Source organism: Cnephaeus nilssonii (assembly GCF_951640355.1).
Source record: "Cnephaeus nilssonii genome assembly, chromosome: 14".
In the NCBI taxonomy this organism is placed as follows: domain Eukaryota; kingdom Metazoa; phylum Chordata; class Mammalia; order Chiroptera; family Vespertilionidae; genus Cnephaeus; species Cnephaeus nilssonii.
In genome coordinates this window covers 5,509,920-5,998,177 of record NC_137085.1, presented here as the reverse complement: position 1 = coordinate 5,998,177, position 488,258 = coordinate 5,509,920, and the positions used below count along the sequence as shown (strand labels likewise).

The window sequence follows — 488,258 nt, the reverse complement described above, 5'->3', positions numbered from 1 at the left end:
CTCGTGGCTCTGTCACAGTTATTGTCCCCAGTTTGCAGATGAGGAAACGCACCCTCAGAGAGGGGAGGGTAGTCACAGGGGTGGGAAGTCGGGAAGCCCGTTTTACAACCTGGGTCTACTTCACACCACAGCCCTACTCGCCATGGGGAAATGGACACACAGACACTCTCACTGCTCCCCGAGTAGCCACCGGCAGGGCCAGGCAGAACCGAGGTGTCTGAGTCGCCGCCACCTCGCCCAGGACCCATGGCTGCGAACGAACGTGGGGCTGATGGACAGGAATAAAAACCCGGGGGAAAGGCCTTTCTTGTGCCTTTTCTCTGCACGCTGTCTGCTTTCTTCAAGTATTTCTGGCTCTGGAATGGTTCAGGTCATTCCTTTTACCTGAAACAATCTCCCATTTTCCCTCTGTAAGGTACCATCCAGTAACTATTTGTTGTTGTTGTTAATCTTCACCCTAGGATATTTTCCAGTTGATTTTAGATAGAGTGAAGAGAGGGAGGGAGGGAGAGAGAGAGAGAGAGAGACAAACATCGATGTGAGAGAGACACATCCTGCACACACCCCAACCAGGGCCGGGGATCAAACTTGCAACCCAGGTACGTGCCCTTGACCAGGAATTGAACCCGTGACCCTTCGCTGTGTGGGTCAATGCTCTAACCACCGAGAACACGGGCCAGGGCTCCTACTGTAACTTTGAAGGACTCCAAAACGCTCCGCCTGCGGGGAAAGCCTCTAGCTGCCCTCCAGGTGAGCAGGAGTGGAGTCTAGATGTAATCCAACCATCCTGTGGCCAAGGACTGGCTCCAACTGGCTCTCACCATTCTGGCCTCGGTTTTCAAAAAGTGGAGCTAATAATCCCTAGTTGTAGGGAGGCCATGAAATCAGGCACGTACAGCACTTGGCCAGAGCCTGGCGGGCTCATCAAATGGTAGCTGCTCTCAGGATGATTGTCAGAATTTAGAGTGGAAGACATATGGGTCTACAAAGGATCCTAACTCTGATGACCAGTGGCCAGAGCCAAGATAGAGGTCTGAGCCAAGGGCCCTGGGAGCCCTGTGCTGGGAGGCTGTGACAGGAGGGCTTCCTGGCGGAGGAGGCACTGTTTGAGCTGGGCCACAAGAAATGGGACAGATTTGCTGTAAAGAAGCCACATCTCCCTGAGCTGCAGAGCTTGGATTTGTAGGAATTCTCGGGGCTGGGGTGCTCCAGGTGAGAAAGAAGGGTCCTGTGGGCTGGAAGTATGGCTCTGGGAAACAGGGTCAGGTGGAGAATTTCTTCCTTTTCTTGTCTTTTATTTGTTGAAGCCTAATTTACATATGTCAAAGGCACAGTTCGCAATAAGCTATTAAAACATGCTTTTTGCAGCTTTGCTGAGGTAGAATTAACGCAGAGTAAGCTGCACATATTTAAAGTGTAAAATGTGATGATTTTTTGGCATATGAATACATCTGCAAACCATAAAATAAAGATAACAAACTAGCACCACACCCCCAAAGTTTCCCCTGGTCCCTGGTTATTTCTACCCCCCTCTTCCGCCGGACGCGCATCCCAGGCAACAACTGATCTGATTTCTATCACTGTAGATTAGTTTGCATTTTCTAGAATTTTATATAAGTGAATCATGTAGTATTACTCTTTTTTTAAAAAAAATATGTTTTTATTGATTTCAAAGAGGGAGAGAGAGATAGAAACATCAATGATGAGAGAGAACCATTGATTGGCTGCCTCCTGCACACCCCACACTGGGGATCAAGCCCACAACCCGGGCATGTGCCCTTGACCAGAATCGAACCCAGGACCCTTTAGTCCACAGGCCGACGCTCTATCCACTGAGCCAAATCAGCTAGGGCAGTATTACTTTTTTTAAAATATATATATTTTTTATTGATTTCAGAGAGGAAGGGAGAGGGAGAGAGCGATAGAAACATCAATGATGAGAGAGGATCACCGATTGGCTGCCTCCTGCACACCCCATACTGGGGATTGAGCCTGCAACCCAGGCATGTGCCCTGACTGGGAATCGAAACTTGACCTCCTGGTTCATAGGTCAACACTCAACCACTGAGCCACGCTGGCTGAGCCATAAATCAGTTTTGTTTGTCCTAGAACTTCATATACATGAAATTAAATAATACATTTTCTTTTGTGTCTGGCTTCTTTTGCTCAACATTATGTCTCCAAGAGTAGCCCATGTTTTTGCCTGTATCAGTAAAGTATCCCCTTGTATTACTGTGTAGTATTCCACTGTAGAGATACGCCACAAAATATTTATCCATTCTCCTGCTGCTCCCAGCGTGGGGCTATCCTATATAATAAAAGCCTAATATGCTAAGTGTCCGACCGTTCCCTCGACCGTTTGACCAGTTGCTATGATGTGCACTGACCACCAGGGGGCAGACGCTCCGACTGGTAGGTTAGCTTGCTGCTGCTGGGGTCTGGCCGATCGATACTGGGCCAGATGGGCCTGACACGTCCTGGAGCCCTCCCACGGTCCCTTCCCAGCCAGCCAATCTCCTATGGTCCTTCCCCAGACTCTAAAATATTTCTTCTAATTAATTTCCTTTCAATGTGCACAAATCTGTGCACTGGGCCTCTAGTTAGAAATAAAGATGCTGCGAGTATTCGTTACAAGTCTTTCTGTGGACACACATTTTCATTTCTCCTGGTGCCTGGGTCATGGTTAAGAGTGGAATTTCTGGTTCACAGGGGAAGTGTGGCTTATTACTTCAAACCGTCAAACATTTTTTCAAAGTGGTTGTGTCATTTTACACTCCCACCAACAATGTCCGAGATTTTACACTCCCACAAACAGTGCCTCCTCCACCAGTTGGTCCACATTCTTGCCAAGTTTGTTATCGTCGATCCTTTAATTTTAACCTTCCTGGGGATGAGCAGTGGTATTTCATGTGGTTTTGTTTTGCATTTCTCTCATGATTACTGACTCATCATGTTTAGCATTCTTTCATTTGTTATTGGATTTTATTTCTCCTTTTAGCTTTGTGTTATTACAAAAGTAAAACGCGCGTAAGATAACACATTCAACCACAGAAGTACATAAAGTACAATGAAAGATTTTACCTTATTCTCCCAATCTTACTCCCTGGCATTAGCTAACAGTTTATTGTATAGTGCAAACAGATATAATTGAACACACACATATTTACATTTAAAAATATATTTTTTCATTGATTTCAGAGAGGGAGAGAGAGGGAGAGATAGAAACATCAATGATGAAAGAGAATCATTGATTGGCTGCTTCCTGCATGCCCCCCACTGGGGATTGAACCCTCAACCTGGTCATGTGCCGGGACTGGGAATCGAACCATGATTTCCTGGTTCATAGGTCAATGCTCACCCACGGAGCCATACAAGCCAGGCCATATTTATATTTTTTAATCAGAAAAAAAATCCTCTTGCTTTGATTGAGCACGTACTCTGTGCAGATTTTAGGCTACAGGACTGACATGCATCATACCACTGAATCTGTACACCGTGATAAGTAGATGAGGGTCCTGAGACCCAGAGAGGTTAAGACAGTTGCCATGGTCACACGGCTCATAGATGGCAGTACTTAACCCAGGTCTCTGACTTCGAAAGCCCAGGTGGGTTTACTGAGATGCTGTCCTCTTACAACCTCAGATTCACTCCTTCAGTCATTCGTTTTTTTCATTCGTTCAACAAATATTCCTGGAGCCCATGCCAGGCCCTGCCCTGCCTTTCAGAGCCACGGATGAGCTGAGGAGTCAGACAGGGGACTGACTAATATCATTTAGGGAGAAAGGGCTATGATGGGAGAAGTAGGGGGGCAAGGCTGACCCACATTTGGGGTGAGGAAAGGGTCCTGGCAGAAGGATCCCTGAGGGGTGTGAAGAGAAAGGGGGGTCAGGCTGCAGAAACAGCATGTGTGTGAGAGGGTGCAGTGGCAGGAAGCCCATCTGTTCCCTGAGGCAGGACTGGGGTCCAGTGGGGGCAGGTGAAGTGGAGGGTGCTGGAAGCAAGACCTTGTGGCCATCTTTAATATATATATATATATATATATATATATATATATATATATATATATATTTCAGAGAGGAAGGGAGAGGGAGAGAGAGATAGAAACATCAATGATGAGAGAGAATCAGTGATTGGCTGCCTCCTGCACGCCCCAGACCAGGGATCGAGCCCACAACCCGGGTATATGCCCTGACTGGGAATCGAACCGTGACCTCCTGGTGCATAGGTCGAAGCTCAACCACTGAGCCACGCTGGCTGGGCCCTTGTGACCATCTTAAGGAGCCTGGCTCCATCCTGAGCATAAAGAACAGTGGAAGGGCTGGAGCCACGATTTTCAGATTCCTAGGTTTTAGGATTTCATTTCTTTCCCTCTCCATCCCACAGGATTCCTCTGCAAGCAGCACAGTGTCTGCGGGCGACCCAGAGGCCACTCAGGCAGGAGGCTCCACAGCTGTCCCCTGGGGCAGAGCCACAGAGCAGGAGTCAGGCTACCTGGTCCGCCAGGAAGGAACCCACTGCCCCCTGGTGGTGACCAGAGGGAAATCCAACACGGGCAGAAATGGGGGAACTGAGGGCAGGGCAGGGCAGGGCAGGGCAGGCAGGGGCCCTCAGGTCCGCTCCTCCCCCAGGCTTCCCATCTCAGTCACCAGCACTACCACCCTCCCAGCTGTTAACCAGGCTCACCCTCAAGCCCCCTCTTTCTCTCATTTCATTCCACCTCTGCCATGTCCCATCCTGTGGCTGCTGCAGGCTGATCCTCCCTCCCTTCTGTCCCCCAACCTTTGTCACGGCCTCCCAGCTGGCTTCTCTGCTGTCTGCCTGGACCACACTACTCTAGTCTCTGCACAGAAGCCAGGGCAATCCTTCGTTGTTGTTATTTACTTAAGTGACACGCAGTAGATTGCACGAGTCGTAAGCGCACAGCTTTATACACTCCTGCGCATGTAATCGCCCCTGGAACACCCACCCACATCAAGATACACAACATTTCCAGCCCAGAAGCCCACCTGCCCCGCCCCCCCCCCCCCCCCCAAGATAACCAGCATCTCATTTCAGCATCTCATTTCTATCACCCTCTTAGGTCAGGTCGGCCTGTGGTTACACGGCAAAGAAATGAGGTTACCATGTAACGTGCTGTCTTTGGTGTCTGGCTCACTACACTCAGCATCGTGTTTTTTAGATTTACCCGTGGTGTCGTGCGTGTATTTGCACGTTGTCCTTTTTATTGTCGGGCAGATTCCGTGTGTGAGTGAGCTACCTCCATTTATCAGTTCTGCTGAGGGACATCAGGGCTGCTTCCGGTTTGGGGCTATTAAGAATACGCTGCTACGTGCCTTCTGGTGCAGGTCGTTCGGTCGATACAGCTCGTTTCTATTAGGAGCGCCCCGAGGTGGAGCGGCCGGGTCGCAGGGAGGCAGGGCATTGGCTTCAGCGGGCACCGCTGCAGAGCGTTCCAACTCACAGGCTGCAGGCATGTAGACAGAAGCGTGATCTTTTAACCTTTCCATTTGGAAATAATTTCTAACTTACAGGAGAGTTGCAAGAATAAGAATAGTACAAAGAGCACATTTGTATACCATTTACTTAAATTAAACTATTATTTTAATTAATATTTTTATTTATTTCAGAGAGGGAGGGAGAGGGACAGAGAGATAGAAACATCAATGATGAGAGAGAATCATTGATTGGCATGCCCCACACCAGCAATCGAGCCCACAACCCAGGCATGTGCTCTGACTGGGAATTGAACCGTGACCTCCTGGTTCATAGGTCAACACTCAACCACTGAGCCAAGCCAGCTAGGCTAAACTAGTATTTTATGTCATGGGAATCTATCTATATACCTATGTATCGATCTATCTAGATGCACACATTTGTGCATATACACACATAGCATGGGATTATATATACACATAGCATGGGATTATATATACACACATAAATAACATTCACATATTTTATATATATCCTGTATAAAATATGTGAATGTGTCAGCACTGACACGCGTAGCCATTTCTGATGACACGCGGCCGCTGAGGTGGCCGCATGCCGAGGATGAAACATTTGCTGCTCCTGAGGATGAAACATTTGCGAAATAATGTTTTTTCCTCAAAGTGACACACTACCCGAGTTATGCTCAGTTTTTTGGCGAAGTTTGACACACCAAGCTCAAAAGGTTACCCATCACTGGACGAGAGTGATCTAAAATTGCGACTCACATCCCACCCCCTTCCTGCTTAAATCCCTCCAATGGCTTTCCGTTGTTCTTGGAATAAAATCCAAGCTCCTTATCATGGCCTACTAAGACCTATGTGAACTGGCCCCAGACCTCATCATCTCCCTCCCTCTTCCTCCTTCATGGTTTTCCAGCCACAACAATCTGGCTGCTCGATTAACGTACCCATCTTACTCCTACCCCAGGGCCTTTGCACTCCCTGTTCCCTCTGTCTCGAACACTTTTCCTCCAGATGTCCACTTGGTAGATCCCTTAGCATTCAGGTCATTCAGGGCTCATCTCAAATGTCCCCTATTCAGAGAGGCTTCGTGATAACCCAGATTTCCTACCCCATTGCCCTGCTTTAGTTTTTTTATAATACTTTTGTTATCTGAACTTATCTTGTTTGTTTAATTACATGTTTATTGCTTGTCTTCCTCACCAGAGTGAATGCTGCCTGATGGGGGAGGAATTTTAAATCATTTCCTTCACTGCTGTATCCCAGCCACCTAACACAAGTCCTGTCAGATAGCAGGCATGCAAAACATTTGTTGAATAAACAAATATGGCCTAGGGACTACAAGAATGGGTGTTCGTAGGTTGTTCTGAATCTGGGTTCGTCTGACATCAAAGTTCATCCCCAACGAGATCAGAGTTCTATACCTGAGGTGCACTGGTGGGGAAGCCAGTACCACTTCTGCCCTGGCCCCCAAGATCAGTGTCCTGGGCCTGTCTCCAAAAAGGACTGGTGATGTCATCACCAAAGCAGCCGGTGATTGGAAGGGCCTGAGGAGTATGGTGAAACTGACCATTCAGAACAGACAGGCCCAGATTGAGGTAGTTAGTGCCTTCTGCCTCTGCCCTGTTCATCAAAGCCCCGAGAGACAGAAAGAAGAACGATAACATTAAGCACGGTGGAAATATAACTTTTGATGAGATTGTCAACATTACCCAGCAGATGTGGCACCAATCTTTAGCTAGAGAACTCTCTGGAACCATGCCCAGTCTGCTGGCTGCAATGTTGATGGCCGCCACCCTCATGACATCATAGATGGCATCAACAGTGGTGCCGTGGAATGCCCAGCTAGTTACTAGTAAGACCTACAAAGGGAAATATTTCAATTACAGCTCATTTGAAAAACAAAAACGAATGGGCGTTGAGTCAAGTCAGATCAAAGCATTGCTCTGCCAGTTACCAGCTGTGGAACTTTGAGTAAATGACTTCACATCTCTGAGCCTCAGTTTCCTCATTTGTACGTGAAGGTAAAAGTGGTGCCTCTGTCACAAGTGCGTTTAACGCTTGTAGAATATTGCTGGGCACATGGTAAGTGCTTGCTAACTTATTGTTTGTGGCTCAGACATAGACGAGGCAGCAGGTATCGGTGGGAACTGGGACAAAACCCATCCAAATGTGTTTTCTCCCATAATCCCACATGCAATCCTTCGGCTCTTGGCCATTTAACACTTTACTGCATTGTTTGGATGCCTCCTTACTTGACAACTGCCTGAGGGCAGAGACACCCCCTGTCTACTTAACGCAGCACCTGGCACAGAGGAGCTGGGAAGGAAGGAAGGAAGGAAGGAAGGAAGGAAGGAAGGAAGGAAGGAAGGAAGGAAGGAAGGAAGGAAGAGAAGGAGGGAGAGAGGGAGGGAGGGACGGAGGGTCTTGCCTGTAGTCTTACAGAAGAGGTGAGATTCTCTGATGAGATGCCAGTGCTGGGTTGGGGGAGGAAATGAGGAAGGGGGTGAAGATCAGGTTTTAGGAGTATAAGGTGATGGGAATGGAAGGCAATAAGGTTCTAGTCTAGGGTGCAAAATTTAAGGGTGTGTGTGTGTACCCAAAACCTTAGTAATCAAGGTAAATAATTGATATTTTTTCAATATATTTTTTATTGATTTCAGAGAGGAAGAGAGAGGGAGAGAGAGATAGAAACATCAATGAGGAGAATCATTGATCGGCCACCTCCTGCACCCCAACACTGGGATTGAGTCTGCAACTCAGGCATGTGCCTTGACCAGGAATCAACTGTGACTTCCTGGTTCATAGGTCGATGCTTAACCACAGAGCCATGCCGGCCAGGCTGATAAAATATTTTTTAAAAAATCAAAATTAGTGCCAAAAATTTCATGATGAACAAAATATCAAAATTTTAAGCAAAACCGGGATTCATCACAACACTGTGCCTGTCATATTGGACCTGGGACAAAAGGACAAAATCTGGATACCATTACCCTAGTCCTGCACTCAGGGACCTGCTGTTCCTCCTGACTACCGGCAGGGGGCGGGAACAGCCTGGTTTGGGGAAATTGTCTCTGCTTGGCCTAAGGTTCTCTAGATCCAGGGGATTACTTAAAAGCGGATGCTGACGGGCTGGGTGGGCATCTCTGACCTTGGGTAAGTCCCCTCTCCTCGCTGGGCCTCCGTTTTCCTGTCTGTAAAGGGCCAGGAGCTCACATCTAATTTCTAGCTCAAACAGCTCAGCCCTCACTTCTCATTCATCCTCACTCTTCATGCCCCGCCTTTGGGAATGCATTGTTTTCAATTAGCACCGATCACTGTGTCTCATACACCACCATCTGGTTGACTGGACACTCAGTTACAGGAAACCTGTGGGTTTCTGCAGGGCAGGAGCTCCCCTGGACGAACCGCCGTGTCTAGCATGGTACAGGTGCTCACTCAGCTTAAATACATTTTCTGGTCAAAAAGTCACTCATGGCTTTTCTTCTTTAACTTGTTTAGGTAATGAGTTAAGTTGACTGTCTTCCTCGTGATGAAATACCTTATTCATGGGGGTGAAGCAGGGGAGTCCAAAGTGAAAATGGTCTATGGTTTTACTTTTTAAAATATATACAAATATGTTTTGGTACTAAAGTAAGGTTATTAAAATGGATCGGAACTTTCTATATTTTTGTATAATCTAGAACAGTTTGTGTGACAGAAATAAACTGTTATGCAAACGATTAATCTGTTTAAAGACTAGAGAAGCCCTGGTTGGTGTGGCTCAGTTGGTTGGGCATCGTCCTGGGCACTGAGGTGTTGCCGGTTCAATTCCTGGTCAGGGCACATGCCTGGGGGTTTGGGCTCAATCCCCAGAGGGGGCCATGCAGGAGGCAACCGATAGATGTTTCCCTCTCACATCGATGTTTCTCTCTCTCCCTCTCCCTTTCCTTCTCCCTCTAAAAATCAATTTTAAAATCTTAAAAAAAAAAAAAAAAGACTAGGCAAAACTCAGAACTCAGCTGTAAAACCATCTAGGCCTAGTGCCTTTTTCACCTTCAACTTTTTATTAAAAATTTAAAATCTACAGAAAAGTTGAAAACTCTTCAGCTAGATTCACCAACTGTTAACATTTTGTCACATTTGTGCTCTCTCTCTCTCTCTCTCTCTCTCTCTCTCTTTCATACACACGCACACACACACACACAATCACACACAGTCTACTCTGTACTGTGTCAGCTCAGCTGGAACCGAGTTTCCTAGAATTCTCTTCCCTGTGCGGTTCCAAGTTGGGTTGGCCACAAAATAAATTGGCTCACGATTTGGAAGGAGCAGCCATCTTTTCTGCTCTGTGCTTTGGAGGAAGGCTCAGGCTCTCCTGGCCTGGCACGTGGTTGTCCCTGAGCTGTTCACCTGCCTTATTATTGGTTTGGGACAACACCTGGGCATGTGTCTTCTCTGGCTCCTGCTAGGTCTCCTCCTTCGGCTTCTCTGAGCCCTGGGCCAGGTCCGTGTGCAGCTCTGCAGTAAAGGACACCAGTTCTCCTGCAGGTCACCTGTGTCGTTGAGGCTGGAGAGGGTGAGAGACACAAGTGTCCTTGCTCTCCCCCCGCCCATGTCCATCTCTCCTTTCCAACTACCGGCAGGTGCAGAGGCCTTGCACAGTCTGTTCCACCAGCACCCACAATTGCATGGGGTCTAGTCCCTGTTCCCAACCCCGTATCTTATATCACTCATAGTGGTCCTGCTTCTCTGAATCAAACACACACACCACATTTAAAATTATTTTTTAAAGGGTATTTTTATTGATTTCAGAGAGGGAGGGAGAGGGAGAGAGAGATAGAAACATCAATGATGAGAGAGTGTCAGTGATTGGCTGCCTCCTGCACGCCCCACACTGGCAACTCCTGCATGTGCCCTGACCGGGAATCGAACCATGATCTCCTGGTTCATAGGTCGACGCTTAACCACTGAACCACGCGGCCGGGCTGTCCATTTCCCTTCTATCTCCTTCTGGGCTCTGCTCCCTTCACTCAGCCTTAAACTGGGGTGCTTCTCAGGGCCCTTCACATGACCCTCAGCTCCCAGGTCATCTCAGTCACTCTTCCTGGTGTCATCCATGTCCTAAGTGCTGACAGGAAGGCCCAGATCTGGCTACTGACTTGGAACTCCTATCCAACCACTTCTTAATGAAGCCCAGCCTGCCTGTCCCCTTTAAAATACAAGTTGTCCAACCCCCTAGTCCTGATCGCCTTACCTATTATTACCACAGCACTTAACACCCTCTAACATACGATATAATTTAGCATTTACTTATTCATTGTCTTTCCCCCTCTACAATGTCAGCTTTTTATCCACAGGGAATTGTCTCTTTTGTTCATTGCTCTATCTCCAGTGCCTGTCACATAGTAGGTGCTTAATAAATATTGCTGAGTTACTGAATGCCACCACACTTTGCCTGTGCCAGAGGTTCCCAAACACGGCAGCCCTTCTCAGTAATTTTTTCACAGTCCTTGACCCAAATGAAAACCAATCAGCTCTGCTTAGTAAGTAGTTAGGACCTAACAACTTAGTAACCATTTGAAAAAAATAATACCACAGATTGAAAAAGTATGTTAAATATAATTCTTTTTTTTAAATATATTTTTATTGATTTCAGAGAGAAAGGGAGAAGGAGAGAGAGACAGAAACATCAATGATGAGAGAGAATCATTGATCTGCTGCCTCCTGCACGCCCCACACTGGGGATCCAGCCCGCAACCTAGGTATGTGCCCTTGGCCGGAATTGAACCTGGGATTCTTGGGTCCACAGGCCGACGCTCTATCCACTGAGCCAAACCGGCTAGGGCATAAATATAATTCTTAATTAATCACCATTACCGACTAATGGGATGTGTACACCTTCTCAGACCTTGGGAGCACCTGAGACAGCACACATTCACAAGAGCCTATGCTCTTTCCTTTGAGTGGATTTGATCTTCTCTTTCTTCTCAGCCTCTGGGCTCAGCTCAAATGCCACGTCTCCCGTGAAGCTTTCTGGCCAAGCTGGCCGGAAACAGAACACACCTGAACAAAACCATTTCCCCAGTTGGAACGAAAACTCCCTCTGGGATTCCACAACAATTTAATGTGTGAAAGGCATGAATTGTTCTCTGATAGCCAAAGTGTAAAAAATGCCATATTTCTTAATTTTTCAAAATTGAATAAAACCAGCTGTAAGTCCCCACTGTCTGAGGTCTCTGAGACTTGCACTATCTGGCATTTGGGGGTGACTCCCTCCTTGGTCTTGGGCATGTCCCAGGGCTCTGGGGCTGTCACAGTCCCCTCAAAACCGAGCTGCCCGCATCAGCTGTCCTCCGAGGCTTCCACTGCATTTGCTCTTCAGTCCATTCGAAAGCAGCTGGCCACCCTGGCCGGTGTGGCTCAGTGGACAGAGCGTCGGCCTGTGGACTGAAGGGTCCCAGGTTCGATTCCGGTCAAGAGCACATGCCCGGGGTTGTGGGCTCGATCCTCATAAATATTATCTTGTTGAACTCTTTAAAAAAACTGCTCCTAAAAGAATGTAGCAGAATCTCAAGACCCAGCAGCCAAGGAAAGGGGTGAAGATGAACACGAAAAAAATGCAACCGCTGCTGCTACTTAAGAGTAGAAGAGAGGGAGGTGCAAGCCCCAGAGTGTCAGAGAAGAGGCCCTGGGGGGGGGGGGCGGGGGGGGCAGGGAGAGGAAGCCAGTGGGTCCGCGGTATCAGTAGGTCTGATGGAGGCAACTGCACCCGGTTACTGCTGTCTCCCTAGGGTCTACCCCATTGCCTACTCTGGCTCGCTGTTCCTCTCTCTCCATTCTCAGTCCCTCCAGGCTGCTCCCTGCTTCTCTGGTCTGAGCCCAGCTTCTTCCTGCTCCTCTCCGCATCCGTCTTCCCACCTGCGTGACAACTGGCGCAGTGGCCAACCCCTCACGTGACCCGTGCGTGCATCACAGGACTCTTCCCACCCCCAGCAACTGGCCAGCACCCGGCTCTGCAGAGGCAGCAGGCCGCGCATGCGCAGCAGCAGGTGCACCTGCGCGCCGGGCAGGCGGGACGGAGGACCAGCCCTGAGCATCCCGCGAACACAGCCCCTGTCCCACTCCCAGGCTGGGCCGGGCTGGGGTGGTGGACCCGCTTGGGTCCGGACTCCCGAGGGATTCTGGCTGTCGTTGCTGATGCGCTCCCAGCAAGCTGTTCACACAGCCAAACCTCTCCTTAGGCCAAGGCCCTGGGGCTGCGCCTGGGCGCTGGACGTTGTCCCCTGAGCATCAGGACGTCAGAGAGAGCGGGGGACCCGGGTCTGCACTTACAGCCGTGTGACCTTGGGCGAGTGACGCACCTCCCTGCGCCCCAGGAAAATGGGGTAATGATAGCCATAGTGAGAATTCAGTGAAAATTCATGAGAGTCCTTTGCGAGGTGTCTGGCATGAATCAAATGCATATGCAAATAAAGAATACAGAGCACAGGGCACTGTGCAATGACTGAGGGAGGATTTTACCACCTGGGGAGTGAGGCCCTGAGCTCCGTTGTCTCTGTTTCAGAGATGGAGAAACCAAGGCTCAGAGATGTCGGAGATCTCCAATCAGGTCTTGGATTCCACGTCCAGAGAAATTCCAATCCGCCTCCTCAGTCAGGGGTTCTGGAGTGGGCTCAGTCTATCAACCTTCTGCTCTTTCAATCCTCCTATTTAAAATAACATCCGTTCTAAGTACTGCCATTCCCAGTGAACATTTCAGGTACACTTCGCAGGAAGAGGTTTCTTTTTTGTATCTGCTCCTGTAGAAACGAAGGAGCTGCCGTATTTTATTTGCCCTGACTTTGAGGAGGCCTCAGGCAGATCCACCCACTAGTCCTGGAGCTCTGCAGCGAGGTCTGCCCCTGGGGGCTGTTCTTTCACCCTGCCCCTTGGACTCTCTGCCCCCCTCTCTGTTCCTATGGTCTCTGTACCTTCCATATATCTGCCTAGGACACTCTCCCAGTTTCCTCTTGCTGCCTTTTACTCATTTCAGGGAGCCTGTGCGGACTGTCCCCCTCCTCCCCCACTGGGTCAGGTGCCCTGTCCTTCACTCTCACAACCCCTTGTCCTTCTGCTCCAGCAATAATTAGAATAGTAGCTCAGCGCTGCATGTGACTTCTTGATTCCTGTCTAGAACCCCAGCTCCTTGAGGGCCGTCTCTGCTGACTTGAGCCATCTGGCCAAGGAGGGAGCACGTGGCATCACAGATGCATCTTAAGTCCCCTCACATTGGCAAACTATCCCCTCCTTCTCCAAATGCACAGAAGCTATCAGTATCTTCCCTGGGTAAAAGGGTGAGCCCAGACATAGAGGTGACAGGTGAATACTTTCTCCGAGAAGCCGTATGAGGGTTCTGTTGGGGTATATTGGGGCAGCAATGTCAACCCTTCACGCCCTGGGGCTGGTGCTTGAACTAGGACATGTGGCCTCCTGTCCTCACTGTTCACTGCATGACCATGGGAAATTGTTCCTTTAGGCCTCGGCTTCTTTACTTGTGGCTCATGTAAAATAAGGGTTCAGAATTCAGATTTAGAATTGGATCTTTCCTTTGTCACTTACACAAAGTACTTATCTTCTCTGAATTTCAAGTTTCTCACCTGTAAAACATTACATTTCTTTTTTTGGTGTGTGTGTGTTTTTTGTTAATCCCCACCTGGGAATATTTTTTCCAGTGATTTTTGGGGAAAGTGGAAGGGAGCGGGAGAGACAGAGAGAGAAACATCGATGTGAGAGAGACACATCAACTGGTTGCCTCCTGCACTTGGCTAGGGCTTCTTAATATTATTAAGAAAAAGACCCAGCTCAGAGAGCTGTTTCAAAAACTTCATGAATGAGTACTTATTAATTTTACGACTACTAGCTCAGTCCTGTCCTTTTTTATTTTTAATCGGGCTCTACTCTATTTGTTGTTGTTTAAAGCCAAAGGTGAGCCCTGTCCCATATTTCAAAAGTAATAGCTCCCAACGAAGACATTCCAGCAAACACTGACCAGGGACCACTTAGATAAAGGTGGACTTCAAGAAGGAGATACTAAGACTAAGAGTAGTCCTACAGCATATTCTTATCTGACTTGGGATTTAAAATTTTTTTTAAACTTTGAGTGCCCAAAAACTAGGATCTGAGTCAGGCTTATACATGGCTGTAGCTCCAATGTCCAGAATAGCGGCTTACATACAGTAGTGAGATAACAATAAATATTTGCTAATGAATAATATACAGCCTGAGAGCCAAGTCTAGTGCTCAGATCTCCGAGCCTCAGTTTGTGTTTTTCATCTGAAAGTGGAGATTAAAAACAATGCCCAGTTAGTATGAGAGTTTAATGAGATGATGCGTGTCAGGGGCTTAACGTGGAGCTGGACACCTAACAGGTCAGTGAAAGGTGGATGTATGAATAGATACCCAGAGAGAGATGGTGTCAGTAAACATGCTATGGCTGTGGCTGGGAGTGGGCACCGCTACTGAGAGATGGAGCCTCGGAGCTCCTTTTTGGGCAGGGGAGAATGAAATGCTACCAAAAGGAGGGAAGACAGGACCATAGCTGGACCTCAGGGAGATGGAGAGTGTCAGTAGCCTGTGGCCAGGGACTCAGGTGCAGAGGCAGCCGAGGGGACGCTAGGACCCGGAGCTCGGGGAGCGTGCGGTAGCCGGGGGCGCGCGGCGCGTGAGGCGAGGGGGAGGGCGCGGCTCCCGCTCCAGCCAGAGGCCGCCTCGCGCCCAGCCGCATCTCGGCGGGCGGGGCCGAGCCCTCGGGCCGCAGTGCGATTGGCGCAGCCGCGTGGGTGACGCAGACGGCTGGCGCGAAACCCCGCCCCTGCCGGCCCCGCCCCGGCCCCGCCCCCGCGCGCTCACGCCGGCGGGTCGGCAGCCTCGCTCTGACTGGAGCGGCGCCCCCGCGCGGAGTCCGAGCGTCAGTCGGTCCCGAGAGCGGCTTTGGGGCGGCAGGCTGCGGCCGGCGGTGCGCGCCGACCCGGGGAGCCGGCGGGGTCCGCGGGCGTCGCGTGAGGAGGCTCGCAGCCCGAAGACTCGCGCAGCGCGATGGCACCCATCGGCCTCAAAGCCGTGGTCGGAGAGAGTAAGTGGAATCGGGGTCTTCCCCGCGGGCGGGGCTGCGGCTGCCCGGTAGGAGCCCGGCGCCGTACCTGCCCACCGCCCCGGCCTGCGGGCTGGCTGCTCGCCCCGCCCGGCCGGGGGCTTGTGGCCGGGAGGGCTCCGTTATTCCGGCACCGCCCTCCGAGGGCAGTCCCTCCGGCCTCCTGCGGCCCGCGTCCGCTTCCCTGCTCCCCCAGCTCTCCCCATCCCCTTCCTCACCCTGCCCCTCCCTCCCCTCTGCACCCCACTCTCCCCTCCGCCCATCCCTCCCCTGGATCCCCATCCCTTCATCCCCATCCCTCTCTAGCCTCCACCCCCATTTCTCTCCTCTTCACTCCTCCATTCCTTTCTCCTCCCTCTTCACCCCGGCCCCCATCCCTCCCCTTCACCTCGCCTTTACCCTCTGCTGTTCATCACCCTCCCCTTCTGCACCTCATCACCCTCCCTGGCACCCCATTCTTCACCCCATCACCTTCCCCATCTCCCTACTCCCCTTCCTTGCTTTCTTTATTCCCTAAGCCCCCTGATTCCACTCCCCTTTCTTGCTCCAGTCCCTCCTTCTCTCCCACCCTCCTTCGTGAATCGTGACGAGCGAAATCCCGGCCTGTGTCCTCCACCTCCCCCGCCCCCCCCCTCTTCCTCCTCCTTCCCGGGGAGCCGGAGCCGCGGTTCCCGCTGCAGGGACCCACCTGGGAGCGGCTCCGCGCGCCCAGCCCGGGCCACTCCTGGGAGCCGGAGGGAAGCGTTCCCCAAAGGCTTGGCTCTGCGGGGCCGAGGCCACCTCTCTCCTCCTCCGCTTCCCGGGTCTCGGTTTCAAGGGCGGGATCCGATCAGGGTCCGGAGCCCCCCTAAATCACACCAGCGGCGAGGAAAGCGGTCTGTGCGGCGGGAGGAGTGGCCCAGCTCAGCACCGCAGTCTGCAGTCTCCCTGTTTGCACGACTCAGCCCTGGCTCGGCTGCACGGTTCGGGCTGTTCCAGCCTCCATTGCAGGGAGGAAATGGTTGTTTATGCGTTTGGATGAAAGGCTCTAAGTCAATGGGTTTTTAAAAAACGGATGGTGGTGAGTGCGGAGCGAGGGCTGACGTTGGTTATATTTGGAAAACGGAGTCCTCGGTGCTGAGATTGGTGCTGTGTAGACAAACAGTGCCTCTTCAGGATTTGGGCTATTTCTTTGAACAAAAACTGTGTAAGGATTGCTGTGGGATTTGCTGCCTCTTTTGGAATTAAGAGAACGTTAAAACTGGGCTTTTCTCTGGAGGAGAGGATAAGAAAGGACATAGAATAAAAATGGTGGAGATTCGTTTCCCTTCCAATGGTTCTCTCCTGTTGCAGCACACATTCTCCTCTACGTCAGAAGAAAACTGTTACAAAACTGAACCCCAAACGAGCAAGTTTTTTTTAAGTGCCCACTATAATACCTGCCTTCCCCTTGCAGTAAATGTGAATCAAGGTGTTTAGGGCTGGAAGGATCATAGGGATCCTGTAATGTCAACCCTCATTTTAGCTGTTGGGGGAGGGCGCAATGGAGGCTCAGAGTAGTTAAGTGACTTGCCAAAATCAGTGTTAATTAATTTTTAAAACTCGGTGTCTATTTCCTTGCAACATGAGTAAAAAAATAACTTTCTTCCTAATTCCAGATATACCATTTACTTCCAGTGCCCTTTATAAAGTGTTATGGGCCCTGGGCAGGTAGCTCAGTTGGTTATAGCATAGTCCCAACACACCAAGGTTATGGGTTCAATCCCTAGCCAGGGCACATATAAGAATCAACTAATGAATGCATAAATAAGTGAGACAACAAATTGATGTTCCTCTCTCTCTCTCTCTCTCTCTCTCTCTCTCTCTCTCTCTTCTCTTTATATCCCCCCTTCCTTTCTCTAAAATCAGTCGATAAAATAAGTGTTATGGAATATGGAATAGGAAGAATGTGAATGTTACATTACATTCTTTCAAATGTTTTGAATAATGTGTGTTTAAAACAAAATCCTTAAGTATTACAGAAATCAGGGTTTTGCATCCTTGCCACTTGCCAAGACCTTGTTCATGCAGGTGGCTCCTTAGTCCTCCCCTCCCCTTCTTTTTTAGAAGCAAGCATAAAGGTAAAAATAAATCAATATCTAATATGGCCAAAATTTCTTTTCTGAAATAAAGCAAAGCCACCTTTTATGAAAATAAAACCAAACGAATTTTACATATAGTTGGGAATGTGTGAACAATGTTCTATTCCTTTAACAATTGAGTTAGGTATACATTTTGGAAATATTATTGTAATTCTTTGGCAATAACAAGGTTAACGCTGGCTCCTAATTTTGGATGGGGTTTCTAGCTTCCCCTTTTTCCTCTAAAAATAAAAGTGAAATAAAGGTGTGTTTTTTTTAAATACACAAATGCACCACTTTATTTATTTTTTAAAATAAATTTTTATTGATTTCGGAGAGGAAGGGAGAGGGAGAGAGAGATAGAAACATCAATGATGAGAGAGAATCATTGATTGGCTGCCTCCTGCACGCCCCCTACTGGGGATCGAGCCCACAACCCGGGCATGTGCCCTTGACTGGAATCGAACCCGGGACCCTTCAGTCCCCAGGCCGACGCTCTATCCACTGAACCAAACCAGCTAGGACAAAATGCACCACTTTAAATGTCATTGTCAAGCCTGGCCTCCCAATATAAGTTAAAAACTCATGGTCACTGTTTATCATATTTCCTCATTAATTTTCTTATAGGACTTAAATGATCTGAAGTGATCTTCAGTGTTTTGTTTGTTTGTATATGTTTGATTGTTTCATTCACTTGGAATGTCCAGTAGAGCAGGGTCTCTATCTCACAGGTTCCCCACTGTATCCCCTGCCAAGCTTGGTGGCTGGCTCATAGTCGGCAGTCAGTGAATACTGACTGACTGAATGAATGAAGGATACGATGGAGAGTAAAATAAATGCAGTTTTGGCTTCTTGTCTCATCTTTCTGAGTTGAGTTTTGGAATGGCAGTAGGTACAGGCACAACAAAAGTAGAGGAGATGGGTCAACTTTAGTTGTTCACTCAGTAAATAAAAGTTTGTTCAGAGCCTGTGAGGAATTATAGGGGAATGAAAGGTGATAGCATATGGGGCACTGTCTTACTGTGTGACAGGCTGAGACAGTCCTGAATTCGGAGGTGCTTTCCCTGCCCCAGGTTTTCCCTGCCACTTCCCAACACACTTAGGCTATACTCTGTATTGCACTTCTTTGTGTTGGTCTTGCCCAACTAGACCAGAAGTTTCTTTCTTTCTTTTTTCTTTTTGTTAATCCTCATCTGAGGATATTTTCCCATTGATTTTTAGAGAGAGTAGAAGGGAGGGGAAGAGACAGAGAGAGAAACATGGATGTGAGGGAGACACATCGATTGACTGCCTCCCTCAAGTGCCAACCAGGGCCCGACTAGGGCCTGGGATGGACCAGGGCCGGGGATTGAGCCTGCAACCAAGGTATGTGCCCTTGACTGGAATCGAACCTGGGACCCTTCAGTCCTTGGGAGGCTGACGTTCTATTCTGTGAGCCAGAACGGCTAGGGCATGACCTTGCCTTATTTTTATGTCTATCTTTAGGGTTGTTTATTAGGTCTTGGTACTCAGTAAATATTGAATGAATGACTTAATCTGATGTGTAGCAGATCAGAGAATGGGCTCTGGAAACAGACTACTGGGATAAATCCTGATCTACCACTTATTAGCTGTGTGACTTTTGCAAATAATGGAACCTTTTTGTGCCTCAAATTCTTTATCTACAAAATGGGTAATAACAGCACCTACATTGTGGGGTTCTATAGTATTAAATGCTATAATGCAGGTATAGCATTTAGCATAGTTCTTGGCGTGCAATAAATTCAGTAAATATTATCATCATGAAAATACACAAAGAGGGTCAGTAGGAGTGTTACAGTCTCTTACACACTGCCTCTATCCTGTGGGGCCCGAGTTTTGGGGGAGAAAGTAGAGTTTCGAATATACTTCTTGAAAAGGTACAAATGAACTGGAAAATGGAAGAATGGACCTGAAGAACATATGGACGATTTGTAATCTGACCCAATTTCTTTTCCCAGTCCTACTAATTTATTTACATTTCCCCCCATAAATGTTGTTTTCTTCTGCTTGCTATAACGAGATTGTAAGAGAAAGGACAGTGACATCTTTTGTGGAATTTTTAGATATTTTTTATGTTAATAGATTATGTTTCAATTATATAAATCCATGTTGTTTTAATTCAATTATATAATCCAGAGTTTATTCCTGTTCCCTGAAGTTTTGTCAGTGTGTTACAAAGATGCAAGAATTACAAAATGTACTGTTTGTTTTTCTTTTTTTAAATCATTTTACTTTTAAAAAATATATATTTTTTTTATTTCAGAGAGGAAGGTAGAGGGAGAGAGAGATAGAAACATCAATGAAGAGAGGGAATCATTGATTGGCTGCCTCCTGCACACCCACCACTGGGGATTGAGCCCGAAACCTAGGCATGTGCCCTTGACCGGAATCAAACCCGGAACCATTCAGTCCTCAGGCCGGCGCTCTATCCACTGAGCCAAACCAGCTAGGGCCTGTTTGTTTTTCTTGTTGTTTCCTAGCTATTTGCAGTTTCCCTTCATATTTGCTTATCAGAATCATATTTTTTTGGAAAAGAATGTAGTTGCCATGTGTACATTAAACATATACCTTTTTCAGATGGGGCCATGATTCATAGGATGTGTCACAGTTGAGAAGACACCTCGATAGAAGCAGTCTTCATTCATTTCTTATACTTTTTTTTTTTTAAGAAACAGAAAGTGTATTTTGAACTATATTAAGTATATGTTGCATTTTTTCCATTTTAAAATTAAGGTATAATTTACACACAGTAAAATTCACCCGTTTTAGTGAACAGTTCTTCAAATTTCAGCCATTACACACTCATGGAACCACCACCATTACACACTCATGGAACCACCACCATTACACACTCATGGAACCACCACCATTACACACTCATGTAACCACCACCATAGGTGACGAAGAACACAGAGCGGAGAACCCGAGGACAGACTGCTGTCTACACACCCCGAAGCTGACAAATGTCTCTGAGCCTCACCAGGCACATGGCAGAAACCCAGTAAACCCAGGGCATCCACATTGCCATCAAGAATGGATCTGAGCCCTAGCCAGTTTCTCAGTGGTTAGTGTCAGCCTGCAGACTGAAGGGTCTCAGGTTCGATTCCGATCAATGGCATGTACCTTGCTCGGTTGCAGGCTCGATCCCCAGCCCCCATAGAGGCATGTCTCTCACATTGATGTTACTCTCTCTTGTCTCTCCCCCTTCATTCCACTCTCTCTAAAAATCAATGGAAAAATGTCCTCGGGTAAGGATTAACTGGAAAAAAAAAAGGAATTACAAAGGAATGATACAGAGCACTATATGATTACTTATAACAGGGAGGCTTGGCAGAAGACAGGAGATTAGAGAAAGCTTCCCTACGGAAGTGACATTTAAACGACTTGCTTTTAGTTCCAGTTTGCTGAGTTTTTGTTTTTAAAATCAGAATTAACTACTTTTTCAGTTTCTTTAGAGATCCTATAGTTTTAAATTTTTAATATAATAATGGAATAGAATTAATTCTAATATTGATCATTACACTTCTTAAATAAACTTTACTTGATAGTTATGTATTGTTTTTGTTTTGTTTTGTTTTTTAATATATTTTATTGATTTTTTACAGAGAGGAAGGGAGAGAGACAGAGAGTTAGGAACATCAATGAGAGAGAAGCATCGATCAGCTGCCTCCTGCACACCCCCCACTGGGGATGTGCCCGCAACCAAGGCACATGCCCCTGACCGGAATCGAACCTGGGACCCTTCAGTCCCCAGGCCGATGCTCTATCCAGTGAGCCAAACCAGCTAGGGCTTGTTTTTGTGTGTTTTTTTCTTTCTGTATTATTAAATTTTACTCTTTATTTTTGCATCTATATTCATTAACATTTGAGCCTTCTTGTTCTTTGAGCATTCCAAGGATGGTCCCATCTCAGGGCTTTGTCTTTGCTGTTCCTTGTGTCTGAAATGTTCTTCCTTCAGACGTCTGCATGCTTGTTTCCTTAATTCCTGTAGGTCTCTGATCAAACACCACCTCACCAATGAGGTCTTGTTTGAGTACTTTATTTTATTTTATTTTTTTAATCCTAGCCTGAGGATATTTTTCCATTGATTTTTAGAGAGAATGGAAGAGAGAGGGAAAGACAGAGAGAAATATCGATGTGAGAGAAACACATTGATTGGTTGCCTCGTGCAAGTGCCCTGACCAGGACCTGGGCCAAGATGGAGCCTGCAATTGCGGTATGTGCCCTTTAAATTGAATGGACCCCAGAATGGAACTCGGGACCCTTCCGTCCGCAGGCCGACGCTTAGTCTATCCACTGAGCCAAACCGGCTAGGGCTTGAGTACTTTATATAAAATGGCAACTTGCCTTGATTTTCCTATCCCTTACCATGTTGAATTGTCAAATCTCACATTTCATTCTCACTGGTTTGTTTGTTGATCCCTGCCTCCACCAGCCAAACGTAAGCTCCGTGAGAGCTTAGACTGTTTTGTTCACTGCTGTGTCCCCGGCACCTACAACAGTGCTGGTACATAGTGGGCCTCACTAAGTATGTGGAATGGACAATTGAGCTCTATATTATACATAATATTTCTTTCTCTCTTTAAATCTGTTTTAGATCTTCAGCATCAGAATTTCTCCTTAAACTGATTGGGAAGGTCCCCATCTTTTTACATGTTCCAGAATAGATCAGATAACATGGAAATCCCTTCTTTGAATGTTAAAATGATTTATCCATAAAACTATTTGGGGGAGTGGGAGGGCAATGGGGGGGGGGGATAAGGACACATTTATAATACCTTAATCAATAAAGGGAGAGAAAAAAGGGAAAAAAAACCTATTTGAATTTGTTGCTCTTGTGGGGGAAGATGATTAATATTGGGCAGCCTTTTACATTTGTTTTATTATGATTTGTTTATTTAGGCTTTCTATTTCTCCTTGAGTCAGTTTTGACAATTTATATTTCCTTAGAAAGTAGGCCTTTCAACTTAAATATTTCAAACTTATTGACTAAATTAAATTTGTAGGATTTAAAAAAGATATTCTGTATCAGTAGTTGTGATCTCCTTTCTCAGTCTACCCTGCTTGTTATTATTTTATGAAAATACTTGCTAGAGACTTGTCTATTTTAATTGTTTTTGTTTTTTAAAGAAAAAACAGTTTCTTACACCTATGTTGTGGGTATATGTTCTTAATTAAATTCTAATTGTTTGGTTAATTTTTTTCTTCTAATAAAAACATCAAAGGCTGAGTACAAATCCCATAGGTTTTGTTCCCAACCCCCTCCCATAGTTTTTAATATGCTATATCCTTGCCATTTATTTCTAAATATAGTCTTTCTTTGTATTGAACTAGATGTTACTCTTATGGGGTAATAGTAGTTTAAACTGGGGCAAAATTTCCATAAGAGGTGATTTGGGACTCAGGTATCATTCATGTGCTAACCATCAGATGTAAGAGAGCAAAGGTCTGCCACAGGGTCCAAAAAGGGCTGATGGAATATGCTCTGAAACGTTTCCCCTCTGGCTTTTTTTGGCACACAGCATCTCCTAGGCCAGTGGTCGGCAAACTCATTAGTCAACAGAGCCAAATATCAACAGTACAACGATTGAAATTTCTTTTGAGAGCCAACTTTTTTAAACTTAAACTTCTTCTAACGCCACTTCTTCAAAATAGACTCGCCCAGGCCGTGGTATTTTGTGGAAGAGCCACACTCAAGAGGCCAAAGAGCCGCATGTGGCTCACGAGCCGCAGTTTGCCAACCACGGTCCTAGGCAAACAGGTATTTGGCAGCTAATGAAGTATCTTTTCTTTAGTGGAGTAGCCAGGCCAAACTTTATAGTTATCACTGGCAACTCATCAGCCATAAATTTTGAACCCTACTCCTGTGGTTGCCTTTAGGGGAACTGCTTGGAGAGTCCCCAGCTGGATCCTATTCTTTGATTGCCTCAGTCAGCTGCTTCTGTGCAGGGCCATTGCTGTTGCTAGACAGGGCGGGTATCTACGACTTCGTTTTAATTCCAGCAAGTATGAGTTTTACTTGCATATTCCCCCCATGCTCATTTAAACATTTTTTTCTTAAATTAGCAAGAAGCAGTGTTGGGTATTGGGAAAAGTTCTGGACTAGAAGTCAGATTCCAGCTAACAGTCCCAGTTTTAATGCTTAGTGGTTGGGTGACCTGGATGTGTTATTTAACCTCTTTTTAAATTGAGGAGTCTAATTCCAGCATTGTAGAATTCTTTTAAGACTCACATAAAATAATATGCAAAAACATTGCTTGGGAAACAAGAAAGAGTCACTATAAGGGGTTATTATTATTTTACAGATATAATTACAGAGATTAGTATACCTGCTCAAGGTTACTGAATAAATCATTAGAAGAATCACGGAAATGAGTAACTTTTTTGATAGACACATAATCTAATAATCGCTAGACAACAGCCAGCTATTGCCTACTCTAATGCCCTTTGGGAAGGTTTGCATTGGTTAAAACAAAGTAATTCATTCTGATGCACACTGATCTGATCTTAATATACGTCTCTGGGGCTCCAAGCAAGAATAACTACTGATAGCTCAAATTGTAAGCTCTCACGGGGCAGATTTCCAATAGTCCTTTCTTTCTGTTTTTTTGTATGCCACTGACATTTTGCTTTAAATGTCAACTAACTAATTATTTGGTCTAAGAGCTGACCTTGTAGGAAGTGAATGAGATATTAAGTATTTATCACACTAGGAAAGCCTATTTTATTCTTGAGGGTGGAAATAGAGGTGGAGAAAAGTAGAGAAAAACAAATTTTAAAAAAATAATTGGAGCCTGGGACGGTTCTGGGACCAGGTTTTCCTTCATTTGACCAACATTCATGCAGTGTCTCCTGCTTGCCAGGAGCTGTGCTAAGGGCAGCAGATACAAAGCTTATAAGCAGACCTGGTCCTGGTGGGACTTAGACAGGCAGTGGTGATACATCGGGGAGGGCCCTGCGGGGCAGGTGGTGTGACGACTTTGTTTCCAGTGTTGCCTTTGAGAAGTTGGGAGACATTTGATTGCTGTGCCTTTGTCTGTGTCCCATGTCTTCCCCTCTGACCCCTTCGATCTAGCCCCAGTGTTCTGGACTTCCATAGCAATTTGCCTTGGTACTTGCCTGTTCTTATCCATTGTGTTAGACCAGGGTCAGAACTTTTTTGTTGCTGTTGTTGTACCCCTTTAAAGTCTGAAAGCCGTTCTTAGCTTAACGTGTACAAAACCAGTTCCAGAGGCTGCATTTGGCCCCCGGGCCGTAGTCTGTTAGACATGCAGTGGCCCTCTGCCGTCCGGCACCTGGCACCATTGACTTCTTCAGTAATTTCACTAGTTTCTCCTGAGTTTTCTCTTTATGGAGTTCCTCCTATTCAGATGTTAAACCTCTTGGACTTGTCCTCTGATTTTATCTTTCTCTTCAGTTATTTATCTCTGTGGCTCTTTGCCTCAACTTCATCTTCCAGCCCTTCTATTTAATTTTAAGTTTCTGCTGTCAGGTTGTGTAGGCATTCTAATAGCTCTTTTTAGTTTTCTTTTTTACATCCCCTCCCCTTGTTTCATGGATGTGGTGTCTTCTTTTATGTCTCTCTTTCTCTCTTGTGAAAAACTTCTGCCTGGTCTCTTTCCTCCAGGTTTTATTTACTTTGGTCTCTACTTCCCATGTAGGAACTTTCCTCAAATGTGACCCACACCTGGCTGGCTGCTTGTGATTAGGAATGAGAGACATACGGAGACATACGCTGACTTCGAGTGCTGACCTCGTGGATGGCTCTGACCTGGGTGGGCTGTTTGTGGGGAATCTCCAATGTCAGTATCTAGATTTCCTTCTTGGGCTTGATTCCCCAGAGAAGTCTCTTTCCGGCTCCTGCCTGGGGGATAAAGGTCAAGCTGCCCAGTTCTGGGAGCTGAGTGGATGAAGAGGGCCAGGGACGGAGGGTGGTTCTCACAATCATCACATATGGTCACTTAGGCCCTGTTTTCAGTATTAGACTCATGCTCTCAACTGTGCCTTGGTCCCCGGTCCAGGGGCCCTCTGCACTCGGGAGGAAGGTTCGGTGTTCTGCTATGTTGGAAGGACCATCACCAGGGAAGGGAAGTGGTAGAGTGGCCCTGGGATGTGACTGTTTCTCACAGACCTTTCTGTCAGCGTGCCTATGCCTCCTCCTGTTCTTTTAAGTTCCAGAGGTACCCGGCACTGCCAGTACCCCACGCTGGTGAGGCATTTTCTGTGTACGTTTGGTTGGTTTCGTGGCCCTGGCTTAGGACTCCACTTCAGCTGGATTCCGCTCTCCTGGGCCTGCTAAGTCAGCTACCACACATCGTTGCAGGAAAGAAGACCACAGACTTGGAGTTTTAAAAGAAGGCTTTATCATTGATAAGAACTGTGTTCCAGGAAGGAAGGAGGGGAGTGGCTTCCAGCCAGAGGCCGGGGACCACCACACCCTGGTTCCTTAACAGCAAAATGACTGGCTCTTTTGGCCGCAGTGTTCCTTTCCCGCTGACAGGGGAGTGGAAACGGTCCGCTGGAGTTCTGGGGCCCGTTGTCTGGGCAGCAAGCAAAAGTCTAAGTGAACAGAGACAGCTTGGAAAATACTTGGGACACCCCAAGTCCAGGAACTTCATTCTGAGTGGGCTCACGAGCTCACTGGGAAGCAGGGAATCAAGTGAAGCCTGAAGGCATTTCTTCTGATACTGGGCACCCCCTCATAGACCCCAACATACATCCCCAGTGGCGTGGTCCTTGGCGTAGAACTCTTCACTACATTATATAATTTGGAGAGACGGCTTCCCCAGTCAGTTCTCCACCGCCCACCCATCCCCTAGCAGAAGGCAGAGCAAAACCATGTGTTGTCCCAGCACACATTCCGAGGGCAGTATTCAAATAATGCCCAGGTAAATGGGGGAGGGACAGAGAAGGCCCATCTACATTGTCATACAAATAATGACCAGAGAGAATTGCCTCTGGTCTAGGTGATTTAAGCAGAAAAGAAAAAAAATCAACAAAACATTTTGTAAAAGTTTGATCAGGAAAAACAACAGAAACATGGCATAAAGGCTCAGGTAAAGAATTTGTTTTTTAAATCACTCTCAAGCATAAAAATGACAGTCCGACAGCTCACATGTCAGGTAACGTGAAAAATCAGAGCGAAGTGGGAAATGGGCCAGCCAGGCCAACGAAATAGAAAACAGAACGTGATGGCATGGCAGAACTAACAAACCCATTTAAAACATACGAAGCAGAATGTTTTCTTAGAGTATGGGAGGCCGACGAGGAAACCACCCGGTCTGCATATCCAGTGAAAGTTCGTGCAAACTCAGCTATTTCTTTTGGATTTTCTGGTGTTCCTCCTCTTCTCAGAGCTCCGCCTTCTTCCCCATGCATCATCCTGACAAGCCCAACCGGATGTTTCCTTTTCCTGGTATCTTATTGTAACCACTTCCATGGGTTTGGGGACAGGAGGCGGCCCTCCTGAAACTAACCTTTGTGTGTGTTGGGGTACGTGGGTGGGGGAACGTTTTCTGCCTGTGGAAGCTCCCCTGAGATGTCATGTCAGTGTAATACCTCTAGACTGGCTGTACTGAAGGTTCCAGAGGGGGCTTGAGCCTGTGGTCTTGTCATGCTTTGTGAGACTAAACCTTTTTTAATATCTCAGACCTGAAGCAGGTTAAATCTTAGAGCAGAACAGATTGGGCTGATCAGAATCTTGGATTTCAACGTAAGAGGATTCCTACCAGCACGGTCATGGACAAGTCACTTGATCTCCCTCGGATTCACTTGCTTTATAGAATTGATGAGGTCAGGGCTTCCAGCCTCGGCACTATTGAGGTTTTGAGCCTGTGCACTGTGAGATGTGTAGCAGCATCCCTGGCCTCTCCCCAGTGGGTGCCCATAGCTCCCTCCAATTGTGACCATCAGCAATGTCTCCAGACATTGCCGAGTGTGCCCTTGTGGGCGGGGGGAAGGTCACTCCCTATAGGGAACCACTGGACTAGATGATCCTAAGTCCCCGGTCTGTTCTGGGTTTGGGGGATTGCATGAAATATTCCATTCTTTCCCCCGCTTTTCAAAGTGTAGTTTTCCTAACCCTTTAGTCCTTAGGGAAACTCACACTTAACTCAAGGAATGTGATTTGGAGCCATTAAATGCCACATCTGCCAATTTAAGATGCTGGCCACAGCTTGGGTTCCTGCCGAGATCACGATAGATACTGATTCTTGGTCCCTCCAGTTCAAGGCGGAATCACTGTAGTCATCATAGAGTGCGCGTTAGGAGGAGGCCGAGCTTTCTGCAGAGAAACAGACACAGGCTGACAGGCCAAATGGGCGTTAGCAGCTGAGCTCTAATGTGTAAGGCAATGTGCTTGTTCCTCTAGTAAAGGTAAAGTGCTTCCCATGCCTGCCTGATGGTATCACTGTCTTGTCTGACAATGGACCTCATTAGTGAGGCCTTTAAAAAAGTCTTATTTGCAATAATAGTGCTTTCTGTCCTGGAAGACTAATTGCCATTTTAGCATTTTTTGTTTTTGTTTGGTCTCTTTGTTTTAAAATCTATATATATATAAAAAGCCAGCAACCAGAAAGCTGTAGTGACCGAAAAGCTGTAGTGACCCAATGACTGGTCGCTATGACACCCACTGCGGCCAACAAACCAGCCCAATTGGGGGTCGGGCTGGCCGGCCAACTTCCCGCCATTTCCTCCTCCCAATGGGGCTGGGCTGGCCGGACCCCACCCGTGCATGAATTCATGCACTGGGCTTCTAGTATTAATATAATTCAATAGTATTTACTACCATAAGCAATTGATTTTAAGAAGATATAAATTATTTTGGTTTTCTTTTGTGATTGATGTTTCCATTTGCGTATTTTTGGTAATTTCACAGCTCCGTTTACCCATGGAACATCATGTTTAGGCAGCCTCTGGAGAAAAAATAGCTGCTTTGGAGCTGTCGCATCGGAAGTGCAGCCGGGAAGTCCTATTTCTAATCTCCTTTTGTCCCCAGTTTAAGATTTCCTTTCTAATCAGAAAAAGGTCCATGGGCTTTGCTTTAGACCTCCTAGCTCCTTAACCTTTAGCTCTAAACCTTAGGAAACTCTGTAGTCTTTAGATATCACCCCCAACTCTCCCCCGGCCCTAGGCAACTACTAATCTACTCTATCTCGATGGCTTTGCCTATTCTGGACATTTCATAAAAATGGAATCACACGGCGAGTAGGAGAGGCCGGCGGGAGGTCAATGGGGGGCGGGGGGAGAGAAGGAGACATATGTACTACTATTTGTAATACCTTAAACAATTTAAAAAAATGGAATCACACAACTTGTGGTCCTTTGTGGTTGGCTTCTTGGGCTTAGCATTTTTAAAGGTTTGTTCATATGTAGCATGTGTAAGTACTTCATTCCTTTTTATGGCTGAATAATATTTCACTACATGGCTATACTTCATTTATTTATCCCTTCATCAGTTGATGACCATTTGGGGTACACTCTTTGGCTATAATTAATGCACAGGGGGTGGGGTTCCCGGGTCCCAGCCCAGTACACACTGGTAACCAGTGCAGCTGCTTCCTAGCAACTCTGTTGCCTTATCAAAGTCCTCTTGGTTTCTTTGTAGTTACTTTGTATCTGCCACCTCTCTAAATGCTTTTATGTTTCTAGTAGTTTTTCAGTTGATTCCCATGATTTCCTAAAGCAGATATTCTGCATCTTTCTTACCATCATTCTATCTCATTTTGTTTGCCTGTCTTAGTGAAATTTCAGAACAATGTTAAGTAATAGCGAATTAAAAATATAGTCCTGTGTGCCCATGCTGTAACATGAAATGTTTTACCTGCTGTGGGCCCTACCCGTGATTCCACATTGATACATCTGTTCCTAAATAAACAGAGGTCCCTGTCTGCTCAACAGGGGATAAGGATTCTCATGTTCCATTTTGTATTTACATTTAAGGTTTATGTGCATTGGCACCATAATTTCAACATGTATTCACATATGGTTAGAGAGGTTTTAAAGTTTTTGGTGAAATACCCAGAGTTTGCTTTTAAATGCTTTTGTGATTGTTTTAAAGCTGTATTTTTAATATTTAATTCCTTTTAATAGGGTTTTTACATTATATGAAAATTTTTGATTGGTGGAAGTGATATGTCATAGTTCTCTTGTCTGTATGAACAACATTTTTATAGTGATATTGTAATCGGTGCCTTTTGTTGAATGCCTCCTATGTGCCTGTTCTAGGCATTTTATCTCATTAGTCTTCACAACAGGTCATTAGAGTATTATAATTTTTAAAAAATATATCCTTATTGATTTCAGAGAGGAAAGAAGAGGGAGAGAGAGATAGAAACATCAATGATGAGAGAGAATCATTGATTGGCTGCCTCCTGCACACCCCCTACTGGGAATCGAGCCCACAACCAGGGCATGTGCCCTTGACTGGAATTGAACCCGGGACCCTTCAGTCCACAGGCCGATGCTCTACCCACTGAGCCAAACCAGTTAGGGCTAGAGTATTATAATTTTAATTTTATAGCTGAGAAAACGAAGTTGAAAACATTTTAAACTTGCCTATGGTCACATAGCCAGCAAATGCCTGAACTGGATTTTCCCTAGTCTGTCTAACTTCAGTGCTTCCCTTGGCGTTTTTCTTAATCATGAGGGTGGGGATGACCTCTGCCTGAGTAATTAGCGGTTACCCTCACACCACCACAGTTTATTCAAGAGGGTGCCTTTTGGAAGACCTGGGGTAACTGCAGAGTCTGTGCTGTGGATTGGCCAGAGGAGAGCAGCTGTGAGCGGAGCCCGGCGAGTGGAGGTGCTTCTCCTCCCAGCCTGGGCCCCCGACGCCTGGTGCACCTGCTCAGGGCAGCGTGGCGCTCTGGGGCTACAGAGCGGAGAGTATTTGGTTTTGAGGACTTTGGTGATGCTCACATTTCCGGCTCATCTGATACTAGTCCTGCTTTTTCTGGTGTTTTGGAGTGCCCTGGGCTCAGGTGTCCTGATACGGGTCACTGCGGAGGGCGGTCATTGCCAAGGCTGTAAGGACAGGGCTTCACCAGGTGGGAAGGATTTGCAGCTATCGCTAGAGTCTGAGCTCTGGGACTCCAGCTGGTATACCGGGTGCACCTGAAGAGGTCCCAGATAATCTGAGCACCTGCTGTTTTTCTCAGGACTTGTTGGGTTTGGGAGTCAGCTAGGATCTAGAGGGTGTGGTTGAAGGAACCCACTTCCTACCCCTTTGGCAATGGGGGAAGCCGAGTCCACCAGGACCGGGGGCTCGTACTTATGGAGAAGTTGAAGCTCCCTGGTCTCTGTTGTCCCATCTCCATTGACAAGGTGGGTGGTGGAGTGATGTTTTGGCTGTAGGTACACGTGATTTGGCACACAGAAATGAGACCAGCTGGCTTGGACCAGTGTCAGAGGCTTTATTCTTTCTTTTCACACAAGAGAACGTACAAGGGCGATAGACTGTGATTGGCAGCGGATTATTTGTGAGGAAGTAGCCCAAGCGACTTGCCTCTCTTAATACTCAAATGGGCTCTAATCCTTGTTTCCTCTTTGGTATTGGATTAGAAGAATGTAGGGCAGGATTAGAATTGGCTGTTGACAACACCACGACAAATATGTGCCCGAGAAGTTCAGAACAGGTCGGAAGGGTTGGAGTGGCAGCTGTCAGTCCGTCTTTGCTACTTGTGATACTTGTTTTGATTTTTTTGATTCTACCTCTGTCTTCCCTTATCAAAAAGTGACTTGAATTTAAAGCCAGTGAATGTAAATTAATTTTGTGTGGTAGCAAAGAAAAAAAGTATTAATCCTCAGTAATAAAATAAATTCAAATAAAAACAGTGAAATATACCATTTTCTGCTGACACATTAGCAAAGATTAAAATAAGCACACCTCAAGTTATTATTTTATCAGTATGTTAATTTGTAAAGTACTGGTGAGTGTGTGAAGTACTGGTGAGGGTGTGAAGTACTGGTGTGGGTGTAAATTGTGCTTTTTGGAAAATAATTGAGAAGAATTTATCAAGAGCCCAGAATATTTGTACTCTGCCTGTTCATTCCATACCCAGAAAACTCTCCTAACAGTATCACTTACATTATTTTTAGACCATTTTTCCTATTACAAAAAATAATATACACTCAATGCAGAAAGCTGGGGAGAACATAGGAAGACAAATTAGCAATTAAAGATTAATCATAATCTTACTGCACAAAAATAACATTTTGGTATAACTTTTCTCTAATTTTTCCTGGTTTTGTATACTTTTAAAAAATAGTTGTAACATGCTGTTTTCCCCCCTCTATTAGCCATATATTTTGAGCAATTTCTCCCTCTGTTGTACTCACCTGGGGAAACCCTAACCCTAAACTAGTTGAAACTAACTCTTCTTCCTGGCCTGTACCTGGATAGACGAACATTGTTTGAAAAAACACACACACAAAACACAATTGAGCTGCCTGGTTTCACATTAAATTCATCGTCATGAACCTCAAATTAGCCCTTAATAATGTCCAGAAATGCTAACACATCTCTAAATTCACTCTCCCAGACTTCGGGAAGATATTCGATACCCCCTTTCTTCAAACCTTCATATATGAGACCACTCTGCCCACTCTTAGCCAGGACCTCATCTCCAACAAGGAAACCCTCACCTCTGCCACCAGGTCTTCAAGCCCACCAAGGTCTCCTCCCTACTTCCCACTGGGTGCCATGTGGTATCCTGCTCTTGGTCATGCCCGATGCTTAATGACTGGCCAACAGTGGCTACTCAACAAATGTTACTGAATGAGTGAATGAATGAATCTGTATAGTTCCTATATCATTATTTCTAATGAGTAAATAGTATTCCATTGTACAAATGTAACCTAAATGACTTACCACTGCTCTATTATTGTATATATTTGTTTCTAATTTTTCATACCACTGAAACATGGGAAATAATCTAAATGGCTATTGGGAAACTATTGACTATTATGGTTGCATTTTAAATCTTAGGAAGCATTTTTATTAACCTGGGGAAATGAGTTTGGTGACTGAAAAAAAAAAGCATAATCAAAATTATATATATACCATGATTTTAACTGTAAAAGTGCATAGAAAAAGCTAGTAGGAAATAACTAAAATGTTCATTAAGCATTTCAAGTTGACAGGATTACAGGTTATTTTTATTTTTTATTTTATTTTTTAAGTAAACAAGTAATACATGGTATTTTCTGTGTTTTCCAAGAGTACTGCCGTGAGTGGGCTGTTACAATCAGGAATACAGGTCTTAAACATTTCAGAACACGTTTACGGCACATCAGATTACTGCAGTAGTCAAAAGCAGAGTTAGGAACCTCTGTACTCTGGAGAATGACCTACATGTTTGAAACACACTTGCTAACAGGCCTGCTTACTGCCTGGGTCAGGAAAAAAGTGGCATTTCCTATGAAACCTGCATGGCTGGGTACACACATGTGTAAAGGGGAATGATAGAGACTAACCAAACACCCTTTGGGAATCTCAGTTTCTAAAAGTGTAAAGTAGTCCTGAGACCAAAAAGTTTGAGAACCACCAAATTAAAGAAACAGGAAGAGAACTCTTTTTTGTTGTTGTTAATCCTCACGGATTTTTAGAGAGAGTGGAACAGAGGGAGTGGGAGAGCGAGAGATGAAACATCGATGTGAGAGGGACACATTGATTGGTTGCCTCCCGCACATGTGGCCGGGACCAAACCTGAAACCCAGGTGCCCTTGACTGGCAATCGAACTTGTGACCCTTTGGTTCACAGGCCGAAGCTAACCACTGAGCAACACAGGCCAGGGCAGAAAGAAAACTCTTTATGGTGGCTTGAGTCTGGCTCAGTGAACAGACTGGTTGAACAACGAGAACAAAGCCTCTGGGGAGAAAAATGACCGAGTCTAGTAGGCAGGAGTTTAAGTCCTTGAAATTAAATTAAAATTTCCTTTCTCCTTTTCCTCCTCCCTTTCTTCGCCCTCCCTTTTTAGAGATCATGCATGATGTGATAAAGAAGGTAAAGAAGAAGGGGGAGTGGAAGGTAAGCAGAACAGTATAATTAATGGCCCTAAAGGTGAGTTCATGTGGAAAGAATTACAGTGGGGGGAAAGGTGTAGAGGCAGAGTGTGAAGACCTGTGTTGTGTCCAGAGAATAAAACTAGAAAAAGTAATCTGCTTATGCCTCTCATTTGATATGATCCTGGTTATGAAATCTCTTGGTCATAACGCTTATCTGAAAGATCACCTGCTGAGGCAGGTTCGCAGTGGAACTCTTATTCAAACAAAATCTTAGCTGGAACCATATATAAACAGGACAGGGCGGAGTCTGCCCACTGTGGGAGAGAAAGGCAAGGCCCTCTGGCCCCTCTGGCAGCCTTAAAGCATCTCCATGGAGCCCACACAACAGTGTGGAAAGCCCCCAGCTGTCAGTAACTCCATGTTTATTCATGTAACTTTGAGAACAATGCTGGCTGTTTCTCATATAATGTACATGAAACAAGTATTTAAGTCAATCAAACTGATTACGACCTCAGTTCCTGGAGCGGGTGATTCGAGGAGTGGACAGCGTGCTGCCCTCCATTCAGGAAGTCAGCGTTTTAAGGGCCACTTGGTTGTCTGGTGCTGGGCCTTACACTGGCCAGGAGAGCATCAGTTTCACTTGAACTTCCCCGTGTGCTATTGAAGTTTATTCCAACCACTCTTGCCTGCAAGTTTTCAAGTGCATCGGCCGGGAGCAGCAGAGGTGACGGCACAGGAGGGTTTTGAAGTCTCCCCTGGGACTTGTGGGGCTGTTTTAGCAGCACACCCCCTCACCACCAGAGCAGAGGCCATCTGGTGGGAACTCTATGCCTGTCTTTGTGGACCTAGGAGTTTAAAAGGATCTCGGGGAAGCTGCTGCACAGGATGCACACTGGCCCTTATGCTGCAGCAGGGTGCTTTAGCCTCTGTTCCCTCAGTTTATATCATTAAAGAGGGAGCGGGGAACTAGCCTTGTTTTAACTGCATCCCTCGGTCCACCGTGGCTGAGTGGAGCTAGGACAGGTTAGCTGAAGAATTGCAGGCGGGAAACTTGGGCCCGATGGCACGTCTGTTCCTGTCTGGACTGAAGCACAGTTGGCTCCCAGATGATGTAAGTGCTGGTGAAGGTGCGTCCAGATGACAGTGTAACAGTCCCCGCCTTCCAGACTGTCCTTGTGGCGGGAGTGCTCCCCGTCCCTTTAAGAAAAGGCTATGCCCTGAGAAAAGACGCTCCAGTATAGCTTCTCTGAGTGTGGGTGCTATAGATTATTTTTGTCTCTCTCTCTTTCTTGGCATTTTTATGAGTAATTGATCTCTTTATCGTGAAAAATAAAAAGGTTAATTTTTTTTAACTTATAAAATTAAGTCTAGTCAGTAAGAGCAAGCTCTTAACTCCCAAGTTAGGTTAGCGTGTGGGGAGAAAAGCTAGCATGCATTTCAGCAAACTTCTGCTGGCCCCTAGGAAATACTGAAATCTCACTGTTCTGCACTTGTGGGGCTCATGTTGAAGTCTGACGCGGTGAGCTGATGAGAAGAGCGAGAAGGTGCCATACAGGTTGTAAGCTGGTCTCTCTGCTTCCAGGTGCTGGTGGTCGATCAGCTGAGCATGAGGATGCTCTCCTCCTGCTGTAAGATGACGGACATCATGACCGAGGGGATAACAAGTGAGCGCACCATTCTCTCTGCCCGTTAGTGACACTCAGGCCTTCCCTTCGTGCCAGCTTTCCCCCTCCCTATTCAATGTTATCTACTTGACGTTAGAGTCTTCCACCGACCTGGGTGGTAAGACTGTAAGTTCCTGAGAGAGACCCAAGGCTTCTTGTTCATCACTGAATCCCTAAGCCACTGCTGGGTGCTCATTTGGCATCTGTTAAAGGATGCCAAAAGGAAGGCTAAATCAAGGGAAAAGGCAGGCCATCCAATAGGAAGGAGAAAAAAAAATGGGCAGAAGACCTGACCAGGCACTTAAAGAATAAATCCAAAATGGCCAATAAATACATGAAAAATTGCTTGCCCACTTTAAGGGCGAGGGAACTACAATTGAAGCCAGAGTGAGATATGGCTGTACACTCACCAGACTGGAATATTTAAACCCTGATACTGCCAAGTGACAGAGAGGATGTAGAAAAACGGGAATTCCTATATGACGGAGTGTCCGTGGTACAGCTCCTTTGAAAAACACTTGGCAGTGTCTAGGAGAGTTGAAATGTCCTATGATTAGATGTTTTGAGCTTACAAACTTATTTTCATTAATTTTTTAAACTATATTTTTCTCTATCAAAGCAAAAAAATGTACAAAGGTTAGGGGAGGAGAAAGCCAATGGAGAAAGCCAACAAGCTTCCAGCAAAGGAGCAGCAATGCCCTGCCCCACTCTCTTCTCCCCCACCCCCCAGGCCAGTCACCCCAGAAACAGCCACCTTGCTCTTGCTTCTGGTTATCTTTTTTATTTTTCTAAATAAATACTTATACACCGAATGGCCAGATTATGATGATCTCTGAACGCATAATAATCTGGCCACTCAGTGTATATCCTATATAATAAGAGGCTAATATGCAAATCGTCCCCTCGTCCAGGAGTTCGACCAGCAGGCAGGCCGGCCAACCACCCATGTCCCCTCCCCCTGGCCAGGCTGGCCGGACCCCACCCATGCACGAATTCATGCACCAGGCCTCATATGTGTGTGTGTGTGTGTGTGTGTGTGTGTATATATATATATATATATATATATATATATATATATACACACACACACATACACACACATATATATGTATATATGTATGTATATATGTATATATATTATGTTATGTTATGTTATATATATATACATACACACATACACACACATATATATGTATATATGTATGTATATATGTATATATATTATGTTATGTTATATTATATATATATATATATATATATATATATATATATATATACACACACACACACACACACACACACACACACACACTGAGTGGCCAGATTATTATGCATTCAGAGATCATAATAATCTGGCCACTCAGTGTAATATTATCTCCTGATCCATCGATGCTAGACATTATCTATTGACTTCCTGTGGTGTAGATGAGGATTCAGCTCTCTCCTACTGCACCCAGACTCTTCCCTACCCCAAAAGTAGCTTTTTAAAAGTGCCCTTATTTGGCAAAATTTAGAAGTTAGCAACCCTATGATGAATCCCAAAACATTTTCGGGGAAAGTATTATTGGCTTATAAAACTCAAGAATGTACAATCCCTGGTGAAGTAGATGGGTTGAGGGGTTCGGTATTAGTTTGAACATTACTTGGGGTGAGAAGTCTTTATAAATGTTTCAAGGGATACTTCTGAAGTGATGCCTTTATTTCCCTCAACCACCTGCATCGGAAAGGGCCCCACAGTGCTGCCCTCTCTGTACCCACGGTGGTCCAGCAGAGGGAACTCCTGAACTCTGCCGGTGACTCAGAGGGCGGCCCTCCCAGAGCTCTTCTCTCTCGGTGGTGACACAGCCAGGAAAGAACAAGTGACCAAAAGCCTGCTTTGCTTTAACAACATGTAACGTTTTGCCTGGGAACTATTGAGAGGCTATGTTTGGAATGGCCTCATTTGATATACAGAGGAAAATGATAAAACTGGCCAACGGTTCCTAAATAAACCCAGCATCATGGGAATTCTTTTTTAAAAAAAATATATTTTATTGATTTTTTACAGAGAGGAAGGGAGAGGGATAGAGAGTTAGAAACATCAATGAGAGAGAAACATCGATCAGCTGCCTCCTGCACACCCCCTACTGGGGATGTGCCCGCAACCAATGTACATGCCCTTGACCGGAATCGAACCTGGGACCTTTCAGTCCACAGGCCGACGCTCTATCCACTGAGCCAAACCAGTTAGGGCCCAGCATGGGAATTCTAAAGGAACTGGGATTTTGGGGGACAAATGAACAACAACAGCAACAAAACCTGGAGGAAGGGGCAAATTTTCCATTTTCAATCAGAGCAGATCAAGGCATTTACGGAAACTGAAATGGGGAGTGGGGACTATTTAGTGTGATAGGTTTCAGGTTTTCTAAAATCTTGAGCGCTGTGGGACAGAAGAAAGAGGTGACTCTCAGGAAGGGGCAGTGACCCCCGCCCAGATGTTTATCTGTGCTTGTCTGAGGTAGCCTGGCCTGTCACTTCCAGTCTTGTGATGACCAGTTGCGTTTTCTTATTCACGTGGGCTGCTGTTTTGTTGTCTAGTTGTGGAAGATATCAACAAGTGCAGGGAGCCGCTGCCCAGCCTGGAGGCTGTGTACCTCATCACTCCGTCCGAGAAGGTAAGTCCTCCCCCGAGAAGAGCTTTGGCTAAGGTCACACGTGCTGGCATGGCGTCTGCGCAGCAGTGTCTGCCGTTTCTAGGTTAAGCACGCATTTAACACATGGCTCTGCTTAACCATGCAGCTCACAATCGGGAGGGGTGTGGCGGGGGGGCGGGGGGAGGCAGAGAGGAGTGGAGAGAGCCTGACGCTTTCTGAAATACACCGCTGTCCAGAAAGCCAGTGCCAGGCCATTCAGCTTCCCCCTTGCACTCTCTCTCTGGGTAGGAGTCCACTTTATCTAGTTAGGGATCAGCCTTCCGAACTCAGGTATTTTATACTTCCAGGTTGAATGCATCAACATCCCGTTAGTGTTCGGAATTACCTGTCTTATCGTTTTGGAGGGTTGGTTCAGATCAGCATCCAGACAAGGTCCACCTCCTGGCTTTGGCTAATAGTTGTCGTAGGCCTGTCTCTCAGTCCTTAAGTTGCCCGCAGTTTTCACACTTTCTTTTCACTTGTAAAAGCTGGCTTACGTGTGAGTTTCTGAAGATGCAACTACATTGTAGAACTTCATCGGTGTGAATCTCCTGGAAAGTTTTGACCAGTTTCCTCTTTTGTGGGTCAGTTCTTATGGTGGCGTCAAAGAACTGACACTGTCCTTCTGGAATGATCTAAGAAGGCTTTTGTTCATCTAAACTCCCAAATAACCCTAGTTGCAAATTCCCAAACATGAGTTAGAATTATACATTAAAAATCCCCTGCTATTTTGTGCAAGTAGCTTGAGCGCGCTCTTGGATTTAATTTTGACCAGATGTAGGTTCCATTTGCTTATAGAGTTGGATTCAGTTCCCTTTTTCTTCCCTCTTCACAGTCTATCCGCTCCCTCATGAATGACTTTAAGGACCCACCGACTGCTAAGTACCGAGCTGCCCATGTCTTCTTCACAGACTGTGAGTACGGCTGTCAGATGCTGCCCCGTCCTCCAGGGTGGCCTTTCTGCGTGGCGCGGCTGAACCAGAACCAAGCCAGGGCAACAGGGAGGAAATGGGTTGTTGCCATGATTGTCCTGATCTTTTCTTTTCTTTTAGAAGAAAAATTGCATAAGAGACAAAAATAAGCACATACATATGCAAACCCTCTAGCTAGTGCAGTCCTTTCTGATAAAAAATAGCACTTCTTCTTAGGACTAGAGGGTTTACTGCTGAGCACAATTTCCCGGTGCCAGCCTTGGTGTTCTACCGTATGGACTTCCAGATATCACTAAACTATAGTGTATGTCCATCCGTTTTTCAACCACAAAGATTCCATCTGGTCTTATCTCAGCTAGACTGGAAGCGTTGTCCTGGAGTCCGTTCTGTTACTTTGTGGATTTGTGTGCAAGGAGCCAGTGTACTAACATCTTGGTCAATCTTTACCAGCAGAGAGATGAGTAAGGCGGGATCGCTAAAGAGCGCACAACAATAGCAGATTCCCTAGTGTTCTTCTCTGAAGGAAAACCGGCTAAACTTACCCCGAGAAAGTGGGGAAAGGTTCTGGCAAAGAATACTTTTATACTATTTGAATGGGGGTGGCAAAGAGATCAGGTAGGCAGCAGGAGTAACAATGAAACAAGAATGCATTTCTGGGACCCTGCACCCGTGTTTGGCCCAGGAGAGCCGCGTGAACCGTGGTTCCCCACCAAGTGGGTCCTGAGCGGCTGAGTTCCTTCGAGGGTCCAGGGAAACACCAGCATCACATTGCCCAGTGATTGATTTTTCATTATTTTATTTTTCACGAGCATGTCAGATGCATGGTGTTGTGTATATTGCAGGTCTTTTCCCTACCCCTTAATCTCTTCTGGGTTTTTCCCTCCCTCTCCTCGATATCAGAAAACAGTTTTTATTAGCTGTCAGTATCTCAGTCTTTATTGCCATTGTTTCTCTGTTCTATGTTGAGGGCCTTATGGGTGTTTTTATATTCCTTTTATAGCCTAGAGGTAGTGGGTATTTTAGGAAGGAATTAACTTTTTATTTTTTTTGTTAAAATGCTAATAAATGAAGAATCCACCAGACACATGTGACTATTGAAATTAACCAGCAAATGGACAGGAAAACCTAGTGGCTTTTGTCATTCCTGCAGCTTGTCCAGATGCCTTGTTTAACGAGCTGGTAAAATCTCGAGCAGCCAAAGTCATCAAGACTCTGACGGAAATCAACATTGCGTTTCTCCCCTACGAGTCCCAGGTGAGGCTGGTAGGGAGCTCATGGAACTCTGCATCCTTGTTATTCTGTCAGGAGCTCTGAGAGGGTGGGGTAGGGGTGCAGTACACAGAGTGGGGAGGGAAGGTGTCATATTCCGGAAGACTGAATGAGGGGTTGTGAGCGGATGTTTATGTAATGGAAAGAGGCGGTATTCCTTAGGGGTCTGCCCGGCCTTCATCTGACCCTGCATTTATTTCTAACCCTTTAATGCCTTTGTGTGCACTTCTCCGTGCTCCCAGCATTCACCCCAACTCGCTGCGTCCCGATAACCAAAAGGTAGCCAATCCAAAAAGAGCATGGAAGGAGAGATGGGAAGGGATCCGACAACGCCCATCTGCTGTGAAGGGACTGTTTCTATGTAGAGATAACCTCAGCCTGTCATGTGCTGAGCGAACAGATGGCAGCCTTCGTCACTAGCCCTTAACACTGCCAGTGCCAGGAGGGCGGCAGCAAGCCGCCGCTTGGAAAACACAAAGTTGTTAAACCAGCAAAGGAGAAGCTGATTGTGAGAGGGTGCAGAATGTATGTCTTAGTCTTTTAAGATTTGTTAAAAGGTCTTCTGGCAAACAAAGAAATGAGGTAACAGGACATTTATGCATTTTGTAGAGATAAAAAATGATTGTGGCATATGGCAGCGGTCGCCAACCTTTCGGACTTCACGGACCACCCGTGGTCCGTGGACCACCGGTTGGCGACTGCTGGCATATGGAATCTTTATAGATCGGCTTCTAAACACCAAATAGTGACCTGTTCTCAGCTAAGGAGGGATGGAAAAAGTACAGCATGAACATTTAAACACGGTCTCCTTCCCAGCTCACTTGGCCCAAAGCCCATTCCCTGAGGGCAGCACATTTTTTTCCTGTGAGCGCTGTCACCACCTGGATTGAACAAAATCCACCGTTAGCATGTTCCAGCACACCGTATTTCATAGATTTTAAAAAGCAATACACTTCAAAAACAACCCTCCGGTTTTCTAGATGATCAGGGAGGTTCATGTCAATGAGATTCTGAGAAAATACTTAGCTGGTAGGCTAGGTAGTTTAAGAGAAAACTTTTAACGTCCGGAACTCTGCAAAGAAAAAGAAAAGTGGTTAGAACATACCTCTGAGGATACAAAATTGTTCAATCAAAAAGCGCCATTTGCACACAGTCACAGCACAATTTCTAGCTTATCCCTTATTTACTTAACCCTCTAATGGCCTGTGAAGTCTAACACTAGCCTCCTCTCCTGCTCTCCTCACCGTCTCCTCATTCATCAGACACGCTTGCCTCAGGTTTTGGCCCAGCCATCCCTCCATGGGGACGTCCCCCTGCTGGTGAGAAACTCCGCACCTCCTTCAAGCCCTGTTCAAACCTTAGGAGGCCTTGTCCTCTCTGTCCAGCCCATCCGGGCATTCTTTCCCTGCTTTATTATTTTCTCATACACACCAATTTCTCACATGCCATACAACTTACTTTTCATTATGTTTATTGTTTACTGCCTGCCTTCCCTTCACGCACTCCACGAGGATGATCATGTTTTGGTCAGGAATAGTTCCCATGTGTTTAGCACAGCGCCTGGCCCAGCAGACACCCAGCCCAGATTTGAAGGATAAATGAAAACATGCTCTGTAGACTCGCGATCAGGTTTGGAGAAAATTCTGGCGTTCAGCATCCTGGATGCAAACACTGTAGATGTGTATATTTTTGCCTCCTCCTCAGGTGTATTCCCTGGACTCGGCTGACTCTTTCCAGAGCTTCTACAGTCCCCACAAGGCTCAGATGAAGAATCCTATACTAGAGCGCCTGGCAGAGCAGATCGCAACTCTGTGTGCCACCCTGAAGGAGTACCCAGCCGTGCGGTATCGTGGGTAAGGCAGTGTGCTCAGGAGTAACTGTCCCGATTCCTCTGGCCTTAACATTCCTTTGCCAATTGTCTCAGGGTCAAGATTTGAGTGTCTTGCATTTATAATTTTCTTCCAATAGTTTTGTTATTTTTTAAATTTTATTATGAACTATAGTAATACATACAGAAAAGAGCATGAAATATACATGTATATTCAGTTATGAGTAACTAAAATATGAACCCCTATGTAATGGCCACCCAGGTTCCCTATAGTTTTTCATCTCTTTCTAACCTTTAAAAACAAACATCATCTTTGCAGAAGCTGTTTCAGAGTAAGGTAAAATACAAAGAAGGAATTCTCTAAAGGACACAGTCAGGTTTTATAAAGTCATCCATGCATCACTTACCTGCTGTGTGCTAAGTGCTGGGGAGACTCCACCTGAGGACACAGCCCTGATCTGGGCGTGCAGGGAACATCCCAGCAGATGGGCCATAAGCTGTGCACACCTGCCTGTAAGCCCTGCGAGATATGCCTAAGGGCAGACCAGCCAAGGGCCCTTCAGCCCTTCGAGCTGAGGGGACCAAGAACAGCTCAGACTAGAGGGGACGTTTGAACTAGGTCTTGAAGGACAGGTTTGGATTTCAAAAGACGGATGAGGACCAGAGGACCTTTTCTGTGGACGGTTGGCTTTGCCATTGGTATGAGCAAAAGCGTGGAGCTGGGGAAACCAAGGGCAAGTTTGAGGAGGAGGGGCAGTCTAGCACAGTGTGTGCGTAGGGCAGGGGCGAGATGGGGCCATTTCTGGAGGCCTCGAATGCCAGCTTTGGGATTATGTCCGTCAGTGGCTGTCCCCGGGAAACCTTTGGGGGGTGGACGGGGGAGTGAACGCAGGAGTCAGGTGAGGAGAAAGTGGAGCCAGAGGAGCTGAGGCCTGAACCTGGAGTGCAGGGGTCAGTGTCCCAGCCAGCCTGTTACCTTTGTCTGCTGGACGTGTAACCGTACAACAACGCCTCCCTCGGTCTGCCCCAGCGTCCGGCCCCCTCTGTTGTTGGTGTGTCCTGACAAAAGCTGGAAATGGGGGCCGAGGCCATCTCTCCTGACAGAGGAGTGGCGGATTGGCGTTCATTCGTGGGAGGGCTGGGCTGGGAGCAGAGGCCCTTCAGCCCAAGCCTGGCCAGGTGGCAGGCGGCACCACACTCTGTGTACAGCCGGGTGGGGCCCCGGAAACGCTGTCAGGCTGAGCCCAGGGTAAGGTTCAGAGGTTCTCACTTGCCAGCAAACAAGACCCAAGGGGATTTGAGTCGAGGGAAGTGAGACTCAGGTGGGTCAGGCTCAGATGGCCGATCACGGGGAAAGGACGGATGGTCAGGACCCTCTGCTGATGTGGGGCTGTTCATCGGAAGCTGCTTTTCACTCGTTTCTGTTCCCAGAACAGAGATAAAGATTTGATTCTGTTTGTCCTTCTTAATTATACACGCATATGTGACTATATTCTCATTGTAAACGAGCAATGCAGGTGAAACTCGCATGCCCCTTGACCTGCCCGCACTGCCCTGCCTCTCTCCCGAGGCCCCATCACTGTGTCTCTCCTCCTCGGCAGGGAGTACAAGGACAATGCGCTGCTGGCCCAGCTAATCCAGGACAAGCTCGACGCCTACAAAGCCGATGACCCCACCATGGGCGAGGTAAGTGGACGTGGACCACGGGGTTCTCTCACCGGGTGATTGAGTGCCGCTGCGGTGGCAGTCCTGGGCACAGCGCGGTTGTCACAGAGCAGGCGTGAGTGCCGCTGTCCCTGCTCGTGGCCTCTGGTGACATGCTCAGCCCCTTGGGCAAGCTGATTGAGACTCTGATCAGTGTAGCCAGGGTGACGACTCGTTTCTGTTCTCTGGGACGACCCCAGATTTAGCACTGGAACCCCCTCAGTAGAACAATGTCAACCCCAGAAAACGGACCTTGTGCAGATTTCACTAGTTTGTACGTGTGTGCATGTGTGTGTGTGAGAGAGAGTTCTCTTTAATTGTATCACATGTATAGATTCCTTTAAGCCCACTGCAGTCAAGACACAGAGTTCCTCATCATCTCGGATTTACAACCATAAGTCCCAGGGCCTGGAACCCCTCGGCCCCGGGCACATGCATGGTGGGCCGCCCCGTTCGTAGCTGAACCCAGTGGTGTTCTTCTTTGTGAGCTCACCGTGGACCCGCCACCGTTTCAGATCTGCCTCAAAGGACACTCACTGTGAAACAGACAAACTGGGTTCTCTCACACGTGTGGGCTGGTATTCTTGTCAAGCAGTAAAGGGACTGTGTTCCGCGCTATTTTAGTAGGTTTTCTCTCCGAGTTCACTTCCTGCTGCCCCCTTTTACAGGAGGGCCACGCGTGTTGCAGAAGCCAGCACTGTACGGAGTGGCTTGTGAAAGTCCCCCGTGTCCTTCCTTCTAGGGCCCAGACAAGGCTCGCTCCCAGCTCCTGATCCTGGACCGCGGTTTCGACCCCAGTTCCCCTGTCCTTCATGAGCTGACCTTTCAGGCTATGAGTTACGATCTGCTGCCTATCGAGAATGACGTGTACAAGTAAGTATACTCACCCCGGAGGGACTGCAGCTTTGCAAATGAACTAGAAACACCTCTGACTTAGGGAAAGGGTGTCATCGATCCTAGGAAAAGTGGGTGCTTCCATAGTCTTGTCAGTTAGCCTGCAAGCTTGTCTGTGCGTTCCCAACATCCTCACGGCACTTCTAGCCAGGAACTCGGGCCCTTTTGGGGGAGAACAAGGACTTAGTTCCCCGCTCTGTAGTCTGCTCTCGTGTCAGATTTGGGCATGTGTGCATGTCGAATCTTACTTGCAGATGATCACCAAATCCGATGACAAATACATCCACAGGAGTTTCTCACTGAACGCATTTGCAGAGGAGCCATTTTCTTCATTATAAACATTTTTCTTGGTAGCAATCATTAGAAATTCAGTTTCTAAAAACTAATTTTTATATTTATGGAAACAGGCTGCACTGTCCTCATGTCATTTACCTTGACCATAAAGGTAGTGGTTCCGAATGAAGGTTCTGAAACCATGAGCAGATCTCTGCTCTTCTCCCTTTGCCACGTGTGGTTCTTGCCTTCCTTACATGTTCATGCTTCCACAGGAGTCCTCGGCCGAGGGCCTGTGCAGGCCACTGCTGCAGGGGTCAGGCACCCCGCATTGGAGGATGGTGCCCAGGCCTTTCTGAGGGAGGGACAAAGGGTGGTCTTTGTCTTTCCCTTGTAACTCACCGATAACCTGACTTCACACCCTGAGCCACATGGCTCAGGTGGCGCTCAAGTCAGCTGTCCCTGAGGCATCTAAAACAGAGCTCTGTGTCAGTTGACCTTGATTGGAGCTCTCTGCCCGAGGAATTGCAGCCATTAGTGCCCATTCTGCAGACAGCAGATGGTCATGGAGCTTGTAAAGTCATTCCTGGGGACATCTGTCAGCTGAGGACAGTGAGCTCTTGGCTGTTGCAAACCAGAGGGGACTTGGATGGATTGTGTGGGCCCTCCCCTCTCTAGGTATGAGACGAGCGGCATCGGAGAGGCGCGGGTGAAGGAAGTGCTTCTGGACGAGGACGACGACCTCTGGATAACGCTGCGCCACAAGCACATCGCAGAGGTGTCCCAGTAAGAGCCCTCCCGCCCTCCTCCGGGGCGACGCGTTTCTCTCTCCCCAGTGCGGTTTCCAGCGTGTGCTCTGGGCAGCTGGGGTGGAGCTCATCATTGATGAACTCGCTGCCTCAGCAAAGTGGCCAACATGCTAACCTCTGATGATAAATCCCTTCTGATCCCTGAGCTAGGGCTCCATCAGCTTCAGGAAGTTAGAAAATTCATTCTGTGTTAGGGGGACTTTAGGATTTTTGGAAAGCATTTGTACCTCAGCAAAATCCTATATAATAAAAGCCTAATATGCGAAGTGTCTGACCATTCGACCAGTCGCTATGCCATGCACTGATCACCAGGGGGCAGACGCTCCAACCGGTAGGTTAGCTTGCTGCTGGGGTCTGGCCAGGCAAGACAGGCTGGACACACCCTGGAGCCTTCTTGTGGCCCCTCCTCAGCCCCAATCGTGCACCAGTGGGGTCCCTCGGCCTGGCCTGTGCCCTCTCACAATCCAGGACCCCTCGGGGGATGTTGGAGAGCCGGTTTCAGCCCAATCCCTGCAGGCCAGGCTGAGGGACCCCACTAGTGCACAAATCCATGCACTGGGCCTCTAGTGCTTTATAAACACTAAGCATGTAAAATGAGTTTGTTCCATTTAAAGGTCCAGACCCCACTATGCAATTCTCTTTTATGTAGCTGGTGTGTGATCTTCCTCTTCTGTTGTCATACCTAAAATTTCTGAGCAAGAACTCTCCACACACAGAAGTACTTTGCTCTGAAAATATTTCAAAATGTTTCCGATATGTAAACATTCTTATAAGACCTTTAAACAGTTCTGTTTTTGGAAAAAGACACCTTCTGCCACAGGCGTTGGTGATACCCTCAGGAAATTCACAGGAATCATGAGAAAATAATAGTCTCGGATAGCTCTGCTGTTTAGAAGTGGTCTCCACATTTAAGGGATCACTCAACTTTAGAAAAATGTAGATTCGCGTTTCCAGTATTGCTTTGCTGTACTAATGTACAGCATATACAAAAACAAATTTGAAAAGGATGAAGTAAAATAAGCATAAGTAGATGTCCTAATATTTTCTTCTCTCTTCTGGAGTCACCTCACGCACCCCACTCTGGAGAACCCTGGTTTAGAATATTAGCTAGAAAAACATTGTCTGTCTGTCTGTCTGTCTCTCTCAGAAAGTCACTTTAAATGCGTCCCTTATGACAGGAGAAGTCACCACATTTTCCTAAAGGAAGAACCTTGCATTATTCCAATATCATTCATACAGAGGCTCATGGTGCTGCTTTGAGACTTAGCTGCCTTCTTCTGTCTTCCAGGGAAGTGACCCGTTCTCTGAAAGATTTTTCTTCCAGCAAGAGAATGAACACTGGGGAGAAGGTAGGCCCACGCTGCTGCTGCAGTGCCCTTCAGGTGACCCTGCTTTCTCCCTAGGAGCAGGGAGGACGTTTCCCGGCATCAGGCTGGGGAGCTGGGGGCCATGGTCCTCCCTTCACCCGTGATCGTTTTGTCTTTCTTTTGCATTCGAGATTGAGATCCAGAACCCCGTCTTCTGATGTTTATGGAGAGCTTCTTTTTGTTACTCCGAGGATCCATATTTGCTGTTTTGGATCATGATTCATTTTAAGCCAGAAGAACTGTGAAGCCTTTTTTAGCTTGTGGAGGAATTAGAATTCATGACCTAACTTTCCTGGGCCTCTCCGTATCCTGCTGTTTACAGAGGTGGCTTACCCATCAGCAGAGGGAGATAAGCTTTGATGGTGTCACTCCCTGGCTTAACACCTTTTAGTGACTTCCCGTTCAGGAGAATCAAGCCCCACCTGCTGGTACATCGTATGGAACCAGGGTCATCAGGCTCCAGAGGCTCTCTGGTCTCGGACATCTCTGTCTCCCTCCTTCTTGTCCCCACCACCTTGCTGCAGCCACACCTGAGCTCCTTCTCTGGGCCTTGCCAGTCCTTTGCTCAGGTGTTGTGTTTTTTGGTTTTTTTTTAAATATTTTTTTATTGATTTTTAGAGAAAGAGTAAGGGAGGGAGAGAGAGAAACATCAATGAGAGAGAAACATTGATCCACTGCCTCCTGCATGCCCCCCTACTGGGGATCGAGCCTGCAACCCGGGTATGTGCCATGACTGGGAATTGAACCGGTGATCTCTTGGTGAATGTGATAATACTCAATCCACTGAGCCACACCGGCCAGGTCGGGTGCTGGTTTTTGCAGGGAGGAGCAGGCAACTTCCCTACTCCTCCCTAGACTGGTGAAGTGCCTCTGCTCTGTGCACCCACACTGACACCCACAGAGAGCGCCAAGCCACTCAACTGGATAGTTCCTTTGCCAAATGTGAGCTCCTTCAAGGCAGAAATACTTGAAATTCTTTTTTTTTAATTTTTGGTCCTTCTATGTCCAGCACCTAAAAGTGTCTGGAATGTGGTAGTAATTCAATAAATTTTTGTTGGATAAATGAATGGGATTAGGTGGGTCACACAGAGAGTAAGCAGACCCCTTTCACCTGTCAGGATGCAGATTCCAGCCTTTTCACCTTCTCCCTGCTGTCCCCCTGTCTACTCAGCTGCAGCCTTTCAACATGAACTTGATGCCTAGAGCGCTTAAGCTGGGGATGCAGAGAGGCAGTGGATGGACAAAAACGTGTTCTTTCCTGGCAAGAGTTATGCTCTCAGTAACTTTCTAGTCCAACAAATAAAACATAATTGCTGGGCTCCAGAGTTCATTTCTCCACCTATAAGACAGTCATGCTATTTGGGTCAATAATTACTTGAGCAGAGGCTTGGCACTCTGAACACACATGATCTTGTGTGTAATGGATTCATTTTGAGAGTTACAGAACACACTTGGGGCTTCGGTGCTGGCTGCTGTCCTGTCCGGCGCCCACCACACTTGCTCAGCCTCCTAGGTCAAGGCCACAGGCGTTTTCTTTCCTTACAGACCACCATGCGGGACCTGTCCCAGATGCTGAAGAAAATGCCCCAGTACCAGAAAGAGCTCAGCAAGGTATGGCGATCCAAAGTGATTGAGTGCGATCGTGAGTGTAATCAGCTTCAGAAAATCGTCTCAAAGTCCTAGCACACTAACCGGTTCATTGACATCCACGGATCTTCAGTCATCTCCCGTTCTTATTAGACAAAAATGGGAGGCTGGGGTAGACAGCTTCTTTTCTAAGACTTTTCTCCTCTCCATCTGTTTCTCTTCATTCTTCCTATTCCTCTTCTCATCAACCTCGCCACTGGGCTGCTTGAGTGTCATCACAACATGGCAGCTCGCTTCCCCGGCGTGAGTGACCCGGGAGAGAGAGCTGGAAAGAAGTCACATGCCCTCCCCGTCCTGATCCGGGATGTCACACATCACTTCCTCCGCACTGTTCCTTAGAAGCGAGTCACTAAACCCAGCCCACACTCAAGGAGGAGGGTGGGGGAAGCTAAGCTCCTCCTCCTGGAGGAATAATGTCGAAGAATTTGTGGGCACATTGTGATGGTTGTGTGCCGGCCTGCATGAGGCTGGTGATTCCTTGGTGTCTGGCCCGGTGTTTATGCATCATAGGTAGGTGTCACACATATCAGTGAGTAATCTTCATCGCAAACTGCTTTTTCCTAGTACTCCACCCACCTGCATCTTGCCGAGGACTGCATGAAGCATTATCAAGGCACCGTGGATAAGCTGTGCCGGGTGGAGCAGGTAGGACCCTTTCCTTCTCTTCCTGCCGTGACCACTTACCCAGCAGAAGTTTAACCTCTGACCTTGAACATCCTGCAGAATCATAGGAAGTAGAGATGGGAAAGCCTACGAGATCCTGTGGTCTTACCTCTCGAGCCAGTGCCGTATACTCTCAAGGGTAGGGACTGGGTGGTCTGGAATGCCATGCCGTTTGGATTTTGCATGTCTGGCTTTCCGCAGGTTCTGAGCCCTACAGGGCGGGGCTGGCTGAGTTTTATATCCGAATGCATTTTCCTCCTGCTGCAGCCACGGCAGCTTTGGCGGCCTCGGGTAGTGCAGGAGCAGGTGGCGAGTTCGCCCCCGCCTCACTGATCACAGTTAGGGCTGTGCGGTCAGAGTTTGGGATTTGAGTTGTGTGTCTGTCACAGATTTGTTTGCTGTGCCCATTTCTCTCTGTATTTTCTTCATCCGCAAAGGGAAATACAGTGCTGCCGTGACTTCTGGGGGTGTGGTGTGGGGTGGTGTGGGGTCAGTTCTTCAGTGTGATAGCATGGCGCAGCAAGGGGCAGCTTCTCAGGGGAGAGAGGGCACTCAGCAGCAGGCCCCTCTTCACAGTAAAAACAGCTCAGGTTCTCAGTGTGGTGCTGGATGTACATCTTCCGGTTTGACGTGATGGGCTCAGCTTGGGTTAGAAAGACCTGCCCCGATTCACTGCCTCTTCGAATGGAAGCAGCCCCGCTAAACCCGTCAGTTCCCAGGCGATGCTGCAGACACAGCTCCTCCTCACGCCAGAGAGTGGTTACCTCTGCGTCAGGAACAGCGCAGCGGGATTAGTCCTCGGAAGTTAGGTTGTTTCAGAGTGCTCAGTGGTGTTTGGTGAATGAGTTACATTTAATTTGCCTTTTGGAAAGGGTTAGAATCAGGTCCTGCTGAACAAACATCCGTGAGGCTGGTGGTGGGACTGAGGTGAAGGGGTCTAGGAGAGGTGCCCTGCCTTCCTCCGACCCAGACTGAGAAGAGGCCATGACCTTGAGGTCATAATTGTTAGGAACTCCTGGGATCTTGAGGGGAAAAAAGGAAACGGTCAGGCGCCTTCTGTGAGAGCCACAGAGGACATTGCAGCTGCTGGTCGCTGAGAACAGGACCAACAGTTCCTGACGGCTGAGCCTGCTGCCCTGGCTCGAAGCTTCCCCTGAGGCTGGCCACGTTCACTGGCACCTCCGAAAGGAACAGCCACCTTGAAACAAGATGGCAAATCATCAAAGTGAAACCTGGAGCTTTTCCCCACTGATGGTCTAGAAAACGGTGCTAGTTACACGGGTGCTAGCCGGCGTCATGAGCGTAGAAGTACCTGCTCAAGACCTTCGCCAACCCAGCCACAATCCCAGACATTTATGGACCAGCAGTTTCCTAATAGTTGCCGCCTATCCAGACTGTCACCAGAGTGGGGCCAACAAAGTGTGTTTTCCGCAGGACCTGGCCATGGGCACGGATGCTGAAGGGGAGAAGATCAAAGACCCCATGAGAGCCATCGTCCCCATTCTGCTGGACGCAAATGTCAGCACTTACGACAAAATCCGCATCATCCTCCTCTACATCTTTCTCAAGAATGGTAGGAGTGGGGAGTATGAGGAGGGCAGCTGGGGGACCAAGCAGGCGGAAGGGTGGTTTAAAGGAGTGGAAAGGGCATTTGATAAGAAGATCCCAGGGGCTCTTTACGTTTGGGGAAATGTAACATAGGCAAATCAATTTCCACTAGAGGCTGTGCCCCCCAGTAGTTCTAGGGTTAATCTGTGATATGAGACTCACAGCCGAGGACCGAGGGCCAGGCCGGGGAGCCCTTAAAGCAGGGAGCGTGTCTGCCAGACACCTTGAACTTGCACCACACTTGTAGCCTGTGCCTTTAAATAACTGATTTTTACCCCATTATAGTTGCCCATATGTGTCCATTGTGCAAAAAGATGGGCACAAAGACTCTTGCCCACGTTGACTTGGATGTGGGCCCAGGGTGGCCGGGGTGGCTGAGAAGCAGGAGACGAGGGAAACATAGACCCTGAGGGGGAATTGCCGATGGTCGCAGCCCGGGATGGAGTGGCTAGCGTGGAACAGGAGTCCTGGTCCTCGCCTTACGGTGAAGTTGATGCAATGAGCAGGTTAATTTCCACCAGTGCTGAGGAGAAGGGGCGCTGCCCCCTCCCGCCAGGCGGTGGGCGGGCCTCTGAGTGTGCACTGTGCAGGGCAGGCGTGGTGACGGGTTTTGTTCTCTCAGGCATCACTGAGGAAAACCTGAACAAACTGATCCAGCACGCCCAGATCCCCCCGGAGGACAGCGAGATCATCACCAACATGGCGCACCTGGGCGTGCCCATCGTCACCGACGTAAGGGCCAGCCTTGCGCAGATGTGGGGCGGGGGGCAGGGGGGAAGCTGGTGGGTCTTTCTCTTCTCCCCTAACACACTTCGGCAGCTTATGAGGCACACGCTCAACACTGAGAAAGAGAAAGCAGGTAAAATCAGAGGAATAAAGATAGCGAGATGTGAGTAACAGAGGGTTAGCGCCAGGAGCCCCGACGTGCACATGCGGGCGTGGAGCACAGCCGCCAAAGCTGAGCCGTACCGTAGGCCAGCCCACAGCAGGAGCCACGCCTGCAGGTCGGCCTGGCTCTGCCTTTGGACACCCAGACACAGCTTCTTCCGTGAGAATCAACACTGCCACTGACCTAGGACCAAGTCAGGGCAGCTTGTCCGGGAGGCCCCGCCCACAGCGGGCTCTAGGAGAAGCTGGGGGTGGGGGGCCCAGGATGAGGAAGAGTCCTGAGCACTCTTCACAGCACCCCGCTAGGAGCCTCCAGGCAGGGACCCGGTGGGTGTTCCTCCTGTGGCCGTCAGCTCTGCCGCAGTGCTGACCAAGCTAGAGCTGCAGATGCTGTTCCGGAGCACCAGACCAGAGAACTGGCATTTTTAGACCCATGTTCACAAGGGACCAGAGTGAGAATGGAGAGGATGCCTTCAGTACAGCCTGTGCTGTTGAAACAGAACCAGAGAGTAAGTCATACCCAAAGTAGTGTTTTCTCCTGGTGTCAGTCGACAGCAAGCTCCTCTTTTTAACTACCTGGATTTGTTTTTAATTTGACCTGCATCTGCCGTGACTTTAAAGAGCCAAGTTTGGCCCTGGCTGGTGTGGCTCAGCTGGTTGGGCATTGTCCCGTGCACCAAAAGGTTGCCAGTTCAGTTTCCATTGGGTGCATATGCAGGCTTGATCCCTGGTATGGGGCAGGCAGGAGGCAACTGATGAATGTTTTGCTCTCACGTCAGTGTTTCTCCTCTCTCCCTCTTCCTTCCTCTCTCTAAAATTCAATTTAAATATTAAAAAATAAGCCCTAGCCAGTTTGGCTAAGCAGATAGAGTGTTGGCCTGTGGACCAAAAGGTCCCAGGTTCAATTCTGGTCAAGGGCACATACCTTGGTTGCAGGCTCCTCCCCAGCACAGGCCCTGGTACAGGAGGCAACCAATCGATGAGTTTCTCTCACATCGATGTTTCTCTTTGTCTTTCCCTCTCTCCTCCACTATCCCTAAAAATCAATGGAAAAGCCGAAACTGGCTTGGCTCAGTGGATAGAGCGTCAGCCTGCGGACTGAAGGGTCCCAGGTTCGATTCCGGCCAAGGGCACGTACGTTGGTTGCGGGCATATCCCCAGTGAGGAGTGTGCAGGAAGCAGCTGATCAATGTTTCTCTCTCATTGATGTTTCTAACTCTATCTCTCTCCCTTCCTCTCTGTAAAAAATCAATAAAATATATTTTTTAAAAAATCAATGGAAAAATATCCTCAGGTGAGGACTAACAACAAAAATAAAAAAATAATAATAAAGTAAAATATTAAAAAACAAAAAGAAAAAAAAGAACCAACTTTGCTCCAGCTCCTAGAAGGGCATATTTTTGGCTTTTCCAGGGAAAACACTCCCACTCGTTAGTGCTTGCCCATGCTGCTGTTCTGAAAGGGGTCCTTGGGAGAGAATCTCCAGAGGCCAGCAAGGTCCCCTGCGGTCCACGTGGCCCCTGACAGTCTAATCTTGTATGTTTGCATTCAGTCTACGTTGCGTCGCAGGAGCAAGCCAGAACGGAAGGAGCGCATCAGTGAGCAGACCTACCAGCTGTCACGATGGACCCCGATTATTAAAGACATCATGGAGGTGAGTGATGGGTCGGGGGGTGGAGACAGACGCCAGGCCTGATGCTTCCAGCTCCACGGCTAGCAGGTGGCGGTGACACCCAAAGGCCTGGCTCCCGGGAGCTCTCGCAGGCCTCGAAGCACGTCTTGTCCTGGGGCTAATGAAGAGCAGGCCCAACAGACTGCCAGGTGCAGGTCCCGAGACCACATGATTTCTAGGCAGCAGGAGGTAGAGACCCTCAGTGGTACCGCACCCAGAGGAACCAAACAGATCACAGCATCAAAAGGGCCGATGAGTAGCGAGTTCCATACTGAGGTGTGGGTGGGCCTCTGGAATGTGAGCCCAGCCTGCCCCCCCCTTCTCCCACTTACCCCGTCCCTCAGTCCTCCATGCCAGCCAGAGACCCTGCCAAGCATATTTCTGCTTCTACTCTTCTGTTCAAACCCACCCCTTTCTGGAATGTTCTCACTCTCCTTCCTTCAAAGTCCCCATCCTGTCTCACTGTGCCATCCACCACCACCCCCGTCCAACCCCGTCCCACAGGGGCTGCCTGGACTCCAGGAGCCTGTGTTAGGGAGGTTCTTTGTGCATGCACGCTGCTTGGTGTTTGGCTCGTCTTGTTATACCTTGGTCCTCTGCCCATGCTTTGTGCATAGTAGGTGTTTCACGTTTGTAAGGCGCCTGTCCCGCCCATCTCTTCTTGTAGATCAGGGAAGCCTGCGTAGAATCCCACCTGCTGGATGTTGGGGGTGGGATTAGAGCTAATTTGTCCAACTCCTCACTTGACAGGCAGATGGACTGGGGTCCGAGAATGAAGAGACTTGCTCAGAATTCCTTTGTTGACTCATTGCAGAGCAGGTGTTCGTACTGAATTGTACGTTAAAATAAATATATTTTAAATATATACAGTGAGTCAGCTTCCTATTTTTAAAATTCACAAACCAAAAGGCTGGGTGAACATGAGACATCTAGAAACCAGCTACAGTGCTTGGCTTGCCGCAGAGGGAAAGCCAGCCCTGTCTCCTCCCTCCTTTGTTCTCTGCTCCCTTTTCTGCCCCTCCTTCCTGGACCCCCCAGGGAGACGTGTACGCTTGGCCTGGCAGCTCGAAGGGGGAGTGTAGGTTCCTAGGCAGCAGGAGGGGGAGAGCTGGGATCTACCCACCAGATAATTAGCCCCTTGGGCAACTGAGGGCGGAAGGCGAAGGCTTTCACTGGCCTGGGAGACTGCCGGTGCCTGGTTTCTACAAGACCGATGGCGTCAGGAATTTATGGACAGAATACAGCACAGTCTCACATAGAATGCAAAAGAGGGAGAAAAAAAGAATTAATTGCAAGAAAAATCAATGCAAGTTTTAAAAATGTCTCTTAACGAGCAGACCTACAGACTAACCTCAGCATGTCGGCGGTTCTGGGGCCTCCTCTCCACACCGGGCACTGCCCTGGGCAGCGGCCGCGGCAGCAGCAGCAGCGGAGCAGGGAGGTGTCTGGGTGCTGCAAACCTGGCATGGTTTTCACTAAGTGACTTGTTCTTCCAATTCTCACCTGGGTTCCGTCAGCCCTTTCCCAGCAGGTGGCAGACCTAACATTGGTCTCTTTTCTTTTTATATATTTGTATTGATTTCAGAGAGGAAGGAAGAGGGAGAGAGATAGAAACGTCAATGATGAGAGAGAATCATTGCTTGGCTGCCTCCTGCACACCCCACACTGGGGATCGAACCCACAACCCAGGCACGTGCCCTGACCCGAAACAAACCATGACCTCCTGGTTTATGGGTCGACGCTCAACCACTGAGCCACACAGGCTGGGCAACATCAGTCTCTTTTCTTTCCAGGACACCATTGAGGACAAGCTCGATACCAAGCACTACCCTTACATCTCTACCCGCTCCTCTGCCTCCTTCAGCACCACCGCTGTCAGGTGAGAATCCCCGAGCAGGCCAGGCGGCAGTGAGGGGACTGGCTCTGGTGGCATGTCAGCTACATGGTAGTCCTGTTGTGACAGCATGGCCTTGAGAACCCCTCGCTGTGCTCATCGCAGCCCGGTGCAGGCGGCCCTGACCGCGCCCCCGCCCACGAGGCCCTTCCTCTCGGCGCAGGGAGGCCGGCCCAGTGCGGCATCTGCACTTTGTTGTTCCTTCGACTCTGTTGTTCCTGCTCGCCGCCAGCAGAGCGCCCGTTCAAGCCCGGGAACATGTACCCGGGGGGTAGACTCCTGGACGAACAGCACGCGGAGGAGCTGTTGAACTTAACGTGTCAAACAGTAAAGCCGACCTGAACCTGGCTGCCGCCTGCATGTTTCTAAGAGGCTGGCAGGTGGCAGCAGGGCGCTCGTAGCGAGTCTGCTCCCGGCCCCGCTGCGGTTCACTCACAACCCTCACTGCGCAGCTTCTCTGAGCTCACCGTGTACAGAACGAACATGTAAACGCAGGTATGACGTGCAGGTGAACATTATTAATCTCTCTCTCTCCCCGCCCCCCTCAGCGCCCGCTATGGGCACTGGCATAAGAACAAGGCCCCGGGCGAGTACCGCAGTGGTCCCCGCCTCATCATTTTCATCCTGGGAGGCGTGAGCCTGAGCGAGATGCGCTGCGCCTACGAGGTGACCCAGGCCAACGGCAAGTGGGAAGTGCTGATAGGTGAGTGGGCGTGTTTCCCAGGGGGAGGGGCTGCTGCTCGCACTGGGCTCCATTCCATGCTTTGGTGTTTCATTCTGTCCTCGACTCCGCTGCCCTGCCCAGCGTCGTCTCTAGAGCTGTTCCTGGTCGGCAGAAGCTAAGGGGCGAGGGTTCCTTCCTCGTGTCTGCGTGCGGTGGGAGGGCCTGACACCCCAGCAGCCCAGGCCCACTCTCTGCTCTGCCCCTGCCTGTGGGTCACCTGGGCACGCGCCCCACCTCTCCAGGCCGCCATCTCCTTATCCAACCAAACAGGCTGAGAACACCCACTTACAGTCCCAACTAGGCCTGAGGAGGGATTGTCCATGTCCTGGCATTGGGCCTCACACCGTGGTGCTCAGTGAAAGGAAGGTAAACTCTGACCCCTCCTTACCTCTCCGTCGGAGATGGACAGACACGCGTGTGAGCAGATACTGCCCGAGGGGTGCCGGCCTCTGCCCAGGGTCCCCCTCCGGCCCTACTACTTCTCGGTCTCTCACACCCTGTCTGCAATTTCCTGATGGTTTTCCAGAAGAAAGGAAGCAACTCACAGGAGCTGACTCAGTGCAGCGGGAGGTTTCTCCTTTTCATGCGTGTAGGCACGCCCACAGTTCTAAGGCTGAAAGAGAAAGAGGGAGCTGAGAAAAATCTTGCTTTCGCCACGTTTTCCTCAGTCCCTCCTTTCCCTTAACAAAATGGAGTGGCACTTGCCCGGATGCCTCTTGGCAGTAATTGGCAAGAGGCTATCAGCACATACTACCTGGCCGGGTCCTGCCCTCTCCCCTTACCTCGACAAGACGTGTCAGCTTCACGCCTCCCCTTTGGAGTGGCTGAGTCACAGTGCCCCCCAGGCTCTCAGGGGAGCAGGTTCTACACACCATCACGTGGTCGTCCCTGGTGTCTCAAGAGGGACATTCAGAGGGGAGACTGGATATTCTTCTTCCCGTCCCCGCTCCCTGGAGCTCCCCCATCTGGTCGCCATTTCTCTCTGTATTGTTCCTTCCTTTTCGTAACGTAGGCCCCCGCGATGAAGCTCTCTGCTCCCTGCTTGCATACGTGTTGCATGCGTGTGTTGGATAATTCTTAGCTCAAACACAGTTTTCCTGGGCAGAAGCTGTCATAGCCGGGCTTGGGGGCAAATCTCCACCTTTAGCTTTGGCCCTGACCTGAGGTTCCCCGTTGGGAGGTGGTATAACCTGGGGAGATGAAGTGGCCCACAGATGTGTGGAGGGGCCTCGCTCAGACAGCCGACGTCCGCTGTGTGGCCTCACCTGCTTTTGTGCATGCCAGCCATCCTCGCAGTACGTGTGCCTGTGTGCGTGCGTGTGCCTGTGTGCGTGTGCGTGCGTGTGTGTGTCTTGCTTTCTCATACCTCACTGGCTGCATAAAACGTAGGCCTAAGTTGGCATGTTCCTGTTCCGTACCTTTGTTCAAGCAGTCAGCTGGCCTCTGTTCTCCCGCAGGTTCTACTCATATTCTTACTCCCACCAAATTTCTCATGGACCTGAGACACCCCGACTTCAGGGAGTCCTCTAGGGTATCTTTTGAGGATCAGGCTCCAACAATGGAGTGAGAGCCAAAGAAACAAAGTAAAAGCAGCTTATTACAGAAAAGAAACTCTTCCGCTCTGAAGGGTTTTCTTTGATTATTCCGTCACTCTTTTTATTTTTTCTCTTTTTAGTTTATTATTTATTTGATTTTCCTTTAACAAGAAAATGCTTGCAGTTCTTAACACCGATTGAAAATGTGTCCGATGCTGCCTTCACACACTGGCCACGGAGCCTCCAGGCCGGCCCGCGGGCTCTCTCCTGCCCTGGGTCCCCTGCTGCTCAGCCCCCAGCGGCAGCCCCCAGGGTTTTAACCTGAGAATGAGAATAATGTGTGAACAGCCCTCCAGACGGGTTGAGGGATGCCAGAGGGGCGCGCCCAAGCCTGGTGGCTCAGGGGGGCGTTTGTGGGCACCAGGAAGAGAGCACCTTGTCCAGGTTGGGGCGAGGTGTGGGAACCTGAGCACGAGGCCAGCAGGCTTTCAAGGGACACCCCTGGGTACCCGATTGTGGGCGAGGCTCTGCGGAGAGCGTCCGAGTAGACTCCAAGTCAGTGGTAGTTAGACATGTAATGCCGCCTTCCTGGGACAGGCACTTATCCCGAGGAACAAGTTGGGGTCACCAGCCACCAGGTACGTGGTGAACTCCTGCCGGCCATGGGAAGAGCTCTGTCTCACGTTCCTCTGGGGAAACGGCACTTATCAGCCATTTGCTCTTTCAGTCATTGCTTTTATTTTAATCTCCTGTGACCCTTCCGAGAGCAGAGTAGTCACCCTCCTCGCCTACGGAACCTCTCGGGGCTGAGAGCCTTTGGGTAGAAACCTCTCTCCCACCGCACTGCACCTGCTCAGTCACCCAGGAACCGCTGTCTGTTCGGTAGATTATCCGGATCTTATTCTTGTCCTCGTTCCCTCCTCTCTCCTTCCATTCTCCATACGGGCTGGGACCCTCCTCGGATGCGTTTAAATGGCAGACTGATCCAGAACGCCACTGTCTTCTTACTCAGGCCTTAGCTCTGCTGCCCATTCTGTGATGAGGCCACAGTTTGTGTCCCTGGCTTCATACACTCCATTGACATGGGCCCTGAAAATGCGCCCGCCCCCTGGGCTGAGCTGTGGCCCAGTGAGTCTCAGAATGTGAGTCACCTTGAGCAGTGGGGAGGCATGGACTCAGGCCCCAGCTCTGCCCCGAGGACCTGTGGCCAGGTCATTCCCACTTCCTGGGCCACAGTGTATGGACCACAGGGAGGCTGGACCGTAGGGTCCCAAGGCTCCTCCTCAGATTGGTGACTCCAGCCATGCAGCCCTCCCCATTCTCGGCTCCCTGTTGACCTCAGGGCAATGCCATCAGCACCTTGGCTAGGAAACCTGAAGGTTTATGTGAAGGGAGTATGTTCATCCCTAAAGGACTTGCTCTAAAGGCAGGCCATTTATCTCCTCTTTCCTACCCTGGGCAGACGGCTGGCTGCCCAGGGCAGGCGTGAGGTGAGAAACAGCAGGTGGCTGTGAGCCAGGACGCTGGGGCTGGCCATGGCCCTGAACACCCCCCATTCTGCCTTCCCGAGGAAAGCCAAACCTGGGGGCTGAATGAACAGTCATTGTTCAGCAGCACCTTGGGAGGCTGGTAATCAGAGTCAGAGCCGTCTAGTTCTGTGTGCAGGTGGCAGGTGGGTGGATGGCATTTACTGCAAGATGTGTTTTTTTAATTGATTTTGAGAGAGATGTGGATTTGTTGCTGCACTTATGCATCCATCAGTTGATTCTTGTAAGTGCCCTTACTGGGGATAGAACCTGTAACCTTGTCTGTCAGAACGATGCTCTAGCCAGCTGAGCACCCGCCGGCCAAAGAAGGGTTTGTCCCAGCAGACCTCTGTCTGCCCACAGCGTTGGGCCTTTTGGATGACTTTGCTCTTGGAGACCCATTCACATTTCTCAACCTTCCAGTTATGTAGACTAAGAGGGACCCTCAGAGCAGGGGGACCCGCTTGCTGTTCTAGAGGGCCTATGTGGTCAGCTACCTGTGAGTTCAAAGTGAGAACATTTGCAAATTGTGGTTTAAACCCACCCCGCTCAATTAGCAATATTGGTGGTGGTGGAAAGCCTAACCAAGTATTAGGGCAATACTGCTGATTGGGTGGCAAGAACGGGCACTCAGCTGCTCCGGGTCCTTTAAAGAGACCAGTGAGTGAGGGCCCAGGACCGTGCCGGGCACAGAGTCCTGCCGTCCTCTCTAGTTGCCCAATCCTCGTGGTCCCGGGTTTTCTTCTTTCAGTCAAAGACTGGGAACACCAGATGGTCAGTGATCGGATAACATCAGAAAATTCTAGAGCGTGATGGGGTCCTCAACCTCTTTTTGGCCTCCCCCAAATCCTGAATTAGCAAGTAAGCAAGGCAGGGGGCGCACTGGGACGGGCACCTGATCAGAGGCCTCCTCTCGACTTTTCCTCTAACTCGAGGCGGCCTCCTCATTTCCTGGAGCTCAGTGGATGGCCTGGAGGAGGGTGTTAGGGATGGTTTTCTCTGGCCCGTGGGCTGCTGTTGTCTCAGCCTAGGATGCCCTTGAGCTAACCTGCACCCAGAGCCCAGGCTGTCTTTCAGGGTGTAGACCCACAGTCCTTGTCGATTGACATTGGAAAGCCCTCATTCTCACACGGTTTACTGTTAAAAGCTTCTAACATTTAAGTCCTGCTTCCCCATTTGTAGAGTCTTTGGCTTTCTTTAGGACTCGCAGTAAGACTGGTAGTCACGGAAGTGTATACTCTGGGGGAAAGGAGCACCATAACACCCAGGGACGTGCTGCGGAAGCCTCTGTCACGTTTGCAGGAGCCTCAGTGTGCAGGCTCATGCATCGGCTTTAGAGCTGGGGACTGGTGCCTGCTGCTGGGCATCACTCAGCACGGTGGCCAGTAGCTGCTCCGAGCTGTGACAGGCGCCTGGGACTTGAACTGCAGGGAATGGGACGTCGGGAGGAACCCTCACACCAGGGAAGGCTTTACCATTTGCTGCTGGTTTGCACTGACCAGGAAGGTCCAAGGCCTGCAGCTCCAGCAGTCACGGGTCAGCTGAGCAAGTAGTGGTCAAAGGCACAGGGACCCTGGTGTGTGAGATCACGCCCAGCAAGCCAGCCCAAGCCTTCTTTGCCTGCCCTCGCTCGGGGTGGGAACCTGGCATCCTGAGGTTTCTGTTCCCTCGTCCCATGAAGGCCATGCGTGCACCCGCATCTCCAGGGAGGCACATTTTCAAGTACGGGTCTCTTTTGTTCAGTTCTTCTCCCACCAGGATCTTTCTTTGACGGCCCCTGCTGCATGCGTGCAGGCCTCATGCTCACACACCAGCCACTTCTGTTCTGTTTGATATGTCCATGTCCAAACCACACGATCCATGCATCTTTTTTCACTGCACTTACTAGATCTCTCTCCTTATGAAAAAGGACTTCATTTATTTTTATTTATTTATTTATTTGTGGTAGAAGTTATACCTGATTCCATTAGCTTAAATTTCTGCAAGCATTTCTAATCTCTTACAATGCACGGTCTCCATAAGGTAAGGCCTCAGGTCCCCGCCCTCTCCTTTCACACCTGAGGTCCCGCCCACCACGGCCGTTCCAACCATCTGCTCCCGGAGGTCAGTGGTTCCCCCAGGGTGTCCTGCCCACCGGCTGCCTCCCCCCCAGGCACCGTTCTTCCCACACACAGGCCCCTCACAGCCCCTGCCCATCCCCAACCTTTCCCTGCCATGTGGTTTGGAATTCCTCTCCCTGCTTCACCTTGAGTTCAAAATGCAGCTGCCTCGTCTCCTGCAGATGGCGCTGAGCCCTGAGGGAGAGGCCTGCTCCTTCCTCGGTGCAGCCTGGGACCCTGCCTGAGCCAGAGGATGTTTTGTTTATCCCCAGTCCCCAAATGTCTCCCAGGCCCCAAAGCCCAATCCCCAACCCCCTCCCTGCCTCCACTGACCACACCGGGGTGGGGCGGGGGAATGGGTGCAGGTCTGAGCAGGGAAGGAGAAAGTGTCCTGAACTAGAGCCGGCGAGCTCACTGTCTTCTCTGCCTCCCTCAGGATCCACGCAGATTCTCACCCCACAAAAACTGCTGGACACGCTGAAGAAACTGAATAAAACAGATGAAGAAATAAGCACTTAAAACAATAAGCTGCCCCTCCAAAAAGCGAACCCTCTCCCCCGTGCTCTGCAGCCCTGCCGCTGCCCGCAGTGGCTCCTTTGCTGACCCTCTGTCCCTCCCTGCCTCCCCGCTCTGCACGCCCTAGTCGGCGCTGTTGCCGCTGCGTTCTCGTGTTTAATGATGCCCTCTTCTCTTTGAAACAAAAGAAAATAATGCATTGTGTTTTTTAAAAAGACTATCTTCTCTATGTGCCCTGAGAGGAGAGGTTCGTGTGTAAGTGGCACGCTGCTGGAGAAGTTTTGGGACTGTTCAGAATGAATGGACACCTTCTCCCCATTAGTTATGATTCCGTGACCTTGTACATAACCTGGTGCGACACGTGCAGATTGCTTGAGTATGGGAAGGCAGATGCTTGAGTGTTTTTAAAAACCTGTCTTGGGTTGTTTCTGTTCTTATTGGGACACAGATGTCTGTTCCGGGAGTATTTCACACTGAGGCTCGCTCTGTCCTCTTCACTCCGGTCCCCGCCCCAGTGCCTGCTCTCATCAGGTAGGCTGGGCAGTGTGGGCCAGGTGGCATCTCGGAGGTTGGAGCCAGAACCCACCTCTTTGCTTTCCTCGGTGGCCCATATCCCCAGTGCTGTGGCTGTGGCTGTGGGTGGGGCTGGTGTTCAGCTTGTCCCTGCGCCTTCCCTGGCTGCATCCACAGCACAGTGACCCTGAGGGAAGTCGCTCTGTGGTCTAAGTCACTGTGCCCAGACCAGTGAGGAGCAAGCTCCCCCTGGAGACCCTGGTCGCCGGGAGAAGGGGTTAGGCCTGATCTTTTTATCAGAGAAACTCTTTCTTAGTGGGGTCAGCCTGGGAGAGCTCAGGGGTCAGGAATGGACTAGGACAGAGTGGGCTCTGCAGGATGCTGTCAGAGGGCCTTCCCTGTAGAGGGCCCGTCCCCTAAGAGGTCCGATGGCCGGAATCAGCCCAATGGATTTATACCAGCCTTTGCCCACTCAGATGATCCTCAGTGGAAGATACTTCCTAATATCTTATTTTTTGTAGTGCAGGGTCATATGTTGTTGTGCTTGTAAGAGAAAATGATCATTTTATTCCCTGTATAAAAACCTAGCTGTATAAAACTTAGCTCTAAGGTGAAACTTAAAGAAGCAAATGCAGGCAGGATGTCTCGTCATCCTCAAGACTCAGCAGTTCTCGTTCTCCGGGAGTGAGCACACTGTTCTGCTGCTGTTGTCATGAAATATAATGACAGTGGAAGTCACAAAAATGTCCCCTGTCCAGCCCCCGCCACCCTTTTACTCCTGCAGACCGCGTGTATATTACTGTCTCGTGATGTCGTTGCAAACGTGGTGTGTGCTAGTTTAACTCGCCCGCTCTCCTTTCAGAACATGTTCCTCGCCCGCCCGGTAGATGCCTGTGGTGTTCTCTCCTCACAGCTTGGAAACCTCTCTCCCCTTTGCACTCAGATTAGTTTTCAGGTCTGTCTCCCCTCGCCCCTTACGATATCTTATTTCCTTAGGACAGAACTGTAGGTACTTGCATTGGTTGGTTTCTTACTGTTACTGCTTGTTTTGTCCCCTCCCCGTGACCAATGCTCACGCTTCAGGACTTTGTTTGTCGAACATGTTGGTTTTCTTTTCTCTGTTATTTATAGAAAAATAATTTATCAAAAGGATATTTTAAAAATCTAGTCTGTCTTGAAACTTGTTTACCTTGAAATTATCAGAATTTCAGTGTTTGAAAGTATCGAAGCACAAACATGTATCATCTCTGTACTGTTCTGTACTAAAGTACTTGAGTCTAATAAATAAATAATTCGGCGCCCATTCATGGTGTCCAAGGTGACTCTGGGCTGGTTTCACTGTGGAAAGTGGAAAGAAAGGCTTCTGCAATGGTCCATGGCAGAGGAGTCTCCTGGATCCGGGTCTCCGTTACTTACATTAAGATCTGTAGCTGGTGCACATTTGGGGACAATCCGTGAAGCTTGTCTTGGCCCCTAGCAGCAACAGCAAGCTACCTGTAGATAATATGGTCCTTCCATCGCCCTATTTCTCTGTGTCTAGAATGTCTCCATCTCAGAGCCTGCATTTTGGAGGTCTCTGCCAGACCCTGCTCAGGTGCCTGTACACCCACGTTGGTGTGACACCAGGCTTTTGTTCCTGGGAGGCAGAATGGCAATGACTAGGAGCACAGACCTTGGCATCAAGCAGGCTTGGCTCAAATCCACATGACCTTGATGAGGAACTGTGTCCCCTCCTGTGAGTGATGCCTGTGGAAGAGTGATGCTGAGCGGAAGGATAGTTTTGCTGGATATAGAATTCTTGGTTGACGGTTTTTTTTCTTTCAACACTTTCTCATTCTACTGCCTGTGTGGAAACTTAGATTTTCTTTATTGTTTTGTTTTTAAATTTTAAAAAAATATATTTTTATTCATTTTAGAGAGGAAGGGAGAGGGAGATAGAGATAGAGACATCAATGATGAGAGAGAATCATCAATTGGCTGCCTCCTGCATGTCCCCAACTGGGGATCGAGCCCACAACCCAGGCATGTGTCCTGACTGGGAATTGAACCATGACCTTCTGGTTCATAGGTGGACGCTCAACCACTGAGCAATACCAGTGGGCAGATTTTCTTGAATGTTTTCCCATTTTCTATACACCCTTAGAACAATTTTCAGACACTTTAAATAATTTTCTTGTTTTTAAATCTTCAATTAAGTTGTTGTCTTGCTGAAGGGAGGGTGGATCGAGCTCCTTACTATGCTCTTCGGGAATCCCCTCCACGTGTGGTCTGACAGTAAGCAGATGTTTATGAGTGCCTACTATGTGCCAACTTCCATCCTAGGCTCTAGGAATGCAGCCACAAACAAGGCAGACTGGGTCCTCATGAGCTCACACTAGTGGGCGGTAGTACTGTATCATACACACACATACCCTGGATGAACAAATCTCTTATGTCATGTGCTCCATAGAGGTTGGCAAGATGTCAGGTATGTTTAATGATGCCTGCCTGCCCTGTCTCCATTGGTCCTAGGCTTCCTTCCCTCCAGAGCCTTCGAGAGGTGGCAGTGCCCCAGCCCACCGGCCACTGCCCTGGACTGATGCTGCCACCTCCTGGGCTGTGTGCACTGCACCTGCTCCTCTCAGAAGACTCAGATCACGAAGTCAGGAGGCTCTGCGCCCACCACCACCAGTCCCCAGTGTGGACACAGTTTAAGCAGCAGCAATGAGATGGTGTCACTGGGAAAGGTGAGGACCTGTGGCCCCAGAATAGGGAGCTTTGGAGAGACTGCAGGCAAACTCCAGAAAGGGGTACCTTCAACCTGCAGCATTCCCTTCCCAATCCCACCACCCAGAAGGCTGGCCAGAAAGTCCAGCTGGTCACTCTTGCTGTGTGACTGCAGCTGCATTTATAAACCTGGCCCTGACCCCCAGGAGGAAGTACAGGCCCAAGAGCTGATACCTTCTGTGGGCTCTAGGCAGCCCATCAGGCTGGGATTCAGAACTACCCCGAGATGGGCCTCCGGTAAAAGGGTAGCAACCCGGGAGGCATGAGGAGGGAGAAGGCAGCTGGGGGTTCAGGCTCCATGGGGACCCTTTGCTTGGGCGAGGCTCCTGTGGGGGAGCCTCCCAGGTCAGTGAGGCAGCGATCTCCAGCCGGAGGATGGCCATTGCTTTAGGCTGGAGGGCCAGTCCCGCTGCTGGCCCCAAGTTTTGGGCACTGGGTCAGGCCTCTCTCCCCTCTGGGCCTGTATTGCCCTGTTTGCAGTCCAGGGCAGACAAACTCAAGCCCACCTTTAACCAACCACTGCTCCAACCTGCCTCATTGCCAAAAGTAAACACCCACCTCCCTGTTTCTGAACCCTCCCTGTCCCCTGGCACCCACTGCAAGGATCTACCGCTCAAACCAACCCCTAAGGCTGAAGTAATAGGGTTTCACCCTGTCTAGCCTTCAGACTGCCAGGATGGACTGTGTCATCTCTTGCTAAGTGCCAAGCCCTAGGACAACAGGGGTGAAGAGGACCCGCCCCTGTCCCAGGAGTGCCTGGGCCACAAGCATTGGGTGAATACTACAGGCCTACAGGCATGGTCTCCAGGAGAGGGGAGGAGATGGAGCATGAGGGGCCAGCCAGGGCATCCGCCAGCTGGACACCTACTGCTCCCTCTGCTCCCCCTCCCCCTCCCCCAGCCCCAGGACGCTGCCACCCAAGGCAAAGCTCCAGAGTAGGTCAGCGCGGGACAAATGGGGCATTTTCACTGAGCCGTGTGGAAACTGAGCTGGCCTCTGGACAGGGATGTCCTGGGACCCCCGGTATGGGAGCCTCCTATATAAAACACCTATTTTTTTAAAATATATACTTTTTTTTTTTTTTTTGTATTTCAGAAAGGAAGGGAGAGGGAGAGAGAGAAACATCAATGATGAGAAAGAATCATTCATCAGCTGCCTCCTGTGCCCCACTCAGGGGATCGAGCCCACAACCCAGGCACATGGCCTGACCGGAATCGAACCGTGACCTCCCACTCCGTAGGTCGATGCTCACTAAAATACCTGTCCTTACCGTGCTGCCTCCCCACCTGCTCTGGGTGAACCAAGAGGAGGATTCTGCTATGTAGCTGCATCACCAAAGAATTAAGCTGGTCTCAGGCCTCAGGGGAGGGGTGTCTTGGCCTGGGGGCCTGGTGACCGGCTTCTTCTGGTCCTGGGGAGCTCTGGGGCAGATGTCCCCTCTGATCAGCACAAAGGGGCAGGGTAGTGACTTCTAGGGCTCTGAACTACTGTAATATTTCTACATCACTTACTGCCACTTGGGAGAGAAGGGGTCTCCCCAGAGCCCAAGAGTGCCCTGAGAGCCTGGCATCCTGGTCTGGAGACACCAGGGCCTAGGAAACCCCAACCTCGAGCCTCTATGGAGGTGCTGTCAGCCTTGGAGGTGGAGACCGTTTGCCAGTGCCAGCCTTGCCCAAAATAGGGCAGGGCCCCTTTAAGCCTTGTTTCATTCCTTCAGTTTGTTGCTATGTATGAGACCAACTTCCTTAGCAACCACCTGGTCTTTTAAAGGAGCCCTGAGGTAGTGGTGGTTAACAGCCATGGCTCCCAAAAAGAAGGCAAACAAGGGGGCCAAGGAGCTCGAGGCCAAGAAGAAGAAAAGTGCCAAGAAGGAACCCAACGTGGTCATGGATACGGTTTTAGCCGAGGAGTTACGGGAGTTCTACCACATCCAGATCCGAGACCTGGAGGACAGGCTGGCCCGGTGGGTGGGCACATAGAGGCTGGTCCCACTGTGCAGGCTCAGCTGGGGATGGAAGTGTGTGTGTGTGTGTGTGTGTGTGTGTGTGTGTGTGTGTGTATGTGTGTGTAACTCTTCCAAGACATGTTCATCTGGCCATTTTTCTTATTTTTAAACCAAGTGTCCTCCCAGTTATGATGCACTGGCTCAGTCTCAGGGTCACCCCTAAAAGACCCTTTGGTTGACTCCTTCATGTGTGCCGGGTGGGTCCTGTGCTGGTGCTCACTGTGTCCCTGAAACAGGGCCATGAGAGGTCTTCATGGCATCCCTACTGCACAGCTGGAGGGTCTGAGGCTCAGGGAGGGCAAGTCACCTTCAGGAGGAAGAGGTGCTAGAATGGGAGCTCTGGCCCCCCGACTTCCCTACACCAGGCTGCTTCCTTGCTCCACAAAACAGGTCATTCAGTTCTGCACCCTGCATGGCCCTTTATGCAGTAGCCATTCAAAAGATGTTAGCTGGGTAAATTATGAAGTAAAACATCTTTCCAAATAATTTCACCAATTATTCCCTTGGAAACCAATAGATCAATCAGATGATACTCTTAAAAATTCACAAGCTTCCTTCAAGCTGAGACACTGGATCGAATGTATTTGGGGGAAATGCATTTGGGAGACAGTATTGGGTGCTTATTATTTGCTAAGCTCCTCTGTCAGGCCCCAAGAATATAGTGGTGAAGGAGGTCAGAGGTCAGCCAGGTGGTGAAGACAGACACATCAGGTCTTGACTGCCCAGTGAGACAAGGGCCAGCCTCCTAAAGGGCACCAAAGAGAAGGTCACAAATATGGCTCAGAACCAAGAAGGCTCCACTGAGGAGGTAACGCTCAGTGCACGAAGGTAAGGAAGCTAGCGGGTGCAAAGGCTAGGGAGGGCACAGAGCTGGTCGACTTCGGCAGTAAGTGTTGTGGTTGAGCCTTGACTTTGGGGTCAGATTGACTTGAGTTCAAATTCTGGTTTTGCCACTTACTAGGAGTTTCTTTATCCCTCTGAGCCTCCGTTTTCTCATCTGTCAAATGGGTATAATCATCATAGTACCACTTCCTTATGGGCTGTTGTGAGAATTCAGCAAATACACAGAGTATCTGCTATATGCCAGGCACAGTCCTAGGTGTTGGGGACACAGCTGTGAACACGAGAGAAAGGCTCTGCCCTCATGGAACTTTCTAATGATGTGATGAAGGTAATGCACTGAGCAGACACTGGCTGTGGCCATGAGTGCAGGTCAGGGGGAGAGGAGGCTGGATTCTGACCATGAGGAACCTCCAATGCCCCTCTGTGGGAAGGTCTTGAGGAGGTTGGCCCAGTTGCAGAGGCCTGGCATGCCCAGACCCTGGAGCTCTGCCCCGCCCTCGCCTCAGGTACCAGCACAAGTGGGATGAGCTGGCCGTGCAGGAGAAGCTGTTCCGCCAGGAGTACGAGCAGCTGGCCAACAATAAAAAGGAGATTGTGGCCTTTCTCAAGCGCACGCTCAACCAGCGGGTGGATGAGATCGCCGACCTCAACGAGCAGCTCCAAAGCCTGCAGCTGGCCAAGGAGATGGAGAAGGACGCCTTTGAGGCCCAGTTAGCCCAGGTGCGCCATGAGTTCCAGGAGACCAAGGACCAGCTCACCACGGAGAACATCATCATTGGTGAGGGGGGCCTGGGGGCACCTGCCACAGAGACAGGGAATCCAAGACTCTGGCTCTGGGGGCTCAAGTCCTAGCTCTACCACTATCTATGGCCCTGGGCAAGCACTTCTCTCTGACCCTGTTTGCCCACCTGGGAAATGGGGATATGTCTACCTTGAATAACAACAGCTATGTGCTGCTGCCTACACATTCATTGCCTTCCATAATGAATGTCCCAGCAATCCTGAGGCAGGAAGTGCTATCTCCCCATGTGTAGGTAAGGGAGCACCTTAAGAAGGTGAAGTGTCTTGGCCAAGGTCACCCAGGTGGCCAGGGTTGTTTTGAGGCTCAATGACAGCATGAATGCCTGGCCCAGAGAAGGTGTTCAGACTGAGTGGTTGTTGTCACCACTGCCTTCATGAGACAGGAGTGGAGGAGTGTCAAGCACAGCTGCTCAGAGGTGAAAGCTGAACGAGTCTTGCTAAGATTAGTGGAGGGGAAGAGAGAGCGTTCCAGACTAAAGCAGTAAAGATGGGCAGGACTGGGTGTAGGGCAGGGGTCTGGCTCTACTGGATCAGGAACCGTAAGGCAGGCAAGAGGAAGTGGGGAGGGAGGGGCATTGCTCCCTCGCTGCCCCTGGGACCTGCCCTCCCAGGCGGCCCCTCACCAGGCCTGTGTCCTGGGATGGGGCAGGGGGGAAGCTGGCAGCCCTGGAGGAGTTCCGGCTGCAGAAAGAGGAGCTCACGGAGAAGTTCACATTGCTGGAGGACCAGCTGCAGAGGCAGGAGAAAGAATACAAGGACTACATGTACAACCTGGAGAAGAAGTCGGTGCTGGACAGGGACAGGTGCGCAGGCCGGGTGCTGGGAGCCTTTATCAGTGGGGCAGGCGCAGCTGGGTCCTCAGACCTGTTTGCCTCACTTCTGATTGGGGAGACTGTGCTAGCTCATCGACTCCCATCCTGCGCTCCTCGGGATCCTGGCAGGTGTATGGAGGGTGTGAGGAAATAACCAAGCTCCCCAGCTCGCCCTCACACTGGCACTGGAGAACCCTTCAACTTCCCTTTGCCACGTGTTGTGACTCAAGTCATATTTATTTCATAGGTAATACATTGATTTGGTTCATAATTCAAGGTACAAAGGGTGCCATAGCAGATTTGGCTCAGTGGATAGAGCATCGGCCTGTGGACTGAAGGGTCCCAGGTTTGATTCCGGTCAAACGCACATGCCTGGGTTGTGAGCTCAACCCCCAATAGGGGGTGTGCAGGAGGCAGCCAATTAATGATTCTCTCTCATCATTGATGTTTCTCTCCCTCTCCCTTCCTCTCTGAAATCAATAAAAAATATACATATATTTTTAAAAGGTACAAAGGGTCTACAGTGAGAAGCCTCCTGCCCACAGCCCACCCCCTCCTGGAGGGACGAGCAGAGAGGTGGCCCTAGGCACTCGGGGCACCTCCACATAGGAAGGGGGCGCCTGAGGTCTGTGCCCACTCTGCCTGACCCCCTTCATCCCCACCCATCCTGAGTAGAGTGAAGAAGGAGATCATTCAGCGTGTGAACCAGGTGGCCATGGACTTCCACAAGGTGGCCACTAGCCAGATGTGGGACACAACGAAGCAGGCCATCCTGGAGAACAACACTGTGACCCTGCAGCTGTCCAGGGTCTCCCAGCATGGCATGCAGCTGCTGCGGGAGAACGACCAGCTCAAGTGCAACCAAGACAAGCTGTGCAAAGAGCTGGAGCTGCTGGAGACCACCAAGCAGGCCATGGCCAAGCACAGCAGAAGCCACCATAAGGTGTGCCTGCCAGCCCTCGTCACGGTGTCGGCACCTAAAGCCGAGGGAATCCCAGGGGCCCTGCCCTGGGGGCAAACACATGCTTGGCAGGGGTGTACCTGGCCTGGAGCCAAGTCCCGGGGAGCCAGCTGCGAGGACCGGCTCTGCTTGTGGGGGTTCCGCGGTGCTGGCCCCAGCTCATTTTCCTTTATTTGGTTTAAAGCCCCTATAACTTGTTGAAGTGGAACCCCCTCCCGGAGAGCTGGGGGCTCTGCCCAGCTGCTCTCCAGGGATGTGACCTCTCCGTGCAATGGGGTGAGCCCTGGCTGAGTCTAGAACTGGGGGTGTGGGGCTGGCTATGGGTCCGGGGTATGGCCATCCACTCGCACCCACAGATCATCCTCATGCTGACTGAGAAGTACCACCAGCAGCAGGAGGACAGAGCGGAGGCCAATCAGCTGCGCTTTCTGCTGCGCGAACTGGAGCAGAAAGTCCTGCAGCTGCAGAAGGACAAGGAGACACTGAGGTGGGGCCCGGCTCCGTATGGCCACACGGCGCAGGCCAGTGACTTCCTCTCTCTAGAAGGGACGCGAGGCTTCCTGTCCAACAGGCTGAGGCCCGGGGCTGGAGGAGGGGCCCTGTGGGCTAAGGAGCAATGGCAGGGCCCCACACCCGGGAGTAGGGAGGTGGCTGACTCCTCTGGTCCCACGACCAGGAGCCAGAAAATCCAGCTGTGCCAGCAGCTGGAGCACCAGCACACCGAGGCGCAGCGGCTGCAGCACGAGCTGGCCAAAGAGCAGAAGGTGCGGGCAAGCCTGGGGATGGCCCTGGCCCAGGCCACCCACTTCCTACATAACGTTATGCAGGTGAACAAGACGTGGGTGAGAGTGGGGGTGGGGTGGGGGGAGTCGGCCAAGGACAGAAACTGCTCCGAGATAACTGGGCCCGTGGAGAAAGCCACGCCAGGGCCAGATGCCCCACTTTTCCCTGAGAGACTCCTGGCAAGTCTGGCCTTTTCTGAGTCTGCAATTCAAAGATCCCTTCAAGGTCTCAAAGAAACTGGATGGAGTCCTCTGAGGCCCTGGAAGGCCTTGGGCCTCAGTCTCCCCATTTGGAGAATGGGTATCCCACCACAGCCAGGGAACACTTTAAAACAGGCACTGGGGTTGGAGTTTCCCAGAGGTGGGTGTTGGGGCCACTATGGGCCTGATCCAGGGGCCCACCCCACCCCGACCAGCATCTGCAACCAGAGGAAGAGGACGGCAACTACGAAATAGTGTTCCAGATGCACTGCAAGGAGATTCTGCGGCAGCTGCTGGCCATGCTCAGCCCGGCCGTGGTCCTGAGCCCGCACATGGCTGCGGGTCCCCACCACCGTCACGGCCCCAAGGAGAGGTGAGTGACCTTGTGTGACCTCAGAAGCAGCTATAGGACTGGTCAGGGGCTGACTCAGTGACCCTGGGCCAGAATTTGGGCTCCCCAAAGCCTTTCTGAACCTCAGCCTCCTCATCTCTGAAATGGAAGTGATTACACGCCCCCCCCCTCCCCGCAGCCAGTCCAGCACCCCGCCACGCAAGACTGGGTCAGTGCTCCAACGGCTGTCCGACTTCCCAACCTACCAGCTGATAGACCTGGGCCTGGTGCCTCGACAGGTCCACATCTCACCCAACCCTGAGGACCTCAGGATGCTCTCACACGTCACTCGTATGAGATCATTCCACACACTCAGCAGCTCTGAGGTGAGAGTGCCTGGGACCCCGATGACAGCAAGATGACAGCCAGCCCTGGGTGCCGATCATGGCTTAGTCACACTGCAGCTGTGCGGCCTCGGGGATATGGCTAGACTTCTCTAAGCCTCCATTTCCCCATCTGTGAAATGGGCTGAAGAAAGGTGTGACAAGGCCTCAGTGGCCCAAGGCACAGCCCCTGGGAGGGGGGCTGCGGGGTCCCCCCTCCACAGGCAGGAGGAGGGTCGGGACGCCCTGAGGAAGCTCCAGCTTCCGAGCAGGCATCTTTAATCTTACAGATCCAAACCTCCGAGTCTTCAAAAAAGATGAAAAAGTTTAGTCTTCCTGAAGTTTCCCTACTTTCCAAGTAAGACACAGAGACGACCAACCCTCATCCCCAAAACGGACCGATCCAGCCACAGTCCCTTTTAATCCCAGGAAGCCTGGAGTAGTCCAGAGACGAGTTATATAAAAAGTGGATCCCACAGGCTGGCGTGGCACCTCTGTGGATGTGGCTGGGCATTTGGGCGTGGCAGGTGAGCAGGCAGCTGTGCCCACTGGTGTCAGGTGCCTGACAAGGGCCCCTGGCTCCGCTCACGGATGTGGTCCAGGAGCAGGTCGGCGGCTCGCTCCAGCACTGGAGGCAGCAGCTCCTGCTCGGATGGGGAGAAGCAGCCCAGCACGTGTGCCTGCACGGCATCAGGGTGCGGCGGGCGCCCGATGCCCACCCGCAGCCGGGGCATTGCCTGTGAGGGGCAGAGGGGCCCAGGCAGCTTTGGTGAGGGGTGTTGGGCCCCGCGCCAAACCACCCACCCAGAGCAGAGCCAAGGGGGCGGACTCACATGGGAGTTGAGGCAGCTAATGCAGGAACGAACTCCATTATGGCCCCTTGGAGGGATAGGAGAGGGGCAGTCAGTGCTTCCCTGGGTCAGCACCCTTCCCTCTCCCAGCCCAGGCTGGGGTCAGCACCCCTACCCCACTCCAAATGGGAGGCCAACTTCCCTGTCCCATCCAGACGGGCTTGGGGCCTCACCTGGCGCTTCCCCCCAGCTTCAGGGCCAGTTTCCCCAGCGGCTTGTCCAGGTCGTCATGCACCAGGTAGACCTCCTCGGCAGTCAGCCCCAACAGCTCCGCTTGGCACAGGGAGACCGTGGCCCCGGTTACCGCTGACCTGCCCAGGGGGCGTTTTCCCAACTCCCAACTCCCGAGAGAGGCCACAATTTACAGAAACCGAGGCTCCCACAATACCCGAGGCCATGCGGCAACTGGAACTCGGGAGGCGAGCCGTGGCCGCAGCCCAGAACCCCCTCTGGCCCCTACGCCCTCCAGGCAGGCTCCCTGGGCGCCCTCAACTCACCGGCCCGGGCCACGCTGCGCCCGTTGGCATTCATGAGCCGCCGCGGCCGAAGCAGGACCAGCTGGGCATCCCCTAGCGCGGCCAGGGCGAGGTCGGCGGCGCAGCGGCGGTCACGGGCCCAGCTCTCCGCCACCCCCAAACGCCGCGCCAGCTGCCCCAGCACCGCCATCCCCACGCTGTGCCGCGTGCCGGGCAGTCTGGGGTTCCCCAGGCCGGCCACCTGCGGGCGGCACCAGGGAAACTGAGGCCCGACAGCTCGACCCCCTGTATCTCACAATGCCCCCCTGGAACCCAAAGCAGGAACGGAGTGGGGAAGGGGCGCGAAGGGGGGGCCCAGAAACCCCGGAGACTCCAGAAGGCTTTGGGGGAACTGGCGCCCCGCGGGCTGGGCGGGCCGGACAGGCAGGGCGCGAGGGCGCCGGGGCGGAGTTCCTGGAAGTTTGGAGCCCGTCGGAGTACAGGACCCATTTCTACATTGAAAACAACACTGAGGCAAAGAATCCGGGGGACTCTGTCCGGGAGACAGTGCCAAAACCGGAGTTCGGTCCCCGGGAGCCCCTACGTCGGCCCCCCCCCCGCCCCGCCCTAACTCCACTCACCAGCCACCGCTTCCCCGCGGGTCGGGGTTCCAAAACGCACCCGCTCATGGCCCGACTCAGCAGCCGCCCCGCCCGGCAGAGGCCCGGCGGCGGGCGGCATGTTGTTCCCATCCTGAAACAGCCCCACCCCCGACGTCACCACCCCTCGACCAATCGTGGTCGCCACCTGCCGCCAGCGTCCAATCCTGGGCGGGCCACGGGGTCGCCACGCCTCTGAGGGGCGGAAGTGGCGGGGCGGTGGCCGTTCCAGGGCGCCCGGCGCATTCCGCGGGGCGGCGTCACCGGGTCCCGACGGGGTGTGTTGTGGGCCTCGCAGAGCCCTTGCTTGACCTCCGGGTTTGGAGAAGGGAGCTTTGTTCTGGCCCCGCTGCGGTCCTGCCTCGCTGTAGGTCCAGCCTCCCCGGCTAATAAAAGCGTGTTGCCCTTTTTCTGGCTCCAACAGTTCTTGGAACCTGGAGGCGTGGCCAGAGGGGCGGAGCCTGTGGGCGTCGTGGAGATGGTGCCTAGCAACGTCGAGGGAGAGGGCATAGAGGGAGCCAACTCAGTTCCACAGGCCTCCCAGGGAGGGACCTCATGGCAGACTCCAAAGAGGTGCGGGAGAATCAAAGCAAAGGCAGAGGGTCGGGAGAGCAGAGACCAAGGCTGGGTTCGCAGGGAAGATTTAAGAGTACGGGAGAGGCAGGATCGGTTGTGCAATTCAAGCAAGTGCCAGGTCGCAGTGCGGAGAACAGGAGTGTGGCCGGTGGGAAGGTCCGAGGGGCGGCCGATGCTGGCGTCCTGGCTGTGATGGCATGGGCCCAGAGGAGAGGGTGAGAGAAGAGGAGGAACTAGGAGGTCGTGAGGAAGTGGGGCAGACAGCACTTGAGGACTGATGATGGGACCTAGGTCTCTGGCTTCAGAGAAGGTGGACTTCCCGAGGTGGGAGAGCTAGAGCAGAAGTCAGGTGCGGTGGTCAGTTGGGCCGGCTGGGCACGAGGGTCACACGGCAGCTTGGGGCAGGGCCTGAGCCGGAGGCATTAGTCTTGGGTACAGCTGGAGGTGAGTGCGGAGGGGGACCAGGAGGAGAGCTGAGGACAGTATGAGTATGAGAATCCTAAACCCTGACCTTGTCCATAGGAAAGGGAGAGAGGCGGACCTGGAGAGAGAGGTTAGAACATTCCTCAGGGGAATGAGGCTGGGGTGCCACCAGACCCCAGGTTTTGCCTCCTACCAGGCCTCACTCCCACCTCTCCTCCATCCGGTACAACACCTGATACGCGTGGATAAGTGGAGTGGGGGTCATCTCCGAGGCCTGCTCCAGCTTGCTGTTCATTGGTTCTAGGAGTTTCCGGAGCCAAAGCCATGGGTGACTCCACTCCCAAGGGAGACCATACATCGCATCTTTGGGACCAGCCAGGCGTTCCGAAGCTTTGATGAAATAAGACCAACACTCTCTGGGTTAACAGTTCCTCTCAAAGTCAGGGAGTAGTGAGTGACTACCTTGTCCCAAGGTCCCTGGTTTCTATTCTGCACAGTAATTGGCATGCTGTGCAGCTTTGGGCCAGTTCCTCTCCCTCCCTGGGCTCCACTGAACGCAACTGAATAATAGGGCTCATCTACCTCAGTGAATCCAAGGCCGCTACTGGCCTGGATGAGCTCCAAGAATCTCTGTCTACTCTTCTGGTCTCTCCACCCAAGGGCCTCCCACCCACTTGCACAGTCCCAGCTGTATGCCCTTGGGCTGGTCAAAGTCAGGGCCACCTCTCTGCCTGTGCCCCTTGCCCCCACAGCTACCACCGAGGCCACTGGTGCTTGGAGCGAGAAGACTGGGAAACAGCTGTGTTGTTCTTCTCCCGTGCCATCCACCTGGACCCCCAGCTGGTGAGGGGGAGGGTTTTGGGGGCCGCACCCAGTCTGTAGCACACACTTCCCCCTCACTGTCATGCCTTCCCGGTCCGGTCCCTGGTCTCAGGGCCACCAAGTCCCTGCTGGTAACTGAGCGTCAATCCTGAGTCCCCTCTCCCTCAGGTCGACTTCTACGCCTTAAGAGCCGAAGCCTACATCCAGCTCTGCGACTACTCCTCGGCTGTCCAGAACCTGCGGAGGGCCCACTCCTTCCAGCCCGATAACATCCAGTTCCTGAAGCGCCTCACCTTGGTGCTTTACCTGCAGGTGCCTGGGGGCGCTCAGGCCCACGCAAGGCGCACACCTCCCACCCAGGCCCACTGGACCTCCCCCCAGCCACGGGGGCTCTCCGTGCTCCTGGGACTAGTTCTGACTTCCTGGGGAGTTCCTTGGCCCCGTGTCTGTTCCCCACCTGCCGCCCCTCTCAGGACCTCTCCCACCTCCCCAGTAGGCTTACCACTAGGGCTGGTAAAGTTTAGTAACATTGTCCAACGGAACGTCCTGCAGTAATGACAATGACCCACTCGGCACTGTACAATCCGGTAGCCATTCGCCACGGGGGACTGTTGAGCCCTTGAAATGTGGCAATTGTGACTGAGGAACTCATTTCTAAGTTGTATTTCTTTTAAATTAAATTTATATAGCCACATGATGCTGGTGGCTATTGTATTGGACAGTACAGACCTAGACTCTAGAGACTCTAAGCACTTAAAAGGTAATACCAGCCCCATTTGCATTTTTTTAAAAAAACACACCAATATTAAACCATAAATACCAACAAAGTCCTATTTTTTTTTCCATTTTGACAACTTGGATATCTTTTAATGTCACTAATTATTCAATTCTTGAAACATCTGGGCTACCCAAACCACATACTTAGTCTGTCTGTCAGGGTCCCAAGTCCAGTGCTAACACTTCCTGTGTGACCTTGGGGAGGTGACGTCACCTCTCTGAGCCTCAGCTCTTTCATCGGAAAGGGGGCTGCTACTTAGTACCAGGGAGAGTGTACGTTCAGGTTCTTAACACGGGGCTCGGAGCCTGTTACTGTTCGCTCTGCTGCTCTTGCTCGCCTCCCACATTTTCTCTATTTCTCTTTGTTCCTGTGTCTCTGTAGTGCTGGCTGTCTCTCCCTAGCTCTGTATCTCTTTCCATCTCCGTGTCTCTGACTCTTACAGTCTCTCCAGATCTAGAGAGCTCTGAGCCTCTCTCTTGTCTCTCTCCTCTCCCACCCCCATGTTGCCTACCCCTCTCATGAGTGCTGCTGGGCCAGGGATGCACGCAGAAGGGACTGTCCCTCGTGTCCCCAGGGCCAGTGCCTGTTTGAGCAATGTGCCTTTCTGGATGCCCTGAATGTCTTCTCGCAAGCCTTCGAGCTCCAGCCTGAGAAACCCAGCTTCCGTTACCGATGGTGAGTGGCCCATTCGTGTCCTTGCCAGCCCTGGCTCTCCAGGAGCCCCTTCCGGGCCTCTAGCACAACGATCTCCAGCCGGTGTGCCATAAGAATCTTTAAAACATGCAATACCTGAGTATGTAGTCAGGGGCACTGACCTCTTTTCCCTGAGGTTGTCAAACTTAAAAAATGACAACAGCCAACACAAAAAATAGCCTTCCAGCCTGGCTGGCGTGACTCAGTGGTTGAGTGTCAACCTATGAACCAGGAGGTCACGGTTCGATTCCAGGTCGGGGCACATGCCTGGGTTGCAGGCTCCATCCCCAGTGTGGGGCGTGCAGGAGGCAGCCGATCAATAATCCTCTCTCATCATTGGTGTTTCTATCTCCCTCTTCCTTCCTCTCTGAAATAAAAAAATAAAAATATATTAAAAATAAAAGAATAGCCTTCCAGGGAGAACAAATCAAAATATACTGTTTGGTGTGCTGCAGCATTTTGGCCATTAGTTTATGTGTGCCATGAGCTGGAAAGGGTTGAAAATCGCTGCTCTGGTAGACAGCACCTCCGCCCTTTGTCCGCAGCATGGCCTGTCTCCTGGCCCTCAGACGATATCAGGACTGCCTCTTACTGGTCATCAAGGAGGTGAAGCATGGCACAACCAACGCTGACATCTACATCCTCCGAGCCAGGCTCTATAACTTCTTCGGGAAGGTAGAACGGGGAAGCAGGGGCCGGGGGGGCCAGAGGGGGGCCTTCCCCAGCACATCCCAGGATTATAGGAGGCTGCCAGGCCAGCAGCCAGCAGCCACCTCCCTCAGTGCAGGGGGGATACTGTCCTCTCCGGGCAGATGCCCAGTCAAGTATTGTTCCATTGTCACTAAGCCCTGGCTCTGTGCCAGGCCTGCATTGGCCCCCGGAAACCACAAGATAAGAGACTTATGCCACCACCACCATCCAGAACTCACAGCCCAGGGAGACATCCCTAAGCAGATACTTAGGTGAAGAATGGCTTCATGAGTCTATGAACCCATGAGCGATCCACTAGATAAAAAGGCCCTTCCTTCCTTCCTTCCTTCCTTCCTTCCTTCCTTCCTTCCTTCCTTCCTTCCTTCCTTATTCGCCTCAGTAAACATTTTCTAAGCACCCCAGCTGCTGCACTCCATGGGCTGGGCATGGGGACAGACAGTACAGGGGACAACTTAGGGGCAAGGGAGACCGAGTCACAAGGGAGGAGGGGAATTTAGATATGTGAGGGTATCAGGCAGGGCCTTGTGAACTCAGGATGACCTTGACTTCTTCCTGCGGACAATAGGAGCCTCAGTGGGTTTTAGAAAGATCCTTCTGGCTGCCAGAGGGAGTGTGGGCTGCAGGGGGCAAGTCTGGAGACCGGGAGCCTGGAGAGGAGGCTAGGTGCCATCCAGCAGAAGAGAAGGGGGCCCGGGGAAGGATGGGCAAGTAGGTAGCAGTTCTACCATCCTTGGAAGTCAGGACCAGAGACTGGGGGAGTGCAAGAGGGAAGGAAGGATCCAGAACAATGGGCGGTGTTCTGGCTTGGCCTGGTGCGTGGGAGCTGGGACACTCAGGAGGGGAAGGAACAGGGGGTGGGTGGGGCATTCTGGGGGTGGTGGGAAATGGGAGCCTCCCTTTGCTGAGGGCTGGGCTTCTGTGATCAACAGTGAGTCAGTGGGAGAGTCTCCTTCAAAGGTAGGAGACTAGTAATTATTGATAATGATTGTTGACTGTTGGGATTTTAGCCACTCCCACCACTTCAGCCCTGCAATGCACATGCTAAGCACTTTACTCATTTTTATCTTTTTTAAAATTGATTTGAGAGAGAGAGATTTGTTGTTCCATTTATTTATGCATTCATTGGTTGTTTCTTGTGTGTGTCCTAAATGGGGATCAAACCCACAAGTTTGGCGGATCAGGACTACGCTCTAACCAACTGATCTACCCCGCCAGGACCTACTCATGTTTATCTTAAAGGCTCACAATAACTGTTTCAGTAGATACAACCCCTTGTCCTCTTTTTACAGGTGAAGATACAGGTCCAGAGGGGCTGGGTGACTTGCTCAAGGTCACACAGCCAGTTCTCAGTAGCTATGCCCTTGAACCCAAGTCGGCCTACTTTGAAGTCCTGCCCCTAGCCTTTCCCATCTTTCCCCTCTCAACTTCCTGGTGTCCACTGTTTGCTCTGCTCACCCTTCCACCAATTACCTATAGGACAGGGGGTGCTTGCCAAAACTTTGTTGACTGACCGACAGACATGCTCATCTGGTAGAAGGTATTTGCTGGGAATGTTTTCTGCTCATGTCCAGGCCTGAATCTGTTCTTGGCCAGAGTTATGTTGGGCTTAAAGGTCAAGGGAGTCAGGGAGGAAAGGATAGGAATGCACAACAGCCACAATCAGGAGGCCACACCCTCCTCCCACCTCAAGTGAGTTTCACAGAAGTCCTCCAAGGAGGCAGTCCTCCAATCCCATTCCATGGCAGAAACCGCCCAGGGTGACCCTCGCTCACCTGAGGTCACATCTGGAGGGGCCGGTAGGGATGAGATTTCCCCACAATGTTCCCCTCCTCTTCAAGGAGGCAGGACAGGTGGATCAGCAAAGCGGGGCACTGAGAAAGGCCCCTGTAAGCCAGGAGGTCTGCCTCCCCCCACTGGACAGGGTAAGGCTCAGCTTGGCTGTGCCCCTGATGCTACCCCTGGCCCCTGCAGCCCCACCTCTGCTATCAAGACCTGCACAGCGCCTTGGTATTGGATCCCAAGCACCCACAGGCAAGGGTGCTGCTCAAGATGATGGTAGACCAGGCCCAGAAGTCCTACCGAGATGCCAGGATCCTAGCTGTGCAGGGCAAGCTGCAGCATGCAGTGCAGTGTGTGAACTGTGCCATCGACAACAACCCTCTGGACCCCAGCTTCTTCCTCTTCAGGTACTGGGTGGGGAGGTGCCAGGAGTAGATCCAGCTGTGTGGTCCCTCAGTTCCCCCATCTAACTAATACTAATCTTTCCCTACTCCCCACTGGGATCAAGGCATCATGGGAGGTGGTCGCTGCAGGCAGCAGCCTCGGTTAAGCAGGGACCCTGGACCCCCAGGCCTGCTGAGCGGGTCATGCTGGGAGAATCAGCCTGGCTCAGTGGACAAGGCCTGGGTGTGAATCTGACCCCGAGAAGGACTCACCACATGATTCAGGACCATTTAACTTCCTTGAGCCCCGGGCTTCCCATATGAGCAGTGGAGGTGAAACACCTGTCCGTGTGCAGAAAGGCCTTAGCATGGAGGCTGGCGTGCCCCTGCTCCCAAAAAGGGAGAGGGAAGCTGTTTTTGATAAAAAATGACTAGTGACTAGCAGGTTACCTGTGTAGCAATCCAGGCCCCAGAGGCCAAACCTCCTGAGGGTTGGGGAGCCCCCACCCCCACCTCCGCGGGTCAAAAGGCCCAGAGCAGCAGCGGCTTGCCCAGCCACCCCCGGTCAGCGCCCTGCTCTGGCCCTCATGTCCCTTCCGCACAGGGGCACCATGTACCGCCGGCTCCAGGAGTTTGACGCGGCGGTGGAGGACTTCCTGAAGGCGCTGGACATGATGACCGAGCACCAGGAGGACATGGTGCGGCAGGCGCAGCGCCAGCTCCTGCTGGCCTACAACGACTTCGCTGTGCACTGCTACATGCAGGGCGCCTACCAGGAGAGCGTGCTGCTGCTCAACAAGGTCCTCAAGGACGAGCAGCAGGAGAAAGGCCTCTACATCAACCGCGGCGGTGAGGGGGCAGCGGGGGGCGCCGGAGGCCCCCCACGGAGGGAGGGAGGGAGGGGGGGAGGGAGAAGGAAAAGAGGAAACATTTAAGGGTCTCAGTGTCCCACGGACACACTAGGGGAAACGTTGCCTTCAAGAAATTGGCTGCAGCCTGTCTCAGGGCCGCTCAGAAATCAGGCAGCTGGGAGAAGGTGTACCAGCCGCCAGTTTCAGGCCCCGCCCTCGGGGGGGTGGAGAAGGCTGAGCGAGGCTCCTGGACACCGGGGTTGGGGGCCCCAGATTGCTTCTTCCAGTTGGGCTACCTGAACTTTGCCGAGGCGGACTACCAGGAGGCGCTGACGCTGAGCCCGCGGGACGAGGGCGCCAACCTGCGCATGGGCCTGCTGCAGGAGAAGATGGGCTTCTGCGAGCACCGGAGCAAGTGCGCCGGGGCCGGGGGCGGGGCGGGGCCGGGCCGCGGCGGGGGCGGGGGCGGGGCAAAGAGTTGGGGGCGGGGCCCGGGGCTTGAAGCCGCCTGCTGGGATCCTTGGGTCAAGAAGCTCTCCCAGTTATGTCCCCTAAATATAGGCTTTAATTTCCACGTTTTTGCAAAAAAAAAAAAAACTTTCACTGTTTTCCTAATATTATGGTAATTGTGCTTTTTATAGAAAACTTAAGCGTTCAATGATTTATAACTCAGAACATGGAAGTTTCTTATATCTATCAACCTCCCAATGCCTCCCCACCCCATGAGTTTGGCAAAGATTCCTCCTGACTGTTTCCTATGCATGTATTAGCAGTTATTGTCATTTTACAAAAGTGTTTTCATGCTAAATTGTGCTTTTTTACTTGCCATGGCATTAATATGGGACTATCTCATTCTCTTGTTACTGCTTGCCTAGTGTTCCATCCTGTGGAGGAGCCATAGAGGATCGATTGCCTTTTATTCATTTAGCTACTATACTGCTGATGAACATTTGGGCTGCTTTCCGTTTTTTACTATAGATAATGCAGTAATGAGCACCACACATATGTTTTCATGCACTCATACCAGTAACACTATAGCTAGATTGCTGGAAGTTAAATTGTTCGATAAAAGAGTGTGAAAATTTAACATTTTAAATAATGTCCAAATGTTCTCCAAAAACAGTGAACTAATATAAACTTTTCTCCCAGGAAAAGAATCTTGGTTTCCCAGACCTCCCTCGTGTGAGGCAGTAGGACTATTTTTCAACTCTGCTAACCTAATAGGCAAAAAATTAAAAAATTAAAAAAAAATGCTCTTTCGCACTTTAACTTGCATGTTTAAGTCGCTAGTGCAGCACAGCATCTTCTATGTGTTTATTGGTTGTTATGGCCTACCCAAGTCTTTTGCCCAATTACCTACTAAATTGCTCATTCAAAAAAAAATTTTTTAATATATTTTATTGATTTTTTACAGAGAGGAAGGGAGAGGGAGAGTTAGAAACATCGATGAGAGAGAAACATCAATCAGCCGCCTCCTACACACCCCCCACTGGGGATGTGCCCACAACCAAGGTACATGCCCTTGACCGGAATCGAACCTGGGACCCTTAAGTCCGCAGGCCGACGCTCTAGCCACTGAGCCAAACCGGTTAGGGCAAAAAAAAATTTTGTTAAAGGGTTCTCTGTGCCAATAAATTAAATTAAATTAAAACATTTAAAAAGATTTTTTTGTAGGTTAGGAAAATTAGCTTAATCATCTGCCTTATGTAGCAAAATATATATCCTATTTATTGCTTTCCTTTGTGGTGGTGGTGGCGGCGTGTGTGTGTGTGTGTGTGTGTGTGTGTGTGCTTAATTTATTGATTTGAGAGAGAAACATCGATTTGTTGTCCTACTTATTTATGCATTCATTGGTTGATTCTTGTATGTGCCCTGACCAGGGATTGAACCGGCAATCTTGGCATAGCGAGACGATGCTCTAACCAACTGAGCTACCCAGCCAGGGCTTCTTTGTGATGTTTTTGCTACTCAGTAACCTAGGACTTAATCACAGCCAATTTAATTTTTTTACTTTTAGCTGCTGGGTGTATGGCATTCTCAGAAAGACCTTCCCTCATCTAAGATAAAAGAGTGCCCACTTATGGTGGGGTTTTATACTAGCATTTGAGTGTTGGATCCATCAAGAGCGTAGCTGGTAGAAGGAGAGCGTGGGGCATGGTGGTGGGGAGCAGAGAGCAGCCTGGTTTTCCCCACACTCCTCCGTGGGGCCGGAAGCTGCTATTTCCCCCCAGGTGGCTTCGCTCATTGCAGCCTGTGGCTGCTGTCTTGTAGACAATTCCAGAAGGCGGAGAGCCACTTCACGATGGCCATCCAGCACAATCCCCAGGTGGCTCAGTACTACCTGCACCGTGCCAGGAGCCGGCAGCTCATCCAGAACATTTTCGGGGCCCGCCAGGACGTTGCAACTGCCCTGCTCCTTGACCCTAAGCAACCGAAGGTGGGTTCCTCCTGGTGGCCAGGAGGGTGTCTGCAGAGTCAGTACTCCTGGCCTCCTAAAGATACTCCCTGCCTGAAAAGAAACGTGGTTTCCTAGCAACTAGTACAAGCTGCTAATGCCAGAGCACTTACTGTGTGCCAGGCACTGTTCTAACCTCTTCAATGCGCATCACTCTAACCCTCTCCAGCCCCTAGGAGACAGGTAACGTTATCACCCGCCAGTTTATAGACCAAGAGGGTAAGGCTCAAAGAAGCCAGTTCCCTTGTCCCAGGTCACACAGCTTAGAGGTTAGACCCTGATCTGTCTGGCTCCAGAGTCTACGGCTAGACACACCCCATCAGTGTTTCCTCTCTGAATAGTCCCTTTTTCATGGCCTCCTCACAGTTCTGGGGCAAAACAGCCCTTTAAAAACAACAATTTGTAAATACTTCCCTCCTCAGTCCCATCAGGACTCTGCAAGGGCAGGGCAGCATCAGACCACCTGCCCCTGCCCTGGCCCACACCTCGCTCTGCTCATCCCCTTTCCTGCAGCTGCTCTCGCTGATAACCAACCTCTTCCCCGGCATGTCAGTGGAGGAGGTGCTTGGCAGCCAGGTGGGCCTCCTGGCCAAGATGCAGCTGAGCCGGGTGCTAGAGAGCAGGCTGCAGAATAACATCCCTCAAGGCATCATGGGGTAAGCTCCTGGAGCAGGAGCCACAGGCCAGGAGCGGGAATGGAGGGGCTCAAGGCTCCTCGGGCCCCCGCTGCCTCCTCAAGCCTTTGTCCAGTCCTGGGGATGGTGGGAGGGGCAGGGGGACTTACCCAGTGCTCTGGGGCCGTGGCTGGGCAGGCAGCTCTATCAGCAAGAACTAGAGCGCCAGAAGGCCCGGACCCTGCAGCTTTCGTGGAAGAAGGAAAAGCTTTTGTGGGAGACCTCGCAGAAGCTGGACTCCACACCCCCGACCGTGCAGGAAGAGCCAAGACAGCCGGAAGAGGCCGTGGATGCCGAGGAGGAGGTGAGTGGGCCACGGCGGACCGGGAGCCCTTGAAGTCGGGTGAAGTGCGCCGCAGGCCCGGCTCTGCCACCACTCAGCTGTCACTTGGGCTGGGACTTGCTGCTGTGCGATGCGGATGGTAGCAGTAAGGGGTCCCCCTGAGGGTGTGCACAGGACATGGGCCCCTCACGAGAGGCCTCCTCAAACCTTGCCCACACTCACCTTCATGCATGCTGACGTGTGCACTGGCCACTCGTGCCAGAGTTTTCTTAATTCTTCAATTCCTTTCTAAAAACTTGTATTGAGCCTGGCTGGCGTGGCTCGGTGGTTGAGTGTTGAACCAGGAAGTCACGGTTCGATTCCTGGTCAGGGCATTGCAGGCTCGATCCCCAGGGTGGGATATGTAGGAGGCAGCCGATCAATGATTCTTTCTCATCATTGATGTTTCTATCTCTCTCTCTTTCCCTTCCTCTCTGAAATCATTATATATATATATATATATATATATATATATATATATATATATATATATATCTTGTATTGAGTGTAACATAGGAAAGTATACAAATCATAAAGGAACTGTTTGATGAATTTTCACAAACTGAATGCACCCATGGCATCATTACCCAGACCAGGAGAGAACACTCCCAGCTCCCCTGAGGGCCCCAGGAGCCCCCTTCAAGGCCCCTCCCTCAGCCCAGCCCACCCACAAGGCTGTCCCGATCGCTCACACCGAAGATGAGCGTGCCTGGTGTTCAGGGGACAGATCCGTGTGCCCTCCGGTCTCTGCTCCCTTCCCTAAACCGCATCCGTGAGATGCACCGGGCTGACTGCTCACTCTCATTGCCACGGCGAATCCCATCTACCCCACAATGTACCTACCCACCTACTGCTGTTGGACAGCACGCCAGTAGTGTCCCCAGGAAGCTCCACACAGGGGAAGTAAATGGGCTCCCCGAACCCCTTGCCATAAACGGAAAAGGCCAGCTTGCCTTCTTCCAGGTCCCATTAGAATACAAAATACAAAACTTCGGTGCCTGTGCCCCTGGCGTCACCGTGGGCTCCCCCCTCGGAGCTGTTAGCTGGTGCCTGTACATTAGTGCTGCTGGTGCCCCGTACCCCTGCCCAGCCCCCTGGCCGCAGCTTCTCTCAGCTGATGCCCTGGGCAGGCTGCTTCGGTGCTCAGAGCCTCGGTTTCCTGGTCAATGAAATGGTATTAGTGGCAGTTTCCTCCCAGGCATGTGGGGAGGAGGACTGGGATACGGCATGCAAAGCGGGGGAAGCTCCTCAGTTCCTCACTGGCCATTGCCCAGGGCACAGCACTTTACAGTTTACAGAAGCCTGTGCAATACGTGAACTAATTTACATGCTGCAGATGGGGAAACTGAGGCCCCTGCAACCTCTTTTGTTGTTTTTGTTGTTAATCCTCACCTGAGGATTGATTTTTAGAGAGTGGGAGGGAGGAGGAGTGGCAGAGAGAGAGAAACATCCATGAGAGAGAAACACATCAATTGGTTGCCTCCTGCACGTGCCCCGACGAGGGCCTGGAATGAAGCCTGCCACCTAGGTACGTGCCCTTGACTGGAATTGAACCCAAGACCCTTTAGTCCACAGACCGACACTCTAACCACTAAGCAAACCCAGCCAGGGCCCATGCAGCCTCTTGAACACTGCCTTGCTCACAGCAGCATGCCTCTCTAGGCTGGCCACTCCCCCTCCTGTCCAACCTTAGCCTCTGCATGTCCCCACCCAGCCCTAACCTGGGACCCCTAAGCAGCTCCAAGCTCAAGGGAACCGTCACTGGAGGTCCCAACGCCTGCGGGCCTTCCGGACGGAGCTCAGCCCTGGCCGGGGCTGCCTGCACCCCACTGCCTCGCCCGTGTCTTGCCCTAGGAGCAGCCGGAGCAGTCCCCGTCCGCCAGCTACCTGGACCAGACCTCGTCAGGCTCCATGTCGGCCTGTAAGTCCCCGGGGCCCCTCCCAGTCCTGAGTGAGCCAGAGCAGCAGAGTGACAGAGGTCCGGGGTCAGACTCCCTGGCCTGGGGAGAACGTGGGCTCTGCTGCTTGCAGCCGTGCGGCTAGAGCAGGAGTAGATTCCCAACTTTGCAGGGGGCGTGCTGAGCCCTCGGGGAGGCGATGCCCGCACAGGCCCGGAGCAGCCTTCACTACGGGCACTTCACAGAGGCTGCCTGCTCCAGTCTCACGCCCCCTCGGGCCCTTTCTCTCTCTGCCCTCTTGCCTCTCCCTAAAATAAGCTCACATGTGCATGTCCAAGGGGCTTTTACCCCCAATTCTGCCGAGCACCAGCATGGAAGGGACAAGTCATACACCCAGGAATGCAGGTCCTATCAGAGTCCCGGGGGCAGGTGTGAGCAGTCCAGGGCCGGGACAGAAATAGCGGCGGCCAGCCCTGTCCTTCCATTCAGTGCAGCTCAATAAGCCATCGAGTCCCAGGCTGGGCTTTGCCACACACCGGTCACAGGCATGAGTAGCCCAGTCCCCGCCCTGGGAGCCCTTGGTCCTGGAGGGAAGGCACGCAGATAAACGGGTAACCAGCACAGTGCAGATGTGCACTGGAGGGCTGTGGGTGCACTGAGCCCCCTTTGGGGACCAGTGGGGACTTCCAGGACCTGAAGGAGGAGTAGGGGTCAGTCAGGTATGAGAGGGTGGGGCAGGGCGAACTACAGGCTGTTGGTTGTGTCTGGAACGCAGAGGACAAGGAGCAGCCGGCACAATGGAGGCCAGAGATAGGCAAGTAGGACCCTCAGTATCTCCCCCTTCCCTTACAGCCCTGGCCCCCCTTCAAAGCACAGGTTGCTGAGGAGGGCTGGGCTGGCAGGCCTTGCCCTTGGCCATGCAAGGCCTCAGGGATACAGGCCAGGGGCAGGCCTAGAAGCCTCCTTTTCCTGGAACTGCCTAGGGAAGGTGGCCTGATGGGTGCTCTTGGCATACCCTTCCCAGTCAGGATCCTGTCTACCTCCGAGACGGAGACGTCCACCACCTGTCAGGAATACAGGAGCACCTCGGCCACCCCTGTGCTCACCTCCGATTCCTCACTGCTGAAGACGCAATCCTCAGACTTGGGAAACGACAGGGAAGACCTAAGCCCGAACGACAGCCCCATAAACAATAAGGCTTTCTGGAGCCAGAGCCAGGTGTTCAGCAAGCCCGAGGTCATGAGGAGCCAGAGCCAGAAGCCCACCAAGACCGAGGCCACCCAGGGCCCAGGGCAAAAGCCCACCAAGACCGAGGCCACCCAGGGCCCAAGGCAAAAGCCCACCAAGGCCGAGGCCACCCAAGGCCCAAGGCAAAAGTCCACCAAGGCTGAGGCCACCCAAGGCCCAAGGCAAAAGCCCACCAAGGCCGAGGCCACCCAGGGCCCAAGGCAAAAGCCCACCAAGGCCGAGGCCACCCAGGGCCCAAGGCAGAGGCTCAGAAAGACCAAGGTTGTTCACAGGCGGAGCCCCATCAAGGCTGAGGCCACCCAGGGCCGGACCAGGGGACTGATCCGAAGTTCCAGCAAGACCAAGACTGACTATGACCCGAGCTGGAGCCCCAACAACACTGAGGCCACCCAGGGCGAGGGCCAGTGGCTCGTCATGGCCAAGGTTCTCCAGAACTGGAACCCAAGCACAGAATCTAGCAAGACTGATGTCATCCAGGACCTGAGCCAGAACCCCAGCGAAATCCAGGCTAGCCAGAACCCCAGCCCGGACAGTGTCACTTCTCTCTGAAGGGGCCCCTGAGCCCCTCACTTCTTGCTGGAGATGGGAGATATCCCACCACATTGGCATTCAGCAGTTAGACTGCTGACATTACTCTGACCTCGTGGCTAAGTTTATTGTATTTGTTCTCTTCTTTTACAAAATTAAAAACATTAAAAACCAGGCCCAAGTGGCAGCTTGAGTCCCTTCGTCCATGGGGACTGAGAAGTCTCAGCCCGGCTCACAATACTGGGAGAGGGTGTGGGATATGGTGGCAGGGCAAGGGGCTGAGGGGAGAGGCTGAGGAGGGAGGGAGCAGCCAGGAGCCACAGTCCCTGAGTTACAATTCACATGTAAGAAGGCTCAGGCTGCAGGGTGAGGTCAAGACTCATTGAGTTCTGGGGTGACCAGCACTTTCCCCCGGGGCAGGAAGCAAAGGCCAAGATGTCCTCAGGCCAGCGAAGAGGCCAGGGCCCACCTGACCCTCTGTCTCATGGCCTAGCCAACACTTCTCCTCGTCTTCAATTTGTGCTCGAGGTCCCACTCTCCAGGTCAGGACAAGGGTCCCTCTGGCAAAGGCCCCAGGGCTTTCCTGCGTGGCCTGGCCAGGCGGGGAGGGCAAGGATGCCACCTGAGAGTCAGAGGAAGAAGGCAATTCGGGAAGCCACAGTCTTGCAGCCATTGGAGGAAAAGAGCTGCTCGTCCTCAGGGAAGAAGGTGGTGCTGTCCAGCACGGCCTGGATAACCTCGTCCCGTGGCTCCAGGCCCAGCTGGGCCAGCTCGTTGAGCACGCAGTGCCGCACATGGTGCCGCTGGAGCGGAAGGAAGGGCACCAGGGCGTCCAGGAGATGCTCTTCCATGATGCCCGAGCGCCAGAAGCCGTCTGCGGAAGGGGCGATAGGGAAAAGAAGCTGAGCTTCACAGAGCTGGGTTTCTACCCCCAAAGGCCAGTGCAGTACACTGTTCTCAGCCACCTTCCGGGCAAAGGGCTCAGGGAGGTTCTGGGACAGCCAGGAGCTCAGAGCCTGGGCTGAGAAGTACCGGGTCAGTGGGCAGAGCATCAGATCCCAGCCCGATGGATCTGGGTGTGAAGCCCCACCCGCCGAAGCCCTCCCCAGGGGGGGGCTTCTGACCAAACTCACGGTGGGGGTTGTCCAGCACAGCCTGGGAGATGACCGGCTCGAGCTCCTGTAGGCTGATCTCCTCGCGGTCCCGGCGGCTGCGCCACGCCTCCAGTACCACCTGGTTGATCTGCTCACCACCGGTGTTGCTAAAACCATGGGGACCCGGGCCGAGACTCAGACAGTGGAGGTGGCCCTGCTTCCCACGTGCCACCTAACACAACCTGAGCCTGGGGGCCCAGCTCAGTGCCAGCAGGAGCCAAACCCACCAAAACATTCCCAAGGAGCCACTTCCCCTTTCCAGAGCGTGTCCACAACCATGACCCCTAGAAATTCCCCTCTAAGTGCCATGCACTTCACAGTTTACAAAACACTTTTAAGACCCTCAACGGACTTCCCCTCACCCAGCTTCTAGGACAGGGGGGTGTTCACTTGGCCCTGCTGTCCAGAGAGGAGAGGGGAGCTCAGAGAGGTGAAGTAATCTGCCTGAGCAAACATAGCAAGGACTCTCGGAGGTGATCCTAGAACCCCAGTCGGTTTCTCCCGGGCCCGCGTCCTCCTGGCCACAAGAGGGAAACCCTTGAGCTAGCAGCAGGGCTTCCACACAGAAATGAGGGCCAAAAAGCCTGAGCCCGGAATGGGCTTCGAGATGGTCAACGGGGGAGTCAGCCACCTTGAAGGACACCATCAAGAGGGTGAGGGGCTTTGGGAAAGTTTGATTGGGCCCGGGGGGACGGTATTCTGCTGTGGGACCACAGACCAAGACTGGATAGCTGAGACCTCTAAGTGTCCCCGTCACAGCTGCACCCACCTGATGAAGATGAAGATGGCTTTCCGATAGTTGGTCCCATACACAACCCAGGAGGAGCCCAGGAAAGGCTGCAGGACCTCCATCAGGCCCGGGGTCAGCTTGTCCATCTCATCAAAGAGGAAGAGGGAGCGGCCACAAACAGTGAGGTTGCCCTGGATCCAGCTCTTAAGGTCCTTCTGCAGGAGAGAGGCAGGAGTTTGAGGGGGACTGGAGAAACTCCCCCAGCCCCAGACTTCTTCCCAAGCAAGAATTAATCCCCTTCCCTGGAAGATATGGACTCACAGCGAGCACCAGTCCCTTAATGGGACTGATGGCAAAACTGTGGCCCTGAGAGGGGCAGAGACTTGTCCCAGTTCAAACAGCAAGTGAGCAGGACAGGGACTCAAACCCAGGCCCTGCACCTGCCTTCAGGGCTCCTTCCCTGACATCTGCTTTCTATAAAAGGGGAAGGCTCCTTCCTGCCCCATGAACTTTCTCAGCAGTTTTGTTGGGGGTTTTTTCCTTTCCATTTTTAAAAATATATTTTTACTGATTTCAGGGAGGAAGGAAGAGGGAGAGAGAGAGAGAGAGAGAGAGAGAGAGAGAGAGAGAAGCATCCATGATGAGAGAGAATCATGGGTCGGCTGCCTCCTGCAAGTCCCCCACTGGGGATTGAGCCCACAACCCCGGCACATGCCCTTGACCGGAATCAAACCTGGGACCTTTCAGTTTGCAGGCCGACACTCTATCCACTGAGATAAACCAGCTAGGGCAATGTTTTGTTGGTTTTTTTAAATTGATTTGAGAGAGAAAGGAAGGGAGAGGGAAAGAGAGAAACATTGATCGGCTGCCTCCTGCACGACCCCTTCTGTGGATATCAAACCCGCATAAGGCATGTGCCATGTCGGGGAATCTAACCAGTGACTTTTTGGTGCCAGGGAGGAGCTCAACCAACTAAGCCACACAAGCCAGGGCTCTCGGCAGTTGTGACAGTTAGCTCAGCCTGGAAAGCGCCTTGCAATCAATAACAACAATAATAATAGTAGTAAAAATAATAGTAATAGTAGCAGCAATAGGAGCTTGTAGTTACTAAGTACTTACTCTGAGCCTCAAATTGGGGCTAAGTGCTTTACAGAGAGAAGATAATGCAGACTGGCAAAGGTAAGTGCTCAATAATTAATTCCTGTAATTCTCATGTTCTTCAGAACAACCCTGGCAAGTAGATACCATTAATGCCTCACCCCCAAGAACTGAAGCGAGAACTCCCTACCAGGAAGAATGGCATCATCCCGAGCTCTGTTCAGGATGGGTCCTGCGGGCTGGCTCCCACTGACTGTGTGGCCTTCAGCACGTGAATCTCCCTCTCTGGGCGTAGGACTCCCTCCCTTCCTAGGGTATGGCCTCCCTGGTGCACGGGGATGATGGTCCAGGATGCTACCAGCCTACCTTGTAGCGCTCCAAGTGGCTGGGATGGGGGAAGTGGATGACAGGGGAAAAGTGGTGCACATAGGGGCTGCGGAGGCCACCCCGGAAGAGGTAGTGTGCCAGCAGGGAGCTGACATAGGACTTGCCAGTGCCTGTCCAGCCGTGCAGGGAGAGGACCAGCGGCTTGGCGGGGGCCGGGTCCTGCACGAAGGCCTTCAATGCCTTCACCACCAGCGCCTTAGCCAAGTGCTGGCCTGCCAGGTGCTGGGCCAGGTCACACTCCAGACCTAGGGCCACAAGAAGGACAGTGTCAGAGTTGAGGACACGCTCCCGCCGGAAGAGGTTCAAGGGGGAAGTGATGTCTGGAACCCGGTCTAGGGATCCCTAAGGCCTGGGACGCTTTCACAAGGGAGCCCCCGCTGCAGTTGTCACCCTCAGGCCTAATTCAGCTTGGCAGCGCCCCCTCCAGGCCTCCCTCTGAATTGTACTCAGCCCTCAGTGGGTGCCAGCGGTCAACAGGGTCTGCCCCAGAACCCTCTGCCTATTCCCGAGGTAAGACTCTCCCTTGACGGCCATTCCCCTGTGGAGGCCTAACCCGGCCCCGGGGCCCCGCTGTCAAAGGCCTCCCTCCATCCTGGCAGGGCTCTGCCTGGGCCCAAACAAGCATCCCCAAAGCTTGGCCCCAGGTCCCGAGCCCCAGGCTCTCCACACAGGACCCACTTCCGGCCCGGGCCGTCCAGGAGTCTGGGGTCCTCCCGCCCCTCGGTTCCACCCTCCCGGTCCAGTGCCGGAGTCCGTGGGGCCGCCGGTCGGGCCGCCCCTCCACTCTTCCGCTCCTCACCCTGGAAGTCGGGCTGGAAGTCACATTCGCAGAAGGTGCCGAAGCTGCAGCGCAATGAAGTCAAGTCCCAGGCGGCGGCCGCGACCGAGACCGACACCAGCCCGAGCAGCCCGAGGAGGCGCGAGCCCCACGGCCGGCGGCCACGCGAACCAGCCGCCATCCGGGTGAGGCCCGAGCTAGGTCCGGGGCGGCCAACCGCCTCTCCCGAGAACTACAGCTCCCGGCGTGCATCGCTCCGCGGCTGCCACCTCCCGTGGCCTACAACTCCCGGCTCTCCTCTCGCCCCTCTCAAAGGCCCGCCCAGTCGGCCCGCTGCAGGACCGGAAGGTGACCTCCAGAGGGAGCCCGCGAACTGTTCAATTCGGGATGGAGGGCCGCGTTTCCATAACCATGGTAACTAGGGGACTATAGTAGTAGTTCCAAAAAAATAATGAATTATGACCACAAGGGTAATGTGACAACTGTAGTGAAAACTTGTGCGGCACCTTACACTTTGTAAAGCGCCTTCTTCATGCTTTTAAAAAAATATGTTTTCATTGATTGCAGAAAGGAGGGGAGAAGAGAGATAGAAACATCAATGATGAGAGAGAATTATTGATCAGCTGCCTCCTGCGAGCCCCACACTGGGGATCGAGCCCACAACCTGGGAATCAAACTGTGACCTCTTGGTTCATAGGTCGACGCTCAGCCACTGAACCACTACAGCTGGGCCTTTCATGTTTAAGAATACGAATAGCTTTTGGTGAGCACCTACTGTGTGCCATTAGTATTAGGTACCTTATATATCCTATATGATAACAGTACCCGTCATACAGAAACATGGTGATATTTCAATGAGGTACAGGCACATAAAGTGTTTTGGCTTAAAGTAATCAATAAATGATCATCGACAACCCATCATGTATAAAACATAGTGGTTCCTTACCTAGCAACTACTATGCGCTAAATGCTTCAATAGCAATCCTAAGAGATTAATTCTGTTATTGTCCCCATTCTTTTGAGGTAGAAATGGGAACCCGAGAGGTTAAGCCTGATATCCACGGTTACTCAGCTAGTAAACAATAGAATGGAACCCGCGTCTGGCTGCCGCCAAAGATCTAATGCACTGTGTTACCCAGCCTCTCTCGGTCAGGATTCAGAACGGAAAGGACCCCAGATGTTTCACACTCAGTGAGGGGGCTCCCCAGACTTCCATCCTGCCAGGGCTCTGCCTGGTCCACAGGGTCTACCCCTCCACCTATGGAATCAAGACAACCGTGTTCATGTTCCTTTTCAAAGATTATCTACCCCACTCTGCACACACACCCCACTTCTGAGGCCACGTTTCAAAGCCCGAAACTTAGTAGTTCCCATTATTGAGGAGAGAGAAGAACTCCAGTCAGGACACCCAAGTTCCAGCCTCCCTCATTCTGCTGCAGTGACCAAGGTCACAGTTCTCAGTTTCCCAGAGAGGTAGATTCCTAGATTTCAAAAAAGCCCTTCCATCCCAAACATCTGGGATCCTTCATTGTGCATTTGTGGGAACCTTTGCTATGGCTTTCTGGGGGCGGGGAGTGGAGGAGGCGGGGGGCAGGTCAGTATTCCTCCCACTGGTTGAAATTGGCTGTTTATCTCCCCTGCTGGCTGTGATCTCCTCCCGGGCAGGGACTGGGGTTCAGCGTTAGCAGTAACTCTGGCTCCTGGTACAATCTGGAATGTCCCAGGTGCTAAATAAATATTTGTGAAATGGATTTTCCCCCTGAGAAAAGCTGCTTCCTTCCACCTCAGGGCCTCCTGAGAGACAGAAAAAAGAGACATAAAAGTTTATTATATGAAAGAAAGAGCATGGCTTCTGTACATCTATTTACAGAACGGAGACTTATTTACAGCCAGATGGAGCCTTGGTGTCGGCGGGGAGCAGGTGCCTGGAGAAGAGTGAGGAGGCGTGAGGAGCCTCCCGTGGCTCAAACACGGGGCCCCTCAGCAGGAGGGGAGAGGCAGGAGCTGGAGGGAGGAACGGGGTCCTGGTTCTTCCTGAAGGGAGATGTGGGGAGCGTGTAGCAGGTGGGACAGAGCCCAGAATCCACGCAGAACCCTGGAGGCGCAAGGGAGATCTCGGCGTGGAGTCCGGTACATTCTCGGGCTGGTCACAGTGTCCCTGGGGTGCTCTGGAGGAAGGGCTGTGCCCCTCTGTCCCGCATGCTGCCCGCAGCTGCCGAGGGGAAGGGTCCTCGGGGGTCACAGCTCGCTGGAGCGGACGGCAGGCTCCAGTTTGTGGGACAGGGCGGTGAGGACCTTGTCAAACTTCTCATAGCGCCGGGCCTGGCTGCTGCAGGCGCCCTGACTACCCCAGAGGAGGCGCATCTGGAACTCGGTGCTGAACACCTCCAGGAGCTCGGGCCGGGCCTGGAACCCTGCAGGGCGGGCACAGGCGTTAGGGGACCCCCACATCCCTCAGGGCCCCCTCCAGGGGACACCACCCCCACCTCCGCCAGGGATTCAGCAAGGTTTATTGATGGGCATGGCCTCACAGTTTAGTACCTAGTCTTTGCCCTACTATTTACAACATGTAATTTTAAAATGACTGGAAGATAAAATATTAATGTTAATTGGGGGGCTTGACTGCTTTTTCTTTTCTTTTTTGTGTTTTTCTGTAAGTTCCAAAATTTTTCCTAAGAAACATATATACATTTTGTAAGTCAATGCAAAAAAAGTGTGTGTGTGTTTTTTTTCTTTCTGAAGAAGGAAAAGGAAAGACATGCACTGGAATGCTCACAGCATTTACCTCTGGGTAATGGTGGGTGACTTTTTTCACCTTGTTTTTGCTCAGCTTTGATTTCCAGTTTGTCTATAGTAAACTTGTATGACTAAATAATGCTTAAAGCAGCAAAAGTGGATCGTCTGAAGCCACTTTCTCTGCTCCTTTTGTGAGAGTTCTCTCTTTCGCCTGGGGTAAGAGCTCCTGGAAGGCAGGGCAGGTCTGTCTCAGCCCCAGGCCCCCAGGCATAGCACTTCGCAAACAGCCTTGTAAAGTAGGCCGGTTAGGACACCCACTTCACAGATGAGAAAACTGAGGCTCAGAGAAGCTAAGACACACAGCTCTGATGCTCTTTGAATCATCTGTGGCTACCTGGTGCCTGCCACTAACAATTGCTTGTTGAAATGATGAGTGAGTTAGAAAAGGGATGAGAAAAATGAGTCAGGGAGACAGGACAGGAAAGAGGGGTGGAGAAATGAGAATGAACATTTGGAGGGAAGAGGAGAGCAAGGCAAGCGGAGGGCGGCCCAGGCCCGAAGGACTCACCCTGCAGCTTGACCTCGGCGTTGGTGTGGTACAGGCCTCCATGGTGTGCCACCATGCGGGCAGCCTCCAGGTGGGCCAGCACCACCTCCACGCCGTGCTCCGTGCTGCCCCAGGGCTCGGGGCCCTCGGCCGGGGTGGTGTCACACTCGAGCAGCGTGATGAGCGGCAGTACATGAGGAAACGTGGTGTTGCTCAGTGGCGGGCCTTCTGCAAGGAGGGAGACAGCAGGCTCTTAAGAGACTCTGGAGGCCCCCACGGCCCACTGCGGCCCCAGAAACGGAGACACAGAATGGGAAAGAGTGGGGCCTGCCTGAGGTCCCAGAAAACCCCCAGGGCTCCTGACTCCTGGACATACCTTTCCTTTCAGATTCTTTCAACTAAATCTATTGCACCCTTGGCCTGGCCCCAAGGGCCAGACCTGGATGGGCTGGCACAGTCGCCAGGTGCAGAGTGCGTGCAAGAACAGCTCGCACAGAGCTCAGCCAGGCTCTCATCATCTTCCACACCGGGAAAGTCTTGCCTGGCCCAGAGAGGGTTGAAACCTGTGCAGGGTCACACAGCAACATGGGGGCGGTACCTTTGCCCTCATTGAGGCTCTTGAGAAACGGCTTGAGCTTCTTCTCGTAGAGGATGGCACCCTCGGTGTGTCGCTGTCGCAGAGTCATCCATGTCTGCTCCAGCCGGGCAATCTGGGGAGAGCAGACTGTGAGCGACCAGCCAGGAAAGTGGCCAGCAAGGGCCACAGGCTCCCTGCTGAGTGGATGCCCAGACGTGCGGTTATGAGGATCACCATTCATGTGTCAGGGGCGGTGCTAAGTCCTCATGAAGCCCCCCCCACAACCCATTTTACAGATGGGGAAACGAAGGCTCAGAGAAGGGAATGACTTGCCCAAGGCCATTCCAAAAATAAGTGGTAGAGCTGGGAGTTGAACCACTGCCTGTAGGACCCCATGGTTACTATTGACGAGGCATAGGAGAGGAAGTGTAGTGTGGATGAGGTTTGGGCTACGAAATTAAGACAGACCTGGTTCTAATCCCAATTTTTTCAGCCTCTGACTATGTGACCTTAGGCAAGTACTGCTCTGCCTCAATTTCTCCATCCGTAAAATGGGGACAATAAAGACATTTACCTCATGAGATTGTTTTGAGGAATCCGTGCTTGTAAAGTACTTAGTGTGGCACTAGCACCCAGCATACAGTAAGTGCTCACTAAACGATAGCCATTTTATATTTATTCCTTAGACTCCCATATGCACCTCATGTATTCTACCGGTGGGAAGACTGAGGCCCAGAGAAAGGAAAGACTTGGTGTTGGAGCAGCTCAGCGCTTAGAGAACCCAGCTCTCCCAGGTGCCCCGTCCCCAATGCTGCTGAGTTCTTCCGGGATCACTACACAGCCATCCCAAAGGAACGCAGCCCAGGGTGACAGTCCACCTGAACCTGCTCTGCCAGGACCCCTCCGTACCTGGGCCATATCCAGGGCGCCCATGACCGCAGCGAAGCTGAACATGTTGCCCATGGTCCCCCGAAGCTCCGCGGCCAGCTGGATGGTCTTGTGCAGAAGCGCTGCCCGCTCCTCAGCAGAGCCGGTGCAGCCCAGGATGTCCACAGCGAGCATGATGGACATGGTGTGGAACCTGTCGCAGAAGCCAGGTCAGGGGGGCGGGGCCAAGGGCCCAGGGGGGCGGGGAGGGTTCCTGCCACTGCCAGGGGTGAGGCCCCGAGTGGGTAGAGAGCAGAGCCCAAACTGCCAGGTGGTAGAGTCCATGAGGTTAGGGGGGCGAGAGAGCTGGTGGGCGGAGCAAAGATTCATGGACTATGATTGGTCAAGAGGATGCAAAGGTGAATCCCTAAAGGACTGGGGCTTTGAGAAGCCAGAATTGCTTGGAGCAGAAGAATGACAAGTTGCACTTGGTCAGTGGGATAGGGGGCGTGGCCAGAACCCCTGGGAGCCTGGCTGAGAGACTGTGATTGGCCAGCTGGCCAAAGCTGACGGACAAGAGTCCCCCTGCGTGAGGGCGGCGTGGGGGGCGTGTTTCCCTTACCTTTCCAGCAGGTCTAGTCGTAGCTGCCGGCCATGGGGGAGGGTGAGCAGCTCCATGCCCCAGCGGACTCCCATTAGGGTCTGCATCTCCTTGGTAACGCCCAGTATCCTAGCAACCTGCAAGGACGCCCAGAGGGCTGATTAATTTCCTGTCTGGGCTGGCCCAAGCCATCTGGGAGTCAGAAAGCTTTATCTAGGAGGGCAGCCTGGCTGGGAGGGCGGATTTGAATTCCAGCTCCACTGCTAACCCTCTGCTGTGGAGCAAATGAGCCTCCTTTTCCTCATCTGCGAAATGAGGGATAAATGGGAAAATGCCCAGAGGTGCCTGACATGTTAAATTCTCGGTTAAGGTTAAGGACCAGGACTGCCTTATTCCAGAAGGCCAACCTGAGTCCCAAGGAGAGAAAGGGTCAGTCCAAGGTCGCACACAGGGCCTAGAACCCAGGGCTGCTCCCTTCACACCTTAGTGCTCTTCATAGAACAGCTCTGCACTCTCTTTTCTTGCTTCCTGAGCTTGGAGACCAGTGCGACCAAGTAATCAGTGCACTCCAAACTTCAGAGGGCGAAAACGAAAACGAGGTGCAGAGATAGTTGGGGTTCCGAGAGGAGCAAAGGTTCATTCAGAGCAAACACTCTGGGCTTGCTTTGACCATTTATGGGCCCAGGTAATGAGTTTTGCTTATTTTGTCCACCAGGGGTTGTGGGGGCGGGAATTGGGTCATTTACATTCCCTGGACCAGCCCGGACTTTAGCCAGACTCAAACAGGGCCCCAGGAAGTCAGACACCACTGGGTTTCAGGACCGCCCAGTTCCAGTGCCAAGCTGACATCTGGAGGAAGCAATATCTTGCTTTTTACTTTTTTAAAGTCTCTATAAATTTATTTTTTAACATTTCTATTGGGGTTTTTTTAAGAGAGAGAGGAAGGGAGAGGAGAGAGAGAGAAGCATCCATGTGAGAGTGAGCCATCCATCAGCTGCCTCCTTCACGCCCCCCATTAGGGACCAAACACGAAACCTGGGCATGTGCCCTGACCAGGAATCAAACCTTCAAACCTGCAACCCCTCGGAGCACAGAATGACACCCAACCAACTGAGCCACACAGGCCAGGTCAACTTTTTATAAAAGGGGAAAATGGAGGCCCAGAGAGGCAAAGTGATCAGCCCAGAGTCACACAGCAAGTAAAGGACAGCCATGAAGCCAGAATCCAGGCCCACTGGCTATATTTGGGGAATTAAGGGCCAGCTCCTCACCACCCTGATCCCAGCCCTAAAGCCAGGGGCCGGGGTGCTGCTCCTGTCCCAGGGTGCGCCGAGCACCTACCAGGCAGTCAACCTTGGTGACATGCTGAGCCAGCGTCCGGGCGTCCACCTCTGCCAGCAGCTCCTTGACCTTGCGCAGGAGGCCCACCTCCAGTGGCCGGTTATCCTTGGGGATCAGTTGTGACTGGAAAGTGGCTGGGTTGAAGGAAGAGGTGGCTTCTATGATGGGGACTGTGAAGGCCCTGCCCCAGTCCCCGTCGGGGGCCCCATTTTCTGACAGTTCCTTTAGCCTCTCCCCGTAGCTCTTGGCCTGCCGGCTGGAGGCCTCAGCTGCTGCCCACTCGCGGCTGCCACAGACAGGAGGCTGGAGCTGGCAGTAATGGCCAGAGTCCGGGTCACTGTAGCTGCTGAGCGATGGCGATGGGGAGGCCTTGCAGAGGGTGTGGGAGGGACTGGCATGAGGGCCCTTGTCCAACTCTCCAGGGGGCTTTGGGGCACTTCCGGGACACAGCTGGGGTTCACTGGAGCGGCGGGTGACCGGGGAGGCGGGCAGCACTGTGGCTGAGGGGGCTGCAGGGGCGGCATGAACGCGGGTCACTGCAGGGAGAGAAAAGGAGAGGAGTTACCATGGCTCCACCCAGTGCGGTTCCCCACCTCCTTCCTGAAGGCCAGCCTCCATCTACCCTACAGGTGACAACCCTTTTTCCAGGCCCGGCAGACGCCAGCAAAAGGAACAGCCCTCAGCGAGGCTTGGCAATCACTGGCCCCCAGGAGTCTGCACACGCCCACCCTGAGCTGCTGCAGCCTTGGGGAAGCACGGGACTCGGGGAAGCTAAGCACTTGCTGGAGTTCAGTGTGCCACATGGAATTATTTCTCGATGGATTAGTAATGATGACTTATTACTAATAAGTAATAAGTTCGTGTGGCGCTATGTTGGAGATACACTGGTCAACAACAGTAAAACCATCATCAAAATGAGAGGTGATGCTAATTGAGCCCTTACTGCCTGCGAGACCCTGCTTGGCACATTGGTCCATTTAACCTTCTCAGTACCATGAGAAGTAAGTACTTTTATGATCCTCGTTCTGCAGATGAGAAAACTGAGGCTCAGAGAGGTGAGCTGACCTGTGCAAGGTCACCCAGCCAGCAAGTGGGAGAGCTGGGTAAAACCTGGCTCCTGGGTCCTTGAGTCCACCATGTTGCTTAGAAATTGTCCAGTTGATAATTTCTGACAAGGGATTTTAACTTTCACACTCAGGCATGTTGATTTGAAGGGGGGTAGTTATGACAAAGTTTCTGGTCCGTGTTTAGGGACTCAAACCATTGCAATGAGCAAGCCGTGGATCCGTTTGTATGTCAACATCGATAGCTCTGCCAGAGCTCTAGTCGGTTTGGCTCAGTGGATAGAACGTCGGCCTGTGGACTGAAGGGTCCCAGGTTTGATTCTGGCCAAGGGCACATGCCTGGTTTGCGGGCTCAATCCCCAGTGGGGGGTGTGCAGGAGGCAGCCGACTGATGATTCTCTCTCATCATTGATGTTTCTATCTCTCTCTCCCTCTCCCTTCCTCTCTGAAATCAATAAATATATATTTTTTAAAATAGCTCTGCTAGCAGGTTCTTAGTGTAAATTTTTCAGGGCCTTGCTCTCAGAAAAGAGGCAGAAGCACACATACTCACACACAGTAACAGAACTCATCAAAAGCATGTGCACACACAAGATCATTGCCACCAGATCCGCCCACTTGCCCCTATGCCCGCCGCTGGCCATACCGGTACTGTAGGCGGGGGAGCTGGGGCTCTCGGAGATGGGGGACATAGGCGAGTGCAGGTCTGGGATCTGGTCCATGCTGAGCGCACAGCTGCGGATGGATTCCCGGGGGTGGGGCAGTGATGTGCTGTGGAGCAGACATCTTCGTGAACAGAGAGCCCAATTCGGGACCTCAGCCAACTTAGGACCCCACCTCTGCTTCCATCCCAGAACTACTGAACGTCAGGGGCAAAGAAGGCTTGGAGATTACCAAGTCCAACCTCCCAGTGAGCAGGTACAAAACAACCCAGAGGGGGAAGGCTTCCGCAGGCCACAGCCTGCACACACGCTCTCTTTTCTGGGGACCTTGCCCCCAACTCGGACAACTGTCGGGGGCTGGGGCTGGTGGGAAGCATGAGAAGCCCAAGGGAGTCAGGCCGCCACGCTGGGCCCTCCTCCCACACTGTGCTAGATGCCTGGGCACACACAGCCTGTGGCTCTTGGCACCATTACAGTCACTGCTTCCAAACCACAGGCCAAGTGGCTGCCGCCGCAGGGTAGCCAGCCATCACTTCCTTGGCCGGCAGCACCCAGCCCAGCCCAGCCCAGCGAGAGGAGACCTCGCCAAGTGCTAGTGGCTCAGAACAGCTGGTCTCTTTGCAAACAGCCAGGGAAGCCACAGGAATTAGGAGCACTGACTGGAGTCGCAGACCTGGGTTTGAATCTCAGTCTTACCACTCACTAGCGAGCTGCTTCCCTTCTCTGGGCCTATTTCCTCATCCCTCAAATGGGGGCATGGACGGGAGCCACCACCCAGGGCGACCGGGAGTTGAAGATACGGGGCAGGGAGAGCACTCAGCAGGCTAGGTGCACAGGAGGCCCCGGGAATGATTCGCTGCTGTGGCTTCTCCTGGGACCCGGCCTGGTCTCATCAGGATTCCACTCCCTGTGTGGTGGTTTGCACACAGCGAAGCCCTCCACTCTGATGCCTGCCTTGGCCTAGCTGGAGGGGCAGGAGGGGTAGGTGGGAAGGGGGGAATAGGAGAGGAGGGGGAGGGGGAGGGGAGATAGGTGGGGAGGGGAGGAGGAGGGGAGGTAGGTGGGGAGGGGAGGGATAGCACCAGGGGCAGGGACCAGGCCCCCCCAGGGGGCTGAGTGAGCCGTGTGCCGCACACCACCGACCCTCCTCCGGTCTCCTGCGCACTGAGGCTCCAGGGCAGTCATCCCCCAGGTCAGTGTGCCCGGCCTCCCCTTTCTCACCAGCGCGCTCATTACTGACAAGCCCACTTGACAAATGGGGAGACTGAGGCAGAAGGAGGGTCCTGGCTTACCTGGTGGGGCAGCCATCGCTGCGGGTGACCTTGTCGGCGGTGAGCCCGTCGGTCATGGTGACGCTGCGCCGCTTCATGTGGCTGCCCTTGGGGCCCGCGGGGCTGGCGGGGCCGGCCGCCTTGCCCCCGCCCTGGCCCAGGCCGTAGCAGGCCTCCAGGTAGCGCAGCGGGAAGGTGCGGTTGACGGGGCAGTAGATGATGGCGCCGCTCTGCTCCGACACGGCCTTGCGGCTGCCCACGTGGTACCGCACGAGGGCGGGCACGTGGTCGAAGCTCTCCTGCTCGAACAGGTACTGGATGTGGGTGTAGCTCTCGCCCGCCTTCACCACCACCTTGTTGATCTTGAAGTGCAAGGCCTGGTTGCGCCAGCGGCACGTGAGCACGTAGTCGCCCAGGCTGGTGAGCGAGTCCCGGATGAGAAAGTCACCGTTGCGCTGCACCAGGGTCTCGGACACCTGCAGGGTGGAGGGTCAGGCGGTCAGGGTCAGGCGGGGCAGGGGCAGGCGGTCAGGGTCAGGCGGGCAGAGTCAGGCGGGCAGGGTCAGGCGGGGCAGGGGCAGGCGGTCAGGGTCAGGCAGACAGGGTCAGATGGTCAGGGTCAGGCAGTCAGGGTCAGGCGGTCAGGGTCAGGCGGGGCAGGGTCAGGCGGGCAGGGTCAGGTGGTCAGGGGCAGGCGGTCAGGGTCAGGCGGGGCAGGGTCAGGCGGGCAGGGGCAGATGGGCAGGGCAGGCGGGCAGGGCAGGGGGGAGAGGGTCAGACCTCGGGTCTTGGGAACACAGTGGACAGAGATATCTGAATCTTGGGAGGGGGTCACAATGACGTGGATGCAGAGGGGGCCACTGGGGACAGGGGCACAGGGGCAGGCCATAAGACCCTGGGATGAAGTCACAGGAACAGGGGGTCTGGGGAACTCAGGTCTCAGACCTCCTCCTCCTCAGGGCTCCTGCTGGGCAGAGTGAACTCCCAATCCTCGTTCCTCCAAAACAGCCCGTGCCCCGGCATATCTCTGGGTACCCTCCCGCTGCTTTCTCTGCCTGGACCCTCCTGCCCACCCTGCCCACCTGGCGAACTCCTATCCATCTCACAATGGCCCCGCCCCTCAGTGCCCCTCCTCAAGGCTCACCCACATTCCCCGCTGGGCTCTTCATTCTTGCACTTCTCCCACTGGGCTCTGACTGCCTCCTGTCGGCGCCTACCCTGGACTACCAGCCCTCCTGTTCCCTCCGCATCCTTGGAGCCCAGCACAGGGCCTGGCAGAGTTGATTCTTGACAAAGATTTACAGTACGAATGAAAGAGGTATCGGGACTATCAGCCCCAGTCTGAGCCTCAGTCTAGAACAGCGGTTGCCAACCTTTCGGACCTCACGGACCACCAGTGGTCTGCAGACCACCGGTTGGCGACTGCTGGCCTAGAAGCTCAACTTTGCCAAAACTGAGTAGCCTAAGGACTAATACTCGCTAACCAAACACGCAGGAGGCTGATGTACAGACCATATAACAAAACATTAAAAAACAAGTAATAACAACAACAAAGGACAATGTTCATTGAGCTCGCTGTATGTCAGACAGACATCATGTTAAGCACTTCACTTGAATTATTTCATCTAATTCTCACAACATTCCTTTGAGGTAAGTACTATTGTTATCCTCCATTTTATAGATAAAGAAACTCAGGCTCAGAGAGGTCAAGTGACTTGTTCAAGGTTGCACAGTCAGTAAATGGCATAGTTAGACCTCATCCCAGTAGTCCCCTGGGATTGAACCCACCACGCACCAAGTCAGAGCCTCTCTGCGCTCTCGCTGGCTAAGCAGCGGGTGGAAGGGTCTAGAAATGAGGCCCCAGCTCAGAGCCCACTCACCTCTCGGGGGATGCGGCCATGGTACCAGGCGTGGCTGCGGAGATCTGTACTGCTGAGTTTGAGTTCTTCCTCTAACTCCTTGTGCAGTTTCTCAGGCGATGAGTCCAGGATGTACTTCTCCTTGGAAAACTGGGCAGAGACAGCAAGAATTGGCAACCAATCCAAAGCCCTGTTTCTCCTTCCCCTCCCAATCCTACACCAGGTGAAGTCCTTTCATCCTGGGACCCCGGGAACACTTAGGCACGGGTGCCAGCAAGGTCCTCACCCAGGAGTCCCTATCCTGGCAGAAGTAAAGAAATCTCAGTTAATTCCACCAAACCGTGCCTACTGTGTTGCATGCCCTGTACTATGTGCCACGGGTAAGTAAGTGAGGCAATAAACAACCCAGGCTGTGTCCTCAAGGAAGCCCCTGGTCTACGAGGAGAGGAAAAGCCACAGGAGCATTTGAGTAGACTGCGGTCAGCACCACAGTACTGGACAGCGGCAAAGAGCGCGCAGGCTTTCCGAAGGAAGATGAAGCCTCGGCGAGGTGGAGGGGTCTAGGAAGCCTTCATGGACGAGATGGCAATAACGAAACACTCGTTACGCACCAAGGACAACCAACTGATCTTGAAGTGGGGGGAGGGAGGAATTCTACGGGTAGATCTGGGAGGTCAGGCAGCAGGTACCCTGGCAAAGGCATGGACCAAAACAGGGCTGGATGGACAAAGAAACATTCTGGGATGGTGAATTACAGTAGAATGGCAAAAGAGGCAGCTGTAAATAGGGGAGCCGAGCCCACCCCCCCACCCCCCCCCCCCCACACACAGACATCTGTGTTGTCCTTTAGGATTCCCAAGGCCCTTTTCTCCTTGCCATCTCAAGCAATTCTTGCCAGATGGGGAAACCGCAGCCCAGGAGGGAAGCCCAAGGTCACTCACTGGAGATCATGCCCAGGACTCCCCCTCCCACCTGCCCGAAGGGGGAGATTTCTGGTTTCGTGGCTACTGTGACTGGGCTGAGAGACCTCAGGGCAATGGGAGGGGAGCCCTGGCTGTCAGGTGCACCCCCACCACAGAGCCCAGCCCAGTCCTCACTGTGCCATGGGAGTTCTCTGGGCCTCGTTTGATGGGTATGCTGATAAAATCTGCCTCACCAAGTTGCAAAGATGAAAGGAGACAATACTCCAGAGCAGCGGTGGCCAACCTTTCGGACCTCACGGGCCACCAGTGGTCCGCAGACCACCGGTTGGTGACCGCTGCTCAGAGTACTGTGGCTAGTCCACAGATGTGCCCCTCACTGCGAGGACATGTGACATTGCTTCCTCTTCCTTCCCCCAACTCCAGGCTCCCACAGTGACTGCTCCAGGGCTGACAGATCTAGCCCAGAACCGGCCAGATGCAGGTCAGGTGAGGTGGCACGGAAGGGCCTGGCTTTGGCCCAGGTGACCATCTCCCCAGGAGCCCCTACTCCTTATACCACACCACACCCCGAGGAGGGAAGAGGACACAGGCCTTTTGGGGTCCTTCTCCTTGACAAAGAGCAAGCAACTGAGAACTTGCCCCAGGACCACACCTGCAGCAAGAGGAACATGGGCAAAGAAGGGGAGGGGGCTGTGTGCTAAAGACCCTGGCCCCAAGACTCTGCCTGCCACTGTGTGACCTTGAGTCAATTCCTTTCCCTCTCTGGGCCTGAGTAGCCTCATCAGTCAATGGGGTGGAAGACTGGGCTCCACTTTTCCAGCCATAAGCAATAGTCTGGAAGAAACTGGGGGACCTCCCACACACCCGAAGGTGGGGAACCCTAAGGTCCCGTGCCCTCCACCTCACCCTCGACCCGGGGGTCGCCCGCTCCCGGGAGGGGGAGGGCTGGGCGCGAATGCAGCATCCGCGATGCTCAGCGCACTGCTATTGGCTAGAGATGATCTCACCGCCTCCCGGCCTGCGCGCGCCTGATTGGCCGGCGCCGGGATGCTGCGCTCAGCCGCGGCCGTCATTCAGGCGGGCTCCGAGCGTGTGTGAGCCTGGGGAGCGCAGAGGTGATGCGCCTGGCGTTCCCCAGGGACCCGGGAGGCAAAAGCACGGAGACCCCGGGTCAGAGCCTCTTCCCACCAGCCAGCGCCCACAAGGCCTTTCTAGTTCCGCTAGTCTCCTAACCCCGAGCAAAGCCATCCCAGATGATGCTCCGCAGAGAGGCGGGGTCCGGGTCCTCCCCTCCACCCCCTTCCGTTTAACCCTCTCACCGCCACGGCGTCGTCCCGCACTGCCCGGCCAGCTGAGCTGAGAGCCCCGCGCCCCAGCCCACCCAGAGTGCAGGAGGGCGGCGGGCGCTCTGGCCCCCGCGCCGGGCACCGCAGCATCCTCTCAGCTTCCCGCCCCTCACAGCGCCTTCTGACCCCAGCCCAGCGCCCGGTACAATGGGGAGCCAGGCTGCCCCGTTGAGCCCCAGGGACCGGAGTGCGCGCTGGAGGACCAGCAGGACACCGGGACCCCAACTCCTGACACCCCATGCCCCAGCCAGCTCCCTCCTGCGGAGAAGGCAGGACCAGAACGGCAGCCCCCACAGTCCTGAGTCCCGGGAGTGGCTGCTGGACCCTCACCCCTAGGAGCTCCCAGAGGTGACGCTGGGATGACCCGCCCCCTCCCACAGCCCTCAACCCCTGCCCGGCCGGACCCTGCGCGGCGTCACGGGGCTGCCGCTCCCGAGCCGGACAGAGAGGCCGGCGTCCCAGCCCCGAGCGCCTGGCGGGGCCAGCCGCCCCCTCACCTGCACCTGCACGAAGGAGCCTCGGTAGAAGCAGCAAGCAGCGGCCGACAGGGCGCTCCACAGGCTGCAGCGCTCGGTCATGGTGGGGCCGGGCAGCCGGGACCCGGACGGTGCAGGGGGCGGCGGCCGGCGGGGCAGGGGCACGGGACTGACCGGGCTGGGCACCGGCTGAGCGTGCTTCTCAGCGGCGCGATTACCTCATCGCCTTGTCGGGGGAGGAGCAGGGAGGCGGGGCGGGGAGACCCCACCCTCCCGCCGGCCCCGGGAGGGGAGGGGGCCATTGTTCCTCCCTCCGCCCGCCCCTCGCCCCCCCTCCCGCCCCCACGCGCTCCAGCCCCGAGCGCCCAGGCTGCCTGGAGTAGGGGGATGCGCAGCAGAGGACCTGACAAGGGGGCATCACGAGGGGTAGTGGGATGGGGTGGGGACCCCTGGGCCGGCGGGGGCGCTCCTGCCTCCCCCACTCGCTGCACCCCTCACCGACCCAGAGCAGGCAGAGACTTTGAATTAAATCCTATCCAAAGCTGGAAAAATTCCTGTATGCGGTTAACGGAATCCTTTGTGGCCCCAGAAAATCTCCCAGAGCCCAGGACTTCCCGTCTCTTGATTTGGAATCAAGGACTCCGCTGAGAATCACAGGATGGTCGGCGGACAGCAGCCGCTGGGGTGCAGAGAGCCAGTGATGCTCAATGGTTAGGGCACCCACCTGGGTTCAACTAGCTGTGTCCCCGCCTCCAGCCCACCAGTCCCTTCTCTTGGAGCCCAGATGTATTCATGTGCAAAACATACCTGTGCTGACCTCACAGAACCCTTGTGAGCATGGGCCAGGCCTAAAGTAAGTACTCAATAAATGCATGCTATTATTTTCCATCTTAGTGTCAGGATCCGGACTTTTTGTCCTAGAATTATAGGGTCTTCAGTGCAAAGGGAGTCATTACTGGGGTTCACATCCTTTTGACAGGCGGTGTGACCTCGGGCAGGTGACCTCAGGCCCAGCTCTCTGGGCCTCCGCTGTATTTGAGTGTTTTCAGTGAACACACCTGCCGCTCTGCGTGTGGCACTTGGAACCGTGCGGCCTGGGAAGGCTAGAACTCCTGCCTTAGAGGAAGTCTCCACTTCCTGGTCTGGGGATCCGGGGGTCCTGCAAGCTGAGAACCTCAGGGCAGAAACGGGCTTTTGAACACTATTGATTCCACCCTCGTCTGAGGCTTAACGCTAACATTCCTCTGACTTCATCCTCAAGGAGACAGTTTAATCGGTTTCAGCGCACAGCTGTAATTTCTTTTGTAATATTTTAATTAATTTTTAGCACCATAAACTATAAGAAAAACACAAAGCCTATAATCCTCACAGGGATCTCGCCACGTCAGTGATGGGATCTCACTATCTTTCCAGACAGCTGGCCTTGTGGGGTGCTGAAACAGGCCCCCGTGTGCTGCCAGCTGGCTTGGGTGCTGATTCTCCTGGGGCTCCTGTCCCCTGTGGGGTAACGCTCCGGATGAGGAGCCGGGGCGCAGGTCCCAGGAGCAGGGGCTCAACTGGGACCAGCGCCCCAGCTTCTCTCTGACCTTGTCCACACGCTTGCCTCTGCCTGGACCTCTTTGCCGCCCATCTCTGCTGACCTTTCTCTCCTTTCCAGCTTTTCTTTCGGGGAGAGGATGTCAGTGAATGCTCCTGGTCAACTGCAATGGCTTGGATTCAATGTCTCCTCCTCCAGAAAGCCTTCCTTGATCTCCCCCTCCCAGCTCCTGAGCGGAAAGTCATCCCCTACCTCTGGAGCTCCCATGGCTTCTTACATGAGCCTTCTGGTGATGGTGGAGGACAGCAATCCGAGCACGTTCCGTACTGCCTCAGCACTAGTCACTTACACAGAACTGAACAGGCAGCGTCTCAGGTGATGGATGTCCCTGGGGTCAGGAGCCAGGCCAGCCTGCTCTGTTTCAGGTCCAGCTCCTTCTGGACCCATTGAGCCCATAGCAACTCTGGGTTGGAGGTGCCACTGTTACCCCATTTCTCAGAGGTGAACACCGAGTCTCAGAGAACTCGCATACACACCCTGTCATGTGGCAAATAAGTGGCAGATCTGGGACTAAAATTAGGAGCTGCCGGATTACAAAACACAAGCCTGAGCCATTGTGTGGTTCTGCTCTGGTCCCGACACGGACCAGGAGCCCTTTGGACACGGGGCCTGGTGCTCCTCGCCCTCTGCTGTGGCTCTGTCTCCGCAGGAGCCCTGGACGAGGGTGGGTGCTCCTGAGGTGGAAGGTCAAGGGCTTTGTCCCTGGTCTTGGCATGAGGTAAACTTGGACGGCAATCCTAGCCCCCTGTCCCGCCCCCACCCCCACCCCCATAGTAGCTGTGCGGCTATGAGCAAGTCACTGCACTTCTCTGGGTCTCCAGGTTCCCATCTGTAAGTGGCCACAGGAAGGCCTTCACTGCCCAGTGATGAGGGAAGAAGTAAGACCTCATTCATGCAAAGAGCTCAAAACTGTCTCCCTTCCAGGGGCACAGCCAGCACAGGGCTCTGCGCACAGTAGGCACTCAAAATGTTACGTCGGATTATTGTTGTCGTCATCATTTCAAAACTGCATTTTCAACACTCCCAGCACCCAGAACATAGGAAGCTTGTGATAAACGTGTCTGTGATGACGAACAGGCATCCGTCCCTGCTCCCACCTCCCAGCACCAGCACATGCGCAGACACTGGGCGGGACTGGAGTATGGCCTTTGCATAGAGTCACCCTTGGGGTGCTGCCCGGCCAGCAAGGGGTGAGGTCTGCTGGGACAAGCATCGGGATGTCCTGAGTGTGGGGCCAGGACAGAACGATGGCCCACGTGGGAAGAAGATGCTTGTAGGGTACCCAGACCCCACATGTTGCCCCGACCCCGAGACCCCTTCCTCCTGGGGACGGACAGTGAGGTCTGGCTCCTAAAAAGACTCAGAAAATGATTTTGCCCTTCTGGAACAAGCTCTGAGCCCCCCAGTGGCCCCTGCCCAGCCCCTCCTACCTTCACGTAGTCCCCGCCAGCCTCCGGCTCTCCAGCAGCCCTGGAGGGAAAGAAGAGAGGTGAGTGTCCCCAGCCCTTCCTGGCTCCCCAGCTGCCTGCCTGGTGCCAGCACCGGCCCTCAGTTCTCCGGAGGCCTCATCCTGAAGGCCTGGGCACAGCAGCTGAGAGCGCTTGCTGGGATCCTGGGATCCTCCCCTCTCTAGCTGCAGGACCGGGCGCATCCCTGCGCCTCTCTGCGCCTGGGTTCCCTGTGAGTAGGGGCCTCCGCCTCATCGGGTTGTCGTGAGGATTTAAGAAGCTGATGAATGTTTGGTGCTTAACACAGGCCTGTTCCTGGTCACTGTCTTCACCCCGCTGTAGGCCACAGCCGCCCCGCCCCCACCCCCACCCCCATGCTCTCCCTCCACCTGGCCCTGACTGGACCAGTTGGAGGCCCCAGGCCGGGCCTCAGCCTCTTCTCCTCCCGCCCTGTACTGGTCCCTGGTGCGGAGTGAACCCCCCCGCCACCTCACACACACACCCAGAGCTGCCTAGGACCGTGGTTGGCAAACTGTGGCTCGAGAGCCACATGTGGCTCTTTGGCCCCTGGAGTGTGGCTCTTCCACGAAATACCACGGCCTGGGCGAGTCTATTTTGAAGAAGTGGCGTTAGAAGAAGTTTAAGTTTTAAAAATTTGGCTCTCAAAAGAAATTTCAATCGTTGTACTGTTGCTATTTGGCTCTGTTGACTCATGAGTTTGCCGACCACTGGGCTAGGACACTGTGGTGCCACTGCGGGAACAGTTGCTGCGGAATTGATCCCCTCTGTCTCCAGGGTGGCCAGGATGGGGCCTGAAGGGGCCTGAAGGGGCCAGAGGCCAGGGTGTCTGTCGTTCCTGGTGGGAAACAAACATCTCCTGCCTCAGGAGGGCCACCGTGAGTCGCGCCCCCAGGCCCTGGCCTGCAATGGCAGCCCCTCCCTGCTACAGCCTGGACCTGTCCCTGCAACACGGGACTCCTAAACCCAGCTGCCTCCTTGGCATCTCCTCTTGGATGTCTGCTGTCATCTTGAACTTGCCACATCCGCAACAGGACCGCTGGGTCCTCCTGCACCGCGCCCCTGTCCCACACCCACTTCCCATATCAGTTCATGTCAGTTTCATTCTTCTCGTTGCTTTGTTTGGCCAAGAACCTCCGGCCATCTGCCCCTCCTCTCTCACTCACACCCCACACCCATCCATCAGGAAATCCTGCGGTCTCCTTCCAAAATGGATCCTGACCATGTCTCTCCCCATGTCAACTCTGCCCCACCTGAGCCTTCTCACACCCCCTCGGTCAGCTTCCGCTCCACCACCAGCCGGCACTAGGGTGGAAACCTAAGCAGATCAGGAACACACACCACCCCGACCCTCCCATCTCTCAGAACAAAACCTAAACCCTTCTCCATGGCCTGCAGATGGCTGGCCATGACATGTGTCATCCAATCCAGAAAGCTTCTTCCCCTGTGGGAGTAGAGTGCCGTTATTATGCCCGAAAAAATGGGCATAAACTGGGTAATATGCTCCCCAATCTCTAGGGCCCTGTGTGGCCTGGAGGTACCCAACCATCCATCTTGTCAACCCCGCCCCACATGCCTCCTCTCTCATTCTGACCCTCCTCCCACCCCAGCCACATGGGCCTCCACACCAAGCTCATTCTTGCCACAGGGCCTTTGCACTTGCTGTCCCTTCTGCCCTGCTTTATGTTTCTCCCACATCAATCCCTACCCGAAATGACCACCTGACATTTATTTGTTGACTGTTAATGACCTGACACCTCCACTTTGTCTTATTCATTGTTGAGACCCCAGCCCCCAGCCCAGTGCCTGGCACCTAGTAGGAGCTCAAGGAGTATTTATTGCTTAAAGGAATGCATGAGTACTAAACACTCGAGCAATGTTAACCACTATCATTATGAATCCCATCAGGCGGGGCCCTGCTTCTCTAGCTCACACAGGCCTCAGCCTCTATTTCCAGCTGCGGAATAGGGGAGAAGTTTGAACATTTGGGGAATTGCTTCCTCCCATACAGAAGTGCAATATTTAAATTTAAATGTAGTAATTTTAATAAAATAGATTTAAAACATTAAAAAAAAAATCTGAGCTTAAAAAAATAATTGTGGTTAAGGTATGTGTTCCCAGGGCAGAATTCCTGAGGCCGGGGGCTGGGGGGGGGGGTCCTCACTGAGCAGCAGTCCGACAGCCCTCCTTATTGCAACATTCTGTAGTCTCTGTTGCTCACCTTCCCTCCTGTAAAGTCCTACCTTTAACTATAGTCCCTCAGGCTGCAGCCCGGCCACAGCAGGCTTCTCGGGTCCTCTCTGTCCAATGACGGGGGACCCCTGCCCTGCTTACATCCACTGCTCTTCCCGGGTGAGGCATCCCATTCCCGTGTTTCCGGCCATTCAAGCCCGGAAATCCTTCGACTGGTGGGAACAGATTGGCCAGGACACTGGGATCACCCCAGCACTTCCTCCGGCTTCCTGTCTACTTCCCCTCGGGCTGTGGGCAGGAGGAGAGCCTTGGGGAGGGAAGGCTGAAGGAGGGATCAGGTGGGATGGGGTGCCCAGGGCAATGGGGGTGCTCAGGGCCGAGGCCCGGGCAGCTAAGGGCCTGGGCAGCAGTCAGCCCCATCGCCTGCCCCCGCCGCTCTACAACACTCCAGGATTTCCAAGACAGAAGGCGGCCATGTCTGCTGCCACCCACGGCCGCCACTTGTTCAGACGGTGGCCACCACCTCCTCGCAGCCTCCGCCTGTGCCCGCGGCTCGTTCTCACCCAGCAGCCCCAGCAGTCCCGTTAAAATAACAGTCAGATCATGGCTTTTCTCTGCTCCAGCCCCAGGAGGGGCCCCGGTTTCACTGAGAGGAAGAGCCAGAGTTCTCATGGCAGCGTTCACAGCCTCCCCGCCTCTCCCACCCCTGTGACCACCCTGCTCGGCCACGCTGGGCTTCCTGCTGGATGTCACCGCCCCCCCCCACCCCCCACCCCCCCCGCAGGCCTTTGCACTTGCTGTTCCCTCTGCTGGAATATTTCCCCAGATATCCACTGCGCTCCCTGCCCACCTGCAGGTCTTTACTAAAATGCCCCTTCTCGGCCAGGCCTCCCTGGCCACCCACCTAAAAATGTGTCCTTCTGCAGGCTCCCACCGCCCTGCCTGCTCACTTCCTCCCGGAGCATCTGACTGGCCGTGGGCCTGACTCAAGCGCCGACTGTGTCTTCTCACTATACCCTCCGCTCCCCACGGGCAGGGATGGAGACCTGCCCACAGCAGCGCCAGGCACCCCGTAAAGACGTTCATGAGCGAATGAAGGTCACAGCAGCCCCTGCACCCCAAGGAAAAGCCGAGTCCTCACGGTGGCTCCGCGCCCTAGGAGGGCCCTCTGCCGGCCCCCCTTCTCTCTCCTCTAACTCTCCCTTCCTCTCAGGCCACCTCACATCCTCCCAAGCGTGCATCTCCCTCCAGCCTCAGGGCCTTTGTACAAGCTCTTTCCTCTGCCAGCGTCTCCTCTTTGCCTCAGGGCCAGGGGAATTCCTGCGTAGACTTCAGATCTCAGTTTGCTTGGAGATTTCTAGAACATTCGCCCTCGTGTTGTAACGAGCAAACCAGGAATCAAAGCTTTCATTTCTAAACACTCAGCTCCATTAATTAATTAGCTTATTCCGCATTTTACGGATTTGAAAGGCACATCCCCTCTAATATTAGTGGTGAAATCAATTAATAAATAATAGTGACAACTGAGCTAAATCAGTCCCATTAATCAGCTGCATTAATTATTTAAATAACCAACCCCTTTAATTGCCCGTATTAACTGATTTGTTGTGATAACTGATACCACTCAGTGCATATATTAACTTAGTTAATTGGATTAATGAGCAGTAATTAAAGCCTATTACCTTTTATTCCCCTGATGCAGGTTTAAGTCTGAGCGTCACCTTCAGGACCTCCATCCTGGCCCAGAGGAAAGGGCACGCCGCCCTGGGCTCCCCCTCCCACCTACCCCCTCCCCCCGCCCCCCGGCTCCCCAAGAAGAGGCAGTGGAGGGGCCGCCATCCTGTCCCCCCGGGCCCTCCCTCCCCACAGGCAGCTTTGCCCTCTGCCCGCTGCCCTGCCTGTCCCCCAGTTTGTCCCCCTGGGCCTCGAGGCCTGCTCAGACGGCCCTGAGTGGAGACCTCCCCGCCGCTGCCTCCTGCTTCTTGGCTTCCCTTTGCCTTTCCCCCTCTGAGGGCAACGTCCTCCTCCGTGAACGTGACTCATTCTACCTGTCTTCCCAGAGGGCCACAAGGATCCGGTGAGAGGGAAGGGTGCGAGGTTCCTGAGCCCCAGCCCCCCTCCCCAGAGCTCTCCCATCCTGCCCTGGGGCAGGAAGAGTCTTCCCTGCCTTCACCTTGACCTTCACGCAGCCCTGGCCGAGAAGCAACACTGCTCTGTGCTCCTCACGCTTTAAAGGCCCCGGGCAGAGAGGGGTCTGGGGCAGAAAGCCCCGGCTCTCCGGGGACACCCTGCCATGGGGCCTTTGGCATCTCCTGCCAGGAAGGCTCTTGGCATTAGCGCCTGCCCTGCCCCACCTCCTCTAAGATGGGCCACCACTGTCCCGGAGACAAGCTGCTCCTCTCCACCATTCTGCACCTCAGGCTTCTTGGCAGGGGTGAGCTCCCCGCGGGCGCTCAGAGAGGGTGGTAGCCTTGTAAGAAGAGGGCAGAGCCAAGGACTCTGAGTTCGGAGGCTGCTGAGTCTCAGAAGCTGCAGGAGCAGCGCAAAGGAGGGCACCCGCTGGATACTGACCGAAGCCCGGGATCCGGAAGCCCCGTGTTCTAGGGGAGGAGAGGGAGCTTGGGACTTGACCCAGGATGCACCGCTGCGCAGACTAGGTCGGGGTCGCTCTGCTTTGTCCCCTGCATGAGGTGGTCTCCCCAGAAAGCAGAGGCTGCTCCTGGTGGAGAGGGGAGAAGCTGGGGAGGGGATGGCAATTAAAACATTTCATCCAAACCGGAGCCCAGACCCGATGTCAGAAAGAGGAAAGGGCATGTGGGTGCAGAGAGAAGACCCTCGGGCTCTGGGGAGGGCCCTCGGCTGGGAGGGAGGAAGCTGTGTGACCCTGGGCAAAACCCCCTCATGGGGCCTCAGTTTCCTCTTCTGTAGCATGGGCATGGTGGTATGAACAGCTCCCGTGTATTGGTACTTTCTTGGGTCAAGCCCAGGGCAAATGTTCCAGCTGCCACACTCATCCAATCCCCACAGCAGCCCAGGAAGCAGCTGCTGTTAATTTCCCCCGGTTATAGATGGGGAAACTGAGGCTCAGAGAGGGGAGTTGAGTTCAAGGATGTGCAGTCAGTGGGACTCTGAGCTGCTGATACATCCCACCCCTGTCCTCCCAGCCCTCACCCCCGACATAGGTGGCGCATTCTGCAAGCAGGGTCCCCCGAGGGTTTAGGGGGATGTGTCTCAGTTGGGGGCAGGGACAGTCCATCTTTCCTGAACCAGCACCGTTCCCACAGCCGGAGGCGTCCGGGGGTCTCGAGGACTGTGAGAAAGTCTCCACAGGAAATGAGAGCCAGGAGCAGCTGGGCCCCTTCGGAAGACAAGGACCAGCCGCCCCGAGCCTGAGGAGGCTGAGCGGGCTGGGCCCCCACACCCCCTCCCCCAGTGGGTAATCACTACCACATGCCCAGCAGCTGACGTCACTCTGCAGGGCCGAGAGGGTCGTGGGACTCTGGGGAGCACTGGGAATTCTTGGACCAGAATCAACATTCCAGGAGGAAAGGGGGGAGCTGGCCTGTTCTCAGTGCCTGGCATGAGGGCTGGGGTACAGACAACACAGGGTGCCCCGGCTCCCCCATGGGGTACCACCTCCTCCAAGTCTCAGTTTCCTTCTGAACAGCCCTAGGAATGGGGGTGGAGGGGTCGGGTCTCTGGGTGGGAGAGAAGGACACTTGGGTGGGACCTTTACAATGAGTAGAACTGCATTCAGATCCCCCTCAAAGGAGAGGCCCTGGTCACACCAAGTCACAGGGGGGCCCTCCCGCGCTCCAGGCCAGCAATGGCCGCACAGTCACAGCAGGGCCTGCCGGGCCTGGCAGGCCTTAGGTTCCCTGAACCCATTTCCTCTCCAGCCTGTCTCCTACCACTCCTCCCCCCCCCCCCCCCCTTGTTCTCAAGTATGCCAAGGACGGCCCCACCTGGGGACCTTTGTCCATGCTGTTCCCTCGGCCTGGTACACTCTCCCCCAGATAGCAAGAGGGACCGTTACCTCATCTTCTTTGTTTAAGCGTCATTTTCTCAGAGATGCTTTTCCTGGCTAACCTCCCTAAACTGCCACCACTAGCCGCTCCCCGCAAGACCAATTCCCTTCCTTGATTTAAACCTTTCTTCCTAACGCTTTTCTCCTCTGACGGTATACCTCGTTTTCCCGTTCATCATCTGTCTTCCCCACCCTGGAATGGGGGCTCCGGGAGACCGGGGTTTTTGTCTGCTGTGCTCACTGCTGTCTCCCCAGGACCTGGAACAGTGTCCAGGCCATAGTGACATCTCAGCAAATATTAAAACTCCTAAAATTCCAACCCAACTCACTGTGTGATCTCATGCAAGCTGTTACCTTTACAAAACCTCAATGTCTTCGTCTGTGGACTGGGCTCCTAAGATCTCTCTCCCGGGGGGTTATGGGAAGTCGTTTGAAATAATGGTAGAAACAGGGTTGGAGCTTTTTACTTGCAGGCGGTGAGACGTGGCCTCGTGGTTAAGAGCTTGGGCTTGGGATCAAATCTAGGCTCTGACACTTAATCTCTGCAGTCCCAGGAAAACCCCTTCCCCTCTCTGAACCTCAGTCTCCTCACTGATGAAATGTGGCAAATAGAAGCTTCCCCCACCACCACCACCACACACACACACACGGCCTATGTGGTAGACAGTGCCCATTGGGCGCTCCGGACAGGGCCTGGCCAGTTATGAGCCAGATCTCGATCCCCTCTGCTGGTGCCCTGGCCTGCTGATTCCGGTGTGGGTGTGGGTTGTTGGGACCCTCTCTTCCCTCCCTGGGCCTTGGCTTCCTCCGCTGTAACATGGACTGAGAGGGAAGGGTGTCAGGGGTCTCTGGTCGGGCTATTTCCCTGCAGAGGGTGCTGGGGTGGGGCAGGCTGGGCTGACACTCTCCTAAAGGCGCTTCATACCCTGAGTTGTTGGCCCCTCCCTCCTTCCTCCTCATCCCATGATCTCAACAGGGAACTGGGCACCAGGAAACCCCTGCAGCCTCACCTCTTCCCCTTCCTTCCTTCCTTCTGCTCCAGGTGCGCCCTGCCTCCCCAGGGGTGGGGGAGGGACAACCAATTTAGGCTGCTCTCAGGACAACCACTGGAAACACCCCCTTGGGACCCCCTATGGGAACGAGACCCCCAGTCTTGCTCAGCGACAGTTCTCAAATGCCTTCCTCCGCAAGCTGGGTGGATCCTCAGAAACCATCCCAGGCCCATCTGGGCTTCTGGGGAGACTGAGGCCCAGAGCAGGGCAGGGCAAGCCTGAGGTCACATGGGCAAAGCAGCGCTCCTGACTCCGGCTGGCATACAGGCCTGGGCTTCAGGGGCTCCTGAAAATGTTCAGCAATTCCTGGCCTCCTCCTTGGCTGAAAGGCAGCGTGGGACACTGGGTCCCAGGACACAGGAGGGCTCAATCTGACCTGCAAACCCACCCCCTCGGCCCCCTGGACACTCCAGATGACTAGAGGATGGGGGGGGGGGAGTCTATTTCTCTGACAGCTTTAGGCCATGCTTGATGCCAGAGGCACTGCCAGGACCACCAGGCTCCTGCCACAGGGGAGGAAGGCTGGGTCCCAGACTTGGCATTCCCAAGGTTTCTCGAGAGCATCCTTCTCAGAGGCCCCGGCCCTGCTGGAGAGGAATGGGTTGCCCAACCCTTAAGGGCACAGGCAGGAAGGTGGAGTTAAACCCTGGCTCTGACTTTGCTACTGTGTCACACTGGGCTCAGTAAACCTCTCTTCCCTCATCTGTAAAATGGGAATGATATAGTGTCTCTCTCCCGGGGCTGTTCTGAGGAATAAATGCCCAACTTGTTTCGAGACAGAACGGGACAGAGTTGCACCGAAAGTCCCTGATGCTAAACCAGCACCGGTTTGTCAGCTGCGCCAGGGGCACGGATGTCCCCTCAGACCACTACGTCCCCGCCAGCCCTCCCCGCGCCCCGCTGGCCACTCACCCTCTGGGTCCTAGTGTGGGGCACCTTCGGCCCACGGCAGTCATGGTTCCCCGTTTGCAGCCTGAGGACCTCCTCAGCCCAAGGGCTCCCTCCTTTCTCAGGCCACCGAGCTCCGGAGCCAGAGCAAGACTTCGGGGGCGGGGCCTGAGGCTTAAACCACGCCCCGACACGCCCCCCGCCCTCTGCCGGCGCCGCTCCACCGGCTGGGAAGGACACGCCCCTCCGCCTCCGGCCTCGCTCCGCCCTCTCCCCCCACTGTCAGCGTCCGGGGCTGGGAAAGCCACGCCCCCCGGCACACCCCCCCCTCCCCGCCCGGCCCCTCCCCTCTCCAACCCCCACGTCCCCACTGTCCGGGTGCCGTGTGGAAAGACCACGCTCCTCCACCCGCCAGTCCCGCTCCCCCAAACGTCCCATGTGCATCTCAGACTTTGGTTTGCCTCAGAACGCCCCTCCCCTACATGCAATCCTTGCTGCTCCACGCCCGAATGAGGCTGAATTTAGGAGGGAACGGCAGCGCGTCCCGGATGGTGGGGCAGCCAGGGATGGCGGAAAGCATTCATGTTATCAATCATAGATGTAAGCATTCCCATTTATGGTTTGTGGTGTGCCAGGCACTGTGCTAAGATTTTATAAGTATATTATTCTTGAATTATCACCACAACGGTACAAGGTCGGTGCTATCGTTATGCCCATTTATCAGATGAGAAAACTGAGGTTCAGAAAAGGGAACAGACGTGTCCAACAGCACGCAGTCAGTTGGAGGCAGAGTCTGGACTGGATTCACCCTGCAGATTTACAGAGCCCTGCTCCCCCCATTGAAGGGGGTGGGTCTATGTTCTGATATCTTAGCACACAGAAGCTGTGCTTTTTTGTCTCAGGGCAAAGCCACTCCAGAAAGGTCCCAGCACCAGCCCTAGAGTTACTTTTGCTCAGCTATTTGTTTTTTCCTTTATCTCAATAGGCACATCTGATCCGTGTGATTACACAAAGGCCCTTCCGGTTGAAGAGGTTCCTTTGGTTGGGGTGGAGGGGGGTCTCCCAAGGGCATGAAGTACATGGCTGTGGGGTTTAGGAGGTGGCGGGTACAACGGGCTGGATGAGTGTGCAGCCCCTGCAAGCAAGCCATTTCCTGTCCAAATCCCAGCTCTGCAGCCTTGGCTGAGGCTCAGTCTCCCCACCTGTGAAATGGGGCTGATCCTAGATTCTTTTACGGTTTTCAGCGAGTAACATCTATTTTGACAGCCAGTAAAATGGGTGCTTACTAAATGGGAGCTACGGCCATATCCCCACTCTTTGTCTTTTTCCATGAACTCAATTCACCCTATAACCGAGCTAAATGACAAGCAGTTCTCTAGAGCAGGTGAAGCAGTGTTGCCCAGCAGAAGGAAGGGTGCTGATTTCCGTGTGAGGGCCCCCCTGCTGGAGGTTGCCTGGGGCTTTGGAGTCAGGTGGGTCTTCGTTCAAATCCTGACTCTGTCCTTTGTTAGATGTGCAACCTGAGGGGAGCAGATCCTCCCTCTCTGAATCCGTTTCCTCAAGTGGACAGAACCTATCTCCTCCCCAGTTTTGTTTTGTTTTTTCCTTGAAAAGTAATTGCAAGTGGAGGGCTCAGCATAGTGCCTGGTTTGCAGTAGGCGCTTGGTTAAGGCGTGTTTACTTAGATGTGTGTGTGTGTGTGTGTGGGGTTCCTCTCCAGGCTCTAATAGCAGGAGACTGGAGACCCCAACTCTGCAGGTCCTGCCCTCACCTTCCCCTGGTGGGCACCTACCTTTCTGGGGGCGCATTCCTGGGGTCTGTCTCCTCTTCTGTGTCCGCCCTGGGGTCCTCGGGCTCTCTCGTGGGGCTCGCCTCCACTGCTGAAGGGTTGGGCTTCCCCTCTGTGTCCTCCAGGGGGGCTTCGGTCTCCTCCACCTTCTCTTTGGCTGCCTCCATGCCTGGGGGGTCAGGCAGGCCTCGGGACACCAAGTGGGGCTCAGGACCCGCCTCCTGGGTCTCCAGGGCAGCCTGCCGGTTCTGGGACTTCTTGATGCTGGGCCGAGGCATGGTGCCCATGTGGCTGTACATGTCGCTGGAACGGGCATAGGCCGGGGGACTCTTGGGGACGGTCACCATGTCGTCCTGCGTGGCCTCGAAGATTTCCGGCTTTAGATTCGGTCGGATGGTGACGAGAGCCGAGGACCGCCTCAGAGTGAAGGACCGGGGGAGATTGGAGAGACTCCCAAAGCCCTTGAACTTGAAGAACTCTGGCAGGGGGAAGAGAAGGGAAAGGAGTTAGTGGCAATGCCAGCAGCAATAATGATAGATACTAGGTACGTGCTGTCTGACTCATTGAGGGTTCAAGGAGGGCACGCCTCAATGCCACCTCCTCTAACTATTATGGTATAACTTGGCAGCTTTGGAGCCAATTCACCAAATCCCTGCTCTTCCACATCCTAGCTGTGCAGCCTCGTCAAGTCATTTGACCCCTCTGAGCTCCATTCTCCACATGAGTAAAATGGGGATTATAACACCCACCTCCTACGGTCAGCGGGAGGATTGAAGGAAAGCATGTAAATGACATGCTTACCATGGTGCCTGGCACACAAATAGCCTCAAGAAGTAATGAAGGGGGAAAAAAAAAGAAGTAATGGAGGTGCTGGTCATGATGGTGATGCTGCTGCTGCTGCTCACGATAATGCCTCTGCACTTGTCAAACCTGCAGCACGCGTTCCCTCACTGAGTTCTCAGCACAACGCCACGGCACAGCTGAATCCCCCGTTTTCCAGGTGAGGAAACTGAGGTTCAGAAACGTGAAATGAACGCCCCCTCCCCCCGGGTTACGCAGCCTGCAGGTGAAGTTGCATGTGTGTGGGCGTGTGTACGTGTGTGTTGGGGCTTGGAGGGGGTGGGTGTTTGAGCACCTGGGGCGAGGGAGGAACGAGAAAGGGATTGTCAAGAGCCTGAGGGTCCCAGTGCCTGTGGTTCTCTCCTTCCTGTCAGCTGAGCCCTGGGTCTAACTCAGGCGCAGTGCTCAGTGCTCGGGTGATACCATCTCCTCGTTTCTGCAGGGGGGCGTGTGGATTCCTCCTTCCGGTCCCCAGCGGTGGGGCTGCCCCTCTCGCAGCCACCACCCTCTGACCTCCAGATAAACACAAAGGGAAAAACTCTAGCATTTCCCACTTCCTCCGCATCCTCTGCCTCCTCAGGTCCTCACAAGCACGCTGGCATATAGGTAAGATGCCTCTATTTGACGAGGGAGGAAACGGAGGCCCAGAGAGGGCAAGGGACCTGCCCAGGGTCACACAGCAAGGCTGAGCCTGGACCACGGTCAGTGCGTTGGGGCTTTCTTCCAGCCCTGCCCACCCCTCACTTGGTCTTAGCCTCTGCCTCCTGACAGACTTCAGAAAACACCAAGCTCCGCTCTCAGAGAGCTCTGCCCTGGGGCAGGAATTGTGCCAACAGCCAGAGGGGGGCCTCCCTTCTCAGCCCCACTTACTTGTCTCCTGGGCACCAGGGATCTGGAGGGAACAGCAGTGGGGCAAGGAGGGAAACTGAGGCCCAGTCCAGGGACATGAGATTGAGCACCGGTCTACAGCCCCACACGATCTCAGGCAACTCTCTGGGTCTCAGTCTCTTCATTGTGGAATGCAGCCATAAGCCTTGCCCTGGCCACACACACACACACACACACACACACACACACACACACACACACTGTGCTGTCAGATCAAAGAAACCAGGGCCCAGGGCAGGCAGAAGTCAGCTGGGACCAGGAAGGGACTGACTTGGGGAAGCGGCCATGGGTGGGTGTGGCCCTTCCTTGAGTTGCTCTGGGTCCCAGTGTCACTGCTGGTGGGGACATGGGACAGCATCCCATGGTGCACACACACACACACACACACACACACACACACACACCCCTGCCCTAGCCCAGTGACTCCCCAGCTGAGACCCCATGAGGACCAGGCGTAGAGATGGAGTGTGCAGCCGTCTTCCCGGGCTCCCGGGACCCGCAGATGAGTGGAGAGACTGGGTCGGGGTAGGGAGAGACAGACACGCAGCAGCACAGAGATGGAGAGCCAAACCGGCCAGAGAGAGAGAGAGAGACACTGGCCCAGAGTGATGGAGAGATGGTGACATGGGAACCCAGAAGCAGAGACCTCCGGAGAGAGGCAGACATGGACCGAAAGAGAAACAGGAAGGAGACCGAGCCGTAGAGAGCAGATGCAGGGAGAAGCTGAGATGCGAGGCAGGCGGAGGGACGCAGCGCCGGGCACTCACTGAACTTTCTGCTGGCCTTCTTGGGCCTCTCCGTCATCGTGTCGGTTCGGGCAGTGCTGCCGGCCTGCGGGCAAGAGGCTGCTCGAGCCTCTGGACATCGACGTTGCCTCCTCACCTCCCCTTCCCCTTTCTCACCCTCTCACCCGCTTCCTCTGTGTATTTTTAAACCAGTGAAACTCCCACAGCCCTACCCTCCCTATCCTCTCCGCAGGGGGCGGGGGCTGGGGCCTCCCTGAGTCCAGGCCCCTGTGGGCCTCCTCCTTGTCCTCAGCAGCAAGCCGGGGGGGGGGGGGGAGGGGGGGGAGCAGACCACAAGCCCGTGGGACTGGAAGGTCTGGGGAACAAACCACTGGCTCTGGGAACAGAGCCCACTGGGCTGGGGACCGCTGGGGACCTGCCAACAGCTGTCTGGGGGTCTGGTCTTTGGGCTGGGAGGGTGCGGGGAGTCAGGCCTGCGCAGAGGGCAGTTTATTCTGAGCCGCCTGGGGATGGACTGGCAGCAGTGCTTAGGCCTGTGGGCTCTGGGACTACCCAGACCCAAGTTCAAGTCCTGGCTGGCCACTGTGTCACTGTGTGATCCGGGCTAAGGCACTCACCTCCCTGAGCTGTTTCCTCCCTGTGAGAAGGGTACTTGCAATGCCCACCTCACAGAGTCCAGGCTTGGTGCAGAGCCTGGCACTAAATTGGTGCCCACCAAGGCATGGTCACGCCTGTTCAAGCTACCAGGGACGCAGTGATCATTTGGTCCACCCCACTGATTGTACAGAAATGGGGAAACTGAGGCACAGGCAGGCAGAGGGATCGCCCCAGGCCATACAGTGGGTTGGTGGCACAAACTGGGTTACAACTTGCCCTTTCCAGTCCCTTAGCCCACAGCCTGGAGCTTCCCACCGTACAACCCATGTGTGTGCGTGTGCGTACGCTCTCATGGGCGGGACAGAGATGAGGAAATGAAACCCCCTAAACAGGTGATGAGGATGGGGTGGGGCCACAAGACCCTGGGCTTCAAGTCCTACTTCTGTGGGCCACACACAAGTTATTGGAGCCTCTGAAGCAAGCATGTCAAACTCAAAGGCTAACACGGGGCAAATAAACAAGGTTTAAGGTTAAAAAAAAGCTTCCATTTTCATAGAAATGTAGGTTTATTACGATAGAGACAAGCTGAATACAAAGGGCTGAAATAAGTGAGTCATCGTTAACATAAAATAATAGAACATTTTAATAAAAATTAATATTTTTCTTGAACATTAACTTACCAGACACTAAATAACTGCACAAATGAATAAGCGTAATGCAATGCAAATAAACCTATTTTTCTTGTTCTCCGAAAGCGAAACATTTCCTGTTGCACACACGAAACCAGTCAGTACAAGACTAATGACGTGGCCATCGGCTGCTAAAATATTCGCTGCTAGTATTAGTGGAGAGAAATGGTGCGCCTGCGCGTAAGGCGCGTAAGGGAAATGAATGCGACACGATTATAGTAATGTCATTAGCAAACGTTGTAGTTCGTTATTAATAATTATGTATAACAGGATATTGTAAAAATTAAGTTATGAAATTTTTATTAAAACGTTTCTTACATACCATTATATTGGCTGGGCCGCAAAAATATTCGTTGTGGGCCACGGGCTGCGAGTTTGACATGCTTGCTCTGAAGCCTCAGTCACCTAATCTCTAGAATGGGCACAAGTGCAGGGTAAGCAGGCAACCCACAATGGCGTGGCGTTACTATCCAGGCCTCTGGCGCTAAACTAGGGCTGTGAGGAAAGGAACACAGCCCACGAGGCCAAGGCAGCAGCCAGGCGTGGAGCTAGAAGCTTCCACTGTGAGGCCTATCCTGGTACTGTCCCATTTCACAGATGAGGAAAGCGAGGCTAAAGAAGACCAGAGACTAGACAGACATGCAGGTGCCCTCGCTCCCAGGCTGGTGCCCCTCCCATTTCTGGATTGTTGTCAGAAGAGGGAGAGGGGCCTGGGGCCTGGCAGTAGCTGAGGGTCCCTGGCTTCTCTCCCAGGACGCATCCCAGGGACTTGGACTCCCTGCTGAGGCCGCGGCATCAGCCAGTGCTGGCTTCCCGGCCAGGCCCACTCTTACTGTGTGACCCTTCATGAGACTTGACCGCTCTGGGTCTCGGTTTCCCTGTCTGTGAAATAGGTCTCACGGCTCCGACTGCCTGGGGTAGTTGGATGAAAGGAGCCAATGCTGGCCCAGGCCAGCACGCTGTGGCTTCAGCAAACCTTGGCAGCTGGTGCTGAGGGACGGGAATGGGTCAGGCCAGGAAACCCCAGCCTCAGGCACACGGTGTGAGACCCCGGGGTCCGGCCACCTCGAGGCTGTGTTGGGGGGCGGAGTTGCCTTGTCAGAGCTGGGGGCCCTGGCGTTGGCCCTGGCGCCAGGGCAATTGCAACATCCCGGGGAGAATGAATGGGGCTCTGTGGCGGCTGGGCCGAGCTCAGAGCCCCCTTTGTGCGGCCTCGAGTGGCCGTTGGGAGTGCGGCTGGGGACCTGCCGGCGGGTGGCTGTCCCACAGGCCCTCCGCAGCCTGTGCCGGGGCAGCCACACTCGGCCCCACAGCCCCGACCCACAATGCTCTCCGTCTCTGCGGCCTCGGGCCGGACCCACGCTAGAATGCGGCTCCCGTTGAGTCCTGCAGGTCTAGATTGAGCCACACTGCCCCCGGGAACCCTGCTCTGATGGCCGTCCCCTCCTGCGTCCTCAGTCTGGGACTCAGTTGCCTGCAGTTTGGCCAGGTCCTGTTAGGCCTTCAACTTCACAGTCAAAGGCATTTGACTCAAGCAACCCTGAGTTCAGACCGCACCTACATGATCTTGGGCATGTCAGTCACCTTTGAGCATCATTTTCCCCATTACTAAAATGGGACAAATATAACATCCCTCGCATGACCCTGTGGCAATGAAATAAAACATGTATACTGAGTATCATCATCTGACTTGTGTCTTTATCTGCACGTTCCGGACAGACCTCGGGCCCCGGAGAGGAACTGGTCTTATGCATCCACACTGGCTCGGTGCCTGCTGCAGGTCTCAGTAGATTCCTGTCCCGGGCTGGCCCAGTTGTCTGGTTTTGGGGGCAGTGGAGGATGATGGTAAATAACCCCAGCCTGTGAGAGGACCTGGCTTTGAATCCCAGCTCCTGGCTGTGTGGACTTGGGCAGGCCACTTCACCACTCTGAGCCTCAGTTTCCTCTTCTGTAACTGGGGGCCCAAAATAGGAACCTCCTAAGAGGGGTGCTGTAAAGTTCCAGGGGTACAACCCATATCAACACAGGGCCAGGGACAGTCAGGACCCACCTCGTTGGGGCAGAATGTCCGAGGTGGTTTAGGGCTGTGGATACCACACAGCCATTCTCGGTCCTGTACCCCTCTATCCAGAGACCCCTCGTTTCCCGGACATACCAGCAGCCAAGAGCAGCCCATCCCATGAGCCAGTCTTCCCCTTCCCTCCATACACCCCGCACGCTGTCCCTGGTCATGGGGAGAAAAAGGAGGGTCCAGGCCAGGGTCTAACAGCTGGCCAGTAGCTCCCTTTCCTATCCTGTGCCTCAGTTTCCCTAATTGTAAAATGGCAGCAAGACCAGAGGCTCTCTCAGAGCCTGGTCAGTCAGCAAACATTTACTGAATACTGGACACATGCCTGGTCTCACTGGCTTAGCTGATCCATGGAAGCAGGAAACGTTTCCCTCAAACCAACAAATCAGTCGGTGAGAAATCCTTCCCAGGTAGAACCTCACTTCTTCTCTTCCGCCTGAGTGGTCTGGAGTCCCGGCCTTCTGAAGGGCTCCTGACCCCTCCTGCCTGCCCTCCTTCCCCGGGAAAGGCTGGGGGCACAGGGCCCCGAAGGGAAGTGACTGGCAATGTTGGGGTTCAGGCCAGAGACGGTGGGGTGGAGGTGATGACACCACCGGAACTTTCGCTGAGGCTTCTTCTGCCCACAGGATGTGACTGGGGGAGGGCTGGTGGGAAGTAGGCAGGGGCCCTGGCCTAAGAGTCTGCCAGTGAAAGCCACCCAAACCATGGCGGACCCCGGCTGCTGCGATCCCCTCCCACCCCCCATCAGCATCCAGGGCCCCCCTCCTGGTGCTGGGCCATGGCTGTGCCCTAGCCCCATCCCCAGCCCACATGGGCAGGGTCCTGACATGGGTACGTGCTTGGGGTTTGTGCCAGACTGACCTGGTTCAACTGCAATGTGGCCCCAGGCCAGCTGTTTGGCTCTGGCCAGGGGATGTCACCTCTGAGTTTCCGCATCCTTATGTGTACAATGGAAGCTTCCTATGGCTAGGTGAGAAGTGAGGGAATTCTCATAAAATGCTAAGTGTACGGCTCGGATCACTTATTTTCCCTCAATAAATTATAATTACTACAATTATGTTCTCCCCTCTTGCCCTCGCCACCCCCAATTTAGCATTGGCCTGCAGGTCTACATTGAGTCTAATAGCGCACCAATGAGGCTGACCCCAGGTCACTTCCTGTCACTCGACTGCTGGCTCCACATTACCCTCAGGAGAGGGCTCCCTGCTCCTCACCCCACCCTCAAGGCCCTCCCTGGAAGCCCCCCCTCCCCCCGCCCCAGAACAGGGTCTCTTGGAACACCAGGTTCACCAGACCCACTTCTGCCTCCTCCTGGGAGGCTGCTTCAAGGCCTGGAGGGTTTCCTGCAGATAGAGAGGTTCTGGGGTGCAACCAGGGAGCACAGCGCTAAAGGCAGGAAGGGCTGGGACGTTAGGAAACAGGAGACCGTGTGGCCACAGCCTAGGAGGGGAGCTGGAACGAGCCTCCAATGTCGCAATTGGGTTTTCCCTGGAGACAGTGGAGGGACATGCATGCAGACTCGCCTCAGAGTGATCTGGTGGGTGCTGTGAGGGGGACTGACCGAAAGGCCAGACTGGGAGGCCAGAACTAGCCATCCATGGGCAGAGGACTGGAGAGGAGGTACAAAACGGCTTTGCTGGGGCTGATAGTGGAGTAACTAGAGCTGGAGGAAGAATCAGGAGGCCCCCGGAGCCAGGGAAATATCAGAAAGATGCTGGGGAAAGTTGGGTCAGGGGCAGGGGGCACAGGGTCCCGGGGAGACCCTGGGTGAATGGTGGCTTGGTGCTTAGCGTGAGGACAGTAGGCCTCCCACAGCACCATTGCTACGTTCCTGGCCAGACTGAACAGCCTGCTCAGGAGGATCCTCTTCACACAGACTAGGTTTGAGTCCCAGCTCTGTCGCTATGTGAACTTGGTCGGGCAAATCACCTCACCTCTGAACCTCAGTGGCCTCTTCTGTAAAATGGGTTTGTGATCCTAGGAGGCTGTTGATTCGGGATTCAGCGGGAACGCCTAGCGCTTCTTGTGCACCCAGGGCTGCTGAGTGAATGCCAGCTATTTTTGTGATTACTGACCCAGGGCTGGACCGGCTCCAGCTCAGCTCGGCGAGGAGGGTCCTGTGGTTTCATCTGTCTCCAGAGAACAGGGGTGTCCTAGGCTGCAAGGCCCGAGCGTTGCTTGCTGGCCCCTTCCAGTGTCGCCGCGCCCCCTGGCGGCCATCGGTTGCCATGTCAACGGTGGCAAAGGCCCGGGGAGGCGGCGGCGGGGCCGTTCTCTCCTCCCAGGACCTGAGGCCGCTCCCAGGCTACCTCCCGCCTTCACCAGTGTGTGTGTGTGTGTATGTGTGTATGTGTGTGTTGGGTGGGGGGCACTCCGAGCCGGGGAGGAAGGGGCTCCCCGCGGCAGCTGGAATGTGGCGGTAAACTGAGGCACGCGACGAGGCGCCCCGCAGCCAGGTGTCGACTGTGGGCCCCACCTCCGAAGGCGGAGGAGGGGCCGCGGGCGGTGACGCGCCGAGGGCCGCTGGCGGACGGCGGGCGGGCGACGGCGGCAGGTGCGGCCGCGGAGGGCGGGAGGGAGGGGGCGGGTGGAGGGGGAAGGGAGGGAGAGAGGTCTGGGCACCTCCCCCTTTATAACGCGCCCCCTCCCGGGCTCTGGGGCCGCCTCCTCGTCGGCTCTTCCCGTCTCGCCCCCTCTCCCGGCCGCCCCGGGCCCGAGCCCGGCCAGGGAGCCCCCAGGCCTCGGCTTGGGGGCCGCCCCCCCGCTCGCCGCCCCGCGCAGCCCGGCGGAGGCGGCGCCGTCGGAGGAGGAGGAGCAGGGCACTGCGGCTGGCCCGGGATCGGGCGCCAGAGCGGCAGCGGCTTCGGCAGCAGCGGCGGCCCGGGCCAATGCAGCGGGACGCACCGCCCCGAGCCCCAGCCCCGGCGCCTCGGCTCCCCGCGCCCCCGATCGGGGTCGCTGCCAGCAGTGGCGGCGGCGGAGGCGGGGGCAGCGGTGGCGGCGGAGGCGCCTCTGCAGCTCCGGTGCCTCCTGGCCTCCCGGGAACTACAAGTCCCAGGGGGCCTGGCGGCGGCCGACGAACGGAAGAGGCGGGGTCGGCGCCGCGAGGCCGGAAGTGGCCGTGGAGGCGGAAGTGGCGCGGCCGCGGAGGGGCCTGGAGCACGGCGGCGGGACCCGGAGCGGGAGCGGCGGCGGCGGCGGCGGCTGGGGGCGGCGGTGGCGCGTTGGAGGCGGCCATGGCAAAGCAATACGACTCAGTGGAGTGCCCCTTTTGTGATGAGGTGACCAAATATGAGAAGCTCACTAAGATCGGCCAAGGCACTTTTGGGTAAGGTTGGGCCCGGAGGGGCTGGGTGTCTTGGGCCTGCACTCCTCAGGGCCTACGACGGGATGCACGGTGCCGGGCCCGAGGTGGCCAGGAGGCCGCCTAGCCCTAGACTTGTCTCCTGGTCTTGCTAGGCTGCGCTCCATCCCGCCTGGGCCCGACGGAGCTGGCTGGCGGGGAGGAGCCTGAGGCCCGTGATGGGAAATGGGGAGGGGTTGCGGAGAGGAGCCTGTGAGGGGAGCAGGATCTCCCCGAGAGCGGCCTGGGTGAGAAGAGACTGAGGGGAGGAAGTAGGGGCTCGGAGAGGGACCGCAAAGAGCTGGTGGTGGGGTAGCCGAGTGCCCTCGATACCAGGCCCCGCCCCGCCCGTGAGACCCTTTTTCCTGCCCTCCTCTTCTGGTGGGGGAGGGGCGGGCCCTGCGAAAATGGCCTGATGGGCTTTGGATCCCCCTCTCCACCTGCAGGGAGGTGTTTAAGGCAAAGCATCGCTTGACCGGCCAAAAGGTGGCTCTGAAGAAAGTACTGATGGAGAATGAGAAGGAGGGGGTGAGTATGGGTCAAATGGCAGGCAGCCGACTTGAGTTTCCACCTCGCTGCTTCTAGGATCCTCACGTGGAGACCTCACTTAGGTACAGTAGTGCGGGAATTTCCATAGTGCAGGGAACTTGACTTCTACATTAAATTTTCTAGTTCAAATGTTTGAAAGTATTTGAAATTTTATTCTTAGGCAAATATGGTTAGGGCCAGGAGGGGGAGCTCATGCTTGCACTGAGTGCAGAGCGGTGTATGAAATTAGGAAGTCTTTAAACCTTTTTTCTTTAGCGTTTAATTTTGTTGAATATAAAATGAAAAATACGTGCAGTGGACTTAAAGGAGTGTCTAGTGCTCAACTGGAAAGGAGCAGGTCCCTCTCCCCACTTAGCCCTAGTCCAGTTCCAGGGACCTACTTCTTAGCAAGGACGTTTCTTAATAGCTCTTTTTGTGGTTTTTGTTGGTGCCCAAGTTAAACATGCGCAGAGCTAACATTTAAAGGTTCAAGAAGCAGTGGGGCATTTAGTGACTAATAGTGAAGTGATTAAGTATCACTATTTCGATTCACTGTCTCAAGCCAACTCCTTGAGGAGTGCATACTGCTTTCCACCTGTTTTTCAGATAGGGCATCTGAGATAGCTGATTTCAGAGCCCAAGATTTTACTCTGTCTCCCCTTCGCACAGACTGTGGCCAGTTCCTTGGTCTGCAGTGCGCTCACTCCCTTTGGGCCCTCATCTGTCTGTCTCCCACACAGTTCCCCATCACAGCCTTGCGGGAAATCAAGATCCTCCAGCTCCTAAAACATGAGAATGTGGTCAACTTGATTGAGATCTGTCGAACCAAAGGTAAGTTGCTTGGCTCTTATTCCCGTTTTCAGATGAAGAAAACGAGGCTTATAACTTAAGGCTTTGTTTGCCAAGTTGGAACTGGACACATTAAATCGCTTCTTCTTAACCCAAGCATACCTACTGTGACTGCTTTCTCCGGTCCTTTCGTCGTAGCTGGTGCTTCCCCAGGGCTGCCTCAGCCCCCGGCCCCGAGGAGGCATTCAGGACATGCTTGACCAGTGAAGGAACACACAGACGATGCCGGGTGTCCATGGGCTGGAGGGGTTTAGGAGCTGGTTGTGGAAAAATGAGTTGCATATGGGATTTTTTACTTTCATCTTACCCCCTTCCCTTCTTCCCATTCTTTCTGCCTCAGCTTCCCCCTATAACCGCTGCAAAGGCAGTATATACCTGGTGTTCGACTTCTGCGAGCATGACCTTGCTGGGCTGCTGAGCAACGTGTTAGTCAAGTTCACACTGTCTGAGATCAAGAAGGTCATGCAGATGCTGCTCAATGGCCTCTACTACATCCATAGGAACAAGGTGGGGGAGGAGAGACCAAGGCTTGGTCTGACCTTTGCCCCCACTGCTGGGTGGGTGTGGCTGAAGGACCTTTGGGAGCCTGACAGCCCCCTTGCCCTTCCTGCAGATCCTGCACAGGGACATGAAGGCAGCGAACGTGCTCATCACCCGAGACGGGGTCCTGAAACTGGCCGACTTTGGGCTGGCCAGGGCCTTCAGTCTGGCCAAGAACAGCCAGCCCAACCGCTATACCAACCGTGTGGTGACGCTCTGGTACCGGCCCCCGGAGCTATTGCTCGGTGAGGACCCCCGAGTGGGCAGAGGGGGCAGGGGCTAGGCACTTAGCCTGGCCTCAGCCCCCCCATTGCCAGGGCTTCTTGAGCCGCCGGCCCTGAGGCATTGCGTCTCAGGAGGCCCTCGGGCTCAAGGGGCCCTCCTGGTGCGCTCTTCTTCCCAGGGGAGCGGGACTACGGCCCCCCCATTGACCTGTGGGGTGCTGGGTGCATCATGGCGGAGATGTGGACCCGCAGCCCTATCATGCAGGGCAACACGGAGCAGCACCAGCTTGCCCTCATCAGCCAGCTCTGTGGCTCCATCACCCCTGAGGTGCGTGGCCAGGCTGCCCGGGTGCAGGGACCCAGAAGTCTCCCTGGCAGGGGAGGAATGGGGAGTGGAACAGAAGGAAAGCTCCTCTCTGGAGAGGTGGCAGGTGGAGGGACAGGGCCTGCGCTTTAGAGCCGCACAGGCCGTCTGCTCCACCTCCAGTTCTGTGGCCTTGGGCAAGGCATTTGGACTCCTCACCTGACTTGAGTTTCTCTTCCGTGAAACAACTGCCCGTGTCCCCTGTGGCACACGTGTTCCAGGCGATTTATGTCAAAGGGCCTGGCACTCGGTGCCAAACACCTGGTCACTGCTGCTTTGACCTTAGAGGGGTCGAGTTCACCCTCCAGGGGTGGTGTGGAAGCACCTGATCAGGGGAGTTTTAGTCCCTGCAGGTGCTTGACCACTGGACAAGCCACTCATCTCCTGAACTAACTTCATCCTCTTCCCATGCCTCCCCCCAGGTGTGGCCGAATGTGGACAAGTACGAGCTGTTTGAGAAGCTGGAGCTGGTGAAGGGCCAGAAGCGGAAGGTGAAGGATCGGCTGAAGGCCTATGTGCGCGACCCCTACGCACTGGACCTCATCGACAAGCTGCTGGTGCTGGACCCTGCGCAGCGCATCGACAGCGACGATGCCCTCAACCATGACTTCTTCTGGTCTGACCCCATGCCCTCGGACCTCAAGGGCATGCTCTCCACCCACCTGACATCCATGTTCGAGTACCTGGCGCCACCGCGCCGGAAGGGCAGCCAGATCACCCAGCCTTCCACTAACCAGAGCCGCAATCCCACCAATACCAACCAGACGGAGTTCGAGCGTGTCTTCTGAGTGGCGGCGCTGCTGCTTCTCCTTGGGGCTCTCGTCGTCGTTTTCTTCGGCTGTGTGACTCGCCCTGTGGAGACGTGGGGCGTTGGCGTTTTCCTCCGGTGCATGTCTTGTCTTACTCCCATCTGGGCGCTGGGAGTGCCATCCGAGTGGACTGGAGTAAAGCTTGGGCTCCGTGTCCAGGAGGGCACCGAGGCTGCCTCCCTGGTTCCCGGATCTCTGGAGAAGGTCCAGAGCGTCTCCACTTACCTTAGGACAGGGACGGGGTGTGCGGAGAGGTGCACCCCACCAGGGACTTTCTAGGTTCCCAGCATGATGGGAGGAGGGACAGGTCCTCACCCATCCCCGGTTTTTCTCTTGGCCCTAGAAACTTGCATGGGGACAACCAGCCTGGAATATGGGCTGCTCGTGGCCTGAGCCTCAGAGGCGCTGGGGCTGGCAAAACCTTGGTTTCTTCAGTAGGAGAATTTGATCATGTTTGTTTTATTCGGTTGTTTAAAGACATTCCTGGACACAGTTTGACCAGTTACAATTAAAGTTGACTTTTTTTTTTCTTTTTTCACTAATTGGCTGTATGCTTTGTTCTGTGTTCAGGCTCCCAGCTCTTACCCTGCAGCCAACAGGTTGGGCCTTACTGTTGAAATTTGATTTGTCAGATCTTAACTCATCTTTGTCCCAGTTCATGTCCCCTGACAGAATGGTACAGGACTTCTGTCTTTTTCCCCCCATCTGGTCCTTTCCAGACTTGCCATCTTGCTTCCCAAAGGGCATGTGCCACGAAGCTCCCCGGCTCCTCTCCGCTCTGTCAGAGGTAAGACAGGTGAGACAAGGTCTCCTCGGCGAGGGGACTGGAGAGGGTCTGTGGTGAGCTGCGTGGGCAGAGACTAGCTGGGCGCAGTCCATTGTGGCCGACAGACAGCCGTGTTCAAACTTGACCCATGAGCACAGGCGGCTGCAAAAGGCCCTATCGATGGAATGATAACAGTTAGACCTGGAGTTTGCAAAGTTCCTTCCGGCTCTTGGGAGACAGTGGAGGGGAGATGGCCAGCGGGCTGAAGAGTCTGCAGGGGCTTGAGGAAGGGGCGGTAGCTTGGATAAGGTGGAGGTTGGATCTTGGGGGCTCGGAAATGGGACCCTTTGAGGGGCAGCACGTCCTGAGTCAAGTTGGGGGCAGGTGTGTTTGAGGTGAATTCTGTATTCTTACCGGGTGGAGGCCTCGTGAAGGGCCCAGGTGGAAAGGTTGGCAAGGTCTTTCACCAGAACTGTCCTTGTGAAAATTGGCCCAGCTCACAGCTTCATACCAGTGGAAGTAAAAAGTTCTTGACTAGTGGGTTAGTTTCTTTTATTTTTTATTTTTTATTTTTATTGATTTCAGAAAGGAAGGGAGAAGGATAGACAGAAACATCAATGATGAGGGAGTCATTGATCGGTTGCCTCCTGCGCACACACACACACACACACACACCCCACCACTGGGGATTGAGCCAGCAACTCAGGCATGTGCACTTGGCCGGAATCGAACCTGGGACCCTTCAGTCTGCAGGCTGATGCTTTATCCACTGAGGAAAACCGGCTAGGGCGTGGATTAGTTTCTTGAGGCTGCAATACCCAGTTGCCACCGATAGGTGGCTTACAATAACCTCCATTCTGTTGGATCTGGAGGCCAGAAGTCTGGAATCGGTGTGGCTGTGCTTATGCTCTGAGGGAGAACACCCCGCTCCCTGCCTCCTAGCTTCCAGTGGCGGCCCCGTGCTTGGTGCCCTTGGCTTGTAGACATATCACTCTACTCTCTTCACGTGGTGGTCTTACCCTCTGTGTGCTCTCTCTTACGAGGACACCAGTCACTGGATTTAGGACTCACCATGACCCAGCATGACCTCATCTTAACCAATTCTGTCTATGAAGACCCTTTCAAACAAGGTTACATTGTGAGGTTCCGGGTGGACATGAATTTTGGGAGGATGCTATTCAACTCAGTACAGCTAGCAATCAAAGGACAAAATCAGCAAGAGGTCCTGCAGCTACAGCAACAAGGTCGCTAGGTTTTATTTTTTTTATTATTTTTTTTTCCGGTGTCTTTTTTTTTAAAAATATTTTATTGATTTTTTACAGAGAGGAAGAGAGAGGGATAGAAAGTTAGAAACATCAATGAGAGAGAAACATAGATCAGCTGCCTCTTGCACACCCCCTACTGGGGATGTGCCCGCAACCAAGGTACATGCCCTTGACCGGAATCGAACCTGGGACCCTTGAGTCCGCAGACCGACGCTCTATCCACTGAGCCAAACCGGTTTCGGTGGTCGCTAGGTTTTAAATGACATGACTGTTGCGGGAAAGCTCACAGGGCCAGTTTAATTGTTCAAGGCACGGGTTTTTCCTCTGAAGGATCCGGTTCCTATAAAAGGTTCATCTTGGGCCCAGCGATTCCACTTAGAGAAATGTCTTAGGAGCAGTTGTCCAGTCTGGTTTCTCGTGGAGTCCCCACTCGAAGAGGCGAGACGTGGCCCACCGGGCACTCCAGTGTTAGACGTTGTCCGGGGATTGAGGACAACAGATGAAGTAGAAGTGACGAGAGGGAGAGTGGGTTCCAGAAGCTAAGGGGCAGTGTTTTGGGGGCAGGGAGTGATCATTTCCACAAATTCTGATGGGTCCAAAGGAGTGAGGGCTGACTATTGGGCTTACCTGCGGCGAGGTCATGGTGACCTCGGCAAGAGCCATTGGGTGGAGGGAGCAGGACAGTAAGTAGGAGCCCCTCCCAGGGAGGGGGATTAGGAACAAGCGAGTCTTCATAGGCTTAGAAGAGAGCCCAAGCCCGGCAGAGAAGGCAGGTGTGGATTCTTGTCCCATAGAAGGGCCATGTGGCCACACCAGGGCTGTGACCTGAAAGGCCGCACCCCTATCCTGTTCCTGCTACCTCCGCCCCGTGCACCCACCTGCTCAGGGCAGCCCTACGTGTGGAAAACGTAAACCTCCATCAGTTAAACAAGAACAGTGCTTTAACCTCAGTGTGTCCAAACCCCCATTCGGCGGGGGAGGGCACCTCTAGCCGCTGGTCGCATCTGTGCAGCCCGAATAGGACAGGGCCCTAGGATGGAATGCTGGGCGAGGAGGAAGGAGGTCCAGGTATAGGCTCTGTGCCGGGAAGTGGTTCCAAAGGCCGCAGGTGGAAAATACGCCGCTGGAGCTCATTTTACAGGAAAAACAATCATGAAAACTACCCATGGTTACTTGGAGTGATTCCCCCTGTGTTTTCTCATATTCCCTGAATTAATGTTTTTATTCATGCACTTCAACCATATTTTAAAACAACCAAAGCAGGCCCCAAACCCTGGAGCTTCTGGCTCCTAGCTCCCCCCATACCCCACTTCCTCATAGAACGCCCCAGAGAGGCGGTCAGGACTAGTGGCAGGCATGGGTCCATCTGCTTCAGCCTCCAGCCCTGGTGTGATGGGTCATCCCAGTCTGTGGAGGGAGGTGTGTGTCCCAGAGCATTACCCTGAGGCAAGTAGTATCTGGCACTTGTGAATCTCAAGGCAGTGAGTCAGGCAGCAAGAGCTGTGTAAACAGGAAAGGTGTGTTTGGACGGCCCTCGGGCCCTCAGTGTCACCTGCAGGCTGGGAAATGGGTCTGTGTTCTGGCTTTTTGGCCAAATGATTTGGAGAACCACAGCCTCTCACCCCTGAATTCTTCTCTCCTGTGCTCAGGGATCCCAGCTGGGCAGGGCCAGGGCAAATGGGCCCTAAGAATAAGGGGAGATAGGCTGTGATAAAAGGCCCAGCAAAGCCAGCCCCTAGCGCTGCAAGCCTCCCACACATGCCTCTCCCCTCAGTGTCCCCGCATGCCTCCTCACCTTTAACCCCCACCCAGTTGTTATTTAACTCCTGGGAACTGCACTCTGGAAACCCAGGGAGGACAAGAGGTCCCTGGGCAGGTCCCAGAATGAGAGCAGGAACCTATCAGGTGAGACCTTCCTCCCTGCACCCCGGGAGGCCCTGGGCTTCTGGGTGGGGAGAAGGCGGATCTTGGGTATCCTCTCACTCCCCCTCCCATCTCCAGCCCAGCTGAAGCCTGGGCAGAGCGAGCTTGGCTTGGCAGAGGTGGCCTGCCATCACTGCCCGCCTGGGTGGGGAGCATGACGGCCAGGAATGAAAGGTGCCAGGTCCTTGGCTACCTCCTGGCCAGTGGCTGAGAAGCTGGGGTGTGAAGCAACCATGGAGCAGCTGAGCCCATCCGGGGGGCCTTTCTCAGCTAAATCTGCCGCTTTCCAGGTAGGAGGGCGCTGTGACCTTGGGCAGGGCGCCTGCCTCTCTCAGCCTCTGTTCTTTCTTTTGTACAAATTGGTGTAGATATACCTCAGGAGTCCAAGATCATCAGCAATGATAAGCCCACACTTTGAAGGAAAACCTTGCATTGATAAGCCTTGGCCTCAGGGTGGTCAGGGGCCCTGAGGCTTGCCCGGTGGAGGCTCCACAGTAGCCCCACCCAGTGTGTCTGTGGAGGGTCTCAGAGCAGAACCCTGAGGCGGGGCTGCTGGCAGAGGCTACCTCCAGGGTCCTGTGTGCCAGGCCTGTGTGATCTGTAGGCTGGTTTCAACTGCTCGAACTCTCAGGACTACTCTGTGAAGAGGACTGCTAATCTCATTATTAATAACTAGTGGCCTGGTGCACAAAATTCGTGCATGGGGGGGTGTCCCTTAGCCCGGCCTGCACCCTCTCCAATCTGGGGATGTCCAACTGCCAGTTTAGGCCCGATCCCTATGGGGCAGTCGGACATCCCCTTTGCAATCCGGGACCGCTGGCTCCTAACTGCTCACCCGCCTGCCTGCCTGCCTGATTGCCCCTAACCACTCTGCCTGTCAGCCTGATTGCCCCCAACTGCACCACTCTTCCAGCCTGATAACCCCTAACTGCCCCCTCTGCCAGCCTGATCACTCCCAACTGCCCCCTCTTGCTGGCCTGCTTGCCCCCAACTGCCCTCCCCTCCTGGCCTGATCGCCCCTAACCGCCTCTGCCTCAGCCCCGCCACCATAGCTTTGTCCGGAAGGACGTCCAGAAGGTCTTCCAGTCTAATTAGCATATTACCCTTTTATTAGTATAGACAATAACAGCCCCGGCTGGTTTGGCTCAGTGGATAGAGCATCGGGCTGTGGACCAAAGGATCCTGGGTTCGATTCCAGTCAAGAGCATGTACCTTGGTTGTAGGCTCCTCCCCGGCCCAGGCCTTGGTTGGGGTGCCTGCAGGAGGCAACCAATCAATGTTCTTCTCTCACATGGATATTTCTCTGTCTTTCCCTCTCTCTTCCACTCTCCCTAAAAATCAATGGAAAAATATCCTCCTCTGAGGATTAAAAAAAAACCAGAAACACCACTGATGATCTCAGTAACCTGCAAAAAAACCCAATAACAATAAAGGCCACATGGATCAAGTGTTCACTACCTACTGGCCCTGTGCCCATTGTTATCTGCATCTTACAGATCTGAAACCATTATTGCCTGCAGTCTATAGATCTGGTAGGTGTGGTTAAGAGCCGTTAAGGACTTAGTTTGTTAAAGATTTCTAACCTTGGCACATGGGTGGAGCCCTGGCTCTGTGCTCTGGGCCCAGCACCCTCTCCCTCAGCCTCATCCAGCTCCCCGAGGTGGGCACCACTGCAACCCCCACTTTACAGGTGAAGCAACAGGGCTCAGCGCGGTGAGGAGGCTCACCAAGCAGCGGAAGCCTTCCAGCTTGGCTGGGGCAGAGACGGGCTAGGGCTGGGGCTGGGGACCCTGGGCTTGGCTACAAGGGATGAGATGAGCATGGATCTAGGTTCCTGTCCTGATAGACACTAGACAAGCCACTTAGCCTCACCAAGCCTTAGTTTTCCTCTTCTGTTGAATGGGTACCATGAGAAGGTGCCTCCCTCCTTCCCTCCCTGTGCAGTCTGAAGCCCAGGCGAGAATGCAAGGCTGCAGTAGCATTGCCTGGGGCTGCACGCCAGGCTGGGCCATGCCTCCCGAGCCCGCTGGACAGAACCTTGTGCCCAGCAGCAGAGGAGGGGCAGGCCCAGACGCCAGGGTTTGGAAACAGTGGCTCCTACAAGGTTGTCTAGGTCCTCTCACTTTGAGACTACAGCCCTAGAGAGAGGAGGTGACTTGCCCGGGTCACATGGTGTGGGTCCTTTCGGGGGAGAAAGAGCTGAGGGAAGCCCCAGGGTCTGGTGAGGGTTGCACTTTACAGGGCTCCTCAGCAGCCCCAGGGCCTCCCTTTGAAGTAAGAGCTGGCTCAAGGCCGCAGCTCTGTTGACCAGATGACCAGGTCACCTCACTCTCACTGGGCACAGGGCAGCGAGGGGGGCAGGGTCCAGGGGTGGCTTGGGGGTGGAGTCTGGTGCCCAGTGAATGATTAAGTCACTTCCCCTGTTAGGCCTTGGTTGCCTCCTCTGAGAAATAGGTCCTGGAACAGCACCTTCCTTGCAGCGGGGGTGAGGATCCAAGAAGACAGGTGCATGTAAAGGGTCTAGAACACACTCACGTTAACTATTATTTAAGAAAATCCAAGTTACAGATGGAAAAAATTAGCCAGGGATTCCCCAGCTTGATCGGAGGGGTGAAGTCAGTAGTTACGGGAATCAAAGGAGCTGGGACAGAGCTGCACCTGCTGGCTGGTCCCCTTCACAGGTGACTCCCCAGGTCCTGTTTCCTCGCCTGTAAAATGGGCTCGGCACAGCGCCTGGCCAGGAGGGGGCTCAGGAAATCTTACCCCCAAGGAGCAGGTGCCACAGACAACGGTCACAGAGGGTGAGATAACAAATTGAAAAAAAACAAGCATTATTCCCTCTGAAAAGCCAGCTGCTCTCTGGTTCCAGCAGCGAAGGCTTTGCCCAGCTCCGAGGGGAGGAGGCAGGATTGAGCCAGCCTGTCTGTGGCCTGGCTCTCTCACGGCCCCGCACCACACGCCTGTGCCCTCCTAAGGGCCCCTCGTGGCCATGAGTGGGGACCCCAGGAACTTCCGGGAAGCCACGCCAGGTTCCAGGGCAGTTTGGGCCCCTTGCTGGGCCTCAATGTCCTGACCTGTTGGACCAGAAAGTCAAACAAGAGGTGCGCCGAGGTGCAGCCACCCAGAGTGGTAGGAATTGTTCGTCCTTTTTCCTAATTATGCCTGCTTCAGAGACATTTTATAAAATCCACATAAGCAAAAGGGGGCAAAGGTCACCTCTAGCCTGGCCACCTGGAGCTAATCACCGTTACCACTTGGGGCATAACTTCCAGGCTATTTCTAAATTATTATTTTCACAAAAATGGGATCCCACTCTCCACACTGTCTCACCAACGGGTTTGTTCCCTGAATAGTCTCATATCACGATTCACACCTCTGACTTTACAAATAAAAAGCAAAGATACAAAGGAGGTGAGCAGACTATAAAGGAAATACAAAAGGTTGTTATTTAAAATAAGATAAAGTGCTCAGCCTCCTCCTCCAAATAAAATAAATGCAACTGATACCTAACCCAAGAATGCATTTTTCCACATGTGATATTGACAAGGATCCAGACTGGCTAACGTCTATGTGGGGGGGGGGGGGGGGGGGGGGAGAAAGGGCTGGCTGGTGCCCGCGGGGGTGGGGGAGGACAATGTGGCGATAAGTATGAAAGTGTCCAGTGCAAATCACCTCCAGCCCAGCGGATGCTTTTCTTGGAGTGTATGCATCAGACACTCTAGCACATGAAGAAATGACGAGAACAAAATGCTCCTGATGGTAGCCCTGCTTGTGATGCCAAAACCCTGGAAACCTGAATGTCCCTCCGTAGGAAACTGGTCCCATACACAGCAGTACTTCCAAACCAGGCAGCACTTCGAAGAACAAATCAGCGCATGGGGAGGCTCTTATTACTGACACGGCTCAGAATCAGGTCCAGGATGTAAAGGCATGTGGTAAAAGTACAACACAGGCCTGCGTATAGGGCCCACTACCTGTGACTATAAAAGGAAGATCTCTCTCTATATATATTTGTATTTGCTTATTTCTCCGGAAAGATCACAAGAAACAGAACTTTGATAGCTTTGAGGGGAGCGGAGTTAGGATGCTGGCACCTGGAGTGGGAGGGGGGCAGACAGGCTAGAGTAAAAATCTTGATTTTGTGACTTGGGCATGTCCCTTTATCCCTTTGTGCCTCAGTTTCCTCACCTGTGAAACAAAGAAGATAATACTTCCACCTGCTTCATAGGATTGTGATGATTAAATGAGCAACTATGTAAAAAGTGTTTACAGCAGTGCCTGGCCAGAGAAGTGCTACTTAACTGTTTGCTAAGTCCTTGTCTTAGAAGAATCCCTATACGCCTATTGTTGAGTAAGAAAGTTGACAAATCGGGGGGAAAAGGAAACATATGTAAAACTTTAGACAGTAAAACAAAAAAGAAAGTTGACAGAAAATATTATCATCTGCATTGACAAGGCCCTATGAATATCTAGGTGTGTCTTTGATTTCATGAGCATAGACAACTGTGGGACACACGGTTGTCAATGATTTCCAAAGGAGGAAGTGAGGGGAGGGGTAAGCAAAAGAAATTATTTATGATAATTGTTATGCAGTTACTAAGTTATATACATGAATATGTATAGAGAGAGTTTCACTTATTAAAAAGAGGAAGAAACCAAGAGAGGAAAGGACCTCTTTATCTCCCAGGTGCCCCCACCTGGCCCTGCTGTGAAGAGCAGAAAACCCAGCCAGCTAATGAAGGAGTCTTCCCAACACCTCGTTTGTTTATTTCAAAATCAATCTCTGATAAATAGTTACCCCAATGCCAGCAGGAAAGAGGGAGAGAGGTCCTGAAATGCCATCCGTTTTCTGAAGGATGCCTTTCATCTGTGGGAACTTCTCTACAGGGGTGTTTGCAGCCGCTCCCTACCCCCCTTTCTGGACCTCAGCTGTAAAAGAGGGACTCTCCATCCCACCTTTTCCAAGGAGGAGAAAGGCGCTCCTCCACACAGCAAATCTAACCCAGTCATCTCTTTTAAAACCATCTTATTGTCATCCAAATTTAACCCAAATTTCTTAGCAGGCTGCACGGTCCTGCTGGGTGTAGCATGCTGGCGCTATGGGGCTCAACCAGGTGGAAGTGCAATTCTTGGGTGCCTAGTTCTCTCTCTCCCATCGTTTGCCTTGCACACACCGTTCCCTCCATTTGCCTGGAAACCTGTCTCCCATCCCTGCACCTCGCCGACTCCCTCGTCCCCCCAGGCCTCCCCCAGGATGTGGCTTTCTTCCAGAAAGACGCCCCAGGCACCCCAGTCGCGTAGGTGCCCGGCTTTTGCTCTGTTGGCCCACAATCGGGCTGTCAGATTCGCGAGGGCAGGGACCGTACCCCGCGGCCTGTGGTCTCTGTGTTGATTTGGGACATTTGGGGCCGTGGTTCAGTGACATCTGTAAGGTCCTTTCATCCGGCTCGGAGCTGGTTCGGAGCTGGTTCTGGCCTGGAGTCGAGGCTGAGGGATGCTACCTGCGAATGGCTCTTTCGACGGATGTGGCCTCGGGAGGAGGATGACAAAGGCAGTGCGAGTTCACGAAGGCAGAGGCCGCCCGGGGGAACGTGCCCCTCATAAATATGGGCGAAGCCCTGGGCTCGGGAGACTGCCCCTCACAAGGATGGCATCCGCGGGTTCTCATTGGTTCCGGTGGGCTCCTTGGGCGGCGCTGATTGGTGGAGGGCGGGGCGGGGCGGGACGAGGAGCGCCGGGGCGGGTCTCCGGCTCGGGCTCCGGGTGAGGCTCCCGGCCGCAGGACTATGTCGCGGGCACGTAGCCACCTGCGCGCGAGTCCCTTCCTGGCAGCGGTTTTCCCGCGTGGTGTGACGACCAGGGTCACGGGAAGGCGAGAGTTCAGCGCGCGGCCCGCGCCGCAGGAGCCCGGCATGGAGTACCAGGTACCCCGCAGGCGGGCGGCGGGCCGGCGGCGCGGGGATGACACGTGGGCCGGGGCTGGGCTGCGCTGCTTCCCGGCGCCCGCCGGGGAGGGTGCCGAGGAACCCGAGGCTGGGGAGCTCGGGGGCGGGGGCCTCCTGGAGTCCGGGAGTGGGGACTGGGACCCGGGAGTTGGCCTGGACCGCCCCATCTGGAAATTCTGAGGCTGAAGTGCCCCACGATGGAGTTGGAAGGGGCGCCCGGTGAGAGGACCTAGAGGTCCAGTGGCTCAGCTGGGGTCCCGGTGTTCCAGAATCTCCGGGTTTAGGAATCGGGGGCAGTGGAGTGGGGGTGGGGCAAGAATCTGGAAAACAGAAAACTTCCCCCTGGCTTTATGCCAAGGGCCAGTTGCCAGAGACCAGAACCTGATGCCAGCCAGACAGGTGGCACCAGTTTGATGGGGTGGGGCCTCCAACCAACCTTTAGGGTCCCGAGGGAAAATAAATAGCGCCCCCACTCTTACCTCCAGCGGGGACCCTCCTGAGGCTGACCTACCTGCCTTCCTGGCTGGGTGACCCTGGGCACACCCTCCCTCCCACCTTCCTTCTCTTTTCCATCTCGTGGCTTCAAGCAGCTCTACTCTTCTTCTTCTTCTTTTTTTTTTTTTTAGAGGCGGGGAGTGGCACAGGAATGCCAATTTATTATTTTTGCACACATAAACACAAAATATCCCTGCAGGCCAAAAAACCCCCACCAAATTTATTTATTTTTTCCAAATTTATTTATTTTTTACAGAGAGGAAGGGAGAGGGATAGAGAGTTAGAAACATCGATGAGAGAGAAACATCAACCAGCTGCCCCCTGCACACCCCCCACCAGGGATGTGCCCGCAACCAAGGTACATGCCCTTGACCGGAATTGAACCCGGGACCCTTCAGTCCGCAGACTGACGCTCTATCCACCGAGCCAAACCGGTTTCGGCCCCCACCAAATTTAAACAACCATCACCTTACCTCACTCCTCCATTAATAGTTGAGAAACTACCTCATATTCAGGCAGCTTTACTTTTGACCAGAATATGGAATCTCAATCATCAGGGTTAGGCATGGAAGGAAGACTTTAGGAATTCCTTATGCTAATTCCTCCAGTTCTAGACCTCCTGTTCTGGAACCTTCTGTGGTTCTAGCCCCACCCCAGTAGGGGCCCAATGTAGTGGTGGACCCCATTGGAGGGAATGAGAGCAAAGGCCCCAGGGGTGCAGCCTGGGCAACTGGAACCAAAAGCAGGGCTAATCCCGTTACGCATGTTGCCTGCCTAGCCTGGCACTCCCTGGGTGGGGCTGAGCTGCCTCAGGCTCCCATTGGCGCCAGAGCTGGAATGATGCCACCTCTCTCTCACTGGTGTCTAACCTCAAAGCTGGGCAACAGGGCTGGTCCGGCAGGCGGGTGCCCTGGCCTGGCCATTGGTAACTGGGTGCCTCTGTCCCTGTGGACCCCAAGTGATCCTTAACCTGCCACCGGGGACTGTTGTTGCCAGGATGCTGTGCGCACACTCAACACCCTGCAGACCAATGCCAGCTACCTGGAGCAGGTAAAGCGCCAGCGGGGTGACCCCCAGGCACAGCTGGAAGCCATGAAGCTGTTCTTGGCACGGAGTGGGCTGCAGGTAAAGTGGGCAGGGCCTGTGACCACCCCCCATTTTTCTTTGTCTGTGAGTCCTGTTGCTGAGTTGAGGACCTTGTCTTTCTGTTCCAGGTGGAGGACTTGGACCAGCTGAACATCATCCACGTGACTGGGACGAAGGGGAAGGTGAAGGGCGGGACCCGGGGGAGGGAGAGCGTGTCCACGGGGTGGGGTGGGGACTGCCCAGACAAGACCTTTCCTTCCTAGGGCTCCACCTGTGCCTTCACTGAGCGGATCCTCCGGAGCTACGGCCTGAAGACGGGGTTCTTTAGGTACGGAGGTGTGGAGGCGTGTGGTTCTCCCAGCTCTCTGGGGGGGGCTGTAGAACCAGCCAACACCTAGAATAAGTTTTTGGAGAAAAACCCAGGCTTCGGAACCAAACCAGAGAGGGTCAGACCAGCATTACCACCATTTGTCCACCATCCGGAACTGAAATGTCATGGCTGACATGTACACATTAGGAACTGTGTGACATTGAAATTGGGTCTCAAAAGAACTGTTGGCCCAGAAAGAAACTCACTACACACTGAATCATTTGCCTGTCACCATAACCATTATTGCTTGTCTCATTTTCGGTTCTTATAAGTGTATTTCTAATAGCACATGATCTCACTCATCTAGGGGAAATAATGAACAACATAGACTGATGAACAAGAACAGACCCAGAAACAAGGAGGCATGGATCAGACTGTCGCGCCTCAGAGGGAGGGTAGGGGAGGGTGGTGGTAAAGGGAGAGATCAACCAAAGGACTTGTGTGCATGCATATGAGCCTAACCAGCGGTTAAGGACAACAGGGGGGTGGGGGCATGTGTGGGGAGGGGTGTGGGCTGGGAATGGGGGGATGAGGACAAATATGTGATACCTTAATCAATGAAGAAATTAAAAAAAAAAAAAAGAAAAACCCAGGCTTCGACCAGAGCCTATGTAACCTTGTGGGCCAACCCAGGGGTGCACAGCGGGGCCGGGGCACAGGGAACTGTCGGATTCGGGAGAGGTGAGACAGGCCAGTAGCATCAGCCTCCCCTGGGCCTGGGAAGCCGAGGTGAAGAGCTGGGACTCTTGAGGGCAGGGGGAAGGGTTTTCAGCAGGACTGTGACATGATCAGATTTGTGTTTCTGACAGACAGTTCTGACGGGGGTTGGGGGGAGGCCTGGGGGGCTCCAGCCGGGAGTCCTGATGACCTCAGGTCTCCCGGCAGCTCTCCCCACCTGGTGCAGGTGCGCGAGCGGATCCGCATCAATGGGCAGCCCATCAGCCCCGAGCACTTCACCAAGCACTTCTGGCGCCTCTACCATCGGCTGGAGGAGACCAAGGTGTCCATACAGGAGGGCTGGTGGGGGGACTGGAGCGGGCACTGGAGCGGGCAGAGGGACCCAGAAGGCACTGCACTCCCAGGACCCCACCTCCCCAGAGCAGAGGCGGCATGGACCTCAGGCTCTGGCGTGTTCCCATCCACAGGACGGCAGCAGCTGTGTCTCCATGCCTGCATACTTCCGCTTCCTCACGCTCATGGCCTTCCATGTCTTCCTGCAAGAGAAGGTGTGTGCCCGCTCCCCAGAGCCCTGTGCCTGAGGCCTTGGGGAGGGGGATCTTAAGCAGGCTGGGGGCTCCCATGTGGCCTCCAGGTGCCCTGTACCCCCTGCCATGCCCTCTGACCCTCTGCAGGTGGACCTGGCAGTGATGGAAGTGGGTATTGGTGGGGCTTATGACTGCACCAACATAGTCAGGTGAGGGCGGCTGCTTGGGGAGAGGGAGGATGGTCCCTGGCCCAGGGGGCCCAGGGCAGGGGCATCACGTCCTTTCGTCTTCTGCAGGAAGCCTGTGGTGTGTGGGGTCTCCTCTCTTGGCATCGACCACACTAGCCTTCTGGGGGACACGATAGAGAAGATCGCATGGCAGAAAGGGGGCATCTTCAAGGTGATTGGGCAGCCCCAGGGAGGGGAGGTACCTGGGCCTGGCCCTTAAAGCTCAGGGAAGTGGGGCTGGGGCAGGGTCCTTGGTATCCTGACTCAGGAGGGGACTTGGGCATCGGTGGGGTCTGGGTTCTTGTCTCAGCTCTGCATGTGACGGGAGCAAGTGGAGCCTCATCTCCAATCATAGTCTCCCCGTCAAGTGGTTCCCATGGGTACTCTGGGGGAGGCTAAATGGGCCGCTCCGACCCAGGGATGCGGGGGCCAGAGATGAAGGTGGACGACCCTCAGCAGCCCTGTCTCCTCTCTCCGTCCTCCCCAGTGTGGCGTGCCTGCCTTCACCGTGCCCCAGCCCGATGGGCCCCTGGCAGTGCTGAGGGAGCGTGCTGAGCAGATCTCCGTAAGTGCCGGGCAGTGCCGGGGAGCTGCCTCACCCTTTGGGCCGCTGCTCGCCCCGCGGGAGCATGCTGGGTTCCGGGAGCACGCTGAGTTCCGGGAGCAGGGCTGGGTTCCGGGAGCAGGGCTGGGTTCTGGGAGCAGGGCTGGGTTCCGGCTGGTGGGGAAAGAGGGAGGAGCTGGCGGCATCAGGAAGGGCCTCCTGCCAGGGCGGCGGCGGCGGCAGCTCCTCTGCCTCCTTCCTCTGCAGTGCCCCCTCTACCTGTGTCCACCGCTGGAAGCCCTGGAGGAAGGGGGGCCGCCGTTGACCCTGGGCCTGGAGGGAGAGCACCAGCGGTCCAACGCCACGTTGGCCTTGCAGCTGGCCCGCTGCTGGCTGCAGCGGAAGGACCGCCAAGGTGAGTGGCAGGGACACGAGGAGCCGGCCTCGGAGGGCTGGTGGGCAGGGACACGTGGCGCCTGCCTCGGAGGGTTCTGAGAACACTCAGTGCCGCACCGCCCTCCCTTGCCCCCAGGCATTGGCGAGCTGAAAGTGTCCAGGCCCAGCCTCCTGTGTCAGCTGCCCCTGGCTCCCGTGTTCCAGCCCACAGCCCACATGCGGCATGGTGAGTTAGACCCTCCTGCCCAGCCGGTCCCTTCAGGTGTTCCTCTCACTTTGCTTTTTGAGAGGTGGGGTCAATTCGATATGGTGCCCAAGAGAAAGGACTCTGAAGTCGGTAAGCGTCCTTGACCTTGAGTTCACGAACTCTCTATGAGCCTCAGTTTCCCCACCTGCCAGGTGAGATGATTATAGGACCCACCGTGAGGTGACGTCACCAGGGGACTGAGCCCAGAGCCTGTCGAGTATGGGATAAAGTGCCCAGCCAGTGGTAGCTGCTGTTACTGTCATCCTTGTCATCATCATCACAAGACCATGAGATTCTTAAGAATGGTGATATTGGTCAGGCTTCCCCCAAAGCTTCCAGCACATAGTAGGTGCTCATGGCTGTTAAACCCCTTCAGCACGTGGTTCCAGTGTGCCCACTGTGTGTCAGGGCCATGAGACAGCTCTGGGGCCAGGTAGATCTTGAATCACATCCAGTCCCAAGACTCGTATGCTCTGTGACCTAATCTCTCTGAGCTAAGGGCTAATCTGTGATAGTAGCCCCCCTGAGGGCTGCCTAGAAGATTCCATCAGATGAGGCAGAATTGCTGATCCCTCTGGCACCGGCCATAGGCTGCTGGGCTGATCAGCTGCTTGGAGCGCTCAGACAGGGGTGCGGGCTGCGGGCGGGTTATGTGTGCGAGTTGGAGAAGATGGGAGTCTGAAGAGCTGCCTTGCCCCGTCCCCCAGGGCTTCGGGACACGGAGTGGCCAGGCCGGACCCAGATACTGTGCCGCGGGCCCCTCACCTGGTACCTGGATGGCGCGCACACCTCCAGCAGCGTGCAGGCCTGCGTGCGCTGGTTCCGCCAGGCGCTGCCCCGCCGCCACCAGAGGTGAGTGCGGGGCGGAGTTGGGCAGGGGCGGGGTCCGGGGTCCGGAGGGGCGGGGCCCGGGGTCCGAAGGGGCGGGGCCCGGGGTCCGAAGGGGCGGGGCCTCGGGGAAGGATGGGGCGTGGCCGGGCCAGTAGAGGGCGGGTAGTTTCTGCGGGAAAGGTGGGCGGGGCGGCCATTCCCCGCCTCCTCTCCTCTCCGCGCAGGGGGCCCGAGGTGCGCGTCCTGCTCTTCAACTCCACGGGGGACCGGGACCCGGCGGCCCTGCTGAAGCTGTTGCAGGTGAGAGGCCGGCGGGTGGTTGGGCGACAGGCAGCCCAGCCCTGTTCTGGCTGTGTGGCACCCCACATCCCTGAACCTCCTTTCCTCAATTGTAGCGTGGGGCTAATTCCTGGATCTGGAGCCTGTTCAGTAGCTAGGTGACCTTAGCTTCTGTTTCCCCATCTGCACTGTGGGGCTGCACTGCCCGGGCCACAGGCCAGGCAGGGGGTCCTGGGGGAGCTGGGGAGAGGGGGTGGCACTGCAGCGCTGTGGCTGGGCTTATACAGCATCACCCCAGCCGAGGGCCTCTCCAGAGATGGGTGTGTGTGGGGAGACTCCCTGTGCTGCGTGGAAGACGGGGGAGGGGGTGTGGGGAGGGGATGGGCATCCTCTCAGGGCTCTGACCCAAGCTTTCCCCCTTGGCCTTCTAGCCCTGCCAGTTTGACTACGCTGTTTTCTGCCCTAACCTGACAGAGGTGTCATCCGCGGGCAACGCAGGTGAGAGGCGGCAGACATGGTCTCTTGAGGTGGGCAGGGCGTGGAGGGCCCTGAGGTGGGCTGGTGACTGGGGGGGGGGGGGGGGGCTGGGGTAGGAGCTTGATTTGTCTTACGGTGTAAATATCCTTTGATACATTTTGCATGTGGCTGCAACACTAAAAAGGAATTATCGGGGAAAACATTTTTCAAAATGCAGGTTAAAACCTACTGATGGTCCTTGAAATCAGTTAGTGGGTCTCAACCAACCAGCATTTTCTACTTTAAATGAAATCGAATAGAAAATATCTGTGTATCTTGCACAAAGTAAGGGCAGGTGCTATTTTATGGAGATTCTGTTCCAGACATTAATATACACATATGTGAGTACTGGGTTGCCATTGTAAAATGTATTTCTTTTTTACAATGGGTCCCATTAAAAATTTTTTTGAAATAATATTATAAAAAATACAGCTCCCCAGGCCCCACATCAGACCGCCTGGGGAGAGTGTGGCGATCCCGGGAACCAGCATTTCTGGAAAGGCTCCTGCAGGCCCGTGACGGCCCCTGTCCAGTGAGGGCGGAGAGGCGAGGGTGGGAGATGTGCTCAGTGAGCAAAAGCCCCCGCTTTGGAGCTCAGCTGCCTGGCTTTGCTCGTCACCAGCTCTGAGACACTGAGCCTCCCTGAGCCTCAGTTTCCTCCCAGTGTCCACTCTGAGGACCGGCAGTGCATGTGAAAGGCCCTGAATCAGGCAGGTGTCCACAGCGCGCTTGCCCTTCCCCCACCCGCCTCGCTGATGCGCCGCCCCTGTGCCCTGCAGACCAGCAGAACTTCATGGTGACCCTGGACCAGGTGCTGCTCCGCTGCCTGGAACACCAGCAGCACTGGAGCCGCCTGGCCGAGGAGGCGGCCAGCCCGGACCTCTGGAGCAGCCCCCGCCCGGAGGCTGGTGGGCCGGCATCCCTGCTGCTGGCACCCCGCCCGCCCCACACCCACGGCACCAGCTCCCTTGTCTTCAGCTGCATCTCCCATGCTTTGCAGTGGATCAGCCAGGGCCGGGACCCTGTCTTTCAGACACCCAGTTCCCCAAGGGACCTTCTCGCCCACCCCGTGGCAAACAGCGGGGCCAGCGTGCTCCGAGAGGCCGCTGCCGTCCACGTGCTGGTCACAGGCAGCCTGCACCTGGTGGGCGGCGTCCTCAAGCTGCTGGACCCCTCCCTGTCCCAGTAGCCGAGGCAGGGGCGTTGGAGGTGGGGCCTCCCACACCTGCCCTGCGTCTCTCCTCTCCGGGAACTCCCACATCAGGTGCCTTTTGTTCTCTGCTTTCCTGAGTCTGTCTAGACGGGCCCTGGGGCCGGGGCTCCGGGCAGTGAAATAGATGGCTGGTGGGCGGGAGGTTGAGATCGGACATCCTGTCTCTGAGCTCTGAGCCTGTGGTGCTTGGCCTCTCCGTGCTCCCTCCTGATAGCTGGGGGGCGAGGGGGGGTCTCCTGGGGTAGCAAGGCCCGGCTGTCCAGCCTAGCTCCCACCAGACTGCGTCCTGGCCAGGCCTAGGGTCCTACCAGCTGTAGGTCGCTAGTTTCCCTCCTCTCAGTGGCCTTCTGGAAAAGGAGAGGGCCCCTGCCTGGGGGCCCGTGGGGACAGAGGGTGGCTGGATTAAATGAAAATCTTCACTTTGATTTAATTTTTGGCCTCTAGCTCCCTCAGCAGACAATAGGGGGATGGGGCTGTGGTGGCCCAGAAAGTGGATTGTGTAGGAGCCTGGCTGTGTGGCCTGGGACAGGCCTCTCCCTTCTGAGCCTCAGTGGCCTGATGTTTGTCAACCACCGCTTTGCACAACTCCCCACGGAGACCTCGTGCCTGAGAGTTCTCATTCCCATTTCACAGACGAGGGCACTGACTGGCTTACAGAGGCCGTGGCACCTGCCCACAGTCACAGCCAACAAGTGGCAGGTTCAGGATTTGAACCCAGAGCTGCCTCCCCCCATCATTTTAGGGGCCCCTTCCCTTCTCCCAGCCTAGCACTGGTTTCATGGTCTGATTTATTGGTGATGAGTATATAGGGGTGGGCCCAGGTCAGGCAGCCTGGCCACTCCTATCTGCTGCCTTCCTGATGGGCGAGGAGGGAGGGGGTCTCCATGTGACAGTTGCAGGAAGGAGCTAGGCTCCCCTGTTCCCAGGCTGGGCATTCCTTGGCTTCAATCCGCCCCCCCCCCCCCCCCCCCCCCAAAGTTGTGCCGGTCCAAAGCTGTGCTGCTGGGATCAGATCCTGGTGGTTCTGGGCTGGTCACGGAGGAGGCGCTTTTGGCCTGAGGAGGCTGGGCAGAGTCTTTTGAGTTCTCACCTCCGGCCCAGCCCAGGTCATCGAGGGCTGGATCCAGTTCAGGGTAACAGGGACGTGGGTTTCTACAACAATGTGGACATATAGGGCAGTGTTCTGTCTCTCTGTGGTCCTGGGCAGCCGTACCCCAGGCCCACTGAGCTTGAAGGTTCTGCAGGGTGGGGTGGGGGGACCCCAAGGTGTTCCAGGCTGGTGCCCCCGCTGGCAGCAGGCCCCTGAGAAAGAGGCAGAGGGCATGGTCCATCCTTGGCCGAGTAGAAGGGTTGGGATCCTGGGGTGAGTTCATGATCAGTGGTTCCCAGCTGGTGGCTGCTCAGTCTCTCCGGCTGGGCAAGGGCTGGCCGGGTGGCCCCCGGGGCTCCAGGCTGGGCACTACGCCATGCTGCTGGTGGAGCAGGGGGTGCTCTGGGTGCTCCCGATGCTGTGGTTGGTGCTACTGCTCTCTGAGGAGGCCGGGGCAGCCACCGCCACCACGGGCTCCCGCTTGCTGGGGGGACCTGGGGGCAGGGGCGGAGGTCAGGGCCCCGGCCAGGGCTCCCCACTCCCCCAGAGGCTTTGCTGGGCTCCCCCGGGTGGTGGTAGCGGGGTCCTGAGCACTCGTGGTGGGGGCCTGGGATACTCACGTGTGTGCGAGTAGATATACCAGAGCGCAGCGGTGAGCAGGGCCCCGATGAGGAAGGCGCCAAAGGTGATGCCCAGCACGGCGGGCAGGACGAGGGTTTTGCCTGTGCGGCCAAGGGAGGGACAGCTGGGTCAGCGCTGCTGCCTCCTCCCTGGCCCCCACCCTGGCTCCCTGCTCTTGTGCTGGCCAGGAGCACAGGTTTTGGTGTGAGTCCCAGCTCACCCACTGCCCTGACTTCTCTAGCAACCTCAGTCTCCTCATCTAGCAAATAGGTTCAACACACCCACGCCTGGCACTTAGCTGTGACTGCTATGACCATTCACCAAGAGGGCCTACCCAGGCCTTTTGGGCCATGCCCTGCCTCCCTCCGCTGAGGGAGATGCATTTTAGGGAGGCTGGCTGGCATAATCGGAGCAAAAAGTGGGGGGCCTGGGAGTCCAGAGCCTGGCCCTCCTCACTGTGTAACCTTGGGTCAGGCCCTGCCCCCTCTGAGCCCGATGCCCCGGGAGGGACAGGCAGACCAACTGAGGGCTCTCTGGCTCTGCTCTTGCGTTTTCCAAGCCTCATTCCTCCCACACCCCTGACTCCAGTGTGATCGGGCCTGAGTCCCTCTCCATGCACTGGGGTTATTAGCCCTTGTCTCCTGGTTGTGAGCCGGGAGTGGGGCTCCATCCTGGCTTGGCCTGGGTGGCAAAGAGGGGGGTACCCCCCACATCTGCCTCCAGGGTCAGGGACTCCTCTGTCTGGTGGGGGCCTGGGAACTAACAGGCTGGAGGGTGCTGGGCTGGAGGGCATCCTCCGCACTGGGGGCCTTAAGGCGAGGCCAGCCCCACCCCATGGTGCTTCCTGTCCCCTGTCCCATCCAGACCTGAGTCGAAGGCCCCATCCCCCCAATGAGGTCAGCTAGCCACGTGGGGTCCAGAGTCCCGTCCCACAGGGCGGTCATGAGCAGAGGAGTCTCTCCATCCGGAAGACGCAGCTGGGGAGCCCTGGTCCTGCCCTCCCCCCGGGGCTGCTCTCTCTCGGGTCCTCCCTGCTGTGAGCCTAGGCCCCCATCCCTCTGGGTCGTCTGTTGTGCCCCACTCTGACCTCAGCCGTGAACCCCAGAGGGCCCTGGGGAGAGCTCACCAGGCATGTCAGGGCTGACGATGTTCAGGCGCATGGAGACGGGCCTGCGGACCTCCTGGGGAAGGAAGAGAGCGGGGTGTGGCACAGCCTCTGAGAGGGAGCCTTCCGGCTTACTCCCCGGCACCAGGCCCCAGTCCCGGCCCGCCCTGGGCCTTGGCTTTGCATCCCATCCCACCACTTTCTAGCTGGGAGCCCTCGAGCAGGCCCTGGGAGAGCTGTGCTATGGAGGTGTGTTGGGGGACAATCCCTGGCTGCTACTGGAATGTTCTACACAACCAGAGACCCTGTGCGTGAAGGGCCTGAGAGGACCGTGTGTCCAGGCCGAGTGCCTGGAGTGGAGATCCACTGGACGGTGAAGCGCTGTGACTAATAAATGCAGAAAGTCAGAAGGTGGTCTCCTCTGTCTGAGCCCTCTTCCCCGAGGCCTCCTGTTCACTGAGATTACACTGGTGATCATGCTTCATGGGTGGGTGGGTGGATGACTGGGATGGTGGAAGGACTATGGACGAATGACTGGGAGGGATAGTGGGTGGACGGATGGATGAACGGACGGTTGCAGCTACATAGCCTACCAATGTTGAGCACACAGCAAAGTCCTCAGAGGCTGTGGGGTTGCAGAAGGAGTACCCCTGATAGCAGGAGCCACACCTGACTGGCTCTGCCCCTCGCCACCTGTTCTTACATCCTCCAGGGCTGTTGTGTCCCTTCCTGAAACCCTCACACCCGAAAGCCACCCTTGACATTGGTCCTGGCCCAGGCCCCACTCACCAGGGATGAAGTACTAGGACGCATGGCTACGGTGCAGCTGAGGGTGCCAGCCTTGGGCGTGGGCACCATGTAGCCACGGAGGAGGAAGCTGAAGCGCATGTCACCACGGGGGCTGGACTCCAGCAGGCTCACACAGCTGCCCTTGGCTGCCTGGTTCTGGATGAGTTCCACGGTGTCTGCCTCAGGCCTCAAGTCCAGCTGGCAGCTGTCCAGTTTGAGCACGATCCCAGAGGTCGGCGGGGACATGCTCACCTGCGTAGGTAGGCAAGGGGACAGGCGTGAGCAGTTCCTCTTCACGCTCCGCCCCGCCTGCTCTCATGAGATAAGCGAGATTCATTCTAGAGTTCCTGCCCTGAGCCCCGATGGTGGTACAGTCGTGGGCCTGCCTGGAGGAGGAGGTGACATTCCACTCCGCCTCTCTGAGCTCTGCCTTTTCTATCTCTCCCCTCCATCGTGCTCCGTCTGGCTCCCTCCTCTCTCTGGGAAGTTGCATTCTCATCTCTGTACTGACGGTGGGAAGCAAGGTTCGGAGAAACCCCAGGAGTAGGCAGCCCTGGGAGGGCAAGTCCAGTACCTGCACGAAGCCCTGTTGCCCCAGCTCAATCGCGTTGGAGGCCTGCAGGAACTGCGGGGTGAGGTAGAGGCCCAGCTGCAAGGAGAGGCCCTTCATGCTGATGCACTGCACTGCTTTCTGCGGGAGGTGGAGGGAGGTGGTCAGGCCGGGAGGCGCCCCCAGGGAGGTGAGGGGTGGGGATGGGAGCAGGGGTCATGGTCCAGAGGAGTTACCTGACCCTCACCCTCATCTTTAAAAAAAAACACACCATCCTGGCTGGCTGGCTGAGTGGTTTGAGCATCGACCTATGAACCAGGAGGTCAGGGTTCGATTCCCGGTCAGGGCACATGCCCAGGTTGTGGGCTTGATCCCCAGTGTGGGACGCGCAGGAGGCAGCCGATCGATGATTCTCTCTCATCATTGATGTTTCTCTCTCTCTCTCTCTCCCTCTCGGAAATCAATACAAATATATTTAAAACAAACAAAAAGCCCACACCAAACTAATATTAAGAACTCACTCCGGACCTGGCCTGTGTGAAATGCTTTCCCTGTGTCATCTCAGTGGCTGCTCATGAGCACCCCCACAGGGGATCCTCTGATGCCACTGCTCACACACGTGACCTTGGGCCCAGAAAGCGTAAGTGTTTTGCCCAAGGCCACACAGCCAGTATCTGCTAGAACCTGCTGACTCGCAAGGCCGAGAACATAACCCTCAACAGTCCTGCTTCTGCTGCACAGCAGGCGAGGCTGAGCCCCGCTGAAGGCACAGGGCAGCCAGGGTGAGGGCGAGCTTCCTGGGCCTGCTCCCTCCCAGGCCTGGACGGGACCCGGGGACCCGGACCAGATGTTCACACGGTGACCATCCATCTCACCCGCTGCGGTGATGAGCTGGACAGGAGGCTGACGACCACCTGCAGAGACAGAGCCACGGAGCCGGTCAGCCAAACACGACCAAGGAGACCCCACCCGGGTCACCGGTTTACAGATGGGCAGGCGGAGCCAACCCTGGCCACCTGGGCCTTGTCTTCCTACTAAGCACCACGCCCCACTCTCCCCAAAGGCCCTCAGCCCCTCAGGTCCAGGAGGCGCCTGAGGGGGGCACCCAGTAGGCTGTTCCTACCCCAGCTCTTACCTCATTTGTGACCACATTTTCCGTCACTTTCATGCCACAGCTGGAGTAGGCGCTGTGCAAGACGAGCTGGTCGCCTCTGTCCTCAGCCTGGCAGCGCGGGTCCAAGAAGGTCAGGCTGCTGATGTCGCACTTCAGAGACTAGGCCGGGGTTGGGGGACACCGTCAGGAGGCACCCGGCTCCCTGGAGTCTGTCCACCCCAGCACCAAGGACGGATCAAAACCCAGGGCCACAGCCCTCCTCTGCTCCCCTCTCCGTTTGTGTTAGATTTTGTCATCCTGCACCATTTAAGACGATCCCTTTCCCGAATTTGACTGATTTTGTACTTAATCTTGTCTTAAGCAGTACAATGTGCGACACCGTGCGTTGGATTTACTATGTATTGTTTTCCTTCTAATATATATTAAAATAAATGCAGAGCTATTACAATTTTAAAATTCATGTGAGTTTGACAAACAGTCATTGCTCACGGCCCCAGGGGCATGCAGACCCCACCAGCATAATCCAATCTCAGAACCACGGGCTCCTGGGCCTGCTGTGCTCAGCAAGCTGCCTTGAAAGGGCCAGAGAGTACGTGAGGCTTTGCAGACCAGGTGGTCTCTGTTGTAATTACCCAACTTTGCCTTCAAAGTCTGAAAGCAGCCACAGACCATATGTACACGTGGCTGTGGCTGTGTGCCAATAAAACTTTATTGACAGAAACAGGCAGTGGGCCCTAGTTCGCCAGCTCCTGTTTTAGAAGAATCAAATCTTAAAATGTTTCAGTCACATTTTTAGCATCAAAGAATCTCCGTCTTAGAGGTGAGTGGGTGGTTAGAGGTCCCCCTTGAGGTCAGCCAGCTCACACCCACCCCCAGAACGCTGTCCCTGACTGCTGCTGCCCCTCGCTGCCCAGGACACCTGAGGAGACATTAACCCCCCAAATACAAAGGGGAAGCCCCAGTGACCCCGGGCCCAGGCTCAAATCCTCATGCACGCTGACCGCTTTCCACAAACCCACGAGAGGCTGCATGCCCTGTGTTTGGGGGTGAATCTGTTCAGACCCTTTTCTTTCTGTTTTCTTCTATACAGACATATGTACGTACTCAGAGGAAATGTGTGGATTTATTTTTTGTATTTATTTATTTATTTTTATTTCAGAGAGGAAGGGAGAGGGGGAGAGAGAGAGAGAAACATCAGTGATGAGAGAGAACCATTGATTGGCTGCCTCCTGCACGCTCCTTACTGGGGATCGAGCCCGCAACCCGGGCATGTGCCCTTGACTGGAACCGAACCCGGGACCCTTCAGTCTGCAGGCCAACGCTCTGTCCACTGAGCCAAACCAGCCAGGGCTATTTTTTTTTTTTTTTTTGCATTTTTAACAAATGGCACCATACTGTCCTTTATGCTGTGGCTTGGTGTTCTTACTGAACAATAAATTATATACATCTCTCTGTGTCTACACGTATAGGTCTAGCACATTCTTTTTAGTGCAGTGTCATGTTCCCAAGATGGATGGGTGACAATGTAGTCATCCAAGCCCTTGGCACTGGGTAACAGTAATGCCAGCTATCGCTGGTCACCGCACCACCTCCCCCACCTCCCCGACATCTGCTGGGGCAGGTGCAGGCAGGGAGGAGGCAGCAGACAGATAGAGCTTCATATAGGCCGCTATACCACTCCCCCCCCCCAAAAAAAAAAAACACCCAAAAACTCCCCCACGGACTTAAGCATAGACTTAAAAGTCCTACAAGTCCCAGAGGACATGGATGATTTGCTGAGGCGCCAGCAGCAAGGTTTCTGGCCTCAGAACAGCCAGAAGACGTCACAAAAGGGAAGATGGGGAGCTAGAATGGCCCAGTTCTTTCAAATACCCAAAATGTTACAAACAATTGTAGCCAAAATTTAAAGAACTATAACACACCGGGAGGAATTATCTCGGTAAGAATGAAGGACAAAGGGCCCACTTTTTTTTTTTTTTTTTTTTTTTTATTATGTAAGCTCGTAAAAATCATCAAGAAAAATACCAAGCCACAGTGATAAAGAGCCTCAGGTTATTATCAGTCATATGGAGCCATGCCCACACTCACTACTAAGCAAAGAGTATAAATTAAAATAAGACTGGAACACCACATTCCACCTCCCACATTGGCAAAGGCTTTTTAAACAAAAATTAGAGTCAAGAGAGAGAGAGTCACGGTGCTCTCATAAATCAGCAGTAAAAGCTGGAATCATCTTTTGGAAAGTGGGTTGTCAACATGTATCAAAACTCCCAGAAAGTTCACTCACTTTAACCCAGCAATCTCACTAATGTGGAAATCCAGCCTAAGAAAACAACCCCATATTTTAAAAAGTCTGCACAGTGACATTTTCTGCATTTTTATAATATTACAGAACTGGAAACAAGCTAAATGTCTAAAAGGGAGGAGGGGTTAATGATGGCCTGTCAATATGATGGAATAATATGTGCTCATTAAACGTGATATTAAGTACATATGTCAAAGTTCAAAAATACGTTAAGAGACTATAGGGAGACAAACAAGTGCATATGATATGATTCCACCATATAAGAAACACACAGAGGCCCTGGCTTGTTTGGCTCAATAGATAGAGCATCAGTCTGTGGACTGAAGGGTCCCAGGTTCGATTCCGGTCAAGGGTACATGCCTGCTTGATCCTCAGTGTGGGGTGTACAAGAGGCAACTGGTCAATGACTCATCATTGATGTTTCTACCTCTCTCCCCCTCTCCCTTCCTCTCTGAAGTCAATAAAAAAAAAAAATATATATATATATATATATATATATACACACACACACACACACACACACACACACACACAGGGAATACATTCTAGAAAGAACCAAACCAAAATGTTGGTAGCCATTGTCTTTGGATGGAGAGATTGAGATTTTCTTCTTTTCTACTTTTTCCACATTTTTTAAAGCCTGTGTTATACTATATAATCCTATACACTAAAAGGCTAATATGCAAATTGTCCCCTCCACCGGGAGTTTGACCGGGGGCGGGGCCAGGCCCAATCCGGCTGGATCGGGGGTGGGCTGGCTGGACCCCACCCGTGCCCGAATTCATGCACCGGACCTCTAGTTTTTAAATAAATATCCTTGTTCTTCATATTGTGGAGGTACTCTAAGTGAGCACCCGGCTCAGCTGGCTTTCAGAATGAATACCGACGACGACCTCGGAGCTATTTATTGAGCACTTACTGTGCACCACAGCTGGCTCAGCGTGCCAGGCCTCATTTAGTTCTCACCACACAGTAGGAACCATTTTCAACCCCATTTTACAAGCGGGAAAACCGAAACTTGGGGAGGATGTGAGAAATCCAGGGTTAGGGCCCCAAGATTCCTAGGGCAGAGGAGGGACCGGTTGGGCCCTGTCAGCCAGGCCAGAGGGGCAGGGGTCCCCTTACCCAGATAAGGTTTTTCTTGAGCTCCAGAGTCATGGTGTCATCGGAGCAGTTGGGCTGGAGCAGGGTCATGAGCAGCCCCTCGTTGCAGCTCTCCTTGGGAGGGGTGGTCTGCACAGGTGTGGGTGAGGTCTGCAGATTACCTGCGGGGCAGCAGAGGCGGGCCAGGTGGACAGTCATCGAGGGACAGTCACTAAGCGTGTCTGTAGGTAGCTACTCTCACTGTCCCCGCGTGGCAGGAGCGGACAATGGGGCTCTCCGGGGCTGACGCGACCTGCTAGGTTCACACAGCGGAACGGGGGTGCACACCACACTGTGGCCACTGATCCAGGGAGAGGGCAAAGGCAGGCAGGAGGGCGAGGGAAAGGAGCCGGCTGCTCACCACAGCTGCTGGCCTGAAGAGAGATGACACTGGCCAGAGGGACTTCCACGAAGGACGCCACCACACTGGCGTTGAGCCTCTGGGCCTCCCCGAGCAGGCCCTGGGGTGTGTCTGGGAGCACGTGGCCACTGATGCTCTCCTCTGGAAAGATCTTGAAGGAGTATTTCCCAGTGGCCTAATGACAGGGCGAGAGGCAGGGCAGGGGGTCCGAGTCAGGGGCACACAGCCTGGCCGGGTGCCGCAGCCCAGCCAGGGTTCGGCCAGGCCTCTCCTTTGCTCCTGCTGTGTTCTCTGCCGGGGCCCCCTCCCCTCATCTACTGGCTACTGTTTGTCCTTCAGTTCAGCATGGGGTTCGCTGTTCTAGGAACTTTCCATGAGCCTGTGGGTGGGGTTAAGGGCCTGCCAAGGAGATGATGGAAAGCTCCCTGGAGGAGGCGGCATCTAGGTCTGAAGGAAGGACAGGCAGTGAACAGAGGAACAGAGTGGGGCCAGAAGTATTATCATCAGGTGCAAAGGCTCAGGGCTGGGAGCTGGTGCAGGGCATCTGGGCCCTCTCCTTCCGGAGCCTTGGAGAGACCCGCACGGCTGTCCGGGTCTGGGAGCAAGACTTACCCAGATCTGCATGTTGTGGTTGGCGTCGATGAGCCAGGACACGTACGGTGGGCCCTGCAGGATGAGCACAGCGTCAGGATCCCCTGAAGTGCAGCTCAGCTTCACCTCCACAGTCACTGTCCGGGGCCTGCGGGGAGACAGACCGCCCGTCAGCGCTGGCGGGAAGGCCGGATTGGGAGGGTCCTGCCGGGGGCAGGCCAAGTGGGCACAAGGCTGTTACCTGGTGGGACGTGGGTGTGAGGAAAGGATGTGGAATGGGCGGGGCTTGGGCTCATAGGGGCGGGGCCCAGAGAGGTGGGGGCCACTCTATTCTTACCTGGAGGGGGGGGACAGGGTGGAGCTTAGTAGGGGAGGGGTGCCGATGGGGCCAGGCACCCTTACCTGGCCTCGGAGCCCGGCAGGACCCTCAAGATGTGCGCCTGCTTGTGACCAGCCACACCCTCCAAGGAGCAGCCGCGGACGGAGCCCTCGGTGTGCGGCCCCCATTCGAGCCTGTGGCCCATGTCCATGTTGGGTTGGAGACTGCAGGAGGACGGCGACCTCGGGGCTGCAGAGACAGGCATACTCAGTCCCCTTCCGGAGCAGCCGGCACCTAACACCGAGGCCCACCCTTCCCCACTGTAGAGTTGGGGCAGACAGGATGGAGCATGGGAAGTGGGGGGCATGGGAGGACCAGGGTTCAAATCTCTCCTCCACCACATACTGCCCAGAGACTCATGGCACGTCCCCCGCCTCTGTTTCCTTATCATCCTCCCGGGGCTCACACAGGGATGAGCATGGCGCAGGTTAGGGAGGAAGCCCTGAGACCAGCAGCACCTGGTTGCCCGTGACCTGAAGCCATGTCATGTACTTATGGGGTCTTTATCTCCCCACCAGGGACTGTGTCTGTTCCCAGAGAGTCCCCACATGCCGTGCACAGGGCTTGGCACACAGTAGGTGCGCACAGTAAATAATATGAACATGCTGTTTTTCTGGGTCAAAAAGCGGACAAGTTAGCAATTTCCCATGGTTCCCGCTCGTATTTGCTGAAGAGGCAATAACTGTCCCAATAAAGGCCTGGTTGCTCGATGTGGCCTGGGGCAAATCATGGCCCTGCTTGGCGGCTGGTGTCCCCGCCGGAGGAATGGGCAGGGGAATGCGGGTCCCTCCGGCCTGGAGCCCAGAGGGGCTGCGGGAGCAGCTGACCTTGGTCCAGGCGGAGGAGGATGTTCTTGGGGTCGCTCAGCTCAGCGACAGAGGCGATGGCTCCCTTGGAACCTGCCCAGGTGAGGAGCTGGCTCTTCAAGGCTGGCAGAGGTATGGCGCTGACTCCTTGGGGCATTTCGGCGATGACATGCTTGGGGTCCTGGGGAGACACGCGGAGGCTCGGGGTGCTGTTCCTGGGCCTGAGCCCGGTGCTCCTCCCCTCCCAGACCTTTCACGCTGGCCATCTCTGTCTGTCTCCATGGTGTCCCCGCTGCCAGTCTGGATTCTTTCCCAGGCGCCCCCCGCCCGCCCCCCCCCAACTTCACTCTGCCTCTGGGCCTGTCTCCCAGGCAGCTTGGATCTGGCTCTGTCCTCCTGTCCCTCGTCTCTATCTCCCCCACCTCTGCCTCGGGACTTCCGGTGTCTGGCTGTCCCTCCCACGTGGGCCCTCCTTTTTCCATTTCCATTTTTCTTTCTGTCCCCCACCCCCATTATATTTGCTGTCCTCAGTCCTCACACCCCCACCCTGCTTTCTCTGGCCGTAAACAACAGCTGCTCACATCTGGGGGGCACTTCCTAGGGCCTCCCACGTGGGGGAAGGAGCCCGAGCCCCCTTGCTGGGAGTCCCCGCTGGTTACCTCTTCTCTTTAAAATGTGAGCTTTCAAAAAATAATTTTTCTCCGACACAGGCCACGTTAATTAGAGCAAGTCTTGCAAATTCAACCAAGTGCAAAGAACAAAATAAATGTCTCTCATACTCCCGCTTTCCAGCCATAACTACTGTTACTACCTTGTTAGGTTTCCTCCTGACCTTTTTCTCTGTACTTAAACATTTTCAAATAGACGACTTGGGATTTTTTCAAAGACAGTGACAAGGTTATTTTATGGGATGTCACTGAGTCCCAATTCTCCCACCTAACAGATGGGGAAACTGAGGCTCTGTGAGAAGATGGAGCTGGCCAGGGTTGCCCATCCACCTGCATCCCATCTCCAGGTTTAAACTCTTTACTCCCAACCCCGCTGCTTTTTGGGTTCTCTCTGTCGAGGCCCCACAGGATTCACTAGGCAGGGGCCTCCCGTGGCCGGTGCCTCAGCCCAGGGTTTGGGGTAACTCACGTAAGCCAGCTGGAGCGGGATTCCGGGGGCCTGCAGCCGCAGGTGGACCATCTTGTCCAGGCCGAGGACCAGGAGCACCTCTCGGGCCCGGGTGCCATTTTGCTTGGGCATCTGGACAGTCAGATCCAGCTGGGACAGAGCCTGGGGTGTGGGCAGGGGAAACACACACACACACACACAGACACAGGCCAATCAGGCTGACATAGACGGTGCCCCCCAGAGCAGTCGTGACGGCCCTTGTCCCATCTGCCTTCACTCAGCTCTTCCTGCCCGGCCTGTCCACCTGCCCGCCAGGGCCCAGCACAGCCTGGCCCTTAGAGGTGCTCAGGAAATACTTGCTGCACCAATGAAGGAGATTCGTCTCAGCAAATCCAAAGACAGGAAGAAAAAGACGCGATGAGTCTGACCAAGGCTTATTCCTGTGGAGCGCCTGCTGTGTACCAGGCCTGCAAGTGTCCGTGTGACTCAGAGGGCACCCCGGGCCTTGCCTGTCCCTATGCAGCAGTATCCAGGCATCAACTCCTCCCCAGTTTGCAATGTTCCTGTTGGCCTTATTATTTTTTAAAAATATTTTTTTATTGATTTCAGAGAGGAAGGGAGAGGGAGAGAGAGATAGAAACATCAACGATGAGAGAGAATCATTGATCGGCTGCCTCTTGTACACCCCCTATCGGGGATGGGGATTGAGCCTGCAACCCGGGCATGTGCCCCGACCAGGAATCAAACTGTGATCTCCTGGTTCCTAGGGCGATGCTTATCCACTGAGCAACCCCAGCCAGGCTGACCTTATTATATTAAAGTACTAAAATGCTCATCTTTTTGTCAATATACTACCATTGTCTTGATATTTTTAAGAATGTGAAGTTGTGATTGTTTATATCTTGAGAGATAGGTACTGCATTAAAATTTTTAATTGATCATGGTGTATGTATTTAGAACGCTTCCAGAACAACAACAAATAACAACAACAGATAATAATAATAATAATAATAATAACAACAACAACAACAGCAACAACACATACAGTGCTTACTATGTGCCAGGACTGTTCTAAGTACTTTATCTAATGACTCCTAAAGAGGTAGGTACCATTATAAGTCTCACAGATGAAGAAACAAGGCACAGAGAGGAGAAGTCATTTGCCCATGAACACACAGCAAATAAGTATGGAGCTTAGGATGTGGTCCTGGGCAGGCCTCTCCTCTCAGCCACTGTACTGCCAGCCACAGTTTTCTATGCCTCTTTATTCCCAAGAAGAAAAGAGAACACAGCGATCCACAAAGGCAAAGCTTCTATTGAAGGGCTATCTGCTCTACTCGAAGACGTTCTGGGCCAGAGTTTACTGAAACCCTAACTCCAGCTGCTCTCGAAAGCTGGAAATCTCCGCAAAGACACAGCCTGACCCCAAACATCTCCTCAAACTTATCAAACACGAGGGAGAGATTTCAAGATGGAGAGATCAGTGGAAAATTTTTTATTTAACCTCTAATTATCTCCTGGCCATTTCCCCAAATGATGTCACAGAGCTGGACAGAATGTTTTAGCCGCTGGAAAATTTGCCGAGAAATGTTTCCGTTCCTCAGGAACGACACCATAGTCGCTCTTTGTTTGGACGTGTGTGCTTTAAAACAAAAGGGCAAATACCATTCCATTTTCAATGTTTCACAAGTAACTTTTTTTTTTTTTTTTCATTTTAAGGAGCTATTTAGGGAGCTTATTTTTGAAGAATTCTTTTTATGCTAATTTATAGCAGAATGAGTGTTTGAAATTTATGTATAAGTTCACAATTTTTGTTAATTAATGTTGTCTGATGGGTTTATAACTTTTGATTTTTGAAATCTCTTGTTTCATCAATTTTCAAAAATACGATGCATTCTAAACTTTAAAAATTAAGTACTGGGTTTAATATCATATTTTGGTCAAATGTGAGATACAAATAGAAATATTAGAACTGCCATTTTGTCCCAGGATTGTGTCACCGCTTGAAGTTAATGGAAGAGAAGGGAGAGCCACCTCGTTGTGGGGAGAAAGGCCCGGCTCAGCCGAGCTGCCAGAACCTTGACAATGGGCGCACCCAGCTTCCTTACCTTGACTGCGAATGTACTGTTAGCTTCCACAATGGAACATGATTGCACAACTCTGTATATATGCTAAAAAACACTCAACTGTGCCTTTTAAACGGACTAATTTGATCTCGATAAAGCTGTTCACATACACAACAATTGAATATCAGTAATTTCACATGCGTCAGCCTAATCCATGCCTGGCCCTGTACTGAGCATGATGCACACGCTCTCAACGAAGCAGGGTTGGGTATTCTCCCATTTTACAGATGCAGCAAGTGAGGCTCAGAGAACTGCCAGAGAGTGGCGACGTCAGGCACCCAGTGCAAGTCAGCCTGGTGCCCGAGTGGGGCCCACAGCCCCTGGACCTCTGGGCAGCTCGCCTAGTCTTCCCTCCCCCAAATCACCCAGAGGAGTGAGCACTGAGACCCCACACACGGCAAACCGATGGACCCCACGGTCTGGAGGTCCATGCTTTGGCCCTAGGTGAACTCCCACAGGCCGAGAGCACTGCAGGTGACAGAGAGCAGCTGGGAGCGCAGCCCCTGGGCTGGGAGGAAAGAGCCTCCTGAACATTCATTCTTGCTGCTGTTCTGCAAATGCCCCTGTTCCTCTGTGCCTCAGTTTCCCCATCTGTGAAACAGGGGTAGGACGAGGTTAGGAACCAACACCAGGTGGGGCTCTGGATAAAGGAAATAAAAAGAGAAGCAGAGTCCAACTGGTGTGGCCCAGTGGACTGAGCTTCGTTCCATGGACCAAGAGGTCCCAGGTTCGATTCCCGGTCAGGGCAGATGCCTGGGTTGTGGGCTCAATCCCCAGTAGGGGGCGTGTAGGAGGCAGCCGAGTGATGTTTCTCTCATTGATGCTTCTCTCTCTCTCCCTTCCTCTCTAAAAATAAATAAAGACATATTTTTTTAGAAAAGAGAAGTGGAGGTCAGGGTCGGGTCATGCTGAGGGGGAGGGGACGAGAAGAGTGGAACCTTTGTCACCACACTCAGCTCTTCTCCCAGAGCTCACACCCCAAACGCCCACTCAGTTGTCACCAAGTCCCTCCCTGTGGCTTTGGGGGCTGGAGCGGGGTGGGGTCTGAGGCCAGATCGTCATGGGCCAGGACCACACAGCACGCGAGCAGTGTGGACACTCGGGGAGGCTGGAAAGTGGGGCTCTCCGGGATCTCTGAGCTCCTGGGACTGGCTGAGTCCGGCTGGTTACGAGAAAAGCCCAGTCTGGGTTTCCACAGCAAACATTTCCAGCCCGTGGCCCTGACTCATCGACACGGTCACTCACACGCACACTGACTTCCCTCTTCCCTCCCCGCCGGGAGCCCAAAGGCAAAGACAGGGGCCTGCCTTGCCCCCCACCCTCAAGCTCCCAGTCTTCCTAAGGCATCCTGGGAATTCTGAGAGCCTAGCCGAGGCGGGATGGCCAGCCACCCCTTACCCCCAGCTCTGCAACCCGGGCCAGCCTGGGTCTGCCCGGGCCTCTTCCCTGAATGGGTGGGCGGGAGACCACGTTTCTATTTTTGTGCCAGTGTCCCACAGATGCCATTGTTGGCCGGGCGGTCGGTGGCGGGAAGGGGGGATTTCGGTGAGGAGGCCCTGAGTACTAGTAGCCACTTATAGAAAGTTGCTTCCAGCAATTCTTCTAGGAGTGGAGCCTCGGGGCTGCCTGCAGCTCCCACCCTCCTAGGGTCAGACTGGAGCCGGGCAGATTGGAGCCAGACGTCCCTCTGTCCAGCCCAGCAGACTCAGATGGTACATACAGGCGGGCTGGCAGGGGAAGGGGTCAAAGCCAGGCTGATCTGAATTCAAACCAGTGGCCCTGGGCAGTTATGTCTCTCTGGGCCTCAGTTTCCTGATCAGGAAAATGGGCTGAACAATATGGCCACTTCACAGACTTTTGAGGATTCAGTGATGTTCTGCCTGCAGAGTGAGCTGTCCAGTGCCCACCTAAACAGGGTAGCAGACGGCCTTCACTAGCGCCAATCCCCTCCTTGCCCATTCGTCCAGGATGCCATGGTTTGCGCCCTGCGGAGGTCAGCGTAGAGGAGGGCAGCAGGGAGCTGGAACTGGGACATGCCTCAGTCACACCTCACTGTGGCACCCCCTCTCTGAGCCTCCGTCTCCCCATCTGGGTAGGGAGGAGTTGGGATCAGTGTGGCCCCTGGATTCCATCCTGCCTCCTAGGGGTTCCAGTGTTTGACATCTGGGAGGCGTGATCTCCAGCCAAGTGGCCACAGGAGTGGGCTTCCAGAACCCCCAGGGGAGAGATGCTACCGTCCCTAGCTGAGGGCCCTGGTCAGCCTGCGCCCCCCACCCCCACTTCATTTGCCCGAACTGGGCCCAGCTAGGGCTTCTGTGCTCTCAAACGGGGACAGAAAGGAGGCACAGCTCTGTCCGTCAGACCTTGGCAGAGAACAAGAGGAACACTCCCAAACAACCAATAATGAAGGACAAGTGACACCCTAACCCCTTGGGAATGGCCAATAGCAAATGTTTATATGTGTATCTACTTCCCCTCCTTTCTCCCATTATTCACTCACTCACCCATCCAACCATCCATCCATCCATCCATCCAACCATCCATCCATCCATCCATCCATCCATCCATCCATCCATCCGTCCGTCCGTCCGTCCAATATTTATTCCCAGACTGACCCTGAGCTGGACACTGGGGATACAGCAGTGAGAGCAGACGCCATCCCTGCCTAGCCTGTCTGACCCCCAAACCATGCCCCTCCACCAAGCCTGCCCCTGATACCTGCAAGGCCTAGGGCCGTGGTCGGCAAACCGGCTCGCGAGCCACAGGCGGCTCTTTGGCCCCTTGAGTGTGGCTCTTCCACAAAATACCACGGCCTGGGCGAGTCTATTTTGAAGAAGTGGCGTTAGAAGAAGTTTAAGTTTAAAAAATGTGGCTCTCAAAAGAAATTTCAATCGTTGTCCTGTTGATATTTGGCTCTGTGGACTAATGAGTTTGCCGACCACTGGCCTAGGGCAAGAGTACAAGTGGCAGGCCCTGGCTCCCAGGCCACCCCCTTCTCTTCACACGTTCACATGTGAACAACCCAGCTCGGGTGCCCAAGCTCTGCCATCCCCACCCCCTGCAATAGTCACCTTGTCAGCCTTCAGGTTGAGGGGAGCTTAACCAGCCATGCTGTGTCCCCTTAGAGGATGGGACAAGAGAGAGCCCCATGCCGCCGGGGGCGTAGGCTCGGTGCATTTGAGCAGGGATCTCTGGAGTCCTAGGTACCCACAGCTGGAAGAGGGCCAGAGAGGATCTAATTGTGGGGTCCGGGCGGATCCCCCTTTGCCCAGGTCGGAGGGCACAACCTCCCAGGACATTCTGGGGGAACCTGGGGCCTCTCCTGCTCTCCCTCTGTCTGAGCAGCCTTGCCTGCCCCTCAGGCCAGGAGTAAGTCAGTGCAAGAGCCCAGCAGGTTCCATCGGCTTGTGAGGGGCGTGCTCTGCTCCCCGAGTTTGCCAAGAAGCGGGGTGAATCACTGGCTGTCCCAGCTCTGGCCCGGCTGCCTGGGGTTTGCTGGGAGGACAGCGGGTCAGGCCAGTCAGCCTGACGGGAATCTCTGAGACACCAGGCTGGCTTCCTGTCTCCGCGGGTCAGGATGTGACCCTGGGCCCCCTCCCGGAATCCAGGCTCCGGCCTGCCCTTCGGGGACCCAGCGAGAGAGAGCCCCAGCCCAGTGGCCCCCTTGTCTGTCTGTAAACCTTCCCAACACACACACTCACTCTCTCTCTCTCTGGACCTCTCTTCCCTGAGGCTCTCGGCTGCCAAGTTCATGTGCCGCCCACGCACAGGAAATCTGAGGATCCGAGGCCACGCGGGGATGGACGGGAAAGCGGGTCGCTGTGCCAGCGCCCGCAGAACGTGCCCGCAGCTCGGGGGAGACTGGACTGGTGGCTGAGACGGCCGCCACCCCCGCGACCACTGCCAGTTCGTGCCTCTCGCCTTTAAGCCTTTGCTCAGGCGGTGCCCTCTGCCTGGAATGCCCTTGACCTTCCTCTCTGTCTGGCTACACGGGGAGCCGCTTCCCTGAAGTCCCCTTCCCTCCACGTTCAGTGCCTGTCCTCCCGGGGTCCACAGCCCCCTCCACCCGCGTCCCCCATCGCCGACTCCATCACTCAGCACCGGGGCTGCTGGCACCCACCTTGGCCTAGAAGTGGCCCAAGGGCAGGGCCCAGGTCCACTTTCTCTCTAGGCACAGGGCAGGCACCTGGCAAGGACTGGTTCAGGGGGGCTAGGGAGCCGGGGACTTGGTCCTTGGGTGCTGCTTGGGGAGGAAGGTGCTGCCCAGGGAGCCACAGGCCCTTCGGCGTCACAGCAGGAGGATCTGGGGAGACCGACTGCTGGGCTAGACCCTCGGGGCAGGGGGGCCAGGAGCACCAGGGGGTGGAGGGGTTCCAGCGGGCGGGACCTCAGGTTCCCCCTCTGAAAGCAGACGCACAGCCCCGGCCCCCGCTACCTGACAGCAAGAACCTTCGGGGATCAGGTTAATTTTTGATTTGCTCTGAGGATGTTCTGTGGCAGGCCGGGCACCATGGGGTATTCACAGGTGAGACCCGGAGCCCAGAGAGCAGCCGGTATAGAAACAAGCACGGCCCCTGGGTGGCGGGCAGTCCTTTGGGCGGGCCTGCGCTCCGTGTGTGGCCTGCGCTGTCCCATGGATTCTCACAGGCCCCTGAGAGGGGGGGACTGGGGTCTCCAGATCTCCCCCGGGGAAACCGAGGCAGTCCAAAGCCATGCTGTCATACGTGGAGGAGCCAAAGTTCCATTCGAAGGCTAGCTGGCTCCAGAGCCCATGTTCTTAAGCCCTTCATCAAGGTCACATAGCAGTGCACGTATGTCTCCATTCCTTCACTCACTCAGACCTTCAACAGCCGTTGGGCATACGCCAGGCCCTGGCCCAGATCCCGATACTCCGATGCTCTTTGGTGAGTCCCTGAGCACAAGAAATGTGTGTCTATTGGAGAGTGGGGAGAAGGAGCCCCCTCAACAGTATACGAGGTGCTGGCCAGTGACAGATCCAGGACTGGAGCCCCGAACCCTCCAATCCCAGCTCTCTCCCCACCCCTCCAACGCACATGCCTGGCAGTCCTAGAGCCTGCAGCCCGGCCCCCGGAACCAAAAGCCAGACGCCCCATGGACTGAGTTCTCTGGAAGAGGCCGAGGGTGACAGGGAGGGTGTGTTGTCGTGAGCTCTCAGATGATGAGTTACAGGGGCACCCTGCCCTTCCCCTGCACACCCTCCAAAGACTGTCACTGCCCTCAGGAGAAAGACCAACTCCTTACTATGACGACGGGGCCTGTTCCATCTCCCCAGCCCTGCCCCGAGGCGAACTACATGCTACTGCCGCAGCGAAGCACACGCTGCCCACAGCCTCGGCCCACTCCCTGCCCCTGCATTCACTTTACCCTCTGCTCTTCCCTCCGCCGCCTTCTCTCATGAGCTTACTGTTGTTGCTTCCTCCAGGAAGCCCTCCCTCACCCCACAGCAGCGGGGGTACCCCTGCCCTGTGCTGACCAAGGAGGCATCCATCGCCTGGACCCTGGCTGGCTGTCCACACACCTGCCTCCCACAGACCTGGGTGCTTGGCAGGTGGCCTTTCTCTGACTCTGGCTCACTGTGGATTGATTAGGGGCAGGGAAGGGTCGGGAGGTGGGGGGGGGGGGAGACCCCGTCACCCAGAGGAGGCACGGAGACCCAGACAGTAGAACAAGCACAGTGAACTTGCAGAGGGCAATCTCGTTTTCCACATCATCACCAACGTGAAAAAAATTACAATGGCCATGAAAAACCACACAACGTGTGTTCGGCACTATCTGCAGTTTGGGGATTATCGAGCCCCACAGTCCTCAGGGCAGGCAGGGCGGTGGGGAGCAGGCCCCCCGATATTGGTGGTCTGGGAACTGTCTTATCATCGCACAAACGCAGGGCAACTTAACAGTTTCGGGGGCCAGTTGGCCACAAGCTCACTCGGAGCTGACACCATTAAATCGCTATCAGGACCCGAGGCCACATCGGCCAGGTGTGGTCACCCGCCCAGGCGGCCAGACGACGCCTGGACACGGAGATCCTCTGGGGGGCCAGGTGACGGCCTGGCTTGGAGTCCCTGGGGATCTAGGGTGAACTCTGGCCATGGACACGTTGCTTCACCTCTCTAGGCCTGCCTCAGTTTCCTCCTCTGAAAAATGGGGTTCATAACAGACCCTGCCAGATGGGCCCATGGGAGGTTTAATATATGTCATGGTTTTAAACTCACTTCCTGTACATAGTAGGCCTAGCACAGTACCTAACACAGTGAACACTTAGTAGGCGTGTTATGAGGAGGGACTTGGAAGAACTCAGGGGTGGGCCGCAGGAGGGTTCTCGGGTGGGGCTGGCATTACTGGCTTCCAGTCGGCGGCGAGTGGCTGCTTGCCAGACCACAGGTGTTCGCAGAAGGGCAACCAGGGAGGGAGAGGTAGGCCCCACGGAGGAAAGAACTTTCTCAAAGTCAGCGCTGCCTCGAGCGGGGCTGTGTCTGCCGAGGAGCTCCCGGCACTGGGGACGCATGAACCACAACTCACCTGGCCCACTCCGCTGCCCACCCAGCTCTTCTCCACTCGATCGCCGGCCAACCCAGCCCTTCCTGCCCGGGCCTCGTGGTGACGGCCAGAGGACTGGCCCCAGAAACGCCACCCTTTGCAGGCCCTGTGAGATGGTCAGGTCTCCCTCCTGGCAGGGTCCCTGGTGAGGACTCGGCCCGCTGCTCCAGGGACAGCCCCAAGGAAGACTCCCCTCCCCCCACGGGCCTGGGCCTACCTCTAAGTCCCTACCCGACCCTGCCATCCGGCACTCACCCTTGGGAACTCCAAGAAGAGGACGTGAACTTCGACGGTGGCATTGGGGACCTGTGCCACGCAGCCCGCAGGAACCTGGTTGGTGATGTATGTCACCTCGTTGTCCACAGGCTGTAGGTCGCAAAGGACTGCTTCTGCAAGCCCTGTTAGGGAGGCACAGCCAGGGAGAGGGCCCGGTAAGAACAGGCGGTGACGATGCCGCCCACTTTCTGAATGCCTACTGGGTGCTTGGCGTTGACTAAGGGCTTTACTGCATCCTCACAGCTACCCTGCAGGGTGGATATCATTATATCCATTCCACAGATGAAGAAACTGAGGCTCAGAAAGGAAAAGTCTCTTGCCTGAAGCCACAGTGCTCCTAGGTGTCAGGTGGATAGATAAAATGCAGGACACCCCGTTATATGTGAGTAAGTAAAAAAAATGAATAAGTTTTAAAGTACGAGCATATCCCAAATATTGCCTGGGATATACTTACCCTAAAATTTTTCCATTGTTTATCTGAAACTCAAATGTCACGGGGCACCCTATATTTTACTTGCTACACCTGGCGACTCTAATTGTGCGGGGGACGGGGGGGGGGGGGGGGGGCACGGGTTCGCACACCCCAGCCTGCAGTCCTGTTCACTCGGAAGGAAGGCGAGAGCTGAGATTGGAACACAGAACTTCCCCTCTTGTGCCTCGAGGGGGCCGGGGGCATGGGCCAAGGAGGGCTGAGCGCTCCTGGTCCCCAGGGAGGGGTGAGGCGGGGGGGGGGGGGGGCGGCCCAGGTCTGCAGGCGGCTGTGGTAGGGTAGGCGCCGAGCCTGCCACGGGGCTGCCCGGAAGTGCGGGTCCTGAGGGAAGGGAATGGAATTTCACCCCGACCCAGCAGAGGAGGAAGAGGAAATGAGGCCCCTACACCTCGTCCTGAGGAATGTGCCGGGGGAAGGGGGGCTCCGGGGGAGGGAAGGAGGACAGAGGAGGGGAGACTGTTTGGAAGTTTGTGTCTCCATCTTGTCGCGCTCACTTCCTGTTTTCTTGGAGATCAAAGTTGGGCGAGGAGGGACTGGTCGCACGTCCAGCCGTCCAGCCGACGCCAGCTCAGAGCAGGGAGTAGGGAGGCTTCTTCTGAATCAGCGCTCGGCCTACCCGGCCTCTCCCCCACCTTTCCGCCTCTCCCCCACCTTTCCGCCTCTCCCCCACCTTTCTGCCACCCGCCGTGGACTTAGGACCACCGGAGGTCAGAGGAGGACATCGGGACCACCAGAGGTCAGAGAGGACATCGGGACCACCAGAGGTCAGAGGACATTGGGACCACCAGAGGTCAGAGAGGACATCGGGACCACCAGAGGTCAGAGAGGACATCGGGACCACCAGAGGTCAGAGGAGGACATCGGGACCACCAGAGGTCAGAGAGGACATCAGGACCACCGGAGGTCAGAGAGGGCATCGGGACCACCGGAGGTCAGAGAGGACATCGGGACCACCAGAGGTCAGAGGAGGACATCGGGACCACCAGAGGTCAGAGAGGACATCAGGACCACCGGAGGTCAGAGAGGGCATCGGGACCACCGGAGGTCAGAGAGGACATCGGGACCACCAGAGGTCAGAGAGGACATCGGGACCACCAGAGGTCAGAGAGGACATCGGGACCACCAGAGGTCAGAGAGGACATCGGGACCACCAGAGGTCAGAGAGGGCATCGGGACCACCAGAGGTCAGAGAGGGCATCGGGACCACCGGAGGTCAGAGAGGACATCGGGACCACCGGAGGTCAGAGAGGACATCGGGACCACCGGAGGTCAGAGAGGACATCGGGACCACCAGAGGTCAGAGAGGACATCGGGACCACCAGAGGTCAGAGAGGACATTGGGACCACCAGAGGTCAGAGAGGACATCGGGACCACCAGAGGTCAGAGAGGACATCGGGACCACCAGAGGTCAGAGGAGGACACTGGGTGGCCGCCTGGCCACGCAGCCATCTCCCAGCAGCAGCTGGGAAGGGGACGTCCCGCACGAGGACGTCTGGCCACCACGGGGCCCTGCCTGGACCTGCCCTGTGCCAGGGACTCCAGGGAGCCTGCGTAATGCGGTGTTTTGGTTAAAAGCAAGGTCCCTGAACTGAAGCCAGGCTGCCCTGGGTGCGAATCTCAGGCCCAACAGCCACGTGGCTTTGGTGAATGAGTTTACCACTTGGGGCTTCAGTCTCCTTGTCTGTGAAAGGACAGTGAGAAGAGAAAACACGATCCGGAGAGGCGGGGAGGACTCCGTGAGGAAGAGCATCTGCTGGCTCTTTTATCACATTTACGTGATGGACTTCACCCTGGAGAATCGGCTCTCTGGTGGGGGAGGAGGGGCAGCCTGCAGGCGAGGGACTCCCAGAGGGTCTGATGGGGGAGTCAGGCCAGCCATCCCTCATCCCAGGAGACTCAACCGTGGCACCAGCCCCTTGTGGCCCACCAAGCCTCTCAGAGCTCCCCTCCCTCTCCCTTTCCCAACCACTGAACACACTTCTTGGCTGTTACCTAGTCCAAGCACCTCCTATGCAGATGGGGAGACTGAGGCCCGGAGAGGCTAACAGTGCCGGAGCCGCACCGCACACGGCTGACCCGGCTGGGCCTCGGACCCACCTCTCCCCGCATGACCCAGGGTCTGGTCTGCAGATTAGCACAGCGCCTTCCTCCTTCCCTTCGGACTTTCCCTGCCCCCTCCCCAGACTTCCAGGAACCCCAGTTCCTCCCAGATTTTGCCGGGGCCGCCTGCTCCACCTCCTCCATGCCGTCAGCGCATGGCCATTATGTAATGATCAGATAACAGGCCAGGCTGGGAGATCAGATAAGAGGCCCATTTATTTTGGGGCCTTTTCGAATCCTGGCCGCCCCCACCCCGCAGACGAGAATGGGGAGACAGGAGGGAGTGTGACGCCCAGGCCTGTCTCCTGGAGCCGGAGGCGGGTCCAGACAGAGCTGAAAACAATCCCCTGGCACCAAGGGAGACTCTGGGCCTCCCGGGACCCGCGCTGGAGGAGGCGCCACTGGGGGCCTGGGTGACCGCCCGCCTAGTGAGAAACTGGGGAGCTACCTTCCCACCTCTGCCCCCTTCCTCCTCCTCCCTGACCAACAGCCACGGGCATTTGTGGTCCCTGACCCACGGGCTTTCCAGATGCCACTCCTAGGACCTCGGGAGGCCACAGATGATCATGCATCCGGAGAAAAAGCATCTCCGGAGTCAGATGTCCTGGGTCAAATCCCAGTTCTGCCTCTTCACAAGCTGGTCACCTCGAGCAAAAGCCTGACTTCGCTGAGCCTCAGTTTCCCCATTTGCAAAACAGCTTCCATCATGCTCACTGGGCCATGCACTGTTGCAGGCTTCCCATGAGCTCATTCATTTGATCCTCGCAGGAGCCCACGAAGCGGGTACTGTCATTACAACCATTTGACACACGAGGAAACTGAGGTTCAGGGAGGTGCAAGAATGAGCCCGAGCTTACCCAGCTACTCAGTGGCAGGGCCTGTATTTGAACCCGGACAGCCCGGCTCCAGCACCCAGCACCCAGCGCCCACTTCTAGGCTGTGTGTCCGCAAGGTGAGGGACCCATGGAAAGCGCCTGTGCCCAGCAAGTGGCCTGTGGCTATTGAATCGCCAGGGCAGACCCTTCATGACGGGTCTTTCCTGCCTTCTTCTTCTTCAGTCACCCAGCCACCCTTCGCTCCTTTCAGGGCCCAATTGTACCCTCACGCATTCCCCAGCTCCTAGGCCAACCACTCCCCTGGGCCTGGCCGCTAGCGAGGCCTCCACACTCCTTTCTCCAATCTTTCTCGTAACTCCCCAATGAGCCAGGACCACATTCCACAACCTAAAGTGGAGTTAAAAAGTACAGGGGTCTGGACCCTGGCCGGTTTGGCTCAGTGGATAGAGCGTCGGCCTGCGGACTCAAGGGTCCCGGGTTCGATTCCGGTCAAGGGCATGTGTTGCAGGCACATCCCCGGTGGTGGGGGGGGGGGGGGTGTAGGAAGCAGCTGATCGATGTTTCTAACTCTCTATCCCTCTCCCTTCCTCTCTGTAAAAAATCAATAAAATATATTTAAAAAAAAAAAAAAAGTACAGGGATCTGGCCTGGCTGGCGTGGCTCAGTGGTTGAGTGTTGACCTATGAACCAGGAGGTCACGGTTCAATTCCTGGTCAGGGCACATGCCCGGGCTGAGGGCTTGATCCCCAGTGGGGAGTGTGCAGGAGGCAGCCAATCAATGATTCTCTCTCATCGTTGATGTTTCTATCTCTCTCCCTCTTTCTTCCTCTCTGAAATCAATATATATATATAGTGTACAGGGATCTGATAGATGCCAAAGGTTTAAATCTTGATTCTGCCACCTTCCAGCTTCCTTCCCATGGCTTAGTGTTATTGTCTATAAAATGGGGATGATCATCATAATACCGTTCTCATGGGGTTGGTGAGAATGTTGGTTAAGAGGATACGTGCACAGTGCTAAGCAGGAACTGGCATTTGGAGTCACAGTTACTTAAGCCCAGTCAGTGGGTAGATGTGAGCTTTGCCTTCAAACAGACTTTGTTCATTGCCTTTGTCATGCCCTTTCCCAAATCAATGGTCTTTTTTTATTTGACCACTTAGTCAACTTCTACTCATCCTTCAAAACCCTGTTGTGAACATCTCCTCACCAGAACTGATCCAGTTGTGTTCTTGGTGGGAGGGCCACTGTAGGTGCAGGAAAGGGACCGAATGCCCAGGGTGAGAAGACCTGGCAACAGAGAGATCCTTGCCAGCTTCCCTGAGGCGGTGTGAACAGTGGCCCAGGGCTCAAGCCCCAGCTGCTCATATCTGGGCTGCGTTACTCGAGCAAATACTTTCACTGGCCTGTGCCCCAGTCTCCTCAGCTGTAAAATGGGGGAGACAGGAGCGCCTGCTTCGTTGGGCTTTTGTGACCTTGACAAGGTCTGGTAGTACTGGTAACAGAGCAGCATCTGGCATACAGTAAGCACTGAATCAATGCGCGCTCTTATATTTGTCTCTCCCCCCATCCTATCCCAGGCACTGAAGTCAGCTCAGGCCTGGATGAGGGTCCTCTCAGCCTCCAGGGCTGATGCCCAACGCCGGGGCTGGAGCTTGGAGGAGAGGGCCCAGAGCCAGGGCAATCAGCTCTCCAGGCCCCCACACCAGGCCCCCACAGATGCAGAGAAAAAAAACAAAAAACAAAAAGATGCAGAGAAAGGAAGCTGTGTTTGGGAGCAGACTGTCTGGGGTTGAAATCTGGACCTGTCGCCCTAGCCGGTTTGGCTCCGCGGACAGAATGTCGGACTATGGACTGAAGGGTCCCCGGTTTGGTTCTGGTCAAGGGCACATGCCTGGGTTGTGGGCTCGATCCCCAGTAGGGGGTGTGCAGGAGGCAGCCGACCAGTGATTCTCATCACTGATGTTTCTATCTTTCTCTCCCTCTCCCTTCCTCCCTGAAATCAATAAAAATATCTTAGAACAAAGAAAAATAAATCTGGACCTGTCACTTGTCCTGAGCTCCAATGTCCTCATCTGTAAACTGGGTCTGGAGACAAAGCTGCCTGATGCACTGTGGACATAGAAGTGGTTCCCTCCCTCTCGCCCAGATTGCCCCTCAGGCACCTGAGCAAATAGACCAGGCCTGTCCTTAAAGGGCCTAGCACTGACCCAGCTGTGACCTTGAGAGACGGGTCTCTCGTTCCCTCTGGGTCTTAGTGTTACCATCTGTCTGGCTGAGGCGAGAGAGAGTCTTAACGGCCATGTCCCCACTGGCTCCAGGACCTGACTTCTCCTGGCTCACACAGTTCCTGTTCCAGCCTCCTTTCCTCCTGGCAAGAGGAAAGTTGCCTACCCTGACTGGAGTGGCTCCGTTGGTTGGAGCATCGTCTTGTGCACCAAAGGGTCACAGGTTCGATTCCCACTCAGGGCACATACCCAGGTTGCAGGTTCGATCCCTATCTGCACCTGTACAAGAGGCAACCGATCAATGTTTCTCTCTCACATTGATGTTTTTTTTCTCTCTCTCCCTTCCTCCCTCTCTAAAATCACTTAAAAAAATCCTCAGGCGAGGATTAAGTAATAATAATATAAAGAAAGAAACAAAAAGGGGAGCTGCCACAGAATGCAGCCTCTAAGACTGCATATTTGTAGTCTCTGTCGTGTGTCACTGGCCCCCTCTCCAGAGAGTCCCAGACCCCCACACGGGGTCTCCAAGTCCGGCCTCTGGCCTGAACTCCAGTGAACACTCATCCACACTTAGAAAACACCCTTTGATCCCAGCCACCCAACACGGGCCACCAATCCCAGCACCCTCACTTCTGGGACTCTATCCAAGTGAAATATTACAAAATACAGGAAAAGGTGCATGTACCAAAAATGTGCACGGAGGTGGTATTTATAATTAGCCCCAAAGGGGAAATCACCTAAATATTCAACAATAGGGAATTTATTAGGTCAACGATGGAAAGCACATTTACGGGAGAGAATATTCCAGACCACAACGGGGTGGTTATGGAGTCCCCATGACAACATAGAAACCTTTGGGACATAGGAAAGGTACACAGGCACCTGAATGTTAATCCACCTGCATGACAATTACCTTGAAAAACTAGAGAAAAACTAGTAAGCGACCCACCAGCATGCTAACATTTTTTTCCGTTATCCTTTGAGAAGCAAATGGAAGTGAATATATAGTTAAATTGCTTTTAAAAATCTCTACATGTTTGTTCTTTAAAAAAAAAATCCCATCAAGCCCTAGCCGGTTTGGCTCAATGGATGGAGTATCGGCCCACAGACGAAAGGGTCCCGGGTTCGATTCCTAGTCAAGGGTATGTACCTCGGTTGCAGGATTGCAGGCTTGATCCTCGGCCCCGCTCAGGGCATGTGCAGGAGGCAACCAATCGATGTGTTTCTCTCTCAGTCTCTCCGCCTCCCTCCCATCTTTCTAAAAATCAATGGAAAAATATCCTCGGGTGAGGATTAACAAACAAAACAAACCAAAAAATTCCAACATAACAGAAACACGTGTCTCAGAAAGGTGAAAACCCTGATGCTAGCGAGTATCACAGGGACCTCAGGGTTCTCTATGTATACTATGCCTTAGTGCGGTCTCATTCTTACGGAAATGAATCATTGCTGTTTGGGCACCTAACAGTACGTCACAGATACCTAGCCACAGCAGTGTAGACACAGATCTAGCTTCTCCTTGACAATGGCTGCATGCTGTCCCACTGCGTGATAATTCGGTTAATGGGGCCCAGGCTGGTGGACGTGTGGGCGGTCTCCAGTTTTGGTTAAGCTACCTGGGCACTAGACATCTTTATAGAACCGGGCAGGCAACTCTCTAGGTCTGAGTTCTGAAGGTTGGGTTGTTATTACAAGTTAATCCTGCCCAGCTGTGTCCCCAGAAGGCTGGACCTGGTTTGGACCCATTTGCACCCCCTCCCGCCTGAATGGGAATGCTTGGGGTCACTCTCCCCCCGAGCTCCAGCATGGAGATTTGGGTTCCATGCCTTGGCCAGACCCCCATCGGCCCTCCATGGGCCTCAGTTTCCCAGACCATGAGTTGGGCTGGATGGTTTGAAACGCCCTGGGACCCTGGGACCACTGGGTACCAGCACCTGCTCGCAGGAACAGACGGACAAATTATCAAGAAACTTTCCAATGGGCTGTCAAACATTATTAACATTTAAATGTTATAAGCTTACAATGAAATAAATTGTATTTTTTCAAAGGCACTAAATATCAAATTTCTTACTTCCTAATTATTTTACTCCATGTCACTATTATCTGTGCTTTTGAGGTTATCTATGTCAGTCGCGTGTGATGGAAATACGAGATAAGGGCACCTTGACCAGCTCTGAGCTTGGCGAGTTGGTAGCTGGAAACCAGCCACGTGGGAACATTGATACCACGGAAATTAACAAGTGCTGGCCCTACCCCTCCTCCCTGCGAATTGTTTGCCATCACACCGCTGCCTTTGATCCTAGAAAACCAGGCCCCAAGGATCCGCAGGGATCTTTCTCTGATGACCAAGAGGAAGAGAATGTCATGCAGCCAGGAATGTGGGGGCTGCGGGGAGAAAGGCGGGGCCGCTCCCGGAGAGCTCTAGTAGGATTCCTACCCAGCTGTGTGAGCTTGGTGGGCCTCAGCCTCCACTTCCTGTCCTGTGAAATGGGGCCATAGTGGCAGCCATCTTGCAGGGTGACCGGGAGCTGTATCCAAAGGGGCTGCTGTATCCCCCTGGTTAGGAGCAAGAGCTCCATGGAGCCACAGGCCTGGGGTCAAATCCCTGCTAAGTCACTGAGTGTCTGAGGCTCCAGTCCGGTCTCTCAGTGAGGCAGCGGTAAGAACTTTAATCCTCCCCCGAGGAAATGTTTCTTAATTTTAGAGAGAGAGAAAAAGGAGGGAGGGAGGGAGAAAGGAAGGGGAGGGGGAGAGAGAAAGAGAGAGAGAGAGAGAGAGAGAGAGAGAGAGAGAGAGAGAGAGAGAGAAACACATCTATCAGTTGATTAGTTGCCTCCCGTAGGCACCGAGACCAGGCATGGAACCCGCATCCTGGGCATGTGCCCTGACTGGGAATCGAACCCATGACCCTTCCGTGCATGGGACAAAGGCCCAACCAATTGAGCCACGCCAGCCAGGGCAGCGATAAGAACTTTAGAGACCAAGGATTGGGGACTCTACAATGCTGTGGAGTGGGGTAAGGCGAGGAGGGGAGGCTGCCCTGCTCCCCTTCTCACCGCCCCCCAGATCCTTGGGCGTTCCTGGGTGCGCGGTGGCTGAAGGGGTGTCCACAGTAAGTGGATGCGGACTCCCCATCGCCCCTCATCTGATCAGTTTAAGGCAGCTGAGGTCATGACCCCCTGGAAAAGCCCCCAGGCCAAGGATCCCCCACAGAAACCCTCATCTGGGACTGCGCCCCCACCTGCAGGCTTCTTGGGAAGTAGAGCCCTCCATTCAGAAGGGGTCTGGGGGCGGCTCACGGGCCCCAGGAAAGGCGAGGGCGGAGGATTTCAGGCTAATCCTAAAACAACAGCAACAACAACAGCACGGAGGCGGCCAGCCCGCTGAGCCATCTCACTGCAGGCGTTGCCGCAACGCCGACTTCCCAGCAGCCGGTGAGTCTGTTACCATCCCCACTTTGCTCAGAGGCCCGGGGCAGTTCCCCAAGACCACACCACAAGGAACTAACCACAGCCTAGAGCCCGATCCAAACGTGAGGCCTCTCGCCCTCCTCCCCACGCGGTCCTCCGGTGGGGCGTAAGGCCCGGAGCGGGCAGGAGACTCCCGGGGGCCGTACAGCGCTCTGGGCTTCCTGGGGAGAGGCCGGGAGACCAGGGGTACGGTACAGGACGCACCTCCGTTTGCCCCAGACTCTTAGGGCTGGAAGTTATTGCTCCTGCCAAGCCGGGAGGGGTGGTCACCCTACAGCGCCTGCTTTGGGCTGTCCGACCCCCCAGGCCAGCTCCACTGCCCACGAGCGTGGCCTCCCCACCCCGGGTCCCTGGCACCTACTTGGGCTGAGGCTGCAGACGGCCAGCAGCAGGGCCACGACCGGGTAGAGCGTGCGGCGGTCCATGCTGTCCACCCGGGGGTCTGTTCGCTGGGCCTTATCCGGTGTCCAGGGGCAGGGCTGCGGGCAGGAGCAGGGGCCGGCGTGGGCTCAGGCGGAGACCCGAAGGGAGCAGGCGGCCGGAGCGACGGCGTCCCTGCTCCAGCCTTCTAAGGTGGCGGCCAAGTTGGTCAGGAGAAGTGGGCGCAGGGCGCGGGGCCGGGCAGGGGGTCGCTGGCCGAGGGGTGAGTGGGAAGGGCTGCTGGGCTCCTGTGGACGGCAGCGGCCCGGGTTGCAGATGGAGGCTGGGGTCTGACCGGCAGCGGTGGGGAGCTCCTGGCTCATCCAGCCAGGCCAGGGCGGCAGGAAATGCGCTTCCTTAGAGAAGGGGCCGGGCCAGGCGGCCTGCCAGGCGGGAGAGGAAGTGCCACTGAGCTTTGTCGCTGGGTGGGGGGCCCTGGGGAGGGGGGAGGCAGTGGGGTGGGAGGGCCTAGGCTCCAGGCTTGTCTCCCCGTGCACCCCACCCTCCCATCCCACCCTGTCCTGGGCTGGCTGGCAGCCCCCGGGGCAGATGAAAACAATCACCCTAATAGCCCCCCGAGGGAACCTCTCAGGAGGCAGGCCCTCGCCGAGGCGTTCCAGGTGGAGCTCAGTGAAGTCAGCGTTCCCATTTTGCAGACGAGGAAACAGAGGCCTAAAGAAGTGAGATAACTGGCCCAGAAAGACAGTGGAGCTGGGATTCGAACAGATCTCATTAGGCACCAAAGCTGGCTTAGCGCGCAGCGTGACAGTGGCTGTCATTTCCTTGTTTTTCCGGCGGGGAATCAGGCCCAGCATGGCACAGGGCACGACATGGCAGCTGGGGCAGGGTCTTAAGGCCCAGAGAGAACGGGGGACCTGCCCAGGGAGTCACACTTTGTGCCCGCCCCCTCCGTGGGCGGAAACCCCTTCAGAGACCAGAGGCAGCCCCAAATGAAAGGACACGCTCTGATGATGGCCCTGGGTTCAAAATCTGCCCTGCTTACCCGGAGCTATGAGACCCTGACAAGTCCCCTAACCCAGTCACCCTGTTTGTAAAGTGGGCACGACAGTGCCTTCCTCGCCAGGCTAGTGTGAGATTTCCAGAGGTCGAGGCACCACGTCGCTGAGCCCTGGGCCGGGCACACAGGAAGTGCTCCTCGGCCGTGCTCCCTGAGCCTGGGAGAGAGCCCAGAACTGTCCCTTGGTCATTCTGCAAACAGTAAGTGCCAACTCTGTGTCCATCATGGTGCTCGTTGTGGGTAGCCCCTAGGGTCAGGCCCAAAGGAGCTCAGAGGAGGAGGCCTGGGCTGCCTGGAGGAGGTGGCATTGAGGCCCGGCCTTTGAAAGACTGGGTGAGAGGGGGTGGGGTGGCAGAAAGAGGTGAGGAGGACAAGCAGGGGTGTGGTGGGGACAGGAAGCCTGGAGGGGCAGACTCTGGCCCTGCTTTGGGAGGGGGCCTTGAATGCCAGGACTTTATCCTGAGAGGCCACAGGGGGTCCTGGAGGGTAACGGAGCGGAAGGTGCTGGTCGGGCTGGGCTTTGAGGAAATAAACCTCTATGTGAGCTGGCAGGACCCACAGAGGGGTGGAGTCAGGGGTCCTTCCCTTTATACCTGTCCTGAGTGGCAGATGGCGAAATCCAGGGCCAGGAGGGGAGCGCAGGCAGGAGGCCTGGGGCCTCTGGAGGGAGCGGGAGGGGGCGTGCTGCCCCCGTAGGAGCTGACACAGGCAGGGAAGGGCGGGTGTGGCTCCTCGGGCAGGGAGTTGGGGAAGGCTCGCTCACCCAGCCCTGCAGCCGCCCGGCTAGTTCCCGGTCACAGGAGATCCAAGATCCAGCCATGCCCAGCAGGCCGGGAAGGCTGCATGGGGTGAGGGCGTCGGATGAAGGTAGCAGGTCCTCTGCCCTTTGCTGTGGGTGCAGAGAGGGGAGGGGGCACCACAGGAAAGGATGGGCTCAGTGGGGGACAACGGGGTGGCGGTGAGGTTCCCCCAGGCTCCAGACCAGGGACAGTTAATCCAGCCCCAGGGCCCGCCCTAGGCGTTCACCTTATCAGCTCTGAATCCTCGCTGCCACCCTGGGGGCCGGGGCCAGTAAGCCATTCACAGAGCAGGAACCCACGGCTCCTGGAAAAGGGAGAGACCCCTGGGGTGGAGAGTAGAGACCCCAGGGCTGCCTCGTCCAGGCTCACCCCCTTCTCTGCCACCACCCCCTGAGCTGACCATGAGGACAGAGGTCGCCAGGGCTGCGGGTGTCACAGGATGAGGGGATGGTTGTCCAGAGTGGGAGTCAGGGCACCTGGGCCGAAACAGGGATCCCATAGGAAGCCCTTCTCCCACCTCCCGCCCTCCTGCCTCCCTCCACCCTGCGCAGCCCACCCCCACCCCTGTTGTGAACGAGGCCCCTCGGGTTCTCCAGCGAGGAGGAGAGGCTGCAGGTGGACCTGCCCACGAACTTGTAGGAAACGGCCAGGGAGAGAACATCTACAGGAGCCACAGGAGAGCCTGGACCTGCCCCCAGAGACCCCGAGGAGGGAGGAGGAGGTTGGGGTCCAGGGGTGGAGAGGAGGCCACCCACACCACCCCCGGCCTGGGTGGGGTCGTGCTATGTGAGTCTCTCCGCTCTGATGCCTCTGCAGAGCTGTGTCCCCAGCACAGAGCCCGGGACCCTTTGACCCTCGAGGTACAGTTATCGAAAGCAGGAGGTGCCCTGACAGGTCAGGCGGAGGCCTAGGGAAACTGAGGCACAGAGAGCTAGGCCTGGCTCCTGTTCCCAGTGAGGGGGCCAGTTCCCAGAATGGGGCGCCTGTCCCTGGAAGGCTTGATGGTCACTGGGTCTCACAGTTGGGGACAGACCCTGAGGAGGTTCCCAGCCCGATGCACCCTCTCTCCAGATGGACACATCCGCCTCTCCCAGCCCCCTCGCCTGCAGACCGAGAGGAAGGAGGGAGAGGAGGAGGAGGATTCCTTCCTCTGGCTCCTTCCCTGCAGCGGCGCCGAAGGCCGTGGCCCTGACCAGCCCTCTCCTCTCGGCCCCTCCGCTGAGCATGGCCATGGCCCCACCGCTGCCAGCCTGGGACTCAGCGCCGTCCCTGGTGGTTCCCCACCCCCTGCCCGCACCTGTGTAAACAGACCCCACATTAAACCCTCCGGATCCCAGCGGAGCGTGCCAGCTGTTTCCTGCCGGGGCTCCCGCCGGTGCAGATGCTTTCAGGTGCCGCCTACCCACATGCCAGGGAGACATGTGGCCGGTGGCCAGGCCCCTGGGCCCGGACCCCAAGGCGGGCAGGTGCACTAATTTGCCTCTTCCTCCCCCTCGCCGGCCAGGAAGGCCGGGGCTGCAGGAAGGGATGGAGCACGTCCACCCTGGCCACGGGCCACGGGAGGAATTTTAGGCGGCCCCCAGGGCCCCCCCCCCAGGCGGCTGTCCGGCTCCAGCGCAGGCCAGGAGCCAGGGCTGGAGAGCACCTCAGGGTCAGACCCACACGGGCAGGCAGAAAGTGGGGGCAGAGGGAAGAGCATCGGCTGGGAGTCGGTATCCGGCTCTCCCCTGAGTGGCCTCAGGCAAGACCCCTCCGTAGTCTGGGTCTCAGTTTCTTCATCTGCACAATGGGGGACGGGGCAGCCTGCTGGGCTGGAGGAGCTCGAAGCCCAGGACCAGGACGGGAGTCCCTCCTCCATTCACACGCTTGCCCAGCCCCATGCCAAGTGCCACCTCAACGAGCTGAGACTGTCGGGTCCCCATTTCACAAGGGAGGAAACTGAGGCGCAGATGTGCATGGCAACAGGGCTGCGGAGAAGCAGGGGATCATTAAAATCTAGGTCTCTTTCCTCCTCTGGCTTCTAGAACATTCTGTCCTGGTTTCCCTTTCCTCCTCCCGGGTCGCCTTATTTGCCTCCTCACCGGTTCCTCCTCATCCTCTCACGCTTGGCTCCTGGGCCTCCCCCGTCTCTGCTACCTTCACCCCCAAGTCAGGATTTCTCAAACCTTTGTGGCCATGACAACATCGAGTCCCCGGGGTCTCAGGCTCAAATAATCGAAACAAGGCTTTGTGAGCCGATGGACACCTTGTGACATGAACCCGTCCTGCTCCATCTTCTTTCAATACGGAGCACAGGCCCCTCTGTGGGGTTCATCACCCACCCTCAGGTCCTGCTGGACAATGCAGCGCCTGAGACCGTGGTACTCAGAGTGTGGTCTGGGCACCTTCTCTCCGGCCCTGCCCAGGCCTCGGGCCCAGAACCTGCACCTTACCCAGACCTCCAGGGCTTGGTACTACAGCAACGTCCGCCCGAGAAATACTGCTCTGGGTGCCTCATCCAAGTGGCTTACCTCCCCTTTATACATTGACAGCTCCCGACTTTATGTTCCAGATACGAAGTTCCAGCCAGGACTCTCCCCGGGCCCCAGGCTCCCGGCGTCCAAAACTGGGCTCTGGGCTCCACTCCTTCTCCGCCCGCTGCTCCTGCCTCGGTCCGTCATCTCGGACGCGGACAGCTCCCTCCTCCCATTGCTCAAGCCTTGAGGGTGAGGTGACCTTGACTCTTTCTCGCACACCCCGCATCTGACCCACAAGCAAATCCTGTGGGCTGCCCCCCTAAATTCCCATCCCTGCTCTGCTCAGCGCCCTGTGCAGGCAACCATCTCAGCATAAAAGCCAGGCTCTGCCCTCCCTTCACCAGCCTCACCCTCTGCTTGACCCCCTCGCTCACACGACCGACTGCAGCCACAGCCTCCTTGCTGTTCCGTGAATGTGCCAAGCACACGGCCAGTTCAGGGCCTTTGCACGTGCTGTTCCCTTTTCCTGAAATGCTCTCCCCCTGGAGAACCACAGGGCTTGCTCCTCACCCTTTAAGTTGCAGGTCAAATGTCACATGATCAGAGGCCAGGCACTATTCCAAGCAATGGGCCTTGAGGACTTCCCTGAACACGGAATTTTATTTATTTATTTATTTATTTATTTATTTATTTATTTATTTATTATTTTATTGATTTTTTACAGAGAGGAAGAGAGAGGGATAGAGAGTTAGAAACATCGATGAGAGAGAAACATCGATCAGCTGCCTCCTGCACACCCCCTACTGGGGATGTGCCCGCAACCAAGGTACATGCCCTTGACCGGAATTGAACCCGGGACCCTTCAGTCCGCAGGCCGACGGTATATCCACTGAGCCAAACCGGTTTCGGCTGAACACGGAATTTTAAATAGCCCTCTCCCTCCTCCACAAATGGCCCAGATCACCCTCTCACATGTTACATGTTATTTATCTCCCCCCCCCCCCCCCCCTCTCTCTCTCTCTCTCTCAAGTTCCAAAGGCCCATTGCTTGGAATAGTGCCTGGCCTCTGGCATATGTTTAGGCCAGTGGTCGGAAAACTCCTTAGCTAACAGAGCCAAATATCAACAGTACAACGATTGAAATTTCTTTTGAGAGCCAAATTTTTTAAACTTAAACTTCTTCTAACGCCACTCCTTCAAAATAGACTTGCCCGGGCCGTGGTATTTTGTGGAAGAGCCACACTCCAGGGGCCAAAGAGCCGCATGTGGCTCGCGAGCCGCAGTTTGCCGACCACTGGTTTAGGCGATAAATGAACGGCTTAACCACTGGGCTGCACAGCTTGAGGTGACATAGGCTGTGGTTCTGAGTCCCCAGGTGTGGGTGTAGGGGCCTCTGAGCCCAGGGACAGGGTCTCTGAAGAGGGGGAATGACTCCCCAGGGGATGGGGAGCTCACAGGAGTCAGTGGTCCCACCAGACTCCGTGCCAGAGGAGCAGAGCGCCTCAGTGTCCCGCTCTCTCCCCAGAGGACGGCCCGGCAGCTGCCGCCTCCTGGGATGGGGGCCGCCTGGCCAACCCACCCCCAGGTCTGAGGGCCCTGCAGGCCACTTCGGAGGCAGAGGAATGCCACTGGGCCAGGAGTCTCGAAACTCTGAGTCGGTTGTAAGGGCTCTGAGTTCACAAGAAGGGAAACTGAGGCCCCAAAGGGTGAGACCCATCCAGCACCCTCTGAACCACGGTGGGCAACACGGGCAGGAGCCCCCGCACCAGAACCCCAGGAAGCGGGCAGAATAGGAGAGGCAGGCGCGGCTCTGGCCCTGTTCCCCTGCCTCGCTGTGTGACGTGGGGCAAGCCACACCACCTCTCTGTGTCTGCTGCCCCAGCGAGGAGCTCTGTGTCGCAGGCTGTGCAGGTCCAGGAGGGCTCTGGCCCCACCCTCGAAGCCCCCCCACCGTGGAGCCGCCAGGCCTTCCTGTTTACTCGAGGCCCCTCTGGAGGCTGGGAGGCGACAGCCTTGGCCTCTTCTGCTCCCCGCTTCCTTCCTCTCCCACTTCAGCGCCTCCGGCCAGGCCCTCAGGGCCCCCGGGGGCCAAGACTTAGGGGCATAGTCCAGTGGGGGCATCTGAGGCCACCACCCCAGAGGGCCTATTGAGGAGCACTCTCTCTCTCTGAGACCCTGAGGTCACAGAGGCGCTAGGCCATCCCTCTGCTGGTTAGAATGTTCCGGCACCTTGGGACCAGCCATTTCCTGGAGTGCCGCTGGAGACAAGAAGGCTATGACAGCATCGACTGTCCCGCATCCGACACCACGCCCACCTCTCGGCCCACCAGTAGGGGATGAGCACACGCTGACCTTAGAGGTGCCCCCTCCTCCCCACCCTTCCTCCCCCTCCCCCGACCCCCACCCCTCTCTGAGCTGCCCAGTGTGGGCCTCGGACCAGCAGCCCAGCCAGGCCTCACCCCCCAGACCGACCCGCTGCCTCAGAAGCAGCTTTTTAACGAGACCCTGTGGAGCAGGCGTCCTCAAACTACGGCCCGCGGGCCACATGCGGGTGTTTTTGCCGTTGTGTTTTTTTACTTCAAAATAAGATACGTGCAGTGTGCATAGGAATTTGTTCATAGTTTTTTTTAAAACTATAGTCCGGCCCTCCCACGGTCTGAGGGACAGTGAACTGGCCCCTTGTTTAAAAAGTTTGAGGACCCCTGCTGTGGAGATTTGTGTGCCCTTAAAGCCAGAAGCTGCCCATCTGCCCATCCCGCCTGGTTTTAAAACCCTTTGTGAGCCTCACCTATTCGCTATTCTCGTCCCAAAGGCTAACCCTGAACCTCTGGAGCCTGGACACTAACCTCGGGTACAGGAAACTCAGGGAATGGAGGAACAGGCCCAGCAACACCACAAGGAAGCAACGGACACAGCTGGAAGGAGGAATTCTCTGCGGGACAATGGTCCCTTCACAGGTCAATGTCATAAGAGGGGGTCAGTCAGAGGTTAAAGGTTGACGGACGGCACAGATGCAACGTGTGGTCCTGGATTGCCTCCCAGTTTTGGCAAAGACACACTTTGGGGGGAATTACATGTGGACTGACTATCACCTATGATATTAGTGTTCACTTAGTGTCATCGAAACTGAGCTGTGGTTGTAGAGCAAAATGTCCTTATGTATTAGTCATACTGAAGCCCCACTTCCGGAGTGAACTGTTGTCATATCTGTAATTTACTTTAAAATCGTTTGACAACAATAAACCAGCAGTGAAGGAAGTAGGGGGAAAAGTTAACAACTACTAAATGTTGGTGATGGTATATGGGTGTTCAGTATATTATTTCCTCCAATTTTGTTTGAAAATATTTATTAAAAACAAAACTTTGAGCCTCCCATTGCCCTTTGGGGAAAGACTAGATACCTGGGTTGGCATTCAAGGCCCTCAAGCGTGGCTTCTATCACCCACCAAGCTTGCCTCCAGCTAGGACCCCCCTCTAGCCTGCCTTCCAGCCCCCGCTAATGCCTCAGCCCTCCCTTCACTCAGTGGGTCCTCTCCACCTCTGCAGCTCTGCAGCGCTGTTCCCCCTGCCCTTCCAGGCCCTCTGTCACGTGGTGAAGTGAACTCCTAGGTACCGTGAGGGCCCCACCCCAGAGCTCCAGGTCAAGGAGCCTTCTGCCCCAGGGGCCCCTGGGAGCTCGGTGCACTGAGCTGCCCAGAGCTGGTCTCAGGTGAGGAGGTCTGATGGCGCCTGCGAGCACGGCCCCCTCCTGGTGCCAGGAGTCACAGCGCAGCGTCCCGCGTGGCAGGTGCCGGATCGCCGCTGGAGGAGCTGCCACGAAGGAAACCCTCTGAGGAAGGTTAACAGGGCAACCAGGCGGGACTGGGTAATGGTTACGGGAACTTTTAAAATTTTTGTTTGTTTTCTTTAAGTTTCCCAGACCTTTTTTTTAAATGAACAAAGTGATTCTGGGGTGAAGAATTTGGGTCAGCGTAGGTTTTCATCCAATGGGACACACCGGGGCTCAGGAAGCTGTCATAAGAAAATAAAGACGACGATGATGGTTTTGACGGTGAATTTCCCTGGCTCCTTATCGTCTCTGGCTTGGCCTGTTTTCCCACTCACCCGCATGTGGGTCCTCAGACGGCCCCGTGATGAAGGGGCATGTGCATGTGAGTGGAAGCGTATGCGTGTGGGGCGGGGGCCCCAGTTTGACAGATGTGACATGGGCCCCCCAGGTGGGAGGTTACTGAGTTGGGGCTTCCCCGCACACCCGGGCCGGCATGGGGAACAGAGACAGCAGCTGCGAGGCCTCACCCGCACCCCACCCAGACTGGCCGGCTCACCCCGCATGCAGCCTGCCTTCTCTCTCCCCTGTATTACCATTTATTTATTTCGTGTTCTTTCAATAGACCCACCTTTTAGAACTTAAATACGTTTATTTTAAAGGAAACTTTAAATAACTAACGTAAATGGGAAACCAGCCACAAGCTGCTGGCACAGGCGGCCCGCCCGGGGTTTCATGCCACCAGGTGCGCCCGCCGCGGGCTCGCTCGGCTTTAAGGAGCCTCCCGGGCTGGGCCAGGCGTGAGGACCATGAGCACCGAGTGGAGCCGTTCTCCATGACCAGGTCGGAATGAGAGAACAGAAAAGGGAAGATGCTTCTCCCCGGGGGACCTGGGGGCCTCCCCACAGCACCGGGGCCTGGCATGTCCCTGAGGCTGCCCTGGTCTCCGGCGCCCACAGGCCTGGGTAACTAATCTTCACGCTTGGCTCAGTGTGTTCTCTTCCTAACCTGGGGGCAGGCGGGGTGGGCACTGAACCTAATTTGAACTTTGAAGCAGCTAAGAAAGGACAGGTTGTGACCTGCCCAGGGCCACCTGGTGGGAGGCTCAGATCTCACCTCCTCAGGGAGGCGCTAGTGACCATGACCCTCAGGGCCAGCCCGCAGGCCTCAGGGCTTCTCGCATCAAGGAGGCCAATTCACCGCCCACTTGGCCGGCTACTCTGTGCCACCACCACTACCAGGGAGCCCCTCCCCCACCCCCACCCCCGCTGCCCAGGAAGACCCCACAGCCCATGACCTGGCTGCATGCGGGAGCTCAGTCCCCAGCAGGAGTCAGGCACAGAAAACAGGCTCGGAGAGATGAGGGGTCAGGGCCAAGGCCGCACAGCAAGGGTGCAGAGGAGCCCAGGCCGGGCCCAGCTCTGCCTGACCACGAGTCCCGGAGGGCAAGGACCCTGCCTCGGTCACCCTGGGTCCCCAGGCCTGGCACAGCCCGGGGCCGGCATGCCCTATGTAAGGAAGCGTCCTGGGCCTTCCACCAGAGCCAGGGAGGAGCGGCTGGCTGAGGGGGGCGCAGGGGGACCGCGGGGATGGGGAGGAAGAGGGTCTGGGCACTCAAGGCCGGGCAGCCATCCGACAGAAATCAACCCCAATGGAAGCGAAGAAAAAGGAGTAAAACCGAATGTCCTCGGAAATTCCTTTAGTGCTCAGCTGTCCGTGAAAACAGGATAACGCGGCTTCCTCTGTCTGTGCTCCAGCCGGGCAGGGCGGAGGCGCTGAGCTGGGGCCAGGACTCCTGCGTCAGGACAGGGGTGGGGCTGGGCTCCGGGCTGGGGAAGGGGCTCCGGCGTTGCTACTTGAGGGCGTCCAGGTGGGTGCAGACCTGGGAGAAGACGCTGTCCACGGAGCCCTCGGCGTTGACCTGCGGGGAGACCGGTGGTGAGCAGAGACGCCGTGGGCCGGGCGGACCCCATTGTGGCAGGCCCCACCCCAGCAGCCAGGCCTGGGTCCGGAGTCCAGCCACAGCGGGCAGCAGCCCCTCGTCAAACCAGTGGGGAAGCCAAGGCCGAGGAGGACGGCTCGCCCAAGGTCACAGCGATTTGAGGCCAAAGCCAGGAAAAAAAACCAGGTTTCCCAGGGCCCCCTCGGCCTGCAGAGGGCGCACCTTGCGCACGATGCCACGCTTCTCATAGAAGGTGATGACGGGCTCTGTGGCCTTGTAGTAGGTGTCCAGCCGCTTCTTGATGGTCTCCTCGTTGTCGTCCACGCGCCCACTGGTCTCGCCCCGCTTCAGGAGCCGCTTGGTCATGGTCTCGGCGCCTGCGTCCACGTACAGCAGCAGCGTGGGCTGTCCGATCTGTGGGCAGGGCAGCAGTCACAGGGGCCCCTGTCCTGCCCACCCCGAGCCCAACTCCTCCCCATCTTCCCACTTCTGGGGGACAGCCCGACAGACCTTCCGAAAACCAGTCTGCCCTGCCGTTCCCCTGCCCAGACCTCGTCCACGGCTCCCCAGCGCCCTCGGGAGAAAATCCAAAGGCCTTTCCTGGCCTGGAGGGCCTGTGCGTTGGGCCCTGTCCCCCTCCTCAGCGCGTGCTGCTCACGCCTTTGCTCTCTTGCTTCAGCCACGCTGACTGGAGTCTCGGCCGGCTCTGATCACCCTCCTCGTGTGCCAGGCCTTCGCTCAAGCCAGAAACCTCCCAGGAACCTTTTCCCTCAAGGCCAAGTGCTCACCTTCAGATTTCACCTAACATCTCATTCCTCTGGCGCAGCCTCCCCAGATGCCACCCCCGCCCCACCCCGCCCCCTGGGACATGCTCTTCCAGACCCTTTACTTCGGCCCTCAGCACCTCTGGGAGGGCCTCTGGTTATTTACTTAACATCCCTCTCCCGGCCTGGCCGGAGGCCCCGAGGGCTATGGGCTCTTACACCGGCAGGCCTGGGTAAGGACTTGACAGAGGAACCAGGGCTGGGAAGGGCTGAGGGGCAGCTAAGCCCTGGGAGGTTCTGAACAGTGTCACTGTCCCTGGAATGCGTGTTTCATCACCAGGAAGACTGGGAACGGCAAGAAATAAGGTTGACCATCTTCCTTTGGTGAGGACCTGGCGCCCCCTGGTGTCCAGAGTCAAAAACACCAGGTGCTGGGCCCTGGGCAGAGCCAGGCGCCCACGCCAACACCCACAACAGCCCCGGGAGGGATGGGAACTTTCACTAACCCCAATTTCTAGGCGTGGCTTTGAGGGCCAGAGGGGACGTCACACAGCTGGTGCCTAGGCCCATGGCCTCCCAGTCTTTGAAGGAAGCCCAGCCAACCCCCATTTCACAGATAGGGAAACTGAGGCCCAGATCAGGGAAGACACTTCCCTGAGGTCCTGCAGCCAGTTAGAGGGCAGGAAATAAAATATCTTGCCTCTGGATGTTGGTCAAAGCTATGGAAGCCTAAAGATGGCCCCTGTCTCACAGAGTTGGGGAGTGGGGGTGAGGGTCTGGTCCAGCCCCCAGCCCACTGGGATGCCCAGTCCTCCTTGCAAGGCCTGGAAGGAGTCCTCTGCCCTGAAGGCCCTCCCCCCCCCCGCTGAGCCCCCATGGCCCCTTAATGACCTCTCCCTCCTTGGCACTTACAGCGCCTCCGCTTCCCCCATATGGCGTATAACACCAAGAGGTATGGGTGTATGTGTGTATATGTGTGTGCCCGTGTGTGCGCATGTGTGTGCATCTCTGTGTATAGGTACACCGAGTCCACGTATATGCATTGCCTGAGGTGCATGTGTGTACACTGCCAGATGTGTGCACACGTACACAGGCCTGTGTGCATATGCCTATGGCTTCATGCACACACATGTGTGCCTACGTGTTTGTGTGCATGTGTGTGCATGCACATGCCTGTACATGTGAGTGTTTGGGCAAGATGCTCTTGCCCTGTGGAAAGTTTTCCTGGTGGGCACCCATTCCAGGCAGCTCAGAGGCATCATCCTCAAGGCCCGCTCTCTCCGGACAGACTCCCGCTGGCCCCCGGAAGGAGACCGGACTCTCCTCCCGGCAGCCGAAGCCTCCAGCCGGGCCTGAGCCTCCCTCTCCCACACCATCCCCAGTTGCCCTCTCCCAACAGCTGTTCTCTCTGCACGGGCCTGGCCCTCCCAGCCCTGTCCATGCTGTTCCCTGCCCCTCCGACCACGTGCTTACAGGTGCCAAGCCCCACACTGAAGAGTGCATTCTCTCTCATCCTCATGCTGCCCCGCAAGGCAGCTGTGCCCTGCCTATCCCCATTTTGCAGATGGGAACACTGAGGTTCAGAGAGGCAGAATGACAGCCCAAGGCCTCCAGCAGGTGAGCTGGAACCTGAGCCTGGCCTCCTCAGCCTGGTGCTTCCCATTCTTCTAGACTTTTTCTTCTGGACTTCTAGAAAGAATCCCAGAAAGAAGCTCTTCCTTGGTTTCCCTCCTTCCCCACCTCCCATCACCCACAATCTCTCTCTCTCTCTCTCTCTCTCTCTCTCTCTCTCTCTCTCTCTCTCTCTCCCCCTCCATCATAGCAGCCTCTGCCTGACTGCCCCTGTCACAGCTCCGCCAGGTGTGCCTTACCCTCTGCTCAAACTCCTCCCCCTGCTGCACCTCCCGGGGGTAGCCATCGATCAGGAAGCCTTTGGAAGTTTCCACCGCGGCCATCATGGCATCTCGGAGCATGTCCAGCACTGTCTCCTGCGGGCACAGCACAAGGAGGAGGGACCATGAGCCCCACGTCCCCACCTCCTCTGGTGTGCGCTGCCCCGCAGCTGCCCCGCCCTCTGCACGGACAGCTCCCCCAAACCAGCCCCCGGGCCTCTCTGAGCCATGGAGCTGATGGATGGCTCAGCTCAGGCATTCAGCTGGGCCCGCGGGACACAGCTGAGGACAAAGCAGGCCTTCCCTGCCCTCAGGAAACCGAATTATCAACTCCCAGGCATGACACGGGTTGTATGGGCAAAGGAAGGGGCTACTGGAGTATAATATTGGGGGGGGGGGGGTTCTTAGCCAAAATCTGATGAACCAGAAGGTCTGAAAGCTGAGGAGGAAAAACATTCCAGGCAGGAGGAGTGTGATGAGTCTGAGGGGACAGAAAGGCCGGGGTGGTGGGAGGGTGGAGGGGTCAGCAGGTCAGAGTCCTGGAGGCTCTTGGGAGCTCCTGGGAGAAATTCTGTGCCAAGGGCAATGGGGACCCGCAAAAGGGTTCAGGGCCAGGGCAGGTCATGGCCAGCCTGCCCGTGTGTCATGGGCTTTGCTGGCTGACGTCCACTCGGGGCCACCATCACCCCCGCCCCGCCCCGCCCCGCCCCGCCGGGGCCCACTCACCAGTGGCACCAGCTGCCCCTTCTCCATGATCTCCGACAGCATCTTGCCCCTGGCCGAGCCCGAGCTGACCTCGGCCCGCAGGAGGTCCCCGGTGGAGAGGTGGGTGTAGCCGTACTTCTGGACAATCTTCTCACACTGGGTGCCCTTCCCCGAGCCAGGCCCGCCTGCAAGCACCCGCCCGTTCACAGCCGAGAAACGGGTCCCCCGCAGGGACAGGGCCTGCCCAGGTCACCCATCGGAGGAGGGGCAGAGCCCAGGGCGCAGTCCCCGGCCCGGCTCCCACCAGCGCCTGCAGAGACCCCCCTGCTAGTGCCAGCCCGCCCGCCCTGGACTCACCCACCACGAAGATGATCTTGGTTTTCTTCAGCTTCTCTGTGGGAGAGGAGAGGGGGCAGAGCTCAGTCGCTGGCACGACCAATGCTGGGCAGCACCTCCGATCCCAGGCCTGTGCTGGGCCCGAGGCAGAGGGACAGACCATCCCAGCCCAGAGTGGGTGCTGATGGCAAGGGAAGCTCAGAGACTGGGACAGGTCGGGGGAGAGAGGGCGGCCCAGGCAGAGGGACCAGCAGAGGCAAAGGCCTGGAGGCCACAGGCACAGGCCGTCCGAGGGACTCTGAGGGGCTCAGCCCCCCCAGTCCCTGTGGGAGGTCACCTCTGGCCTTAGAGTCTTCCTCACTGCGGAGGTTTTCCGAGGAGCAGCAGGTACCCATGGTCCCGTTCTGCTGTGTCCCCTACCCTTCCCCTCCCAGGCCTGGGCCTGCCCATTGCCCGCCTTCCCTGGGCGGTACCAATGTGGAGTTGGCAACCACAACATATGTTGCCCTGGAGACAGTTGCCGGGGAAGAGGGCCGTGGTGGGCATATGGAACCCTTGCCCAAAGAGGGAGGCCAGCTCACATTTCAACCTCTGCCTCACCACCCTTAGGACTCAGCAGCGCCACAGCCCCGCCAAAAGAGGGAAACTGAGGCCTGAAGAGACAGGGGCCCGCTCTAGGGCTGCCAGAACACGAACTGGAAGCCGGCCCCTTCCCAGGCTGCTGCCTTCCCTTCCCGGGAGCAGGACTGGCTGCGGGGCCGAGGGGAGGCGGAGGGGAGAGGTCCCGCCCCTTTCTGGCTCCCTGCCCCGGTCCAATGAGGGGGTGAGCTCAAAGCCTCCAGGGCCTCCCAGCCAGAGGAGCTGTCAGAACTTCTCTCGGGGCTTCCTGCCACCCGCCCGGCCGCGTGTGAGGGGCACAGCCGGGTGTGGGGGGGAGGGCACAGCCCGGTGGCAGCTGACGTTCAGAGCCCCGGGGTGGAAGGGTGACCACTGGTTTCAGGCAGCCGCAGCCAGGCCGGCTGGGCTCCTTTAAGAACTGCCCAGGCCCAGGCTCAATGCCAGGGATGGGGCGGGTGGTGCTGCCAGGAGACAGGCCAGCTGGGCTCTCTGCCCATGACTCCTTCTAGGCGGGCCCACAGGAGCCGGGAGGGCCCAAGAGCCGCCCCCTGGACAATGGGGAGCTCCATCCCTGAGAGGGGCGTTTGCCCCCTTGGGGCCTCTCCATGGGGCAGGCCTCCCCTCACCCGGGCCCGCCCTCTCCAGAGAGAGGCAGGGATTCAGCTCTAAAAATACCCGCGGAGGAGGTGAGCTGCGGGGTCCTCGGGAGCCCAGGAGGCCCCGTCGCTTCTAAAATTAATCTCGAAGGAGAGGCCTGAGGCGGGTGTGGGAGCTCCCAGGCAAGCCCTGTCTGGCAGCCCCAGAGCCGCCTCCAACCCCTCCCGGCGTGTCTCCCCAAAGTACACCCCCTTAACAGACGGGCACACTGAGGCCCAGGCAGAGAGCAGGAGAGAGGGGCCTCCATACCTTCCATCCTGCCGAGGTCCTGGGAGTGGAGTCAGCGCTCTGCAAGATAAGGCGCAGGCGGGGCTGGTGAGCGGGAGCTCCGGTCCAGCCACAGCCACAGCCACAGCCACAGCCACAGCCACAGCCACAGCCACAGCCACAGGTGTGCCAGGCCCTGCCCCGCCCTCGGAGGGGGCCGCTGCAGGCAGGAAGGCCCAGGAGGCCGGGTGACCTTGGGAAAGTCCTCTTCCTTCCTTGTGCTTCCTCTGCCTCACGTGTCAAGGGCAGCAGCCCCCTCCCGCCCCACCAGCTAAGGAGCTGCTCTCCCAGGTCCCAGGAAACAGGGCGGGGTCCTCTGCCAACACCTTGACAACCCTCCCCAGGGCGGAGGGAGGGGAAGGCTGCCAGGAGCGGGAGGAGGGACAGGAGTGTCTGTCCTCATCTCTGCTGGGCTTTGGGAGAGGATGCTCAGAGGGACACGGAAGTCTGAAGGGAGGAAGCTGCGTCCACATAGAAACAGCCCTGCAATTTTCCAATGAGGGGGTTCCCAGGCTCCCCCTGCCACAGGACCAACTCCCCCCCCCCCATGTGGCCCCTGCCCCCTCACCCCCTGGAGGACCTTACTCCATTGCCCTCTTTCCCCCCAGCATGGAATCAACCCCAACCCCTCCTGGGACCCCACTCTGCCTCCACAGCCCCCAGGACCTCCCTCAACCTCCCTTCCCATGGCCTTCACCCTCCAGCCCTCCCCAAGGCCACCTGCAACCATCTCAGCCACTCTTGCCTTGACCTTTGACTCTTGCCTGGGACCTCACCTCCGACCCCCACTCTACCTCTCACTATTGGCTTCAGGGTCCCAGGACCCTCCATCCTGCCCAGCCAGCCCAGGCCGCTCTATCCAGCTTTGGAGACCCTGCCAGCTCTGACACCCCGCCTGTGTCCCAGCTACAAGCCCTCCCTCCCACCCTCCTCCATCCCGCATAAGCACGGCCCTCCCTCTTGCTCCTGAAACTCTCTCTGATCTGTCCTCACCGCCACCTCTTTGTTCCAAGCAGGGGCCAACCCAGCCTCCATACCCACCAGCCCATCCGCAGGATTTCCCCACAAGCTTAAGGCCACATCCCTCTCCTGCTTGAGACCCTTCCATGTGTGGCCACTCACCTCCCAAGATAAAGCCCTCCCCCCTCCAACCTCTGGGACTTTATCAGCTGCTGCTTAAACTGAGCTCCCTCACCCACCATGGCCGTGTCCAACCTCCAGGCCCCAGCTCACGTTGCACCCAATGCCCGGATGCCTTTCCCTAAGGTGTTAATGTTTAGGACTCACTTCAGGTGTCACCTCCTTCAGGAAGCCTTCCTGGACTCTATCCTCCACTCCTACACTGACAGGTACCTCCTCTGGACTTCCCCTGGCGTCATACAACCACACACCACACACCACACACCACACTGTATTGGACTCTCTGTTGTAGTGCAGGCCTGTGTTCCCCACCAGACTGGGCCCGGCCCGGGCTGGTCAGAGGGCCCTCTTGGGAGAGAACTGAGGCTTGAAGAAGATAGACTTGCTCCAGGGCCTGGCTAGGTTCCAACCCAGGCCTGCATTTTCTGTTGCTCCGGGCCTAGCACCCAGTAGGTCCTTCGGCAGCTGCCTGTGGGGGCACGGTTAGCCTCTTTCCCGCTGAGTAGGCTGAAGGAAGGGTAGTAGCTGCCAACACTGCTCAGCAGCTGGTGGGGGAGGAGGGTCCCGAGGCCAGGAACAGCCTGCAGTGACCCCATCCTGCCCCGCCCCCTCCCAGTAACCTAAGCCCCGCTGTCCTGCTGGAACCTGCCACCTCCTTGGTCCAAAATAACCTGGGCCGTGAGGAGGCCTCGCAGAGGTCAGGGGTCCAGGACAGAGTTAGGTGACGGGCTCAGCACCCGGGTCTCATTGGGCCCCTGGGTCAGGGCCGCAGTGACTCCGTCTATAACCGGGTGGTCTGCCATGGGGTCTGGAGAGCTGGGGCCAGAGGGACAGAGACTTAACCTCCATCACAAGGTGGGTCCAGGGCAAGACCAAGGTCTCCCGTCTCTTGACCAAGAGCAGCCTTGCTGGTGGTTGGCAACCAACGAGGGTTCAAATCCCAACCCCATCACTCAGCTGTGTGACCTTGGGCAGCGGGTGTTCCCTGTCTGGGCCTGCACCCAGGCCCTGTCCCACTGCTGCTGAGGAGTCCCGAGTGGGTAGCTGAGCAGGACAGGCCCAGGTGCTGCCTCCAGGGCTCCCCCAGGCCCCCGCCCTTTCAGAGGCTGAGGCAGGGGGCCAACCTCCAGGGGGCCTCCTGTGCCCAGCACTCAAAGTGATGTGACAGGACAGCTCCACCAATCACACAGGCTGCCCCACCCAGGTCCTCAGGGGCGGGGAGTCAGGTCACAGCCCCCCTCCCAGGGCCCCAGCTGGGACATGCCAAGGACAGGAACCTGGAGCCCCAGGGGTACGGGCTGGGACAAAGGGGTGACTGTCTAAGAGGCTGGGAAGGACTGCAACACACACACATCCACAAAGCAGCACGGAGTGCGGCACACACACCCCCAGAGCAGAGTCTGCGGAGTGCAGACAGGCGGACACGCACAGGGCACAGCCAGGGACACACAGAGCCCCACACATCCCCAGGATACCCTGGCGCCCAGCAAGGCGCGCTCCCCAGGCGCCTGCGCTCCCCCGCTCCCCGCAGAGGCGCTTCCCCCCGCGCGCGCACAGACAGACCCAGGGGCGCACACTGACCTGGGGGTGGGGTGCGGGTGGGCGCTGGGGCCAGTGCGTGCCCTGCCCGTCCTCGCCAGCCACCCGCCCGCAAAGGCGACTATTTATAAGGCTGTCAGCAGCGCGCGGCATGCCGGGAGCCAGCCCCGTGCTCGCAGGAGGGAGGGGGGAGGGGGGAGCAGCCGGGAAGGGAGAGGGCTGGACCGGAGCGCAGCCCTGATGGGAGCCGGAGCAGGACTGGCGCCCTCCACTCTGCGCCCCGCAGGCGGAGGGCACGGCACCGCACAGGACTGTTCCCGGGGGTGTTCCGTTCCCGTGTTACCTCCACTGTGCCCACACACTCCAGGGGATGGGACGAGGCTGCCCATGTGACAGCTGGGGAAACTGAGGCCCGGAGAGGCGTGGCTCTTTGCACAAAATCCCACAGCAAATTGGTAGCAGGGAGAGGCCCGATGAGGGAGGGGAGGACCGAGGCCTGGATTCCGGGGCTTTGCTGGCCACACCAGTCCCCCGCCCCTTCTCAGACCGGCCCGGAGGCCCCTGGAATGCCTCCTCCCTTTTTGGAAGCGGTTCCAAGAACTCCTCTGGGACACAAACTCCCCAGGACCCCAAAGACCATCCACAAAACCCTCTCCCAGCTGCTGGTTGTGTAGATTATTAAAAACCCCAGCCCTGCCAGGCAACTCCCAAGGAGGATGTGGGCCATTCAGAGTGCTGTATGCGGGTGGGGGACCGGGACGATGGTCCTGAGAATAACAGCGCCCCCATAATGAGCACTCGCTGTGGGCCGGGCGCTGGGCAGAAAGACCACGGGACGCGGGCCCCGTCTGCGAATCCTGAAGCATGGAGGACAGTGAGTTCACACTGTCAATCAGCTTGCCTGCCGGAGGTTCCCAGGTGGAAAGGGACGTGTTTATCCACGGAGACTGACACGTAGTAGTAGGTGCTCAGTAAGGTAGCAGGGACCAGGACCATGCAGCTTCGGAACGCGGGGACTTGCCCGCTAGACACACCACAACCTTGAAAGCAGCAGCCCCGGGTCGTGGGGTGGGTTACATTTAGAATTTGTCTTGTCGGCACCAGGGACCCATGAAAGGTATGGGAGCCAAGAGTGAAACTACAGAGAGAGAGAGAGAGAGAGAGAGAGAGAGAGAGAGAGAGAGAGAGAGAGAGAGAGAGAGACCGTTTTAGGTGGGTAGTTTCTTAGCAACAACAGCAGCCTAGACACCAGGAGGCCTGGAGCTCGTCCCAGCCCTGCCACCTGTGACATCAGACAAGATCCTTACGCCTTGGGACCTCAGTTTCCCCATCTGTGGGAGGGGCAGGTGCTGGGCCAGAGGGTCTGCCTTCGAAGTTGTCCCAAAGGCCCTCCCCACAGCTGTCGGTGGCTGTGCACAATGGCACGACCTTTGGGGAAAGCAAACTGGTGAAGTCAACCAACAATTCTAAACATGCAGGGTCACGTGTGTGACATCTATTCCTAGAGATTTTTTCTTGGCGTTTTAACATCTCTGGCACGTGTTCTCTTATCATCCAGGCGATGGCATCTTGAAGGTGATGCAATGAAGCACATGATCCCCCAGGGGGAGGTGGGACTTTTGCTTCTTTCTTAAAGGCTTCCCCGTGCTTTTTTTTTTTTTTTTTAAATACAACAAGCATCTGTTATTTTATCTATAAAACACTTTTAACACAGATGTACCTTGAGGACATTATGCTAAATGAAATAAGCCAGTCACAAAAAGACAGATACTGTATGATTCCACCTACAGGAGGTATTGAAGTCGTCAAATTCGTAGAAAAAGGAAGTAGAGGGAGGCCCCCTGCGGCTGAGGGGCAGGGGAAGTGGGAGTTGGCGTTTAATGGATATAGAGCAGGGGTCCTCAGACTTCGGCCCGCGGGCCACAAGCGGCCCGCCGAGGACATTTATCCGGCCCGCCGGGTGTTTTTGCCGCCGCTGCCTGTCCTGCTTAGCAGCCGACTTAGCAGTGTGCATAGAAATTTGTTCATAGTTTTTTTTAAACTATAGTCCGGCCCTCCAACAGCCTGAGGGACAGTGAACTGGCCCCCTGTTTAAAAAGTTTGAGGACCCCTGATATAGAGTTTCAGATCTGCAAGATGAAAACGTCCTGGAGCTGTTTCATAGCAATGCACGCGTACTTAACACCACTGAACTGCACTCTTAAAGATGGCTAACTGGCCCTAACCGGTTTGGCTCAGTGGATAGAGCATTGGCCTGCGGACTGAAAAGTCCCGGGTTAGATTCCGGTCAAGGGCATGTACCTTGGTTGTGGACACATCCCCAGTAGGGGTTGTGCAGGAGGCAGCTGATCGATGTTTCTCTCTCATCAATGTTTCTAACTCTCTATCCCTCTCCCTTCCTCTCTGTAAAAAATCAATAAAATATATTTAAATAAATAAATAAAGATGGCTAACTGGTAAATCGTATGTGTTTTTTTGCACAGTAAAAAAGTAAATTTAAACATTGTAAAAACCTATTTTAAGTACCTGTTTTAATTCTTTCATTTCCATAAGACCTATGGATTTTCTATCAATCGTGGAATATTAAAGTTTCAGGATTTTTTTTTTCTCAGTTCTAACCTAAAGAAAGAAAAAAAGGTGGGAAAGAGGAAGAGAGGCAGGGAGGGATGAAAGAGGGAATGAAGAAAGGAGAAGATGGAAGGGAAAACGGAAGGAGGGGAGGGGAGGGGAGAGAGGCAGGGAGAGAAAGAAAAAAAAATGCCTGGAGGAAACACCCGGGAGGTCGTACCCTCGGCTGTTCACAGGGAGCAGGACTGGGCGAGGCCCTCCCTCTTTATCTCACATCGTGTGTATGGCTAAAGTTATAACATTTTTTAAAAACCCTAAAAATACAACCATATAAAATGAAACCAATTTTAAAAAACACTTTAAAAATATTCCGGTTAAAGAAAGCACTCCCAGGCTTGAAAATGAGCCGGCATGGGGGGGGGGGGGGGAGGGGGTCAATCTGGGACGGCCTCGCTCTGAGTTTCACAGGGAGGCGAGGGGCTGCGCAGGGGGCCTGGCCGGACTGCTGAGCCTGGGCAGGAAGCAGCGGGGTGGCCACTCCGGGAAGCACCTGCGGGGCGTGCGGCCGGTGGGAGATGTCGCCTGGGAGGGGTGGGGGGTCACAGGGTGAGGGGGACACACAGGAGTGCGGTGGGCTCTGAACCTCAGCTGAGGAAGTGGGTTTGTCTGGACCCACAGCGGGGAGCAGGTGAAGGATTCAGAGCAAAACAGGACCGTGAGGAGGTGGGCTCAGGAAGATAACTTTGATAATGAGTATACTTATCTCCGGGGGGCGGGGAGGCCCCCGAGGGGATGAGTTTGTGGGGTTGAGGACTAGGCCCCAGACCTCTTGCCCTCACCAAAGTCCTGCCTCCTGATGCTAAACCGAACTTCCAGAGGGTCTACCCCTAGCAAGCCACCTCCTCTTGAAGCACCCCTGGGGCTCCCTCCATGCCCACCGGAGGGCAGGCCGGTTCCCAGAAGCCTTTGCACCGAGCCAGTGCGTGCCGCATTCCGTATCTCCATCCCCACGCAGGGCCTTAGGCTCCCCACCTAACGACTTTGCAAGGAGTCCCTGTCCCTCCGACACGCCCACCACCACCACTGCCGTGGGCCCCGTGACGTCCCAGCCGCCTGCCGGTCCCACGGCTGCCCAAGCACGGATGGCCTCTCCAAGCAAGAGGGATGGAGCCTTGGCCCCGGGCTGGCTCCCATGGCCTTTTGCCATCTGGCCCCAACTGGCCTCATCTTCCGGTGCTCCCGCCTCCCTGCCTCCTGGGAGAGGCTGTGGGTCCCACCACCGGGCTATTGTTCGAGCCATTCTTCCCACCTGACGTTCCCTCCCTCTTCAATTGCACCTGAGACGGCGCCTGGCACGTGGCTACTTACTAGAATGTACATGTGAATTAGAGACAAGGGCAGCGAGCCCTCCTCTCCTCCTAGCTCCCTGGCCCCCCATCCCGGCTGGCCCGGCGCCCGCCCGGGGAGAGCTCGTTCCCCGTCCCCAGCAGGCCGCCTGCCCTTGTCTCACAGCCACCCTTTGTTAGGCCTCTGCTCCCAAGGGTATCTTATCTGCCTAAACAGGTTGTAATCTCCCCGAGTCACGGACCCCCTTCCTCCTGCCAACCTGGAGTTGTAAACAAGGCCTTTCACTCAACTGCTGCTCCCCACACCCCTCCCAGGCCCGCGGCCCCGCCTGGCTCCTGCCTGCTGGGCCCAGGGAAATGTGGGCTCCCAGCCCTCAGCATCCCAGGCCCTTGAGCCAACCGCTGACCCCACCGCCTGCCCTCTCCCCCTGAATCCTGTCCCGGCCTCCTCTCTTACTCCCCCCGCCCCCCCCCCCCCCCCCCCGCCCAGCTGCTCTCTATGGCAGGGATGGCGTTCTCCTCCCGCCCCCGCCCCCGCCCCCAGAAACTCTTGCCCCAAACTCTGCAGGACTCTTCCCCATCTCCAGGCCTCAGAAGAACGTCACCTACCCCAAAGCCCTCTCGCAGCGCCTGGGTTATTGACTGTAGCCCTGACTCCCCGCGGTGGCCTCCCCAGGTCCTGAGCTCCCTGAGAGCAGTGTGTGGTCCTGGAACTGGGCTGGGAGAGGGGAAGTGACTTACCCAAGGTCACAGACGCAGGGGGAGGCAGGACTGGAAGAGCCAGATGGGCTTGACTCGGGAAACCCACACCGCCCCAGCCTCCTGAGCGGCCAGCTCTCCGCCCAAGCTGCACAGTGCATGACTCACCGGCCAGCTGAGAACGCTGGCTGTCCTGCTTGTGGGTGAGCGCCCAACCTAGGGCATGGGCCCTGTCCCAAGGCGGCCCGGAGCCCAGGGCCAGAGAGCCCAGCTTGATGGGGACACGCAGGAGCTGGAGCTTAAGTGCATTTATTCCTGTACAAATCATTACAAAACCAAGTCTGGGGGAGTCACCAGCCCCCACTCCCCACCCCATGTGCAATGGCTTGTGCTGGCCTCCTTCTCCTCTCCTAGCTCCTCCCATTCTGCAGCCTCCTCCAGGAAGCCCTCTGGTCTTCCCTTCCAGGCTTCAGAAGAGCAAGGGGCAAACCCACCCCGCTGAGGCCCAGCAATAAAGTGCCTGATACAGAATGAGAGCTTTCCCAGGCCCCGCTGGAGGGAGACTCAGATGACTCCAGCAGCTGCAGACAAAGGGGCTGCTTGAAACCTCAGTTGGGCTGGGGACCCCCCTTTCTCAGCCCCAAAGGCTCCTCCAACAGGTGGACAGCTCACCGGGGAGAGTTTGCACAAAAATACCCTCATCTCCAGGAAGAGGTGGGGAAGGGAACCCCAGGCCCTAGGGAGCTGAGACCCCCAGCAAGGGGTAGTGGCTGGCGGGGTCCAGCATTATGGAGGACGGACCCAAGGCAGTAGTGGGAGAGGTGGGAGGGGGTCGAAGGCTCCACGTTAGAACCTGCCATGGGCAGAAGGATGCCAGAAAGGGGGACAAGGGATTTGTCCAAGGCCACTCAGGGCAGAGCCAAGACTGACACCGGCCCCCCACCTCTGGGACCCTCCAACCCCCAACTGCCCCAGCCTGACCTCCAGACCCTTCCCACTCCTCATGCAACCTTTCTTTCTGGCTCTGGGAAGCGAGGGGCCAACACAAAGTTCCCAGGTCCTTGGAACAGGACCCCACTGTCCCAGCTAATAGGAAACGATTTGGGGACCATCCTGAGGCTCGGAACCAAGGCCTCATGGGAAAGGACGTGTCCTTGGCCTCACATTACTCAGAAATACCCTGATTGACTATGCTCAGACCCTGACTGGACAAATTTCCTGACACCCCTGACTGACCACACAGAAGCCCAAATCCCTGATGGCCAAGAGATGCTCCCAGGCCCTGACCGGCTGGAGGATACACCCTCTCCAAGGCCCTGATTGGCCAGAAGACACTCCAGCCGGCCTTCATTGGCCAGGGTGGCCCTCGGTCGCGTGGCTGGGCCAAAAGCCACTTCTCCTGTGTCCCGTGTGAGGGCCCCACAGGCGGGGCGGCCTAGGTCCAGGAGGGATGGGAGAAGGTGATCCCGTACAGCTGCGCCCAGGACGAGAAGACCCTCTTCTCGGTGATGAAGCGGTGGTGGTTGCCCTTGCGGCTGTGCTCATTCTGGACGTAGGTGACACACTCGTCCGGCCCCTTGGGTTCATAATAGTGGTAGGGCATGCGCTGCAGACGGGACCGCTGGCTGGGGCAGAGCAGAGGTGTCGGTGAGGGCAGGGTGGGCACTGGCGGGGCCCTTGCCCTTTCCAGCCCCTGACCTGCCGTGGGACCTTAGTGGGGAAATACCTGCCCCGCCCTGGGCCTCAGTTTCCCCATCTGTAAAGTGGGTATAGGGTGGACTAGGTTTTTTGACTACCAAACTTCGTTTTTAAGGCTGTGGATCTTTTCATGCCCCTGAGGGGGTGGCAAAGTAGGTAGAGGTAAGGGCTCTGGAACTTGACCCCCACCCTTTACAGTTTGTAGGACCTTAGACCACTCACAAAACAACTTTCCTCAGTTTTTCTGAGTCATGCTTGGGGCATGGTCAGCACTCAGTCCAGAACAGCTGTCACCTCTTGGGCTTTGCATATAGTAATAATAATAATAATAATAGTTATTATTAATACATAAACTCGGGACTGGCTGAGGTGAGGGGGGGTTGCTGAGGCAGCTCTAAGGAGCCTACATCTCTGCAGAGCAGCCCCAATACCATCAAACAGAGAATCTTAAAGGCCACCAGCCCCGGTCTCCAGGCCCCGGCTCCATCCCATGGCCATGGCTAGGCGTTGTCCTGGGGGGGCTCACCTGCAGTAGTCGGGGGGCACCATGCCGTAGACGTGCACATGGTCACACAACTCCACCGCGATCACCATGGTGAACCAGCCCGTGCTCAGCCACGAGTGGGACTTCTCCCTGGGGGCAGAGAGGGAGCGTGATGAGGGCACGCCGGCAGGGGCGGGGCGGGCAGGGAGGAACAGCCAACCACCCAGTTTCACAGAACTCATTCCCCCGACTTCAGTCACCCCCATCCAGCCCACTGGGGGGGCACGGGTTTGCCGGCAGGGGGGTTGTCTGGGTAGAGGTGAGGGGTGTGGAGAGAGCTCCTTGGAGGGAAAGAGTAGGAACAAGGCAGGCTGGGAATAAACTCCTGAGGAGACGGGTCACACGTGGGCAGGCCAGGCGTGACCATGACCACAGAGCATGCTGTGCCCATGCTCGAAGCAAACCCCATGGGGAGACTAAGCAGAGACGGGCATGCTGAGTGACAAGTTCAGAGCAAGACCTGGAAGAAGTGGCTAAGGGCCTAGAGCCGTGCTGTCCGCTACAGTGGCCACATGTGGGCACGTGTGAGCACCTGACTCGTGGCTGAGATGTGCTGTGAGTGTAAAACACACACTGGATTTCTTGGAGAGTGTGAGAAAAGAATGTGGAACATGTGACTGATGATTTCTTATATTGATTACATGTGAAGCTGAAAATATTTTGCATCTATTTGGTTGAAGGTGGTTCTTTGAAAAGAAAATAAACCTCTCGCAAGACTGACAAAAAAGAAGAGAGAAAAGACACAAATTACCCATATCGAAAATGAAAGAGAACATCATCATAGACTCTGTAAACTTGAAAATAATAAGAAAACCACAAAAAACAACCACATACATGATAACTTAGATGAAATGGGCTGATTTCTCAAAAAGCACAAACAACCAAAACTCACCGAAGATAAAATAGGTAACCTGAATATCCTATAACTATTAAGGAAATTGAATTCATAGTTCAAAATCTTCTGGGGGGGAAAACAAACAAACAAAAAACACCACTCCAAGCCCAGATAGTCTCACTGGCAAATTCTATCCAACATTTAAAGAAGCAATGACACCATTCTACACAACCTTTCCTGGAAAACAGGAGAGGAGACATGTCCCAATGCATTTTATGAGGCCAGCGTTACCCTGATGCCAAGATCAGGCAGAGACAATGCAAAACAAACTGCAGACCAATGTCTCTCATGTACACAGATACAAAAACCTCAACAAAGTACTAGCAAATCATGTCCAGCAATATGTAAAAATAATAATACACCGCTACCAACTGGAGTTTATTCCAGAAATGCAAGGCTAACTCAACATTTAAAAATCAATCAATATAATCCACCATATTAACAGTCTTAAAAAAAAAAAACTAGTCTTTTTTTTAAAAAAGTCTTAATTGATGCAGAAAAACGTTTGATAAAATTCAATATCCAGTACTGATAAAAAAAAAACAAAAACTCTTAGGAAACTAATAAGCGAAGGGAATTTCCTCAACCTAATACTGGGCTGGTACCTGTCCTTGCCTGTCTCACCTGGAAGAGGTGAATATAGGTTCAAAAACCCACAGCTGGCCTTCTAGTCAATGATGAAAGACTCAACGCTTTCCCTCTGAGACTGGGACTAAAGCTACTCTTGTCACTTCCAATACATTCCAACATCGTATTGAAAGTTCCGAGCCAGTGCAATAAGGCAAGAAAAAGAAATGAGGCACCAAGATTAGACTGTCCTATTTGCATGTCCTTACATCACCATCTGCACAGAAAATCCCAAAGAATCTACGAAAACCTCCTAGAGCCAATAAGTAAAGTTCAGCAGGATTACAGGATATAAGGTCACCACACAAAAATTGTATTTCTAAATATTAGCAAAAATAATTGGGAACCAAAATTTTTAAAAATATCATTTACGTTAGTTCCAAAATTTAAAATATTTAGGTATAAATCAAACAAAATATGTACCGGATCTACATGTTGGACACATTGAGTTAAATAAAATATATTGAAAAGAATTTCAGCCACAGCTGGTTTTGCTCAGTGGTTAGAGTGTCGGCCCACAGACTGAAGGGTCTCGGGTTCGATTCACGGTCAAGGGCATATATCTCGGTTGCAGGTTCGATCCCTGACCCAGTTGGGGTGTGTGCGGGAGGCAACCAGTCAATGTGTCTCTCTCATATTGATGTTTCTCTCTCTCCCCTTTCTCCCTCCCTTCCACTCTCTCTCTAAAGATCAATGGAAAAAATATCCTCGGATGAGGCTCAAAAAAATAAATAAATAAAAAATAGTTTCACCTGTTTCTTTTTACTTTTTTAATGTGGCTACTATAAAAATTTTAATTATGTATGTGGCTTGCATTATATTTCTATTGGATGGCACTAGCCTAGCTTACCTAAAGCAGGACTGGAAGTGATGTGTACTTAGAAGAGAGCATGCTGGGAGCAACGGTGTGATTAAGCAAGAAGTGCAAGAATAGTCAATACTTTCCAGGAGGCACGCTACGGGGAGCTCTCCTAGAAAAGATGCTAGAAACGACTGTGCCATCTTAGAGAAGAGCATGCTGGGAACCCTTCGCTCAGAGCAATGAATGCTGGGAGAAAGCCCTCCTGGGAAGCTGGGGTCATGCAGAGCATGTTGGAAACGACTCGTGCTAAACATGAAGAGAACTCCCCCAGGAACCCTGACCAGAGGTCGCCGAGAAGTGACCACGCCCTCAGAGCAGTGCTTGCTGGGAGCAACAGGCCCTCTGCACAGAGCATGCTGAGAAGAGCAGAGGGCCGGCCAGAGGGGGCAGGCAGAAGGCTGGTACCTGTCCTTGCCTGTCTCACCCCGGAAGAGGTCATCAAATTGGCGCATGCGGCCGGGAGAGACGGCGTAGGCCTCCATGTTGGGGAACACCAGGCCTGCCCTCTGGATGATGCGCACCAGGCTGCCCTGGGGCTTCTGCATCTTGTTCGGGGGCCCCCAGAAGATGAACACGGTGTCGGGGGTCCGGTTGACAAACTCCTGGGGCCTCTTCAGCACGCGGTATACACTGGAATGGGCCACCACGCGGAAGGTGGTCTTGTTGCCCACGTCCGCTGAGTAGCCCGTGGTGGGCGCGTCATTCATGCGGATTGTGCACTCGGCCCGTTCAATCTCAGGGCCCAGCTTGGTGCCCAGCAGGTGGCTGGAGCTGGTGACAATCACACACTGGTGGCACCGGGAGGGCAGTGTCTGGGGGAGCAAGCAAAGTCAACACTTGTCACAACCACTCTGTGCCAGGCCCTGGGCTCTGGACATTCAGGCCTCCAGGAGGCCAAAGTAATTATGCCCATTTTAAAGACAGAGAAACTGAAGCCCATGCATTCAACAAATATTCATAAGAAGCTGGTAATGGTCAAGTACTCAGGACAGAGCAACCAGCAAAAGGGACCCCACTCCTGCCTTCGAGAACTCGTGGTTGGCCTGGCCGGCGTGGCTCAGTGGTTGAGCATCCACCCACAAGCCAGGAGGTCATGGTTCGATTCCCGGTCAGGGCATATATCCAAGGTTGCGGGCTCGATCCCCAGTAGGGGGTGTGCAGGAGGCAGCTGGTCTATGATTTTCACTCCACTTTCTATCCCTCTCCCCCTCTCCCTTCCTCTCTGAACCAGGGCCTTGACTCCCAGGGCCCACCTTTCCCTTTAGGAGGGATGGCGAGAGTGGAGAGAAAAGGAGGAGGGAGCAGGGGTGGTAGGCGATGGGGAGGACCAGCTCCCCGGCAGCTCCCAGGGAGTTCCCCAAAGTGGCTGCCCTACCTTGTTGCCAAGAATGGGGACATAGCCATCGGTGATGCTCCACTTCTTGAGGTTGATGGGCCTGCGACTGCGGCCGCGCAGGGAGCCATAATGGAAGACCTCGTTGGCACTGTTGGAGCTGTAGAGGATGAGGATGGTGATGAGAGCAAAGAGGATCACGAACACTGCTGACCGCTGCTCCTGAGAGGGGAGAGGACTGGTGAGGTCCCCGCGACCGTGCAGGCGTGGCGCCCTGCCCCATGACCGCCTGCAACACCTGGCTGACGCCTGCTCCTCACCCCAAACACCACCTCCTCCAGGAAGGCCTCCCGCAGCCCCGAGCACTGATCACACTACCACGAGTTCCGCGGCTGGGCCTGGGTCAGTCTCGCTCCCCACCGTTTCCCAGCTGTCAGGGGGGCGGGACTGGAGCATAGAAGGTTTTCAGAAGGAGGGTTTGCTGGGTTCGACTGAATGTGGATGTCAGAAGGATTCCTCCAGCGGGAAGGATGCTTGGAGACAGGTGGGATGGTCAAATGAGAGGACCCAGGCCTTCCCCAAACAGCAATTCTCCATAAATGTTCATCCTTCCTTTACCCCCGGAGGGGATCTGCTCAGGGACTGGGCTGCCTGGAGAGATAGTGCACCGCCATGGGGATGACAGGGCAGGGAAGTCACCTCCAAATGGCCCACCGGGATGTATCTGTGCGGGTCTGCAAGGCTCGCTGAGACCGTGGAGCCTGGCTCCGTGCCCAGTGCTGAGCCCCCTGTGCTGGTTATCCGGGTGTTGTTTCTCGGCTGGCTCCGAGTTCACCCTTGTTGGCAGCTCTGTGAGAATGGATCTGGGCTCTTGGCTTTTTCTTGCCAGCTAACTGCTGATTAAGCTTTGTCAGTAGAGGGTGCTGGAGACACACTGCAGGAAGCAAGGCCTTTACTTCCTGGTCTGAGGCTCCTGCTCCTGGCTTCTTCAGCAGATGTTATCTCCAGTGCCAACCGCACTCAGCAGATTTCCTCCAGTACCTGCAGTGCCTGCCCTCAGGCCCTTTTGGAGCCCAGTGCCTCCAAATCCTGCTGTGATCACAACCTCCCCAGAGTGGAGCTCAATCAGCAACCCAACCACCTGCAACATCCAGGGACCAGCAGCGTCCCTCCCTGGAGCAGTTCGGTGTGGAGGCTGGGTGCCTCCGGGGTGGACCTGTGAACTCACCACACTGAGCTCTCTGCCACCCGGGGGCCCATAGCTGTGCCCTCCCCAGGAGGCCTGGACCTCAGCCCTGGGGCTGGTGGCTGCTCCTTATACCTGCATTCCTTAGAGTTTCCATCCCTCATTACTCCGATGCCCGATTCTAGTTAATAACTCTTTACATTAAACTGGCCCTGTTCAAATTACTGTGTGGTTTCTCTCTGCCGACTGGACCCAGACTGATACACCCACATCACCCTGCCCCCAGCCCTCAGGCTCTGCTAAGGCTGTGCTGCAGTGGATTCTAGGAAGGGGGTACGCAGGACCGGGCATACAGCAGGTGCTCAGGAAAGCATGAATGAATGGATGATGGGGGCACCCTCAGAAGGATGCTCACACATTCTGTCATCTTTGACTGACCTCTGCCCCCTCCTCCAGACTCCCACTCACCTCTACCTCCCACCCCCACCCCCTGTGCAGCATTGCAAGTCAGCTTGGACCTGGGCCCAGAGAGGCAGGAGCTGCCCAAAGCCACACAGATCAGTAGCACAGCCGGGCTCCGACCAGGGCCGCCCAGGCATCAGCCTCATCTAGGCAAGGAAGAGAGGTTTGTGGTGGCTCGGGTCCGAGATAGGTCCTTAGAAGCCCATCTCACTGAGAGAAGGAAGAGGCTGAGATGGGGACAAGAAGTGAAGAAGGACTTACTTTGTTGCTACTCATCTCTCTCCGGCGTCTGCTGAGGGGCAGGAGCCAGCGTCCTGCACTGGGCCCAGGGGGCGGGGATGTGGGCTCACACCTGCAAGTCACAGAAAGGGTTATGGCCTGAGTGCCCTCCCATAGGTCCAGCTGGTCAAAGGCTACACCGTCCCTACCACCCCTGCCAGCTCTCCTTCCTGCCCATGACCTCAGGACTCGGGGCTGTCTCCATTCTGCAGATGGAGACACTAAAGCCCAAAAAGGGCAGGAAACTGCTTGAGGTCACAGGGCCACGTGGTGGCAGAACCCTGCCTCTCTCCCTGCCCCTTGCTCTCTCAGGGGGGTCCTCTCCTTACCCTGGCTCTCCCAGGCAGCTGGCTCCCCTGCTGGGGGCCTGCCCCCCCCCTCCCGCAGAAACCCCTCCTCCAAACCCTGCTTCAGGTCCCCGGGGCCTTGGAATAGAGCAACATTCCCTGTAGGTCCCAAACTCCTCTGCACCTGCACCCTTCCAGGTCTTGCATAAACTGTCTGCAACACCCTCCTGCACCCTGCTCAGGCCCACTCATCCTCCAAGCCCGAGGTGGGCCAGGAACTTCCCCTGCGTGTCACCGCCCCAGCGGGCTGAGAGCTCTCACATCCTCTGCTGTGCCGCCACAGCCCTGAGGATGGGTGCCAGAGGATGGCTGAATGATTTCATTCATTCACGGTAAGACCTTAGGGGTTAAGGACACAGACTCATCTGTCAAATGGCGACAATCACAGCCCCACCCTCGGAGGGTGTGTGGGATCCGCAGGGGACAAGGCGCCCTGGGGCAGCCCTTCCTTCCTGCCCCGGCCTCAGCGGCCTCTGCTGCGAGGGAACAAGCCCAGGTCTGCTCCCCGCTCCCCCACCGACACCCAGCCTCTCCTCGCAGGACCCAGCCCCTCTCCAGATCTCCCTGTGCCCACCTGTCACACGGAAACAAGTACTTGTGCCCAGCCGCCTCCAGCTGATTCAAGTCCAGAGGGCTCTAAGGTTGGCAGAGTGCAAAGGGAGAAGCTGGGGGCTCGGGGAACCCCAGCTCCGTCCTCCCTTCCACCGGCCTCCCAGCTCCGGCCACCATCTCCGCCCCCTGACCTAGCTGCTGTTTACTCCTACACCGCCACCAGGAATAGCCAGAGAACCTCAGGCCAAACACACACACGATGCTCCTGATTGGTTAAGCCCTGACTCCGCCCCCTCCCAAACCCGGCCCTCTATCTGCCACGCCCCCTCCGACCCCCCCACCCCCGCCTGCCTTCCGGGCCGGGTTTCAGGTTTCGGGGTTTCTCCCAGGCCGGCCCTCATAGCCAGTCGGGGAGGCCCAGGGACTCTCACCAGGTAGAGATCAGGAAACTGAGGCTCATCAGAAGGGAAGAGTGGTGGCCTGTCTTTCGACTCAGAGCCCATTAGAGCAAAAGGCAGGAGTCCAGAATTCCAGGGTCGCCCCATCAGTCCAGTGGCCTCTGGCATTCCAGGCCCTTAATGGCAGAGCTGCGTGGGCCAGGAGTCTCCACGCTGAGCTTCCTCCCTCACTATTCTTTCCTTCAGATGCCCCTTGCTCCAGACGCTCTAGAGCACGCCAGTTCCCAGACGCACCCCCCGCACCCCCAATTTTCCCACCTTTGCCTGAGCAGTGCCCTCAGCCAGGACCATGGTCCCCTGGCCAGCCCCGTCACAATCCTGCTCTTGAGAAGGCCATGGTCAATACAGCATCTCAGGTTCAAGTGTGAATCCCGGTTCCACCACTTACTGGCTGAGAGGCCTTAGGGCAAGGCATGTACCTCTCTGAGCCTCAGTTTCCTCATCTGCGAAATGGGAGGAATAAGAGCAGGTAACTCAAGGGGATGTTGGAAGGATTCAAGCCCGTGTGGCAAGGGAAGCGCAGGGTTGGCAGGGGCTGGGGTGGCGCCAGCGGCTGTTAATCCAGTGGTTATTCATTGTTCAAGGCCTGGCTCACCCAGTTTGCCAGCAAAACATTCCCTCTCCTCTGACCCCTAGCCCAGCGACTTCCCTCTTCTAGCAGGAATGGGTACAGGAGCCAGCTAAGCGTCACCCACTTACTCAGCCTTCCTGGCAACACTGCATGGTAGGGGCTCTCACTCCCCAATTCACAGATGAGCCTGGGGTTCAGAGAGGGGCTGTCAGAGCCTGCTGGGAGCCCAGGGCTGAGGTGGACGGGGTCTCCCTCAAGGATACGCAGGGCTGGAATGGGCCAGAGGCCCCCGGAGTGTGTGCCTCGCTCTGGCCTGGCCCCGGAGGCAGGCCTCCTGGGGAGCGCCTTGCTCAGGCTGGGAAGACAGCAGCCCAGAGCACTGGGCCAGGAGCGTGGCCTCGGACCCAAAGCGGGCCCTGCGGGAGGGCTGAGCCCTCAGGATGAGGGGGGGACCACACCCTGCCCTCTGTTTGGGGGCTTTGCCTCGCCCAGCCTGGGGAGTCCTCCCACAGGGTCGGGACGCCCCCACGAGCAGCAGCGTGGGAGGAGAAGGGGGAGGGGGCACCTAATTCCCAGTTTGGGCAGCGCCGTGCCCGTGGGTCCACCTGGGGTAGGGGGCGACTCATCCTCCGCATCCCCTTGGCGCTGACCCCCAACTCCCGCACTCCGGGGGGTCCAGGGCCCTAGGCCCGGTTGGGAGGAGGACGGTGGCCGGGTCCCCGAGCTCCAGGCGGGTGGACAGAGGCAGGAGGCCCCGCGAACCCCGTCACAGCCCTTGGGCACCAGGACCGGGACCTCCGGGCGCGGTTGCCTAGAGAGTGGGTCTCGGGCACCCCCTCCCCCGGGCCCCCACACCATCACTCCCCATCCCCGGAGGCTCCGACTGCCCCCGGGCGCAGGCAGTGCCCCCTCCCGCTGCCCGCCCCCGCTCGGCGCCCGCTCACCTCCCCCGGGGAGCGCCCGGCCCCCCGCGGCCCCCGAGCCCCCTCACATGGCGCCGGGGGCTGAGAGCCGGGTCCGGGATCCCCCGCTCCTCCGGCCGCCCAGGCCCCGCCGCAGCCCCGGCCGCCGGGTCCTAGCGCCGCCGCTCGCCGCTCGGCTCAGGCCGGGGAGGCGCGTGGAGCCGCGAGGGGCAGGCTGGCTCCGCCCCCGGGCGGCGCCCGAGCGAAGGGTGAGGGGCGGGCGACCCTGGGGCGCGGGCCAAGCCAGAGCCTCGCTTTCTCCTCTGGGCCGCGTAGTGGCCATAAAAATAGCCTCCCAGGCCCCTTAGGGTGGGACATGCCCTCTTCGATCTCGCTTTATCGTCACCACGACCGAAACGGGGAAACTGAGTCCCAGAGCGCACTGCGCTTGGAACCAGCTGAGTTTCTCCCTGGGCTCCCTTACCCAGGGCTCCAGAGGCCTGCACCCCTAGTCACCCTGAGTGACCTCAGGGTCCACCTTGGATTCCAGTCCAGCTCTGCCCCTTTCTGTGTGGCCTGGGCACATTCCTTCCCCTTCCCCTGCCGCCGCTGGCACACAGGGAGAACCGCCGCCTCGGAGGGTGTTGTAAGGATCAAAAATGTTAGGACTTCTTACGATGTTCCGGGTGCTCGTATTTTACGTGATAGTGAGAAATAACCAGGAGCCCTATAGGGGCCTAGCGGAAGAGAGGCGCAGGCCTGCTAAAATGAGTGATGTGGATCAATATGTACTGACAAGAGTTGGCCAGGATGCACAGAGGATGTTTACGTGAAGGAAGCAAGTTAAAGAACTGCATCTCTGTAATCCCCTTTGGAAACAAAGGTATGAACACGTGCATTCCCCTCCTGGGTATAGACCCTGGAGAAATGCTTGTATATGTCAGCAACAGAGTTCATAGCAGCATTGCTTGAAATGATACTAAACTGGAAACAACCCCTATACCTATCAGCAGCAGAAGGGAATTTTTCTACATGATGGTCCTTTCGCAGTGTGGAATATTAAATAGCAGGGGGAATGAATGAGCGGCGATTACAAGCATGAATCTTAGAGACATAAGGGATGAAAAAGACAAGTCTCAGAAGACAAATGAGCTACACAATATATTGAGCATATAGCCGGCAGCAGGCCACCTCTCACAGCCAGGGGCAGGAGATAGCTGGTGCCTATCAGAGTGATTAAAGTTTTCAAAGCAAAAGTCAAGAACACAGTTGTCTGCTGGGGAGGGAGAGATGTGGGAGAGGGGAGGAGACACTGCGGGGTGGGTTTCTAGTAAAGGTCTGGTCTTTAAGTGGGACGTGGGTTCAAGAGGTTCATTATATTATGTTTTATAACTTACAGGTATGATCAATGCTGTCATTTGTGTACCGCCGTATTTTAAAAGGAAGATAGGAGCTGAAACTGGTTTGGCTCAGTGGATAGAGCGTCGGCTTGCAGACTCAAGGGTCCCAGGTTCGATTCCGGTCAAGGGCATGTACCTTGGTTGCGGGCACATCCCCAGTAGGGGGTGTGCAAGAGGCAGCTGATCGATGTTTCTAACTCTCTATCCCTCTCTCTTCCTCTCTGTAAAAAATCAATAAAAAAATAAAATAAAATAAAAGGAAGATAGGAAAGAGAAATGAAAATAAGGAAATACCTTTTGCCTATCACAGTGGTTAAGGTGTTAACAGGGGTTATTTCTGGAATGGTGAGATTATGAGCTGCTTTTTTTTTCTCTTTCTTTTGGCTTAACTATATTTTCTAAAAGTTTTAAGATAATGGTTACACAATGCTTATACTCAAAACTTATTTTTTAATTTATAAAAAATAAACTGCATCCCAGCCAGCATGGCTCAGGGGTTGAGCATCAACCTATGAACCAGGAGGTCACGGTTCAATTCCTGGTCAGGGTACCTGCCCAGGTTGCGGGCTCCATCCCCAGTTGGAGGCAGCCAATCAATGATTCTCTCTCATCATTGATGTTTCTATCTCTCCCTCTCCTTTCTTCTCTGAAATCAATAAAAATATATTAAAAATAAGCTGCATATATGGCATGATTCCTTTAAAAAAAAAAAAAAACCACCGTAGATGTGTATGTGTTTGTAAATGCACACAGCAGATGCCTGGAAGAATCTAAGAGGGACCACGGGCAGTGGTTTCCCCTGGGGAGTGGATTCGGGATGGGAGGGGTGGGTACTACCTTCACTCTTTGCTTTATACACTTCCGGGTCGTTTGCACTGGACTAATTTGATAAGTTACTATCACTTTGTTTTCAATGAAAACAAAAGGGGGCGGGGCAAGGTCCGGCGTCCAGGCTCTGGAGACGTGGCCACTAGGCAGTGGGCACAAGAGGGAGGGGAGGGCCACGGGTTCAAGGCTTCCTGCCCATCCCTGGCCCAGCTTGGCGGCCTGCCGGCATGGAAAACCACAGAGCCGGGGCCAGGGCCGGCAGGCAGGAAGCCTGATGAACCGCCTGCTGGGGCTCAGAAAAGGGGGAGCCCCTCGCCAGAGGTCACCCGGCAGGCTGGAGGCTGCGCTAGGGTGGGGCATCCTGTCCTCAGCCCTTCTCCCTGACCCAGGCCAATGGCCTCTGGAAATGAGGGTGCAGCAGCCCAGCTCCTGGACCAAATCCGGACCTGGAGCTCCCCCCTCAGGCCTGCCATGTGTCCGGCCCAGGCTTAGGCCAAGAGGCTCTGTGCTGGGGGCTGCTTACGCCCCGAGGGATAGGGGAGGATGGCCCTGGGTCCAGACCAGCATGGTGAGCACCAGTCATGGAACGTCACACCTGGCACCAGCCCAGGGCTGAGGTGCAGGAGTGCTCCCTCTCAGGAATGGACTTTTTACTAAAAGGACCCGCAGCTTTTCTTTCCTCTTCGGAACACCTGGCTATGGCCTGTCTTTCCAGTTTGCAAGCCCTAAGGCTCTTGAATAAATTTTTATCATTTATTTCTAGCCAAAGCCTCCAAACTCTTTTTGAGCTCGCCCAACAGCCCAAGAACAATAACCACCACTTCAATAACGGCTAGGAAGAGAAAAACATCAGCTCCCACGCATCATGTGCCTTCTCCTGACAGGCACTTTGCAAACAGCCCTCCCTGAATCCTTAACGCAGCCGGTGAGCTGGGCACTGCCCGCACCACCACCCCCACTCCACCCCCACCCCACCCCCCCACCCCCGAGTGAGAAGTGAGGTTCAGAGTGTGCACGGGTCCTGGGCTGAATAACCACAAGCCGTTCTGCTCTGAAGCCCCAGGCCGGCCCTCGCCCGTGCCAGGATCTTCACGGATGGGTGGCTGTGGCCACTCCTGGTGTGCCCCCACCTCTGAGCCGCTCCCCCGTGGCCTCTGTTTCAGCCCTTCCCGCCCCAGGATGGGGATCCCAGGCGTGACCTCCCTTCTTGGCCCTCAGCAATCTTTGCAGTTAGGATTTTCCCCTCCCACGGGGTCCCGGAAAGAGTCCTCAGAGACCTCAGCAGCCACCCTCGCTCCCACTTTACAGAGACGGAAACCAGGACCCATCAAGGGAACAGGACTCGCCCCAAACTCCCCACTGGTTCCGGGCAGAGCCAGGGGAGGAGCCGCTCTGGTCAAGTTGCTAACTTACTAAAATCAAGTAGGCTGAGGTATGAGGAAATGATTCTATTCTTGCTTTACTGGGAACTTACGCTTTTCAGTCCTGCATCAATGCCTGTACAGACATGGAACCTCCAGACAGCCCCCTGCTTATGCCGCGAAGGATAAGGGAAGGATGGCCATGGATCCAGACCACCTGACGCCCAGAGGCTGCGGACTGCGGCCTCTCTCCCTCCGGAAGGGAGGAGAGAGCCGCTGGGGGAGGGCCTGCACACAGTAGCTGCTCCACAGCTCTTGTCCCCAAGCCCTGGGCGGTGGGTCTGGAACCAGGAAGTACCTGGTTCTTCAGGGGAAGAGATGGGAGCCGTCAGACTGGCCCAGGTGCCCTGGACATGGGTGTGGACCAGAACCTGCAAGAACCAACATCCCTTTCCTCTCCTGGCGAGAGGTTTGGTGAGAGTTCCTGACCTGGCCCCAAGTTCCTACCTGGACAGGGGCTCCTTAGGACACCTCCAGGCTGTGAGGCTCACCTGGCTTCCCCTGTGGCCCCAGAAGGAGGACCTAGGAGGTCCCAGCTGGCCTGCTGAGGGGACAACGGAGCCAGGATGTGGACAGAGGCCCGAAGAGGAGCTGCACACCAGGGTGCTCCCACCACACTCCTCAGAGCTGGGGGGCTCCTGCCCCAACTCACCCCGGAAGCTGCAGGAGCTGCAGTGGAGAGAAGGGGGTCCCCAGCGAGCCCTCTGCAGGCTGGCGGCCACCAGGAGCCTCCGGGAGGAAAAGTTCCTGGAGGAAGTCGCTGGGGTGACAAAGCCCAGAAATACATGTTACTTGGACCAACCCAGCAGTAAACACCCGCCTCGCCTGGGGGCAGGGCCAGGACAGAGGCACCTCTGTCCCTACACCCGAGGGTGAAGCCAGTGTATTCCAGGGGAGGGAGAGGGAGGAGGCAACCGCCTGGGAGGAGGGTCAGTTTGAGTCCATCAGGACCGGCAGACCTGGGCCCTGGAGCCCAAGGATGAGGCTGTGAGCAGGGGGGTTGATGGGAGTGGGGGTCTTCACACCCATCTGTCACCGCCAAGGACAATGGGTGAGCTAGGGCGACCGACCCCACATATCAAGTGTCAGCCCTGGGACAGCCACCTCTCCGAATTCATCCTGTGAGGGAAGGACGGCTTTTGTACAGACGAGGAAACAGGCCCAGAGAGGCACCAATCTGCCAGGATCCAGAGCCAGAATGAGGTAGATCTGACTCCAGAGGCCTCCCTCTGCGCCCGGTTCCTCCACCAGCCCCCTGCCTGCCAGGCCACACCCACTTTGCCCGACACCTGCCCAGACCCCACCGCTGCCAGGCCAGCAGCTGTGGTCCAGCTGCCAGCCTGCCCCTCCCACCACACCGCTCCCTCTCCCCCAGCTCAGGGCTCTCTGCCCTCCGCCCTCCTCCCACGCCTGGCACTGGACAGGGGGCGGCAGGCGCAAAAGGCAGGCTGTGGGCCGGATGCCAGGTCTCCAGCCTCTCTGGAGAAGGTCACCCACACTCCCTCGCACGACCAGCCACAGGATTTGTGGGGCCCCGTACAAAATGAAAACATGCCGCTCCTTGTTAAAAACACACACAACTTATTAGAATTTCAAATCGGCATCAGCAGCTAAACAAGCGTAGGGCCCTCCGGGCAACCCGCGGGTCACACCCCCCATGAAGGGGCGGACTCCTGGAGCTGAAGCTAGAGCCCTGGGCTCCATCCCAGCTGGTCCTCCATCAGCCAGGCTCCTGGTCTCCGGATGAAGGAAGGTGGGAGGGAGGGAGGGAGGGAGGGAGGGGTGTGAAGCCCTGTGGCTCCTTCCTGCCCCTTGGTTCAGGGCCCAGACGGTGGGGCTCAGGCTCAGCTCTGAGACCCGGGACTCCATCCGGGCTCAGCTGGTGGCTGCACCTGTTCTGTAAAGTGGGCTCCCAGAGCCCCTCTCCCAGGCGGCTGCACGCCCTTGCTAGCTGTTTGCTGGTGGGCAGGCTTTTCCCACATCCCAGGTGAGGAGAGTGAAGCTCAGAGAAGACAAACCTCAGGCCAACCCCCCCCCCCCCCGCCCCCCGCCCGCCAGCCTTCTTTTCTTGCAGTGTAACCAATCCCAGTTAATAGGGAATTTAACTGGCAAGGTCCTTGGAACTTGACCCTGGACCAGGGGCGTGGTGTGGGGTAGAGGAATTTCCTTCCCACCCAGAGTCTTTTCCTTCCAGGCCCGACTCTCCGCCCTCTGCCCACTGGGTGCCGGGCGGAGTCCCAGCGCAGCGCCGGCCAGACTCTCTGACCTGGTGGGGAAGGGGCGGGCTCTTGGGGAAGAAACTCGCCGCAGATGAAATGGCCAGAAGCCCAGCCAGCTGTGGGTTTGGGGAGGGCCCAGGACTCGGCCTGCCCTCAGGTCAACAGGTGATGGGATTGTGGCGGGGCGAGGAGCCCCACTTCTTACCCCCAGACACACAACCACACTGCAGACAGGGTTCCAGGAAACACGTTTACCCGTACACGCGCGGTGGCCCTGGCAAGTCACAGTTCAAAGGCCCCTTCACCCAACCAGCACCAAGCCCTGGGCTGCCCTGACCAGGGCGACCAGCTTGGGAATGTGGCACCAGAGTGGGAGGAGGTGGGAGGCGGGGCGTGTAGAGAGGAAGGGCCTGGGCTGGTACAAGGTTGAAGGTCACGAAGCTGGTGAGTGGGGGACCATCAGCCCTGGGGGCAAAGGCCACTGGACAGACACCGAGGTGGGATGAACCCCAAAGTTTAAGAGTCAGATTATTTCCCGGCTGGCATGGCTCATTGGTTGAGCATCGACCTATGAACCAGGAGGTCATGGTTAGATTCCCGGTCAGGGCACACGCCCGGGTTGCGGGCTCGATCCCCAGTGTGGGGCGTGCAGGAGGCAGCTGATCAATGATTCTCTCTCATCATTGATGTTGCTATCTCTCTCTCTCCCCCTCTCCCTTTCTCTCTGAAATCAATAAAAATATATTAAAAATAAAAAAAGATTCAGCTTATTCGGGGAGGGGGGATGGGGAGGAGTGTACACAGGTCACCATGGCCCCCTCTTCTCCCCTTCAAGTCTGGAGCACGAGATGGCTCCACGTGTCCCCACGGGAGGCAGGAAGGAACCCTAGGTGCGCCCGCACGTGGCAGAGGCAGGATCCATAAATTAAAGGTTTTTGGCTGAGTGAGTGGAACGGAGGCCTGGTGAAGGCAGTGCGGCCGGCTGGGCAGCGGGGCTACTGAGTCCCCCAGGACGGGTGGGCGAACACCAGGGGCCTCTTCTTGGCCCAGCGGGAGAACACGGCCTTCTCGGTGATGAAGCGGTGGGCGCTGCGGGGCGCCTGCTCGTGTGCCAGGTACATCTGACACTCGTCCAGCCGGCCCTTCTCGAAGTAGTGGTAAGGCACTGAGGGGTGGCTCTTCTCCCTGTGGGGTGGGGAGCAGGGACAGGTGTGGGCACCAGAACTCTCCGGCCTCCCGCCAGACCCCGCCCTGACCTCGGCCACCCTCACCAGGTACTGCAGGCTCCCAGGGTCCCTTCCTGTCCCGGGGAGGCCGGGGCAGACGAGGAGCACGGCAGCTTACGCATCCCAAAGGCCAGTATTTGATCCCCAGCTCCGCCTCTTGCAAGCTGGTTGACTAGAGGGCAGAGGCCTACCCCATAAGCCTCAAGAACCCATCTGTAAAATGGGAATGGTGGCATCCACCTTCCATGCTGAGTCCACAGGTCCAAAAGATGAAGACTACAGCCCAGCTGGCGTGGCTCAGTGGCTGAGCATCGACCTATGTACCAGGAGGTCACGGTTCAATTCGGGGCACATACCCGGTTGTGGGCTCAGTCCCCAGTGTGGAGTGTGCAGGAGGCAGCCAGTCAATGATTCTTCCTCATCATTGTTGTTTCTCTCTCTCTCTCTCTCTCTCTCTCTCTCTCTCTCTCTCTCTCCCTTCCTCTCTGAAATATATTTAAAAAAAATAATAAAATAAAATCAATAAAAAATATTTTTTTAAAAAAGATGAAGACTACGAAGTGCCTTGCTGGTTTTAGGCTCCTGGTAAGGAACGCCTTATGCCCTGTGGCGCCCACCCACCTACTCGTTGGCATCATGCCCGTAGGTGGTCTGCCCAGGTGCCTCGGCAGAGGGCACACAGGCTCCTGCCATCTCACCCACGTGCTCAACAAGTAAGTTCCACAGAGAAGAGAGGGTGAGAACATGGGACCCTTTGTGGACGTATTAGTTACAATAGTACTGAAACCGAAGGCTAGCTAAAGTGAAAACGCAGACGTAATATGTCACGTCCATGTGCTCGGCCCCAATGTTGCAATGGGCACTTCTGTAGGTTATTCTCTCTGTAAATGTTTGCACAACCTTCTGAAGAAGTGTGATTGTTTTCCCGCTTTCACAATAAGGAAACGGAGGTGGCGTGTCTGGCCGAAGGCCACACGGGCAGAGTGGCGATGGGCATCGAGCCAGTCCCAGAGGCTGAGCCCCTTCCCCCTGGGCACCAGCTCAAGGGATGTCCATGCCTCCACCACCCACCCGGAAGCCCACACACCCTGCGCCCCGCAGCTCCCAGATCCTCCAGCGTGAGGCCCACGGTCCTCCCGGCCTCCCCGGCGCCCCTCCTGCCCAGGGGGGCCTGGCTGGCCTGACCTGCAGTAGCTGTCGCTGACCATGCCATAGACCACGATCTCCTCGCAGAGCTCCAGGGCAAGGATCATGGTGAACCAGCCGGTGCTGAGGAAGGAGCCCGACTGCCTCCTGGCAGGGAAAACACAGTCAGCCGCCGCCCCCCTCACAACCAGGGCTGTGGAGGCCCGAGCCTCCCTCGGCTCTCTCAAGGCACAGCACGGGTGGCCCTCCCAGCTGAAGGCCACTCACCTTGACCCCCCCAGAGGGGTCCTGGGGGAGGCCGGGAAGGGGACAGAGCCGGCCCAAGGTCTGCAGTGGGCAACAGGCAGAGCTGGACACAAACCGGATCTGTTCAAGCCCTCACCACCCACGCAGGGCGTGAGCAAACCTTCGGAAGATGGGAGCGGCCCTGGCCACATCCTCTCTGGATCTGAGGCACCGAGCTTGGGGGGAGAGCAGGAAGCAGCAGAGCAGTGGTTGGAAGTGGGAAAGGGGGTGGTCTGGAGTCAAACGGGCTTTGATTCAAACCCTGCACCTGCTCTGCGGTATCTGATTTGCTCACGAACCTCTCTGAGCCTCAGTGGCCCATCTGTGAAATGGGGGTAATTACGGGTGGCTATGGGGCGGGAACACTGTCAGCCCAGAGCACTCCCGTGCCTGTACACCTGACTCGGAACGAGACCGTCACTCACTCAGACACCAGCGCTGGTTACTCTCCCGTCTGAGGGCCACTCACCTCCACCTCCACAGAGGCATTAGGAGGTGGTTCATTCCCTCAAACTGGACTCTGCCACACCCTCCTCTCAAAGGAGGAGGCAGCTGGGAGAGAACAGCTGAGAAGACAAGGAAACAAAGGAGTAAAGAGCATCAGGTGGGAGGTATCATCAGACGGGGTGATCAGGGAGGGCTTCTCTGAGGAGGTGACCTTCCACGCAGGCCTAAAGGGCAAGAAGGGGTTAGTCATGGAGATTTGGGGGGAGAACGTGCTAGGCAGAAGGAACGACGTATGCAAAGGCATGAAGGTGAGAACCAGTGTGGATATGTGAGGAAGCCGAGACGGCCAGTATGGCTGGAACAGGACAGGCAGGGGCCAAATCACACGAGACTTGTAGGCCAGGGGAGGGGAGAAGGTGGAGTCTGGACTTTATTCCCCATGGGAATCGAAGCTGCTGTAGGTAGAGGGCAGGTGACTGATGGGATGAATTCGCTGGGGTGACGGGAGCTCACACAGCAGACACCACTGAGGAGGAGCTGCAAGGGCGTGGGGGGGGGGGGGGGAGACAGTGGCACCTGTGAGATTCAAGACCCATTGTATGTGGCAGGTGATGGAATGAGGGGAGTGGGTGGAAACCTGGGCGCTATATTTCCTGAGCTGGGGGCGGGAGGGGGGAGACAGATGTGTGGAGGAGGCGGCAGGGGTAGAGGGAAGAGCTCCCTGACTGCCCCACGCTGGTCAGTGCTCGCGAGGCCCAATGTCCCTCTCCACCGCCTCGAGCTCTGTGATAATCTGATGAATGACGGTCTCTCTGATCCCTGCTCCCCCTGAGAGGGCAGGGCCACACCTGCCTTCATCCCTGCAGACCCCGGCACCAGGGAGGCCCAGCAGGCAGGCCCAGCTCACCGGTTCTTGCCCGTCTCGTTCTGGAAGACCTGGTCGCAGTAGGCCATCATGCGCTCGGTGAAGGTGTACACCTGCAGGCCCGGGTACATCTGGGTGAGCTGCAGCAGCGTGCGGTAGGTGCGGCCGCCCAGCGTGCGGTCCATGTTCTTGCCCTGGCCCCACACCACGTAGAGCGTGTCGCGGGCCTGCTGGAAGTAGTGCGAGTAGTTGCGCAGCAGCAGCGGCACGGTCGTGTGCGAGATCACGCGCAGGGTGCTGCGCTGGCCCACGTCCGCCTCGAAGCCCACGGTGGGCGCCTGGTTCATGCGTAGCACGCACTCAGCACCATCGATCTGGGTGCCCAGGCCTGAGCCCAGCATCTGGCCAGAGCTGGACACCACGGCGCAGCTGCGGCAAGGCCCTCGGACCAATGGCTGCAGGGGGAGTGGGGGGGGGGGGAGAGAGAGAGAGAGAGAGAGAGAGAGAGAGAGAGAGAGAGAGAGAGGTGGGCACATAACCTCCGCCCTCTGCTTCCTCCCCCTAGAAACATCCACTGACCTCACTTGACCTCTGTATCAAAGTATCAAAGTACTTTACCAACCCATCTTACAGATGAGGAAACTGAGGCTGGGCAGGTGGAGTGATTTTCCCCAGGCCATACCCACAGCAGGTGGCAGAGCTGAGCTTCTGGTTCAGAGCCCTATGCTTTTCATTAGCCACACACAGCCCTTGTTCCTACTGCGGAGGCCCCAACCAGCTCAGCTCTTCCTCGTGAACTCGTTAGTAGGGTCACATGAGCAAATATTTATAAAGCACTTAGCACTGTGTCTAGCACAGGTTGGGTGCCATATATGTGTTTGTCAAGTAAATACAAACTCCAACTCTTCAAAATCATTCTTAGTCACTCCTTCCTCTGCCTGAGCCTCGCTCATGTGTCCAGTTTAGTAGTAAAAACAGGGTCTTTAGCTCCGCTGGTGTGGCTCGGTTAGTTGGGCACCATCCGGGCATTGAAAGGTTGCTGGTTTGATTCCCAGTCAGGGCACATGCCTGGGTCACAAACTCCATCCCTACTAGGGGGTATGCTGAAAGCAGCCCATCCATGTTCTGTTCTCACATCGGTATTTCTCTCTCTCTCCCTTTCTCTTCCCCTCTCCCTAAAAGTCAATTAAAAAGAATTTTGTAAAACAGTCTTTAGTGTCCACAGCAATGTTGGGAACCTCTGGTTCTGAGCCTGAATCCTGGCTCCGCCCGTTCCCAGCTGCATGCATGGCCTTAGGCAAGTCATTTTGCCTCACTGAGTCTCAATCCCCTTAGCAGTAAAATGGGGATAAAAATAGCATTTACTTGACCAGGTTTTGAGGATTCAATGAAAAATGCCTGGAGAGCCCAGCCGGCATGGTTAAGTGGTTGAGCATCCACATATGAACCAGGAGATCACGGTTCGATTCCCAGTCTGGGCACATGTCCAGGTTGTGGGCTCCATCCCCAGTGTGGGGCAGGGCCGATCAATGATTCTCTCTCATCATTGATGTTTCTATCTCTCTCTCCCCCTCCCTTCTTCTCTGAAATTAATATGTATATATTTGTAAATGCCTAGAGAGTTATGGCACGGAGTTAGGACACAATGAGGGTCCAACCCCCATCTCTTTATCCCCTAAGAGGCAGAATCGGAGCCAAGCAGCCTGCAAATATTCACTTGGGGTCAGGGTTCGGGTCTCCCAGAACAGGACTTGTTCCCTACCCAGGCCTCCGTGCCCTGCTGAGGGAAGGCGGTTTACGGAGGCCAGTAAAGGCTAGGGAACATTCATTCCAGTTGATAAAAGACACGCCGTCATACCCCACTCAGGGACATTTCATATCTAACATGTTGATTTAAGAACTCGTAGGACCATTTCCAAACCCAGCCATAAAGAACAAGACTTCCTCCTTCTGCCCTCAGCTTAGCTTGTCCTGACAACCGGGGTCTGTTCAGATCCAAGGTCACAGCCCCAGGAGGTGTTCCGCTTGTCCCACACAGTCTTCAAAATACTTAATCACTCCCTAATTTATAAAACCAGCCCCCTTGACAGTCAAGACTTGGATTTCCTGTTTCTCTTAACAAACCCAGAGGATCAGGCCACCTCCCCATGAGCTCTGAGAGTCTGAAATGAACACTGGTCACCACCTTGGAAGGGTCCCCCCAGGCCACCCCAGCATTTGCCAACCCCACCCCAGGCCAAGCCTGTGGGGTACCCAGCTGACCCTTCACAGCAGCCCTACAGAGAGAGACGCTACAACGACCATCCTTTACAGATAAGGAGGCAACTCGGAGGAATGAAGACCCAAAATAGGTCTCCTCCAAGCCAGGGTCCCTGAGCGCACCTCCTGCCACCAACACTCAGAGAGCCTTCGACTCCGAAATGGGACTTCCTGGCGCCGGGGCCAATGCAGGCAGGACGCCTTTGAGAAACCGACCGACCATGTGGGGCCACTGACATGAGGGTGAGGGGTGTAACGTGCTCTGACCTCGCCCGGCAGAGCGGGCACGGGAGGTGGGTGCTGTCGGGGCCGGGGCACAGCTACCTCGGCACCTGGGCTCCAGCGCCCCAGTCTCTCCGTGAGAGGGACAGCTCTGGGTTCTCATGACTTTTCCCTGTGGCATCTCTACCCCCAGCAGCAACCAGCACAAGGTGCGACACATTCAAGGCGCCAAACACACTCTTGTTGAACGAGCGGCTTGTGTGTCCACAGGTAGATCTGAAGATGCACGCCACGCGCCTCTCAGCAGCACGTTAGGATGTCTGTCCGTCTCCCCGCTAGGACGGGAGCTCCAGGAGGCCACCCCCAGCGCGCAGCTGACAGCAGCCAGGTGATATTTGTTGAATTAAAAAACCCACTTCCTCAGCAAGGAGCAGAGGGAAGACGGGGGAGGGTAGGTGAGTGGGAGGTGATCAACCAAGAACCTTGTATGCATATATGCATGGTCCATGGCCACAGACAACGGGCGGTGAGGGCCTGGGAGGGGGGGTGCTGGAGGGGGTCAATGGGGGAAAAGGGAGGACATGTGTAATATTTACAATAATAAAGAATTATTTTTAAAAAATTTAAAAATCCATTTCCTCTTAGAATTTGGGGCTCAGAGAGGTGAAGTGATTGTTCAACACCACACAGCTGGTGAGCAGAGGAGCCCAGCCAGGCCCAGGCTGCCCTGGCAGGAGCCCAGGTCTCACTGCCCCCGGCATGCCGCCTGGCTGACTCACCTTCCCATCTGGCACTCGGCTATATCCACTGAAGGGCAGGGGCCCTGGCGCCGTGGGCCTGGTGGTGGAGAGGCGGGGGCCCAGGCAGGAGGCCAGGCAGAAGGGCAGGCAGGCCCAGCAGCACAGCAGGACGTAGGCAGCAGAGAAGCCCACGGAGCACAGGATGACGAGCAGGAGCCGACCCTGGGGGGACAGTGGTCATAAGGTGGGGGTGTGGGGAATATATGCAAAGTAGGAAGATGACGGCCTGTACTCCCCGCCTCCCACAACCACATCAGAATTACAACCAAATTACAGGACAACCGTCATCCAGAACCGCTGGAAAGCTGGCTGAATGGAAGTCCTACAACTAGAGGTAAAGAAGAAAGCCCACTGAGGCTGGGAGGAGGTGCAGAGGTGTGAAACGGGCTGGTCCGGCACCCAGGCGTGCCGCTTTTTGAATCGGGAGGGAGATTGTCTCTGCAGAGGCCGCCCAGAGGATCAAGGGGTCCCAGCCCCACACCAGACCCCCAGCCCAGGGTCCCAGAGCTGGGAAAAGAAGTCCCTACGGGCAGTAAGAACTACGGGCTGTAAAAACCAGTGAGGATTGGGGCTCAGTGACATGGAGGTTACTGGAGACCCAGCTGTTCCTCTTAAAAGGCCAGCGCCACAAACTGAACTTACAAGGTCCTGCTTCCTCTGAGCTCCAGCCCCAGGGCAAGGCTCTGGGGGACACAGACACATACGAGGAGGAACTGGATTGTCTGGCATCGGGGCAGGAACTCAGGGGTGGCTTTCTCTCAGACGGAGGTGCTCACAGGGATCATTGCTCCTATGCTGGGACCTCCCCAGTCACAGGGCTGACAGGCAGCCATTTCTGTTTTTTCCGCCCTGGTGATTCCCTAAGACACCTCCTCATCCAATTTACAACCCCACCCAAGCTGCCTGCAGTGGCTTTTGTACATGAATGGCCTGTCCTTGCTCAGGCTAAAACCTCAAACAAGCTGCAGCTGGTCAGGGAGCCCCAAACCTATAAATAATAGGCCCAAGACCCAGTACCAGCAGCAGCCTGCCTTGCTTCACAGCTGGGCCATATCCAGGCACTTCCAAACCCGATACAAAGAGGAGGAATCTTCAGATCTCTCTGTAGCTCCTGCTGGGTGGTCCCAGGCAATAGCTGACTTTGCACCTCCTTGGAGACCCAAGAGCCAGTGTTACCCAGTGGTCAGTGTCAGACCATACCAGATTACAACTCTACACATCCATAAGCAACACACTCAGGGGGAGACTCAGTGAGCACCAAAGCTCCACTGAGGCAAGTCCTGCTCCATAGGGGTGTCTCCTGCATAGAAGCTCTCCCACTGTAGTCGCAGCTGGTCCTCACAGCCAATTGGTCTGGAGGTCAATTCCTCTCAGGGACACCAACAGCAATCAAGTCTCAACTACAACAAGACTGTGCTCACAGCCCACAAAGGGGTGCACCTAGAGCTCCCAGCTCAGGTGAATGGGGAGGCTGAGCCACTGGGCTCTATAGGACACATACTACACAAGGCCACTCTATCAACTCAAGGAGACATAGCAGCTCTATCCAATACACAGAAACAAACACAGGGAAGCAGCCAAAATGTGGAGACAAAGAAACATGTCACAAATGAAAGAAATGGGAGAAAGCAAAGTATTGGATATAGAGTTCAAAACCACAGTTAGAAGGTTACTCAAGAATCTTCTAGAAACCTCCAAAATCTTCCATTTCCCATAAAAATGGAAAATGACCAGTCAGAAATTAAGTATACACTGACTGAAATAAAGAATCATATACAGGGATTCAATAGTAGAGTAGAGGATTCTGAGAATCAAATCAGCAATTTGAAATATGAGGAAGCAAAAAACACCCAACCAGAGCAAGAAGAAAAAAGAATCCAAAAATATGAAGATAGTGTAAGGAGCCTCTGGGACAACTCCAAGCGTACCAACATTCACATTATGGGGGTGCCAGAAGAAGAGAGAGAGCAAGATACTGAAAACCTATTTTAAGAAATAATGACAGAAAACTTCCCCTACCTGGTTAAAGAAATAGACTTACAAGTCCAGGAAGCACAGAGAATCCCAAACAAGAGGAACCCAAAGAGGCCCACACCAAGACACATCATAATTAAGATGCCAAGGGCTAAAGACAAAGAGAGAATCTTAAAAGCAGCAAGAGGAAAGCAGTTAGTTATCTATAGGGGAATGCCCATATGACTGTCAGCTGATTTCTCAGCAGAAACTATGCAGACCAGAAGGGAGTGGTAAGAAATATTCAAACTGATGAAAAGCAAGGATCTACAACAAGATTCCTCTACCCAGCAAAGCTATCATTTAGGATTGAAGGTCAGATAAAGAGCTTCACAGATAAGAAAAAGCTAAAGAAGTTCATCACCACCAAACCAGTATTATATGAAATGTTGAAGGGTATTCTTTAAGAAGAGGGAGAAGAAAAAGAAAAAGATAAAAAATATGAACAACAAAATGGCAACAAATACATCCTTACCAACAATTGAATCTAAAAATCAAATTAAACGAATAAGAAATCTAATGAACAAAATAAACTGGTGAATAAAATACAATCAGAGGCATGGAAATGGAACAGACTGAGGATTCTCAGAGGGAAGGGGCGGAAGGGCAGAAAGAGATTAAACAAAGATCTTATATATGTATCACCATAGAGTGGTGAAGGCCTGGGGTGGGGTGGGAACATGGGAGGAAAAAAGAGGGACATCTATAATAATCTCAACAATAAAGGTTTTAAAAATTTTTAAAAATAAATAAGGTGGGGATGTGGGTCCCTGGGGCTCCTAGAAGCTTCTATAGGGGGGCTGTACCCCAGCTTCATGGGTCCAAACTCCAGCTCAGTAGCTCCTAGAACATCAGCAGAATCCGAAGTCTCCATTAACCAGGCCTTCTTCTGGGCTGCCAGGCTCAGGGCACAAGAGGCTCTGGAGATAAGCCTTAGGTTCTAGATGAAACGGATTTGAGTGAAGTGTGTAACTCAGATCCATACAGCGAGAAAACTGGGTCGTGAGACCTCAAACCCAGGCTGCAGAGCCCATGCTCTTAAGCAGAAGCCGAGGTGTACTGTGCAGCCTGGGGTATGTCTCTCCGCCTCTCTGGGCCTCTTTCCGCCTCTACAAAATAGGGGCCGGTGTGAACTTCAGGGGTGAAAGTGCTCTGTATACTGTAAAGCACTGTGCACGTGAGGACAGGAGAGTGCTCTTCAGCAGTGCAACCAGCCCCCTGCAGACCCTGGACTGTGGCTGCCAGTATGACCATCCTCCATCCCCTCCACCCGCTGACTCAGTAGCAGCCCGCCAGGCTGATGATCATGATCTGGGTCAGCAGTCTAGGTGAGTAAGGGAGGTCAAGAAGGGATGTGAGGGATGCGTCATTCAGGAAATGGCTGCCCTGGCCGGGTAGCTCTGTTGGTTAGAGCACCATCCCGATATGCAAGATTGCAGGTTCAATCCCCGGTCAGGACACATACAAGAATCAATCAATGCCCTAGCCAGTATGGCTCAGTGGATAGAGCTTCGGCCTGTGGACTGAAGGGTCCCAGGTTCAATTCCGGTCAAGGGCACATGCCCAGGTTGCGGGCTCGATCCCCAATAGGGGCCATGCAGGATGCAGCCGATCAATAACTTTCTCATCATTGATGTTTCTATCTCTCTTTCCCTCTCCCTTCCTCTAAAAATATATTTACAAAAAGAATCAATCAATGAATGCATAAATAAGTGGAACAACAAATCAATGTTTCTCTCTCATTCTCTCTTCATCACTCTCTAAAAATCAAGAAAGTAAGAAAGAAAGACGGAAGGAAGGAAGGAAGGAAGGAAGGAAGGAAGGAAGGAAGGAAGGAAGGAAGGAAGGAAAGATTCAATAATTGAAAGCTGCTGTCCAGGGGCTCTGCCTCCAGAAACCACGTACCAAAGGCCACTTGAACTAAGAAGCCCTACTGGAGGGTTAGCCCTGCCATCGGAATTTGTGAAAGCCCCAACCAAGCCTTCAAGGAGGGGCTGCCTGGGTTGGTGGGGGGGTCATGACCCAGGGCTGCCATCCTGTCCTGGGCTACCATTGTCACCACCTGTATCTCTCTGGACTCTAATTTCCTCCAAGCCTGCCAAGGCCCAGGTCCCTCAGCCACCTGTGAGGAGTCGCCTACCGGCTGGCTGGTGCTCTTAGAAAACCAGAGGTGGAAAAGCAGCCCCCACCATCCCCACAGGAATATCTCGATGAAGCACAACTTTTTCTGCCCACAAACCATATCGGCTTCTAAAAATAAATCTCTGTGTGGCCAGCTGGGGGATGGGGTGGGGAATGTCCAGCCCCTGAGTACTCAGGCTCTGCCTGGCATCTGGTGCCCTGCGCACGAGGGACCAGAGATCTCAATTCAGGCAGGGCTGGTCGACTCCCCCAACATCCAGGGCTCTCTCCCACACCGGGGCTCCTGGATCAAGTCAAGAACAGCTAAATGGAACTTTCACCCCATAGCCCACTCCCATCCTGGGTGAGCTCCAGGGTGCTCACGGAAGATAGTACTATTATCTCCATTTTACAGGGGATGGGGGCAAGGCACTGAAACCAGAGAGAGAACGCCGCCTGTTTGGGGCCACACCGCCCGCTACATCAGAGCTGGACCTTGAGGCCAGTCTGCCCTTCTCCTCAGCTCAGTGGGGTCAGAAGTGAGTCAGCCCCGGGGTGTGCGAGGCTACTGAGGCTGCTATGCCAGCAGCCACCTCCAAGTCCCCGGTGAGCTTTCCTTTCTCCCACTTACCCGAGCCTTCATGCTGTCGCTGCCGCTCAGCAGCAGGGGGGCTGCTGTCTCCAGGGCTGGGAAGGGGTGGGAGCCAGGCACCTGTCAAGACCCAGAAACTCAGAGCTGGGTCCCAGGCCTCAGAGGAAACTTCCCAGGGAAACTGAGGCAGGGGAGGGTACAGGCCGGGGTCAAGGCAAATATCTTCTGAAAATCGAAGTCCCCAAACACCGGGCAGCGCTGTCCCGGTCCTTTGAACACGTCCACCAACCCAAATCCCATTGTGCAAATGAGGAAGGAGAGGCAGAGAGGGGGAACCCTGGGCTCAAGGTCACCGGTCGAATCTGGGTCAAATGGAACCAGGAGCCCGGCGCTCCGACTCCCACCCACCCTCCTACCTCACTACCCGCGGGGCATGCAGAGGCCTGGGAGAGACAGGAGGATTTCCGCCCCTCTACCCGTTTCCACCGCTCCCTCCCCCAGCCGAGCGCTAACCGCGCGGGCAGGTTGGGACCCGCCGGCTGCTCTAGATCCGCTGCTCGGAGCTCCATGGCCCGCGGGCCGGGTGAGCCGGGCTGGAACCCCGGGCCTCGGGGCACAGGGAGCGCCCCTGCCGCAGCTTTGGCAGCTGGAAGGCGAAAGTGCGCTGCCGGCGGCGGGGGCGGGGCCAGCGAATCCCGGGCGGAGACTGGGGAGGGGCGGGGCCAGAGCGGCGGGGGCGGGGCCCGCGAATCCCGGGCGGAGACTGGGGCGAGGTGGGGCGGGGCCTGGTGGGATGGGCGGGGCTACGAGTCCGGCCTGCGCGGCTTGGGAGGGACCTGCGCGGCCGGTTGCCAGGCCTTCGGGGGCTGTGGGCGGGGCCTGCGGGCGGGAGGCGGGCCTCAGCCCGGGGGTGGTGTCAGAGCTCAGCATCCTCCCCCATCTTTTCTGTCCGGCCACATTTGTCTAAGCTCCTGCCCAGCCCGGGCTGAGCGGCCCACAGAGGAAAGCCTTTCAGAACCGCTCAGTCGTGGCTGCCTGGCCGTCTGGACTTGAGTTTCTCCATTTCTGAAATGGGGGAGTCGGTAGGAAAATTAAACAGGGGCTTGGGGTCAGGCAGCCCTGAGTTTCAAGTTGGTAGGGTTGTCAGTAAAATATGGGACACCCAGTTTCTTTGGAATTTCATATAAACAACGAATAGTTAAAAATCTGAAATTCCGGTGGAGCTGGGTGTCCTGCATTTTCTGTGGCAGCCCTGCTGGGACGGTCTCTGATGGAGTAACCGTCACCTGAGCCTCAGCACGTCTCTGTGAGGCGGGGTAACAGCACTTGCCGCCCTCCTAGTGAGCCGGTGCGGGACAGCTTGTGGCAGGCAGATCCCCCCCTGGGCAGTCTCACTCCAGATCCAGGGCTCCGACCACCATCTTCACTTCCCAGAGGCCCCCTTCCCAAAGCACCCTCCAAATCCAACACAGCTCAGTGCAGGCCCCTGCAGGTGCTGAAACGTGTCCCATTTGAAGGCTCAGATGGGGTCCCTTAGAGATTTCAAACTCAAGTGCCTTCAGGGGTCAGATATGGGACAATGGGGAGGGGCAGGCCTGTGGTGAAGTGGAAAGCATACTTTCCATTTAAAGTGTTGTTTTCACAAAATACTTCATGGTCCAGAAAGCTCACCTTACCACCCCACCACACCCACCACCCTCTGCGGGGCCTGGCCTGGCACCTGCCTGTGCTCTTGCTCTGGCCCCATTCCAAAGTCCAGCTGGGGTGTGGGCACAACCTCAGGGCATTCACGTTGGGTACCTGCCCTCAGCTCAGTAGCCTTCCAAGGTTCCCCTGCTCGGGGTGCAAAGCCACGTCGCCCAAGCTGGGGTTCCAGGCCTCTGGGTCTCTCCCCATCCTGCTGAAGCAGCTCTGCCCCCTGCCTCCCCCGCCCCCGCCCTGGGCACACCTCTCGGGTAGTGGCCCAGGTTCAGTCTCTCTTCGGCCTGTCATTCACACAAGGCAAGGCGCACGGTGAGTCCCCAAACCAGAACCCTTCAGCCTCTCCCAGGTCCTCATCTGTCCAGTTTCTGTTTTCATAGACCCAACCCCTAGGGGACAATGGTGAGAAGTTCGTTCATCACCCACATTGGCTGGGGAAGTGACATTTCCTCCCGAAAAAGGCAACTCCCTCCTCGCTAGGGCCACGTGGAGACAGGGACACGCCCAAATGACCTGGGCTCCCAGAGCAGGTGAGGATCATACACCTCCAGACGGACACTGGGAGTCCCGCCCCCACTTTCAGATGCAGCTCTTTAATTTGGTTTTGACAAAAGCCTACATCCCTGAATGGGGGGATAAGGACAAATATGTGATAGCTTAATCAATAAAGAAATTTAAACAAAAATAAATAAATAAAATAAAATAAAATATAATAAAAAATAAATAAATAAATAAAAGCCACTTATAGTTAAAATAAATAAATAAATAAATAAATAAATAAATAAATAAAGCCTACACCCCTTACCCCGGCCAAGGCCCTGCAGTTTGAACTCCTGACTCCCACGTAGTCACCATCCACCCACCTGGGTCACCTTTCCAACCCCAATCACACTGAGCTCTTTTCTAGCTCAGGGACTTTGCATTTGCTACATCCTCTACCGGGACTGCTCTATTCACATGGCCAGCTCCTTGTCATTCAGTTCAAATGTCACCTCCTTGGCAACCACTCTATCCAACACTGCACCCCATCCCTCCTGACCCACCTTGACTCATCTTTTTCAAGTACTTGTCACACTCTGAAATCATCCTGTGTATTAACTGGTTTTCTTGCTTATGGTCTACCCACCTATTATACTACTCTAAGCTCTGTGTGGGCACTCAGGTCAGTCATGTCCTCTGGGCATTTCCAGCACCTGCACAGAGCCCAGCACATACACGTCTGTTGAATGAGCAACTTAGGGGAGTAGAGTCTGGGCCCTGAGAGATCTTGGGCAAGTCACTTCCCCGTCCAGCGTCAGGCCCTGCCTCAGCTCGCTGCCAGAGACCCAGAGGGAGTGACGGGCTGATCCATCCTGATCTAGGAGCGCAGGACTCTGGGGCTCGGACTCAGCCGTGTGGATACAAACCCCAGGGAAATGTGGGGCCAAACCTCAGTTTCCTGCTGTGCTGCCTTACCACCGGGAGTTCCCACAACCCGCCCACCTCCCGGGTGGGCAATGAGCTGCACACACCCGATGTCTCAACTTCCTGCTGAGTCAGAACCAGAAATTCCCCATGGCCTGTGCTAGCTCAGACAGATTGTCACCCAAGGCCACCCAGGTATTTAGGGGGGATGTCAATTACATATCTATAACTGTATCTGTATCTGTATCTGAATCTATATCTATATCTATATCTATATCTATATCTATATCTATATCTATATCTATACCTCCAGGAACCACACTCCAGTTCTGCAACATAAGCTTTCCCTTTCCTCCTCCTCCCCCATCAGCCATTTTTCTTCCTTTTCTCGGAAGGCCAGTGGAATGGCAGTGTGTGGTGTAGCTGAGCAGCTTTCCCGAGGTCCAGTCATCCAGTCCTGGCGGCCAGCTCTTGGCCCACACAGCTCCCCACCCACCACACTGTCCCCACCCACTCTCAACACCAACCACTGGGAAATGTTTATTTCAAACTAGAGGCCTGGTGCATGGAAATTTGTGCACTCGGCGGCGGGGGGGTGGGGGGGTGGGGGAGAGGGGGGTCCCCTCAGCACGGCCTGCGCCCTCTCGCAGTCTGGGACCCCTCGGGGGATGTCCACCTGCCAGCTTAGGCCCGCTCCCCAGGGGATCAGGCCTAAGCTGGCAGTCAGACATCCCTCTGGCAGCCCTGGATCGCTCAGGGGATGTCCAACTGATGGCTTAGGCCCACTCCCCACGGACATCCCAGTTGGACATCCCAGCTTCTGGCTGAGCGGTGGGAGCGCACTGACCACCAGGGGGCAGCTCCTGCATTGAGTGTCTGCCGCCTAGTGGTCAGTGCACGTCATAGCAGCCAGTCATTCCAGGTGGGTCAGCCATTAGGGTAAATTTGCATATTACCCTTTTATTATATAGGATGTCAGGCACTCTCTCACCCCAGCCCTTTGCTGTGCTCTTAGCCTGGGACCCTCCCAGCACCTGACATTTGACTCTTGTGATCTCAGTTTATAGGTTAGAAACAACCCCACCCATCAACTACTGAGGTGGGGGCCCCTTCCCTGAGCTCCATGGCCCCATGGTCTGTTACACCAGGCCGCCTTTGTCACCGCCTTCCCACCTCCCCCCCGCCCCCAGACTGAGTTCTGTGAAGGTGGAATCTGTGCTCCACTCCGAGGTCCCCAAAGCCCAGCCTGTCACATAGCAGGTGCTCAACAAATATTTAATGAGTTAATGAGGTCCATTTTCATCCTTCCATCTTACAGACTCGGCCGCTGAGGCGCAGAGAGGGTTAACACCTTGGCCTGGTCACACAGTCAGGCCCCAGAGCAGCACTAGAGGAAAGGCCCGCTTGGGCACGGTCGGTGTGGACTGAGGTCAGAGGCCGGGCTGGAGTCTCCTGGAGGAGGGAGAAGGAGTGATCAGGGGCTCTGCAGACACTGCTCCTCTGCTCCTGGTGATGTCTGTTTGGCAAAGGCCCTGGGTCTGCCCACTACCCCTGCCCCCATTTCTCAGATGAGAAAAGTGACTATCAGAGGAGGGCAGAGCTTACTCAAGATCAACACAGTGCTTCCCAGAGCTGCAGGCCCCTCAATACCCCACCTCCTCCTACCTGCATCCTTAAAGGGCCCTCCTTGAGCCAGGGGCAGGGGCTAGGGAGGCCTGGAGTTCTGGGGCTGGCCTTGCCACTTACCCGTGCATAAGCCCCTTAACATCTCTGGGCCTCGGTTTCCCCATCTGTACGACAAAGGGCCTGGGCTGGCGCCTTCAGCCTCCCCCCTTTCTGAGAGCATGAGGACAGGGCTGTGGGAGCTGGTAAGGATACAGGCTCCTGAGTCCAAAAGGCACAGTGGAGTCCTGGTGCCAGCATTTATTGCTGAGTGATCTTGCTCAGTCCCTTCAGCCCATAAGCCTCCATCTCATGGTCTGTAAAAAGAGAATAATAGCATTTTTTTTTTTTTAGGATAAAATGAGCTAATATGGGGAGTCCCTGGCAAAATACCAGCCAGGCACAGCATCGCCATTAAAGAAGGTTGTCATATTAGTTGGAGAATGCTGCCCTCTGGAGGCCGGCTGGAGGAACAGCAGGCTGGGGGAGCCCGACCCAGCTGGAACATGCATTCCGGGCCTGTGCCCGTTGTCCAGACGGGGAGAGCGCGGCCCCGCGCCGGTCGGTCACTCGGTCACTCGGTGTGCGCCTCCACCCACTGGCAGAGGCGACGCGCGTAGAGAGCCGGGCTGACGGTGGAGAAGGCCCGGCGGGGGTAGCGCAGCGTCTTCCACAGGTACTCCAGGCGCTTGCGGAGCCCGTAGACGGTGGCGAGGTCCACAAGGCCCAGGAAATAGCGTTGCTCTGGTCCGTCCACGATGTGAAGGGCGTTGGGGCCATCAGGCAGCAGCCGAAGGTTCTGCGCTCCCGGCTCAGCCAGGCTCTGCACCCCTTGCACAGACCTAGGGGCCGACAGAGGGGTGAGGCCACCACCCCCTTCAGGGGCTCCAGCCAGTGGACCCCGTAAGCGTGGCCAGGCTGCCCTTGGCTGGCACTCTGCCCTAACCCTGTGCTTCCCTTGTGGATTCTCACAGCTCTGAGCGCCAGGCCTGTGAAGTCAGGTAAACTGAGTAAAGTGTAGTTATTGTCCTAGAGTTGCACTGGCCAATAGGCAGCCACTAGCCAGCCACGTGTGGCCTTTGAGCACTTAAATGTGGCCAGTCCCAACTGAGATACCCTGTAAGTGTAAAGTACATTCCGAATTTCCAAGACAGGGTGAGCAAAAGAATGTAAATATCTCATAGATGTTTATATTGATTGGATGATGAAATGATACAAATGTGAAAGTATTGAGTAAATATATTTAAATTATTTTCTACCCGTTTCTCTTTCTTTTAAGGAGGCTCCTAGAACATGCAAAACGGCCTGCGTGGCCCTCATTATGTTTCTATTGGGGAGCACTGATCCGGAGCAGCGGGCCGCACAGACCCCGCTGTGCACTCGGTGCCACATCACTTTGGGTAGGTCCGGGGTTTGGGTGTTTCCTGAACTTCGGTTTGGGGTCGTCCAACCCTGAAGTTTCAGTGTGGCAAAGCTGAAGCCTTGAGAACAAAGCCCACCCCCAGTTTGCAGATGGCGTGTCCCGCCCCCCGCCCCCATCAAAATGTATCCAAATCAGAAGATGCCTTTGACCGGCCGCCAATCCCAGCCAGAAGCAGGCTCAGTTCCCTGACTTTGTACTCCTGGGGGTGGGGAGGTGAAAATGGGGTGCCACTGAGGGGTTTTATTCCTGCCCCGCACACACGCACACACTGCACCTTCCAGTCTTCAAGTCCTTGCCTATCCCGCCCCCCACCTCACCCACCGCCTGTCTGTTCCTCCGGGCTCCCGTCACCTCATTCTTGCCGGGGCCCCTGGGGGCCCACCTGGCGGTGCGGAAGACGAGGCTGCTGCCCGGGCCCCTCTCGTCGTCCTGCAGGTGCTGGGAGGCCATCAGGAGGCTGTAGTCCAGCAGGTTGAGGTCCCGGAGGAAGGCGGTGTCCAGCTCCATCTGCCGCAGGAGCCAGCTGCGCTGGGGCCCTGAGGGAGCATCGGCACCCGCCTGAGTGCCCGTCGTGTGCCGGGCACTGCTGAGGGCCCCCCACATCTGCCCCCAAAGTTAGGTGTCACGCCTGCCCCGTTTCACAGATGCGGAGACTCATCTGTAACTGGCCTTGGTCAACTAGCTGGTAAATTGTGGAGCCGGGATTTGAACCAGAATCTGGGTTCTTAACAGCGTGGACAGAGGGCAGTGCCGAGGACAGCGGCCTAACCTCACCCCGAAGGGAGGACGAGCAGGCAGTGCGGCTCCGGGGCTCACCCAGGTCGATGGTCTTGCCCTGAAAGTTGAGGTCCTTCAGCACCAAGACCACGGGGCTGCCCTCAGGGGCCGGCTCCACCCAGCGGCTCACCTCGCAGCCCTTGATGTCATACCTAGAGGCGAGGATTTGGGGGAGACAACAGAATCCAGCTTTCCACGGGCGTGACACCCACAGGGACTCTCACGGGTGATAACACGACAGGAGCGTCCACTGGTGACTGTTCAGACCCGCAGCACAACCCCGTCCTCCCTCCCCGGGCCTCCGTTCCAGCATCTCTGCTGAGGGAGGGGCTTCCGGGGGCACGTTCCCCGCAGGACGGGGCCCAGGCCCGGCGAGGCCAGCTCACCTCTCGGCGATGCGGCCGGCGGGGTAGAAGACGCTCTGCATGATGATGAAGTATTTCTGGGGGCGGGGGGGGGGGGAGTGAGGAAGGACGGGGTCTCCCCCTGCAGCCACCCCTCCAGCCGCCCCGGCCTCGGCCTCACCCACCTTCTTGCCCCGGGCCACCCGCAGACTGTGCACTCCTGGAAGGGGATAGGGAACCAGTGAGGGGCCCCAAACTCTGCAGTCCGGGGTCCACGGGGCCCTGGTCCCAGCTCCAGGCCACGCCTCCTCAGTGCCATCGCATCCCGAGCCCGTCCCTCCAGCTGCGCCCCAGACCCCTACCTCAGTGGGTAGTGGTGCCGACCCGATCCACCTCTAGACTCAGCCCCAGAGATGCTGGGTCTGGCATGGCCTCGCCCACATGCCCGGCCCCGGACTGTCCAGTCCCAACCCCGCCCTTTGGGCCCCGCCCACCGCCCCACCTGCCCACCCCCTGTCCCGATGCTGCCATGTAGGACCCGCCCTGCACCGAGCTCTGCGGGCAGTCGGATCCGCCTCTAGTCCAGTCCCAACCACCAGGCTAGGCTCGGTTCCCCACGCCCACATCCTGGAACATCCCCACTCCCTTCCCCCTCCCCTCCCTGCCCCCCAGTGCCGGGTCCCTGGCCCGTCATACCCAGCAACCGAGCCAGTAGGGAGTGCGGGTGCCGCTGCAGGTGCTGCAGGTAGCGGGGCAGGTGGGCGAGCAGCGCCCGCACCTCCCTGCGCTGCTGGGTCTTCAGGAAGAAGCGCTGGTCGTGGCTGGTGCGGGGGCAGGGAGAGGTCACTGCCTAGGCCCTAGGCCGGGCTGGAGGGGCTCCCACAGGCTCCCTGACCCCTCCTGTCCATGTGTGGCTCTGTCTCCCCAGGACCAGGCCCTCGCCCTCACTCTCTCCTCTGCCCTGGCCATTCTATTTCTCTCCCCAAATGCCACCCTCCACCCCGGGACACCACTCCCACCCGCCCCACCCCTGCTGCCCGCTCACGACAGGAAGAAGCTGGCGTTGCTCTTGGAGGTGCTGAGGAACTGCAGGTAGGGGCCCCCGGGCCCCAGGGCGGCCTGATAGTCCTCCTCGGCCAGGCCTAGGGAGTGGCGCAGCCAGGCGAAGGCAGGGCCAGCCAGGGTGCCCAGCTCGAAGCCCTGCAGGAGAGGAAGAGCAACCCCAAGAGTGTCCACCGGGGTCCAGGTGTGTGCAGTTGGCCCTAGTGGGGGACGGTCCAGGGAGCCACACCCTTCTGGAAGGTCTTGAGGCTCTGGACCCCTGGGAAACCAAGGAGAAAGAACTAAGATGGTACCCGCCCCTCCCTGAGGCTTCCTACCTTGTGAACCTGGGTCAGGACCTCGGAGAAGTCCTCCTCAGTGGGCAGCCCCTGCAGGGAGGGCAGAAGGGCTCAGAGCAAGTCTCAGCCCCCATTGCCAGCCCCAGGATCTCCAAGCATCCGGCACCTGGCCTCACCCCTTCCCCCAGTTTGATTCCTGAGCTGGGCAGATGGGGGCTGCAGACCCTCTCAGGCGGGAGGAGGAGAGAGAGGGACTGAGGCAGGGCCTGGGTATGACTGCTCCACACCTGGCAGGTTCGCCCAGACACACACATTGGCTCAGTGCAGCTGCATGTCATCCGAATGAAGGATGATGGCCTTGGAGCCGAGGGGCCTGCCGGCCTCAGCCTGGGAGGGGCAGGATCGGAGAAGGCTCCCTGGGGGAGGCGACCTGCAAGCTGAAATCTGAAGGGCAGTGGCGAGGAGGAGGAGGAGGGTGCTCCTGGCAGTGGGGATTGCGTGGGTGGTCACCAGGAAGGGAAGGAGGGTCCGAGCGGCTTCACTGAGTAAGGGGGGGATGGAGTGTGAATGAGCTGGATAGCTGATCCATGGGCTTGAGCAGCAGGACCCCGAGGCCATGATGAGCACTGGGGAGCCATGGGAGATGGTCAGTAGGCAGTGAGGTCAGATTGTGATTTTCAGCAGAGGATGAGACTTAGAAGATGCCCTCTGGCTCCTCTACTCTCCCTGGACCCACCTCTAGGTCCCTGTGCCTATGGGATGTGGTCACACTGTGCACACACACAACAACACACGTCCTCACCGGGCCCGTCCAGCTGCTGAGCCTGCAGTTGGGCGACGCTTTCTGCTGAGCCAGCCTGGCCCCGGCCTGAGCTCTGGGGGGGGGGGGGGGGGGGGGGGGATGGGCCATGCTGGCGGGGTGGAGTGGGGTCCCTTCTCAACCACACACCCTGGCAGAGCTGGGGGGCCTGAGAGACGAAGGCATGCAATCCCCTCCCCCAAAGTCATCATTCATTACACAGATGGGGACCCTGATGCCCAAAGAGAGGCCGAGGCCCATCTGGAGTCACACAGCAACCACCGGGGTGAGGGTGTTCTCACATCCCCAACACAGCCTGGCCTCAGCCCCAAGCCTAGCATATCCCTCCCTCCCTGCACCAAACCCCTGATTTTCTCCCCTTATAGCCTTCCCGATCCCCAACTCTGCAGTCGCAAAACAGGGCACCGGCCTGCTCTTGCCATCGGTGCATAGAGCAGATTGGCCACTCACCCTGGGCGGGTGGTCCATGGAGACCTGGGTGGCAGCCCAGAGCCCTGCCTGCATCATACACGTCAGCCGGTGCAGCTCATGTCCCGGGCTGATCTCAAACAGGCCCAGGCGCAGCTGCTTGTCTCGGAGACGCCAGAGAAGGCCCCGGCGGCTGGAACTTGAGGTGACTGCTTTGCATCCAGCCTCTGGGGAGGGGGCCAGGACCTGGTGGCAGAAGGAACAAGAAGCATGGAGCATGTGGCAGCATCGCAGAGGGGAAAGGCGTGGGTGTGAGGCCCATCTCCACTACTGTGAGCCCTCCTCTCAGCTCTCTCTGCCTCGGTTTCCTCAGCTGTAAAATACGGCTAATGCTGGTGCCCAGCTCCCTTGGTGTTATGAGGGGCCACACAGCCCCTGACCTGCAGTCAGCAGCCAAAACGGAGTGATGGTTATTATTAGCAGTGGGTTAGAGCATGCAGTTCCGCAGCCAGCCCTGGCCCCAGACATCCTCTCACCAGTGTGTGACCTCAGGTCAGTCACCTAACCTTCTGGGCCTGGTTTTCTCATCTGCAGAATGAGAGCTATACCATCGCGGCCGATATTAGCTGCTGTTACTGTTGAGTTTGAGCTCTGGGCACAGGGACCCTCGATAGGAGCTGCGATGCCAAGGGGTTCAGCCAAGTACCAAGCACTCCCCTCATCTATGCTGAGTTCCTCCGGGCCAGCTCGGAAGATCAGCACGAAGCTGAGATCAGCTGCTGACCCGTCCGTGGTGGGCACCCACCATGTGACCAGCCCTGGCTGAGAGCTTGACCTCCGACCAGCCCTATGAAGGAGAAGCTCCTATGATCCTCTCCGTTTTCCCTGTGAAAGAACTGAACAAGTTCTCGGGGCACCCCTGCCAGATTTTCCCTTCGTACCTGCCGTTCCCACGTGGGGCGTGTCCTGGTCCCCGCCCAGTGCAGGACCCCCCTGAGCTGGGATGGGGGTGTGTCCACCCCGCCCGGAGCGGGGCGGCCCGGCTCCTACCCACTGACCCTTCCTTCTCCTCTCCTCTCCTCTCTCGGGTCCGCACCTACCTCGCGGGGCCCCGGGCTCGGGGCGGCCATGGCCCCCGCAGCAGCTTCCCGAGCTCTGGCCGCATCCCCTGCCACCCCGCCGCCCCGCGGCAGGAGCCAGGCCCCGCCCCTGCTCTGGACCAACCAATCGCGCGCTGCGGTTCACGGCGACATCCAATCGGAGCTGGAGTCGCCGGCAGTCGCCTGCTGGTCCCGCCCCCGGAGCTGCAGCATCCTTCGGCCAGCGGTGCAGGGCGGGTGGGGCCGCGACGCGGTGGTCAGGGTCCCAGGGAGGGAGGACACCCCCCGCCCCCCACAATTCTCCCCAGGGGTGGAGGACTCGGGCGCCGCCTGGGGAGGTGGGTAAGCTAAATGCAGTCCCGCCTACCCACTCTGGCGTGAAATTCCCATCAACCCGTCTTTCGGGTGAGGAGGTCTAGAGAGAGAATGACTACCAGCACTCCAGGTCACACACCAAGCCCGGGGCACGCATTTATTCGACACAAGTATTTTAACACATGTTATGGCCCCGAGCAGTGCTAGGCCCCGGGGATTTAGTGGTGAATGAGAGGAACACAGCTGCCAGCCAGATCTTTTGAAAGCATAAAATGGGGTGATGTCACTCTCTTTGCTTAAAGCCTTCACCCCTCCCCGTGGTCCCAGGCCCTTCTGCCCACGCTCCAGCCCCATCCCAATATACTCTCCCTTCACCCACCGCACAGCCACAGGGATCCCCCGCTATTCCTAAGGCTTAGCCGTCAAAAACTTCCACACCCCGGGGCTGTTGCAAATGCTGTTCCCTCTGCTTGAAATCCTTTTCCTCAGACTTCCATTTCCTTATTCCTTCCTGTCACCTTGGTTGAGATTATATATATATATATATATATATATATATATATATATATATATATATATGTATATATATGTATATATATGTATATATATATAATTGATTTCGGAGAGGAAGAGACAGAAACATCCATGATGAGAATCATTGACTGGTCGCCTCCTGTATGCCCCCTTCTGGGAATTGAGCCCACAACCCAGGTATGTACCCTGACCAGGAGTTGAACAGTGACCTCCTGGTTCATATGTCGAACCTCAACCAATGAGGCACACCGGCTGGGCCCCTCTCCTCCTTCTTGATCACATGACCTTGTTTTATTTTCTGTCACAGATTGTCTTGTTCATGTTTACGAAATCTCCTCCTAGAATGGGGTACCAGCGCCAGGCATGGACTGGTGTTTGAAAAGTATAGGTTGAACCACGGTGAGTAGGATGTGCAAAGGACCTTGGCGAGTCCCAGGAAATGAAAGGCCAGCATGGTAGTGGGTGGAGTGAGTGAGCAAGCAATGCAGGTCCTTGTTGGCCATGTAGGGAGAGGGCTGGGGGCCCGGAGAAGCATCGAGTGAGAAAGATGCTCAAATGTTTTTAGTTTTTCTAAGAATAGTTTTTATTTTTAGAGAGAGGGAGAGAAACATCAATGTGAGAGGGTAACATCAATTGGCTGCTTCCTGCATACCCCCCACCAGAAACTGAGCCCACAACCTGGGCATGTGCCCTGACTGGGAATCAAACTGGCGACCTTCTGGTGCATGGGATGATGCCCAAATGAACCACACTGCCCAGGGCGGCTCAGGTGTTTTGAAAAGTCAGTCAACTTGGGGGGGGTGGGGGGGAGGCAGAGAGGACAAGGAAGCCCTCCGTGGTTTAGGGCAGTGGTGGCTTTGCTCCCAGAAGGTGGCTGGGTGTGTGTTAGAAGTGACAGGATTTGGGGTCTTGTGGATGGAGGCGGGAGGAGAGCCAAGGCTTCTGGCTGGGTCAGGGACACAGGATAATGCGTCATGAGAGGGAGCAGGGCATGGGGGGGAGCCAGATTGGGGGTGGGGTTCTGAGAATTCACATGACAGGATGAATCTGAGGTGCCACTACATTTGATGGTAACGTTATGTGGGTGGCTGGTGCATGTGCAGTCCATTGGGGCCAGGTGAGCAGCTCTTCCTGGTCTGGAAGACAAGGAGAGGGCAGGACAGGTGAGCCTACAGTTGGCCTTTGTTCTGCAAATGACACCACCACTAACTGGAGGAAGAGGGAACGTCCAAGGTGTGATGGAACGGAGGTTAGGCGCTGTGACAGGGAGAGCTGGCTGCCCAGAGGGATCGCTGGGGAGCTAGGGCGGGGCCTGTGCAGATTAATAAACCTGGACACAGTGGAACCAGCTCTACTCTGGCTCAGCGCTACACGAAGTTGGGCTGCTGGTACAAGAGATGGACAACAGGTTTGGGCTTTTAGGGGACTGGGCTGAGGGCCCCTAAAATACTAGTGCATGCTGGCTGGGCTGACCCAGGGGAGGTGTGCTGAAGGCCGCTGTGGGGTCTGGCAGGTTGCCACGCCTCCGCGACTCCCCAGCCGCGAGCTGCAGGGGTTGGAACCACACCTGTCCCAGTTCCAGCTTCACCGTGTGTCCAGCACAGGGGTGACCCAGGAGGCACTGAGGTCCTTCATTGCACAAACCAGGGTCTCCTGCCGAGACCAATGCAGTGACCAGCTCCCAGCCCCTCTCCAGCCCCCAGAGCCCAGCTCCCTGGTCAGGATGGCACAGAGAAAAACACACCATCAACGTTTATTGTTCAGTCCTCTCCAGTAGGCCAGTGCCAGGGCTGAGGGGCTGGGACTCTATGTGAAGATCTGGGGGCCCAGTGTGCCCAGTGGTCCCAAGGCCTGTTGGTCCTCCCGCTAAGCTTTCCAGGTCGAGAAGTCCTGCGGAGTCCCTGGCTGGGTCAGACCCGGGAAAGCTGCCTTCGCGGAGAAAAAGGACATGTGGGGGGAGAGGCCACATGATGCCTTAAAACGTGCCAATTCCAACATGAGCATGTGACAGGAGGGAAACTGAGGCAAGAGGGTAGAGCCCAGAGGAAAAAGTGCAGGGGGTCTGAAAGTGAGGTAGGGAGGACCAGTATCTTTCAGGCCCTGAGGCAGAATGGGGAGAGAGGGAGATCTCCAGGTACTTCCTCCTGGCTCTGGAAGAGTGAGCAGAAGCGAAGTGGGGGTTCTGGTCAGTCAGGGGTGAGTCCTGAACAGCTCCATCCCCAGGGGTGCCTGCAGGGCACCATGCTTGAGGGGCCGCAGTGCCTGCACAGGTCCTGTGCGCCCCGCCCTTGGTATGCACCAGAGGGGAGGCCGCCGCATCCTCGCTGGGTCCTCACTGAGCCTTCTTGGTCACCTTCTGGTTCTTCAGCATCACATAGGTGATGAACAGCCCTGGAATATACAGATCGGAAAGGCCAGGTAAGATCCAGGGCACAGCGTGGCAGAGTGACCCATACACGGGGCCAAGGACCTCCCCAACCACCCTCCAGGCCACCTGGTCATCTCCCTAGTCATCCATCAAACCGCACATCCGCCCACATTCATTCAACAAACACCACTGAGTGCTTACCACAGGCCATTTGCTGCGTTTAGTGTTTCAGATTCTACAGGATACAAGATCCGCCCAACTATCCATCTCACCAGCAACCACCTGTCCACCTACCTACCTATTTCCCACCTGCACACTCAACATCCAGCATCCACTCACCCACCTACTCCATCATCCAGTCATCTGATTGTTGACTCATCTAAGCCACTTTCTTAAGCACCAGCTTAGTGCCATGGCCTACGTGGGAGCTGAGGACACAGTGATAATGAAGACACAGTCCTAGCACGCCCACACACTAAACCAGGGGAGATAAGAGGTGCAGGAATTATACACCAGGCTGACAAGGGGGTGAGAGGTGGTTAAGGTGTGAACAGTGCAATGATGGTGGTAGTGGAGGGAGGAGGAAAAAGGGAGACATCCCAATAGAGTCCAGTGAGCCCCAGGCACCTGGAAGACTGACTGTGGCCTGAGGGATGGACAGGAAAACCCCCAGGGTGAAGTGAAGGCATAGAGCCCTATGTAGATGTCCAGCAAGTTCAGGGGTGGGAGAGGATCATGCCCCCCCCCCCCCCCCCCCCAATGCCCTGTTCACGGGAATGATGACTTACCCACAAACAGGAGCAGCAGGAGGCCAGCAGCTAGTGGGATGGCAACAGCGTAGGCTCGGGGCAGGAAATACTTGTGGATGACATGCTGGCTGTCGATGAATGGCTGGCATCCAGGGCAGAGGTCTGGTGAGCATTCCCCGCCTTGCCCGCACCCCCAAGCCCAAACACCCTCCTCCCCCATCTCAGGGGCTGACCCCACTCAAACCACGGGGACAGCATTTGCTTTTCTTTAAGATGATGGCCATTTGGGTGCCTTGGTTTGTTTCCTTCCTTCATTTATTTAATAGATGTTTGCTGGGCACTTGCCCTAAGTTAGTGCTGGGGACCTGGCAGGGAACAGGATAAAGGACTTGCTCTCAGGCCCTCACAGCCTAACAGGGGAAAAAGGGGAAATGAGGAAGCCTGGAGTGATTCCCAACCTGGGCTCCAAGCTCTTCTTTACTAACATTTTTCTCCAAAGGATACCAAGTTCTGCAAGCCTTGGCCTTCCAAACACACTGCCCTTCTTAAGCAGTAACAACCGACCACCCCCCCACACCCCAAATCCTAACGGCCCTCACAAAATCCACTGGGACCCATCATGCCCAGGCGCCAGCAGGATAACCAGGAGGACTAGGGAGCAAATCAGGATCAGTGTAGCAGTTAAGGGCATGGCCTTGGCCTCAACCCTTCTTCCCGAGCCTCAGCTTCCTCGTCTATAAGATGGGGACGGCACTAGCATCTTCCTTATAGGGCTATTCTGGAGCTTTCATGAGATATTCAGGTAAGGCACCTCGCACAGTTCCTGACACATCATAGCTGCTTAAATGACGTCAGGAGTCGGCTGCAAGATGCACGAGTGGAGGCGAGAGGGGGCGGGTAAGTACACATACCAAGAGAATCACCCAGGCGGTGTAGTAGGTGAAGATGATGAGGCTAACGGCGACGAGGCCGAGTCCCACCACCTGGTCTGTCCCCGTGGCCTGGAGAAAAGGGAGGGCTCAATTGACGAAGCGACTCCGCTTAGGTGTCATGGAGGGGCGCGTCGCAGCCTGATCACGCTGGCACCGAGCGTGCCGGGCCTCGGCGTTTTCATCCGTACAATGGGCCGGCGGGAGAGCACTCCGGCTTCCGATTGCCCAAGCCCCGTTTCCAGAACAGACCTGGGATCCCCAACCCCAACATCCCACCCCAAGCTCACCATTGCCCCGCGCTCCACTCCGGAGCACCAAGCCACATCCGGTTCCGGATCCGGGCCCTTATGGCCTTCGGCCGCATGGCACGCCGGGAACCGTAGTCCTTACGCCGGCCCAGGCCCACAATGTCCAGGAAACGCAGGCGCCGTCTCCCCGCTTTGCATGTCGGGAAATGTAGTTTCTCAAGAGCATTGTGGGACAAGTTGTTCCTGAGTCTTCCTAGGTAATGGGACCGAATTGAGAGTCCAGACTGACCGGTACTCGTGGCCTCAGCCCTGTCGAACCCGCCCCAGAAGAAAAGTCCATTTCTAAAGATCCCAAAGTCCCAAGGCCTGAGCGGGATGGGGTGGGTGGGGGTGGGGGGGGAGGTCCAGAAGTCTCTTTTTTTTTTTTCAGATGGAGAAAATGAGACTCAGAGAGGGGCGAGGTCTTGCAGGAGGTCACAATTCGAGTCGGTGGCGAAGCCAACACCAGAACCTAGGGCCCTACTTCCTGCTCCCGGGACCCTAACTACTCCCGTGGAAGGGAGGATGCAGAGAACGTTCACTCCCCGGCAGGGGGTGGGAGGAGGAAGGGCTGGCCCGAGCCCGCGGGACGGGGAGGATTTCGATTGGCTGTCGGGAGGAAGTGCTCAGAGAAGAGGCTTATGAGGGGCAGGCGCAGGGCCAGACTGCTCCCGGCCAGAAACCCCCATAAAGGACCCCTGGCGTCCCTATCCTCTCTTCACTGCAGGGATGAGGCCAGGGTGACCCTCCCTCTCCTCACCGCCCGCCTCTCCTGGGTGTCGCGACCGCCCAGGCAGCAGCCCAGACAGGTCTTCGGCAGCGTCTGCAGGCCCCCGCCCCAGACTTGGAGGCCCTTTCCTCTGAGAGCCAGCGGAGGTGGGGCCTCATCATTGATCTTTGCCGGTCCTCCAGTTGTGGGGTCTGGAACTCTGCCTTCCCACACCTCGGGGCCAGCTGCTCCTCACTCAGCAGGTCTCACTGGGATGCCACACATCACAGGGACACACCTTCACAGCTGGACAGGGTTCGCTCCCTCCTCTGTGCTCCACAGCCCATGTGTCTCAATGGTGACTCTTGTCACCGCGTTTTATTTTTTATTTGTTTAAGTGTATTTTTATTGATTTTAGAGAGGAAAGGAGAGGGAAAAAGATAGAAACATCAATGATGAGAATCATTGATCAGCTGCCTCCTGCACGCCCCCTACTGGGGATTGAGCCCGCAACCTAGGCATGTGCCTTTGGCTGAAATTGAACCTGGGACCCATCAGTCCGCAGGCCGACACTCTATCCACTGAGCCAAACCAGCTAGGGCTGTCTCCGCATTTTAATTAGCTGATTAACTTGATCTGGCCCACCTGACTATGGGCTCCCTGAGGATAGAGTCTGTGGTCACTGCTGTATCCCCAGTGCCTAGAATGGGGCTTCGCACATAGCTTTGAATCAACCAACCGGCTTTAAGATTCCGTGGCTGTTTGGACCTTGGAACATAGCATCGGGAAGTGGGGGGTGAGGCACCTAGATATGGCCTGAACCTGGCATGTTCCTTCTAGCAGCATCTGTCTCTTTGGGTTGTCTGAGCCCATCTCTGACTATGGGGACTGCCCTCCCAAAGCTGATAGGAGCAATCTGATTTTTCACTTAGCAATACCCAGTTCCAAAGGAGCAACCCTTTTGGCCAATAGCCCGATTTCTTCCCTTTCTGTCTCAGGACAGACTTTGGGCTCAGCTGAGAGCCAGCGTTTCCTTCCCCAGGTGTGCACTGAACAGGAAGGGACTGAGAATCAGCCTCAGGGCTTACAGGGGCTCTGCCTGGGCACCCGCCCTGAGGGGTGGGGTAATGCAGTGGCAGCGACGAGGCCGTAGTCTGGTTCCTTCTGGCCTGTCCAAAGCCAGTGAGGTTTCCTGCCACTTCTGAGCTCATTCAAGGTCCAGGGTGCCTTGTTTCTCAGAGCTTGGTGCAGACTCCTCTGTAACTTTAAACCGGGCAGGCAGCGAGGGGCCCAGGCCTGGAAATTCAGACAGGGTGGGGACATGCTTGGCACCTCCCGTAGGTCAAGCTGTACACCCACGTTCTCATTTGCAGCTGAGAGACTCCAGCTCTTTGTCTTCGGGCACACTTGCTAGAGGACACCTGCCGGCTGGGAGGCGTGGAGAGCAGTGGTTAGAACTGGGCTCTGAGGTCAGAGCGGCACTTACTAGACCCGAGACTGGCAAGAAACCACTTGTGGGCTTCAGCTCCCTCCCCAGCACTCTGGTGTGATAAAGTTGGTAATAACTGTGACTTCAGCCAGGACTTGGAGAAGCCTGGCCACTTACTTCGTCTCCATCCCCCAGAGCCTCACACTTGGCTTCCATCTGATGCTGTCTTTGACCCCAAAGTCAAGTGGACAAAACAAATAAGTAAGACCCAATATGCCATAACAAACAAAAATTGCAACATTTAATTATTCCCCCAAACCAAGACACTGACACTAGGCTGATTTCCCTTTACAATGTTATTTTCTACAGTAGAAGCTGGGACGGAGATACAAACACAGCCCACTGAATCAGGGTGTGGTGGTGGCAACATTCTGTTAGAAAAGAGGGGAATTAAAAAAAAAAAAAGACACCCCCCCATCCCTCCCTCAAGAGGATGCGGACATTCTCCATCCTGGCAGATCGTGACATGTGGTCAGTTTGTGGGGTGACCAAAAATAATAACCTAAAAATATTGTAGATTTTTATTTTCTTTAAATCTCCTAGTAAAAACGTTAAACTGTCTTCCAAGATTCCAAACTGACATTGCATAGACCAATTCCTTTCCAAAAATATCTCTAATATATTCCTCTCTATCTCTCTCTCTCTATAGAATTTTAAGTCTAGGAGCTGTGGGCGCCTAGTGGGAAGTCACTGAGCTTGAGGGGACCGGAGGGTTCCCACGTGGGGATGGGGCCAGGGCTCTAGGCCTCCAGCTCCAGCCAGCATTAATTTGGTTACGGCCAAATGTGCAGTCCAATGACCCTGGCCCAGGGCCCGGCATGGGAGGATGTGGCAGGCTCTGTCTCCTGGGGTGACTGTCAAGTTCAGACCTCATCTGGAGTGAGGCTGGGGTTCCTAGTTTGGGGAGTCTCCCACCAGCACCAAAGCCAGCTGTTTTATGCCCAAAAGCCCCAGAACTGAATCAGATACCAAATACACCTTCCCACTGGGCTGAAGTCCTGCAGACACAGGGGGGAAGGGCGGAACCCCATCTTCTGGGGGTCACTACATGTGGAGACAGTGCAGCCAATCCCCTTTTAAAGTGCCAGGTGTCTACGGGCCAGGCAGGGACCCACAGAGCTGACCAGAGCCTTCTCCAGCCAGAGCAAATGCTCCATCCTGCCTCGGCAGGCACCTTCTAACATTCATTTTTTGAAAGGGTTAGGTGATTAAAAACAACAAAATCCTAGAAATGTTCTGGCCCAATGCTGGGAGGTTCCAAGACCAAGACTCCAACTCTTGCCAGCTGGGGCAGAAAGACAAGGACCCTCCCAGCCTGGGGAGGACACCCTCACTCCCACCCCTACCAGAGGGAGCAGCAGAATCCCGGCCCCATCCAGATCACCAGCGCTGCTGGGACCAGTCAGTGGGCGGGGCAGAGAACAGAACCACCTCCCCTCACCTGGAGGAGGAAAAATACCTAACTTCGAACCCAAAAAAAAGGGAGAAAAGAGAAAAAAAAAAAGAAGTGTAGGGTAAAGTAAACACCAGCCTGCTGGGTTTATACAAAAATGGGTAAAATTAAGAGCGGCAGGGGATCTGTCCAGGGCCTGGCTGGCAGCCAGCACCACCTTCAAGCAAGTAATGAGGACAGGGAGGAAAGTGCTCAGAGCAGAGGCTTAGTGAGGAGCAGGGGCGGGGGCAGGGCCAGACTGCTCCCCACCAGAACCCCCCATAAAGGACCCCTTGCCCAGAGAGGGGAAGCTTTCAGAGGAGGGCTCAGGCTTTGGGGGCCAGGCAGCCAGCTCCAGCTGGTCCAGTCCCAGCCCATCTGCCCCTCCAGCAGGGGCCTCAGCCTGGGCCAGCTGACCCTGAGGGGAGAGGAAAGGGGTGGTGCTTGCCCAGCCCAGTCAGGCCCCAGGCCTCCGAGGGCTTGGGAGGCACCTTCCTGGCTTTCTACAAGAAACCAGCTGCTCAGGGCCCAGCCCTGGGCAGAGAGGAACCATCTTCGAAGCTCAGACCTTTCTCAGCCTGGGTCTCAGGCCTGAGCAGCAGCTAACTAGAGGGAGGAGAGGTGGCGCCACGTTCCAGCCGGGCTGCTCGGGCTGGGCCGCTGGCTGCACAGCAGGCAGTGCCCAGGAGTCCTTGGGAAGGGATCAGAGGAAGGGCAGGCGAGGGCCGGTGGGGCTGTGCTGGACACAAGCATGTGCAAAGTGCAGGCTGCCCGGGCAGCAGGAGAACATTCGTTGGGGGAGGGAGTCTCAAACTGGAGTGTGGGTGGGGTCTGAGGTCTTGGCTCCCAGGAGGAGGCCGCCAGCAGGTCTCCCGGGGCACAGGGAAGGGATAGCTGAAGCACTAAGCAGTCAGAGGGCCACGGTGGCAGGATTCTGGGGGTGAACTGGCCCCCAAGGGCAAGGGGGCAATGGAACAGAGCCCTGCCAGGGCATGGTTGAGCTGGTGCTCCTAGAGTGAGTGGGGACACAGGGCAAGAGACCTCTCGGCCACAAGCAGCTCCGCGTGTGTAGGAGCTGCTGCACGTCCTCATCAAGGGGCCAGGTGGGTCTCCAGCAGGGCGTCCTGGCCATCTTTGCCTTGCCCACGTACTTCATGGGCCTGCCCTCTAGTGGTTCAGAGAAGGATATTCACAGTGGTGCCCAGGCCCTAGGCCAGGAAGGTCCCAGCATGGATGGGAGGACAATGGAATGATGCAGTGGGGCAGGAGTGGGGCTGGAGTGCATGGAGGAGGCACAGATGAGATGCAGAATGGATGGTGATCCAAAGGGGAAGGACCCTCGTGGAATGACACGGATCTGGACACCCGCAAAGGCAGGGCCCTTCTCCAGCCTGGACACCGGCTCCTCAATGGCTTTCAATCACGACTGGCTCGTAGACCCCAGAGGAGACCCTGTGGGAAGAGACAGATCAGCTCATCCAGGAGGCCATGGGGAGATGGCAGATGCAATTTTGAGCCTTGGCAGCAGGGGTCAGCAGAGCAGCACCAGGGGGCAGGTCTGGGGCCCTGGGCAGCCCAGCCAAGCTCTCCTCCAGCTCTGGCCCTGGATGTTAAATGGGCACTTTCCCACCCTGCCCACAGGAACCCTGCAGGTGGGAATCTCCTCCACCCATTCGTTCCTTCGGTGAGTCAGGCACACTATAAATAAATGGTCAGGAGGGCACTGGCATTCTATAAACTAGAGTTCAAGCCCAAGTTTGACCCTACCACCCCTTGTCTGGGACTATCACGAGGGCAAAAAAACTGCTTACCGTCGTACACCCAGCACCTCACTCAGTGCCTAGTGCTCAGTGAACACCTGTCCCATACATCATCACTGTTAAGGGGTTCCCAGACCAGGAGGAAGGGAAAGCAGGGTCCAAAATAAAGACTAAAGCTGCCGCCCTGTGCCCAGCCCTGCGCTAGGCACTTTCCAAGGCTGCCTCTGACGCCCTTGGCGCCAACCCTGAAGCACTGTCCCAGGTCACACCATTCGAGAGATGGAGAAACTGAGGCTCAGAGAGAGGTGACTGGCCCCAGGCCACTCTGTGGTGACAAGAGCGGGCATTCAAAGCCAGGTCAGCAGGCGTCAGAGACCTTGTTCTCGGCACCATGCTCCATGGCCACCCTAACCACCCACCCGAGCCTTCATCCCTACCTGTTGGCCAGCTGGATGCCACTCAGCGTGGTGGAGCCATCGCGGCTCACAAATAGCCGGAGGTTGCTGTCTGCAGGAACACAGGAGAGGGCGGAGGCTGAGCAGGGCAGGAGCCCCTGGGGCAGGTGGCACTGTCCCCCCAGCCCGCCCGGCGTGGGCCGCTCACCCTCAGTGTTGCTGCCATCGGTGAAGTCCTGGCTCTGCATGATCTTCTCCACGATGTCATCTGCATCGATCCGCGTGTCATCCACCCAGGTCGGGTGGCTCTCCACCGAGTCCTTCTTCCGCCTGGAGCAGGGCGGGCAGAGGCACACAGTCAGGGTGGTAACGGCGCAGTGATGACAGCAGTGACCACCTACATCGCTCGGGATGCTCTCCGTGCACAGGAGAGCTTGTTCACGTGGTCGTCACGTAACCACATGCCGCCCTGCTGTGCAGGTGCCACCATCACCTGGTCTTACAGAGGAGGACGCAGAGGCTCTGAGAGGCCTAGCAGGGACCTAAGGTACCTAAGTCATACACAGCAACCGCTGACGGAGCACGCGCACAGCAGCTAGGTCAGGGCTAACTGATGAACATCAACTGGTTGAGTCATCAGCATCCAACCCTGAGGCAGGGACCCTAGTGTCCCGTGTTACAGGCAAAGGAGCAAAGGTTCAAGGAGCCACCGGGAGGGGTCTGTTCTTCAAAATGCCGAGCAGTGAGACTCACCGGAACGAGCGGTCTGACAGATGGGCGGGCCGGGGAGGCCGGGGTGGCTTCTCGGGGGGCCGGTGCTCACGCTCACCACCCTCGGGGCCCTCCACCGTCATGCTGAGGCCACCAGAGGCACTGCTGCTGGTGGACGTGTTGCGACGGTGCGTCAGGTCGGAGAGGCTAGAGGAGCGCGAGTGCTCCGTGCTGTAGCCTGGGTGGGAGGGGCGTGCATTACAAGGGAGCCGGGCACTATGGGGGGCCAAGGGCACGGGCCAGGTGGGCACTCACCAGAGATCTTGGACTGCTGGCTGGCGTAGCTGGAGTTGCGGGAGTGGCCAGAGTGGAACACCTCCTCGGGGCTGGACAGGTTCTGGTCTGTCTCCTCCGGAAGCCCTGGGAGGCAGGGAGAGGGCAGGGGTGACCAGGGGTGTCCGTCCTCTCACTGAGTCTGGCGGGGTGTCAGGTGGAGGGACACTATGTAAGCTGATGTTAGCAGGAGCGGCAATCTGCTCCAAGCCCCAGTTCACCATCTGAACCCAGGTCATTCATTCTACAAATATCTGTCAGGGACCGCCTCCATGCAGGGTGCTCTACTGGGTGCTGTGAACAGGAGACAGGGTGTCACAGGCCACTGGGGAGGAAGAATATTTAACAAACACGACCCACAATTTCGGTGAGTGGTGCAACACAGTGTGCGGGGGTCTGACCCAGTCTGAGATCAGGGAGGGCTTCTCTGAGGCAGCGGCCTTAACGTGAGACCATCCGGAGGCGTGGGAGGAAGCAAGGCAGATAAGGCATCAAAGGGCCTTCCGGAGGGAACTAAGGCAAAGGCCCTGAAGCTTGTGAGCTTCCGTCAATGCAGTTAAAAGAAAGCAAACCAGGGGGAGGGGAACTGGCTGACAGCCCTGTCCCAAGTCACCCATAAGCCCAACTTCGAAACGAACATCCCAGCACTCCCCAACAGGAGGTGCAGGGGAACCAGGGGATCCACCCAGGGCCGTGGGTACCACCCACCAGGCCTCCTGTGGTAAACACAGGAAGTGAGGGCTTGCCCAGCCCCCCTTTGGAGATGAGCACAGCCAGGCCACCAGCTGGACCCCAGGCCTGACTGTGTCCCCACCCAAAGTCAAGTGGCTTTTTAAGCCCCCAACAGGTTCTGTGCAGAGGAGGGTAGGGGTAGAGAAAACCAGCCAGAGGCATTTGGGGCTCACACCCCACGCTGCCTGGGAGAGGCATCTCTACTACTCTGCACAAAGGCTTATCGATATTGGGGTGGCCTGCTCCCCAGATCTCTGCTCTGGGGACCCATACCCAGAAGCTGGAGAAAGTAATAAAGCTGGGACGCCTGCATTCCCACGTGCAAGCCCGGGCTGAGGCAGCAAGCACCCAGCTCTCCGCTCTGGGCTCACTGGCTGGGTCTCCAGGAAACGTGGGAGGGAGTTGGCCCTTGAGGTCAGGGGTCCCTCCCTGCTGCCGGCCCCCGAGGGCAGAAACCAGCAAACATCTGCGGAGCCGCCGGCACTGTGCCCTAATTGCTCTTGCGACACAAACGAGGGCCCGCACGTGCCGCCTTGCCAGAGCCTCCTCTCCTTGTGGCGCCTCCTCTCCTAATCGCCAAGCCATCGCTTCTGGGGATGCAGGCTCGTCTGAAATTTTTTTTAACATTAGTAATAATGATAACTCAGTAGAAATACACAGAGTACATACTCTGTTCAGGCCAGGCCCACACATTTGCTCCGTTCATCCCCCAAGCAACCCAAGATGTGGGTACCACTGCTGACCCCCTTTTACAGGAGGACGCTGAGGCCCAAAGAGGCAGAGTGGCCAGTAGTCAAGGTCACGCAGCACGTGGGGGAGAACAAACGCTCACAGCACACGTCCCTCTGCCAGGGCACTGTGCCCCGGGCCCCAGATTCAGCTCCAATGCCATCGCTTCAGGGAGACGTCCCTGACCCAGAGATGCCTTCCGTGTCTCTCACGGCTCTTTCTCCGTAGGTAGACATGCCCTTGACTTAGTTATCATCTGATCGGCGCCTGTCTCTCCTGCTGGATGGGGAGGGCCACGGGGTCAGGGACACCACGTCAGGCTCTGTCCAGGGCCCTGCACGGTGCTGGCACACGGGAGGGGCTTGCACAATGTCTGCCTAACGGAAGCATGGCCACCTCGGAGGTAAAGGGAGGCGCAGGTAAGGCGGGCGGATAGGGAGCGGTACCTGAGCTGAGAATGGTGGGCCGGGCCTTATGGGGCCGGGACCCTGTCAGGGAGTTGGTGCTGCTGCTGCAACTGCTGCTGGTCCCGCCTCCCTTACACGTCAGCTGCAAGGAGGAATCCTGGCCTGGGATGGAGATGGACTTGGCAGTGGACGGCGGCCTTGGAGGACAGAGAGGGGTATGACTGTGTGCCCCAGTCTTGGGGTCAGCTGAGCCCCCACCCCTCAGCCTGCACCCACACTCACGTCTTGAAGCAGGGGTCTCCAGAGAGCAGGAACATCCCGATGGTGACCTGTGAGACAAGGAGAAGTCAGCCATACCACGTCCACTCACTCAGCCCAGGCACCTGAACTCCTGCGCCTGGACTCCTGCGGCCTCCCTGCTCCGGCTTCAGACAGGGCTCGGATCTGATCCCGTCTCTGCCCCCTGATGGCCCTGGGGAAGCCATGCAGAAGGCAGAACTGAGCCTGACATCTGCTTCATGGGATAGTGGAGAGGATGCAGCGAGATGAGGGTCACTTGGCTTAGCCCCTGGCTGGGAGTGACCGAGCAGCAAAAGCCAGCTACCACCACTTCAAACTACAGCCAGCCCGGGAGCCCTCGCGGGAGGGCCGCACAGTCCCTCTCCACCCTCAGTGCCCAGTGGGCGTGGGGAGGGAAGGAGGCCTGAGAAGCCGGCCCAGTGAGAAGGGGGTTCGTAGTCCAACACAGAGGGCAGGGGCTTAGTGCAAGTTTCTTGAGTAAAGCAAAGCAAAAACCCATTAGAAACTTAAGAATTTAACGTCCACTTGGGCAAAGATTTTGGCAATGGCCCAAACAAGGCAATGCTTGGGTTCCCAAATCTGGGCTGAGATGGAACGACAGGTGGGAAAGAGGCTCAGATCCCAACCACCATCAACAAAAAGACCACTGGGTTGAGGAGCTTTTTAAAAAATTTTATGGATTATTTTTTTGGCCACAATAGCAGCCTACCAAGGAGGTGACGGTGCCAGGTTGTAGAGGAGGGATGAGACCCAGACTCGGAGGAAGTGACTGCTCAAGACAGGCTGAGGCCTTGAAGCCAAGGCCCCCTACTCCCCCACCCTCCACCCCCAGTGCCCTTGCTCTGGCCTGAGGTGTATGGGCCACTGGGGCGAGGCTGAAAGCTCCCAGCTCCCACCACAATTAGCCTATACTTTTTCGGTGCCTCCGACTCCCTCTGCACAGGGTCGGGGAGACCCCAGAGCCTCTGCCCACCACTTCTGGCCCAGCTCGGCCCTGGCACAACATGCTCCCACTGGGTCAGCGGCAGAGGTGCAGTTAGGGCAAGACTGTTTGCTCAGCCAGGTGGGAGGGTGTGGAGACAAGGAAGAGAGGTGTGCGGGTGGCAGATGCCCAGATTATCTCTGTCCCAAGAGGCCAAGCAGGCAGCTGCCCGGGGGGAGGGAGCTGCCCCAGCCACCGGAAACTTGCACGTGGGTCTTTGGATCAGCCGCCCTCAGCCTGCCAGGTGGAGGGGCGGGAGGTTCTTCCGGTCACGATGCTTCACTGGGACCTCAGGCTGCCTCATGTCAGGTGGGGCAATGGGAGGACCTGAATGTGGTCTCAGTGCCAGCTCTGCCGTGACCCAGGCTAATGATCTAACCTCTGTGCCTCAACTCCTTCCTGTGCAAAATGGGGACTAATAATACACCCCAAGCCCCACGGAGCTGTTGTCAGGCACAAGACAAGAGGTGGCAGCACTCAGCAATGCTGATCTCACCAAACCCTTAGAGAGACTGTTGGGGTCCAACCCCTGACTATGGATGGGGAAACTGAGGCCAGTGGCTGAGGCAGGCCTTTGATGGTGGTTTCCTGACCCAGGACCCACATCCTCCCAGTATCCCTCACTGCTGTCCAGGGGAAGAACCTGTATTTTTAACAACCCTCCAGGGAATCTGGTGAGGAGCAGGGTTGCCCGGTCCCCTGGTGAGACGGGACAGAAGAGGCAGCAGGGCCAGTACCTTGAGGATAGAGTTGTCCTGGCGGGTGTTCTTCGTGTCATACCCCTCCAGCAGGCAGCAGCGCACGGTGGAGCCCGAGCCTGCAAACTCAGCCAGGTTCAAGTCGGCAAAGCCCAGCTGGGAGGGAGAGAGGAGAGGAGACTGTGGGCGGCTGCAGGGAGTGTGGGTGCCGGGCTGGCAGCACAAGGGTTAACTTGGTGGAGGGGGAGGGGCAGGCAAAGCCCCTGGGACACACCACAGCCCAGACTGCCTGTTGCATAACCTGCACCCAAGGACAGAGGCCGGGCTGGTGGCTGAGGTTGGCGGCTCCGACGTGGCAGAGCCAGGAGCTCACATCCCTGAGCCACACAAAGCGCCCTTTGTGCTGTGTCCCAGAGTGCACCGGGGCAGCGCCTGAGATGAAAGGATATTGTTGTCTGTGACACAGACACATTGTTCCCTGGGAAACAAGGCTGCGCTGTGGGAGCCGCCAGGACAGCGGGCCGGGGGGAGGAAAATCCCGTGGGAACTTGGCGTTGGGATGGTGGGTGGGGGGCACTCTGCAGGGTGCGCAGGAGGCCCTCCTGGAGGCTGGAGTGAGGGTCTCAGCTACAGAGAGGGGAGCAGGGATGGGGAAGGAAGTGGGGAAAGTACGAGAGCAGGGTCTATGAGTTAAGGCCTTTTGGATGGGAGCCAATTCTGACAGGCCTGGAGGGGCAACAGAGGCTCAGGTGAGGGGATGCTGGGATTAAAACGGGATAACCAAACCAGCGCGGGAAGTTTACTGAGCACCTGCTGCGTGCAAGTCTCTGCCGCAGACTTCGGGCATGGGTGCCAGAATCAAGGACTAAGGTCAAATTCCAGCCCCGCTATCAACTCAGTGACCCCCATCTTGCAGACAAGGAAGCCGGTTCAGAGAGGACCGACATGCGCAGGCCCCGGAGGGCGTAACCAGCACAACCAGCCTGGACTCGGCCTGACCAGCCCCACGTCTTGCCACCTCTTTGGGCCTCAGTTTCCTCCTCTGTGTCAAGGTGCTGAGCCAGTGTGGACGTCTGATTGGAGAACAGGAAGGGAAGGGCCTGGCAGGTCTGACACGTGCTGGGCGCGTGACAAACATTGCCGGATGCACGTAGGATGCTCCAGCTGTTTGCTGGTAGTTTCTTTCCTGGCTGGGCAGCTGTCCGCACCCACGTGAATCGACGGGAGGAGAAATTTCCACTCTGATGCACCTTCCACAGGCCGGTTCTGGCCACCCTGCCCTCTGCCCCTGGAGAGGCACATGAGCGAGCAGCCAGGACACAGCGCACACACCAGAGCGCTGAGCTTCCTGAACTCTGGTTGGTGGGAAGCAACACGCCCTGCGCTCAGGGTGAGGTGAGGCAAAGGCATTTCCCCTTGGACCTAACTAAGCCCTCCCCCCTCCTCCCCCCACAACGTGCTACCTCCCTGGGGAGCCCCCGAGGGTGGGCTGTGAGCCCCCACAGAGAAGGGGCTTTAAGGGCAGAGCAAGCTTATTCAAAGCCAGAGGTAACCCGTCTTCTCCTGCCTTTCCCAGTGTAATGTGGGGGCTGAACTCTCTGTGGGCGCAGTGAGAACCTAGCAACTACACACATGCAACAGCGGGGACTGGCTGAGTCACCCGTCCCCAGCCACACAAAGGGACACTGCTGCTCTTAAAGCAACAGGGAATTTGTGATGACACGAAAACATGCCCGTGACGTACTGGCAAGAAAAGCAGCAGGCTGCAGAACCCACTTAGTGTAGTGAGAACAAGTCCCTTTTGTGTAGTTAAAAGTCACACCGTCTGCACATACAGAGGACTCATGTAAGGTGCTCATTTTACGGTTCTCTAAACCATATCGAACATTCTACTCACTGCTCTGTGTGTATGATATATTTCATAATATTTTTTTCTTAAAAGGTCTGGAACAATCCTAAGGAATCCCAGTGCTGGGATGGGGGGAGGGGGCCTGGAGAGGAAGGGGACATAAACTACCCTTTGCACTCTATGGACGTCAACAAACATAGGCTGTGTGTCTGTGAAGTGTAAAGACGGTCAATAGAAATATTTCCAAAAGACGATATATCTCCTGTAGGGCTGAGTGTCTCCTGTTTGGGGCAGAAATGGGGCTGGAGGTTCTTCTGGGAGCTTCTTTCATGCCTGTCCCCCCCATCCCATCCCACAGCCCTTCACACAGTTCCACTCACCTTGGAATAAGTCTTCCCACCTTTCAGCTCCTGCACAGGGAGACAGACATAAGCAGCAGGTGACTAGGAAATCCAAGGGACCTCATATGTCCCCCCAATTCCCCAATCCCCAGCCCCCCCCGCTCCCGCAAGAAGTGACTGCCAGTGGAGGACAAGAAAAGCAGCAGAGCGACTACCCCATTATCCCTGAGGGGGACAAGCTAGGGGATGGGGCTAAAGCCACCAGAGCAGTGGCCCCACACCCATCCCGCCCCGGCCCAAAGCCCGGCCTCACCTTGCGAACCGACACCCGGAAGATGCAGGGGTCCAGCAGGCCAGTGGCCGGGTTGGCGCTCATTTTACACACGAAGGTGAACCGCTTCCGCCACCGCACGCAGTTCTCCTGCACCTCCTCCCTGCAGGCCAGACAGACAGGTGAGCACGGGTGCAGGCCAACGCCCAGGGACCAGGAGGGACGGGGCTCACCTCTAGGGAGGCAGACGGGAGGGGGAGAGGAAGGAAGGGAGCGCTCGCTTTTCACTTTGTAGCACAAAGTGACTGCAGTTTCATAACAAGAATGTGCCTGTGTGAGTGTTGTAAAAACAAAATATGCAATAAAAAATGAAAAACAAGGCGGGTGAGGTCAGGCTGGGGGCAGCTGCCCCTCCCTCTGCTCCCAGGGCTGTGCCCCCACCCCCTTGTTCAGTGGCCTTGGGTGACTCCTTCCGCTGCCATTACCTCCCACTGGCCACGTCAGGTGGCCCTCCCAGCAGTGTTCCAGGCTGGACTACCTGTCCATTTTACAGGTGAAGAGACTGAGGTAGGTAAACTGCCTGGTACCACCCAGTCGGGAAACAGCAGGCCCTAAGCCCAGTGCCGCCGGGCTCCCGAGTCCCCTTCTTCACCAGTAGTAACAGCAGGAACAGCTAATGCTCACACAGCACCTCCCATGGGCCAGCCAGCCATGGTCACGCCGACCCTTCCAACAGGGAGTCACTAACCCAATCCCACATTCAAAAAAACGAGAACTCTGGGGCGGAGACCCTACCCCCGAGGCCCACAGATGGCAGAGCAGACCAGGGTCTTGAACCCAAGCAGCTTGGCTCAGGTGCCACACGTTTAACCCTCACCACCCCAGGTCTAAGACCCTACTCGGGGCCTTCAGCTCTCCTGACAGGAGATGGGGAAGAACTTGCAGCCCCCCGCCCCGAGTTCTTCCTGGGCCTGGGGGGCATGACCAAGCCCCGAATTCAGAATCCACTTAAGAGGAATGTGCTTTGTGCCCTGGGAGTGGGTGGGAGTTGGGGGAAGCAGCTCATCTGAGCCTTTCCCAGCTGCTGCGGGGGCCCTGGAGGAGCTGGGGGTGGCGGCGGCACATGTCAAGAGATGAGCTCTGCACCCCTGTGCAGCACCCCCCCCCCGCCCCCGCCCCCCACAGCCTGGCTGGCAGAACCGGTGCGCAGGAAGGGAGGGGCCGGCAGGAGAGACATTATCTCCGCCGCATCCCACCTAACTGGAGTGGCCCAGCCGACAGCGAGGAAGTGACCGCCGCCACACCCCGGACCTGAGGAGTGCGGTTACTCGCCAGGCTGGGGCCCGAGGGTGGAGGGTCGGCGCAGGATGCGCATCTCCTGGACACGGCTCGTTGGCTCCTCACTGCAACCTTGGAAGGCAGGCTCTATGCCACCCCCTCTGCAGCCGAGGGCACTGAGGCAACAACAGACCGCCCAGGTCACATCCCCAGTGATGACAAAGCAGGATTCAAACCCAGGACTGCCCGACTGCAGAGCCATGAGCCACACCTGGGTTCATGGGCCACGGAGCCCGCAAAGCCTGGCAGGGACTGGGCCCTGCAGTGGACTTACAGACCAACATCTGACAGTGATGACTCAGGTCACCCGGGTGGGGGAAGGGGGGGAGGGAAGGTGACTGGCTGCAGGGAGGTGACATTCAAGCTCAGACCCAATGCAGAATGAGGCGTAGCCAGTGGGGAGACAGTTCCAGGCTGAGGGGACAGACTGCGTGAGAAGCAGACGTACTCCAGGTCTCCTCGGCTGATGCAAGCCTCTGAGCAGAGCCTCGGTGAGGGGCTTCCTGCTGGCTCCACAAGCTTGGAGGACGTGGCCAAGGCTTGTCCCATGTTGGGCCAGGTCTGTGACCAGGGGCAACAGGACTCAGGGCAAGCAGTCTTGGGGGCACAGCCCTCACTCTCTGTGCAACTCGGGCTGGGGCTCGACCTCTCCACTCTCATTAGTAAAACAGGTGCACCAGCCGCTCACTCATGGGCACCTGGGAGCATTCAGTGATGTGAGCCCTGCGGGGGGTGAGGGGGGGGGGAGTCCATGAGATGTGTCCTATCTGATGAAGGCACTCAGGATCTAGAGAGACTCAGTCACCAGAATGCTCCAACCCTGTGAGGAGGGCGAACTTCAGCAACCTCCCACAGCCCAAGACTGGGACAAACAGGAAAGGACAGGGCTAGAGAGGAGGGAAGGAAGGGAAAGCCCCACCCCCGACAGACACGGGCACGAGCCCTCAGGAAGCAGGTGCCACAGGGAAGCAGGAGCCCTGGGCTGGGGCATCAGCCATGCCAGCTGCACTCATTCGTTCATTCACCGACTAACAGCTCCAGCTCTGTGCCTGCTCTGTGCACTGGCACTACAGCAGTGACCAGCTTACTCTCCAGTGGGAACAGAAAGATGAAGATCAAACAAATGAGAAAAATACATGGTAGTAGAAAGGAAGAACTAAAATGATCTCTCCTGGCAGATGACTAGGTCTTGTATGTAGAAAATCCTAAGGAATTCACTAAAAAACGATTGGATACAAGAGTTCAGCAAGACTGCAGGATACAAGATCAATATAAAAAAATCTACTATGTCTATGTACTAGCAAATATCCACAATAAAATGAAAAATATTTTATTTAAAAAGAATAAAATATGCAGGTATAAATTTAACAATAGAAGTATAAAACATATACTTTGGAAAATTATAAAACACTGTTGAAAAAATTCAAGATCTACATAGGGATTTGTATCTTCTTGGTGAAAAACTGAAAGCTTTTCCTCTAAATCAGGAATATGATAAGGATGTCCACTCTCATCACTCTTACTGAACACAGCTCTGAAAGTCCTAGCCAGAGCAATCAGGCAAGAGAAAGAAATAAAAGACAACCAAATGGGGAAGGAAGAAGTAAAAGTGTCACTTTTTACAGATGTCATGATTCTGTATATAAAAAACCCTAAAGACTCAACCAAAAAACTATTAGAAACAATAAACAAATACAGTAAAGTTGCAGGATGCAAAATCAATGTACAAAAATCCACTGTATTCCTATATACTAACAATTAACAAAAAGAATAAAATACCTAGAAATAAATTTAACAAAGGATGTGAAAGACCTATATACTAAAACTGACAAAGCATTATTAAAAGAGACTGAAAAAGACACAATAAAATGGTAAAATATTCCATGTTCATAGATTGGAAGAATCAACATAGTTAAAATGGCCATATTACCCCAATATTCAGATTTAATGCAATTCCCATCAAAATCCGAATGTCATTTCGTAAAGAAGTAGAACAAAACATTGTCAGATTGTATGGAACCACGAAGACCCCAGATAGCCAAAGCAATCCGGAGAAAAAAGAACAAAGCTGGAGTGTTCACACTATCTGACTTCAAACTCTACTACAGAGCAATGATAATTAAAACCGCATGGTATTGGCAGAAGAACAGACACACAGATCTTCAATAAGACAGAACTGAGAGCCCAGAAATAAAGCCACAGGTATACGGGCAAATATTCTTTGACAAAGGATCCAAAGACACACAATGGAGAAAAGAAAGACTCTTTTCTGGGAAAATTGGAAAGCCACGTGCAAAAGAATAAAACTAGATTACAAACAAAAATTAATTCAAAATGAATCAAAGACCTAAATATAAGATCTGAAACAATAAATTACGTAGAAGAAAACTTATGGACCTTGGTCGTAGAGAACATTTTATGAATTTGACCCTGTGACCCCAAAGACAAGGGAAGTAAAGGCAAAAATAAATGAATGGGACTATATCAAATGAAAAAGCTTCTGTACAGCAAAAGAAACCAGCAACAAAACAAAAAGGCTACCAACCAAATGGGAGATATTTGCAAACAGTAGCTCCGGACAAGGGGTTAATATCCAAAAAATATACAGAACTCATACAACTCAACACCAAAGAAACAATCCATTTAAAAAATAGGCAGAGGACCTGAACAGCCACCTCTCCCAAGAAGACATACAAATGGCCATCAGATGCAAATCAAAAGTATGAGATACCACCTCACACCTGTTCGAATGGCTACAGTCAACACGACGGGTAATAAGTGCTGGAGAGGTTGTGGAGAAAAAGAAACCCTCATTCGCTGCTGGTGGGAATGTAAACTGGTACAGCCACTATGGAAAACAGTATGGCGGTTCCTCAAGGATGAAATATTGCCATTGTGACAACATGAATGGACCTTGAGAATATTATGCTAAGTGAAATAAGTCAGTCAGAAAAAGCTAAGAACCATCTGATTTCACTCATATGTGGGATATAAAACTGAAACTCAAAGACACAGACAGATATCAGTATGGTGGTTACCAGAAGGAGGGGGGGGGGGGTAGTAAAGGGTAAAGGGGACCAAAAAAATCTAAATAAAAGACATCCTGCCATCATGGATCAAAAGGTTTAATATTGTTAAGACAACAATACTCCCAAATTGATTTAAAAATTCAACACAATCATTATCAAAATCTCAACTGTTTTCTTTGTAGAATTTTGACAAGTTGATCCTAAACACTGGAAAATCAAAGGACCAGAATAGTTAAAACAATCTAGAAAAAAGTAGAACATAATTAAGGAATTCACATGTCTGGACTGCAAAACTTTTATAAAGCAACAATAATTAAGACAGTGTGGCTGTGGCATAAGGATAGACACACAGGTCGATAGAATAGAATTTAAAGTCTAAAAATAAACCTTCACATTTATGGTCAACTAATTTTCAACAAGGGTGCCCGTGGGGGGAAAACAGCTTTTGCTGGGACAACTGGGTATCACATGCAAAAGAACAAAGCGGGGCCCCTTTCTCAGACCATATAAAATAATTAACTCAGAGTGAATCAAAGACCTGTGTTTAAGAGCTAAAACTATAAAATTCTTAGACAAAAACACAGGGGTAATGCTTTGTGATGTGGGATTAGGCAACGGTTTCTTAGATATGACATCAAAAGTACAAGTGACAAAAGAAAGATATAAATGTGTTGAACTTCATCAAAATTAAAAATGTTTGTGATTCGCCCTAACTGGTTTGGCTCAGTGGATAGAGCGTCGGCCTGCGGACTGAAGGGTCCCAGGTTCGATTCCAGTCAAGGGCATGTATCTTGGTTGTGGGCACATCCCCAGTAGGAGGTGTGCAGGAGGCAGCTGATCGATGTTTCTCCCTCATCGATGTTTCCAACTCTCTATCCCTCTCCCTTCCTCTCTGTGAAAAATCAATAAAATATATTTTAAAAAATGTTTGTGATTCAAAGAACAGCATCAAGAAAAGTGAAAAGACAACCCACAGTATGAAGGAAAACATTTGCAAATCACATGAATGATAAAGGACTTGTAACTAAAATATATAAAGAGAACTTACAACTCAATAAAAAGACAAAAACCCAATTAAAAAATGGGCAAATGATCGGAATAGACATTTCTCCAAAGATGATATACAAATGGCCGATAAGCACATGAGAAGGTGCCCAGTATCATTAGTCATCCGGGAAACACAAATCAAAACTATAATGAGCTACCACTTCACACCCACTAGGATGACTATCATCAACAGATAATAACAAGTGAAGTGCTAGCAAGAGTGTAAGCAATTGGAACCCTCCTATACGCTGGTAGGAATGTAAAGTGGTGTAACCACTTTGGAAAAACAGTTCGGCAGTTTCTCAAAAGGTTAAATATGGAGTTACCATGTGACCCAGCAATTTTACTTCTAGGTATCTATCCAAGAGAAATGAAAATCTACTTCCACATAAAAACTTGTACATGAATGTTCACAGCAACATTATTCATAATAGCCAAAAATTAAAAGCAACCCGAATGTCCATCAACTGAGAAATGGATATATATATATTGGAATCTTGTTCCATAATAAAAATTGCTTTACATGCTACAATGTGGATTAGCCTTGAAAACATTATGCTCAGTGAAAGAAGCCAGTCATAATGAACTGTGTATTGTATTATTCTATTTATATGAAATGTCCAGAATAGCCAAATCCATAAGAGATAGAACGTAGACTGGTGATTGCTAGGGGATGGGGCAATAGGGAGAAAATGGGGAATAACTGCTAATGGGTATGGGGTTTCTTTTTGGGGTGATGAAATGTTCTAAAATTGACTGTGCTGATGGTCACACAACTCTGAATATACTAAAAATCACTAAATTGCCACTTTAAATGGGTGGATTGTGTGGCATGTGAATTACATCTTAAAGAAAAAAAAACTGATACAAAAAACACACACACACATACACCAAAAAACCCACCCATATGGTAAGTCAGATAAAGAGAGAAAAACAGAGAAGGTGGGGGCTGCTACTTCAGGGGGGTAGTTAGGGAAAGCCCTTCTGGCAGTGACTTCTAAGCAAGGCCTGGAGTGAAATGAGGCTGAGGGCTAAGCAAAAACTGGGGAAGAGCTGTCCAGAAGCGTGAACTTCAAGTGCAAAGGCCCTGAGGTAGACACATGCTTGGCAAGAGGAAAAGCAGCACAGAGGCCAGCAGCTCAATGGACTGGGGAGGAGAACAGAGGGGATGAGGTGGGCAAGGGAGCAGGGGTCAGGCCCTCCAGGGCCATGGTGAGGACTCTGAATCTTATTCTGACAGCGGCTCTGTCTTGCCACTACGGAGTCTGGCTTTAGGCCCGAGCAGCCCTGATGGAGTGGGTGGAAGGGCGAAGAGTGGGAACACTTCCCAAGCAGCCAAAGCCCCCACGTGGACCCTCAGGTCTCCTCCCACCCCCTCTGCTGGACCCAGCCCAGGAGTTGGACGCAGTTGCTGGAGACCTGAGAGGAAGCTCACAATGCTGGGCGTGTTGGGACACCCAGAGGAATTGGGATTAGTGTCTGGAACAAAAACTGATATCAAATTGTGGGCTCTCTCCCTTCCCCTTTGTGAGTCTGCCAAGGGAACACCCAGCCAGGAAGCCTGGGCCCCTGGTGGTTCCTGACAGGCCTGGTCAGAGAGAGGCACGTGGAGCCCTCCCAGGCTCAGGTAACAGGCGTCTTCCGTCCTCCGGGCAGGGCTCACAGGATCAGGTGCTGGGCCTCCCTCTTGTTTCCACGGGGCTTAAACACACTATTAAATGCCACCACTCCCAAGGGAAGAAGCTCCCAGCCTTGCCTGGGCCTACCCCAGGAGGTCACAGCAAGGGCAACATACATACCCCAATAGTGGCCATTTCCCAAGGGCCTACTGTGTGCCATCTGGAACTCTTCAACACTGAAAGTTGGGTGTTACCGTGGTTCACTTTACAGACGGGGAAAGTGAGGCTCGGAAAGGCTGAGTAACTCACAGAGCTGTGAGCAGAGTGTGGTCTCAACCCCAGGCCCATCTGTGAGCCAGAGATGGCACAGCGAGGACTCAGCCCTGCAACCTCCTCCAGGGCCCCTCTAGAGAGAGGGAGCCGAGCACCCCCAGTGAGGTGGCACGGGGTCCCAGGCACAAGACAGGGATAATGAGGAGGGATGAACAGGGGTGGGGGGCAGATGTTCATAAAAAAAGGCAGGAATGAGGATCTCAAACAGTTGGCCATGAGCCCAGGGTGGGAGCTGGCCAGGCCAGGTTTGAGGAAATCTCAGAGACTCAATTCTCTAAAAAACCTCTTACTAAACATTTACTAAGTGCCAGGCACGCCGAAGGCCCTAGCAACACAAACAGTAAACACAACAGACAGAAATTCCTGCCTTCAAGGGGCTTATAGTCTGGCAGTGGGTAAGAGATAGACAAAATGAGGCCAACACACCTCAGAGGGTGGTAAGTGGAAGAGGAACGGGGAAGGAGGCAGGCAGTGTCCAGTGTGGGTTGAGTGAGGAAGAGATGGTCAGGGGAGGCGTTGACGGGAAGGTGACATCTGAGCTAAGAGCTGAAGGAGGGGAGAGAGTAGCCTGTGCAGATAATTGGGAAGAGCCCTCCAGGCATGAGGAACAAAAAGGGCAAAGGCCCTGCGGTGAGAACAGTGAGAACGTGCCTGCCTGAGGTGCTTAAGAAAGCGAAAGGTCCTGACCGGTTTGGCTCAGTGGATAGAGCATCGGCCTGTGGACTCAAGGGTCCCAGGTTCGATTCTGGTCATGGGCATGTACCTTGGTTGTGGGCACATCTCCAGTAGGGGGCGTGCAGGAGGCAGCTGATCGATGTTTTTCTCTCATCGATGTTTCTAACTTTTTATCCCTCTCCCTTCCTCTCTGTAGAAAACCAATAAAATATATTTTTTTTAAAAAAGAAAAGAAAGCGCCAGGAGGCCAGAGCGGCCGGAGCAGAGTGAGTGAGGGGGAGAGTGGTGGGAAGTGAGGTTGGAGAGGGAATCTTGGCCCCAAACTTACAAAGGGGCCGTATGGAGGTGCTCGCAACCCGGGCGTCCACATGTGCGCAGGCAGGTAAGGAAGAACAGAGAAGAAATGAGGAGACAGTGGGGGAGGAGTATTGGACCCCTTTCTTTTCTTTTTTAACTGGAAGTATCAGTTGTGACTTTTTCTTAAAGCATGCCTGGAGGGGAAATCAACTCCTCTCGGAGTCCTCTGATGGCAATGAGGTCAGAGGCCAAAAAGCCACTGAGGGGACCGACTCCCAGAGCAGCAGAGACCCACGGAAGCAGTGCAAGGTTAAGTTGGGGTGAGGGGGCTGCAGGGCCACTGTCTTCATTTCTGTCCAAAAACTGTTTCTGTAAGTGAAATTTAAGTTAAAAAATGAAAAAAGGTTGTGAGGTTAGAAGGGCTGGTCAAAAGCAAAAGGAATCTGAACCTCCACCTACCTGAGTCAAGGCCTGGGCCCACCTCGCCCTGCCCTCTGGGCAGCACCAGATCCCCCTGGGGAAGAGATGAAGGAGGCCCCGACACTCCCTAGCCTGGGGCTTCAGGGCCTGAGCCTTCAGCTCCGGGCTGCCTGCCAGGGACAGGTAATTACAGAGCCTGGCTTTTCAGGGCAGCTTCAGGGGCGTCTCGTTTTTAGCTTTAAGATATACAATTAGACATCCAAACACCAGAGAGGCAGGGTGAGCCCTCCACCCACCCACCGCAGCTCACGGTGGCCATCACAGTGGCAGAATTCAGCTATTTCTAGGTTGTCCTGAAATAGAGCAGAGCACCCCACCAGACCAATATCCTCAGGCCAGAACTCCCTGGTGCGCCCATGGCCCCAGACCAGGGCCTCTATTCCGAATCCACAAACACTGTGGGCACTGGCTCCATCATGCAGGTGACAAGGGTCAGTACAGTGGGAACCACGGGCTGCCACGCCCCTACAAGGTCCTTGCAGACAGGCATCATTCAGGGCCCCTCCCTGGAGTTCACATGGGAGCAAAGGCTCAGCGTGGCAAGCAGTGGTCAGGAGCAGGGAACCCAGTGGGGCAGCCCAGGAAACAGGCTACAGGGAGGCCCCACACCCACACTTGGCACTCCACCTCCCCCGCTGCCCGGCTACAAGTACTCATCTGCATGTCTGCCTTGTCACCAATGCTCGCCCAGCACAGAGCCCGGCCTGGCAGGGAGCAGCTCTGTGTGGCCACAGCAGGACAGAGCTAAGAGTCTAAAGCCCAGAGTGAAAAGCCCTTGGCCCTGCCAGAAAGGAAGACTCGGTAGGACAGGGTTTCTCAACCTGTGCACTCATGACATTTTGAACCAGATAACTCTGTTTGTTTTTCCAGGGGTGTCCTATGCATTGCAGGATGTTTAGCAGCATCCTGCCAGTAGCACAACCCCAGCTGTGACAACCCAAAATGTCCCAGACGTTGCCAATGTTCCCCTGGGGAGGGGTGGCAGCAGAATCACCCCGTCAGAGAACCAGGGAAGCAGGCCTTTGACTAAACTTTTTAAACAAGCTCCCAGGTGACTGAGGCAGGGGCTGGGCACCCGGCTAAGAAAGGGTATCCCACCACAGCTAAGTAGGACCCCAGGGACCTCCCAGCCCCAGCTGTGCTCCCGGGTTCCTGAGAAGGCTGGTCCCTGATTCCTCCCCTTCAGCCCCTATGATGAGAGGTAACCAGAACAAGGCTGCATCAGGAGTCCCTCCTCCTGGCTGGTGGGCCCTGGGGGACTCCACAGCATCCAGCCTGCAACCCCCCACCCACGCCCACTCTGTGATCTCCCAGTCCTTGGCCAGGTTCCTAGAGAAGGGAGGGGTCCTCATGATGCAATCCAAGTTCCCAGCTGATGAAACTCAGCCATGGAAAGGCAGGATTCTAATAAGGAAACAATTTAAATTGACAACATCTGCCTGTGCTTCCCCGAAGAGAGGAGAGCACAGCCGCCTGGGGAGGGGCCCACCCGGGGACCAGCCTAGGCGTCCATCCAGGGGCTGCGGGGCAGCCCAGCCTCATCCCGGCGACGTGGCCAGCGTGGCAGCCCAGCAGTGTCTGGCTCCTGCCAGGAATTCAGGGCCGTGTGCAGGGGAAGCAGCTTGTTGCAGTTCTGAGACAGCCAGCCAGCACCCCCTCCTGCAACACCACGAGGCAGCAAGAAGTTCCTAGAAGCCAAACCACTCTGTGCTGGAGACTGAAGGGCTCAGAGGAGCCACCTGGCGCCCCAAGACCCTTCTCTGTTCTCCTGTCAAAGATGTGAGCCCTGAGGGTGGCCAGGGGATTGGCAGGTGGGCTGGGAGGAAAGGCTAGAGGCAGCAAGTGACCTGAGAAGGACAGCGTGGACAGCACACTGAGGACTTCAGATCCCTCGGGCTTGGTGGGGAAGCATCAAGGTAAGCAGGAAGGATTCTGGAGTCATATGCACAGGGGTTCGAATCCTGCAACTCACCAGCCCAGAAACTCTGAGATGATCAAAAACCCAGAGGGCAGGGGCCAGCTTCCTGTTTCACAGCACAGGCCCCTGCTCTGCCTTCTGCACCGAGTCCGGCTATGAGGCAGCTTCCCCCCACCCAGGAGATGCATGGGTGCTCTTCTCACTTGGTGACCACGGGCACCCCCCCTGCTCTCACAGCCCCAGAGCAGAGCCGGCCTTTGAAGAGAACCAAAGCAAACTGCCGGCTGCGACAAAGTGCTGGTCCACCCCAAGCACCCGGCGAAGCCCACCCCCACATCAGGTGGCCCAGCCTGGCGCCTGTTTCTCAGGCACCCTCCCAGGAGCCAGGTGTTGCTGAAGCATTAACTCTCTGCAGGCACAACCACCACCCACTTCATAGATGAGCAAACTGAGACTCGGGGTGTCCACAGGTCAACCCAGGAGGCAAGGGGAGATGTGCACCCGCCCCTGTCCTGCAGGATGGCTGGGAAAATGCGCCAAGACATAGACGCCGTTCTCAGGGGCCTGTGGCATCAATGTTCTTGTGCTCTGTGGGCTGACCCTTCACCAGGGAAGAGGCAGCCTTGAGACCAGGCTTACACCAAAGGAGGGGCAGTGACTGGTCAGAGTGCACGGTCACGGATATGGCATTGGGCCAAATCCATCAAGACCTGCTGGTGTCAGGGACCAAGCCAGGTCAATCCAGGACCGGAGGGAGAAATGGGAAAATGCTCCTGTAGAAGTTAACAGCGTCAGCTTCCCGCCTCCTGAGCACTTTCGTCCTATGAGGCACCAACTGAGAGCTCTCCCTGCCTGACCCCCTGGAATCCAGGCTCCAACCCTGGGAGGTAGGTACCACCCAGGTCATAAGTGGGGAAACCGAGGCCCAGAGAGCAGAAGCCACCTGCCCCAGGTCTGTTTGGGAGAGGGCTGTAATCTGAACCCATCGCTGTCTGACCCCAGAATCTCAAACTGGGCCCCCCATGCCAGAGTTGGGTCAGGTTGGAGGGTAGAAATTCAAAGCAAGAGACACAGCTGAGCTGTAACAACAGTTTCCCCTCCCCCAGGACACACGACTAGAGAAAACACAGCGCTTCGGGGTTGGCTGTGCTCAGGCAATTGCCCTTCCTGAGCCCCTGAGACTCCCAGCAGGCCTCCTCACAGATCGTGTGCGTGGGAAACAGAGAGGTCGGGGACGAGGCCAGTCTCTGCCACCCACTGGACACTTGGCCTCTCTGGGCCTCAGTCACTATGCTGCCCTGTCTCATGGGGTTGCTGAGAGGCCTAATGGAAGAACGGGGCCAGGCGCATACCCAAAGGGGACTCATGCTGAATGGGCACATGGCCACCACCGTCAGAAGTGACTCTGAGACAGGTGGTCCAGCAGGAAGCCAGGCATGCAAGGCCCCGACAGAGCCCCCATTTTCCATCCCAGGACCCTGGATCAGGACGTTTCCCCAGGCCTTGAACCTGGCTGGGACGTCCAGGAAGGTGGACGAACAGGTGGCCTAGGTGTGTCTATGCCGCTCCTGGCTGACTCATGCCTGGGTGCTGTTTGAATCATCCCAAGAAAGGAAGAGATCAAAGGGAGGGATCCATATTCCCAGAGCCCGGTTCCTCAAATAGCTAGACTCAAGCAAGTCACGGGATGTCCCGGTCCTCTTGAGCCCCTTCCCAACTCCACAGCCTTTCCTGAAAGCACCCTCCCCCCAACTACTGCGGCTGGACAAATTACTTCCTCTCTGGGCCTGGGTCTTAGGTATGTGGAAAACGGAATGAGGCTCCTGTGTCCCAGAGCATGAGGGTCCTAGTGGCCTTTCTTTACTTACTGCAGGATGGTGTCTAGCACATAGTAGGTGCTCAGTGAGTATCTGATGACTCAGTGACCTTCACAGCCCTGCTCTCTACCAGGGCTGCGTTAGACCTTCTTGCCCTGATATTTCCACTTCCAGGAAAGGAGCCTCCCAGCCCAGATCAGGCATGTCCTCTAGCTCTCTGCAGAGTCTGAGGGGTCTGGGGTCACTGCTCTCTGGACCTACCCCCAGGTGTTCCCACTGCTCCACACAGCTCTCCCCATGGCTCCCTGAACTTCTGAGATGACCAGGAAATCGCCAGTCAGAGTCACATCTCACAGAGCCCGCAGACTCAGGCCTGTTTTTCCAGCCATCCCCCGAGATTCCAACCGCAGGATGAAGGGCTCGGGGTAAGGTGGGACCATGAGGCTCTGACTTACTAAGCTCTACCTTCTCCTTGGACACCTGATTCTCCTGCAGACTTACAGACCAACTCTGGGCCGATCATGCTTCTGTCATTCACTTACCCCACACACATAAGCTGAGCACTTACTACAAGCCAGGCCTGAGTGGGGACACTGGGAATACATCCAGATTAAGCCTGGGTTTCTGTCTTGCCTGCATCCAAAATGGGTGTGGCCATTCTCATCCAAGTCTATGTTGATTCCTCATTAGCTGACACGAAACCCTTGAGAGGTGCTGGAACCCAGGTCAGGCCTTCTCTTGGCATGCAGGGAGAGCATCCAGTCAGCCAAAGGCCCAGCCCCGAAGTAAAGGGTCAGGGCTAGAGCAGGCAGAAGAGGGTGCAGCCTCCCCTCCCCGCCGTGCTCAGCACTTCTCTGAGAGCTGATGTGTCTAATGGTCTCCCCGGCTCATGGGCCCCAAGTCAGAGACCAATGGCTGAACTGGCCATTGCTGGGCCCATTGCAGGGCAGCAGCCTGGCTCTAACCACAAATGTTTGCTGAATGGGTGACCCACAGGAAGAGAGAAGAGAACCAGTTAAAGGCTGAGAGGGAGGAACATGGACCTTTCCTTTCTGCTTCCACCACTGGATCCCCTCCAATAATTGCCAACCACTGCCTGAGCACGTACTCTATGCCCAGGGCTATGCTGGGTACATAATGGGTGTTAACTCATTCAATCCAAGAACCAAGAAGGAGCTTATTACCCCATTTCACAGACGAGGAAAGCAAGGCTCAGACAGATCCTGTGGTCTGGCAGCCTCAGGAGCCCGCCCTCTCTCTGAATGGCCACACTCCACAGCCCAACAGCCCCAGCAGGGTTTGCAAGAGACAGAAGAGCCCCAGCCAAAGAAGACTGCTGGCAGCTGCCAAGATGACTTACGGTCTCATAAACAGGTCTGATGGTTTAGGCTGCCCCGCCAGAAAGACCCTGGGAAGGCCCACGGACGTCCTCTAAGCCTCTAGGCACCCAAGGAGGATTCTCACTTTTGTCTCGAGAACTTTGGCACCAGCACCAGCACAGGTGTGGGCGTCTCAAGGCTGTTTCTGACACAGGCATGTGCAAACAGCGTCAGTGCACAGCTTGCAGATAGCCAAACAGTCTCGTGCGGCCAGCCCCCAAGAAGCAGGACTTCACAGGCCTTAGAGGCCCCTTCCAGACATGACTGCCACCCCCACAAAGATGACATCATCCTGACTTGCACCAGGATGGGTGCGTTTTAGTGGATTGCTTCTGAACTTTACACAAATGGCATCCACAGCACGTTCTCATCTCCAGCTTCCTTTCCTCAACATTGTTGGTGACCCTCGGCCCTGTTTTGAGGAGCAGCAGCAGCTTGTTCGTGCCCACTGTGCACAGCAGGCTCCAGTTTTGTTTTCAATCATCCCATGATGGCAGAGGTGGGAAGCCACCCATCTCAGATGACAGCCATCTCCCCTTCTGCCACCTGGAGCCCCAAGTGGTCACCACCCCCCTGGCTGCCCTTGGTGGTTCTAAAGTACAAATCTGGTTCCGGTTCACACTCTTCTATGTCTGCCCTCAGATAAGGTCCCAGCCCCTCCCATGGCCTTCCCTGACTCCAAGCCCCCAGGCCAGCCCCCAGGCCACTGGCTCTTCCCTGCTCAGCACACTTGCCTTTGCCTTAGTCTGCCCTGGGCTGCTCTACTCCCACCAACCGCTAACCACTAACCTGCTCATCCTGGGACCAAGCCTAGCATCATTTCTTGGGGAGGGGACTTGCTGGGGCAGGGCTGTGTCCCCAGGAACCAGAACAGGGCCCTACATATAGAAGTGCTCAGGAAATTGCCCCTGAGGGACTAAGGTTTGGGGAGCTACAGGTGTGCTGCGCTGGGTCTGCAGAGAAGTCCAGCACTGTCAGAGAGGAAGTGGTGGGAGGTGAGGGCGCCTTGCGTGCGAACAGGACCCAGACTTCCGCCCTCCCCAGTTCCTTCCCAGCACCGAGCCAAACCTCTCAGCAGGTTTAGTCTGTTTTCAGTTGCCAGGTGCCTGGCCCTGTGGGGAGCAGGTGCCCTGATCTCAAGTAGCTTTCCTGCCTCTAGATGAGTACCCGCACCCCATTTGTTGGAGGAGGAACCCAAGGCTGAGAGGACAAGACACTTGGCCATGGTCACAGAGTCACAGGGCAGCTGCCAAGGTCCAATTGAAGAGCCTGGGGCAGTCTACCCCCCTCCTCCTCCCCATCATCCACAGATGGTCCATCCAATACAACCCAGTGGTGCCCCAGCTGCCTTGGACTTAGGCGAGGGCTGCTCCTGACACAGACTGATACCTCTGGCACCAATGGGGAGGGGCTGGACCCCAGCAGCTGGCAGTAGCCAGCACACAGTACAGCACCATCAGCGCCCATGCTGGTTCAGTGCCAAGGAAAAAATGCCCCAGCCCTGCACTGGGCCAACCCGTGGCAGGAAGCACCAGGACCAAGATGCCCACGGTCCGGGGTAGGAGCTAAGAGGTGTGAGCGGGGATTGTTGTGTCCTGAGATGAGGGCCCACAGTGAGTGTGCAAGGCCCAAAGGAGCCCGGGAAGGCTTCCTAGATGAAGCAGGGCAGGGAACGTGAGGACAAGGCTACTGAAAAAGCCAAAATAAGAGCATACGGTGTGGTGGAAGCAAGGGGATGCCAACAGGGGCAGGGGCCTCCCCTCACCTGAGGGACCCCTGTCTTTCTCACCCGCTCCCCTGCCCTCCACCTCATGTGGGAGTTGTCCTCTGCTTGCCAGAGTGGGTGCCAGAGCTGAATGTGCAGAAGCCTCCCCCAGCCCAGCCCAGCCCAGCCCCATCCAGGGGGAGCACTCCAGCTCTCACTGGCTCAGAGCCCTGCACCCCAGGGCAGGGTAGGGGTGCCAACAGACCCCACCGGGGGCCCTGAACTCCAGCATGAGGCCCCTGCTCCTTAGACGCTAGGTGTGCTCCTCACCTGCCCGACTCCCACAGAGGGCAAAGAGAGAGCCCCATTTGGGAAGTACCCTCTCCCCACAACACCCCAGTCAGTCCTGGCCCACAAGGAGGGGCAATTGAGGTGCACCATCCAGCCCACTGCCATGACTCAGCCCAGGGACGAGAGGGCGAACTGCAGTGAGTACCGTGCTTCTCCCATGTGCCAGGAGCCCAGCTGGATATCTGACAGGCATTATCTCCCTGTGACCTCCAAGAACACTGGGAGGCAGGCACCGGCAGCCCTGCTGGGTAGGGAGGGCTACTGAGGCTTAGGGACTAAGTCTCTTGCCCAAGGTCACACAGGCAGCAAAAGGCAGAATGAGGATGGGAACATTTTGCCTGTCTGAATACGCAGAAAGTCGTCCATTGGAGCTCCTTCCTCCTAGTGCTAGAATAATCTGACTAGAGAGCCTGAGGCTGGCTACTACCTGTTGATATCTGGGAGGGGTGGGGGTTAGATGGAGACGACACAACAGGTGGTTCCAGCCTGCACTTGAGATGTGTTCCAAGCCCAGGATGCCAAAAGCTCAGAGCAGAGACCCAGGCCAGGCACAGGCTGGGCAGCTTCAGGCCTCACTCGCCAAAGCCACCAATAGCATAGTGAGACCTCGTGGAGAGACAGGAGTCACAGACCTCAGGTTACAGAGCACATCAGGGGCCCCGGGGACAGGTCTGGTATCCCCACAACCCAAAGCACTTGCCAGGCAAGGCCCTTAATGAAGAGAGATACCCTTCCCCCCACCGCACCTTTGTTCAGGGTCTCTTTCTGCATGGATCTGATGTCTCTCCCCGGCTCAAGCCTTTCTGTGGCTGTCTGGGTGAGATGAGGATAAATCTATGCTGGTTACCATGGGTGTTAGACTGCCCGGCCCCAGCAACAGGCGAGTGACCACAGGTTTCACCACATGGCAGTCACCAGACACCACACACTGAGTCCCTGGATTCCTCAGGCCCAAGAACAGACACACTAGTAGCAATCACAAGGCCCAGGCAGAACTTCCTGAATGTAAGTCAGGACTTCCAGGTACTGAACAAGCAGAGTTCAAAGGCACTCAGGGCCCCTGGCCACCCACAGACTCACAGCGTGGCTGCTGCTCAGAACCCCTGGCCCGGGGAACTTCCCGGACAGGCCTCAGGGAACTCCACGGAGTCAGATCACCTCGGGCCAGGCCTCTGCCAGTGCCAGGCTGCAGGGCAGATTACAGGGGCTGCCACGTTGGCACCTGCAATGCTGTGGCCAGTGGCTGCAAAGGCCAGGTCCAAGGAGCAGATACCAAGGCCAGGCGCAGGCTGGGTAGCTTCAGGCTTCACCAAGGGCACCAGCAGCATGGTCTGGCCCCAAGGGAAACCAATAGCTGGCCTGATGCCACCGCCTAGCTGGCAGGGGTGGCCTCTGTGCCTGCCAGCACGACTTCTCTCCACAGGGGTCCGCCTCCTCATACACCCCCCCCCCCCCAACTGCACATGGAAGGCCTTCCACAGGGACCCCAGCGACGAGGCTGGCCCGAGTAAAATGAGGGAGGCAGACCATGGTCAGGGATCTGAGGGTAGGCAGTGGGGCCAGGAGAAGCCTAGAGCAGGCAGCTGCAAAGCCCCTTGGGCCAAAAACTGCCAGATTTTCCAATTTAAAAGACACCGAAAGTCTGGATTTTTATGTCGCAAAAACTATTAGAGCACTGTATGAGGCAAAAGACAGCCCGGCTACGTTTGGCTACTGTGCACCCTCTGAACTTCCATCTTCCGGCACCTACCAAGTGCTAGATGTGGTGCCAAGCACTTCAAGATGAGGAAGCCCACCTGCCCACTCTGCCTGCCACTGCCCAGCCAACTCCACTGTCCCTCACTGGGTATGTCAGGCCTTCTCCCTTTCATCTTCTCCACCAGCAGCCAAGAGCCATCAGCCTAATTGGCAAACCAGGCCACACTGCTTCCTTGCCCCTTGGATAGATCCCCAAGGTCAGGAACGGTCCAGCCCCCCGACCCCCCATATCTTCATTCACTCCAGCCCCTTCCTGCCCTCTGTGCACCCCTACCATGCCAGCCCTTTGCCTAGACCACTGACCGGGTGCTTTGTAGCCAAGGGCCTCGACCCTAAAGGCTCTTCCCAACCTCTCTCCATCCAATTCTCCTTGGCCTTCCAGGTTCCTCCTAAGAGCCAGTTACTCACGGACGCCCTCCTCCCATTGCAATGATGTGCCCCATCGTAAAATCATGAGCTCCATGAAGTCAAGGACTGTGTCCAGCCTGGGGTGGGTGCCCAATCAGCACCTGTCAAACAAATGGACAGGTGACTGCACAGAAATGCCTTCCCCAATTGGTCCACCAGAATCTAATGGAATTCTGGGGAGGACCTGTCCCAGATCGACCTGCCTCGGATGTCTCTGTGATGCACTGGCCCCACTCCACGGGGAGTTTCATGGGAGCAGGGCTGTCTGGTCCCATTTATCTCTGTAAGCCCACGACACCAAGGGGTGCTCAATAAACGTGGCCTCCTCCTCCCTCTCCATACTCGGTCTCCAGTGCTCCTGCTCTGTGACAGAAAATGAATGCCCTGCCTTCCTTGGGATCCCACAGCACCTCCACATCCCCGCCCCCTCAACCCCAAGGGACAAACCAACTGTGTCCCTCCACACCAAGATGTATGTGAGAGCAGGCATACCAGGCTAGCAGATTGCAGCGGCATTCAGCAGCCTTTTCCAAGGAGGGAGGGAGAGGAAGCCTTGGGGAATCGGAGGCCCGGCCAAGCCTGTGGTGTATGTGCAAAGACTTGGCTTGGCCAGACCTGGGCACCGGGCCTCCAGCTGCAGAATTGACCTGTCCGAGGCCTTCTTCATGCCCAAAAATCTCAAGCATCCCTCCGAGGCCTCCCATTCCAGCTGGTTCAAAGCCTGGCCCACGGAGGGAAGGCAGTGCTGGTGCTGGGAGCAGGCGTGCCCTCTTTCAACAGGTTGCCCAAATAAAAACCCCTCTGAAGAGACAACTGAAGATTCGAAGCTGCCAAAAAAGAAGGGAAGGGGGAGGTGTCTCCCCAAGTCACACAGTCTGTTTCTTGGAGAGCCTGGCACCCAAGTCCAGAGCAGAAGGAGCCCCTCCTCTCTTTCTGGTCCTGCCTGTCCCCTTCATACAAAAAGGGGACCGAGGTCAGGGCCAAACCAGAAGACGCCCAGCTGTGCCCTTAGCTCCTGCCATGAAGTGACCCAAATAAGCCATTTCTCTGCCCCAGGCCTCAGTTTCCTCATGTGTTGGCTGAGGAGACACTCTGCCTGTCTCCTCCAGAGAGGACTTGCTGTAAGGTAAATCAACACCTCCCTCTAACTCCCTTCCCTGACACCACCCGCCACGTGCACGGGGCAGGCCATAGGACCAGTGCCAGCTGGACACAGAGACCTCTCAGGATGACTGGAATTCTGCCTGCCTGAAGGACAGACTAGCTTGAGGCTGGAAAGTGGCTCCCAGACCACCCTGAGGAGACCACAGCCCAACCCACTGCTTCTAGCCTCACCAGACTTGGCTGGGGCCTCCGGATACTCCCCACCCCCTGGGGACCCCTGGAAGAGCCGCCCAGATGCCATTTGGATGCACCAGCTTAGAAGGCCTCCCTCGGGGCAGGGTCCTTGGCACATGCTCACTATACCAGCCTGTGCCTGGCCCCAAATCCATGGCAGTGACTTCCGTCCCACCCCCATCTGTGTCCCCAGGGCCCCTTATCCTCAGATCTCACAGGATCTAGCTCAGTGCCTCAAAATTATCCATATCTGGATTTTCCTATTACCCCCAACCCACTGAAAAGTATCTTCTTCAAAGGTCTGGGGACATCACATGGGGCCGGAGCTGCTTCCAGTCCTCCGCCACCAAGGCAAGGCAGGACTTTCTAGCTGGATCAGCCCACATGTAAATCACAGTTCTGCTACTCCCTGGCTGGGTGACATGGGCCAGTCACTTTAGGTCTCCTGACCCCAGTTTCCTCATCAACTCATGGGATGGTTTGAAGATCACGCACTGGATGTGCTCAGCAGGTGCCTGGCATATGGTAAATGAACAATCAAAGGCAGTTTAAACCCTAATGCTAAAAGGGTTATTTTCCCAATTAAATTACCAGCTGAGTGACCTACAGCATGTGGCTTCACCTCTCTGGCCTTGGTGCCTCTCTGGATGGCCAAGAGGATTAACGGACCTGCCATTTGCAAACTCTGCGATTGGACCTTGGCAGCTGCCCTATGACTCTCAGCACAGCACCTGGCACATAGCACGGGCGCTCAGAACATGGTCGCTGTGAGGGCTATGGTTCGTAAGGAGGCGTCAGAAAGACGACGCTGGGAACAGTGCAACAAACCACCTGCTCTACCTGCTCAAAATGGGTCAGGCTCGAGCTGTGTACCCGGCTGTTGCTATGGCACCCAGCACATAGGAAAACACTCCAACTAGGAAGGCGGGTGCTGCATGGGTGGGGCCTCAAGCCTGCTTCTCTCAGACACCACCATGCGGCTGCCACCAGTCTCTGGGCTATCTAAGGGCTCCCTGGCGTTGAGGCAAGTATACTACTGGATTTGGGTCCAGGAACTAAGCAAGACTCATCACCCCAACCCTACCCCAACTCCAAAACATTGGAGCCTGTTCATTGGAGGGGTAGGCTGTGAGATGGGGCTCTCAGCTTACAGACCAGCATGGGTGGGATTGGAGTGGAGGGGTTAATTAAAAAACAAAACAAAACACCAGAAACCCCTATCTCCTGAGCAAAATCCAAAGCTCTAAAGCAGCCTCAGATCCCAACACTGATGTCTGCTCCCTCCAGCCACACCTGTGCAGCAGCAAACAGGCACCCAGAGTCCAGCTTTGGGGGGGCTCAATGTCAGCTCTTCCCTCCTCAGCCCCACTCAGGTTTCATCCACAATGAGGGCTGGGAAAGGCTGTTAGGGCTGGGCCTGGTTCAGGGAATCCATGGCCCGTTGCCAAGAGGGAAGAAGGGAAGGCAGAGGTGAAATCTAGCAGCTGTGGGCTGAGACCTGGAACTTTCCAGATTTTCCCGGATGAGGGGACAGGTTTTAGAGCAATGGAAAGGCAAACAGGTAGGGTGACAGTGGCCCCAGGGCTTAGGAGGCCAGGAGAGACCTCAGCCTGCGACTGAATATCAATTCCTCAGTAGGATCCAAGACCCCCAGCTCACATGTAGGCCTCCTGCTGACTCTAGCTGGTCCCCCTAAGACCTGGGAGGGGCTAAGGGTGGGCCCCTCTGCCATAGAAACAACCGATGCAACTATTTGCTGAGCCAGACATGGCATATACATTATTCATTCCCCCTCACAACTCTAGGGGTGAGTGTGACCTCTCCCATTTCACAGAATAGGAAACTAAGGCTCAAAGGCAGAACAGATAATGGTTAAAAGCACATCCTGAGTTTGAATCTGGGCTCTGCTGTATTAATTCAAGCAAATCACTCCCTCTCTGAGCATTAGTTTCCATCTCTATAAAATGGGGATAATAGCCCTGGCTGGGTGGCTCAGTTGGTTGGAGCGTCGTCCACACACCAAATGGTGGTGGGTTCGATTCCTGGTCAGGGCACATACCCACCCCAGGTTTCAGGTTGGATCCCTGGTCGGGGAGCGTTCGAGTAGCAACCAATTGATATTTCTCTCTCACATCAATGTTTCTCTCTCTCTAAAATCAATCAATCAATAAAATGGGGATAATAATCCTACAGTCCCACCCCCAACCCAACCTCCACCCTGTTCCATGGCGTAGTCAAAGAACTAAGCGAAAGGTGCTAGTAAAATGGAGAGCAGAGCCCCAATAACTGCTGGTTGTTGGAATGACAGAGGTTAGGTAACTTGCCCCAAGACACCCAGCCAGTGAGTGGGCAACCCCAGGCCCCGTCCCTGAAGCCCTGGGCTGTGGGTGGCCCCGGGATCACAGGCTTCCTAAGCCACCGTATATCCACCACCCATCCCCACTACCCACCCCTCAACAAAGGGCAGCTCTGGGCTGAATTCCTCAGATAAGCAGCTCCCAGCAGACTGGATAACCTCCAGGCCTGAGTGGGCCCAAATGCACCAAAAAGGCACCCCACCCTGTCCACACCAGAGATTCCTACATCTGGGTTAGGCTGCATGGTTCTCCTCCCAACAGAACATTCAACCACCAGATACATCCAACAGGTCTCCAAACAAGCCAAGTTCCGCTGCAGCTGACAACTGCCTACTGACAAGTCCCTGGCAAGCCACTTACTTCCTTTTCCTGGGCCTCAGTTTCTCCCTCTGTTAACAAGCACCCCACCTCAGAACCGTGGTGCGGCTCCAGCTGACTGGGTCCACAGGGAGGCCCAAGGAGCAGAGGGACAGAGCAGGGAAGGGAACCAGTGTGTCCTAGGCACCGGGCCAGGCCTTCTATCTGCTGAAACATCGCCACAACACTCACAGACACCTGTATTGGGCCCAGAAAGTGACACAGCAAGGACTCAAACCCCGCTCTGTCCAACTCCAAGGCACGCTCCTGGTGGGCCAGGACTGTGTGACCCAGTCAGTGGCAGTTGCCCTCATCTATGAGCTGGGCAGCTGGACCTGCAGGACGGGGAACACAAAACCGAAGTTGATCAAACCTCTTTCAGAGAGGGCTGCAACCTCCTTGGCAAGGGCATTTGCAATGCAAAGCAGCCCAGCTCCAGCTAGACGAGGACTGTCACTCAGAGGGGGCTGGGCGTGCCAAAATCCAGCTACCTCCCTCCAGGCAGACCGGGGGTGGGGAGGTAGGGGGGTGGTACCTGGGGTCTGGCCTTCCCAGAGCTGGGAGTGCCCGGGAAACTGTGGCTGCCCCGGGGCTCTAAATCACAGGACAGCCTGAGTGGCCATCTGGGTGCAAGGTGGCCTGGAACAATCCTCCCCATCTCAGCCTCTCATGCACAAACCCACTGGGCTCTGTGCAGGTCTGCAGAATGGAGCTACAGCAGGCTGCATGTAGCGCCCCAAGAGAGGGCTGAAAAACAGACTCCCTGCACAGGGGTGCGGGCACCCGGTCAGAGCCCTCAGGCCCAGACCTCCCAGATCGTTCAGCCCTGCCTGCCTGGTGCAAACTTGTCCCAGACACACATAACCTTCAGGACTCTCTGGGCCCCAAGGGGCGCTCCCACACTCGCCCAGTGACTAGATGTCGCTTATCACCCCCCTCCCCTGCGGGCCAGGCTGCCCCAGCTCCTCACCTGGACGATAAGCTGACAAAATCCCCGCCATCCAGCAGTCGGACCTTGCAGAAGAGGACCCCGTTCACGAAGGGGACCGCCGTCAACTCCTCCAGGGTGAAAGTGGTTTGGAATTTGAACTTCTTCTTCTTCATCAAGAAAGCCATGAGCGAGTTCCCTGAGTCTGAAGCCCCGAAGGCCAAAAAAAAGGGGGAGGGCCAGAAATCCCCAGGATTCCTTTCCCTACACCACACCCCCTCCTCAAAACACCAGAGCCGGATCCCGCCCAGATGGTGGCGGAGGCGGCAGAGCAGGCAGGGATCCGAGTCCGAGGGCCCGGGTCTGAGCGAGCAGTCCCGTTCGCGGGTCGGCTGGCTTCACCCTCGGGGAGCTGGGGCTCGGAGGGGCCCGGAGTGGCCAGGGGCGGCACCGGCACGTGAGAAGCGGGACATGGCCCGAGAAGCAGGGACAGGAGTGGCGCGCGGCGTGCGGGTGGCCGCGCGGGCGGGCAGCATCCCGACCCGCGGTCCCCGAAGAGCTCACGTCGCGCGGCTGAGCGTGGCGGGCAGACCGGTGAGACTGAGGGCAGCAGGCGGACCGGTGAGGCCGAGGGCGGCGGGCGGACCCGCCCCCGCCTCGCTGGCGGCCGGGGGAGGCGCCCTCACTGCACACGCCCCCGCACTCGGGTGCCCGGCGGCCGGCGCAGGTGAGTCCGAGAAGACTGAGGACACCCCCAGGAGGCGGCCGGGAGCCCTGGGGGGCCTCTCTGGGAGGCGCGCTGGGGACACTCCGGGCTGGAAACGTCCGGCCACGACCCCTCCAGGCCGGCACTGGGCCCGGCCCCAGGCAGGGAGGGTGCCGCCTCCTCTCGGTCCTGGGTCCCGCACCGCGGGCCCCGGCGGAGCTGAGGCGCCCTTCCGGCCGGCCGGCGGCACCGCCTCGCCTGCCGCCTCTACACAGCCCTCTGCGAGCTGCAGCGCCGGCGCCTGCGCTCCCGACGCCGCGACCCAGAGCTAGTGCTGCGCGGCGCCGCGGCGAGAATGCCGAGGCCCAGCACCGCCGCCCGCGGAGCCGCGGCCGCGCGGGAGGGGCGGGGCGCCGGCGGCCTAGCTCGTCCACGATTGGGTGGCCCGGCGGAGCGGGCGCGGAGCGTGATTGGTGGTTGGCGTCGTGGGGCGGGACTTGGAGAGGCAGAGACGGGACGGGGCTCTTGGATTGGTGCACCGCGAGGCTGGGCTCGCCTCCTCGGTCGGGGCGGAGCGGAGTGAAAGAGAGAGGGGCCGCGGGAAGGCAGTGGGAGGTCGCAGGGCGGGAAGCCGGGGCTGGCAGAGCAAGGAGGAGGGCACGAGCGAAGAAAAAAAGAAACAATGAAGAGAAGCAGCAATATGAACACTATGGCTAGAATGGCCCTCTAGTGTCCCCCGCGACCTGAGCTCACTGACCATTTAATTAAACCCAGAAGGTAGCAAGTCCCATCCCCCCCTCCCAGAAAACACACCAGAGAGGTGGGGGGACTAGATCAAGCAGGTCTTACAGCGTCTTTATCTCTAGTTCTCAGCTCTGAGGAGACAAGTGTCTGCAGATGCTTCGCGGAGGGGTTGATTTGGAGCTCTTCGCCACCAACCTGTGATAGACCCAGCTTCTTCCATCCCAAACTGCTATCCAAAGCCTTTTGTTATTGCCTAGATAAGAAGCTAACTAGATTCACTGCCCTCGGTGCAGAGACCGCTTCCGGAGCCTTGAACCTCCCAGGCCTGCTACATACTGTAGTTCATTCATTCGGTCCCCAAATGCAGTGAGTCTGGTGGGCCTGCGCCCTCCAACCTCTCCAAGCTCAAGAACAAGTGAAGCAGACCGCGACTAACTGGCGGATGAGAATTGTAATAGGGGGCTTACAGGGAACTGGGGGTGCTCAGTGGAGGCAGGGTGGTGGGGATGGGGACTCAGAAGGCTTCTGACACAAAATAATCCAAGGCACCCACTGGATGCATGCGCTGGCTTAGACAGGGTCCAGGCAGAGGGAGCCTCCAGAGGCCCAGCGGCCAGAGAGAACAGTGCCCACAGAAAGCTATGAGTACCCCCATCGGGCTGCATTTTGGCAATAGGGGGCGGGGAAGCAATTTGGCAAGTGATGCGGATGGCCCATCGGGCGTGGCTCAGTGGTTGAGTGTGGACCTAGGAACCAGGAAGTCCCGGTTGGATTCCTGGTCAGGGCACACTACCCGGTTGTGGGCTGGATCCCCAGTAGGGGGCATGCAGGAGGAAGCCCATCCATGATTCTCTCTCATCATTGATGTTTCTCTCTCTCTCTCTCTCTCTCTCTCTCTCTCTCTCTCTCTCTCTCTCCCTTCATCTCTGAAATCAATACAAACATATTAAAAAAGAGATGGGGCTGGAAAGTCTGTAGTGGCTGGATCTTGAGTCTTGCAGACCACAGGCAGGAAAGGAGTCATTCACACATTTTGAGCAGGAGAGTGACCCGGACAGATTTTTTGTTGTAAAGAGCGCTCTGCGGCAGGTGGAATGGAGGGGAGAAGATGGGAAACAGGTGAAGGGCCTGTTGTGATCCAGGCAAGAGATGAGGATGGTGGCACCTCAGCGCTGGGGGGAAACCAGCGGATGGGTCTGAGGGGAATTTGAGAGACAGAATCGATTAGGCTTGGAGATGAGTTAGGTCCAGACACGTAACTGGAGAACTCAGATTTCTGATTTCTTCCTGCTTCCTAGCCAGAAAACTGGGTGTCAACCTGTACAGGGTGGGGCAAAGTAGGTTGACAGTTGTTTGTATGGACAATAGTACAATAAGAAATAATAAAACACGAATAAACTGGTTTGCATACTCACAACTGTAAACCTACTTTTGCCCCACCCTGTATTTCTCTCCAGTTTATCCCATAATTTAGAAAACACCAGATAGAAGAATAATGATATTAGCAGCTCCCATTTATGTACCCCCATCTACAGCCAAGGAAGTGGAGGTCTGGTGACTTTACATGGGGTGTGTTCTCATTAATCCTGGCTGGGCCTGCTCCACAGGGCAAGAGCCTATGGCTACCTGACCCCACGAGGAGATTTCAGAAGAGGGAGCCAGCCAACGATGTCCCAAGACCTGGCTGGCTCCTCAGCTGTGACCTTGAGTAACCCTAGGCCACTCTAACAGGAAGCAGGGTGGGGGCCCGGCTGCCAGACTTAGCTCTGGTGGGTATTCATCTCTTTGCAACCTCAGGGCTGGGAACCCAGGAAGTTTCCCTTCCTTCATTTCCCAGATGGTGCCTGGGGTAGGGAGAGAGTGTGATATCAGAATAGGATGCTTCATCTGGGGTGAAACAAGCTTGGATTCGAGTCCTAGCTCCACTGCAGTGAATACCAACCTTCCCAGAAAACATTAAGGGCTTCAAGAGACTGTGCCTGCAAACGGCTTAGGCCTGGAGGGACGTAAGGATCTGAAAGTGGTCATCAGGGACTCCAGGCTAGCACCTCCATACTTCTCCAACCACCCCCTCCTTCCCCAATTCCCAAGAAGAGCCTGTCCTACCTCCCTGAGACCCTGATCAGACATACAGGAGACCAGTGCCTCACAAGATAATCAGACAACTGGTCTAGAGAAGGAGCCCCAGGGAAGTGTTAGAGGGGGTGATTGGATTGAGGGTCTGATTTACATGGGGTGGTCAAGGAAGGTCTCTCTGAGATGTTATCTCAACCCAGACTTAACTAACAAAGGGGACCCAAGCACAGGAAGCTCGGGGGGCAGAGGCAGAAGCTGGCATTTTGGGGGGATTCAGTGTGACTGAAGGGGAGTAGAGGAAGGAAAGAGGCATGAGGTCTGGCAGGAGCCTGCTCACCTGGGCCCTGTGGGCCTAGGAGTTTAGAATTTATTCTGAGCCCAAAGGGACACCATTGGAGGATGTAAGCAAGCTAGTGACAAGATCCAAAATACCTTTTCAGAAGTTCCTTCTGGATGCTCTGTGGAGAATGGGTTGATTGTCAGGGGCGTGAACAGAAGCAGGCAGCCAGGTAAGGGGGGTATCACAAGCATCCCAACAGGAGTCTGGTGGCTCAGACCAGAGTGGAGCCAGGGCGATGGGAAGAGAAAGGGCACACATTTCAAGGAGGAGCTCAGCACATGCTGTGCAATGACAATAGTTACTCAGTTAGACTTTTGAATATTCCCAGGGTTGTTTTTGTGTGTTTTTTATCCTTACCCAAGGACATGCTTATTGATTTGAGAGAGGGGGAAGGGAGAGAGAGATTGAGAGAAACATTGATGTGAGAGAGGAATATCTGTCAATTGCCTTCTGCTCTGACCAGGAATTGAACCTGCAACCCAGGGACATGCACTTAACTGGGAATAAAACCCCTTGACCTTTCAGTGTGTGGGTTGATGATCTATCCACTGAGCCACACCTGCCAGGACTAGAGGGCAACTTTTACTCTATTTTAATAAAAATTCCTGTTTGATTTTTATAGTATGATAAATTGTATAGATAATGTAATAATATATCACATTAGATAGATATAATATGACTAGAGGCCTGGTGCACGAAATTCATGCACGGGAGGGGGCGCAGTCCCCTCAGCCCAGCCTGCACCCGCTCCAATCTGGGACCCCTTCCGGGGATCAGGCCTAAATCAGCAGTCGGACATCCCTCTCACAATCCTGGACTACTGGCTCCTAATCGCTCACCTGCCTGCCTGCCTGATCGCCCCTAACTGCCCCTCCTGCCAGCCTGGTCGCCCCCAACTGGCCCCCTCTGCCAGCCTGATTACCCCCAACTGCCCCCCCCCCTGCTGGCCAGGTTGCCCCCCCCATTGGCCTAGTCACCCCTCACGGCCCCCACGTTGGTCTGGTCGCCCCACGCAGCCTGCTGTTCAGTCGTTTGGTCATCCCTCACTAACCCCCCTGTCGGCCTGGTCGTAGGCAGCCATCTTGTGAGGGCATGATGGTCAATTTGCATATTACCTCTTTATTATGTAGGATAAACAAAAGCCCATGCTTCTCTATCACCCTCTGGATAAAATCCAAGTATCTTAGTCTAGCATTCAGGCCCCTCTGTAAGTAGCAGCTCCGCCCCTCCCTGCTTGCTTCCCTCGGGCCCCTTCAGCCCTGCCCAAAGGTCCTGGTCTACCTGGTGACACCTACTAAGTGTCAAGCTACAGCTCAAGCACCCTCGGCCACCCCATTCCCTCCACATCAGGCACAGTGTTTACCCCCTCCTCTGTGCCCCCAAGCTGCCAGCCATCTGTGTGCAGAGAAAATGAGGGTGCCTGGCCTTCTGTTTTTTGTCACAATATCTGGTGCATATTTGGCACTCCTTGGAAGAGAGGGAGGGAAGGCGGGAGGAGAAAAAAGGAAAGAAAGGACAGGAATGGGAAAGACACAGAGAAAGGGGAAACTGAGGTAGGGGTGGAGAATGTCGCGCCCAAATCATCCTGAAGACAGCTACCCAGCTGGCCCGCTCTCTCCGTCACCTGACACCCAGCACAAAGTGCCACGCCACGCCGCCTTCCCAGCCCTGCTTGCCAAGGGCGGTCAGTGCTGATTCACCGGTGACTGGGCTCCCATTATTTGCAGAACTGGAATGGCAGCTGGGCCACCCCAGCAGCTGACCACGGAGGTATTGATTTGTGCTGGGCTCCTCAGTAATATCTGAGCCAGTCACACAAGAAGATAAAGGCTCCAAAGAAGGCGCCCATGGTGACCTGTCCTGCTTAAACCTCCCACGGCCAAGTCCACAAGTCTCCCCGTTCATCAGCCAACTCTGCCCTTTCCCACCCAAGCCTGCCCGTCACAGAGGGTAGTCATGGTTCAGAACACGCGACCCGGAGTCAGGCGGCCCGGGGTTCCCACCCAGGGATTACTGAGTCAAAGGGTATTTGCATATTCACTGTTGAATGATGCTGCCAGACTGCCTTCCAAAGAGGTTAGACCCAGTTATACTCCCACCAACACTATAAAGACAGTGCCTGCTCCCCCACTTTCTCCATCTTTTCCAATCTGTTTGATGAAAAAGAAAAAAGGAAAAAAGCTATACCGCTGTGCTTGCATGTCTTACCCTGGCATTATAGCACCTTGCCTTATTTTTGGCAGTTTGAATTTATTCTGTAAATTGCCTGGCCCTATCCTTTGTCCATATTTTATTTTTTTAATTGTTTTAAATTCTCACCCAAGGACATGCTTTCATTGATTTTAGAGAGAGAGAAAAGGAAAGAGAGGAAGAGAGAGAAACAACAAAACAAAAAAATTTAAAAAGAGAGAGGAGAAACAATGATCAGTCCCACAACCTGGGTAGGTGCTCTAACCAGGAATTGAACCCACGACCTTTCAGTATATGGGACGATGCTCCAACCAGCTGAGCCACACTGGCCAGGCCTTTGCCCATATTTTAAATTGAAGTACTCATTGTTTTTGTTATATATTTGTAGTAGCTTATTACATACATGTTGTGAATACCAACCTCTCTTATCTCTGTTAAAGTATTTCTTCCACTTAGTTGTCTCTGGACTTTGTTTATGGTGTCTTTTTGCCTCACAGAAGCCCCTTATCAAGCCCAGCTCAGAGGAGTGCACCTACTTCAGTGAAGTGAGCACTAGCTTGGGAGTCAGGAGCCTGGGTTTTGAGTTCCACCCCGTCCCTGACTCACCGTGTGACTTTGATCCAGTTCCTGACCTCTCTGTCTTCACCTGTTGAAGAAGAGCGTTGAATTAAATGGTCTCTGAGGTCCTGTCCCCCTCCATGGTCTAGAGCAGCAATATTCATAGAACTTTCCACGTGATGGACACATTCCATAGCTGCACTGCCCAGTGGTAACTGCTAGCCACGTGGCTAGTGAGCACTCAAAATGTGGCTAGCGTCCTGGCCAGTTTTTCTCAGTGGTTAGAGCATCGGCCCGCAGACCAAAGGGTCCCAGGTTTGATATCTGGTCAAGGACACTAGCTGGGTTGCAGGGGCATGTGCGAGGAGTGCATTGTGGGAGGCAACCAATCCATGTGTCTCTCTCTCATCTCTCTCTCTCTCTCTCTCTCTCCTCTCTAAAAATCAATGAAAAAAATAACCCCTGGTAAGAATTAGCAAAACAAAACGTGGCTGAGGAACTGAGTTTTAAATTCCATTTAAATGGAGAGTCCCTGTGTAACTTGGGGCAGGTCACTCAACCTCTCTGACCTCAGTTCCCCATCTGTCCAGCAGGGCCCACAGCAGTCCCTGCCTCCTGGGGCTATGGAGCACATTTGATTAGTGAGTGTGTGAAGGCCAAGGCCCAACGCCCAGCCCGATGCTGTGCAAAATCAGATGATTTCAGGTGCGTTTACTGCATTTCCGTCGTGTCCAGAGACCCACGGGCGTCTTTCCCCAGAGCAGCCTGTCTCCCGCTATGGCTTTAAGGCCAGCTCTACCCTCGTAAACCAGGGCTTCGGCTCCCACATGCGTTCAGCTCAGGACTCCAAATTGCTGACAGGACAAAGTCCAGACTTCAGTGTTCTGGCTCTGAGACCTGGCCCTACCCTGGCAGAACTGTCATTACTATGGCCCGCAGCTCAGCCCTGTGTCTGCTTCCTGCCACAGCCTTCCAAGGCCTGCCAAGCACTTCACTCGTTCACATCATTCCTTCCTTTTTGACTGACCGATGTTCTTCACACCATCTGCCTTGGGCCTGGGGCTGTGGTTCAGGGATCAGGGGGAACACAGAGGGGCCTGACCTGGTGTGTGTGGTCAGGGCATGGAAGCCCAAGCCTGATGAGTGGGTAGAAGTCAGCCAGGAGAGAGGGGAGCTGGAGGGGGAGTCTGAGCTGAGAGAATGCAGAGCCCAGGATCTGCAGGAGGCGAGGGCAAGGCTAACGGCAGGCAGGTCCCCTCCTGGGGGGGGGGGGGGGGGGGGGGCGGCGGCGCCATGTTAAGGAAGTTGTGCTTTATCCTAAAGGTAATGGGGAGCCAGGGAAGGTACAGAGGAGGATGGTGTAATTATTCCAGGCCAGCTCCCTACATGACCTTTGCCTCCTGGTAAGATTCAGGAATTTACCCCCTTCCACTTTCCCCTCTCGGCCTGCCCCTGAGTCTCCAGATAACTTCACGAGCACATAGATTCGCAGGGTCTTCCTTCTGCCTGAAATGACCTGGGTTCAAATCCCAGCCCTGCCGCTCCCTGACCCTCTTGCTTCAAGCAAGTTATTATTCTTTCACCTTCAGTGTCCTCACCCATAAAGTGGAGATAATGACAACCTTGCCCAGTTGCACACATTATGAGAGAAAAGAGTATGGCACAGAGCCACTGAGGAAGTGGAGTCCCGTTGGATTCCTTCTGTGCAAAGCCAGACCAAAGCCGTGGCGGGGGCTTCCTGAAGGATGCCTTTCTGAGGGGGCGTCCCATTTCCCGGAAGTGTCCCTGTGGCCCACTGGCCCCGGCCTGGGCTGGAGGGAGGGCCTGTCTGAGGCCTTTGTGCTCGGAGACCTTCCGAGCTAGGCTCGGTCTTCTGGGCCTTCTCGGACCCCACCCTGCCCCCCACACACACCCAGTGGGCCAGGAGTCAGCAGGTGGACACGGAGCTTACGTAAGCGGGCAGGAGTCCGACACCTTTCACCCAGTGCTCAGGGCCGCGTTTCCTGAGCTGTTCCCAGGTCACCTCCTCCCAGGTGCTGGCACACACACAGCCCTTTAGCCCTTGCTGAGCTCTGCTGATTTTCTGAGTTCTTAGTCACAGCCCCGCATGTTACTGTCAGCAACAGCTATTATTTTCAAACATGAAAATCATCAGTGGTGCCGTTTAGTGGTGAGGCATCGGGGACAATGTGGGGGCCAGGGGGAGCAGCTGGGACAGGGCAATCAAACCAGCATGTGAGTCTTAGCCTCCTCCGCCTACCTGTTAGCTCTGTGACCTGGAGCCAGCTGCTTGGAGTCTCTGAGCCTCAGTTTTGACAGCTGTAAAATGGGTTTAGTGGCCAAACTTTTTTTTTTTAATCCAAACTACTTTTTAAAAAACCTGAAGACATTTTTCCATTGATTTTTAGAGAGAGTGGAAGAAAGAGGGAAAGACAGAAATATCAATGTGAGAGAAACACATTGATTGGTTGCCTCCTACACATGCCCCGAACAGGTCCCGGGCCAGGGAGGACCCTGCAACCGAGGTATGTGCCTTTGACTGGAATCAAACCTGGGACCCTTCAGTCCACAGGCTGACACTCTATCCACTGAGCCAAACTGGCTAGGGCCAAACTTTTTTTAAAAATCCTTACTGGAGGATATTTTTTTTAATTGATTTTGAGAGAGAGAGAGGAAGAGGGGGAAAGAGAGAGAAACATCAGTGTGAGAGGGAAATTGATTGGTTGCCTCCCATACTTGCTTCAACCAGGGATCGAACCCATAACCTAGGTATGTGCCCTGACCGGGAATCGAACCCACAACCTTTTTGGTGTATGGGATGACTTTCCAACCAACTGAGCCACTCAGCCCCAGGGCTGGCCAGACTGTGAGGATTCCACGAGGTGGTCATGTATATAAAGAGCTTTGTAAATTACCTGGCACGTGGGAAGTGCTTATAAAATGTTGACTATTAACATCACACTCTGTGTTGTAACTTGTCCTTTCTACTCAACTCATGATGAACTTCTTTTCAGCAACAGGAGGGAACCTAACACTTGGGGCTTTCGGACACATCCCACACTCCTGACTACCTGGGCTCATGGGGCTGTGAGCTGGGAACCCTGAATTTTCATGTCCTATTTGGCCTGGGTCCCATCCTCCCCGTTCTCAGTCCCCACTCTTCCCTTGTGGAACCACGGGGGTGTGAAGGTGGAGGTTGCTAAGGGCCCTAGAGACCCAAGACCCTGCACCTCACCTTTTCCTTCCTTCATTCCTTCAACAGACATCGCTCAACATTCAGATTCTGACTCTGCCCCTTCTTGACGGTGTGACCTCAGTTTCCTGATCTCTACAATGGGAATATATCACTTACTTCCCAGTGAGGTTATGCATAGTGCATGAGTCGACACTTGTAAAGTGCTTAGAGTAGTGCCAGCTTGACTAAAACGAAAGCGGAGTGCCCACTATGCGCCTGGCATTGTTATAAGCTCGGGGGATACAAGTGGGAACATTCACCACAGGCCTGAGGGTTGGTTGGGTGGGGGTAGAAATCAGCACCAGTGACGCAGCCCAAGGCGGGCGGTTGGCTTTAGAGAAGGCCCTGGTGCAGTCACTTCTCTTTCTCTAAACAACAGCTTCTGTACTGCTCTCACCGGGGGGGCATGCCCCAGGCTGAGCACTGTGCTCCTGAGATCTCAGATGCCATCATTGCTATAGACTGAACGCTTGTGTCCCCCCAAAAGTCACATGTTGAAATCCTAACCCCCCAATGTGATGGTATTTGGAGAGACGGCCTTTGGGGGGGGGGTCATTAGGTCATGAGAGTGAAGCCCTCGTGAGCTCCCTCCCTGCTTTCACCACGTGAGGACCCAGCAAGATGGCAACCCTCTTTGAACCAGGAACCAGGCTCTCACCAGGCCCCCAATCTGCCGGCTCCTCGGTCTTGGATTTCCCAGCCTCCAGAACCCTGAGAAACAAATGTCTGTTGTTTATACACCACCCAATCTGTAGTGTTTTGTTACAGCAGCCCGCAGAGACTAAGACAGTCATTATCCCCATTTCACAGAAGAGTTTATGTCTGTCCCTCCCAGGGCCTAGCACGATACGGGGACCCAGCGAGTGAGTATTGAAGGAAGGAAAAGGTTGCCTCCTGTACACGCCCAGATGAGGGATCAAACCCGAAACCTTTTTGGGTGTGTGGGACGATGCTGCAACCAACTGAGCCATCCGGCCAGGGCTAGACACACACTCTTAGGCAGTGGTTCTCAACCTTCCTAATGCCGCGACCCTTTAATACAGCTCCTCATGTTGTGGTGACCCCCAACCATAACATTATTTTCATTGCTACTTCATAACTGTAATTTTGCTACTGTTATGAATCGTAATGTAAATATCTGTGTTTTCCGATGGTCTTAGGCGACCCTGCTAACGGTTCTCAACCTGTGGGTCGCCACCCACAGGTTGAGAACCGCTGCTGTAGAGCCTAAGACCATCAGAAAACACAGATATTTACATTACGATTCATTAACAGTAGCAAAATTACAGGGTCGCGGCATTAGAAAGGTTGAGAACCACTGCTCTTAAGCAACCAATGGGTCAAAGAAGCAATCACAAGGGAAATTAGAAAACATCTGGAGGACAGATGAAAACAAAGACAAACTGTATGGGACGTACAAATCAGGACAAAGAGGGAAGCATATGGCAATCAATGCTCACATTAAAAAAAAAAAAAAAAAAGGAAAGACAGCCCTGGCCAGTGGTTAGAGCATTAGCCCTCGAACCGAAAGGTTGCTGGTTCAATTCCTGGTCAAGGGCAGGTACCTCGGTTGCTAGTTGGCTCCCCACCCCACCCCTCTCCCCATTGGGCAAGTGCGGGAGGCAGGCAGCCGTTGTGTCTCTCTTACATCCATGTTTCTCTCTCTGTCTCCCCTCCCTTTCACTCTCTCTACAAATCAATGGAAAGAATATCCTCGGGTAAGAATTTAAAAAAAAAAAAAAAAAAGATCTTCAAGCAAAAAAATAACACATGCTCATCATCTAAAAATGCAAGCATTGCACAATTTTACCCTATAAAATGTGAAAGTTTGAAAAATGAAATTCCCCAGACAGAACCTCTGTTAACAGTGGGGTTTAGATGCTTCAGATAGCTTTGTCAAAGCTTGTAGTAATAGTATCTTTTTAAAAAAAAGGGAGGGGAATAATACAGTGCACATTGTTTTGTTCCTTTTATGTTGTTTTGTTTTAGCTCCCAGGGACTCAGAGGCTGTTCCTCGCCGGGACGTTCTCTTCCCGGGCTGCCCATTAGTTGTCTGTGGTGAGGGCGCCCAGGCTGGACTTTGAGAAGGGCCAGGATATGTCAGGATATGCTTGGAGTGTTTGCAGGTTTTAACTATTTCCAGCCGCTTTGCAGTGAGCACCCTTGTAAAGGCACGCCGTGTGCTTGTGGGGCGTCGGTGGCGGGTCATTTGCAGAAGTAGAACCGCGGGGCTACAGGTCAAGAACATTTTTAAGGTTCCCTCTAGAAGGGCAAAACCAGCGCTGACCCAAGGGTAGAGCGGGTCAGTTCCCCTTACCCCCGCTGCCCTGCTGCCGTCGTGGCCCAGCTGGCCCGCGTGAGCCTCCGCTGCTGTCTTGCCCTGCTGCGTGGTGCCTGGCCCTCGAGCGTGACCCAGCCTCTGTGACTGCCACTGGGATCCAGAAATGGACCGTTCTTGTCAAGAATATCCATCAGATGGCTGAGGCCAAAGCACTTCTCCAACCTCAGTGTTTGCTTTTGGTCTCAGTGTCCAAACAAGGCCTTGGAGAGAAGCCAGGTCCGGTCTGCGGAAAGCGGGCTCCAGTTTCAAGGTGAGCAGTGCCCGGGCCTCTGATTGGCATCTCCACGCCTGGGTGGCTGGGCCGGCTGAATGCCCTTCCAGAATCCAGCGAGCGGCCTTTTCCCTGAATCATCGTGACTCCTGCACACCGGGCACTAAAGGGATTAGTGTCCGCCTGGGTCGCTTGGTCGCACACATCTCCCGCACCCACAGGTGTGTCCTGCTGCTGCCTCAGAGAGCTGCGGGCTTTCAGCTGTGATTCCAGGTGGGGACCCAGGGCAGGCAGGGTCCTTATCATGCCCCGCCACCTTTGCCTGGGGTGACCTTCAGCAAAGTGTTCGCCTTATCTGGATCACGCTGTGCACGCTGTTCCCTCTCACCTGGGCCTCTTCCCTCACACTCTGCCCTCACCGCTTTGCCTGCCCACTCCTTGTTATCTCTAGACCTCAGCATCACTTCTGCAGAGAAGTCCTCCCTGACCCCTCCAGGCAAGAATGGGCCCTTTTCTAGATCATCTTAGAGCACCAAGCTGGCGGCACTTAAAATAACAGCGGCAGTTCACGATGTAGGTTAGTGCTGTTTATGGCTACCTTCCCCCTTGAGACGCCTGTCTTGGTCTACACTCCAGTGCCTGAAACAAACACCGGTGCGTAGCGGGCAGTGGTTCTGCGCATGACATCAGAGCCAGGCTGCCCAGATCTGAATCCGACCGCTGCGAACTAGGGCAAGTTCCTGAGCCTCTCTGCGCCTTAGTTTTCCCATCTGTAAAATGGAGCTGAGAGGGCCTACCTGCTGGAGTTGTTAGGAGAGTTTCATGGGTGAATAGATATGTGAGACGCTTGGATGGAAGCCTGGCCCTTAGAAGGTGCTGGATCAGCGCGAACATTAGTGTTGAATGCTGCTGGTTAGACAAGGTTCTCCAGTGTTCCATCTGGAGCAGGCACTGGTGTCTGCATAGTCAGCGTCCTCCTGCGTGGAAATTGCTTATCCTGTCCTTTTATTATAAAAAGCATGCTTTTTATTGTGACTGGTGGTGGTGGCTGTGTCAGTGTCAGCCGTGGACCGGAGCTCGGGGGAGGGTGATGAAAAGCCCCTCGGAATCACCATCATTCGGATTCCTCTGCGGGCTCTGTGTGTATCTTCCCACCTGCTCCTACGGACAAAGGCTGACCTCCCCCCATAACCTAGTTCAGATTCCTCACAGCGCTCTTGCCATCCTTGTCGGGGCAGAGCTTTGCTGCCCTAGGGCAGGTGTCTGAGCCTCTGTCACAGGTGTGTGCTGTGCACGGACCTGGGTGGGGAACCAGGCCGGTTTGCTAATTCTTGGGGCCCTCAGGCCCGCTGCCACATCGGAGGGCACCAAGCTGTCTGCAGTCTAAACCTCGCAGTCAGATTTGCTCTGCAGAGGGTAGTGGCCAGCCTTTGGGGAGAGGACCAGCCCATCCCAGCTCCTTCCCTGAGAATCCCTTGAGGACTCCTTTAGAAGGCATCCTAGTGTATTTGCCGCCGCCCCCCCATTGGCTGACTGGGGACCACATGACCCAAGGCGAGCCAATCAGATTCTATCTTGGGACTCTGGCTCAGAACTAGTCTTCAGTGGCACATGAACTACCCGCCATGGGCACATCCATCCGCCCAACGGTAGCCCCGGGCACTAAGAATTTAGAGGGTCCTGGCTTTCCAGGCCCTTGGGAGCTGGGCCGCACTGCCTCCTCCTTCTGTATTCCCCACCCCATTCTTGGGTGCCCCCTGACTCATTCAAACCCTGCGCACCGCGCAGGCCCTGTTTCCGCAGAGGAAACGCTGGGGCCCCTTCCACGGGCGATAGACTGGCCTGGCCCCCGCTGATCACCATTCCCCTCCTTCCCCGGGCCTTCCGGGAAGCAGCTGCAGGGCTGCTCTCGTCACTGCCCAGGGGGCCGCTGCGCTTGGGGACCCGCTCACAGGAAGCCCTGGAGCCTGGGTCACCTCCCGCCTCTGGAGAGGATGCTGGAGAGGATGCGCAGGGAGGATGCGCAGGGAGGAGGGGAGCTGAGGCCCTCTTAGGGTGCTTGGTTTTCCTCTTGCCAAGTGGAAATTGCTTTATTTATTACAAATATCAATGCAGACATGTGGTTGTTTAAAAAGCATTAAGCAAATGCAGGAAATGTTAAAGAAAAAAGTCTACTTCACCTCTGCTATCATCACCCAGAAAATATACACATGCAAACGCTTTTTTTTTTCCCTGAAAGAAAATCAGATTGTATATACTGTTGGAATCCGCCTTTTTTTTTTTTTCTTGCTTGCCTTTTTTTTTTTTAATCCTCCCCCTGATGATAATTTTTTTTTATTGATTTTAGAAAAAGAGGAAGGGAACGAGAGAGAGAAAGAAACATAGATCAGTTGCCTCCTGTACAGGCCCCGCCAGGGATTGAACAGAAACCCAGGTATGTAGCCTGACCGGTAATCAAACTCGGCAGCCTTTTGGTCTGTGCTTCTAATTCAGGCAGAAATCGCCAGAGTGATGACTTGCAGGATTTGAGGAAGTCTTTCAAGTATGACCCCATGACTTCTGGCCAGAAGCCAGAAATAAGGGCAAATTGGCCGCAGGACTCCCTCAGGGAGGACTTGGAAAATCATTAAGATGTTCAGGGAGGGGGGTGGGAACTGGGTGGAGGGGAGCTATGGGGGGGAAAAAGAGGAACAGCTGTAATAATCTGAACAATAAAGATTTATTTATTTATTTTAATATTTTTTTATTGATTTCAGAGAGGAAGGGAGAGGGAGATAGAAACATCAATGATGAGAGAATCATCGATCGGCTGCCTCCTACACGCCCCCTACTGGGGGTCGAGCCCACAATTCAGGCATGTGCCCCCGACCAGAATCGAACCCAGGACCCCCCAGTCCGCAGGCCGACGCTCCATCCACTGAGCCAAACCGGCCAGGGCTAAAGATTTATTTTTTTTTAAATATAGATCCACTGAAACCGGTTTGGCTCAGTGGATAGAGCGTTGGCCTGCGGACTGAAAGGTCCCAGGTTCGATTCCGGTCAAGGGCATGTACATTGGATCCCCGGTAGGGGGTGTGCAGGAGGCAGCTGGTCAATGTTTCTAGCTCTCTATCCCTCTCCCTTCCTCTCTGTAAAAAATCAATAAAATATATATTTTTTAAAATGTAGATCCCTGGGCCCTGCTCCATACCTGCCCATTGAGAACTTTTGGAGATGAGACCCAGAAGTCTGCATTTTTAACAAACATCCCAGGCACACACACACACACACACACACACAAGATGTTCAGGGAGGGTTGGGGAAGGGGGAGGAGGAGCTGGGGGGTCAGGCCTGGGGGTGAACCCAGCAATATTCACTCCTGCCCTGTGACCTTGGGCCAGCCACTTGACCTTTCTTTTCTCAGATGGGGAGCACAACAAACACTAACCTCCAAGTGCGTGAAAGCCCTTTCAAGCGCGAAAACATTCCACAAAGATGTGTTGTGAGGAGGCTTTGTTTCCTCTCTGGGAATGTGGGTGGCTCACACTTCCTCCTGGCTCACCCCCGCCCCGAGGACAGTGAGGAAGGGCAGGCCCCAGGCAGAGAGGGAGAGGAGGCTTGGGGTGGGCAGAATAATGCCCCACCCCAAAGGTATCTACGTACCAGGATTAGTGTGAATGTGGTAGGTTACGTGAGAATTAAGGTTGCTGATGAAACTAAGGTTGCTAATCACCGGGCCTTAAACTAGGGGGATGAGGCTGGATTATCTGAGTGGCCCCGAGGAATCACGAGGACACTAACTGTGGGCTGAGAACTTTGTATGACGGTTATCTCATTTAAACTCACCATCCTGCCCTGGCCGGCTTGGCTCAGAGGATAGAGCGTCAGCCTGCGGACTGAAGGGTCTCGGGTTCGATTCCGGTCAAGGGCACATGCCCGGGTTGTGGGGTCTATCCCGGGTAGGGGGCGTGGTAGGGGTCGTGCAGGAGGCAGCCGATCAATGATTCTCTCTCCTCATTGATGTTTCTATCTCTCTCCCTTCCTTTCTGAAATCAATAAAAATGTAAAATAATAATAATAATGATAATAATTAATAAATAAATAAACTTACCATCCTGTCAAAGGCTCCCCAGCGCTCTTAGTTTAAAGATCAACACTGTGGCCCACAAGACCCTGAAAGGTGTGGTCCTGCTGATCCCTCAGGCCTCATCTCAGACCCCTTCCCCTCCCACTCCCTGCACTCAGTTTCTTTCCGTCCCAGAAAGGAATGATGAGCTGCTCCCACCTCGGGCACAAGCCATTCTACCCACCCGCAAGGCAGCTACCCGGCTCTCCACCCTCAGCGCTCCTCCGCCCTCGGGTGTCAGCTCAATGGCCATCTAGTTGCCCAGCCCTCCACCTAAATCGGGTTCCTGTGTTCTTACACTGGGTTTCAGAGGGTGTATCTCCATAGATAAGTTCATAAAAATACGTATCTCTGTGGCCACCTGATCAGTCTCTGCCTCCCACTAGAGCATGGGGGCCAAGAGGCCAGAATGACTCTTCAGGATGTTTGCTGAAGGGATAGATGATAGACAGATGATAGATAGATGATAGATAGATAGATAGATAGATAGATAAACTGTTTGCTGAAGGAATAGCAACAGAGTCCAAAGGTTAATACTGTTTTCCACATTTTTTCAAAAGCAGCCATAGGCCCAGCCAGCGTAGCTCAGTGGTTGAGCATTCGATCTATGAACCAGGAGGTCATGATTCAGTTCCCGGTCAGGGCACATGCCTGGGTTGCAGGCTTGATCCCCAGTAGGGGGCGTGCAGGATGTGGCCGATCGATGATTGTCTCTCATCATTGATGTTTCTATCTCTCACTCCCTCTCCCTTCCTCTCTCTGAAATCAACAAAAACTATATATTTTTTAAAGCAGCTATAGGCTCAGGGAAGATCACAGGTGAACCTGGAAGGCTCCCCTCTTTGCTGGAGGCAGGACCTGGGGCTGGGGCCCATCGGAGCCAGAGGGTCACTGTGAGTGGGGGTCAAGGCTGGAGGAACTTGGGCCTGTCCCTGAGGCAGGTCTGCTTGGGAAGCGCCTTCAAGGGCAGCTCTGAAAGAGGATGTGCTGAGCACAGCCGCCCAGCCAGAAGAGGAAGGAACAAAGGCGGGGGGGGGGGGGGGGGGGGGGCGGCCTGGGGCCCCAGACCCTGCTCCCTGCAGTGGCAGCAAATCTTCCCTACAATCTGGGCCCTCACCCCACCCGGTCCTTCCATAACATTTTCACAGGCTCGCTCTGGCTGACGTTGCTGTTTAAGCGGCTCTTCAAATTTCCAACAGGGTCACACCAGGTGTGGACAGCATTGGGAGTCTGTCCCCCTCACCCACTCTGGTGGGAGAGCAAATTGGTAAGACCATTTTGGAGGGTGATTTGGCAATATCTGAGAGAACTTTTAGAGTGTGTACCCTTTGACCCAGCAATTTTCCTTCTGGGAATTTATCCTAAAGACACTCTAAGTCAGTTGGCAGTGAGATTCACACACACGGAGGCAGCACTGTTTGTCATGGCAAAGAACTGGGGGCCCCCTAATGTCCGTCAGCGGGAGATGGATAAGTAAATTATGCTTCATGGGTCCCATAGAAAGCTACGCAGTCATTAAAATGAATGAACCGATCAATGTGAACTGATATGGGAGGATGTTCATGATCTAGGTCTGTGTTCAGATGTTTTAAAAGTTGCAGAACAAATATGTTTCTATTACCTATCGCTGGTAACAACCACCCCAAAACTGGCCAGTTCTCTGGCTCCACCAGGCATCCGCTGGGCTCACTCCTGTGGTTGCTGAACCTTCCAAGATGGCCGCTCATCCTCCAGGGCCTCCCTCCCCGTGGCCTCTCATTGTGCTTCAGTCTAGCCTGAGCTTCCTAACAGCATGGCGGCTGGGTCCCAGGAGTGGGTATTTTAAGAGGAAACACCTTTACAGAGCCCCTGCTTGCATCGTGCTTGCTAATCTCCCCTCGGCCAAGGCAAGTCACATGGCCAGATTCAAATTCAATGTGACCCTGGTGGGGGTGGTAGGGGTAGGGGGGGTTGGGGAAGTGAAGGGATTGAGCAAAAAGGAAAAAGAAAGAGAAAGAACTCATGGACACGGACAATAGTGTGGTGACTGTGAGGGGAGGGGGTGGGTGGAAGTGGAAGAGGGTATATGGGGATTATATGGGGGAAAAATAATTAAAATAAAATAAAATAAAGGGGGAAAATTCTATAAACCTCAAAAAAATTTTTTCAATGTGAGAGGGGCCTACTCCAAGGCATGGATGCTGAGAGATAAGATGCATTGGGGGCTGCTATAGAAACAATCTAGCACAATATATAGGATTAGATAATATTTTATTAAGAAACTATGCATGTCCTGTACCTCACAAGGGTTGTGAGCATTAAATAAGTCAATAAGTGAAAAACACTTGGCCCTGGCCAGGTAGCTCAGTTGGTTAGAGCATCATCCAGCTAAGTCAAAGTTGTGTGTTCGATCCCCATCGGAGCACAAACAGGAAGCAACAGATGAATGCATAGATGAGTGGAACAACAAATCGGTATTTCTCTCTCTCCCCCCTCCTCTCTCTCTCTCTCTAGTAAAAAAAAAAAAAAAAATTAAAGAAAAGACATTTGGCACTTAAAAATGAAACAACAAAAAAATAAATTACGCATGTTCTTAATAAAATATCATCCTACATATATGTTGGGTTGGGGAAGGTGGGAGGATGGGACATGGGCAGACAATGCCAGTCCCCACGTGAACAGCGCTGGGCTGGGCATGGGCCACATGCACGCGGGAGCCCAACATTGCTGCAACTCGAATAACATCAACACCCATTTGAAAGGGGGAAATCTCAGAGCCCCAGAGGTGGCAGATGATTTCAGTTATTCTGCTCCCTACATATGTATGAGCTCGATAACCATACTAACTTTTGTTCACTGACGCCCTGCTCTGTGCACCTCAAATGGCTTAACTCACCCAATCCTTACCGTCACCTATGAGGTAGGGACTATTATTGTCTCCATTTTACAGAAGGGAAAACTGAGGCTCAGAGAGGTGAGTCGTTTGCCCACGGTCACCCCGCTGGGAAGAGACAGAGCCAGGATCTGGACACACGCAGTCACACGCCTGAGTCCTGCATCCGTGGCCACTACACCACACAGCTACACACGGAGCACCAACCAAAACACAAGAACAACAGCATGCAAACGACCACACAAACTGGATGTGGCAGCGGCGATGCTCTGCGGGAACGAGGCTGCGCCCTCACCACGATGAGGTCGGCGTGGGCGCTCCCCGGGCCCGGCTGCCCACTGCATTGCTCCTTCCAAACCGCAGGGAAGCCATCCGATCATGTCCTTGTTTGCCATAACGGCACCTTTTAACATATTTTTAAATTTGATGTTTGGAACAGACAATACACTCACACCGTTCCAAAACATTTTAAAATTATATATAAATAGATAGATAAATATAGACATAGATATACTGACCCACCCCGCGACCCCCGTCTCCCTGAGAATTCAGTGTTCTGAGCTTCTTGGATGTCTTTCCAGAGATCGCTTTTGCAAATACAAATAGGCGTTCTGTTTTTCCTCTCGTTAACGAAGAAAAGCCTGACACCGCACCCGTGGCTCCGCTCCAGAGAATCTCGGTGATCGTGGCCATCAGGAAGGAAGGGGCTTCCTCATTCCTGCTCACAGCGCGTCCTGTTCCTGCCTGGCCCCCGCGCTGCGCGTGAGCAGTGGTCCTCACCTCCCCAGCTGCCCATGGCGGCCTCCGTCACTGTGGCGAGGAGCCTTTGGATGGCCCCAGTGATCCCACCTCCTGGTGCTCATGCCCCGGTGTGACCCCGGCCGTGACAGTGGGCTGGATCTCGGGACCAGCGCTGAACGGAGAGACACCATGAAAGCCATGGGCGGCTGAGAGGGCCTATGAGACACCCTAGTAGCAACAGACTTACTAAGACCCAGCACCCACATCCTGGTTTCTAAATACCACTCTCCAATAAAGGTGATCAGGGCTCCTCCGAGCAGTGGCCGGTTCTAAGGCGAAGACAGGGAAAAGCTAAGACGAGCCTGGAGCACCTTGCAGGGTCAGAAAGCAAGGAAATGCTCAAAAGACAAAAGGACAGGGGCCTGTCAGAGGGACATAGGGGCCAGCCTGAAAGAGCGTCTAATGGCCAAAGCCAGACCCATCTCAGCAACAAAATAAATAGCGCGGTATTGAATTACAGCTCCAAGTGTAAAACATACACACGATCCACACTGGTATTAGTAAACGATTGACTAAAAATAAATAAATGGGAGATGAGCGACAAATCTTCCTCACAGAAGAATTCAAAATAATTTTGATTCTCCTCCGAGGAGGTGAAGTCTAAATCTGCACCCATCAAGTGTGGGCTGGACTTAGCGATCTGTTTCCAAGAACAGAGTATGGAAAAGGAAAAAACCATAACCTGACAGTGGAGAAGCCTGTCAGACGCCATGGTAACCAAGGGAAGGTTCATGTCACAGGTGACGCCCCCGGGTGTCAGGCACTTGCTGATATAATGTAACAGGAGGCACGTCACCCACTTCTGTCGTAGCCTCTCCCCCAAATCCATAGCCCCACCTTCGTCGTGAGAAAAACAAAGGCAAGTCCAAACGGAGGGGCATTCTACAAAATATTTGGCCTGACTCCTCCAAACTCAAGGTCATGAAAAGCAAGGAAAGACTGAGAAACTGTCACAAGCCAGATAAAAATCAAGGAGGCATGGCAAAAGGTCACGTGGTATCCTGGCCTGGATCCTGGCACAGAAAAAGGACATGAGTGTAGAAACGAGTGAAATCTGCATAAAGGTTGGAGTTTAGTTCATAATAATAATGCATCAAAGTTGGTTTCTCTTGACAAATGTTTATGGTAAATTAAGATGCTAACGTTAGGGGAACCCTGGGTTAGGGGGATACAGAAACTCTGTATTGTTTTTGCAATTTTTCTGTAAATCTAACGTGATTCCAAAATAAGAAAGTTCATTAAGAAAAAAAGTGATGGAACCCTCGTGTACTGTTGGTGGGAATGTAAACTGGCACAGCCGATGTGGAAAACAGTATGGAGGGTTCTCGAAAGTTAAAAATAGAACAAATATATGATCCCGCAAGCCCACTCCTGGGTATTTATCCAAAGCGATTGAAAACACTAGTTCGAAAAAATATATGCATCCCTATGTTCATTGCAGCATTAATTACAATAGCTAAGATGTGGAAGCCACCTAGGTGTCCACTGATAGACAAACTGGTAAAGATGTGGTACATATATACAGTGGAAGATTACTCAACCATAAAAAAGAATAAATTCTTGCCATTTGCAACAACATGGATGAACCTAGAGGGTATTACGCTAAGCGAAATAAACCAAACAGAGAAAGACAAATACCACATGAGCTCACTTATATGTGGAATCTAAAAAAACAAAACAAAACCACCTAACAAACAAAACAAAACAGAAACAAATTGATGGTTGCCAGATGGGAGGGATGGGGGATGGGGAAAAAAAGGTGAAGGGGATTAAGAAGTACAAACTGTCAGTTATAAAAACTGTCACTGGGATGTAAATTACAGCATAAGGAATCCTATATAATAAAAGGCTAATATGCAAATCGACCTAACAGCGAATGACCGGTCGCTATGATGCGCACTGACCACCAGGGGGCAGACGCTCAATCAGGAGCTGCCCCTTGGTGGTCAGTGCGCGCCTGTGGCTGGCAAGCGCAGCAGCGGTGGCGGGAGCCTCTCCCGCCTCTGGTGCAGGCAGGCAGTAAGGAGCGAGGGGTCCTGGACTGAGAGAACCCTGGACTGCGAGAACCCCAGACTGCGAAAGGGATGTTTGACTGCCTAAGCCGGCCGGCGGACACCCCCTGAAGGGTCCTGGACTGCGAGAGGGTGCAGGCCAGGCTGAGGGACGCCCCCATCCAGTGCACGAATCTCGTGCACCAGGCCTCTAATATAGTCAATAATATTGTAATAAATATTACAATATGACCCATGGCTACTGGACTTATTGTCGTGATAACTTCATAAGGCATATAAATGTCTACTCACTATGTTGTGCACATGAAACTAATATAATATTGTATGTCAACTATAAGTAAAATAAATTTTTTAAAAAGTGATGGGATATTACCTCCAAGATTAGGTCACAAAAAGACGCGGGTGTCTGCCTCGCTTGTCCTCTCTCGCTTTCTTACTCGCTGGCCCGGAGGAAGCCACCTGCCACGCAATAAGCCTTTCGATGGAGAGGCCCCCGTGGCAGGGACTGAGGGAGGCCTCTGGCCAACAGCCACAGAACTGAGACCCTGGGTCCTATGGGCCACGAGGGACCGAATGCTGCTAAGCAGTAGGTGTGCGAGCCTGGAAGCAAATCCTCCCCCACTTGAGCCTCGAGATGGGGCCCCAGCCCCGCAACAATACTTTGATTTCGGTTTTGTGAGAGACCTCGAGCCGAAGATTCCTGACCCACGGAAACTGTGGGCTAGTCAATGTTTATTGTTTCCAGCTGCTGAGTTTTGGGAGCAATGTGTTACTCTGCAACAGATAACTCACACACTTCCCCTCTCTCCTCTGTCATTTTCTCTTCGGAACTGGGGCCCTGCTGGCCTCAGACACAAGCAGAAATGGTACCCCAGGGCGGGCTCCAGCCTCCACGTGGCCTAGTACGGAGGCTGGCAATTTTACTAGATTATTGAAATAAAAATTCAAAACTTGGAAAAACCTCAGGAACCACCCTTTGAAGACTATCACTCCCCTGCTTCAGTCCTCCAAGGGTGTCTCACTGTTCTTCAAGTAGAATGGATCCACACTCCTTACTGTGCTTGCAAAGCCCTCAGGGTGCCTCCACTCACGGCCTGAGCTCCCTTTCCATGGTTCCCCTCCCCCTGTTCCCTAGACCCCCGGTCACACTGGTCTCCCTGTCCCTGCCTCGGGGCATTGGCACGTGCCATGCTCTCTGCCTTTGTCTTTCCCCACATCTTCCCGTGGCTGCTGGCTCCTTATCATTCAGGTCTCAGTTCAAATGTCATCAACTGGGACAGACTGACCCTGAGCATCCATCCCCCTACACCTGTGTCCCCAGCACTCTCAACCACATTTTCCTGCTGTAGTTTCTCCCTAGCACCGATCACTGGCTGAGATGATCTTGGGTGTTTAGTGTGTGCTGTTTGTCTTGGTTTGTTGTCAGACAGGCAGAGTGTAATGGTTAAGAACCTTGGACTCTGGTTCAAATCCTGCCTCTGCCACATAACTAGCCTGTCCTTGAACAAGTTATCTGTCTCTCTAGGCCTCGGCCTCCTCATCTGTGAGGAGTAATAATACACTGCATCCTAGGATTGCTGGGAGAACGTGAAGAATATATATAGTGCCTGGCCTATGGCTGACACATTGTAAGTGCCCTGCATACATGTGTGCTGCTGCTGCTGTTGTTACTATTATTATTATTATTATTATTATTATTATACTATTATTCTCTGTCTCCCACCTCCCTAAATATAAGCTCTGTAAGAGAAAGGACTTAATCAGTTTGGGGTTTTGCTCACTACTCTATCCTTTTTTTTTTTTTTTAAATATATTTTATTGATTTTTTACAGAGAGGAAGGGAGAGGGATAGAGAGTTGGAAACATTGATGAGAGAGAAACATGGATCAGCTGCCTCCCGCACACCTCCCACTGGGGATGTGCCTGCAACCAAGGTACATGCTCTTGACCGAAATCGAACCTGGGACCCTCCAGTCCGCAGGCTGACACTCCATCCACTGAGCCAAACCGGTTAGGGCACTACTCTATCCTGAGCACAGAGCCTGGCACACAGTAAGGGGTCAACAAAAACTGAATGAATAGATGAATGAATGAATGAATGAATGAATGAATGAATGACATAGAGTAGGATTAGGAACACTGGCTTTGGAGTCAGACAGACAAGCTTGCACTCTCTTTTCAACCTTTCCACTTAGGACCTGTGTGGCTTTGGGTGAGTGATGTTACCCTCTGAGCCTGTTTCCCTATTGGGAGCCTCCTCAGAAAATGACTGGGAGGATTCCCCCCTCCCAGGCTGGGTCCCCCCCCTCCTGCAGGGCAGGCCCTCAGCACAGGGAACAGCAGGCCTCACACTTCTTGACCTTGGCGCTGCTGGCTTGCAGATGCACTCGGATGCACATGGCAGTTTGCAAACAATTCCTGGGGCTCCATGACCCTCTGGTTCAGCCTCAAACAGCCCCACCCAACGTGATGGGCCCTGCCCCTGGGAGGGGGAGGCCGGAGGGCGCACCAGGTCGGAAGGCTGTGTTCCTGACTGAGGGACCACACCAGACAGGCTGGGCCTCTTCGGCGGAGAGTTAACAGCTTCTAGAATGTGCTGGATCAGCACTTCCTTCCTCCGGGTGGCCGCCGCGTCTGGGGGCAGCAGGAGGACCTTGTCCTGACATTCCTGTGGCTGAGGCTCTCAGATAAGAGAGCTCAATGAACGTGGACGGTGAACCGCAGGCCGAGGGGTACACGGTCCTGTCCCTGAGTTCGGGCCGCATGGACTGTGGGCAGAAGTGACGGCATCATTTCCAGACCTGACCCATGAAAAATCTCTCACTTCACCCTCAACCCTCTCTCTCCCCCCACCTGCCAGCTGGCTATCTCTGCCCAGGGCCCCTGGGAAGCCGCCTGTGACAGCAGCAGGGCCTCTGACTCCAAGCCAGATGCCCGTGACTCCAAGCATAGCCCTTGCCACCTTTTCTCTCCGCTGCTCATTGAGCTTTACAAGCCTGAGAAATCAACACCTAATCTGTTCAACACTGAGGTTTTAAGGGTTATCAGTTTTTGAGGCCAATTTATCATGATTGTGTTTTTTTATCAAGCTCGTCTTGGGCAAGACTTTGAAGAAGTATTGTACTTTTCCACCAGTTTATCAGACTAAGACAGATCCATCTGTAACAAGTTCAAACATCACAGAGATGAGTCGTAGTCCCCCATGCTCCCTGCCGGCTTCTGCAGCGAGAGATAACCGGGATTAGAGTGTGGATAGATTTTTCTAGATTGTTTTGCTCTGCAATAACAGCATATTTTTATACAAAAAGCAGCGCACGGTACGTATTGTTCTGCACGGTCTCCTCTCCTTTGCAGCGTACTTTGACATCTTTCCATGAGTGGTCTACTTCATGCCCTTGAACTTTGACCTGGCATTTTATAACACATGTACACTAAATGGATTTCACAGGGCCCTGTGTTAGTTAGTTACTGCTGTATCACAAATCACCTGAAGCTCAGCAGTTTAGAACAACAAGCATTTATCATCTCAGAGACTCTGAGGGTCCGGAATCCGGGAGTGGCCCAGCTGGGTGGTTCCGGCTGAGCAGCAAGAAGGGCCAGGAACCACAGTAATGTCAGTCTCAGCCCTGGACTTGCTTTAGGTAAGTGAAAGGTGGGGCAGGACCACCCTTCTCCCCCTCCCCCCCAATACACAGATGAGGCAACTGCGGCTCAGACAGGCAGTCTCAGGCTGCACAGGTGGTCAGTGACAGGCCAGGAGCCACACCCATGTCCCCTGACTCCTCCCAGGTTCCCACAGTGCAGTGCGGGGCACAGAACACAGGTCAGCTCATCCAGTCTCCAAAGAACCGGATGAGGTCAACTCTATTTTTCCTCCCGTTTGAAGAGGAAAGTGAGGCTCCCAGACACAAGGTGTGAAAATGCTGCAAAAGCCCCAGGCAGGCCAGGGCCATGTGCAGGCGGGGGGCTGCGGGGGGCTCTCCAGCGGGGCCAGAGGGGAGAGAAAGGAAAGAGGGGGCAGGGCCTCACCTCAGAGATTAGCTCGTGATGCCCCATTATCAAAAATTCATATCTGTGAGGCAGAACCAGAAAGAGGATGTGGGTTTCCCTTTAAGGGGCTGTACCCCAAAAGGACAAGCCCCGTCAGATACACTGAGCACTGGGGAGAGGCAGTGCTGCTAAGTGTTCGAGCTCAGGCTCTGGAGTCAGCCAGGCTCCTAGCTGTGCGGCTGCGGATATGTGACGGATCCTCTCTGGGCCTCTGTTAGGAGAGCTGGTTAGATGGCGGCTCAGGCCCTGGCTGGGTGGCTCAGGGCCACCCATACACCAAATGGCAACCGATCAATGTTTCTCTCTCCCTTCCTCTCTCTCTAAAATCAATAGGAACATATTTTAAAAATAAAAAGAAGGAAAAACAACACACACAAAAAAACAAACAAACATGGGAACATGGGCAGAAGCACAGTGCTTGACCTACAATAGGAGTTCAATAAACAGCAGCTGTTCCAATTAGCTCATCTTTTCCTTTAAAACACGTATTTACCAAAAGGGTGCCACACTTCAGTGAATCTAAAACATCGCCAATTGTAACATGCACCATTAAACACACGGCCAAGGATAGCTGTCAGGTGCACCACAGATTGTAAGTAGACGCATGTTGATTTTAAAGGTGTTGAAATGTGAATAAATGGCATCTTCGAGCTGGTAAAATGTGACGTGTGAATGGAGGGCAAAGTCCACCTGCGCTGAAAGGAAGATAACACACAGGCGGCTTCCTGTCTGCCCCACCCTGGTCTCCCCGCGCCACCAGCCCACAGGCGACTATTTTCAACGCTTTGAGCTGGTTTTCCCCAGCACTCACACATTTCCTATTTCTGAGAAGCACACAGCGCTATCTGTGATCCATTTGTTTAGCATTTATCTCCTACCTACTCTACCTGTCTACACTACGGGCCGGCTGTGATGAAGGGGGATTTAGCGCCCTGCCTCACCCCCCTTTCCTCTTCTCCATCCTCCGCCGGGAAAGTAATATTGTAATTAGTACAGATCTAGTCACACTTCAGGTTTGTACACTTCTTTTTAAAAAAATATATTTTTATTGATTTCAGAGAGGAAGGGAGAGGGGAGAGAGAGAGATAGAAATATCAATGATGAAAGAGAATCATTGATTGGCTGCCTTCTGCATGCCTCCTACTGGGGATCGAGCTGGCAACCCTGGGCATGTGCCCTTGGCCAGAATCGAACCTGGGACCCTTCAGTCCATAGGCTGATGCTCTATCCACTGAGCCAAACCAGCTAGGGCTGTACACTTCTTTATGCAACTCACTGAATATATTCAATACCTCAATTTAAAAAATCACGCTTCCGTGTTCACATTTTTCTTAAGTAAATATTATTCACGGCTGAGCATGCATTTCCTTTCTTACTTATTGTTTTTCCTGAAGTTAACAATTAGTTTTGATCACAGCTTTATTGAGATATAATTGGTGAAGAGTAAACGGCATGTATTTAAAATGTACCATGCGGTAAGTATGGATATACGTGACCACCCATGAAACCACCATGCAACCCAGAGAGTGACTAGATCCCTGACCCCCAGGAGTTCCTCACGCCCCTTTGTAATCCTGTCCTTCCCACCCTCCCAGACACCCCACCCCACTGGGCAGCCACTGATCTACTTTCTGTCGCTAGAGATTAGTTTGCGTTCTCTGGGACTTTCTACAAACAGAATCACACAGGATAAACTTGTTTTTGTCAAGCTTCCTTCACGCAGCATCATTACGTATTTAGAGATTCATCCACATTGTTCACATGTCAATAATTCACTGCTTTTTATTGCCAAGGATTGTGGGATGGACACACCAGTTTGTCAATCACTCACCTGTTGATGGACATTTAAGCTGTTTTTGCCTATCTATAATAATAAAAGCCTAATATGCTAATTAGACCAGACGTCCTTCCGGACATTCTTCTGGACAGCTTTCCGGACAAAGCCGGGGCTGCAAGGGAAGCCCGAGTTCCAGGTGCCAGAGAGAAGCTGGTGCCGGCAGCCGGGGGAAGGAAGGCCTACTCTTGCACGAATTTCGTGCATCGGGCCTCTAGTTATGAATAATGCTGCTATGAACACTCCTGAACAAGTCTTTAGGTGGACCTGTTCTCGTTCCGTTTGGGTAAATGCCTAAGAGGAGACTGGCTGGGTGTGTAGGAAGTGTAAGTTTAACTCTGTAAGAACTGCAAAAGGCCCTGGCCAAGAAGTTCAGCTGGTTAGAGCATTGACCCGGTGCAACCAAGATTGTGGGTTTGTTCCCCAGTCAGGGCACATATAAGAATCAACCAAGGATTGTATAAACAAGTGGAACAACAAATTGATTCTCTCTCTCTCTCTCTCTCTCAAAATCAATAAATAAAAATTAAAATAAAAAAGAACTACAAAATTGTTCCGTTTCACATTCCTACCAGCAGGATATGAGCGTTCGGTGCTCCAGGCCCTCGCTCACACCTGAGATTGAAGTTTAGCCATTCCAATGGGCTATCGTGGTAGTTTATCTCCTTGTGGTCTTCATTTGTACTTCGCTTAGGACTCCTGGTGTTGAGCATCTTTTTATGTGTCTATGGTCCGTTCATGCAGCTTCTTCTGCGAAGTAACTGTCTAAATATTTTGCCCGTTTTTAAATGGAGCCATTTGTCTTATTATTGAGTGCAGACGTCATCTGTGTGTTCCGGAGACCAGTCCTTTGTCAGGGAAACGTATTGCAAACATTTCTCTCCCAGCCTGTGGCTTGACTGTTCGTTCTCTTAACCATGGCTTTTTAAGAGCAAAAGTTTTAAATGTCGATGAAGTCCAATTTACCAAGTTTTTCTTTTATCGTTTGTGCTTTGTGTGTCCTAAGAAAACAATGGCTTTTTAAAAATCTTTTTACTGCAGTTTCAGTAGGGAGCTGCATTAGGCATGGATGGTTAATCCATCACTTCACCAAGGAGCTTCTCCTAGGACCTAGCTCCTTTTCCTCCGGGAAATTCTCTCCCGCCCTGTTTTGCATCGCCTTCCATCGCAGGAGGTCACACGGACATGGTAGAAAGGGCAAACGGATCTAGCTTTCACTCCTGGCTCCAACCACTCACAGGTTGATAGCCTTAGGAAAGCCTTTCACCCTTTGGGGCCTCAGTTTCCCAATCCAGGGAGTAAGGGAGATGTCATGCCCTCAGGGGGAAGAGGCGAGGTCAGGGAAAGAGGGGGCTGTCCCAGGGCTTTGGGCTCCCCGGGTAAGCCCGTGGCCTTGTGGGCAGCTGGTGGAGGCCTCTCAGCCACCTTAGCCCTTTACTCTCAGGGCTCAGGTCTGACAGGATCTCACACCATCACTGCTTGGGAGGGAGACTGAGGCCAGAAAGGGAAGGGGAACCAGAATCACGCAGCAGGGCAGGGCCCCTGATTTATGTCCCTAAGCTCTCTCCACGCCCAGAGCCGCCTCTGGGCTAGACGGGCTGGTAGAACTGGCCCCGTCTTCTCCCTGGGGTGGCGAGAGAGCCAGGGCAGAACACTCCGGCCTCTCTCCTGCCTCACCCATCCCCACCCTCCAGCCTCACCCGCTCTGCCTGGTGCCCAGGGCTGCTCCTGATTGTGGTTGTCTCGCGCCACCTACAGGACACCGGGAGAACGACATGCCGCGCGGCTCCTCTGAGCCCAGACTCCCGAAACTCCGGGCTGGAAAGGCCCGCCGTGGACAGAGCGCCCCTTGTGGCCGCCCAGAGCTCTGCGCCCCGCGCGGGTCTCTCCCTGGGGCGGCCCCACAACCCCAAGTAGGCAGGAATTACAATCTTGAATCAAATCTAAGACGCCTTCACTGGAGAGATGCATCGTGTATGTTTGTGCCACGAAAAAGGAAAAAAGCACTACCCGGTAAAACAGGACACAGCACTTCTTTATCACTTAGAAACTTTATTTTATACTTATTGAAGGTGTTCTTTTAAACGTGGACACTCTTATCATCTATCCCTATGGTGCATTCATAAAAAGGAAACTATGACCAAAATAATTTAGCGAAGATATTCCTGAAACTTCTGCACACGCAGAGTCTGACTTGACTGCATCGCTCATTCATTAGGAGTCACGGAGGTCTGTTCTGCCAGACAGTGTTGTCTGTGTCGTCAAGAGCTGTTGTTCAGAGTATGCACTCTTGTCTCGGGGGTATCCTCCCAAGCTGCAAGTTGTGTGTGTGTTTTTTAATCCTCATCCGAGGATATTTGTCCATTGATTTTTAGAGTGGAAGAGAGAGGGAAAGACAGAAACATCGGTGTGAGAGAAACACATCGATTGGTTGCCTCCTGCACGCCCCTTGACCAAGGCTCTGGCTGGTGAGGAGCCTGCAACTTTGATGGGAATAGAACCCGGGACCCTTCGGTCCACAGGCCGGCGCTCTATCCACTGAGCCAAACCAGCCAGGGCCCAAGCTGCTGGTTTTGATGCACACCTGCAGGTATTCACCGATATGTCATGGTTGCTACCTGGTCCCTGCAGTTGTAAAATACGTCCTGATTCCAGAAATGTTCAAATGTGGGGTGGAAACTGCTGTTAGCCCTGCTTGTTCAACAAAGTTACTGGGGTGCCTACTCTATGCCCGGCCCGTGCAGGGGGCTGGAGACACAGCCCCAAACAAGACTGCCTCATCCCTGCTGGCAGGGAGCTCAGGGTGCCACCTGGAGACAGACATCCAACAAATGATCACACAGACAATTGTTTAATGACCACAGTTGTGCTATGAGAAGGGTCAGCAGGAGGTCAGTCTGGGGTTAGAGGAGGCTTCCCGGAGGAAGTGGCATCTGACCTCTGATAAAGGAATAGGATGTCGCTGCGGAGAGAGGCTGATGATGGGCTAGGGCAGTGATGGCGAACCTATGACACGCGTGTCAGCCATTTCTGATGACACGCGGCCGCATGCCGAGGATGAAACATTTGCTGCTCCTCAGGATGAAACATTTGCGACTAGAGTCTTGGAGTTAGTTTTTTCCTCAAAGTGACACACTACCCGAGTTATGCTCAGTTTTTTGGCGAAGTTTGACACACCACGCTCAAAAGGTTGCCCATCACTGGGCTAGGGAGAGGGAAGAGCATCCTGTAAAGGCCCTGGGCCCAGGGGAGGGGTTTGAGGGTTCTAGTGTGGCTGGCATATGATGAACGAGGGGAGATTGGCAGGAACTGGAGCTGGAGAGGTGGGAAGGGGCAGATCCTGAGGCCTTTTTGCAAAGCATAATGGGAAGCCGTTGCAGGGCTTTGAGTTGAGACAGGAACTGAGGTACAAAGAGGCTAAATAACGTGCCAAGTAACAGAAGGTGATGGAGACAGAAATGGAATGCAGGCCTGGCTGGTCCCAGTGCCCATGCTTTCCGTCCTCACTGGAGGGGCCAGAGGGGACTGACCGTCTGATTCCCCTTTCCACTGCCCAGCTGAGGAGATCGGGGCCTAGGAAGGGGAACAGGCTGGCCCTTGGTCACACAGCCAGACAGGGGCTAATCCAGAACCCAGGTCTCCAGGCTACCAGCTCCCTCCTCTCACCCGGTCTCAGCGGTCCTGGCCCGACCTTGGCCAAGGCCCACCCCCAGGGGAACCATTGGTGTGTGGAGGGCAAAGGGCTGTCCCTTCTGAGGCCCCAGGTAGCTGTGTCAGCCAAGTGTTCCGGTTCCCAGTTGACACTGGTGTTGGCTGGTTAGAGCCTTCCGAGGCCAGGCAGGCTCAGAAGGAGCCAGATTTCAGATGCAGTCGGGTGAGAACTGCACTGCACTTTCCTCCGGACACCCTGCTGGGGATGGATCAGATTCCAGTCCGGAGCCTTTCACCCAGGCTTGACGACAACAGGGCGCTGAGCCTGTGGGCACAGTGCCAAGATCCCACGTGGTCCAGCCAGGGGCATCTGCCTCTCTCTCCCCTGAGCACAACACCAGGACCAAAGATCCTGGGACAGACAATTTACTGCTCTGGTATATTTATTTATTTTTAATTGATGTTTAGAGAGAGAGAGAGAGAGAGAGAGAGAGAGAGAGAACAGAAGAGGGGGAGAGAGAGAGAAACATTGATGTGAGAGAGAAACATCAGTTGGTTGCCTCCTGCATGCACCCTTACCAGGGATCTTGCCCACAACCTGGGCATGTGCCCTGACCAGGAACCGAACCAGCAACCTTTCAGTGCATGGGATGACAGCCATTCAACTGAGCCACATTGGCCAGGACTCTAGTGCAGTCAGTGGTCGGCAAACCGCGGCTCGCAAGCCACATGCGGCTCTTTGGCCCCTTGAGTGTGGCTCGGCGTTAGAACCACTTCTTCAAGAGACTCGCCCAGGCCGAAAACCGACTTCTGCGCATGGGCCACAAAGTTTCAATCGCACTGTACGTGCGCGCCCACATGTGGTATTTTGTGGAAGAGCCACACTCAAGGGGCCAAAGAGCCTCATGTGACTCGCGAGCCGCGGTTTGCCGACCGCTGCTCTAGTGTATTTATTTTTTTAAGAAAAAATGCCTAGAACTGAACTTGCTGAGTCAAAGGAACCCACATTTAAAGATTTTGGTGCCCTGCCGGCGTGGCTCAGTGGTTGAGCATAGACCTATGAACCAGGAGGTCACGGTTCGATTCCCAGTCAGGGCACATGCCCGGGTTGTGGGCTCGATCTCCAGTGGGGGGCATGTAGGAAGCAGCTGATCAATGATTCTCTCTCATCGTTGATGTTTCTGTCTCTCTCTCTCTCCCTTCCTCTCTGAAATCAATAAAAATATATTTAAAAAAAAAACATTTTGGTGAACTATCAGCAAACCATCTTAGGATTCTGCATCAGTTTCTAGTCCTTTAGGAGTGTGCTCAGAGGATGCGGAGTGTTCTCCCCCTGGGTCACCAATGATGCGAAGGCCCACTTTTTATTTTTGCCAGTCGGATGGGCCAGCACCTCTTGCTCCTGTTTTTGTTTGTTTGTTTGTTTATTTGTTTCACTGTTTGTCATTGAAGAGCGGTTCTCAGATTCAATGTGTATCAAAGTAATCGATGGTGTTTGTTATGAAAATGCATGCACAAAGTGGGAGAAAATATTTCCAAAAGTACAGCTGGCAAAGGATTTGTCTCTAGATATATAAACATATTAATAAGAAGACAATTTAAACAGAATAGATACCTCATCAAAAATCTACAGATGGCAAATCACCACACCTTTAGTCTTAAGGAAATGCAAATTAAAACCATAATGAGATACCACTTCACACCTACCAGAATGTTAAAATCAAAACCCAACCAAATGTGGGCAAGAATGTATAGCCACCGGGACTCTCACGCACTGTTGATGGGAAGGAACGTAAAATGATACCACCACTTTGAAAAACTATTGGCAGTTTCTTAAAACGTGAAACATAGCCCAGCCAGGTGTGGCTCAGCGGTTGAGTGTTGGCCCGGAACCAGGAGGTAACCAGTTTGATTCTGGTCGGGGCATATGCCCAGATTGTGGGCTCGATCCCCTAGTAGGGGCTGTGCAGGAGCAGCCGATCAATGATTCTCTCTCATCATTGATGTTTCTATCTATCTCTCCCTCTCCCTTCCTCTCTGAAATATATATATATATATATATATATATATATATATATATATATATATATATATATACATACACACTAGAGGCCCGGTGCACAAAATTCATGCACGGGGGGGGGGGAGGGGTGTCCCTCAGCCCAGCCTCCACCCTCTCCAATCTGGGACCCCTTGAGGGATGTCCGACTGCCCGTTTAGGCCTAAACGGGCAGTCGGACATACCTCTCACAATCCAGGACTGCTGGCTCCCAACTACTCGCCTGCCTGCCTTCCTGATTGCCCCTAGCTGCTTCAGCCTGATCACCCCCTAACCACTCCCCTGCCAGCCTGATTGATGCCTAACTGCTCCCCTGCCAGCCTGATTGCCCCTAACTGCCCTCCCCTGCAGGCCTGGTCACCCCTAACTGCCCTCCCCTGCAGGCCTGGTTCCCCCCAACTGCTCTCCCCTGCAGGCCTGGGTCCCCTCCAACTGCCCTTCCCTGCAGGCCCGGTCACCCCAACTTCCTTCCTCTGCTGGCCTAGTCACCCCCAACTGCCCTCTCCTGCAGGCCTGGTCACTCCCAAGTGCCCTCCCTTGCTGGCCATCTTGTGGCAGCCATCTTGTGTCCACATGGGGGCAGCCATCTTGTGTGTTGGAGTGATGGTCAATTTGCATATTACTCTTTTATTAGATAGGATATATATATATATATATATAGATAGATAGATAGATAGATAGATATATTTTTTTTAAACACGTGAAACATACACCAACCGTATCATCCAGCCATTCCACTATTAGGTATTTAGCCAAGGGAATGAAAGCATTTGTCCCCACAAAGATTTATACACAAGAGTTCCCAACAGCCTTACTTGTGATAATCAAATATTGGAAATTACTAAAGCAGCCATCCTTATGTGATTGAATGGGTAAACAAATGATTGCATTGCCTACTCAGCAATAAAAGAGTGAACTGTTGATAAACACATCCAGAGGAATGTGTCTCAAATAATTAGGCTGAGAGGAAAAAGCCAGGCAGAGGAAGTACGCATGCTGCATGGTTTCATTTGGATAAGATTCTGGAAAATACAAACGGATCCATAGTGATAGAAGGTAGACCAGTGGTTGCTTCAGGAAGAGTGGGGGGAGAGCAAGAAAGAAGGGACGATTCTAAAGGGACCAAGAGCAGTGCCCGCGGCAGTCCCCTACTCTGTCTCATGCTTCAACAGGGTTTGGACAGAACAGACCCGGGGATGCCCCCTCTCCCAGCCTCCAATCACCCTCCAACCTCTTTTCCAGTCACCACCTTCAGAACCATCTCAGCCACCCTCGGCCTCCGAGAGCAGACAACACCGTTTTGTTTTTTTAAATATATTTTATTGATTTTTACAGAGAGGAAGAGAGAGGGACAGAGAGTCAGAAATATCAATGAAAGAGAAACATTGATCAGCCGCCTCCTGCACACCTCCTACTGGGGATGTGCCCGCAACCAAAGTACATGCCCTTGACCGGAATCGAAACTGGGACCTTTCAGTCCACAGGCCGACGCTCTATCCAGTGAGCCAAACTGGTCAGGGCCCAACACCGTTTTTTTTTTAGCTCAGTCCCTTATGGCCGAACACCCATGAGCTCTCAGATCCATCAGAATTATCCCACCCAGGTGGAGGCCCCGTCACCACCGGGTCAACCTGCCTCTGCAGGCCTCCCACACCTGCCTCTCTCTGGGCTTCTATTTCCACCTCGATGATGTGGCTGATGATGTGGCTCTGAAGGGCGTGGGCCACTTCCTCTGAGAGTTGGCCAAGGAGAAGTGTGAAGGCGCTGGGCGTCTCTCGAAGATGTAAAACCAGCGCAGCGGCCTCGCCCTCTTCCAGACCTGCTGGACCGATGAGTGGGGTGAAACTCAGGGTGCCCTGGAAGCGCCGTGGTCCTGGAGAAGAACCTGAGCCGGGCCCTTTGGATCTGTGTGCCCTGGGTTCTGCCCAAACAGACCCTTAGCTCTGTGACTTCCTGGGGAATCCCTTTCTGGATGAGCAGGTGAAACTCATCGAGAAGACGGGCAACACCTGCCTCACCTCTGCAGGCTGGCCGGCCTCCAGGCTGGATGGGCGAGTAGCTCTTCCAAAAGCTTACCCTCAAGCACGACCAGGAGACTTGGGAGCTCAGAGGCCTTTGAGGGGCCCCTCCACAACCCCCTGGTGTCTGGCTTCTGCCTGAGCCTCTCCCTGCAACCACTAGGCATCCTTTTAGCCACCCTGCATCCCTTTCCTGTGCCTCGGACCCAATGAAAATAAAGCTTTTGCTGCAAAATAAATAAATGAATAAATAGCACCAAGAAACTTGGTAGTGAAGGAGATTATCCTGACCTTCTCATGGTCGTAAATTGTGGTGATGGCTTCACAGATATACTTACAAACGCATCAAATTGTTAAATATATGTGGTTAATTGTATGCTGATTAGACTTCAATAAAACTATAAAAAAGCCCTAGCTGGTTTGGCTCAGTGGATAGAGCATCAGCCTGCAGACTGAAAGGTCCCAGGTTCGATTCCAGTCAAGGGCACATGCCCAGTTGCGGGCTCGATCCCCAGTAGGGGGCATGTAGGAGGCAGCCAAATAATGATTCTCTCTCATCATTCATTGATGTTTCTCTCTCTCTCTTCCTCTCCCTTTCTCTCTGAAATCAATAAAAAAATATATATTTTTAAAAGAAAACTATAAAAAATACAGATAACTGGGCCCCACCAGACCCACCCAAGGACCACAGCTTCCACTTCTGAACTTTAACGAGATTCCTGGGCCTCATCCTTATCGCTGAAGCCAGAATTGGGATCCCTCCCTCAAACTGCATGGACTGAGTGTGGAGGGAGGATGGTTCCTCCAACAAAACGGGGTGCCACACAGCCAGGAGGAGCCCTGGGTGCCGAGCAGGCGCTAAGGACAGTCCGCAGAGACCATGGAGGTCTCTGGCCCAACCCCCACCCACACAGGACCCTGTTGGAGACCTGTCTAGAAATGGCGCTTCTACCAGCCTCAGCCTCAGTGGGGGTCCCCCGTGGTGGCCAGTCCCCATTTGTGCCTGGTTTCTGACAGGCAGGTGGCATGTGAGTACCAATGCCACATTTGACAAGACTGACTCAGCTTTGGGCAAAGCAAAGAACCCAGCCCGGGTCCTGCCAGTGAGTCAGGCCTAGCCTGCGCACAGGAGAGGGCTGCACCCATTCCGGGGACCAATCCAGCTAGGATGGCCAGCCCCCATCATAGGGATGGGGAGACCGAGGTGCAAGAGAAAGAGGGATCTGGCACCCAGGCCTCCTGCCTCCCAACCTCGGCCTCCTCCTGCGGGGTACAAACCGGCCCCCCAAAGGGTTAAGTACAGGGCTTGCAAACTGACTTTCACGGACTGATGCTCGCCCAGAGGTGTGTTTTGTTTGGCTTGCACAAGATTTACAAATATTTACTAGTCAATATGTTTAAACTGGGACGTCTTACATAAATGCCCAGGTTTCTGGCTGCTTTTGTAAAAAGAGAGTGTCTGGCAGGATGGGCCCACAATCCTGACTGTCCTGTCAGCATTTCCTGAAGCCTAGTTCAGCCTCCTTCTAGCCAACCTCGTGTAGATGCTGGGGGGGGGGGGGGGGGGGGGAGGGTAACTGAGCCGAGGGACTCTTATCTGCATGGCTGAAGGCTGCAGGCATTTGAGTTTGTGGTTTGTGACCTCAGGATCAACAGAACTTTTTGGAGAATGTGCTGTGGGGGACCCTCAGGTGACCCCTTCCCGCCTCCTCATTTCTTCCGATGCATTGCCTTCCCTGGGGCCAGGCCCTATGTGGGTTCTGGGGCTCCATGTCACCTGGGCCCAGCCCCTCACATCACTCAGCTACTTCATGTATCTTATCTAATCTCTCTGCACCCTCAGAAGCAAGGACTGCAGAGGAGGGGGCACCCAATGCCTCGTGGGGAGACGCAAGCTGCCCAAGGTCACAGCGCTCCGGCGAGGCAGAGCCACTCAGGGTGGGGCACCGGAGGCACCTGACACAGGTCCAGGGTCCAGGCGCAGCTCTGGGAGCCTGATTCATGCTCATGGTCACGGGAGGTTGACTCACAAAGACGGGGCTGTGCTGCCAAGCACACCTGGGGGAGACTCCCAGCTCCGGTCTTTACAAATGATGTACCGCCCAGTGAGCATCACCATCAGTCTCTTCATCTATCAAATGGGGCAAATGAACACCATCTTACAGGAATGCTACTGGCGCTCCATTCAACCAACACCGCGATCAAGGTATTAAATACCTGGTCAGGCAGGCACTGCGCTATGCACTTGGAAAGTAACTACAAAAAAGACAGATGTGCCCTAGCCGGTTTGGCTCAGTGGACAGAGCGTCGGCCTGAAGACTCAAGGGTCCCAGGTTCGATTCCAGTTGAGGGCATGTACCTTGGTTGCGGGCACATACCTAGTAGGGGGTGTGCAGGAGGCAGCTGATCGATGTTTCTCTCTCATCGATGTTTCTAACTCTCTATCCCTCTCCCTTCCTCTCTGTAAAAAAAATCAATAAAATATATTTTAAAGAAAAAGACAGATGCTATTGCCATAGGACCTTTGTTCTTCACTGCGGGGGATTCTCCCCACCTCCAGGGCCATTAGGCAATGTCTGAATACATTTCTGATCATCACAACTGGAGGGGGAAGTGTTCCTGGCATCCAGCGTATAGAGGTCAGCCATACTCCTAACCATTCTACAACTGCCCCCACGACAAGGAATGATCCAGCCCCAGAGGGTTCCTGCACTGAGGCTGAGAAACCCTCCTATCGCAGGACCCAGACATTTAAATGTGATTACAGTAGGCTGTGATGAACATGTGAGAGAGGAAACACAGGGTGTGACCCAAGAGGGCTCCCTGGAGGAAGTGATGCCCAAGCTGATGTGAAGGATTAATAGGAGTTAGGAGAGTGATGAGGAAGAAAGTTGTTCTCAGTACGGGGAACCTCAAAGGCAAAGGTTTGGAGGGTAGAAAAAGAGGCTGACATCTTTAGGAAAGTAAACTTTATTCTTTTCCTTTTATGGGAAATTTTCTCCAGTTTTATTGATATAATCGACAAGGAAGTAAACTCTCAGTGTGGCTGACCAGAGAACCAGGTGGGACGAAGGAAAGGCCTCTGTAGGTCACGTTCAGAAGCTAATACTTCCCCCTGGGACTAAGGGAAGTCACTGGGGGAGTGAGGACTCCCTCCAGTCCACCAATCAGGAGGCAAGCGAAATTTGGGACCTCCCCTAAATTTTGAAAAAGAACCCATTGAAGCTACTTCCATTTTCAATAGCTTTGAGTCTAAAGATTGGATGCCAGTAACACCTCCCCCTCCAGGGATCAGCAGGCAGTGGGGCCTGAAGACCTTCCTCAGAAGGGCCTGGAGGCAAGGCCAGTGAGGGGCTGCTGTGGGTAACCCAGGAGAGAGAGGGGGTGAGATTGGACTGGGGAAGAAGGAACTGAGTGGGGAGAGATTTGAGGGGTATCAGGAGGAGGAGTCACAGCTGGTGGATGTGGGGCTGAGGCAGTGGGCTGCAGGCTTGGGCAAGTGGGGGATGAAGATGCCATTCACAGAGCTGGGCTAGAGGTCCCTGAAGCCACGCGGCTCCCAGTGAGGGGATCAGTTAAAAACCAAGCCAGTGCCCGTGGGATGAGAGGGAGACACCGTTGGAGGAGCCGTGTGAGCGCACCGCAGGGGAGGGCCTACCGGGCTGGCCGGTGGTTGGGAGCGTCTTTGAGGAAGTGATGTCCAGGCTGAGCCCTGAGGGCTGCCCAGGAGTTGGCCAGGGGGGAGAAGCGGGCGGAGAAAGTGCCCTGAGTTGGCGAGAACTGGCACATTCCAGCACACGCTTATGCTGGACAGGCCATTTCCAGAACCACCTCCCTCTTTGTAAATGTCCGTACCGAGTTTAGCTCATCAGCTCTAACCAAAAAGTGGGTGTGTTCCTGCCTGTTCCTCTTAGCAACCCCCTGGCCACCTTCCACCAACTGTCTAGAATGTCTCCAGGGTCAGGCAGTCTTTTCAGAGAGATTTCCAAGCTATGCTACGTGTTCTAGAGGCACTAACTCAACTTCTCACATCAGCCCCATTAGAGAGGGATTTCTAGATGAGGAAGCCAAGGCTTGGGGAAATTATATGACCCCATGCCATGGCACACAGCCAGTAAGTAAGAAGCCGGCGGACTCCAAAGACCTGGCATGTACTTGTGAGAAGTCGAGCTCCTGGCACAAACCCATCTTTCAGGCCCTGCCATAGGCCGTTACAGAGGTTTTACATGACAGGCCTCACAGCGGGGCACCGCCCGCTCTACACAGCCTGGGGCACAGCCAGGGCTCCGCAGTCTCTGAGGGGATTACAGTCCAGGAGGAGGCCCCTTGGCTGGCCACGCTCTTATGCCTAGCTGCATTCCTAGCCCAGGTGCCAATGCAAAGCCTTCCCCAGGTTCCTTTGCCAAGACCTACTTATTGGGAGCCGGGGCGGGGGAGACTTTGCTCTGACTCATTACTCAGTACTTTTCCACTTCTAGCCCTTCCCCCTCTCCTCACCCCCAACACACACACAAGTCCAGAAAGCAGCAGGCATGTTTCGTTGGGGGCTCCCTCAGCAGTGACTCCCCATCTGGAACACATCTGACCCTTGCCTGGCGCTGTCCCGTGGGGAACGGAACACTGGGGAGCTGCCACTTTCTCCTCTTGCGTATAGCTTCACAGTAAGTGATCACAGGCCTGACTGCTCTCATTTTGGCTTAGTGTCTTTTTTAAAAGTTATGTTTATAGTGATTTCAGAGAGAGAAACATCAATGATGAGAGAAAATCATTGATCTGCTGCCTCCTGTACGCCCCCTACTGGGGATTGAGCCCACAACCTGGGCATGTGCCCTGACTGGGAATCAAACCGTGACTTCCTGGTTCGTGGGTGGATGCTCAACCACCGAGCTACACCGGCCAGGCTTGGCTTATTGTCTTAATGGACTTCTGTGACAGGTGGCAGGTCAGCTTCTCACAACTTGCTAAACCCACCTCTTTAATGGCACTTGGTCCTAGCTAGTTTGGCTCAGTGGATAGAGCATCGGCCTGAGGACTAAAGGGTCCTGGGTTCAATTCCGCTCAGGGGCACATGCCTGGATTGTGGGCCCGATTCCCAGTGTGGGGTGGGCAGGGGGCAGCCGATCAATGATTCTCTCTCATCATTGGTGTTTCTCTCTCTCCCGCTCCCTTCCTCTCTAAAATCAATAAAAATATATCTTTAAAAAAAAGAGCACTGTAGCAAGAGCCTCCCAGTGTCCAGCTCTTCACTGGCCTTGGCTCCCATGCCCCAGGCTGCCTTGAATCCCAGTCTCTCTTCCCTGGGCCCCGCACCCTCTACTTCCTGGGTCACAGCCTTTGTAATCTGACTCAAACCACTTGTGACAAAGCTCCCATTGTGATCTCCAGAAAAGACTCCCTAGTTAGCCCTAACTGGTTTGGCTCAGAGAGCGTCGGCCTGTGGACTCAAGAGTCCCCGGTTCGATTCCGGTCAAGGGCATGTACCTTGGTTGCGGGCACATACCCAGTAGGGAGTGTGCAGGAGACAGCTGATCGATGTTTCTCTCTCATCGATGTTTCTGACTTTCTATCCCTTTCCCTTCCTCTCTGTAAAAAAAAAAAAAAAGACTCCCTAGTTCCCCTTTGGCGTATCAGACACTGGTATAGTGAGGAGAGGGCCAGTATTTATTGCACACTTGCTATGTTCTAGGCACTGGCTAAGTGTTTTATCAACATGATCTCATCAAAGGAGTTCATACATCCAGTGCTTAGAACAGTGTCTGGACATAGTAATTGCTCAATAAATGGTACCTATTTCTATCCAGCCCTCATAGTGCTTCTGTACCCTGTCAGGTAGGTACTATTATCCATCATCCTCACTCTGGAATTGAGAAAACTGGGGCCCCGAAGTGTTGAGAGAGTGAGTGAATCGGTGGAGCCTATCTCAAGCCCAAACCTGCCTGAGCCCACCAGCTCCCCACCAGGCAGCACTGCCTCTCGGGCCTGTTGTGCAAACTATTGAATTAGAAGCCGCTGGGTCAAATACAGTTCACAAAGGACGTCTTTTTGAAAGACGTCCATCAAAGTAGTTTAAAATGAAATAGCAAGCTTCCGTGGCTTAGAGGATTTTCTTTTATGTTATTAAAAAACCACTTCAACTGAGTGAATACATTTGGAGATCTAGTTGGTTTTACTAAGTGATTCCTGAGAAGGGCAGCATCCCACCTAGCAACTAGAAGGGTGCTCCAAGGGGTTGTGCAAAATAGGAGGTTTTTATAGAAACAAGACGGAGGCAAGGGAGCGATTCACAAAAGAAAAGAAAGGATTATTTCTAGACCAGGACTTCTTTGGGGGAAGGGAATGGGAAGGGTTTCTATCAGGCAGAGTGCCTCTTCTTTCTGTGGGGGCTGTGGGGAACGGAGAGGGCCCAGGTGACCGGTGATCTTACCCATGCTTGACCGGAACATTCTAGATTGCTTAATTAAGATTACATTTCTGGGAGAGGTTGAAACTGCCGTTAGATAAGGTATTAAGTCTAGCTTTGTATTGTGGGCTTTTAGCAAAAGTGACGCCATTTTGGGCCTGTAATTTTCTCTTTAACAAAGAAAAACTCCACATTCCAGCAACATAAGCGACACTTTTCACCAACACCATCAAGATGTGGTAGGTTTAATTCTGTTAAATTACCCTTTTTTTTTTTCTCTCTCTCTCTCTCTCCTTTTTTTTTTTTTTTTTTTTTTTTTTTGGTTAATCCTCACCCGAGGATAGTTTTTCCATTGATTTTTAGAGAGAGTGGAAGGAGAGGGAGAGAAAATGGTAATTGTAAACTGACTCAAACCACTTGTGACAAAACTTCCATTGTGATCTCCAGAAAAGACTCTAGAGAGAGATAGAGAAAGAAACATCGATGTGAGAGAGACATATCGATTGATTGCCTTCCACATCTGCTCCTACAGGGAATTAACCCACAACCCAGGTACATGCCCTTGACTGGCAATCGAACCCGGGACCCTACAGTGCTCGGGCCAACACTCTACCACTGAGCCACACCAGCCTGGGCACCCTTTTCTCTTTCTTTCTTTTTTTTTTTAAATGTATTTTTATTTATTTCAGAGAGGAAGGGAGAGGGATAGAGATAGAAACATCAATGATGAGAGAGAATCATTGATTGGCTGCCTCCTGCACACCCCACACTGGGGATCGAGCCTGCAACCTGAGCATATGCCCTGACCTGGAATCAAACCCTGACCTTCTGGTTCATAGGTTGATGCTCGACCACTGAGCCACGCTGGCCAGGCTCCCCTTTTCTCTCCTAACATGAGTAAGTCCAAAGCCTGCAGCGAGTAGGAGAGGTCAGTGTTCCCTTTCAAGTGCCAAGAATAATAAACATAAACCATCTCCTCGGCCTCCTCCTTTGACTTAGAAGATCCTCAGTGTCAGGCTCAAATGACTTCTAGCTGATTTCACTCTACAGGCTACAAGTTAAGAGGTAAGAGCGGTAGTGAAGAGCATGGACCACCCCAGCGAATAAGGTAGCTGTGTGACCTTAGGCAAATTGTTTAACCTCTCTGATCCATAGTGTTCTCACCTGCAAACTGAGAACAATACTAGTATCTAATTCACGGGGCTGTTGCAAGGGGTCAATGAGGTAATGCTTATGAAACCTGGAGAATAGGGCTGAATAACTGTCAGTTTTTATTATTACTAAATACCCGACAGAGTGATGACTATGGCCAGGAAGGCGGGGCTCCCTCTAGAATAAAGGCCAATCTTAAATGAGAATCTCTGCTTGGAGAAACTCCTGAGAACCAGCTCTCCCTGGGGCATTTCAGCTGAGTTTAACTCTTCCATTCTCTGAGCCAAATGTCTTAACCTCCAGGAAATATCAGAATCACCCGGAGAGCTTATGTCCCATGAATATTCTTAGAGCTCTCTCTCCAGGAGTCCCTTCTGGGTTTGGGATGAGGCCAAAGGTTGGGTATGTTCAGACAAACACCTCGAGCAATTCTCATTCGGTGTCTAAACACTGCCCGACCCCAGGAGTAGACAGACTTTTTCTGTAAAGGGCCAGAGAGTAAATACTTGGGCGTTGTGGGCCAAAAGTCTCTGTCACAACTGCTTGACTCTGTTACTGCAGCACAAAAATAGCCAAAGACATGGAATAAGTGAAGGGGGTGTGACTATGTTCCAATAAAACTTTATTTACAAAGACAGGTAGGGGCCAGATTTGACCTGTGGGCCATAGTGTGCCAGTCCCTGCTTTCTGCCAGCACACATCTCTTTTATATATAACCAATAAAGACACAGACATGGGTATTAAAAAAAAAAGTGATATTTCTTTAATTTAAAATTATGACCTGGAAAGAACCAGTCAGTTTAAGTGATCCAGGCTTTCCTCTTTATACCCAATTGGAACAGACACAATATTGGCTCAGGTTGCTAACCCCAGAGGAAAACCAAACCAAAATAAAAAACCCTCAGGAAGTCCCCGCAGCTACCCTGCTGGGGCGCTCAGGCTCCTGGGAGGGAGGGTGCCCAGGTTGCCAGGGGCTACTGCTTTCCAGCCACATTGAGAAGAGCTTTTCTTCCACCACCCACCCCCTCAGAGGCCCGATTCCTCTCCATTGCTCTGCAGCTGGCCCTGCATGTCCTCCACGGAGAGACTGGTGGCACAGGAGTCACCTCCCAACTGTCTGTGGGGGCACCTTCCTGTGACTGCAACTTCTGAATGCACATGCCCAGCAGGGCAGCACCTTCGTTGTTTAGCTGAGATCTGGAGCCTTGAGTTGTGACCATCAGTCATGTGTGGTCAAGGCACCAGCAGCAAGATGGCAAACTTGGGAAATGATCTGGAAAAAAATGCAAGGTCTCAGTAATGGATTCAATAGATTTCATTCTGAAAATGAAACAGACAAATGCCATCTGGGTAAACTCCCTACAAACGGGAGAGAGCAGAACAGGGAACACCACCTCCTTCAGGACTCCGAGGTCTGTCTGCTCTTCCGAAGCACAGAAATCAAAGGTCCCACATCTTAGGTCAGCAATGCTCCCGCCTCACACATTCAGGGCCAATCAGGCCTGCGGATTCACCCAGCCTGCCACCGGGGTTCTCAGAAGAACTCTAGGCTCTGAATAGTGTGTGAAGGGAGTCCAGGGTGTGATGCTGAGCAGGTTTTCTTGCAGGGTTTTGGAAAGGTACAGTCAGTAGAGAGGAAAGAAGCAAGGGCGTAGCCAGAGTGGCCCTCAGAGATCCTGGAGGTCTTCCCAGGAGGGGTTCATGGACAGAATAAATAGAACTGGCTTGCAGCAAACCTTCTGGAAGGAGCCAGCAGGTCACCACAGACCCACTGCAGTGGGGCAACAGGTGTCCACACCGGTTTGCTTTCTCTAAACTTTCCAGCACCCAAAGCCTGAAGCTCGAGCTGAGTCAAGAGCTGTTGGGACAAACCACGAAAGGGCTGTCCCGGGACGCAGTGGAAGACCAGATGGCGGCCAAGCCATCCCCACCCCACACAGCATGGCTGAGCCCGGCGGGCCATATCCCAGGGGTGTCGCAGAGGCAGCCCGGGGCACTACCAAAGGCCCCTGCTGTGCGCAGAGTGGGCGGGGAAGAGCATGGCGTTAGAGTCCCCTGAGAACTGAGGCGCCGTGAGGAGAAGAGGGTGGGGTTTCTCGGTCACTCTGCCTCCCAAGGGAGGGAGAAGATCTCACTGTGCTCTGCCAGCACCACTGACAATATCTTACTGAAGGGATGGCACCTGAGGGTGGGGCACTTGAGCACAGAACCATGGCTGTGTGATCATTCCCCAGGGACAGCCTTCCTTACAAGGGTCCCAGATGGAGTCTGGGTCATGTCACAGGCCCAGGCTCGTGACAACACATGCCCCACCCCCCCAGTGCCTGACCCCCAGCTAACCAGTCTTAACAAGGTTCTTAACAAGGCAGCTCGAGTGGTGGGGGTGAGAGTTTGGGTCTCAGGACCCCAACAAGTTCCTCTTCCCAGTCTCCTTTCTTTCTCAGACATAGTGGACCTCCTGTGTGTCTATTAAAGAGGGGGCTGTCCGTGTGGCCGGCCCTCGCCAAAGGCCAGTTACAGAACCCACTTACAAGACCACCTGATGTCATCCAATCACCGCAGAAGGCTGGCTCGACCCCCGCCCTCACTGGATGATGCTGTCTGGCTGTCCATTCTGGGCCATCTGTCCCGGGTCAGAGGCGGGGGCAGGGTTGTACGTGTTGCTCTGCAGGTAGCGGCGGAAATCTTTGATCATGGGCCGGAGGATTTGGATGAGGACACTCAGGGCCGCCTGCGTGCCCTCCATGGCCTGAGCCTGGCGCTCCTGGGCGCAGGCCTGCACCTCCTGGGAGCGGCGGATCATCTGCAGCAGGTCGTTCTGCTGCTCCAGGTGCTGGGCGATCTCCTTCACGTGCAGGTTGGTGACCCGCTGCTCCTGGATCAGCTTGGCTGAGTTGAGGGCGATGCGGCTCTTGAGTGCCTGTGGCTTGACCGAGGGGTCAGCATGCTGGGCGATCATCTCCACAGGGGCCTCCGCTGGCAGGGGCGGGGGGGCCTCAGCCGTGCAGTACTCGACCACCCCCTCCTCCAGCGCGTGATAGGTGGTCTCTGTGGGGACTGTGGGAAGAGCAAAGGCAGTGTCAGGTCCCTTTCTAGAAAGAGGGAAGCTGGTTACATGGGATGGGCCGTATTAAGCCCTATTCTGGGGAATTCAGGCCTCCTCTGCCTTTATAGCTATACATATACCTAAGTAAATCTAGAACCTAGCAGGTTTAGAATCTTAATCTATTTGGTAACCAAAGGGTCAGTCCCAGATCTGGCAAAAGCAAAGATGCTAATAACGATGCTAGCAAAAAATTTGGAGTGCCTGCTATGTGCCAGGCACTGTACGAAGCCCTTTGCACTCATTAGCTCAACAAATCCTCATGACATCAGGAGGTAAGTCCTGTCATGTCCATTTTCAGAGATGAGGAAACAGACTCAGGAACATGGAGTGCCTTGCCTAAAGCCACACAGCTTATTCAGCAGGTGCAGGAAGCAAACCCAGCTCTCCCCAACACCAGAGTCCACAGTGCTCAATTCCACCCCACTCGGCTGCTTCTGCTAATACAGGCGTGGTCACATGTTCCCCGTGGCACCGGTACACAGCAGGCATCCGGAGTGGGAACCTCTACATACGCTGTTTGTAGCTACACGGTCCTACCTCCTTCCGTGCCTTCCTGACTGCCAGTCTCTTATGGCCAAGCCGAAAAGGAGATGGGGGGGGGGGGGGGCTGGCAAAGTGTCCAATAAATGCTTCCCTGTCTTCTGATCACGTTGGTCAATGGAATACCTAAGAGTTCTTCCTGTTCCAGAACCGATTTAGGCCAGGGTTGGATCCTCTTTCCTACCTCAATATCCTTGAGAAATATGACACTGCAGGGGATGGCACTCACATACACCCAATTCCCAAAGCCCCGCTGAGAATCGCTGATCTGATCAGTACAGTCTATAACCTAACACAAAGAGGCAGTTAACGGATACCAATGCAAACCCTTATCTGAACTAAAAAGCTCAACCCAAGCCAGTCCCATTGTTCTTCAGCTGAGAGCCTTAGAAAGGATTCTAGGTGCGCTGTTTGGGGCTCCCTGCATAGAGGAAGGTGAATCTTCTCCACCCTTCAATGCCAACATCAGCTGTGTGTCCCCATCAACCAAGAAGCCCGCCTTTCTCCTCTGAGTTATGTTCTCCCAGCTGACACTGCAGTTACTCAGATGTGTCTTATCTGTCCTACTAGATTATAATTGGCCTCTGTTTTGGACACCTTGGTAATCCCAGTGCCAAGCACAGGGTTTGGCACAGAATAAATGCTCATGTTTGAGGAGTGAATGAATGAGTAGATTAACACCGGGAACCATGAGGTTCCTCCACTGTGCCTGCTGAATGTTTGCCACACCGAAAACCCAGACTGTCTCTCTGTCCAGAATCCATGTGTGGCTTGGGCATGATCATTCCCATCTATCTACTCACTGAACAAATATATTCTGACTGCTTAGTATGTGCCAGGCCCTGTAGTAAGTCCTGTGAGGATAGACACATGGTCTTTGTCTTCAAGGACCACACACACAGTTCAGTCATGGACAGGAATGGCGGCAAAACGCAGTTGAGAGCCATCCAGCTCATCAGAAGTCCAGACTGTGTGCTGGGGAAGTCCCAGAGAGAACAAGATCATTTCCGTCTGGGGAGCTCTCGGAAGGTCTCAAGGTCTTCCAAGACTCCTACCTGACCTTTGACCCTTTACAGCCAACCTTCCCCAGGCTGCCCCATCTCTTGCTGGCCCTTCCCATTTATGCACGCTGGACTGGGCAGGAGAGGTCACTCACTCTGTGTCAGGGTGACCGTGGCTGCGGCTGCAGTAGCCGTGGGTCCAAGGGCTACAGGGTGGATCTCTGTGGTACTGGGCAGGCTGATGATGGTGGCCTCACCCAGCAGATTGCAGATGCGCTGTTGCATGGGGGTGAGCAGTACGGGGGCTACCGCTGGGCCACCGCCACTACTGCTACCACCTGGCCCCGGCCCACCAGCTCCATCTTCCTCATGGGGCCCTGGGGCCTCGCCTCCCTCCACAGCCGCCCGTACTTGGGCCACCTTGCGACGGACCTCGGTCTTGAGATCAGACCACTTCTTCTTGACCTCGGGCAGCTCCCTGCGGCAGGTGGCCACAGCGTTAACCCTTCTCAGGATGCCGTGCCAGGCCGCGCTCTTGGCAGCCAGAGGGACCCCGGCGTTGAAGTGGTTCACCAGCAGGTGCTTCTTCAGCTCCAGCTCCTCCACGATAATCTCCACCTCTCGCTCAGAGAAGTTCATCTTCCTCTTCTTGGCTGGGACGGCCATGGCCTCTCCCCACCCTTCTTTTTAAAGAAATTATAATCCCTCCAACCGTCCAATTTCCCTTTTTTTCTTCCTCACCCACCCCCCTACATGGGATAGGCCGAGTTTGCCAAGGCCAAGTACCAGGCCTTTGGTAACCCCCCCGTTACGCAAAGTGCGTAGGGCCCGGCGCCGACCGGCCCAGCCGCTGCCAGCCAGCGGCGTAATGGCTTCCTGAATCTGCCTCTTCCGCTCGGGTGTGCGGAGATCCGCCCACTTCCCCTTCTCCCGCCTCCCAGCGCTGCTCCGGGGGAACCCGCCCTCCCGGTTGGTCGAGGCTCAATAGCAGGACACTCACTGGTTCTGTGGATCTGTCGCTCAGCTACAGAGCACGCCCACTTACTGGGATTGACTTGCTCATTGGTCTAAAGGTATGCCTGTCTCTACAGAGTGCTCCGATCGCTGAGTCTTTATTAACTTCATTGGAAATTCGTTGTCGTTCAATCTGCAGTATTACGAATATTATCCTATTAAATTCAGCTATTTTATTGGTTTAGGGAGTTAGATTATCAAAACCCGGCCTCCTGAGCATCCCTAGTGCTTTCAGCTTGGCCTTTGGGCAATTAATTTATAATTCCACCCACGGGCGCCAACTGGTTTGAGATGCAGCTCACAATTACTCCTCACACAAATCCTATTTCCCACCGAAGACAAGACCTCTCCTCCCCTCCTTACGATTCTGAAGTCCAAACAGAGTTACTCAATGGAAACTGGACGCGGGGCCTCCCGCCTGTCAATCACATGACTTCTGCCTATAGCGGCGCGATTTCCTCTGTTTGGCCCGGTTCAGCCAATCCCTGCCTCCCTCAGTTTGAATCGGTCCCAGGCTGAGCCGGAATCGCCCCGCCCACTCGATTGATCCAAGCCGTCAAGGGCGATGTGGGCAGTCCCTGGAGAGGTCCCGCCCCTCCGGGTGGCAGTCCCGGCCTGTGACTAGTCGGAGGCGAGCTAGGGGCGTGGCCAGAGAGGCGGGGCTCCCGGAAGCGGCCCCTCCCGCCCGTTTGCCGGCATCTCGGAACCCGCGCTCGCAGTCTGAGGATACCCGCGTGTCTTCTGCGTTCTCCTCGCCGCCCGGCGCCCCTGCCTCGCGCCCGATGGTGAGCAGTGTCTTGTGCCGCTGCGTGGCTTCCCCGCCGCCGGACGCCGCCGCCGCCGCCTCGTCCGCCTCGTCGCCGGCGTCTGTGGACCCGTGCGGCGGTGCCGTCTGCGGGGGCCCAGACCACAGGCTGCGCCTGTGGAGCCTCTTCCAGACGCTCGACGTCAACCGCGACGGCGGCCTGTGTGTCAACGACCTGGCCGTGGGGCTGCGACGCCTGGGATTGCACCGCACCGAGGGCGAACTCCGGGTAGGCGGCGCGCGCCGTCCGCGCGGGCGAGGAGGGGGCCCTGCGTGTCCCAGACGACAGGGAGGTCCAGGGAGGGAGGGGGGGGGGCAGGTCTGAACGTCCTGGCTTATGGGGGCAGCCCCTTGGAGCGTAGCAGGTCTGCTGGATGGCCCCTTGGTCTTGGTGGGACCCCGGAGTGACCGGTGGGTACCCTGTTTATGTGCTGGTGGGAGTGGAGCTCCTTGACGTCTGTGGGCGCTTAAGCTAGAGGGAAATGCTCTGCGTGGGCACAGGTGGGCACCCTCTGGGAGCTTCTGATGGGCGAAAAGTCCCTGACTGCTCCGGCTTTCCCCAAAGTAGAGGCCAAGACTCAGAAGTCTGCTTTTCCTCACCTCCTGACCTCAGGGCTAAGCTTGATGCATCCCCCTGCCCACCACTGACAAGTTCATCCATCCTCCCCCAGCGCCCCCCTCCCTCCCCTCTGGTTTCCATGCCAGCCATTGGCCCGGATCTGGTTCCTCTCAGAAGCATGTGGGAGTTGGGGAGAAAAAAAAAAAGGGGGAACTGGGGTTTTAGACAGATCTGTGATGGTGTGGGTGGTGAGGACTAACAGCTCTCTTGATTTAGGCTCATTCCTATTGACATGCTTATCCAGAAGATGGGATGATGATCCCTTGCAGCGTTGCAGGTGATAAAATAATCTAGGGGAAAATACTTCCTAACAGTGAGTGTTGGCGTGTTGCATACCTAGGAGGGAATATCATTCCTCCTGTTCTGGAGTGGGCTCTTGGCCAAGGGGCAGGTGGTACGGAGAATGGCCCACCTCCAGGCCTGCCAGAAAGAGCAGTGCTGTCTTTATAAGAATCTCAAGCAGAAGCTGCTTCTTTCCCTTCCCTCAAGATATGTTTTTCCATCTGACTTTGTAGCTGTAGCTTCCCTTTCCCGAATATTTCATTTACATGGGGCTTAGCCTGATTTACAACCCCGGGGAGGACCGCCGTGTACCTTAGTCACCTGTTTTTCTTCTAAGTTAGTTCATTTGGCCCATTTGTACAGAATCTCACAGCCAAGTATGAAGAAATCTGGTAGAATACCAGAGAATGAACCCAATTTTTTGGTAGACCAGGTATGTACATAAAGTGTTTTTAACTCATGTCCAAGATATCTTGGATTAACATCTAAGGTGTTTAACCTACTTAGGGTCTGCCTGGGAAGAAGACCAAGGGTAACACTATGTAAGAATAGAATCAATGGGTTAAATCCAAGCGGTTTATAGAGACAAGTTAAAAAAAAATTTAAGTAGCCCTAGCCAGTTTGGCTCAGTGGATAGAGCGTCAGCCCGTGGACTGAAGGGTCCCGGGTTTGATTCTAGTCAAGGGCACATACCTGGTTTGCAGGCTCCATCCCCAGCCCTGGTCGGGGACCGTGCAGGAGGCAACCAATCGATGTGTCTCTCTCACATCATGTTTCTCTCTGTGTCTCCTTCTCCCTTCCACTCTCTAAAAATCAATGGAAAAATATCCTCAGGTGAGGATTAACAAAAATAAAATTTAAGTTTTACACAAAATAGTAGTGTGAGCTTGATGTTTTCCTGTACATATCTGAGGAGTAAGTCACTTGGAAAGATAGTTTGGCTAAATTCAGAGTCTTTTATGCCGTGTGGGCTCAGGGAGGTGTGGGCCCAGGTTTACCTTTCTGCTTCTTTGCACCTACTTGGCATATGCTGCAGGCACATCAGGGCATCTGGCTGTGGGAGTGCATTCAGTGTTTACGCTAAGCTTAGTGCTAAACCAGAGTCACAATGTTCTTGTGATTCACGGCACAGGCACATCTGACATTGATCCTAATCCATTTTTCTGGCAGTAAGTTTCTAAGGGCAAACAAGGAGAAAGTGATCATTTTTCTTTCACATGTTAAAATAAACCTTTCTGATTAACCAAAGGTTGCCTGGCCCCTTGGTCTCATTGGTTCTAAGATTTTTGATTCTGTGACAGATCTAAGTTCTATTTAAAAAAAAATTTTTTTTTATTTGTTGGATTTAGAGAGAGAGTTGGGGAAGAGAGAGAAAGAAACTTGAGTTTGTTGTTCCACTTATCCATGCATTCACTGGTTGACTCTTGTGTGTGTCCTGACAGTGGATCAAACCTGCAACCTTAGCATATTAAGTAATGCTCTAATGAACTGAGCTACCCGGCCAGGACTCTTTTATTTATTTTTTTAAAATATATTGTTGTTGATTTCAGAGAGGAAGGGAGAAAGAGAGTTAGAAACATCAGTGATGAGAGAGAATCATTGATCGGCTGCCTCCTGTACACCCCTAACTGGGGATTGAGCTCACAACCTGGGCATGTGCCCTTGACCAGAATCAAACCCAGGACCCTTCAGTCCACAGGCCAACACTATCCACGGAGCCAAACCAACTAGGGCTAGGACTCTTTTTTTATTCTTGTGGTGTGGGGATTTAGTATGGACTCTATTTCTGTAACTCTTTTAGCTTTCGAATAAGTTAAATTATTATGCAGGGTTGAGGCTCGGAATTGTGCGTTGTACTTGTTTATTACCTATAAAGGAGTACATGCTAGTCTTCTGGCGAAAGGTTTAAGTATCAAGAGAGAGAAAATCTGCTTTGTTGTAAATAACCGGGCAACAGGAAGACACCCTGCCGCATGAACCCCCATACCACTTCCTGTTGAAATAATATCAGTGTTAGTTACGAGCAGAAAAAGTAGTGCTGCCGTTTTGCAGAACTAGCGAAGCCAAGAGAGAAGTCGGGGGCCCTTGGGTTAGAAATGGGTCGTCTGCCACGGGAATAGGCGTTGAAAAATACATCAAACTTTGGCAGCTGCTCCCTGTGACCTTTCGGACCAGTCTGAAGTGCGGGGGTTTGCTCAGAAATCAGCTTTGAGTGCTTATCAGTGGGTGATGGGTGAGCCAAGCCACGTGACTGTCAAATACAAAGCCTCTTGCTAGCTTTACAACAGGTTGGGTCAAGTTTTCTTTAGAAATGAACCAGCAATTTTTGGCATCTGCCTTTTTTTCTTTTTTTGGTCCAGAAGAAAGTGGGACAGTCGAGGAAAAATTACTTAAAATGGAAGCGGGCAGCCAGCCAGGGAAATTTCCTTTGTAAAGGACATGTGAGCAAGAAGCCCGTCCTGAGACAAGGAAGGGAAGCGTTTATTTATTTTTATTTTATTTTTTGGGGGGAGGGTTTATTAAAGAAAGAAAAAAGATGACGGCAGGCAGCGGTAGTGACTTGAGGAAATGAGGCTTCAGCTGGAGCTAATTATAGCATTGCCTGCTTAAGGCATTTTCATGTGACCAAACAAAATCTTTGTCTTAAAACATAGGTTCTAACTTACGCAGCCAATTAGAGGAAGGACGCAATCTGGGTTAGATGTAAAAACAGTGTCCCTTTAGCTTAGGGTGTGGGGCTGGCGTTTAATGCAGGTGAGCGTTTTAGACGATGGAGTGGTTTGCTGACTTAGAGACGTGCATATGCACGAGCTAGTTTAGGCCTCACAATAACTTTGTGAAATAGGCAAGACAGTGATTTCACCCCATTTTACAGAGGGAGGAACAGAGGTTCAAAAAGATTATAAAACAACCTCAAAACTCATTGGACCACTAAGGAATTAGACCAGAGCAAGAACTGGAACCAAATTCTGATCTGTGCTCCACTCTTTAACTAGACCAGTTGTTTCTGAGGGACATTAACAGAGCCTCTCCCTGGGCTTTTGGGAGAATTTGCGAAAGATGAGGAGAGATCAATTTAGAACCACATCTGTTTTTTCCCAAAGTAGGTTTCAAGATTATCCAGGGATTATCCTGTCAAAGAATGAGAATCCACCTGCCCTAATTCTCTCCTTGACCTGAGCAGTGTGCAAGAGGCAATCTCTATTGACTTGAAATAATGAGTGGAAGATCATTAGGGTCAGGTTGGTCGTATTGCTTAACCAGGCAGTACTGCTAAACTGTGTACCTATTAAATGTGTGGTCGTTTGGCCCAGCTGGTGTGGCTCAGTGGTTGAGTGTCGACCCATGGATCAGGAGGTCACGATTCAATTCCCAGCTGGGTTGTGGGCTCCATCTCCAGTAGAGGTGTGCAGGAGGCAGCCAGTCCACGATTCTCTCTCATCATGGATGTTTGATGTTTCTAACTCTCTCTCCTTTCCCTTCCTCTCTGAAATCAATAAAAAGATATTTAAAAATATTTAAATGTGTGGTCATTGGCGGGGAAGCTAGACTTAGATAAGACAATCTATACAGAAAAGGAGAGCCTTTTTCATAGAAAAGGGATAGACATAATTTGGCATAATACAATGGCCCATTGGAAAAAGAAAAATGCTATTTGCAGCTTGGATTAACTTCCTATATTAACCTGATTGTTATATTGTTGCAAAATTGGTTCCTGGCTCAAAGTAATTATCATCAAGATATTCTTTTTTTTTTAAGCTCTGGCCAGCAGCTCAGTGGTTAGTGTCGGCCCTCAGACTGAAGGGTCACAGGTTCAATTCCCGTCAAGGGCACCTACCTTGGTTGCCAGCTGGATCCATCCAATCAATGTGTTCCTCTCACATCGATGTTTCTCTGTCTCTCCCCCTCCCTTCCACTCTCTCTGAAAGTCAATGGAAAAAAAATATCTTTGGGTGAGGATTAACAAACAAACAAGTTGGTGTTTTTTTGTGTGTGTATGTGTGTGTGTGTTTTTTAAGGAAGCTTAAAAAAATTAGTTGATATTTGGAAAGGTGAGATCAAGTCCCCTGATCCAAAACCAGGTGAAAAATAAGGATATAGCCTGAGTAGGCCTGACCTGGAGCTTCAGTTGGATGAATTCCTTTGATGTTGAAAGAGTCATTAATTGCTGAAGTCTCACAGAAACCACAGGGGAATGAAAGAAAGAAATATTTTGCTGGTATTCATTTCTAGTCCAGCTGAGTACAGCCGCAGGTTGAATTCAGTGAACAAAGCTGTCCTTCAGAAAGGACTAGTCAGTCTTGGTAAGTCAGGCCAGACTTTTCATTTTAACCATTTCTTATACTGCTGTGAATTTGCCAGGACCAAAGAATTTGGTCTTGATGGGTCACTGGCCATCATAGGCCAGCCTCCTACCCAGTGTGGGGAGCATTCCTTCTGGGGCATCTTCACAGGTGGCCAGCCAGCCCCTTTCACTGTGACCTACTTGGGGTTGTTGTGAGGACAGCGCTTTATGTCAGACTGAAGTCTGTCTGCTGGTATCTGCTTCCCATTTGCCTCAAGTTTACCTTCAGGAGCAACACACAAAAGTGACCCAAGGGCCCTTTAAGTATCTGAAAACTACCTTATCTTACAGCCTCTGCTGCTATAAAACTGGGTTTTATTATGCACTTCTCACACAGTAAGCTGTCCACACCTTTCATAGTCCCTCATCTGAGGCAATGCCATGGGAGTTAAGAGGACAGTCCTTCCTTGGAAATACTACACTAAGTGAAAGAAGCCAGTCACAAAGGGCCATATATTACACTGAGTGGCCAGATTATTATGATCTCTGAACGCGTAATAATCTGGCCACTCTGTATATCCTATATATTAAAAGGCTAATATGCAAATTGTCCCCTCAACCAGCAGGCAGGCCAGCCAACCGCCCATGTCCCCTCCCCCTGGCCAGGCTGGCCAGACCCCACCCATGCACGAATTCATTTACCGGGCCTCTAATATATATATATATACACACACACACACACACACACATACATACACACGCGCGCGTGCGCACACACACACACATACATACACACACGCGCGCGCGCACATACACACACACTGAGTGGCCAGATTATGATGATTCAGAGATCATCATAATCTGGCCACTCCGTGTATATGATCCATTTCTGTGAAATCCCAGGACAGGGAAAGCTGGAAACAGAAACTAGATTAGTGGTTGCCTCGGCCTGGGAAGGGAGGAGCATGGAGAGAAAGGAAGGTGAGGGCTTGGGCTTTCTTTTTGAGGTGAGGGAAACTGCTTCTGCCCCTCTTATGCTCCAGGCCATCGTGTGAAGGCTGCAGCCTGACCTCTCCCCGCTACTGCGCTAGCTGGAGTCACAGTGGGCACCGAACTGTGTCTGCAGCCATTGTCTCTGCCCTCCCCCCATCCCACCTTCCCTACTCATTCCAATACACCCACCTTCAGGCATCCCAACGCGTGGGTCTTTCAGGTGGTTTCTGTATTGAGAGGCGATCCTTGTGGAGTTCTGGTTGTCTTGTAAATTTAAGGGGAGAAATGAAGTCTTCTCACTCCACCCTGAGGTGGATATCACTTCCAAAACTGTTTTTGTTGTTTTTAAGTCTTTATTGTTGAAAGTATTACATGTGTCCCTTTCCCCCCACCCATCATTGACCCCTTCTAGCCCACCCCTGCCCTTCGCCCTAGACCAAAATGTGTTTTTGTTTTTAAAAAACAGTGCAGTATGGACTTTATGGTATAAACCTGGGTTCAAATATTGTTTTTGCAACTTGCTAGCCATGTGACCTTAAGCAAGTTACTCAACCTCTCCAAGTCTGTTTCCTTAACAGGTACATGATATGAATACCTATTTCATCAGGTTGTGGTGGGGATTAAATTTTAGATAAAATATATAAAGAGCCTGGTACAGTGTCTGACACTTAGGTGTTTAACACCAAGTGACGCTTTCCTCCACTGAGTCTTTGAAAAGAACCTGTCCACAATTGGTCTTAGCCATCTGCATTTTTCCTGAGTTGCTTAGGGGGAAAGTGCTACAGGAAGAAGTAGAAAGTCTGGGATGTCCGTAGTAAAGGTGTGTAGCACCCAGGCAGAGCGCAGTCTGTTGTCAGCTGACAGGGCCTTCAGCAGTTTAGGGAGGAGGGATGTAGGTTGCAGAGAGCCTGGGCCCTAGAGACATTAGGAAAATTAGAACAAATAAAAAAGAGGCTTCCGCTGGCTGGTGTTGCTCAATGATTGACCCATGAACCAGGAGGGTCGATTTCTGGTCAGGGCACATGCCCAGGTTGCAGGCTCGATTCCCAGTAGGGGGCATACAGGAGGCAACAGATCAATGATTCCCTCTCATCATTGATGTTTCTATCTCTCCCTCTTCTTCTATGAAATCAATAAAAATATATATATTTTTTAAAAAGAGGTTTATGGAACCACAGGCTTCAGTGCAGACTATGGCCAAGTCCAAGAGCCACACCATGCACAACCAGTTACAAAAATGGCACAGAATCGGCTTCAAGAAACCCTGATCACAAAGATACGAATTTCTTAAGTTCCTGAGGAACGTGTGCTTTGCCAAGAGGCTCAACAAGAAGGGCCTTAAGAAGATGCAGGCCAACAGTGCAAGGCCATGAGTGCATGTGCCCAGGCTGTTACGGCCCTTGTAAAGCCCCTGGAGGTCAAGCCCAACATTCCAAAGGGCACAGCCACAAGCTCAACTGACTTGCCTACATCGCTCACCCCAAGCTTGGGAAATGTGATCGTGCTGCATAGCCGAGTGTCTCAGGCTCTGCCGGCCAAAGGCCAAGGCCAAGCCTCAAATCAAGCCCTGGGCTACAGCTGCAGCTCCGGCTCAGGCTTCCAGCGGTGCCCAGGCCCCCACGAAGGCTCCACAGTAGAGGTCTCTGTCCGCTGATGTGAGGATGGGAGGCCTGGTATGGCCCCTGGATGGGCTGGTGTCTTCCTGTGCTGTTTGTACAAATAAACCTGTGGCAGGATCTGCAAAAACAAATAAAAAAAGAGGAAACCCTGGTGTTAGGAGATTTCTAGAAGTTGTTGTTAAGTGGTCGAGTCACTCTACACATAACAATGTCTTTCACCCGTATGTTTCCCGGGATGGAAATGGGCCATTTTCTCAATGCAGAGTTCACTTTGAAGTGAAAATGGAAGCTTCAAGCAGAGCTTAGTTAAAACCCTTGGAGATTAACTCACCAACTGCATTATTTTGCGGAAGTGGGGCTGTGGCTTAGGTTTCCAGTTGGTTGAAGGCAAAGCTAGTAGCAGAACCCAGGATTTTGACTTTGCTCAAGTTAGGTCAACATACACTGCTTCCTACTATTGCTATAGATACTTGACTAGCACCTACAATTTGGCAAGATTGACATTCACAGTTTATGACATTGCCACATCTGTGCCTAACACCAGCTCAGCTTTTGTTTTTTAAAAAATATATTTTTATTGATTTCAGAGTGGAAGGGAGAGGGAGAGAAAGAGAGAAACATCAATGATGAGAGAGAATCATTGATCGGCCGCCTCCTGCATACCCCACACTGGGGATCAAGCCTGCAACCCGGGCCCCGACCGGGAATTGAACCATGACCTCATGGTTCATAGGTCCACGCTCAACCACTGAGCCACGCTGACCGGGCCAGCTAGCACTTTAAGACCCTCTTATGGTGCTCAGGAAGCAGCCACTGAAATGATAGCTACACTCGTGCTAAGTATGGGATGTGAAAGCTCCACGCATGCCTAAAAGTAAGGCTTCGTTGTCTTAAAGAGGCACCTTTCTTTGAAATAAATAAATTACAAAGGCAGAACATAAGGAGCTTCTTATCTGCTTTCAACTCTTGGCATGGCTTTCCTGGAGCTCGAATTTCCCAAGGTCAAAGGGGGAAACTGGAGATGGTGGCTGCTCCTGTTCCCGCTGCTGCTGGGGGAAGCTTTCCACATTCCGTCAACCCTGGCCTCATGCCTTCTTTCCCCCAGCCCACCCTCCCTCCCCTGGATCCAATGTGTGACTAAAACACACCAAAACCAACCACTTACAGTGCTGAGAAAGCTCTCAAAAACCACAGAAATGCCAGTGGAGTGGGGGAGGGAAGTGGGCAGAGAAAAGGTAGGTTAGATCACCAAGAATAAATAAGCACAAACTGAAATCCTTGTCTGTAGGTCTGACACAAGTGAATAGTCCTGTTGGTTAAAACCAGCCAGCTACAGTGCCCACCTTTGTCAACCTGTTGACCTTTTACATTTATTTTTATTTATTTATTTTTAAAATATATTTTATTGATTTTTTACAGAGAGGAAGGGGGAGAGGGATAGAAAGTTAGAAACACCGATCAGCTGCCTCCTGCACACCCCTTATTGGGGATGTGCCTGCAACCAAGGTACATGCCCTTGACCAAAATCGAACCTGGGACCCTTCAGTCCGCAAGCCGACGCTCTATCCACTGAGCCAAACCGGTTAGGGCTACATTTATAGACAGTACATTTTTTCCCTTTTTTATTCATATCTCGGGTATATTCATTTTGCTAGAGTCTCTTCTTTAACCTATATCAAAGGTAAACATAGTATCTGGTAAATAGTTTTATAGCTAAATGCCTTACCTGAATTGTTTCTAAGAGCTTGGTGTAAACCAGTTATTCTTTTTTGTGTGTGTATGAAATGTAGTGGGGGGTTTTAAAAAATAAATTCTTTATTGATGAAAGTATTACATATGTCTCCTTTTCCTGCTAAACCAGTTATTCTTACACAGACTTCTCTGGCCTGCCCTTCTCACCCGGAAGGCAGCTGTTGGGTGGGTTTCACACCCCTGTCCTGGCCCTTCTCTCTCTGTCCTCCCTGAGTCCGGAGCAAGCAGCTGCTGAGAGCTATGTTTGCATTCATTCAAACAATCTCAGTTTTAGCCTGTGATTCTGAAGTCACTTTTAAGAAACTGAAAACATTTGGTGTTACTTTTAGTATTGAGTCTGCCGATTCGCCTTTTCCTGTGGAAGAAGGGGAGGCATGAATAGGGATAAAGTGGCTGCAGCAAGCAGGCTGAACACGGGCCAGTGGTTTGGCTCCCACTGATCAATTTTGGATCAGTTGAAAATATGCTGATCATTTTAGGTGACTGGGTTTTACATGCCAGACTCAACACCATATTCATCCCCTGCCCCTTATTCTTGGAGCATGTTTAACTGAAGGAGAAGCAAGCTCTTACACGAGCAGGAAAAGAAGCTACGTGGTCTCTTCTTGCTTCTGCAGAACTTTAGTTTACATGCTACACCTCGAAATCCTACATTTAACCCAACTAAATTTGGGTTGATTTTGTACACTTCTAACTTTCTTTTAGACAGAAGGAAAAAACGTCTTTGTTAGTAGGCATTGACCTTGAACTTGGGACTCGACGGAGACTGGCTTCTCACCACGAGTAAACAGAAGCCATCAAGAAACTTTTTTCTCTGTAATACATTACTCTTTCTCTTCCTCATCTACAGGAGTTTTTTTCAGGGAGCTTTTGCCAAAGCTAGAATTTCTGGTTTTAGTTCCTAAAATGGAAATAGATTAAGAGGATGTCACCTTTTTTATCACGGCAGTCGTCATCTTCAATGCCTTGGTTTCATTTGTGCCAAATTAGATGCAAGTGCCGGCTCCTCTTCATCGTCTAATTGTGGACTGAGCCTCAGGCAGAAGGGTGTTCAGTAGTCGTTACCTCCAGAAACCCAGCTGCCAGAGGGCTGCGCGGGACCGCACGTAGCATCTAAGCATTTCCATCCTCCTGTTGATTCATAGCAGAGGAGAGGGATGGTTACCTGCTGCAGTTGTGCCTCTGAAATAATAAATCGCTACCACGTAACAATATGTAAAAGAGATCCTTCAAACTCTTGCTCCTATACTGTCCTAAGAGAATTGAGAAAACAGGTACCCCCTTGAACATATTCAAGTTGACATCCAAACATTTTTGTTCTAAGTTTAATGGCTGCAGAGATATAATTACTGGCATATTGTATATCTGCTTTAAATGTTTTTAATTGTCAGTTTGGGTTCTGGTTCTGCTCAAAACCTTCGTTTTGCAGATTTGACTCATTCAATTTATGGAAAGTGCCCTCCACATAACCTAATTGGCCCAGCCAGTCTTCACTTTCAAATCAAATCAGTCTGGTTTTCTGTCAAATCAAACCTGGCATCATTTCTCAGTTTAAAAAAAAAAAGTGTTAATAGCCGTCCCTTTGACAGCAGGTCTTCTGAAGAGAATGATTCTAAGATAGACAGGTAGTAAGTAGTTACACTGGTGGACGTGAGACGGGGAGCGTTGCCCTGGAGTGGGTCGTGGGAGAGCTCTCTGCTTGTTTTATAAGATTCCGTGTGATGCTCTGGGGCACTTATCCCCTGGGCAGCTTATCAGGTTAATTTGGAATGGGTTCCCACTGGGGGTCCATCCCAGTAGAACCTGTTGTTTTCTCTGAAGAGTATGGGAGATCCTGTGACTCTTATTCAGCAAGACTCTTATTTTCTAGATTCTTAGAAGAGTGGGCTACTTCTGCAGGTGACGAGCCCCATATTAACCAGTTTCTGTTGATGTTTATAAGCTCACTTGCAGGAGGGTTATACTTGCCCACTCTGTCGTTGGACATGGGTAGTCTCTCAACCCCAAGAAAGCTAAGCCTGGTAGGGTTGTAGTATAGTAATTGCACGTAATCCAAAAGAAACTAACAGTCTGCTCAGTACTGCTGGTTTAGGTGATGCTGCGGTAACGAAAGAGACATATACTGTATTCACCCTTGAGGAAACCAGAGATTCAAGAAAAAGGGGCTTTAGAATAAAAATATTAGCAAAGTGTGCAATTGCACACGTTTTCATTGACCTCTGGCTTAAATGGTGAACAAGGGAGATTTTCGGATAAATAAAACACCGTCTCTTCTTCCCCTAGTTTATTATTTTCTTTCTTCTGCTTGTACCCATCCTCTACACTGTAGCCTGGAAACCCCAGCCAGCAAGCTGGGGCAATCAGCTCATTTGTATAGATCTCCCAGGAGTCACTGTCCTTTGTCACCTGAAGTCCAGTGTCTTGAAAACCATCGTTTTATATATTTCGTCTGGACGTTTAATTGTTATTGGCAGGAAGGTGAATCGGTCCCTGTAACTCCATCTTGAGTTTATAACTCAGTTCTGTGGTATGTAGGAGTCCGTTAAATTAAAAGCCAGTAACCAACCAAATATGAGATTTCTCTTATGTCTCCTCCATTTCACCAGATTTTTGGTGTATAAAAACAAGATTCATTTTCATGAAAGGATTACTTGTTTAGTTAGGGTTTTGGCTCTGGATGGGTTCTTAGTATTTTTAAAAAACAAAATTCAACCAAGTAAATTTGGAGATCTAGTTGGAGATCTAATTGGTTTTATTAAATGTCCTGTCTAGCAACTAGAAGGGCACTCTGGGGGGTTGTACAAGATGGAAGGCTTTTATAGGAAGAAGGGTGAGGCAAGGGGACTATTAACAAGAGAAGAAAATGGTTATTTTTAGACCAGGACATCTTCTTTTGGGGGCTGGCAGGGGAGGGGGCGTGTCAGGCAAGGATTTTATCTACTGATTGTCTCTCGCCTCTTCTTTCTATGGGGGATGGAGAGGACCCACGTGACAGAACACTTTACTAGTGTTTGACCAGAAGATTCTAGACTGCATGACTACGAAAGATTATATTTGTGGGAGAGGCTTAAACTGCAGTTAGATCAGGTATTAAGTCCAGGTTTAGTATCATGGGCTTTTAGCACGAGTGACACCATTTAGGGCCTGTGGGTTTTCTCTTTAACAGTATTAAAACTGCTTCCTTCTCGCCGACTGTGCTTCTGATCCCTCTGGGTTTCTTTTGTTAAAGGAGCCAGTGACGTAAGTACACTGAGAAGACGTAGGTACACTGAGACACTCATAAACTGAAGGAAAAAACACCTGAAAAGATTACAAAATTAAGGGCAGACCACAAATAAAGGCTAATTGGGACAGTGCCCAATTTAAAAACAAAGGAAACAAAACCAGTTGCATGAGCTTACAATCATTTTCTAGATAATGATAATAAAACTAGAGGCCCAGTGCATGAGATTCATGCACTGGAGGAGGGGGGTCCCTCAGCCAGGCCTGGGCTTAGGCCCCAGGGATCGGGCCTAAGCCGGCAGTCAGACATCCCTCTCGCAGTCCAGGACCCCTCGCTCCTTACCACCCTTATGCAGCGGAGGTGGGAGAGGCTCCTGCCACTGCCGTTGCGTTCACCAGCTGTGAGCCTGGCTTCTGGCTGAGCGGCGCTCCCCCTATGGGAGCACGCTGACCACCACGGGGCAGCTCCTGCGTTGAGCGTCTGCACCCTGGTGGTCAGTGCATGTCCTAGCGACCGGTCAGTTGATTTGCATAGTACACTTTTATTATATAGGATAGCTAGTAGTTATGAAAGAATGTCCAAATCTATGGAAAAGTTTCATAAGAGTTTATTTGAGTCAAATTTTGGGGGACATGCCTGGAAGCAAGATCTCAATAGATTGAGAAAATGCTCTGGAGAATTGCAGTTTTGCAGCTTATTTTATACACTAGAGTCAAAGGCAAAGGCCTACAGAGGGTTCCATGAAAAACACGGGGGTAGATTAAGGAGGCAGGAGAAAGTCAAGCAAGGAAATCTCTAGGATTGGACAAGAAGCAGAATGGAGAAACACATGCTTCTTTTACATTTGGAGGATACAGGCTAGTTAATAATTCATGTTTACAGCACATAGAGAGAGTACCGTATTGGGGCAACAGATAATAATGGGACGGGGGGTGTTCTGTGGTTTGTGCTCTGGTGCCAGTGGCTGTGCCTCCAAGGGGTCTGGGAAAGAAACTCACTCTGACATTTCAAAGGGATGTTATCCTGGATGTAAGAACAATGGATAGAGCTCGCTTAAGCCTAACATGAATCTTTGCTAAGGAAGTTCTAGTCCTGGGATGTGACTGCCCGCCATGGCATGCCCAGTTAGGAATGTTTATGTTCAGCCCATTTGTGTGGTTACTTTTTTACCTTATCTTTTATTTCTTTCTTAAACTTATCGGGGAATGTGGTTACTTTTGATCATTGAGATTGTCAGGTTTATTACATTGCCCCATTTTTGTTCACAATGCTCTATATACTGTTCTAAGAGCTTTACATTTTATCTAATTTAGTCTTTACCAACTCTATGAAGTAACAACATGGTTCCGTTACTATTCTTTTTTTTTTTTTTTTGTTCCGTTACTATTCTTATTTTGCACGTAAGGATACTAAAGTGAAAAGAGGTAAAAGTAACGACCGAGATCACACAAGTCATGGCCAGGACTTGAACCTGGGGGCTGGCGCCAGAGACTATACATTTAATCAACATACAAAACTGCTTCTAGATAAGGTCATTCTTAGCTTGGCCATCTTGATGTCCCTTCTTGTGTTTTCCTTTTAAATAATTGTTGTAGGTATGTATATGTGTGTATGTATGTATACTTGGTCATATATGCTCATGATTTGTTTTCACATGATATAAGGATGTTCAGTGAAAGTAATCTCCCATCTGCTTTTCTACCCTCAAACCCCCAAGTTCCCTCCCTGCCCCAAACCATCTCTTCGATTTTAATGGCTTTTTAGAAATACTTGTCACATATACAAGCTTAGAAATAAATGGCAGCATACTATCCCCTTTCTTCTGCACCTTGCTTTCCTCAAGAAAGGGTGTTGGATTTTGTCAAATGCTTTTTCTGCATCAATTGATATGACTGTGATTTTTATCTCTCAATTTGTTTATGTGATGTATCACGTTTTTTGTGTTTTTTTTAAAATATATTTTATTGATTTTTTTACAGAGAGGAAGAAGAAGGAGAGAGAGTTAGAAACATCGATGAGAGAGCAACATCAATCAGCTGCCTCCTGCACACCTCCTACTGGGGATGTGCCCGAAACCAAGGTACATGCCCTTGACCGGAATCGAACCTGTGACCCATGAGTCCGCAGGCCGACGCTCTATCCACTGAGCCAAACCGTTTAGGGCTGATGTATCACGTTTATTGGTTTGCGGATATTGTATCATCCTGCTTTTCTCGTTTAGCAAGATATTTTCAAATCATTCCTTAAGAGTGTTAACTGAAAAATAAAAGCCAAAGTGAGAAGCAACAAGAACCGTATTTTTCCATGTATAGGACACCCGCATGTATAAGACGCCCCCCACCCCCACTTTTCCAACCCTAAATTAAGAAATCAATATTTTAAACATTTTGCTGATTTTCCTCTGAAGGCCTTCTTTTTTGGCATCTTAAGGAATTGTTCTTCCTGTTTTCTCCACTGTCTGATCAAACATTCTGTGGGAGGAGGTCCAAATGGTCCCTCTGCAGCTCTATTTCCATGCTCTTTTGCACAGCTGATTACATTCAGTTTGAATTTTGCCGAGTAAGACAATCGCTTACCGGTATTTATCTTTTTATTTTTTGACATCTTTACGGGCTCAGAATGCTCTGGTCCCTGTTGCATCTGCGCACTCTCCACTTCCACCTCTAATTATAGCATCAGCTGAGGTCAATAACAATAAGGGTCGAGATTGGAGGAAGCCTGTTTGGCAAGGTATGGGCAGCTACGCACCCACAGGGCTCCCTCCTCGGCTGAGGCTGACTTCCATGTATAAGACGCCCCTCGATTTTCAGAAAAGAAAAAAAAAATAGTGTCTTATACATGGAAAAATACGGTATTTATTTGAGATCCAAAAGCACAGCTATTCAAGAAGCACTGATTCAGGCAGAAACCCAAATAGTGAGCTGATTCAGAGGTAAAAGCAAAGGGTATTTATGAGAAAGGGAAGGAGCATAATGACATGAATAGAAGGAAGGGTTTCTATGGGTACCAATAAGTCAAGGAAGGAACTTCTATATCTACAGATAAGCTTAGAAGCTAAGTCTAAAGATGTCTTTAATTTTCAGTCTGGTAGTCAGAACAAATAGTTGTTTGGGATATAATGTTGCTTTAGGCCCCGTGTAAAGGTTAATTTACCCAATTTTAACATGACAAAGGTTTGAGGAGTAAGGCCTGCAAGGCGGTTCCTCTGAGGGGGTGGGGCAGCTCCACCTCCATTTTTAAAAAAATATATATTTTATTGATTTTTTACAGAGAGGAAGAGAGAGGGATAGAGAGTTAGAAACATCGATGAGAGAGAAACATCGATCAGCTGCCTCTTGCACACCCCCTACTGGGGATGTGCCCGCAACCAAGGTACATGCCCTTGACCGGAATCGAACCTGGGACCCTTGAGTCCGCAAGCCGACGCTCTATCCACTGAGCCAAACCGGTTTCGGCCCACCTCCATTTTGAAGTAGCTCCATTTATATTATTTCTTTCAAAGTAGGTAAAAAACTGCCTCATTCTTTTGAACAGCTGCATAGGGTTCCACTGTGTGGATGTGCCAAGATTTATCTACCCATTCCCTTTTAGAGCACTTTAAGTTGTTTCCAAACTTGTGCTATTATAAACAAGGCTGCAAAAATATCCTTATGTTTGATCACATATATGTATCACACATATATCATATACATGGGTATGTAACTTCTTACATGTGCACCTGTATCTACAGGATACATTGCTTAAAGTGGAGTTGCTATGACAAAGGGTTTGCGCTTTTGAAATGTTGGTAGTTGTGACTAACTTGCTCTTCAAAGAGGTTGTACCTGATGCGCACGCTCATAGCATATGAGGGTGTTCAGTTCCCCATACTCTTCCCAAGATTTATTAAACTTTTTTCATGTTATTTTAAAAAATAATGATTATGAACACCGTATCTAAGGGTCACCTTTGTGAGGGATGGCAGTAGTTGGTCCCTGTATTTATCTGCTAGTAAATTAAGAACCAAATGAGCAAAGACTAATTCCCTTGTATTCTTAATAATTTCCTCAGTTCAGTCTGCAGACTTAATCTGTGCCTGGTTCTGGGTGCTAGTGGTAGAAAGACCTGTCACTTGGTCCCTGTCCCCAAGCAGCTCACCGTGTACGGGGAGGCATGGGAGAAGCAGCAGCTATGATAGAATGTGCGCAGTGTTACACATGGTTGGAGAGCAGGGGATCACGGACCGAGGAGAAGTGTTGCTGGCGATCTTAGGAAGTGTTATCAGGGACTCTTGATCTTGTAAAACTTGATGGTGAATGTCACCCCAGAGCAACCCAGGTGGAGAGGAGGAAGTGGGGCTCCTGGGGACGAGCCAGCGCCGGGTGCATTCAGTGAGCCTTTGGGTTGCCATTGGCACCTCCCCGCAGAAGTGCTGAGCTGCAGGCAGGGAATCGGCCGCCTGTGATTGGAGGGACGTTGCGGGTTAGGATAATGAACTTGGTAGTGTCGGCAGAGGTGATTGGCCGCGCCCTGCTGCAGTGCGAATGCAGACTGGATGCTCAGGTTCTCGCTTGGGTGATGATCAGTAGTTGAGCGAGGACAGATGAATAATTGGGAGCTCGAAGTTACTTCTGCCTCCGGGAGAGGTCTGTTGGGCTTATTGCTTTTTCCTCTTTTTAAAAAGCCAAACGTTTGAGAATCATCCACCTGCAGAAGTGAGTTTCTATTGAAGAAGCTCCAGCTGCTCCCTGCTCGTTGCCAGCACCCGGCGGGCTCTCTGAGAGCGGGCTGTTTCTCAGGCCAGGCACGACAGCAGTGCTCGCAAATCTGAAAGAGCAGGCAACAGCCCCTGCATGCAGAGCGGCAGCCTGACAGCTCCCGGGCTGGTCTTCCCAGCGGCTGTGTAGCCGGAGACCCTTGGTATTGTGGTCACATTCCTCCTGCAAAGGGACCGCTCACCGTCGGCGACGCGGGGAGGAAGCCGTGATGTTGCAGATGCTGTGGCACTTTCTGTCTAGCTTTTCCCCGAGGGCGGGGTGCCAAGGCTCCACAGAGGGGAGCGATAACGAAGTCAGAGGCACCCCAGCCCCCGCTCGGGGAGACCAGATGGCAAGCTTTTTGGGGAAACAAGACGGCAGGGCTGAGGCCACGGAAAAGAGACCCACCATTTTGCTGGTGGTCGGACCCGCAGAGCAGTTTCCGAAGGTAATGGCAACCTCAAGACGACCTCCGAGTTTAGGGACTGGTGTAGGAACGTTTTCCTGAAAAAAGCTCGAGTGTGGGGAGGAAGTGAGGACTTACAAATCAATCAGTTCGGTGTTGGGGGCGGGGGAGAAGTGTCAGACAATAAAGAAACCCAAATCTTCAGCCGGGAATCTTTCTGTGGCCACTACAAAAGCTTTAGGACCCTATTATGACCACTTCAGTGTGGCCATTAGGGGGAGGGAGGTTGAATGCAATAGAAGATTTGCCTTAGATTGGTCATTTTGGCTCCAGAAAGTCATTTGAAAGTAAAGGGCAAATGACAAGAGTGTGTCTTGTATCTTAGCGTATCTGAACAATTTAGGGATGAACGAGCTAAGTCAGCAACAGAGTGGACCTTCAAAGTTGAACCAAACAGTTGAACCTGCCCCGCATCCCGAAGGTCAGACCCCTTGCCTGGGCGGGTGGAGGGCCTTAGGGTCTCAGAGGAAGGGAGTGGTCGGAAGAGAGGCGAGTTTCCAGGTGCAGAGGCCCGTGCCTCTCTGGGTTCTGGGGGTCTGTTGAGTGCCAGGCCTTCCCTCCAACTGCTGCCCTGAATGTGGGTTATCTCATCTGATCTACACAAGAGCCAGGGTAAGTGGGGGGATCCCCATTTCATAGATGAGGAAACTGAGGTGCAGAAAGGTTACGTAATTTGCCCAGGGTTAAACAATTAAGGAGGGGTGGAGGTGAGATTTCACCCAAATCAGCCTGGAACTTCACCCTGTATTGTCTCCCTTCCCTTAAAAAAGCAGTTTCCGGTGGGACCGGTGGAGTTCAGGATTAGAACGGAAAGTGCCGTCTGGCTGAGATTCCTCCTGCTGCAGTGGCAGTGACCTTGTCGCTTCCTGAGCTTTGGTTATTTGGGATCTTGTCTCCTTTCTCAGAATAAAAATCAACTAGAGAAGGAGATTGTGCCCTGTGTCTGGCACATTGTAGATTCCTGAAACATGTTCGTTGAATTGCTGTGTTTAATAAATGTTCGTTTTTCCTTTGCTAAGTGGCAGGGACCTTTGATGCAACAACTTTCGCAATCTTTTAAGATTAAGCATTGAGGAGAACTCTTAGACTGTGACGAGCTGGTCCTGGCCGGCAGGGGCTCCGAGTCTGTCGTGTGCTGCGGTGTGCTCCGAGGCACGCCTTTCCGCCTTTTGGTTGTTTTAGATGCGCTCAAAGCTGGCAGCCGTGCTCTTTCTGTGAGGCACGTTTATCCACAGACCAGCTTGCTGTGTGGCCAGGGAAATAAGGGGTTGGCTGGCTCCCTTTCAAAGTCACCTACTTTTGACTTTAATAATTAACTGCTCCATTTTCTAGACTCGTACTGGCACCTCCTGCCAGCCCTCTCCCAGGGCGGCCTGGCATCAGGACTCTCTGTTCTGAACAGCTTAGTCTGTGGCCCGCAGAGTCAGGATTGAGGGGGACTGAACCAGAGACCCGCTACCCTGGCTGTCATGGCAAAGTTTCACTGGCTCAGAAGGGAGACAGGTCAGCTGGCTGGAGGGAGGGGGAAGCCCCAAGAAGGAGATGGATCAGCGGTTTGGTTTGAAGCAAGAAAGCCGGGTGGTGTGACTCTGAAAAGCAGATGGACTGGGTATTGGGATAGCAGGGGCGTTTCTGCAGCTCCTAAGGTAGGCTTTGGGGTCTGCCATCACGGTTTCTCTCAGGAAGAGGCTCCCCAAACATTATGGAAACCTTAGAAGTTTATGGCTCTCAGGCTTCTCAGTTTCCCAGCAGCACGACTTTGTTTGGCTCTCACTTCCTCTGCCTAAATATGTCTGCCGTGAGTCAGGTCCCCTTGAGCTTTTATTCCAGGAACTGTTCCAGTTTCCCCTTTATCTTCAGCGGACAGTTCATCTGCCGTTGGAGCAGAAAGCCATTCGTTTGGAGAGGGAGGTAACCTCGGCGGCATCCAGGCTTTCAGATCCCGAGGGGCTGTCTTCTCAGAAGCCCAGAGAATTTTGCTTATTGTGTGTCTGATTGCCAAGTGTAGGCAGGTTTCAGCTACACTGGGCTGTCATGGCAACCTGATCATCAAATGACTCTGGGCCACAGCAGCAAATGAGGCTCCAGAGCCCTAGGGGTGGGTGGGGCTAGAGCAGCCGGATGCTGGCGAGGCTCCTTCGCATATTAATATCTTGGCTTGGTCTGAGTCATTGCAGAGGAGGGGGAATACTTTGTGACCTAATGCCGCACTCCCTAAAGTAGTCTACCTGCCCTGGTCTTACTCATGGTATTCTGGCACTTACCTGGCACAGGAAGCACCTGTTTTGTTGGCATGAAGCAGCGTCGTAGAACAAGGAAAGCTTGTGGTGGCATTGGCCAATTTGAGGGTGAGAAGATGCTCTGGGAGGAACTGGACTTGACAGAGTAGGTGAAATCTGAACCCACTGAATTTGATGGGCTTTAGAGTTGCTGTCATTGTTCCCCAATGCTCATTGCTTCAGAGGAGAAACAAAAGTAGATCTGGGCCACAAAATTAGGATAAGAGGGCAGAGAACAGGTGGATGGCATAAGAGAGACAGCCAGGCACAGGGATTGTACAGAGCCTGCTGGTGTGAAGCATCAGGACCAAACGGGAGCCCTGCTTCCGTCTTCCTCATTTGTGTTTCTTACCTGTGTTCACAAGCAGGAACACAAATACATTTGTTGTTTTCACTAAGGCTGAGCTTAAACTTGCTCTGGTTACAGCTTTCCCATACACCTGCCACCTTCCAGTTTGAGGTCCTGCTTGTAGAGTTCTCAGTGTCAGCCTGACAAGCATTCTTTGGAAACTAATTTTGCATCTCCTTGTGGCAGTATCGGGTTTGGTTTGGGCGCTGTTAAATGGCTGTTGTAACAGGAGCCAGGCCCTGGTGAGGCTCAGCCCCACCATCTACAGACTCCGGGGCCTGGTCAACCTCTCCTGGCCCATTGCTCATCTCAGAGATTAGGGGGTGACTCCAGAGCCCCTCTGGGGCCTCTATCTGTAAATCCAGGGGTAAAGCATTAACTTTGAACTCTGGGTGCCCGGAGAGTGGCTTACTTAGAAAGAATCCCCAGCCAGTTTCTATGTAAAAATGGAGTTCTGCATCTAGAATAATAAAAGCGTAATATGCTAATTAGACTGGATGTCCTTCCGGACAAAGCCGGGGCTGCGAGGGAAGACTGGGTCCCGGGTGCTTGCCAGCAGCAGTATGACCTGGGAAACTCAGGAGGACAGGTAGTTAAATGCCAATTTAAGTGTCCAGTGAAGACATTCTATTGGACTTGATCACAGTTGCAAAATAAAAATAAGTTATAACCACTTTTAAAAATAACATTGGAATAGAATTAATGTTAACATTGTAAAATAATATCTTGGCAAACACATGCCTGATATCGTTGATCTGTCAAGTAATGAGCTTTGTTATAGTCAGGGTAATTCCATTATTTTTTTCTAGAAATTAGTTGAACTTATTTGATTAATGTTTTTTAACATATTTATTTATCCTCACCTGAGGATATTTTTTCCACTGCTTTTTAGAGAGAGTGGAAAGGAGGAAGGAAGAGAGGGGGGAATGAGAGAGACACATTGATTGGTTGCTTCCCACAGGCACCAGGGGTGGAACCTGCAACCCAGATACGTGCCCTTGACCTGGAATCAAACCAGCTGACACTCTAACTACTGACCTTACCGGCCAGGGCTGGTTAATATTTTAATAATTTTCCCTTAAACACTGAATATATATATATATATGTATATATATTTTTTATTTATTTATTTTTTTCCAGAGAGGAAGGGAGAGGGAGAGAGAGATAGAAACATCAATGATGAGAGAGAATCACTGATCGGCTGCCTCTTGCGCGCCCCCTACTGGGGATGGAGCCCGCAACCCAGGCATGTGCCCTTGACCAGAATCTAACCTGGGACCCTTCAGTCTGCAGGCCGACGCTCTGTCCACTGAGCCAAACCGGCTAGGGCAGATTTCACTTTTATTTGGTATTGTTTTCAAATCTTTTCTCAGATTTGTCTTGTAAATACATCATAAAACTCAATGATACAAAAAGAAGAATAACTCCATGGAAATGAACATCTCCAGTTGACAGCTTATTATTGTCAAAGTATTTGCCATTTTCGAATAACTGCAGTCATCATTGAAACGAGATACTTCAACAGATCTGAGTAATTTATTTTTGTTTCAGAAGCAAATGTGAATAAATTAGTGAAGGAACATCAGCATTTTGAAATTCAGCCCTTTTATTTATAAACTAGAGGCTTGAAGTTTGTGCAAGAGTAGGCCTTCCTTCCCCCTGGCTGCCGGCACCAGCTTCCCTCTGGCACCCGGGACCCAGTCTTCCCTCGCAGCCCCACTTTGTCCGGAAGGACATCCAGTCTAATTAGCATATTACGCTTTTATTATTATAGATGTGAACCTCCTTTAAAATAAAAATAAGAACACATTATTTTGTTGAGGTGGATGAGATTGAGGTCTTAGAGGCCTGCCAGGCCCCATTCATTCATTCATTCATTCAGGAACTGCTTATATCCAGCACCTTCCAGGGTCTAGGCAAGGGCTTCTTCCCACCAGGAGGCACCAACGTTTGAAACAATAGCCTCCTGCCTTCAAGGATCCCAACAGTAGAGATAAAAATAACCTCAAAGCAGAACATTCTGGATTGGACAGCTGAAGAGACAGCTGAGTGTCATGGGATCTAATTGGGAATCTGGATAGTCCTGAGCTGCCTCTGAATAGCTCGTTGGATCCACCCTAGTGAATTGAAGCCCAAGACCTGTTTATGTAGACTCCTCATCAGATCTCTTTTAGAAAGGCAGAAATGTCATGTAAGTTAATAAAATCGGTTTTATGTTATCCTATGTAAGCTTCAACATCTTATTTTAAAGTCCTTTTTCCAAGTTCCTCACAAAAAGCTCATTAGCAAATTAAGAAATTCCTTTTACTTTAGTTGATCTCCAAATAATAGCCCTCCGTTTTTATCCCTCGTGGCAGTGTGATTCGGTCTATATTAGGAAGTGGCACATTGGAGCAGGAACAAGCGAGACCAGCTTTCTTTTCATCGCTGTGACGTGCTGTCTTCCTCCGCATCACGAATCCCTGACACTCTGTGGGGAAGCAATGAGGTGTCGATTGCAGGCTGGCCTGAATAGGATCATCCTGAAATAAAAATAAAATCTTGACTTTCCAGGACCTGAGATTTTTCTCTCATCCTCACCTCCAAGGGGCATTCGAGAGCAGTGTTTCTGTGATGGTGGACATGCTAAGTTGAGTGAGTGCATGCAGCTATGGAACACTTGAGCTGTGGCTATGCCACCAAGAAACTGGATTTTTCATTTCATTTCAACTAATTTAAAGTTTAGCAACGTCCATGTTGAACAGCACAGTTCTACGTTAGAAAGCTGCAATTACACTAACGTGTCATGTGTTCTTAGTGAAGCTGGGTTCTGAGGACTACCTCTGTGGGTCTTAGGTGAGGCCCTGGCTGACCCCAGGTTGGCACAGCGAGCTTTTAGTCTAGAGTGTCCTCTTCCTGTCCCCAGCATGTCAGCGCCTCAGTGCTGTGGGGTCCCCTGGGGAAGCCTGCAGGGGAATGGGTGGGCTCTGGGGTGCTCACACAGCGGAGTGGCCTGGGAAAGGTCCCTGGAGCAGGTCAGAGCTGTGCTAGATTGCCCTGTAGCCAAGGCAGCCTGAATCCGGGGCTCAGCCAGCTGGGGCAGCTCCCCTTCGATGAATGAGCCCAAGGTGTGGCCACTTCATGGATGGCCAGGGACCTCAACCACCACACGCCCCACGTTTACTCACAGCCAAACTGAGCATTGATTTAATCTCTATCCACTTATTTTTCTGTTGGGAATGATTGACTAAGGGGGGGGATCACTGTATTGTGTGACGTGTTTGGGGACCTTGTGAAAAAACAGGCTGACGGCTGTTTGTTCATTTGGAGGGGTCAGCAGCCTGAGGGTGAAGGTTTGTTTGGACTCCGTCTGTCTTGGAAGAGTTAACTTGGCGAGCGGGTGACGTCAGTCCTGATCTTCACGCCGCCTCTTGTGCAATCCAGGGCTCTGTGCTGATTGGCTGTTGGCAGGACATAGAGTGGGCGGGCTTTTTGGTCAATTAAGTCAAAGGGCGGGGCTCGAGCAGCCAATGACAGCTGCGCCCCAGCATATCTTGCGCTCGTTTGCCGGCCGGCAGCATTCTCCATTCTCCACGCCGCCAGAACTGCTCGGGTGGCAGCTGAGCCCCGGCTCTCCCCGTCAGCATGCTCTGCCTGTGCCTGTATGTACCGCTCATCGGGGAGGCTCAGACCGAGTTCCAGTACTTCGAGTCCAAGGGGCTTCCCTCTGAGCTGAAGTCCATCTTCAAACTCAGTGTCTTGATCCCCTCCCAGGAGTTCTCCACCTTCCGCCAGTGGAAGCAGGTGTGTACGGGGGCCGTGCCAGGCCGGGAGAGGCAGCGGGCGTTTCATCAGTGTTGGCTGAGCGAATGGATGAGGGCTGGTAGTGGTGACACCCGTGAAATGGGCGAGTTTTCCCCCCCGGTTGTCATGTGGCGACAGCCAGCCAAAAGGCTACTTCACAGGAATGACTAGCGTTCACGTGACTTCCAAGGAAGGCTTGAATTCTCGGGAAGGCACTTGTGGGAGGAATGCAAAGGAATTTTCTTGCTGAGGGGTGGGAGGGGGGACTCTGAGAAGGGAGGTACAGGCCAGCTGCTGTGGGGCTGTCTCTCTGAGCTGGAGGGAGGAGGCCAGGAGGACAGGAGGGAGAGGCAGAGGCTTCTCATTGGAAACCCAGGCTGTGCTGGGTGAACAAGCCAACGTGTGAGGTGAGGGAAGCCTGCCAGATGTCCCTTTGGAGCAGGGCGGCAGCAGAAACCAGTACCATTTTAGAGATGGGGAAGCAGCTATAGTCTGTGGAGATTGCTTGCTTCCTAAAGAGGTACCCCAACTTAATCCTATCCCAAGCTGTCCCCCAGAGCTCATGATGGCAGAGGAGGTCGGATGGTGTGTAGGCGGTGGGGATTAGCATATCTTGGGAAGGAGACAGAAAGTAGGCCCAGTGGTTCTGAGGTGGGAGCAAGGACTTGGGAGATTATTTATTTTGAAATCCGCTGTGCTGAGCACATCTGTATCACAGGGGAAACTGATGATATAACCAACCCCAGCTCCCTCAGCCAGGTACGGAACAAGAGCGTTACTTAGGCCCAGTGCCTTACCCACCCCAGTGAGGCACATGGTTTGCGTTGGCAGAGCAGCCAGATACCAAAGAGCTTCATGCCTCCCATTCACCTCCTCCCTAAATGGCATGTAGATTATGTAGATTCTATTTCCGCTCTTGCCGTAAATCTACAGTGACAATCCTATACGTAATTCTTGGCTGAGAGCACAGAAGTCTACAGGAAGTTAGCATAACTTCAGATAGTAGATAAAATACCAGCATTGGTTTCACATCTCAGCCACACCCACTGCGCTGTTCTTGGGATCTTGTTAGGTGACCTGGGATCTGCCCAGGCCTCCTCCTAGCACCCTAGGTGGCTGAGCAATCACAAAGAGCCATCAGGTGATTTCAGAGACGGATTGTAATCGTTGGAGAGCGCCAGTGAGCCAGTGATCTGTCAATTTCCAAACCCATTGGTCAGAAAACTTGGAAACCCATATTGGTTTGTGGATAGTGAATGGATTCTCACTTAAGTCAAACTCAAAGGCTAACACAGGCCAATTAAACGAGGCATGTGGCCTGTGGGTCGAGAGTTTGACATGCTTGCACTGAGAGCATTGGGCAATACAGGAAGACAACCGTTTTCCCTGGGAGATTTTTGTTCCTAGTTTGGGGTGTTGCTGGGTTGGAGTGACTCATGTATGTGCTCCACCTTCTTGAGATGAACCTCTAGGGTGGCAGCAGGATCTCTAGGGAGGCGGCCTTAGAGTCCAACAAACCTGGCTTGAATGCTGCCCACCACTTCCCTAGCTGTGTGATCTAGGATAAATGACTTAACCTCTCTGAGCTTCTGTTTCCTTCTCTGTAAAATGGAGCAAATGATAGTACCTCCTTCCTAGAGCTGTTTGTGAGGATTCAGCAGGTTACTAGAGGTAATGCTTTTAGCAGGACCCATGGCTTAGAACCTCAGGGTCTCTTCAAGCCTCTTGGGTCACGAAGCTAAGTAGCGCTCTTGTTCTGTACCTGGTTGAGGGAGCTGGGGTTGGTTATATCATCAGTTTCCCCTGAGGTCAGACACTGGCCGTGGCATCATGCAAATGCCCCAAAATAGTTCCCGGGGGCTCTTGCTGCTTCTCCAGCCTCCAGAGTTCTCTTGGCTGCATTTGTGTCAAGTAGGTCTTGGCAGGGGCCAGCTCTGCCTCCTACCGTCCCCCTGGCCCCTGCTTGTTCCTGGGCCACTGCCACTGTGGGGGGAAAGAGCAAGCTGCGGAGTTCTGGTGCAATCTGGAGCTCCGGGCTCTCCACACCTTTGGGCAGAGAGCATGTGGCTGAGGCCTGGCGCCAGGGGACAGCGCCAGGGAGCCAAGCAGCTGACCCTGGCGGTACAGCAAGTTGGTCTTTAAAACACTTGGAATGGGAACTCACCAAGCCTGCTGGCCTCTGCCTGAAGGGCTCCTCATGGTGTGTGTTTGGGGGGGGGGGTCCCCTTTTTCTCTTTGCAAGGTGGGTTCTTGGGTCCTGGGAAGCCTCTTGGGTATTAGGGCCACCTCTGTTCACGGGTTAGTGCAGTTGTTTCCTGCGGACAGGGCGTCACGAGGGACAAGCCGGTGCATGAGCTCAAGGACAAAACCTTACTTTTGTTTCCCAGAAAATCGTACAAGCTGGCGATAAAGACCTTGATGGGCAGCTAGACTTTGAAGAGTTCGTCCATTATCTCCAAGATCACGAGAAGAAACTGAGGCTAGTGTTCAAGAGTTTGGACAAAAAGAATGACGGTGAGCGCTGCCTCCGGAGCCATGGCTGGCCGCCTCGGGCTGTCCGTGGGCCCGGCTCCCGCTCACGGCCTCTGTTGTTGCAGGGCGAATCGACTCCCAGGAGATCGTGCAGTCCCTGCGGGACCTGGGGGTCAAGATATCCGAGCAGCAGGCAGAAAAAATTCTCAAGAGGTGAGTGCTTGGCCGGTCTCTGCACTCGGCCCACTTCAAACACAGCATGACGAAAGGAACGCTCTTGGGCTAACTCTGGTGGCTCTCGCCGTGCTGACGCTGTTCTCTGAGCTTTGGCTTCTGGTGGTTTGAAGGGATGAATGAGTAACCCTTCCCTGGCTTGCAGGTCCGCTCTCGTTTGAAGAATCCCTAATGGCCTGGAAGTGAGCTTGTTCAGTGACCCCAAAGAAAGAGACTGGTGGGGGAGGGGGATCAAGTAGGTGAAAGGCAAGCAGGGAGCACCCTTCTCCGCCTGGTGGGGAAGGGGAGGGGCTCACGTGGCAGCCCTCCTCTTAAGGTGGACTTAACCATCATCAGAGGCGCTGCCCGAAAGATGGGTCGAAGGTGAGCCGTGTCCTGGGGGGAGCAGAGCTGCTGCTGGGCTGGGAAGTCGCACAGAGGAGCCCCAGGAGCGCTTCCTCTCCTGCTGGGCCTCCCCTTCCCTGCGCCCACTCCCCGGCGGCTGTGGGGCGCATCCTGGTGCTGTGCTGTGTGTCTGCCTCAGTGACATCTGCTCAGAGCACTTACTGTCTTGTTTCTCCTCTCTCCTCTGCCTCCTCCTTTGTCTGTCTGTCAGAATACGAACGGGCCACTTCTGGGGCCCTGTCACCTAGTAAGTATCTGTACCTCCCTGCTGACCGCCTCCCTCCTTCACCTCTGTGCCCGATCACAATGGGGTTCCTGTGGGTCATTATAGCCCATTTCTGTGCCAAGTGAAGTGTGGAGCCACCTTGCCTTTTCTCCTCGGGGCAGAGGCACCCTCTGTGGTGTCCTCGGTGGCCAGGTGCCTGCCTGTGGCTCACCTGGAAGAGGGAAGTGCGGCTGACAGTTGGGCAACCGTGCGTTCCTCTTGCAGCATGGATAAAAACGGCACGATGACCATCGACTGGAATGAGTGGAGAGACTATCACCTCCTGCACCCCGTGGAAAACATCCCCGAGATCATCCTGTACTGGAAGCATTCCACGGTGAGCCTGGGCCCGGAGCCTGGAGGCCGTTTCTCCCTGCCTGTCCACTGGGTCCCTCTGCCCGGCCTCTGTCCCCATCCCGGGGTGGGATGGGGGTGGGAGTCTCAGCTTGCCTCCCCTTCAACAGCATGACTGTCCACTCCTCTGCCAGCCCCACAGAGCCCTCCACATGCCTCCTCCGTTCCCCGCACGCCTGCCCACCTGGATGGCCTGACCATTCCCCAAACACAGGGTTCCTTTGCCAGCAGTGCCCGCCTGTCCCCATGGGCTGCCTGCTCCTCAAGGCCCACTTCAAACCCCTCCCCTGATGTACTTGCTCTCCCAAAGCCAACGTGAGCCTTTCTGGGGGGCTCTCTCCGGGGAACAAATGGCACAGCTGTTGGTTTCTCCCCCCTCTGCCCCATTTTGTGGGCTGTTTCTCTCTTTGACAAAAGAATACGTTCCCACCATCGCGCGTTATTCTTCCATCTCGTCAGCAATACAGACCTGCACCCTCACTGGTAGTGGCCACACTGACTCCCTGCCTTCGGGCCTCCTTCCTGCAGGACGCGTCCCTCTCTGCTGGTCCTTGCTGAGCGCCCCCTCGATTTTAGTGTGATTCACCCCAGGCCGTCAGCTCTGGGAGCGGAGGCCCAGGTGGTCCTCCTGGTCAGTCTCCTGCGGTGCCAGGCCAGGGCCTCACCCTCAGGACGCCTGGCATCTTTGTTGGGTGAAGTTATGTGGACTGCTGACCTGTGGGTCTGGCCTGCAGCCCAAGTCTGAGCAGAGCTGGCTCTGTCTGACCAGCCAGGATGCCACTCAGAAGAGACAGTGACGCGTAGGCATTGCACCCTCCCGTATTTGCTGAGGCCTTACATAATGTTCTGCCAGCGCGATCTGATGACACATCAGGTTGCAGGGGAATTTTCACCCCTGGCTTGATGGGTTCAGCACAGCCAGCCTGGCGACCCTCCGCTCAAACGCCTGTGTAAGCGCTTCTTGCAGGAGCTCCCTGGCAGCCATTGAAAGGCTGTCTGCGGGGTTTGTAGCTGCTTCCTTCCAGCCGGGCTCCCACATTGCATACCTAGGCCTCCCAAAGGCCACAGACAGGGACCAGAGCTTTGCTACCTTCACATGGAGCGGGAGAGGACTAGGCCGGTGCATCAGTTTCCTACCCAGAGTCCTTGGCAATCTCCCCACCTGGTGGCCCCTTCTGGACGGTGGAGGTTAGGGACCTGCTGTCCACCAGCAGCTTGGCCACAAGCGTCAAGGCCTGCTTGTTTGATCTTCGCTGGTCTTCCCTGCAGATCTTTGATGTGGGTGAGAATCTGACCGTTCCCGATGAGTTCACGGTGGAGGAGAGGCAGACGGGGATGTGGTGGAGACACCTCGTGGCTGGAGGTGGGGCCGGGGCCGTATCCAGAACCTGCACGGCCCCCCTGGACAGACTCAAGGTGCTCATGCAGGTACGCAGGAAAATAGGCCCCAGACCTCTGGTTGCCGCCCCTGGGCTGCTTTGGTGGGTTGGTCTCCCTTCCCCTCCCTTGTCTGGGGCCCTGCTTTGCACCCATATTTTTTCTCTCCCAAAAAATTAGATTGGAATTCTTGCTCAGACAAGGGCAACATTAGATCCAGGCCTGGGCAATGCACGTAGCTGATCTAATTTTATCTGAGGCCCTTAGCCAGGAGTCACATTACAGGGCCATAAAGTGGACTGGTAAAGCTAGTGAGGATGGGGATGTGGCAGGAACCTTTCTGTAGGCACTTCTGGGTACGTGTCACATGGGGGAAGGTGTGAGCGGATGGTCACCTGGCCCAGACACCATCATCATGGCCAGAGGCCTGACTCCACGCCCATGGGACGGAGATAAGCTAGACCAACGTCAGGGGCAGGGTTTCATCAACCTGCACAAGCACTCACTGTTGGACTTTAGCATCTTCTGAACAGTGGCCAGTCGCTCCCTGACCCCTTGTTTGTTCTGGCACCTTCCTGCTCAGAAAAGACGTCATCCTCTCCCTCCCCCTTTCCCCTCCTGGGCCTGCCTGCGTTTGGAGCCTATTGATGAATACTGTGACCCCTCCTTCTTGTGCTGAACAGGGAAGTGGAGTGGTTCAGGGACAAGAGCTCTAGGCCTGGAACCTGACCCCATCCGGGCCTAGAGCTGTGTGGCCTCGGGCAAGTCACTTGGCCCCAGGACTTCATTGCTCTGAGCCAAAGAGGCTTGTAACACACTGCCTTCCTAGTCAGAATTCTCCATGAATCCCCAGGGATGCTGTAGATATTGAAAGCATTTCACTCGGGTGAAATGACACGATCCTACTGGGTACCTTAAAGCAACCCAGCAGGAGTGGGGCAGTGCGGGGAACGGATTGGCTGTGGTTTCATGCGTGTGGAAGCTGATCACGGGTTCATGGAGCTCATTATATAACTCTCTGTACTGTTGTACATATTTGAAATTTTTCCATAATAAAAACCTCAAGCTCAATCTTTTTTTTTTTTTTTAATCCTTACCCAAGGATGTTTTTATTGCTCTTAGAGCAGAAGAGTGAGAGATGGAAGAGAACATCGATGTGAGAAACATCGATGGGTTGCCTTCCCTATGCGCCCCAACCAGGGATTAAACCTGCAACCTTTCGGTGTACGGGACGACGCTCCAACCAACTGAGCCGCCCAGCCAGGGCAGTTCAATTTTTTAAATTTTAAAAAGTGGTCCTTTGGAGGTGTTTAGCACAGTGTTAGTACACAGTAGGTGCATGGGGAGATCTAGCTGGGCCTAGAATGGCTGTGTTTGATTCTCACAGTGCTGAGTTAGTCTTCAGAATACGAGGGGAAAGAGCCTTCCTGCCAGCCGTGACGGTTGGCCATGGAGAAAGGCTCTGTTGCAGATGATGGCTGAGTTCTTTCTGACCCCTGTCCTTCCCTCCTCAGGTCCACGCCTCCCGCAGCAACAACATGTGCATCGTGGGCGGGTTCACCCAGATGATTCGAGAGGGAGGGGCCAGGTCACTCTGGCGGGGCAACGGCATCAATGTCATCAAAATTGCCCCCGAATCGGCCATCAAGTTCATGGCCTATGAGCAGGTGAGGACCCGGCCCCCCAGGTAGCGTTGTCAATTGGCAAGGGACAGCAGGGTGGTGGGGGGAGGGGAGGCCTGGGTCTGACCCCATCTCTGCTGCCATTTCCACTGTGGGCCAGTTCCTTCCATTTCTGGGAAGCGTCAAATGGGCCAGGGACACCGAGTCTCGGCTAAGCCCGACTGGCTCCGGGAGGGGGCGGGGGGGGCGGGCAGGAGGAGGTGCGCTGGTCTCGGTGTATCAGTTTGTTTGCTCCCTCTTGTAGATCAAGCGTCTTGTTGGGAGTGACCAGGAGGCTCTAAGGATTCACGAGAGGCTTGTGGCAGGGTCCTTGGCAGGGGCCATCGCTCAGAGCAGCATCTACCCGATGGAGGTGAGGGGCCCCGTGGTCCTGGGGCGGACCAAGGTGCCATGGGGCGGGCAGTGCACGTGGGGATGAGGCCGAGGGGTGGGCCGTGCTCATACTTCTGTCGCTTCTGTTGGGTTCTGCAGGTTCTGAAGACCCGGATGGCCCTGCGCAAGACAGGCCAGTACTCGGGCATGCTGGACTGTGCCAGGAAGATCCTGGCCAGAGAGGGGATGGCCGCCTTCTACAAAGGCTATGTTCCCAACATGCTGGGGATCATCCCCTACGCGGGGATAGACCTGGCTGTCTACGAGGTGAGGCGCGAGAGCTCAGGCCCCTGGGACTGGCAGGGAAGATTCAGAAACCCCCTCCTCACACGTCCCCGCCTGTTGTCTCCAGGCCTGACAGCCGCTGGGGATGGAGGGACAGGACCAGCACCAAAGAGTGTCTCGTCCACTCAGACTCATTGCAAGGGTCCCCGGGCAGCCCCGAGTTCCGCCCCAGGAGCTTGGCAGGCAGATCCCCAGAGCACGGTGCCCTGGGGGCTCATGGGCCCCAGCAGACTCCAGGCGACAGAAGTCAGTTTCTCTGCCTCTGCCCCATCCCCATTCCTGTCTGACCCAGGAATCCCCAGGGACAGCAGAAACCAAGGCAGGCGGCCTAGGCGCTCAGCCAGCCCAGGCCAAGCGAATCGGGGTACAGTGGCCTCAGACATGCATGATGGGATCCAATAACGTTGTCGTCACCCTCCCCCCCTCACTCCGGCCTCGCTGGGGCTCGCTGGCTCCTCGGCTCATCCCTGCGCCCTTCCCCTTGCAGACACTCAAGAATGCCTGGCTGCAGCGCTATGCAGTGAACAGCGCAGACCCGGGAGTGTTTGTGCTCCTGGCCTGTGGCACCATGTCCAGCACCTGTGGCCAGCTGGCCAGCTACCCACTGGCCCTGGTCAGGACCCGGATGCAGGCCCAAGGTAAGGCTGGTCCTAGGCCGGTCCCCAGGGGCCCATCTCCCTGGGCAGATTGGGATCCAGGGAGGAGCCGGCGAAAGGCCTCTGATGGACGACCTTTCTTACTTCTTACTGCAGCCTCCATTGAGGGCGCTCCCGAGGTGACCATGAGCAGCCTCTTCAAACAGATCCTGCGGACCGAGGGCGCCTTTGGCCTGTACCGGGGGCTGGCCCCCAACTTCATGAAGGTGATCCCAGCCGTGAGCATCAGCTATGTGGTGTACGAGAACCTGAAGATCACCCTGGGCGTGCAGTCTCGGTGACGGGAGGGACAGCCCCGCCCGGCGGACTCCTGATCCTGGGCTGCAGCCCCGGGATGTGTAGCCATCTCATTCTGTGAATGTGCCGACACTAAGCTGACTTAAGCCAAGCTGTGAAACCCTGGGACGCATCGCAGGGAGGGTGGGGGGAGCTGGCAGGCCCACCGGGTTTGTCCTGCTGACCGTGGCCCACCCTCGTGTCCATTCCAGGGAAGGCCCATGGGTATCCCTCGGGTCCGGGGTCAGCAGGACTCAGGCTGATGCGCAATAGAGACCAGACGTTTCCTGCAGTGCCTGCCAGACAGCAGGGCTTGGAGGCGGCTTAGTTCTTCCATCTCTTCTTCCCACCCAGACCATGGGCCATGGGCCCCTGCCCTCTGGCCTGCTGGGCATCTGCCCTGTGCCCACTTGGCCTCTTCCTCACTGCTGTTTGAATATGGTAGGAGGAGGGCCACCAGCCCACTCCCGTGCCCGCCGGCTCCTCCCTCTCAGTCCGCGGGGAAAGGTGCTTCCACCTGACCTCACACCCGACTTCCCCTGGCTAGGCTGTGCAGGGGAAGGGAGGAGCCTGGGAGAGTGCCCGCCCTCATCTGCACTCACCAGCAGAGGGGCACCTGTGCATGCAGGGCATGGCCCAGCCCCGCCGTTGGCTGCCTGGCACCCGGGCACATGGCTTCCCCGGAGCCCGGAGGCCTCTGCCCTGTGCTGCTGGGGGCCTCCTGGTGCTCTGAGCTGGCTCCAGGCTCTGTCGGGACTGGCACCAGCTCAGATCCGGCTCCCTGTCCCTGCTCTGGCATGAGGCAGGGGGTGTGGTAACGGGAAGGCCAGTTTCTGCCCCGTGTCTGCGTGCCCTGAGAAGGAAAAGGGGTTGAGGGCCTTAATTAGGTATTTTTGAGAAAAGGGTTTTGTTCAGAAAGACAAACTGGACAAATGTGCACGTCCTGAGCTTCCAGAGGGAAGACAAAGCGAGCAGATAGCTTGGCTGACTGCATTAAAGTCTGTTCCTGACGCCCCCGGGGATTCATGTCCAATCCCAACTGGGGCAAAGTGGGACCAGCCTCACATTCCACTGATGCCACGTATCACTGCTTGGAGCCTATTTATTTCGTATTTATTTGAACAGAGTTATGTCCTAACTATTTTTATAGATTTGTTTAATTAATAACCTGTCATTTTCAAGTTCATTTTTTATTCATATTTATGTTCATGGTTGATTGTACCTTCCCACACCCAAGAGGTGGGGTGAGGAGAGAAAGTGGGAGTGGCCTTCTTGCCACTGCCCACACGGGCGTCACATCTGTCCAAGGACAGAAAAGGGGCCAGGAGCGGAGGGAGGGGCCCTGGTCCCAGAGAGGTGTCCTTGGCAGGTGGGGGCGGCGCGTGCACGCGGGCGCCTTAGGACCTGAGGATTCGGCAGGGGGGTGGGAAGAGCGGGAGAAACCTCAATTCCGTTGAAGATGGAAGTCCAATCCCTTTTTCGGACCAGGAGGGTCTCTATTTCATTCTTTCTGAATGACAAGGAAGCGAGGTGCCTATCACTGTGAGTTTGGGGTGGGGCTAGAGGAGAGGGTGGCCAGTGCCCACCCCACCTGTGAAGTGGGCTTCTCCCTCGCAGCCCCCCACCCCACCCCCGCTGCCTCTGCTCAGTAGTGCTGGTCAACCTGCAGCCTCACAGTTGCACTTTTCATTCTACCAGAATGGCCCGATGGACAGTAAATAGGGTGCAAAGATCAATGCAAAAATTATTGTCATGTATAAACATAGTTCTAACTGGAATTTGTGAAAAAGCAAATTAAGAATTGGGAGTTGTCATTTAAAACAGCCTTCTAATAAAGTTGTTTGAAAGCCGATGACAGAGCATGATTTTTCTGATCTGGGCTTGGGTGGTGTGGGGGTGTCCCTATGTTAGAAAATGAGCCCAATTTTTTCATCTTAAAAAACAAGAAAGCCGCTGAAACCGGTTTGGCTCAGTGGATAGAGCATCGGCCTGTGGACTGAAAGGTCCCAGGTTCGATTCCGGTCAAGGGCATGTACATTGGTTGCAGGCACATCCCCAGTAGGAGGTGTGCAGGAGGCAGCTGATCGATGTTTCTCTCTCATCGATGTTTCTAACTCTCTATCCCTCTCCCTTCCTCTCTGTAAAAAACCAATAAAATATATTTTTTTAAAAAACAAACAAGAAAGCCACCCCCGCCCCCACTGGGTTTCTCGGAGACGCTCCTCCTTTAAAGTGTGTGCTCGTTGGATTTAGGGTGCTCTGAGGTCCTCTCGTACTCTGCCTCAGCCCCTCTCCTGCAGAGCTGGCCGCTCCCTCCTGCTTGAAGCGGCTCTGGCCACCACTGCTCCCGCTCACTGGCTGCCCCTCCCCAGCCTCCCAGTTGGTTCCTGCTTGTCTCTCCTGCTTGGAGATGTTGGAGGGCCCCACCTGGCTTTATTTGCTTTCTGCCTGTCACCCCAGGAGAGGATGAGGCCACTGGGGGCAGGGTTGTATTTGCAGCCCTAAGAGAGTGCCCGATGCACAAGTACTCAATAAAATGTTCATTAAATAACGGTCCACGCTCTGATCCCAATAGTCCTGGGTGCCATGGGTCGGGGACAGTGGCAAGAGGCTGTGGGAGGCACAGAAGTGTGCCCGTGGGTGAATTGGCACACGGCACTCGTACGGGGTTGAATAGTGTGTCCTGCTCTCCTTGATTTAGCATCTGTTTCCCAATTTGTGTCCACTGGGAACCTCAGAATGTTGCTTTATTTGGAAGTAGGCTTTTGCAAATGTATCCCAGTTAAGATGAGGTCATACCTTATTAGGGTGGGCCCTAAACCCAATGACTGGTGTCACAGAAGAGGGAAATTCGGACACAGACACAGGGGAGACGGAGAACACCACGTGGCCACAGAGGCCGAGGGCGGAGGCTGCATCTTCAGGAAGGATCACGTGCTGGTGGCCACCGGCCCTGCCACGCCTGCATTTCCGACTGCAGCTCCAGAACTGGGAGAGGAGGGCTTTCCGTTGTTTCAGGCCCCGACTCCACCTGTCAGTCCTGGGAAACTGATACGCCATTTGCCTCAGCTGTTGTCAGGGTTACAGGCATAAACCATTTCCCCATCATTGGCAAATTGGTGCCCCACCCCTCCAACCTGCTATCCTCAGTTCTCTCAAGCACAGAGGTTAACCTTGGGAGGTGCTCTGATGTGGCCAAAGCTCTGAGCCCCACCACGCCTGCCTTCCTCCATCGTCTCCTTCACCCCTTCTTCGCTCCAGTCTCTCCTCGCGTGTCACCTTCTTACTAAGCCTTCCCTCAGCTCCCTATTTAAAATGGTAACCGCTTGGTCCTCGCTTCGGCAGCACGGAGACTAAACATTGGAACGATACAGAGAAGATTAGCATGGCCCCTGCGCAAGGATGACGCGCAAATTCATGAAGCGTTCCATATATTTTTTTAAAATAATAAAATAAAATGGTAACCTTTTGGCCCTGCCGGTGTGGCTCAGTGGTTGAGCATCAACCTATGAACCAGGAGGTCATGGTTCGCATAGTTGGATTCCCGGTCAGGGCACATTCCTGGGTTTCGGGCTGGATCCCCAGTAGGAGGTGTGCAGAAGGCAGCTGATCAATGTTTCTCTCCCTTTCCCTTCCTCTCTAAAAAAAAAAAATCAAAAACTATTTTTTAAATGGTAACATGTTCCCCCACCCAACCCAGCCCCACGTCCTTCTAGCTTTCTCCCTAGCTGCTCACCACCAACTCTGCTGCTTGCTCTCACTCCTTGATTTAGCCTGTTTCCTCCGTGAGAGCTGGGTGCTGGCTTTCTTCACTGCTGTTCCCAGCAGGTGCTGGGCACCCACTTGGTGCTTCATGAGTAGTTACTGGTGGACGGAAACATCCAGACGTTTCACGGTGTGTGTGGCAGGCAGAATTACGCCCCCTCCCAAGGGTGTCCGAGTGAATTAGGTGACATGGTCGAGGGCGTCCAGGCGGCAGATGGAGTTAAAGTGCTCATCAGCTGACCTTAAAACAGGGGGATGAGGCTGGGTGACCTGAGTGGCCCCGAGGGAGGCGGGGAGAGGCAGAGGTGATGCCAGGACTCTGCCCGGGTCGCTGGCTTTGAAGAGGGTGGCCGGGGCCACAAGTTCAGGATTGCAGGCGCCTCTCGGAGCTGGAAAAGGCCAGGACCAGACTCAGTCCTGGAGCGTCCAGAAGGAACGCTGCCCGCCGACACCTGGAGCTGAGCCCAGTGAGCCGCCCTGCAGGTCTGACCTCCGGACTCGCCTGCTGGAAACTCAGAGGAGACTGAGTGGAAAAGTCTGGTCCTAATAAGCAGTTTCGTCTCCCGCTCCCTCCCATCCAGGATTCCAGACACACACAGTCATTTCCACCGAAATGCTTTCCATTCCAGCCTCCCGGCGAGGAGGCTCCTGTGGGCCTCGGATCTCTGGCATCTGAAAGGAAGTCCAGCCGGTGGGGTGGCTGGGGGTGGGGGAGCCACGTCAACCTCCTTCCGGAAGCTAGAGGTGAAAGGTCACCTCTAATTCCTGGGAATGACTTTTATGGAGCACCAGCTGGGTTAGCCCTCGGCAGTTGTAGGAGGTTATTCTGCCACCACGTCCGTCTGTCCGTCCATCCTTCCGTCCGTCCGTCCGTCCATCCTTCCGTCCGTCCGTCCGTGTGCTGCATGCCTGGGGGTGAAGGCAGGGGGCTGCACAGGGGCTGGGACGGTGCCATGATCCACCTCTGGGGACCTTCCCTGAGGGGCCCAGGCCCCTGGCTGCTCTCCCGTGCCAGGGGCTGCAGAGAACCTGGGGGCAGCCTGTACTTAAGTCCATGCTGGCACCGTGGCAGTGGGATCTTGGGCAGATCTCATGCGCTCTGAGCCTCAGTTTCCTCACGAGCAAGAGGGCCCAGTCCTTCCTTACAGCCCAGAGGGAAGGGCTCCTCGGGGTTCATGCCGGGTAAATGTTGAGCTGAGTCACACCAGCTTTGCTGACTCTGAGGCCGTGCTCTCAACCTCAGCTCCTGGCTGGGCTGCCCCATCTCACCAGTCCGATCGGGCTGGGATGTAGGGGAAGGGTGAGAGGACCAGCAGCCTGAGCTGGGCCCAGCGGCCAGGTGTGGACCTTGCTCCCTGGCCTCCAGGGCGGACGAGGAAGCTGGAGCAGACCAGCGAGGCCCAGCACAGTGGCTGGAGAGGCCGCCAGGGCAGGATGGGAAGGGCCAGCAGAAGGGGGCGGGGGTGGTGATGCAGTGCAGAAGGGAGGGAGGTGGGGGGGGATGCAGTAGGGCAGGGAGGAACCGAGAATGAGGGAACTGAGGCGTGCGAGAGCCAGAGGCCTGTCCCAGAACCCCCAGGGAGCAAGATAGCCCCAGGCCTCCTGCTCTTGGCTCTCCGGCCAGGCAGTGGCCACAAAGGGACGGCCACCTTTGGCCATTTGCTGTCCCCACCCGCACAGCCCCTGTGGCCCGGGAGGAACTTCTCTCCCACAGCAGTTGTGGAGGCTGAGGAGAGAGGGCGCTGGCCTCGCCAACACCTGCCAAAGGGCCCACCCCCTCACCTTACGGAGGGCACGGACCCGGGCGGGACCTGCCCGTCCAGGGTCAGGGCTCAGGTCTCGGTAGCAGTTTCTCTGCCCTGGCTCCGTTGGGATTCGTAGCCGATGGCTGCCGTTACAATCAGCACAAACGTGGTGTCTTAAAGCACACAGATGCGCCCTCTTACGGTGCTAGAGGCCAGGCGTCCAACGTCAGTGTCCCTGGCGGAAAGCAAGGTGTCCGCGGGTGGTTCTCTTCAAGGAGAACCCCATTCCTGCCTCCCCCGGCTTCCCGAGGGGCCTGCGTGCCTCTTCTCCCCTGACCCCAGCCTCTCGCTCCTGCAGTCAAGGCTCCCTCCTCTAAGGACACCTGTGGGTACCTTTGAGGAACAGGCAATTCAGGAAGCTCTCTCCACCTCCAAGTCGTGAATTTAATTCCATCTACAAATTCCCTTTTGCCACATGAGGCAACTTGCACAGGTTCCAGGGTTAGGACCTGGATGTATTTGGGGGCATGATTCAGGCCACTACAACTCCCGCTCCCTTCTAGACACTTCTGCCCAACAAAATCCTTCCCACCCAGCTGGTTAAATTAACCAGGGAACAGTCATCCAACGGAACACTGGGTAATGGAATTCTACACCATCATCGAGAATGATGAGGGAGAACAGTGGCTAATCTGAAATATGTTAACCATTGAGGAGCTACTGTGTGATCTGAATTTTTATTTAAAATAAAGAAAAACTGCCCGGCTGGTGTGGCTCAATGGTTGAGCATCAACCCAAGAACCAGGACATGGTTCAATTCCCAGGCAGGGCACATGCTCAGATTGTGGGCTGAAGATGTGCAGGAGGCAGCCCATCGATGATTCTCTCTGTCATTGATGTTTCTATCTCTCTCTCCCTCTCCCTTCCTCTCTGAAATCAATAAAAATATATTGTAAAAAAGAAAAGAAAACCCTCTCTAGAGAGAGAGGAGCACTGTGACACCGTGAGGAAGGCCACACTCCGGAGCCAGGAGGTCCGGTTCACATCCTCCCTCTGCCACTTGCTAGTTGTGTGATTCCAGGGAATTCACTGAACCTTTCTGATGCCTCAGTCTCCTCATCTGTAAAATATCTGTACCTACTGCATAGGGATGGTGTAAGAATTAAATGAGGTCATATGTGTGAAGAGCTTAAAACAGTTAGATATGTAAATATATATATTACATATAACTGTTAGATATGTAAATATATATATTACATATAAAATAGTCAACATAGCCCTAGCTGGTTTTGCTCAATGGTTAGAGCATCGGCACAAGGACTGAAGGGTCTCGGGTTCGATTCCGGTTAAGGGTGTGTACCTTGGTTGTGGGCTCCATCCCGGTCTCGGTCAGGGTGCCCTGGTCAGGGTGCACGAGGGAGGCAACCAATCGATATGTCTCTCTCACATTGATGTTTCTCTCTCTGTGTCTCTGCCCCTTCCTTCCACTCGCTCTAAAAATTAATGGAAAAAATATCCTCGGGCGAGGATTAACAGCAATAAAAAAGTAATAAATAACATAAATATAAATATATATGTGCACTCTGTGTAGGCCGCATAAAACTTAAGCTAGAAGGCTGTACTCCAAAAAAAATTGTAAGTGGTTATAGCTCCGGGTGGTGGGATGGTAATAGTCGGTACATCTTTTTACTTATCTGCCAGTTCTATTTATGTCCAGTAAACATTATTTGCATAAATCAAGGTGAAATTTAAAAATGTAACAGTCTAACAAACAAACAAAAGCAGGCTAGAACCCTCCCAATCTCTAAAGCCTGGGCTGCGGCTGCCCTCCCCACGGAGCCCTCCTGACCCCCAGGGAGGAGAGCTCTCGCTGTTCTCAGGACTCCCCCCATTTTCACTTCCTGAAGCTCTTGGCCGTGAGCTCTGGGAACCTGGCTGGGAACAGAGCAGGGAGTGTGTTCTGAGAACAGACAGCAGACCCACTGGCTGCATAAAAACGCCCCTCACATGCGGACTCCTGGGTGCATTGCCTCTGATGGCGCCAACCCCATGGAGCTAACTGACCTCCAAGGCCTTCCTGGAGGATGAGCAAGGACGGGGCTTGCCCAAGGTCACAGGGAGCCGTGGCAGGGTTTCCATCTTAGGCCTTCTGCTACCATCAAGGCCATAGGGAACTTGAACATGACCAAGATGGGACAGGGTTTACTGGCTTGAGGCCCTTATCCCTGGGAGGTGTGGCTTTTTCTACTTGCCCATCTTTAGACCCTTGAGTGCTAAACCCATTTTACAGATGGGCAAAGAGTCCCTGAATAATAAAGATTGCCCCGAGAAGGTGCAGTGCAAGAGTTGACCTCAAGGTGGCAGCACTAGACCTTGTTTCCATCTCCTACAAGGCTTCGCAGCCTCTACCGCCCTCTGGTGGTTATGGGAAAACATGCCCAGGGCGCCAGGCCTAGGAACACAGGGAAATTGAGGCAGAGTTGTGGCGGGTGGAGGGCAGGATACTTGGTGAAAGAGGCACCGCTCAGTTGGTGCCACATGGTGGCCTTGGGTTGACTAGCCAGTCTCCAGCCCCAGGCACAGAGATGGGGTCTAGCTAGCACAGTCCTGAGACTTTTCATCAAGGTGACCATTCAGCAGAGTGAGGATGACCCAGGCGTGCTCCCTGTGCCTGCAGCAGCCCCAGGGAAAAAGCTCAAGTCAGGAGTCAGGCCCGGGTCCCCAGCATGGTTTAGCCACCAGCCATAACCTCCTCTGTGAAATGGGGAGACGGTAGAGCATCTGTGATACATGGAAACGGGGAGAGGGGAGAAGACTGGTAGCAGGGACCCAGCCTGCCCCCTGAGCCTCCTTGGTGGGACTGGGCCTCAGGGGGAGCCACGGCTGGGAGACACAGTCGCGGGCTGAGCAGGAGCAGAGAGCTGGGAGCACAGGGTGGGTGGCGGCGGTGAGACCCTCCCCTGGCCACGCTGTCATGGACAGGAGGTGGGCACCTCGCCCCACGCCAGGCACAGCAGATGCTCCCTTTGGGGCTGAGACAAAGGAGAGGTGAGTCTGCCTCCCTGAGCAGCTGGGAAGGCACCAAGCAACCCCGGGCGAGGTTTGTGGGAGGCAGGGAAAGGCTGGCTGGGAAGGGAAGGGAGTGGGCCGGGGGCTGCAGGGCTGCAGGAAAGCCTCCTTCGGCGCCCGTCCTGCCGAGGGAGGCTCTGGGGTCCGCAGGCCACCCTGGGCCCTGGAGCCAAGGCCCCTGGGGATTAAGGTCTGACCAACGAGCAGGAACAGCATTCCGGACACAGCGGTGGCTTGGGGCCTGCGACACCTATTGGCTCTCGGAGGCAGCTTCTGTGGCTCCTGCCAGACTGTGGCCTCAGGCCTGGGCTCCTCTCCTTCCTCACAGCCCTCACGCTCAACACTCCCAGGGGGACAGGGAGGGGAGCCCCCCAATACTCCACGACCTGGGCTGGCTGTGGGCTGTGGTCGTATGAGCAGTGGAGCGCTCTGCAGCCAGGAAGAGCCAGCGTGGCAGGCAGATGCCCCCCACGGGGACCAGGACAGGCAGGCGGCACCGTGCCCCGGGAGAACGGAGGCCACTGTGCTCACGTGTTAAGCTGTTATAGGGAAAACGCATTATTTTTTTTTTAAAGAATAAAATTTCAAGACTCCAGAGTGGGCCTGGGAGGGTTGCCCAATCACCCCCCACCCCAACAAAGGGCCCGGGGGGTGAAGCTAGGTACACCAGCCACCCTCTGCCAAAAGCAGGGGAACGAAGTCCCCGGCCCAGGGCACCCTGCTCAGAAGGGGGTTCCACCCACAGCCCCCCTCACTCCGAGCTGGCTTCTCCCTATAGACCCCGTCCCAGCGTCCATCCCTGTGAAGTCCCAGGCCTGGGATCAAAGCCCGGGGTGGCCACTGCTGCCAGGGGCCCTGGGGGCGCTGTGCTCCTGGCCCTTGGTGTCTGGTCTGTAGAGCAGGACTGGAGCCCCTCCGGCCCCGCCTGAGCCCGGTACCCTTCTGTGCGCTTGACCCGCATCTTGTCATCCAACGCTCACCACTTCCCCGAGGTGGGGACTATCATTATGCCCATTTAACAGATGAGGAAACTGAGGCGCAGAGAGGGGCACCACCACCCACAGTCCCAGTCAGTCTCTCAGAGACCACACGCTGGGCCATCTCTGAGCCTCCCTCTGGTGTCCCAGGGATCATGTGACAGGAAGCCACTAGCCTTTCCCCCAGGCCTGACCCTTAGTAACACGGAACAAACAGGGCTGGGCGTGGCCTCATCCGCAGCAGCCACAGACCTCATGGCAGAATCTTTTTATTTCAAACAGACGGAGTCTGGGAGAGGGGAGCGGGGATGCTTAGGACGAGCAGGAACATGAGGAGCCTAGGATGGGGCTCTCCCTAACCCGGGATGTCCCTACTTCCCTTGTCCAGGGCGGGGCCCAGCCCAGTTCCCACCCACAGGGTTAGGCAGGGCAGCCACTGGGAGCCCGGGGCCGGGAGGAGGGAGGTAGCCGCTCTGTGCCCCTCAGGGGGCTGTGTCCCCCGCAGCCCAGGGCCCCCCAGGTGTCCAGCGTTAGACACAGAGAATGCTGTGGGTGGGGTGGACGAGAGGTAGCACGGCCCTGTCACCCTGCACAGCACGCCGAGTGCTGGCTCAGTGGCCCTGGTGCCGGCAGCGGGCGTCTCCTGTGGTCTCCGGTTCCCCCCGGGGGCGGGGGGGGCTCCTTCACTGGAGGGCCTCGTCGGCGATGGCCTTCTCCACCCGCAGGTACCAGGGCTGGATGCGGGTGTGCCGCATCAGGTCGTCGAAGGCCTCCAGGCCCTCCATCACTCGCAGCACGCCGTACACCGCCTGGGGAGGGCACAGAGGGGCATCCAGACCCCCGCCACCTGCCAGCCCAGGGCCCTGGGCCCGTCTTCCCGCTCTGCGAGCTCCACAACGCCCCCGCCCCAAGGGCTCATTTTGCCGCGGGGCTTTGAACGAAGGAGCTTTGAACGAGGCACGGGGGTAACTGTAGATTTTGCCTGCCCCATACACACACCCCATTTTTGGGTAACACCCACCACCCAGAGTTTCCTTTGAGAAAACACCTCCCCCCCCCCCCCCCCCCGCTCTCAGATCCCGAGCCCTCCCCCACAGAGCGGGGCCTGCCAATCAATGGGGTTCACGCTGGCTACAGGGATGCTTCGCCATGGACCTGGGAGCCAGGACTTCTGCTGGGGGAGCCTGGGCGCTGGACCAAGGCTGGCCTGGGGCTGAGGTCAACTCCAAGGAGTTGGAGTGCAACAGGGCATTGAGCCCCGGTAATACCACTGGGACCGCTGGATCCAGCTGGGCCTGAAGCCAACCCCTCCATTAAACTTGTCAGTTGTGGGAACCAAGGCAGTTCGTTGTAGCTGGATTTCCTTAAGCCCTGGTCACAGAGGGAGCCAGCTGCCTCTGACGTGAGGGAGCCGGAGATGCAGTATTGCCTCCATCTGCGCTCTCCCTGCCTGGGCTGCCCCGACCCAGAGACAGGACCCTCGGTGTGGGCACCCCCTCCCCACCACCACACTCACCAGGTCAGCCAGGTTGGGCTTCTGGCCCCCCATGAAGGGCCGGTCTTTGCCCACAGCGGCCACCCACGTGTTGGCAGCCTCATACAGGTCCTCACGCACATCATCCTGGAGGTGGTGCCTGGGCAGGGAGAGGGGTGTTCCACCAGGGAGACGCCTGCCTGGGCCCCGGTGAGGTCAATGGAAAGGCCATCGCGCACGCGCACACTCATGCACCCTCACCTGCTCTTGAGCCGCTTGCTGATGAAGTACATGGCAGCTGCGCCCACGTACTTGGCCATGGCGCCCTCCACAGCCCCGAACTTGCCCTCCCGGACGATGTAGTCGAAGGAGGCCAGGGCCTCGGCGGGCGTGCGGTACACGTTGGGGGAGATCAGGTGCACCAGCCAGTCGTCCGCCCACTGCCGCCACTTCATCTCCTCCCTGCGGGTAAGCAGGGGTCAGGGCTGGCCAGGTGGGCTTCCTAAGCCGGGGCCTGGGGGTGGGGGGCAGACCCACGATCTAGCCCGCCCAGTGCATGACGGGAGCTGAGGCCTAAGCAGCGGGTCCTTATAGAGACTCAGCCCAGCTCTTGTGGCCTCCCAGCTGCTCCCCCCGCACAGCATCTCATTCAGCCTGGTCCCTTCTGGGGGAGACACCCCCCCCCCGCCATGCCACCTCCCCCCGGCAGCCCCAGCCCCACTCACGTCCTGGCCTCCTTCCCACCATACATGCGCTGGGCCTCCTTCTCGTCCAGCATGAGCCAGTACTTGTTGCAGAATTCGGTCACCTCCTTGCCCTGGTCGTTCGTGGCCTTCATGGGTGGATAGTAGGTGATGATGACATCCAGGGGCTGCCTTCAGGGTACATCCAGAGTCTCACCCCAACTCCTTCCTCCTCCAGGAGACCCCGCCCTCGCCTCCTTAGGGTGACTATCCACCCCGGCCTGGCCCAGCCCCGGGGTGAAGCCAGAACCGACCCATAAAAGTGCAGCACGAGGGTCCGGGGCGGACATCAAGAACTTCCTTGACAGGGGGAGGGGTGCGAAGGAGGGGAAGGGGGCGTCTCTGAGCAGGACGCCCGTGACCCGTTCAGGAAATGGAAGCAGCAGCCCCACCCACTCCCATGCAGGACGTGGGGGAGGCCTCCCTGGAGACCGTCTCCAAGGAGCTCCTTACCCCGACACCAGGTGGGACTTGAGGGCGCTGATGATGACAGAGGAGTCGTTCAGTTGTTGCTGGAAGAGAAGAGGGCGATTTAGATGGGGATGAGGGTGGAGGCCTCTAAACACCACCGTGCCCAGGCATTCCTCAGAAACTGGTCGGGGGAACCAGGGTACTGTGGGTCCACTCCTGGGGGGTTACCCCTATAACCCATGTCCACTGAGCTCTCCCCACCCCCAGGATACAGCCCCCACTCTCAGGGCAGCCGATCAGAAGGGAGACCCAAGTGTGGCTAATGGGGAGGAGGGTGTGGGGAGGACCCAGGGTCTAGGCCCTGCCTGCTCCACCTACCTGGCCTCCAGGGCTCTGAGGAGCAGGGTGGATGCCAGAAGCCACATACTAGGAGCCAAGCATGGGCCAGGCATCCCCTACAACCTGGAGAGGGTGGTCCTCTGCTGATGGACGGAGAAGCACGCCCAGAGAGGCTAAGTGACTGGCCCCGAGTCACACAGCCGGTGAGGGGCAGAGCCACAACCTGAACCCAGACCACCCTGATTCCAGAACCCACACTGCTAAGCTCTGTGGTGCTCTGTATCCCCAGACCAGGCTGGTGTTTGGTGCTGGTGGGGAAGGATAGCAGCCTCCATTTACTGAGCATCTACTGTGTACCCGCTACTTCCCCTCATTGAGGCCAAGAGCCCGCGTTCCTTCCAGGGCTGACCCGGGGAGTACTCCAGGACACCCCAGGACATGGTGGGGCTCCCGAAGCTCACCAGGCTCTCTCCTTCCTGGGCCAGCAGGATAGGCACCTTCCTGTAGGTGGAGAACTTGATCTCAGCCCTCCGCACAGGGTTCACCTCCACCACCTGGTAGGGCAGGGCGTGGAAGTCGAGGAAGGCGCGGACCTTGCTGCAGAAGGGACACGTTTTGTACTGGTACAGAGTCAGCTGCAGGCGGTCGGACAGGGAGAGCTGGATGGGGAGCAGAGAGATGGGGGCTTCTGAGGCCTGCTTCCCAGGCCTGCCCCCCCAAACCCAGGCCCTGCCCCAAGCAAACTTGTTTCCCAGGAGAGCCTTCTAAGATGACCCTGAGAAAATGGGGAGAAAAAGGGGGGTGGCGGGGAGGAATGAAGAGCTGAGGCTCAGCCTCAATCCAGAGTGCCCCACCCCCAGCGTGGCCAGAGTGGGTTCTACCTCCAGTCTGTAAGGCAGGGGTTCTCAACCTTCCTAATGCCGCGGCCCTTTAATACGGTTCCTCATGTTGTGGTGACCCCCAACCATAAAATTATTTTCGTTGCTACTTCGTAACTGTAATTTTGCTACTGTTATGAATCGTAATGTAAATATCTGTGTTTTCCGATGGTCTTAGGCGACCCTCAGGTTGAGAACCGCTAGCTGGGTCGCCTAAGACCATCGGAAAACACAGATATTTACATTATGATTCATAACAGTAGCAAAATTACAGTTACGAAGTAGCAACGAAAATAATTTTATGGTTGGGGTCACCACAACATGAGGAACTGTATTAAAGGGCCGCGGCATTAGGAAGGTTGAGAACCGCTGCCCTAAGGGGAAAGGGTTGTATCAGGGCCTTGGGCCAGGATCTGGATCCTGCTCGTTCTGCAGGAAAGCCCCAGGTGAGCTTGCTGCATATACTAGTCTGAAAGTCACAGCTGCAGTCCACTGCCCTCGATGTTCAGGTGGGAAACTGAGGCTGGACCCGTGGAAGTGAGCAGGGAGATACAGAGAACTCTACTCCCCTCCCACCCACCCCTGACGCCCTGGGTGCAGGAATATGTGGGTGGATAGGGGGGTGGGGGGCCACAGCAGAGAAAAGCTGTGCTGGTGCGAGGGCAGCTGGGCCACCACCTCGCTGGGGGAACACGTCCATGTCCCTCCGAACCTAAGGGTCATCGGCTCCACAAAAAATGCTAATAATAACATCAACAAATAAATACACAACCTTAGGATTTGAAGACGATGGGGGGCCGACAAAATGTTTGGAATGGGATAAACGGAAAGAGGCCTTTTTTTTTCTCTTTTCTGAGATCTCAAAAGCTCCCCATTATAAAGTCTTTAAACAAGTTAGAAACAGCTTTAAGACAAAGACGATTCCCGTTAGCAGGCAGCAGGAGCGGCCCCATTTCATAGATGAGGACACTGAGGACTTGGAGACAAAACCAAGTCACTCGCCCAAGGTCACGAGCGGACAGCGGAGGCGATTCCGGACCCGGCCGCCTTCCGAAGTCCCGCAGCTCCGCGCTGACCCCAGCGCCCCTCCCCGCGCGGAGCCCGGCCAGCCCGGCTTACCTGCGCGGCGGGGCGCTGGGCGCGGAGATCCTGGGCGCGCAGGTGCCACCGCGCCGTGTAGTACAGCCCCACAGCGCCTCCCAGGGCCAGGGCCGCCCGCCCCAGGAGCCGCCGGCTCCCCTTGCGGGCGATGGCGGCGGGGCCCGGGCCTCCCGCCGCCCCTGCGAAGCCAGCCCGGCTCTGCACTGGGAGTCGGGGCGCCGGACTACCGCCCAGCCTCCAGGCCAGAGCGCGCCCGCCGGGCCACAGCACGCGTGCAGCCTGGGCCATGTTCTCTCCACCGGCACCGCGGGCGGGCGCGCGAAACCAAGACCGCCGGGCTTAGGCTTCCCTTAAAGGGCCGGGTGTCTGGTGACCCGCAGGTTGCCAGGGTAACAGGGACGCCGAGCGAGCAGGCACAGAGGCACAGCCGCGTGGCAGGTTGGGCCCCCCCTTTCTTGCTCTCCGCAGAGCCGCAGAAACACCTCCGGGGTGTCTGGGAGTCGCTAAGTGCCCCGGCTCCTCAACACGTAGATGAAACGGTTCTCGGTGGTGACCCGGGTCGAATGGAGGGAATACCCGGGCGCCAGCCTCTGCTCGGCCACACAGCTCCCGGTGTGGGCTCTGAGTCCCAACACTGGCCGTAGCATGTGGTTAGTCATTTCTGCCTCATGCACCCAATCGAAAGAGACTGAACCCTTCGGAGTGTCAGGGAGTCACGGCTTCGGGTCCTTGAGGGCCCCCGACACCGCCACAGCCGACTAACAGCAGGAGGGCGCCAGAGACTCGGCTTTCTGCCCTCCCGCTCCGCTGCACCCTGTCTCCTATGGCTTGAACCATAAAATCTTCCCTATACATATTGGGGACCTAAAGGAAACCAGGTGTCTAAGATTTCGCCCACGCGGAGGCGCCGGCTCTCCCACCCGCAAGCCCCCAGAGGTTGGATGGGGGAGGAATGGGGGTCCCAGTCTGCGCCGACCCTCTGCCGCGCTGGGTCGCCCTGGCTCGGGGCCCGAGCCTCCACCATCCAGGCTTCTCCGCGGGCAGACCCGAGTTGGCCCCGCCTTGCGGCCAAGGTCCGAGGGCAGGACTGGTTATGGGTGAGAAGGGGCGGAGCCTGGTGGCGGGGACAGCAAGGACCTCTGCTCGCGGTGTAGGCGCAGGAGCCAGACTGCGGCTGGTATGAGTCTGTTCGGGGGCGGGGCTCTGGGCGGGGGCGGGGTCTGGGGCGGGCGGGGGTGGGGTTTTGGCGGTGGGGCGGGGCTCTGGGCGGGGGCGGGGTCTGGGGCGGGCGGGGGTGGGGTTTTGGCGGTGGGGCGGGGCTCTGGGCGGGGGCGGGGTCTGGGGCGGGCGGGGGTGGGGTTTTGGCGGTGGGGCGGGGCTCGGGCCTGAAGGTTCCGGGCCCTGGAGCGGGCCCGGCGGCTTCCCCCGCTTTACTTCGCGAGGTTCCACCGTTTCAGCTTCCACCAGGGCCCCCTGTCCGCACGGGGGTCTCCGCGTTCCATCACCGCGCGGTCCTTGAAGAGCCTGAGCCCGCAACGTCGGGCCCCCTCGGGGACCTAGGCTTGCGGGTAGCGGCGGGCGCAAAAGGCTAGGACCACGGGTTCAGGAGCCGGTGACTCTGGGGAACTGCAGAAACGACCTGTGGCTTTCTCAGGGGTACCTTCCTGGGAAGAGGATCCGGGCCGGGTGGGGTTTGTAAGGGACCGCGGAGCCCTCCCACCCCTCGCTCCTGGGTGGATGTCGCTGCAGACTCCTCCCGGTGAGCACTGGCGAGCGGGGCTCTGGAAACCTCGCACTAGACCTGTTCACGGAGGGGGACGGGCGCTTCGTGCACACTCGCGCTTCTGGATTTGCCCCAGCTCCCTGGTTCAGCCCCTGTGGGACAGCACACCTCAGCCAGGCGAGCAAGTCAGCACCAACAGCGGTCAGTCCTGTGGATAGCGTGTTCCCCTGACATGATGTGGTACAAATGGCACTTGACCTCTGTAGTTTTCCTCCTAAAACTCATAACCCCAGTCTAGTCATGAGAAAAACGCCTAAAAGTCCCAATAGAGGGCGATTCTACAAAATACAAGAGTGGTACTCCTCAAAACTGTCCTCCTCAAAACTGTCAAGGTCATCAAGACCAAGGAAAGTCTGCTGCTGGTGTGGCTGAGGGTTTGAGCATCGACCTATGAACCAGGAGGTCAGGGTTCAATTCTCGGTCAGGGCACATGCTGGGGTTGAGAGCTCGATTCCCAGAAGGGTGTGTGCAGGAGGAAGCCAATCAATGATCTCTTTCATCACTGATGTTTCTATCCCTCTCTTCCTCTCAGAAATCAATAAGGAAAGTCTGAGCAAGTGTCACAGCCAAGAAGAGCCTAATGAGGCATGACAACTAAATGTAACATGGGATCGCCCTGGCTGGTTTGGCTCAGTGGGTAGAGCGTTGGCCTGCAGACTGAAGGGTCAAGGTTCTGGTCAAGGGCACATTCCCAGCTTGCAGGATCGATCCCCAGTAGGGGGGCGGGGGGTTGTGCAGGAGGCAGCCGATCAATGATTCTCATCATTGATGTTTCTTATCGCTCTCTTCCTCTCTGATATCAATTATATATATATATTTTTTTTAAGTGTGTATTCTCATATGTAATTGTCTGGTCATAAAAAAAAAAAAAGCAACATGGTATCCTGAATGGGAAAGGACATTATGGACAAACCAAGGAAATCTGAATAAAGTATGGACTTTAGTTAATAATGTATCAAAAGTGGTTCATTAATTGTAACCTGTCACAGTAATATAAGATGTTAATAATAAGGGAAACGATGCAGGATATATGAGAGCTCTGCAAACTATTTTCACAATTTTCCTATAAATTAAACAAAATTAAAAGTTCATTTTTTAAAACTTGCCTAATTGTGCACTTTGAATATATTGCATGGCTGGTGTTCTCTTTGTGGGAAGATTTGTTAATAACTTGTCAACTCTGTGATGTTACAGGGCCACTCTTTCTGTTACTTCGTGAATCCATGAGTTCAAGTATTTCCCATGTCATTACCTATAGCATCCTCTTACCCGTTAATGTCTGTAAAATCTATAGTTATAGATTTAAAAATTTCTACTTCTGTTTATGTGTCTCTTATACCTTTCTGTGTTGAGATTTTTTTCCCCCAAATTTCTACTTATGTTATTAGTCTTTTTCAGGAGTCATCTTTTGGCTTTGATATTCCTAATGTATCTTTGTATTTTATTAATTTCCGCTCTTCATTTACTTCTGCCTGATATTTTCTTTGGATTTATTCTGTGGTTTCTTTTCTAAGTTTTTACTTTGGACACTTTGCTCAGGACACTTTTCTTATAAAACACACACTGAAGGCTGTGCGTGTGCCTCGTTTATTGTGAGCTCGACAAGGCATTACGAGCCTGTTTCACCCAGATCCTGTGTTCTGGTGGGGGCGGGGGCTTCAGAGGGTCTACTACCGTTCAGCCAGGATTGCTTTTCAGATGGATCCTCCCAAGACCCCCTCAGGCCACGGGAGGACCAGTCACCCCGCCCTGCCTGCCTGCCCTCGCAGAGCAGCACCCCCTCCGGGCAGCCTCCCCCTCTCTGCTCCCCAGCCGGTCCCTCGCCCCTCTCCACTGGCCGGGTAGCCCCTTCTTCGAAGGTGTCCACTGCCCATTGGGAGCCTGACCTTGTCCTCACTGCCTGTCACAGCCTTGCTCAGGATCCCCTCCCCCCGAGGGAGAGGCTCGGCCACAGAACCACCACATCCGAAACAAACACTTGGTTCCCAGCAGGAGGAGGAGCGCAGCTGGGACCCCCGTCCCCCCACTTCCTCAACCTCTGAGATGAATGGGGAGGGGGGGCGGGGCACTGCCTGGCCAGTCTCCAGCGCCCAGGGCGGACTCGGCAGGAACCTGAGTACCTCTCAGCTGTCAGCTCTCATTTAAGCCTGCCCCCCAGGCCGGGCACTCTCCTGCTGTGTCCTGGGCACGGAGGATACAAAGATGGAAACAGCCTTTCGGGAGAGCCAGATCCATCCGCACACAAGCCACCTTTGATGGTGTCCAACGGACACCCAGCCGTGGGCCCAGGGAGCAGGGAGCAGGGAGTGGCCTGGCGGTGGCCACGCGGAGATGCCCTTCCCTACAGCCCAGGCAGGAGCGGTGCCGAGCTGCGAGGAGCAGAGGCCACGACCGGCGCTCCTGTCCAGCTCCACGGAGCCCAGCATCCACCCGCCACCAGCGGGGTGCCTGGAGCCCGCTGCAGGCCCGCCCAGAGCCGTGGCCTCCGGTCCCCACCGTGGTCCTCATGGGTGAGTCCAGGCCCCAGGGTGGAAGGCAGGCGCACCCAGCTCAGGGGCATGCTTGGGCCAGGCACCGAGCACCAGGACACTGCCCCGGACCCAGACCCAGCGGCAGAGCCTACTGCCCCCCGCCCCCGCCTCGTGGACCCCTCTCTAGGGAGGAACCCAGTGGGCGTGTGGCCGGGGCTGTGGAGGGGCTGCCTTTTATTTTTATTTATTTATTTTTAATATATTTTATTGATTTTTACAGGGAGGAAGGGAGAGGGATAGAGAGTTAGAAACATCGATGAGAGAGAAACATCGATCAGCTGCCTCCTGCACACCCCCTACTGGGGATGTGCCCGCAACCAAGATACATGCCCTTGACCGGAATCAAACCTGGGACCTTCCAGTCCACAGGCCGACACTCTATCCACTGAGCCAAACCGGTTTCGGCAGAGGGGCTGCCTTTTAGAGCTTTTCCATAAACAGGGCCCCCACCAGCTGGAAGGGGCAGGAGCCAGGACGTGCTTGCTGAGCCCAGGTGAGTTGAGAGATGGGCATGGGGGCTAGAAAGCTGCTTCTAGAAACTTGAGAGTCCAGCAGAGGCCCGAGAGGAGCAGGCCTTCCCCCCTCCTGGGTGTTTGGACCTACAGTGGCCAAGGGGCCCATCTGTGGACACCGAGAGTCCCTGCTGCTGTGACTGACCTCCTGGGGCCTGGGCGTCTCCTCGACGTGGTCCCCGGCTCCTACAAGCCTCGTCACCCGCTGCCCGGGGACCCCTTGCCCAGCCTTCAGGCAACTCAGAGGGTATTATTGTTCCCCAACCACCGGCGGCTGGGCTGAACACGGCTCACACGTTTCCGGGGACCGGTCCAGGGGGTTAGACTGGATTCCTGACATGCAATCAGCACAGAGAACACTTCGCTGCCTTCCTGAAGGGGTCAGAGCAGGCACGGGCTTGGGCCCTGTGGTCGGGAGAACAGGCCACTGTGTCCGTGGGAGCCCCGGGTCTTGGGCCTGTGGAGAGGGGAGAGCCACCTGCCAGGCCGTGGGGGTGGGAGGGGGACTGGAGCAGCCAGATTTCTCCTGGCTTCGTGCCACAGAGAGACCCACGTGTAGATGGTGTTTAAGTTCCTGCCATTGTTCAACGGACCCGCAGTGGAACTTGGCAGGCCTGGCCCTGGCTTCTTGCAGGAGGATCTTGGCCCAAAAGCTTCTGTGTGGCTTGTGATGGGCCAAGGGGAAGTGGGCAAGGGCCTGGCATGCTCACGCGGTGCAGGCCATTCTGAGAGCCCCTGTGCCTAGGGACTGCCCCCAGCTCGGGGCAGGGTGAACCTGAGAGTTTCCCTCCCTGACCAGGTGCCCAGGCCCAGGGGGGAGGGGGTGGACGAGGAGTGGGGCCACCAGGGTCCCGTCCGCCCTGGAACCCTTGGAGTCAGCCTGAGTCCACGCAGGAGTCCACCCGCGCCCCTCACCCAGCCCCCAGCCCCCAGCGCTCACAGCTGTGCGAGGAGGGGTGACTGCTGAGCTGACCCTGCCCCGAAAGCCCTGCTGGACTCTGAGGAGGTGGCAGAGTTTTCCTCTCACCCCCGCCTAGCCTGCAGGGCCCCCGCCTGCCTAAGGCAGAATGCAAGGAGCACCCCCAGCCCAGCACTGACTCTGCCCCAGCGACGGCCATGACTGTCCTGGGACCCCTGTTGTTTCCCAAACTGGTCCCCGTACATGGAGGGCAAGGAGAGACCAAAGAAAGAGACGGGCCACTCCAGATGGCAGGTGGCAGGTTTAATCAGCAAGGAGCTTACCCGCCGGTCTTGGGCGCGGAGAGACAAGTAGATCTCCACAGTCGCCGCCAGAATCTTAATTTATAGAGAGGCCTTCACGGCTCAGTCACATATGCCAGCCAGGGGGCTCAGGCACACGGCTCTCTCAAGGCTGTGCACTGACGGGGTGAGGGGTGGGCAGGGATTCACAGGGTTAGCCATGAGCAGAGGGCACAGGGGTGAGGGGTGGGCAGGGATTAGCAGGGTTAGGCATGAGCAGGGAGCACAGGGGTGAGGGGGGCAGGGATTAGCAGAGTTAGGCATGAGCAGAGGGCACAGGGGGTGAGGGGTGGGCAGGGATTAGCAGAGTTAGGCATGAGCAGAGGGCACAGGGGTGAGGGGTGGGCAGGGATTAGCAGAGTTAGGCATGAGCAGAGGGCACAGGGGGTGAGGGGTGGGCAGGGATTAGCAGAGTTAGGCATGAGCAGAGGGCACAGGGGGTGAGGGGTGGGCAGGGATTAGCAGAGTTAGGCATGAGCAGAGGGCACAGGGGTGAGGGGTGGGCAGGGATTAGCAGAGTTAGGCATGAGCAGAGGGCACAGGGGTGAGGGGTGGGCAGGGATTAGCAGAGTTAGGCATGAGCAGAGGGCACAGGGGGTGAGGGGTGGGCAGGGATTCGCAGGGTTAGGCCTGGGCAGAGGGCACAGGGGTGAGGCGTGGGCAGGGATTCGCAGGGTTAGGCATGGGCAGGGAGCACAGGGGTGAGGGGGGCAGGGATTCGCAGGGTTAGGCATGGGCAGAGGGCACAGGGGTGAGGGGGGCAGGGATTCGCAGGCACCGGGCGGGCCCCAGGCTGCTCATGCTGCAGACCCTGTCCTGCCCTCCCACAGTTCACACCAGGGAGCATGGGCCACTCTGTCCTGGCTTTAAGAGTCTGCCCAGTGACTCTTGGTGATCCAGGGCCCTGCCCCTCCCCTAGTTAAAATCCTTTGGGGCTCCACTGTCAGTCTCCCCCACATCCAACAGCCACCAAAGGCTCGAAGATCCCTTTTAAGGTCAAAGAGAGTGGCTGGGTGGAGCCCTGGCCTTTTGGCGGGAGTAGACCGGGGGGGGGGGGGGGGGGGGCGGGTAGAGGAGAGGCTGGGGAGGCCACGGGCCTGGGGGGCACGCGGGCTTTGGTGGCCACAGCGTGGAAGCTTTGCTCATCTCCACTTCCTGCCCTTTCGTCACCCAGACAGGCAGCCCGGCCAGGGCCTGAGGGGGCTTCCCTGCCTCAGGGTGGCCAAGGCTGCAGCCCACCCACCAGCTCAGGCCCCGCCCAAAGCCCCTTCCCTCGGACCGCTGCCCCCGAGCCCGGCTGGGGTGCTGGTTTCAGAGCGGCGGGTGGCGGGTAGAGCCAATGGCCCCTGTCCGTGTCCTGAGGCCAGGACCCCCTCAGTTCCACCTCAGGTCAGACTCCAGGCAGCCTCCGTCCTCATGGCGGCATCAGGAGGCACTGCCCCGGGGGCTGAGCCCCGTGGCCCCCTCCCAGGACAGCCAGAGCCCCAGGGAGGAAACTGCTCGCAGGGACACAGCTGGGACCAGCCATGGCAGGAACACTCCTGGGGACCCAGGCCTGGCCCACTGGACGGGGTCCAGGTGGTGGGTGGTCTCAGTGACCCTCAAGGGCGAGGCCAAGGGCTTGCACTCCCGGAGCCAGAGCACCAGGTGTCCGAGCAGCAGGCGGAGAGCGGCCCAGGCCCGGCCGGTGCAGTGCGCACCCCTCGCTGTCCCGCTCCGGGTGCGGCCGGAGTGCCCGGCTTGGGGTCTCGGGGCCCACAGGAGGGGCCACGTCCGTAGGATCAGCTTCAGTCCAGGGCCACCCCTGCACATGGGGCGCGGAGGAGGGGAGGGGCAACTCCAGGGGGGGGCCCTTCCAGATGGCGTCTGAGGAAGGGGTTTCCCCCGTGCCAGGGCTGGCGGGGCCCTTGGAGAACTCAGAACACCATGTCCTTCCCTGTCAGGAATGTTCACTTCCAGCGCCCCACCCTCCCCTGCGCCTTCTGAGAACCAGGAAACAGATCATGAGGGTCTCACACACATACCCCCCACCCCCACCCCCACCTCGGCCCGAGCAGGGGCTCCGGGAGGTCAGAGATGGCAGCTCGTCCAGATCAGGGCCACTGAACACAAACAGGGTGGAGGAAAGGGGCACAGAGTGTGCAGGGAGCCCCTGCCCCGCAGAGGTGGGGCGCTCAGGGGGAAGTCCCGGTGCCTCCCTGGCCGTCCTGCCCCTCTGTCTTGCACAATCCTGACCACAGGGAAAGGGGCAGAAATCTTACCAAATGTCCCGCAGGAGTTGCTGGCAGTTACCTCACCTTTCCTGAATTTGGCAAAGGACAGACCGCTCCACGCCAGGGTGAGCTGGAGAGCAGTGGGGACCATAAATAGGGCCCCTCAGGCCAGCCTCCTCACTCGCCTCTTCCTCCTTCACCACCTGCCTGGCTCAGCAGCTGCCCGGTGGCCTCAGCCCTGCAACCATGCCCCTCGGTCTCCTGTGGCTGGGCCTCACCCTGCTGGGGGCCCTGCAGACCCGGGCCCAGGACTCCACCCCAAACCTGATCCCAGTCCCACCTCTGTCCAGGGTCCCGCTGCAGCCAAACTTCCAAGATGACCAGGTGAGGCACCCGGCGGGGCAGCCGTGGGGAGGACCCAGGAGCAGTGGGAGCAGAAGGGAGTTGAGGCCGAGTCTTAGAGAACGTTTAGGACAGGATGGGCCCAGGTTTCAGCTCAGCCTGCCCTTCTGCCTCCTGATGGATACCATGTCCCCACCCCCACCCCCGCCCCAGCCTCGCTGACCTGCTAGGCCCACATTCTCTCCCATAGTCTCCATAGTCCATGCAAGGTGGGGACATCTTCAGTCCCACTGGCCACGGTCACTCCATCCCTGCCAGACCCAGGGCTCCCTCTGGCCCATAGCCTCCAGCTCCTGCCCGCTTTGTCAGCGCAGGCCCAGTGCAGGCCCAGTGCGGGCCCGAGTCCCAGGCAGGAGTCCTGCGGCCCTGGAGGAGGCCCTCCTGGTTCTGAGCCAGCCGCCCAGAGACGCGTGCAGGGACAGAGCCGTCGGGGCCCCTGCGGCCCACGGCCCACTCGCCTGTCACCAGCCCCCTGCAGTTCCAGGGGAAGTGGTACGTCGTGGGCCTGGCGGGAAATGCAGTTTCCCAGAAAGAGGGCGCCCAGTTTAAGATGTACACCACCAACTACGAGCTGAAAGAAGACCGCAGCTACAACGTCACCTCCACCCTGTTCAAGTGAGGGCGGCCACCTCCTGGGGAGCATGGGAACGGGGGGCTGCGGGAAGGAAGGGCGCTGAGAGACGGGCTGATGTCACGGCCAAGGGGTGACCGAAGCTGACAGGGAGTCACTTGTCCTCTACTCAGTACTGGATTCACAGACTGGTCTCCTCCTTCCTTCATTCATCACGTCAGCATTTATGGATCACTTCTGTGCGCACACAGACAGTCGTAGGGATGCGCACGGACAGGCCTCGGGGAACGAGACAGAGAGCAGGGGCGTCTGGAGTGGGAGGAGGGTCCCCGGGCCCAGCCTGGAACCCCCCAGCACCTCACTGGGGCTCCCAGGGAGGTGGCCGCTCGGCCAGGCCTTGGAGGAACCGATCTGCCTTGGAAGGAGGGGCAGGGGGCTCACAGCAGGGGCTGGCGGCCTCCGAGGAAGAGAGCCGCTCCTTCGGGCAGCCGCAAGCCATCACGCAGCTGCCCTGGGCACAAGCTCAGGAGCAGCCTGGCGGTGGGGGGTGGGGGGGTGGGCACCACACTGCTGCGGCCTCAGGCACCGGCACCCAAGGGATCTGGTGAGGAGCACAGGGCCCTCTGGCGGCAGGGGGCAGAGGAATGGTGGGGTGCCAGGCTCACCAGCTCCTGTGGGTTTCTGGCTCTGGTACCTGGGGTCGGGGTGGGGGGGCGGGGGCTGGAGCATTGGGGCAGTAGGGGCATGAGAAGGACGGGTTTGGGGAGATCGGCTCTCAGGTGCCAAGGACATGGTGAGATGAATTGCCCAGGAGAGGGTACAGAGGGAAACAGCAAGACAAGAGGAGGGACAGACGCCCAGGGTGGGGAGGACCAGACAGAAGGCCACCGAGGGAGACAGCCCTGAAGGCGGAAGGACAGTGGGTGCTGGAGGCGGGCGCGGGCAGGGCAGCGGGAGAGCACAGAGGGAAAGGCCAGGCGTCCTGCTGCGGGGGGGGGGGGGGGGTGAGGGAGGGGAGGAGGGGGGCTGGGCTGCACCCAGGGCTTCGGAATCCCAGCCCCTCCAGCGCCAACCCTGGCTCCCACCTCGTCCAGCCCAGGGGGCCCAAGCCTGCGTGTCCCCCTCACCCACACGTCTCTCCCACTCCCACAGGGACCAGCACTGCGACTACTTTGTCAGAACGTTTGTCCAAACTTCCCCGCCCGGCCAGTTCCACCTGGGCAACATTGAGGGTGAGTCCTGAGTGATGTGGGCCCTGGGGTTGGGGTCCCAGGCATGGGGTCCTCCCAGAGGGGGAACCGGCCCCCCGCGCCTCCACACAGACGCCGTCCAGTGCGGGGTGGGGAGGAAGGAGCTGTCTGTCCCACCAGCCGGGGCTGACCCCGCGCCGTCCACCCCGCAGCCTACCCAGAACTGCAGGGCTACACCGTGAAAGTGGCGGCCACCGACTACAGCCAGTTCGCCATGGTGTTCTTCAGGAAGGTCTTCCAAAACCGGGAGTTCTTCAAGATCACCCTCTACGGTGGGTCTTCACCCTCCCCCACCCCGGGGACCCCCTCCTGTCCCATTCCAGGGGGGAAGGGCCCAGCCCCCCATCCCCCAAGGCCCCGGGGGGCCAGGGGAAGAGGACTTTCGCAGACCCCCACGCGGAAGGGGTCTGAGGCTCGTTCATCCATTCAACAATATTCATGGAGCGTCTCCCGGCCCCTCGCCCGCCATCTTGGCCACAGGAAGGACCAAGGAGCTGCCCCCTGAACGGAAGGAGAACTTCAGCCGCTTTGCCAAATCCCTGGGCCTCGCCGATGACAACATCGTCTTCCCTGTCCCAATCGGTAATGGCCAGGTGGGGAGAGGAGGCAGGGGCCTGGGACTGTCCAGGCCTGATGACACCCCACCAGGGAAATGGGGAGAGGGGGCCCGCTCCCCTCTAGTCACTGGAGCCCCCTGGGAGCCACTCTGGGTTCAGAAAGGCCATGCCCCAGCCCAGGGGTCTGCGGGGCCCCCAGGGGTCTGGGTCCTAAGGACTCTTCCCTGAGAGATGGCTTGGGCCGACCCAGATGAGCGTTTCAGGCCGGTCCAAGCTTCCCAGTCTCATGGCCTGGGCCCCCTCCCCCATAGCCCAGGTCCTGCTGTTCTGGGCCCCCTCCCCCTCCCCCTCCCCCTGGGGCTTGCTCATCACTGAGTGGGGAGGCACTTTTGTCTTCAGGTGACCTGGCCAGGCAGGGGCCGTACCCGGCCACTCAGAGCCACCGGCCTCCCCAGGGCGGAGGGGCTGCCAGGGCTCATCAGGTTAACGGGCAGGAGACCTCGGCGCCCAGCAGGTGGCTGGGCATCATCTGCGTCCTTGAGAACAAGTGGCCCCCAGGTGTTCTCAGGCCTTTCTCTCGATCCCCTCCCCCATCACCTGTCCCTCTGCTGCCCCAGCCCTGAAGGGAACCTCTAGATGTGCTGCTACTGGGCCAGGCTGGGGCCTGGGGCAGCCGGGGGGCAGGGCAGGGGTCACACACACATCCCTGCCTATTGTGACGAACTGTCTCCCCCACAGACCAGTGCATCGATGACCAGTGAGCATGCGGTGAGTAGGGATGGGGAGGGGGCTGATGGGAGCCAGAGTGCAGCTCCCCTACCCGGCAGTGTCGCCGTGGTGACGCCCCTGCGTTCCTCTCAGGTGCCTCCTGCCTTCCCCCTTCCCGCTGCCTTCCTATCAGCCTCTGCCCAAGGTGCCCCCCAGCCGCCCCCACGAGCCGACGCCGCTGAGAGCCGGGAGCCTTCTCACAGTTCGGCCCAGCGCTGACCTGGCCACCCTGCTGATGGAGCTGCTCCCCGACTGCTAAATAAACACAGGCCCAGACCCCCAGTCTGTGTTCCTTCCCACTGGGCCGTCCGGGAGGGCAAGGGGCAAAGGGTGGCTCTCAGCATTACGCCCAGGCCGCCTTGAGGCCCTCAGTGAGGGATGGAGGTCCCAGAACGGGAGTCCATCTTTGAATACTTCCTAACTCCCAAGCCTGGGTCCACCCCCAAGCCAAAGCTAGCCCTCACATGTCCTTGCCTTTGAGGGGTGCCCCGCCCAATGGGAACACTGATAAGGTCACACCTCAGGTCTACGCTCAGCCGCTTGCAACGGGTCCTACAGCAAAGGCCTCGCCAGGGCCGGGGAGCTGGAGGGAACCGGGGAAGCTGAAGTGCTGTCACCCCCAACTCACCAGGAACCCTGTGATGTTAGGAGATGGCAGCCAACAGTAGGTGGGACAGAGGAGTGCCCAGCTGGAGGCTGTGCCAGGCACAGAGGGTCACCAGGGGTAGTCCCCTGCTCCTCTGCCAGCCTCCCGTGGGTCCATGCTCGCCCTCCTGCCCCCACGGTGGGTGGCAGTGTCCATGCCGACCCCATTCAGAGCACTGTCCCTCAACCACACCGCTCCTCTATGATGATGTCTGGCCCACCAGGGGCAGGGCAGGGGGAGGCGGGAAAAGGGATATGCTGCCAAGGATGCAAATTCCAGAAGGCTTGAGGGCTCCCGGCCTGCACCACCACTTGGGGGGCCTGAGTCTGGGGCCTGACAAGCTCCTGCCCACCCACGGGCTGCAGCTGTAGCCCCTCTTCCCCTGCGCCACACACAGGAGCCCCCTCTCCGGCCTCTTCGCCCCCTGCAAGGTCAGAGCCCAGCTCCTCCACCTCACCGGCCTGCACACCTATCCCACTCGCCCTTGGCAGGGGATGGGGAGACACTGGAGCGGTGAGCAGTCCCAGCCTCAGCCACCAGGGAGCAGCACAGACCTGGAGCCAGGCCCAACCAGATGCCCCTGTAGCTCCGGGCCAGACTCCAGGGAAAGATCAGTTTAGTGGAGCCTGGACTGAGAGAGGGATGGGGCCATGCCCAAGGCCAGAAAGGCCCCCCCAGGGAGGGCACCCAGCTGCCCCCAAGCACACTCCTGGCACCCTCTCGGACCCAAAGCTTTCTCCCTCTCCAGGAATGGTCCAAGTGCTGTCACCTGCTCCGTCCAGGGGCACAGGTGCTTCGCCAGGCGACTGTGAGGGTGTGGCTGGCCCCCAGCAGGGAGGAGTGGAGGCTTGGCAGGAGGGTGGCCGATTGGGGGACAGGAGAAAGGATGCCCACACTTTATAGTCCGGGATGGGGGTGGTGTCAGCTGACTCGGGTGAGGGACAGGTCACGAAAATTCTTCAGGCACTGGTTCAGCTGAGGCCTCACGTCCACTCAACGTGGTCCAGAGAGAAGGCAGTGGCACTGACCTTATGCAAGTCACTCTCAGCTGGAGATCACAACTCTGGGTCCCGCTCAGGAGCGACACTTGCTAGCTGGTGACTCTGAGCAGGGCTCCCTTTCCCAGCTAGTAAAGGGGTGGGGGTGATGGCAGCTGGGCCAGTCGTATCCCACGGCCTTTCTTGAGCGACAGCCACCCGCAGCACTCTGCCAACCGTGACTCTCCAGGAGGCTGTGAACGAAAATGTTCCCGAAGCCATTAGGGGGTCTTGAGAAACGACGCATCTCAGATTTCGCCCACTCGGAGGCGCGGGCTGGCCCACCCACAGGTCGCCAGCGTCAGGAGGGGCGGAATGGGGACAGAATGGGGGAGGAGAGGTCCCAGGCTGCTCTGCCCCTCCACCCAACTCGCTGGTCCGAGCCTCCACCCCTTAGGCTCCTCGGCCAGCAGCCTGGGGACGGCTGGGCCGGGAGAGAGCAAGGAGCTCGACTGAGAGCGCGGGGCTCGGCGGGGGCGGGGCCTGACGGCGGGCGGGGCGGAGTTATGGTTGGGGATGGGCGGGGCCTGACGGCGGATGGGGGCGGAGTTATGGTTGTGGGAGGGGCGGGGTCTGATGGCGGGTGGGGGCGGAGTTATGGTTGTGGGAGGGGTGGGGTCTGATGGCGGATGGGGGCGGAGTTATGGTTGTGGGAGGGGCGGGGTCTGATGGCGGGTGGGGGCGGAGTTATGGTTGTGGAAGGGGCGGGGTCTGATGGCGGGTGGGGGCGGAGTTATGGTTGTGGAAGGGGCGGGGTCTGATGGCGGGTGGGGGCGGAGTTATGGTTGTGGAAGGGGCGGGGTCTGATGGCGGGTGGGGGCGGAGTTATGGTTGTGGGATGGGCGGGGTCTGATAGCGGGTGGGGGCGGAGTTATGGTTGGGGCGGGGCTCCTTGCCTTGTGGGCGGGGTCCCGGCTGCCCAGGCCGCAGGTTGCGTTCCTCAGCGCGGCTCCACTCTTCCGGCCCCGCGCGACGCCCGCCCCCTCTACCTTCCGCCCGGCGCGGGCTGCGGCGTGACGGTCGCGGCGTTTCAGCGTCTCGTGGCCTCTGCGGCGCCCGAGCCCGCAATGTCGGGCCCCAATATGGGCATGCCGGTGGTGCCGAGCACGGAAGACGAAGATGACAGCTTCGGGGAAGCAGGTGACTCAGGGGGACTGCGGAAGCGACCGTTGCTTCCTCAGGGGTACCTTCCTGGGAAGGGAGATGGCGCCCGGATAGGGGTTGGGAAGGAAGGAGCCCTCCCATCCCCCGCTCCTGGGTGGGTTGCAGGTTCAGGGCGAGCACCTGCGAGGGGGTCTCTGGAAACCTCAGCGTCGGGAGCTGTGAGCGGCGGGCCCCGTTTCACAGAAACCGAGGCCGCCTCACATCCTCGCGCTTTGGGGATTTGCTCCGGTCCCTGGCTCAGCCCCTGTGGGGACGGCGGGCCGCCTTGGCCCAGCCCCAGCCCAGGGCTGTTTGGGTGGGCGCGCGCCCTCGCTAAGTCGGCTTCCCCGGCCATCTTTTCTGCTGTGGCCTGGAGCCCTGGCGAATGTGACTTGTTTACCAAGCAGCCTGTTGTGTGCACAGCACTGCGGTGGAGGGAAGGTGGGTGAGGTGTGGAGGGAGATCCGTCAGCTCCCTGCTCACCCTCTGAAGCCTGTTCCCTCATCCGGAAAATAATAATGATAGATGCCTCGGCATTGGGATGTGTCAGGATTAAATGGGAAAATGAATGAGAAATACTTAGTAGGTCCCGAAATGCAAGTGTTCAGTAAATGGTTATTGTTATTCTCTTTAGTGTAATACAGATTGGGTTATCAGAGTGCAGGACTTAGTAAATGTAGGGTATGGCGTCTGCGATTTGTTTTGGTAACAGCTTTATTGAGCTATAATTCACATACCATACAGCTCATCCATTTAAATTGTACAATTCAGTGGGTTTCACAGTATCCAGAGTGTGCATCCATCACCTCAATAGTTTTATTTTTTTAAAATATATGTTTATTGATTTCAGAGAGGGAAAGAGAGATAGAAACATCAATGATGAGAAAGAATCATTGATCGGCTGCCTCCTGCACGCCCCCTACTGGGGGTCGACCTGCAACCTGGGCATATGCCCTTAAGGAATCGAACCCAGGACCCTTCAGTCTGCAGGCTGACGCTCTATCCACTGAGCCAAACCAGCGAGGGCATCACCTCAATAGTTTTAGAACACTCCCATCACCCAGGGCCTGCGTTTAATAGGGGTAGACCTCCCACGGGACAAGTGGTGAACTGGCCGCTTTGCCCTGAACGGTGGCCAGATGTGTGTGTTAAGCTGCATCGAGACGGGCCTCCTAGGAGTCGCACTGAGTGGTCGCTGGCAGATGCACAGCACTTAGCACGTGGGGAGGAGGGCGGCAAAGGCTTGGACCTGGGAAGCACCTTGACACAGGTGAAGCCTGGCCCGTGTTGTGGAGACACCGCCTCCCCCATCCTTCTCCTGGCTGTGCCTCTTGACACAGAATGTGAAATGTTGGTAATAATGACCATGTATTAAGTACTTGCTGCAGCCAGACCCTACCTGAGTTCTTGATCTACTTGAATCCTCACAGCCACCGGTACTGTCTCCCTTTTCCAGAGAGGCTGCAGTCACTTCCTGGGATGGAGCAGAGCTGGGGCTGCAGCCCAAGGGCCCCCCTTCCCAAGTCTGAATCTTGGCTCTGGCCTCTGACTAGCTGGAGGACCCTGCGCAAGTCCTTTCCTTCCTGGGCCTCAGTTTCCCCCCTGTACCACAAGGTGGTTGGACTGTAAAGCCCAGCAGAGACTTTCCAGGCCGCTGCGGTGTGCCAGCTTTGGGTGATGGGCGCTCTCCCTCCAGAGTGCAGACATATCGAAATCCACATTCGCATCCACATTCCAGACACCCCCCAGCGCCGGCCTTCTCCAGACACTGCCAGCCACTTCCCCTTGGTCCCCAGCTGGCAGCAGTGTGTCTGAGTCATGGGCTGGCTCAGGACTGGCTCCCGCAGTGGGCACAGGCCCAGCCCTTGGGCCCCAAGGGACACTGTGTTGCTGGGTGCAGGTCAGGAGTGGTTGTGGAGGAGGGAGTGACGGTTTCTGGTGGAGACCAGGGAAGGCTTCTCAGAAGCGGTGTTTTGAGCTCGTTGCTAAATGGCTGTTGTTGAGGTGGCAGGGACAGAAGGGCTGGAAAGTTAGAGGCGTCATTCATTCATCTGTTCATTCACTCATTCAGCAGACGCTCATTGTGTGTCAGTGAGGGCCTCGGGGAAACAGCAATGAACATGAGACCATTCCATTCCTCACGGAGCTCTGTGGCCGGTAGGGGAGGCAGACCAGCACACAGATCATCACATCCGGAGGAGGGCCCTCGAGGTGTGTGGAGGGGATCAGGCATAGAGGGGATCTGGCCAGAGGTGTTGGGAGGGCTCCCTGTGGTGACATCCATGCTGAGATGTGAAGCATGAGGAGGACTCCTCCAGGAGGAGAGGAGGGAGGGAAGACAGGAGGGGGTGCAGTGCATTCCAGGCAGAGGCAACAGCATGTTCCAGGGGCCTGAGGTGGACAAAGGCAGATGTGAGAGGAGAGGAAGAGGCGGTGGGAGGCAGGGCCGGAGAGGGGAGGGGTCTTGGAGTCTCTGGGTGCCTTATCGTGAGGGCCAAGGCCACGGAAGAGCTGGCAGGATGGGCCTCCCTGGGGCCAGAGGCCTGGATTGCCCGACTCAGGAATGGGGGCTCTGGCCTCTCTCAGGTGAAGGAAGTGGAAAGGAGATTGGCATCTGGCAGGACTTCCCAGGCAGGACCCTGGCTGACCCTGGTGTGCTGAGGTGTTCTCTCTCCAAAGCCTTCCCTCTTTTACAGTGACCCTGAGCCAAAGCCCTTTGGGAGTCAGGCTGGGATGGCGGCTGGGGGTGAGGGCTGGAGACATGGATCTTGGCTCTCTTTCCCCTTCCTCCAGAATACGCTGCCATCAACTCCATGCTGGACCAGATCAACTCCTGTCTGGACCACCTGGAGGAGCAGAACGACCACCTCCACGCCCGCCTCCAGGAGCTGCTCGAGTCCAACCGGCAGACGCGCCTGGAGTTCCAGCAGCAGCTGGGGGAGGACCCCGACGACGACGATGATGACGACGACGAATACTACTACGACGCCTGCGAAGCTGCCTACGACGACAACACCAGCCCCTAGGCTCCCGGCAGGCCCTCACCCTGCCTCTCGGGGCCGGGCTCCAGCCTGGGCACTCACCACCTGATTCAGATGCCTTCTCAAGGGCTGGCCTAAGGTCCCCTGGCGGCTCTGCCTGCCTGAGCCACTCTTCAGATCCTCCCCGCGGCGTGTGGGCCCCCTCCCACCACCCAGCCTTTCCTCCGGGGCCAGGTGTGGGCCTGCAACCCTCCCACCTTGCCTGCCTGTCCCATTCCTGGGCACTCTCCACTCTGCCCAGGCCTTGAATGTCCACATTAAACATGTCTCCAACAACACTGCGCCTCTGACTGGGTCCTGGATGAGAACCCCAGGGCGACAGGTGAACAGAGCAGTCAGGGCGTCCCGGGTGTTGCTCATGGGCCTGGAGGTGGGGTGGGTTCTTGTTTTCTTTATTTCTGGACACAGAGGGTACAGGTGAGGTCAGGACTTCCTCCCCAGCTGGTATGCTCCGGCCGGCAGCGCTCCCCAGCCAGGGAGAGACAGCACTGGACAGGCTGTGTGACCTGGGGGTGCACTTAGCTTCTCTGGGTACTAACGCCAGGCATGGTGTGGGAGCTTGGGCACCACCCTCCTGCTCTTGGCCTCAGTCTCCCCAGCTGGCCAACAATAGGGTTGGTCTGGTTGTCTTATCTGTAAGGGGCTTCCCGAATGGGGCAATAGCAGAACTAAAGATCCAGCTCAGCCTGGGCTCCAGTCACGGATGACTCATCACAAGTCACTTGACGAGAAGGCAGGGTCACCATTAGTGCACCTCGAACTCAGAACCGGGGGAGCAGCAAGGGCCCCCCTTCCTGTACTCCAGCTCCCACAGAATCCAGCTGGAGAGAGCTGGGGCCCAGCGCTCAGGCCTGGAGTCCAATCCTGGCCACTCACCAGGTGTATGGCCTTTAGCAAGCCACTTGGCCTTGCTAGGCCTTCGTTTCTTCATCTAGAATTTGGGTAATAAGACCTCCCTCCTAGAGGCACTGTGAAGATTAAATGAGATCTCACTTGATGATTTTCCTGGCCCTGATACATTATTAAGAGGGAAACTGAGGCTCAGAGAAGTGAAGTGCCTTGTGGTCCCAGAATCTCTGGTCTGGGAACCTGTTTGGCTGTCAGACTGAGAGCTGGCTGAGTGTCGCCCTTCCCCTGTCCAGACAGAGTGCTGGGGGACCAGACAACCAAGCTGCCTTCTTTTATTGGGTTTCTGGGTAAAAACACCAACCATGTCAAGTTTCCATGCAGACCCCCAGGAAGCACAGATCTGGGCCCACACCAGGTGGCTGTGGGAGCTCCGATCAGGTTTTGAGGCGGGTTGAGCGCCGGAATGGTGGGGGCTGGGGAGCTTGGGTCGTCACCTTGCTGGGGGGCTTGGCTGTGTCCTGGATGCTGGGCTGGGTATGTGAGCGGCCGCTGGAGGTGAACAGAGCGGTCAGGGCGTTCCGGGCAGTGATGGCACACCGGCGGCTCACGGGCCGGGTGGCAGGGCTGGGGTCCTGGGCCTTCTTGTGTTTCTGGACACAGAGGGCGCCGATGAGGCAGGGCCCGCCCTGCCCGGTGCACTCCGGGCCAGCAGCTGCTTCCCCAGCCCGGCCGAGACGGCACTGACCGTGTGGTGTGACCCTGCGTGCTGCGCTCAGCCTCCCTGGGCCGGAGCTCTGGCGCCCACCGCCTGGCCCTCAGCACCTCTCCCCCCAGAACAAAGGCAGAAAGAGCCCCGCCCGCCCTGGCTCTTCTTCCCTTTGTGCGCAGGTCCTCCCTGTCGGGGGGGGGGGGGTGTCTGGGAGCTGAGGTCAAACACAGGAGGGAGGTGGCCACTGGCCGTCACTCCCAGTTGGGATGGAGGGAGTCCTGGGCGGGGTGGGGTGGGGCTGCAGGCCCAGCTCACCTGCAGGTTCTCCAGGTGAGTCACGGACTTGCAGTGGGAGAGCTTTGCCCCCGAGCCGCCATGGTAGAACTTATGGCAGATGCGGCAGACATAGCCCATCACAGGCACCATGACGTCCGCACCTGCGGGACAGCGGGGTCTGTCACTCACGTTCCTCCACACCCGCCAGGTGTGCCGCCCCCTTTAGGGGCCCATTTATTCCCCACCTTCCCGGTGGGAGAAAGGGACAAGAGGATAGGCCGCCTGGGCAGGATGCTGTGGCCGGGATCTGGGGGGTCACCTGGAGGCTGAGGTCTTACCATGTGCAGTGTTGGGGCTGTGGGTCTCTGAGTCTTTCCGCTCTTCTATGGCTATCCCTCTGGACCTTACCTGGAAAGATGCAAGTGTGGGCCTCAGATCTGCCCTCCCCCAGAGCTCCCCACCCCTGAATGCAGGGGGGGCGGGTCTTAGAACTCGCCCATGCTCTTAAACATAGTCCCCTTGATTTTGAGGAGGCGGTAGGTGGCATTCTCTGAGCCTTCGCACATGCAGATCCTGCCTCCCACAGTACCCTTCCCAACCTATACTTTGTAGTCTCAGCTCAATCAGTCCCTTCCTCCAGGAAGCCCTCCTGCTCCCACAGTGGCCATAATCCATGCCAGGTGTGCCCAACCCATCGCACATGTCATCTCATTGAATCCTCACAACCAACACCTATGGTCCACACATTTTACATAAGAGAAAACATTAATCACTTGCCTGGCGTCACACAGCTGGGTTAGGGAGGAGCCAGGGCAGTGAACCCTGGTAGGCCCCAAGCCCTGCTTTCACGATTCACCGTGAGCCCCCTGCCAGCCCATGAGTTCCCACCTGATGCTGCAGTGACCTCAGTCCTGGGAATGGGTTTCCCGTGACCTAGGACCCCTCGTCTCACCTGGCCATAAGCCCCTTCCAGATGAGGCCACCTGACTCCAGCCATGTCAGCCTCACCATGCCTAACAGTGCCTCCCACACACCAGGCAAGCAAACGTGGCTTCTAAGAGTGACAACCACGCCCGTGTGCCAGCCGGGGCTGGGACCCTCACAGGCTGAGTGGGGACAATTTGAACAGAGGAAAAGGCTCAGAGACGCCATGGGGCTTGCCCAGGACACCACTTCTGACTCTGCATAGCAAGGCCAGCCTCACCCCTAACCTGCCTGGGGCTGGAGGCCACCCTGGCAACCCTCCACCCACAGTCCCTCTGCGTCCTTTCTGCCGCCCATCACCACCCTGGGCTGGAACGGGTGAGCTCTGCCAGGGGCCAGGCCTTCGTCCCCACATATCCCAGCACCGGGGTCTGGCCCAGAACAGCTGCTCCGGAAACATCGGTTAAACTGAAGAGAGTCCACGCTTTCCTAGCTCCTCACTCATGGGAGACGGAGGAGCGAGGCATTCCGAGCACAACCGGGCATCCCAGCTGGTGAGATTCTGCCAGGAGTGCTGGGTACATGCCCGGTATGCAGGTAGGTAAGTGCTCAAAAAGCGTGGACTGCGTGAGCTACCATCATTAGCAGCATCTTACGCGGACTTTTCCTGTATGTGCTGCATCGTCCCCGCCCACGCCCTTACTGATGCTGTTCCCTCGCAGATCTCACCGCCACCTGTAGTCACCGTGGTGTATTTACACAGCCCCACAGAATAGTTACCACTAAGACTGAATTGCAGCAGGCATTAGTGCCTATAAAGGCCGGCACAGTGCCTTCTGGCCCGGGAGGTGGGACGCGGTCCCCCCTGGGCTGGGAGTCCGGCCTCCAGCCTGCCTCCCACATTCCTTCCTCCCCCCAAGCACCTGCTTGCAGAATTCCTCCTCAACCTCGATCTCTTCCTCATTATCCTCCTCTTCCTCCTCCTCCTCGTCATCGTCCTCAAAGCAGCCCACGGCGTCCACCGTGATGAAGTGGTCCTCATCTTGGCCAGCTAGGTCCTTCTCGAACATCTTCAGCTGCCCAGGAAGTGGGCCAGGGCTCAGGTCAGCTCTGGGTGGCCCAGGTGCCACACGCCATCCACCCCACACCCCTGGGAACCCCAGTCGCTCTGGACCTGCTAGGAGTTCGGGCTGGGATAAATCTCAACTTGCTGTGTGGCCTTGGCCAAGACTCTGCCCCTCTCTGAGCCTATGTCCTCCGAGGGAGCTGGGGTTACCTCCTTGGCTTTGTCCTTGTGCCCCTGGGACTTCACGTGCTCCACGAACTTGCGGGGGGTCCTGAAGTAGCGGTTGCAAACGGTGCAGAAAGGTCGCAGGGACTGTTTGGCAATCTGGGGGGGAGGAGGGCAGACCAAGTGGGTGGCGGGCAGGGTCCCCAGGTGCAGCTTGGCAGCCCCAGTGAGGCCTCGCCTCCCTGCTGCAGGCCACCTCCTCTGTCATCAGCTGGCTCCACTCAGCCCCTGTACCAGAGCATGGGCAAGCACGCCACTGGCTCCGGCGATGGGACGGCAGATGGCAACAGAGAGGAGACAGGAGAGAGCATACGCGCTAAGAGGAGCCCCACGGCTCAACGGCAGGGCGAGATGGTGCCTGGCCCGCGCCGGACAGATGGGGACACTGAAGCCCGAAGAAGAAACACGACGGATTCGTTGGGAAGCCACACTTCCGTGGGATGGCCACGCAGAGACAAAGACTGACACTGACTTCCCCTTCCAGCCTGGACTCCTTCCTTCCCTCCCAGCCCCCGGCATGGAGACAGCACAGCCCGGGGCCTGGCAGCGTGGGCCTCGCACCTTGTGGTCCTGCGTCCGGCGGTGCTGGATCAGGTCCCCCATGTAGTAGACCCGGCAGGTGTTGCACCAGCGCCTCAGAGGCGGCTCTCTGAATGACGACAATCAAAACAGGGGCAGGTGACACCCCGTTCCTGGAAAGACAGCCTCTCCCCCAGGTGCTCTGTAAATGCAGTGCAATTCCAACAGGCGCTCTTTGGGAAACCTAACAAAAGGCTCGGGAACTTCACCTGGAGGAATACTTAAACAGGAATGTGGACAAGGAGAGCTGGGGGAGAAGTGAGATTGAGAAGCTTCTGGGATGCCAGAGAGCCACCAGGACAGTGACACCCCTGAGGGTACCTGGCCCTGCAAACCTTCCTTTATCCTTCAGTGTGACGCCCTGTGGTCCCCAGAGCTGCTCTTGCCCCTCACCCCCATGGCCCTGCGGCAGGGTCCGCACATGCGCCGGGGGAGCAGCCCCACAGCCCACGTCCTTCCCACGTGGACGGTCACACTGTTCCTGCCCGGATGGAGCCCTGAGAAACGCTCTAGTTCGTGAGTTCCTGCATCACACCCCTTACGAGGCCATTGTACAGACAAGGGAAACTGAGTCCAAGGGCACACAGTTAATGGTGTGAAGAGGCCTCTGGGGGAGGGCAATGCTTAGCACAAAGGCAGGCCTTGCAGATGGTAGACTCAGGGCCCGTCTCAGCCTTGCCTGGCCTGGGAGACTGCCCGCCCCCCACACGGGGCCCCCGAGATCCCACACTCACTCGTCCTCTCGCTCCAGGACATCCCGGGGCACAGGCAGCAGGGACAGGAGGCAGGCCTGGCTCATGTGCTGGATCTCCCCGAGCCGCTGCTGGTGCTGGGCCCCCAACATGTGGTCCTGGAACTCCTACAGCAGGAGGGAGGGAGGGATGGGCATGAGGACTGAGCCCCGGAAGGCGGTCAGGGCTGGGGCCCAGGGAGGAGGCCTCCAACCTCGGCTTCATGGCCACCCAACACCAGTGAGAAGCCATTTCTCTTACAACCACCCTGTGTGAGCCACAGAAGGGTGGTAAACTGAGGCACGGAGCGAGCACACAGCAGCCAGAGCTTCCGCTCCTCCTGGAGCCTGTGTGAGTGCCTCAAAGACCAGGAGCAGCCCTAGCTGGTGTGGCTCAGTGGGTGGAGCATCGGCCTGTGGACTGAAGGGCCCCAGGTTCGATTCCAGTCAAGGGCATGTACCTTGGTTGCAGGCACATCCCCAAAAGAGGGTGTGCAGGAGGCAGCTGATCGATGTTTCTAACTCTATCCCTCTCCCTTCCTCTCTGTAAAATCAATAAAATATATTTAAAAAAAAAAAAAAAAAAAAGACCAGGAGCAGTCTGATGAACTCTCAGGTCTCCCAGCTCTGCTCCGGCAAGGCACAGAGTAGCGGGGGTAACTACCGCACCCGGGGTGGTAATACCCCGGTTATTAATAATGCTGTTATTAATTATTAATTAATAATGCTGTTATTCATGCAATGCCTGTTCCGGGCTGGGCCTGGGGCTCATGACTTCAATGTCGAGTCGCTGAATCCTCAGAACCACCCGATGTGGTGGGTTCTAAATGTTTCTTCATCTGACGCATGAGGAAACCGAGGCACAAAGGGTGAATTCCCTTCCCAGGTCCACAGGGCTGGGCAGGGCCGATTCGAACCAGCTCGGCCAGACTGTGAATTCCTGCCTTCGTGGCTGCTCCGAACATGTGCTCTGAGCGATGCTCGGCTGCCAGGCCCGGGGCTCACGGGGCCCCCTGTGGCCACGCAGGCAGCCGCGGACCGGGCAGGCTGGGCAGCCCACACAGCCCTCCACCCGACCGACCCGCTGCCCAGGGCAGGGTGGCAGTACCTGCTGGCTACAGCAGCCGGCCCTGCAGATGTAGCAGAAGAACTGGAGTGCCTGCTTGGAGGGCACGCTGGCGGCGGCAGCGGGGGCGGAGGCGGAGTCGCCGGACCGTGGCCCGGGTGCGAGGGATACAGTGCTAAAGGCCCGGCTGTCACTGCTCTGCAGGATGGTGACCTTCAGGGAGCCCCCAGCACCCCACACCTGCGCCAGGAGCAGGAACAGAGCTATACCACCAGCTGGACGCTTATGGTGGGCCAGCCCCCAGGGCTAAAGACCCATGAGCGTGGTCTCGTCAGGCCTCCCGAGAGCCCCCTTTACCGACGGGGGAACTGAGGCTCTAAGCTGTTCAATGACTGCCCAAGCTCACACAGCTGGGAAGCACTGCAGTAGGGTTCAAAGCCAGGCCCTCCTAAATCTAAAGCCCGCCCACCCTCAAACACATGACATGGAGAAATAGAGACACCGAGGAGGAAACGCGTTTGGCCACAATCCATGGTGAAGCAGAGCTGGGCCCCGAACCCCTGGCCCGGGCTGACACTCCGCTCTCTCTACAGAGCAACGTTACCCATGGGAGGGGACTAGATGCTCCTGTTTTGGGATGAGCAGGCTAGAAGGGACTCTTGTCCCCAAAATAGCATCAGATCTTCAGAGCAAAGGCATGTGAAGGCAGCTCGACAGCATGAGGAGTTTGACGAACCCCAGTCAAACCCACTCTGCTCTGCCCACACGCCCAGGCTGCAGGCACACGTCCCAGGTGGGGAAACCAGAGGGGGCCCCGAGGGGGCCTGGGACAGGAAGAGGCCCTCCCACCGCTGGGCTCTGTGGTCCTCATGCTGCCACGTTAGCAGCTCTACCCACCCTGAGCATCTCTCTTGCTCTTTTTTCACATTCTCCCACATCCAGGCCACCGGTCAGCTCCTCCTGGCGCTCCTCCATGCTTCCCTGGGCCGCCACCGGCTCCGGGGAGGCCTCCTCCAGGCCTGGAATGACACAGGTGCTGTTTCCCGGGCCCATCTCTCACCGGACCCCGAGGGACCTGGGCCCCAGGGCCACCTTCTGTGCTCACAGCCCAGGCCTTGAAGCCTCTGGTGTGAATGGCCCCAGACCTGGTCCTGGGTCCAACCCTTGGTCCCAGGCAGCGCCCAGGCAGAGCTGGACTGTGCCAGGGGAGGACAGAGGGGTCCGGACAGAGCTGTCCCATCGCCGGGCCGGCTGGGAGCCAGCGCTCCCTTACCTGCTTCAGCTTCTACTGCACTGGGCGGCGACTCCTGCCGAGTGGCATCCGCCGGAACGGGTGCTTGCCCTGAGGCCGGCACCGGTGGCTGGGTCGGAGGCTGCCCCTCAGTCTGGTCCGGTGGCTGCACTGGCAACTGCACTGGAGGTTGCGCTGGTGGCTGCTCCGCTGGCTGGACCCTGGGCTGTGTTCCTGCCTGGACCTGTGGACATGTCTGTGTCTGTGCCTGCTTCTGCAGCTGTGGCTGCACCTGCCTTGGGGGCTGCACCTGTGCCTGTGGCTGCACCTGTGGCTGCACCTGTGGCTGCTCCTGCGTCGGTGGCTCTGCCTCCGTCTGCACCTGCTGCGGCACTAAGTGCTCTGGAGAGGTCTGTGTCTGTGCCTGCTTCTGCAGCGTTGGCTGCACCTGGGCGTCCACAGGCGGCATCTGTGGCTGAGTCTGTGGCTGCACCTGGGCCTGGATCTGCAGAACCCGTGGCTGGAATCGTGGCCGCACTCGGGCTTCCAGTGGGTCCGGCAGCAGCTCGGGCGTCTGCGTCTGCTTCGGTGCTGTCATCCGGGCCTGGGGCTGGACCTTCGCCTGCCGCTGCCCTGGGGGTCCCTTTTCTGTGGGCTCCTCTGAGCTAGGAAGGATCAAAGGAGATCAAATTCATGTCTCCCAACTGGCTCCCTAGAAAGGCTAAGACCCAGGTTCCAACCATCACTCTACCACATGCGAGCTGGGCATTTGGGCAAGCCCCTTTGGCTCTCAGGGCCCGTTTCACCTAAATAAATTGGTGGGATCACTTGCTCCCACCTCCCACAACTTGCTAATATGCAGCCAAGGCCCTGTAGAGCTACCCCCCTCCCCCCCGCCCACCTAGGTCCCAGATGCACATCTTCACCCTCCATCCTGGCCACGCTGTCTGTCTCCGGTGGCTCAGTCAGTGAAGACATCAGTCTGTCTGGCCTGGCGCATTCCCAAGTGAGATGCAGAATTAGGAGGTCTGACCTTCCTCCGAGCCAGAAGCCAATGCCCTTCCCTTGTTCCAACTCCCTGAAGAGTCCTTTCCCCCCTACACCCGCCCCCCCCCCACCCCGCCTTTACAGGAATGAGAGTACAGGGCTCCTGGGCCCCGACAGGGTTTCAGCACCAGTTACCTCTTCGACCTTTTAGCTGGTGGCTCAGACGCCTCACAGGACTCTGGCTCAGGTGCCGAAGTGCATTTCTCCTTCGAAGCATCACCCGGGCAGGGAGGGGAACGTTGGTCTAGAATGAAGGGCAGATGAGTGGCCGCCAGGGACAGGTAAAGCACGAGCAATCTCTGGGAGGTAAGGCCTGGGCTCACCGCCCACCAAGATCCCTGCCTCCATTACCAACCCTGCACCCACTTGCCCCAACCCCCATCCCCCCTGAAGGACCAGCAGCACCCTCACCTGGTGTGTCCGCTCGGGGCTCTGCAGCTTCCTCAGACCCCTCTGGGGGGTCTGCCTGGTCCTCCACCGGCATCGTCTGAGAAGAGGAGTCCTGCTTCCGTTCAGAAACCGTTTCTGACTCCCACCGCCACCCCTGCAAACACATCCTTGCCCAAGAGCAGCTGCAACGGCCCCGGAGATGAAGGGGACTGGGGCCTCTGGTGGGCCTGGCCCCAGAGCTGCCAAGAGGTGATCTTAAACTCCCCAGGAATCGTGTCTAGGGCGTTCCATCTGGTTGCTGACGTCAAGTAAACCCAGGTTTGGGGGGCACGAGCCCTCTCCTGGCCACGGAGCTGGGTGCTGACTTCCCCACTCTCTTCCCCGCAAAGCAGCTCAGAGGGATCCCCCTCAAATGCACACCTGACCACGTGTCTCATCTCCTTCAGGCTGAAACTCTCCTGTGACTTCTCATAGCCTGGAGCACTCTCTTTTCACCCCGAGCCTCACCACTTCCCCTACTTCCTATACAAAACGACCTCTGCCCCCACACCCACCCCTCCGAGCCAGAGGCCAAAGCCCTTTCCCCAAAGCCCAGGCCTCTCCCAGCCCCAGGCCTTTACCCAGAGCCCCAAACGCACTTCTTACAGGGGACCCTTCAGGGGAGCTGAGCAAGGAAAGGGCATTGGCCTCCGGCTTGGAGGAAGGGCAAACCGAGTTCTGCACGTCCCCTGGGCGCCAGTGCTCAGCGGACTGCGCACATCAGCCTCCGTGCCCTTCGGCAACTCCCTGCAGGACACGGCACCGGCCTTCAAGTCAGGAAGCCCAGCTCTGGGTCCTTCTCACTCAAGGCGACCTCCACCCCACCCTGAGCCTCGGTTTTCCCATTTGTAAAATGGGGGGGGGTGGTGGTCACAGACAAGCCCATGTGAGGAGAGGCCCACTGAAAGGTCAGAGGCCAGGACCCCTCTCTGGAGGGAAATGCCTCACCTCCAGAGGGGGGCTGCCTGGGAGCAGGCGGAAAGGGGGTACTGCCCCCACCCCAGAATCCTCTCTGAGGAGCATGGTGTGTGTGAGGAGCTGCTGGGACGTTCAGGGCCAGGACAGTCTCGGGGAGTACGTTATTCCCTTTGCAAGTCTCTGAGTCTTTCTGCTTATGAGGGACCCTCCCTTTGAAGCGTTCACCCCTCTCAGACAGGAAGGAGCAGGGGTGCCGGCTCAGAACCTTCGGGTGGCCAGTGTGGAGTTCAGGGCTTTATAATATGGTTTCACCCACGTTACCTTTCTTTTCTACTGTTTTTTTAAATATATATTTTATAGGTAGTGATATAATATGTTTCCTTTTCAAATAACTGAGCAGAGGCCCTGGCCGGATAGCTCAGTTGATTCGAGGATCATCCTGATGTGCCAAGGTTGCGGGTTCGACCTCCAGTCAGGGCCCATCCAAGAATCAACCAATGAATCATAAATAAGCAGAACAACAAGTCGATGTTTCTCTCTCTCAAATCAATCAAGCAATCAATCACTGAGCAGAGGCCAGCTCACTTCAAGCTGTGCTATCCCAGGCAGGAGCATTAGCCACAGGTGGGGGGCTTCTGGGTACTTAAAATGTGGAAAGCCAAACTGAGATTTTGGTATAAAACACACAACAGATTTTAAAGATTTAGTACCAAAAAAAAAAAGAGAGAGAGAGAGAGAGAGAGAAATGTAAAATGCCTCGTTCATTTTTTATATTGATTACATTCTGGAATGATAATTTTTAAATATATTGGATTAAATAAAATATATTTAATTAAAATTAAATTCACCTGTTTTGTTTTGCTTTAACACACTGTGGGCGGATCACAAGCATTCTTGTGTTTTCATGCTACACAGTGTTTTACATAAACGTTAAAGGCACGCCTTACAATTAAATACCCATTGCATTTTGAAGTTATTTATTACATGTTCTTACAAGCTAATATCTTTTTAAAGTATGAGACTGTAAAACGTTTTTTGTACTCGTTCAATAGAAACTCATCTGGCCACTGGATAAAGCTAGCAATAAAACTACTGGTGTACAATGTGTTAATATCAATACTAGAAAAAATTAAATTTCATATATAGCTTGCATTTTATTTCCATCGGGCAGTGCTGATTTTAAGGAGAACTGTTAGATTACTCCTAAAACTAATACAGTGTTATGTGTCAACTACAGCTCAATTTTTTTAAAAGAGAAATTTTAGGTAAATAATAATACTGATGATATTTGGACATGGTAAAAATCCCATCAGGGGTTCAGGAATATTTCAAGTTTGAGAAACACTACACAAGTCCAACTTACCTCCTGCTCACTTTACAGATGGAGAAACTAAGGCATAAAGAGGGGTGTGGCCTGCCCCGTGAGCCAGAGTGGGGAGCTGATAACCAGGCCAGCCCTCTCCCACCCCGACCTGCTCCGCCCCCAGCCACCACTCACCTTGCGATCAGGGGTGGTCCGGGCCTGTTTCTGGGGGTTCCGCCCTGAAAGGATGAGCTTGGAGGGGTTTATGGGGACCCTGACAGGAGGGGGGCCCAGCAGGGACTGCTGAGTGGCCTGGGGAAAATACTGCTGTAGATTTGGGGTGGCCATCTGAGGGGGTGTGAGGCTAGGGGCTGTCAGGTTCGGGGTGGCCAGGTTGTAGCTGCGAAGGTTACCTGTAGGCAAGAAGATGGAGAAGAGGGATTATAACACGTTGAGGGCGGAGGATTCTCGTGTTTTCATGTTACACAGTGTTTTACATAAATGCTAAGGGCACTTTAACATTCGGTTGGATGGTAAGCTTTCTATGCCTGGCCCCAGACACTAGGCCCAGCCATCAGCAGGGTAGATAAGGTTTCTACTGAGGACACAAAAGACACAAAGTGGAGGACTTATGGGGTTTCTGGGAGGTCCTCCTGACTCCTCCCTCTCTCTATCCCTCCACCCCCCGCAAGCCACCACCAAACCCCACCAACCCTATGCCCTCCTCCTCTTCCCAGTCCAGCCTGACTCCCCTTTCTAGCTCCACTCCCAGCCCCTTCCAAAGCCACTTCATCCTGCATGTCACCCACTTTTTGCCCTGGACAGCAGCGAAGGGTGATCTTTTAAAACCACATCTCACTTCGCCCCCGCCTAAACCCTTCCATAGCTCCCTGCTGCTCAGCGTGCCAGGTCCCACCTTGCCCTCCTCCCTGACATCCTTTCTTTCTATTCGCCCCACACGTGCCCCCACTACACTCCAGCTATAGCCTCTCGTGTATCCCTCAAGCCTGGTTTCTTCCGGCCTCTGCTCCTTCCACCTGGGCCTTCTGCCCCACTGCCTCCCACCTACCCTTCGGGTCTCCGTGTAGGTGTTTTCCTCTGGAGGCTTCGCCAGAGCCTCCCAGGCCCCAGAGGCTCGAGCTTGCCTGTTCTAGCACCAGCTGCACAACTGCCTTGTCTACTTCCCACTGCCCATCCCCCAACCACACAGGGAACACCTCCTCAGGCTCAGCATCCCAGTGCTTGGGGAGTATCTGAGCCACAACAGACGGCTCAAATTCTTGCCCCAAGGCTTGGAGGGAAAACACAGGGGTTCAGGGCATGCGTCAGATGTGCAGTGACAGCTTATTCTAATCCAGACTCGACAGTCCAAGCTCCGTGACCCTGAGCAAATCAGTTCCCCCTTCTCGGCCTCAGTTCCCTCATCTGTGAAATGGGGATAATAATAGTGCTTGGCTCACCGTTTTTAGGAGGATCCAATGAGACATACAAGTGTGCCTTGTATATAGTGAGGGTTCAATGAACATGGACTTAAAACAAATACATGTACACAGATGTGCAGGGAGAGAACAGAACGCCAACCAGCTCTTACAGTGAGATAAAAGATGGCACACTCCCTAGGAAAAATGACAAAGCCCTCATGCCCGCCAGAATGGCTACCATCAGTAAGTCAACCAACAACAAGTGCTGGCGAGGATGTGGAGAAAAGGGAACCCTGTGCACTGCTGGTGGGAATGCAGACTGGTGCAGCCACTGTGGAAGACAGTATGGAGCTTCCTCAAAAAATTAAAAATGGAATTGCCTTATGACCCAGTGGTTCTACTTCTGGGTATGTATCTGAAGAAACCCAAAACACTAATTCAAAAGGATATGTGCACCCCTGTGTTCCACTGCAGCATTGTTTACAATAGCCAAGATCTGGAAGCAGCCCACGGGGCCGTCAGGAGCGGATGGATGGATAAAAAAGCGGTGGCACAGCGCTGAAGGCAATGTTCGCTGGGACCCATCACTGTGGTACAAACTATGTTCCTTGTAAATTAAAAAACTGTGGAGCCGCCATATTTTTGGAATTAGTTGTGATGCATTTGATTTGTTTCATATTCATAAACTCTGTTACGTTCTATCACTTGAGGAGAAGCTGTAGCTGTTAAAATTTACAACTTTTTAATGGAAACACAGAGTAACTAAACTATAATTGTTGTGTGTAAGAAAGCTGATGTTGAGTTAAAATTATATCTCATCATGAAAATAAAAGCTGTGGTACAATTACACATGGAATACTACTCGGCCGTAAAAAAGAAGGAAATTTCTAGTCTTTGCAACAGCGTGGACAGACGTGGAGGGCATTGTGCTAAGTGAAACAGGCCAGTCAGAGAAAGACAAAGGCATATGATTTCACTCATATACGTGGAACCCAATGAACAAAATAAGCTAACAAACAAGACAGAAACAGACTTATAGATACAGAGAACAGAATGAAAGCTGCGGGGAGGGCCCTTTGGGGGCGGATGAAAAAAGTGAAGGGATTATGCAAAAAAATAAAATAAAATAAATAAAAAGAAAAATGGCAAAGGACATGGACAAGTCACAAAAAGAAATACAAATGCTTAACAGACCATTATAAAATGTTAAACTGCACTAGCACTCCAAGAAATGTAAACGAAAACATCAATAATACAGCTTTTTGCCAACAAAATTAGTAAGTTACATGTATATACACGTATATATATAAAAAAGCATATAATACCCAGTGTTGCTGTGGGCATGGTGAGACCGGTACTGTCATACGTGGCTGGTGACATTGCAAACTGGTCCAGTCCTTCAGGAAAGCAATTTGGCAATACTTATCAAGAGCCATAAAATACCCATCCCCCCCCCCCCCCACCCAGTTATTCTACTCTTGGGAATCCATTCTAAGAAAATAGTCTCAAACAGGATATTCATCCCAGTGTTATTTAAAATAAAATAAAATAAAATAAAAAGGAAGAAATGGCTGGGAAGGTTGAGGTAAGCAAGGGCACATCCCTCCAATGGAATATTAAACAGCTGCTAAACACAATCTTTCCAGATAAGTCGGATTATATGATAAATGATCACGCCATTCTATTCAGTGAGAAAGAAACAAGATGCAGCCTTTCACTGTGTCAATAACCACAATCACACACAACCCCCCACGGCTGCACCTGGAAAAAAATGGGAGAAAACACACCCAAACCGTGACAGGTGGTTCTTTCCTGCAGGAGGGGAGTGAGGTACCTACGGTAATTTGGGTTTCCTTATCCTCTTTTAAAATATTCTGTTCACTTGTCTTTGAAGAGTGTAACTTTTAAAATGGGGGAATATATGTGTCTATTGTGGGTCCCTGTGTGGGGTTTTCTCTCTCCACTCATCTACCTGTCATTTTTTCTTTCTTTTTGTTGATTTTTTTTAAAAATAGAATTTATTTGGGTGACATTGGTTAATAAAATTATATAGATTTCAGGTGTACAATTCTATCATTTCTTTTTTTAAGATTTTTAATTGATTTTTTTGAGAGAGAAAGGGAGAGGGAGAGAGGGAAAAGGACGGAGGGAGGGAGGGAGGGAGGGAGAGGGAGAGAGAGAGAGAGAGAGAGAGAGAGAAACATCGATGTGAGAACATCGATCAGCTGCCTCACCAAACACCCCCCCCCCCCCCCCACTGAGGATTGAGCCCGCAACCCAGGCATGTGCCCTGACCAGGAATCCAACCAGCAACCTTTCAGTGCATGGCATGACATCCAGGCAACTTAGCCACACCAGCCAGGGCTGCCTGTCATTGACATGTCAGCTCCCAGAACCATCACACCCAGGTGGCCCTGGCAGGGCTGAAGAGTGACGAGCATCACATCGGCCCTGGCTGCAAACCCTGCTGGTGGCAGGAGAGTCTAGCGTCTCAGCGCCCAGCTCTGTGGTAAGATCTGGGCTCTACTTCTCCCTCTCCACACCTACTCACTGTGACCTTGGGCACGTGGCCCCGCTCTGGGGTCACGAGGGAACTCTCCTTAGCAGAGTCAACGAACTGGGTCTGTAAAGGCCTCAGCACAGAGTCCAGGCTGGCAAGTCACACCTACCCATGGGACGACCTGGGTCTGAACATGAGCTGGCCCCAGGTCACTGGGCCCCTGGATTACTCCCGAAGGGGCTGAGGTCTCTTGGGAAGTATCAGGAGCAGCATCTTGGAGAGAAGAGCTGAAAAACTGCTCTCCACATGGGGAAACTGAGGCAAGGGCACAGGCTTAAAGCACCCACTCAGAGATCCAGGGGGTCAGGAGGCTCAGGCCTTGGTCTAGCTCAGCCGCTGCGGGTGCTGTGTGACCCAGGGCAAATGACTTCCCTTCTCTGGACTTTCAGCTTCCTCATCTGTCCAATGGGATGCGGAGGAGGGTGGTCAAAACAAGGTCTTTCCATCTAGCATCTCATGTAATCTGAATGCCAGTGAAATGTGCCGCGTGCTGTCCACAGAGCCGGCAACGTGGCCAAGGGCACACAATGTGTGTGGCCAGACAGGCCCGCCTGCAGCTGAGCCACTTGTACCTCCGGGAGCCTGGGTGTCGCGTCTGTAAACTGGGACGCCGCCAGTAGCTCCCTGTCAGGGTCACTCTGTGGATCTGGTGAGACCTGGGGGCTGCTGGGAGGCGGGCGCTAAGACGCGGTGAGAAGGGCCTGTGGCCGTACCTTGCAGCTGCTGCAAAAGCAGAGCTCTCTGTAGCAGCACAGAGCCATTGAGGAGGGAGGCCGCGCCGGTGCCCTGGAGATTCAGAAGCTGCTGCTGTGGCTGCTGCTGGGGGAGCCCCCTGTGTGTTGAGAGCGGGTGTCAGAGCGTGACCGGGAGAGCCTCTTTCCTGAGACCCTCCCCTCCGTTCTCTGCCCGCCTTGGGATGGGAAATGGTAACCTGCAGGCCTCAAACAGGCAGGTCTCGGGGAGAAAGGGCTGGGAAGGGGTCTCCAAGGCCTGGGTCTGAGGAGCAGGACCAGAGCCGCCACCCCGCCCGCCCGGGGGAACTCACCTGCTCACGGCCATGGGCAGGGGGGCCTGCGGCGGGGGCTGCTGGAGCAGCTGCTGGAGCTGCAGCAACTGCTGCTGCTGCTGCTGGAGCTGCTGCTGGAGCTGCTGCTGCTGGAGCTGGTTGAACATGGTGGCTGGGGAGGAAGGGGGGGAAGTCTGGGCTCCCCACCCCAGGCCCGGCAGCTCTCCTCCGTCCGTGGTCCCCCACCCCCACCCCGCCCTCAAATACTAGTACTGCCAGCTGAGCTTTACTCTCCCAGTCCTGCCCAGGCCGCGCCACATGTGCTGCCCGCCCCATCATCACGCCCCCAATTCTCCCAACAGCAGGAGCCAACCACCCTCCCGCCAATGTCCCCCAAATCCTGCCAACAGCCCCCACTTCAAAGGCCCAACCCGTCCTCCATCTCTCCAACTCTCAGGGTCCAGGGGGAGCATCTGACCCCAATACACCACCTCCTGCGGCCTTTCTCTCGGGAGGCCAGCCCCCTCCCCCTCCCCCTCCCCCTCTCCCCTCCCCCCTCTCAGCCCCTCAGACACTCCCACCCTCTCCCTTGTGTCTCTCGGTGTCAGTAAGAGCAGCACCTCCCCCACCGAGCCTCAGCCATTCCCTCGCTCCCAGGAACAAAGTAGGAGCAAGCCCCCCCCCGCCCCCCATTCCGCTATCCCTTCCTCTGCAGCAGCAGCAGGCAGCGTTACACAGCACCGCCCGGGACCCCGCTGCCTGCAGCCCGCACCTCCTTTCTAGTGTCCCCCCAAGACTTCCGCCCGTGCCCGCTGCCGTCCTCGGCCCGCGCACCTCGCTTTCCCTGCGCGGCTTTGGCCGCGGGAACCGCACGGTCTCCACCCGCACCGCCGCCGCCGCGCCTCCCCCGGGGGCAGGGCGTGTCGCGCGCGGGCCGGGCTCGGATCTCGGCTCCCGGGCTCCCGCAAGTCCAGCCGGGCCTGCCGGCTCGGAAGGCCGGGCAGCGGGCCGCGCCGGGCAGCGCCCCCTGGAGGACCGGAGGCTCCGGCGCCGCGGGCAGCGTCGCGAGATCCAGCTCCGCGCGCGGGTCACGCTGCGGGGCGGCGCCCGCTCACCTGGCGCCCGGGGGTGGGCGGGCGCGACTCGGGGCTGCGAGGGGGCCCTGGGCGGCGCGGACCCTCCGACCCGCGTCCTCCGCATCCGGAAGGGGCGGCTCTGAGCCCGAGGTCCGTCTGTCGCCCGGAGGCGTCTGTGGTCCGGGAAGGACATAGCGGGCGACTTCGAGGAGCACCGTCCCCAACCGACCTCCCCGCGGCCGCCACGGTCCCGCGATCCTGGGGCCCCGCGCGGGGCTGGGAGGGGAGGGGGCGTGCAGCCGACTGCTGGACATTCGGGAACCCGGAGTGGGGCGCCCGGCGCCGCCCGGGGAAAGCATGTGCCCGCTTCCCAACCAGCTGCTGCGCGTTTGGAAGTGCTGACTCGGGAGCGGGTGCGGAGGGCTGCGTTTCATGATAAAAACGCATCCTGACCCCGAAACGGTCCTCCCGGGAGGGATTCTTTCCGGCTCTGTCCCGAGGCCCTACGCCCCTCCCTCTGTCCCTAGACGAGTCACGGAGCCACACAACCCGTGGTTACTCCACAGCGATCCTGTCCCCGCAGCCGTTGCTCAGCGCGTCTGTCCCCGCTCCCGGTGCCCTGAGCGCCGATCTGTGCGGCGGGCGCGCGGTGGCGCTGGGGACGCGCAGACCCGGGGCGGACCCCGCACGCTCAGGGAGAGACCTGGGTGTCTAGCGGTGCTCAGTCAGGTGACAGGTGATGCCTAAGGCTCAGGACCGCCCTACGGCAGCCCCGCGGGGCGGGGGCGGGGGCGGCACAGGTGCCTAACTGCGCCTGCACTTAGGGACGCGAAGGAGCGCGGGCCAGGCCGGGGTCGGGGAGACGTGGCGCCATTGAGTGAAGGGGCCACCGGGAGGCTGGTGGCTTTGAAGGTGGGCCTGAGGGGGTGGGCTTTATCCCTGCAGGGCCGGGAGCGCCAGGGAAGGGCGTCCCGGCATTGCGTACTCTCCGATCAGAAAACCCGGGCTGGCAGGGAGAGGAGAGGCGCGTGGAGGTCGCCCTGGCTTCCCACCAGGGCCAAGCGCACCGACACCTGATCCGGGCGCTCGCGTTGGAGAAGTCCGGGCTTGAATGAGGGCTCGGACCCTGTGCCTGGGCGCCCCTGGCCATTGGGGGCGTCCTCCCTGAGCCCGCTTTTTCCCCTATAAAATGGATGTTCCCACTCTGGGGTGGAGGAGGAGGATATTACATAATGCTCAGCACTGGCACCTGGCACCAAGTGAGTCTAGCAAATTGCCAAAGTAAAAAAAAAAAAAAAGAAAAAGAAAACCACTGAAAATAATGCTCGTGCTGGTGAAGGGTGAAGGAGGGAAGACAGCGCTGTCTCCCTGTGTTTCCTGCTTTCTGGAAAGCAATTGGCAAATTCTCCATCAGGACACGAAGGTGCTCTGCCCTTTGCCTGGTGACTTGGAGGAATCTAGCCAAAGGCAATAATAGGAAGGGGAGTTCTCAAACCAGCAGGTCACTCACAGGAACATCATTTATAATGGCTGTCTGGAAAATAATCAACGTTAGGAGAACAACTAAATAAATCACGGTGTCTGCTTTTTTCTTCTTCAAATTTTTATTTATTAATTTGAGAGAAAGGGAGAGAGAGAGAAAGAGAGAGAAACACTGATTTGTTGTTCCACCTGTTTATGGATTCATTGGTTGATTCCTGTTTGTGCCCTGTGTGGGAATGGAACCCACAACCTTGGTGTATTGGGATGAAGCTCTAACCACCTGAGCCACCGGCCAGGGCATGGCATCTGTTTCTTAAAGAAGAACATACAGCCATCAGACAGCGTGTGTGTTTTTTAAAACTTTTTATATATATATATTTTATTGATTTTTTTACAGAGAGGAAGGGAGAGGGATAGAGAGTTAGAAACATCCATGAGAGAGAAACATCGATCAGCTGCCTCCTGCACACCCCCTACGGGGGATGTGCCCGCAACAAAGGTACATGCCCTTGACCGGAATTGAACCTGGGACCTTTCAGTCCACAGGCCGAAGCTCTGTCCACTGAGCCAAACCGGTTCCAGCAGACAGTGTGTTTTCAAAGGCTAGTTAAACACTCCCAGTACGATGTGAAGTGAACTCAATAGGTGACAAAACTACATACACATTATGATCCCGGTTTGGGAAAGAATAAATATATGTGTCTAGTGGACTCAGGGGTGTTTTTTTCACTTTCTCTCCTCCCCTCCCCCTAATTTGTTATGAGTGGTTTGAATGACTCATGGGGAGGGAGGGAGCGTTTTAAAGAATGCGTATGACCCTGTGCTGCCCTCTTGAAGACCAGACAGGATAGTGGATAGGAATGCTCTGGGGACACTGGGGCTTAGACGCGTGTTTTAATGAATCCCATTGCAGGCAAAGTCCCCCACTGGCAGGGATATGTGTGGGGGGAGGGAGAGAGGCCCCACCTCTGTGCATCCCAAGTGAAGTCTGAGGCTACAGTCGGAAGCCTCTTCCTTGCCTCTAATTGGAGAAGCATCTTTGTCAGGAAATAGACCCTGCTCGTGTGGATCTATGTCCAGACCTACTCTGCTCCAGGAATCCACCTGTCTCTACGATGGCACCTGGTGTGACTATTATAGTTTGGGACTAGACCTTCATGCTTGACAACACGAGCCCCTGACATTATTATGCTTTATATAAAGAATGTCTTGCCAATTCTCAATCTTGTACTTTTTTTTCCAGATAAATTATAGAATGATTGTTTCAATCTTCTCCTCCCCCCTCAAAAAAATCCCATCAGCCTTCCTACTGGTGTTGCAGGAAACGTGTTTCGGTTGGAAAAGAGCTGACCCCTTCCCCCGGAGTGTGCCCGTTTAAGGGGGGGTGAAGGTCTCCATTCATTGGAGCCTTGGGAGGCACTAGGGCTTTTCCAGTTTCCTCAGCCAGCACCTGCCCAGGGTGGTGGCTCTTGTCACCATCTCCCCACTTTCCAACCAGCTCTTGATCACGGTGTCCTTATTTGGTCACCTGCCACCTCCTTGCCTGGCATTACATCTGCCCTGGGCAGTGCCACGTGCCCCTGGATGGCAGAAAGCAGCTGCTGACGGGGCCCCATGTCCTCGGGACCCAGCTCGGAGCTCACAGCACGGTTGCCTGGGGAGGGTCGGCTACCTGAGTGAGCGAAGGAATGAAGGGCTGACTCTAGACTCATTCCTCATCGCCCTCTTTGTGCCTCGGTTTCCTCATCTGTCAAAAGGAGCTGATAAAAACTTCTCCCTCCGGAGGGTGGCCCTCTCTGCGCAGTACCTGGCCAGCAGGAAGTGCCTGTTGTTAACCTGCCCAGCACAGTTGGTGGTAAAGCTGCAGGAGCTCCAGAGAGAACTCTCCCTCTCCCGTTGGGGCGCTCACAGTAGACTCAAAGCCATTTCTGTACAACAACAACAACAATAATAATAATAATAATAATAAAGCCATTTCTGTGACTCCCATGGAATCCATGGCCCCTTGGGGGCCCCCTGCTTCTCGGTGCTTGGAGGGAACCGTCGGCAATCCTCCATCCTCGCCAAAACCTCAGGGAAACGGGGCCAGGGGACCTTTCAGGTTCGCTTCCTTTCTGACCCCACACCTTTGCTTATGCTGGTTCCTCTGCCCAGAGCATCAGCCCTCGCTACACCCCACCGTGGCGTTTTATTCATCGATTCTTCAAACTCCACACAACCATTGTGAGCAGAGAGGGAGGAACAGTGAGAAACTACGCAGCCGTGAACAAGGAGCGGGACGCTAGCTGCTCTTTTAAATATATATATATATATATATATATATATATATATATATATAATTGATTTTTTACAGAGAGGAAGGGAGAGGGATAGAGTTGGAAACATCAATGAGAGAAACATCCATCAGCTGCCTCCTGCACGCCCCCCACTGGGGATGTGCTCGCAACTAAGGTACATGACCTTGACCGGAATCGAACCTGGGACCCTTCAGTCCACAGGCTGATGCTCTATCCACTGAGCCAAACCGGTTAGGGCTCTAGCTGCTCTTAGGCTGACAGGCGCGCTGTTGCTGACAGAGCTGCACAGAGCGAGGCGGCCCAGAGCGTCTCCACTGTGCTGCGCACAGGAATCTCCTGGGCACTTGGTTCTCATCAGATCCAGGTTGTGACCCAGCAGGTCACGGGTGGGGCCTGTCCTCCTGCGTTTCGGACAGACTCGGGGGCTGCTGGTCTGACATCAGTGGTGCAGCAGGACAGGGTGTGTGGTATGATCCCACTTCTGTAAGAAATGCATATACATGAAAAAAAAGACAGAATAAACACTGAGCTATAATAGTGGTTATCTCTGGGAGGGAGGATGGTCAGAGCTTTCAAGCACTGTGTCAAGTCTGATTGTTACAATAAGCTTCACTGTCCTCATTAGGAAAAACAACCCAGCCGTGATGGCACCCCTAGGCAGGCATTTGCAAACTGCACCCCCTCCCCAAGTGAATGGCTCCACCCCAGGCTTCATCTCCGCTCTCTCTGGTCTCGGAGCATAATAAGGGACTGGCTGGGAGCAGCCGCTCAGGATGTGCGCTGTGCGTAGCTGACGCCCCAGCTGTCCGGAGGGCTGTCATCATTGGCGGTTTAATGAGTCTCCTTGGCGCCAGGCCAGGGCCACGCCCTTCACAGGCCTTCAGATCTATCCTTATCCCCATTACCCAGATTAGATAACTGAGGCTTAGAGACGTGGAGGGACCTGGATCATACAGTACAGCTTGTCTAAGACCCAGGCCAGGCTCCTGGGACAGGGCCTGCTTTTTCCCCTCTGCCTGCCTAGAAAAATCTCTCCCCTACATGTCCACATGTGTCATCGCTCACTTCCTCAGGCCTCTGCTCAAACGTTTACCTCACCAATAAAACTATTTAAAAACACAACTTTTACCTTACCAGAGCCCTCCTCTGACCACACAATAGCAACACGACTGCTCCCCGCCTCCCCCAGCTTCCTTGCGTCCCGAAGCACTCAGCACCATGTGACAAGGTCATAGTATTAGCTTATTTGTGTTTTGTTTCTCTTTTTCCACTAGTCTATAGGCCACATGTAAGTAAGGATTTCTTGTCCATTTTGCTCCCTGCTTTATCTCTGGGATCCAGTATAGCACCTGGCTCAATAAAAATGTGTTAAATGGATGCATAAATGATACTCCCATTCACAGGCCACTGCTCTCCCCATTTTTTCCCCGCCCTATCTATAATAAAAGCGTAATATGCTAATTAGACCAGACAGCCGAACGGCCTTCTGGATGTCCTTCCGGACGAAGCTGGGGTTGCAAGGGCCAAGGCAGCCGCCGTGGCCGCGAGGGTCAAGCCCCTTGCACGAATTTTGTGCATCGGGCCTCTAGTTTATGCATAGGAAATGACTCACTGGCCCCCAGCAGCACAGGGTAGGCTGGCCTCCCCGTCCTAGCCTCCTTGTAGGGAGTCCAAATTAGGTTCCTTAAATGCAGAGGGGAGGGCTAGGCCTGGGGCCCTGTGGCCGCTTTGTGTGAAAGGAATAAACAGGTGGGGTTATAAGAGTCCTTGATTCAAATCCCACTGTTTTACCACCACGATGATGAGTTGGGGCAAAATCTACTACTCTCAGGACAGGAAGCCCCAGCTCTCCCGTGAATGGCCTTCTAAGTGGCAGGGCCTCTGCACCTGCTGTTCCTTCAGCCTGTCATGCTCTCCCCCGATCTGCCTGTAGCTGTTCCTTCTCCTCATTTATGTCTCTTCTCAAAAGTCACCTCCTCAGAGAACGCCCCACACACACACCCCTCCAAGGCTGTGGACTTCGTGCACCCACACAGGTACCTCTTTTCACAGCCTCTGTTTCTTTCCTTCACGGCTCTTAGGATAAACTATTTTCACTTTTACTATTTCATTTACCTGTTTGGTCATTTACTGTCTGCCACCTGGATGTAAGATCTAGGACAGTCTTGTTCACTGCTGTATCTCCAGGGCCCAGGACAGGCCTGGCTTACAGTAGGTGCTCAGGAGACTGCGACCTTGGAGGAGGCCCATCCTCTCGCCAAGCCTCAGTTTCCCCATCTATAAGATGGAATGAGGCAGTCATGACCACTGTCCAAGAGGCCAGGTACTAGGCGTGAGACCCTCGCCCATTCCCAGAAATGATATCTTTGGTGCAGCATCCGCGCCCCCAGACGCTACATAAGCGCCCCGAAACCCGCAGAAGGAGAAAACTACAATCCCCACAGTGCTGCTGACGGCGCCTGCGCACGGCAGCCCGCCTGCCCAGCCGCGGGCGCCCTCTGGCGGCAGATCGCTGCAGCGCTCCGCTGCGATCCCGGAGGGGAGGCGGGCAGCGGCGCAGGCAGTCGGAGCGCGCGGCTGCGGCGGCGGAGCCAGAGCCCGGAGCGGGAGCCGCGGCCGGATCGCAGCCCGCGGGGCCCGCCGCAGCCATGGGTAACCGTGGCATGGAAGATCTCATCCCGCTGGTCAACCGGCTGCAGGACGCCTTCTCCGCCATCGGCCAGAACGCTGACCTCGACCTGCCGCAGATCGCCGTGGTGGGCGGCCAGAGCGCGGGCAAGAGCTCGGTGCTGGAGAATTTCGTGGGCAGGTAGGAGCGGCGCGCCTCGGAGCGCGCACCCAGACGCCTGAGTCCCCTGGACCTCCGCCCCCGTCCCTGACGGCGCCACGACCTCCAAGCCCCTGGCGCTGCACCCGCGGACCGCGCGCCCCGCACCTCCAGCCAGAGGGAGGCGGCCCTCACCCTCCACCGGAGTCCCTCCGGGGAGGCAGCGCCCCCAGCTTGTCCGCACACGGCGTCAGGCCATCGCCACGGCATCACGCCCCCTCCTCCGCCCATCCCTTAGGGAGGACAGCGCTCTGCCAGGAGACCCTTGCACAGGGCTCCCCCCCCACCCCCCACCCCTGTGGGCACTGAGGGGCCTGCATTACTCAGCGCCTCCCTTCGACTCCGGGAGTCCCTTGGAGGGGCAGCACCCCTGGGCAGTGCCCCCCACCTCTAGGCTCCATGGAGGACAGCTCCCTCCCACCATGGGAACTCCTGGACCGGGGCAGGGGACACCCGTCACAGCCCCCCGGAGAGGACATAGCCCCGTGGGCATCGCGGACCGGGCACAGCCGCCCCCCCTCCCTCCCTCACACACACACACACACACCTCTGCGGCTCCGGCCTCCATCCGTGCGCAGCGTTGGTGGCGGCGGGGGGAGCGCGGGCTGCAGGATGAGGAAGGGAAGGGGGTGGGGGGCAACCGCTTCTGATTCTTCTCTGACCAGCAGGGCCCTGGCTCCCCGCCGCCCCTGGGTGGAGGGCGCCTGTCAATGTCGCTCTCCCCTTGACCTGGCCGAGGGATGGTCATGGAGGGAGAAGGCGGAGGACAGAGATGACTAAGACAGGGAAGCAGCATGCCGGGGAGGGGGGAGCCATTTGCAGAACCTAATCCCCCTCCTGCCTCTGATCCCAGGAGGCTCCGGGCGGGCCAGGTGGCAGGGAGAGTCGGGGGCCACCGCAAAGACAGAAGGTCCTGGGTTTGGAGGGGTGCAGGGTCATGACCCCTAGACTCCCCCAAGAAAGGGGAGGCAGAGATGGCTTTTGGGGTGCTGAGAAGGAAAGAGAGAGGGTGACGCTCTCCCCAGAGCCGGAGAGCTGGATGCGGGGCTGGGCTCCCTGAGGGAGAAGGCAGGAGAATTGATCTTGACCTCCCTCCCTCCCGTTCAGAAACCCAAGCTTCCTTCCAGTGACCTTCATGGCCAAGGAAGAGATGGGCCCGCGGGAGAGGGAGGAAGAGGCCCCTCCCTCCGTCTGGGGGGAGACATCTTGGGTCCAAGCCAGGTTCTGCTGTGAAACCGCAGGCCAGTCACTTGCCCTCTCTGAGCCTGCCTCAGTTTCCCATCTCGCACGTGGCCAGTTGGACTGGATGGTGGTTGCTTCCTCTCCAGTGACCCGGGAAGCGCAGTGCCAGCCGTAAGGGACAGAGAGGAGGGTCCTGACTGGAGCAGCGTGTCTGTGGGATGCTGGGAAGCCACCGTGGGGGTGGCTGGGCCCATCTGGTCAGCAGAGGGGGAGGCTGTCTGTCTCTTGGGGATCAGCTTCCAAAGAACCCTCCTCCTGATCACGTGACCCTAAGAGCTGCAGAGACGCAGGCAAGGGACACACAGATGGGACGCTGCCCACGGCCAAGCCGTCAGAGTGAGGGGCCGGGGGAACCCTGAGACAAGAAAGCCCTGAGGCCTTCGTGCATCAAAGGGCGCTCAGTGTTCCAACCACATCCCTGCCTTCCATCCGCTGAGTGTCTGCTGAGCGCCTGCTCTGTGCCAGGCCGTGGGCTCTGGGCACGGGCTGTGGAGGGGAAGGGCTCAGCTCCCATCTACTCGCCCTTTCCATGTGCCCACACCATGCTGCACAGGATGGCGCACAACAGCCCCACGAGGCAGGTGGCATGGTGCCCATTCTGCAGATGAGGAAACTGAGACCCTGAGGCTAGGTGCCTTGCCCAAGGTCACACAGCAGGAAGGACAGTGCCTGTTAGACTACAGAGCCCAGTTTCTAGTGTTGGCCCTGCACAGCCTCAGAGAGCCAAGCCCTGCACTGGGCACGGGATATGCAGGTGTGGGCCTCCATTTTCCCATCTGTAGAATGGGAACACTGACACCTTCCTGAGATGGCGGCTGTGGGGCTGCAGTGAGCAGTGTGTAAAGGCCCGTTGCAAACACATCAGCGGGTGTTGGTAATCAGTTAGGTCTGGGTGCCTGGGTGCCAGGCAGACCTGACCACCACCCTCTCGGAGTTCACTGTCCAGCAGAGAGAGGTGCCGGCATTTGGCAGCACAGCAGGCCAGCCTGGCCACAGCTGTTTACTGGTGCCGTGGGGGCCCCCTCGCTGCCCTCCGCACCCCAATGCCCTTTGAAGCTGGTCCTGCAGGAGGATGCACAGGAGTTCAGATGCAGGCCCAGGTAGAGCAGATGGAAAGCCGAGGTTCAGTGAAGCCCCCAGTCAGCCCGGCCTGCTCCCTCATGGGCTCCCTGCCTTTCCAGCCAGGGCTGGGTCCCCAGACCCGTCAGCATGGTAACTAACAGCTGCTCTGCCTCCTGGGCTCCCCAGGAGCCAACCCCCCACGGAGAGGAAGTGGAAAACGCATCAGAGGAAGCAGGGCTCCTGGCACGAGGAGGACCCTGCTGTCGGCTCTGTAATGGGGGTGGCCCCGCAGCAGCCCAGGACCCTGCTGGGACTTGTCTGGGTGTTGCTGTGCTATTTCTTCACCCCTTTTTCCCGAAGGGAAAACTGAGGCTGATTTGTTCAGTCATGCAGCCGACATTCACGGAGTGTCCACGTGGCTCCCTACTGGGACCCTATGGTAGAAAAGACAAAAGCTCTGCCTTCCAGCCAGGAAACTGAACCGTGAGCACAGAAGCATGTCCGTGAAGACTGGGGCATGTGGTCAACGCTGGGGAGGGGAGAAGGGCTGCTGTCCCCGGGGAGTCAGACAAGGTCTCCAGGAGGGGATGGCATCTGAACTGTGCCCTAAGGGACGAGAAGCATGTGGCTAACCCGGGAGAAGCATTCTACGCTGAGGGACCAGCACATGCAAAGGCCCTGGGGCAGAAATAAAGCTGGTGTATCTGAAGAACCGAAAGGAGCCAGGCTGGTGTTTGGTGAGCAGGGGACAAGGCCTCAGGGAGGAGGCGGGGCTAGATCTACGAGGCCCTTAGACTGTGGCGAGGAGTTGGATTTGTTTTCATGATTACCAGAAGCTTTTGAGTAGTGGAGTAACTTGAGCTGATTCCAGCAAGTGTGTGACTTGGGGGAGAGGGGCAGCAGAGGGGCAGGAGACAGATGAGGAGGCTGCTGCAGTGGGCAAGAGGTGACGGGGCTGGACCAGGCTTTGGCAGTGAGAGGGGGAAGTGGGGTTCAGGACATATCTTGATTAGGGATGGGATGTGGAGGGTGAGGAAAGGGGATCAAGACGACGTCGGCGTCGTTGCCCCGGTGGGTGTTGGTGCCGTGAGCGGAGCACAGGAGGAGCGGGTGTGGGAGCGGGGGGAGATCAGGAGTCTGGTTTTGAACATGTTGAGTCTGAGGGGTGGGGTAGGCAGTGTGGGAATGCAAGTCGGCGCTCAGGGGGGAGGGGGCTGGGAATATAAATTTGGAAGTCATTCTTGTCGAGTAGATGAGCTCATCTTGAGGATATTCAGACGGAGGAGTGTGCGTGGGCCCCCAGACACCCCAGGATTTCATGAACAGATGCCCGTGCAGTGCCAAGAGTGGGGTGTCCTGGGACAGACTTCCAGGCGACAGCGCCCAGGTCTCTCTCACTCTGGTGCCCAGGCAGGTGGACAAATGGGTAGGACCCACCCACCCTCCCTGCCCGCTTGGCCCCTGGGGAGACCAAGGCCGTGGGAACGTGGCAGAGGGGCCGGGAGCTCAGGCTCTGGAATCAGACCGCGGTTTGCAGCTCAGCCCTCCACTTGTAAGCTGAGCCCACTCAGCCGCTATTTTCTCATCTGTAAGATGGGGATAATCTAGCACCTCCCTCACGGGATTGTGGGGAGTGTTGGGATAATGCCCAGGAAGTGCTCCAGGGAAGATCTGGCTGAGAGGATGTGCCAGTTCTGTTCCTGCCTGGGCATAGGTGCAGGCTGAGAGGGGGCCAGGGTGGGGGTGGGGGTGGGGATCTCCATCCAGGGTGTGTGGCAGGGGCCTGGGGAGGGAGCCTCTGCCCAGAGCCCAAGCGGCAGCCTGGGAGGCAAGGCTTTGGGCTTCCCGGTGACTCTGCCAGCCCTGCCTCCTGCCAAGGCCCCTTCCTCCACATTTTCATCCCCTCACAGCCTGGCACTGCCTCTGGCTTCTGAGAGCATCTGTCTTGGCTAGCCCCCGCCCTTCCCACTGGGGACAGCCCATCCTCACTACTTTGAAATACACCTTAGCTGTCCCATTTCCCAGATTTGGAGACTGAGGCCAAAGAGAAATGGGGGGATAACTGAAACATTATAGGTAGATAGTCACTGACCGTAGGGGGCAGAGGGGACTGACGTCTCCTTGGCACTGGCAGCATGCCAGGCCCTCAGGACACAGCTCTGAGCGAGCCCAACCCATCCCTGCCCTCGGGGGCTCACAGCCAAGCCGGACAGACAAACCCTAAAGCACACCAAGAGCCCTGTTTGTGTTTGAAGGAGCCGGGTATGGAGGGCGGGGAGTCGTCAGGGGGCCAGAGAAGGCATCTGACGTGGAGGTCTGGACCTCAGCAAAAATGAGGCCTTGGTTTAGGCAAAGGGTGAGCACACCTGAGCAAAGGCCCAGGGAGCAGAGGGACCAGGAGGCCCCAGAGAGCCCCCTTTGCTGCCTGCGGGGCAGCCAGGCTCTGCTCAGGCCTCCCCGTGCTCGGAGCCTGCACCTGCCACGTGCTCAGCCACGTCTATCGCTGGGCTCCTGTGCCAGCCCAGCCAGAGGACATCTCCCCCCCCCTTGTCCCCCCGCCCCTGCCTACCCCCTGCCTACCCCCCGCCCCAGTGGAGCTGGATGTGAAAGGTGACTCTGCAGCCGCCATCAGCCTCTGCATCTGTTCCTGGCGCCAGGAGAATTCCCAGGCCTTGGCCAGGGTCAGAGGGTCAGAGCCTCAGGGGAGGGGACGCCGGCGAGCTGATAGGGACAGAGGGACAGGGCAGGAGTGGAGGAAGCGTCGTGGACAGTGTTGTCAGGAGTGGAACAAGAGCCGAAGCGGGGCCCACGGGCCACATGTCTAAACGTCGCGGTTATAAACCCAACTGTTCAGTACCGTGCTCTCTGCCCTCGAACCTCCACCCGCCTGCCTTCCTAACAGCCTGCAGGCCGGTCTGAACGTAGAATTTCTGACCCGCGGAGGTCCGGGACGGGCTATGGGGGCCGCTCCTGTGTCTCCCCACTCCATCCTGTCCCACACGGGGCTCCTGGGCCCCAGGTGGACCCCCAACCCTCATATCCCAGCTCCATCCGTGGCCCCAGAGAGGGTCCCGCTGGGCCCCGGGACTGCCTCCCGGCGGTGAGGACGGCACATGGGCAGAGGCTGGCCATGGCCTGAGGCTGTGAGAGAGGGGATACCGGGCTCTCATGTGGCCTTGGAGGGGCACATGGGGACCCCTGAGGCCCCTTGCTCCGTGCCCTGTGTCCCATTTCGCTGATGGGGAGACTGAGGTTTGGAGCAGGGCAATATTTTAGTGGTGGAGCCAATGACAAGAAAACCCAGATGTAGCTCTGGGTTGAATGACGGGAAATGTCCGTGATGGCTGCCACCTAAGTGTGGAGCGGAGCCCCGTGGGTGTGGGCAGGCGAGGGGCCCCTGCCTTTGTCTCTCTGAACCTCAGGTTCTTCCCACTGAAGGCAGGGACCCTGTTTCCACCAGCCTCACACAGCCCCGCCAGCACGAGTCAAGAGGGTGCAGATTTCTTCAACAGCTTGGCTGAGGTAACACTCACATGCCAGGAAATTCACCCCTTTTAGTGCACTCAATGGTTCTGAGCATCTTTACAGAGCTGTGCAACCATCATCACAATCTAAGTTTAGAACACTTCCATCGCCCCAGGAAGAAACCTCCCGAGGCCGAGGATTTGAAAGCCCCCGGCAGCATCCCTGGCCGGCAGTCAGCGCCCATCGGCGTTTGCCATGGTGATTATTCTCAGTGATAACGTGTTTACAGTGGTGGCCCCAGGTGTGAGGGGGGTGGTTGCGTTGTCATTTTAAAACACTTTTATATATTTTCTGAATATTTTATTGACTTTATTGGGGTGACATTGGCTAATGAGATCATATAGGTGTCAGGTGTACAAATCTATAACACACCATCTGTATATTGTGGTGTGTGTTCACCACCCCAAAAGTCAAGTTTCCTTCCACCACCATTTATCTCCACTTCCGAGTATTTTTTTAAATATTTTATTGATTTTTTACAGAGAGGAAGGGAGAGGGATAGAGAGCTAGAAACATCAATGAGAGAGAAACATCAGCTGCCTCCTGCACACTCCCCACTGGGGATGTGCTCGCAACCAAGGCACATGCCCCCAACCGGAACCGAACCCGGGACCCTTCAGTCCTCAGGCCAACGCTCCATCCACTGAGCCAAACCGGCCAGGGCCCGAGTATTTTTAAAAAATATATTTTATTGATTTCAGAGAGGAAGGGAGAGGGATAGAAACATCAATGATGAGAGAGAATCATGCACGCCCTACACTGGGCCGGCAACCCGGGCATGTGCCCTGGCCAGGAAGTGAACCCTGACCTCCTGGTTCATAGGTCGACGCTCAACCGCTGAGCCACGCTAGCCAGGCTGAATATCTTTTAAAGGCAGAACATAAGATTTTTAAAAGTAGGGGGCACAAGAGAAATCTACTTCCATTTTAAAAATATAAAAGCATCAATACCTGGAAGGAAGGAAGGAAGGAAGGAAGGAAGGAAGGAAGGAAGGAAGGAAGGAAGGGAGGGAGGGAGGGAGGGAGGGAGGGAGGGAGGGAGGGAGGGAGGGAGGGAGGGAGGGAAGGAAGGAAGGAAGGGAAAAAAGAAAGAAGGAAGAAAAGCAAGGCAAAGAAGGAAGGCAGGAAGGACGGAAAGATACAGTGGAAGGAAAGATCACAGACTTTCTTTAGCAGAGAAAAGGGTTGTTGTGGAGACGGCCTGAACTTGGAGTCAGAGTCCTGGGTCCCTGTCCTTCCCTGTCACCACTCACACTATGATCTTGTGCGACACTCTTCCCTTTTTTTTTTCTTCAGTTTTTTTTTTTAATTTCAAGAAAAACGATTTTAAATCTAATAATGTTACATGCAATCAACACCAAGTATTCGAGAAAATTCTCTTACATATAATAATGTTACAGGCAATAGACATTAGCGTTTCCACAATGAGAGCGATGGGGGAAACGAGGAGCTCATCTTCAAATCGTTCTTTCGGCCAACAGGGGTGCCGGGAGTGCCCGGTAGATGCCAGGCTCCGTGCCCGGTGCTGGGATATGGTGGCAAACAGGACCAGCCCCATGCCCGCTCTCAGGACAGCAGAACATGAGGGAACGCCGGAGCCAGGACTGCCCTGAAACCCGCTGCCGTGTGGTGTGGGCGCGCCCGGGCCGGGGCAGCAGGAACAGAGCGGGACTTGTTGCCCGGAGGCGGCCTCACCTCCTCCCAACTGTATTTCTTGGCCCACCTACACCCTCGCCTCCACCCCAGCTCCCTGCTTTAGAGGGCACCTCAGAGCCTGCTGGGCCCCGTGTCTCCCACTTCCTGGGGCAAATTTGGCTGGAAATATCCTGGCCCACTCTTCCAGCCCACCTGCCAGCTCCCTCCTGCCGCTCCATTGGGTGACCTGGTTGTGGGAGCCCAGCCTGTGTTCTCAGCAAGTTATCAGACTTTATAGTCCTCACAGCTACCATTTATCAGGCATTATCTTACATAAGCCTCACAGCAGCCCATTTTACCGATGTGGAAACTGAGGCTCAGAGAGGTATGGTCATTTAAGCCACACAGCTCCTCAGTGGCAGCTCTGACATTCAATGCCAGGCCTGTCTGACATCAGAGCCCGGGAAATAGGAGACTCTAAGGATGACCGCCACTGGGTCCATGCCAGGCCAAGCATGGTGCTCTCTGGCATGGTCTGCATTCAACGGGATCTGGGAACCAGGGTCCCTGAGCTCTGGGCCGGATCTCAGGCACCGGAGTAGGGGTACCTTTCGCATACTTTCTCCGGACCCCTCTTGGGTGGCAGCGCCGATTCAGAGGGAGCATGTGGCGTTGGGAGGTGCTGGGAGGTGTTTATTTCATCCTCCCTCCCGGTGCTCCAGGTTTGAAGGTGCCTCTGCAGATGGCAAGGCGAGGCCTCCCTGGGAAACCACCATCTGCCCAGAAGGAGCAGGGAGAGCTGGCCTGCCATCCGTCCCGCCCACAGGCCACGAGGCTGGTGGGCCCAGCACACTCTTCTCTGGGCGCCTGCTCTGTCCTCCCTCCGGCGAGCCAGGAGCTGGGTGGGAGGAGCAGGGGCGGCACTGGCTGGAGGCTGGATCAGGACTGAGTCCCCAGGCAGGAGGCGATATATCTATATTTTTATTGATTTTAGAGAGAAAGGGAGAGATAAATAGAAACATCAATGATGAGAGAGAATCATTGATCGGTTGCCTCTGCACACCCTCCCCCACACCCTCCACCCCGGGAATAGAGACTGCAACCCGGGCATGTGCCCTGATCGGGAATCGAACTGTGACCTCCTGGTTCATAGGTCGACGCTCAACCACTGAGCCACACCGGCCGGGTGTGATAGAGGACTCTTACCCAGAGAGCTCAGGGGCAGCGTGTCCAGGGGAAAGGCTGGAGCTGAGGAGCTGCCAGGCCTAAGCGGTGCTGCCTCCTTCGAGTGTTGCCAGAGCACCTACTATGTGCTGAGCCTGGGCCTAGCGAGGGAATCCGGCAGGGAGCAAGGCACTCCGTCTAGACATGGGCACCAGCAGGCGCTCTTCGCTGCCCGTCCAGGTGGGGCTGAGAAACAGGCCTCCGGGGTCCCATCTTAGCCACTCATCTTACCCCGCAGCCACTGGGGGGAAGTCGGTGCACGACACCCGGTTTAGATAATACTGGCTCACAGCTGAGGACGTGAGATCCAGAGAGTGAAGCAACCTGCCCAGGGTCCCCAGGCTCGGGAATGGCCAAGCGGAACTCGAACCCAGAGCCTCTGCCTGGCATTGGCCCCTACCACTAAGCCAGTGACCCTTAAACTTGGAAGGGAACGTGAAAATCGCATGGAGACCGTGTTTATTTGTGGGGGGTGGGGATCGTGTTTAAAATCCAGATTCTCTCCTCCCCTCCCCTGCACCCCGCCCCATGAGATGCTAACGCAGCATGTCTGAGAAGGGTGCATTTTAACAAGCTGCCCAGGGAATCCTGATGCAGGCCTGGAGAGGGCCTCGCTTGGAGAGCCTGGGCCACGGCAGAGCTGGGGCTCCTCCCCACCCAGGCACCCCCATCCCCACCTGGCCCTGGAGATGCTGGTCTGAGGGGCTCAGCTCCCACACGCGGCCCTGCCCTCTAATCTCTCCTATAAGCTGCTTGTCCTCTAAGTAGCCCTAGGGAGCCAGTGACTTGGGGCAGCCCGGCCCAGACCCCTGACCACCCCCCTTCAGCCTATCCCGGGGCTCCCTGCACCCCTCTGTGGCTCTTCTCGGACCTCTACCCCTCGGGCCTGCCAGGGCTGAGTGGGCCCATCTGCGTAGGGTGAGGCCTCCCAGGGAAGAGCTCCAGGGAAAGTCCATGTCTCTGGGTAGGGGGTTCTCTGTGGGGAGTCCCATCCTTTCCAGCCCCTCCTGAAGTTTCCATGGCAACTACTGTTGCCATGGTACTGCTGGGTGCAGAGCTAGTGCAGAAGACGGTGGACCCCAGGCCCGCCTCCCCACCCTGCGCCCTATAAAAATAGATGTCCTATCTTCACAACCCCGGGAGATCCCAAATACTAGGGGGTCACCCTCCCACAGGAGTCAGTAAGGGGCGGGAAAGATAGAGACAGGAAGCCCCCCGCCCCCCCCCCACCCCCCGGGTAATCACCCCTTCTCGGTGCTGCCTGGTGCACCTCCGCTCCAGCACATATCACACTGCATCGCATTATCTGTTTACTCGTCTGTCTCTCCCACCACAGTGTGAGCTCCTCGGGGTGGGAACTGTCTGACTCATCCCCTCCCATCCCCAGGGCCCAGCACTGGGCCTGGCACAGAGCAGCTGCTCCCAAATATGTCCTAGACGGAAGTGAACTCAATTACATAAAAAGCCAAGCCTGGCTCCTCGGGTTTAGTGAGCCACAGGGTTTGACAGGGAAGTTCCCAGGCTCTGGGGTCCAACAGACACTTGGGTTTGGATCCTAGCTCTGCCACCCCCTACCCGGGTAACCTTGGACGAGTCACTCCACGTCTGAGCCTCCGTTGTCTCATCTGCAAAATGGTCATTTCCTGCCCAGCCAGTGTGGCTCACTGGTTGAGCGTTGACCTATGAACCTGGAAGTCACGGTTTGATGAGCGGTCAGGGCACATGCCCGGGATGCAGGCTCGATCCCCAGTAGGGGGCGTGTAGGAGGCAGCCGATCGATGATTCTTTCATCATTGATGTTTCTATCTCTCCCTCTCCCTTCCTCTCTGAAATCAATTTAAAAAATATATTTTAAATAATAATTTCCATACCAGAGCACTGTTTTGGGGGACCTGTGGTTTCAGTCAACATTAAGGGCCTCCTGTGTGCTAAGCCTTGTGCTGGGCACTGGGGTACAGTGGTGGACAGAGGCATGCAAGCCGTGCCCTCTGAAGCTCAGGTTTGCAAAGGTGAAAAGTCCTTGCCTGGCACTTAGAAATGATGACTAAATGCAGGATTTCTCATCCTTCTTCCTCATTAAAGTGGCTGTTTCCTCCCCAGTAGCTTTTAATCTCCCCGGAGGAGGGGCGGGGTGAGGACAGGGGATGGAGGAGGCCTCCCCAGGGCTCCAAGAAGAGGCCTTGAACCCAGGAGCCTGGGCCTACTCTGTTTTCCCCAGAACTCTCTGCCCCAACCTGGGGTGCAGGAAGCTGGGTGAATCTAGGTCAGGCTCTGGGCTGGGCTGGGGGGCAGGAGGCTGGGGTTCTTTCTCTGGCTCTGTCCCAGCCCTGTATGACCTTGAGTGTGTCTTTTCCCCTTCCTGTGCCTCTCCATGAATGAGGGGGCTGAACATAGTCCCTCAGGCTCCAGCCCGTTTCCCCCTTTTCGGGGTCCTGGGGGTGCCATGACCATGGGTTCCAATAGCCTGATCCCTGAGAGGCCTCCACCCTCATGCTTGTGCCAGCCTGGGTGGGGCCAGGGGGCGGAGAGGGCAGGGATGAGAAGAGCTGAGCGGACAGAGTGAATCTGCACCCACGAGCGTTAGCCGAAAGGACTGCTGAGATTGACATGAGCACAGGCAGATCCCTGTGGTACAGACATCAAGTCTGGGGGCAGGGGGTGATTTGGGGACCCCTCAGTCCAGTTCTTCTGGGGAGCTGGGTCTGCATGGGACTGAAGGGCAGGGAGCTTCCACTGCAGAGTCAAACAGATCTGGGTCCAGGGTCTGCTCTGTTAGACACTGGCTGTGCAACCTGAACAGCTCTGAGCCTCAGTTTCCCCACCTGTAAATGGGAATAATGATAACTCCTAACCCACGGGGCTATTGTGTGGAGCCCATGAGAGATTGCCCACAAAAAGCCTGGCATGCCGTAGGCACTGAAGAAGCAGGAGTTCTTCTCCTTGCCTTCTACTTCCTCCCATCCGCCTCGTCCTCACCCCAGGCAGATGGGGCCCGGGAAGGGGAAGTGAGATGCTGCCCGTCCCCACGGCGGAAGGGAAGGGCGAAGGTGTGGCTCCGTTTCCTTGGATCCACTCTGTGGCCACTGGACACATGCACGTGGGGCACCCTGCGCCTCCGTTTCTTCTGGCTTGAATGGCAGCAGCTGGGTGGGGGCAGACCTGAGACAGGCCTGGGGACTTGTTGGTCTTGTCTCCTGGCAGCTCAGATGCATGAATTCTGTGACCCAGGGAGCTGGGGGAGCTCTTTCCCACCTTTCTCAGCTGCAGGCTGCCCTGAGCCACCTGAGGCCCTCGGGCTAAGGTGCGGTAGGGAGGGCTAGGGGATGTGTGGAGCTCCGAGTGGCCGGACAAGTGACCCGCCTCTCACCTCTAATTCACTGCAGAGACTTCCTGCCCCGAGGATCTGGCATTGTCACCAGACGCCCCCTGGTCCTGCAGCTGGTCAATGCCACCACAGGTACGTGCCCTCCTCAGCCAGGCTGGCCTCTCCAGCCCCTCACCCCAGCCTCAAGGAGAGGCCCAGCATAACCACTGAACTAGCTTGCCGGGTGACTGTGGGTGGGGCTCCCCCTTTTTGAGCCTCAGTTCCCCATCTGGACAGTGGGGATAACAATGCATCATGGGCAGGAGGCGTTGTTATGGGCAGGGAGGAGCGGGCGGTGTTTGGGATGGGGTTCTATTCCTGGTGGGAGGTGGGACCCAGGTGGGCTCCGGGCTATGACGCTCAATCTCTCTCCCTCTCCAACACCTCCACCCCCTGCCTTTGGAGCAGAATATGCCGAGTTCCTGCACTGCAAGGGGAAGAAATTCACCGACTTCGAGGAGGTGCGCCTGGAGATCGAGGCTGAGACCGACCGGGTCACCGGCACCAACAAAGGCATCTCGCCGGTGCCCATCAACCTCCGAGTCTACTCGCCGCACGGTGAGAAGTCCTGCCAGGGTCGGGCCTCTGGGGTTCCCTTGCTTAGCCTCGCCCCTGAGGACCAATTTCTTGGCCCCACCCCTTTGCTGGCCACGCCCCTCCAGCAGACTCCGCCCCACAGCTGTCCTCTGAGCATCCACAAGCCCCACCCACCAATGACCACGCCCACCCTGGCCACGCCTTCCCCGGGCCACCGCTTCAGCCCAGTACCTTTCCCTAACCCCGCCCACCTGCGGCCACGCCCCCTTGGGGTCCTCTCCAGCCCGGCCCTGTTCCTGAACCCGCCCACCCACGGCCACGCCACTCGCCTTGAGCCCGCCCTCTACCCGCCCTGTCCAGTGCTGAACCTGACCCTGGTGGACCTGCCCGGCATGACCAAGGTCCCTGTGGGGGACCAACCCGCGGACATCGAGTTCCAGATCCGGGACATGCTTATGCAGTTCGTCACCAAGGAGAACTGCCTCATCCTGGCCGTGTCCCCGGCCAACTCTGACCTGGCCAACTCCGATGCCCTCAAGATCGCCAAGGAGGTGGACCCCCAGGGTAAGTTTCCGCCCACAGCCAGCGAAGGCGCAAGGCTTCGGGGGTCTGATTTACCCCTTTCAAAATGCTTTCGGCCACTCTGTGGAGAATAAATGGCGCAGGCCGTGGGTGCTGGAGGGAGTGGGGAAGATGGGGGCAGCCGGGTACGAGTGGGAGTGCCAGGGGCCTCCTCCGTGAGGGCAAGTGCAGGTGTAGACAAACCTCTCATCGCTGCCCTCCAGGTCAGCGCACCATCGGGGTCATCACCAAGCTGGACCTGATGGATGAGGGCACAGACGCCCGCGATGTGCTGGAGAACAAGCTGCTCCCCCTGCGCAGAGGTAGTCCGCCCACGCCCCTGCTCATCTCACTGCCCTCCCCCTTCACCCCCACGCCCTACAAGGCTGGTTGACCCTGGCCTTGACCCCATCCACAGGCTACATTGGGGTGGTGAACCGGAGCCAGAAGGACATTGATGGCAAGAAGGACATCACGGCTGCCCTGGCCGCCGAACGCAAGTTCTTCCTCTCCCACCCATCCTACCGCCACTTGGCTGACCGCATGGGCACGCCCTACCTGCAGAAGGTCCTCAACCAGGTAGGGGCTCAGGCCAGAATGAGACCCGGGGAAAGCAGCATGAGAACAGAATCACTTAAGTGTGCTCTGTGAGGGTGACCAGCCGAGGTTAGTATCCCCATTATGCAGATAAATAAACTGAGACCCAGAAAGTAAAGGAGCTTGCCCACAGGCCCACAGTGAGATGGCAACGGAGCTTTGCTGACCTTTCCCTGTCTGGGGCCTGGGAGGGGAGCCCTGGATCCCCCCAGGATGGAGAGAAGACCAAGATCTTGTGTGGAGGGTGGCCCTGGCCATGGCTTGGGTTGGGAGGCCAGGATTGGCATGTACTCGAGCTGAAGACCTTGGTTCTTCCTGAAACGGGGGGAGGCTGGTCTGGAAATGGGGATGGCCACCCCAGGGGCTCCCCTAGGATGTTTCGCCATCTGGACTGGGGCTTCAAGAGCTGAAGCGTGTGTGTGTTGACAGGAGGAAGGCAGTGGGGAATGCAGTGTGGCATGGGGCAGGATTTGGGAGTCTGGAGGCCACTGACCTGGGTTCCAACCCCAGCTTGTCACTCACCCACGGAGACTCTGTCCAGCTCTCTGAGCCTCTATCTCTGCACCTGCACATGGTGGTCATGGTGATAAGACCCTGTCTCATCGGGTCACTGTGCAGGTTCAGGGAGGTACTGTGTGTGAGGACCTAGCCGGAGTGAGCCCCAGGGCTTGAAAAGGGGCAGCCTGCCTGTCATCCCTGCCCCTGCTGCATTTTAATCCTCACCTGAGGATATGTTTTCATTGATTTTTTAAAAATATGTTTTTATTGATTTTTAGAGAGAGAAGAAGGGAGATGGATAATAGAAATATCCATGAGAGAGAAATATCACTGATCAGCTGCCTCCTGCACACCCCCTACTTGGGATGGAGCCCACAACCTTGGCATGTGCCCTGACCGGGAATCAAACCAGTGACCTCTTGGTTCCTGGATTGATACTCAACCACTGAACCACACTGACCAGTTGTTTTCATTGATTTTAGAGAAAGAGGGAGAAGGAGAAAGAGAGAGAAAAAACCTGGATGTGAGAGAAAAACACCGATCGGTTGCCTCCTGTTCCCACCCCGACTAGGGATTGAACCCGAGACCCTTCCATGTGCAGAGCCGGCATGGCCATGGGTGAACCTGAGAGGGGGCGGTGAAGGGTGGAGAAGACAGACAAGAGAATAAAGCTGGGGCTAGGTGGGACGTTGCCCTCTCTGATGGAGAGGCAGCACCATGGCCTGCAAGCCGAGTCTTTATTTTATAGCCAGATTCCACGAGGCAAAGTAAGGGGTGGTCAAGATGTTTACAATGTTCTTGTGGGTTTCGAATCTACTCAATTACATGCACCCAATCAAGCTTTGTTTACTTGCTGCACCTCCCGCAGCCTATATCACTCAGCCACGTGGGACCACAGGTTCAGGTTCGGACCATAAGGTCAAGCTTACAACTATAGCCTTTGGCTATGATTGTGCTGGGACCTGCACATGGCTTTGCCGTGAGAGGATCGTGCCCTCTCATTAGTCCCAGGCTTGAACCTGTCCAAACGCTATAGCTGCTCTCCATACTTGTGTATATGAGGCAATGCTCCAATCAACTGAGCCACCCAGCCAGGGCGCCCCTAATACATTTTGTGTGGCCCTCGTGGTATCTAAAAATACTAAATTAGTCAAGCCTGGTTATCGTGGCTCAGCAGTTGAGCATCGACCTATAAACCAGGAGGTCAAGGTTCGATTCCCAGTCAGGACACATGCCTGGGTTTCGGGCTCGATCTTCAGTGGATGATTCAATAAAAATATTTTTTAAATAAAAATATTAAATCAGTCAAAAAGCAGGTAATCTCAAATAAAAATCTAGATTTCTGTTTCTTTGACAATTGAGTCCCTCACTCAGTAATTCAATTAACACACCTCCGTGAGGACTGCTGAGTGCCAGGCCTGCCCTCAGACAGCCTTGGTTCTGGTGGGCAGGGCCAAGGCCCCTCTTTAGCCCTCCACCTCCCCACAGCCACAGCCCCCCTGGCATCCTGGTCCCTGCCTGGCCCTGTGGGCGTTTGGGGTTTGTGACTTGTGACCTTGGCCTTAACCCTTGTCTCACCCCCACCCCCAGCAACTGACGAACCACATCCGAGACACACTGCCCGGGCTGCGGAACAAGCTGCAGAGCCAGCTGCTGTCCATTGAGAAGGAGGTGGACGAGTACAAGAACTTCCGTCCTGACGACCCAGCGCGCAAGACCAAGGCCCTGCTGCAGTGAGGGTCTCCCCAGCTCTCCACGCCCCGTCCCTGAGTGCGCCTCCCCCCAGCCTCTCCTCTCCCGGGGCCCCCTCCGCTGGGCTGCTGCGCCCCCTCAGGGCACACCACTCTCCCCCCAGGATGGTCCAGCAGTTCGCTGTGGACTTTGAGAAGCGTATTGAGGGCTCAGGGGACCAGATCGACACCTATGAGCTGTCGGGGGGAGCTCGCATCAACCGCATCTTCCACGAGCGCTTCCCCTTTGAGCTGGTCAAGGTAGGACAGGCTCCCCGGGGGCCGGGTGGGGGGCGCAGGCCTCTCCCATGGATACCTGGGTCCAGGTGTCCAGCCCTGGGAGTGGGGCGGGCCCCATCTTGACCTCCCAGGTATTGGGACAGGCCCTGACGGGCCATCTCTCAATCTCCTACACAGATGGAGTTTGACGAGAAGGAACTCCGAAGGGAGATCAGCTATGCCATCAAGAACATCCATGGCATTAGGCACGTATTGGGACCAGGGAGGGGGGCCGAACCCCAGAAGGCAGGGGGTCTAGTGCAGAGGCACAGGGAGTGATGAAGTGAGCCTCCCTCAGGAAAGACCAAGAGCCCTGGTCCCCTATCCCCTCAACCTCAACTTTCTGGCTCCCAATTCTGACAGGCTCGGGGGCGGGGGGAGGTGGATGGGAGGCCTGGGCCACCTGCTCCCTGCAGCCTGCCACCCTCCTCTGCTGTCCCTGGGAGCAGGGCCTGGAGGCTGGACGAGCTGGGCAGAGCCCAGGCCACAGGTGGCCAGGTAGCACCCTCTGAGCCTGGGCTCCCTGCCCATCTAGGGTGAGACAGCTCCCCAGTTCCCTCCAGGCGGCTGCACAAAGCTGCCCAGCAATGGGTAGGCCCTGGGGCGGAGCATCCCGGTATTGGCCTGTGTCCTTTAGGATGGAATGGGGCCTCTCAACCCTCCAGACCCTCCATAGTCCCAGGATCCCTACGTGGGCCCCATTCTACCCCACTTCTCACCTTCTAGCCTTCTAGCTAACCCCAGGCCTGTGGACAGGAAGGGGGCCTGGGAAATAGACTGTTCCTTAAAAGCTTAGACCCCCTTCGGGGACCCAGATCTACACAACAAGGACATTTGAAGCACCTGCTATATGCCAGGCAGTGAGAGACCAAGTTGCCCCCTGCTTTCAAGCAAGTTCAATTCCAGGTTTGGCAGGGAATTTATAGACTGATAACTGCATTGGCCGGGGCACAGAAAAAAGAAATCTCTCCTAGTCCTAAAATAAAACGCTCTATTCCTGGAAAGGCTCTTAAAGAGAACCAGTTCAGCAGTTTTCCAACCACTCCCGGCCACAGAACCTTGTGTATGAACAGAATCGTAAGAGGAAGCAAGACACGAAGGCAGATATAAGCAGACCTTGTCTTGTCCCAAAGAGCACCGGTTGAAAGTCCTTCTTCCTTAGAATCCCACCTGCCCATTTTACAGATGGGGACACTGAGGCCCAGAGAGGGGTAGGGGGACCCGAGGGCAGAGCTCAGGGGGGGGTGTGGGGCCCTCCTGGCAGGAGCTGGCCTGTGACACTGCCCTTCTCCCGCTCCGGGCGTTCAGAACGGGGCTCTTCACCCCAGACATGGCCTTTGAGACCATTGTGAAAAAGCAGGTGAAGAAGATCCGAGAACCGTGTCTCAAGTGTGTGGACATGGTTATCTCGGAGCTAATCAACACCGTTAGACAGTGCACCAAGAAGGTAACCCCGCGGCCCGCCAGCCCCCGCCTCTGCCCCGTCCCGCACTGCTGACAGGCGCCCCTCCCCACGCCCCCACTGCCTCCTGGTAGCATGTCCAGACCTCGGCGGGGTGAGAAAGGCCGGCCACCACAGACCGGGACAGGGGGGCTCTCTGAGGGGGCCTCACCCACCCTCCTGGCCCCCCGGGCCCAGGACACCAAGGGATGAGATGCTGGTGAGATGGCAATGATCGTGGCTATTCACCCTGAGAGCCCATCAAGAGCTCCCCAGCTCAGGGAGAATAGGGCTTGAGGGGACCCTGCGCCCCCTCTCTGCCCTCAGAGGTGGGCCATCTTTGGGGGCTCCAGGGAGGGGTCTTGGGGAAGCCTTGGCGCTGGAGACGGTTGAGAGACAGGACCTTCTTGGGTGCTGCTCTAGGGGCCTGGTCGGCCAGAGAGGTGCAGAGGACCCGGGTCTAGCAGGTCCCCTGACTCCCCGCTGTCCTTCGTCCTCCCCAACCCCACCCCACCCTCACGCAGGACCCCCACTCAGGACCTTCGCCTTCCCTTCCATCACATCTCCTTCCAGAGACAGCGCCCCCTTCCATCTGCTATGCCATCCGAGCCTCGCAGAACCACCCAGGAGGGCAGGGCAGGGAGGACGGCCCCCATTTCACAACAGGAAAGCCGAGGCTCAGGACATCCAGGCCATGTTAGCTAAGAGGTGGCAGAGCTGTTACTGTAAGCCACGGCTTTGGACTCCAAGTCCAGTGCTCATTCGATTCCACCCCCAGCCTCCCTTCCTCTCCTCTCCCACTGCTGCCCCGGCCCCCCTCTCTCACCGCCTCCACTCTTTCTCTCTTTCCTCTTCTCTCATTCTCTGTTTTTTCGAGCTGAGTGCCTCCAGGGCCCTTTGGAGGAAAGGCAAAGGGTGCCCCGGAGGAGAAAGGGGGGGGGGGGCAGAGCCGGGAGCTGAGAGTGGAGGTCAGGCAGCTACACTGCAACCCCAGGGGGCGCCGTCTGCTCCTTGGCCATGGCCATGCACATGGAGCCCCCTGAAGTTGTGCAGGGCACAGGGCACAGCCTGGGCAGCCGATGCAGCACCCCTGGTGGAAGTGGGGGATCGTGCTGGGCTCTGGAGTCAAGGTGGAGTGAATGCAGGAGGTGCTGGGAAACCTGGAATTGAACAGAGTGGGTGGGCGGTGTTCTCGCCTTGGTCAGCCCCTTAGGAGGACCCTAGGCTGTGACCAAGATGCATTGGAAAAGAGAGAGGGGCAGGCTCAGTGCAGCTGAGGAGCGAGGGACCCAGGGGCCTTGTACGGAGCAGGGGGGTTGGTCCTTCAGAAGCACCCCCCCCACCCCCCACCCCCCACCCCCGTTACCCACAGAGCCTGGGGGATGCTGGCAGCACCTGGGAGGCGCCAACCCGGGGGGCGGTAGGGAGGGCCGGGTCCCATGCTCACATTGTCTTCTGTTCTCTCTCTCTTTCTCTGTGTCGGTGTCTCTCTCTCTTCCCCATACCTGTGCCATCCTCCACCCTGACCTGGTCCTGCTTGGCTTTCACTCTCCTCCTTCCCCACCCCACCCCTCCGCCCCCCACCTGTGGCTGCTCCTCCTCTTATCCCCTCCTCCTCCCTGGGTGCAGGACGGGCCTCTTCACACCTGACCTCGCTTTTGAAGCCACAGTGAAAAAGCAGGTGCAGAAGCTCAAAGAGCCCAGTATCAAGTGTGTGGACATGGTAGTCAGTGAGCTCACGTCCACCATCAGAAAGTGTAGTGAAAAGGTATGGCGGCCACCTGGGTGGGGCGGGGCCTGGCCTCCCTCCCTCACGGCTACTGCCTCCCGTGGGCAGAACCATCTGCTGAGCAGGCCTGGCAGCCTCTCAGCCACCCATGTGGACGCCCATGCTGCCAGGTGATTCTGGCCTGGGGTTTCGTGCCAGTTTATAGCCCTGGGTCTACTAGCACTCACAGTCCCTCAGGCCTCCATCTCGCCCAGAAGGCTTCACTCCAGAGGCCTCTCCCACCAATAGGAATAACAATAGCGTTGATGATAAGGAACAGGCAGCTATTTAGTGAGCAATCGCTAAGTGCCATGCACTAAGCTAAGTGCTTGCCTGTCACCTGACTTAATCCTGTCAACAACCCTAAGAAGTGGTAGTATTATCCCCACTTTACAGATGATGACACTGAGTCTCCCTAAGGAAAAGCAGCGTGGGATTCAGATTTGGGAGGCGGAGGGAAGAGATCTGGGATCAGGGCCTCCTGGCATAGGGGAGCCGTCCCAGTCCCTCAAAACCGATTTGCCTCAAAGCCTATGGGGTGACTCCTTTTACATGAATCCATGCGCATGCGGCAGGGTCAGCCTCTTAGGAGTCACCTGTGACCTTTTAGATGCCTTTTTCCTATTTGTCTGCTTTGGAGCCTTTTGAGGATTTTTAGCCAGATTTCCTGAAGCAGTTCTTCCCAGGGCAGTGCCTGGGCGTCAGCTGTCTGGGGGAGCCTTTCCAGAACGCAAATGCTGCCCCCCTCCAAGCAGGCTGAACCCGAATCCCTGGGGAGAGCCCGCTTGGCCTGTATTTGAAAAACTCCCTATGCTGGGGGGTGGGGGCACATCTGATTAACTTCCCTTTTCAAATAAGCATCTCAGTGCTCCTGGCTCACACACAATTAGTCCTGTGCACCCATTTCACAACCCCGTCTCCTTTTAGCCCACTTTTGTGTCAAATGGGGAGAGACTCAGCCAATGAGCATCCTCTCAGTGCCCGGTGCAGGTGGAGTAAAACCTGGACTGGACTCTCCCATTCCACAGTATTGTGACATCTAGGTCATGAGCCCAGGGCATCGCGAATCCCAGGCAACGCGATCTTTTGTCAAACTTTGAAAAAGCTGCCTCAGATCCCTTTACACAAGAAGTCCAGATATAACTGAAATTTTAAAAATAATTTTTATTTTTCAGTTACAGTTGACGTACCATATTTTAGTTTCAGGTGTATGCCCCAGTGATTTGACATTTATATAATTTATGAAGAGATCACCCTGATAAATCTAGTACCCATCTGACTCCATATAAAGTTATCACAATATTATTGATTATATTCCCTGCGCTGTATATTACGTCCCCGTGACAATTCTGTAACTACCACTTTGTACTTACTAATTCCTAATATTTTTTTAAGTTGATTGCTTTTAGAGAGAGAGCAAGAGGGAGAGAGGGAGAGAGAGAGAGAATCATCAATTTATTGTTCCACTTATTCATGCATTCATTGGTTGATTCTTGTATGTGCCCTGTCCGGGGATGGAACCCATAACCTTGATGTATCAGGATGATTCTCTACCCCACTGACCTACCTGGCCAGGGTCTACCTAAACATTTTTAATGATAGCCTAATATCCCATTGAATAGACTTATCACAGTTTACTTACCCATTTTCCTATTGGTGAACATTTAAATTGCCTCCAGCTTTTCAATATTATAAAATAACCTGGCAATGAACATCTTTGTTATAAAGAATTTTATTTTTTCTCTCTAGAATTATTTCTTCAGGATAGATTCCTAGAAGACTGACTACTGGATATAAACATTTAAAAACCATGGCACACTTTGCTGAACTGAATTCCAAAAAAGAAAGTAATTATTGTAAATGCTAAAATTTTGGAAACAACCCAAAAGTCCATCAAGAGGAGACTGATTATATAAAGTATCACACCAACAAAGACTATACAGTCATACCTTAGAGATATTGGGAGTTTGGTTTCAGACCTCTGCAGTAAAGGAAATACCGCAGTAAAGCGAAGCACATGAATTTTTTTGGTTTCCCAGTGTGTATAAAAGTTCTATTTACACTATACTGTAGTCTGTTAAGTATGCAATAGCGTTTTGTCTAAAAAAGCAATGTACATACCTTAACTTAAAAATACGTTATTGCCCTAGCTGGTTTGGCTCGGTGGATAGAGCATCGGCCTGCGGACTGAGGGGTCCCAGGTTTGATTTCGGTCAAGGGCACATGCCAGGGTTGCAGGCTCTATCCCCAGTAGGGGGCGCGCAAGAGGCAGCTGATCAATGATTCTCTCTCATTGATGTTTCTCTCTCTCCCTCTCTGAAATAAAAAAAAATAAATAAATACTTTATTGCTAAAAAAATGCTAACCATCATCTAGCCACCAGCGAGTCATAATCTTTTTGCTGGTGGAGGGTTTTACTTTCAATTTGTAAAAATTGCAGTATCTGCAAAGCGCAATAAAGCAAGGTATGCCTACAGCCGCTTAAAGGGCAATGCATACTTATTTCCTTTCAATGTCCCTCCACAACATACTGTGGGGGAGAGGGGGAGCAGTTTCAGAAAAGAATGTACAGTATTTAGGGGAGCAATATATATGAATGATAAAGCTCCAAAGAAATATCCACCAAATTGCTAACTATTACTTTAAGAGAGGGCAAGAATGTAGGAATTTTTCCATTTTTACTGAACACATTTTAATCACTTTCAAATTTCTTACAGTGAGTCAGTATGATTTTTGTGAGCAGAAAGAAATGATCAACAAAAAATTTACAAAGGAAAGCTTTTATATTACTTTTTTAAAAAGTTTTCCCTTTTGGTTTATTTCATGGAAAGTAATTCCTTTTTCTTTACGTGGCAAAATTCGCCCATCTTTGTCTTTTTTTTCCCCCTCCCCAAATGTCCCAGCGTCCAAACTCCTGCCAGAGATTTGAAAAATAGTCAACTGTCATTACCCCCCGGCTCTGCCAGGATCCGTTCTCCTCCCTGGATGAAATCTAGAGCTGAATGTCAGCATGCGGGGTGCAGCCCTCAGAGGGAAGCCGCCATCCCCCCACCCTTTCCACCAGCAGAAACAGAGGCTCACAGAGGTCCAGCCACTTTGCCAAGGAGTGCCGGCAGGGCAGGGGCTGGCTTTGAACCCAGAGCCCTGTGGCTCCTGGGCCCGGGCCCCTCACCACCCACTGGTGGGCTCCAGCTGACCGCCCTGCTCAGCCAAGGTCTGAGAGAGAACAGTTCCGTTTGTAAAAACTGGCTACAAGTTCTGGGAAGGCTCAGAGGCAGGCCGAATGGAAAAAGATGCTCAAAAGGAATAGGGAACTCAAGCGGGCTGAGGCTGCCCCGCCGTGTGTGACACGTGGAAAACTTGACGAGTGTAACATGCAGGCGGTTAGTGGGAGGACTGGTCATGCTCTTTGGCAAATTGCTCCCTCCTCCTCCCTCATGGCCCACCCTCCCCCTCTCCCCTGCACCCCACCCTGGAAGGGAGCGCTGGGGACCACCTCAGAGGAGGCCTGCTGGTGGTGGTGACTCAGGCCCGAATCCCCGCTCCAGCTCGGAGACTTCCTTCGAGAAGGAGTGGGAACCACCCCTTGAGCCTCTCGGGGCAGCAGGGGCCCCTGGCCTCTCCAGGAGTTTGTTTTCAAGCCCCTGGTTCACGGCTGCCCCTCCCCCGAGTCCCCTGGGCTTGGCCACATCAGTCACACCCTTGGCACAGCCCCTGGACAGTGGGGTGGGGGTGGGGGTGGGAGGATGTGACATCTCACATCTGCCGCCCTGGGCTGGCATCCAGGGCGCTGCTTCCTTCCCCATCCTCCTGCCTCCCCATTGCCCCACCCCATCTCCTTGACCTCCATCGCCCTCAGAGTCACCACCCGGGAACTAGTCATGCTAGCGTCCAGCTCTCTTCCCACATGGGGGCCCACCTGAGCGCCCCGACCCAGGGGCAATGAGTGGCTCTAGCTTTGCCGACTTGGCCCATGTGGCCCTGAGCGGGGAGGGCCGCTGAGCAGAACTGGGGGTCCCTGTGGGGGAGCTCCCACTGTCAGCAGCTCAGAGTCTCCCTCCCGAGGCGTGGCAGGCTCAGGAGGCAGAGGGCCGAGGAGCCGTGTCCCTGCACCTGGGCAAGGAGGGCAGGCATCCATCCTTCATCCACCCCTCCTTCCTTCCTGTGCCCGCCCCAGCACTGGTGGTACGCCGGCCCCGCCTGTTTGACGAGGAAAGATGACAGGGAGACCCCCAACCCAGCTCTTGGGGTGGTCGGGCAGGCTTTTTGACGGAGGTGACATCCAACAGTGTCTTGAAGGGGAGCGAGTCCCCCTGGGCTTGGTCCAGAGCCCCGCTGAGCCAGGGCAGACTTCCCCGGCAGAGGGGCGGGGGGGGGGGGGGGGGGGCTTGGAGCAACTTGCCCTTCAGCCTCCGCTGATAAAAACTGGGCGGAAGCGGTGCTGCTGAGCTCCTGACCCCAGAGGAGAGGTAGAGACAGGCTGGCCGCCAGCTGGGAGCCAGACAGACATGCTGGGGAGGACAGTGCCGGTCCGGAGCATGCAGAGGGGGCAAAACTGGGTGGGTTCTTCCAGGAGGGCCAGGGGCCCAGCCAGGCCCCCTCGGGGTACTGCTCATGCTGCTGCACCCCTCCGCATGCCCCCCATGTCCTCGCATGTCCGTGCCTGTGGCTCCTGCATGTGTGACTGCTGGTTCCCCGCCTCCCAGCTCTGACAAGGAGCATTGCCCTGACTCAGGAAGCCCCGCGGCACCAGGGCCCTGTCCTCCCAGATCCTTCCTGCATCGGGGTTCCCTGCCTGGTGCCCCTCCTCGCTGTCCCTCCGGTGAAAGCTCTGGGAGCTCACGGTCCTCCAAGCAAAGGCCCAGTGGCCCATGTCTGTTTCCAAGATGGGGCCAGGGAGCGAGCTGACTCCCAGGCATTTCCGCCCCCGGACTGGCCCTCCCATCCGAGGGCCCCCCCAGGACAGGGATGAAGGCCTGGAGCCGGGGAGACCCTGGAATTGCCATTTGGAGCCCGTACTTGGAGGAAAGGGGTGGCCATGGCTTGGTGCCATCGGCTTCCTGGGACCCCAGGTCTCTCCCCACCCTCCCTCCACCCCCGCTCTGGCATTCTGCGTGTGCCCCCCGCCCCTCGCCCCGGACCCCTGGACTCTGGTGGGCTGGGGGTGTTTCCTGCCCGTGCCCCCTGTGTACGTGGCTCTCTCCCCTCCGCCCGCCCCCAGCTCCAGCAGTACCCCCGGCTGCGCGAGGAGATGGAGCGCATCGTGACCACCCACATCCGGGAGCGCGAGGGGCGCACCAAGGAGCAGGTGAGCCACGGCCCCTCTTCCCTAGCCTCTGGCTTCGGTGCCAGCCTTCCTCCCGCTCTCTGTCCTCATACCAATCTCGGCTGCGTACCGTGGGGATAGCTATGTAAATTTACTGCCCGAGTGTGCAGTTCTGTGGGAGGAAACACATTCACCTGCTGTGCGGTCATCACCAGCATCCATTTCCAGAACTTTTCGTCTTCCCCAAATGAAATTCTGTCCCCACAAATACTAGCTCCCGTTCCCTCCCCCCAGCCCCTGGGACCCACCACTCTACTTCCTGTTTCTATGAATTTGACAACTCGAGGGCCCTCGCATAAGTGATAGCGTACGACATTCGTCCTTTTGTGTCTGGCTCATGTCACGTAGCATAACGCTTTCAAGTTCATCCATGTTGTCATAGCGCGTGTCAGCATTGCCTTTCGGAGGCTGAGTAATATTCCGTTGTATGGATCTGCCACGTGTGGTTTATCCATTTGGGGAGACCAAGCTGGGTTGTTTCCACTTTGGCCATTGCAAATAGTTCTTCTATGAACATAGGTGTACACGTATCTCTCGGAGACCCTGCTTTCAATTCTATGGGTAGATACCTAGAAATGGAATTGCTGGTTCAGATGGTAATTCCGTGTAATTCTATGTATGGTCATTTTTTGAGGAACCACCATACTGATTCCCAAAGCAGCTGTACCATTTTACACACACACACCCGCAAACCTGCTTCTCAACTTCCGGGCAGTCTATCCTCTGGCGTCTCTCTTTGGGCCTCTCTCTCTATTTGCGGTTTCTCTGGGTGACCCATACCTGTCCTAGCCACCTCTCTTCCTTTTATGGAGTCATTAATCAAACATTCACTCATTCACTCTCACACGTGTTACCGAATGCGGTCTCGGAGCTGGGGGAGCAGAGAGAGCAGGCCCTCCTCAGGGCCTCAGGAAGCTCCCAGACCAGCCCTCTTTCCGGGTCCATCTCGCATCTTCTGCCCAAGCCCACCCCTGGCTCCGGTTTTCCAGCCTCTGTCCTTACACATCCCTCTTCCTGTCCTCAATCCCTCCCACTTTTGTTTTTGATGCTATTTCTGAATTCTTATTGGTCTCTTTAATTACAAGAGTGATAAACACTCAAGAAAAAATAGATGTGATTACAAGTAAGTGTCCCTCCATCACTCTTCCCTGCTCCCAGTCTCTCCCACAAAATAACCACTAATGCCAGCGTGGTGCGTCCCCTCCCAGGCATTTTCCTTGGCACACACAGATTCCAGGTTCCATCTTAATCTAGGGGAACCACAATCGGTCGAACACCTAGTACACGTCAGACAGGTCACCGGCCTCATCTCCTGGTGTCTTCCCCGCGCCTACGAGACAGAAACAATTTCTCTGTGGAACTTGAGGCTCGGCCAGCACAGGCCCCAGGCTCACAGGAGGCAGCAGGTCCTGGGCTGCACCTTGCAGTGTGCATCAGGAATGTCACTCTCATCGCGATCCAGCTATGCATCCCCTCACTCTCCATCATTTACAAAAAGGATCTTCCTAAGCAGGGCCTAGACACTGTCCTCATCCTTTGAACAGCTTTATTGTTTAGAGGGTACCTTCATCTATTTCACCTTTTTTTTCTTCTTTAATACAGAGAGAGAGAGAGAAACATCAAAGATGGGAGAGAATCATTGATCGACTGTCTCCTGCACGCCCCCTACTGGGGATGGAGCCCGAAACCTGGGCACCTCCTGGTCGATGATCAACCACTGAGCCACACCGGCCGGGCTATTTCACCTTTTGATGGCCATTGGCCTGTTCCCAATTTTTCTCCACTGCAAACCACACCACACTGAACACCCCGGTACATGTATCTTTGCCCACACCACACTGAACACCCCGGTACATGTATCTTTGCCCACTTGATGAGTTTATCTATGAGATGTAGTTCTAGAAGTCAGTCTGTACATTTTAGTGTTAAGTATTACCCAATTGCCCTCCAAGAATTTGATACTAATTTACACGTCCACCAATAGTTGATGAGAGAATCTGTCTTCTCACAACTATGCCCACACTGGTCATTATCAATATTTAGCACTAAACTGATAGGGTTAAAGGGACCTCATGGTTTTAGCTTACATTTCTTTATTACTGGGGGTGAGCATTCTTTATGTATCCTTATTGGCTACATGTATTTCTTCTCTGAGTTCCTCATTCCCATTCTTTGACCATTCTGATTTGTGCTTCTTGTGTAGGAACTCTTCCTTTGTTATGGGTACTGTTATGTATGTCTGTATTCATTTACCATAGACTGTGGATGTGTTTATTATGGACCCTGTGTTGCTGTGAGTATGACATGCGTTTTAAAACTTTGTGGTGTCTTTCCCACCTGCTCCCTGACCGGTGTGTCCCGGAAGGTCATGCTCCTCATCGACATTGAGCTGGCTTACATGAACACCAACCACGAGGACTTCATCGGCTTTGCCAAGTGAGTGCTCCCTGGGCAGAGAAGGTGACACTGTGTGTGTGTGTGTGTGTGTGTGTGAGAGAGAGAGAGAGAGAGAGAGAGAGACCCAGGCCTTCTGGGTTAACGCTCTGTGTTTGGCGCCCACTGAGCAGTGGCAGTGGAGCTGGGAGGAGTTCGGAGATGAGACTCTCCCCTCTCTCCCCTCAGTGCTCAGCAGAGGAGCAGCCAGATGAACAAGAAGAAGGCTTCCGGGAACCAGGTGAGTGAGCCCCGGTGCCCCAGCCCGAGGGATGGAGGGTGCCGGACGGACGCCAAGCTCTGAGAGCCCCCTCCCCCGAGGGGAAGGGTCCCACGGGGGCCAGGGAGCCTGTCAGCTGCCAGCCACAAGCCTCCCACTCTGCCTCAGTAACCCTCTCTCCTCTCTCCCGATGCTTCTCGTGGTTGATATGGTTACCTCTTTGCAGGATGAGATTCTGGTGAGTACCAGGACTGGGGCTCTTGGCTTGTGTAGCGAGGGGGGGAAGGGCCCATTTGTAGTGGGGATGGGCAGGACGGGGCCCTTTGGCTTGAGCTGCTTGCACACACCAGCGCAGGTTGCCCACACATGCTCTCAGGCCAGAGGCAAGGCCTCGCCACACACAGGGTCCCAGCCACCTGTCCATCAATGCACATGCGCTAAGTGCTACTTCAGGCAGAGGCAGACCATGTGGGCCGGGGCGGGTGGAAACGCCTGGCAGGGGCCTGGCACTTAGTAGGTGCTGCTTAAATGTCTGTTGGACGGATGGACGGATGGGAAAGAAGCATGCTTTGAAGCAGACCATCTCTACCAGGAAATAAAGAGATGAGTGACATGTCAAGAGACAAGTCCCTCCTCATCTGTTGTGTCCTTCAGATCCCTGTGGACACATCACTTCTCCACCCCAGTTGTACACACGAGCCACACAGTCCTGGGCTGTTCCAGAGGCGGGAGTTTCTGTGTAATAATCGAGGTGTTTGTGTGATTATTTTCCTCCCAAACCCAACAGGGGAGGGGCTGGGTCTGTCTTGTTCATCGGTAAATCCTCAGTGCCCAGCCCAGTGCCTGGCACACAATAGGTGCTCAGTAGGATAAAGTAATTAATGAATGGATTATCCCAGGGCAGTTTGGTTCAGCGAACACTCACTGGTGCCTACACAGTGCTGGCCCCTGGACAGGAGTCAGACCCTGGCCCTGCACCTCGGAGACCCGGGCCCGCAGGCAGGGCCCAGGCAGGGTGGGAGTCGGGGGAGTGGGCGGTCCTGGTGTAGGGGCTCTGGAGAGGGCTTTGGGTGAGCAGGGAGGAGGGCAGGTCTGGGGGTGGCCGAGGGAGGACCAAGGCTGCAAGTGAGGGCAAGGAGCAGGGTGACAAAGCCTGCTGGTCAGATGCTGAGATGCACAGCACCAGGGTGTGGCATGTGGACTCAATTCCGAAGGCGTTGACAAGACACTGAGTGGGTCTTCACTGGACTGGGACCGGGGGGGAGAGGAGTCACAGGGCACCTGGCTGTCGTGTCCCTGTTAATGGCTCAGGCCAGTACTCCGCTGCTGATCCGCCATGTGACTTGGGTTCTCTTCGAGACTGGGGGAAGCCGGAGAGGGTAAGAAGGGCTTCGAGGGTCTCAGAAGTGGGCCTGGCCCCGAGGACTTTCCCACCGGCCCCAGGATCCTTGGATCGTCTGTGGACGCTCAGAAGAGAAACCAGGGGGGTCGGGGCCAGGGAGCGGGAAGCAGCTCCCTGTCCTCTCAGTCTGGCCCTCCACCAGGGTCTGGGCCGTGGCTCTGCCCTTGGAGTCCAATGCAGGGGCCCGGGTCTGTGGCGATGGCTCAAGACTGCTCTTCCTGCTGTGGAAGGAGACCTTTGCCTGGAACTCCGAGCTGCCCCCAGGAAGAAGGGGCCTGGGCGTCTCATGCTCAGCCCCTTCCCCCTGCCCCCACTCCCTACCACCCCAACCTGTGTCTGGGGCCTGGGGCCAAAGACCCTTAGAACCCTACTATTGCAGCATTCATGCCACGTGTATTTATTGATCACTTACTGTCTGTCGAGCTCTCTGCAAGGTGCTGGGATACAATGATCGAGAGAGTTGACAACTCAGCAGGAGAGGCTGACATCAACAGACACACACACACACACACACACACACACACACACACACACACACGTTAATTCAAGATCCCAGTCATTCCAGAAGATTTAAGGGAGTGATAAAAGATTATAAGGGGGGTCCTGACTTTTACTGGGGGGGGGGGGCGGGGTAGAGAGGGCCTGCTTGGGAATGAAGGTGACTTCTGAGCCGATACACAGAGGGTGAGTAGGCATTTGCCAGGCAAACAGGAGGGGAGGCGCTCTCGAGGCAGAGGCGACAGCAGCATGTGCAAAGTCCCTGAGGTCGGGGACAAGTCTTAGAATAAATCGGATCCTAAGCTGAAGAGGCACTCAGAGTTGTCTTGCCCCGTCGGCCACCTAAGCTCCGCTTGGGCACCGTTAGTGATGGGGGCTCCTCTCCTCCCCGGCCAGCAGGGCCCTGCTCACGTGGCTCTGACTGTCAGCAGGCTCTGTATCCTGAGCTCTGCCTTCCTCTGTCCTCCAACCTGTTCACTGGTGGTTCATACCAGGCCAGGTCTGGCCCCCACCCTCCTGGACCGGCCAGGCCTCCAAGAGCTGGGGGAGGGGTGGACTTTCTAGTGCCTCTCTTTGCCTACCCCAACCTCCCCGGGGAAGCCAGGACTCTGCCCACTGACCTCCTGCCCCCTCACCCTCCAGGTCATCCGGAAGGGCTGGCTGACCATTAACAACATTGGCATTATGAAGGGGGGCTCGAAGGAGTACTGGTTTGTGCTGACTGCCGAGAATCTGTCCTGGTACAAGGATGATGAGGTGAGTCAAGGGGTTTGATTGGTGGCCAAAGTCAGGCTCAGACCCAACGGGGGGTTTTACAAATCCCATCAAAGACCCTGGGGTGGAGCAGGGCTGCAAGGATCAGGGGCAGGCAATCCTGGGGGCTCATCGGGGCTGGGCAGAGAAGGTGGCGTGGCAGGACTGGGAGCCTGGGCTGAGCACCCTCAAGAAGGTGGGCAAGGGTGCTGGGCACCCCCCTAACCCCAAACCCTGGCCCTGCAGCCGTCCTGTTCTGCTCCAGGGCGCGCCACCTCTTCTGTGGCCCCCACAGACCATGACACACAGAGTCCAGCTGCCAGCCGCCCTGTTAACCCCTGCACCCCAGTCCCCCAGACCCCAGCGTCCAGGGGAGATACCCAGAGCGCCTCCAGGCTGAGGGGTCAGGAATGACGGGATCCCACAGAGGCGCCCCTCAAAACCCCTCCCTGCCCAGTGGGGCACACAGACCCCCCACCAGCCAGCGCCCTCCCCTGCTGCCGGTCTCCTTTAAGAATGAGTCTGTTTGGCTTCCACATCTGGATTCCAGAGGTGACCAGAGAGAGCGGGGAGGGCTGGGGGGGCTTGTGGTAATGAACTCCAGCTGGCCGCGTGTGGGGGAGGGGACCCTCTTCTCCCCGAGAGGGCCGTTGGAGAAGGGGGCGCCCTCCACTCTCAATGGGGAAGCAGGGCTCAGGGGGGGTGGATTTTGGTCTCCCAGTCCCCCCTCCCCCGCTCTCTGCCCCCTTCAAGTCGCCCTGGACAGGCCCCATTCCCACCTTGGGCGGGACCCTCTGTCGTCACTAGCAGGGGCGCCAAGCCATCTGGACCTCATTACCTCCAGCCTGGCCTCTCCCAGAGCACAGGGGCCCCGGGAAGGGATGGAGTGTGAGGTGGCGTGGCAGGCGGGTGTGGGGGCGTTGCTTCCTGCTCTGTTGCCCAGGCCGGCTCCCATGGGCTGGGGGTGCCCGCGGCAGGCCCCACAACCGACAGTGTGACCTGGGGCTGACCGGCTGCACTGCGGGTGAAGGGAGTGTGTCTGGGGCCTGTCCTCATACCTGTGCATAAAGGGGTCTTTCTTGGGCTCTGTGTGCGCATTGGAGTCGAGCTGTGTGGAAGGGGCCCTGAGTGTGCATGGGGGGGGGGGGTTGTGGGGGAGAGTGAGTGCTGGGAGGGGGAGGGGAGGCTTGTGGCTGTTGTGTGCGAGTGTTTTGTGGGAGAGTGTTTGGGGTGTAAGCATGTAGGTATATTTGGTATATGAGGGTCTTATGTGTATCTGGGGGCAGACTGTGTGTGCCTGAAGCATGACTCGGGCGTGTGTGCTGTGTTCTGTGTGTCAGTGTAAGTGTGTGTGTGTGGGGGGGGGGCTTAAGGAGGGAGGGTGTGTGTGTGTGCAGTGTCTGAGAATATGTATGTGTTTGGGATGTAAGATGGGAGAGGACCAGTGTTCCGTTGAAAGGGTGTGTGTGTGTGTGTGTGTGTGTGTGTGTGTGTGTGTGTACTTGCTCTGTGCTTGGGGCATGGATGTGTGATTTAAAGTGCGGGTGTGTGTGGGTGCCTGAGTTGTGGGGTGTGCATGTGTTGGATGTGAGTGGAATTTTGCACTAGAACATCTGGGGACATGGAGGTGGTCCCGGCGGAGGGGGAAGGGGATCCGTCCCCCTTCTTCCCCCAGCGGCCGGCCCTCTGGTCTTTGGGATTGGGGTGACCCTCAGGGCAGACAGCTACCCACATCCCCAGCCCTCATCAACTCCCCCATCTTCTCAGACTCCCTTCACCACCCCCTCAGCACCCCCACCCCATCTCACAGCAGGATGGCACCCCCTCCCTCTGCGCCTCCCCCCAGCCCACCCTCTGCCCCCCACCCCCGCCCCGCGCCCCCGGCCCCAGCTCCAAGCTCCGGCTCTGGGATGGCGGTCGGTCCAGCTCCAGCGGCGCCGAGGGTCTAACCCAGCCAGCCTAACCAATGTGCAGACTACTGTACAATTTGGGAGTCCTGAACAGATAGTCTAAACACTGGGTAGACGGAGTGGTCCATCCGGGCGGCGGCGGCTGTCGTCGGTGGGAGCTCCGGCCCGTCTCCTGGAGACCCAAGACCCCAGCCCCAGCCCAGCCAGCCCACGTCCCCTCTCTGCTCGCGGCTCCCCTTCTGCCTCCTTTGACGTGGCAGGGGTGAGCAGGCGCTGTGGCTGGGAAGGAGGGGCTTGGGGAGGGGGCCGGCCAGCAGGAAGGGAGCGGTGGGGGGAGGCGGCCACTCCTGCCTCGTGTCCAACCCCAGAGCTCAGGGCTGTGGCGGGGGCCTCCCTCGAATGCTTCCAGATGTTCCCTGGCCTCATGTGCAACTTCCTCCTCTCCTCCCCCAGCCGCCCTCTGGGGCTCCCGGCCACCGGGCCACTCGCCTGGCATAAAGAGGGCTTTATGTGGCTGACAGGCCAGGCGGGTGCAGGGGCAGAGGGAGGTGGGCAGGATGAGGCCAGGACAGGGAGCAGGGTTCTCCTGAACCCAGCCCCCACCTGGGAGCGTGGCTGAGGCCCCTGCCCAAGTCCTGAGTCCCCAAGACCCACATAGACCTCCTCCCCCCCACCCAGCATGGGTCCGGTGGCGGTGGGTGGGCAAGTGGGTTACACACAGCAGAGACCTCTCCTCCCAGAGCCCCATCCTGGAGCCCCCGCTCCAAAAATCTCTGGGCCCCTCCCCTTAACACACCATCCTCCAGACATGTCGGCCCCCAGCAGACTTACACACGTGTGCACGTGGGCCTGGCACTCACATGCCCATCCACGGATACGCATAACTCCTCCCAGACGACTACAGATAAATTAAGCACGTCCAGCCCGTTACACAAACTGTGCGCACAGAAACACATGGACGCACATCCGTGTCCTACAGTCACGTTCACGCCAACACACAGACATTTACAATTGCCACACACATCTATATAAATGTGCACACATCCTCACGGGCACACACGCGTGCTCACATGGACACACGGCTGTGCCGGGCACCTCCTCAGACACACATCTCTGCAGCACAGACTCACGGGCACGCGCAGTGGTGCGAGGAGACGTGTTTGCGCACAGACTCGCCCTCTCCAGCCTGCGCTGTGTGCCTGATTGCTAACACATGGGCGTCTGCGGGGAGGGGGCTGAGCCAGCCCTTTGAAGCCGAGGGGCTGGTGGCCCCCCTTCCTGTCTCTGCAGTCAGGAAATGAAGTCAGAGGCTTATCCAAAGCAGGCCCAGCAGCCAGGCCAGGGGCGAAAGAGGCTCCAGGGCGGGGGTGGAGGGTAGGGTGTGTGGGGGTGGGGGGGGGGCCCTGGCTGGGGCTGGCCTGGCCTGCCTCCAGGGCTTTCTTGGGGAGGGATATGGGAGCCACCCTCAGCCTTGCCACCCTGGGCGCTCGGGCCTGGCAGGTATGCAGAGGTGGTGGGCATGGCTTGAATACCATTGGGAGCAGGGGTGCCAGCAAGCCCAGGGCACTTGGGCCAGACAGCACCTGTGCAGTGTGAGGGGGCTGGAGCCAGAAGCCGGGGCCACTCTGAGGACCCCCAGCCCCAGGCACCCCCAGCGTAGAGCTCTCTTAGGGAGCGAGGCGTAGCAGAGAGCGGTGCCAACCTCAGCCCTGGCTCTGCCCACAGGAGAAGGAGAAGAAGTACATGCTGTCCGTGGACAACCTGAAGCTGCGGGACGTGGAGAAGGGCTTCATGTCGAGCAAGCACATCTTCGCCCTCTTTAACACGGAGCAGAGGTGCCTGCCTGCGCCCCACCAGGGCTGTGGGGGCCCAGACCCTGCAAGCCCCAAAGCTCCCCCACTGAGGAGAAGCGGGGTCCACAGATACAAAAAGGAGAGGGACTGTCCCAAGCCCCACAGCAAGTCATTCATTTGACAGTTATTTATGGAGCCCCTACTCTGTGCTGGGCATTTTGTCAAGATCTTCCCACCCGCCACCCCCTCCTCTCTCCCTCCTCCCTTCCTCTCTCCCTCCTCCCCCGTCCTCACACACTCAGCCTGTCAGTGCCTGCTCTGCACAGGACACTCTGCTAGGCACTGGGGACCAAAGGGAGCCCCAGTCTTGCCTTCTCCTGTTGGTAAGTGTCCGGGGGAGGGCGTGCAATACCCGGCCTCTCACCTCCTAACCCAGGGCTCACTCTAATGGGCTTTCTCCTACTCAGAGACAAGGGTTCAGTACAGCTGCCGGCGGGGAGCCCCCAGAGAGTCGGAGAGGGAGCCAGCGGGGCCGAGACCCACACGAGGGCTGCACTGTCACCGAGTCCTTTAAGGAGGGTTCGGGCCCTTTCTAACTGAACATGTTAGCACTCATTTCGCTGAATCCTCGCATTATCCCCGGAGGCAGGAATTATTGTTCAACTGCCTTCCAGATGAGGAAGTTGAGGCTTGGAGCGAGGAAGGGACTTGCCCAGGGGAAACTGAGGCTTGGAGAGAAGGGCCTTACCCAGCGTCACCCAGCTGGGAAACGAGAAAGCCGGGACTGGACCCCAGGCGGGCTGACCCCGGCCCATGCAAACCCTGAAGCGCGGGGTGGGTGGGCCTGGCCCGTCCCCTCACCGCCTGCCCCACCTTGCAGGAATGTCTACAAAGACTACCGGCAGCTGGAGCTGGCCTGCGAGACACAGGAGGAGGTGGATAGCTGGAAGGCCTCCTTCCTGAGGGCTGGCGTGTACCCCGAGCGTGTTGGGGTGAGTGGCAGGGCAGGGAGGGGAGGGGCAAGCTGCTTATAATGGGGAGTCTGGGGCCCCATCCTCAGTGACGCCATGTTCCCGAGCCCTCACTGAGCTAAAAAATCACAGGCATCGCTCCCCTACCTCCCACCCTCCTCCAATAGCGGATTTCTGTGTCCCCTTCGCTGCCACCGATGGCGTTTCCTGCATCCCCGTCATGTGATAGTGGTTTCTCGTGACTGCCTCCTCTTCTCCCCGCTCTTTCACTGTGGCAGTGTCTCGAGTTGCCTTAGAGTTGGGGTACCGTGCTCTGGGCTCACTCAATCCTTCCCCTTTTCCTCTGTGTGTCTGTCTCTCTGTGCTCGCTGGCGGTGGCCGTGCTGGTGTGGTGACCTCGATGGTTTTGGTGTGGGCCTCCCAGGACAAGGAGAAAGTGAGTGTGCCCCGCCCTCCCCTTCTGCCATGTGTCTCCAGCCTGGCACGACCTCTGGCCAGGTCTTTAGAATCACCAAGGGACCTTAGAGATGTCCTTTCCCAGTTCATGGACTGGGAAACTGAGGCAAATTCTAAGCTCTAGAGTCAGAGATAAGGTTAAACGAGGGTCTGGGGTCCTGAGGGCTTTGGGATGCGCAGAGCCCAGAGACCCAGAGCATATGGGGGAGCTAGTGTCCATGTGTTCAGGCCAATTGCTTCTCCGTGTGCCTGAATGTTCCAGGTACCATTGGAGGGGAGGGGCTGAGACCTTGGGGGAGCCTCGAACCTGGCTTTGAGGGTCCAGCACCCTGATGCCCTCTGTTCCCAACAATAGGCCAGCGAGACGGAGGAGAACGGCTCGGACAACTTCATGCACTCCATGGACCCACAGCTGGAGCGGCAGGTGGAGACCATCCGGAACCTGGTGGACTCGTACATGGCCATCGTCAACAAGACCGTGCGGGACCTTATGCCTAAGACCATCATGCACCTCATGATTAACAATGTGGGTGCACCACCCCCCGTGGGGGGGCGGGTGCTCTTGTGAGACCAGGGAGGCGGGCAGCCAGGTTGGCCTGGAGGGAGGGTTAGGTCCACACCAGAACCATCCAGTAGAAAATGGTATAATGTGATTCACATACCTAAGTCCCAAACATGCTTGAAAGCTTTTCAGGAGGGGCCAGGAATCTGCATCTTTTGAGAACACCCAGACCATGTTTTAAAATACACACACTATAGAACCACTACCACCTGTGGCTCAGTGAAAAAGCGTAGGCCCTGGAGAATTAGAGCTGTGTTTGAATCCTGCCACAGATTCGCTGTGTGACTTTGAGCAATTGAACTACCCTCTCTGAGCCTGTTTCTTTATATGTAAAACTAGAGGCACGGTGCATGAATTTGTGCACAGGTGGGAGCTGATCTGGCCAGGCTGATGGGGGGGGGGGACACAGGAGATTGGCTGGCCCCGCCCCCTGGTCGAACTCCTGGTGGAACTCCCCATCGAGGGGACAATTTGCCTATTAGCTTTTTATTATATAGGAAGTGGATAATAATAGAGTTGAGGAATAAATTAATATAAAGTGCATAGCAACACAGTACCTGGCATGTAGGAGCTGTTCAACATATATTTGAATAACAAATAAGACGCAGGCCTATGGTGTAAAAAAACTCAGCATCTCTCCATGAATATCCCAGAGCCTAGGCCAGGTACCCTTCCCCTACACACCGACACTCACATCTCCCCCAGTCCAAGCACATTTATACCTGTTGCTCCAGGGCTCAGAACATTTTAAACTATCTTCCTTATTTTGGTCCAGTGGAGCATGCAAGTCCTTGGAAAGGGTTTAACCAGCACATTTTACAGGCGAGGAAAGTGAGACTGAAAAATGCTGCGTAAGGGTTTTCCTAGATATATGATAGTCCCTGAGTGTCCTCCCAGATCTGTGATCTTGAACAGGTCACTTTTCCTCTCTGGATCATCTGAGAAAAGGGCAAGGGACCAGGGCTGTGGGGGAGGGGGGAACTGTGGAGATCTCAGAGTTTAGGCAGAGACCCCCACCCCAAAACTTCCAGTCCAGGGCCCCGCGAGGCGGGCAGAAAAGGCGTCAGGTCCCACTCCTCTCCTCTGCCTGCACACAGACCAAGGAATTCATCTTCTCGGAGCTGTTGGCCAACCTGTACTCGTGCGGGGACCAGAACACACTGATGGAGGAGTCAGCCGAGCAAGCTCAGCGGCGCGATGAGATGCTGCGCATGTACCACGCACTGAAGGAGGCGCTCAGCATCATCGGCGACATCAACACGACCACTGTCAGCACGCCCATGCCACCGCCCGTGGACGACTCCTGGCTGCAGGTGCAGAGTGTACCGGCTGGACGCAGGTACCAGGGCCGGCCCCCACGGCCCCAAAGCCCCCCAGCCCGGGGCCCGCGGGAGGAGGGCCGGGACCGGGCAGTGGCGCGCCCGCGTCACCGGGGCGGCTCCCACTGGAGCGAGGGGCGGGTCTTAGAGAGGGTGGGGCTTGTCGCGGGGCGGGGCTTGCCGTGGAGCGCTGGCTGCGGGGCGGGGCGGAGCTGGAACGTGGGAGCCACTAGGGGCGGGGCTTAAGTTCCGGCGACCACCTGGGGCGGGGCTTGCGTGCATGGGCGGGGCCTGCACGTGGCTGGGGCGGGGCTTCGGGTGGGGCGGAGCCGCTCATCTCTCGCCTCTTGTCCTCGGCTCCCTTTTGCCCGCAGGTCACCCACGTCCAGCCCCACGCCGCAGCGCCGAGCCCCCGCCGTGCCCCCAGCCCGGCCCGGGTCGCGGGGCCCTGCTCCTGGGCCTCCGCCTGCTGGGTCCGCCCTGGGGGCGGCGCCCCCCGTGCCCTCCAGGCCGGGGGCTTCCCCTGACCCCTTCGGTCCTCCCCCCCAGGTGCCCTCGCGCCCCAACCGTGCCCCGCCCGGGGTCCCCAGGTGAGTAGGGGTTGAAAGCCGCGGAAGAGACCGCCGGGCGGGCGTGGCCGGGAGGGAGATGTGGCTGGATCCTGCGGCATCCGCCCTGGCCGCCAGAGCCGGCCCCCGAGGGTGCCCGAGCCCGGAGGTGTGGCCGAGGGCTGGCGGAGCCTGCCCCCTAGGGAGCGCTGAGTCCCGGAGGTGGTCGTTTCTGGGGAGGGGGCGGTGGAGCTCCTCCCACCTGCCCCCTTCTTTCCAGCACTTGCATGGCGCTTCCCTCCTTTTCCACTCTATCTGTCACATACTGCATTCCTCCTTCCTTCCCTTTCTCCATTTGCCTCCACTTCTCTCACCCAGTCCCTAGTGAGCCTACCTTAGGGCTGAGGATCTGAACCCAGGTCTTCCTGGAATGTGTGGATTTTGTTCACTTACACGCAGGGCTACCCTGATGTCCCCACCTCCCAGTCCTGACTCTTTTGAGCTGTCCCAGGAGGGTGTCCCGCCTCTGACTCACAGGCAGAGGCCAGGCTGTGACTGTGACCAGCGAGGTGTGTGATGTGTGTGTGGGCGTGCACACGGGTGTGAGAGTGTAAGAATGGCACCCAGGCAAGGGGTAGGACATGGAGCAGCCGGGAAAGGGTCTGGGAGCCATGGGGCCACCTGATGGCTTTCTTCCTCTCCCCTGCCTCTGGCCCTACCCGTCCTGGGCCAACATGGTGAGTGTGGGACAGGAGTGGGTGAAGGCTGACCCTTTCCCGGAGACCTTCAGGGAAAAGGATTCTACTTCATCCCTTGGCTTTGCTTCTGGATCCATGACCCTCTTTTAAGGAAGCTCACTCTGATGTCTGACTCAGTCTGCCCTGTTCCCACTGACATGTTGTCTGAGGAAGCACAAATCAGACCAACAGCGTCTATTTATGTTTCCAGGTGGCTGGAGGGTAGGGTCATGGGTCCAGCCTTCATGAACCCCAAATGCAGCAGCGATGAGGCTTGCTCTACGGTGATCTGCGATCAAAGCGGATGGGGTAAAGCAGGCAGCCCGGTACTGATCAAGAGCAGTTCAGAGGTTCTGGTTCACTCTGGCCTTTAAGCAAGTCATTTCCCTTCCAAGGCCTCAGTTTCCCTCCTACCAAGTGATAATTAACATTCTGCCTTTTTCCCAGGGTTGGTGTGGGGATCAAGGGAGACAGTGGCTAGAGGAATGCCTCATTAACCACAATTGTGGCTCTCCGAGCACTTGGCAAACTTCCAACGTGAGTTCAGATTTGGGAGGGTATTTGACATGCCCAGGTCTGTGCTGAGGTCTGACGTATGGGAACTGGAAGATTTGGTACCTGCTCTAACTCCAGTTTTGCTAACACACAGGCAACATTTGGCAAATCATGGCCCTGCCTTAGGGAAGAGAGCAGTCTCAGGGAGTCTCAGGGCAGCTGGACATCAGTGAGGTCTGGGTGCTGACTGAGAAGGCTCAGGTGGTCAGGAGTTGGGAGGCATTTGGGTAGGGAGCAGCAGTGGGGGCAAAGGCTTGGTGTGGGATGCATTGAGGAGAGCCGCTGGCCAGAGCAGAGTGCAGATAGAACGAGGAAGAATAAGCAAAGGTTGCCCTGGGTGCAATGGGAAGAACCCTCAGAGTCCACAGAAAAGTTGGACTTGTTAGGACTCAACACGGTGGGTAACAGGGAGCCATGGAAGGCTCTTGGGCAGAGAAATGACAACTGGACCCTAAGAAAGCAAAACCGATTCTATGGAGCATTGCAGACGGCCCTCTGAGCACGCCAGGCATGAGTGTGCAGGGAGCTGGTGCAAATGCCTCCTGTATGCGGGCGAGCTTCTGTGTTGTGACTCAGGCCACGCGTGTGCTTCAGTGTGCCAAGTGGCTGCATGCCCCGGATCCATGCTGCACGTGCCAGCCAGCGGGGGTGCTGGGCAGCGGGAGGCGGGAGAGGTGTATGCGTGCTGTTTGTGGGCATGTGTGTCAGCGTGTGCATGCGGGGCTGTGGGGCCTCACAGCATTGTGTGCACGCCCGTGCGTGTGCGTGAGCGTGTCCGCCACCCCCAGGCCTGCCCGGTCCGTGCGTGTGAACTGCCATGTTGATTTCGTGCTGTCTTTCAGAATCACTATCAGTGACCCCTGAGGAGCGTCAGCCACGGTAGGTACATGCCTCTTGGCCTGCTGCATGAATGGTGTGTCTGCCCCTGCTGCACCAGCTCCACACTGGGGGGCACACCGGGCCTCCGAGCCAGGCCCCCCGCCCTCTCCCTTCTGCAGCTCCGGACTTACTCTTTCCTCCTTCTGTCCTCACTGCCAGCTGCTCTCACCTCCCTTCTCAGCGAGCCTCGGGACTCAGTGCCACTGCTCAGGACCTCCGTGGCTGAGCCTGGGGGCTCTTGGGCCGGCTCTGCACCGAGCTGGCAGACATGGTGTTCTCCGGCGCTGCCAGAGGCAGAGAGCTCGTGGTTTATGGTGTAGGGACAGGGAGCTGGGGCGCAGGCAGCCTTGGGACTTCACCCTGGGGTGCCATACTCGTTCCCCAGTCAGCCCTGCTGCTGGGGCAGGAGGCAGCTCACAGCCTTGGAGCTCTAGGACCCGAATCCACCAGAGGGCAGAGGAGGGCAGAGTCCCACCTCTGTTATGCAGTGATCTCGGGAGAAGGCTCTGGTGGTTGGATGATTTCTGAAAGCCTCGGGGTCCTATCCACACCACCAGCCCAGGACTCCTCACGGGCGAGGCAGGGCCCCGCAGTCCCTTCCCCTGCTCCCTGGTGTTGCCACGCCTGGGAGTGCACGACTGAAGGCAGCGTTCTCGGCCCCGGGTGAAGCACCCAGCCAGCCAAGGGCTCACAGACCGGGGCGTTGCTCCTAGAGGTGGCCTACACTTTTCAGCCAGCGGGACGGCAGTGTCTGCTGACCCGGGCAGGGCAGCCTCTCTGAGTTCCATCCCCGCTGGGCCGCAGACTCGCCCAGTGAACCCGCCGCCACTCGGTCCCGGCCGCTGACTCGCATTCTTCTGCTTTTCCCCAGCAGGAAGGGCCCAGCCTCACCTACGCGACCTGCGGTCCCCCGACCACCTGAGGCTCCCCTCTTAGACTTATAAGCCTGTGGCCACTGGCATCCAGCTGCCTGTCCTCCACCTCCCCAGGGTCCCTCAGAGACTCCTGGGCTCTCTGCCCACCCAGAGAGGCCTCCAGGGCTCCCTCCAGCCGTCCTTGTAGTTCTGCCCTCCTGGTTCAAACAGTGTTCTTTCTCCTGCCTTTTCCATCAGGCCTGGCGGCTGTTGCCTGGGGCTCAGAGCCCCGTCCTCCCTGAGGCGAGTGGTGGCCTGGGCCAGTGGGTTGAGGATAGGGAACCACAGAAGGAAGCCAGAGGGGGCTGAGCATGTGTCTGGAGCTGTGGGTGCACTGCCTGGTGGTGTGTGAGAGACCAGCGTGCGTGGCAAGGGGAGGGCCACCCCAGCCTCCAGCCCAGACCCCACAAAGCTCTGGCCCCCGCCCATCTCCTCCCTTCCACCTTCCCTTTCTTGTCTCTCCCCTCTCTTCCGGAATCCTTGCCCACACCTTCACCTGCATCTTCTTCCCCTGCCCTCCCCTCACCCCCCTGCGGGCTCAGCCGCCCTTGCCTTACCAGCTCTCTCCCTCCTCTCTCCTGTTCTCTCTCTCTCTGTTTCCTCTCCAACTGCCAGCCGATCGGGTCAGGCAAGTCCATCCCGTCCTGAGAGCCCCAGGCCCCCCTTCGACCTCTAACCAGATCCCTCTATTCCTCGGAGACTTCTCTTTCCAAGCCTGCCTGGACGGCTGTTCTGTGACTTGACAGTGGCTCCCAGCCCCAAGGCCTCCCCCTTCATCTGTGACTTAGTCTGTTGTAGTGGTGAGCTGACACACCCAGCGTGACGTTGGTGAAACTTGTGCCCCTCTGTGGTATTTCTCCCGCTCCGTTCTATAAATATCTATAAATAACCATATATTATACATATATATATATACATGCACACAGATATGGCTGCCACAGCCTCGCCTCTAGTGCTGGGAATTACCGTGCTGTCCTTGAGGAGTCTGTGGCCCAACTATAAGGGAACACTGTCACCCTGACATCCTCCTCCAAAGCGTGCCACCTCCGATGAGCTTCCCTGTCATGCCCACCCAGCCTGTGACAGCCAGCCCCCTCTGCTGCCACCCCACCCCGCCCTCCTCCTGCGCAGGGGTGCTGTATTGGCAGCTGCGTGGTTCTCTGACCGCTACCAGTCTTACTGTCTCTTGGCTGAGAATAAAACCCATTTCTGGACAATGGGGAAAAAGTGTGTCCTCTGCTGGCTTGTGTTGTCTGTGGCACTCAGAGAGAGGTGAGGGTTTAACATTGGGGTGCAGGGGTGGGGGGGGACCCAGCCATTGCTAGGGTGCTGTAAGGAATGATAAAACCAGGCCCCACCCTTTCCACGGCTACTGGGAAAGCACCTGGGTATTAGCAGGTCCTCATCCTGTGAATCCTGCTCTGACCACTAGGGGGCAGGAGCACCATCAGCCTGGAAGGAGGAGGTGGGGTGTGGGCCGCAGGGTGGAGGGACTGAACAAACAGGCCACCCGGGGGCAGGGTCATGGAATGACCTGGCCTGGAAGTGGGCTCTCTGGGTGCTGGGATGCTGCTTTCCCTCTGCAGGGTTAGATCAGTCTTCTGAGTCTGTCAGCCGTTCAGGCAGGACTGCCCCTGAGAGTCCTGTGGCTGACCCCTGGAGTCCCCCAGGCTTTACCAAGCAGCATATGACAGGTCCAGATCTCCAACACCCCCACTGGGCGTGCTCAGACACCCTGGGGCTCCACACAGTGCAGAAGCCTGTTCGGTACCAGGCACAGGACCCAAGACCCAGTGACCGGAAACAGAAACACACAAGGCACCTGGCTGGCGTAGCTGTGACTGAGCGTCCACCTATGAACCAGGTCATGGCTCGATTCCCGGTCAGGGCTCATGCCCAGGTTGTGGGCTCCATGCAGGAGGCAGCCGATCAGTGTTTTTCTCTCATTGATGTTTCTCTCCCTCTCCCTTCCTCTCTCTGAAATCACTAAGAACATATTTTAAAAACAAACACACACACACACACAAGGCAGTATGGCTAAATCCATTTATTCCGAAATAAAACAAATAGAGTCGAATCAACCCCATCCCCACCTCCTTCCTCTGTCATATGTTATCAATAAATAAGTTTATTCTTGCATTATAATAATAATAGGGGCGGCAGGGATGGGGTGCAGGGACTGGGTGGCCCATCCAGTCCCTGCACCCCATCCCTGCCGCCCCTATTATAATTCTCCAGGGGTAGTGTCAAGTTACTAGATCACCATGATCTTCACCCCAGCATCGTTATCGGCCCGGTAGAAGAAGGGGATGCAGGGGTTTCTGCTCAAGCCTGGGTACTCCTGGGGGCTCTGCAGCTCACACAGCAGCTGCATGATCTGCTGGGCGGTGGAGTTCTCAAGTGCAGCAGGGCCCGGCTCCACGCCGTCCGCGAGGCTCACCTCGTGCAGATCTTTGGAGAAGGCAGGGCTCTGAGTGTTGGGAGCGCTCTCCCCCACCCACCTGCCCACTCACCCGCTGAGAGCTCTACTCACCGCCTTGGCTAAGAGCAGCTCCAGTCGCCTGGGGGGCCGGGGGTGCTGTCGTGGGCTCCCCAGCAGGGTTCTGGGCAGCCCCCAGGAACCTGCCATACCATTCATTGCGCTCACCAACCAGGCGCACCACCAGCTCCTGCAGCTCCAGTAGCTTCACCTGGAGAGAGAGGCACTCAGCAGCCCGCCCCGGCCCTGGCCCTGGCCCCGCCCACAGAGGCGGTCAGGGCCCTACCTTCATCTCCTCCTTGTCCTTAGCCAGCCGACTTATGTACTCCTCCTTCTCCCGGTGGCGCTCCTTCAATACCGCCCTCTGATTCTGATACAGGGTGATGTAGTCTCCTGCGAAGAGGGGGGAGGGCAGCGGGTGGACAGGGCTCAGCTGCTGGGGATCCCCACCCACCATACTGCTCCCTGCCCCGGGCCCGGGCCTTCCCGCTCACCAATAGTATCTGTTTCTCCGGACAGCTGAATGCAGCGATGCTCCAGCTCCTCAACCCGCTCCTTCAGATCCACGTTCTCTTGCATGACCCCGGTAAAGCGGCTCTGCAGCCACAAAGCAGGGTCAGGGCTCAGCAGCCACCTGCCCCGCCCATCCCCACCCTCCCTGGCCCTGGCCAGGCGACACTCCCTCACCTGCAGCTGGTCCATGGCCACCTGGAGGGCCTGGTGGGCCTCCGCAGGCACACTGTCCCCCTCGGTGCCCGGGGCTGGGGTCTCCGCCTCTAGCCTGCGCTGGGGTGGGGCTGCCAGCTGCGCCAGGTGCCGGCAGTGCAGCTTTTGCTTCTTCAGCTCCCTACGCAGCTGTGCCCGTTCTTCCTCAGCACTGGCTAAGGCCGTGTGAACAAATTCCACCTGCGGGCAAGAGGTGCGTGTGTGCTTTTGCGGGGGAATGCTCAGCACAGCGGGAGGCAGCGAGGACCTTCCCATCACAGGGCCTCTGTGGACACATCTGTGGTTCAAGGAGGGGGTGGTGTCTGCCCACTGGCTCCCAGGGGAGGTTGGGAATCAAGAGAAGTTCGAGGGTAGAAAACAAGAGGTGAGAAGGGACCTCAGAGGGAGGCAGGAAGGTGGGACAGGAAAAGGGCAGGGAGGTCAGCTCACCATGGCCTCTCGGCTACTTAGGTCCTCCGGTATGCTCAGCTTTGGCCGCGGAGCCTCCTCCTCCATCTCCTCTCCATCCAGTCCATCTCCTGTTGGGGGCAGCCAAAGGGCCTCAGACAACCCCGCAGGGCAGTGAGCAGCCCAGGAAGACAGCTCGGGACCCAGCTCTGCCCGCCTCACTGACCCTAGAGGAAAAGGATTCGCTGTCCTAAAGGTCTCTTCTAACTCAACTCTTTGCTGCTAAAGTCCCCTCCTCCTCGGGCTCGGGCTCCTCCCTCTGGGTAGTTTCAATTACCTTCCCCCGGCAGAGCCATGAGGCTCAGCTGGGCCTGTAGCTGCTGGTTCTGCTGGTTGACAGCCTCCAGGAGCCCCTAAGGGGCCAGGAAAGAGCGTGAGAAGGGACACAGGTTGCAGGCCTTCCCACTCAGGGCCCAGCGGCCCAGCACTCCGACTCCCTCACCTGGGTCTCCTGCAACGCTTGGCGGGCCTGCTTGGCCTCCTCCCGGCTCTGCACTTCCTCCTGCTGCTGCTGCTCCATGAGCTGGGCGTGCACCAGGACCTGCTTCTGCAGGGCCTCCTTGTCCGCGGCCAGCTGCTGGTAGGCGGCCACGTACTGCTGCAGGGAGCTCACGTACTGGTCCCGCTGCTGCTGCAGACCCTGGGCCTCTTGGCTCTTCAGCTCCACCTGCGGGAAGACCCTGGGTGTGAGGGCAGGTGGTGGCTTGCTTCCCGATTCTGAGATCAGCACAGACCTCCTGCCCAGGCCCCTGGCTTCCTCACTCCAGGGCCTCAGTGACTGCCTCCCTTGTCCAGAGTCCCATGCCGCCTTCACCCAGGCTCATACCTCCTAACAACCTGCTTTCTGTTTTCACTTTAGGCCACAGGCTTGTGGAAAAGCAGAGCGCGCCAACCAGTATCTGCTAAGTTGCACACTAAATGCCTGAGACTTTACATGCATGATTCTCATTTAATCCTCAGACCGCTATGAGGAAAGTGCTAATCTCCCTTTCAAGTTAAGGAAACTGAGCTCAGAGATGTGACTAGTGGGGCTGAAGTTAGAAGCCAGGGCTGATTGCAAAGAGCCGCCCACCATATACCACATCTCTTCCCCTCTCAGCGAGCTCAATGCCTCCACTGGAGATGACCTACAGCACAGGGCTACGCACCTGTACAGGTCAGAGGGCAGAGGGCAACGCAGTCACAGGCTCTGAAGAACTCTGGGACCGCCTGTCTCTCCAGGCGGGAGCTGCCTCAGCTCTGGCCCCGGCACCCAGCTCATTCCTGCCCAAGTGCCTCCGCCCCAGGGGCCAGTGCCTGTCTGAGCCCTTCTCGGCTGGGGCAGCGTTACCGTCTCCTTCAGCTCCCCCAGCTTCTCCTGCAGCTGGCCCAGCTTCTTGGCCAGCTCCTTCTTGACATACTGCTCCGTCTGAAGCGTGCTGGTGATCTCCATGTTCTCGTTGGTCTGGACAGAGAGAAGCAATTAGTGGCCACCCAATGCAACTGGAGACACCAGAATTTGATGACCTCCCCCCCGCCCCAACACACACACACAGCTCAGGAAAGGGTAGAAGCAGGAGGGAACCCCCCACTCCCCGCTTCCCCACATTCACTGACATGGCCTCCCTGGGTCATAGGATGCCTTCACCGGCTCCATTTCACATAAGGACCATCCACCCCATTTTAAAGGTGGGAAAACAAAGGCCCAGAGGGGTTAAGTGTCTCGCCCTGCAGGAAAGGACTTCGCAAGGGAGGGGGCAGGCTGGGCAAGCAGGGCTGCGCACCAGCCTGACGAAGCTGTCCTGCAGCTCAGCCAGCTGCTCCTTGAGCTCGCGGTTCTGGGAGAGCGCACGGCTGATGGTGGTGCGGTCGCTCTGCATGTCCTCCAGAATCTGCTTGCGCATCTCCGCCTGCTCGCCCCAGCGCTCGGCCTCCTGCTCCAGCTCCAGCAGCCGCTGCCCCTGCTCCTGATTCAGGCGACTCAAACTTTCATTGTCCTGAATTTGGGCCCGCAGCTGCCCCGTCAGGACCTCCAGTTCCTGCTGTAGCTGTTCCGCTTTGGCTTGTAGCCGCTCTTCCGCCTCCGAGGGCCCTGCCGGGGGCTCCTGGGGTGGGGGGACAGCTGAGGAGGCAAGCAGACAATAAGGGCCTCTCGCCTCTTGGTCCACAGCTAATTCGGGCTCCTCACCCCAAATCTTGGCTTCCTGCTAGTAATTCCCACACTCCTATGATGTTCAATCTTTCAAGATACTTTCAATGGCGTTAGTTCTCTACATTTTCATGCTCAAGACAACTCTGGGTTGACAGTGCACACTCCACCCTTTTTCAGATGGAGACAGTGAGGCTCAGAGAGATTGCAAGACTTGTCAGCTCCTGGTACACACCTCTTTCCCTGTGCCACAATGTCCTTCCATCCGCCCCCCTCCTCGGGGGCATTCTAGCCAGCCTCTCGGGCTCCCCGACATGAGCCCTGCCCCCAGATCACTCCAGCCTCAGCTTACCTATCTGATTCCTCAGTTCGGCCAAGCTGGTCTCCAGCTCCTGCACCTGACTCACGCTCTGCTCCTTCTCCTCCCTCAGCTTGCACACCTGCCCAAAGCACGGAGAGTATGGAGGGAGGGGATGGAGCGGTGGCCACGCGACCATCTCCCTCTCTGCCCCCACCTACAAAACACACACCAGCCCTGGCTGGGTGGCTGCTGGTCAGAGCATTGACCCCATGAGCCAACATTGTGGGTTCTGTCCCCGGTCAGGGCACATATAAGAATCAACCAATTGTGCCTAAATAAGTGGAAATCAGTGTCTCTCTCGCTCTCTCTCAAATTAATAAAATTTTAAAAAATTAAAAAAACACATACACATCTACCTGCACACACCAGTGATATGATTCCCATTTCACAGATGCCCAGAAAGAGCAAGTGGCCTATCTAAGGTGGGGGCCGAGGTCCTCTCACCTGCTCTGACATCTGCTGCATCTTCTGTTGCCAGATGGCATTCTCTTCTTTCAGATTCTCTGCGTACTGGTCTCTCTCCATCTGTAGTTGCTTCAGCAACTCCTTCAGCTGCAGGAACGGGCGCAGAAGTCAGCCGGGGCTGGCACCAGCCTCTCCCACTCCTGGGCACCTGGCGTCGTTCTCCTCACACCCCTCCCTCCGCAAAGCCGCACCTGCTCCACATGTGTCTCCAGCTGCGCCCGCTCCTCCAGCGCCTGCTGTAACTGCTCCTTCCTGTCAGGGGTTTCAGACTGACTGGAAAACTGGATGGTGGAAAATGGGGTTAGATCTGGGGAGCCCCGGTGGTTCCACACAATGCTCCCCAAAGGGTCTGAACAACTCAGGGTCAATAAAGAGCTCTAGCCTCATTTTGTTAGTACCATGTCCATAGGTTTGTATTTACTAAATACGCATTGTAAGCTATTCAGTGAGTGTTCGAAGTCCTCCCAACCTTTCCACCTGATTCAATCCTCCCAATCTGGTGTGCCTATTCCAGGTGTGTAGTCTTGGGATTCATTCACATATGGTTCTGCAACTTACTTTCACTTTGCTGCGTACAAGGTATATTTAATTTTGTAACTGTTGCACAGCAGTCCAATATATGCATATAGCATACGTTCGTCATACCCTTCCTGAGGGCCTTTTAGATGGCTATAGCGAGTGAGATTACACATGGGGCTGGCCCTCAAGATGGAGTGGTTGGGTCAAAAGTATGAGCAGCCATCTGAACTTCAGAGCACCCTGAGGCTCTAACTTCTCATCTCTCCAGCCGGCCACTTGCTAGACTGCCTATCTTGGGAACAGGCAGTCTGCTGGCTGCCCAGGCCAGACCAAATTTGAAGAATGGTGTTTCACTCTGGGGTCCCTGACAACCAGGTCACATTCAGGAGACTGCAATCAGGAGGGTATTTAGCTCAGAAAAGGTCTTTTAGGGAAGACGGAACGCACACACACCCCCTTTCAAAGTGTCTGCAGGTCTGTCTTGGGAAAGAGGTGAGACTTTTCCTGTGTTGCTCCGGAGGGCAGACAGACCCCAGTGGAAGGAAGCTAGTTCCATGAAGGCAGAGTATTGCTCAGCGTGGAGAAAATGAAGAGGAGCTCTCTGACCTGGGCACCCTGACTACCTGGTGGCTCGGTCCCCCAAAAGGAAGAAAACAGACTCAGGGGCCAGCCTGATCAATGTCATCTATAAAACAATGGTTTTCAATCAGGATGCTTTTAAAAACAAAAATGAAAAATCCCTAAACCCTGAGATTCTGATTCCACAGTTCAGGGCAGGGCCCCAAGTTGTAGATTTTTATCAGAATCTAGAGGATTCTATGGCAGGACCAGAACAAGGATCCAAGTTTTCCAGCTCCTGGCTCGGGGTCACCCACAATGACCGCAGAGGCCTGGCCCCAGCTGGAGGGGGCCGGGGCTCCCTGGGCCCAGGCCCTCACTTGCTGTAGCAGCAGCTCCGACATCTCCAGCTTCTTTTGCAGCTCTTCCACCCTGAGCTGCGAGGCCTCTTTGTCGGTCACCAAGACCCGAAGCTTCTCCTGCAGTTCCGAGTTCTCCTGCTTCAGGTCTTCATTCGTTTTGCTGTGGCCAGAGGCAGTGAAGAAAGGCATGAATTAAGAACAGAAAGGATCACCGTGGCATCAACCCCCCGCCCTCACCATAGAACCGCAGACTAGTGGCATGGGAAGGGACCCCAGGATCAAGAGTCACAAGTGACCGGCCAGAGAAAAGGACATGAGCTGCATGAGGTTAAGCATGAGTCAGCACAGCAAGGACTAGAGCAGGCTGCACGTGTCCAACCTGGACCACCTCCTCGCCATGCTACTCATATCCCTCCCGCTTCCCAGCACACCACCCAGCCCAGGCCCCCTGCCCCCTCCCACCCCCCACCCCATCCTACTTGTTCTTGTATAACTCCAGCTTTAGGGCATCACGGTTTTTGGTGAGTTCTTTGTTGTGCTGCAAACATAGAAAGGTGGGGTCAGGTGGGCTGGCAGACGAAGAGTAACAGCAACACTTTCTCGCATGGAGTCGCACTACATTTTCCCAAAGCACTTCCGAGCCCATGTTCCCGTTCGCTTAGTGAGAACTGGGTGAGGGTGGAAGAGGCAGGCAGAGAGCGTCACAGCTGGCCGACGGAGGCCCAGGAGAGCGTCAGTGCTGCTGTCACCACTATCAGCCTCGTCACGCTGCACCCTATGGAGCACTTGACCCAGCACTGTGCTAACCCTGTGAACCCTCACAATCACCACAGGAAGCAGTTACTGTTATTGTTCCCGTTTTACAGGTGAGCAACACGGAGCATCAGAGGGTAACTCACTTGCCTAAAATCACTTAAGAGTTATGACTGAACACTCAGGTCTGGGGGTGGAGCACAATATGGGGGGGGGGTTAAATTTTTATTGTAATCTTTCATTTTTTTAATGCATGATACTGACTCAGCCCCAAACTCAAAAGGCACAGAAGTGACAAGTCTCCCAGCCACCCTGTTCCTCTCCCCCTGGGATTTTATGAGTCCTTTCAGACATGACTTACATCACACACACACTTCTCCCCTTTCTACACACGGGGTAACACATTAAAAATACTGTTCTGTGCCTAGGACTTGGCCAAGGCCCGCTGCCAGTTACGGGCAGGGCTGGCACGCAGGCTCTGGGCTCTATATCCAGGGCTCGCTCTGGACAGTACACTCCCAACAACCACAGCAACCACCTCATCCACAGGCTGCTTCTAACAACCCGCACAACTGTAAAGCCGTGGGAAATGGCCCGGCTGCCTGCTGGCAGCACACTCCACGCTGAAGAAGGGACCGTGGGCCGTGGCCAGTGTGCTCAGTTGGCTGGAACACCGTCCTGTGCACAGAGGGTTGCAGGTTTGATTCCTGGTCAGGACACATACCCAGGTTGCGGGTTTGATCCCTTAGGCAGGCACATATATAGGAGGCAACCAATCAATGTTTCTCTCCCTCTCCCTTCCTCTCTCTCTAAAATAAATTGGAAAACATATCCTGGGGTGAAGATTTTTAAAAAAGAAAAAAAGAACTTTTTTCTTTAAAAAAAGGGAACTTGAGGCTCACTCCCGCCTCGGAGACGCTGCGCCTCCAGTGGCTGGTGGGCTGCTGGGCTCACCCTGTCCGCCTGCTTCTGCTGCGTGGAGACGGCACACAGCGTCCGCTCCAGATCTCCAACGCGCTGCTGGGAAGACTGCAGGAGCCCAGCGAGATCCTCCGCCTCTCCTGGAAGGACAAACAAGTCCAAAGAAGGATGGCCCCTCAGCCCGCCCGTGTGCCGGGCTGAAGCAGGAGGCAGGACAGGCGTAGACTCGCACCTGTTTTTTGCCTGGCTGCTTGCTGAGTGTGGGCCAGCGCGGTCTGTAACTCTGTCTTCTCAGACACGAGGATCCCTATGGTCTGGATGTGAATCTTTGGGAGAAAAGCCAGACAAGCGCTGAGCAAGAGGGAAACACACACCTGGGGGACACGACGAGCACGCTCCAGCCGGCTCACCTGCAGCTGCTCTCTCAGCGCCCCTTGTTCCTTCGCAAGCTTTTGCTTATATTCCTGCTTCTCCTGCGGGGAGAGAGGAAACGCCTCTTACTGGGAGGAGGAATGAAACAGCAAAGCCCATGCTCCAGAATGCCACCGCTGGCCCAGGACAAGCCCCCCAATGAGGCCAGGCTGGTCGGGGGCAGGAGCGGGGGAGGGAGGGGGGCCCTTTATTTTTCCAGGCTGAGTCCTCCTCCAGCCCCTCAGCCGTGTAATGAGTAGACAAAGAAATCAATTACTTTTTCTAGCTGATCTGCAATTTCCTGGTTCTGCCGTTTCTGTGGAAAGAGTCAAAGGAAGGCGACTGAGGTTATATCCCCTTTACTATGCTCCCCGGACCAAGGAGGGGTGGACAGGGACCAGGAATGGCTTTTAAAGGGAGACTTCAAAGCTCCCAAGCAAGGAGACTTTGGGTCTAGGGTGGTTCTGTTCCCTGGATTCCTGAGTGGACAATGACATAAAACTCTAGCAATGGGCTTTGAGAGGGAAAGACACCCTGCCAGCTTGTGGTGTGGACGAGGGCATTCAGTCAGTCATTCATTCACTCACTCAATGAATATTACTGAGTACACACCACGGGACAGGCTCTGTCCTCAATAGCAGAGATATAGGAATGAAAAGGACCTTTCCATACCCTCTACTTCTACACCCTCAGGACACTGAAGTCCACAGAGAAGTGACTTGTTCAAGGTCAAAGACAGAGCAAATTAGGGGCAGAGTCAGGGCCAGAACAACAGTCAAGCTAGTTCTTTCCCTAGAGAAATAGTGCCCCCAGGGCAAGTGTGCAGAAGGTTTGACAAGCAGTGGTGTACGGAGGACAGAGAGCAGCCACAGAAAGAGCCATGCCACATGCTCCGCACTCGGGGGTCCCTCCAGCTGAGGCCTAGGCCCCCGCACCCCATTCTCCCTTGGCACTCGGGCTCCCGGCCCCTTTCTCCAGAGCCCCAGATTGGCAGCGTGGCATCAGGGGCCCCCACTGGACTCTTACCAATTCCTCTATCTCGCTACTGAGTTGTTTGTTTGTTAGATTGCTGGAATCCAGGGCTAGGGATAGTTCTTGGTACCGGCTCTGAGGCGCATGCAGAGAGGAGGAGTTGGAGGAGGGTGGGGGGAGAGGTAGAGAGAGCAATCATTAGGGCTGGGGGTATCCGGGCGGTCTCAGCTGGCAGCAGGGCACCCAGCCCCCTCCGTTGGGGTCCGGAGGCTGGCCTGCAGGGTCACTGGGCCACAGTCCAGGGCCACTCACCTCCAGAGCCTTTATATTAGCAGAAGATGCTAGTCCCTCCCCATTGACGAAGGACGCAGACTAGGAGAGATGAAAGAGCTCACATGGAGATGCTCTCTGGCCCTCTCCATGCCTAAGCCTCCGACTTCCTGTCTTCCCCGGCAACTGGCAAAATTTCCTTTTCTGCCTCCTAAGTTGGCCCCCTCCTCCCATAACCCCTTTGTGCCAACCTCTCCTGGTTCTTCTCTCCCCCTCAACCCACCCTCCCCAGCAGCTCTCCTCCTGTGCTTCCTGCAGCAGGATAAAAGGATGTAACTGACCTCGTGGTCCCACTCCTTCAGAGAAGAGGCTCAGCGAAGGAACGCCTAGCTCAACCTCACCCAGCTGCGGGCCTGCTCCCAGCATCCTCCCTCCCTCGTGGGAACCTCTGCCTCCATTTCTGTCAGTTTCTCCTCCCCACTCCAGCTCCCTCTGGGCTCCAGTTTCTGGGGTACCTCACATACGAGACCGTTGAGCTGCTGGGAAAGCTGACGCAGGCTCTCAGTAGAAGAGAATCTGGGGGTGAACACAGGAGTCAGGGGTGCAGGAGGCTCGATGGGAAAGAAGGGGTCATGGGCAGTGGCCTGCCCCGACTCCCTCAGCCTAGCAACTGCTGCCCCCATAGGAGACACTCACGTGCTTTCAGACAGGACAAAGGGAACATTTTCAGGATCATAATTCTGTTTGGGAAGAAACGCATGAGGTGAGAACAACCCCGGGGTGAGGTGAGCCAAGCTCATTCTGACAACCTGCCAGCTCCCCAACACTGAAGGGAAACCTGGCCTTGGCCTCCCCCACCCTAGTCCTCAGGAAGGGCGCTGGGCTCCTGGAACCGAGCCGCCTGAAGAAAGGAGGGAAGATCCGAGGGCCCAGCCCTCTGGGAAGGAAGAGGGGTGAACGCAGAGGGGCCGCGGGCGAAGCGGGAAGAGGCACGAACCTGAGCTGATGAAGCAGCACTGGGGGAGAGGACACCGCCAGGGGACATGGTGTCATCCGCAGGCAGAGCCGCAGGGGCCGTGTGGTCTCTGGGCGCCTAGCACAGAAAAGAGCAGGGGGTTAGGGGACACGCGGGAAAGGCTTCTCGCTGCCATGGATGCGGGGGTGCGGAGCAGGTAGGACAGGTGTTGCTGCAACAGAGTGACAGTCACACATGCTGGGAGCCACTCTGGGGTGTGGCCATGGCTGGCCCAGGGCTTGGGCCACTCTGCAGCCTTCTGGCCGGCCAGAGCTCAAAGCAGGACTGCAAGACTTTCAAGAACACAGGGGCCTTGTTCCCCTGGAGCGCAGCAAGACAGTACCAGGCTCTGACCTGTGGCAGCCACAGCAGGTGGAAGGAAGGCGTGCCAACCAGGGAGAAGGGAGAGCCTGCCTGTGCCTCAGGGACCCTCACCCTGGGCCCCTGCTGGGCAGAGGGCACAGTGATGAAGCAGCGGATCAACAGCTGGCAGCACAGCTTTCCTCTCACTCTCCTCTCCTCCCCCCCTCCTCCTCCCACCAACCACTGGCTGCGTTTGCCTGACTCAGGTCTTTTCCAGGAACAAAGCTTTCCAACTAGAAGCCTCTCCCTGTTCCTGGGGTAAACAGTAACCCCACCCCAACCTCCTAGCTCCAACACAACCACCTAACCAAGAAGCCACCTGAGAAAGCAGAGGTAAGATATCTACCCGCGGACTGGGCTTCCCAAACAGCAGCCAGGACTGACCAGGAGCCATGGAGAAGCCGCTCTCTCTTCCCCAACTGGCCCCACCTGCTCGACCAGCGCCCCCCCAGCCTCTCTTCAGGCTCAGGCCTGACACCTGGTCCAAGACTCTGGCTCTAGAGAGCTAACATCCAACAGGCCAGATGGGCAGAGAGACAGGAAGATGGGTGACAAGCTGAAGCTTGACGAAGGACAGTGCTAGGGAGCCATGAGCTGTCCGGCGAAGCTGGGTCCCAGAGGAGGAGGCTGCACCTGTGGGGCGGGGGGAGTTGTGCCTGCTCTCTGGACCCCTCAGCTCTGGCCTCCGAAAGTCCCAATCTACCACCCTCCTTAGAGCAAGTGCTGCAGAACCTGGAGGAGCTGCGGTGGAGTCGCATTATTTGCATTACTGTCCACTCTGTGACCTTTGGCCCTGGAACCTGGTGTTGCCTTGCCAACCTGTACAACTGACTCTAATAGGTAAGAGCAGGGGTTCTGAGCTGACCAGACAGAAGACTTTGGGGGAGGTGGGCACCCTCCCAGCCATGGGCCCCAGCAAGCTCTAGGTCCCTCCTGGCATCTTGGATTCCCACTCATCCTAGCATTAGACACAAAAAAGCTCAGAAGGGGGAAAAGTACTTTTCTAAAGACTTAAATATATACTAGTAAACATGACTATTTGTGAGCAACCAAGTTATTTCACAATTTTAAGTCTTATAGCTAAGTATGGAGTTCTAAGTCCATACTTATAAAAAAATACGCTCAGTTGGTTGAGCATGGTCCCATGCACTGAAGGGTTGTGGGTTTGATTCCGGGTCAGGGCACATGCCTGGGTTTTGGGCTCGATCCCCAGTGGAGGGCATCCAGGAGGCAGCCGATAGGTATTTGGCTCTCACATAGATGTTTTTTCTCTCTCTCTCCCTTCTTCTGTCTAAAAATAAATTAAAAATTATCTACTCCCCTCAAATGTCCCATTCCATTAAAAAAACTATTTTTTATTTCTCCACTATTCCCCCTTTCTGGAAATGCTATATTTCTGCCCAGATACTGCAATCACAGGCCTGCATGACGGGAGTAGAAAACTTAAGTGGGAAACAGTTATTGATAAAGAGAGGATTTAAAAACAAGAAGCCCTAGCTGGTTTGGCTCAGTGGATAGAGCGTTGGCCTGTGGACTGAAGAGATTCCGGTCAAGGGCACATGCCCATGTTGCAGGCTCCATACCTATTAGGGGGCATGCAGGAAGCAGCCAATCAATGATTCTCTCTCATCATCGATGTTTCTCTCCCTCCCTCTCCCTTCCTCTCTGAAATCAATAAAAATATTTTAAAAACACACACCAAAAAAAGCAAGAAGAGACTATGGGAATCTGCATCCTCATTTCAGAAGGACAGAAGGACACGGCACAGATCATTAGTGTGAGAATTCCTTTAGGCCTGTGCTGCCCTCCCCATGCCACTGGAGTGACAAGGTGAGTCACAGCACCTGGAGAGACCTGACCGACTAGGTGTGGTAGTCCCGATGACTGAAATACTCTAACACCAGCCAGCAGGGCTAGTCCCAGCCTCCACCCATGCCCCCTCCAACAGGACCTGGCCCCATTTCAGCCCCACTCCTCTGGCCTGGCAGAGGGCCCCCAGGAAGTTAATTAAGGAGGAAGTGCCAACATCACACCCGGAGAACGTCACCTCCTGGCCCGGCACACACCAGGCTGCCCGCCTTTCTGGAATGTGCTCTGTGAGCTCATAATCCTGGCCGTTACCTGGACCACGCCCTTGGCCAGGAACTTCCATGCTCCCTTCTCCATATGGACGGATGTTACCCACCTCTGATCTTCAAACCAGACTCAAATGCCACCCCCTCCAGCCTCAAGTCCATGTAAAACCAACTTCTTCTCAGCTGAGCATGTGGAATGTTGCCACATTCTATCTTGCCCCTTTCAGCACAGCCTGCCTCCCTCAGTGGGCATTCGACCTGGTTCCTCCCCTATCTTCTCCGGGGCCCACTGAATATGGTTGTGTCCATATTTGACTTTTACTCCCTTTCTCTTAACCCTAGATAGCTGACTCTCAAACCAAAATTAATCTACTTGAAAAATTACAAACTGCTCTGCAGTCTATTGCTCTTTTGGGGACAGATGCCCACAGGGCAAGACCTGAAGGTTTGGTTTTATTTAACCTCTTAGTATGAGAGCACCACTGGCCATTCAAACACGTGAGGTTCAAAAAACTCGAACCCCACACACCTGTTCTGGAAGCTATTCCCAAATTACCTTTAACCTTCAAGGTGCATCTCACCTGCTCCAAGAGGATAAAAGAGGTGGGGGAAGAAAACAAACCCAACCAACCAAGCAGGTGAAAAAGCAGACACGAACAGGCCGAGGGCTAATGATAGCAACATAAAAATAAGCCAGAGTTTAAAGAACCCCCCAAACCAGAGAAGCCTCGGGGACATGCACAGCGGGGAGAGAACAAGCCCGAGAGGGGTCTCCGCACTGCCTCACCTTCCAATCGTCCAATGGGGAGAGCGCTACCCCATTGGAATGGTTAAGGTCGGACACCAACACCTTCAGAATATCCTGAATCTACAGGAAGCGAAAAGGCAAAAACAAGGGTAGGGGGAGAAATGGAAAAGTGGCTTAGAGAGAGGCGAGAGAGTCAGGGAAGGAAGAAGAGATGGGTTCGGGGGAATTCAATGCTAGAGAAGAGAGAAGGGGATCAATACCATGGCCGGTGCCATCTTTCCAGACAGACACTTGCTGCCTTGCCACAGGCAGAAATCAACGCAAATGAACGGATGGACAAGCCCCCCGAGCGATGCAGTCACATAGAGTGGAGTCACCTGACCAGTGCAGCTCTGAGTACGCCCATCAGACCCTCTTCTCAGGCCCAGGATGCTAGGGACCAATCTGGCAGGGCTCCAGACCCCACCTCCACTTTAAAAACCAGGCTTCCAAGTAAAGGGTTGATGAACAAAAGGGATTACAGCTAAAAATAAGTTTGAAAGACACTAATCTGATCCAATAATATCATCTCACAAATGAGGAAACTGAGGCCAGGCGGAGGAAGTGATTTTCCTGAGGCTGCCCAGAGGCGGGCTCAAAATTCCTAATCCAGTGCCTGGGGCTCTCCTCACCGTACCCCGGGGCTCTCCTCACCGTACCCCGAGGCCCTCCTCACCATGCCCTGGGGGGCTCTTTTGCTGGCTGTTCTCACAGCCTGGCTACCCCTGGAGACTGGGGATGAGAAAAGCCACCAGATAAGCAGGACCAATAGCAACTACCCTTTATTGGATATTTACCCCACACCAGGCCCTGTATTAAGGGATTAATATAAAAACAACAATGTCATTTAAACTTCACAATATTATCCTGATTTTACTGATGTGAAAACAAAGGCCCAAATAGCTTAAACAATTTGCCCCAAGCCATATTCCTAGCAGAGGGAGGGGTAGAATTAAGAATTCAAGCCCGGCCATAGTGGCTCAGTTGGTTGAGCATGGTCCTGTGCAATGGAAGCTTGCAAGTCCCATTCCCGGTCAGGGCACATACCTGGGTTGCTGGTTCGATCCCTGATTGGGGCACATACAGAAAGCAACCAATAGATGTCTGTCTCTCTCTCTCTCTCTCTCTCTCTCTCTCTCTCTCTCTCTCTCTCTCTCCCTTCCTCGCTCTAAGCATGTCCTTGAGTGAGAATTTAAAAAAAGGGGGGTGGGGGTGGGGGACATCTGTAATACCCTCAACAATAAAAATTAATTTAAAAATAAAAAGAATTCAAACCCAGAATTCTTAACCAGTACTGAAATCTTCTTCCACAACCTTAACCTCCACCCTCTACTGCCCCCTGAGCACCCCTCCCCCCGGAAGCCAGGACTCACATCCTCAGGCGAGTGACCATCAGAAGTGGCTGTCTCGGGGCTACTGCCATTTTTAACCTTCTTTTTCTTCTTAGCTCCTGAAGGAGCGCCAAGGCCTCGCTGCTGCTGGAATTCTCTCAACTGCAAAAAGGAAAAGCGGTGAGACCCCTGACAACTACAAACCCGGGGATTTACATCTTACAGTTTAAAAAATATTCATATTCGCCATCTGATTTAATGCCACAACAACCCTACAAGGTGTTGCAATTCTTACCTAAGGACTGAAGAAATGGACTGATAACAAAGCTTTTTAAAAATGGCAGTAATAGCATTTCAACTAAGTCTTCTGGCTCTGAGTTCTGGGCGTTATGCCATAAAGCAGTAGCTTCCAGGGGACAAAACCAGAGGTAGAAGGGGTTAACATTTAAGTGATCAGACTTAAGGGCCCTTCTTTATGCATCTGTTGGAGATGTACACCACTGCTTCTCAAACTTCTCCATCAATGTGGCTTAATGGCAGAAGGCAGTGAAGGCGCAACCCTAGAGAATCTGGGGTGGTGACAGAAGTAAGACAACCCAAGCACCGTTTCAGAGAAGTCTATTGTAATCTTACAGATCTATGCAAATGTCATCCCTAAGTATATTAACATAAAAGGCCTTTTCTCTCTCAAGGGAATCCAGCAAAGCTGGTGCTTTCTCCGGTGGCACTCCAGCATCCCTGTAGAGAGGAGACCTGGGAAGGACTGCCAGCTGTGAAGTGCAGAGCTCCACAGGGGATAAGCCGGTCTCACTCCAAAGAGCGCTGAGGGCCAATCTGATTCCAGAATCATAGGAAATTAGAACACCAGTTACGAGAATTCAGATTAAAAATTTCAAAGTCTCTCTGGAGAGTAGAAACCTGGGAGAAAACCAAACAAAACAAAACACGTTCTCCCCACTGACACCCAGAGATATGGTCAGTTTCAGCTCACCCGTGCAATGCAGGCTTTTCACGCTCCCAATGTCTATGGGTGACGTACAGTCTAGAGTAAGGGAGCCTGAAACCTCTCTGACCTAAGTCCCCTAGTCCCGAGTCCCCTTGAAGCTGGGAATTTGGGCCGTGACCAGAGAACCGGAAAGGGGATGAAAACACGAGGAGGCTGGGTCGCAATATCAAACACGGGGCTCAGGGCGATAATGACAGTTTCCAGGGGGATTGTGGCATAACTACATTCCACTCCTCCCAACCGACGCCCGAGTCGCCGCTCCGCGCTGGGGGAAGGGAGCGCTGGGCCCGGATCCGGGTCCCTGGAGATAGGAAGCCCTGGGAGCCCAGGGAGCCCAGGAGGTCCGGTTCTGGGCGGCAGGAGGCGACGGCCGAGCCTGGAGCCGGGAACCTCGGGGGTCACCAGCCCAAAGTCACCCGGGGCGGACAAGCGAGGGCGGGAGCTGAGCTGCCGGGGGTAGGGGGGGTGGGGGGCGGGGCTGGTGAGCAGACTTTCGGGGGGGACGCCTAGGGGCGCCCGGGGTCTGGTCCCGTGTGCCTCTAGAGGCAGCACAGACTCTGACCACGATCCGGCCGTCAAGGGACCTTGGGCTAAGTCGGGGAGCCACGACTCGGCACCTTTTACCTTTTTCCTGGCCTCCGCCAATTTTTTCTGTCGGACTTCTTCCGACATCTCTGGAAGGGGAGGGAGACGGGGGGGCCACATCACCGCGATCCCGGAAACCACCTCGGAATTGCTTCCGGCAGCCACCGCGCATCTTGGCGATTGAAGCTAAAAAGGAGGGATCAGAGCGATTACAGGCAGCAGCTGTGTGGGCGTGGCCTTACTTCTCCGATATCATTGGTCTATGAGAAAGATGAAAGCGAAGGGGGCGTGGCCAGGCCCGCTCCGGCCGGGAGGAACGGGCGGAGTCACGGCGAAAGCTGTCTCCGCCCACCTTGGGGTGGGCGGGGCCCGACCTCGCCGGGTGCGCGCGCAGCTCGCTGTGTGGCCGTTCCGGGTCTCCACCGCAGGACTTTGCTGACCTGGCGGACCTGAGAGGCCGCTCTCCCGCCCCCGACCTGGACCCTCCTGCACTGCAGACCCCCCCGCAACGGGGGCCCCGGACCCCAGGACTCAGGAGGTGGGCTAGGAGCGGACAGCAGGGGATAAGCTCATCCCTTTCCTGACTCCCCACTTTCCAGAGATCCCAGTCAGCCCTCCACACGCTCCATCCTCTCAGGATCTCCCCTTCCTCGCGGATCTCTACCCTGACCCCGGCAGCATATCTGCCCCCTTCCCGACTGTCCCCGTCGCTCCTCCCACACCCCACAGTACCCCTTCTTCCCGGAGCGGATCCTTGTCCCAATCAGCCATTTCTCCCTCGGATTCCTCTCCAGGACTCAACCAGGACTTTCCAAAAGTTGCCGCGGGGCCTTCCGATCCCCTGTGAGTATGCCTGTGCCCCCGTCCCCACACTCTTCCCTCCCCCTGTAAGTCACTGCTGCTCCCAGCCCTCTATAAGGCCTTCCCCAGCCAGCTTGTTCTGCTGAGAAACGCCAGGTCATTTCTCGGTCCTTCCCCTTTTCCTCGTGCCCACCAAGCTTCACAGAAGGAGCATGTGCTGTCCTTGTCAGTGGCACCCCAAGTGGGCTCTGTCTCTCCCCCTCCCTGACACACCGCGGATGGTGGTTCCTTTTTCACACCACTATCCCCTCCCTCACCCACCCCACCCACACACAAAGCACTCGGTTCCCTCAAACACATGCGCTCTCTCCTGTCTTAGGGCATTGGGATGTACAGTCCTCTGTGTGGAATGCTCTTCTTTCAGCTTTTTGCCAAGCTGATGCCTACACATCCTTTACAGTTGAGTTTCCTCACCCCCACTTCCGGCTCAATCCAGTGACCCTGTTTGACATCCCCTTAGCACACTGTACTCCAGCTTCAGAGCACTTTTCAACCTGGTAGTTAGTTGATTACTAATGTGTCATTCACTCATTCATTTGACCAGTTGTATTGAGTGCCTACTATGTGCCAGGTACGGTTGTAGACTCAGTGCAATCAGCAGTAAATACAACAAAGTCCTTGTCCTCGTGGAGTTTACACTCCAGTGATGTAAGGCCAACAATGAAAATAATCTATATAATAAAAGCCTAAGCACCATTGCTGTGGACCTACCAGAACGACCGGTCGCTATGATGCGCACTGACCACCAGGGGGCAGACGCTCAATGCAGGAGCTGCTCCCTGGTGGTCAGTGCGCTCCCACAGGGGGTGCGCCTCCCAGAGCACAGCAGTGGTGGCGGGAGAGGCAGGGCTAAGATGCAGTGAGCTGAGCAGTAAGGAGCAGCGAGCAGGCAGGCGGTAAGGAGTGAGGGCTCCCGGACTTCGAGAGGGCGCAGGCCAGGCTGAGGGACCCTCCCCCCAGTGCACAAATTCCGTGTACCGGGCCTCGTATTATCAATGAAAGGCATGACATGTCAGATGTCATAAAACATCAGGACAAAGGGATAGTGAGTGGTTGAGGAGAGGCCTTTTATGTTTTTTATTTTTTTTATTTTTTTCAGGCTTAAATCATCACTTTATTTTTCTTGTATAAAATTATGTGGTGGCCACAGCTGGAGCCTGGGTCCTCTGCACAGACACTCTGGTGTGGGTCTTTACAAGATGGTCAGTGAATTCCTGGTAGGGAGACTTGGTGAACACAGTCTCTTTCCAGAGATCCAGGGTGAGATAGCTGTAGGTCTTAGAGATGGCATCAAAGGTGGCCTTGGCGAAGTTGCACAGGGTGGCAGTGCAGCCCCTGGCCGAGGTGTAGCAGTCATTAATACCAGCCATCATCAGCAACTTCTTAGGCACAGGGGCTGAGACAATGCCCGTACCCCTGGGGGCACGGATGAGATGCACCAGTATAGAGCCACAGCGGCCAGTGGAACCGTGTGGGTGTGGGGCTTGCCAGTCTTGTTTCCCCAGTAGCCTCGCTGCACAGGCACAATAGAGAGCTTGGCCAGGATAATGGCTCCACGGATGGCAGTGGCTACTTCCTTTGAGCACTTAACACCCAGACCAACATGTCCATTGTAGTCCCCAATGGCGACAAATGCCTTCAACGGGGTCCTCTGGCTAGCACCTGTCCGCTTTTGCACAGGCATAATCTTTTAACACCTCATCCGTGAGGGATGCCCCCAAGAAAAAGTCAATGATCTCAGATTCCTTGATGGGCAAGGAGAATAGATAGATTTCCTCTAGGGATTTGATCTTCATGTCCTTGACCAGGCGGCCCAGCTTGGTGACAGGGATCCACTCCTTGTCCTCGGCCTTGCCTCCACGAGCTCCGCCGCCTCGGCCCCGGCCGCAATCCCGGCCCCGGATGCCGCTGCCAAATCCTCCACGGAAGCCTCCATGACCTCCTATTCCGGGGCCCCTGGGGCCTCCGGGCCCTCCCGCAGCACCGGCATCATCCACCATTTGGTATTTCGTCGGAAAAGAAGCCATTTATTTTTTTAAAAAAAGTATTTTTATTGATTTCAGAGAGCAAGAGAGAGATAGAAACATTGATGATGAGAGAGAATCATTGATCGGTTGCCTCCGGCACATCCCCTACTGGGGACTGAGCCTGCAACCCGGCCATGTGCCCTGACTGGGAATCGAACCGTGACCTCCTGGGTCATAAGTCGATGCTCAACCACTGAGCCACACCAGTCAGGTGAGGAGAGACCATTTAAATGGGGTGGTCAGAGAAGCCCTTCCTGATGAAGTGTGACCTGTGAGTAGGGCTTTAAGTGAAGATCTCTGGAGGAAAAGCATAATTGTTGGGAGTTTTCTATTTGGGATGAGGCTATCCGTTCCATGAAAGCAGAGGGTCAGGCTTGCTGTCTTCTCCATCGCTGAACCCCGGGAGCCTTTGCCAGTGCCTGGCAGATGGTGCCTACTCACTCTTCGGTGACTGCCCGTCCTAAGAATAGGAACCACGTCTTCCTCGGTCTCTTTCTGCATCATGTGTAGACTGTTGATCCAGCACACGTTTCCTGGAGATAGGCAGTGTGCCCCGCACTGGCCTGAGCAGCCTTTGGATGCAGACAGGGCACAAATGAACTACAACCCGGAGTGCACACTCTGTTAGCTAATGAGGTTATAAACCCGGTGAGAAGAATCCACACAGACCTGAGGCGGAATCTCTGGGGTCAGACTGGGGGCCAGGATAGGCCCTTTAGTTAGAATTGGGTTTGGCTGGGAGTGAAAGAAAACCCAAAAGAGTGGTGGCTTAAACAGTCATCCGGGAGCCAGGCCTCTGTCTTATTCCACCACATCTTCAATGTGGCTTCTCCCTCATCATCCAAGATGCTGTTCAGCTCCAGGGTTACTTCCACATTCCAGCTGGCAGGAAGGAGGAAGGCCAGGAAAGGCTGCCCTCTCCCTGGAAGGAGGTCCCAGGCGTAGCATACACCTTTTCTGATTAAGTTCCACCTATCAGAACTAAGTTATAGGGCCACGTCTACTTGCAAGGGAAGCTGGGAAATGTGGTCTTCTTTGGGGTTGGGTGGTGTCTATTACCAAGCAGAAGCAGGGAGTGGCTATTGGGGGACAACTTGTAGGCTCTGAATTGTGGAAATGGCCAGTCCAGCTAATGGCTCTTTGTGCCACTCAGCGGCCATCTTCCAAGGCTGGCCAGGCTGATGGGGCCAGCGAGGATTCTCTGCACCTTGACATTCAGGAGCTGAAGGAGAAGAGGGACGTGCTGGACAAGGAGATCTCCCAGTTAATATCTGAGTAAGTCTTGTTGGGGTCCTCGGCGTACTTAACACAACTAGTGCCCAGTCATTCCAGCTCAGCATAAAGACAGAACTGCACCGCTGGCTTCAGGCTGTCTCAGCAGCCTCTCTCGGGGCCCACATTATCTGCCTCTGCTTTCGTCTGCACCCAGCCGGCTTTCCTCCCTGCAAGCGGGGTTTTCAGTGCCTGGGGGAAGCTGGTTCTGCCACAGCTCCTGAGTTTCCCATGCCCCTTGCTCCAGCCGCACGGCTCAGGCTGAGCAGCTTTTGAATGCATTTCCCACTTGAGGGGTTTCTGACTATCACTCATGTGCCCATCTGTGAATCCCTCAGCCGTGGCCAGGGTCACACAGTACCAGTGTGGTTGGGACGGCTCTTTACGGGTACAGGGAGCATTTGCCAGGGACTGATCCCGTTACTGTCAGCATTAGTGGGCAGGGTGTATCCTGCCATCTCTGTGCCGCAGTGCTGAGCACCTAGTAGGCCCTTTGTGAACGTTTGTTAAATAGATGTTACTCTCTGAACCTTGGGTCCTCATCAGCTTTCTCTTTCTCCATCCCTCCCCCAGAGGCTACAGTGTGGATGAACTGGAGGACCACATCTCCCAGCTCCACGAGTATAACGACATCAAAGATGTGGGCCAGATGCTGCTGGGCAAGCTAGGTGAGCGGCAGGACTCCGGGGAGCAAACAGGCTTAGAAGGAGTCCCTACTCCCCATCGGTGTTTGGATTTTCCTCCTGGGCTACTCTGTTTTGTTTTGTTTCTTTTAAAATTTTTATTGATTGATTTGAGAGAGAGAGAAAGTGGGGGGTGGGGGGGAAGGGAGAAAAAATAAATCCATTTGTTGTTCCACTTATTTATGTATTCATAAATTCTTGTATGTTCCCTGAGCTGGGATCAAACCTGAAACCTTGGCGTATCAGGGCGACGCTTAACCAACTGAGCTACCCGGCCATGGCCATCTCCTGGGCATTCTAACTTGCCAACCCTCCGTCCTTCTCAGCTGCCCCGCTCCCTGAATGCCCCTGCCCCAGGGAGGGCTTCTCTGTTTCAGTGAGGAGCGGATCCCAAACGAGGGGAAGGAGAAAACAGGATGAGGGAGTTATCGATGGTGAGAGGAGGATGAGCAGGGCCAGGGAGAAAGGAATGCAAGGTGACTGTGGCCTAGTGGTTAGGACATGTGCTCACTAGATAGACCCCAGCTGGAGACCTGTCCTTTAGGTCCTAGGAGCTCGAGCGGGCGGCCTGTCTGTTTTCACTTGTTCAGTGAGTGTTTACTGAGCACCTGCCCTGTGCTGCTCTACAAGGCATGGGCACACTTTGGAGAAGTGGACACGTGAAAGGCTCTGTTTTCATGTGACTTCGTTTCCATGTTGGAGGGGAGGGGAATGGTCACTAACTAAAGAACACAAAGGCGTTATAAAACGTGTTAAGTGCCATGAAGGAATGAATCAAAGGGCAGAGATGGAGAGGCAGGAACAGGTGGCAAGTGGGGGCGAGGGGAGGTCAGTGGAGGCCTCTGAGGTGAGCCCATCCCATGGGAGGAAAGGGGGCCCTGGAGGGAGCAGGAGGAGGTGTCACCACATGGCCAGGCCCGGCAGCGGGGCCAGGCTAAGGAGGCCGGTGTGCAGCAGGCGCTGCATAGACCACATGTGCATTTCCATTCTCGGCAGCTGGCTCCAGCTGCTCTGGGTGGAGAAAAGATTCGAGGGGAGCTTTGTTTGGCTCCTCTGCAAAGTGGGGTGAGGGTTCAGTGAGTCTAGTTTGGGATGGCCAGGCAGGAGGGTTATCTTGGCAACTGGGGGAGCAGGAAGAAGGTGTAGGAGTGGGGGCTGGGTGGTCAGGGATGTGGCCATTCTCCCACTGGTCATTCATCCTTCCTTTCAGCCGTGATCCGAGGTGTCGCCACCAAAGAGTTGTATCCAGAATTTGGCCTGGACACGAGTGACTGAGCAGAGGCGCCCAGCGCCTTGTCCACGGCCACTGGGACAGGCGATGAAGTGTCAGCAGCCCTTTTCCAGAGAGCCCACCTGAGGCAGGAGGGAGCCCGGGGAGGCAGAAGGTGTGTTTCCGGCTCCAGGACTCCCGAGGTGGCCCGGTGATGCCTGTGTATGTATGTATGTTGTCCTATTTGTAAATAAACATGTAGATAATCTTTTTTTAAATATATTTTATTGATTTTTTTACAGAGAGGAAGGGAGAGGGACAGAGAGTTATAAACATTGATGAGAGAAAAACATGGATTAGCTACCTCCTGCACACCCCCTACTGGGGATGTGCCCGCACCCGAGTTACATGCCCTTGACCATAATCGAACCTGGGACCCTTCAATCCGCCGGCCGACGCTCTAGCCACTGAGCCAAACCAGCCAGGGCAAAGCATGTAGATAATCTTGATGTGAATCTGGATGCTGTCCCTCTCCTCTGGTAGCCCCATCT

The 488,258-nt window shown here is 55.0% G+C and overlaps 24 protein-coding genes, 1 long non-coding RNA gene and 1 pseudogene across 68 annotated transcripts; 10 read left to right on the top strand and 16 right to left on the bottom strand.

Moving 5' to 3' along the window:
* The first annotated feature begins 15,329 nt into the window (after positions 1 to 15,329).
* STXBP1 (syntaxin binding protein 1) lies at positions 15,330 to 63,690 on the top strand. 2 transcript variants are annotated; one of them, XM_079790622.1, is made up of 19 exons: positions 15,330 to 15,546; positions 33,663 to 33,712; positions 35,273 to 35,354; positions 37,932 to 38,008; positions 38,862 to 38,940; positions 40,109 to 40,212; positions 41,932 to 42,080; positions 43,657 to 43,741; positions 44,502 to 44,632; positions 45,605 to 45,712; positions 47,024 to 47,084; positions 48,648 to 48,713; positions 49,314 to 49,394; positions 50,847 to 50,985; positions 51,643 to 51,752; positions 53,461 to 53,562; positions 55,374 to 55,459; positions 56,023 to 56,177; positions 61,795 to 63,690. In XM_079790622.1, the coding sequence occupies exons 1-19, from the start codon at positions 15,510 to 15,512 to the stop codon at positions 61,875 to 61,877; spliced, it is 1,785 nt and encodes a 594-aa protein (XP_079646748.1). In that variant the 5' UTR covers positions 15,330 to 15,509; the 3' UTR covers positions 61,878 to 63,690. The 2 variants fall into 2 exon arrangements, with proteins under 2 accessions (XP_079646748.1, XP_079646749.1); XM_079790623.1 differs by lacking the exon at positions 61,795 to 63,690 and adding an exon at positions 57,656 to 61,783.
* A 119-nt stretch (positions 63,691 to 63,809) lies between these two features.
* On the top strand, positions 63,810 to 72,651 carry CFAP157 (cilia and flagella associated protein 157). The gene is given in 8 exon segments (XM_079790812.1): positions 63,810 to 67,116; positions 68,508 to 68,779; positions 69,452 to 69,605; positions 70,290 to 70,557; positions 70,932 to 71,801; positions 71,834 to 71,931; positions 71,990 to 72,288; positions 72,291 to 72,651. Coding segments are annotated over 8 exon segments (2,214 nt in total). The 5' UTR covers positions 63,810 to 66,952; the 3' UTR covers positions 72,380 to 72,651.
* Positions 72,652 to 72,687: 36 nt separating this feature from the next.
* PTRH1 (peptidyl-tRNA hydrolase 1 homolog) lies at positions 72,688 to 74,328 on the bottom strand. 3 transcript variants are annotated; one of them, XM_079790629.1, is made up of 5 exons: positions 74,220 to 74,328; positions 73,621 to 73,840; positions 73,297 to 73,396; positions 73,106 to 73,151; positions 72,688 to 73,009 (listed from the first exon to the last, which is right to left on the bottom strand). In XM_079790629.1, the coding sequence occupies exons 1-5, from the start codon at positions 74,265 to 74,267 to the stop codon at positions 72,827 to 72,829; spliced, it is 597 nt and encodes a 198-aa protein (XP_079646755.1). In that variant the 5' UTR covers positions 74,268 to 74,328; the 3' UTR covers positions 72,688 to 72,826. The 3 variants fall into 3 exon arrangements, with proteins under 3 accessions (XP_079646755.1, XP_079646754.1, XP_079646756.1); XM_079790628.1 differs by having other exon boundaries at positions 72,688 to 73,151; XM_079790630.1 differs by lacking the exon at positions 73,621 to 73,840 and having other exon boundaries at positions 72,688 to 73,151; positions 74,220 to 74,325.
* A 682-nt stretch (positions 74,329 to 75,010) lies between these two features.
* TTC16 (tetratricopeptide repeat domain 16) lies at positions 75,011 to 88,399 on the top strand (the record flags this gene model as incomplete). The annotated part of the gene is made up of 14 exons (XM_079790811.1): positions 75,011 to 75,028; positions 75,541 to 75,686; positions 75,989 to 76,079; positions 76,227 to 76,370; positions 77,411 to 77,511; positions 78,075 to 78,204; positions 80,212 to 80,426; positions 81,007 to 81,251; positions 81,527 to 81,668; positions 83,525 to 83,690; positions 84,222 to 84,364; positions 84,521 to 84,686; positions 86,559 to 86,625; positions 87,627 to 88,399. The coding sequence occupies 14 exons, from the start codon at positions 75,011 to 75,013 to the stop codon at positions 88,397 to 88,399; spliced, it is 2,547 nt and encodes an 848-aa protein (XP_079646937.1).
* A 92-nt stretch (positions 88,400 to 88,491) lies between these two features.
* On the bottom strand, positions 88,492 to 92,842 carry TOR2A (torsin family 2 member A). Of its 3 annotated transcripts, none has more exons than XM_079789530.1 (5): positions 92,547 to 92,842; positions 91,727 to 91,992; positions 90,302 to 90,477; positions 89,508 to 89,639; positions 88,492 to 89,252 (listed from the first exon to the last, which is right to left on the bottom strand). In XM_079789530.1, exons 1-5 carry the CDS (start codon positions 92,704 to 92,706, stop codon positions 89,075 to 89,077), a joined length of 912 nt encoding a protein of 303 aa, XP_079645656.1. In that variant the 5' UTR covers positions 92,707 to 92,842; the 3' UTR covers positions 88,492 to 89,074. The 3 variants fall into 3 exon arrangements, with proteins under 3 accessions (XP_079645656.1, XP_079645654.1, XP_079645655.1); XM_079789528.1 differs by having other exon boundaries at positions 89,512 to 89,639; positions 92,547 to 92,836; XM_079789529.1 differs by lacking the exon at positions 91,727 to 91,992 and having other exon boundaries at positions 89,512 to 89,639; positions 92,547 to 92,674.
* A 1,492-nt stretch (positions 92,843 to 94,334) lies between these two features.
* On the bottom strand, positions 94,335 to 122,437 carry SH2D3C (SH2 domain containing 3C). 3 transcript variants are annotated; one of them, XM_079790245.1, is made up of 12 exons: positions 122,303 to 122,437; positions 119,811 to 120,285; positions 109,823 to 109,862; positions 104,072 to 104,200; positions 102,213 to 102,667; positions 100,905 to 101,029; positions 99,195 to 99,730; positions 97,875 to 97,990; positions 97,295 to 97,466; positions 96,407 to 96,518; positions 95,830 to 96,036; positions 94,335 to 94,939 (listed from the first exon to the last, which is right to left on the bottom strand). In XM_079790245.1, exons 1-12 carry the CDS (start codon positions 122,337 to 122,339, stop codon positions 94,764 to 94,766), a joined length of 2,580 nt encoding a protein of 859 aa, XP_079646371.1. In that variant the 5' UTR covers positions 122,340 to 122,437; the 3' UTR covers positions 94,335 to 94,763. The 3 variants fall into 3 exon arrangements, with proteins under 3 accessions (XP_079646371.1, XP_079646372.1, XP_079646373.1); XM_079790246.1 differs by lacking the exons at positions 119,811 to 120,285; positions 122,303 to 122,437 and adding an exon at positions 118,043 to 118,148; XM_079790247.1 differs by lacking the exons at positions 109,823 to 109,862; positions 119,811 to 120,285; positions 122,303 to 122,437 and adding an exon at positions 106,817 to 107,021.
* Positions 122,438 to 128,244: 5,807 nt separating this feature from the next.
* On the top strand, positions 128,245 to 133,237 carry CDK9 (cyclin dependent kinase 9). The gene is made up of 7 exons (XM_079791000.1): positions 128,245 to 128,963; positions 129,425 to 129,506; positions 130,247 to 130,337; positions 130,696 to 130,862; positions 130,969 to 131,140; positions 131,299 to 131,447; positions 131,906 to 133,237. Exons 1-7 carry the CDS (start codon positions 128,524 to 128,526, stop codon positions 132,269 to 132,271), a joined length of 1,467 nt encoding a protein of 488 aa, XP_079647126.1. The 5' UTR covers positions 128,245 to 128,523; the 3' UTR covers positions 132,272 to 133,237.
* Positions 133,238 to 141,992: 8,755 nt separating this feature from the next.
* FPGS (folylpolyglutamate synthase) lies at positions 141,993 to 150,175 on the top strand. The gene is made up of 15 exons (XM_079790530.1): positions 141,993 to 142,170; positions 143,683 to 143,811; positions 143,901 to 143,954; positions 144,036 to 144,100; positions 145,028 to 145,142; positions 145,288 to 145,368; positions 145,495 to 145,556; positions 145,644 to 145,746; positions 146,062 to 146,139; positions 146,386 to 146,533; positions 146,651 to 146,740; positions 147,469 to 147,613; positions 147,817 to 147,892; positions 148,303 to 148,369; positions 149,167 to 150,175. Exons 1-15 carry the CDS (start codon positions 142,033 to 142,035, stop codon positions 149,574 to 149,576), a joined length of 1,761 nt encoding a protein of 586 aa, XP_079646656.1. The 5' UTR covers positions 141,993 to 142,032; the 3' UTR covers positions 149,577 to 150,175.
* A 209-nt stretch (positions 150,176 to 150,384) lies between these two features.
* ENG (endoglin) lies at positions 150,385 to 180,431 on the bottom strand. The gene is made up of 15 exons (XM_079790529.1): positions 180,015 to 180,431; positions 170,510 to 170,652; positions 161,592 to 161,732; positions 160,476 to 160,635; positions 159,672 to 159,837; positions 159,291 to 159,417; positions 158,679 to 158,853; positions 158,300 to 158,439; positions 154,891 to 155,028; positions 154,631 to 154,669; positions 153,780 to 153,896; positions 153,206 to 153,457; positions 152,438 to 152,492; positions 151,311 to 151,412; positions 150,385 to 151,184 (listed from the first exon to the last, which is right to left on the bottom strand). The coding sequence occupies exons 1-15, from the start codon at positions 180,076 to 180,078 to the stop codon at positions 151,060 to 151,062; spliced, it is 1,944 nt and encodes a 647-aa protein (XP_079646655.1). The 5' UTR covers positions 180,079 to 180,431; the 3' UTR covers positions 150,385 to 151,059.
* Positions 180,432 to 188,744: 8,313 nt separating this feature from the next.
* AK1 (adenylate kinase 1) lies at positions 188,745 to 202,757 on the bottom strand. Of its 4 annotated transcripts, none has more exons than XM_079791406.1 (7): positions 202,628 to 202,757; positions 195,276 to 195,314; positions 193,773 to 193,808; positions 193,437 to 193,600; positions 192,690 to 192,806; positions 190,277 to 190,468; positions 188,745 to 190,033 (listed from the first exon to the last, which is right to left on the bottom strand). In XM_079791406.1, the coding sequence occupies exons 2-7, from the start codon at positions 195,280 to 195,282 to the stop codon at positions 189,965 to 189,967; spliced, it is 585 nt and encodes a 194-aa protein (XP_079647532.1). In that variant the 5' UTR covers positions 195,283 to 195,314; positions 202,628 to 202,757; the 3' UTR covers positions 188,745 to 189,964. The 4 variants fall into 4 exon arrangements, with proteins under 4 accessions (XP_079647532.1, XP_079647531.1, XP_079647533.1 ...); XM_079791405.1 differs by lacking the exon at positions 202,628 to 202,757 and adding an exon at positions 202,496 to 202,609; XM_079791407.1 differs by lacking the exon at positions 202,628 to 202,757 and adding an exon at positions 198,015 to 198,549.
* Positions 202,758 to 202,872: 115 nt separating this feature from the next.
* ST6GALNAC6 (ST6 N-acetylgalactosaminide alpha-2,6-sialyltransferase 6) lies at positions 202,873 to 217,851 on the bottom strand. Of its 14 annotated transcripts, none has more exons than XM_079791399.1 (8): positions 217,603 to 217,683; positions 212,087 to 212,271; positions 211,393 to 211,454; positions 210,454 to 210,544; positions 208,587 to 208,766; positions 207,617 to 208,023; positions 204,810 to 204,917; positions 202,873 to 204,206 (listed from the first exon to the last, which is right to left on the bottom strand). In XM_079791399.1, exons 2-8 carry the CDS (start codon positions 212,117 to 212,119, stop codon positions 203,933 to 203,935), a joined length of 1,155 nt encoding a protein of 384 aa, XP_079647525.1. In that variant the 5' UTR covers positions 212,120 to 212,271; positions 217,603 to 217,683; the 3' UTR covers positions 202,873 to 203,932. The 14 variants fall into 14 exon arrangements, with proteins under 14 accessions (XP_079647525.1, XP_079647524.1, XP_079647526.1 ...); XM_079791398.1 differs by lacking the exon at positions 217,603 to 217,683 and adding an exon at positions 217,398 to 217,475; XM_079791400.1 differs by lacking the exon at positions 217,603 to 217,683 and adding an exon at positions 214,699 to 214,716.
* Positions 217,852 to 219,000: 1,149 nt separating this feature from the next.
* On the bottom strand, positions 219,001 to 231,813 carry ST6GALNAC4 (ST6 N-acetylgalactosaminide alpha-2,6-sialyltransferase 4). The gene is made up of 6 exons (XM_079791404.1): positions 231,659 to 231,813; positions 231,185 to 231,265; positions 226,399 to 226,581; positions 223,181 to 223,593; positions 221,581 to 221,688; positions 219,001 to 220,354 (listed from the first exon to the last, which is right to left on the bottom strand). Exons 2-6 carry the CDS (start codon positions 231,194 to 231,196, stop codon positions 220,165 to 220,167), a joined length of 906 nt encoding a protein of 301 aa, XP_079647530.1. The 5' UTR covers positions 231,197 to 231,265; positions 231,659 to 231,813; the 3' UTR covers positions 219,001 to 220,164.
* A 4,499-nt stretch (positions 231,814 to 236,312) lies between these two features.
* Positions 236,313 to 242,213, bottom strand: PIP5KL1 (phosphatidylinositol-4-phosphate 5-kinase like 1). The gene is made up of 10 exons (XM_079789594.1): positions 242,125 to 242,213; positions 241,067 to 241,270; positions 239,836 to 239,886; positions 239,502 to 239,656; positions 239,153 to 239,277; positions 238,642 to 238,676; positions 238,499 to 238,554; positions 238,152 to 238,264; positions 237,718 to 237,871; positions 236,313 to 236,754 (listed from the first exon to the last, which is right to left on the bottom strand). Exons 1-10 carry the CDS (start codon positions 242,152 to 242,154, stop codon positions 236,487 to 236,489), a joined length of 1,191 nt encoding a protein of 396 aa, XP_079645720.1. The 5' UTR covers positions 242,155 to 242,213; the 3' UTR covers positions 236,313 to 236,486.
* A 1,166-nt stretch (positions 242,214 to 243,379) lies between these two features.
* Positions 243,380 to 247,426, bottom strand: DPM2 (dolichyl-phosphate mannosyltransferase subunit 2, regulatory). The gene is made up of 4 exons (XM_079791478.1): positions 247,310 to 247,426; positions 247,002 to 247,091; positions 246,130 to 246,232; positions 243,380 to 245,364 (listed from the first exon to the last, which is right to left on the bottom strand). Exons 1-4 carry the CDS (start codon positions 247,310 to 247,312, stop codon positions 245,306 to 245,308), a joined length of 255 nt encoding a protein of 84 aa, XP_079647604.1. The 5' UTR covers positions 247,313 to 247,426; the 3' UTR covers positions 243,380 to 245,305.
* Positions 247,427 to 249,721: 2,295 nt separating this feature from the next.
* On the bottom strand, positions 249,722 to 284,257 carry EEIG1 (estrogen-induced osteoclastogenesis regulator 1). The gene is made up of 11 exons (XM_079789949.1): positions 283,624 to 284,257; positions 260,490 to 260,610; positions 260,216 to 260,245; positions 258,026 to 258,142; positions 256,289 to 256,335; positions 256,046 to 256,203; positions 254,121 to 254,225; positions 253,848 to 254,043; positions 253,303 to 253,424; positions 253,137 to 253,206; positions 249,722 to 252,391 (listed from the first exon to the last, which is right to left on the bottom strand). The coding sequence occupies exons 1-11, from the start codon at positions 283,767 to 283,769 to the stop codon at positions 252,346 to 252,348; spliced, it is 1,158 nt and encodes a 385-aa protein (XP_079646075.1). The 5' UTR covers positions 283,770 to 284,257; the 3' UTR covers positions 249,722 to 252,345.
* A 43,363-nt stretch (positions 284,258 to 327,620) lies between these two features.
* On the bottom strand, positions 327,621 to 332,933 carry NAIF1 (nuclear apoptosis inducing factor 1). The gene is made up of 2 exons (XM_079789593.1): positions 331,739 to 332,933; positions 327,621 to 329,993 (listed from the first exon to the last, which is right to left on the bottom strand). The coding sequence occupies exons 1-2, from the start codon at positions 332,247 to 332,249 to the stop codon at positions 329,521 to 329,523; spliced, it is 984 nt and encodes a 327-aa protein (XP_079645719.1). The 5' UTR covers positions 332,250 to 332,933; the 3' UTR covers positions 327,621 to 329,520.
* Positions 332,934 to 333,281: 348 nt separating this feature from the next.
* Positions 333,282 to 368,028, top strand: SLC25A25 (solute carrier family 25 member 25). Of its 3 annotated transcripts, XM_079790057.1 has the most exons (11): positions 333,282 to 333,631; positions 357,702 to 357,788; positions 360,176 to 360,302; positions 360,386 to 360,473; positions 361,369 to 361,480; positions 362,767 to 362,925; positions 364,389 to 364,541; positions 364,801 to 364,908; positions 365,028 to 365,195; positions 365,701 to 365,851; positions 365,966 to 368,028. In XM_079790057.1, the coding sequence occupies exons 1-11, from the start codon at positions 333,380 to 333,382 to the stop codon at positions 366,148 to 366,150; spliced, it is 1,590 nt and encodes a 529-aa protein (XP_079646183.1). In that variant the 5' UTR covers positions 333,282 to 333,379; the 3' UTR covers positions 366,151 to 368,028. The 3 variants fall into 3 exon arrangements, with proteins under 3 accessions (XP_079646183.1, XP_079646181.1, XP_079646182.1); XM_079790055.1 differs by lacking the exon at positions 357,702 to 357,788 and having other exon boundaries at positions 365,966 to 368,027; XM_079790056.1 differs by lacking the exon at positions 333,282 to 333,631 and having other exon boundaries at positions 356,522 to 357,788; positions 365,966 to 368,025.
* Positions 368,029 to 368,338: 310 nt separating this feature from the next.
* On the bottom strand, positions 368,339 to 370,764 carry LOC307111209. The gene is made up of 3 exons (XR_013814537.1): positions 369,882 to 370,764; positions 369,611 to 369,784; positions 368,339 to 369,498 (listed from the first exon to the last, which is right to left on the bottom strand). It is a non-coding gene; the product is annotated as an uncharacterized lncRNA (long non-coding RNA).
* Positions 370,765 to 375,869: 5,105 nt separating this feature from the next.
* Positions 375,870 to 380,942, bottom strand: PTGES2 (prostaglandin E synthase 2). Its single transcript, XM_079789587.1, has 7 exons — positions 380,666 to 380,942; positions 379,130 to 379,327; positions 378,372 to 378,430; positions 377,901 to 378,050; positions 377,437 to 377,637; positions 377,218 to 377,335; positions 375,870 to 376,510 (listed from the first exon to the last, which is right to left on the bottom strand). Exons 1-7 carry the CDS (start codon positions 380,933 to 380,935, stop codon positions 376,385 to 376,387), a joined length of 1,122 nt encoding a protein of 373 aa, XP_079645713.1. The 5' UTR covers positions 380,936 to 380,942; the 3' UTR covers positions 375,870 to 376,384.
* Positions 380,943 to 384,642: 3,700 nt separating this feature from the next.
* On the top strand, positions 384,643 to 392,761 carry LCN2 (lipocalin 2). Of its 2 annotated transcripts, XM_079791476.1 has the most exons (7): positions 388,898 to 389,330; positions 389,827 to 389,963; positions 391,072 to 391,151; positions 391,322 to 391,441; positions 391,650 to 391,751; positions 392,465 to 392,494; positions 392,588 to 392,761. In XM_079791476.1, the coding sequence occupies exons 1-6, from the start codon at positions 389,193 to 389,195 to the stop codon at positions 392,485 to 392,487; spliced, it is 600 nt and encodes a 199-aa protein (XP_079647602.1). In that variant the 5' UTR covers positions 388,898 to 389,192; the 3' UTR covers positions 392,488 to 392,494; positions 392,588 to 392,761. The 2 variants fall into 2 exon arrangements, with proteins under 2 accessions (XP_079647603.1, XP_079647602.1); XM_079791477.1 differs by lacking the exons at positions 388,898 to 389,330; positions 389,827 to 389,963 and adding an exon at positions 384,643 to 384,940.
* A 2,327-nt stretch (positions 392,762 to 395,088) lies between these two features.
* Positions 395,089 to 398,637, top strand: BBLN (bublin coiled coil protein). 2 transcript variants are annotated; one of them, XM_079789564.1, is made up of 3 exons: positions 395,089 to 395,317; positions 397,392 to 397,531; positions 398,114 to 398,637. In XM_079789564.1, the coding sequence occupies exons 2-3, from the start codon at positions 397,435 to 397,437 to the stop codon at positions 398,344 to 398,346; spliced, it is 330 nt and encodes a 109-aa protein (XP_079645690.1). In that variant the 5' UTR covers positions 395,089 to 395,317; positions 397,392 to 397,434; the 3' UTR covers positions 398,347 to 398,637. The 2 variants fall into 2 exon arrangements, with proteins under 2 accessions (XP_079645690.1, XP_079645691.1); XM_079789565.1 differs by lacking the exon at positions 397,392 to 397,531.
* An 890-nt stretch (positions 398,638 to 399,527) lies between these two features.
* Positions 399,528 to 415,667, bottom strand: CIZ1 (CDKN1A interacting zinc finger protein 1). 6 transcript variants are annotated; one of them, XM_079789562.1, is made up of 18 exons: positions 415,535 to 415,667; positions 414,740 to 414,872; positions 414,408 to 414,526; positions 412,460 to 412,531; positions 409,909 to 410,126; positions 407,475 to 407,565; positions 407,199 to 407,307; positions 406,345 to 406,681; positions 406,059 to 406,260; positions 405,683 to 405,804; positions 404,828 to 405,025; positions 403,724 to 403,848; positions 402,972 to 403,059; positions 402,396 to 402,509; positions 402,043 to 402,195; positions 400,534 to 400,603; positions 400,235 to 400,356; positions 399,528 to 399,860 (listed from the first exon to the last, which is right to left on the bottom strand). In XM_079789562.1, the coding sequence occupies exons 2-18, from the start codon at positions 414,865 to 414,867 to the stop codon at positions 399,645 to 399,647; spliced, it is 2,484 nt and encodes an 827-aa protein (XP_079645688.1). In that variant the 5' UTR covers positions 414,868 to 414,872; positions 415,535 to 415,667; the 3' UTR covers positions 399,528 to 399,644. The 6 variants fall into 6 exon arrangements, with proteins under 6 accessions (XP_079645688.1, XP_079645689.1, XP_079645684.1 ...); XM_079789563.1 differs by having other exon boundaries at positions 406,357 to 406,681; XM_079789558.1 differs by having other exon boundaries at positions 406,059 to 406,681.
* Positions 415,668 to 422,104: 6,437 nt separating this feature from the next.
* Positions 422,105 to 464,454, top strand: DNM1 (dynamin 1). 9 transcript variants are annotated; one of them, XM_079790873.1, is made up of 23 exons: positions 422,105 to 422,364; positions 434,453 to 434,526; positions 434,842 to 434,991; positions 435,331 to 435,534; positions 435,756 to 435,854; positions 435,950 to 436,110; positions 438,217 to 438,359; positions 438,482 to 438,617; positions 438,774 to 438,841; positions 439,944 to 440,082; positions 447,066 to 447,152; positions 449,536 to 449,606; positions 449,793 to 449,844; positions 450,050 to 450,061; positions 452,366 to 452,479; positions 456,112 to 456,221; positions 457,060 to 457,171; positions 457,575 to 457,586; positions 457,962 to 458,132; positions 459,266 to 459,507; positions 459,862 to 460,077; positions 462,170 to 462,206; positions 463,078 to 463,614. In XM_079790873.1, exons 1-22 carry the CDS (start codon positions 422,204 to 422,206, stop codon positions 462,189 to 462,191), a joined length of 2,556 nt encoding a protein of 851 aa, XP_079646999.1. In that variant the 5' UTR covers positions 422,105 to 422,203; the 3' UTR covers positions 462,192 to 462,206; positions 463,078 to 463,614. The 9 variants fall into 9 exon arrangements, with proteins under 9 accessions (XP_079646999.1, XP_079647002.1, XP_079647000.1 ...); XM_079790876.1 differs by lacking the exons at positions 439,944 to 440,082; positions 462,170 to 462,206; positions 463,078 to 463,614 and adding exons at positions 441,706 to 441,844; positions 463,736 to 464,454; XM_079790874.1 differs by lacking the exons at positions 462,170 to 462,206; positions 463,078 to 463,614 and adding an exon at positions 463,736 to 464,454.
* Positions 464,455 to 465,343: 889 nt separating this feature from the next.
* GOLGA2 (golgin A2) lies at positions 465,344 to 481,822 on the bottom strand. 3 transcript variants are annotated; one of them, XM_079790526.1, is made up of 27 exons: positions 481,694 to 481,822; positions 480,106 to 480,225; positions 478,733 to 478,813; positions 475,490 to 475,585; positions 475,189 to 475,232; positions 475,008 to 475,068; positions 474,535 to 474,594; positions 474,277 to 474,357; positions 473,528 to 473,566; positions 473,250 to 473,312; positions 473,072 to 473,165; positions 472,873 to 472,979; positions 471,645 to 471,703; positions 471,184 to 471,325; positions 469,918 to 470,007; positions 469,706 to 469,813; positions 469,253 to 469,340; positions 468,536 to 468,873; positions 468,103 to 468,216; positions 467,215 to 467,439; positions 467,050 to 467,125; positions 466,755 to 466,843; positions 466,287 to 466,505; positions 466,094 to 466,196; positions 465,886 to 465,992; positions 465,654 to 465,810; positions 465,344 to 465,571 (listed from the first exon to the last, which is right to left on the bottom strand). In XM_079790526.1, exons 1-27 carry the CDS (start codon positions 481,772 to 481,774, stop codon positions 465,375 to 465,377), a joined length of 3,039 nt encoding a protein of 1,012 aa, XP_079646652.1. In that variant the 5' UTR covers positions 481,775 to 481,822; the 3' UTR covers positions 465,344 to 465,374. The 3 variants fall into 3 exon arrangements, with proteins under 3 accessions (XP_079646652.1, XP_079646654.1, XP_079646653.1); XM_079790528.1 differs by lacking the exon at positions 474,277 to 474,357; XM_079790527.1 differs by lacking the exon at positions 478,733 to 478,813.
* Positions 481,823 to 481,925: 103 nt separating this feature from the next.
* On the top strand, positions 481,926 to 487,944 carry SWI5 (SWI5 homologous recombination repair protein; the record flags this gene model as incomplete). The annotated part of the gene is made up of 6 exons (XM_079790810.1): positions 481,926 to 481,945; positions 482,049 to 482,192; positions 482,449 to 482,497; positions 485,696 to 485,817; positions 486,388 to 486,482; positions 487,708 to 487,944. 6 exons carry the CDS (start codon positions 481,926 to 481,928, stop codon positions 487,770 to 487,772), a joined length of 495 nt encoding a protein of 164 aa, XP_079646936.1. The 3' UTR covers positions 487,773 to 487,944.
* Positions 482,516 to 485,685, bottom strand: LOC307110942 (small ribosomal subunit protein uS5-like; annotated as a pseudogene). Its single transcript has one exon. The product of its transcript is annotated as a small ribosomal subunit protein uS5-like (transcript).
* Positions 487,945 to 488,258: the final 314 nt, after the last annotated feature.

Coding starts and splice junctions, on each gene's coding strand:
- STXBP1 (XM_079790623.1), top strand. CDS start 15,510: ATGGCACCCATCGGCCTCAAAGCCGTGGTCGGAGAGA. Junction 38,009..38,861: donor TCATCACTCCGTCCGAGAAG/GTAAGTCCTCCC, acceptor CCCTCTTCACAG/TCTATCCGCTCCCTCATGAA. Junction 38,941..40,108: donor CCATGTCTTCTTCACAGACT/GTGAGTACGGCT, acceptor TCATTCCTGCAG/CTTGTCCAGATGCCTTGTTT.
- PTRH1 (XM_079790628.1), bottom strand. CDS start 74,267: ATGAGCGGGTGCGTTTTGGAACCCCGACCCGCGGGGAAGCGGTGGCTG. Junction 73,841..74,219: donor CCGCGGGGAAGCGGTGGCTG/GTGAGTGGAGTT, acceptor TGCCGCCCGCAG/GTGGCCGGCCTGGGGAACCC. Junction 73,397..73,620: donor GCGCAGCGTGGCCCGGGCCG/GTGAGTTGAGGG, acceptor CCCTGTGCCAAG/CGGAGCTGTTGGGGCTGACT.
- TOR2A (XM_079789528.1), bottom strand. CDS start 92,706: ATGGCGGCTGGTTCGCGTGGCCGCCGGCCGTGGGGCTCGCGCCTCCTC. Junction 89,640..90,301: donor GCCATCTTCATCTTCATCAG/GTGGGTGCAGCT, acceptor CCATGGTTTTAG/CAACACCGGTGGTGAGCAGA. Junction 89,253..89,511: donor TGTGCTGGACAACCCCCACC/GTGAGTTTGGTC, acceptor CCCCTTCCGCAG/ACGGCTTCTGGCGCTCGGGC.
- SH2D3C (XM_079790245.1), bottom strand. CDS start 122,339: ATGACGGAGAGGCCCAAGAAGGCCAGCAGAAAGTTCA. Junction 109,863..119,810: donor AGGAATGCGCCCCCAGAAAG/GTAGGTGCCCAC, acceptor CTTTCCCTCCAG/GGCTGCTGGAGAGCCGGAGG. Junction 96,037..96,406: donor GAGCCTCAATGAGGGCAAAG/GTACCGCCCCCA, acceptor CCCTCCTTGCAG/AAGGCCCGCCACTGAGCAAC.
- CDK9 (XM_079791000.1), top strand. CDS start 128,524: ATGCAGCGGGACGCACCGCCCCGAGCCCCAGCCCCGGCGCCTCGGCTC. Junction 129,507..130,246: donor TGGAGAATGAGAAGGAGGGG/GTGAGTATGGGT, acceptor TCTCCCACACAG/TTCCCCATCACAGCCTTGCG. Junction 130,863..130,968: donor ACTACATCCATAGGAACAAG/GTGGGGGAGGAG, acceptor CCCTTCCTGCAG/ATCCTGCACAGGGACATGAA.
- FPGS (XM_079790530.1), top strand. CDS start 142,033: ATGTCGCGGGCACGTAGCCACCTGCGCGCGAGTCCCTTCCTGGCAGCG. Junction 144,101..145,027: donor CTGAAGACGGGGTTCTTTAG/GTACGGAGGTGT, acceptor GTCTCCCGGCAG/CTCTCCCCACCTGGTGCAGG. Junction 145,747..146,061: donor AGAAAGGGGGCATCTTCAAG/GTGATTGGGCAG, acceptor CGTCCTCCCCAG/TGTGGCGTGCCTGCCTTCAC.
- ENG (XM_079790529.1), bottom strand. CDS start 180,078: ATGGACCGCCGCACGCTCTACCCGGTCGTGGCCCTGCTGCTGGCCGTC. Junction 161,733..170,509: donor TCTTCTTGGAGTTCCCAAGG/GTGAGTGCCGGA, acceptor CCCACACCCCAG/GCTCTGTCCCAGCTGGATCT. Junction 152,493..153,205: donor GTCCTAGTACTTCATCCCTG/GTGAGTGGGGCC, acceptor TTCCTTCCCCAG/GAGGTCCGCAGGCCCGTCTC.
- AK1 (XM_079791408.1), bottom strand. CDS start 194,146: ATGGGTACCTGCTGCTCCTCGGAAAACCTCCGCAGTGAGGAAGACTCT. Junction 193,601..193,772: donor CAAGATCATCTTCGTGGTGG/GTGAGTCCAGGG, acceptor GGGTGCTTGCAG/GCGGGCCTGGCTCGGGGAAG. Junction 192,807..193,436: donor AGGGGCAGCTGGTGCCACTG/GTGAGTGGGCCC, acceptor CTGTGCCCGCAG/GAGACAGTGCTGGACATGCT.
- ST6GALNAC6 (XM_079791399.1), bottom strand. CDS start 212,119: ATGGTCCTGGCTGAGGGCACTGCTCAGGCAAAG. Junction 208,767..210,453: donor GAGAGATGAGTAGCAACAAA/GTAAGTCCTTCT, acceptor CTCCCCTCTCAG/GAGCAGCGGTCAGCAGTGTT. Junction 204,207..204,809: donor GTGCCCCCCGACTACTGCAG/GTGAGCCCCCCC, acceptor TGCCCCAGCCAG/CGGTCCCGTCTGCAGCGCAT.
- ST6GALNAC4 (XM_079791404.1), bottom strand. Junction 223,594..226,398: donor GCCGAGTGCCAGATGGGAAG/GTGAGTCAGCCA, acceptor CTCCCCCTGCAG/CCATTGGTCCGAGGGCCTTG. Junction 221,689..223,180: donor AACGAGACGGGCAAGAACCG/GTGAGCTGGGCC, acceptor TTTCCCTGCCAG/GAGGCAGTCGGGCTCCTTCC.
- PIP5KL1 (XM_079789594.1), bottom strand. CDS start 242,154: ATGGCCGCCCCGAGCCCGGGGCCCCGCGAG. Junction 241,271..242,124: donor CGAGCCCGGGGCCCCGCGAG/GTAGGTGCGGAC, acceptor TTCTGCCACCAG/GTCCTGGCCCCCTCCCCAGA. Junction 238,555..238,641: donor GGGTGGCCCGGGGCAAGAAG/GTGGGTGAGGCC, acceptor CCCCGCCCCCAG/AAATACTTCATCATCATGCA.
- DPM2 (XM_079791478.1), bottom strand. Junction 246,233..247,001: donor CCGCCTGGGTGATTCTCTTG/GTATGTGTACTT, acceptor CCTGGATGCCAG/CCATTCATCGACAGCCAGCA. Junction 245,365..246,129: donor CCTGCTGCTCCTGTTTGTGG/GTAAGTCATCAT, acceptor TGTATATTCCAG/GGCTGTTCATCACCTATGTG.
- EEIG1 (XM_079789949.1), bottom strand. CDS start 283,769: ATGGCTTTCTTGATGAAGAAGAAGAAGTTCAAATTCCAAACCACTTTC. Junction 256,204..256,288: donor GGAGACCCCTGCTTCAAGAC/GTGAGTGTGGGT, acceptor CTGTCCTCCAAG/GCCGCCGTCCACTGCCAAGT. Junction 254,226..256,045: donor GCCCACCATTCTCAGCTCAG/GTACCGCTCCCT, acceptor CCTGCCTCCCAG/GGCTTCCGGAGGAGACAGAC.
- NAIF1 (XM_079789593.1), bottom strand. CDS start 332,249: ATGGCCGTCCCAGCCAAGAAGAGGAAGATGAACTTCTCTGAGCGAGAG. Junction 329,994..331,738: donor CACGGTCACCCTGACACAGA/GTGAGTGACCTC, acceptor CTCTTCCCACAG/TCCCCACAGAGACCACCTAT.
- SLC25A25 (XM_079790057.1), top strand. CDS start 333,380: ATGGTGAGCAGTGTCTTGTGCCGCTGCGTGGCTTCCCCGCCGCCGGAC. Junction 360,303..360,385: donor TTTGGACAAAAAGAATGACG/GTGAGCGCTGCC, acceptor CTGTTGTTGCAG/GGCGAATCGACTCCCAGGAG. Junction 360,474..361,368: donor GCAGAAAAAATTCTCAAGAG/GTGAGTGCTTGG, acceptor TTCCTCTTGCAG/CATGGATAAAAACGGCACGA.
- PTGES2 (XM_079789587.1), bottom strand. CDS start 380,935: ATGGCCCAGGCTGCACGCGTGCTGTGGCCCGGCGGGCGCGCTCTGGCC. Junction 378,051..378,371: donor AAGTCCCACCTGGTGTCGGG/GTAAGGAGCTCC, acceptor TGTACCCTGAAG/GCAGCCCCTGGATGTCATCA. Junction 377,638..377,900: donor GGTGGGAAGGAGGCCAGGAC/GTGAGTGGGGCT, acceptor GCTTACCCGCAG/GGAGGAGATGAAGTGGCGGC.
- LCN2 (XM_079791476.1), top strand. CDS start 389,193: ATGCCCCTCGGTCTCCTGTGGCTGGGCCTCACCCTGCTGGGGGCCCTG. Junction 391,152..391,321: donor CCACCTGGGCAACATTGAGG/GTGAGTCCTGAG, acceptor TCCACCCCGCAG/CCTACCCAGAACTGCAGGGC. Junction 391,442..391,649: donor CTTCAAGATCACCCTCTACG/GTGGGTCTTCAC, acceptor TCTTGGCCACAG/GAAGGACCAAGGAGCTGCCC.
- BBLN (XM_079789564.1), top strand. CDS start 397,435: ATGAACATGAGACCATTCCATTCCTCACGGAGCTCTGTGGCCGGTAGG. Junction 397,532..398,113: donor TCCGGAGGAGGGCCCTCGAG/GTGTGTGGAGGG, acceptor CCCTTCCTCCAG/AATACGCTGCCATCAACTCC.
- CIZ1 (XM_079789558.1), bottom strand. CDS start 414,867: ATGTTCAACCAGCTCCAGCAGCAGCAGCTCCAGCAGCAGCTCCAGCAG. Junction 407,308..407,474: donor GCCCCGAGCGGACACACCAG/GTGAGGGTGCTG, acceptor CCTTCATTCTAG/ACCAACGTTCCCCTCCCTGC. Junction 402,196..402,395: donor ACAAGGACAAAGCCAAGGAG/GTAACCCCAGCT, acceptor CTTCCTGGGCAG/CTGAAGATGTTCGAGAAGGA.
- DNM1 (XM_079790871.1), top strand. CDS start 422,204: ATGGGTAACCGTGGCATGGAAGATCTCATCCCGCTGGTCAACCGGCTG. Junction 436,111..438,216: donor TGCAGAAGGTCCTCAACCAG/GTAGGGGCTCAG, acceptor CCCCACCCCCAG/CAACTGACGAACCACATCCG. Junction 458,133..459,265: donor TGCACCTCATGATTAACAAT/GTGGGTGCACCA, acceptor GCCTGCACACAG/ACCAAGGAATTCATCTTCTC.
- GOLGA2 (XM_079790526.1), bottom strand. CDS start 481,774: ATGTGGCCCCCCCGTCTCCCTCCCCTTCCAGAGATGTCGGAAGAAGTC. Junction 473,313..473,527: donor TTGCAGATCAGCTAGAAAAA/GTAATTGATTTC, acceptor CTCTCCCCGCAG/GAGAAGCAGGAATATAAGCA. Junction 466,844..467,049: donor CATGGCTCTGCCGGGGGAAG/GTAATTGAAACT, acceptor TGCCCCCAACAG/GAGATGGACTGGATGGAGAG.